Genomic DNA, 522,654 nt, shown 5'->3' with positions numbered 1-522,654 from the left:
AAATGGATGAAGTTACAGGAGAATGGAGAAAGTTACACAACACAGAACTGCACGCATTGTATTCTTCACCTGACATAATTAGGAACATTAAATCCAGACGTTTGAGATGGGCAGGGCATGTAGCACGTATGGGCGAATCCAGAAGTGCATAGGCCTATAGGGTGTTAGTTGGGAGGCCAGAGGGGAAAAGACCTTTGGGGAGGCCGAGATGTAGATGGGAGGATAATATTAAAATGGATTTGAGGGAGGTGGGATATGATGATAGAGAATGGATTAATCTTGCTCAGGATAGGGACCAATGGCGGGCTTATGTGAGGGCGCCAATGAACCTTCGGGTTCCTTAAAAGCCAATAAGTAAGTAAGTAATAAAGGTGAGAGGGTAGGCTACAACGACGTTGAGGCAAAAAATAAAATAATAATAGATCTACTCAGAAGTAGAAAAAATTGTTATTCCTGACATTTTCTAACATTCATTTAATTTTATTTTGCAGCGTCCCACATGTTTCGATCAACTTTATTAAGGACGACTACATCCACGAAGAAAAGCGGTTTGCAGTTTGGTAAGTACAACAAAGTGATATTTTGTAAAGTTACATAGGAATGAACTTAGTCATGTCATAATCGTTAAAATAACCGTCATAACAACTAGTAATTCATAGTTGGAGTATGGTAGCAGTGTTGCCAATTGTAGCGGAATTCCACTATACATAGCGAAAATTGAACCTTGTTGAGAAGGCGTGGCGAAAACTGAAAAACACGCGAAACGTAGCGACTTTTTACATTTCAACATTTTTTTGTGTGACTTTTTTCTGTAGAAAATAAATTTATAAAAATAATGAGTACGGTTTTTTTTCAAATATTGCCAAGTTAGCTAAACTGTTGCTAATGTTGCCTCATGGAAAAGCAGAAACAGAAAGGGGTTTCTTTATGATAGGCGATATAAAACAAAAAGAGAAACAGCTTAAAACTCGAAACTCTTAGTGCCTTCCTAAGGTAGAAGTTGTGACTAACCTAAAACATTTTATTGCTGTTTTACCTACCCAATTAAGTACTAATACCAACCTGAGAACAGTGGAAAGGATAAAATCATACTACCGTCCGATGAAGATTAGCTACATTCTTTAGTTACTGCGTTGCATTACTTTTACCTGAAGTGGTTTTATCAATTTCCCCCAAATTTTAATATAATTTATTGTGCAATAAATACCCTAGACCAATTTATAAACCAACATAAGTTAATCAACAACAACGATGACAACGTCACAGATTGTGTCAATATCGTCCTATCTACCATCAAGTTTCACCTGCTCTAAGATACAGAATAGCAAAAATCTCACTGTGAAAAGAATATTTTTGTTATTTTTTTACATTATTTTTACTTGTATAGCTTAAAACAGAATTTCATCAGAGTTGTAGTGACATTAGGATATTTTGTGTTGTCAGCACTTATGATATGTGACAATGTTTCATTACCAGTTGCAAAATAGCCCTTTTGTAATGCAAAAAGTGTTGAATTTCAGTCATTTTATTCCTTTTGTACTCATCTTTAAATTACTTAGAGACAAGAAACACATTTCTTATTATGGACAATTCATCGTTTTATTAATTTTTTATAGGCCTGTAGCTAGTCTCACTTTATCTTGGTACGTTTGTCCAGCCATTGGTTACAGGTTACGCGATATTCACTTACACTTCGTTTCTGAAATCTGTATTGAGTGGAGTCGATGACAAGCGAATGGGCGGAGCCTATCAGCGTGTGTGCGTGTTGCGGGCTGCATCGGCTTACGGCCGCTAAGGGGTAAGATACTCGTGGCAGAAGGTGATATGTAGGGTGTATTTTAGACGCTCGCCTTCAAACGATGGTTTCCTCCAAAGCGGTCATTGGACTCTCCCCCTCCACTCACCACTTGCGCAAAGTACTTGTTTCTTCTCTTATACTCTACAGATTCCAGAAACGGATTATAGTGAAGCCACGATAATTCAGAACATATAAGGCAGTGGCCGGCAGATGCTGCAGTTGTGACGTAAGAGCCAGTCAGATCGCAAGAGCTTGGGAGAGCGAGCAGTTGAGTCGTATTAATGTTAGCACACACCAGCGCAGTGGCGTTAGTGCACCAGTAGAACAGGACTGTTGAAAACAAAAAGGATCTATCTACATTTTATAGAAGATTTCCCCAGGCAAGATTCCCTCGATTGCATAGATTTGCTACTAGAATGTTGAGCATATTCGGATCTACGTATGTATGTGAACAGTTCTTTTCTTGTATGAAGATCTGCAAACCACAACATAGAAACCACCTGTCTGATCTGAACTTGAAACATATTCTTCGCTTGTGTGTTAGCCAGGCTATGACTCCAAATATTGCAAAATTAGTACGCGAGAAAAGAGGAAAAAAATCTCGACAAAGCGTTTAGCTTGGGTACGGTAGTGACACAAAGTGATGGTGTGTTTCAAAAGTTGAAATATACTTTGCATACTACTCACCAAGATAGGGTCTGGGTATAGTTTAATCTGTATATTATGTAGAAAAATGTGCGTTAAAAACACTTGAACTGTTTTCAAGTTTCCGAGTAGATAAAGTGTTGCAGTACTGCTTAAAGTATTTATTTATATGTTTGTATGTTTATAGCAGTTTCGGAATTTCATTTATATATGCAAACGCTTCTGCAAGTGGCTGTATTATGAGTTTCATATTATTGTAGGTACATTAAATTTGATTACAAATCAAAATATTTTGTTACATTGATTTATCAAGGTTGTACAGTTTTGTTTTCGTACAAATGTATTGTAATTGTGCTGTTCCCATACTACCTCAGACGAATGGATCGCGCTCTGTCATTGCATAGACGCCGCACCACCACTGTTCAGTTAAATCTTCTCTCCACGCTGTGCTCAGTATGCAGAGATTGCCGAGCAAAGAGCAAGGCGGCTACGTCGTATGACGTCACAGAGCACGGAACATGCCGGTCACTGATATAAAGTATCATGAGAATATTCACATTCTTCATATTTTTAGATATCAAAGGACACCGCTGAGTCGTCCAAGTGCAAGTGTAGGATTTGTACATGGATGATGAAAAGATCGTTTTTTTTTTTTTTTTCTAAGGATGGTAATCGTTCAAAAGTTGTAAGCTCGTTTCTATGCCACACAAACTTAGTGTCTATGAGAACTTTGAATTTTAATTCTCTTTCGCGGGAAATCGCACTTCCTCTCTTAAAAATATATTGCTCCAATTGGATTTGAACAACGACACTTGAGCCTAGAAACATAATCGGCCATCAAAAGTCGTTTTTGAGAATATACTTAAGACGGTAATCGTTTGAATCGTGTGCTACAACTGGTTCTTTTCAGAGTATTTTTTTTCCCCAAGACGAAATTAAAAAGAAGTGGTGGTAATTCATTACCCTGTCGTACACCCGTAAAATTCTCTGATAATAATTGTCCTGAAATTTTCACTTTACATTGGAAATCTTCTATGTGCAATTATATTAATCTAGAATTAATTTTTCCGGTACTCCATTTTCCCTTAAAACATTCCATATCTGAGTTCTAAACACTGTCATAAGCTTTTGAAAAATCTTCAAATAATAAGACCTGTTAAATATGGGAAAATAAAAACATGAAAACTATTTGACTTGTAGCTCGTATGATAGTTATTACATTTTTGTAAACATAAAATATAATTTAAGCAAGAAAATAATATATATTTTTATTAAATTAGTTACGTCGAAAAGGATCAATTTATTTAACAATCTGTCATGTAGGTTTGTTGAAGTTCCAAACTTGCCTCGTCTTTCTCTATCATTTGTACATTAGAAATTTACAATAATTAATTTTTATGTTGCATCATCTTAATAATAATAATAATAATAATAATAATAATAATAATAATAATAATAATAATAATTCTTTATTTATTCTGGCAGAGAGTTAAGGCCATAGGGCCTTTTCTTACACTCTACCAGGTCACAAAGTATACAATCAGTGAAAAATTTAACAAAAAGTTAAAGAACAGAATACTAACATATTACAAAAAATAATGATAATAGCATAATAAATCGACACCAAACAACATGAAAATAATACCATAATAGAAAAAAAAGAAAGTAAAATACATTGAAATATAGTAAAAGCAACTCATTTAGTACAAATAGTTAATATGAAGAACGTAAGAAAGAATATAACAAAATGGAATGTAATAAAATAATAAAAAAGAAAAAAATACGAAAATTAAATAAAATTCACAATGAAAAGGGTATGACAATAAATTCATCTGGTGATCAAGAGAACAAAAAGGGGAAAGGAAGAAAAAATATCTATATATATAATTTGAACTGGTAATGGAAATTATGGGAAAACGGCTGAACGGATTTTAATAAATGGCCCCTCATTTTGAAGCTTGGAACCCAAAGTTTTTCGGAAAAGTAGTAGTTTTCAGTGAAATGTCAATTTTCCTATATAATTTTCCTATTTTCCAAAATCCATCTGTTGTCAGTTTTGAGAACTAATTTTATTGAATCACGGCCGACTTGATTGAATTTCAGAACAAAACACACATTACAATAAACAATAGGCTATTACACGAAGGCCATGGCTTGCAGGATTGCCGACATATTTAGAGCTCAATTCAATTTGTTATTAAAAACTGATTCTGCAGTGCATAATTTTCTGAGTACAGCTGTGTATTGGATATTCAAATCTACGAAACTTGAGGTGGTTTGATGACATTATTACCATTTTATAAATTGCATATTATTATGGTTAATGTCATGATGCGTCTATTTTTCATTAATTATACATAATATTGATGCTATATTGATGACATGAAAGTGAAACATTTTGAGGTTAAGTAAGTAAATGTAGAGAATATCTTAATTTTGATCTTCATTTCTATAATTTACTGAGTGGCGGCTATATATAACTACAAAACTTACGTAAGATAATAATATTGTTTTTAAAAATCAAATATTTTTATAGTTCTTAATCAAGTGGGGTTGGGTCTTTTTCATATAATTAATGGCGGTGTAGTGTAGATATTGATATGTGTCATTGTCTTCAGTATTGGCTCTAGAGAGCGCAAAAATTACAGTTCCTAAGAAAAGACCAAAAGGTATTACTTACTAATAAAATAAGAGGCCTCGAAAATTTTGTAGTTTGCAGATCATTTCAGCATGATCTCTTAGTAGGATAAAATGATTTTACGCTCTACATTTCAAGCTCTACATGCAGCAAAATGCTACTGTTCGAAAACTTAGCAAAACTAACATTTTTTTTTAACTTTCGCCTACAATGCACAATGACCAGAAACAGCTATTGCTATCGTCCTGACAGTGATACTTGCGTTTCCGCATTGAAACTCAAAAACTGAAGGTGGATAGGTTCAAAAAAAGTATGTGGCCTAAAAAACCCATTCAGAGGGAGTATGTTTCATTATTATGGAAGCAAATGACTATCAAAATGTCAAGTATTCTTCATTGAAAATAAATCTGAAAAATTTTTATTTGAACGTCTAACGAACTTAGTTTGCAGCAGCATGTGCTGCACAAGCCACTAGTATTTATATATTTTTACAAAACTATCGCAGAGAAAAGGGCTTATAACTGAAAGGAATCAGAATTTAAAAAATGCAATTTTAGTTTATTTTTGAAACTAGAGAGTGTCCGACAGTCTCTGACATATTGTTTTAGAGAGTTCCAGAGATGAGCTGCAGAGACGGTAAAAGATGAAGAGTAGAAGGATGTTCTGTGTTTAGGAATGGAGAGTGTGATATGGTGTGAGCGAGTATTTATTTCGTGAAAACGAGACGCTAAGTTAGAGTTTTGAAGAATATTGAAGAGTAAAGTGAGAGAGTGAATAGTTCTTCGCTCTTTGAGACGGACCTTAGTCGTCTTAAAAAATTTGTCACCTTCCCCGTAAATCTATCGATCTCTAAATTTAACAATGACATAGATCTTCGGAGATGTAGTAACACTTCTGGAGTGGTGTCACCTTGTGCGTCTACCATTCAATCCGGATAGACGGCGTAATGGAAACTTCCTGACGCTCTGCTCTTCCTGGGTGGGTCTTTTTAATCAATGTCGCTATGCACACTTCTGAAGCGTCGGAGCGCACATCTTGGCTCCGACACAAATTCCCCACATTGCGAGACGATGTACTGGGCAGCAGTTGAAATTGATAGAGTAACAGGTGGCGCCAAACAATTGTTGTCTTGGCAACCAGCTCTTGCGGCGTCTACTGGAACAAGCAAAACAAAATCAGAGGAAACGTAAGGATTTTACAGACAGTAACGGACAATATCCCTCACGAGCTTCTACTAAAAATAATAGGACCAGGTTCTTATTTTAGAAGTTGAGTTTGGAGACTTTTCAGAAATAATTCTAACGTCTATTTAAAAATTGACGATATTTTTATTTTAAAAGATTTTTAACGACCTTCGTAGTTATTATTTTCACAAGCGAAGACTTTTATTTTCCGTGGTTTATAGCGGTGTGGTGACAAATGAATATCTCGCGATGCTCTCTTTATTCTGTCGACACATGCTAATAATAACAATAAAAATTTCAGAAACAGCTTATCTTAATATAAGACGGAGAAGATGAGTGAAATTAGTTTAAGAGACCAACACTAGAGTGGTTTCTAATACCGAATACTTAACGAAGTCGTATATTCTTCACTGGTATCTGGCTAATTATTGTGCATAGTAGTTATACATATTTCAGATGCGTATTAGAATTAGAATGTTTTATTTTCGCTGGCAGAGTAAGGCCATAAGGCCTTCTCTTCCACTCAACCAGCCTTAATCAATACATTAGTGACATACATATTCAAATTATGAATATTTACCATAGGGAAGACTGTTGTACCTTTAGCATAGTGTACCTTTGAACATTTTTTGTTGTTTATTTTTGCTACTACCTAGAGGACTCAAACTGAAGTAGATTGTAGGGAAAGCCGCTAAGTAGCTCTGGTCGTAGTTTCGGTTTGATTTATTGCAAAGTGTGAGTTCCGTGGACAAAATAATTTTTTTTAGTACCAAAAGTAAACATTTCGTTCATTGATATATGCTTTCTAACACAAAACCATATTGTATTTGTTAATATCTTTCAAGTACGGTGTGTTCCCTATCATCTGATCAGTAATAACATATTTTAATTTCCATGATTTATTCGAATCTCTAGTTTTCGGAGCCATATTTGTTTAAACGTGCACCCTCTTGTACCTTTGAACACTAAACATCTTCTACCATGGAACATGTTCCAAATTACACGATACTATCGGTTTTTTGTTTTTCTTTTATTTTAAGATCATGTCACGAAGTAAGTCTGGAGTTAAGAGGCCCCCCCAATTGATCCGGATGCTTTGAATAAAGCTGTTGAAGCATTTATTGCTTCTCCAGGAAATAAAATCTCAATCAGAGAAGCCTGCTCTGGTTTATGATGGCAAATACATTTTAAACATGATTGTCAGTTTTTACAGCTTATATTCCAGCCTATATTCCACGTGTTCCAACTTGAAAGAGGGTATGTTCCAAGGTACATGAACCTGTTGTACCTTTGAACACATTACATATCCCTTCATTTTATTTTTTCCATCCTTAATAGATCTGTGAAACAGGAAAAATACATATAGGAAGTCCTAAAGGAATCTTCAATAATTATATGAAGCATTTTTTTCATTTAAAAATTTAATTTCCAAAAATTTAAAAAAAAAATAAAATATGAAAAGTGTTTAAAGGTACAACAGTCTCCCCTACACTTAAAAGATTCTCCAGCAATATTCTTCAGTTAAGTTTTAACGACCAATACATGTTTATTTAAATTAAGATAAAACCTGTAAGAAAAAGTAATAACTTAATTTATAAGTTAATGTAATTCAATTCAATCTATATGCAATATGTAAAGAATTATAATTAAGTTGAGATAGCTAGTTGGTTAAAATGATGAGAATTAATGTAATAGAAGTTTGCTAGAACTATATTATAGGGAGTAAAATATAAATCTAAAATATATTGATATAATGAGAATATTAATGTAATGAGATTTTGCCATTAGAGGTTTTGTATTTTATTTAGAGAAATTAATAGTAATAATAAGAATGGATAGATCTTAGTTTCATTATAAGTAACAAATATTAATCAGTACTCACTTATATGCCATGAGGCACATGGGGACATGGTGACGATCGATAGCCAACTCTCAACCACCAGTAGTTCAGCAAACTTCACGTAAAGAAACACTGAAGCTGTTAATAAACCAGGTTGCGCGTTTGAACCACACATAAGTGCCACTCAGAAGCGCTGTTAAGTGGCTATGTGTGAAACAGTACTTGTTGTGGCGCAAGTATTCTAACATTTCTTGACGGCATGGGTAGCGCAGTTGGTATAGCGCTGGCCTTCTGTGCTCGAGGTTGTGGGTTCGATCCCGGCTCAGGTCGATGGCATTTAAGTGTGCTTACATGGGACAGGCTCATGTCAATAGATTTACTGGCATGTAAAGGAACTCTTGCGGGACAAAATTCCGGCACACCGGCGACGCTGATATAACCTCGGCAGTTGCGAGCGTCGTTAAATAAACCATAACTTTTATTTTTCTAACATTTCTTAATTTCAAAGGGCTTGTGTAATTATCACTGACTATTACACTTTTACTACGTCACACTACTTTTGACCAATAAAACGGTACGAAAGGACGTCTTTCAACCAATCATGGCTGCTTATCGCACAATTTTATCGCGTCCCTAGTATTTGTTTAATTTTATCGCGTCCCTAGCATTTGTTTATTTTTATCACTACCCTAGCATTTGTTTCTTTGTTTGCCAACATTTCAAACTACACTGATCTGGACGTCAAAAAAAAAAAAAAATTACAAACCACTCCAGTCGATGCACAGCACTTTCAAATATGACTCGCATTGGCATTCAAGAACAAGAATTAATAAAGATCAATGGTCATAATTATATGAAGAGCACCATTCGGAAATCCTGAATTAGTTGAGGGATACACCATGTACATCAACGAGTTCACTGCTTTTACGCACACGTCCAATATAACATCAACTGAACTACCAACCACTAAAACATTCAAATTTGAAAATTGTACTTTCAATAATTGTTTCTTTTAAAATTATTCATGTTTATTTTTTATTTCATCATCGTTAATTAAAACGTTTCTTGTTTATTTCATCATCCCTAATTAAAACTTTTCTAGCACTTGTTCTATATTATTTAGGTTATGTTTGTTATAGCTTCTGCTATATGATATTATGGATAGTCACGTATCAGAGATTGTTTAATACTAAGATTTATTGAAAATCATCTGTCAAGTGGCGTTGATTACTGGGATCCGGATGATTGAAATGGAATGCAAATGTTTTAATAAAAATGAAACTGAGTCATCAAAACCTTCTTGACTAGTAACCGTCCACAGAGTTCAATGAAGATTCCATAGTTGGCACAACTGATAACAAGAAAACATAATCATAAAACAGTACTGCCATCTATCGTAATGTTGAGATGGTACAATAATACATTTGAAGACAGTTGTTTTTTCGTAAGCCAATTAATATTTTATTGCAATGGAGTACTTTGCTACTTCTAATCTTTATATACTTTCTTCTAATCGTGTAATAGTCAATTAAATCCCACTCGAGTTTTGATTTTTTCTAGATAAATGAAAACCTCTAGTGAAATTACTGTTGATAAGTTAATTTCCTGGCACTGTCATTGATTGGTATAGTCGTCGCAATGAAGTGCACGGATTTGTGTCCTCGTTTGCACACGACTTTGACATGTTGAGACGTCGTCTTTCTTCTCCATTTACATTATTTATGTGCTTTATAAGTCAGGCATGAAGCAACAGCTGCTCGGGTAATCAAGTTTCTGGACTTGCGCCCTTTCCAAAGCAAACATTATCGAAACATGTGCCTGCCCCCAATTCGGTTCAAGTACGTAAACACATTGCGGTTCTCTACAGAGGGGGTGGTCACGCTTATGACGTCACGTATGTCCTTATTTACAAATATTTGGTATCACGCCAATATGATGTCTCTGATTCTTGTGGATATTGTATACACCGATATATTGTTTTATGCTCGACCATGCCGAAATGTAGTAATTATACACCTGGTAGCAGTCCTTTAATACATGTCATTAAAGTACACCTACTCATTAAAGTTCAGGTGTTTTCAGCCAATGACAACTCAGCTTACAGGTGTTCAGCCAATAACGAGTCAGCTTTGTACCGTTATAAAACCGCAAGTATCGATTATTCTCGGATATGCAATCGAAAGAGAATTAGCGAAAAGTCACGGAGGCTGGAAATCCAATACTGTCGCAGAAGGTTATGTTCTGTTACTATAATAATTAGCATTAATTGTAAATAATATTCAAATAAATTCAATTTGTCATCTCGTTTTTCTATGTCGAATTCAATAATCAAAGTTATACCAAGTTTAACGGATTACACAAGGTCAATGACATTATTGTTCCTCGGAAAAAATCAATACTTTCGCGTCTGCGCACATCTCACAATTCACGACCTAGAACAAGGTTATTTCCGATCTTGTCAGATACAAATAAAATGTATACATCTGAATACTGTAATTTCAAGTTAGAAATATGGTCGAGCATAAAAAGTCGTATGAAACTCGCCTATAATGGTAATTAAGAAGCGAGTATGGATGTTTATGAAACGAGCGCAAGCGAGTTTCATAATTTTCATACGAGCTTCTTAATTACTATCATTATAGGCTCGTTGCATAATGTACTATTATGATACTGGGAGAAGTGTTTGCGTTAATTGATATCTGAAATGAATTTAGAAGAAGAGCAGATGGGTTTTAGAAAAGGGCGCTCATGCAGTGACAATATTTTTAGTATAAAAAGAATTTTAGAGAAACGACGAGAAGTCCATCTAGAAACGCACATAGCCTTCGTTGACTTCCATAAAGCTTTTGATTGTGTAGAACGATCTAAATTATGGAAAATAATGTACAATAAAGGTTACCCTTCACATTTGATAGAAATAATAAAATGCCTCTACACAGATACAAAGATAATAATAAACACAGGAACATCGAAAACAGAAGAAATAAGAATAAATCAAGGACTCAGACAAGGTTGTAGCCTATCACCTAGTCTCTTCAACGTGTATCTAGATGACTTGATTAAGGAATGGAAAATGGAGGTGAATCCAGGTATAAAGATTAGTAAAGATACATTTTTAAATGTTCTAATGTTTGCCGATGATGTAACATTAATACAAGACAGTGAAGAAAAATTGCAATATGCCATTCACAAACTACACCTACTAGGAAAAGAAAACTATAATTTGAGCATATCAACTCATAAAACTAAAGTAATGGCCCACAGTGGTAAATTTCCAATACGTACAAAAATAATAGTTGATAACAAGCCCATAGAACAAGTATCTCATTTTGATTATTTAGGTTGTAATATAACTTATGACGTAGATAGAGATATTGACAACAAAATAAGCAAATTCCAGCGGAACCATAAATAGAACACTAAAAAATAAAACTAGAAAAGAAACAAAACTAAAGTTCTATAAAACTATGGCAGTACCCGTGTTGTCATATGGAAGCGAATCATGGATAATTAAAGAACGAGATAAAAGTAAATTACAGGCTGCAGAGATGAGGTTTCTTCGCAGAGTAAAGGGATGTACAAGAAGGGATCTGATAAGAAATAAGGATATCCTTAAAGAATTAAATATATACAACATAAACGATAAAGTTGAAGATTATAAAGAAAAGTGGAAAGAACACCTGTCTCGAATGGATAACGAAAGAATTCCAGCACTGATACAACAGTACCAACCTAAAGGCAAAAGAGAGGTCGGACGTCTTAGGAAGAGGTGGAACTGAATAAAATGTGAAGACGGAACAGGCACTAATTCTATACCATGAAGTGAAGATGATGATGGTGTTTGCGTTCATAAATGGCTTATTAAAAAAATCTGTGACGATAAACCATGTATTGTGGGTCCCTATCACCACGGCATGGCGCGTCCTCAGGTTGCGGATGGAGGAGACGGCCTCCAGATATGGAGGGTAGCTGCGAATATATTGAATAAGCAGTCGTGGACAGACGATAAGGGGTGGTCCTCCAGCTTGGGGGTTGGGCGAAGGGCTAACAACCCATCACCGTAAAAAAACAGCTTGTTACGGATCTATACAATAAGCCTCGGAATGGGAATGATTCTCTGGCACGACCACAGCAAAGGAATAAGGTTATGAGATTTGGTACGTGGAACGTAACTAATCTTTATAGAACAAGAAGGCTAACATTAGGAGCAAAAGAACTAGCTAGATATAGAATAGACTTCGTGGGAGTACAAGAGGATGGAATGATTGAAACTGTACAGAAAGTAGCTTCGAAAATCAAGGGAATTAGAAGTGATGTTTTTTTTTCTCCCGAAAAATATGCCCTTTATCACCATCCTGGTCAATATCTACTTGGAGGATTTAATGAAGAACTGTTTTCAGAACATGGGAGGGGTGATAGTAGGAGGAAGAAGAATAAACTGTATAAGATTTGTTGATTCCTTCTTTTGTGCTGAAATATGCGGACTTCTTTGACAAACACTCATTGTGTTTATGTTCATATAGCCCGAAAGCAATGTTCCCAAGGATTGGTCAACTGGCAGACAAAAGTACCTTATTTTCAGAGAGTTGACTAAACAACAACACTATAAATTTAATGTTGTCCTACTCCTGGAAACACTGGTTTTTATTTGACAACGAAGTGACATTCAGTCATTGTAAGAAAAAATATACACAGTGGGCCAAAAAAAAAGCACAAAATTGGAAATACTCTATTTTCGGAAATACATAACATTAATTTATAACGAATACACTGTTGGAAAGAGTAGATTTTAAAGATGACTTTTTATTACCGATATGTATTTTTTTAGGCTCAACATCTTATGGAGGTCAATACACAATGATGCGAAAAATGTGATTTTTGAAGACAATTTATTACTTCAAAATGCAGAAACTGAATGTTGATAAAATTAATAGGCCTAATAATTAATGATCTTTCTAATAATCGTAATTAAAAATGATGCTCTATGTGACCGCCATTTGCTCGCACAACCATTTGTAGGCGTCTTCTCCATTGTCCAATAGCACTGGATATCTGTCTTTGATCAAGCCGGTCCCAACATTCAAGAAGGCGTTGTCTTAAATGTTCAATATTACGAATTCTTGTTTTGTAGTAAACTGTTTTTTGTAGTTGACTTCATACAGAATATTCCATAGGATTAAGATCTCGTTTGAAACTCCAGCGGAAACCATCAGAGAATCTGAGAAATGCGATCTTTCAGGCAATAATCTCTCAGGAGGGATATCATGTCATTATCTTGCTAATCAATCGTTGTACATTTGAAACAGACCATTCTGCTAAGAGTAGTTCCTTACAATTTGACTGGCTGAAAAATTATCATTTTGGTGAAAATGTTTAATGAAAATCTTGTCTTCGTTCGTTAAGCGACCCATTATTCACAAAGTGAGCAGTGGCGTAGCATGAAATTTTGAGCAGGGGAAGCTAACACAAGTTGTCTTTCATGCAATATGAGAAAACGTATTACAAAAATATAGTCTTGAAATAAATAGCAGTCAATGTCAAGTCAGCAGTCAAAGATTGGTTGGAACCTCGTAACACCAATAAGGCATGACCTCAAATGGTACGTAGTAAAATATGATTTCACGGTTTACACATATCTCTAACAAATAGACACGTATACGTATAACATTCGCTCACTCCCTGTCATACTTAGATAAATCACAATATTAACGGTCAATAGATCAGTATTAGTGTCATTACGTAAGTATGCGTCTGTATTTTGAGTGTGGCCTTCATTAACAGCAAGGGAGTCGGTCATTTGTTTTTTAAATCACACTTTTATTCGTAAGTCAGTCTTGATAATAGAATTGTCCTAAAAAATTAAAGTAAATTGGTGTCAGGAACTGTTATTTCACTCATTATTTATTATATCAGCCACAATGCACACTAACACTTCAACTGAACACAACTGACGAAAAGGGATAACTCGGAAACTACTTATTTTCAATGTCAAAGCTAGCTTCCTACGAGCCTTGCGACCAGGATAGTTTAGTTAGGAAGGGATGGAAAATCTGCGGGGTGGGTTACACAGAAGAATGAGTGTAAGAAACCGGTCTGCTTGGAAGCTGGTGTGTGCAGGCTTCTTGTTTACTGCTGCATCACAAATCATCCTGACCTGCCGCATCACAATATTTAACGCGTAAATATAAATTCTATTAAAATTAATAAATAATTTTGTCCATAAACTGCAGGTTTATTATGAAATTATTATTAACTGGGGAAGCTGAGCTTTTTAGCTTACATTGACGTTACGCCACTGAAAATGAGAACTCAAAACGGAAGAAAAATATTATGATAGCACAACAAACGGCTTGGCCTGCTGAACTCGTAAGACCATAATGCTTAGTTCGGCATAAACGATCGATTTTGCACTTCCGTACAAAAAAAAATAAAAAATAATGTTTAATAAATGGTAAAAAATTAAATATTACAGTACTTTCCCGGTCTGCAAGAACTGTGTAATTTGCCTGTGAAATAAACTTTCAAGTGAAATCATTAGCTACTGGAATATAACCATTTAAATTTTGTGCCTTTTTTGGGCCACTGTGAATAGTAAGTTAATATACATGTCGCATACCTTATATCAGCGTTTCTCAAACTATTTTGAAGTGGGGACCACTTTTTTAAGTCAGGACAGTTTCGCGGACCACCTTACTCTTGTTCCCTTCGAAAGCAAATTTAATCATTTTTGTAATTTAATTAATTTATTTTAATTTAATTTAATTTAATTAATTTTATATTAGTATTAACTAATTAAGCTAATGTTAATAGAAGAAAATTAATTTTTGTTTCTTTAATAATTCAAGGCTATTAGAGTTTGGATAATCTTTAACTTATTAACTAAAAATAAAACAAATGTTTGTACTCAAATTAATGAGATAGATGTGCCTGCCGATTCTTGCACAGTTCTATATTTGGACTATGGTGGTAAGCTTAAGTCCGAGATCGTCACATACATCGAGCCTACTTTGTTTTTATTAGCGTTAGTGATGAAAACCCTTTCTCACACAGATACGTAGAAACAAACTGATTTATAATCTCTAAAGCACCATTGTACAGTTCACTGTATTCTCTTTTTACTTGTGATGAGGTCCAGAAATTAACCATACCTTCCGTTTGGAATTTCATTTTAAGTCCGTTCTCATTCGATAGTTAAACTGTTCTCTTTCACTCAATGAAAGTTTGTTAGTTTCAATGTCGCAAAGAAAGTGATCACGAACCCATGAAAATTCGTCATATTTACTGTACTTGGAAAATAAGTTTCAAATTGTGACCTCAGAATTGTATTATTGTTGTACGATGTACAGTACGTGACCATTTCAATATGCAGACTGAGTGTCGGCAAAACTGTTAAGAAAGACATAATATATGTCTTCTGTTATGAATTTGGGTAGTTCCTGGCTGGGTTACAGGCGATGCGCCAGATGTGCGGGGAAAAGATGGCGAGAAATACCACGTTCATAGTGCTTTAAATCCCTCTTTTGTTGTTGAGAGTAGAGTGGGAAGTCGGTAGACGGATAGGGTAATACATTTCATGAAATGTCAGTACTGGGAGAAAAAGTGAAAGGCGATTGCCATGTGTCATTTCCAAACTCTGAGATTTTCAGCTGTAGAGTGATAAGCAATTCATTTGAAATGTATTTTTCTTCTGCCTTTTTTGAAGGACCACAAGGGCAGACCTCGAGGACCACAGGTGGTGCGCGGAGCATAGTTTGAGAAACGCTGCCTTATACAGGGACATCACTTTATTTTTACCAACATTTTTAACATTAACCTGGCTATACTCGGAAACACTGTTGCCCCCTTCCATTACAGGAGTTTGATGTTACTAGTGCAATATGTAAACAAATCATTTTACTAGGTATAGGAGGAGAGAAAAGTAGTGTATCCATTTATGTTGTAGGGAAATACGATATTACGATTTTCAGTTTGATCATCACTTTTACGGAATTTATCAAAATACAGTAGAGTAGTAACATTTTTTTTTTAAACTCAACTTTTCAGGCGGCTATGTTCGTTATGTAATGTCTACTTTATTTAGCATATCAATTATTGATGATAACATACAATATAGAGAGTGCATTTAAATTGAGGGGGGTCATAAGTAAAGGGCTGTAAGTGCACTTAAGTTACTTTTGAGAAAATGGGGTTTAAATATTTAAGCTTTCGTAAAATCGGTGAAATTTTTATTTAAATTTTAATGTGTGATGCGATTAAAATATCCCTTTGCCACTAAAATTTTAGATACTTTTGCTTACACTGGATGCACTTAACTCATGTTATTACAAATGTCACTAGCATTCCTTTGCTTCTAGCCACCTCAATTCAAAAAAAGCTAATCTGAATTTTTAAACAAGTTGCTGGAAATGGTTGCCGTTCATTACAATGCAGGCTTCAATTCAGTACACAAATTATTAAAAACATTTTGAAGCATATTCTCTGAAATTGAATTTATCGTTTCTTGAATATAATTTTTTAGTACGATATTAATATAGGTACTTTCTTCTATAGAAAACGCAACCATATTTCTGAAACACGCTATACACTGCAGTGTTTACTTCACTGCTTGAAGACTTCGAATGCAACAGCGGCCGTAAGTTTGTGTGTCTGACGGGAGCAAGGACATTAGTGAAGGGGTGAGAGTGAAGTACATTGAGAAATGCAGGTACAATAAAAATGCAAGTATAATTAAAATGATGTCCCTGTATTAATAATGAATGTACAGACAGGCTCGTATACCGAAGTACGTGCTAATATCCTTCGAAACATTTGGGAACTCGAATAAGCGTCGCCCGCCTAATACAATTCATTTGAGACGCTGATCAAAGCCAGAGCAGAAGCGGAGGGGGGGGGATATCCGCAGCGCAAGACGCTCTGCATTGCTTGCAGTAAATGAGGCGCCACGTTCTTCAGCTGATGGTGACGGAGTGCTGTGACAACGGAAGGGTCGCGCCTCACAAATACGGCCACTTAAAATAACTCCTCAGCCTTATTGGATTACTCATAGTCTTACTTCCTGACGTCACGTGATACTCAGCATTTCCGGACACGAACCCAGCGGATCCGAGTCACATTCCCAACAATAAGTGCAGATTTATCTTCCTTCCGCAGGGATTGACTGGTTGGCGTGTGTCTCGTCCAGGGACGTCATTTCAGTTTTTGCTTGGAGGGAGAAAAAATTATTTCAGATAAGACCTTAAATTATTTATTTATTTATTTATTTTATTTATTTAATGTGCTGCACAACAGCCAGTGGCCAATTAAAGTTCAGCACAAATATAACAAAAACATAAAACAAAAATAATTATTACACATAAATATAATTACAATTAATTACAATAATGACGATGAATGGATAACTAAGAATACTATGAGACAATGTTAATTGAGTATAATGCCTAAAATAATACATAAATGATAAATCGTTGCCAAGAGCAAACTAAGTCTATACATTGAAGGGATCGAATTCGCAGCCATGCCATGCATAATAATAATAATAATAATAATAATAATAATAATAATAATAATAATAATAATAATAATAATAATTGCAATATGCCATTAGGAAAGTTTGGAATTGAACGGGTTACATCAGCTGCTTATCTATACTGATGACGTGAATATGTTAGGAGAAAATCCACAAACGATTAGGGAAAACACGGAGATTTTACTTGAAGCAAGTAAAGCGATAAGATTGGAAGTAAATTCCGAAAAGACAAAGTATATGATTATGTCTCGTGACAAGAATATTCTACGAAATGAAAACATAAAAATTGGAGATTTATCCTTGGAACAGGTGGAAAAATTCAAATATCTTGAAGCAACAGTAACAAAATATGAATGACACTCGGGAGGAAATTAAACGCAGAATAAATATGGGAAATGTGTGTTATTATTCGGTTGAGAAGCTTTTGTCATCTAGTCTGCTGTCAAAAAATCTGGAAGTTAGAATTTATAAAACAGTTATATTACCGGTTGTTCTGTATGGTTGTGAAACTTGGACTCTCACTTTGAGAGAAGAACAGAGATTAAGGGTGTTTGAGAATAAGGCGGTTAGGAAAATATTTGGGGCTAAAAGGGATGAAGTTACAGGAGACTGGAGAAAGTTACACAACGCAGAACTACACGCATTATATTCTTCACCTGACATAATTAGGAACATTAAATCCAGACGTTTGAGATGGGCAGGGCATGTAGCATGTATGGGCGAATCCAGAAATGCATGTAGAGTGTTAGTTGGGAGACCGGAGGGGAAAAGACCTTTAGGGAGGCCGAGACATAGATGGGAAGATAATATTAAAATGGCTTTGAGGGAGGTGGCATATGATGATAGAGACAGGATTAATTTTGCTCGGGATAGGGATCAATGGCGAGCTTATGTGAGGGCGGCAATGAACCTCCGGGTTCCTTAAAGCCAGTAAGTAAGCAAGTAAGTAAGTCTCAAACTTACAGACGAAAACTTTGAGTTTTAATTTCATCTGCCACCAATATGACTTTTGGGACACAGTGAACATTATATTGTTTAAAATTATAAAGAAATATTATCTGTACGCAATCTAAAAAGACAGCAGACCTAAATTTCATCTTCTTGTGGAACAGGAAGTAACGTTATAATTTAATTGTACGTTTTGTAAATGATTGCTGGATAAATTCAACTACAGGCAGAAACACTATGTCCCCCAAGTGCCTCCATGGCATGTTATGGGGATACCTTTTTTTTTAACATAAACAATGGACTGGAGTGTTGCGAAACGCGTAAAGTATGCAGAAAATAGGTGTCGTCTTTATAACGCAAGTTTTTTTTTTTAATTATTTGGGCAATCTGAAGACTTCAACTATGGTATAACTGCGCAATACTTTGGAACTGCGATGTTGAAGGAGGCGTGTGTGTTGTTTGGACAACTCCTTTCAGCTGTCAGACCGCGGTAGCCGTCTCATGAAAAACGTCTCGTTAGCTTGGCTGCGTTATTTATTTGTAGTCCCGCTGTGTAGAAGAAACTCCCATAGCCTACTTTCCTTAAAAACACTGACCACACATGACGTACTCCATAGTTGTATTTATAGGCATTGAATGTGTTCTCCAAAAGAAGGGCCTATGATACATTTCTCACTTACTACATAACATTTCAGAAATGATGAAATGAAGGGATGTAAAACTTTTTTTATTAAAATCTAGTCATAAAAAAGTTTGTATGATTTGAGGCTTTCTCGGCGTTGGTTCGCTAATATGTTTTCGCGGGATATCAGCCGAGTTAAGATTTTGGAATGCTCCAAGCTTTCGACTGCTATCTCTGCAGCCATCTTCAGGGAAGTGATGTCCGAACAGAAAGACGAAAGGTTATATAGGTGTTAGGCTGTCTCAGGTGAAACGGGATTGGTTGACGGATCGGCCAATCCGGGGCCGGGAATTGTCATCGCTCGTAAGCTCCGCCCCTCCCGGGATTCCTGCGTGAAGTTTGGCGGGCGGCGAGCCCTGTTCCGCCGGTTGGAATCGGTTGCCGTCCTCGGTCCGTGATCTTCATGACCTTGATTGTAAGAGGGCCTGAGTTGGTCTAAGGCCGGTGTCCATGCCTGACTGAGCTGGAGTCCACTGTCTCTGTTAAAGTTGTTTTTCTCCAGCTTGATCTCTATGGCCTCCTTGATTGTACGATCCCAGTAGTGGCTTGATTTGTTAATGACCTTGGTGTGGTCAAACAGTATTTTATGCTCCTTTTCTATGCTGTGTTGCGCCACTGCAGATTTTTCCGGGTAGTTGTAGTGTATTAAAATAGTATCTAATCATCAGTAAAATCATTTAGCAAACTTTAAACGCTTTTTCTCGAAAAACTGTTTTGGAATATAAATCCTTCCTCTCAGTTATAAATTGTATGGTAGATAGAATGTAGTAGTAGTAAAATTTATTAGTCTACCGCTCTGCAGTAATGGTTAGCACGTCTGACTGGGTTCAAATCCTGGTTGTTTCTTTTTCGGGGTTTCCCCTCAACCAATTTATTATATTGTATTATTATTAATTATTATTAATTAATTAATTAATTTATTTATTATATTTTATTAATAAAATTCAGACATTAAAATCGAAATAATTTTGAATTGTATTCTCATAATTATGAAACAAAAGGTATGAATTCTTTAAGATTGTTTGAACCAAAATGCAACACTGTTACAGTATTTAATCATAGTAGTAATTTAGCCCCAAGAATATATAACAAATTTATATTTAAATATCCTAATCTTGTCAATTCTAATAGTTCTAGTAATAATTTAAAAAGTTATGTATGGATTTTATAAAAATTGAAAAATTGTAAATTTAAATTTATATACTATAATTGCATAGTAGACATAAGACAAATTGTATTGTATAATTATTAATTTCAATTCAGGAATCCGCCCCTGAGCACGAGTTCTACTCTTTCAGGGGCGAGCTAAAGTTTTTCTGTATATATTTTATGTTACAATTATTAGCAAAATAATAAATAAACAAACAGACGGACGGACAGATGGACGGACGGACAGACAGACAGACAGACAGACAGATAAATAAATAACTAAATATATTGAAGCAGAATAAGTTTCATAACAGAAAAATTGTTATATAATCCACACTTTGGAAATGAGAGATTGGGTTTGCAGCAAAGACTTAACTTTTCACAGGCATTTTGTCCCTGTCAGGGTGTTTCACATAAGTATAAAGACATGAGTGAAACATCACTTATGGAGGGATGTCCTTAAACTTTTGGTAGGGGCTGTAGTTTAGGGGTTCGAAATACAAAAAAGGTTAGGAACCGTTGTTTAAGTAACGTCACAAAAGCTTCCATTTCCCGGCATTAAAATATCCCGCGCAGTTTTTTTTTTCGCTTGGGCGAAATTACGAGCTTTCGACAAATTTTTGAACCTACCACGTATAATTACTGATTTAATGAAAATAAACCATCACATTTTTCAACCATCAACTGACACTGTTACAAATCTGAACAAGTACCATCGGCAGTCTATGATTCTGACGCACAGTTAACGTTGAGGAGTATTGTCGGACCATCGGATCTGTGCCCCCGTAAGATATGCGAACTGAACCCTAATTCCTTCTCAGCCTCGGTAATTCATTTCTCTCCCTGCATTCCTATCTCTCTCTCTTCTATCTCTCTCCTTTTTCTCTCCCCCACTACTCACAATTTTGAGCCTTCTTGCGGGACAGTTTATTTGCACTTGCAGTCCAGTGTTGTCAACTCAACATGTACACTGTAGCACGGAGCGGCGAAAGAAGTATTATTAAGCAAGTACGTAATACCATTTTTCTATGAAGAGAAACAAAATTTCAATATCTGTTTCCTATAAATCAGGCAACGAAAAGAGCAGCTGCGATCATGCGTGAGGCTTATTTTATTTCAATTGATTACGTATTAAAATTACTTACTTAACTAATACTGATATAATACAACATTTTATGTAATTTATATAGGTAGGTCAGAGCGCCTAATAAAGAAAATCAGGAGAGAGGGAGTCTGTGCACGAGATGAAAAGCTAGATTCACCAGGGAAGAACAAACCAAGGGAACCTTTAATTCTTGTAGATGATATGGACCGATGTATTTTAAGAAGAAAGGTACAAGAATTTTATACCGTGCAGAAAGAATTTCCGACATTGAAGAAATTACTGAAGTTTGCGAGAGAAGCAATAATTTTCAAGGTTGGAAAGAGACGCTGCGGAAAGGGATTCGAGACATGGGATTTCGGTTTAAAAATGTAGAAATACAAGATGTATTTTGATTGAAAGAAATGATATTGTAGCATGGAGGATCAGTTATTTATGACACCGTTTGACGGAAGTTTGGCAACATCCTTATTCGGCAAGGCTCGTGGCCTGCTGTTTAACGTTGTGGGAGGAAAGCGGGTGGAATGGAGTGAGTACAGGCGTTAACTTTTCCAAGAACGACGACAGCGCTGAAGGGGCACAGATCCGATGGTCTGACAATACCTGGTAAGAAGAGGTTATGATTTCATAAAAGTTTACGGTTAAGAAACATGGGAAAGAAGAGAGGCAGCTTTGCGATCGGCCCTCTAGTCAGAAGACAGGAGGTTGATAATAGACGACGACCATGATGAGGATGATGATAATGATTATGATGATGTCTACTGTTCAGTTCAAGAAAGCCAAAAGAACTTCCTATACAGATTACATTTCAAACGAAAGAAAGGGAATGGATTAGGATTTTTTTGAGGTTGTGGTGTATTTAGGGAGCCAGAAGAAGGACGGGTGTAATTAACAAGGCGACACTTGTGTCAAGAAGCTGTCAGCTCTCGTCATCTCAGCCGGCATTCATGCGGCCGTTGCCCCCCGGAACGCGGTCCTCTAGCTCTGGAACGCCGCGACAGGGAGGAGGGCTTTGTCCCGCTCGAGTCGAGACGCAGTTTCTAAAATTAGAGAAACGCCAGTTAACGACTCAGGTGTAAAGAACATTCGACATTTAATTATGGCCCAGCACCTCAATGCGTCCTTCAGTAGTCGAAAGTCGTTTGCCTCTGGATTAAATTAATGTCTTTGCTGGAAATGTATTCTTGTCGTTATCACTAAATGATTCATTATTCATTGTAGATATTGTAGGCCTAATTTGTTTATTTTTGTTGTTGCTTAAGTGTGCTAAGAATATGACAAGATAATACTAGGTGTTTTTTTTCAAATCTCTCATATTTTAACATAATTTAAAGCTTAAAATAGGAAATTTGGAGAAATGACACTACATGAAATGTAAGGGAGATTAAAAAAGAATGTAATTAATTGATGAACTAGTGGACTTACTCGTGTTAGAAATGTAATATTTGTCCGGCTTACAGCTGTTTCAGTGCTTCACGCACCATCATCAGAGCCTACTAGATCGCGGCGTCATCTCGAACTTCTCTGCCTGTTAAGAGGGTGTGTTTTATTGTTGGAAGGTGTTGAAGTGTGGAGTCGAATAGTGTGTGTACTGAAATTGATCTGTGTGTTGAGGATTTGATCGGGGTGTGTTTTAGTGTGTTTGTATATTTCGTATTGTTCTAGTGTGTTGAGTTTTTGGTTCTTGGGTTGTGTGTGTAGGATTTCCATGTCCGTATTTATGTTATTGTATGTATGGTTAGTATTGGTTATGTGATCGGCGTATGTAGATGTATTGTGTCCTCTGGTTATAGCTTTAATGTGTTCTTTGTAGCGTGTTTGGAATGATCTGCCTGTCTATCCTATGTAGAACTTGTCGCAACTATTACATGTGAGTTTGTGTACACCTGTGTTGTCGTATTTATTTGTTTGTGTTTTTTGTGTGTTGAGATGTCTTTGTAGTGTGTTTTCTGTTTTGTATGTTATGTTGTATTTGTTTTCTGAATGAAGATGCGATCTTATGTGTGCTTTTGTTTTCATATGTTAGTGTGATGTATTTCTTGTGTTCTTGTGTTTGTGTTGTGTTTTGTGTATTTTTGTGTTTGTTAAGTTTTTGTTTTGTCTTCCTTATGATGTTGTCTATTATGTTTGGATTGTATCCGTTTTCTTGTGCTATGTATTTGATTGTGTTCACTTCTTCATTGTAGTGTTGTTGGCTCATGGGTATGTTGAGTAATCTGTGTACCATTGTCCTGAATGCAGCATGTTTGTGTTGTATGGGGTAGTTAGATGTGTTGTGTATGTGTTTGGTGGTGGTAGTTGGTTTTCTGTATATTTTGAAGGTGTGTTTGTTGTCGATTTTTGTTATGGTGATGTCTAGGAAATTTATGGAGTCAATTAATTATATTCGAGTGTTAAAAGTGGTGTACGCAAGAGTCAACATGGAAAAAAGAATGATTAAATATATAATACAACTTTCCCAGTTGTATTTCAGAAAATATCAATTTAATTTCAGAAATTATCTGTAGTAATGTCACGAGAGGTCTGAGATTTGCCGATAAATCCACGAGCGAAGCGAGTAGATTTATCTTGGAAATCTCAGACCTCGAGTGGCATTTATTAGGACTATTTCGTGAATAAAATAAAAATGTAAATAATATATCCCTAAAATTCGATCACAAAATGTTAATAATTGTTTATTAACGAATACATAACCTATTCAGACATTGTGAAGTTGAAATACTCGTAGATGAATATCGATTGCTGCAATAAAGAAATTCGATGTTATTATTCAGTAATGCCAATTGCGAAATACAGGTTTAACAATGTTAATTACATGTACTGCACTTTTCTCTTATTATTATAACATAAATACATTTTCATTCTCTGTTGAAATCATAATTTAATTTAACAGTAACAGTGGGGACAGCTATATACCAATGCTTATGTATTCACAGCGAGACATGTTGCTACACAGTGAAGCCATCTCTGTATAGATAGGTCTAATTAAAACACGAATTTTATTACGCCATACGGAAGGCAGTTTGATGAAAAGACCATATTATTACTATGCAAGGTCATTGGGTTTGATATGCGATGATGTTACATAAATTTGAACATCTGACTTTCTATTAATTGTTTCATTTCATTCACAAAATACAAATTTTATAGGCTTATAGATTATGTTACCTGTGGGAGCAGGACCAATGTCAACTGTGTCTTATTTCGACCGTTACAATCAGTGCTACACGAAAGCATTTTTTATAGCTCGACAAACGCATTCTCGCTACAGTGTGTAACGGAACTAAAGCCGCACCTACACAGTTCAATATTCCAATCGCGTATGCGTGCAATCTGGGAAGAATATTGAAAGAATCAAGTTTAAAAGGTACGTTCAATTAAGATGCATGAAGATTTTGTGTCTACATGGTGCGCCGTTTTGAACGTCGTCTTCACTGCGTAAATATATTAATTAATATTAAATATCAATCTTGCATTCATTGCTTTAAAGTTGAAAGAAAAGTTTAACCGTGTAGTTGCATCTTAATGTATTCATGATCATCAATTCACGGGGAAACAGTTGGCGACAACGACTAAACAAAAGAACGACCATGCGATAAATTGATAGCGATAAATCTAGCTGCAAAAATTATCCCAAAGTGTGACTGTGATTGGTTGGAATTCAAAATTTCATTACACTTCATTGGTCGAAAATGGAATGACGTCATATAAACGAAATAGTCAATTGTATTTCAGATTAGTCAATTCAATTTCAGATAATATCAATTGTATTTCAGATAACATCAATTGTATTTCAGATTTGTCAATTGTATTTCAGAAACTAACATTTGTATTTCAGAAGTGTGCTCGTGTAGTATAACTCAGTACAATTCATCGTGCTGCAGCTTTAGCTATAGAGAATATGCCTATCAGACGCTAAAATGCAATAAAGTTGAGGATTTTTTAAATCAATTTTTTATTTTTTTAAATATATGTTAAAATCTCAAGTAGGCCTACATTTGTTATTTTGTGAAATAAAAGAGACTATGTAACCTTTAAATGCATTGCTTATTTTCTGAAATTAAATTGACTGTGTACAGTACTGTACTGTACAGTAATAATCTGTCAAATTAATATTGTTTGTATGTAATAATTCGATAATTAACTTTGGAATTTATTACTGCATTAAGTAATACAGTATTTTAAAGTGCAGTGGACTACATTTTTAAAAATCCTTGTATGAAACCCAATATACTTCATAAGAATAAAAATAAAACAAAAAAATGAAGATACAAAATCTGAAATACATTTGATACTATCTGAAGTAAAATTGGCAAATCTGAAATGCATTTGTTACCATCTGAAATACAATTAATATTTGAGGAGAAAAATTCGCTCCGGCGCCGGGGATGGAACCCGGCTCCATAAATCCACAATATCTGAAATACAATTGACTAATCTGAAATACAATTGACACTATCTGAAATACAATTGACTAATCTGAAATACAATTGACTAATCTGACATACAATTGAGACTATCTGAAATTGAATTGACAAATCTGAAATACTTTTTATAATTTCTGAAATACAATTGATAATTTCTTAAATACAACTGGAAAAGTTGTAGTACCAGTAGTCGCCCACCCATTCTTCATAATATGGTAATGCATAGCTCCTGCACGAAAAATCATATGTACTTCGGTACATCACAATAATATGATATGTGTAAATAATCACTTAGTGATTTAAGAAGGCGCCCATTCCGTCGGATCCCGGCCACTTAGTCACTCGTAATGAGTGCACTCTGTACATAGTGTGTTGGACATTGTGCCACTGTCACACAGTGCATGAGGGTTGGCCACTAAAGGGAAACTAAAAGGTGGAACTTAAACTGAGAGGATTCAATCAGGCATCGGAACCAGAATCCGGTGTGGCTTAATGGATAAAGCGTCAGCACGTAGAGCTGAAAACCCGGGTTCGAATCCCGGTGCCGGAGAGAATTTTTCTCCGCTTCACTCATCCTTCATCATCCGTCACATAATTTTGTTTCACAGCATTAGACTCAAGTCCTGCCTAAAGAAGATTTACTTCAAAAAGTGCAACTTTGTAATTGCTTTTTCTAACTTGAGTGTATGAGAAAGCTGAGGATAATACATTTCAGGCAATATTAACTTGAATAGTAATTATTAGTCGAACTTGTAACCCCATATTTACTAGAACATTTTGAATGTCCTTTATATAGTCTATCGGTAAACACTTGAATTCTTTGATGCTGCTCCCGTCATACAATAAGTTGAGTATTTTATAATACTGAACCGTAGATAACATTTAAAACTCCCATAACTTCCATTTAAGAAGGCATAGGATAAATAGCAGATGAAAATTTGGGCAACTCTTTCCAATGGGAGGGAGAATGCAATCAATCTCGCGGTCTTTTGTTTGTAGCTAAAAACTCTGTTTCTTGAGCCAGTTCTTAAGGCTGTTGTACAGGGACATCACTTTGTTTTTACTTGCATTTTTATTGTACCTGCGTTTCTGAATGTACTTGAATTCCACCCCTTTCACTAACGTTCTTGCTCCCGTGAGACACACAAACCTATTGCATTCGAAGTCTGCTAGCAGTAAAGTAAACAGTACAGAGTATAGTGTGTTTCAGAAATATAGTTGCGTTTTCTATAGAAGAAAGAGCCTATGATTGAAGCTTATTTCCAGGGGCAGATATTTATGGAGATTAATGTTATATTTGTGTTTTTTAATATTGGTGTCGGCGGAGATTATTGGATATGAGTTTGTACTCTTGGCAGGTATTAATGGAAATTTTGGAAAATACAATTATTTTGAAATTGGAGTATTAACTCAGTATGAATATTAATTTCCAAATAATTAATATTAAAGGTTCGTTGGATTCTGGTAAAGGTGCGGTATGGCCAATAGACAATATTTGTTGGATTGAGACTGTATTTAACACACAATCATTAAACACGAAAAAACTTGCAGCCTTCAAATTCACACTTTCAAATTATGGTGAAATGTTGAATTCTCCGTCTTTTGAGTTCACTAATGTAATCAGAACACCTGGAATACCATGTAATATAGCCTACTTGAATGTATAACAAATTCAAAAGAAAAAAAGTCCTAAAAAAGAACTCGGAATATAAAATTCGCTATAAAACGACGCAATAATAATAATTCTCGAATGTGTTCATATTTCGCTATTAGAACTCTATTTCGCTATTTGTCGCGATTGTTTTATCCGCATATTATTAATCAGAATCACTTAATTCGTAAATATTAGTAAAAATCTATTGTATATCTATTATGTCGTGATTTTCGCGATCTCCATAAACACCTGGCCCTGCTTATTTCGCACAGGTACGGTGTGTAGCATGACTGAATAACTTTATCTGTGTGGACTAAGCAGAAATGAAGATTAGAGTTACCGAAAGTACGGTAATATGCTGAATAAAGTAGCCATTATATCATGAATACAACCGCCTGAAGAGTTGAGTTTGTGAAAAAAAAAAACTGTTACTACTCTACTGCATTTTGATAAAATACCGCAATAGTACATTATGCAACGAGCCTATAATGGTAGTAATTAAGACGCGAGTATGTTTATGAAACGAGCGCAAGCGAGTTTCATAATTTTTATACTAGCGTCTTAATTACCATTATAGTCAAGTTTCATACGACTTTTTATGCTCGACCATATTCCTAACTTGAAATTATTCATAAGTATTCATATTATTCTTATCTGACTGAGGAGCGGAACTGACCTTGTAAAATACCTCGTAAATTGTGAGATGTGCGCAGAGAAACAAATGTCGACATTGACCTTGATATAATGTAGAAAGTAAAATAGGCATTAATCTTGATATAACCTTGAAATTGAATTAGACATTGAAAAACGAGATGACAAATTGAATTTATTTGAATATCATTTACAATTAACGCTAATTATCATAGTAACAGAACTGACTTTATTTCAAATATAGGGGATTTATTGTGCAATTGGTGAAATGATTACATATCCGAGAATAATCAATACTTGCGCTTTCACATTGCTACAATGGTATTTTCTGATTGGTGGAACACCTGAACTTTAATGAATAGGTGTACTTTAATGAGGTCCATTAAAGGGCTGCTACCAGGTGTATAATTACTACATTTCGGCATGGTCGAGCATAAAAGTAATAAACAAACTGAAAATCGTAATATCGTATTTCCCTGTAACATAAATGGATACACTACTTTTCTCTCCTCCTATAGCTAGTAAAATGATTTGTTTACATATTACACTCGTAACACCAAACTCCTGTAATGGAAGGGGATAACAGTGTTTCCGAGTATAGCCAGGTTAATGTTAAAAATGTTGGTAAAAATAAAGTGATGTTCCTGTACTTTCTAATGAATTACTAACATTTCTACATTATGTAACTCAAATTCTTATCAAAAGAATCGAAGTTCAGACCTCAGTACTGTAGTTAAACAGAACATCTACAGAATGCTTAGATTTTCCTACGAATTTAATTTCACCGTCTCGCTTTTCTTGTACCTTCTTCATTAGAGCAACTGTTAATAGCCCTTCCTAATGGAGAGTGTCGTTAAAGTAACGGCGGCGTCACTAAATTTACTCTAGCAGTTCTTGAAGGATACGTTGACTCGCCCTGTACACACGTGTTGTTTTCTCCAGGTCGAATGTACACATCTGTGGGCGTAGTTGTGCGATTCTTGTTCGTTTTTAAGTGTCACTTTAAGAAGCGATGTTACACATTATTCTTTTTTATTTTTATTTTTCTTACTCGGCAAAACTCCAAAGAACATTCAAATTTTAGTTGTTGCTGTTTGCATATGACAAATGCTCAGCGTCTGGCGGCTGGCCACTTGTGTAAATCCGCGTGGATGCTAAAGAAGGCTTCTGGGTGCGCTTCGAAGGAAGTGGGCGTCGTAAGTGATCCGATTGCAGTATTTATTGCGTTTCAATAATTTTTCTGTCACATTAACGTCAAAAATTTCTCCTAATATTGAGAGTACTGAAATTTAAAAAAATAATATACACTTCATACTTTCGATCTTTACAAAATATGGGATTTCTACCTCCCTTGCTAATTGCACTACTAATATGGACACAGATTCTGCCTTTATAGTAATCCATGTTTTTTTTTTTTTCATTTGTATCTTTTGACGTAAAACGTCCTTGAAAAAGAGTAAAAAATTTTAACGTTTGACATGAAATGTTTACTCTGACGTCACTCGTGCTACCATGGAAACACAAGTGTAAAATGAACTTCATACTTCGTGGTTTCGCACCATTCTATATTTAATGTGTCACCAGATCTTCTACATAAGTAATGGAAATATTGGGTATATGGGTTACGTATATATACAAAGTTGTTATCGATTTGGTTTACCGATGTACCGGCGCGCGAGTCCTCGGCGAAGACTGCGGTTGCAGCCGCCAGAAAAAAATACCGTAACAGCGTAATTAAACAACACCACACTTGCCTGATAATAGGTGCTGAAAATGTCGACCTTCTTGTGAAATATCGCGTAAATATGTTCTCGTTCACTGTCCTCTGCTCTTCTACTAAAATTCTTATGATTTCCTAACTCAATATTATCTTTCAATTCCTGAAGTGTATGTGGATTCGATTGATACACTCTTACCTTATTTTAGTATTATTTTTTAGCCATTTTCTGGCGAACATTCGAAAATAACGCTAATGTCATCTAGCCTATTTTAGCCTCTGTTAAAACTGGTCCGTTTATATGGTCGTTTTTATTTAGCACAGACTCTGTTCACAGATTTATTCACTGTTCCTGCTGCATTTTGTGTTGACTTGAAACTATTGAGTGGTAATAGAATAAGTTGAAATTAATGATGAAGAAATAAGTCCGAGGTCCAAAGCCGAAAGTTAACCAGCAAATTTTGCTTTAATTGATTGAAGGAAATCTTGGGAAAAAAATTCCAATCGCTTAAATTGTTCCAACCAGGATTTGAATCCTGATCTGCTCGTACAATCCGCATTTATTAAATATTGAAGTAAAATCTTAAATTTTACATGCGAAATATTTCTGTACATTTTTAACAAGATGTACATAAATTAAAAAGAAGTTTGTATTTTCTCACTTAATTCAGTTCGAATATTCAATTTGTACGATATATTGTGCTTCAGCAATAAACACGCAAATAATCTTTCTTCTAGGGTTCTAACCCGTTCTAGACTGTGGACAGAATTTTCTGAAATGTCTGCGAAATATTATAATCTTTCAGCTCCGCAATAGTTGTAGAATAATGAAAAGTCAAATCAAAACGAATATACCGGAATGGTATCTAGCAAAGGCAGTAGCTAGGTTTTGAAAAAAAAATCTGTTTATGATACGATTGGCAAACGCGTTAATTAACAGTTATTATACTCGGATATGAATAAGAGAAGGTTCATCAATTTAAGCGACCATTACCAACAACAATAAAAAAAAACAGTACATCTTTTCTGAGCCTCCAAAATCCGCTGTGTACATTTAAACAGATTTTTCAAGAGAAAGAAAAAAGCATTCTCACTTTTAATTCTCTTGATTTTCAAAGCTACTTTCTATATAATTTCATTTATCTTGTAAGGAAACATCTTATTGTTTATAGGTCAACTAGGCCTAAAAGAGTTGAGGAGAACAGTTCTGATTTCCTAGAAATGAAACATGCCTAAAGGCCTTAAACCATGATGTATTTGATGATGATGATGATGATGATGATGATGATACCACAGTCTAGTATATATACAGTTACGAAGCTCAGTACGTAGTAAATATGCATCCATAGATAGCTGCTAACCACTAGGATCGCTACTATCGCCTCCTCACAGACAATGCGAAATAGTACCTGCACAGTCTATTGTTCCTAGCACCCTCACAACTGAAGCTTTGTGACTGTGGTATTAGCACAGTCTACTATATACAGTCACGAAGCTTGAGATGTGAGGGTGCTAGGAACAATAGACTGTGCCGGTACTATTTCGCATTGTGTGTAATGAGGCGATATTAGCGATCCTAGTGGTTATCAACTATCTATGGATGCATATTTACTACGTATTGAGCTTCGTGACTGTATATACTAGACTGTGGTATTACAGGTACCACTTCTCATTTTATTTCTCTCTGGAATGCAACGTTTCCATGTCAGCTATACTGCGATATCAACAATACCAAGAGCGTTGCCGCGCAAAATCAGTTATCCGATATTAAGACGATACCGGCACAGAATCGGGCCTGACAGAAGCTACAAACGTACTTTTGGTGAGTAACTTATTATTTTTTGTTGAACTAGATACGTACTGTATATCAGTAGCGAATTTATTATTGGTACTGGATATATTACGCATAGAAATACTACACGTCAGTCGGCAGGTTTTCATACAATATGTCTTGCAGTTCGGGGAAGAAATAACTTCTAAATAACAGCACCTTAAGAGAACTGGTCGTATATTATACTGTGTATTGTTAGACCTAACAAAATTTTAAGTCAATCCTGTTTCATGGTTAACGTGCCGCGACGAAACGAGTGGTTTACTTTCGTAGGTCTGATGCCATTCCACTGCAAGCGATTTTGTAATGTTTTCCATTTCTTAACGGATTGATTTCACCTTCGTGTGGAATCCTTGTCATAGGCTGTGTTGCAATTTCCATCTATTAGTTTTGTTTCGTCAGGTAAGAAAGCAGGAAGAGAGAGGTTATAAGCGTGACAAAACTGCAACATTAGACATGACTGATTTGTATTTCAAAGTGGGGAACCCAAAGTGGTCTGCTTAGTAGGAGAGCAAGTTGCCAGTTAACAGTACACGCTGCGGTCTCTCTCCGCAAGCTCCGGTACTGTGTGTTTACATATTTTCGTGTATCTATGTCTTTAAGTATAGGAGTAGTATCGTGTACAAAATGCCACTTGATTTAATAACAATAATAACGAAGTATTTATTTAAAGGCAGCTTATATGGAATAAAAGATTTTTTTTTTACAACGGTTAGACAAAACAAAAAAATTTCAGGAGCCAGCCGATATATTTTCGGGAGCCATCACATTTTGCACAGACATGGAATTAGAAAACCATTTGAGTTATGATGATACATTTACTGAAATATATTAAACAATATTAAATATCTATGCAATGCAAACACAGTTTCTCAGAGACGCTCTGTGCTCTTCACTGAAGCTGTGTACAGAGGTGTGAAAATTATTAGAATAATCTTAATTTTAAAGTTTTTTTAATAGTTCCTTCACAAATATTCATTGAATTGATGAATATTGGTATATAATATTACTATACTGATGTAGGATATATTTACTACTAACAATGCCGGAAAGTATTGTTGTACATTGGTATTTTTCTTATTTTACAATTGTTATGGGAATTCAGAAATTATTATATTATGTTGGCGGAATTGGAAACATAAAAAATTAATTAAAAAATGCTTTAAACAAATTGTTCTTTGCGTTTACATTGTTGTGAAGGTTCAAATGAACGTATACATCTGTTTTGTGCATATAATTTTTTATGTTTCCAATTCCGCCAACATAATATAATAATTTCTGAATTCCCATAACAATTGTAAAATAAGAAAAATACCAATGTACAACAATGCTTTCCGGCATTGTTGGTAGTAAATATATCCTACATCAGTATAGTAATATATACCAATATTCATCAATTCAATGAATATTTGTGAAGGAACTATTAAAAAACCTTTAAAATTAATATTATTCTAATAATTTTCACACCTCTGTAGTGGCAAAAATCTTGAGATGCGCAACAAATGTAACAATATTAATCTAAGAACCTCATTCGAATTTCTTTCTACAATCGCATTTATTAATATTATTAGTCGTAAGGACATAAAAGAAATCGAAATCTTAAAAAAAAAAATTGAACTCATTAGACAATTCAAGCACCACATAAAATTTTTTAGTCTCCATGGCTGCATGCTGCCTGGAATTTGTCCACCCCTGATTTTTGCAATCGCATTTAGATACTTCAGATCTAATTAAAGGTTGGCATTAACACATGAAGAAACATAAACAGCACAAACTTAAAATAAAACAAATTGTGATTGCGTGCTTTACGAGTCTCTATACGACTGTAAACATTTTAAGTGTTTCAAATGACTATTACACTTTTACTACGTCATACTATTTTTGAGCAATAAAACGGTATGAAAAGACGTCTTTCAACCAATCATGGCTGCTTATCGCACAATTTTATCGCTTCCCTAGCATTTGTTTAATGTTATCGCTTCCCTAGTATTTGTTTTTATCACTACTCTAGTATTTGTTTCTTTATTTGCCAACATTTCAAACTGCAAATTCTTTACGGTACTATAAAACATGCTTTGTAATCGTAATTTGTTTCCCGCATAGATAGTCGACTGAAAATGGCGGCAACATTCTGGTGAAGGTAACATTAATGAAATAGAATTGTAGTAAGTTAATTAATATCTATTTTATTATATTAAAGTACTTTATTTCTTCTAATCTTTATATATTTTCTCCTATTCATATTACCACAGTCTAGTATATACAGTCGCGAAGCTCAATACGTAGTAAATATGCAAACATTAGATAGTTGCTCACCACTAGGATCGCTAATATCGCCTCATTACAGGCAATGCAAAATAGTACCGTCACAGTCTATTGTTTCTAGCACCCTCAAAACTCAAGCTTCGTGACTGTATATAGTAGGCTGTGATACTACTTCCTACCATTTCTTTATTTGTTTGCCAATATTTCAAACTGCAAATTCTTTACGGTACTAAAAACATGCTTTGCGATCGTAATTTTATTACAGCATAGACATTAAACTGAAAATGGCAGCTCCATTCAAACCTTTTGGTAAAGCTAATATTAGTGAAATAGAATTTCAGTAAGTCAATATTTTATTGTATTAGAGTACTTTATTTCTTCTAATCTTTGTGTACTTTCTTCTAATCGTGTAATAGTCAATTAAATCCCACTCGAGTTTTGATTTTCTCTAGATAAATCAAAACCTCTAGTGAGATTACTGTTGAAAAAATCCTCCTTCTCTCTGATAAAATAGGCCCTACATGTTCTTCTTTCCTAATGAAATGCTGGCTACCAAATTCTTCTATTGGAGCACTCATTTCGAACCACCTAGCTTTGTTTTGTTTTCGTATGTTCGTATCGGGTGCCGCCGATCTATACGCCATTGTTGCGGGTTGCTTGGAGGCTTCAGGTAACCAAACGCAGGATTGTAGTAATAAGTAAAAGTGACTTCTTCTGCAAATTTTAATTATTCCTTTTCCACGAGCGTTGTCTCCAAAAAAGACGTAAGTTTATTAAACAATTATTCTTCTTTTGTTGATGTGGTCATTGATGTCTGCTCTCCCCTATTGATATTAAAAAATGTCGAGTTATGCAGTGTGCACTCTATCTTTTCTTCCCACTATTTCTGAATGTACCGAAAATCTTGTTGAAGTTTATCATTCAATAAACGTTTTCTTTTTGTCATGTTAATGAAAACCTTATGAAAACTCACAACTCTCAAGCACGTGTTACCAAGACAAAGCGCCAAACTGGAAACTACTGTAACTGTTTGCAACTTCGTTTGTAACATTCCTATCACTACGATTGCTTGCCGGAAGCAGGACGTCAACTTATGTAGACAATGATTATTAGTAGAGAAAAATTCGCTCCGGGTCCTTGGTTCTACTTACCAAGTGCTCTCACCACTGAGCTACGCCGAAGTTCAATCCACAGCACCGGATCGAATCCCCCTCCCCTAGTGTTTCTCCCTTTGTGGCCTGCAAGTTCGACATACTGTTACCATAACAGATATATTCTGTAGGACTAAATATTAATCTTTACGTAGTTACAACTTATTTAAGTTGAAATTTGATTACTTTACCTCGGTCTTCGTCTCACTGATCAAGAAAGCGTTGACTTTTCGGAGAATGTTGGTGTACGTTTAAATTCGGCGCAAATCCACCTACTCTTATAATGAGGGAGTAATTGATAAAAAAAACCGGGACATTTTTGCATCCCGAGAAAGTTTTAATGTAGCTGACTTCCCTTAAGTGCGTTTTATTTTAGTTAGTGGCAATGCAGTACTCATTAGGACAACAAATCTTAATTTATGATAGGCTGCGTGAATTACGAAGAAATCGTACAAAAAGTGTCGTGCAGAAATGTGCATTAGGGAGGATGGTGGACAGTTATTACAGGGGATGGGAAGTACATGAGGAGATTCATTGTGTGTCTGAAGATGATTCTCATAGAAGAGTCGATATAATTGCCATCAATAGAAGAACCCAGAAAGCGATGGTCTTAGACCCTACGATTTGCTTTGAACGAGATACAAATCAAGCACTACAGATAAATGATGACAAGCGAGCTAAGTATATACCTTGTCTTCCATACCTCAGTGAAAAATATGGCATTTCGCTTTACAACTGGGATGTTGCAGGCTTACTATTTGGAGCGAAGGGTTGTTTACTAAAATTTACCTCTAATATTCTTAAGCCCTTTCAATTCCCTTTTATGAGGTTCAGAAGATTGTAATGGGAATTCTGAAGGCCTCTCTTCAAATTCTACTCTATCATCTATATGTTAACACGTAAATGTTTGTTTTAATGCACAAATCGAATCATTATTTTACTCGTTTCATTTCCCTTTATCTTTTATGTTTGTTAATTCCGGATCCCAGTGGTCAACCTCACTTGAGGACGGATGATTTGTAATAAATCGTAGTAGTATAAGATAAGCCAATAAATTACATATGTAATGTAATATGTAAACCGTGAGATTTTATCGCCGAAAGCCGACGCGCTGAATCACCGCTAAGAGGGCTGTTGCTTACCGATATTGCTTTCGAACGACGCTGTACTAGACGAAACTTGTTTCCAAGCGGACACCCCTTATAACCTTGCTTCCTTTATCGGCAGTTCAATTTTTATAAATGTTTTCATTATTTCTATAATGAATAGTGCCAAGGTAAAATTATTGTTATCTTAATTATGGAAATGATTTTTCTAAATTCGAATTTTGGGTAATACAAACTTTTAAAGATTTCACTTGTAATTCGATTTAAAAAGATGTCACTATACAGGGTGGAAGTGAAATAACCTTGAAGATTGAAAGGAACGATAGGGTGTACTAAAATAAATAGAAAATGCACGGTTAATTAGAAAATTAAGTTTGAAGTTTCAGCATTCTGGCAACATCGCCGCTAACACACTCTTCTCGTGATACAGATGTAAGAGGTCAACGAACTCGGTGTGTCTCGCTAGATGAGCTGTTCTCTGGCGCTGTGTTGCAGCCAACTCGCATCGTGCAGTGGCTTGAAATTAGAGATTTTTAAAATTAAATTTACACGAAAACCGTCCACACTATTGAAATTTATTAGTTTTTCTACCATTATGGACTATTTCCTACTCGCATAGTTACCGAATAAAAGGTTATTAAAATTTGAGAAAAACATTTTTTTCTAACTATTAACTTTCCATAATAAAAATTGGAAATTTATCTTTCGAAGAGGTGGAGAAGTTCAAATATCTTGGAGCAACAGTAACAAATATAAATGACACTCGGGAGGAAATTAAACGCAGAATAAATATGGGAAATGCCTGTTATTATTCGGTTGAGAAACTTTCATCATCCAGTCTGTTGTCGAAAAATCTGAAAGTTAGAATTTATAAAACAGTTATATTACCGGTTGTTCTGTATGGTTGTGAAACTTGGACTCTCACTTTGAGAGAGGAACATAGTTAAGGGTGTTTGAGAATAAGGTTGTTAGGAAAATATTTGGGGTTAAGAGGGATGAAGTCACAGGAGAATGCAGAAAGTCACACAACACAGAACTGCACGCATTGTATTCTTCACCTGACATAATTAGGAACATTAAATCCAGACGATTGAGATGGGCAGGGCATGTAGCACGTATGGGTGAATCCAGAAATGCATATAGAGTGTTAGTTGGGAAGCCGGAGGGAAAAAGACCTCTAGGGAGGCCGAGACGTAGATGGGAAGATAATGTTAAAATGGATTTGAGGGAGGTGAGATATGATGATTGAGAATGGATTAATCTTGCTCAGGATAGGGACCAATGGCGGGCTTATGTGAGGGCGGCAATGAACCTTCGGGTTCCTTAAAAGCCAGTAAGTAAATAAGTAAGTAAGTATTAACTTTCCATTAATATGATATAGTTTTTGTTACATGCAACATGAGCTATTCGCCCTAAAATTTGCAAGGCTATTTCACTTCCACCCTGTATATTGAAGTAGAAATCCATTAACCAATAGAAATTCATACCACATGATTTTGTATATTTGTATTTCGTTCTTTAACTGTATACAATAGAGCTGTTTATTAACCAATCAACTATATTTTACCTTAACTCACATACGTGAAGTAAAACTTTCTTTGAGTTGAAGGGGATAAAGGAATGTGAAGTTATTGAGATAGGTTTAAATCAATAACACATTATTGTACATAGTTTTAAATATATTTATACATTATAGTAAATTTACATATTACATAAGAGTTATTACACCAAAATATATTATCGCAGTTTAGGAATATCAATATGTTTTCATCGAATACAGTAATCCCAATATGATCCTTCATATCATCAAAATACTGAGAAGCATCTGATGTTTCTTCATGACCAAGAAGGCACATTTTTTAAGAGGCTATGAAGGACGGATTTGAAATATATTAGTGGTTCGTTCGGTTTGAACATGTTAAATAATTTGAAATATTAATAATATATTTTCCGAACTAAATTTCGGAACAGTAAGTCACATAGCCTTACAACAGCCATTGGACAGGACTTACCAATACACTTCTTTCTCTCTCACTCTCTCCACCGTACCGGCACGTCTCTGTACATTCAGAATTTGAGCATGCTTCAAGATCGTATTATTCATAAATATATCAGAAATAAGTACACTGTTAAATTATTATTGTAGTGGGGAGTTGTCACCAGAAACATGTTAAGACATTTGAATTATGCTAATAGGCTACTTGATTTTACACAAAACTTATAGGATTGCCGTTTTTGTTTCTTTAGATTTCTCAAATTTTATAAGCATTTAATTGAAATTATCTGATCTCCGAAGACATAGCGTCAGAGAGATAATTGTAGATTTTTTCTTACTTTTCCGTATTCAAGTTTATACATCTCTTATTCAAGGAATGTAACACAATTTCTTTTATTTCTGTAAACATTCTTTAATATTTTGCGAATGTAGATAGTCATATAAACTGGCAAACCTAACACAGTGCATACGTTTTATATTTCCACACTTTAAACAATGGCTCTGAAAATGTAATAGTACATTATGCAACGAGCCTATAATGGTAGTAATTAAGACGCGAGTATGTTTATGAAACGAGCGCAAGCGAGTTTCATAATTTTCATACGAGCGTCTTAATTACCATTATAGTCAGGTTTCATACGACTTTTTATGCTCGACCATATTTCTAACTTGAAATTATTCATAAGTATTCATGTTATTCTTATCTGACTGAGGAGCGGAACTGACCTTGTGTAATACCTCGTAAATTGTGAGATGTGCGCAGACGCGAAAGTATTGATTTTTTCCGAGAAACAAATGTCGACATTGACCTTGATATAATGTAGAAAGTAAAATAAACATTAATCTCGATATAACCTTGAAATTGAATTAGACATTGAAAAACGAGACGACAAATTGAATTTATTTGAATATTATTTACAATTATTATAGAAACAGAACTGACTTTATTTCAAATATAGGTGATTTATTGTACAATTGGTGAAATCTCGCGCTAGTTGTCTTTCGATTGGATATCCGAGAATAATCGATACTTGCGCTTTCATATTGCTACAATGGTATTTTCTGATTGGTGGAACACCTGAACTTTAATGAATAGGTGTACTTTAATGAGGTCCATTAAAGGGCTGCTGTCAGGTGTATAATTACTACATTTCGACATGGTTGAGCATAAAGCATTTTCTAGCACTTTCACAATTTGAAATTGTAAAAATAAAAACTGGCCATTCTACTGTTTATCTCGCGTATTCTTGACTCCTAACATAACCGAACGCTCAGCGCGCCGCTTATGGGCAGCTGCGTTGAGCACTGCCGCTTTCAGTCTACTTCCGCGAGCGTGGAAAGATAAAATGTATGGACATCAGAATGTGTAACATTAGCTTTCTAAATTCCGACTGAAACTGTTGTCAGATAATAAGTGCCTAATATCTTAAATTTGTGGGTTAGTAGGGCATAAATATTTTCTTACAATTTTGTTGACTAGTGTTGTTTTAATATTTAAATTGAACTATTAGAAAATGGACGATAGGAATTATTGCACGAAGTCGGTATATATTGCCCTGACTAGCGAGTAACTACATCTGTACTGAGCAATACTTACTTAACCTCGTGTGCATTAAATAACATATATTACACTAATTTACATCATACAACGGTGCTAAGAAGCTGGTAATGCTCCAATTGAGTGCATAGTCATAAATGTTTAACATTGACACATGTCCCATTATCTTTTAATAAATAAACTTATGTCTCTTGTAATAGAAGATAGTTATTTATAAACTGAAAACTGCTATAATAATATTTCGGGATGTTACATTCAATTTTTCATGACAGTGCAATTCCTTTTGAACGTTGAGCATGCAAATGTTATTCTAAAATAATATTCCGTTAGTTGTAGGAATGTTTTGGTTTATTTAAATATATTTCGTGACACGATCCAATACTAAACACCAGAATTTTATAACCGTTGTTATTGTATCATTCAAAAGTCGATTGCATAGTCATGCTCCGTTATGGAAACTGTCAGAAATCTTTCAGTTGGCCGATAAATATTTCAAAAGACTGTTAGACGTTATCAGCCACCATTTCATCTATCTCCAACTAAAATCTACACCAGGGAACTAACTTATATAATTTAGAGAACAATGTCTCATAAAAAGCAAATCTATTTATAAAAATGAATTACAAGACTAACTATATTTCGTATATCTAGTATCAGTATTCAAATACGGAGTATTTGATTACAATTTTAAGACTTAGACCTGTAAAAGTTACATTTATATATCATAAAAACTATTACTAGGGTCAGAATAGCCCATGCTACTAAATCATATCATTTATATATGATATGTCTTGAGATTATTAGTATATATACATTGTGCAAATATATAAATATAATTAAAGTTAAATATTTCTTATTTCAGCTACCAATACTATTTAGAAATTAATCTGAATCTAAAGAACAATTTAAATAATTTTTATAACCTACCCAGTTAATAAGAGATAGCAGGAACTGATTCATTTCAAATTCCCATCACTAACTTAAGTCTATAGATATTCCCTTACCTTGTGGATATTATTTTCGTAAATTATTCATCGCCTAGTAATCTACATTAACTATTTCATTATCTTTTGGATGCATTATTAAACTGTTATTCCAGAAACTGGAATGATTTATAATAACCATTAATTGTTAGCTTGGTGCATCCTATTTTTTTTTTAAATATGGTTGTGCTACTACTAAAATAACTGTAGCCTATACTTAAGGATAAATATTACTTTATAAATTACACATATACTTACAATATTTACGCAACTGAATAATGATTCTTGATATTAATAAAAATGTTCAACATCAAAGTGTTTTATATTCACCGTACCTCTCTTTAAAATGCGAGACTAGAATTAATTTACTTTATGGTACCAACATTTGGCATATTAACAAAAATAAACAAGATAACAATAAAATCAATATAAAACTTTAGTACATCCGTCTTTCAAAGTAAATTCATGATAAAATTACATTGCATTTGCTGTTAGGTAAAGAATCCCGTAGGCTAACTCTTACAATATCACAACTACGACAAAAAAAAAAAAAGAAAATCCAGGAGCTGTTCTCATTCAATAAACAGTGATTTCAATTATTCAGTGGCTGCCTTAGATTTAAGTCTGATTATGATATAAAATCAAATCATTTTGATTTTCTTCTGATTTCATTGAAGAAACAAACGCCACACAGCCCATTTCATAGGCAGCGACTGAATAAAAATAAGCATATTTCTCCAACAATCATATTAGTCCTTTCAAGGGAAAAATTGTTTCAGGGCCGGGTATCAAACCCGGGACCTTTGGCCGAGAGCGCCAACGCTCTACCGACTGAGCTACCCAGGAACTATAGCAGATCCCGGGTCAGTAATTCCCCTTATATCCACATACCTCAAGTGGGTTGACAGAACGTTAGAGTCCAGCATTGAGTGTACGCTTTCTGTGTGACTTAATTTTGTGGTTTTCTGTTAACGAACTTTTCCCTTGAAATTATTCAAGTCAGCTTTATAGGGCGCCAAACCTGAAGGCCAGATCTATACTAATAATAAATCTGTAGCCAAAATTTTTCTGGTAATTTTCGATTTTCCAAAAATAATTGGTGTTAACATGTATAATTAACCATCCTGAAACCGAAAATCGCTTTTTTGAAATTTTTGTTTGTATGTCTGTCCGGCTGTCTGGATGTTTGTTACCTTTTCACGCAATAATGGCTGAACGGATTTCGGTGAAAATTGGAATATAAATTAAGTTCGTTGTAACTTAGATTATAGGCTATATGACATTTAAAATACTTTATTTAAAAGGGGGTTATAAGGGGGCCTGAATTAAATAAATCGAAATATCTCGCTTAATATTGATTTTCGTGAAAAATATTACATAACAAAAGTTTCTTTAAAAATAGTTTCCGATAAGTTTTATTCTATACAAAATTTTGATACGATTGATATTTAATGAGATAAACGAGTTTTAAAATTACAATAACAACGCCATCTATGGCGCTGTACTGAAATAAAAACAAATGACTTCGTCTATAAGAGGCCTTGGACAACAACAATCGAAAGCTATTAAACATAGCCTAAGACAATGTTTCTGTGTTTGTATGAAGTAATAGCGGAAGCTAATTAACTGTTTAATTTTAATTTCACCATTGGAAAGTGTAGTTTCTCTAGATGGACATAATTCTACAATGTTATTACAGTAACTTCTGAAACATATAGCAAGTAATATAAAGTATACACATTAAAACTAAATGATATGTCAATCTTCATTAAACTACGGTTGCATGTAATAACAATTAAGAAACATGTTAAAGGAATTGTCATTGCACCAAATGATTGCTCTCTGGACCAAAATGACCGCATTTTAATTATTTAAATACAATTTAAATTAAGTAACATATTAAACGATTTACCCTTCTATCAAACACGAACGTTCCCTGGATCAAACGTCCTATTTTAATTATGTAATTACTTTATATTTATTTCTAACAGGCGCAGCGGAGCGCACGGGTACGGCTAGTTTGTATAATATACATTACTGTTCGTTAACAGAAACCCACAAAATTAATTCACACATAAAGTGTGGACTCAATGCTGGCCTCTCAACCCACTTGAGATATGTGGATATAAGAAAAATTGAGCCGGGTTCTGGTATACTTTCTGAGTAGCTCAGACAGTAGAGCGTTGGCGCGCTCGGCCAAAGGTCCCGGGTTCATTACCCGGCCCTTGAAGTTATTCAATATCGCATTTATTTGCTGAAAGTTCAGTGGGCATTCATATCAGGCATATCAAATGTAATTTTTCATCAGAATTTACAGCAAACATACACATGTTGTATTCATTGTACCTTACAATGAAGACGAAACATCGATTCACAAGAGTTACTCTTCCACAAAAACACAACCAAATTAAACAGTCTAACTGTAAAGATCTTGAAATTACTTTTTAGAATGTTCCCTTACGTTTATTTTTGTTCTGGTTTCAAAGTAGAAATCCATAATGTCTGCATTCTACAACTTCAGTGTGGTCCTATATATTTGGGATACACCGCATACAAAATAAAAATCAAAAGTATAAAATTTATAAAATATGAATGAAATAATAGAAAAATGGAAATGAATAGTTAAAAGTTATATTAAATGAATGAATCTCTCTTTTCTTTTTTTGAAGGGAGAACTATTTCTGTTTAATCTGGGATCATATACTGAGGTATTACAATATGAGAGAAACATATATTGGATTTATATATCATAACATGACTCGTTTAAGTACATGAGCTCGTTTAAAATATGAGATTCCTTGCAGTTCCGAAATCCTACATGGATTTGGATAAAAGTATTACGGTTATTACTAGAATAAGATCTGTATATAAATTACAGAAGTACATTAAAGGAGGGGGGAGAAAAAAGTTCTGAAGAAAAGCTGCCTTATTATAAAATAGCGATTTTAGGTGCAGAAATCAATAAGTGGTTCAATATTGTCAAACAACAATATTTTTTTTGTAGGAAGTACAAGATGGGATTATCAGAATAAGTTTCGGAACTATATGAAAATAACAACAAACCAATTTTCTTGTTGTGAAGGTCAGAGCAACATCGACGGTTAAACAGGGATATGTTGATTATAGCAATAGGTAATAAATATTTATTGTGCCAGATTCGTAGAGATAACGTATAACCACACAATTTAATTTGCTTTTAAACTCTTCGTCCATATAGAAATACTAGTAGCAATTTTCAATAATCGAGATATAATTTCAAATAAATAACACAACATTTAGGTTCTGTATCTCTGACACATAAAACATGAAAATATTAACCTAACATCATCCTGTCGAAGGTAGGCCTACTTAAATTGTATGTGCTGACCTCTACAAATGATTTACTTCGCTGGTTCTAACTAACCACGGCCGACTTGATGCTCGCTTCGCTTCAAAGAAGCGGAGGTAGCATCAAGTCGGCCGTGAACTAACTATAGACTGAGAATCCATTTCATTACTACAATCGTTCTAGCACAAGAACTACTAATAATTGAAGTTTTGTTTCCTTGTCTACTAGAACTACATAAAGGAAGCTTTAGGTTACATTTTTCCTACTAAGAATCATTCTGAATTATTGATATTATCTTTCACCCGTTTTTAGAATTGGTTATATATCGAAGGGTGATACTGAAGGTCAATATAATCTGCATACTATTGCGAAATTATTTTCCCTCAGCTTTAAAGAAATGATACCAACCACTTTTCATTTTAGAAACCTAGGGCTGAATAAAATTGTAAGACATATTATAGCTATGTAAGCGCCATTTATCATTTACTAATCGCTATAAATATGTTATCCCTAACAGAATTTATCGATATAATCGAAGTTAAATCATAAGTCGGGATTTGATATAAATATAACATTTCTACAATAGGACAACTGACGATGGGAATTTCACTCTCTCTCTCTCTTTCTCGTTATTACTGTACACATTAATAATTCTTACATTCCCCTAAGTGTAGATGTAGCGTTACTGCATACGAGCTTCTTGAAGAGTTGCCTGGGCTGCAGTCTGGTAGGGAGACAGGCTGGGGAACCCCCCGGCAGCGGCTGTGGGGAGCCCCGCAGTTTGAGGCAACGTCGCGTACGTGTACGGCGTCACGTAGCTGGCAGCTCCTGAGGGCACAAATAAGCCGTATGCAATAATAGGCAGGGTGACCACCTTTTAGTTAAGCTTAGGCCTAACTCTGAGAAAAATAATAGCATTAATTTAGTAACTTCTATTGTTAAAAAATTATAGCCAGATGAAATCAGGGCTAACATTTGTGGACATTCTATATAACTTTTATTCTTCTCAAATGTCCACACCTGTGGAGTAACGGTGAGCTCGTCTGGCCGCGAAACCAAGTGGCCCGGGTTCGAATCCCGGTCGGGGCGATATGAGCAAATGCTGGGTAACTATCGGTGCTGGACCCCGGACTCATTTCACTGGCAGTATTACCTCCATATCATTCAAACGCTAAATAATCTGAGATGTAAAATAACCCAATAAAATAAGTAAAATTCTTCTCAAATCTCAATACACATATTTATATTTACTTTTGAAAAATTAAGATAACTGAGTGAAATGTATCGTGTACAAATTCTACAGTACAATGGTTGTGATGTAAATATAAAAATAAGAAAAAACTTAACAATTTATTATATTGAATAGTGAACATAAATTGTCTTTACATAATTTAGCAGGTCTCTCTGATCATCCTTAGCTTGATATTCTGTAAATTGCTGACATATTATTATCTTAAACTTAAAAAGCGCTATATTTCTGATCACTTTGACAACATTTTAGTAGGTTTCTTTGATCTTCCTTGGCTTCATATTCTGTAAATTGCTGACATACTATCTTAAAATTCACTTTACTGCATAATTCTGTCTTAACTAAGTTTACACTTAATTTATTGTGCTCTTCAGTACACAGATTGGACATCACAAAAAATACGCGGTAAACATAAACAATGCTAACTGGAGCAAACATTATCTTTGACACCAGTTTAAGTGCGAGTATTTATTAAATACAGTCTTTGTATATAAATACTTACGCTGTATTCTGAAGTATAGCGCGGGACTCATTCGAAACCTTTCATTAAATTCATACAATGATACGAACGTGTTATTAATTCTAGGCCGGAAAATTTTACGCATACGTCTTTGTTTGATTAGGCCTAAATTCAATATCTTCGTCTGACTCATTAGAACTACTTAATAACATCAAAACTGCTTTAGTTTAATTCTTAATATTATCCAGTTACTCAAAAATTAATTTAATAAATATATATTTATTGTATTTATTCACAATTTGTTGCAATATCAAACTTTACACATCTCAGAGCTATTGTAGAAAATGTGCTAACTTTACAAGTAAAGTTTACACGTTTGTAAAATTACCCTTCATTGTGAAACAAAATACTTGTAAAGTGAGCAAAATTGAATTTGTAAAGCTTTGATTTCCTTTGTAACGTTTTACATTACAAAGATTGTGAAACAGAAGTTTACAATTTATAAACAAAGTTTACAATTTACAAAGATTGTAAACATTGTGAAACAGATCCCAGGAATTTCCTAGAATATGAAATTCCATATTGTATAGAGCACATCTAGGTCAGAAAGCATGGGTAGACATAACGGTTCGGTTAGAAAAGCCAACGTACTATGGTAGGAACGATCATGATTTTAAAATCAAATGTAGGAAACAGAAAACGGATGTAGGTAAATTCTCATTTTTAAATAGAACTATAAATGATTGGAATGATCTACCTGCAGCGGGCTTTGAGGGCTGTCCTTCCTTAAGGAGATTCAAGAATAATTTAAAGAGTTGTGTATAAAGTGAAAATTAAAATTAAGGTGACATTCAACATTTAATTTTTTAAGGTGGCATGTATTTATCTAGCCTGACGAGTTTACTTCCTTGGTTTGAATTGTAAATTATTTAAAAATAGCGTGTAAGAGGGCCTTAGACTAGAAATGTTTAGTTTAAATGTAGTTCTGTTTATAAGTATGCATAAGAATGCAATTATTTGACTTATTTGAACTGTTGTATCAGTGAAGCGAGGTGAGTCAGTGAAGTTATGGTTTTACAGTGCAGTGAACAGTTCCGATCAGTGATAATTTATAGTGTCAATGAAATGTGTTCTATAGTGTCAGTGAAATGTGTTACAGAGTGTCAGTGAAATGTGTGCTAAAGTGTCAGTGAAATGAGTCATAGTGCCACTACAGGGAATGAGATGAGAGTAAAGTGAAAGACTATTGAAAATTATGTAGGACCTATACATAATTATGTAGGTTGTGTTGTAAAATTAGGTGTTTTATTTTATATGTATTGTGTATTCTTATTGTATTGTGTGTAAAATTGTATATGTGTTGTAAATTTTATTATGTATTGTAAATTTTATTGTGTATTGCTTATCATTTTAACTGTGTATTGTTAATATTGTATATACCACTGCCACCGGGTGCTTGCCCACTTGCAGTGTAAATAAATACATACATACATATTTTTCCTTTCAGTATTCCTGACACTAAACTACATAATAATAAAGTTGTGATAAAATAAAATATATCTTTGAAATTTTTAAACGTTTTGGAACGCTTTTTAAGAACTTGTGAATCCTAGTAAGTCGTGATTCACAGGCTAAAAGTTAATGAGTTGCTTTGTACCTATTTTCATAAGGCATAATGAGGGCATATGTGGCTGCAGACAGGGAGTTGTAGTTTTGCATCAGTGAACTTATTCGGAAAAAATAAAAACATGCGTTATTTCCTAAGTGCGCAGAACATGAATGATTCAAGGTTCAGTGCAAGGTTATTAACATCATACTATAGTATAGATACCATAGACCTATCGTTTGAATCGTACCACTTGTTGCGTCTAATACATCTAATTTTATGACTTCGGTATAGCAGTGTTATCGGTAACTACTACATATTCATGGGGCCTGAACCGAATTTTGAGATCATCCAATAACAGTGCTGGAGTTCGTAATTATACAACAATCGCGAGCGCAGGTTAATGCCCAGAGTATGAACTGTGATGGGAAAAGCGATTAGACACACAGCTAGTCTGTTGAGACTCGTTTTGTTTTCATATGCATTAAACTGGACGTTTGTACTTCGCGTTTCTCATCGTTAAAGTGATGTATATTTATGGTTTTCACTCATATAATGTTTTAATATTTTTCTAATTACTGAAAACCACGTAGTGAAAAGTATTTTCTCACGAGAATTCATATCAGCATTGCATTAAACATCTTATTGTTCTTCGCAATTAGATTTAAAAAAAAAAACATTATTCACCATTTTGTTACCTTACGAAAGTACTTGACTGTCCATATTTTACGACTGATTTAGTAGTAGTATTTATTCCATATTTATAAACCCTATTTTACATATAGTATATTAGGGTTATATTTTAAACTAATCATAACAAATTGAAACTTACAGACTACCATACAATAAATATACACTTGCAAGAGTGTAACATATATAAATTAATTAGATTAATGTCTTGAAATTACAGTCGAAAAACATAGAGAATTTAACATGAATAGCATGTTGCACTTATAGATAATATTATGACACTTAGCTAATATACACACATACACACATACATACATACATACATACATACATACATACATACATACATACATACGACTGATTTACCTCGCATTAGTACAAGCTACATATTACAATACGGCATTATAGGATGGGGTAGTGCTTATGATAATAATAATAATAATAATAATAATAATAATAATAATAATAATAATAATAATAATTTATTTAATCTGGCAGAGCTAAGGCCAATAGGCCTTCTCTTCCGCCCAGTCAGACTCTAATTCTAATTGAATACAATTGGTTACATAGTTATTATATTAATATCTAGACCATAAAACAACATGAAAGTAAATAATGAAAGTTAGATAAGTAATGTTAGTGCGACAATAATAAACACTGGTAAGAAATAATGATGATAATAATAATAATAATAATGAGATAATTTAAATATTTATTGTGATATATATATATATATATATATATATATATATATATATATATATATATATATAACCATTAAACATTGACAAACCTGAAAGAGCTATTATTGTTAACAAGAATTGTTAGAAAAGTATTTCGTTCGCCTATTCTTAAATAGGTTTGATGTTCGACAGTCCCTGACATTACTCGGTAGGGACTTCCAAAGCCGAGGAACAGCCACAGTGAAAGAAGATGAATATCGGGGTGAGCAAAATAAAACTGGCAAGCGGAAAATATATATGAAAAATATGAATTTATATGTATAAGACTGAAGCGGAAATGACCCTGACAATGCAGGAAACCGTGATTTAGATGCAACAATGGGTTATTAGATATTAATTAACATTCTTCAAAGAATATTTATTGTTACAGACCCATAATGCATGTATAATTACAGATTTTCCAGGCCAGTTTTATTTTGCCCACCCTGTAGTACCTTCCTCATGCCAATAAAACTGCTACAGATAATAATAATCAAAATATGTCTTAATAAGTCTCTTGATTATCCCTCACAACTGTTGTATTCTGAATTTAAAGTATTTAATATCTATCAAATTTATAACAATAACTTATTGAATTTCGTACATAAAAACCGAAATTTGTATTAACATAAATATTAAGCTAAGAGATGAGACAGTCCACACCTGTGGAGTAACGGTTAGCGCGTCTAGCCGCGAAACCAGGTGGCCCGGATTCGATTCCTGGTCGAGGCAAGTTACCTGGTTGAGGTTTTTCCGGGGTTTTCCCTCAACCCAATATGAGAAAAAATGCTGGGTAACTTTCGGTGCAGGACCCCGGACTCATTTCACTGGCATTATCACCATCTCATTCAGACGCTAAATAACCTAAGATGTTGATAAAGCGTCGTAAAATAACCTACTAAAAAAAAAGAGATCAGACAACATATGCTTGACAGTTCCTAAATGTACCACAACTGTAGCTTATAATTACAGTAGCAACTTCGGTCCAAGGCTTTATAACATGATACCAGATAAATTCCTAAACATTCAATCAGCTAATGCTTCTTATTTTAAAAAAATCAATTAAAAATTATTGTTTAAGGGGAAAATGTAAAGTTTCAATTTTGTAATATCTGTTTTTTTTTCTTTTCCATTTTTACTTTTTATTCTGCTGATTAATAAAATGCTTAACTTAAAATTTTGTGGAATGCCCTCTGGAGATGATTTTTTATATAAAAATATGCATCTTTGTTTAGCAATAAATTACTACTACTACTATTATTATTATTATTATTATTATTATTATTATTATTAGGCACATTAAGTTTGAGAGAACAATAAATAAATATAAAATACTTAGATTTTATTTCTAAATTTCATAAATTGTTATTATTATTATTATTATTATTATTATTATTATTATTATTATTATTATTATTATTATTCACATTAAGTTTGAGCGAACAATAAATAAATATAAAATATTTAGATTTTATTTCTAAATTTCATAAATTATTATTATTATTATTACTGTTATTATTATTATTATTATTATTATTATTATTATTATTATTATTATTAGGCACATTAAGTTTGAGAGAAGAATAAATAAATATAAAATATATAGATTTTATTTCTAAATTTCATAAATTATTATTATTATTATTATTATTATTATTATTATTATTATTATTATTATTATTGTGTGAATTGAGATCTTGAAATATATGGAACTGATATTATGTTACAACTAATACGGGGCTTAAAAAAACACAATCACGGCATAACTATAATTAACACGTTCACTACCGTATCCGACCATGATCGGGTCGGATGTTTTGTATTTAGTTCAAGTTATCATAGAACTGCATTCAGATAAGAACAAGGAGTGAGAAAGATAAAAGTGCTCTGACTGTAAAAACAACTTTCGCTACAAGATCACACAATAAGACAATATTAGTTGCCTTATACAAACTATTGTTTTGAATTTCACAAATGTATCTGTTATATTTCGGGTACATGAAATTTGAGGTTTCCGCGTGTTGATTCAAAGTCTGAAAGTCTGAAGGTGTCTGTTATAAGTTTTTTTTTTCTTTTGTATGTAGTGTTCATCAATTTGCTAACCTGAAAGTGTCTGTACTGGCTGACAATAGGGATATCTTATGCGAAGTTTTACCGATAGATGGCAGGAGCGTTCCATGCGGCACAACATGTTGTAGGGTTATATTATGTCATATGCTATAATTGATTACTTTTTCCGCTTGTTGGTTTTCTGTGCGTGTCAAAATTATATTTACAATTATTTTGTATAACCTAGTATAATTTAATATAATTCAGTATTTTCTTACCTCATAATTTAATTTCATTTACAATAAATAATAGCATAAGCTTAAGCCTGTATAATATTGAGCGATTCCCCTTAAGAGATGGGTGCGGAAATCTGCAGTGTGCAGAATATAGATACGAGTAAATTGAATGTTCATGAACCTAAACGAGAACTTTGAGAACGAGATGCACGAATGAAAAAAAAAAATAGGAACTATGTCGTAGGTGAATATTGCCCTCTTTAATCATTGGTGTTTAAGTACCGTAGGTTCTCTAAAAATAAGATATGCAGCCACCAATGTGTTTTTTTATAAGGAAGGGACTATCGAGATTGAATTCCTCGTATTTTTTTCTTTGTTGCAGTAAGATGAAGTACAATGTTCGATAGGTTGATGTAATATGATCGCAGTAGTATCATGATTATTCGTGTATTTTGTAGGTTAAGGACATGCAGTTTTGAATATTATGTAGGATGATTTTGAAAATTTGAAGTTAAAACATGGTTTTAATAATTAGTCTACAGTACATTAAAAACATTATTCACGAAATGGATTTCACTACGGATCATCCTGGACAATGAGCATCCCAGTTTATAGAGAGTTTACCGCAGGCGTAAACTTCGGAGACTCCTACAACTACTACATATAATCTAAACTAACATAGCTCGCTGTCGAGATTGCATAATATTTTTATTGATTTTTCTTTTCTCTTCTCCAAAATAAAACTGTAGCCAACAATTCATTACTTGAAGTAGTTACTTTTGTTCAATAGCTAGCACTTTCCAGGCGCAATTTAATTCGTTATTTTTTAAGGTTTAAAGCATACATTCAGAAGTTTCGGGACCTGAATGAAGACAAAAAGCTTTCCCTGGTTTTTACATGTAGGAATATAACAAAAATTTGTTATTTTTAGTTGTTTTTAAGAGTGTTTAATATACTAATACACTTCGTATATCCTCAATGTTTATATACCGAAAAACAAATGCACACGCAAAGCGCATCCCTCAAAGCACACGTGCGCTATCTGTTGGTGCTAGTTGAGGATATCCCTATTAGAAAGGAGGAGGTGAATAGTATATTGTGTCACTCTTTAAGAACAACGGAGTTTTGTAAGTTGTTCCCCTATAATAAATACTCACCTGCTGCGCTGGTGTAGGGGTATGTCTCGAAGCCGTTGGGGTACTGGCCCGGGTATGTGACGGCCGCTGCTGCCGCCGCATTCTGGTACTCGTAGAACTGCGACGTGGCCGCCGCTGCCGCTGCTAACGCCGCCGCGTGCGACACCGGCGTCGGGGGCAGAGGGACGATCCCGCTGGGCGCTGCCGTCAGGTAGGGGGACGGGTACACGTAGCCGGGAGGCACTCTGCAACACGAGTCACGCGCTCAGTACCGCGTCTTTCGTAAGAACCCACTAGATCAGTGGTTCCTAAAGCGGGGGTCGTGTGAAGAGCTGAGGGGGTCGCGAGATGATTTACAAAATAAAACAGAACCCGCCTTATTAACATACATTTATGTCGTATTCATAAATATAAACGTAAACGACGTTGGACATAAAATAAAAATGGTTCAGTATTAATTACATAGTAATAGTACAGAATGATTTAGGCCTATATAGAACTAACACATTTTTTTCTTTATTTATTTATTTATTTCAAAACGAATGATGCTAGCCACAATTTGTTATACCTCAAATGTAGAGTATCTTTGGGAGATTACTAACCTCTAGAGCAAATGTTGAAAATTCTTTATTTAATCGACTGGAAATTCACTTAATGACTAGTTTTCAACGTCAAATTAAGCAGGAGTTTTGACTCCCTGTCACAAGATGCGCGGATGTTCATTCTTTATTCCCTATTGTTGGCAGCTGTTTGCGACATTTTGTTTTAGTCACTGAAAACAAATACCTTACTATAATAATACCGGACAGCTGTATACTAGTAGCATTGGCGTGAGTGCGAAATATAGCGGTCCTGACATCTAGCGAAGGGGGATGGAATTACGTCCACATATACAAATATTAACATAGTGGGATTCGGACTATTGTTTAAAACGTGAGTTACTAATGTGGAATTATATATGAAACACTTAAGAAATATTGAATAGTATTTAATGTAAAATTATTACCTTACTAGCCGTACCCGTGCGCTCTGCTGCACCCGTTAGAAATAAATATAAAGTAATTATATAATTAAAATAGGACATTTGATCCAGGGAACATTCGTGTTTGATAAAAGGATAAATCGTTTATTATGTTACTTAATTTAAATTTAATTAAAAAATTAAAATGCGATCATTTTGATCCAGAGACCACTCATTTGGTCATAAAAATTAGTTTAGGAAATACAGGAAACGAATCTACAGAATAGCCTATCAAGTTTTCTGTGCATAAGAATCTATTTTAATCTTACTGTCCTCGATTCACTCAGGAGTTACTGTGATAACATTATAGCATTATGTCCATCTAGAGAAACTACACTTTCCAATGGTGAATTAATAATTAATTATACAAATCGGTTAATTAAGCTTCTGATATTACTTCATAGAAACGCAGAAACATTATCTGTAGGCTATCTTTCATAGCTTTCGATTGTTGCTGTCCAAGGCCCCTTATAGACGAAGTCATTTGTTTTTTAATTTATTACACGGCCTTAGATGGCAGTTATTTTAATTTTAAAACTCATTTATCTCATTAAATATCAGTCCTATCAAAATTTTTCAAAGAATAAAACTTATCGGAAATGATTTTAAAGCAATTTTTATTATCTAACATTTTTCATAAAACTCAATAATAAGCGAGATATTTCGATTTATTTAATTCAGGCCCCCTTATAACCCCCCCTTTTAAATAATGTATTTTGAATGCCATATAGCCTATAATCTAAGTTACGACGAACTTAATTTCTATTCCAATTTTCATCGAAATCCGTTCAGCCATTATCGCGTGAAAAGATAACAAACATACAGACAGACATACAAACAAACAAAAAAAAGCGATTTTCGGTTTCAGGGTGGTTAATTATATATGTTAGGACGAATTATTTTTGGAAAATCGAAAATTACCAGGAAAATTTCGGCTACAGATTTATTATTAGTATAGATATCAGAGCTGCATATTATGAGAATATTGCATACTTCATATTACTTTCCGTAATTATTAATTGTTACATATTTTTCTTTGCTTTAGTGAGACAAAATCATTTCTGACATTAGGAATGAATTTATAATAATGCTTTATATACCCAGTGCTGACAACTGCAGAAATAAAAATGGTAGTATTCTGATGCTTGTAATAATTATTAGTAAAGGCATGTAGACAACAATAAAACTTAATTTGCTAAAACCTTAAAATTTCCAATATATTTTAACTTCTATTCATTTATTAGGCCTAAATAAAAAAGCGAATTTTTATTGTTCTATCAACACAGAGACAAAGGCATTAGGCCTAATAACGAATTTTGTTGACTCACGTTTTATGAACTGTCGGAAATCGAAAGTACGATTTGGAGCAATTTGTAATGCTGCAATTGTCACAATTATAAACAGCACACATACACCCTGACATTTTAACACAGCACTAATTAATAAAACTATTAACTAGCCCAGCAACAATATACATTGCAGTTGATTACAGCTTGTTTCGCGAGTATTTCCACACCGTCAGGTAGGTAGCAGCACCAGCTTCGTTCGCACGCAAAACTGCTAGCTGTCCGGTATTATTATAGTAAAGTATTTGCTGAAAATGCAGTACACATTAAATCAACGGTTCTTCCTTGTGAAGCAATACTGAATTAGGAATTCAATTACAGCTACTCAAAGGGCATAGCAGAGAGAATTGGTGTTCGTAATCCCCACCAAAGAAGCACAATACTGGGACTGGTAAACAAATTGGAAACAACTGGATCTCTAAAAGAATATGACAAATATACAGAATAAAGAATAAACATCTGCGCATCTCGTGATAGGGAATCAAAACTCCTGCTTAATTTGACGTTAGAAACTGGTCATTAAGTGAATTTCCAGCCGAATAAATAAAGAATTTTCAACATTTGCTATAGATGTTAGCAATCTCCCAAAGATACTCTACATTTGAGGTACAACAAATTGTGGCTAGCATCATTCGTTTTGAAATAAAGAAAGAAAGAAAAAAATGTGTTAGTTCTATATAAATCGCTCTGTAAATTGTGACACACGCGTGTAAGTGCATTATAACAGAATCGACGAAATGTTACAGAAGACGAGACGAAGTTAAGTCTTCTCTATTTCTGAGATTTTGTTACGCACTTAACACATGTATTGCATACTATTTTTTGGCCGGTCTTAATAAAAATATAAATTATTATTAATCATTTTTAATTTAAATAAATACTTTATTTTTTCACGTTAACATTTTCATGTATGACCGCCGTTTGTTATTTGTCGATAGGTGTCATTCATTTGTTATTATTCTTATTTGTCGATAGGTGTTATTCATTTGTTATTATTCTTATTTGTCGATAGGTGTTATTCATTTGTTATTATTCTTATTTGTCGAGAAGTGTTATTCATTTGTTATTATTCTTATTTGTCGATAGATGTTATTCATTTGTTATTATTCTTATTTGTCGATAGGTGTCATTCATTTGTTATTATTCTTATTTTTCGATAGGTGTCATTCATTTGTTATTATTCTTATTTGTCGATAGGTGTTATTCATTTGTTATTATTCTTATCTGTCGATAGGTGTTATTCATTTGTTATTATTCTTATTTGTCGATAGGTATTATTCATTTGTTATTATTCTTATTTGTCGATAGGTGTCATTCATTTGCTATTATTCTTATTTGTCGATAGGTGTTATTCATTTGTTATTATTCTTATTTGTCGATAGGTGTTATTCATTTGTTATTATTCTTATTGTCGATAGGTGTTATTCATTTGTTATTATTCTTATTTGTCGATAAGTGTTATTCATTTGTTATTATTCTTATTTGACGATAGGTGTTATTCATTTGTTATTATTCTTATTTGTCGATAGGTGTCATTCATTTGTTATTATTCTTATTTGTCGATAGGTGTTATTCATTTGTTATTATTCTTATTTGTCGAGAGGTGTTATTCATTTGTTATTATTCTTATTTGTTGATAGGTGTCATTCATTTTTTTATTATTCTTATTTGTCGATAGGTGTTATTCATTTATTATTCGGCGGCGATTGTGAAAATGTTGTAATAAAATAAATTATAGAAAGTTTAGTTTTGTCTTCAAAGAAGTAGGTAGGTGACACATTAATTATACATCACTATAAATAAATAGCATATAGAAGATGTTTATAGGTGACACATTAATAATTATACATCAGTGTAAATAAATTTCATACCGGTATAGGTTAATGCTTGAATACGTATTTTACTCCATGAGTGTTTTCGCGAACCTACGATTGGCGCTCAGAACAAGAATCGGAAGTTGTCAGAAATGGTTTTCACGCTTACGTCTTATGCACATTAATTCCTGTTTTCTTACAAATCTCCACTCCAATAAATTAATTTAGAAAGAGTACAGATATAATAAGACATTTAGGTATTTCCTCATAGCACATAGTGTTGCGTGACACTGATAGTTCGTAACTCTTAGGTAAATAAATAAAAGTTGATTTGATTTATTTACTTATCGCACTTGAGTTGTAAGTTTTAACTTACAAGGCCTACTAACAACATCGGTAAAGTTGTAAAAAAGACGATCGGCCAAAAAAATTAAAATAATGCGAAACACTGAAATAAATCAAATTTCATTTCGTCAGGAGATGTCGAGCAGAAATTAAGTTTCCTTATAAATCCGTCGATTTCATTTCTGTCTGTTGACATTTAAAACTACCCTTAAAAGCGTTTAAGTGTTCGAAAAATATATCAGCAAGGAAGGCCAGTCTAAGAAGCCAAAGAGAATTGTTAGATAGATTTGCAGGCAAATCTAGATTTGTATATTCCGATTTCTCTTCTTCCAGGTGCCGATACATGACAACTTATGATATAGCCTATATTATATTCATTGTAAAACAATTCTCCGTTTTATGTAGAAATATGAAATTATTTATATATAAATTCAAACAATGCTATTATTTATACAACATATAACAGGTTCTAGAATTTCCTTATTTTCTAAATTCGGTTTCTATAATTGATAAATATTAAAAAATATTAATGGCCTGTAATTGGATAAAAAGTAATGGCAACAGTTCGATATTTCTGACATGGCTTTATTCACAGGGGTACAACATTAACGTACCTTCTATATAGTAGCCCCCCCTTATTTATTACCTTTTGCCAAATGTTTGGAAGGCGTCGTACACCATCAGCGCGTCCATCTTTGTTGATGTACCGTATTGACCGCCCTAAAGCACGGATAAGTTCATCTCTGGTATTTTACCGGGTCCCTCGCAGTGGTTCTTTCACTTTGGTGAAAAGATCGTATTCGCATGGATCATATCGGGTGAGTACGGTGGATGTTCCAGTAGTCCGCGTTTTCCGTCTGCCTTGGAGAGGTACAGCGTGGTGCAGTATTACCCCATCAATGGCATACGCCACAATGAACATCACTTTCACAGCACTTTGTGTAGGGCGCACTTTCTTCGAACGAGAAGAACCTGGATGCTTCCATTCATTTGATTGACTTTCAAGTTTGGTTGGTTCGTATGAGCGAGCCCAGGTTACGTCCATAGCGACGATTCGTCCAAGAAAGTCGTCATCTTTCCTTTGGTACCGGTCCAACAAGGCCTGTGCGACTGAATAGCGGTGCCATTGTTAAACCTCGGTAACCCAGAATGTCTTGCAGAATGTGGAGCACAGTTTTGTGACATACTCAGACTTCCGCTGCTAACTCACGCGCAGTCCATCGGCGATCAGCATCCAACAGGGAAGCAAGGAGTTGAACTGTGTTGTCCTCTACGCGGGGTCGTCCTGTACGGAGGTTGTCCTGAACGGCATCCCTGCCTTCCCGGAACGTTTTAACCCATCGTGCCACTGTGCGATATGGCAACGCGGCATCGGCATATGCTTCATGCAGTACCTGAAAACATTATTGTGCACTACGACCTCGTATCACTTCAATTTTGATCCAGGAACGTTGCTCTAGTTTTGTAAACGTGGTCTTAGGGCGCTCGCACTATCCCTATGAAAGTCAACGTTCTACACACTGCAGTAGATTGACAGAGTACTGTCGCCGCTGGCTGCACTAACTCATATAACAGTCCTTGTTCATGTCCACACAGCTGGCAACTCTCGAACGCACCATCGTCACGTGACAGCAGTGTTGCCATTACTTTTTATCCAACCTATGTATAAATATATTCCTAAATTATTATGTATAAATATATTCCTAAATTATCAAATACCCAATAGTAGTATTTTACTGTGAATTAAGACTGCCGAAGGGAGAGTTACAAACTATTTGTTTTTGTATTTCGCAAGTATAATTAGTGCGATTAAGAACTAGATCCTAGCAGAAACAAACGCATGTAAAGTATGTTCTATGTCAGAGCAGAGAAGAAAACGTGGAACCTCTCGAATTAGTGAGATTCAGTCACCTTGGAGAGCTTGTCCTGCTAAGAGAGGTGATTTTTACTGTTCTTGTATATTCTGAGTTAATTTATTATAGTCCACAATCGTGATTATTTGAAAAGCGAGCTCAGTTACATATCTGTCTCTGCTCAGCAGTTCTCAGCAACTCGCCTCTTTCTGCGCCGAAGTACTGTGACCGTTAATCCGTTAAGAAAGAGGCATCTAAATGTATTATCAGCCAATCTCTGTGATTGTTGTATGCTGGAGCATGCTTTATTGGTATAGTGGAGTTCTTGTCTTAAATGGAGGCACAGTGTGTATACTTCCACATCGTCATATTCTTCTTAATGAGGGAGAAAATAAAGACTGATTAATGCAGAAGAAATTTAGTTGAATTTGACTTTTTCCATCGCTAGTGGAATGTTACAGTTATACAATAAATTAAATCCTCATCCTAATATTGATATTTCCAATATGAATTTCTCTAGATACAGAATTATTTGTTATCATATTTTACAGAATATTGTTGTTAGTTAATTTGAAGCTACTTTCACACCTTATTTCAATTTCTCTTTTTTTCTTTCTCTTATTTCTATTTTGTTTCAGTTTTTAATAAGTGTAGGTTTCCTTTTCCTTGTTTATGTTTTATAAATTAATTTGTTAGTCGTGAACATTGTAATTGGGCTTTGCCTGTTATGTTCAACAATAAATGAATGAATGAGTGAATGAATGAATAAATGAATAAATGCTTTAATAACTTTTCGGAGATTGGATCTACCATCGTCTTCGGGTGAGCGAAAAAGTTAAAGCTATATTTTTGTACTTGTATATTTAATCATTTGCAACGTACCGAAGAAGGATACTTTTCTCACCTCTTTCTTTATGTGACAGCGCACGTAGATATAATTTTCGAAGCTGTGTTTTTAAATTTCTTCAACAGTCAAAATGTACGTGCTTATTACTTTTGTTATTGTTTTACTTAATATATTTTCGATAGTGATTACAGTAGTAGGCCTAAAACGTGATTGAACTCACCGAAGCAACCTTAGTTATAATTTGTAGAATGAACCCCTTCATCTTCCCTACCGAATATGTTTCATGTCGTACATCTGCGTCAGTGAAGTTGCCTATCATCCACGGCGACTTCTCTGCTGCCTATTTTTGTGGCCCAGGAGAGGCAGGAGGGAAAAAGACCTTTAGGGAGGCCGAGACGTAGATGGAAAGATAATATTAAAATGGATTTGAGGGAGGTGGGATATGATGATAGAGACTGGATTAATCTTGCTCAGGATAGGGACTAATGGCGGGCTTATGTGAGGGCGGCAATGAACCTCCGGGTTCCTTAAAAGCCAGTAAGTAAATAAGTAAGTAAGTAAGCAAGGTACGTAAAATAACGATGTCTTCAAGTGGGTGATATTATGAAAATTTTACCGATTATTTCTCGTCCACGTAAAATTTCATTTCTGTTAGTCACGTTCCTCTAGTATTCTATCATCAGAGATAGTAAATGCCATTCTACACATACCTCCAGTTCAGGAATTGAATTCGACTCAGAGTACAATGTCTAGGGAAGGACTTTGTCTACTACCGTAGGCAGGCCTGCGTCTTGAAGTGTAAGAGAACAACAATTCTGATCGCAAACAAAATCGCGTAATATTTCAATCTACAAAAAATATATTTCAAAAATGTTACTCAAACTTTGTTTGATTTAGAAGTTTTCTTCCCTTTTTAAATTTCTGTGACTCAAATTTTTGTAAAAACATTTTCATGACCATTAAAAGAAAAACCAGACGACTTTCCCCATACTTAAACATAAATTCTTGTGCCGTTCACTAGGTTTAAACGATAATTTAATTGTATGGGGGTGAACAGAAACATCTGATGGTTTTGTAAGTGATATAAACTACAAGCCAGGGCTGATGCAGAATTTTTAAAACTAAGGGTTTTGAAGGGGTGAAAACTTTATTTTTTCATAATAGTTTATAACAAACTTTTAATAAACAGTTTACTTCTTGCAATATCACGGTTTCAAATGATATGTATACTTCCTGCATTGCGTATCTGAGTGAAGTATTTCACTGTTGCACTTCTGACTTGTTAGGGGAGAGTTGGGTAGTATCGAACATCGAGTGATATCGGACAGTGCGTTTCTTTCATCTACCATCAGATGATAGTGCCTGAATGACATGATTACGTTTCTGTGATGTCACATATAGAAACGTAACCATGTCATTCAGGTATTACCATCTTGTGGTAGATGAAAAAAACGCACTGTCCGATATTACCCGATGTCCGATACTACCCAACTCTCCCCTAATGTTTTTCCCAAATGAGGGATTGAACCCACAAACCTTCCCTTGTGCACGACCTTGATAGAAAGAACTTATCGTTAGTGAAATCATAATAATAGTGATATGCGTTACAAGAGCGGTATGTTGAAGTTTTCATGTTCGAGGAGAAGTTTGAAAAAGCGAAACGTAGTTTATTACATACCTGAAAGAGGAATTTCTAATTAGTTGCAATGAAATCTCCATCTTGGTTTCTGTTCAATGACGGCAAATTTGCAAAACAAAAATATCTATCTTCAACATTGTTGCTTTAAAATGTTTTCTGTGTTTACTATACTCCAGCAGGCCGTGATATACGTCTATCTTTTTTTTCCCCCCAGTCTATGGAATCTTGTTGATTTTTTCATGGCTTCCTTAATGTTACTTGCATCACGAATGCAGTAACTTTAGTGTAGTTGTAGAGTTTACTTAATTTTTGCAAATATTTAAAAACAATAATTAACAGTGAAATTTAAGTGAAATTGCAGTGGCAAGTTTCCAATTTATAATTATTACTATATTGAACATCTCTAAAAATTATATGTTATGTGTGTTAGGTTGGGAATACTGAATGTGGAATTTTAGACTTTCCGCGGATTGGTTTTGTGCGGAAACCAAGCAAATACGATCTCGCACAAAAGAATATGCATATCTTCTTTATGTAACTTGTCCATGTACAATTTAACATTACATAACATTAAAACGAATCTGTAACACATGAAATTCCTATTTGAAAACAATCTGGTATTTCTGCTGAACTATATATATCTAAATACGCAACCTTGTAGTTTTTGCAACTATATTCTGCTTCAAATGACATTACTTCCGGTGGCCACATCACCCTGATGTGCTTTTAACTTTTCCACAACTAATGAATCTATATTACATAACTTTTCTAGTATGAAAAATCTTCCACGTTCATCTCGATATGCGTAGCAAACTTTTTTTTTTATATACCAAGAATCTATATCGTCCAACTTCGTCTTCTAATGGCGCTATTTGAAAGAGTGGCTACCCTTCCACTCTTTGCGTGATTCCATTTTTTTTACGACATTGTTCTATATCCATTTGCATGCGACATTAGGCTTACCGGTATAGATGACGGCACACGATACATTACTGGTCACGTGATGCTACTGTAAATTGCGCTCTATTTTGTCAGCAGCCATTTTTATTTTTTAGAGGCCGAGTAGAGGGGAGAAAGGCGTGGTTATACCTGTGTCTCCCTTTTAGTCGATAATCTCATAAAATGCGTTAAAATGTATGTATTGCGGTATCGTTTTATGCCGTACGTACCGTATAAAGAATTTTATCACGATTATGTTGTACGTTAATTCAATCGAATGTAACACACGAAAGTCAAGGCTGTATTTCATTTCTCTTATATTCGTTGTGGCCACTAATATATAAATGGACACCACTTGACCCCCTACTTGGTATTACAGCAATGTCATGATTTCGTCAGTAGGCCTATTTGTAGATAAGTCGTTCGTTAGATATGATATCGCGATAGTAATGTCTGTAACATAGATAACAATTTTGCGAAACACTCTGTGATAAATATACAGAATGCAGAATATAATTACAACAACAGAAATAGAAATAAAATAATACAATCAGTATAAAAAGAGGATACAATAATATTAACAAAATTTGAGGACCGAATGAGCAGCGCTCGTGTTCGGTCGCAGTTCATGTATGTTATTAATAAAAGAAGAATATAGATAATAAAATAAAATAAAATAGGAACTAAAATTAAAATTACAGCTGCAAAGAAATTATATAATATAATATTAACATAGAGAAGAATAATATCGTACGTGAATAGAGTAGGACAATTTATGAAAATATATATATTCCGCAATTATAGAATACAAATATAATATAGGCTGATTAATTTATACACATAGGCAATAAATTTATTTAATCAAATTGAAAACATTAACACGTTTCTAATTTTCTTGTTATATGGTAGTGGGTTACATGTTAGAAATTCTGGATGTAATTTAGCTAAAGAATTAGGCTATACATACGAGGGCCAAAATTAATACTATGCTTCAGACCAGCAGATGTGAAACATAGGGTGCTATTCATAGACATTTCGCAGCACGCGCTACGAGCGTACTAAGCTAGCCCCGGCTATCCACTGGTTACTAGTACAGAATTCAAATCATATCCTATCGCTAGCACTGGTATATGAATACGAAAAACGCTGATCATCCACGGAAAGCCCGCGCTAAAAATGTCTATGAATACGGCCCATAGGTTCTACTAATGTTGAATTATTATTTCGTCTTGTGTCATGATTATGTGCCTGTAACATAAACACATTACAATTTTTATGATAAAATTTTAATAGATTATACTTATAAATTTGTTCAATATTAAATACATTGAACTCAGAATAATAGTTATTTATGGTACTTGTGAGGTAAGTGCATCTTTATTGCACGAGTGGAAAGATTTAAGCACGAGGCGTCAGCCGAGTGCTTAAATTACACGAGTGCAATAAAGATCACGCTCACAAGTACCATACGTAATTTTATCCATGATCATAACGAAAAATTATGTTTTATAAAAGAAAATATGTTGAAAATAAGTCCTCGTGTAATCACATACCATGGCATGGATTTTAGTATCAATACGTATACTAGGTAGGTCATGATGTAGGAGGCCATGATTAGTAAAGAATGGTATCTAAGGCGTTGGATAAATAACAAATTATAATTAATTATATAATTTTAATATATATTTTTTCATTTTAAACGTGTATTTTCGTCTTTTTGAAGTTTCAGGGATTATTTAGAAGTGTTCACGGGACTATTGTGATTAAAATAATTTCACATTTTACTTCTGTAAACTTAAGAGGAATATTAAAACTTAATTGATCATCGTGTCTGTTTAGCTCATTTGGCTAACGTGTGTTGTTTTAAAATCCTATAAACCCAACTTCGTAGGTTCAAGTCTCCTCGCATCCCAAAAGGTAAATTATTACAAAATTTTAAAAATATGCATATTAGATATGGATATAATGTACAAATTACGACGTAGTAGATAGAGAAAAGAGAAGGAGATTGAGTGTATGTATATTTAAGAAATGGTAATAAAGAAGTAGAGGTAGTGACATCTAGTAACTAATATATTAACTTCTTGAGTAATAGTTGAATGGAAAAGTATACGTGTGTGCCCGGGTACTAGGAAAATACTAATGAACTGTGAGATAAAGTTCAAACTGTGAGGTAAAGTCTTTATCTCACTAGCGGAATAAAGTAATTTTGAATAAAAGCCTACTTTACAAACGCAAAAGTATTTAGTAAAGGCATGTTTTTCGTTATGGTCATGGATAAATTAATTTAGTTGGATAATCAAAACGTTTCTTCAAACAAATTTTAATTATTCGTTTTTGTAGTAAATTTATCGAACTAAGATTAATTTTTCGTACTTCTACCCCAAACAATAATGCCATATTGAATGATAGACTGAAAAATGGCCGAATAAGCATTTCGTAGAACTCTAATGGGCAAGTAGCATTGAAGATTAACGAATTTATAAATTGTTTTATGAAGCCTCTTACAAAGATAAGTAATGTGATGAGGCCATTTTAAATGTTGATCAACAATGATACCCAGATATTTCACATATGTGGCTTCTTTTAATGGTGGACATTTACAACTTTTGGGATCTAAATAATTTTCACTGTGTATTTTTAGTCTGTATTCATTGCTATTTTTTTAATTTTGAACACAGGACATTATTTTAAATTTTTATTCACGTGTATTAAGCAATCGATTGTGAACCGATTGCTGTAGAGATTGTACGTATTCCTTAAATTTAAAGCCATGCTAGGTGTTTAAAAGGACGCTTGCGTAAGGCACTGTGTTAGGAGTTGTACTTTGAAAGATTTTTCGTGTAAGTGTAACTACATTATCTTTAGTAATAATTATAGCCGTTACTCTTTAAATTTTTAAAGCAATAAATCAGTCCATTTCAAACAAAGTTATATATAGGGTGATTACAAAATGCTAACATTTTTGTGATAACAAGCACCTCGTACAACATAAATGTAGCTTAAATGCAGCACGTAAGAAACATAGAAGCACCAAATTAACGCCAACGCCAAATCAACATAGCCCAAAATATCTCCAATGACTATATGCGTCGTGATCACCCCAATAAATAACTAAATACATACATAAAGCAGACGAATTACTTAATATTACAACTCATAAAGTCTGCATCATTATATAAATTAGGATTTCCACTTTTCAATTCAATGAACGACAATGTTCTTCGTGCGAAAATAAAAATCAAATATTTTATAACCTAGAGAGTGACCGCATGTAATGTCGTTAATTTCAGGGGGTTATTCCTTGAGAAATTTAAAACAAAAATAAGTTTTATACAATTTTGCTCGTTTTTGTTTCCTTTCCGAGATAAAAATTGTTTTATATGAAACATTTCATGGCGTTTTTTTGGGAAAACTTTGATTTAATTTCCAATATGCTCAGTCAATTCAAGAGAGCAGTGTATTATGATAATAGATGATTGAAATAATTTTAGTTTTGTCCTTTAAATATGCAGAAATTTGATCCGAACAAATGTAACATTTTAAAATTCCTTTTCGAAACGAAAGTTACATTTGTTCGGATAAAATTTATACACATTTAAAAGGCGAAACTAAAATTCTTTTAATCATTTATTATCATAATACACTGCATCTTAAATTTTCTGAGTATATTGGGAATTAAATCAATGTCTCTCCTAAAACACGTTATGAATTATTTCACATAAAACAATTTTTATCTGAAAGAGTAAACAAAAACTAACAAAATTGTATTAATGTGAAGAATTGGTAGAACGGGGAAAAATTCTCTCCGGCACCGGGACTCAAACCCGGGTTTCCAGCTTTACATGCTGGCGTTTTATCCACTAAGCCACACCAGATTCAAGTTCCGATGACCGATTGAATCCCTCTCATTTTTAAATTCTGCCTACTATCCTAGATCATATATACCTGAGATGGGTCGGTCTTATAGGCTTTGACGCTAATAACTTTTGTCAGGTTTACTACGCTGCCATCTAGTTGTTACATAAGGAGTCATGTCATAATTCCCATTTGCATTGCATTAGCGACTGTACTGCCATCTCGTGTTCGTTTACGGCGGACGGGTGGCGATCCTGGCGGTTGTTCTCTTTTCCAAGTGCAAACGATTTTAACACAACGATGACCTATCTGTTACATATATGATCTAGGCTACGTGTTCCCCTTTGTTGACCTACCTTCGTGTACCGTGTCACAGTTTGTGTGACAGTAGAGACAATGTCCAACCACAAATACAGAAGTGCACTCATTATGACTGACTTAGTAGCTTAAACTGAGAGGGATTCAATCCGGCATCGGAGCTTGAACCCGGTGTGGCTTAGTGAATAAAGCGTCAGCAAGTAAAGCTGGAAACCCGGGTTCGAGTCTCTGTGACGGAGAGAATTTTTCTTCATTCTATCGATTCTTCACCATATGGAAACATAGGATTACTGCACTGAAACTCCATTTGTCTTGTTCATGACACACGTTTTCCTGGTTTTAGAAAATAGGTATACAACTTCAAATAGGAATTGGTTTGATGCGATATTGTTATGAATGTGGTAAACATTTTATTGCTGAATTAAGGACATGTAGGTAAAAAATTCATCTGAGATACGTCGTTTCACCATGATTTTTTTATCGTGCATTAGTTAAGAAGTTCAAACAATTGGCTCGTACGGTTGATACTGGAATCGAGAAGATCAAGAATTAATGATATTCAGGTTGCACAGCTACCTAGAGAAAACCCATTTTCAGCCAGCAGTAGACCTACCAACATAGCCTACTAAGCAAATGTCATACAACATCCCTTGTAAAATTTTACACAAACGTCTGAAAATTTATCTGTAGTAATGTCACGAGAGGTCTGAGATTCGCCGATAAATCCACGAGCGAAGCGAGTGGATTTATCTGGGAAATCTCAGACCTCGAGTGCATTTATTAGGACTATTTCGTGAATAAAATAAAAATGTAAATAATATATCCCTAAAATTCTATCACAAAATGTTAATAATTGTTTAATAACGAATACTTAACCTATTTAGACATTGTGAAGTTGAAATACTCGTAGATGAATATCGATTACTGCAATAAAGAAATTCGATGTTATTATTCAGTAATGCCAATTGCGAAAAGCGAAATACAGATTTAACAATGTTAATTACATGTACTGCACTTTTCTCTTATTATTATAACATAAATACATTTTCATTATCTGCTGATATCATAATTTAATTTAACAGTAACAGTGGGGACAGCTATATACCAATGCTTACGTATTCACAGCGAGACATGTTGCTACACAGTGAAGCCATCTCTGTATAGATAGGCCTAATTAAAACACGAATTTTATTACGCCATACGGAAGGCAGTTTGATCAAAAGACCTTGTTATTACTATGCAAGGTCATTGGGTTTGATATGCGATGATAGGCTATGTTACCTGTGGAAGCAGGACCAATCTCAGCTGTGTCTTATTTCGACCGTTACAATCAGTGCTACACGAAAGCATTTTTTATAGCTCGACAAACGCATTCTCGCTGTAGTGTGTAACGGAACTAAAGCTGCATCTACACAGTTCAATATTCCAATCTCGTATGCGTGCAATCTGGGAAGAATATTGAAAGAATCAAGTTTAAAAGGTACGTTCAATTAAGATGCATGAAGATTTTGTGCCTAAATGGTGCGCCGTTTTGAACGTCGTCTTCACTGCGTCAATATATTAATTAATATTAAATATCAATCTTGCATTCATTGCTTTAAAGTTGAAATAAAAGTTTAACCGTGTAGTTACATCTTAATGTATTCATGATCATCAATTTACGGGGAAACAGTTGGCGACAACGACTAAACAAAAGAACGACCATGCGATAAATTGATAGCGATAAATCTAGCTGCAAAAATTATCGCAAAGTCTGACTGTGATTGGTTGGAATTCAAAATTTCATTACACTTCATTGGTCTAAAATGGAATGACGTCATATGAACGAAATAGTCAACAGTAATCTCACTAGAGACTTTGATTTATCTAGAGAGAATCGAAACTCGAAAGAGATTTAACTGGCTATTACACGATTAGAAGAAATAAAGTACTCTAATACAATAAAATATTAATAATTGACTTACTAAAATTCTATTTAACTAATGTTAGCTTCACCGAAACGTTTCAACGGACCTGCCATTTTTAGTTGACTATCTAGGCTATACGGGAAAATAATGACGATCGAAGACATGTTTTATAGTACTGTAAAGAATTTGCGTTTGCAAACGAAGAAAGAAATAGTAGGGAGGTGATAAAAACAGAAGAAAATATTTAAAGATTAGAAGAAATAAAATACTCTAATATAATAAAATAGGTATTAATTGACATACTAAAACTCTATTTAACTAATATTATCTTCACCAAAACGTTTGAACGGAGCCGCCATTTTCAGTTGACTATGCGAGAAAAAAATGACGATCGCAAAACATGTTTTGTAGTACCGTAAAGAATTTGGCAAACAAACAAACAAATTATATTTGTTTCATTATCTTTGTTTGTGTTAAGTAATGTTTAGACAACTCCCTGAGCACGAGTTTTTACTTCTTCAGGGAAGAATTAAGACTATTTTTGTACATGTTATTTAACTAACAATAAACAATAATAAACAACAATAAACTTTAAAAAAAAATGCTGGGGAAGTAATAAAAACAAACGCCATGGAAGTGATAAAAATAAACAAATGCTAAGAAAGTGTTAAAATTGTGGCAATAAACAGGCGTGATTGGTTGAAACACGTCCTCTCGTACCGTTTTATTGGTCAAAAGTAGTATGACGTACCGTAGTAAAAGTGTAATAGTGATTATAAACTGCAAATGTTGTTTGAATTGAAGGAAGCTGATCACGAAGAGAGATACAACGTTTCGTTGCGTGTATTAGCTCAGATATGAAGTTCACTTTCCTCTCAATGCTTCAGTCAATACAATTGTCCAATATGAACAACAGGCAATCCATTTGCACAGACAAAATCTTAGCACCTCCCATAGCAGCTGAGTTCATCTTGATTGTTCATTTTATTTGACAGTTACATTAATTTCAACTATGTTAGCTACTTCACAATAACTCTGTAGTAGGCCTAGTACTACTACATGTGTTACTGCATAGAAAACATTTAAGATTTTCCGTGGAATACCCAAGTACGATTTTAATGAACTAAAATGAGATACTGTTTGATAATACAGGGACATCATTTTATTTTTACTTCAATTTTTATTGTACCTGAGTTTTTGACTGTACTTCACTCCCACCCCTTCTACTAATGAAGTTCAACCGTCCACACAGATCCAAGACCGCATATACAGTCATAGTAGCCTTAAGCTCATAGTAAACAGTACGTTCCAAAAATATGTTCGCGTTTTCCAGTGACGAAAGAGCTTTCAATATTGCATCATTTTCCATTTGCCTACGTCGCATCCCGGTTTCCCCCACTTGCTTCTATTCGCCTCTCTGTAAATGCTAGTGGCTGGGCTGTCTTAGCTCTTTTCTGAGAACATTAATTTTTGTTAGGAATTGGACGTCTACGTAATATTATGCTCATACAATTGTTTAAAATAACTTAATTAAAAGGGCCTCGTTAAGTAATTAACTCACGTGATTTCCACCCTTTCTACGACGCTGCGACGCATTGTATTGTATTTATTAACATTCCATGGTATTCATACATTGCTTTACAGCTAGAATATGGAACAAGTCAAAAAACTTAATACTATTATAAAGTCTTAATTTATAGTCACAGTCTAGATGATATATATATATATATATATATATATATATATATATATATATATATATATATATATACACAGATGAGATTTACAATATAGTTTACTAGTACAACACATAGTTTTAGTATCAATTTCATGAAGTGTTATTGAATGTCATGAATTCACTTACAGAATAGAAGGCAGGAGAAATTAGGTACTTCTTTAATTTGGCCCTAAATAATCTTATGTTTTGAGTTTCATTTTTTATATCGATAGGGAGGCTATTAAAAATTTTTACTGCCATATAACGCACTCCTTTTTGATAGCACGATAGACTTGCCGATGGAATATGAAAGTCATTTCTTTGACGTGTATTTATGCTATGAACTGTTGAATTAGTTACAAAGTTTTCACGATTACATACGAGGAAGACTATTAATGAAAATATATACTGACAAGCCATGGGCATTATTTGTAGTTTTTTGAAAATAGTCCTACAAGATTCCCTAGATTTGGCATCTACTATTATTCTAATTACTCTTTTTTGTAATAGAAATATACTGTTACTAACTGTGGAATTTCCCCAGAATATTATTCCAAAACTCATTACCGAGTGGAAGTATGCAAAGTATATTGTTTTTAAGGTATTGATATTTACTATCTTTTGCATAGATGTAATAGCAAAACAAGCTGAATTTAGTTTGTTATGACACATGTAGTAACAACTTGGACGGACAGTAGATAGCATGTCTGAGTAATTTTATCTTTTCGGATCGGGCAGAAGTGAAGATTGAATTTACAGTATGTAAGGTCTCTTTTATAGTGTAGGTACAGAATTATTTCAACATGAGTTACTGATACGAATTACGAACCTGGTAATTGGAATTTCGTACAATAGTCTATAGTGCGATAATATGCACATTAGAACTGAAGTCTGTATCGAAATGTACGGCCACTATTTTGAAAAATATGTTTAAATATCCATATTATGTTTATTTTTCAATTTAACTTCATTCTCTATAGTGTACGCTAATGTGCTGTAGACAGTATAATATACACTGCATAATGAATACGTCCGCATGGACAGCTCAGTTCGTGAGTAAAAACACTTATTGTTATAATTAATTGGTGAACTAGTGGACTTATTCGTGTTAAATATGTAATATTTGTCGGGCTTACAGCTGTTTCAGTGCTTCACGCACCATCATCAGGGCCTACTAGATCGCGGCGTCATCTCGAACTTCTCTGCCTGTTAAGAGGGTGTGTTTTATTGTTGGAAGGTGTTGAAGTGAGGAGTCGAATAGTGTGTGTGTACTGAAATTGATCTGTGTGTTGAGGATTTGATCGGGGTGTGTTTTAGTGTGTTTGTATATTTCGTATTGTTCTAGTGTGTTGAAATATACAAACACACTAAAACACACCCCGATCAAATCCTCAACACACAGATAGATTTCAGTAGGCCTACACACACACACACACTATTCGACTCGACATTTCAACACCTTCCAACAATAAAACACACCCTCTTAACAGGCAGAGAAGTTCGAGATGACGCCGCGATCTAGTAGGCTCTGATGATGGTGCGTGAAGCACTGAAACAGCTGTAAGCCCGACAAATATTACATATTTAACACGAGTAAGTCCACTAGTTCATCAATTAATTATATTCAAGTGTTAAAAGTGGTGTACGCAAGATTGAAAATGAACTTATTGTTAATAAAAGTACTGTATTTTGATTAAACAAAAACCTAATGAAAATTATCGAACTCAAAATCGCGATATTTCCTAGTTTACGTAAATGGAGTAACTACTTTTCTTCCCTCCTATACCTAGTAAAGTGATTTGTTTGTATTTTACGCCAGTATCATCGAACTCCAGTCGTGGAAGGGGGTAGCAAACTGGGTTTCCTGTTCTTAATCGCTGATCCAAAGGTATAGCCAGGTTAATATTAGAAATGTTAGTAAAAATAAAATGATGTCCCTGTATATGTTATTGCACAGTAGAGTGTTATAATTTCGAGGGAAAAATTGTTCCGGGGCCGGGTATCGAACCCGGGACCTTTGGTTAAACGTACCAACGCTCTCCCACTGAGCTACCCGGGAACTCTACCCGACACCGATCCAATTTTTCCCTCTGACCTCAAAGTGGGCTGACAACCGTCAAGCAACCAACATTTGAGTGCACACTAACTCTGTGTGACTTTAAATTGTGGTTTTCTGTTACGTACAGTGACGTGTATTATGCAAATTAAGCTTTCAGGAATAACTCCCTGTGAAGTTAATTTGAATAATTTCTAGGGAAAAATTGTTCCGGGGCCGGGTATCGAACCCGGGACCTTTGGTTAAAGTGATGGTGTCGGGTAGAGTTCCCGGGTAGCTCAGTGGGAGAGCGTTGGTACGTTTAACCAAAGGTCCCGGGTTCGATACCCGGCCCCGGAACAATTTTTCCCTCGAAATTATTCAAATTAACTTTACAGGGAGTTTATTCCAGAAAGCTTAATTTGCAGTAGTGTGTTATGTTACTATACCCATCACTTTCAGCTAATTTACAGCGTGTTGAGAATATTCTAGCGTTAGTTATAGCACCGCGTACATAATCTATTTTTTAATTTGTCTATATATTAATTTCCCTCTCAGTTATCACAAAGCAACTTAAACATCTATGGAAGAAGAATTAAGTCATACATGTTATGGCACCGTGGAGGGAATAACGGAGTATTATGTGGACTACAAGATGATAATGAATGAATGTAATTCACATCAACGCTCTGTTTGCATGACTACGCATAATTTATATGACCACGCACTGCTTACATGTTTCGAGCTATGACATTAGTCACTGCTTATATCACTATTTGATGATCTCAGCGGTTCTTAGTCGTTGTCATTTGATGATTCGTGTTGATTGCTAGGTCTTCACGGAACTGATATATCCTGTATCCATTTCTTCTTGTTTGTTACAATACATTAAAAATGTTTTAAATTATGGTTTATTTAACGACGCAGCGAGGTTATATCAGCGTCGCCAGTGTGCCGGAATTTTGTCCCACAGGAGTTCTTTTACATGCCACTAATGGCCGGTTTTTCCAAGTATTGTTAGAAAATTTAACGACTTTTAAACTCTAAACAGTTTGTTAATTAATAAAATTGTATGTTTTCAACACCAGTTTGGTTTAACAGATTGTTAATTTTAAATGTAGGATTTCGGGCAGTTAACTCGTTTAACAGTTAGTTAAATATGGCCGATGTCTCCACAGCTGTTCGAACAGAAGTTGCGAAATTAATATTTTGTGTCTCTCTGCAGGGAATGTTTAGCATATGACTGGTAATATAATACTTAAAAAATACTTTGGACTGTTTAAATACATCAGTGTTGTTTTATTTCTTTCGTATTTCGTATCCATAATAGCAATGAGGAAATATAACCTTACTTTGTAATTATTATTCAGCACGTCACCAACAACTTTCATTTGTCAACTGTTTGTTTATGGAGCGTGGCCTACTATAACGGTTGTCATTTTATGCAAGTTTCATAACTCACTCTATAATATAAAATTTAAAGATTAATTTTAGCCAATCAAAAATTGTCTTACATGTGTAGAATCATTACCAACTGCTGTTGAGTAGTTAAAATAGTGCTAACAGACGTTATAGTTAAGTGTTGGTTATCTTAAACAAAATTATGTTGAACACATGGAAAATACATTAACAAAGCGTTAAAAATAAACGGACTGTTAATTTAACATTCGTTAAGCAAAATTAAACATTACTTGGACAAACTGGCCATAAATCTAGTGATATGACCCTGTCGCATTTAAGCACACTTAAATGCCATCGACCTGGGCCGGGATCGAACCTGCAACTTCGGGCACAGAAGATCAGCGCTATACCAAATGCGCCACCCAGGGCGACACAAGACATTAACATTTTCGGTCTATGTAAATACTTTGTAAGAAAATCATGTTCTATAACAAGTCTAAATTTTGCAACAGCTGATTTGAATTAATTAGAAACTGTCCTAGGCTTTTATAGAAGAACCTATAATTGAGGCGGTAGCCGGAAAAAGGGCCCATAAGCAAAAGTCATGTTTCGAGAAAACAAAGATTGAAAGATTTATTTTTAGGTAATTGCACTTTTATCAAAATAACAATTTGCATACTGTTACGATAATATTTGTCTACAAGTTTTTGTTGAATAATATATTCCGACTTTAATTGTGTTATAAATATACAGTGTGAGAATAAATGACTTCCCTGATTACGAAAATTATTTATGGACAAACGACTGAACGTAAAAAAATGTTAAATATACGAGTGTATGAAGGAACTCTCCAAGTTTTTAAACATACCTTATAGGTGCTCGATATGGGCTTCCCTTGTGACCCTGCAGACATCAAGCTGATAGTTCAATTTGTCCCACACGCGGCTAAGTGTATCCATATCGATAGCAACGATGGTGTTGATGATCCGGGCGTGTACCTCTGGCAGATTTTCCGGTAATGGAGGTACAAAAATAGAGTCTTTAACATACCCCCCCACAGGTAGAAGTCACACGGTGTTAAGTCAGGGGAACGTGGAGGCCAAGACAAGAGATTCATGTCGTCTTTGTCGTTGCACTTTCCAAGACCAAGGTGTGCGGCCCTTTCTTTTCTCTCGAATCCACCGTGTCAGGACATGTGACTGATGCCACAGCTGGAGAGTGATAGTGCTGATTCATATATCAACAAAATGGCGCTCCACCTCACTTCCACAACGAAGTCCGGACATTCCTGAACGACCGATTGCCAAACAGATGGATTGGTCGCACGAGGAGAGACGACATGCAGCTCTTATCCTGGCCTCCACGTTCCCCTGACTTCACACCTTGTGACTTCTGTGTTAAAGACTCGGTTTTTTAGCTCCATTACCGGAAATCTGCCAGAGCTACGCGCCCGCATCATCAACGCCAGCGCTGCAATCGACATGGATACACTTCATCGTGTATGGTACGAATTGGACTACCGGCTTGATGTCTGCAGGGTCACAAGGGGAGCACACATCGAGCACCTATAAGATATGTTAAAAAAAAACTTGGACAGTTTCTCTATCTACTTGTATATCTAAATATTTTCTATATTACATCGTTAGTCCACAAATAATTTTCGTAACTAGGGCAATCATTTATGCTCACCGTGTACATATTTTATTGGAACATTTTATAGGCCCTTTTTCCAGAGAACAAGCTTATTTTATCAAAATACTTTCAATATGATTCTATTTTAGCAAACATTAAACATCAGCATTGAACAGCGCACATTACAGATGTTCACAAGTTCATAGTAATTTTAATAAAATTATATTTCTTACATATATCTCATAGTTACGTCATAAATTGTATTGAATACGCCAAAATAAAAAAATATCTGTCGGGTACAGAATACAGATTACAGGTTATTTAGTATTAATGTAGAATTGATTCACACTCAATTCAAAGTTATCTTCAGAGTGCAGTTTACACTTCAGTGCACATCCTGGATGGACTCACACTCACTTTGAGGATCATCTTCACTGATGTTTGCTCAATTCCACAACAATGCAAGGGTGCATGGGTTCATTCAATTAGCTACCCTGCCCTCTGTTTACAAGATATTTAAACGAAACTTTGTAAGCAAGTAGATTTTAAAACGGAGAATCGAATTAAACATTCTCCCGAAAAAGGGCCTATAGACCTATGGGCTCATTTTCCGGCTACCGCCTCAATTGTTATAAATTATATTATATTTTCAGCGATTTAATTATTTTTTCCTCAGATATTAAATTGTTCAGACTTTTACTGATACATGAGTAATTATTAATTCCTTTTCTTGCACTGTATGTGCAACCAGTAAATAGAAACCTATTTAGTAAGCGCTTTCTTTATTTTTTTATTTTTTATTTTTTATTTTTTTAGTTTTGGTGTTACTTTCTACTTTCATGTAGGCCTAGTAATTGCTTTCAATTAGGTTGAAAATATTTAATTACTTTCTTTTCTCGTATTTTCGCGTGTCTCTTGATGTTATTTCAATATTGTCATTATTCCATTATCAATTTATATTAGACCCCGATAACATATCTAATATTTAATAAGAATAGAGCAGCAAATCAAGAAGTGCTTTGGCTGAACAGTAATTTTTGTTGTTAATGTATTATTTTTAGTATATATTTTAGGAATTTTAATTGCATAAATGCATAAATATTTTCTAATTTTTTAGCGCATAAAGTTCGGCAGTGTAATAAATACAGCATTCCAGGAATTTCAAGGAAGAAACTCTTTGAATCTCATAACCTAACTTCTGTTCCAACACTAGATATTTAAGCACGTTTATTTAGCAGGGTAAATATTATCATTTTGTCGTTAACTATACATGTGTGTGACACTAAATTCATGAGATTGTTAACCCTAGAATGCTGTCGTACGTAATTTTGACGCATAATGGGTAAACAATTCAGCCTCACTAATATTCCCGCCAAGCGAACCCCTCCTTCTAGTTGTACCTCCATCCTATCAGTCGTGACAGACTTACATCTTAGCCAAGTTATTATAAGATATATTTGAAAGTGTACGTCAGATTTACGTATCAATAGTATTAACAGAAAAGTTTATTTATTTTCTTATAAGTGCGTTTTATCTAACAAAGTAACACTGGATGAAAACTTACGTGATGATTCTGATACTATTACGCAAATTATAGATGAAAGTTCAGATGCTGCTGCTAAAGACAATGTGGATTTTGATGATGAAGTTTGTGACAGTGACAAGGATTCAAAATACGTATTTGGATGGAGTTGTAGCTCAAGGAGAAAAAATTAATGGAAGATACAGCGAGAATAATTGAGGAGTTGAATGCAATAAGGGCCCTCGGGAGGTTTGGCCCTTTTTGCCTTCAACGGCTTTTTAGAATCTTTAAACTTTGCTTAGTATGCCTGCTAAGGTTGGTTATAATATTTTAACAACAGAGCTCAGGAGAGGCTGGAGAGAGAACGAGTGTTAAACTCTCACTTCCGGTATCTTCTTCAGCTGGTGTTGTGTTATGTGCAAAAACTCAAGTTTTTGGCTAAAAATAGTTTAGTAAAGAGCAAAAGGGTGATAATTATTTATTTAAGGAGATTTTTGATAAGTATTACTAAGATTAGCCTTGAATAATGAGTACAGAAGATAATGCATACTCTTCTAGATGGAGAAATTGACTCAGAAGACTCGAAAGGAAACGAAAACGAAGTAGGGGCACATCATATTTGAATACAAGTGGCAATTTGTAAGAAGTAAACTCTAAGTAGGTTATTTTACGATCCTTTATCAACATCTCAGGTTATTTAGCGTCTGAATGAGAGGAAGGTGATAATGCCGGTGAAATGAGTCCGAGTCCAGCACCGAAAGTTACCCAGCATTTGCTCAAATTGGGTTGAGGGAAAAACCTCAACCAAGTAACTTGCCCCGACCGGGAATCGAACTCGGGCCACCTGGTTTCGCAGCCAGACGTGCTAATCGTTATTCCACAGGTGTGGACTAAGAAGAAAATCTTTTCAACTTGTTAGTAAGTGTTGTCCTAAGAAATGTTTCGAAAGAGTTTATAACCAGGTCGATCGTTTTAATTGTTTCTATGATTGTGATGAATCATCTCGAATGTGGTATGAAAAAGTCCTTACAAAGGTTTAATGATGATGAGGAAGAAGAAGAAGAAGATAATGAAGATGATTAGGCAAGTGAAGAAAGAGAAATGAATGTTAGACTACTATTTTTATAAAGCTGTGAACATTAATAACATAATATGAGCAATAACATTTGTTTGCATTTTTTATTAATATGTAGCTTAAGTTAACTTTTTAAAGTTCAATACACATTCTTTCAAGCTGAACTGTTTGTAATTTTATTCTTGCTTATTATTTTTAAATGTTAAGACAGAATACAACCAAATATATGTATTTATCATTACCATAATATGTAATCAGTCTGTAGGACTGTTGAACGCAAAAAGGGCCCTTGAAGTGTTATTATTAAATTCATCTCTCACACACTTATAATGATGCAAATCAAGATTTCAGGTATAACTCCCTGTAAAGTTGATTTGAACAATTTTTCCCTCGAAATTATTCAAATCAACTTTACAGGGAGTTATACCTGAAATCTTGATTTGCATAATACACGTCACTGTTCGTTAACAGAAAGCCACAATTTAAGTCACACGGAGTTAGTGTGCACTCGAAGTTGGTTGCTTGACGGTTGTCAGCCCACTTTGAGGTCTGTGGATATAGAGGGAAAAAATTGGATCGGTGTCGGTTAGAGTTCCCGAGTAGCTCAGTGGTAGAGCGTTGGTACGTTAAACCAAAGGTCCCGGGTTCGATACCCGGCTCCGGAACAATTTTTCCCTCGAAATTATTCAAAAATTACTTATAATGATGTTAACATCCAAATTAAAGTGCAATCCTGCCAAAAATGGCCAAAAGAACTAAAAAATATAGTAGTGTTACTATGGAGCGTGCCATAACATATCTATGGTAATTTGACAACTTTGAAGGTCATTATCTCAAAACTGCTTTTTGTGGGCTGGGCCCTTATTGCATTCAACTCCTCAATTGTAGAAAACAAGCAAAGCAAGTGAATGGACAAAAAAAAAAAAAAAGAAAAGAAAGAAAACAGGAAACGGGAAACAGCTGAAAATTGAGTAACAAATCAAATTTTGAAGCCAAATTTCCCAGACTTTTCTTACGGGAAGAAGTTTTTCTTCCTGCTTGCGCTGCTTTCGCCTATCTTCATTATCAAATCAAATGCAGTTGATTAGTTAGACAATATAGTAGCACGAAAACACTCACCACAATATATTGAATCAAACATTTTTACAGATAAGTGGGTGCATTTTAGGGCTGCCGCTAGTACCACAGTCTAGTATATATAGTCACGAAGCTCAATACGTAGTAAATATGCATCCATAGATAGTTGCTAACCACTAGGATCGCTACTATTGCTTCATTACAGACAATACGAAATAGTACCTGCACAGTCTATTGTTCCTAGTACTCTCATAAACTCAAGCTTCGTGACTGTGTGATAGTACCAAGATTCATAATAATCCGTTGATTTTCATGTAAATAAAATTTACTTAAAAACAGAACTGCACGCATTGTATTCTTCACCTGACATAATTAGGAACATTAAATCCAGGCGTTTGAGATGGGCAGGGCATGTAGCACGTATGGGCGAATCCAGAAATGCATATAGAGTGTTAGTTGGGAGACAGGAGGGAAAAAGACCTTTAGGGAGGCCGAGACGTAGATGGGAGGATAATATTAAAATGGATTTGATGGAGGTGGGATATGATGATAGAGACTGGATTAATCTTACACAGGATAGGGACCGCTGGCGGGCTTATGTGAGGGCGGCAATGAACCTTCGGGTTCCTTAAAAGCCATTTGTAAGTAAGTAACAACTAAAAATTAAAAAAACAATAAAATTGTATTCTGAAATATTTCTTTTTTGTAGTTAGATTTACGTGATTTATGTTTCCTGTAAGTTTGTTTTGATATACATATAAATTAGAAACAAAAAGCAAATAAAGCTAAATAAAATGAATAAAAATTATTTCAGAAATATTTCCTTGTAGAGTAGTTAGGTCTATATAATTTTATATTTCATGTAAAATTATTTTAATGAAAATAAAAATTAGAAACAAAAAGAGACTTAAACAAATAAAACTAAGAGGAAAAAAAAATAAAAATTATATTCCGATACGAATATAGAGCTCAAAAACACTCTTTTCCGCCTACTACGTCGTTTTTACGTATCAATACCAATACAGTACTACTCAATGACGATAGCATTCTAGGGTTAAGAAAAGAAGCATGTGGGCATGCGACTTTACCCCTCCTCTTAAGAATTTTTAAGCACCGTCCAGCATTGGTGCTTTTCAGCCGTAGCTAGCGGACGCTCTGGGTGGTATCTCCGGTACCATCCGTCCAATCAATGTACATCCAGATTTTGCGCAATCTCTGCCTGGATTATCCAATAGCGGAGAGGAGTTTGGATTATCCAATGATATTTGAGCGAAGTAACGCCTCCGCCAATCACACCGCGTTGTGGTTTAAGTTCCTTGTGTCTCTAGAATGGCTTTAAGACTGATATCGATCCCTTCCAAGAATGGCTAAAAAAAAAAGTCACTTATGTAAGTGAGTATAATGGAACAACGGTCATCTCTTACGTAACTTGTATTACAAGCGAGTTTCTGCCGGCAATACATTCTCAATTCGAATCCAATTTTTTATATAGAGCCTAATCTATAAAGTCCGGGGAAGTAAATCGCTTTATTTTTCTTTTGTAGTCGCCTTTGTTAACTTTATCTTCTTTTCTGCCGTGTTTGATATAAAAGCAGGAATTGTATCTATTCGACATAACTGTTCAACCCATCTTTACCGAAAGCGTCCCTGATCCTTGTGCCTTTTGATTTTGTTATAATCTCTTGGTACTCTTTTTAATTAATTATTATCAGATGGTCATATTATTTTCTGTTACCAACTACTGGTTTTGTCTATGAAAGAGCATTTTTGTATTATTGTCATGTTTTCATTTCCTGAATGTGTCTTTTCTTGTAGGACCTCTTATTCTTCTTAGGAGCTTCATATTTTTTTTGTTATTTCGATGGTAATTGTGTTGAAGATATTATTTGGTTTTGCATTTGTACAATTTCGAAGTCTCCCGCGCCGTGGCGTTGCGGTCTAAGGCATCCTGCCTAGGACTCGCGTTACGGAATGCGCGCTGGTTCGAGTCCTCACGGGGAAGAAATTTTCTCATGAAATTTCGGCCAGTGTATGGGACCGGTGCATCGTGATGCACTTGGGGAGCTACGATAGGTAGCGAAAATCCGGTTTAGCAAACCAGCTATTACGGCTGGTAGGATTATCGTGCTAACCACACGTTACCTCCACACTGGTTGGATGATCGTCCATTTCTGCTTCGGCATGTGGACGTGAGGCCAGCAGCCGGCTGGTCGGTCTTGGCCATGGATTTTTTTTATTTATTTATTATTTTTTTTTTTTACAATTTCGAAGTAGACAAATACTATTCCATTTCAACATCAGCTTTCCATTATTAGCCTTCTGTCTAGATCAGTCGAATTGTCATTCGGTGTCTTTTTTTCTCCGTTGGATGGTTTGAACATCATATTTATTTTACAATTTGCGGTATTTGTTATGGATCTATTCACATGATTTCTCCAGTTCATTTAATTTGATTTTTTTTAAGTTTTTATGCCTTATTTAACTTTTATGTAATAATTTCTCATATATACGACAGTGAAGCTTGGATCATATCTAAATGCGATGAATACCGAATCACTTTTCATGAAATTAAGTTTTTAAGAAGAACTGCAGGCTGCAATAAGTTGGACAAGAAAAAAAAAATACTAACATTTTGGAAGAATTAAGAATGGATCCATCATCATCATCATCATCATCATCATCATCATCATCATCATCATCATCAGCCATACATGTTATATTCTCAGAAGGACTGTTACGGTCCACAAAATTTTTCAGCCCATCTCTTCATTAGACGTCCAGTTGATCTGGATCTAGGTTGGTAGGCCTAATGCAGGATTGCACGAGGGATTCTAGTCCTAGACATAAGCCTCACATGCTGACGTCAGTTATCTTGATAGTGACATATGTCTGCTAGTACAGAGTTCATTTCAAGTTCCTTTAAGATGTCTTCATTTCACAATTTTAGAAACAGTCAATATTTTAGAACTAGATAGAGATATCATGTCCTTAGAAATGACTTGTAAAAGAATACCTTGCCAAATGCTAAGTTATCATCCACAAGGAAAAGGTCATAGCAATGTTGTTAGTAAATGTAGGAAGTTCGTACCAAAACATAGATTTCAGGTTGAGTGCATATAGATCACGCGGACTCTATTGCACTAGTGTCTTCTGAATATACCATATTCTGTTCACATAACTCACAGTATATCCGGAAGTGTGGATGAATGATTTTCGTAACTACGTTACAGCAATATGCAGAGTAGAGAAGCAGTTTTATTACGTGCTAACGTTTGCAGTGGAGTTGTACAGTTTAGTGTCCGGTTGTCAACATGGCAGTTTTTTTTTAACTCGGTACACACAACTTATTCGAGTGCAATATTATATTTATGCCTCAGATCTGTGACATTTATGCACTTCTCTTGCAAAGAAAGCTTATCTTAACTATCTATAATCCACAAACTCTTAATTAAATGTTTATTTATCATTTCATGTTTGTTTTCTTAGCCTATGAAATAATGGATTATATTTTACGAAATCACTAACTGTGACAGACTTTTGATGTAATGCCTGAGGTTGTGGCAATTAATTTCCGTGATTTAGTGGGGTATAAAATTCGTATGTTTAGAAATAGCTTTCCACTAAAACCTTTAATTTTACATCGATTTCAAAACTGTTATTGCATGCTAGTTTAGAGATAAAATAGATTTTTTTTATTGTTATTCATGCATGCTGGCGTGTAAAGACAAGCTTTTATCGTGACGTTATGCAACAAGGGAATAAATATAGCTCTAAGAAGTTTGTTTTATGAATCGTAATGATGAAAAACTATATTTTATCTCTAGTGAGCCATAACCTTCGGTAATCAAACTGAATGTAATAAATTTTAACGATAGCAGACAACATTTCGAAACGGTTCGGTTAGTTAGTAGATTAAAATTGGATTTCTACAGTAAGAAACCACTGCAATGTAGGTTGAAATGCTAAACTGGAATAGTTTGAAATTTATTTTATGTGTGAGAGAAAAAATGGTTTTTGTTGCGTATTAAATGTCAATTAACCATCGGCGTAGCTCAGACGGTAGCGCGTTTGTCTGCTGGTCCGGACGTGGGTTTGATTCCAGCTTGGGCTGATTGCCTGGTTGGGATTTTCCGAGGTTTTTGCCAACTTTAAACCGAATGCCAAGTAACCCCATGCCACATATCTCACAATTACCAATTCCTTCGGTGATAAATAACCTAATAGTTTCTCTTTCTTTTCTTTTTTCCATTCCTTTTTTTCCCCCCCAATTTTCTTTTTCATTTTCGTTCCTTTTATTCATCTTCATTTCTTTTACCTCTCTCTTCTTTTCCTCTCCTGTTTCTCCTCATTCTTCTTTTTTATCTTCCTTTCTTCCTGATGTTTCCTTCCTTTTCCCCATTTGTTATCCGAAATTGAACTTCCTTTTTCTGAAATTAACTTTACATCTTATTAACTTCATACTACTTTTTCCGAAATTGAAATTACTTTCTCTGAAATTATTATATACACTTTTTCCGAATATATAGTCGCGACGCTGTTATTCCCGGCGTGACTCCTTCCCTTTGCTTACGTCTTATGAAGTGAAGGCTCTATAAAGTCTAGGTAGGTAGTATAATTCGCCATTTTTGTTCTTTCGTTGCGGAGCTACCATATGAGGAATCTATTTGCCGCACCGTTAAACATTATCATGTCGTAGCTCCTATGATAATAAATCAAACGCACTGTAATTCAGCAAATAATTGAGCGGCAAATAACGTCTTCGTGTGCTTTCTGCGAACGCTAACGAAAGAGCCAAAATGGCGGGCGATCATATTAAGTATTTATCGAGCCTTAAGAAATGAATAACGTCTTCCTCAGCGAATCACAAGACGCATACGTTTAAATGTAGCCGACCTGCAACGCGATTGGCTCCCGGAAATTAGAGCGACGGGGCTATAATATTGAACATTTTCCGAAATTTAGATTAAAAAGGTATAGAATGTTTATAGTATTAAAATGACAATACCTCAAATTAAAAAATTGAAAAATAAATTAATACATCAGCAACAATGCAAATTCATTCATCAATACTTTTCTGCCCAAGGGCAGGTCCTTCTCTGTAAACCCAGCATTCTTCAATATTTCCTATTCACTTGTGGAAATACTCGTCATGGCATGTTTGCAGTTTTTCTTGGGGAAGATAAATGCGGTGACTTCCCGTTGCTTTTTGCACACCACTCTCTCTTTCTTTCGCATCTTAAAAGATCCTAGGGGGCCCAACGTGGGGATGAGGAGAGTGGATTTGACTGATTTGGCCTTCTGGACTTCATACCGAAATTCACTGCAACGGTTAAATATCAGATCTTGTGTTCCAGGGCTATGTTTTGACATACTAATATAATTTATTTAGGTACATTCCAATTTTTTGTCACTTTTTCTGTTGTTCTTAATTATTATATTCTCTGATCAGAGCTTAAAGTTATCCTCATCACAAGTCCTCGAAACGTGATTTCGTATTCTTCAATAAAATTTCCTCTTTCTCAATTACATCTGTACTTTCACTAGCTTAGTGTTAAAATATTATTTCAGGTCTTCCAAAATGTTTCCAATCTCTAGTTTATGTGAATATTAAATTTAATCCTGATGTTGTCCACTTACGTTGATTATTCCCACGGTTTGTCGAATACACTGTATTACTTTGAGATAGGCCTATACGGTGTTCTTGCGTGACTTCAATGAACAGTCACACACATATATCTCATTTTATGAACAGACTTTAGTATTTTCTGACCCTACTCTCTTAAAAGTACAAAGTATAAGATTATGTCTCGTGACGAGAATGTTGTGCGAAATGGAAATATAAAAATTGGAAATTTATCTTTTGAAGAGGTGAAGAAGTTCAAATATCTTGGAGCAACAGTAACAAATATAATTGATACTCAGGAGGAATATGGTAAATGTCTGTTATTATTCGGTTGAGAAGCTTTTGTCATCCAGTCTGCCGTCAAAAAATCTGGAGGTTAGAATTTATAAAACAGTTATATTACCGTTTGTTCTTTATGCCTGTGAAACTTGCACTTTCACTTTGAGAGAGGAACATAGGTTAAGGGTGTTTGAGAATAAGGTGCTTAGGAAAATATTTGGGGCTAAGAGGGACGAAGTTACAGGAGACTGGAGAAAGTTACATAGCACAGAAATGCACGCATTGTATTCTTCACCTGACATAATTAGGAACATAAATCCAGACGTTTCAGATGGGCAGGGCATGTAGCACGTATGGGCGAATCCAGAAATGCATATAGAGTGTTAGTTGGGAGGCCGGAGGGAAAAAGACCTTTGGGGAGGCCGAGACGTAGATGGGAGGATAATATTAAAATGGATTTGAGGGAGGTATGATATGATGATAGAGAATGGATTAATCTTGCTCAGGATAGGGACCAATGGCGGGCTTATGTGAGGGCGGCAATGAACCTCCGGGTTCCTTAAAAGCCAGTAAGTCAGTAAGTAAGTAAGTACTTTCTTAAAAGTGCAAGTTTCTGAGTCAAGCTTGAACAACCAGCATTTATTCTATTATATATTATAGCCTACACAGAGGTTTCTTAAAGCATGAGTAGTAATCACACACGAAGACTAAATTTCAAATCCGAAAACAAGGCAAAACCTGAGGGTTAAAAAGAAAGGCATTCAAATTATATTCATGGGACAGAGAAATAATGAAAACAGTGCTAAAATGAATTCTGAGTCTCGAAGTGGGTCCACCATTCTTAGTCAGAAAATAGAAAGAGATATTGGCCTAAATATTTTCACTTGAAGATGTTTGAGATAACTTAAAACCCAAACAGGAATACCATAGTAGTAAAACGAAAATATTTTTGTTTTGTGTAGGCTTTTTGGCAAACTAACTGAATTATTACAAATCTGTGGTTTAACTCTCGCTCTTATTGAACATATGCCAAGGTTAATAACAATGCATTGTCTCACAAGATGAAAAGTTTGCATTAGAATAATTTTAATATACGAGCCGTTCAGAGCAGAACTGGTGTAAGTCAAAATTGGGAAATGAGGTTTAAAGTAAAAATTCTGTAAAATACAGCGCAAAGCAGCAATTAATATGTCCTTCGTGCTATCCACTGACTACTCATACAGTGAAACCTCTCCTTACCGACACCCCCAAGATACGGACACTCCTCATATAGGACAGATTTTTATGTCCCAACTGAAATAATATAAAAATAATGATAAATTTAACTCTCGTTTACGGACACTCTCAGACACGGACACGGACAGCTGTTTCACAGTCCTAAAGCTTGCTTTACCTCCTGACTGCGGACAGAACTTGGATTTCAAGACCTAATATGTTACAAAAATGGAAAATTTAGTTTTGAGAACTGTACAGAAATTCTTTAACATGAAAGAAAACAATAAGGGTCTTGTAAGGTACCCCTTGTTAGCTGGAAGCGAGTGGATAAACAAAATCATAAAATTTAACCTGTCTGATGGGTCCAAGGTTTCCGCGGTCGTGAAATTGTATTCGACACATGATAGGGTTAGTAGGATTATTCTCTTCACTTCAATCAGTTGTTCTGTTTCTAGAGACATGGCACCTGAACGTAAAGGTTAAGTTAAAAACTGTAAATTACAGTACTGCATAATTGTATATCTAGAATAAAATTGCATGGCACAGTACTGTATTTTTCTTTTTCGGTCTTATCTACTGTAGTTCAAAGTTGCAAAGAATTTACTGTAGTACAGTAGACTGTATTTAGAGTTAAACTACAGCAATACATTTCATTTAAAGCGTGAAGGGATACATAATGCATATTATAAATTTACTGTTAGATTGGGGAGCCTCCCTCCCAATAAAGGACACCTCCCAGATGAGGACAGATTGTTACGTTCCTTTGATGTCCGTAAGTGAGAGGTTTCACTGTAGTTTAAATAAATTGAATATTAATTGCTTCTTTGCGCTGTATTTTACAGAATGTTTACTTTAACACTCATTACTCATTTTTGACTTACACCACTTCTGCTCTGAACGGCTCATACTTGTGAGAAGTGTTTAGTACGCGGTAGATTCCAAAGGTTCCTCCGACATATTATTTTAACCCGAAACTATCCAACCGTTCAGATGTTGAAAGGGTAAAGTCGAAACAACACAACAAAATACGCGACGATCAGATAAAGAGAAGTAATCTCTTCTCTCAAATCTTGTGGGCGAGGTCTCCGCCGCTATGATTTGCTACCAACACTAAGAAGTGTGTCTGATTTATGTGCGAGCGAGCGTCTAGAAACGTGGCAGATGCAACTGTCAGCTGTACTTAATTCACCGCCCGTAACTTATCAGAATCTTCTTTTGATCACTGACTCGCAACCCGTGCGTGGAACACTCCACAAGTCTTTACACTGATAAACGAAACCTACGCCTTGCTATTAAAACATTTCGTATATAAAAAAAACACTGAAACTCCGTTTCTCTTTTGCGTCTTTTTCGCGTCGCGATGTTCCGCTGTTGTTGAAAATCTGATACTCGTGTTTTTGCCGGTCCAGGGACATATAAAGAAAGAGAACAAGAAAGAAAGATGAGATAAATGACAACACAGGTGCCTCCGTGAGGACGATGCTGCTATGTCTAAATGTGCCCTGGCCGTGTGCCAGTTCAGACAACGGCTTAGCGGACATGCAATGCTACTTCATGTCGCCTTCTTTTTTCCTTTTCATTATCTCCAGAAAAAATGTCGTACCGTACTTTTAATTTAATTATATCCCGTCTTCCAGGCGGGCTATTCTAAAGATAAACGCACCTAGAATTTTAAGCAATAATGAAAACCTTACGAAGAAATACGATCTTGCTCCATGGAGCGAATCTATAATTTCACTCTAAAATTACTTCCTCTTATGAAAAGTTTAACAGAGACATCTGCTATCAATTCGAAGTACTTCTTGCCGGAACTTCTATTAATACCGTACAGATGTCAGCTGTACGCAGCAGCAAATGTGATTTCGCGTCGATATGACATTATTTGATTTAAATCCATTCGATATCTGCATCTAGAATAGAGTTTACCAAAATGTCTTTGAACGCGGAACATTTTATTTTGGTTTACGTGCTCAAGGAAAACAAATGTTTTGTTATCATTCAATAAATATTACTGAATAAGAATGTTGCACACAATCATAATCATATTTAAAAATAAATAACTAAAAAATACTTGTAAAAATACAATATAAACTTGGAAGTTTAATGGGCTTGATATCCATACTGTTTCATCATCTCAATTTTCTAAATACCAAATATTATAATGGCAAATTTTACCTCTGCGTCATAAGGAGCCTAAGGACTATTCCTATTTTCTGCAGCATTAACATACCTTAATCTTACTTACTTACTTACTGGCTTTTAAGGAACCCGGAGGTTCATTGCCGCCCTCACATAAGCCCGCCATTGGTCCCTCTCCTGAGCAAGATTAATCCAGTCTCTACCATCATATCCCACCTCCCTCAGATCCATTTTAATATTATCTTCCCATCTACGTCTCGGCCTCCCAAAGGTCTTTTTCCCTCCGGCCTCCCAACTAACACTCTGTATGCATTTCTGGATTCGCCCATACGTGCTACATGTCCTGCCCAACTCCAAACGTCTGGATTTTATGTTTCTAATTATGTCAGGTGAAGAATACAATGCGTGCAGATCTGCGTTGTGTAACTTTCTCCATTCTTCTGTAACTTCATCCCTCTTAGCCCCAAATATTTTCCTAAGAACCTTATTCTCAAACACCCTTAATCTCTGTTCCTCTCTCAAAGTGAGAGTCCAAGTTTCACAACCATACAGAACAACAGGTAATATAACTGTTTTATAAATTCTAACTTTCAGATTTTTTGACAGCAGACTAAATGACAAAGTTTCTCAACCGAATAATAACACGCATTTCCCATATTTCTTCTGCGTTTAATTTCCTCCCGAGTGTCATTTATATTTGTTACTGTTGCTCCAAGATATTTGAACTTCTCCACCTCTTGGAAAGATAAATCTTCAATTTTTATAGTTCCATTTCGTACAATATTCTGGTCACGAGACATAAGCATATGCTTAGTCTTTTCGGGATTTACTTCCAACCCTATCGCTTTACTTGCTTCAACTAGAATTTCTGCGTTTTCCCTAATCGTTTGTGGATTTTCTCCTAACATATTCACGTCATCCGCATAGACAAGAAGTTGATGTAACCCATTCAACTCCAAACCCTCTATGTTATCCTGAACTTCCCTAATGGCATATTCTAGAGCGAAGTTGAAAAGTAAAGGTGATAGTGCATCTCCCTGCTTTAGCCCGCAGTGAATTGGAAAAGCATAAGATAGAAACTGGCCTATACGGACTCTGCTGTAAGTTTCACTAAGACACATTTTAATTCATACCTTGATCTTATATTGTACAAATAGGTGATTAACACCCTACTATTAGACAGCACCAAACATCACTTAATGGAAGTTTTTAAGCTTTTCTTCTATACTAGAACAAGAAACTAAGTCTGATTTTCATAATCATTTTGCATTAATTTGACCAATTTGAGTCTTGTTAACTGTAATTTTGTACCAAAGAAATTTCGTCATTATTCGTTGGAAAATATTTCGTTTAAGAACCCTGAAAATGACATGAATGATACAAGATGGTGCTTAAAACATTCTCATCTAATGTAAACGTAGCTTTCATTTTACCCGGAAATTTTTGCAGAAAGAAAAACAGAGTTTTCTCTTTGCCAAAATGTCTAGTTTCATATTTTCTTATTTGATAACGAAAGGTTATCACACATGTTAAAATGGCCACCAGGATAGATCAATTTACTTATATTCTTCAGAATTTGATGGGAAAGATTCAAGCCGCAACAGAAGATATTATGATACTGCATATGTTCTACTTTCAGATTTTCACAGAAATATAATTTTAGTATTCTTTATAAGCAAAATATGGCTGTGGACATCTGTATATAGCGATTTCTCATAAAATATTAGAAAACTTTTGTTCATAATCAATACGCATATAGTCTAATAATAATAATAATAATAATAATAATAATAATAATAATAATAATAATAATGATAATAATAATAATAATAATAATAATATATCATCATCACAGGGCGCGTTTAATGAAGGTAGAGATAATTTTATAATCGATATAGTCATGTCGATTGTTGCATTGGGTATTGTTCTTTTGTTTTACCAACAAATGAATGTATTCGTGTTTTAAAAACAAGAAATAAACGTCGTCCATGTCATTATTACAATCAAAATTCATTAATTTTATTAATATTTGAATGGCCCAGTGCATGTTACACTGGAGAGTTACAAATTTATTCTTGAAATTTACTTCCGTGCAGGAATTTTAGCAGGAGAGCAGTATCGTTATGAAGTTGATAATTAAATGAATGAATTCCTGGCCAACTGGTTACAATTCAAGTAACCTCCTCAACGAATCCTTTTCAGAATTGATAGACCAAAGCTATTCAATATTCCCCTCTACATGTGACAAAATAATACATATTTTCAGAAACTGACATAATTAAAAAATTTAGGGTGCTATTCATAGACATTTCGCTAGTCCGCGCTACGAGCGTGCTAAACTAGCCCCGGCTATCGACTGGTTACTTGTACAGGATTCATATCATATCATATCGCTAACACTGGCTTATGAATACGAAAAACGTTAGTTCGCTGATCATCCACCGGAAGCCCGCGCTACGAATGCCTATGAATACGGCCCTTAAATACTAAGTTTGAAACTCAGACATTCGAAAGTACAAAAAATGATTACATCATTACAGTCGTCTGTTTTTAGTTTGGCTCGACAAACAAAACTATGACGTCGTGAATGCAAAAACAAGTGCCGGAAGCTCCCATTCAAAATTGATCACAGAGTATTATGTGATTGATCCTATTCTTATTCTGCATTTATTGTTAAAATACATCATCTCGATTATTGATCTATCAACACTTGCTTTTTCCTATACTTGTCAGAACAATTTATTTTGCCTGCTATCATATGATTTCTGCAAATTATAAAATAAGAAACTCGCATACATTTCTCTAAAAATTTTCCTTAATGTTATCCACTGGTGGACGGCCAATTGTAAATCCGTCTTACTCCTATTATTCTTTAAATTATTTTTCTATCCAATTCTGCATCCAATTTCAAAAAAAAAATTATGAAAAGGTTTTTGGTATTTATTTTATCCTTTATAATTTTCATTTTTTTCCCTTATCTCCCTTTTAATAAATTGGTGCCAAATAACCTGATTTCATCTCTTGCAGTATATCCTCTCTTTGAAATAATTTATTTATTTTTTGGTTTTGTTATCGCAGCAATAATATTATTATTGTCATATTACTGCTCCGTAAGGTCATCGTACTACACTATCCCTACAGCGATATCACTCAAAGTAACAGAAGTCTATTGTCCTCTGCTTTGCTGTATTTTGATTATAATTTCAATGAATTAAAATTTTAAGAAATTTTTAAGAAATATGCTTCATGTTAAAACAAAATTAATACTTACTTAAAAATGACTTTTAAGGAACGCGGAGGTTCATTGCCGCCCCCACATAAGCCCACTATCGGTCCTATTCTGAGCAAGATTAATCCAGATCCTACCATCGTATCCCATCTCCCTCAAATCCACTTTAATGCTTTCCTCCCATCTACGTCTCGGTCTCCCCAAAGGTCTTTTTCCCCACACGTTTTCTATATCGTCGTTGTTCCTGCAATAACTCCTATGTGCAAAATATAAAATTTGTCAATAGGAAGAAAAAACACATTTATTCATCTTATGGCAGCCGTACATAGGAGACTGTGAATTCTTACATTTTCGAAACAAAGAAATATAATTACATACAGGAGATTTTATTATTTGCTGTATCACTATTTAAGTTATTTAATAGAGCAAAAATCTGAAAATGGATAAATATGTCACATAGGAGTTATTGCAAAAACAACGGCGATATGCATTTCTGGGTTCACCCATACGTCTTGGGTAGCATTTGAATTCTGTGAATAATGTGAATTATGCGTTGTGTAACTTTCTCCATTCTCCTGTAACTTCATCCCTCTTAGCCTCAAATATTTTTCTAAGCATCTTATTCTCATACACCCTTAACCTCTGTTCCTCTCTCATACAAGTTTTACAACCATACAGAGTAACCGGTAGCATAACTGTTTTATATATTCTAACTTCAAGTTTTTTTGAAAGCAGACTGGATGATAAAAGCTTCTCAACGGAATAATAGCAGGCATTTCCCATATTTATTCTGCGTTTAATTTCCTCTCGAGTGTCATTTATATTTGTTACTGTTGCTCCAAGGTAAAAATAAAATTTAATGCGTATTATTATTAATTTTCACAGGTTCGTAGTCTTCGAAAACACATCAGAAGTAGAATATTCCCTTTTTTATTTTTTTCTGGCTTGTGAACCTTGTGTTCTTAACAACCTTCCTTTTATTTGGTTTATATTCAAATCCTTAATTTTAAGCGAAATGTTTACAGCCCTCTTTGAAGGGTTATAGCAATGTGCTTGATTGATATGCGCTTTTTATGGGCTGCGCCTGCTGTTTCGACGAGAAGTTGCACTGTTTTCAGTAACCCAACACTCCTCCAGTTAGATCGCAAGATTGTTATTTTTAACTCGCCCCTCACTCCTGCAGCAATTAAATAGAGACAAGAATAAAATGTAAGGCAGCGCTACAGATCAGCTCTGCCGAGCGCGAGACTGCACGATCATGCGATAAAAGCATGTGAGAATCTTGTTGACTGAGTGTCAGCACAAAGGCTACAGACTCAATCTGCGCAGAACTGTCGACTTAAAAAATCAGTAGCTATATCGTCAAGCTGACACATACTATTATTAATCGATTATTTAGCGACGCTGTAGCAGCTGCCCGGTTGTTCAGTGTCTATCAGAGTGCTGCATTGGAGTTAAATCGCTCGCTTGAACTCGGTCGAGTGTCGCACCCTCGAGTGAGATACGATCGGTCGTGATACGCTCGTAAGGAACACGAAGCACAGTACAAGGTCATCTCACCGACATGCCTTATCTTGTATGGAAGGCGACGGTAAAAATAAGGCTTTATTTTCTGGTTTATGACAAACGTTTAATGGAACAGTCAATGGAACGTACGAAAACAGGAACATGAAGTTATAAATAAAATAGTATTAAAAACTTCGATATACAGTTATTATTGATAATTAATAATTATTCAATATTTGATTTACCACAATATGATAGGTCCATACATAGTGTTCCGCCTATATACTGCGACAATGTAGAAACGTTTTACAAAATATTATTGATATAGCAGTAGATTAATAACAATATTAGTACAGAGATAACGTCACAGAAAATATAATAAAACGAATAATCATGCTGCACAACTATTACAGACGCAAAGATTGATACACTAATTATTAGAGATTATTATTATTATTATCATTATTATTATTACTACTAGAAAACTTGATACAGTTCTTGCATTATCGTGATTGTGTACTCCGTTTATAATAATTACATTTACATCCAATAACATCTATCAGATGTGGCAGAAACAAAATCACTCATGTGTGGAAAAAAAAAAAAAAAAAGCATTTACCTACAACATTTATATTACATTTTAAAGTAAGTTTTGTAGTTGTACTATGGAAAGGTTAGTTAAACACTGCAAGGTTTTGAAATGATAAACATCTATGATGTTACTACACAGTTCATCACTGTAACAAGAACGAATGTCTAACGCTCGGCTTATACCGTTCGAGGATTTATCGCTCGTGACAATTTTACCCATCATGCATGTGCGCTACCTATCGGATTATGCTATGAACTACTTGGCGCTCGAGCGAAAACGTCCGATGCAGACCTCTGGTGTCTATGATATTGGCAATTACGATGTGCTACTTTGTCGAGATTAATCTTGGCTTGGGGTGATCTGACATTTCGCCTTGAAGTTCGGGAGAAACTCAGACAAAACCTAAACAGGAATCAAATCCACTCCTAAGCGCATCCTTAAAGCACGAGTTCCTCTTACTAAACTCTAGACCACGTTGGTGGAGATCCATAATTGAGGCGTTCCCTGAAATAACAACTTATCGTACGTTACGTCCTTTTTCCGTTTCTAGCATAATAATTATGTTGAATCCTCTTTTTTTTACGGAGTAGTGGCCCGAAAGCTTGCACCGCTGCTTGAGGCTTATTGTGCTTACCACTTCTGTTCTCTGAATGATATTTGTCGCCGAACGGTCGCTCTCTTGTACGAATACAGCACGCTATACCGTGGACTTAACCTTGGCTACGGTAATGATGATGATAATGATACGTGAATAACTCTTGGCGAAATGAGTACGAGGTCCAACGCCGAAAGTTATCCAATGTAGATAAACGTTTTAATAGTAGGGGAGACTGTTGTACCTTCAGCATAGTGCACCGTTGAACATTTTTTGTTTTTTAATTTTTGCTGCTACCTAGAGGACTCAAACTGAAGTAGATTGTAGAAAAAGCCGCTAAGTAGCTCTGGTCGTAGTTTCAGTTTGATTTATTGCAAAGTGTGAGTTCTGTAGACAAAAGAAGTTTTTTAATACCAAAAGTAAATATTTCGTTCATTATTATGTCTTCTAACACAAAACCTGATTGTATTTGTTAATATCTTTCAAGTACGGTGTGTTCCCTATCATGTAGTGAGTAATAACATATTTTAATTTCTATGATTTATTCGAATCTCTACTTTTGGGAGCCATATTTGTTTAAAACTGCACCCTCTTGTACCTTTTGAACACAAGATATGTTGTACCTTGGAACATGTTCGAAGGTACAAGATACTATCCGCGTTTTTTTTTTTTTTTTATTTTAAGATCATATCACTGAGTAAGTCTGGAGTTAAGAGGCCCCCAATTGATCCGGATGGCTTCAAGAAAGCTGTTGAAGCAGTTATTGCTCCTCCAGGAAATAAAATCTCAATCAGAGAAGCCTGCTCTGGTTTATGATTGCAAATACATTTTAAATATGATTGTCAGTTTTTGCAGCAGCTTATATTGCCACCTATATTCCACGTGTTCCAACTTACAAGAGGGTATGTTCCAAGGTACATGAACCTGTTGTACCTTTGAACACATTACATATCCCTTCATTTTATTTTTTCCATTCTTAATAGATCTGTAAAACAGGAAAATACATACTGGAAGTTATAAAGGAATCTTCAATAATTATTTCAAGCATTTTTTTTATTTAACCAATTTCATTTTCCAAAATTAAAAAAAAAAAATAAATAAATAAAATATGAAAAGTGTTTAGAGATACAACAGTCTCCCTACCGTATTAATATGTATTAATTTTGTACACATTTCCATGACAAAGTTCTACGTTTCTTGTACTCGTAATGTTACTTTGCTATTTACGAAAATAGGGAAGTTACTTAAAATGCATATAAATATTAGAAGATACGAGTATCAGCTCTATTCCAAAGTTGAGAAACTTAGGTTCTTAAATCTGTATATAATTCTTTGCTTATGTATGGTGTGTAAATTTAACATGTTTGGGAATGTTACATTTGCAAGGAATGCTTTTTTTTTTGTTAATTTTGTCCAGAATTGTAATATCTGGCCTATCATTATTGTTGTTATTTTTATTATTGTTGTTATTTTTATTATTATTATTATTATGATTATTAAGTTATTATTATTATTATTGTCAAGTTATTATTATTATTATCATTATTAATATTGTTAAGTTATTATTATTATTGTCAAGTTATTATTATTATTATTATTATTATTATTATTATTATTATTATTATTATTGTCAAGTTATTGTTATTATTCTTAAGTTATTATTATTATTGTCAAGTTATTGTTATTATTCTTAAGTTATTATTATTATTGTCAAGTTATTATTATTATTATTATTATTGTTAAGTTATTATTATTATTATTGTCAAGTTATTATTATTATTGTTAAGTTATTATTATTGTCAAGTTATTATTGTTATTATTATTATTGTCAAGTTATTATTGTTATTATTATTATTGTTAAGTTATTATTATTATTGTCAAGTTATTATTATTATTGTCAAGTTATTATTATTATTGTCAAGTTATTATTATTATTTTTATTATTATTGTCAAGTTATTGCTATTATTGTTAAGTTATTATTATTATTATTATTATTATTATTATTATTATTATTATACCCATTCGTTAAGAATGCTTGGTCTAATTAGGTCTATAACTTATTCTTTTTCCACTCCTATGTGTTTATTAATTTTATACTATACGTTGGTTAGATCCAAGCTTGAATATGCATCTGTTGTATGGAACTCCATTACTTCCACTGACTCGGCTAAATTGGAGAATATTCAAAGAAAATTTATTTCCTTGTGTTCTTATAGATTTTTACCAAATTCCGATTATAACTATGAGATTAAATGCAATTATTTCAATTGCGGTTGTTTGTTCACCAGACGTCAGGATCTTGATTATTTATTTTTTTGCAAAGTCATTAAGGGTGATATTGATTGTGAATCTTTCATAAGCAATATCAGTCTTCGTATTCCTGCTAATGGTTTAAGATTTCATAAATTGTTTTATAATAAGAATCCTAAATCTCTCTCTCCGGTCTGCAGATGCATTAAATATGCTAATTTGCATGGATTCAAGTTGGATCCATTTAATGTGTAGTATATCTTTGAGTTTTTAACTCACTGATCTATTTTAATAATTATTTGTCCATTTTATTTCTTGCATTTGGTCAATTGATTAATGTAGACTATTCCATTATTTCAATTATCTCATTGGACTAATTTTATAATTTTATAATTATTATTTGATAATTGATTATGTAGACCATTATATTGTTTGTATTTCATCTCATTGCCATTTTCTATCATTCATTCTCATCATCATTTGTTGTTTTGTTCTGTTTTGTATCGTGCAAAACTGTAATTGGCCTTGTGCTGTTGTTTTTGCACGTTAATATTCTAAATAAATAAATAAATAAATAAATAAATAAATAAATAAATAAATAAATTATTATTATTGTCAAGTTATTATTATTATTGTTAAGTTATTATTATTATTATTATTATTATTATTATTATTATTATTATTATTTTCAAATTATTATTATTATTATTTTCAAATTATTATTATTATTATTATTATTATTATTATTATTATTATTATTATTATTATTGTCAAGTTATTATTATTATTTTTATTATTATTGTCAAGTTATTGCTATTATTGTTAAGTTATTATTATTATTATTATTATTATTATTATTATTATTATTGTTATTATTATTATTGTCAAGTTATTATTACTATTATTATTATTATTATTATTATTATTATTATTATTGTCAAGTTATTATTATTATTATTATTGTTAAGTTATTATTATTATTATTTTCAAGTTATTATTATTAATATTATTATTATTATTATTATTATTATTATTATTATTATTATTATTATTACTGCTATACCACTGTGTGCCAGTTATTTGCAGTTACAAACACCTGTACGGTATTCATATACCTACATCATGCAAACATAATCCTTTGTCAACATCGGCATGGACTCTTGGAATATCAAATTGCAGGAACAGTCGATATCAGCAAACACACAACATTCAACTTTCAACTTCACCATTTTCCATCACGCTTTACTGTGCAAACATTTTTCCTTCCTCGCTTACGCAGTCATTTGCAGCAATTTTGTGTCATTTTTAGTTATTTTGTTGCTTTGTGTTCTCTAATGTTCTAAGTATTATACCTCTGCGACTTTTTTTATATGAAACTTTCATATTCTTCTTTGTTAATGTTCGAATGTGTAATGTATTCGACTTTGTCGTGGTTAGAAATATATTTATTAATTATAAATGAAATCAGAGGAACCGATTCAATTTTAGGTGAGGAGGAGGTGAAATGTTGTAAAAGTGAGATTTTTCTATAAAATGTGATATCTTATGCCTCGAATTTACACCTTCTTCAGGCAGACATTTTTAGAAACAAATATTTTCATAAAGTTATAATCTATAAAATTATCTGTAGTAATGTCACGAGAGGTCTGAGATTCGCCGATAAATCCACGAGCGAAGCGAGTGGATTTATCTGGGAAATCTCAGACCTCGAGTGGCATTTATTAGGACTATTTCGTGAATAAAATAAAAATGTAAATAATATATCCCTAAAATTCGATCACAAAATGTTAATAATTGTTTATTAACGAATACTTAACCTATTCAGGCATTGTGAAGTTGAAATACTCGTAGATGAATATCGATTACTGCAATAAAGAAATTCGATGTTATTATTCAGTAATGCCAATTGCGAAAAGCGAAATACAGGTTTAACAATGTTAATTATATGTACTGCACTTTTCTCTTATTATTATAACATAAATACATTATTTTTCATTATCTGCTGAAATCATAATTTAATTTAACAGTAACAGTGGGGACAGCTATATACCAATGCTTACGTATTCACAGCGAGACATGTTGCTACACAGTGAAGCCATCTCTGTATAGACAGGCCTAATTAAAACACGAATTTTATTACGCCATACGGAAGGCAGTTTGATCAAAAGACCTTGTTATTACTATGCAAGGTCATTGGGTTTGATATGCGATGATAGGTTATGTTACCTGTGGAAGCAGGACCAATCTCAGCTGTGTCTTATTTCGACCATTACAATCATTGTTACACGAAAGCATTTTTTATAGCTCGACAAACGCATTCTCGCTGTGGTGTGTAACGGAACTAAAGCTGCATCTACACAGTTCAATATTCCAATCGCGTATGCGTGCAATCTGGGAAGAATATTGAAAGAATCAAGTTTAAAAGGTACGTTCAATTAAGATGCATGAAGATTTTGTGTCTAAATGGTGCGCCGTTTTGAACGTCGTCTTCACTGCGTCAATATATTAATTAATATTAAATATCAATCTTGCATTCATTGCTTTAAAGTTGAAATAAAAGTTTAACCGTGTAGTTGCATCTTAATGTATTCATGATCATCAATTTACGGGGAAACAGTTGGCGACAACGACTAAACAAAGGAACGACCATGCGATAAATTGATAGCGATAAATCTAGCTGCAAAAATTATCGCAAAGTCTGACTGTGATTGGTTGGAATTCAAAATTTCATTACAATTCATTGGTCTAAAATGGAATGACGTCATATAAACGAAATAGTCCCTCTAATTTAAGACTTCTTTAGACAAAAATGTAGAAAAATTATTTTGTATAAAATTATGTATAGACATACTTTGACCTAACAAATAGGAAGCAATTTTTATACAAAATTACTTACAGAAGCATACCATAATTAAAAGAACTCTTGAAATAAAAATCTGTGGAAGATACTTTTTTAATGAAAATATTATCTAGGCCTATAAAATCGTTTGAAGCAATCATCAACCAAAATTTGGCGCAGGGTGTTTTTCTGTAAAAGTTATCTGTAGACGCATATCTTGATTTGAATAATTCTTCATACAAAAAAGTTAGAAGAGAGTTTTCTATAAATCTTATCTGCACATCGGTACCTTGATTTTAAGAATCCTTAAAAAAACGTTTAGTAAGAATCTTGTATAAAAATTATCTACAAAAGTAAATTTGACGTGAAGAATTCTTCAAAAAAACTTGAGGAAAGACTTTCTACAAAATGAGTTATATAAACTTGCCTACGTTTGAAGAATTTTTCAAACAATCTGAGAAAGAGATTTTTTCGATAAAAATGATCTTTTTAAGTATATTTTTATATGAAGAATCCTTCAAACAAAGCTTTGAGGGAGAAATTTTTTCTATGAAAATCACTATACAGTATTATATACAGTACCTCGAAATGGAAATTTCTTCACATAATAATTTTAAAAAGAGCTTACTTCTACAAAATTCTTTATATTTCTTGAACTGAAGATTTCTTTCAACATACAGTACATTTTATTAAGATACTTTTTTCTGTAGTTTCATTATGATAATTATCTGTAGAATAATGTTTATTATTATTATTATTATTATTATTATTAAATTGGTAAATCCTTATGTGTTTTATTTGAAGGATTCATAACAAGCTGTTTTTTTTACGGTGATAGGTTGTTAGCCCTTCGCCCAACCTCCAAGCTGGAGGACCACCCCTCATCGGCTGTCCGCGACTGCTTATTCAATATATTCACAGCTACCCTCCGTATCTGGAGGCCGTCTCCTCGATCCGCAACCTGAGGACGCGCTATGGGGAAGTTCAAATATCTTGGAGCAACATTAACAAATATAAATGATACTCGGGAGGAAATTAAAGACAGAACAAATATGGGAAATGCCTATTATTATTAGGTTGAGAAGCTTTTATCATTTAGTCTGCTGTCAAAAAATCTGAAAGTTAATATTTATAAAACAGTTAAATTCCCGGTTGTTCTTTATGGTTGTGAAACTTGGACACTCACTTTGAGAAAGGAACATAGGTTAAGGGTGTTTGAGAATAAGGTGCTTAGGAAAATATTTGGGGTTAAGAGGGATGAAGTTACAGGAGAATGGAGAAAGTTACACAACACAGAACTGCACGCATTGTATTCTTCACCTGACATAATTAGGAATATTAAATCCAGACGTTTGAGATGGGCAGGGCATGTAGCACGTATGGGCGAATCCAGAAATGCATATAAAGTGTTAGTTGGGAGGCCGGAGGGAAAAAGACCTTTAGGGAGGTCGAGACGTAGATGGGAAGATAATATTAAAATGGATTTGAGGGAGGTGGGATATGATGATAGAGACTTGATTAATCTTGCTCAGGATAGGGACCGATGGCGGGCTTATGTGAGGGCGGCAATGAACCTCCGGGTCCCTTAAAACCAGTAAGTAAATAAGTAAGTAATCCTTATGTGCCTAGTCTATTCTTCTGTTTAAAGCTCCGTGTAATTGTTGGTCTGAATCCAAATTTGGTCTCTTCCATGGTCTTAACCAGAGATCACACAGGATTTGAAGACGCAGTCATGGCAACATAAAAGGTGTACTTTAGCCATAGCATTAACCACGACCAGCGATATGAATACGGTGCATCTTGCGTTTTCTTCCTGTACAAATAATAAATCCTCAAACAGGGCCAATGCTACGACGCTATTTATTTGCCCCGAGACGAATTCCATGAACATAGACCGTAGTTCTGCCAAGTGTTACACGTGACATACGAGGTTCTATTTCCATCACCTTCATTATTTTCCAATATTCTGAATGTCATATCGTTTTCTTATCTTCAGACTTCAACGTTATCTGTTTGTGTCATTCATATCATTTTTCATAAAGTTCACATTTCAGTTGTTTTCCAGTTGTTGTTTCCGTTGCATACGTCAATTTGATACTTTTTAGATCCTTCCATTAGTCCTTGACGTAGACACGAATGTATTCCTATACTACACCGCCTACCTAGCCATTATGCTATTGTCTTCATTGACATGTTTAATTTAGCTTCCTATTCAAATACCTGTCATTGTTTATCTTCAGAATTCTAATATATTATATTCTCTGTTAATTTATTACTATCTCGTAAAGATTATAAATGGGAAGCAATATGATACTACATCGATTTTCGGATTTTCACATACATTTTAAGCACTCCTTAAACCGAGAAAGTTGTTATAGTAACGCAAAACATTATTTTTTTTTTATTTTATATTATTGCAAAACGTTTGCATGGTTTTAGTTTTTACAGTATCACAAAACGTCTCAATGGTTTTCATTTATATACATAGTATCGCAAAATATCTCCATAATTTTTATTTTTATAGTAGCGAAAAACATTTAAATGTATTATTTTATAGTACCGCAAAATGTTTCCATGGTCTTAGATTATACAGTATCTATCGCAAAAATCCCAATGGTTTTCATTTTTATACATAGTATCGCAAAATATCTCGATAATTTTTATTTTTATAGTATCGCAAAGCATTTAAAATTCTTTTATAATATCGCAAAACGTTTCCATGATTTTAGTTTTTAGTATCACAAAATACCTTTAAATTTTGTATATAGTATCGCAAAATATCTCGATAATTTTTATTTTTATAGTAATGCAAAACGTTCTCAATGGTTTTCATTTTTATAGTATCGCAAAACATTTCAATGGTTTTCATTTTTATAAAGACCTACATATAGTATCGCAAAATATCTCTATAATTTTTATTTTTATAGTATCGCGAAACGTTTTCATGATTTTAGTTTTTACAATATCATAAAACGTCTCAGTGGTTTTCATTTTTATAATATCGCAAAACATTTCCATGGTTTTTATTTTTATAGTATCGCAAAACATTTCAATGGTTTTCATTTTTATAAAGATCTACATATAGTATCGCAAAATATCTCTATAGTTTTTATTTTTATAGTATCGCAAAACGTTTTCATGATTTTAGTTTTTTACAATATCACAAAACGTCTCAATGGTTTTCATTTTTGTAATATCGCAAAACATTTCCATGGTTTTTATTTTTATAGTATCGCAAAACATTTCAATGGTTTTCATTTTTATAAAGACCTACATATAGTATCGCAAAATATCTCTATAATTTTTATTTTTATAGTATCGCAAAACGTTTTCATGATTTTAGTTTTTACAATATCATAAAACGTCTCAGGGTTTTCATTTTTATAATATCGCAAAACATTTCCATGGTTTTTATTTTTATAGTATCGCAAAACATTTCAATGGTTTTCATTTTTATAAAGATCTACATATAGTATCGCAAAATATCTCTATAATTTTTATTTTTATAGTATCGCAAAACGTTTTCATGATTTTAGTTTTTTACAATATCACAAAACGTCTCAATGGTTTTCATTTTTGTAATATCGCAAAACATTTCCATGGTTTTTATTTTTATAGTATCGCAAAACATTTCAATGGTTTTCATTTTTATAAAGACCTATAGTATCGCAAAATATCTCTATAATTTTTATTTTTGTAGTATCGTAGAACGTTTTCATGATTTTAGTTTTTACAATATCACAAAACGTCTGAATGGTTTTCATTTTTGTAATATCGCAAAACATTTCCATGGTTTTTATTTTTATAGTATCGCAAAACATTTCAATGGTTTTCATTTTTATAAAGACCTACATATAGTATCGCAAAATATCTCTATAATTTTTATTTTTATAGTATCGCAAAACGTTTTCATGATTTTAGTTTTTACAGTATCACAAAACGTCTCAATGATTTTCATTCTTATAATATCGCAAAACATTTCCATGGTCTTTATTTTTATAGTATCGCAAAACATTTCAATGGTTTTCATTTTTATAAAGACCTATAGTATCGCAAAATATCTCTATAATTTTTATTTTTATACTATCGCAAAACGTTTTCATGATTTTAGTTTTTACAATATCACAAAACGTTCTCAATGGGTTTCATTTTTATAATATCGCAAAACATTTCAATGGTTTTCATTTTTATAAAGACCTATAGTATCGTAAAATATCTCTATAATTTTTATTTTTATACTATCGCAAAACGTTTTCATGATTTTAGTTTTTACAATATCACAAAACGTTCTCAATAGTTTTCATTTTTGTAATATCGCAAAACATTTCCATGGTTTTTATTTTTATAGTATCGGAAAACGTTTCCATAGTTTTAGTTTTTACAGTATTACAAAACGTCCCAATGCTTTTCAGTTTTGTATATAGTATCGCAAAATATCTCGATAGTTTTTATTTTTATAGTACCGCAAAACGTTTCCATGGTTTCAGTTTTTACAGTATCGCAAAACATCCCAATGGTTTTCATTTTTATAAGTACCTATAGTATCGCAAAATATCTCTGTAATTTTTATTTTTATAGTATCGCAAAACGTTTCCATGATTTTAGTTTTTACAATATTACAAAACGTCTCAATGGTTTTCATTTTTATAATATTGCAAAACATTGCCATGCTTTTTATTTTTATAGTATCTCTAAACGTACCTATGGTTTACATTTGAAGAGTCCACTGCAAGAATGATGGATGTCATTTGGAATACATTTTGCAGGAGAAGCAATTGAATATTTGAAATGCTTAGCGCTCAAAGCTTAACTGTGATTTTCCGATCATTCCTGGACAATGACTATCAGTGTTAATGCCATATAACTCTTTATGTACAGTCTATATGTCTTAAGCTATGCATTGACAGTCTTGGTTCATTTTCGACAAGAAAGTGACATCCATCATTCTTGCAGTGGATCTTCATTTTTATAATACAGCGAAACATTTCCATGGTTTTTATTTTTATAGTATCTCAAAAAGTTTCCATGATTTTAGTTTTTACAGTATCACAAAACGTCTCAGTGGTTTTCATTTTTATAATATCGCAAAACATTTCTTTGGTTTTTATTTATATAGTATCTCAAAACGTTCCCATGGTTCTTATTTTTATAATATCGCAAAACATTTCCATGGTTTTTATTTTTATAATACAGCAAAACATTTCCATGGTTTTTATTTTTATAGTATCTCGAAACGTTTCCATGGTTTTTATTTCTATAATGCCGCAAAATATTTCCATGGTTTTTATTTTTATAGTACAGGTATCTCAGAACGTTTCCATGGTTTTCATTTTTATAATATCACAAAACATTTCCATGGTTTTTATTTTTATAACACACCAAAACATTTCCATGGTTTTTATTTGTATAGTATCTGAAAACGTTTCCATGGTTTTTATTTCTATAATGCCGCAAAACGTTTCCATGTTTTTTTTATTTTTATAGTACAGGTATCTCAGAACGTTTCCATGGTTTTCATTTTTATAATATCGCAAAACATTTCCATGGGTTTCTATTTTTATAGTATCTCAAACATTTCCATGATTTTTAATATTATAATATTGTAAAATGGTGGCCGGGTAGCTCAGTTGGTAGAGCAGCTGGCTGCGGACTGGAAGGTCCGGGGTTCGATCCCAGGTGGTGACAGGATTTTTTCTCGTTGCCAAACTTTCAGAACGGCCCCGAGGTTCACTCAGCCTCCTATAAAATTGAGTACCGGGTCTTTCCCGGGGGTAAAAGGCGGCCAGAGCGTGGTGCCGACCACACCACCTCATTCTAATGCCGAGGTCATGGAAAGCATGGGGCTCTACCTCCATGCCCCCCAAGTGCCTTCATGGCATGTTACGGGGATACCTTTACCTTTTTATTGTAAAATATTTCCATTGTTTTTGCTTTTATAGTATCAGAAAACATTTCTTTCTTCTGAATGAACTGGAAATTATTGCTGACAGATATATCAAAACTTTAAACGGCGAAAAAATAGATATTTTTGTAACGAATCTGGTACTACGACGTATTGTCCTTGTGTGATGAAAAGCTCTGCTACAAATTGTGGAAAATCATTAGGTTGACGAGAACCTCTAGACCCGCCCTGATTATCATCATGCCCTTCTAACCAATTTAGCTGAGATGGCATTATTCTTAGCAATCTCTTGGAGAGTTGTAAAATTTCTGATATACCGGTAACTTCTCATACACTTTTTCCTTATAAACTTAATATCAGTGTCTTCCCGGCATCGAATCCCTATCCCATTAAGTAAGAACCTGTGAGATTATGGTATTACCATTACCATATCTGAACTTGGCTAGAATTTAAATGACATGAAAAGCCGAAGTAAACTGAGAACTCTTACGATATGACTGCTGAGTCAACCACAAAACTCGCAGCATCCAACAGGAGGAATTTACAACACAGAGTGAGGGTTAAACACGGAATGCCATGGCTTTCATATTGAGTTACATGAAAATCAGTCTCATGGCTTAAGAGTTATTAGGGAGTGTGTGTGACATGCAGTGGCGCAGAATTTTTCGGGCGGGTCCGACTCGTGTATGTTACGTGTTAAAACTGCGGCTTCTTCGGAACATGTAAAGTTTGCCACAAACAGGACGCCATTAGTTACTGCCACGTGACCATTTCCCCCATCCCACGTGCACCACACGTGGCGTATAATATGACAATCGGCTGAGCACAGCATGGGGTCTAGCAGATGTCGCATGCCTGGTTCTGGTTTGCAGCTCTGATTCATTGTTTCGTTTCGCCAATATGTAGCAGTGCCGTCCGGAGACTATATCCTATATCTTTGTCGTTAATAAGAATACATGTTTGTCTCAAGTCAACGAGATTTCCTTCTGTTAAGGAATAGTTGTCTCCGATTGTGATAATTAAGGAGCGGATTCCTATGTAATTATAGTACATTATGCAACGAGCCTATAATGGTAGTAATATAGACGCAAGTATGATTGCTTATGAAACGAGCGCAAGCGAGTTTCATAATTTTCATACGAGCGTCTTAATTACAATTATAGGCAAGTTTCATACGACTTTTTATGCTCGACCATATTTCTAATTTGAAAGTATTCAAAATTATGGTTATGTGCGAACTGACCTGAATTGTGAGATGTGCGCAGACGCGAAAGTATTGATTTTTTCCGAGGCCGAATTTCATTGACCTTGGCACAGAATAAGATGAACATTACTCTGGTATAACCTGAAAATTGATTTAGAATTGAAAAACGAGATGACAAATTGAATTTATTTGAATATTATTTACAATTAGCTCTAATTATTATAGTAACAGAACATAACCTTCTGCGACAGTATTGGATTTCCAGCCTCCGTGACTTTTCGCTAATTTTCTTTCAATTGCATATCCGAGAATAATCGATACTTGCGGTTTTATAACAGTACAAAGCTGACATGTCATTGGCTGAACACCTGTAAGCTGACTTGTCATTGGCTGAAGACCTGTACTTTAATGACATGAATTAAAGGACTGCTACCAGGTGTATAATTGCTACATTTCGGCATGGTCGAGCATAAAATATTTTTCTTACGTGTGATAAAACACAATTAACAAAGTTAAAAATTCCGAATGTCAAGTTTCAAGTTTAAAACCCGAATTTTATTTCACATAAAAACACATATTTTCACAAAAAAAATTATGTAAATACATATTTTCAGGAAATCTATTACAAACACATAAATCTTGGATTTTTTTTATTTAAATAATTTTTTTACATGAACTTTTAAATATTTAAAAACTAAATCAATTATATCACTAAAAAATACGTTATCTTTTTAAGAATTCTTGGTTGCTTCATGTTTCTATGTGCTGTGTGGTGTAACCGTGATCCATTTTCGTAATAGTATCGCCTCAAGTTCTGAGAACTGCTAGATAGCATATCAGTGTTATTATTAGAGAATAAATTAACTTTGACAAGAAGGAGAGATTTTGCAACACATAATTAGGAATGTTTATTGTTGCTGAAGATGATTTCATTCAGCGCTTTGTTTGTGAAACAACGGATAAGAGCTCGGGTATAAACATTATTTAATTTAAACAAATCTCTCGCCTCTCGTTCATGCCTATGAAGCGAACTTTTCTCCGCCATTGTCAGTCAATAGCCAGAAACATTTTTTTACGAAGACGTGTGTATATTAGCCTCTTAAGATGCCTAAAATCAAATCGAGTTTAAGATCGCGTCTACAGCAATATGTAGATGAATTTAAAAACATTTTTACTACCGACGGAAAAGTGTTATTTTGCCAACCATGTGGTAAATCAGTAAGTTAAGTGCAGATCAGAGCTCTCAAGTAACCCAACATTTGTCTGGAAACAAGCACATTGCCGCTGCTTCACGTGTGCATTCACGGCAAAACAGTGGATATAAAAAAAATATGTAAAGTTGCTCAAGTATTGAAGAGTGTGCCTGTAGGTGAAATTGACGGTGTAGTAGATGTTTGTGACATTCCTCTCTTTAAATATGCACGTCTGACGTCCTGTGATGTGGAAAGATCGTTTGTGCGAGATCGTGCGTATTTGCTTGTTTTCCGCACAGAACCAATACGCGGTAAGTGTGAAATACCACATTCAGTATTCCCAACGTAACACACATAACAATTTCCCTCTTCTTACCGCTTAAGCGCGACATTCATTTTACTGCTTTAGGCTTTTAACATATTATTTTTAGAGACGTTTAACGTAGTAATAATTATAAATTGGAAACTTACCACTGCAATTTCACCTAAATTGCACTGTTAATAATTATTGTTTTTAAATATTTGCAAAAATTAAGTAAAGTCTACTACTCCACGAAAACTATTGTATTCCTGATACAAGTAACATTAAGGAAGCCGTGAAAAAATCAACAAGATTCCAGATGCCGATGTTATTACTGCAATATGTTATATAAATAATATTGTTAAAATATTAAAATGAAAAATAAATCATTACATAACTTTACCGTTTGTTTTAAGTTCGCATTTATAGACTGGGGGAAAAAAAAGACAGACGTATATCACGGCCTGCTGGAGTATAGATATTTTTGTTTTCTAAAGTTGCCGTCATTAAACAGAAACCAAGATGGAGATTTCATTGCAACTAATTAGAAATTCGTCTTTCAGGTATGTAATAAACGATCTTCGCACAAAATAATGTACGATACACGAGCGGTATGTTTGTTTTCATGTTCTCGGAAATTAAAAAAAGCTCAACTACGTTTCGCTTTTTCAATCTTTTCCTCGACCATGAAAACGTCAACATACCGCTCTTGTAACGTATATTACTATTTCACAGTATAAGTCGTTGTTCAGAGATAATGGACATGCATTTGTGATGGAGAATTTGGAAATGACCTTTGTTGTTCACTGCAATTCTCGGACAACTACTAGCAACTGATACTCGAGTGTGATTGGTGAGTACCTAGTAACTTTTTTTTTCAAGCTAAGTAAGGTATTTTTGCCATATTTAAAAAAAATATTTATTTTTATTTTTAATAAATATTTTCGTACTTTTTAGCACATAAAAATAATTATATTTAAATTTCTTAGCACATAAAAATCCGCTCCCTAGTGATAATCTGCTCCGTCTATTTGCACTGTCACAAAATTGAATTACTCAATGCGCTACTGTAGATAAAAAAATGTAGACCTATAGGTTTTCCATAAAATTTTACTATTACTGTGGTAGAGTTTGTCCCTATAAACTCGGCGGATGAGAGTTCAACTCATTGCATAAGAGGGAAATTTATCTTCTTTACATACGGCCTGGGTGAGGCTCTGATTATGTGCTTGTTCTGTGTTTTCTTAAGCAGTGGTCGTGAGCCATTCTGACATTAAATGAAATAAGTATAATAAATCCTTCAGTAACTGTCTATTTTAACCTAATGAGTAGTACAAGGAAATTACATTAGGCCTGATGGCTTTATCTCTACCAGGTTAAATAAATAAATAAATAAATAAATAAATAAATAAATACATTTTTCTGGTAATTTTAGATTTTCCAAAAACAATTGGTCCTAACATATATAATTAACCGCCCTGAAACCGAAAATCGCTTTTTAGAAATTTTTGTTTTATGTCTGTCTGGATGTTTGTTACCTTTTCACGTGATAATGGCTGAACCGATTTATATGAAAATTGGAATATAAATTAAGTTCGTTGTAACTTAGAATTTAGGCTATATGACATTCAAAATATTTTATTTAAAAGGGGGATTATAAGGGGGGCTTGAATTAAATAAATCGAAATATCTCCCTTATTATTAATTTTCATGAAAAACATTACATAACAAAAGTTTCTTTAAAAATCATTTCCGATAAGTTTTATTCCATGAAAAATTTTGATAGGACTGATATTTAATGAGATAAATGAGTTTCAAAATTGCAATAACAACGCCATCTAAGGCGGCGTAATGAAATAAAAAACAAATGACTTCGTCTATAAGGGGCCTTGGACAACAACAATCGAAAGCTATGAAACATAGCCTACAAAGAATGTTTCTGTGTTTGTATGAAGTAATGTCGGAAGCTAAAGATTTGTATAATTAATTATTAATTCACCATTGGAAAGTGTAGTTTCTCTAGATGAACATAATGCTATAATGTTATTACAGTATCTTCTAAGTGAATCGAGGACAGGTAAGATTAAAATAGCTTCTTATGCACAGAAAACTTGATAGGCATTCGTTTCCTGTATTTCCTAAAATAATTTTTATGACCTTATGAGTGGTCTCTGGATCAAAATGATCGCATTTTAATTTTTTTAATACAATTTAAGTAACATAATGAACGATTTATCCTTCTATCAAACACGAATGTTCCCTGGATCAAACGTCCTATTTTAATTATGTAATTACTTTATATTTATTTCTAACGGGTGCAGCGGAGCGCACGGGTACGGCTAGTAAATAAATAAATAAATAAACAAATAAATAAATATATAAATAAAAAATAAATAAATAAATAAATAAAAATATGACTAGCGCTTTCGCCAATTAAATGGCATCTTCAGATCTAATTATCATATGGTGATGCTTTAAGCATAAAGGCGTAGATAAAATGCAACATAATAAAAAATATGATAAAATACATGATGTGAGAAAATTACAACATTATAAATAAATACGGACTTTTTCTGACCACTTAACAGTCTGATAAGATGCTCCATCATGCATAACTGTCATTTTGTAATCTGAAAATGTAAACATTGTTGTAAATTTGTTCTCGAAATATAGTGGAAATAATGTAGTTGTATTTTTATATACAATTCGAAATTTTCGAGAAGAATTGAGAGGTCGTGAATATGAATCATGGAAGACCCTTTCAGGACGGGGAAAAGGTGTTGAGATGTATAGCGAAGTAACAGCCGCCAACAGTTGGATTGCAAACAAGAAAGGACTTTCGACTAGTGAATGGATATCTAGCCTGAAAATGACAGCAAATTTAGCAGCTGTTCGTTCCGTTCCCGGCAGATCTCTCGACGATACCCGGTGCAGACATGGCTGCCCGGAGATTGAAACTTTAGCACACGTCTTGGGATTCTGTGAACAGGGATTGCTCTTGAGGAACTCTAGACATCATCTTGTAAGATCCAAAATTGCTGCCGCATTAACAAATAAGGGCTGGATAGTAGAAGAAGAAATCTCCTGTCTAGCTGAAAATGGGTCACCGAGACGAGTAGATATTTTAGCGTACAATGCTTACACTAAACTGGGCATCATTGTGGATCCCACGATAAGTTTCGAAGTAGAATGTCATCAATCAGCCGAGGTCCACCTTGAGAAGAAGTCGATCTATGAGCCTACAGTCAACTATTTTAAGTTGAAATATGCCTTAATTCACGTTGAGGTATTCGGCTTGCTCATAGGTGCTCGAGGGACTATACCAGCTTTTTTTCGAAGAATTTCGACGGCAGTTTGCTCTGCCAACATCTCTGAGGGATGACATTGTGATAATTGTGTTAAAAAAATCTTGCCAAATCCTAATTAATCACATGGTGCCACATGAATAGTAATTGTAATTTTTCAAGCCCTTTTCTTTGTTTCCCTTCTTTAAAAGTTAATATCTATGTTTACATATGTATAATAATTTTTTGAGGATACACTGAGTCCGTAAGGGCTACCCTCAATGGGGGGCAGTTTACTATTATTATTATTAAAATAAAAATAAAGTATTTGAAAAATTGTAGAAGATTTTATTAATGTGGTCACGTACTGTAAGTTTAAAAATATGTAAGAATATGGGAAAAACGTACAATTTGGCAAACCTAAGTATTGTAGAAGAGTGATTTGCAAACCAATCAAATAATTTTCTTTAAAGATGTAGAATTTTTTATAACTGTTGTGTTAAGTGAACTGAGTTAAAAAGTGATATTGAATAAATAACAATTTGATAGCAACTTTTTCTATGTTAGGCCGCTTACCACCTTGTATACGACATGCTGAAGACCGATTTTTTTTTGTATAACATTATTATCTGTTAAAAAAATTCTCACTACTTCGTTCATTGAATTTAATTCGTGTACTACTGCTTTTAAGGGATTACTGAAAACTCGCAATTCAGGTTTAGATATTTAAACTTCCCGCAGGTCGATGAACTAGCTAAGTACTTGATCAAACTCAGTGACATCGAGACCTTTAAAATGCGTGTTATGTATAGAAATGTTGATAAGATTATCAAAACTTGAATTTTCACACGCATGTGGCTTTCCCGTCTTAACTATAATACAGTAGATAGCGACTTGCTGAACCGAAAACAGGAAATTCCTACTATAGTTGACCCTTCATTATTCCTTACAGCTGTGAGGCAGACACCAGAGTTATCGCAAAATAAAGGGGTTCGGTTTTACGGACAATGACTCTGAATCTACTGTTTGTTTCTTGGTTCAGATAAGGGCACTTTGGAGTTTTTTTACTAGACTATTATATTTCACGCTTATCATCTCTGGGTAAATTGACTCGTAGATGGGTGGCACACGGAATGTCATACCATTTATTTTACACATAACACCTATTGATTTATATTAAAGCTTTACAAAATTATACAGAATTAATAATTAGGATTTGGAATTTTATCTCTAATCCAGAACATGTTCCATATGACCGCCGTTTTGCCTCACAACCTCTTGCAAACGAGCCCTTACATTCGTCACCATTTTTCGACACAAGTCTTCAGATAGCGCACGGCACAACTCCACTAGAAGGACTCTGAGCTGCACCACATTTTCTGGCCTCCTTTGATACACTTTCTCTTTTAGGAATCCCCATAAAAAGAAATCCAGCCTATGAGGCGGCCACATTTTGCCGCACCCATGTCGATGTGACATCACACGAAGATCAAACATCTCGTGCAGGTAATCCAGAACGGTGTTTGCAGTGTGTGGACGGGCTCCATCCTGCATGAACCACTGAGTTTCCATAGTGAGACCTTTTGTCATGACATGGGGGTTAAAACTGTTTTCCAACATGGTTTTGTATCGAACTTGGTTGAGAGTTTCATCGAAGAAAATTGGACCGATGATTCTGTGGCTCGAAATTGCGGTCCATACAGAAACTTTCGCCCCAAACATTTCTTTTTCATGCAGAATACAAGGAGGTTCCCTCGCCCAGAATCGAACGTTTTGTTTATTCACAACACAGAACAACTTTCACCTTGTGTTCACCCGTTGTCCGCCATTTCACAAATTGATGTTTGTGCTCGTAGCTATGGTTACATCCGAATTGTGATGCTACCTATCGGATTTTGCATGAATTTCGGCATCCACTAGCGCAGTAACCAATCAACAAGATAGACGACTTGTGTTTAGAAACATCGAAACTACAATTTTAAAATTTTAATGTGATAATTAAATGGTATGACATTTCGTGTGCCACCGTGTAAATAAAATCCGTCGAATGGTTTAGGAGAAATAGTTGTACACAGACAGATGTTATATCGCCCGTCTCCATACTCTCTCTCGGTATCATAATATTAATACTCGATCACAACGCGATAACACGCTAGAAATTCCACTCCACACATCATCTCTGTATTCCTCATCTTTCACTGTTGCTACTTCTCGTCACTGGAACTCTCTGCCGCCTGAAGTCAAGGGCTGCCGAATCTTGAAATCTTTCAAATCCAAGTTAGAAAATTATCTTATGACGAGTTGCCAAACTAACTTCTGTTATGAAAAGTTGTGTATTGCATGTTTCCGCGTATTCACTAGATTTTTTTTTTATTTTCACTTATTTACAGCTTTTAAGAAATCCGGAGGTTCATTGCCGCCCTCACATAAGCCCGCCATCGGTCCCTATCCTGAGCAAGATTAATATTCTTGTAATATTTATTTTATTTGTTTTTCTTTCATCATATTTGGCGATAATGGTATGTCTGTAATGTGATAACTTGAGCTACTTACAATCATAATTTTCCTTGCTGCGCGTACTTAAAATATTGTGTTTATTGTATGCGTTTGAACTTCACTTTCTTCTTCTTCTTCTTCTTCTTCTTATTATTATTATTATTATTATTATTATTATTATTATTAGTATTATTATTATTATTATTATTATTATTATTATTATTATTATTATATCCAAAATCACTTTCTCTGTATGAAGAATGTTGAAGTATTTTCGCGAAAATACCAAAAGGTATTTTTTTATCATAACAGAACTTCTCTTTTGTACTGCATGCCATATAATGAGGAAGTACTTTTAATTTCGTTGTCTTAAATTCATGTAACTGACACGGAGGTAAAGGTATACAGTATTATTCATTTATAAATATTGATCACGATTTTCTGGAACTAATTGTGATTTTTATGAGATAGCCTAATTGAAAAGTATGTTCTATTTTCGCGATGTTTTCTTTCGTCAATTTCTTCTATAAGACTACTTTTAATAGTGTAACTGAATATAGCTGCCTAAATTAGGAGTATCTTTGAGGAGTTAGTACACCTTTCAGGGAAAGAAATTATTTATAATTTTTACAGTAATTTATATGAACTTCTATCTTTATACCTGTGAAAGAAATATTAAGATATCTATAAAATTGGCCAAGTTACGCATTAAAATGCCCTGACATGCAAACGCAATATCAGCCAGCAATCTAGGTGTATTGCTCATTTTCTCAAACATACAGAATGGTGGATAATAGTTATTTATGGTACTTGTGAGGTAAGTGCATCTTTATTGCACGAGTGGAAAGATTTAAGCACGAGGCGTCAGCCTCGTGCTTAAATTACACGAGTGCAATAAAGATCACGCTCACAAGTACCATACGTAATTTTATCCATGACCATAACGAAAAATTATATTTTATAAAAGAAAATATGTTGAAAATAAGTCCTCATGTAATCACATACCATGGCATGGATTTTAGAATCAATACGTGTACTATAGCTAGGTCATGATGTAGGAGGCCATGATTAGTAAAGAATGATATCTAAGGCGTTGGATAAATAACAAATTATAATTAATTATATAATTTTAATATATATTTTTTCACTTTAAACGTGTATTTTCGTCTTTTTGAAGTTTCAGGAATTATTTAGAAGTGTTCACGGAACTAATGTGATTAAAATAATTTCACATTTTACTTCTGTAAACTTGAGAAGAATATTAAAACTTAATTAATCATCGTGTCTGTTTAGCTCAGTTGACTAACGCGTATTGTTTTAAAATCCTATAAACCCAACTTCGTAGGTTCAAGTCTCCTCGCATCCCAAAAGGTAAATTATTACAAAATTTTAAAAAGATGCATATTAGATATGGATGTAATGTACAAATTACGACGTAGCAGATAGAGAAAAGAGAAGGATATTGAGTGTATGTATATTTAAGAAATGATAATAAAGAAGTAGAGGTAGTGACATCTAGTAACTAATATATTAACTTCTTGAGTAATAGTTGAATGGAAAAGTATACGTGTGTACCCGGGTACTAGGAAAATACTAATGAACTGTGAGATAAAGTTCAAACTGTGAGGTAAAGTCTTTATCTCACTAGTGAAATAAAGTAATGTTGATTAAAAGCCTACTTTACAAACGCAAAAGTATTTAGTAAAGGCATGTTTTTCGTTATGGTCATGGATAAAAATTTTTTCATTTTTCTTATAAGAATTTAATATAAACTTCAGCTTTATATCTGTGAAAGAAATTTTAAGATACGAGTACGTATAAGGTTACCCATTAATAAAATGTCCTGCCATTCAAATATAATACCGGCCATCAATCTGTAAATTTATCACTGATTTTCTCGAAATTGTATTTTTAATAACTGTTTAAATATCTTCCACATTTTTTTTCAAATAATTGTATGAAATTTTGCATGACTCTTCTACTTAGTAAAATCAATGAACTGTACCTCAATCGTTATCCTAACTTTAACTGAAAATTAGAAGAAAAAATCAGTGAAAAATGTATTAAGAATTTAAATATATGAAGAAGAAAACATTACATTTTTTTTTCTCCTTGCAGTGCGGATATTTTTACCATTGAAGTAAGGTATGTTAACATGAATGTTTCATTTAAGATGAGGAAGAAATGACTAAAGATATTAAAGACCTTGGGAGTAAATTTTTTAAAGAGCGATTTGATGTAAAAAGCGAAATGATAATTTTGAAAATTCACAATTCCAGAAACTTTTTATGTAAGCAAATTTTTTTTTCTGTTAGATTCAAGATAAATTTTCAGACATTAAGCATATAAAATTTGATGAAAATAGAACTTAAGAATATGGAGGAATGAAATTGATAAAACATATGAATTTTTAATGGTAGAAGATGTATGTAATTTTTCAAGTAAAATCATTAAACAGAGTCTGCAAGATCCCTATTAAATATCGGAAACAGATATAAAACTTTGAAGCACTTAATTATTTTTATCCATGACCATAACGAAAAACATGCCTTTACTAAATACTTTTGCGTTTGTAAAGTAGGCTTTTATTCAACATTACTTTATTCCACTAGTGAGATAAAGACTTTACCTCACAGTTTGATCTTTATCTCACAGTTCGCATACTTTTCCATTCAACTATTACTCAAGAAGTTAATATATTAGTTACTAGATGTCACTACCTCTACGTCTTTATTACCATTTCATTCTTGATCCCACAATCCGTTTTGAGATGCATGAGTAACAGCCACAAGAGGTTTGTCGTGAAAAACAAGTCATATATGAGCCTTGTTGTCAGCATCTTGGAGCACAATACCACATCACACATTGGACAGTTTTTGGGCTCATGTTCGGTGCCCGTGGCACGATCCCACGTGAAACTTTAAATCAACTTAAACAATATAAAATTTCTGATGCAACGATTGATGCCATAGGATCTCACGTGTTAAAATCATCCTTAGCTATAATTAGTAATCATTTTACCTAACAAAATTTTTATTGTAAATGATTTCCTACGTTTTCTTATCTTAATGGTTTTTTCTTTTTCTTTCCAAGTGTCACAAAATTGTTTTGCTTACTTATTATTCTTTATGAATTGATTAGTAGGCCGATCTATCGAACCCTTATTTAGGGCGGCTTTTGTTTCTACAAATTATCTATTTATTTGTCCAATGGCTAGTACATGATATTTACTATCTTTGACTGGGCTATTTCTTAAATATACATACACTCAATCTCCTTATCTTTTCTCTATCTACTACGTCGTAATTTGTGCATTGCATCCATAACGTAACTTTTTTTCTTTAGACATCATCCTGATTGTGCTGTATTTTAATTGTCTCGTAATAATCTCTTTCTATTATCTAATATTATTTGAAATATATTAACATTCTATGTATTTTAGTTTAATTCTGCTACACAGTTTATTTCAGTGTTTAATTAATAGTTCATAGTATTTTGTTGTTTAATTTGTAAATAACTTTTGTATACATGTAACTCTCATCTAAATCAAATTGTTGGATTCTTTGTAAGTTCATGCATATGTATATACACTTTTTGCTGGTTGAGTGGAAGAGAAGGCCTTACGGCCTTAACTCTGCCAGCTAAAATAAATCATTATTATATCTAATATGTTTTTTTTTTAATTTTGTATTAATTTACCTTTTGGGATGCGAGGAGACTTGAACCTGCGAAGTTGGGTTTATACGATTTTAAAACAACACGCGTTAGCCAACTGAGATAAACAGACACGATGATTAATTACGTTTTAATATTCCTCTTAAGTTCACAGAAGTAAAATGTGAAATTATTTTAATCACATTAGTCCCGTGAACACTTCTAAATAATCACTGAAACTTCAAAAAGACGAAAATACACGTTTAAAATGAAAAAAAATAAATAAAATTATATAATTAATTATAATTTGTTATTTATCAAACGCCTTAGATACCATTCTTTACTAATCATGGCCTCCTACATCATGACCTACCTAGTAACATATTGATTCTAAAATCCATGCCATGGTATGTGATTACATGAGGACTTATTTTCAACATATTTTCTTTTATAAAATATAATTTTTCGTTATGGTCATGGATAAAATTACGTATGGTACTTGTGAGCGTGATCTTTATTGCACTCGTGCACTTACCTCACAAGTACCATAAATAACTATTATCCATGACCATAACGAAAAACATGCCTTTATTAAATACTTTTGCGTTTGTAAAGTAGGCTTTTATTCAACATTACTTTATTTCACTAGTGAGATAAAGACTTTACCTCACAGTTTGAACTTTATCTCACAGTTCATTAGTATTTTCCTAGTACCCGGGTACACACGTATACTTTTCCAACTATTACTCAAGAAGTTAATATATATATTTTTTATTTTTTTTTTACATATATAAACACTAAATATAAAAATTTACAAAGAGATAAAAAATTTTACAGGAGAAAAAGTTCGTCCAAAGGTCTGGACTCTGGAAGAGTACCCAAAACGCTCATTGCATTTCCGCGTTGAATAGCAATACTTAAGCGTTGACGCAAATAAGTAGTGCAACGGCGATCACCAGTAATGGAGATCAAAATTTGGCCGATTTGAGATATCAAAACTTTAGCGTCATATATTAGTTACTAGATGTCACTACCTCTACTTCTTTATTACCATTTCTTAAATATACATACACTCAATCTCCTTCTCTTTTCTCTATCTACTACGTCGTAATTTGTACATTGCATCCATATTTAATATGTACTTTTTTAAATTTTGTAATAATTTACCTTTTGGGATGCGAGGAGACTTCAATCTGCGAAGTTGGGTTTATACGATTTTAAAACAACACGCGTTAGCCAACTAAGATAAACAGACACGATTATAAATTACGTTTTAATATTCCTCTTAAGTTTACTGAAGTAAAATGTGAAATTATTTTAATCACAATAGTCCCGTGAAAACTCCTAAATAATCCCTGAAACTTCAAAAAGACGAAAATACATGTTTAAAATGATAAAAATATATATTACAATTATATAATTAATTATAATTTGTTATTTATCCAACGCCTTAGATACCATTCTTTACTAATCATGGCCTCCTACATCATGACCTACCTAGTACACGTATCAATTCTAAAATCCATGCCATGATATGTGATTATATGAGAACTTATTTTGAACATATTTTCTTTTATAAAACAGAATTTTTCGTTATGGTCATGGATAAAATTACGTATGGTACTGGTGAGCGTGATCTTTATTGCGCTCGTGTAATTTAAGCACGAGGCTGACGCCTCGTGCTTAAATCTTTCCACTCGCGCAATAAAGATGCACTTACCTCACAAGTACCATAAATAACTATTTTTTTCTTAATTTGCTTTATGACAAATCCTTTATGGTCAGCATGAAATATAAATAAATATGATATATCCAATTAAGAAGTTAGATCGTATCAGTCCCAAAAAATGTAAAAGTAGTAAGAAGTACAACTTTACAGGATCAGTATTGTTTATATATCCAGCATTCTCCTTGTTTCGTGATCTACAATATTATTACTGGCCTTAAGCTGTGAAGTTCTTTTCCAGTCTCCTTCCCGATGCCTGCAATATTTTAATCGTACGTACGTGATCGTCTCGAAGATAAGTGCAGCGTTCTAAAGAAGCGAGAAAAATAATAAAGCATCAACATAAAAAATATAAAAATCCACACCAAATTAAAAAATTCCCCCTTTGTTTTGATTTCTATATATTGTTGGTCTAGGTAGGTGAAAACAGCCACACACTCACACACTCACTCTAACACAGGCACAGTGGTGAGTGAGACGTTAGGGGAGGCAGAGACATCCCTCACTGCTCCCAACACTGCAGTAATGTTTAAATTCCAGAGTTAGAACTAATTTTGTAGTTTGATTTTTATATTAGTATTCAATTTCTATCTTAAATTGTAGTATTTGGGTTCCATTTATAATAGTAAGTTTTTGATGTTTATATATCTAAAATATGAATAAGTATTAACTATTTTTGCGAATTTCGAAACTGAAAAATTATTATTTTTCATGTTTGTAAGCATATAACTTAATTTTAATATTTATTTTACACCGAAAGTTTGCTACTGAAGAATATTTTTCTAAAATTTTACTAGCGTAATTTACTATCTCTACCGAATTTCTTTAATTATTTTTATTACAAAATCAACCCTTGCATAATGTAATTTAGTTACAGGGATTTAAATTGCATGCCTTATATATTATTAAAATGTAACTATAATATATATTCAATATCACAGACAAATATTTACATCACCTTCTTTTCGGAATGTCAAGGACATTTTCTGCCACTGTAAATAATTTATTAATAGACAGTTTAAAAGTGTAAATACAAATGTTGCAGTAGGAAAATTACATATAATTACTAAGTAGTTATTTGAGTATTACAGAATTGGTAAAGTTTAGAAACAATGTTCGTAAACAAACCAACAAATCAAGTCCAAACACTTGATGCTGCAAACGGGTTATACATCAACAAACTTCGAACACTCCCAGTTAATACTTATACAATTATTACTCTAATAAAATACTCACACTATTATAAAAATAAAATGAAATCCAAAGACTACATCCAAGATCGAACTACGAGAGTTTAAATTTAAGAAAACTAAAGAGAGACACAACGGGAGTTTGACAATTCATGCAACAATTTTGAAGTTGTTTACGTTAGTACAATTTTTGTCTAATGTTAATTTTTAATTGTGTATTTAATTTTGCATAAAACAAGTCTTCATATCAGTCATGATTATTGTAGTTAATTTATGAGTGACTGAACACTATACCCATAATAATTTTGAGTAATATATTGAAGAACAATGTGATTGTATAAATTTACAATCCTGTAGAGAATCTAGATAAATTTATTCACTATTCCCAAAACGTGAATTTTATTTTTTTGTCACTACCTCCCTAGTGTCTCCCATTTTGATTTTTAATAAACAAGTGAAAAATCACCCACACGTGTAGGAAAAAAAGAGAATAACCACACCAATTGCCTAGTAATAACAGACAGTTTCAAATGTTTCAATAATAATAACCAGCAAACCCAGCACCAAAAAATCTGGAAATCTTCACAGCAAACTCCACCACCGTGCACATGTATTGAGCGTTCATTTAACAGTGTACCCACTCGAGAGTCCGAGTCCGTGACCTCCATAATGATCACGAGTCAATTTAGTTTTATGTAGCAAGTAGAAATCATAATTTACAGTGTTGTGTATGCAAGTTAGAGGGATGAAATATTTTACCTAACTGCTCAGTGTTTTTGAAACTTGGTGGACTTGTTTAAATATCCTAGTATTTCAAGATATAAAACTGAATTATTCCCAATTTTTCTCAAAGGAATAATGAACACAATGGAATAATATTGTAGTATTTGAACCTATTTATTCAATGGATCATCACTATAGCTGTAAATATTCATTACGTACACGACGGGGTCAGAACTTGTTACATCAAATTATGTTAAAATTGATTTAATTTTATGAATATTGAAGTATTAAGTAAAAAAAAAGTCTCAGCTAAATTATTAATATAGGAAATAAAATTATTTGAAAGGTATGATGAGGGCCGATAAGCTGATACAATAACAATAGGAATTTTGTCAGGATCCGTCTGTGCTTATCTATTTAACAAATGAAGGGTACACGGGAAAAACGATCAAGGTCCATCAAAAATCGAAATTGTGTTAATAATGCTACCTTATAGTGGAAAGGAAGTACTATCATGTGGTCTAGCTAGTAATAAGAAATCATCGTTCTTGACATTCCACTACGTCAATTTCTATTAAATAAACACATAACAAAGTATTAGGTGCTTAAACTTCAAAATTCGTTTTTCTCGAAGCTTTCTAAAATGGACCTTGATCGTTATTCCCGTGTACCCTTAAAATATTTATAGTTTACAATATTTGTCACATTTATTTTTAGTTTTTTGACGTTTTCGGCTTAAGTAAGCCATCTTCAGAATAGTTTATGCCTATATACATGAAAGTAGTACATGTGTGTGTGTGGTACAAATAAATAAACCATTTAAAATAAATCTCTGTGGAAGTGGATGAACATACAATGATTAAAACATTACTGTATTAAAACAGGGCTATATAAGCCATAATCAAAGTCATTAAAAGTTAATAAATACTAAAATTAAATTAAAACATGTGCGATGCAGTTGCAATTGAAACAGGTTGGTTCATCTGTAGTAATGTCCAGATCTGACTAGAATATGGTGAATAATATCATAAGTACTGTGGAGACATCCCTGTAGACACATTGTATGTTCATCCACTTCCACAGAGACTTATTTTAACTGGTTTATTTATTTCTACCACACACACATGTACTACTTTCATGTATATAGGCATAAACGTTTTCTGAAGATGGCTTACTTAAGCCGAAAACGTTAAAAAACTAAAAATAAATGTGACAAATATTGTAAACTACTAATATTTGTTAAATAGATAAGCACAGACGGATCCTGACAAAATTCTTATTGTTAAATAAAATTATGCTTTTGAATAAGTTTATGACAAACAAAATTAGCATCAGTTAATATTGATATTAATGCATTGTTATGATTGTAATTAGGGGTCGTTGCATATTTTAAAAATCATTTATATACCGTAAAGTGGGGTGACTTTGAACTCTGAGGTGATTTTTAACAGTAACTTAGCGCCTTTCTAAATTAAATGCTGTACCCAATTGTGAAAAAACTGTTTAATTTGTCAATAAATTAGTTCAGTTTTTTCGCAATTGCGTACAGCATTTAATTTAGAAAGGCGCTAAATTACGGTTCAAAGTCACCTCGGTGTTCAAAGTCACCCCACTTTACGGTAATAATTTTAGGGATAACGCTTAAATGTTATTTTGAGTTATGATTTCATATTAATTTAGTAGGCCTATTTCATTTTCAAACATTTATTGTACGTATGTTATTATTGTATTTTTGTTTACCTTGTCTTTTTCGGCAACCTGTAAATTCAGGAGGTTGTTTTATAATAAACTATATATTTTGAGATTATTTTTTTCCACGAGTTGTAGATACTGAACAAATTCAAATGTCTTTAGCACCAGTATATCACAGTATGAATATAACGCATGCATATAAGAACCCATCAAGCTTTATTATAGCCTATTCTTTAGCAATGTTTCAGTTCGTAAAAAACATACTGGCATCATTATATGAAAAGTTGATAGACAATTAACAGAAGGAATGTTAATTAAAAACTGTATTTTATTATTGGCCTTGATTTTTAAATGCAAGAAAAATTACACTAAAATAAAATTTATCTAAGTTAAATAAAGAAAAAAAAATAGAAAACTGTTACATAACATCTCTCGACTAGATGGTATGTTTGTGAAATCTCATTATGCACAAGGACATCAATGTAATGTTCTTTGAAGATTTTACATTGAGCTAAACTCAGTCAAAATCATGAAACTAAAGATTGCAGGGACTCCCTTTCAAAGATTTCAGACTTATATTATGGGGAGGCAGAGGTGAATATTTCAAAATCCACAAAATTTATCCGATTTGTTTGAAATTGATCATGGCTACTAAGTATGTTATAAGTAATGGACATACCAAGTTTCAACTTTCTAAGTACAATAGTTCTGTAAATATTAATAATTTTATAAAACTTTATATCGTTTGATATAAAATGCTCCATGCACCACATTGTAAGAAATGTTCAATATTTCTTTTTATTTATATGTTCAGAGAAGGTATATAAATAATGATAAGTATTAGTTTATTATGGGAATAATATAGTAATACAGTTATCTTGGTTTTAACTTCATACTTTTAAGGGCACAAAATCAAAAACTAACATCGTAATATCAAAATAAAGATAATAAAAATGCAAAAAACCAAATTTTCATTTTTTCTTCAGTTTTGTTCGAAAATTTCACCTCTGCCTCCCCTTAAAGCAACTCGTCATGGGAAAGAATGAAATAACTTGAAATCTGTATTTAATTGTAAAAAGCTTATTAGTTTATCAAAACATTAATTTAAAATATAAATATCAGTAATTCTGTAAAAATATTAATGTTGGTTTAATATAAAAATAACACTGTCCGTCCAAATTAAAGGTGTCAAGATGAGTAGGCAAATTTTATTTATTTATTTATGAAGGTGAAAAGTAATTCAGGTCTTTTATATGGATTATTTAAGGAAATTTATTGTCCATAAAGCTTTTATATAATGTTTTAACTCTATCGGCTGTGAACTTATAAAAAATTAAACTTGACGCGAAATCTGTTGGCTATTAAATGTTTAGTAGTAATAATTATATCAAATTGCTCTTCAAGATTGTGAATAAAAAAGGATCCAAATGAGTGGTATTTAACTTTACTGCACTTATATGTAATTATTTAGCTCTTATTTTCAAAACATTAAAATTTGCTTTTACCCTTGATGCATTACTAATCACATCAAACTTGCAAATATTTGATATGACGTGTTTTTTTTAATATGCTATTTTATTAATTGATTAACTAGCGGACTTACTCGTGTTAATTATGTAAGTTTGTGCGGCTTACAGCTGTTTCGGTGCTTGATCGCGCCATCCTCGGAGTTTACTCAGCAGTAGCTGATAATAATAACGGGAATAATAACTTAGGATTTAAGGGTATATGTACGTGAACGACAACAAATATTATCAGAAAATGCAGGATTTAAATTTCTAAAATTTTATAACAACATGAACTCACAATTCGACAAAAATTACAAGGTACCACAACAACACTTATTAGAACTTAATTTTCTGATAAAAGTATAAAAAGGTTACTAATAATATTTTTCAAACCAGTTTCATCAGAGTATGAAAAAAAAATTCTGCAGTTTTATCATTTGGTAACCATAACATTGTTATGGTCTCTCTGACATCTTTAATATTTTTCCTGCATGTAACAAACTTTTTATAGACGCCAGTTTAACATGGGATAAGCACATTGAGTACACATGCACAAAGCTATCAAGAGTTTTATATTTGCTAAAGAAACTGACTACTTGCGTTTCTCAAAATTATTTAAGATGTGCCTACTTTTCTTTCTTTCAGTCGATAATTCGATATACCTTAATTTTCTGGGGAAATGGAACCAAAATTGGAAGCGTCTTAATTTTACAAAAGAAGGCCATTAGAATTTTATGTTAATCAAATTATCTGGAACATTGTCGGCCACTTTTCAGACAATCACGGATTTTAACAATCATAAATTTGTATATATATGATCTAGTACTTTACACTCGACAAAATATCGACAATTACTCATTAGTGGCCAATATACATGATCATGAAATTAGAAATAGTGAACAAATTAATATTCCATATTGTAGATTACACAAGAGCAACACAAAACTTTTTAATTATGGGGATGAAATTATATAATAAGCTCCCTAGTCAAAATTATAAATTACCAATCAATAGTTTCAAAACTAGATTCTACAATTGGTTATTAAATACTCCCTTTTATTCTGTTGCTGAATTTTTTCAACACAAATTTGTATGAAATTGTATTTTAATAAATAAGTTTTAATTGCAATTTAGTTAGTTTTCTTCAATTTAAAAGTTTCAAATTATTTCATGTTTTGATTGTATTACTTAAATTTTACTGTTTCTGTTATTAGTGTTTTTTAAATGTATTTATATGTTTTTTCAATGTATTCTGACGAAGCCTAAAACTGTATGTCTAATGGCCAAATAAATTGAATTGAATTGAATTGAATTGAATTGAATTGAACTTATTTGTGAAAAGTAGACTACTCTCAGACATGTAGAGTTGTATATTTTAATACAATTCAGTTTTTATTTTCCTATATAAAATATATTAAAATTTAAATAATGTTTTGTAACCTAATTTTTCTATTTTCAAAGAAATGGACATTATTGTAGTCTACCTTTTGCATAAATGTATGTTAAATCAGTGTAAAAAATTTCAGAATTATATCTCTAATGGTTGTGGAGTTATGAAATAATATGTGTGAATATTTTCAAATTTTGGAAAATTTAATTTAAAGTAAAAAGTGAATTCTTAAAAATATTATTTGTAACCTTTTTATACTTTTATAAGATATTTAAGTTCTAATAAGTCTTGTTGTTGTACCTTGTAATTTCTGTTCAATTGTGAGTTTATTTCCTTATAAAATTTTAGAAATTTAGGGCTTGCATTTTCTGATAATATTTGTGGTCGTCCACGTACATATACCCTTAAGCATACGTACAATAAATGTTGAAAATGAAATAGGCCTATTAAATTAATATGAAATCAGAGCTCAAAATAACATTTAAGCGTTATCTCTAAAATTATGCTCGACCATGCCGAAATGTAGTAATTATACACCTGGTAGCAGTCCTTTAATGCATGTCATTAAAGTACACCTACTCATTAAAGTACAGGTGTTCAGCCAATGAAAACTCAGCTTACAGGTGTTCAGCCAATGACAAGTCAGCTTTGTACCGTTGTAAAACCGCAAGTATCGATTATTCTCGGATATGCAATCGAAAGAGAATTAGCGAAAAGTCACGGAGACTGAAAATCCAATACTGTCGCAGAAGGTTATGTTCTGTTACTATAATAATTAGCGTTAATTGTAAATAATATTCAAATAAATTCAATTTGTCATCTCGTTTTTCAATGTCGAATTCAATAATCAAGGTTATATCAAGTTTAACGGGATTACATCAAGGTCAATGACATTATTGTTCCTCGGAAAAAAATCAATACTTTCGCGTCTGCGCACATCTCACAATTCACGACCTAGAACAAGGTCACTTCCGATCTTGTCAGATACAAATAAAATGTATACATCTGAATAATTTCAAGTTAGAAATTTGGTCGAGCATAAAAAGTCGTATGAAACTTGCCTATAAAGGTAATTAAGACGCTCGTATGAATATTATGAAACTCGCTTGCGCTCGTTTCATAAATATCCATACTTGCGTCTTAATTACTATCATTATAGGCTCGTTGCATAATGTACTATTTTAATATATGCAACGACCCTAATTACAAATTAGGCAGTAGGCTCTGAGGATGGTGTGATGAAGCACCGAAACAGCTGTAAGCAGCACAAACTTACATAATTAACATGAGTAAGTTCGCTAGTTAATCAATTAATTATATTCAAGTGTTAAAAGTAGTGTACGCAAGATTCAAAATGGGATATTTTATTCATAAACTGTGTAATATACTTTTAGGGCTTTTTTCACTTGTGAATATAAACAGCTATATTTGTTCTAAATTGAAATAATAGGCTGCAGAGTTCAGAAATGGATAGCAGACAGGATCCTAAACATAAATACATACTATATTCTTTACTTTCCCCATAATCTGGTTACAGCTCTATTGTCCCCTAGTCAAACATGTCACTGAAAAGTATACAATCGTGGATGAAGTTTATTTTGTTTTGAGTGAATAGGTGGATATTTATCTTCAGGTTGCTGTTCATAAAACAGGGTACACTTTTAAACGAAGTCACTCTTATACGAGATAGAAAAGAATAGAGATCTAAATAAAATAGAAATAAAAAGAGAAACAAAATCAAACTCACACACACACTCACACCCTCACAATAGGCCTACATGTTTTATAGGTGATCCATTTGTTGTGCTCAGTTTGGTCCATTTTTGACATGACGACCGTCAGTGTGTGAGACTCCCTCCCTGATCAGCCCAAGGCTAGTCTGGAAAGAGGAAGTATTCAATCGCTGAGTACGTTGTCCACCTGCATACATTATACAGTCGGGGTCTATTTTCACCGTTTGAGAGGGGCACTTTCATTACAAAAGATCTTCATACATACATTAATTTCTGGATTTATTCCTTCTCTTTAATGACTTACCTGTCACATATTTGCAATTAACTGGAGAAAAAAAAGTTTCATGGTGTAATTTTCAATTCCTTATGTCTCATACTAACTTGGTACCATTGCTTGACAAAGTTTGTCTCAAAGAAAAAGCCTTAATGGAAACCTTCGAAATACGGCGACGAAATTACATTATTTCTCGTTTTTCTAAACTATGTTATTTATTTTACTACGATCGAAAGTTTACTTTCAATACAGTAAGTTAAATCGTAACAAAAAATTTCAAAATCAAATTAAATACAGAGCGTTCGCCTACGGGTGGGGCCAGGGAAGCGGCCTGCCTGCGGTGTCGCTTGCGGGAATCGTCTATCCGTAAGCTTCCGCTTTCTATACTACTAGTGGCTTGTGCAGCAAATGCTGCAAATTAAGTTCATTAGACGTTCAAATAAACATTTTTCAGATTTATTTTCAATGAAGAATACCAGACATTCGGAAAATTATTTGCTTCCATAACAATTAAAGATACTCTCTCTCTCTCTCTCTCTCTCGAGCCAATACTGAAGAGAACCACACATTTAAATATCTACGCCACATCGCCATTAAATATATGAAAAGACCCAACCCCACTTGATTAATAATTATAAAAATATTTGATTTTTAATAATATTATTATCTTATGTAACTTTTATAGCTTTCAGTAACATACATATACTATATATACTACATAGCCGCCACTCAATAAAATATAGAAATCAAAATCTAATTTAAGTTATTCTCTACATCTACTTATATAACCCCAAAACTTTTCACTTTCATATCATCAATATAGCATTAATATGTATAATTAATGAAAAATAGCCATATCATGGCATTAACTACAATAATATTTCATTTCTAATGGTAATAATGTCATCAAACCACCTCAAGTTTTGTAGTTTTTAATATCCAATACACAGTTGTACCCAGAAAATTACACACCACAGAATCGAACCTGTAAATTATTTTTAGTAAGTTACGTTTTTAATAACCAATTTAATTTGAGTTCTAAATATGTCAGCATTCTTGCAGATCATGACCTTCGTGTAATATTGTTTATTGTAGTAGGCCTATGTGTTTTGTTTTATTCTGAAATGCAACACGGCCGACTTGATGCTCACTTCGCTTCTTCTTTACAAAAAAGCGAAGGGTATATCAAGTCGGCCGTGAATGCTGTTAGCTAGTTCTCAAAACTAATGACAGATGGATTTTGGAAAATTATGTTTAAAAATTCACATTTCACTTAAAACTACTATTTTTCCGAAAAACTTTGAGTTCCAAGCTTGAAAATGAGGGGTCATTTATTAAAATCCGTCCAGCAGTTTTCCCGTAATTTCCATTACCAGTTCAAATTATATATATAGATACTCTGTAGGGTTTTAATTTTAGAAGTTTAGCAGCAGTAAAGACTGATGTTTTTGAAACACTAACTTCCTGTGAAACACATCTTAGAGATTTATTAGGAGAGCGTGTAAATGATGCACTGATTTCATCAATTTTTTCTCCCGTCAATACTCTTCGTTTTCGCTTAGGAATTGTAGCATTTATCGACCCTGTTGGCCTTAATTTGTTAACAAGACGTCGAACAGTTTCTCTACCCTGAATTGGACCACCCGAATATTTCACTTCAAATTGCCTACGCGCCTCTCTACATGACTCTGTTTTCACATATGCATCATACATAAAAACTCTTTGTTCAAGCGTGAATTTTGCGTTTTGCATTGTTAACAAATTTTACACACACGCTGAATATTTAAGCAACTGTGTCAAGAAACTGCACTGTACGTGTTAAATACTGCAACATCTGGCTCACAACTGATAACTTGTCGACCTTGATTGTCGAGCGTGTCTCAAAAACTGCGCTCACAAAGCGGCGTATCAGTACATGCCGCTTTCCTGGCCTCACCCGTAGGCGAACGCTCTGTATATTACAGGTAGGTATATTCTGAAGTTACGTCACATTACATTTCGGATGGCTATCATACCTTAAAAATCGATATAACTCTAGGCAATGTATTTATTTCACTTATGCATGCATGTATTGTACTGCAATCGTCATATACAAATATAACATGTAAAAACACATTTGTAACATGTTCTTCTGTAACATAAGTTCTGAATCACCCTGTATTGTTATCTATTTTGTGTTCAAAAAGAAAATAATTCCTATTAGGTCCTTCCTGTAGTTGCTATTTGCAGCAAATCACTTTCATAGTCTGAATGATTTGTTATTTATTTTACCGTATGTCATATTACATTATGTTATAATTTAAAGTTCGAATGTTTAGATTGCTATGAACGCTATGCCATCTTTATTTAAAACGGAAAATAGATTGCTTAGTTTCTTAAAACACAATTTTATCTTTCCATAGAACTCACTAAAGGAGATACTTCTAATCAAATTTATGAAACTATCACAAATTGTAAACATAACTTCAACAATGTTTATATTTTAACTTCAATGCTGCAATGATTATTAGAGGAGAAAAATTCGCTCCGGCGCCGGGGATTAAATCCGGGTCCTTGGTTCTACGTACCAAGTGCTCTAATCACTGAGCTACGCCTAAGTTCAATCCACAGCACCGGCTCGAATCCCTCTCCTCTAGTGTTTTCCCTTTGTGGCCTAACTCCAACTTCGACATGTGTTGACATATATCATTGTACAAGAAGCGCACTCAATTGAGTGACTTGGTGGCCGGGATTCCACAGTAATATGCACTGTTGGGCGAAGAATCTACGTAAAGATTAATTTTTGGTCCCACAAAATATATCTGTTATGGTAAAATGATTATTAGAGGAGAAATAAACTCAGGAGTCAGACAAGGTTGTGGCCTCTCTCCTTTGCTTTTTAACGTTTATATGAATGCCATTGTGAAAGATTTTAGAGAAACAAAATACGGATATATCACTATTAACAGAAATTTAAAATTAGATGTAATAACGTTTGCAGATGATCTTGTTTTACTAGCAACATCAGAAGATGATTTGCAATGGTCAATACATAATTTAAATTTAATAGCTCAAAAATATTCAATGGAAAAATATCCATTAACAAAACAAAAATAATGGACTTTTGTGGTAAATACCCAATATCAAGCAAAATTTGTTTAAATAACACAATTTTGGAAAGAGTTAATGAGATTAATTATTTAGGATATGAACTTTCTTTTGTTGAAAATCTGGATTTATCAGAGAAAATTGTAAAATCCAACAAATCAATGGGCATAATTAATAGAGTTTTAAAACCTTCATTAGTACAAAAATCAACTCGTACTCGTCTTTATCAAATAATAGCTCGACCAGTCTTATGTTATGGGAGTGAAGCGTGGACTATAAGGACAAAAGATGAAAGCAGAATAACAGCTTGCGTGATGAGATTCATGCTCCGAACAGCTGGCTACACTAAATGCGATCGAAAGAAAAATAAAGATATCCTTCAAGAACTTAGTGTGTCATCAATACTGGACTATATCTCCAGATATCAGTTAAACTGGAAGGATCACGTCTCAAGAATGGTTTCATCCAGGATCCCTAAGGCAATAATGAAGTATCGTCCAAGTGGGAAACGGTCACTTGGTCGACCTTTGAAAAGATGGCAAGAAAATCGCTTTTTCAGGCCGTAACAGCTCTTTTGGGACTAGTACTTGACAGGACAATGATGATGATTATTAGAGGAGAAAAATTCGCTCCGGCGTCGGGGATCGAACAAGGGTCCTTGGTTCTACGTACCAAGTACTCTAATCACTGAATTACACACATTGAACGTATTTCGGAGTTTAATGGAGTAATTCTTTCGTTACAAATCAATTGTGTATTTACTTGCTTTTAGCAGATTTTGCAGACGATTATTATTTTATCCTCTATGGTAAAATTTAGGGTTTTTTCTGTGACCCAGTTGAAAAAAACTCACTCTCTGTAATTTTACTTTTTGTATACTCAGATTTACTCAATGTCACATTGTACGTTTTTCACAAATGACGCGTTTTTCGAAGAAATGAAGCTATAGGAGTATTTCTTCGGCCTGGTCTTCGCGTTCATATCTTACCACTAATACGTCTCAATACCCAATAGTTTTATCATAAATAGGATTCAAACTTCAGACACAAATTATTTTTTTTCGGCTAAACCGTTACTCAAATATCAAAATGACATTTTACCTTTCGGTTACTTACAACCTAAAGATTCTGTTTTTAAAGCTAATGCAGTTATATATCCTTTCCACCTTATATACATATTGTACAGGGACATTATTTTATTTTTACTAACATTTTTAATATTAACCTGGCTATACCTCTGGATCAACACCGTTTGCTACTCCCTTCCACGACTGGAGTTCGATGATACAGGCGTAATATACAAACAAATCACTTTACTAGGTATAGGAGGGAAGAAAAGTAATTCATCCATTTACGTAAACTAGAAAATATCGCAATTTTGAGTTTGATAATTTTCATTAGGTTTTGCTTTAATCAAAATACAGTACAGTATTAACAATGAGTGTTTTTACTCACGAACTGAGCTGTCCATGTGGACGTATTCATTATGCAGTATATATTATACTGTCTACAGCACATTGGCGTACAATATAGTGAATGAAGTTAAATTGAAAAATAATCATAATATGGATATTTAAACACTTTTTTAAAATGTTGGCCGTTCATTTCGATATAGGCTTCAGTTCTAATGAGCATATTATCGCACTATAGACTATTGTACCTAATCCCAATTACCAGTTTCGTCCTTCGTACTAGTAACTCATATTGAAATAATTCTGTACCTACTCTATAAAAGAGTACCTCACGTAGGCTTACCGTAAATTCAATCTTCACTTCTGCCCGATCCGAAAAGATAGAATTATTCAGATATGCTATCTACTGTCCGTCCAAGTGGTTATGTCGTAGGTTCGTAGAAAGGGAGGAAATCACGTGACAGTTAATTACTTAACGAAGCCCTTTTATTTAAGTTATTTTAAGCAGTTGTATAATATTACGTAGACGTCCAATTCCTAACAGAAATTAATGTTCTCAGAAAAGAGCTAAGACAGCCCAGCCACTAGCTGGCGAATAAAAGCTGGTGGGGGAAACCGGGATACGACGTAGGCAAATGGACGAAAGTACCTGTGCGAAAATGATTCAATATTGAAAGCTCTTTCGTCACTGGAAAACGCGAACAAATTTTTGGAACGTACTGTTTACTATGACCGTAAGGCTACTATGACTGTATATGCGGTCTTGGATCTGTGTGTAGGACGGTTGAACTTCATTAGTAGAAGGAGTGGGAGTGAAGTAGGCCTACATTAAAAAACTCAGGTACAATAAAAATTGAAGTTAAAATAAAATGACGTCCCTGTATAAAGTAGGTAGGGTACTGAGCCAAAGATTTACAAAATATAATTATTCACATTCGCACTACTAAATACGTTAGCTCCCTTACGCCTTTCTTTGTGTTTGTACGTCGCACATCAAAGAACTGCAATGTGTTTTCACCACTTATTTTTTAATTCTATAAATAAGCGAAGTTTCACATGAAAGAAAAGGCGACGAACAGATGAAATAAAACATCAAGGTATCCTTCCCTACTTACAGAACTGACGTATTAATACCGCTATAGTTTTTTAAACATTTATTTTTCGTTAGCCTCTCCAATGATAATCTCAGCTTTGTAAACACACTGCGAGTGAATCGGCCCAAGTTGGTGAATGGACGATATTTTTGGCTGCTTGTTTATGATAAAGTTGTTATGTATTTCCTGGCCGTGTAGTCAATTATTTAAAGGCTACATTCATATGGAACAGGGATATCCAATATTTTAACACAAAACTACATTATTAAATATCTACAGGATGTTTCTTAAATTAAAAATGGATGTAACGCAGAAGTCAAAATAAGACGTTTTCTGTGATAAATTCTTCTGAGAACTCTTTAATTCAGATTTGCAATACTTACTTATTTACTGGCTTTTAAGGAACCCAAAGGTTCATTGCCGCCCTCACATAAGCCCGCCATTGGTCCCTATCCTGAGCAAGATTAATCCAGTCTCTACCATCATATTCCACCTCCCTAAAATCTATTGTAATATTATCTTCCCATCTACGTCTCGGCCTCCCCAAAGGTATTTTTCCCTCAGGCCTTCCAACTAACACTCTATATGCATTTCTGGATCCGCCCACACGTGCTACATGCCCTGCCCATATCAAACGTCTGGATTTAATGTTCTAATTATGTCAGGTGAAGAATACAAAGCGTGCAGTTCTGCGTTGTGTAACTTTCTCCATTCTCCCGTAACTTCATCCCTCTTATCCCAAATATTTTCCTAAGAACCTTATTCTCAAACACCCTTAATCTCTGTTCCTCTCACAAGTGAGAGTCCAAGTTTCACAGACATACAGAACAACCGGTAATATAACTGTTTTATAAATTCTAACTTTCAGATTTTTTGACAGCAGACTAGATGATGAAAGCTTCTCAACCGAATAATAATAGCCATTCCCATATTTATTCTGCGTTTAATTTCCTCCCGAGTATCATTTATATTTGTTACTGTTGCTCCAAGATATTTGAATTTTTCCACCTCTTCGAAGGATAAATCTCCAATTTTTATAGTAGTTCCATTTCGTACAATATTCTGGTCACGAGACATAATCATATAGGCCAGATTTGCAATACAAAAAAAATAGCAACAAACAGTATGAACTTAAAGTGATTTTTCCCTAAAAAACAACACGAAGAAGTACAGTGTTCACAATAAAAGTTTAAAATGTGTATGTGTATCCAATGTCTACCCACTTCACTTGCCCGATTCGGATTCCGCATATTGCGGATAGGTGGCCTTTCAAAATACCGAAAGGAGTTAAATTGTTGAGTTGTAGGTATGAATCTGACTGAGGAATTTAAGAACTATCACGAAAATACCCTTGTACCATAGTCTAGTATATACAGTCATGAAGCTTGAGTTGTTAGGGTACTAGGAACAATAGACTGTGCCGGTACTATTTCGTATTGTCTGTGATGAGGCGATAGTGGCGATCCTAGCGGTTAGCAACTATCTATGGATGCATATTCCCTACGTATTGAGCTTCGTGACTGTATATACTAGACTGTGCTTGTACTATCACGAAATTATACCAACCCTTCTGCAGTACTAATATTTTTTGTTTATAATGCTTTTTTCTAATTATTATTGTATACATTTGAGGTAAAAATACCGGGCCACCATGATTGCGCCACTTGTAATTGCGCCAAATGGGTTGCTGTATATCCGTATTGCGTTTGCGCCAGTAACTCATACGTAATATGCAACTTTTTTGTTCATAGGTTGGTACAAAAAAAATTATTTAAGATGTTACGATACAATTCGCTTCTGCTTCGCACAAATATTGCAAACTGCTTTCACATTCGAAAATAATCACATTGCTTTCACGATCATTCAGTAGCACAAAATCTTCGTTAGTGGTGGACATTGGTTGCAATTCAGTTACAGCTTCGTGAACTTCAAGTAAGGTTGTTGGTAGTTTCGTCATATGGTGACGTCGTTCTCTGTAGCTTGCTTCTCGTAATAGTTTAACGTCAGTGAAATGCAATACACTAGCACAAAGCTCTGGATTCTCAGTGATTGTTGTAGATATTATGCTGCCTGGTTTTTCACTTAAGTCACTAGTCGCTTTCCTTTTACAGGACGCGCATATTTTTTTGTGCGAGATCGTGCGTATTTGCTTGGTTTCCGCACAAAACCAATCCGCGGAAAGAAAAAATTCCACAATCAGTATTCCCAACCTGACACACATAACAATTTTCCTCTTCTTACCGCTTAAGTGACATTGATTTTACTGCTTTAGGCTTTTAACATATTATTTTTAGAGACGTTCAATATAGTAATAATTATAAATTGGAAACTTACCACTGCAATTTCACCTAAATTGCATTGTTAATTATTGTTTTTAAATATTTGCAAAAATTAAGTAAACTCTAAATCATTACATAACCTTACCGTTTGTTTTAAGTTCTCATTTATAGACTGGGGGGGGGGGAAGTCAGACGTATATCACGGCCTGCTGGAGTATAGTAAACACAGAAAACATTTTAAAGCAACAATGTTGAAGATAGAAATTCTTGTTTTGCAAATTTGCCGTCATTGAACAGAAACCAAGTTGGAGATTTCATTGCAACTAATTAGAAATTCCTCTTTCAGGTATGTAATAAACGACCTTCGCACAAAATAATGTACGATACACGAGCGATATGTTTTCTTTCAATTCTCGGAAATTAAAAAAGCTCAACTACGTTTCGCTTTTTCAAACTTTTCCTCGAACATGAAAACTTCAACATACCGCTCTTGTAACGCATATTACTATTCCCGTACAAGATCTTTTTCATTACTTTGGTGATTATGGCCGCCTACAATTTTCGTTTCACTGTTTAAGACTATTATTTTGGCAGGACAATTCTTCACTGTACAACGCCAACGTATACGTCCATCTACATATGTGTACGCCTTGTGAAACTTAAAACCATCTCTTACAAGAAGTAAGTCCTGTCCTCTATTGCTGCACCTTTGGACTACCTCCATGACAACCTCCACTAGTCACTAGTCTCCCTCACAATGTTTATGTCCTCCCACTCAATGTGCCTACTACTAAAACGAAACACACCACCTCCACTAGTAGATTTCGTGCTCTACCAACTTAAGAAAAATGAAAATTCTTACCCAAAACTATCGTTGCCGCAAGCCCATTACCTTTAAAATAATATTTATTTTATTTATTTTATTTATTTAAATTCAAATATACAGAATAAAAAATATAATTACAAAAACAAACAAAGAGAAATATAAATAAAATAATACAAGCAATATAGAAAGAAAAGGGCGCAAATAGCCATAGTAGCTGACGCGCCCTTCTTAAACCCTACTACTACTACTACTACTACTATAGAAAGAAAATACAGTAGTATTAACAAAATTTGAAACCGAATGAGCAGCGCTCGTGCTCGGTCGCAGTTCAGATATAATATTAAAATAAAAAAAAAATAATAATATAAATAAATAAGTAAAATAAAATAGGAACTAAAATATAATTACAGCGGCAATGGAATTATATAATATAATATTAACACTAGAGAAGAATAATATCGCACGTGAAAAGTAGGATTAATATATATTTCAAAATTATAGAATACAAATATATAATATAGGTTGATTAATTCATAGGCCATAAATTTATTTAATCAAATTGAAAATATTAACACGTTTCTAATTTTCTTGTTATATGTTAGTGGGTTACATGTTAGAAGTTCTGGGTGTAATTTAGTTAAAGCATTGTACAACCGAGGGCCAAAATTAATGCTATGCTTTAGACCAGCAGATGTGAGACATTTAGGTTCTACTAATGTTGAATTAATATTTCGTCTTGTGTCATAATTGTGTGTCTGTAATACAAACTTATTACGATTTTTATAATAAAATTTTAACAGCGTATACTTATAAATTTGTTCAATATTAAGTACTATGACCGTACTTTTCAATTGTAAATAAACAATAAATCTGACGCAAACGCAATGCACCCAAAAATACCGACATGTAACTTCCTGAACCATAATAATGAACGTACATTAAAAGGATTTTTTTTTTTTTGAGAATCTGAACCTTATTTTTGCACCAATACCTTAATATCACGAAATTAACCCAGTCTGCACTATTTGTTTGGAATCCGATGCATTTATGTGACCTGAGGACGGAATTTTAATACACCCAATTTATAATAATTATGCATAGCCTATTATGATGTTAATTTATAATCTTATTATCTATACTGTGAACTAAAACAATGCACAGTGTCGCATTAAATTCTGTATCACATTAAATTAAACGGGCGTATAGTTTCAGCAATCAATTGAGACCCGACGTTTCTCTTTCCGAATAGAGCTGGTGGTTGGACCTTGCGCAACTCTATTATTGAAATGTGTATTCCATTGTCATAATTATATCGAATGCCAAAGAGCTACACATAACTCCATGACTGCTCTTTTGTTTTGCTGCGGGCTTCATTAGAGCTTTGCTTCAATTCAGCTAACGTCATTAAAAGAATATAATGGACGCTGATGCATAATACATCAGCAACTTAATGTTATATTATTTCTATTGAGCTTTGTGGCACATTTAAAATTCCCTTTTCGAGTACAACAGAAACACGGAAAGGGCAGTGCTGAACTCCTGGAACAGAATATGCATAGGAATGGATTTTTATATTGTTTTCTAATACGATACCTGTATTAATTTTTATTGTCTCTATTATCATAATTATCTATTAGGATATCTGTCAGAACTCAGAAGTCTTACCGAAATGGATAATATTCAGCCTCATTTAATTTACTATTTGTTTTTAATGGAGAGAAATTCGATCCGGCACCGAGAATCGAACCAGGACCAAAAAAAATTAACCTTTATATAGATTAATTTTATTTAACTCTTATGTCATTGATTTTACAACAGAATTTCAGCTGTGAGGTGTGAAACAAGAGAAAACTATATAAAAATTCAGTCTGAGCCGTTCGGAAGACATAAAATAAAATGACTATAATAGTACATTATGCAACGAGCCTATGATAGTAATTAAGATGCGAGTATGTTTATGAAACGAGCGCAAGCGAGTTTCATAATTTTCATACGAGCGTCTTAATTACCATTATAGTCAAGTTTCATACAACTTTTTATGCTCGACCATATTTCTAACTTGAAATTATTCATAAGTAATCATGTTATTCTTATCTGACTGGGGAGCGGAACTGACCTTGTGCAATATCTCGTAAATTATGAGATGTGCGCAGACGCGAAAGTATTGCTTTTTTTCCGAGGAACAAATGTCATTGACCTTGATATAATCTATTGAGTAAAATGAACATTAATATTGATATAACCTTGAAATTGATTTAGACATTGAAAAACGAGATGACAAATTGAATTTATTTGAATATAATTTACAATTAACGCTAATTATTATAGTAACAGAACATGACCTTCTGCGACAGTATTGGATTTCCAGCCTTCGTGACGTTTCGCTAGTTGTCTTTCGATTGCATATCCGAGAATAATCGATACTTGCGCTTTCATATTGCTACAATGGTGTTTTCTGATTGGTGGAACACCTGAACTTTAATGAGGTCCATTAAAGGGCTGGTACCAGGTGTATAATTACTACATTTCGGCATGGTCGAGCATAAAATTTATAATGGGGGTGCTGTAGAATTCATTTCAGTTCCAATGTGATAATTTAAGCACGGGAGTTTTGTATCATCATTGTTACCGCATAAAAAACAAAAGAAGTTACTGAGCAACGACCGAATAAACAAAATGCTTCTTAAATACCCATAATGCAATCATAGGGGACGCGAAAATCCGCATGTTTCATATGAACTGGAACGAGCTAATTCTGAACTTAATGTTTGGTGCGCGGTAAGTCGCTATAATCTGTATGGCCCGTTTATCTTCGCAGAGGAAACAGTTCGATCAGGACCATACCTAAACATGTTGAAAAACTTTTTCCAACCACCCCATTGGACAAAAGACGTCCGTGATTATCTGGATGACACATTTGGTAACAACTGGTGTGGTCGAAGAGGATCAATTATGTGGCCTCCAAATTCCCCAGACCTACACCATCCGATTTCTTTCTTTGAGGTTTGGTCAAGAATTATGTGTATGGACAGCGACTCAGGGCTATTCATGATCTCAGAGCAAACATTTTTTCAGCTTTTGAGATGTTAGAGCACACATGGGGGGGAATTAGCCTCAAGATGTGAACTGTATCGTTTTCGCAATGGTGGGCACGTTGAGGTCTAATTTAGATAAAACTCCCATTCTTCTAGAATGCATTTACAAATTATTTAACAATAAATAGCAACAGTTCTCATTTTACCACGTTTTTATTTTATGTCTTCCCAAACAGATCACCCTGTATATTACATAGTAAATAGATTAATTAATTTTACAGTCATAAGTAATTCGCCAGTTTATTAGAATTTATGAATATGGAAACATTTTGTTAATTCTGTTGTAAACTTTTTCTTTTGGCTCCTTCAAACCTTTAATTAGGTAGTGCATTGAAGATCTTAATATGTCCATGAATGATGAACTTCTTTTAGTAACTGCTGAGTCTAACAGAGGGTATTATTTTAAAATTATGAATGTTTTTATTAGTACTAAATATATCTTGGTTTTTAATATAAAACATCAACAAGGAGAGAAATGTACTCACAAAGATCAATATTTCTAAACTGTAGAAAATATTTTTACATTATATCCGTTAGTTTATTTGCGCTGAAACAATCACTGATAAATTTAACTGTATTATAAGTGTTTATAAAGTGACCATATTATGTACTTGAAATAGTAACACTTGTATCAATTGCAAATAAGATTGCTTGGGATAAATTAAATTAATATATATTAGAAAGAGTAATGGACTTAATATTGAACCTTGAGGAACTCCATGTTTATTATTCCTAATTTTTGAGCGAGTAATTTTGTGAATATTTGATATTTATTTATAGTTTTTGTTTTGTGTTCGATAAATAAGATGTAAACCAACTAAAGTTATAATATTTAATACCACAAAATTTTATTTTTATTTGGCAATATATTCGAGCTACATAGTCAAATGCTTTAGCCAGATCACAAAATATCCCTCCTACATGTAATTTAGAATTTAAGAAATATAGTAGACCTACTTAAAAAGAAATACGAATTTGAGTAGTGTTTCATATGTTAAGTGATAAAAATGTTGTGTTTTACTCTTTCACTAAATAAAGCAATGGAACATTATAATCTTTTATGCTCGACCATGCCGAAATGTAGTAATTATACACCTGGTAGTAGCCCTTTAATGCACCTCATTAAAGTACACCTATTCATTATAGTTCAGTTGTTCAGCTAATGAGAAATGACCATTGTACCATTATAAAACCACAAGTATCGATTATTCTCGGAAATGCAATCGAAAGACAATTAGCGAAAAGTCACGGAGGCTGGAAATCCAATACTGTCGCAGAAGGTTATGTTCTGTTACTATAATAATTAGCGTTAATTGTAAATAATATTCAAATAAATTCAATTTGTCATCTCGTTTTTCAATTCTACATCAATTTCCAGGTTATATCAATATTAATGTTCATTTTACTGTCTAGATTATATCAAGGTCAATGACATTCGTGCCTCGGAAAAAATCAATACTTTCGCGTCTGCGCACATCTCACAATTTAGAAGGTCAGTTCCGCTCTTCACTTAGATAACCATAACATGAATACTTATGAATAATTTCAAGTTAGAAATATGGTCGAGCATAAAAAGTCGTATGAAACTTGCCTATAATGGTAATTAAGGGGACTGGGTATTCTGAGCATAAGGCTGTTGTGTACGAGTGAAGAGATTTTGCTATTGGTTTTAAAGTTTTTTATATATTAATTTACAATTTTTACAACACACACATATTATTTATAGGTATATTTTGAGTTTTAGATTATCTTTTTATGTCTTTTACTTGATTTTATAAAAAAAATTTAAACCTGAAAAATATGAATTAAATTTAAGTTAAAAACATAGATATTTCAGGAACATTTTTCCCAGAAAATATTTGCATTACAGGTTCCTAAAAGTTCAAGCATATTTCCAATGCAGTTGACTTTATTTTCAGCCATTTTAATCACATCATATATATTCGTTGAATTAAAAAAAATATTTTCCATACTGAAAAAAAATATATTTAAAAATTTTCATATTCTTTAATACTTTTCTGGCTGAGAAATCCATAATAATTTTGATAACCATATGAATGTGGCCATGAATCATCACTACCATATTAATTAGGACTATACCAAATTTCGGCCTGCTAGACCCAGTAGTTTTTGAGAAAAATGTTCCTAACTTATTTATGTTTTTAACTTAAATTTAATTAATATTTTTCGGGTTTAAAATTGTTTATAAAATCAAGTACACGAGATAGAAAGATAATCTAAAACCTGAAATATACATGTAATTATAGTGTGTGTACTGTGAAAATTGTAAATTGATATATTCAAAAGTTGAAGAATAACAGCAAAATTTCTTCACTTATTTCACTTACACACAACAGTCATATGCTCAGACTACCTAGTTCCCTTAAGACGCACGTATGAAAATTATGAAACTCGCTTGCGCTCGTTTCATAAACAGACAAACTCGCGTCTTAATTTCTACCATTATAGCCTCGTTGCATAATGTAATATTACAGCAGTATACAACCATTCAGCTCAGATAAAAATGAAAGTTGAGTTTTGTAGATACTTTTATAGATCAGTAAAGTTTCATTAAAAATAAAATTCACCTCTAGATAGACGAAGAAATAAATATTTCACGTTTCGTTTTTATAATATAGGAAAAAGTTGTTTCCTTTGGTAATGCATTGACCTTAATTCTGGCATTCTATAAAATATATTTTCACTCGTAATGGATTCTATCTACATAATATATTACGCTTTAAGTTTCCTCAACCACACCGACAGCACGCCGGAGAATATCAGCCGGTATTACCAGCTTGCAAGACGGTTTTTCTTTCTTATCGCTGACCCGTTTATTTCACGACTTCGACATACGTCACACACTTAATGTGAGTCCCTCGGTGTCATCCACGTAATCGGTATCAGTAACACGTGATTGCTTCAATATTTCACATGACTGTGTAAAACAGTGCCTGTTGGAAGATACATCAACATTTAAGTGTCCATTCTGACGTCGATGTAATATATTACAATGACTTGCGACATTCTGGAACGCTACTTCACTATCTACAATTCTTCTGGGAAATACTTTTTTATAGCCACAAATCGTTGTAATTTCCACCATTTTGAAAATTGTTTCGTCTCAATTTTGGCTTAGTAAGCTGGCGATTTCTCAACAAGAGAACATGAGTTTTCCCGCGTTAGTAGGATTAGGTCTACTATAATTGTATTAATTTGGCGAAATCGTAATAGTACATTATGTAACGAGCCTATAATGGTAGTAATTAAGACGCGAGTATGTTTGTTTATGAAACGAGCGCAAGCGAGTTTCATAATTTTCATACGAGCGTCTTAATTACCATTATAGGCAAGTTTCATACGACTTTCTATGCTCGACCATATTTCTAACTTGAAATTATTCATAAGTATTCATGTTATGGTCATGGAGCGGAACTGACCTGGATTGTGAGATGTGCGCAGACGCAAAAGTATTGATTTTTTCCGAGGCACGAATGGCATTGACCTTCATATAATCTAGAGAATAACATGAAGATTAGTCTTGATATAACCCGGAAATTGATTTAGAATTGAAAAACGAGATGACAAATTGAATTTATTTAATATTATTTACAATTAACGCTAATTATTATAGTAACAGAACATAACTTTCTGCGACAGTATTGGATTTCCAGCCTCCGTGACTTTTCGCTAATTGTCTTTCGATTGCATTTCCGAGAATAATCGATACTTGCGGTTTTATAATGGTACAATTGTGATTTCTCATTGGCTGAACAACTGAACTATAATGAATAGGTGTACTTTAATGAGGTGCATTAAAGGGCTACTACCAGGTGTATAATTACCACATTTCGGCATGGTCGAGCATAAACATTTTTAAATGTATTGATCTCTAAATAGGCATATTAGCCAATAAATGAAAAAGGTACATTAGCAGTGGCTGATCTGTGTTTTATAACTTCTTTAATTGGATATTCAAACACTAATACCTATATAGTATTTCTATAGTATGGAAAAGGTAAATACTTCATACTTCATACTTTTTTTAACTATTCATCAATTTGTGATATATTAATACAACTTAATATACAGGGTGATTCATGAGGATTTATCGTCTCTTACGGAGCTTATTTCCGAAGACATTCTGAGCAAAAAATGTCATATAAACATTTGTCCTTATTTCAATATTTTCAGAATTACACTAATTTGAAGTTGTTTGCAAAATACCATTATTCTTGAGTTTTAAGGGTAAAGAATATTACAGATAAAGAATGAAGTATTCAGGAATATTATTTCTTTAATTAGCTAGTATTCTGAAGCTAAAAATGTGTTGTGAAAAAGCTTCTGCCCGCTTCCGAGTGACGTCATGCGCTACTTTACAGAATTCACGGGCGGAGTATAGGCGAGATTTACGAGTATACACACAGACGGACGGACAGACTTAATATCAAAAGTTATTGAAAACGTGTATTTCTGTTAAAATACTGCAATAGTTTTTTATAGTCATATATATATATTTTTTTTTTCATTATACGTACTTCTTACAATATTATTTGAAATTAAGAATGAGAAGATTCTACCACACCACTGTTGCAGAAATTCACAAAACATTTCTGCCTTAAGTATAACAGCAATTAACAGTTTCAGAACGGTGAAAACGAAGTGAGACAAGTGACCAGTAGGCTTGGATCTCACATAGATTCTTCCCATAGATCTAAATTTCCATGCAAGAACTCGCTATCACGAAGGCCTTCCTTGCAGTTATTTATCTTCTCATTTCCCCTTCTCTTTTGCACCATTTTACATGGCTCGGTCCACACCTGTGGAGTAACGGCTAGGGCGTCTGGCCGCGAAACTAGGGTTCGATTCCCGGTCGAGGCAAGTTACCTGGTTGAGGTTTTTCCGGGGTTTTCCCTCAATCCAATATGAACAAATGCTGCGTAACTTTCTGTGCTGGACGCAGGACTCATTTCATCGGTATTATCACCTTCATCTCATTCAGACGCTGAATAACCTCAGATGTTGATAAAGCGTCATAAAATAACCTACTAAAATAAAATAAAAAATACACGGCTCGTCTCTAATTATTGGATTTGGTGTACTAGTCTTGCCTGTAGCAGTTTTATTTAATCCTTGAATCCATCCTTATCTAACCTAAAAATTATATACCAAGAATAAAGACGTTTCACGGGATGCAACGATTTCGTGCGTCTCCTGTCATTTTTTTTTTCTCGTGAAGGGCCATGAGTTTTAAGGGTCTGTGATACTCAAAAGATTGGGAAACGCTGGTCTAGGGAATAATCGCGTCCGCAGCCAGCTTGGTCAATTGCAAGGGCGATTTCTCCGGGCATGCTATGCTTGCTGCGCAAGCCCAATATTTTCGTAGAATGTATTTCTCAAAATGGCGTTACGTATATTAAAATTTATTTTGATTTTTGGAATACTGTATAGGCGTATTACCATCCGCAGGTTGCGCACCGCAAGTATCGCAACGCTTGCTCGTTTCTCGCAGCTACAGGAAAGACGTAGAAATAGAGAGAATATGATGCGCGCGCAAGTGCCTTCCTCCTTGGTCCGTCCTAGGCGCACATGCTTCTGTTATGTGTTGTATGAAGCTCTGGTCCGAGAGCTACACCAACGACTATTTAACGTTACACAGACCAGTATTGACAGCGGGAATGTGCTGTGATTTGCGAGTGCAATGTAATTGTATGAGCGGAATGTATATGTTAGCTGCTGCATGTATTATTAATTCTTAAACATTAATTTGAAGTATTGCAATGACTTCGGAATTGTGTGTTATTGAAACCCCATTATTAAATCCATTTTCCCGAAGGACTATTCAAGACAGACATTATAGAGAATATGTGCGCTCGATCAGTGCAGCTCAATACAACAATGTGCATTGGTTGGCAGGGTCGAAAAAACTAAATAAACTGTTTTGTTGGCCATGTTTCTTATCATAAAATAATGTATATAAATTTCAATCAAAGACACAACTATCTGCAAATGTTTATTTGCTACATGAATATATGGTATATAAACGTTTTCGCCTTGTGGGGCATCATCAGATATATTAAAATTATGTGATCTGAACTTAGATTAAATTAGATCTATGAAAGCAAATATGAGCAGTTTGTAATACGTGGTGATAAAATTTCATACGCACATTTCAATTAACCTGCAACATCGGTTACTACAAAATTCGATATGATACACAGTTCTCCAAGACGTGTCTTTTTCTAAACGTTGAAAACTTTTAAACCAAGATTTTATCCATTTATTCATTTGATTTTAACATGGATCATAATTTGCATAATATTATTTGATAAATATGTATTATAATGTAACATGAGTTATATGTACACACAATTTCAATTTTAATCAATTTGAATTTTACACTACATTACAATTCATCATTTTATTTTATTTTTGTTACAATTAGTATACATCTAACTCAAGAAATTTTATCACAATGTATTACACACTGCTCATATTTGCTTTCATAAATCTAATTTAATCTAAGTTCAGATCACATAATTTTAATACATCTGATGATGCCCCACAAGGCGAAAACGTTTATATACCATACTAGTGGCTTGTGCAGCAAATACTGCTGCAAACTAAGTTCGTTAGACGTTCAAATAAAAATTTTTCAGATTTATTTTCAATGAAGAATACTTGTCTTTTTGATAGTTATTTGCTTCCATAATAATGAAACATACTCCCTCTGAATGGATTTTTTTAGGCCAAATACTTTTTCTTGAACCTATCCAACTTCAGTTTTTGAGTTTCAACGCGAAAACGCAAGTATCAATGTCAGGACGATAGCAGTAGCTATTTCAGGTCATTGTGGGTTGTAGGCAAAAGTTAAAAAAATGCCAGGTTTGCTAAGTTTTCGAACAATAGCATCTTGTTATAGCTGCTGCATGTAGAACTTGAAATGTATAGCGTAATATCATTTTATCCTATTAAGAGATCTTGCTGAAATGATCTGGAGACTATAAAATGTTCTAGGCCTCTTATTTTATCAGTAAGTAATACATTTTGATCTTTCCTTAGGAACTGTAATTTTTGCGCTCTCTTGAGCCAATACTGAAGACAATGACACATATCAATATCTACACTACACCGCCATTAAGTATATCGAAAAAGACCCAACCCCACTAGGTTAATGAGTATAAAAATATTTGATTTTTAATAACAATATTATTATCTTACTTAAGTTTTGTAGTTATATATAGCAGCCACTCAGTAAATTATAGAAATGAAGATCTAAATTAAGATATTCTCTACATTTACTTATATAACCTCAAAACGTTTCACTTTCATGTCATCAATATAGCATTAATATTATGTACAATTAATGAAAAATAGACACATCGTGATACTAACTATAATAATATTTAATTTCTAATGGTAATAATGTCATCAAACCACCTCAAGTTTCGTAGATTTGAATATCCAATACACAGCTGTAGGCCTACTCAGAAAATTATACACTGCAGAATCAGTTTTTAATAACAAATTGAATTGAGCTCTAAATATGTCGGCAATCCTGCAGGTCATGGCCTTCGTGTAATAGTCTATTGTTTATTGTAGTGTGTGCTTTGTTCTGAAATTCAATCAAGTCGGCCGTGATTGAATAAAATTAGTTCTCAAAACTGACAACAGATGGATTTTGGAAAATAGGAAAATTATGTAGGAAAATTGACATTTCACTGAAAACTACTACTTTTCCGAAAAAACTTTGGATGCCAGGCATGAAAACGAGGAGTCACTCATTAAAATCCGTTCAGCCGTTTTCCCGTAATTTCCATTACCAGTTCAAATTATATATATAATATAGAAGATAGAAGATATAGATATTCATGTAGCAAATAAACATTTGCAGATAGTTGTCTTTGATTGAAATTTATATACATTATTTTATGACATTACTAGACACATCTGAAATATAAAATGAATTGCAAATGTTTCTTATATCGAACTTAGGCCTATGCATCTGATAAGCGAATATGATTCATGGCTCATAATGATTTCATAATTATAAAATAAATTATTTATGTGGGTCTGATTATTTTATATTATGAATTATTATATTCTCCCATCTTCCCCTATGAATAAAAGAGCGAGCCTAACTTTTGAGACTAGCATTCGCCCCTGGTCAATTGCAAGTGCCAATAAAATCAATGAGCGCGATGTAAGTCATGTCATAACGTCTTATTACTGCAGCCAGTGGAAACAGAGTGCTTATTACCCGACTGCGTCCATCGCACAGCACTCACTTTCAGCCGCTGGTCACGCAATGCCAAAGTGTCTCTGATAATGACCCCATTTTCCTCCCCTCTCCGCCCCACTCGCTTCTGCTACTGTTATATCGGAAATGTCATTACGTTTCGGTACTTCCCCGACGTACGCCGTGTTTCTTACTTTTAGGTTCCCCTTTTTTTGCAACCATGAGCTTATTTTTGCAATAAAGTTCTTGTATCGCCGTTTCAATACTGTAATAGCTTCAAAATTAAATTTTAATTGATTTATAGCTTACTTACTTATTGGCCTTTAAGGAACCCGGAGGTTCATTGCCGCCCTCACATAAGCCCGCCATTGGTCCCTATCCTGAGCAAGATTAATCCATTCTCTATCATCATATCCCACCTCCCTCAAATCCATTTTAATATTATCTTCCCATCCACGTCTCGGCCTCCCTAAAGGTCTTTTTCTCTCAGGCCTCGCAACTAACACTCTATATGCATTTCTGGATTCGCCCATACGTGCTACATGCCCTGCCCATCTCAAACGTCTGGATTTAATGTTCGTAATCATGTCAGGTGAAGAATACAATGCGTGCAGTTCTGTGTAGGCCCTAACTTTCTCCATTCTCCTGTAACTTTATCCCTTTTAGCCACAAATATTTTCCTAAGCACGTCAAACACCCTTAACCTATGTTCCTCTCTCAAAGTGAGAGTCCAAGTTTCACAACCATATAGAACACCCGGTAATATATAATTCTAACTTTCAGATTTTTTGACAGCAGACTGGATGATAAAAGCTTCTCAACCGAATAATAACAGGCATTTCCCATATTTAATCTGTGTTTAATATCCTCCCGAGTATCTTTCATATTTGTTACTGTCGCTGCAAGATATTTGAACTTCTCCACCTCTTCAAAAGATAAATTTCCAATTTTTATATTTCCATTTCGTACAATATTCTCGTCACTAGACATAATCATATACTTTGTCTTTTCGGGATTTGCTTCCAAACCTATCTCTTTACTTGCTTCCAGTAAAATTCCCGTGTTTTCTCTAATCGTTTGTGGATTTTCTCCTAACATATTCACGTCATCCGCATATACAAGCAGCTGATGTAACCCGTTCAATTCCAAACCCTCTCTGTTATCCTGGACTTTCCTAATGGCATACTCTAGAGCAAAGTTAAAAAGTAAAGGTGATAGTGCATCTCCTTGCTTTAGCCCACAGTGAATTGGAAACGCATCTGACAGAATCTGACCTATACGAACTCTGCTGTACGTTTCACTGAGAGACATTTTAATTAATCTAACTAGTTTCTTGGGAATACCAAATTCAATAAGAATATCATATAAAAGTTCTCTCTTAACCGAGTCATATGCCTTTTTGAAATCTATGAATAACTGATGCACTGTACCCTTATAATCCCATTTTTTCTCCATTATCTGTCGAATATAAAATATCTGGTCAATAGTTGATCTATTACGCCTAAAACCACACTGATGATCCCTAATAATTTCATTTACATATGGAGTTATTTATTTGATTTATTTATTGATTGATTTATAGCTACCTATATTAAACAAATTTGGAAACACTTACGTATCTTTAAAACAGTAAAACCTGGATAGTACGCAACGGAAGGAAAAAGTTTTGAATGTAAGATAATTTCGAATGAATAGGAATCAGTTTAACAGAAGTTAAGAGAGGTAGGGAGCACTGAAGGATTCTTTTAACTTTTCCAGATGTGTCTTAATAGTAAGTGACTAGAATTTTAAGATTTAATATAAATGCACTGTGCTGGTAGGAGTGGGTAAAGAAAATGTAATGCTGAAACTGATCAGTATGAGAAAGAGAAATTGGCTGGGCCCTGGCTAAGAAGAAATTGTGTATTGAAGGGTGCACTGGAAGGAATAGTGAACGGGAAAAAAGGTTGGGGCAGAAGAAGATATCAGACGATAACCAACATTTAAGATATATGGCTCGTATGCGGTAGGCGAAGAAGTTGGCGGAAAAAAGGATAATGGTGGATTTGCAGTGAACGACCTGTCTTTGGTCAGAATATGAATGAATGAATACATGTACAGTGAAATTTTTTCTGCAATCATGAACTCAGATTTTAAGGTACTTAATTATTATTTTTTTATATTATACATGTTTATTATAAACCTCTTGCAACTTCAGTTTTTATTTTGTTGAGATTTGCTTCATCTTCTTTAATAAATCGAACTTAGTCTGATAGCGAGTAACTCTTTCTTTTACTGTCACACATGACTGCTGAGTGACCTGCACCTATTTTCAAATGTTTGAAACAACTTTACTGTGAAATATCACCTTTTGAGAAACGAACTCGCACTCAGTGGCAGAAAAGCACATATGTGTGGAAAAGTTGAAAATGTCAACGGATTACATTTTACAACAGGATATATTTACTATGCAAATAAAAATAGGAGAGGAAGACAGGTGTCTATGATTTACATATGCTTGACGACGACGTAGGCCTACCCATACCAGCTATGACTGACATCACGGAACTTACGGGCGACACCAAAGAGTACAGTGGTAAAGGAAAATCAACCAGCATCTATCAGCATTTAGAATCGATGACCGTGTCTTTGTCGTAACGATAAATCTGCTCTTTCGATGTCGTAACGATAAAACTGCTCCTTCGATGTCGTAACGATAAATCTGCTCCTTCGATGTCATATCGATAAATCTGCTCCTTCGATGTCGTAACGATAAATCTGCTCCTTCGATTTCGTAACGATAAATCTGCTCCTTCGATGTCGTATCGATAAATCTGCTCCTTCGATGTTGTAACGATAAATCTGCTCCTTCGATGTCGTATTGATAAATCTGCTCCTTCGATGTAGTAACGATAAATCTGCTCCGATGTCGTAACGATAAATCTGCTCCTTCGATGTCGTAACGATAAATCTGCTCCTTCGATGTTGTATCGATAAATCTGCTCCTTCGATGTAGTAACGATAAATCTGCTCCTTCGATGTCGTAACGATAAATCTGCTCCTTCGATGTTACGTATTCTACGACCTGCAAGATCTCGATGTATATGACAAAGTTGTGTGTTTAGTATACAAGAGACACTAGCCTACTCAAAATATTGTATAGCTGTCTTCGAGTACATGCTTTCCGTGACTGGTTAACGCGTAGCGTGTTGGATTTAGTCTCTAGAGATTTGAGCTCGATTCCAATCCATAACCGGCCACTTTCCTGAAACGTTTCCGAGGGAATGAGACCAAGTCTTTGTCCATTTGTTGGCTGTTACTTAATGGTATAATTTACAAGCTTTTCATTTCATCAGCTTTAGCTAATGAAGGTTAATACGCTTTCATTTAATCAGGGCAGATAATTTTATAGTGAGGTTTGCGCTATTGTAGCCAGAATAAGGGTCAATATTACCATATGAATATTTTAATGGCCTAAGTCACTTAATAAAAAGGAACTAACCGAGAATATTAGAACTCTATACTCGCATTCTGGAGGTTCCAGATTCAAATCCTGGGGTTCGCCAATCTGATTGGAAGTTTTAGTGGTTTCCTTGTTGAGAAATAGCTAGTAATGCATTTATTTAAGGTACTTATCTAGCCTTAAATTTTAATTTCCCTTAAAAAAAAAGACTTTTTAAACTTTTATGTCATCTGAAAGCTTGAACTTTCTAGTTTCCAAAAATATATTTGTTTTATCTCTATGATATTCGGTTAATTAATTACCTGAGTTTTTATCGGCCGGAAACATCCTTTCTTTAAACCGGAAGTTCAGTTCTGCAAGTATCAATCCGTCACATTCTGTCAATTTAATATATTTTTCGTGTAATAATAATTCGAATTTGTCGGTAGAGTTTGACTGTATTATTTTTCATACAGTCAGGAAGCTCTGTGTTTGATATTACAATTTTTTATACCCTCAGGATGTAGATGATTTTTCTCCTTGTTCAGTTTTACAGCATTCTGAAACACTAAGGCGTCGTGGTCTAAGACACCCTGCCTAGGACTCGCGTTACGGAATGCGCACTGGTTCGAGTCCTCATGGAGGAAGAAATTTTCTCATGAAATTTCGGCCAGTGTATGGGACCGCTGCCCACCCAGCATCGTGATGCACTTGGGGAGCTACGATAGGTAGCGAAATCCGGTTGCGAAAGCCAGCTGTAACGGCTGGGAGGATCATCGTGCTAACCACACGATACCTCCATTCTGGTTGGGTGATCGTCCACCTCTGCTTCGGCATGTGGACGTGAGGCCAGCAAGCCGGCTGGTCGGTCTAGGCCCTTCACGGGCTGTAGCGCCACGGATTATTATTATTATTATTATTATTATTATTATTATTATTATTATTATTATTATTATTATTATTATTATGTTAACACAAAGTGCAGCACTTAGAACTGAGATTTTTCATTACTCTTGCACCAAAATGAAGTTGACTAACGTAGCTAAGTGCCAAACTACAAATAGTGTCCTACTGCTTGAGAAAGTTAATTTAAAATTCCAAAATCTTAAATTTTTATTTTTATGTTAGGAATTTTCGAAAAAAAAAAAAAAAAAGACGTTTTCTTTAAGGTAGGGAAAAAACTGTTTTCACAGCTTATTCTGCGTTATTTTAGGAGTAAGAATATGAAAGAAATGTTGTTCTAACTTAAAACTGAGGGTCATGGGATCAACTATTGTATCCCTGTGTCGTAGACGTCTGCCGCCTGGAATAGGAACCAGTGTGTGATAGCCATCTGCACCTTTCTGCCGATCCCACAGTATAGGTAATATCTCTTTTCCGATGGGGAATTTGTTGAAAAATAGCTCAACAATTGAGGCGTTCAGAGCTAAAGTGGATCAAGTCCATGAGACGTAGTATTGAAATAATAGGACTTAAAGTTAACTTGCTCTAGTGAATTATCTAATTTCACTAGCAATAATTTTATTGCTCCATTCTCAAATTCTACAATTATAAAATACAAACAATTGTGATGTTAATTGATGTAACGCTTTGGTGACTTGATCCACTATGGCTCAGAACATCGTGAACAAATAATCTGAGCCAAAAGTGACTGGTGGCACCTACCGGCGAATGCTTGGAATTAAGACGTTATCAATTACTGCTCGGAAAAGATCCAACTTGAGATAATCATAAAATGAATTAAACTCAAATTATGACTTGATCCACTTTAACTCTGAACGCCTCAATTGCTGTTTCTGTTCCAATAAATCTGTCCATGAAATTGTTTCGTTTTTTTTTTTTTTTTTTTTTTTGTGAAGCTAACTTTCTGCATGACCTCGTAATTGCGCTCGAGTAGCCAAAATTTGTATAAGCACTTGTTTTGACATTATCAACATGGTGGAAGAAAAAAATAACTTTTGTGCGAGAGCGTGCGTATTTGCTTGGTTTCCGCACAAAACCAATCCGCGGAAAGTCTAAAATTCCACATTCAGTATTCCCAACCTAACACATAGAACAATTTCCCTCTTCTTACCGCTTAAGTGACATATTGATTATACTGCTTTAGGCTTTTAACATATTATTTTTAGAGACATTCAGTATAGTAATAATTATAAATTGGAAACTTACCACTGCAATTTCACCTAAATTACACTGTTAATTATTGTTTTTAAATATTTGCAAAAATTAAGTAAACTTTACAACACCACTAAAGTTACTGCATTTGTGATGCAAGTAACATTAAGGAAACTGTGAAAAAATCAACAAGATTCCAGACTCATCATAGACTGGGGGAAAAAAAAAAGACAGACGTATATCACGGCCTGCTGGAGTATAGTAAACACAGAAAACATTTTAAAGCAACAATGTTGAAGATAGATATTTTTGTTTTGCAAATTTGCCGTCATTGAACAGAAACCAAGATGGAGATTTCATTGCAACTAATTAGAAATTCCTCTTTCAGGTATGTGATAAACGATCTTCGCACAAAATAATGTACGATACACGAGCGGTATGTTTTCTTTCAATTCTCGGAAATTAAAAAAGCTCAACTACGTTTCGCTTTTTCAAACTTTTCCTCGAACATGAAAACTTCAACATACCGCTCTTGTAACCCATATTACTATTTTATCTACCCCTACAAGAATGTTTGCTTGCGAGTTATTCCAAACAGTCTAAAACGTAGCCTATAATAAGATAGTATGTGTCGTCTTTACGGTATAATTTTTTTCGTACTTGCCCTTGTATTATTTTATTGATGTCAAGAATCTGTGAAGTATGGCGAAATTTGTAATTACAAGTATTCATAATATTACTGAAGTTACCTAATGGAAATACAGAATTTGATTCCCAAGGCAGAATGCGCTTGTGTAGAGAAGCCCCGTGTTTAATTTGAATAGGTGATTAACCTTCACTGAAGCATCAATTGGAAATAAAACTAAAGTAAGTGGAACGTTAAACGAAGCGTGTTATGAGAGATAAAAACATCATCCACTGCGGAATGGCTATACGACAGGTCCCTCTTCAATATTGTTATTTACTACACATAGATGTCTGCAGTCTAGTTTTTCAGTAACAAAAAGGTAACACGAGATTTCTGTGAAAAAGAAACACACGAAAACAATGCAGTCATCTATGCGTGACTTTGAAGACAGACCGCAGAGCCCCAACCGATGTCCAAAACAGTGCAGTAGGATCGGTATTTACGCTGTTACAAAGATGGCTTACCATTTAAAAGCACATCTATGCTTAACTAGTTTGTTCATAGTTGTTTTTATAATGACTATTACACTTTTACTACGTCATACTACTTTTGACCAATAAAACGGTACGAAAGGACGTGTTTCAACCAATCATGACTGCTTATCGCTACAATTTTATCACTTCCCTAGTACTTGTTTATTTTCATCACTTTCCTAGCATTTGTTTCTTTGCCAATACGGTATTTCAAACAGTAAATTCTTTACTGTACTGTAAAACATGCTTTGCAATTGTCATTTGTTTCCTGCATAGATACTCGACTGAAAATGGCGGCTCCGTTCAAACGTTTTGGTGAAGCTAACATTAGTGAAATAGAATTTTAGTAAGTCAATTAATATTTTGTTGTATTAGAGAACTTTATTTCTTCTAATATTCATATACTTTCTTCTGTTTCTATCACCTTCCTACCATTTGTTTCTTTGTTTGCCAACATTTCAAACTGCAAATTCTTTACGGTACTATAAAACGTGCTTTGCGATCGTCATTTGTTTACAGCATAGACAGTCATTTGAAAATGGCGGCTCCGTTCAAACGTTTTTGTGAAGCAAACATTAGTGAAATAGAATTTTATTTCAGTATGTCAATTAATATTTCTGTAGTGCTCGGGAAAAGTGGCACAAGTCAAAAATGTTAATTTTACAGAAGAAGAAAAAAACTGTCTTCACACTGGTTTATGTAGATTTGATTTTCTTCTGTGTGGATTATTCTAATTTTGAGAAATACTTATGTCTCTTTTCCCAAACGAGCAGATGTTCCGTAAGTTGTCAATAAATTAATATTTTTTTTTTGTCTGTGTGGAAACTGATTTATGCCACTTTATCTAAGCACTGCAGATTTATTTTATTGAATTAGAGTACTGTATTTCTTCTAATCTTTATATACTTTCTTCTGTTTCTATCACCTTCCTACCATTTGTTTCTTTGTTTTTCAACATTTCAAACTGCAAATTCTTTACAGTACTGATAAAACATACTTCGCGAACGTCATTTGTTTACAGCATAGACAGTCAACTGAAAATGACGGCTCCGTTCAAACGTTTTTGTGAAGCGAACATTAGTGAAATAGAATTTCAGTAAGGCAATTAATATTTAATTGTATTAGAGTACTTCATTTCTTATAATCTTTATATACTTTCTTCTAATCGTGTAGTAGTCAATTAAGTCCCACTCGAGTTTTGATTTTCTCTAGATAAATCAAAACCTCTAGTGAGATTACTGTTGATAACTTGATAAGATGTGGAAGGTGGTATAGGACCACGCGCACTTAACCACTGGTATAGGGCCCATTGTCAATCCCGTCTGTCAAGACTAGAGTGTCAGTCTTCAATCCAGGTGGCAGATGTTGAAAAGGGTCTTTCTCGGGGTACTCCCATTTGCGTTCTGAATAATTACGTGTAAAAAAATATTGAGGTGAAGTTTTGTGGCTTGTACGAGTTTCTGATGATATAGGAAGAACCTGGGCTCCGAGATGGGATCTGGCACTGTGAGGTCTAACGCAAGAACTTTCTAAAACATAACACCTGATTCCTTGATATGATCATGTTATGACTAGGGAGCGGATTTTTATGTGCTAAAAAATTTAAATATATTTATTTTTATGTGCTAAGAATAAAAAAAATATTTTTTTCATATGACAAAAATACTTACTTAGCTTGAAAAAAAAAATGTTACTAGGTACTCACCAACCACACTTGAGTGCTAGTAGTTGGCCGAGAATTGCAGTGAACAACAAAGGTCATCTCCAAATTCTCCATCACAAATGCATGCCTATTATCTCTGAACGACGACTTATACCGTGAAAAAGATCTTTCCACATCACAGGACGTCAGACGTGCATATTTAAAGAGAGGAATGTCACAAACACCTACACCGTCAATTTCACCTACAGGCACACCCTCCAATACTTGAGCAACTTTACACATTTTTTTATATCCACTGTTTTTCCCAAGCACATTCTGGAATTTGTCCCTTAGTAATTGTGCTTTTGAACCTGGTAGAGAGTCTAGTTTAATTTCCACTGCACGCACCTCCCTGTTTCAGACAACAGGTTTTTGGATGTTTCGAGTTTTTTTATGGTGCAACACAAAAACCTTAAATTTGCTAATAGGAAAGCCAAATTGTTTTTTAGACAATCATCTTTCAGTATATCTTAAAGGATATCGATTGACGAAGCCCGATAACAGGGAATCACAACAAGAGTATTGCCTTACTTGATAGGCATGAGCGAGAGGCGAGAGATTGTTTAAATTAAATAGCCTAATATTTATACAGGAGCTCTTATCTGTTGTTTCACAAACAAAGCGTGGAATGAAAACATTTTCAGCAACAATAAACATTCCTGATTATGTGTTACAACATCTTTCCTCCTTATCCATGTTAATTTATTCTCTAATAATAACACTGATATACTGCCTAGCAGTTCTCAGAACTAGAGGCGATACTATTACGAAAATGGATCACGGATACACAACACAGCGCTTAGAAACGCGAAGCAACCAAGAATTCTTAAAAAAAAAATAACGTACTTCTGAGTGACATAATTGATTTAGTTTTAAAATGTTTAAAAGTTCTTGTAAAACAATTATTTAAGTAAAAAAACTCCAAGATTTATGTGTTTATAATAGATTTCCTGAAAATATATATTTACATAATTTTTTGTGAAAATATGTGGTTTTATGTGAAATAAAATTCGGGTTTTAAACTTGAAACTTCATGTGCGGAATTTTTAACTTTGTTAATTGTGTTTTTATCACACGCAAGAAAAATATTTAATTACATAGGAATCCGCTCCTTAGTTATGACCAAAGCTCGGAACTTGGGGACTTGTGTCTTTGCACGTGACTAAGCGACCGGACTTCAATGTCAACATACTCCCGCTTCCAGCACGGAGGTACTGTCAGGTCTGCTACAAAAGTGGTTTCTGGCTCCGACAACGTATTGATAATATTATGGTAGGTTGAAACACGTAATTTCATAGCATATATATAATAAAAATAAACATGAAAAATATATCAAATTTACACGTAATTTCATAGCATATATATAATAATAATAAACATGAAAAATATACCAAATTTACTGTTCTGCTGTGTACATTTTATTACAGTGTATGACTATCTACATTCGAAGATTTTTCGGCATTAGACTTAAAATACTGAATTTTTTCAATGTTACTGTTTCCTGTTCGATTTTCAGCAGTTGCTAGCCGATCTCGTATCAGAGAAAGATAAGTATATCCTAAATTTTTTCGAAAATAGTTTTTAATTTGTGTGTCACTACTAGGGTAGGTCCCTCTACGTCTCGATCCATGGCTATGGACGGATTTTTCTCCAATTTGAGGGACTGCAATGCCTTTCAATGAATTCCGTTTCCAGCCTATAGTTTGTGTGTGGCACAACTTACAAAATATAAACTCTCCATTCGCAAAAAAATAATGTATCTCCTCCGAATTCTCCACGAAATTCTGTATCTTAAATTTAAAACAAAATGTATTATCAAACTTCTATAATACCCATTCGAAATAACACATATTTTCTATTTCCTCAAACAGACCGTTTACCTTTAATTCTCTGAATGTCATTGGCTTCGACATAACAGTTTCTTCGTCCTTCTTCCTGTCATCAGTTGTGGCCACTTTCTTAGTACACACGACTGACTGTCCCTGAGCACTTGCAGCGTGAGCTTTGTGTACGTTGTACCTGTAACCCTACTCATGCACACGACACAAGCCCCCAAGTTCCGAGCTTTGGTTATGACTTTGGACACATAAGAAGAAATGATATTCCTATAAGAGATCACTTCGAATCTCATTTTTAACTTCGTTGTTTTCAAATTAGAGACTGTGGAAAAAGACTGTCCCACATTGCCACTTTTTCCTCTAACAATCAGTTTTAACATGTTTGCCTAACACTAAGAGCTCTATTTTAGGAATGACTGTCTAGAAAGTAAATTACGTAAATTATGATAATATCGTCCTCAACCTGATAAAGGAACTGAATTATTGCGAAACGCATAAAACACATGATGAGAAATCTTGTCACATTCGTCACATTCTTTTTTATGTTGTACACATTCATATCTTGACTACAAGAAATACGTATCTGTGCATGACAATTACATTAAATATACAGAAACCTCTGCAGCACACTGCGGATGAATTTCAAGCCAGACATTAGAAACTTTTATAGCTTCCCACAGATTATGAACAGCGTAATCACACATCAGAGTGATATGTCACATGAAAATAACTCTGCTAAAAATCTAATGTCAAATCGATACTATAATTGCGTGCCTCACGAGTGCTGCCTTTAATTACCGCCTGTACAACAGTAAGTGCATCAAAAATTCAACAAGTTGATACTTAAAAAACGACGGAATCAATATGTTGGTAAACTGGGAAGTGAGGATTAAGGATGGGGCTTCTCTTCTGTGGCAGTGTTGCCCCACTAGTCCTTTTGACGTAGTGCAAGTGTTAACAGTTGTCAAGTTCATTCAAGTGTGTTGCAATCTATCGATGATAGAGGTCTGCGTGCCAGATGTAGGCTAGATAAGTTATGTACGTGTAGGAAAATTGAATGTGCCTCGTGTTTCCGTAATTCAGGAAAGTTAAAACAACGATGAGATGTGTGTATGCAAACAGATTCCACGGAATGGAAACGTCCCCTGGGCATTACGAAATACTAACCAATCCCACGATATTATCAACATTAAGTTTTAAACACTCTTAATGTATTTGACTTAGAGATTCGTATATCAACATTATTCTTATTACTCTTCCGGCAGCCTAACATTCCCTGGATTCTGGTTCGATCTCCGGGTTGATTGGAATGATATCTTTTCTGAACGATAACAGAATTCATCTACATACGTTACATTTTACAGAATATTCATTCCATTACATTTTATCAAAACATTTACCAAAATGACGTACAAGCAGACACCAGATGGAGACGGTCAACCAGATATGCCATTCTCTGTGAAGTTTACGATCGTGGGTCAACTCCAGTAGAAAAAACCGAGCGAGACCAGATCCTTCTTTTCAAGGTTGATCTTCAAGATTGGTTACTGTTCAGAACTAATATAATGTATCTTTCTGGTATTTCTGGGTTGCATTGCCACAATTTGAGTTCTCTTACCTTCTTTCCTACATGAGGATTTCTCGTATAACTGAGCGTCTTGTTTTTCGCACTAGAGGTATTAAGTATTTTACTTCGGAGGGTTTGGAATTGAACGGGTTACATCAGCTGCTTGTCTATGCGGATGACATGAATATGTTAGGAGAAAATCCACAAACCATTATGGAAAATACGGGAATTTTACTTGAAGCAAATAAAGAAATAGGTTTGGAAGTAAATCCCGAAAAGACAAAGTAGGCCTATATGATTATGTCTCGTGACGAGAATATTGTACGAAATGGAAATATAAAAATTGGAAATTTATCCTTTGAAGAGGTGGAAAAATTCAAATACCCGGGAGCAACAGTAACAAATATAAATGATACTCGGGAGGAAATTAAACACAGAATAAATATGGGAAATGCCTGTTATTATTCGGTTGAGAAGCTTTTATCATCCAGTCTATTGTCAAAAAATCTGAAAGTTAGAATTTATAAAACAGTTATATTACCAGTTGTTCTATATGGTTGTGAAACTTGGACTCTCAATTTGAGAGAGGAACATAAGTTAAAGGTGTTTGAGAACAAGATGCTTAGGAAAATATTTGGGGCTAAGAGGGATGAAGTTACAGGAGAATGGAGAAAGTTACACAATAAAGAACTGCATGCATTGTATTCTTCACCTGACATAATTAGGAACATTAAATCCCGATGTTTGAGATGGGCAGGGCATGTAGCACGTATGAGCGAATCCAGAAATGCATATAGAGTGTTAGTTGGGAGGCCGAAGGGAAAAGGACCTTTGGGGAGGCCGAGACGTAGATGGGAAGATAATATTAAAATGGATTTGAGGGAGGTGGGATATGATGATAGAGACTGGATTAATCTTGCACAGGATAGGGACCAATGGTGGGCTTATGTGAGGGCAGGCAATGAACCTCCGGGTTCCTTGAAAGTCAGTAAGTAAGTAAGTAACTTCGGAATAGGTTTATGGAGTGTTTTTGCTTTCACTTGTTAAATACTAGGTACGGTACCTTGTTGACTAGTTTCAGCCTGTTGTAAGCTATCTTCAGAACTGGCTGGTCCTGGTTTTCGCCCTTTCTGTTTGCGTTTCCTGTGGGGATGTGTTTGAGTAGTGTATTATGGATCATATGCGGAGACAAAGAGAATGACAGAACATAGGAAAGATTGGAGAATGCTGGGTTTGCAGTGAAAGACCTGCCCTTGAGTAGAACAATATGAATGAATTAATTAACACATCCATTCGTGACTTATATTATTTTAACTGGAATGGATGAAAGAATGACCAGTCCACACCTGTGGAGTAACGGTTAGCGTGTCTGGCCGCGAAACCAGGTGGTCCGGGTTCAAATCTCGGTCGGAGCAAGTTATCTGTTTGAGGTTTTTCCGGAGTTTTCCCTCAACTCAATATGAGCAAATGCTGGGTAACTATCGGTGCTGGATCCCGGATTCATTTCACCGGCATTATCACCTTCATTTCATTCAGACGCTAAATAACCTGAGATGTTGATACAGAGTCGTAAAATAACTTACTAAAAAAAAGAATGACCATATGACAGATTTTCTTCGAGTATTTAAGTTTCATTATCTTACTGCTTATCTGATTGGAGACCTAGTATTTCTTCATGATATTATTATTTCATCGTTACTGAATAACGTTTGTAGCTTATAGCTGCATTAAATAACTAAAAATAAAGCGAGAGGAAATCCACGATGCGTGAGACTAATAGCGACTGTCAGTACTGTATGGATGAACTGCGTGGTCGTTGTTTTAAATTGAACGAATACAACATGAAAACGTTTTGGGGGAAGCCGCCACTGCCACCTGCTGCGAAGATAAAGCAAGAGTAACAAACACTGCCAGCAGGCCCGCCATGTTTGTTTTGGCTTCTCCACAGCAGAAATATGGCTGACTGGCAACATAACCTCATATTCAAGGTTCTGTGCCCAATGAAACGAAGCTATACAGTCTGACATATCTTCATCCGTAACAACAAACATTGTGCTCATTTTCCAGATGCTTAATATGCGATTAATTTGATATTTCAACGAAATATGATCATCTGTTTCACTGTATATATTCTCAATTATTGTAATTGTTTATCGAAACGCGAGGAAAAAAGATTTATATTTTGCTTTGTTTTGTGGTAATGTATGGTTACTTTATGGGAGGAAAAAAATTTCTAGAAATGTAGGGAGCTTTTCCTGTCTGCGAGAGGCTGATAAACTTTATGGCCTAATAACTTTGAAAGCGCGTCTAATTTGGTCAAAAGCTTATATAAATTAATGCTAGCGCGGAAGACTACATAGAAGCGTGAACTAAGATGGGGCTAATCCTTTTAACAAACCTCAATGTTTGTTTGAATAACAACCACTGTCAGCGTTTTAAGACGAGTTTACTTCGAACAAAAACTCTTATATACCATCTTAATACTTCAAACAAACGTCTTCTATACCTCATAAAGAAACAAAATATTTTCTTTTAACTTGATGTGCGTAATTCTACTTTTCATCCCGAACATTAAAGAAACATCGAAAGAGTAGTGCATGAAGACAGGGCGATGAAAATGCGTAGAGATTATATACCGCATCTGTCGAAAGTTATTTCAGCATTTACGAAATACAATTACCCTTCCGTAGCTCAGTTAGAAGTCAGACTAACATTACGTGGGATACAGGTTTGATGCCTGACCGTGCGGATGAAAAAATAAAAGAATGACGAAATTGGAAGAGAAGCAATTAAAAAATAAACGATCGCGTGTTCTTGCAAGGGAACTTGGAACTCAGAGGAAGAATCCATGTGAGCTCCAAGCCTATTGGCCATTTGTCTCACTCTGTTTCAAAATCAGTGCTGAAATTCCGTGCTTATTAAAGAGCACACTTAAGTATAGTCCGGATCAGCTTACTTCATACCCTAAAGGTGAAACCTAACCATTTTTACCCCATTATTAGGGCCTACATACGCTAATGGATTATGTATGTATTTATTAACACTACAATTGGTTATACACCCGGTGGTAGTGATATATAATATACAATAATTACAATTACATGAAATAAAATAAAATAAACGTAAATCTACAAATAGTAGGTGCAATAAACCTAGGACTATAAATAAAAACTATTCTATAATAACGCCTACGATAAGCAAAAGTAGATCTAACTTATAAGTACTTCTATTTCACGCAACTATTACCAATTTAAGTAATTACATAGCACCTTAATTAATTACATACCAACTTAATTACATATCATCTTAATTAATTACATATCACCTTAATTTATTTACAATCAACTAAATTACATATGATCTTAATTAATTACATATCAACTTAATTAATTATATATGAACTCAATTAATTACATGACACAACTTAAATAATTACGCTGCACCTCCAATTAAATTTTCAGTCCAATCTTCTCAACCTTTCCTTAAATGTATTGATTTTAAGAGGATCACCCTGAAAGATTGCCGCAGGTAAGCTGTTCCAGTCTACTATTGTGCGGTTAACAAAGGAAAATTTTGCCACGTCCGTTCTTTGTTTTCTACATTTAAACTTCCTAAAATGATCAGCCCTTCCTAAGTATGATGGTGTTGCTAATCTAGCATTGATATCGGTCCAGGCTTTGTGTCCCATTTGTGCCTTGAACAATGCGGTGAGTCTGGTTTTTCGTCGCCTTGACTTGAGAAATTCCCATCTTAAGTCTTTTACTATCTCCTCACCATGTCCCTTCCCCATTTTGACATATTTTGCTGCCTTGCGTTGGACCTTCTCTATTGAATCGATTTGGTTTTGACTGTACGGATCCCAACCTACTGCTCCATTATGGTGATTTTAGAGTTTGTAGGTTGAATTTTCTTTTGCAATCTTCGTTTCGAATTTCGGTACTGAGAAATACTATAACTGGTAGTGATATTCTAAATGTTATGTTGGCAGCAATGACAGCAGTTGTCGGTAGTGCAAATTCAGAAAATTCAAATTGTTCTAGATTTCTGAACCGATTACTGGAAAGTAGTGAAATTTGAATATATTAATAATTAACTAATAATTTATTAATATTAATACATAATAGTTATTTTACGAGTATGCGTTGTATTGTGGTTACAATTCAAGATCATAGCACGGTCTAGTAGCCTAATATACAGTCACGAAGCTTGAGTTTATAAGGGTACTAGGAACAATAGACTATGCAAGTACTATTTCGCATTGTCTGTAATGAGGCGACAGTAGCGATCCTAGTGGTTAGCAACTATCTATGGACGCATATTTACTAGATATTGAGCTTCATGTCTGTATATACTAGACTGTGATTATAGTCAGGTAAGTGTAAATAAATATAACATACGATGTGATTGATACATGATCTTGGGTAATCGATCGAAATACCATTTCACATTTTAATTAATTTCTCTCGTGTTTAGATTATTATTATTACAATAATGTCAAAGAGAGGAAAAAGCATGATAGTGACTCCTCCAAGAAAGAAAGCATGTGCTAGTCAGAGTAGGCTCGTTTCAGGAATCTATAGTTCATATGTATAATGAACTGAAGGAAGAAAATAATGAAGTAGGAATAATATGGTATGAAGACAATTTATTATAACTAGAATAGCAAAATTATTAGAAGTATGTATTCTTAAGCATAAATTTACAAGTAACTTTCGGTTTTCGGAGTTTGTACTAATCATTCCACGTGATCAAACAAAATACACTTTTAGGTTAGGTCTTGTGAATCGTAAACTGTTCAGTCAAAGCAATGAATTTCATGTTGTCAGACAAAATACATTTTAACATTAGATCATATTAATCTACTAATTATAAACAAAATATGCGAGAGGTCCAGGAGGAAAATATATTATTTCACAAATTATTATTATTGAACCATTTACAAAACGCCTCCCAATATAAAGATGAGATGTGATAAATTAACGAAGGAAGATATTATTATTATTATTATTATTATTATTATTATTATTATTATTATTATTATTATTATTATTATTAAGTAAATTACATTGTGATTTTACTCTCTTCGGTGATATCTGGCATTAGTTGGCAACACTGAAGAGACGGCGAAATTAGCCTTTTAGTGATCCTCACTATACCTAGCAGCTGTTGACCTCCCCTGAAGATAAAATTTACTTCTTAGGTTACGCATTCTTCTTGATCGGTATTGTAATTTAATGCTACACAGTCTTTCAATCAGTACCTAAGTATTGTAGATTATATTACGCATTTATTTTGTTTCGTTATTCATAGTTACCGTTTCTACAAATGAATTCTTGGAGCAGGAATAGTGGGCATTTGAATCCTTCCAAATATCTCACAAATATCATATTTATATAGAATCTGAATAAGAGGCACATCTGAACATCGCTTCATATGAAAGCCACGTACATTTACAATAGCTCTGTTCGCACTACACACTGAAGAGAATTTCCACTAACGCCTTCAAACGGGCACTGTACTCTCGTTCGACTTCCGGCGTATATGTGGTCTTTTCTGAATCCTTGTACCCTCGGCCACCTCTCTTAGTGCATTTTGCTGGTAGCGATGGTATTTTGTTATGAATTTCTTGGGAATGTTTTAAATATCTACTATTACTCTTACAAATTGGGTCTTGTAACTCCGGTAATTTATTTTATAGAAATATTGTATTTACAGAACGAGGTACTACTCTCTTTCGTATCTTAAAAGGGCCGGGACAACGAAATAGTAATATGCGTTACAAGCGCGGTATGTTGAAGTTTTCATGTTCGAGGAAAAGTTTGAAAAAGCGAAACGTAGTTGAGCTTTTTTAATTTCCGAGAATTGAAAGAAAACATACCGCTCGTGTATCGTACATTATTTTGTTTATTACATACCTGAAAGAGGAATTTCTAATTAGTTGCAATGAAATCTCCATCTTAGTTTCTGTTCAATGACGGCAAATTTGCAAAACAAAAATATCTATCTTCAACATTGTTGCTTTAAAATGTTTTCTGTGTTTACTATACTCCAGCAGGCCGTGATATACGTCTGTCTTTTTTTCCTCCCAGTCTATGATGAGTCTGGAATCTTGTTGATGTTTTCACGGCTTCCTTAATGTTACTTGCATCACGAATGCAGTAACTTTAGTGGAGTTGTAGAGTTTACTTAATTTTTGCAAATATTTAAAAACAATAATTAACAGTGCAATTTAGTTGAAATTGCAGTGGTAAGTTTCCAATTTATAATTGTTACTATACTGAACGTCTCTAAAAATAATATGTTAAGGGCCTAAAGCAGTAAAATCAATATGTCACTTAAGCGGTAAGAAGAGGGAAATTATGTGTGTTGGGTTGGGAATACTGAATGTGGAATTTTAGACTTTCCGCGGATTGGTTTTGTGCGGAAACCAAGCAAATACGCACGATCTCGCACAAATATTTTTTCATATATTGTAGACAACAGGTAGCTGAAAATATCAAATGGTTCTCAATTTACGAGCGAAGGAATTTTGTCAACCACTGCTGCTGACTTCACACTGCTGCACTCGTGGCTCGCGTTGTGTAAGCTTTCAACTGCTTGACGTTTTATTATGAAATGAAAAACGGTATTTTTCGCGATTTGGACATGAATTAATGAATGTAACGTGATTAACTAAAGCAAGAATGAATTCTGGGAATACGGTGCAGCAGTGTGACGTCATATGTATTGCCAGTATCCAGGTTTAGAGGTATGTTACTTGGAAACCATTAGTCGTAAATAGGTCTAATTTACACCATTGTGTGTATAACTAAATGCATGTTGTTTAGCATATATCATCCCAGAATGTGGCTTTTTAGCTCTGTCGCAATCGACTCTTGACTCATACCGCGGAGACGGGCCTAGGTAGCTAAAGACGGCCATTTTCGCTGCGTCCGCGTCCCCACACCCTCACGTATCTGGCCCAACCGGTTTACATATTGTCAAAAAACATCTACCCTCTATCCAACTGTAAATAAAACTTAACGTAGCTGTTACAGTTTCCGTGCAATAATCATTTCGAATTTCACACTTTATCAGACACACTCTGACGTAATTTTACGTCAGAAAAGAAAATGTCTTTCCAGTTTCCTGCTTACGCTTGAACTTCAGCTGAGAGCTGACTTCTCTTGTTTAGATACTCATTAATAAATTGTGAAGCTTCTTCGAGGGTTTTCATATATCTAGTGAAGATTACTCTAAGTCCATAGTCGTTCTTTTTCGATATGACACTCTATGAACACATGTTTGGATTCCCGTGACATGGGAAGTGCGACGCCAACTTTATCTGCATACAATACATATGTGCAAAACGCAGCAATTTTGAGAAAACCCTTTCTAAAGAAGCTTTTTGCGATTTAAATTCCACTAACAATGACGCTACAGAATTCACAGTATCTTAAAAAAATCTGGACTTAAGTAAAATTTGTCATTTAGCTATAACATTTCACTCCGGCATGGCTGTAGAAAGAGAGAACCTCTGTTTTCATCAAACTTGCGTAGGTTATGATCATGACGTCACATGACTTTGAAACGTTGCCAACTTCAATAACGTCATTTTATTGAGAAAAATTTCCTCGGCTGCTGACTGAAATCTCTGACGCGAAGAACACAGATACGTTTCAAGTTGAACGTACTTCAGCTTGATTAATGATTCTGTCAGGTTGTAATGCACAGGAGCATAGATTCGTTGTTAATTTTTACGCTAAGATCCCTTTAAAAGAAGAAATCAACAGAAAACGTACGACTATGTTTCGGTTTGTTTTCATTGCATGCGTAGATTATAGATAAAAAAAAATACTTGGTTGCTCGTTCATTAAGTTAGAATTGCTCGTTGAAACGTTGTTTATGTTATCCTTGCATTTCTTGGAGAACTGCAATTATTTATTTCATATTCAAGTAACATACAATGCTTCAAAGTGTTTATTTTCAAGAACTGATGCTGCATAATTTGTCTTTTTAACTAAATTAACTCCTGTTCTGTTAGTTACTATAGCAGAAAACTGACAGTTTTCAAAGTAACGTATCTGTATACATTTCTCTTATCGAATCAGTATTTGATAATAATCTAAAAATAACTTTACAATAATACGATTGATACTTTGAAGGCAGAAAGTCATACAAAATTATTTGCAACAGATATTAATTTTGGCGGAGATCTTCGGTGATATCATGATGAGGTAAAACTACATATATCCTGCAGATATTCAGGAAAAATGAAAATAGAAAATTTGATAATAGGTTTTATTAAACAGGAATTTTTTGAATGGTAGCATTTATTGCCTTTCAGTTGGTAGTCGATATAGAAAGCCACTTGCGTAAGTTGCAATCTGATTGAGTTGAAATTATGTAAAAATAGGCCTACATATAACATGTGTAGGCCTATAAACATATATTACCGGTTCTTCTGTATGGTTGTGAAACTTGGACTCTCACTCTGAGAGAGGAACATAGGTTAAGGGTGTTTGAGAATAAGGTGCTTAGGAAAATATTTGGGGCTAAGCGGGATGAAGTTACAGGAGAATGGAGAAAGTTACACAACACAGAACAGCACGCATTGTATTCTTCACCTGACATAATTAGGAACATTAAATCCAGAAGTTTGAGATGGGCAGGGCATGTATCACGTATGCGCGAATCCAGAAATGCATATAGAGTGTTAGTTGGGAGACCGGAGGGAAAAAGACCTTTAGGGAGGCCGAGACGTAGATGGGAGGATAATATTAAAATGGATTTGAGGTAGGTGGGGTATGATGATAGAGACTGGATTAATCTTGCACTGGATAGGGACCGCTGGCGGGCTTATGTGAGGGCGGCAATGAACCTTTGGGTTCCTTAAAAGCCATTTGTAAGTAAGTAAGGCCTATAAACAAAATTTGCTCTAGGTTTTAATATTGTATGTACCTATATTTTACTGTCTACAAATGTTTAACTTATATTTTTATTTCTTTTAAATATTATCATTGCTGTAATTGAATCTTTCAAAATATATAGCTACTGAAACTGAACCCAGAACAAATTTTAATCCCTGTACTTATTACAACATTCTCAGAAATTTTCAACCGATTCGGAAACGAACTGTCTTCAAAGGATAATTTTATACACAACAAAATGCTTAAAAATAAATAATTGAGAAAACAGTGAGATAGGCCTGTACCGGATCCTTGAAAATAATGTATATGCCTTTTGAAAATGTTCGCTGGGGATTCAAATAGGATGAAACAGGTAAATTCTGATAGAAGAAGAGTATGACTGTTTTAATAGAAAAAAAAAATGTACAAATTTATCAAATTTCAGTGATGACGACTCAAACATTTTCTGAGGAAATGAAGTAACACTAAAGTAGGCAACCCACGAAACGAATTATGTAATTCCATGTATGTACTTCAGTTTTTTAATTTCTAATATTTTATGAAGACAACGGGCGTGATGTACTGTCTTTTCTAGATATTTCCATGCGTTATACCCCGTATTCAATGTAGAATGGGAGCTTAAGAACGAAGTACCGGTATTAAAACTTGAAACTTACTTCTGCATAGGAGCTTTAGTTGGAGAACAGTATCATTATGATATTGATCATTGCGTGAATGAATTTCTGGCCAATTGACCATAATTCCAGCAACTTCTTCGACGAAATCTCGGAATTTTAACAGGTAAATTCAGTATTTTCTTGTTGACGTGACAAAATAAAAGGCCTACAAGTTTTAAAAAACGGATATAATAAAAAAATTAAAATACTAAGTACGAAATTGAGACATTCGAATGTGCCACAAATTATTAAATCGATAATGTCGCCTGTCTTTGATTAGCCTCGGCAAACAAATCTATGACGTCTGAACGTAAAAACAAGTAGGCCTACAGGAAGCTTCCATTCAAAATTGAACAGAGGGTATAAGAACTTATTGAAAACTAAGCACCTAACATTTATTATGTCTTCTTATACAATATTCTCGTAATGTGCTTTGGTTAAAAAATCCTAATATGTGTTTAGTTATGTCTTCATTATTTGAAACACAGAATGAACCACCTGTGTGTGCATTTGCGAAGTAAATAATCTTCCTTAAATAGTTCTGCGCCTTAAAAAAGGCCTACAAGTTTTAAAAAACGGATATAATAAAAAAATTAAAATACTAAGTACGAAATTGAGACATTCGAATGTGCCACAAATTATTAAATCGATAATGTCGCCTGTCTTTGATTAGCCTCGGCAAACAAATCTATGACGTCTGAACGTAAAAACAAGTAGGCCTACAGGAAGCTTCCATTCAAAATTGAACAGAGGGTATAAGAACTTATTGAAAACTAAGCACCTAACATTTATTATGTCTTCTTATACAATATTCTCGTAATGTGCTTTGGTTAAAAAATCCTAATATGTGTTTAGTTATGTCTTCATTATTTGAAACACAGAATGAACCACCTGTATGTGCATTTGCGAAGTAAATAATCTTCCTTAAATAGTTCTGCACCTTCAGTAGGTAATAACTTTTATCTGTAATAGGCGTATGGTAGCACTTGTAGCCTTGAAAGCCAGGTCGTTAAAAAGATTATTTTCAAGGATGTTCTGTTCTAAACCGCGATAATACCACGACGGCGGTGAGAGAAATATTCGAAATCGTTGATGGAAACTGCTAAAAAATTTCATGAAATTTTACTGGAAATAAACCATTCGGAATACATCTCTGCACAAAATTTTTAAATAAAGTTATTATGAATTATTGTTGCTACTTCTGTCCTACACTCACATTGCCCTGTCCTACCTCTGAAGTCTCATTTGACATTGAACAACCAGACCAGACAAGTGAAAAATTTCCTAAAAGTTTCGAAGAATACACAGTATCTAAACTTGATATCCGTACAAGTTTCGCACAAGGATATTTCCTTTCAAGATTTGCATATGTAGGAAAATAAAATTATTCTCTTATACATTTGTTCTATCGTGAATTTTTGAAAAATCATAATTAAAGTACAAAACGTATAGCATTGCTTAAATTCACAGTTACTACGATTTTTAAGCTATTGCAACAGCTGACGAGCAGACTACAGAGTGTTTGAATTGAAGTAAGTTGATCGTGAAAAAAGAGATACGTTTTAATATCCGTATTAGCTCAAATGGAATTGAACCGGAATGGTTATGTCGAATAATGTGGACAGATGAGGCCCGCTTGCTCAATAATGGAGTCAGTATATGGACAAAGACAATTTGGGTTGGGGACAACTGGCTACAGAAAATTGGCAACAGAGGCAACTCGCCACATAATTGAAATTTGTATCAAACACAATTCGCCACATAATTTAAATTCGTATCAAAGACAATTAGCCACACATTAAAAGTCGAGGCAATACTCAAATTCGCAACAATTTATAATATATTTCTATGGTAACACAAGACAAATCCAGAAGCTGTAAACTAATTAGGAACTATGGCGGAAGAAATTCGCTTCACAAAATCAAAAAGTGGCTCTGACAAATGAATATATCTTGGCTACATGTACACGAGACTTAGAGAAAATAATAATGGACTTGTTTGGCCCTGTGATATGCGTGGCGGGCGTAATGCAACAGCCACGTTATCAGAAGGTGGAAGCAGTGTCGTCAAAGAACCGTCTGAACACAAGAATCATTCTGCAGACTGGGGAAGGATTAAGGCAAAGGAATGTGTAGAGAACATGAAGGCAAGGGCGGGGACTTCCCGAGAACCAACGTCTGTCATTATTCAAAATGAGTTACAGCGTATTGCAAGAGAAGCCAGTGTGAATCTACCGAAGAAACCATCTATTAAAAAAACTGTGCGCCGTGCCAGGAAGCTGGACCTACCACCTGAACCAAGGAATATTGACGAACTGAACGTTGTAGCCGACAGATACACTAAGACCGTACAAGGAGAAAGGTAGTTGTTTTATTTTGAACCGGAGGACAGCGTGAAAGTTATCATATTTGCCATAATTCACATTTAAATAAATTGTTACGGTCCCATATTTGGATAATGGACGGTATGGAAAATTGTCTACCTGTGGCAAATTGTCTATTTGTGGCAAATTATCTATCTGTGGCGAATTGTCCCTATTACCAATTTTCTGTGGCCAATTGTCCCAGTTACCAATTTTCTGTGGCCAATTGTCCGGAACCGAGACAATTTAAGTGCACATACTAAATTCTATTCGTATTGTTGGCACATTCCGCAGCTGCTTAGTTCATTAATTTACTCTGTTTGTTGGTAGTTATATTAATTTCAACGCTGATAGACACTTCATAATAACCCTTTAAGTTTACTTACTGTTTTATTTTCTCACAACTGTCTTCAGTTTCATTGAAATAGGAAAGACAAATTTAGAATATTCACATTAATGCGTATTAATAACATTGGTCAACAGCATTTTTGTCACAAAGAATGTGAATGATGTTATTAACTAAGTCGTGGGTGCCGAATTGAAAATGGAATCAGTTTTTTGCATATCGGGTTCAGTTTTCTTGTGACACGCTAACCTCTGTCATCGAAATCCTGTGGCTTAATTTAATTTATTATTCTGCAGAACGTTCTGCGTTGAAAAACAATCGAAATATGTACAAGGAAATCCCTCAGTTCAGGAATCTACCTCCAGGAAAGTAAGCTACACAATAAAACTTTAACTCTTATACTTACTTACAAATGGTTTTTAAGGAACCCGCAGGTTCATTTCCGCCCTCACATAAGCCCGCCATCGGTCCCTATCCTCTCCAAGATTAATCCAGTCTCTATCATCATATCCCACCTCCCTCAAATACATTTTAATATTATCCCCCCATCTATGGCTCGGCCTCCCCAAAGGTCTTTTTTCCTCCGTTCTCCGAACTAACACTCTATATGTATTTCTGGATTCGCCCACACGTGCTACATTCCCTGCCCATCTCACTTTTAACTCTCATACCGCAATTAATGGTAGATGTTTCTATTCTCAAGTACTTACTTCACTTACATACAGTACATTTAAATTTTGTTCTCATATGATGGTCATAGGAAGGAAAGTAAAGAAGGTAAACTTGATGGGCCGTATTCATACACATTCTTAGCGCGGGTTTCCGGTGGATGATCAGCAAAATAACGTTTTTCGTATTCATAAAGTAGTGTTAGCGATATATGATATGATATGAATTCTGTACAAGTAACCAGTAGATAGCCGGAACTAGTTTAGTACGCTCTTACCCGGGCTAGCGAAATGTCTATGAAAAGCACCCTAGAATTCTAAATGAGGCAGTAGAGCAAGTGGACAGCTTCAAATACTTGGGGTGTACTATAAGCAGTAACATGAGCTGCAGCCAGGAAGTCAAAAGGAGAATAGCAATGGCCAAGGAAGCTTTTAATATGAAAATGAACATCTTCTGCGGACCCCTGGAGAAAGAACTAAGGAAGAGACTAGTGAAGTGCTTTGTGTGGACTATAGCATTTTATGGGGCAGAAACATGGACATTACGACGAAGTGAAGAGAAGCTACTAGAAGCATTTCAAATGTGGATATGGAGAAGGATAGAGCGTGTGAAATGGACAGAGAATAAGAAACGAAGCTGTGTTGGAAAGAGTGGGTGAAGAAATAATGATGCTGAAACTGATCAGAAAGAGTAAAAGGAAATGGCTGGGTCGCTGGTTGAGAAGAAACTGCCTTCTGAAGAATGCACTGATAGGAATGGTGAACGGGAGAGGAGTTCGGGGTAGAAGAAGATATTAGATGATAGACGACATTAAGGGGTTAGATATAGCTTACAGCAGTAAAATTTTTGGAAATATTCACCATTTTTTTCCTCCATTACTGTAAATTGTACAATAATGAAAATTGGTATGTGTAAAACACTGTCCTTCTGCTATATGAAAAAAAAAAATATTTTTTACGATTAAAAAAATATTTATAGGTATATATATTCAAAATTCAGAATGGCGGCAGTTCACTGTGCAATGATGAAGCGTTTCCCTCATAACTCATAAACTTGGTAACTTTTTCATGTTCTCTCGCTTTTATTTTATTGCTGAAACTCATATTTACAATATCATGCTCTTTCAACTACATTCCTTAATAAATAATATATTTCTTTATTTTGTGTTAGAAGAAAGCATACTGATATTTGACCATTTTTAAATGAATTTATTTTTATCAGGCAATCTAACTAAGGTAGAGAATTCATCCTGCATCTTACTGTAGATGTGACATGCATAAATACACACACAAAATTTCATGACAGAATGTTGTGTAGTTCCTGAGTTATGTGAGAAACGCTTCATCACTGCACAGTGAACTGAATTATTAAAAAAAAAAAAAAATGTAAATTATTTTTTAAATCGTAAAAATATTTTTTTTTCATATAGCAGAAGGACAGTGTTTTACACACACTAATATTCATTATTGTACTATATATGTACATTAATGGAGGAAAAATGTAGAATATTTCCAAAATTTTACTTCTGTAAGCTGTACCTAACCCCTTAAGATGTATGGATCATATGAAGAGACTAAGAGGAAGGCAGAAAAAGGGAAAGATTGGAGATTACTGGGTTTGCAGTGAAATACCTGCCCTTGAGCAGAACACTATGAATTAATGAATGAAATTTATGTTGATCACTTGACATAATGTAATGAATAGGCCTATCACTTACTAAAGTAGTACTTTAATCTATGTATAGGTCTATTTTGCTGCTGCGTACAGAATAAAGGCTGGTCCGCAATAAACAGGGAACGGAAACGACAACGAGAACGAGAACGGAAATATTGTTAAAATTAATGTATTTAAATGTGAGTATTCACAATTAACGAGAAGCTTGCCGATGCCCGAAAACGGGAACGTGAAAGTTAATTGTGAATGCTCACATTTAAATACATTTATTTTAACATTATTTCCGTTCTCGTTCTCGTTGTCACTTCCTTTCCCGGTTTATTGTGAACCAACCTTAAGAGATTGCTTACCGGAACAGAAAAGAACAATTCCGTTAGTGGCTATGTCGAATCAGTCATTATATGACATGACATACGTCAGTCTATGTCAAACAATATAAATAATCGAAATCCCGCTACATTTTAGCCAACTCTTTTCTTGTCTCTATCTGCACATTTCAGTTCCTACATAACCGGCGTACGGGCCTGTGGAAGAGTGTTGTGACGTCACTGTTCCCTTGCTACAGGAAGATCTCTCTCGGGATTGCACAGATCATCGTCGCTATTCTATTATTGCATGTATTTGTTTTTAAGGGTATTCTATTTGAAGGTCTCGTAATGTTATTGTTTGACGCATGGTGCCATTCTAAATGTATTTTGGTCTTCCTCTAATCCTTCTTTTACATCTATTTCAAGAACTCGGTTCATTGACCAGTTGTGTCCTCACTTTTGTGAAGGTTTTGAACCAACACTAGACATTTACAAGTAGTGTAGTTCTGGTCACGTGGTCTTGTTCCAGAGTATTCAGCGCTTCTACTATTGTGTGTTACTCTCGGTAATATTGCCGGTCAGGTACAGGGACATCATTTTATTTTTACTTCAATTTTTATTATACCTGAGTTTTTGAATGTACTTCACTCCCACCCCTTCTACTAAGGAAGTTCCAACTCCACACAGAACCAAGACCGCAGATAGTAAGCAGTACTGAGTTACTGAGTATAGTACGTTCCAGAAATATGTTCGCGTTTTCCAGTGACGAAAGAGCTTTCAATATTGAATCATACTTTCGCACAGGTACTGTCCGTTTGCCTACGTCGCATCCCGATTTCCCCCACCTGCTTCTGCTCGCCCCTCTGTAAAAGCTGGGCTGTCTTAGCTCTTTTCTGAAAACATTAATTTCTCTTAGGAATTGGACGTTTACGTAATATTATACAGCTGTTTAATTTAACTTAAATAAAAGGGCCTCGTTAAGTAATTAACTGTCACGTGATTTCCTCCCTTTATACAATCCTGCGGCATAACCACTTGGACGGACAGTAGGTAGCATGTCTGAGTAATTTTATATTTTCGGGTCGGGCAGAAGTGAAGATTGAATTCACAGTACGTAGAGTAGGTACAGAATTATTTCAACATGAGTTACTAGTACGAAGGACGAAACTGGCAATTGGAATTAGATGCAATAGTCTATAGTGCGATAATATGCACAAAAGAACTGAAGCCTGTATCGAAATGAACGGCCACCATTTTCAAAATTGTGTTTAAATATTCATATTATGATTATTTTTCAATTTAACTTCTTTCTCTATATTGTACGCTAATGTGCTGTAGACAGTATAATATACACCGCATAATGAATACGTTCGCATGGATAACTCACTTCGTGAGTAAAAACACTTATTCTTAATACAATACTGTACTTTGATTAAAGAAAAACCTAATGAAAATTATCAAACTCAAAATCGCGATATTTCCTAGTTTACGTAAATGGATGAACTACTTTTCTTCCATCCTATACCCAGTAGAGTGATTTGTGTTTTACGCCAGTATCATCGAACTCCAGTCTTGGAGGGGGGAGCAAGCGGTTTTTCCGGTTCTCTAAAGGTATAGACAGGTTAATATTAAAAATGTTAGTAAAAATAAAATGATGTCCCTGTACAAAGTAATATTATTCTACACGTGGTTATAACTACTTCTTGCTTCCTCTATGCTTCTGCACTTCCAAGGACATCAACTTAAGGGGAGACTAAACTGAAAAATAGGTATAGGCCTATATGACCTAAAAATGCGATTTTTGGATTTTTACATTTAAAAAAATACAAATGAATTTTAAATATTGTTGTGAATCACTTCGCCAAGTTTCATTTGCATATTCCGCTTCGAACACGTGTTCCTGCCTCCATTTTTTTAAGTCGTGCGCTACTTAAATGCCACATTGGGTCACGCCTACTCCCTCTATTTCAAAATTACTGTGGTTTTCCTCAATTTTCTAACTAATTGTTTGCACACTCAGACAGAGAGTCCGTTTCAGATAGTACCGGTACATACAATTATGTGTCCAACTGATAGCAGAGTTTCAGGATGTATGCTTTCCTATACTACATTATCAAAATATTGACATAATAGTAATATGCGTTACAAGAGCTGTATGTTGAAATTTTCATGTTCGAGGAAAAGTTTGAAAAAGCGAAACGTAGTTGAGCTTTTTTAATTTCCGAGAATTGAAAGAAAACATACCGCTCGTGTATCGTACATTATTTTGTGCGAAGATCGTTTATTACATACCTGAAAGAGGAATTTCTAATTAGTTGCAATGAAATCTCCATCTTGGTTTGTGTTCAATGACGGCAATTTTGGAAAACAAAAATATCTATCTTCAACATTGTCGCTTTAAAATGTTTTCTGTGTTTACTATACTCCAGCAGGCCGTGATATACGTCTGTCTTTTTTTCCCCCAGTCTATGATGAGTCTGGAATCTTGTTGATTTTTTCAACGGTTCCTTAATGTTACTTGCATCACGAATGCAGTAACTTTAGTGGAGTTTACTTAATTTTTGCAAATATTTAAAAACAATAATTAACAGTGCAATTTAGGTGAAATTGCAGTGGTAAGTTTCCAATTTATAATTATTACTATATTGAACGTCTCTAAAAATAATATGTTAAAAGCCTAAAGCAGTAAAATCAATATGTCACTTAAGCGGTAAGAAGAGGGAAATTGTTATGTGTGTTAGGTTGGGAATATTGAATGTGGAATTTTAGACTTTCCGCGCATTGGTTTTGTGCGGAAACCAAGCAAATACGCACGATCTCGCACAAAATTAATATGGATAATTAATAATTCTGATATTACTTACACTACAGCTTTGAAAATTTGCATGTTTGTACCAAGTAATGTCCAGAACGAGTATGCAAAGAATAATTATTGTAGCTTGTATAGTTTGGAAATTACCAGAATTCAGTTTATTTAAACTTTGGTGTCTATTTTCTCGGTTTCAATTTTTTCTACACATTTACGTCTTCAAAATCTGTCTATTCTCATACTTATGAACATATTGTTCTGAAATGCTTTCAATTGGCATTCAATTTTGTATAGTGTAAAGTATGATTGGGTCTAATTTTTTTTAATTCCCTAATAAGCATGGTTTTTTTTTTAAATTCGAAATGATTAAATTTAATAATTTTTAATTCAAAACATAATTAGAGCTTGAGTAAACTAAATTCCAATTATGTTTTATCACGCCATAAGTTATCTGGAGAAAAAAAAAACATTAAATATTTGTGAAATTGTATCACAAGATATCAATAATTAATATATCACGGAATGTTCTATTCCCGGTCGGGGCAAGTTACCTGGTTGAGGTTTTTCCCGGAGTTTTCCCTCAACCCAATATGAGCAAATGCTGGGTAACTTTCGGTGCTGGACCCCGGACTCATTTCACCGGCATTATCACCTTCATCTCATTCAGACGCTAAATAACCTAAGATGTTGATAAAGCGTCGTAAAATAACCTACTTAAAAAATATATCACGGAATAAATATTTAAATTATTTCATTATTATTATTATTATTATTATTGCTGGTATTATTATTATTATTATTATTATTATTATTATTATTATTTCTTACCAATGTTTATTATTGTGACACTAACATTACTTATCCAACTTTCATTATTTACTTTCATGTTGTTTTATGGTCTAGATATTAATGTAATAACTATGTAACCAATTGTATTCTATTAGAATTAGAGTCTGGCTGAGCGGAAGAGAAGGCCTACTGGCCTTAGCTCTGCCAGATTAAATAAATAAATAATAATTATTATTGACATATTGATTTATTGATATAGTTCACAAGTACAAAACTTAATAATATAACAAAAGATCTATAAACAAATGTAGTTCTACATACTAAATATAGAATTTCCTAGACTCATTATTTTATCGCAAATCTCAATAATTTATTGGTTCAAACTTGCACTTACGTCTGGTTTTAGTGCATGTTTAAACCAATCGTGATAACCATTAAGACATTAAACCTTATTTTATCTGATCCTTTTCACAATTTAATTGTAATTATTTAGGTCTTACTTTAATAATAACTTATTATTCCAATTAGGTGATCAGATGTCGACATACTGTAAGTCATGAACCTGAATTAGCTGACTCGATACATTCTATATGTAGGTTGTCTTTATTTCTTACAATATTTCCTTGTCAGCAGAAACGTTTGCGTAACTTCAATGAAGACTACAGCATACCTGCTTAAACACAAACTTGACAAGTTGCTTACATAATCAACCTCAATTTAGTTACATTATTGTGTCGCATGTACTCATTATCAATTCATTACTATTATAATGCCTACTAAATTTATTATAAATGCATTATTATTGAAATTAAGACATATTAGTAAAGCAAAAATAAATAAATAATAATTATTATTATTATTAACCGTAAGGAGAATATCAGGTAATATATGGCGAATTCTCGGTCTCATGTCGCTAAAATACCGTCTCGCTATCATCAATTCCATCGACGCTAAATAACCCAGTAGCTATACAACGTCGTTAAATAACTAAAAAAGAAAGAGTTTTCTTGTTCTTCTCCTATCCTGACTTTGACTCGTTGTTTCATAAACTTATACAATATACGAGTAAATCGTGATAAATCATGACACTGAAACGCAATTTAAGACGATAACTTGTGTTTAGAACTGTAATCTAGTCTGTCATGTTACAACTCAAGACTGGGACATGATATTTGTTTACGTAGACAAATCTATAGGTTATTAAATATCTAGTCCAATGCACGATGGAGCGATGTCATCAATGTAGGCCGCCCCCACGTTACCAGTATGTACATACATGCTGCCTGTCGTGTATGTACTGTGTGATTGGGAAATGCCACGATACAACCAAACAACAGTTTTCACGGAATTCTGAAAATATTGTATAGGTATCCCTCAGTAACGCCGTACTACAAAAAAATAGTTCATGTAAACATTTTGTTATGTACACATTTTGTACTGGAGTATATAAATTATTGTTTCGTTTCGTAATACATTCATAGCAACATGCGAGGAGTTTCACGATAAGGTGACCCGACATTTGTGTAAAGTGAAATGTAGGAAGCGTCACTGTTCCTCCGAAGCACTCCTCCATATTATCACGGAAAGCTGAAGCTGGAACCTTCAATACTTTGTCATGCCACATCCTACAACAGTTTACTATAGGCTACTTGTTTTTTTGAAAGATGGGACATGACAGGAGCATTCAGCGTATTCCGAATCTCACCGGTCCGGTGGCATCAATGACGTCACGTTGCAGCGAAATAAGGAACAAAACTGCTGGAAGGATTGATGCTGTCATGGCGACTGTACAAGTTGTTTTCTGTGCTACGCTAGCAAAATTTTGCGAAATTTTCGTACTCCCATCTCGTTCAAAGAAAAGATAGCATAAACAATTTATTTCTTGAACCGGTAGTAATAACTGGTCCGTTGACATGTTCGCTCATAAGCCATTAACATATTGTTTTTACGTTGTGCTCATTACAAACAACACAGCAGAACTAAAGCAGAACACCGCCATGACACAACAGTGCACGATGTTATTCGTCTGCTAATTCCCGCCCTATACAAGAACCAATCAGATTCACTGATGCCGGCTGATGGAGACTGCCACCACCTCTGCAAGTTGATGGCACCGGTGCGACACCGGTGGAGCATCAATGACGTCTTCGGTGGAATTCGGAACACCGTGATGCCATCGGATTGCTCACCGGTGAGATTCGGAATACGCTCATTGCGATCGGAAAAACAACTGAATGTCACATAGCATGGTAGGTCTGTTGCTATGGTAACAACGGTTGAGTTGCCAAACTTATCATTCCCACATGGCGAATGCTTAATAGCTCTCTTGGAAACATTTATTGTGCACACAGTGTTAGCATTGGTACGTTTCGTCTTTGATTCTCTGTCGATTTTTGTATTGTTTTCTTACCTTCGCGTCAATTGTCAATGAATGTTTTAACGTCAGCCATCTTAATGTCAATTGCTAGCTTCCATCAGCTGGCAGAATGGTAGTCCATATTGGCAACATGGCACTGTAGTTCCAAGCTCGGCCGCTTAACTGTCATGTCCCATCTTTCAAAAAAACAAGTATAGGTCGACATATCTGTTCATGCATTGTAGTAGGCCTATAGTTTTCTTCCTATCTATGTTGGTCATGTTTAAAGACAGGCAAAACATGGAATTTCATACTCAAAACCATTCCTGTTAGTGGTATGTGAAGAGGGATTTTTTTATTCAAGATATTGTGAAGAATACAATTAACATTAACAAGTTTTCATATTTCACAATATTTTGGTAAAATTTCCATATTTCATAAACATTTTAATAGCAATTTTTTTTTTATTTACCACGATTTGCCCTCTTCCGTCAATACCTATAGTAAGGGTCACGTAAGAACAGTTCCTAAACAGCAAATATTGCCGTCTTGTCAGTGTTGCCAACTGTTACCAGATATCACACGATCCTACGTACTGAATGACTTACATACTTACCGTATTTTATGTTTATGTTGGAAGGTTATTCTAAATAATTCAATAATTTATAACATATTTTCGTAGGCAAACTATACGAAAAAGGGATCAACATGTTAGGTATTTTGTCTGACAAAATGAAATTCATTGGTTTGACTAAACAAGTGATTCACGAGATCTAACCTAAAAATGTATTTTGTTCGACCACATGAAATTATCAGTACTCGCTTCGAAAACTTACCTAACTGTAGTCTTGAATTATAACCACAAGGCAACACATAAAATAACTATTATGTGTTAATATTAATACTGATATTAATTAATTATTAGTATGTTCAAATTTCACTAGCTTCCATTAACTGGGTACGAAATGTAGTACAATTTTAATTTCAGGAAACTCCAGTACCGACAACCTTTGTCTCAGCTGCCAACATACCAGTTACAAAATCACTACTATTTGTAGTATTTCTCAGTATCGAAATTCGAAACGAAGTTGGCAAAATAAAATTCAACCTGCAAACTAGAAAATCACCACAATCCACTAGCATATGTAGTAATAGGGAAAATGGTTAGGTTTCGCCTTTACGGTATGAAGTAAGCTGACCCGGACTATATTTTATAATTACTATCGATTGCAGCGATATTTTACTACTTAATTAAATTATTATTCCCAGAACATGAATTTTACCAGCAATCGAAAAGTATTGGGAATAAAATTTGAATAAGGAACAAAGAAAAGTTTCATTCCCAGACAGGATTCGAACCACGAAAGCCTTAGTTACCAGTCTATCGTGCTCTGGAGTGAACAAGGCTCTGAAATCAGCTACAAGGGTCGGTCCGGTTTTTTTGCCACTACTGTACATAAAAAATTTAAGTTTCAAAGAAATACAGTTTTAACTTATTCTGCACTACTTCCATAAAGACTACGGACGTAATACTTTTACATAGTACGCTACATAATTAATATAGATACCTTGAAACTCTTATAGCCAGAGTGTCCAAGTAATGTTTAATTTTGCTTAACGAATGTTAAATTAACAGTCTGTTTATTTTTAACGCTTTGTTAATGTATTTTCCATTTGTTCAACATAATTTTGTTTAAGATAACCATCACTTAACTATAACGTCTGTTAGCACTATTTTAACTACTCAACAGCAATTGGTAATGATTCTACACATATAAGACAATTTTTGATTGGCTAAAATTAATCTTTAAATTCTATATTATATAGTGAGTCATGAAACTTGCATAAAATGACAACCTGTTATAGTAGGCCACGCTCCATAAACAAACTGTTGACAAATGAAAGTTGTAGGTGACGTGCTGAATAATAATTACAAAGTAAGGTTATATTTCCTCATTGCTATTATGGATACGAAATACGAAAGGAATAAAATAACACTGATGTATTTAAACAGTCCAAAGTATTTTTTAAATGTTATATTACCAGTCATATGCTAAACATTCCCTACAGAGAGACATAAAATATTAATTTCGCAACTTCTGTTTGAACAGCTGTGGAGACATCGGCCATATTTAACTAACTGTTAAACGAATTAACTGCCCGAAATCCTACATTTAAAATTAACAAACTGTTAACAATCTGTTAAACCAAACTGGTGTTGAAAACATACAATTGTATTAATTAAGAAACTGTTTAGAGTTTAACAGTCGTTAAATTTTCTAACAATACTTGGAAAAACCGGCCATTAATCTTGTTGACTGACAAAGTTTTAAATTCTACTCATATTTGTTTAAATAATTTCTCTGACACAAAACTTCTGGAGACGTGCTAAACTGAATGAATGTACAACTTATTTAACCTGTAAATAGATCTCGGATCGTCGAAGTAATTCAGCTCCAACATAGGTTTAAAAACTTACAATCCTCTTCATAAGCTAACCATAATAAAAGTTAGAATTCTTCTAATGTTTTCATATGTTAAATGCATTCATAGTGCCCCGAATACATCTGTAGGTATTATCCACTATCCTGAACTTTGGACACCAATGACGTAATTAATAACTGTACTGCTATAGTAGTAAAACGCTTGATTTTTCAGTGGCTCCGGGTTAAAGATCTCTCTCGTAGACAAGACACTGAATTGCCAATCTATAAGAGTTGACCTGTCTGAGATAGATGTGTCCTCTAAATATAGACGTGCTAGATCTGGTCTCTGTCACAATAGCTGCTGCCTCTACTTTGGCTAAACATAGCTTCAGTGCTGTTAATGCACATTCTCGCCTCGAGTTCCCAAATTCGGAATTTACAATGCCGAAATAACTAAATTCGCTGTAATTTATTGATATGAGTTTCAAACCCCCCGTAATTTTCACATACAGTGATATCCTCAGGAAGTTCCTGCCAGATATATTATGTATTTTGTAGTTTACTACACTAATATTGTTGTCACTAATAGAGGCGAAAGTGGGTTGAACGCCCGGCAGAGAACGCTTGCTATACCCTCTTCCACAGGTACTAGGTGAGAGGGGACCCTTGTTGTGCTTTTCCTGGGTTGCTTAATGGGAGAGGATGGTATTTTTTAAAACTTTTTTTCCTTTTTGGTGTAAAATATTAATTTTTTGTATGTGGAGAGCTCATAGCTGTGGCAACTGAACCAAATAAAAATATTTTGAAAATAGTTATTTATGGTACTTGTGAGGTAAGTGCATCTTTATTGCGCGAGTGGAAAGAATTAAGCACGAGGCGTCAGCCGAGTGCTTAAATTACACGAGCGCAATAAAGATCACGCTCACAAGTACCATACGTAATTTTATCCATGACCATAACGAAAAATTATGTTTTATAAAAGAAAATATGTTGAAAAAGTCCTCATATAATCACATACCATGGCATGGATTTTAGAATCAATACGTGTACTAGGTAGGTCATGATGTAGGAGGCCATGATTAGTAAAGAATGGTATCTAAGGCGTTGGATAAATAACAAATTATTATTAATTATATAATTGTAATATATATTTTTGTGCGAGATCGTGCGTATTTGCTTGTTTTCCGCACAGAACCAATACGCGGTAAGTGTGAAATACCACATTCAGTATTCCCAACGTAACACACATAACAATTTCCCTCTTCTTACGCTTAAGCGCGACATTCATTTTACTGCTTTAGGCTTTTAACATATTACTTTTAGAGACGTTTAACATAGTAATAATTATAAATTGGAAACTTACCACTGCAATTTCACCTAAATTGCAATGTTAATTATTGTTTTTAAATATTTGCAAAAATTAAGTAAAGTCTACTACTCCACGAAACTTAATGCATTCCTGATACAAGTAACATTAAGGAAGCCGTGAAAAAATCAACGAGATTCCAGATGCCGATGTTATTACTGCAATATGTTATATAAATAATATTGTTAAAATATTAAAATGAAAAATAAATCTTTACATAACCTTACCGTTTGTTTTAAGTTCGCATTTATAGACCGGGGGAAAAAAAAAGACAGGCGTATATCACGGCCTGCTGGAGTATAGTAAACACAGAAAACATTTTACAATGTTGAAAGATATTTTGGTGTTCCGAAGTTGGCGTCATTAAACACAAACCAACATGCAGATTTCATTACAACTAATTAGAAATTCGTCTTTCAGGTATGTAATAAACGACCTTCGCACAAAATAATGTACGATACACGAGCGGTATGTTTGTTTTCATGTTCTCGGAAATTAAAAAAGCTCAACTACATTTCGCTTTTTCAATCTTTTCCTCGACCATGAAAACGTCAACATACCGCTCTTGTAACGTATATTACTATTTTCACTTTAAACGTGTATTTTCGTCTTTTTGTAGTTTCAGGGATTATTTAGAAGTGTTCACGGGACTAATGTGATTAAAATAATTTCACATTTTACTTCTGTAAACTTAAAAGGAATATTAAAACTTAATTAATCATCGTGTCTGTTTAGCTCAGTTAGCTAACGCGTGTTGTTTTAAAATCCTATAAACTCAACTTTGCAGGTTCAAGTCTCCTCGCATCCCAAAAGGTAAATTATTACAAAATTTTAAAAAGATGCATATTAGCTATGGATGTAATGTACAAATTACGACGTAGTAGATAGAGAAAAGAGAAGGAGATTGAGTGTATGTATATTTAAGAAATGGTAATAAAGAAGTAGAAGTAATTACATCTAGTAACTAATATATTAACTTCTTGAGTAATAGTTCAATGGAAAAGTATACGTGTGTACCCGGGTACTAGGAAAGTACTAATGAACTGTGAGATAAAGTACAAACTGTGAGGTAAAGTCTTTATCTCACTAGTGAAATAAAGTAATGTTGAATAAAAGCCTACTTTACAAACGCAAAAGTATTTAGTAAAGGCATGTTTTTCGTTATGGTCATGGATAAAAAAAATTATTTGGGGCCCAAATTTGAAAAAAAAAATGCCCAATTCAGGATTGTATTAAAACCGATATATCTAAACCGTTTTTAAAGATATATTCAAACAGTTTTTACAATGTATTTGCAAAAGCATGTTCTACAAACTGTCTATAACAGAATTTTTATATTAGTCCCTACGTTTGTAAAATAAACAATTAAAATTTAATAACAATTTTCTGATTTCCTTTCTTGCAAACAAACGGACGTATTTTTAAAATGAAATCAATTAACAAAATTCTGTTATAGAAAAAAGTTTCCTAATAGTCTAAAGACTGTGTGTTCTAAATGTCATGCATGTATCTTTAATAGTTCAGAAATTATATCTATTTTTGTCTGGCAATGTAGCAAAAGAAATGAAGTTACTGGAAACCGATAAAAGTGGGCGTGTGATTCAAAAATCCATAGCGCAGGAAGTTTAAAAATGACGTCTCAACATCCGATAAGGGCACAAATACCCACAAAATGTTATGCAATGCATTCCACACATATCAAAGGGTATTTTAAAGAACAATTTTTTTTTTAAATTCAATTTACCGAAAACAACAATAAAAGTGGGCGAGTGATTTAAAAATCCATAAAGCAGGAAGTTTAAAAATGGCGACTCACCATCCGATAAGGGCACAAATACCCACAAAATGTTATGCTATGCATTCCACACTCATCACAGAGTATTTTAAAGATTTTTTTTTTAAATTTACTCATTTTTCACCAAAAAATACCATTCTCTCCCCTTAAGCATTCGTCTTGCATCGTGCTCAACATACGAACAGAATCCTGTTACAAGTGGATGTTTATGGTAGCTAATGACTAGGGACCGGATTTATAGGTTTTTTTTTAAATATTTTTTCCTTACTTCAAAACTCACAATTTCTTACACTATTACACTTTTACTACGTCACACTACTTTTGACCAATAAAACGGTACGAATGTACGTCTTTCAACCAATCATGCCTGCTTATCGCACAATTTTATCGCTTCCCTAGCATTTGTTTAATTTTATCGCTTCCCTAGCATTTGTTTACTTTTATCGCTTCCCTAGCATTTGTTTGTTTTTATCATTACCCTAGCATTTGTTTCTTTGTCTGATAACATTTTTAATACTGTAGATTCTTTACGGTACTATAACACATGCTTTGCGATCGTAATTTGTTTCCCGCATAGATAGTCGACTGAAAATGGCGGCTCCGTTAAAACATTTTGATGAAGGTAACATTAGTGAAATAGAATTTTAGTAAGTCAATTAATACCTATTTTATTGTATTAGATTTTTTTATTTTACCGGTTGTTCTGTATGGTTGTGAAACTTGGACTCTCACTTTGAGAGAGGAACAGAGATTAAGGGTGTTTGAGAATAAGGTTCTTAGGAAAATATTAGGGGCTAAGAGGGATGAAGTTACAGGAGAATGGAGAAAGTTACACAACACAGAGCTGCACGCATTGTATACTTCACCTGACATAATTAGGAACATAAAATCCAGACGTTTGAGATGGGCAGGACATGTAGCACATATGGGCGAATCCAGAAATGCACATAGAGTGTTAGTTGGGAGGCCGGAGGGCAAAAGACCTTTGGGGGGCCCGAGACGTAGATGGGAAGATAATATTAAAATGGATTTGAGGGAGGTAGGATATGGTGGTAGAGACTGGATTAATCTTGCTCAGGATAGGGACCAATGGCGGGCTTATGTAAGGGCGGCAATGAACCTCCGGGTTCCTTAAAAGCCATTAAGTAAGTAAGTAGAGTTCTTTATTTCTTCTAATCTTTATATACCGGTACTTGTGTTTTTATCACCTCCCGACCATTTGTTTGTTTGTTTGCCAACATTTCAAACTGCAAATTCTTTACGGTACTAAAAAACATGCTTTGTGATCGTCATTTGTTTACAGCATAGACAGTCAACTGAAAATGGCGGCTCCGTTCAAACGTTCTTGTAAAGCTAACATTAGTGAAATAGAATTTCAGTAAGTCAATTAATATTTTATTGTCTTAGAGTACTTCATTTCTTCTAATCTTTACATAGGCCTACTTTCTTCTAGTCGTATAATAATTAATTAAATGGCACTTGAGTTTTGATTTTCTCTAGATAAATCAAAACCTCTAGTGAGATTACTGTTGATAATTTTCCGAATTATGGTCGTAAGATTACGTAAATTCTGTTGAACCTAGAAAATCCTAAATTGAACCTTAAGGATCGAAGAAAATTCCTAAATCATAAAATTAATATGCATTAATATTAATTCGTTGATATATCTACAATATTTTCTGAGCATTTACATGACGAGGATTACAATATGTATTTACATAGAAATCTCAACTCTAGTGATGATAATATTAGATCTAAACAAAATAACTCAGTTAATCTAAAACTGTTAACACAATTGTTTCCACACTGTTTGCAACACGTTTCACTCTAATCTAAAAGATTGCTAGAATAATTGATTCATTTCCGATTTCGTTTAATTATTATGTGAAGGATACTTCATGTATTTAGAATGTAAGTAATAGCACTAAAACTGTCCATGTCCGTTAGCCTTACCACTAATAAAAAAAGTCGTCCAACTTCTGTCCACGGAGCAATTAATAGCATATTTCAAGAAAGTAGCGCTCCGGTGTTTGCTGTGTAATTTCGATGTAAGAGTTTCTTTTCGTTACACAAGCTCGCAAGTATTGATGTCAATTGAACAACAACATGACATGTAGTTCCTTGGTACTGTGTGTGCCGAGACATGGCGATGATTAATGGCCACCAATCGAATAGTCGGGGGGGGGGGGAAATAATTGCTGAAGTAAGAAGTTCTCTCCATAACTACCACTATGTACTTGCAGGATCTAGGGATTGCTTCGAAATGTGTCCATAGGCGCTTTACAAATATGGAGTTCTGCAGAGGAGTGTATACTGGGTGGAAGTGAAATAACCTTACAGACTGAAAGGGACGATAGGGTACTCTTAAATGAACAGAAATCCTATATTACGTATTGTGATTAAATGCACGGTTAATTAGAAAATTAAGTATCAAGTTTCAGCAGTCCGGCAACATCGCAGCTAACAAACTCCACTCGTGATACAGATGTCAGAGGTCAACGATTTCAGTGCGTCTCGGTAGGTGAGCTGCTCTCTGCCTCAACGTTGCCACTTGTCTCAACGTGCAGTGGCTTGAAATCGGGGTTTTAGCTAAAAATTAAATAATTCTCGCAAAAATGCACAAATGAAAAATTATACTTACTTACTTACTGGCTTTTAAGGAACCCGGAGGTTCATTGCCTCCCTCACATAAGCCCGCCATCGGTCCCTATCCTGAGAAAAATTAATCTATTCTCTATCATCATATCCCACCTCCCTCAAATCCATTTTAATATTATCTTCCCATCTACGTCTCGGCCTCCCCAAAAGTCTTTTTCCCTCCGGCCTCCCAACTAACACTCTATATGCATTTCTGGATTCGCCCATACGTGCTACATGTCCTGCCCATCTCAAACGTCTGGATTTAATGTTCCTAATTATGTCAGGTGAAGTATACAATGCGTGCAGCTCTGCGTTGTGTAACTTTCTCCATTCTCCTGTAACTTCATCCCTCTTAGCCCCAAATATTTTTCTAAGAACCTTATTCTCAAACACCCTTAATCTCTGTTCCTCTCTCAAAGTAGAGTCCAAGTTTCACAACCATACAGAACAACCGGTAATATAACTGTTTTATAAATTCTAACTTTCAGACTTTTTGACAGAAGACTAGATGACAAAAGCTTCTCAACCGAATTACAACAGGCATTTCCCATATTTAGTCTGCGTTTAATTTCCTCCCGAGTGTCATTTATATTTGTTACTGTTGCTCCAAGATATTTGAATTCCTTTGCTGTGGTCGTGCCTGAGAATCAGTCCCATTCCGAGGCTTACTGTAAGGTTTCGTAACAACCTGTTTTTTACGGTGATGGGTTGTTAGGCCTTCGCCCAACCCCCAAGCTGTGAAAATTGAGAAATGCTTGTGCAATATTACAAATAATTGTGCAGAAAGATAAAATTAATGAAGTATGGAGAAGCAAAAAGTTATGTAATTTGTTTCTTGGAGTTTTATTACTTTCAATCCATCTTATCACACTATAGATATAGGGGAGAGTCGGGTAGTATCGGACAGTGCGTTTCTTTCATCTACCACCATATGGTAGTACCTGAATGACATGGTTACGTTTCTCTATGCGACATCACAGAAACGTAACCATGTCAATCAGGTACTATCATCGTGTGGGAGATGAAAGAAACTCACTGTCCGATATTACTCGATGTCTGATACTACCCGACTCTCCCTTACTTATGTAAATAAATTATAAGACGTAGGTATGTTTACAATCAATTACTGTTGAATTTATATCACATTAAAAACGTTATTTTATGGGTACTCTAAACAATGAAATTCTTTACTAGTAGCAGAATGCTAAATATTTTTACTGAAGGACGGTTTCTAATTCCAGTTTTTACAAGATTCATGCAACTAAATCCTCACTTACAATTTACAGTATGCGATGGAATTATATAAATCAACTAGAAGAAATTGTTCTCTTAACTTACATGAATTGCACCAACTCTTTAAAATCAATTCCTGAACATCTATTGCTCAATAACTTTTTGAGCATTGTCCATGCTATTAGCATTTCATTTACATTCAGATTAGTTCATACACATCTCTGATTTCATTTTCTCCATTACCGTCTTCATTTCTGAAGTACAATGTGGTTGTTGCATTTTTGCACATTTACGTTCAAAGGTTGTTGCATTTTTAGACGTCGAGTAGCAAAATGCGACAAATGTGACTGTAGCTTAAACCCTGCTTGAAATTAGAGGTCCTCAACTTTAAATTTACACGAGAACAGTCCACGCTATTGAAATACGCCAGAGGGACAAATTATTCTTCATTACATTTCCTATCAATATGGACAAAAATCACGATCCTGTTCGCAATAGTTACCGAATAAGAGGGTGTTAAACATTTGGTGAGGGGAAACATTTTTTTTTCTGAAAAAAAAAAAACTGTGAACTTTCGACAAATATCATATTATGGTCTTTTGTTACATAAAACATGAGCTATTGACTCTTGGAAATCTGCAAGACTATTTCACTTCCATCCCGTAGGCGATATCTCTCAGCAAGCTGAGGTCGATACACGGTGCGCACATTCTATTGCCAATATAATGCCAATCGGTGCACAACGTGCTTTTGCAATTGAAAACATTTACTGTGCTCCAACCACGAGAAAGTCTTTCCGGAATGAAACGCAGGAGGGTAATGCAGTGAATGAATGTTGACGTCATAAGTTGTCATAAGGTCACACACGTGGGTACTCGTTTCTCTATTGGCTAACTCTCACAGCACAAACAATAACATTGACAGACACACGTTTATACTACCCTAGTTACAAAATTAGATCACTGTTGATCTCCTGGTCTTTTAATCTCTCCATACACATGCAGGAGAGCGCATGGTCTTTAAACTGACGTTATAACGATAACATCGTCCATCTACTTCGCTCCAATAGATGACGCAATAGTAAGCACATTCCTTTCACGGTTGATCTCCTGGTTGGAGAACAGTACATGAACGACAGTTTTGAGGCTACGAGGGGTAAATTTTATATTTTTTTCCATACAAAATTGCAGCGGTAAATCAATTAAAACATCGCAATATTCTCAACCTAAGGGCGTTTTGTGAGGAGATTTTAAATCGTATGGGTGAAGATGAAGATTTTATTGACGCTTTGTGGGTGTGATTGGGAGCACAGTAATTCTGTGGTGTTTGGGTAAAGGGAGATAGGTCATAAAAATGAGTTTGAAGATAAATGAAAGTTAAACTTCGAACCATTATTGCAAATAATTTTCTACACAAATAAAGCACAACAACTGCTAGTATTCTTTGATTTTTACACACTCATTTGTATAATTTAATTTGTGTGTTCGTCTGGGGAACAAAATTCCACCTGCACAAAAAATGACTTGTCCCCCTTTACCCGAACACCACAGAATTTTTGGACAATATTTAACTTATTTTGCGTCATACTCATATTTCTAAGTTTTATGCCATATTTTGGTATTTTTAGGACATAAATGCATGCACATTTCAAGAGTTTTTAGGTCATAGAAATCTGAACTCTAAATATGACATTCTTACCAAACACACTTCAGTATGTTTTCTCTTGCGTTAGCAGTGAACGATAAAGTATTGTTAATTGATTGGATTTCAACTTAAAATTCTCTCGCATTCACAGTAAATGAGAGACTGCCATTACCTTTGCATTTTTAAAATATACAGAGTGTTCCCGTGCTGGTGTTACAAACTTTCAGGGATGATGGCGAAGGGCACATGTATCAATTTGAGATAAGGAACCCTGGTCCGGAAATGACTGAGTCGAAAGTTATAAGCAAAAATATGTAGTTGTGTGAAAATGGAATTATAATTTCGCACCACGTGCCCTCCTTCCCTTAACCTTTGGAACAGTCGTGGAAAGATGGTATGGGCCGGATGTCTCCTACGTGGGCACTTAGTACGATGCAATCTGTGAGCTTGTCTACTGCTCTCATTAGCTCATCCGTATTCGAAAATGAGGTCTGCATATTCCGCTCTCGTGTACTCCTCCATTTCACTAGGACTGATCGACTGGACACTGCAACTTGTACAGACACTGCTGTCTACAGATGTGCATATCAGGACCGACCATGTCCGTTACACATTACGCTATCTGCATTGCTTTAGTGTAGTTTCTTGTCCCCACCCCTCAGACAACGCACTCAATGGAATACTGTAAGTAGACAACGTAAACAACGTCAGATGAATAGGCTACAGTATGTGTAAGATGTACAGATCAATACACATAAATAAGGTGTACAGAGGAATAAAATTATTTCATTTCCACACAACTATTTTGGTTTGTAACTTTCGACTCATAAGGAGAGGACACGCTCTGTATATCACCGAATTAAATAAGATTTTGAGACAAGAAAGTATAAGATGTACTGTTTAAAGTCATACCTGGTATGGGTGGTCAATGACCCATCGTTTTGGAAATATAAGCTATTGTTTGTGACATACTTCCGTTGGGTGCCTAATAGGGAAGCATTAAACTGTGTAACGGCGTAGCTCATATGGTTCGGTGCTGAGTTGTCATCTAGGCAACCTGAGTTCGCATCCTAATGCCTTCTCATTTTTTAAAGCTTGATATTATTATTATTATTATTATTATTATTATTATTATTATTATTATTATTATTATTTTAATTCACTTTCAGTTGTCAGCTCCTATATTCAAAGCCATGTTGAAATATGCGTGGTATGCATCAAAATTAATAAACGAATGAAAAGTGTTTGTGCTTGTGAAGGATGTCTGTTTCGCAGCAGAAGGGTCGAAAAATGTGTGTGACTGGACAACCTTCTTTCATTTGCTGTGCATGGTGCAGTAAATATATATGTTTTGTGTGGTTTTATGACATTTATCATAATGAATCATGTACAAAATGAATTGGAATAGAAACAGAACAGACACCAGTGACACAGCTTACCTGCCTACGTGAGCAATATTTCATTGTTTATCCTTTACAATACATTGTTAGTTAATTATTAGTTTGTTTGAAACATGATGAAGCGTTCAATACATTGAGAAATATGATATATGTAAATAGATAACTGTGATCACACTATTAATCATTATTAAAAGAAAAAAAAATATAGGACCAGTTAAGATTCGAACTCAGGTTGCCTGGATAAAAACTCAGCACCCAACCATATGAGCTACGCTGTTACATAGTCTAATGCTTCCCTATTAGGCTCCTAACAGAAGTAGGTCACACAAAATAGCTAATATTTTCTAAACGAGGGGTCATTGGTCATCCATACCAGGTATGACTTTAAACAGTACGTCTTGTACTTTCATCTCACACAATCTTATTCCATTCGATGATATACAGAGCGTGTACTCTCCTTGTCGGTCATTTCCGGACCAGGGTTCCTTATCTCAAATTGATACATGTGCCCTTCCCCATCATCCCTGAAAGTTTGTAACACTAGCCCGGAAACACCCTGTATTACGTTCCTGCGTTCACAGTGAATGTCAAAGCACTGTTAAATAAGCATAAAATTTCACCGTGAACAATAGAGCACATCTAACGCAATATGATTACACTATGCTCCTGCTTCCCTGTCTACTGAAGTGATCACTCAACAAACCCCATGTCAATATTGACTACATTGTCACATGTTCTCTTTTGCAGGACCCATACAACGGATCGCAGCTAGGGCTGCAGAGGCTGCCGTCTCTTCGGCATGCGACCACATTCTCAACTGGGTAAGTACATTTTTACATAACACTTTACATGGTTCACCACAATTCCGTGTTAGACATGGTTTTGGTAGCTACATGTGACATCTTACCCGTACTGGCTTGGTAGAACAGTGGGGTAGCCGGCCCGAATTCCAGGGAATGGGAAGCCTGAAATGCAAGAAAAGATACAGATTAGCGAACCTCGTACCCATGTCAGTATTTTCATGAAGCAATATTTTTGATGTACACTTTATCGACTGTTATTTTACATATAGGCCAGGCATGTCAATTGATGCCCACAGGAACAAGCGCGCGCTTTAGAGCCCAGGAGAGCCTGAGCGCTTTACAGCGGAAAGGAAAGAGACAGACGAAAGAGGTAGTATATGCCGCTTGGTCGAGCTATATTCAGGGATGGCGAGCACTGATTCAATAGATAAAGGGGAAGAGAACTAATTAAAACTGTATCCATGTTAATTTTTAAATTTGCCTGAGAAATATAAGTGCATTATAAGAATGTAAGTTTTAATTTTAATGCTCATTTTTCACAAGTTTAATTTTTATTCAAAGAAATACTTGCTTAACTTTTCGTATAGAAAAGTGAAATTTTCAGGTATAGGCATATTTATTTAGTAGCCTTACAGAATGTTTTCGTAAATCTAATATACCGTAAATACGTATTACTGAAGATAGTGTATTGAAAATTTGAAAATATTCGCATGGAAACTGTTTGTAAGGAAATGAATTAACAAAGCAACTACTGTTACATCATAAGCAAAAGATACGTGCCCATGTGTTGTAAAAATGTCAGCTCTATAGCTTCAGCAGATTTCGAGAAAATAATTCAATACTCTGATGATAGGAAGTTGCTCACAAATATCACCTTAAAAGCATAGTGCGATAAGAGTTTTGTTATGTAATATTAGTTACTCTTAAAACAGATACAATGTCCACACCTGTGGAGTAACGGTCAGCGCGTCTAGCTTCGAAACCAGGTGGCCCGGGTTCGAATCCCGGTCGGGGCAAGTTACCTGGTTGGGGTTTTTTCCGGAGTTTTCCCTGAACCCAATACGAGCAAATGCTTGGTAACTTTCGGTGCTGGACCCCGGACTCATTTCACCGGCATTATCACCTTCATATCATTCAGACGCTAAATAACCGAGATGTTGATACAGCGTCGTAAAATAACCCAATAAAATAAAATAAAACAGATACAGTACCTAGGTAACTTTGCTTTGTACTGTAATATTGTTTTGATTAGTTTATTGATTACTTTTGTAAGGCTAAAGATACCATCAATATAAATTCCAACTTATCATTTCATACTCAAGGTCTTTCTTTGGAATATCACTTTCTTTATGAATGTTGTGTTTCATCCACTTAATACAGCATAATATTATACTACTATGGAATTTAAGTGAATATTCCTTCTTAACTCTCTATTATGTTATTAAGATTTAAAACACAAGTGCAATATTAAGAAATCAGTGTTAGTACTTTTGTTTTACAGACGATATACATAATATCAACCAGAAAGAAGCCTATAAAAATAATGACATAAAATTTCACGTTCCGTTTGAAGTTTGTGCACCACTGTTTTCTTAATCCAACAGGTTGCTTATTCATATACACAACCCTTCCTCTTTCCATACTTAGCGCTTACTGCCCGCGCACGACGTCAAGGTCAGAAAAATGTGCTTGCTTTGACATCACTGATATAGGCTATCGTGAGACATTTGGATCAAAGTAAATAGTTAAAAAAATAAAAAGAAATATACAAGAAACACTATAACTAGTCAGTCGCCATGTCTCTCTTTCGAGAATGGTAGGAGTTAAACAAGCCTGGCGCGCACAAGTCAGTCTTCTGCCCCGAATATATAGCTACACGCTATTGATACGATGTTTTTAGTACTCGCGTAAGACAAGGTGAATAGCTTGGCGAGGTGAGGAATTTTTATTATAACTTGAGTGAAGGATGGTGTTTAGAAGCGGCGGCTCTGGAAGTGTCTGAGATATGTCAACACTTTCTTAACTTATCTCGACTCCACTCGAGAGAATTGCTGCACAGCATTACGATATGGCGGGCTTCTTTGAGCAGTCCTGTCATCATTACCCCTTCTTATTAGCCTTCGTCCTCAAAGGAATGAGTCTTATCAGATCTCGAACGCGTTGTTCCATCAGAGCATGCGCGTTTAATAACTGGGAGACGATGAGGTCTACGCAACAGATGGGGTGCGTTGCGTGGAAGCCACGGTCTGAAGTTCGAATTTCGTCCACAATATAGATATCTGTTCACAATATGCGTGATATTTATGGTTGGTGAAATTTAGCAATCTGAAATTAGAAATTTTGCATTTTGTAGCATTTGTACATTTGTCATTTAGCGTTTCGTGTGTGTGTATGTATGTATGTATGTATTTTTTTTTTTTTTTTTGTATATCAGCATGTTCCATTACATTGGAGTAATACTACACGCTTTACATAAAATATTACAATAATTAGTTACATAATTTATGACATGAGAACAAGATATTTTGCAATTTTGATTGAGATCTTGAAATTCGTCGACCTGGTTGGCAAGTTGGTACAGCGCTGGCCTTCTATGCCCAAGGTTGCATGTTCGATCCCGGGTCAGGTCGATGGCATTTAAGTGTGCTTAAATGCGACAGGCTCATGTCAGTAGATTTACTGGCATGTAAAAGAACTCCTGCGGGACAAAATTCCGGCACATCCGGCGACGCTGATATAACCTCTGCAGTTGCGAGCGTCGTTAAATAAAACATAACATTTTCTTGAAATTCGTATGGATACAAGTGTTGCCTAATTGTACTTCTTCTATTTTAGGTTACCATCATTGTTAATATTATTTCTAATTTCAATTACTGTTACATTTTGCCAAAGTCTATGGATTTTATAAATTTTCTGAAGCTATGTATGTATGTATGTATGTATGTATGTATGTATGTATGTATGTATGCATTTTTTTAATATTAGTTGAACGGCATGTCCCATTACAATAAAGGTAATACTACATGCCTTGCTACCTGTATGTTTACAATATAACACATTATGTCTCTAGGCGTATGTAGGTCTGTTATTCTGTTGTGAAAATTTGAGTCTTTCATTATATCTATTGCCTACTCTTATCTATCCTAGATTAAATTATCCTAAGTTTACTCGTCTAAATTTATAGCATTGACATAATTTATGAATGTATGCGCATGTTCTTGCATTATTTTAAGCTTTGTGAAAGTCCACTTGCCAGTTTTCCTTAACATTTCCCGCTGGAACGCTAGTCTTTCTTTGTCCAATTTCGGGCACTCGAAAAGGAGGTGGTCGACGGTCTGTTCCTCTGCTCCACACGTAGGCTACACGACGGGTTGTCCCTCAGCTTGAATCTGTATAAGTAAGCACCGGTTTTTCCATGTCCACTTAGAAAAGTTGTGACCTTTCCAATGCATGTATGTATGTATGTATGTATGTATGTATGTATGTATGCATGTATGCATGTATGTATGTATGTAGGTATGTATGTAGGTATGTGTATATGTATGTATGTAATATAGTACTACAAGCAATAGTTTTATTTCCATATCTTATAAACTTTATAACTCTTTACCATTGCATATAAGAAACACGGCATATTTTACTTTCAGAAGGATGGTGAGAAGGACACTGATGGCAAATCCAATCTACAGTGTCAATGATTTTAGCAATATTACTTTTTAGATACTATTTGTTTTAGCCTCATGTAATTGACAAATCTGTACATTTTAACCTGATTTTATACTATTTCTTTTAAAACTTTTAACATGTTTTTGTGATTATCTGGTGATTGTATATTTCTTTTTTATTTTATTTTTACATTTATTCATATTGTAGTAGCCATGTACTATATATTTCCACTCTGACGTTATCTATGGCTGTAAATAGCTGAATGACATTAAATTCATGTATGTATGTATGTATGTATGTATGTATGTATGTATGTATGTATGTATGTATTTTTTTTTATATTAGTTGAACGGCATGTCCCATTACAATAAAGGTAATACTACATGCCTTGCTACCTGTATGTTTGCAATATAACACATTATGTCTCGTTTCTGTCACTCTCTAGGCGTATGTAGATCTGTTATTCTGTTGTGAAAATTTGAGTCTTTCATTATATCTATTGCCTACTCTTATCTATCCTAGATTAAATTATCCTAAGTTTACTCGTCTAAATTTATAACATTGACATAATTTATGAATGTGTGCACATGTTCTTGCATTATATGTATGTATGTATGTATGTATGTATGTATGTATGTATGTATGTATGTATGTATGTATGTATGTATGTATGTATGTATGTATGTATGTATGTATGTATGTATGTATGTATGTATGTATGTATGTATGTATGTATGTATGTATTATACAGATAAAATTCAGCACCTTAGCTTCAAAATTGTAGAGACTTTAGTGATTTGCATCAAGAGTCGTACACAAAATATTATAGCGGATAAAATAGACTTCAAAGTTGACACTTCAAGAGCATGGACTTTTAATTATGACGTCATTAGTCTTGAAACTTGGCAACTTGCAGAGTAGAATATTAGGAACCGAATTACAGAAGACAAGGAAAATCCATTTCTTGTCCCAAAATATCATATTTTCTTTATAGGCCTACCATAATGAGTTTCGGAAGAATGATTTTCGGAATATGGTTTCCAGAAACTTGAAAATAGGATTACAGCCTTTCGGAAAATGGTCATTCGGAAAAATGGATTCGTAAAAATACACAAGAATCCGTCTTACTTTATATTAAAGATGGACATTTATTATGTAAATTGCTTCATTATTCTTACCACATTTCCTATATTGTCATTCAAGTTACGGGCGTACGAAAACTAATGAATTAGTCTTGATGAACACAACTATGATGTTTCAGGAAAGCCATTGATTGGCTGCAGTCATACCAATAGCATCATGCCATAAAGGTTTTATGAACATTATTATTATTATTATTATTATTATTATTATTATTATTATTATTATTATTATTATTATTGGCTACTACTATCCTACTTGTATTCTACAATTATAAATGAATAACAAACATTTCCAACATCATATTGCAGAAAACTCAGTTGTGGAACGTGCTGTATTTTTGTTGCATTAGTGAGGAAGAAAATTGTAAGCAGGCTCTGGGGCCATTTCCCTGGGACAGTCTGTGGTGAGGGAGAGGTGAAGTATGCACAGGTCGATAGTACAAATGTAGCTAACCTACTTTGACACATTCGTGAGGGGCAGTCCGTCTGGTAGCCAGCATCACGTTCACACTGCTAACACCACGTCATAAAGTACATAGAGACATGGAAGCGACTGCTTTAACTTCTCACTTGGATGTTTCTTCTATGTGTCTTCTTTACTTTTTTGCGGTGGCACTGATTTACTAAAAATGTCTTTCTTCTAATATCGAGGCGAAATCGACTACTTCTTTCCATTGTATTTATGTAGCTAGTGTGCATTAGGTGCTTAGGAGAGCTTCGATTAAGCGGACAAATGTAAGTTCAATATATTTCTTAAATGTGTCAACTTATTCCTACTTTTATGCAAGAAAATCTTGAGTACAGTTTAAATCGATTGCGGAAGCTTCTATCTCAAATAAGACGCAATTAATTGCGATCAAATCAACCTTACAATCTTCAAAAATACACTCAGGGACAAAAAAAAACCGGACACTTCTATATTTGCTTGTATTTTGTTGCCAATTATTTCAAAATGAAACAAAACCCATTTAAACAAAATAATGTTTCATTTAGCACCTCATACGACAACATTTGAAAAACTCTGATGAGAAAATTTACAAAAAATTACAAAGGGCGTATAACTATGGCATCGTTTGGTCTAACTGTTTTTTCATTTTATGGTGCCTTAAACATTAAAAACTCTTTTTAGTAACGGGTATTACCCCCTCTGGCTTGAATAACTGCATCCATACGTCTCGGCATGCTCTCAATTTGGTTAGCAATGTCTTCTTGAGGAATAAGTTCCCATTCTTCGCCAAGTGCTCGCCTCAACTCTTGTAACGATTCTGGTCTCGGTCGTCTATTCTTAACACGCCGTCCCAGCATGTTCCACACGTGTTCAATTGGGTTCGTGTCTGGACTCCTTGCTGGCCATGGAAGAACATGGATTCCCAATTCTTGGAGATAATCTCCGACCGCATGGGCAATATGCGGCCGTGCATTATCATGCATTAAAACAAAATTATCGCCTACAAATTGGCCAAATGGCACAACATGATCATCCAAACATTCATTTATATACATATCAGCTGTTAGTCTTCCATTTTCAACAAAAACCAACTCTGTACGAGCATCCGTACACACTCCTGCCCAAACCATCACTCCACCACCTCCATACGGCACATTTTCGGAAATGCAACACTGTGAAAATCGTTGTCCCCTCCTTCTCCAAACTCTTTCACGTCCATCAGGTGAGCACAGATTGAAACGGGACTCATCGGTGAACAGAACACAGCTCCACTGGCCATTTCTCCAATCCCTGTGATCATTTGCAAAATGCAGTCGTTGAACTCGATGCATCCTGAGAAGTCTGGGACCAGTTGCAGGTCTACTTGATATCAGTCCACTTGCTTTCAACCTCCTTCTAACTGTTTTGGCCGAAATTGGGCGTCCATGCATGTTAACAAATTGCTGGGCTACACTAGTAGCTGGCAGGTTGTGCTCCCTAAGAACTTTCAACACCATATACCTGTCTTCATTTGGATTTGTAGCTCTTGGACGACCCGAACCTGGTCTTCTGGTATATGCTAGGGTCTCTCTATACCGTTTTATGGCATCATGGGTTGTGCTTCTAGCCATATTCATAACATTTGTAATGTAACGTACACTGCGTCCATCATCGTAAAGGGCTACAGCTCGAGCCACATCTTCAGGTGTCGCATCTTGTTTTAAGACAAATGTTACAACCCCACTTAAACTCAGAAAATGTAAAAATAAAGAAATAACGAATGATAACGATAAGGAAGCACAAAATGGTTGAGACAAAATTGTTATAGCTGAGACTCCGAAAGCAAAATTGGAATATTTGGTTGTAATGGCTTGTTTATAAAACAAAAAAACAATCAACAATGTATACACGTCTCTATAACAACAGATGGCTACCATAATATTGTATGAGAAGATAATGTTTTGCAAAATACCAGCAAATATTGAAGTGTCCGGTTTTTTTTTGTCCCTGAGTGTATTACAACTAAATCCAGCACCAAATTCTCGTTATAAAATGCTGTGTTTCCTTAAGAAGATGTCAAACTTCACGGTAAAGATTCGGTTAACATCACGGCTTTCCACAGCGCACTTCATTGAAGCTGATTCTCACTTTTGGTCAATACTGCACAGATAAGCTCTATTGTAAATCTGTGTTTATAATAAATACTTTTAGAACTACTTTGTTTTTACGTGAAACGTTTTTCTGCGTATCATCCGAGAGAAATTGAAGAGCTCCCTGCAAAAATGAGATAACTCTATTTGTACAAAGTTGTGGAAAACAACAAAAAACATTATAAAAAATTACATTTTAACTGAGCTCCTTGCTTCTTCGAAGTACTGTCCAAATTTCACGAGATGATCCCTGCGAGGGGAGTGTAGTCCTTGCGGGGTAAGAGGCGAGAATAAGCCAGTAACTCGGCGTCTTTGAAGGAGCAGGTGGATGGGGTGATGTCATTGGCCGGCTGTGACAAACAATACTCAATCAATGGCCGGTCTGTTCCGTGTTGGGGGTAAGTTATAAGAGTGGGGGGAAAACTCACATTCCTTGCTCGGATCTTCTCGTGAAATGCGGACAGAGGGTTGTTTCCGATCTTTGAAACGAATTTTGAATGACGTCATGTGCTTCAGGAGTCACATGACAGCTGAACTGTGGCGAGAGGTGACAGACCAGTAGTGAGTGATCTCATAGTCAGAGTGCACGGTGTCTCACAGCAGCAATGCCCAAGAAAATCGAGCCTTTTTGGGAAGGGTACATTACGATCCTCTCTGGTGCCAAGTACAGTTACGTGAAAATCATAGGAGCCTGCAAAAAACGTGGTTTCGTTATTTCCAAGAAAGGCCTCTTCTGTGTACTTAATAAGACTGGTAAAATTCCGATGGGATTAAGGCAAACAAATTAAACGCGAAAATATTGGACACGTTCATTTTGATGTTGAACGGAGTAAGCGCAGTCGTTTTTAGACGTTGAGTATTGTCTTTGCAGAGGAATGGATTCTTTCCTTTAGTCATTTTGTAGAAACAGTGTACCATCATAGACTTTATCCTGGTTAAGAGATTAGGTGCAGCTTACAGCAGTAAAAGTTTCGAAAATGTTCAATATTTTTTTCCTCCATTACTATATCTTGTGCAATAATGAAAATTGGTATGTGTGAAACACTATCGTTCTGCCATATGAAAAAAATATTTTTAAGATTAAAAAAATTATTTTTTTTTTCAAAATTCAAAATGATGGCAGTTCTACAACATACAGTAATGGAGGAAAAAATGTCGAATATTTCCAAAATTTTACTGCTGTAAGCTGTACCTAACTCATTAAATGAGGCGTCAGCTAACCATGTTTAAGTAATCGGTGATTATGAATGATGCACAGAAAACACATTTTAACCACGGTTACTGTTTAACCGTCGTTTCATAACCTATGATTACTGCGTTTTTAACCGAGGTTAATGCACTTTGCCATAAGTACGATAAATAATTTGAGGAGTATTTAGCTTTATTTTTGTGGTAATAAGTTAATAATACATATTTATAATTATTTTTGATATCTAAAACTTCGAAATTTTTATAATATGAGATTTGTTAATAATATAAATGCTTACTTAATCAAATTAATTGTTAAGTCGATTCAGGTGAACAGAACAGATTTTGTTATACCTCCCCAACTCGTTATTGCATACAGAATTTCTTTTAGACAGTAACATAAAAATGTTGCATACCGTGAAACCAACAACTATTCAACCACTTCGTCAATGTGAATGTTGAAAACCACTGAAGACAATGAACAGCCTGGACTAAATCATTATTTCGTAACAGAGGGTGATCCGTTTGGGTATGGATAAAATAAAAACACAGTAAAACATTTACTACGGAACTTTATTTGTTGAAACTTTGTGCATACAACACTGAAAGATGGAAGATTCCTCAGAGCTCAACATGACCCCCATTGCGCACCCTGCACAACTCATAACGTTGATGTCCATTGTGACATAAGAGGGATGATTTGTTGAAAAGCTTGAGTAATTTTTGCTCTCAGATCATCAATGTTCCTGGGTTTCTGGGAATAGACAATGTCTTTAACAAAACCCTACACGAAGTAGTCAGGAGGGGTTTAGATCTGGGGAGTTTGGAGACCAAGCCAAGAGATAGCTGCTTCTCGTACTGAGTTTCGCCTGCGACCTCCTGCATGTTTTTTCAACACAGAACCTGTTTCTACAAATGTTCGATACCACAACATTATGGAATCATATTTAGATACATTATGCACACCATACTCACGTCGAAATCCCCCTATGAACTCTTTTAACACTCTCAAATTTAGCATACCAAAGAACACAATGTGCCCGTCGTTGATTTGTAGTAACCATTTTAATCGTCTGCGATTTTCATTTGTCCTTTCAGATTATGCATTGTTGATTGTCATATATAGAAACTCCCATCTTTTAATCATAATACAGGGCATATCAAAAGTCCGGTAACACTTTCAATATTTTATTACACAAAAACTACTAATGATAGCACTTTCAAACACACGTCAGTTTAAAGTCAAACTCTCAAAGTTCGTTTTACATCTTACAGAGACTCAATGTGTGAACCACGAGTGACTCGGCAGATATCCAAACGATACTCAAACTCTTCCCATACCCTTTTCAACATATCCTCTGTGACGATTCCATCTTTCAGCAAGATGGGGCTCCGCCACATTTCCACAATACAGTTCGTGCTTACCTGAATACGGAGATGCCATCTTTGGATAGGACGTGCTCGAGTAAGGGACAGATGTTTCATGACATGGCCACCAAGGTCACCCGATATGACTGCATGTGACTTTTTTCTATGGGGGTACCTAAAGGACCGTGTGTTTGTACCGCCTTTGCCACGTGATTTAGAGGAACTAAAAACCATAATTCGAGAAGCTGCCGCCACGGTCACAGAGGATATGTTGAAAAGGGTATGGGAAGAGTTTGATTATCGTTTGGACATCTGCCGAGTCACTCGTGGTTCACACATTGAATCTCTGTACGGTATAAAACGAATTTTGAGAGTTTGACTTCAAACTGACGTGTGTTTGAAAGTGCTATCATTAGTGTATAACCAGCAAGAAATTTTTCCTACTACAGTGAAACCTCTCCTTACGGACACCTCCAAGATACGGACACTCCTCATATACGGACATATTTTTATGTCCAACTGAAATAATATAGAAATAATGATAAATTTAACTCTCGTTTACGGACACTCTCAGACACGGACACGGACAGCTGTTTCACAGTGCTAAAGCTTGCTTTACCTCCTGACTGCGGACAGAACTTGGATTTCAAGACCTAATGTGTTACAAAAATGGAAAATTTAGTTTTGAGAACTGTACAGAAATTCTTCAACATGAAAGAAAGCAATAAAGGTCTCGTAGGCTACCACTAGCCCAGCCGGCTACCCCTTGTTAGTTGGAAGCGGATGGTTTAAACAGAATCATAAAATTTAACCTGTCTGATGGGTCCAAGGTTTCTGCGATAGTGAAATTGTATTCGACACATGATAGGGTTTGTAGGATTATTCTCTTCATTTCAATCAGTTATTCTGTTTCGAGAGACATGGCACCTGAACGTAAAGGTTAAGTTGAAAACTGTAAATTACAGTACTGCATAACTGTAGACCTAGAATAAAATTACATGGCACAGTACTGTATTTTCCTTTTTCGGTCTTATCTACTGTAGTTCAAATTAGCAAACAATTTACTGTAGTACAGTAGACTGTATTTAGAATTAAACTACAGTAATACATTTCATTTAAAGCGTGAAGGGATACATAATGCATATTATAAATTTGCTGTTAGATTGGGGAGCCTCCCTCCCAATAAAGGACACCTCCCAGATGCGGACAGATTGTTACGTCCCTTCGATGTCCTTAAATGAGAGGTTTCACTGTATCATAATAGCTTTATAATAATAAATTAATATTATCCATAACCAAACGGATCAGACTATATATTGTCCATATTCGAGATCTCAAGTGAACCTGCACAACTACGTGAAGGTGTGAAATTAAAGGAAAATATGTAAAATAGGAGTAAATAATCAACAAAAACGATGTACACAAGAATCGAATGTAATTACAGGCATGTGTAAGCAATTACGCTACTTTTTATTTAGTAAGTATAGGTATAGCGTTCAATCCATAGCGCCTACATTACTCTAATAGCAGTGGACACAAAAGAAGCCGGTATTACCTCACAACATATTATTTTTCTGCCACGAGCTGTAGGCTATGTAGGTCACTTCCGGAAAAAAAAAAGACTACAGCCTGAATAATTTATATCCTACTCATTTTACCTTAAAATATGAAACTCTTCCATTTCTTGCCATTATTCAACAGAAGGAGACAACAAAGTTATTGATTTTGAATATAGTAGAACTTGCTGTCAGAAATAACATGTTCCGTAGCCTATAGAGATGTGTGTTCTGTACCACAGACGCAAACACCTTAACATCACAATAATCATTGCAAACACTCGCGCTTTCTTGTGTATTCCTCGGCAATTCGTAGTTATTTAACGTACATATAGGCTATATGCAGCTACAGAAGTTATTAGAAAATAAGAATAGGCCTACTGTCATAACTAGGGAATGAATGTTTAGTTCCGTATCTATTTTGTTTTATACGTACTAGATGTAGCCTATGTTATTCAGATATCTCTACGTTGCATGTACACAGGATCCCTCTATTAGAATTCTGTAGAACCTAAAATGCCTAAATAAACCATAAGGCCTCATGACCTTACTTACTTACTTAGTTACTGGCTTTTAAGGAACCCGCAGGTTCATTTCAGCCCTCACATAAGCCCGCCATCGGTCCCTATCCTGAGCAAGATTAATCCACTCTCTATCATCATAACCCACCTCCCTCAAATCCATTTTAATATTATCCTCCCATCTACGTCTCGGCCTCCCCAAAGGTCTTTTTCCCTCCGGTCTCCCAACTAACACTCTATATGCATTTCTGGATTCTGAATGACCTTAACTACACCAAAATAAATAAATAAATAAATAAATAAATAAATAAACAAATAAATAAATACATACATACTTAAATAAATAAATAAATGAGTGAGTGAATAAATAAATTAATTAATTAATAAGTAAATAAATAAATAAATGAATAAGTAAATAAATAAATAAATAAATAAGTAAAGAAGTAAGTAAGTTAAGAAGTAAATAAATAAATAAGTAAAGAAGTAAATAAATAAATTAATTAATAAGTAAATAAATAAATGAATAAATAAATAAGTAAATAAATAAATGAAGAAGTAAATAAGTAAAGAAGTAAATAAATAAATAAGTAAAGAAGTAAATAAATAAATAAATGAGTGAATTAATTAATTAATTAATTAATTATTAAGTAAATAAATAAATGAATAAATAAGTAAATAAATAAATAAGTAAAGAAGTAAATAAATAAATAAATCATCATCATCAATAGCTATCAGGGTTTAGGCCATTTGGCCTGTTCCGTCTCAGGTGAAAAGCTGGTCTCTCCATCGCTTCTTCGGGCGTCCACGATCTCGGTATCCAAGGGGTCTGTAATTTAATAATCTCCTGGGTAGTCTATCATTGGCATCCGTAGAACATGCTCATGCCAGTTGCTCCGATACTTGTGGATTGTCTCTGTAATGGCTGCGATATTTAGTTCTTGTCGGATGTCTTCATTATATTTATGGTCATAGACAGTGTAGCCTGCATAATATAAATAAATAAATAAATAAATAAATAAATAAATAAATAAATAAATAAATAAATAAATAAATAAATAAATAAGTAAATAAATAAATAAATGAATAAATAAGTAATAAATAAATGAAGTAAATAAGTAAAGAAGTAAATAAATAAATAAACTCTTATAAATGGCTCTAAAAATTATGTTTGTGCCTGAAAAGCGCCTTTTTGGTATTTTGCGTATATTTATAATAAAAATACCGGTACTAAAAACAAAAATGCCCAAAAACCTACAAAAAATACTATTTAAAATGTAAAAATGTTCTCTTACACATAAACACTGCTGTGACAAGTTTGTTCCATATTCGTCTTAGAAAAGGAGGGAAGAAGATTTTACCTAATTTTCTGGAACAGAAGTCGTTTGGAAAAGTTCATCCTAGCATAAAAGGATGGTTCAGGTTAGGCCAGAACTTACAAATCACTTACAGCTTCATTTGAGCCCCGTTAGACGAGAACTTACTCCCCTCCCCCCCCGAAATTAAATTTCGAGTCAATACATCTCCGTTATGCGAAATGGAACTGCCAAATCAGCAATCAGTCTCTTTCAGTGATAGAATTTGAATATTCAGTTCAGTAGCACAAATTGTCAGTACCATTTCTTTGTACAGACCTAGGAACAAAATTTGGGCCACCCGAATTTTCCAAGTTCCAGTTATAACATACTGCGCATGCTCAGTAAGTAAATTTTATTTCTGGTTCTGTACATAAATTCCAGCTAAAATGAAATATTTACTAAAATTAAAATTATTCATAGTTAATTTTACAGTATATAAACGCCTTTTCTAGCACCAACAAATCTGTTCCCTATTCATAACAGAACAATGGTGTAATAAAAATTATTGAGGAAACAAAGTACTCGAAAAAAAACTTGCATCATAGCCGCTTTATCCACAGTGTCATAGGATTTTTATGATAGAACCCCGGGAAATACGGGGTAGATTTAATTAAATAACGTATATCTCCTTCCAACTGTTGCCCGCAATATCGGTTGTATTAAAATTACAAAACAAAAACATCTGTGCCCTTTACACCTTTCAACAATTAATTGTTATCACTTGTTTTTTTTTTTACGAGGGAGGGACCCGAAGGATAGCACCACTACCTCGATCGATCTTAATGTCTTACAACTCCTTACATTGAATGATTGTGAAGTCTGAACGGCCGCTTTCTTTATACTTTATATATATATATATATATATATATATATATATATATATATATATATAATATAGTGACTCGGCTATATGGTACCATCTGTGGATTCAGCCATATGCTATCCATACGAACCTCCATTCTGGTTGCATGATCGTCCACCTCTGATTCGACATGTGGACGTTAGGCCAGCAGTCGGCTGCTCGGTCTGGGCCCTTAAATGCCTGTAGCGTCACGGATCATCATCATCATCATCATCATGAACTAGGAAAAGAACATAGGCCTAATTCCTTTCTACAGGGTGCGTCAGAAAGAACGGATGGATTTCACATGGCAAGAAAATTGTAAGAATTCGTCAAATCAAAAATTTGTTGTTATCAACAGATTCACTAATACATGCAGTTTATTTATGGAAAACAACATCATCCATATGATGTCCTTGGCTTTCAATACAGGCATCGAGGCGTTTTTTGAAGTTCGCCATCACTTTCACAGTCATAGCTGGTGGAATTGCCACGATTTCTTCACGAATCGCAGTCTTCAGTTCGTCCAGTATATGTGATCGATGTTTACAAACTTACGCCTTCAAATGGTACCAAAGAAAGAAGTAGCAGGGCGCGAGATCATACCGTAACCCAGGACAATCTCAGTGCAATAGCATGTTTGCGGGCTGATCTTTGAGGTGGCCGGAAAACCTAGTGTCTGTCTCCACATTTGCAGGTGTATACGCGCTCTGTGTTGTACAGGTGAATTCTTCTTTAATGTTGAACCTGTGATACGAAATGAAGCCTCCCACCGCAAAATTGTATTCCGAGTTGGAATCCTAGCGTGACATCCGATGTCGAAATGAGTCCTGAGTGACGATCGCAGACTCTTCATTTTTCAAAAATGTCTCTACGATGAACGCACGTTGTACGCCAGACCACTCCATGTTGTCAACTGAAACTGGATTCTCTGGCTGACCCAACAGTCGTGGTTCCCCTCATTGTATCCCTCCCCTTGCTGCTTATCAATAGTTTGAAATCCATCCGTTCTTTCTGACGCACCCTTTATATGCCAGTAAATCGAAAGATAGTTTTCAAAAACATGATTCAAATAAACGTCTAAGGCCCGGTTTCTTCAACCTTTGTTAAAATTCACCTAACATAGCGTTAATTAACTGTAAGTTAAAAGTATGAATTCCTGTTAAAAATATTGAGTTTCTTCAACTTTACATTTCACATTTTAACATTCTGATTGTTAACTCTCTGTTAGGACCAGAGATTCTAGAGTTTAACCATAACCTATAACCAAGTATAGGCTCACTTCTGATTTCTGAACTCTGACAATTGCGATTCTCGCTTGTTTCCGTTGTTTGATTCAGAGAGGATAGAAGTCTTTCTATTCTCTCAGGTTTGATATCTGCTTCTTTCCTCGTCTGTATCACAATAGCGTGGAGCGGCGTATTGGTATTGCTGTTATGGAACAAAAAGAAATCGTGAGACTAATTTCTCTTCGTTCGAAAGAAGTCTTCTGCTGGAGATTATTTCGCAATATAAACCAATTACTGAGAATAATAGTAATATGCGTTACAAGAGCGGTATGTCGACGTTTTCATGTTCGAGGAAAAGATTGAAAAAGCGAAACGTAGTTGAGCTTTTTTAATTTCCGAGAACATGAAAACAAACATACCGCTCGTGTATCGTACATTATTTTGTGCGAAGATCGTTTATTACATACCTGAAAGAGGAATTTCTAATTAGTTGCAATGAAATCTCCATCTTGGTTTCTATTCAATGACGGCAACTTTGGAAAACAAATATATCTATCTTCAACATTGTTCCTATAAAATGTTTTCTGTGCTTACTATACTGCAGCAGGCCGTGATATACGTCTGTCTTTTTTTTCCCCCCAGTCTATGTTGAGTCTGGAATCTTGTTGATTTTTTCACGGCTTCCTTAATGTTACTTGCATTACAAATGCAGTAACTTTTGTGGTGTTGTAGAGTTTACTTAATTTTTGCAAATATTTAAAAACAATAATTAACAGTGCAATTTAGGTGAAATTGCAGTGGTAAGTTTCCAATTTATAATTATTACTATATTGAACGTCTTTAAAAATATGTTAAAAGCCTAAAGCAGTAAAATGAATATGACGCTTAAGCGGTAAGAATAGGGAAATTGTTATGTGTGTTACGTTGGGAATACTGAATGTGGTATTTCACACTTACCGATATTGGTTGTGTGCGGAAAGCAAGCAAATACGCACGATCTCGCACAAACAAACAAACGGATCTAAGTTGAAAGCGAAAAATGAGGCTTGGCAGAAAATAGCCTATACATTTGTATGAACTTCTGGTCTGTCAAATCACAGATATCATCCGCTCTGTTTAAGTATTCATGGATATCATTTTCTAAATAATCCAGACATATAAGTTCAGCATCTAACGCACCAGCCATATTGGATACTTCTATGCTATGATTTAACTGCATGAAATTGGGCAGTTAAATTAACATAGGTTTTAACAGCGTGTTAGTACTAAGAGTAGTTGAAGAAATGCTTCAACTGTTAAGTTTACAGTTAAAATGGAATAACACACTGTTATAATTTAACAAAGGTTGAAGAAACCGGGCCTGTGTCTTGTAGCACCTCGAGTTAATAACACAAGTCCATTAGGTATTCATGTAAGTGTAACTTTTGATGTTCATCTTGATTGGAAACCTGCAATTCTATTACTGACAGAGGTAGTATTGCCTTCATACATGATAAACGACACAAACCGAAAGACATCTTTGTATTGTGTTGTGCCTCGTTTGATTACAGTAATTTACCACAAACTTCATGTTACTTCAGTCTCCCTTTTTTATAGCAAAGAATACTTTTGTTTCACGAGCTATTGTATTCTACCTTAGTAAAAGGCGATACAAATTTGTTTGTACTCTAGCAATTCCGTAAAAAGCACCTTGTAATTTAGCATGCTGTTTAATGCACATTCACCGAGACAAGTAAATGTGTACAGTGCTCTGTGTTTGATATTAATGGGGAATTGATACGTTAATAATTAAGAGCTGCCAAAGGTGACAAAAAAATTGCCCCTGTGAACATTAACAGAAATATCGATGGCTGCTATTCACTGAACTTTAATTACGGTGCGTCGGACACGTGGCAGGAGAGACAACAAATTTTCGATGTCCCATGTCAGTCCGAAACTGTCGTGGTCTGAAATTTAAATTATACGTAGGCCTATGTATTTCATGAGACTGTGTAAAAACTGAATTAATGAAAACACTGTTCGAAATCTAGAATTCTAACTTCCTTTCCTTGCAAAAGTTGATCGTCTTCGTATTATAGTAGCGGGGTATATAGCTGCAAACCATTTAGTTCTTTGGACGGTTCTTGGTGCAAGATAGAGATTTACTTAGAGATCCCATTGGGACTGAATGAATGTCTTTTGCTTTATATTCATTCAGGCGAAGATATTGATTTATGTCGTTACAGAAGGAGAGTTCTACTGTACATAAATATCTAATGGTGTATATCACACCCCACACGAGGTCCGCTTGCAATTACAAGAACTAAATACATGTAGCGCCTATATTAAATATTTTATTAATTTCTTCTTAATTACCGGCATTTCACACCAGCACACCAGGAATATGATATTTGATAAGCTATTTGATATGAATAGAGATAAGAAATTGTTAATTTCTAGATGGTTTGAATCAGTAAGCTACAATATACTGTACTTCTTTCGGCACAATCAGATACATAAAGTTTAGGTAGTTATTTGGTATGAATAAAAACGTACAATACACAGTGGGCGAAAAAAAAAGGTATAACATTTGAAAGCTTATGTCATTCGAAATAATTAATATTTTTTTAAATATTCTTTATCTAATGGAAATAACAAACTTTCTAGATTTAAAAAATATTTTATTCATATTTCTACTTCCTTTTCTGTTCAATTTGTAGGATGCAAAACAAAACATTGCAATTCCCGGGCTCGGCTCTCGGTGAATTTTTCTTGAAGAAATCGCTGGGCAGTAACCTGAATACACGTTTCAGCGTCACATTGTTGACAAGTAACTCCATCTGTTAGAACAACCATAAAGCATCTAATAAATGCAACAGAGTTACCAACATCGAAAAAAAAATGTCAGAAAACCGAGTTTTCGAAAACAGTTTTTAATTAATGTGTTATGTATCATAACATGGCGTTTATATTTTTTATGGAAATTCAATATTAATGGAAAAAGTCTGAGCTGCGACTAATTTTTTTTTTTGACTCACCGTGTATATAAATTTATTTACTTACAGTCTTACTAATAAACCGTATATAGTTTTTATACGAGACTTTTGCAGATTTGAGACAGAAAACGTTACTAATAAACCGTGAATAAGCTATGGACGTATAAACAGGCTGTAATTATACAATGGGAATTGCTTTGCAGTAGTTATATACACGAAACCCCTTGTTTAAGCGTTGTATATGGGGAAAAAATGGCCGCCCCTCTAACAGCTGTTCGTATCGACTGTCATTTTATGATGATGTTTACCTTGTAACCACAGAATAACAAACCAAAGATCACAGAATTATTAGAATAATATTGCTGTAGCTTGTACTCTTTGACCAAAATGTAGTGTGGTAATCGATTAGAGCCAGTTGTACTATCGATATTTAACACGCCACACTAGAGCGCTCTACCGAATGCAGTAGAGAATCTAAGATATTCTATTACCTTTCGTAACGAAGTAATGACGAAACTATGACGTAGCTGTGTAACAGTTATACTGTTATACACGACGTATGTAGTGATTATTAGTAAGGAATTTACACATGACTTATAAACGAGCTACTCATTGTATAAGTATAAGACCGTTAAACGTCTGTATATAGAGTTTTTATTAGTAAGACAGTTAAAATTTACTCCTTAGTCGTGAGATCTAAGGCTTCGTTCCTTGGACTAGCGGTACGGAATAAGCCTTGGTTTGAGCTCTCATAGGATAAGACCTTTTTAATAAAATTTTTTGGTCAGTGTGCTGGACCATTGTCCACTCAGCATTGTAAGGAATTTTGGGAGCCACAGTGAGTAGCATGGTTCTGTTTCGTACGCCAGTTATAATGTGTAGAAGGAATTATCAAAGCTGGAATATGCATCTACTGATCATATGTTATCCTTTTGCTGACTGGATGATTATTCATCTTTTCTGAGGTTCTGGATGGCCTCGGCCCTTGCCACAGACTTGTAAAGGTTTAATCCATTTTCCAGTATTTTACTATTGTGAGTAAAACCTGTATTAAATTTCATCCGTTGCAAATATAATAATTTTAGCTTCTAATATTTTTTATCAAAAAAAGACAGCTGGCCTACTGGTATACCTCTTAGCAGTAATATCCAATTCATCCAGGGTTCTTGTTACCAGGGGCGAATGCTAGTCACGAAAGTTAGGCTTGCTCTTTTATTCATAGGGGAAGATGGGAGGATATACTAATTCATAATTAATAAAAATAATCAGACCCACATAAATAATTTATTTTATAATTATGAAATCAATAATGAGTCGTGGATCATATTCGCTTATCAGATGTAGAGGTTCGATATAATATAACAAACATGGCCAAAAAAGCAGTTTATTTAGTTTTTTCGACCCTGCCAACCAATGCACATTGTTGTATTGAGCTGCACTGAACGAGCACACATATTCTCTATAATGCCTGTCTTCTCTTGAATAGTCCTTCGGGAAAATGGATTTAATAATAAGGTTTTAATAACACACAATTCCGAACTCATTGCATTACTTCAAATTAATGTTTAAGAATTAATAATACATGCAGTAGCTAACACATGCATTCCGCTCATACAATTACATTGCACTCGCAAATCACAGCACATTCCCGCTGTCAATACTGGTCTGTGTAACGTTAAATAGTCGTTGGTGTAGCTCTCGGATCAGAGCTTCAAACAACACATAAGAGAAGCATGTGCGCCTAGGACGGACTAAGGAGGAAGGCACTTGCGCGCGCATCATATTCTCGCTGCATCTACGTCTTTCCTGTAGCTCCGAGAAACGAGCAAGCATTGCGATACTTGCGGTGTGCAACCTGCGGATGGTATTACGCCTATACAGTATTCCAAAAATCAAAATACATTTTAATGTACGTAATCTCATTTTGAGAAATACACATTCTACGAAAATACTGGGCTTGCGCAGCAAGCATAGCATGCCCTGAGAAATCGCCCCTGCTAGTTTCACGAGATAAATTTGGTAAAACAGTCTTCCATGGAGGTCTTTGAATGGATTCTTTTTTAATTACTGCTTCACTCGAGATCCTTAAGAGATGTAGCTAAGAAATATGACGGAGGCCCTGTCCATGTGCTAGCTACCGTCCATATACATTGTAAATACTTTGCTGCTTCTATTCTTCCTAAAATCAAGGAGCATGATCCAAGCACTCTTGGGCCTTTCACTATACTTTTTACCAAGTGAAGTAACAAGCATAGATCACAGTGCCACGCAATACCATTTATTTGTAGTCGATATTTCGTGAAATGTACTCTTGTAAATAACTCTGTCAACACGTTGCTGTTACGCCCTCTATAATTGAGGTAACTCATCCAAAAATGTTTCGTGATAAGAACAATGAAAACATTTTGCAACACTATAAAAATGAAAACCATAGAAACGTTACGAAAGTGTATAATGTAACATAATCCTGTGACAAAAATGTCGTATAACAAATGATCCGTAATAAAAGTGTATTATGTGACCTGCCGGTACGAATCTGCGACAGAATGTAATGTGTGACGAATGAGACAAGTGACGAGTAATTAGTTACGAATGGCCCGGACGTCGAAATAAGTCTGTCCGGCTTGTGTTCAGCATTTGCGCGCTTAAACAATTGTCTTGAGCCACGTTCACCGTATGACCAGGTATTTTATAAAATAAATGAGCAGGCCCAGCAAGTATTATACATTTACATGGACAAATATATACAGTAAAACCTCCCCTTACGGACACCCCCAAGATACGGACACTCCTCATATACGGACAGATTTTCTTGTCCCAACTGAAATAATATAGAAATAATGATAAATTTAACTCTCGTTTACGGACACTCTCAGACACGGACATGGACAGCTGTATCACAGTCCTAAAGCTTGCTTTACCTCCTGACTGCGGACAGAACTCGGTTTTCAAGACCTAATGTGTTACAAAAATGAAAATTTAGTACAGAAATTCCTTAACATGAAAGAAGACAATAAGAGTCTCGTATGCTACCACTAGCCCAGCCAGCTACCCCTTGTTAGCTGGAAGAGGATGTATAAACAAAGTCATAAAATTTAACCTGTCTGATGGGTCCAAGGTTTCCGCGATCGTGAAATTGTATTCGACACATGATAAGGTTAGTAGGATTATTCTCTTCACTTCAATCAGTTGTTCTGTTTCGAGAAACATGGCACCTGAACGTAAAGGTTAAGTTGAAAACTTTATACTACAGTAGAACCCTACTGCATAACTGTAGACCTAAAAGAAAATTGCATGGCACAGTACTATATTTTTCTTTTTCGGTCTTATCTACTGTAGTTCAAAGTTGCAAAGAATTTACTGTAGTACAGTAGACTGTATTTAGAATTAAACTACAGTAATACATTTCATTTAAAGCGTAAAGGGATACATAATCCATATTATAAATTTACTGTTAGTTTGGGTAGCATCCCTCCCAATAAAGGACACCTCTCAGATGCGGACAGATTGTTACGTCCCTTCGATGTTCGTAAATGAGAGGTTTCACTGTAGTAGGATGCGTAACTTACTGAGTTTCCCGTTTCATAAGCTAGGGGCGCTAATGTAAAAGTTGATGTTGCTGCCATCTTTTATCTTTAGGATAACTTATTACATCTAGCAGCAGCACACAGGTGCCGAAAAGAATAATTACTCCAGATTATGTTACATTTTTATATTTTACCATACTGTGTTAATGATTGTACTAAAGCTAAAAATATTATTCTCAATGCCATCTTAGTGATAAAATTTCGAAGGAATATACATTTATAAATTGTAATAGATAGTAACTATCTAATTGAAGATCATCCCGCTACCTTCTCAGTTCTGGAAAATCTCTGCAGCAGAAATTTATTGCTATTCAGTATAAGCTAGTACGTACAGCGCGGTACGCTCTGATGTGGGAGCAAGTTTTGCCGTGAAAAGACTGTGGCGTCGCCATCACCTGTTGTTCCCGTCGCGTGTTGCAGACCCTCGCGCTATCTGCATACGATATGACTGCCATTACCGCAATTTCACAAGCGAACCGCACAGCTCAATTTATACCACCACAACTTAAGATTTCCAGCCGCATCATCGATGTGTCATAATGCAGTACTACTTCCAGATGAGAAATTTATTACAGCCCGCATTCAACCTCTGTTCAAGGCTCGGGTACTTCAGTATTTCTGGACGTGGTGCCCTATGTGTGTGTTGCCTTAAGGCTGGTTCACAATAAACCGGGAACGAGAACCAGAATGAAAACGAGAAGCAGAGGACGTGAATATTTTTGATTCACAATAAACCGAGAACGTAGACGACTATGCATATCGATATGCATGACAATAACGATGTGTAAAGTCGATATTACGCATTCTGATGTTATTTGTGTATAATTGACCAATGGCGTTCTCTCATGAGTACAAGGCAGCCAACATAAACACAGGTTAACCAACTTCGAAATTTCAACTGAAACATTTCATTAGGTACGGTACTATAAATATGCCCATGCATCTTTATTATCACAACCTATTTTAAGTCTACCATAACGTAAAATAATTAGAGAAGAAACATTTGTAATAGAACAAAAATGAACACAACAGTAGTTATTGAATTGAAGCGTGAATATGTAGTGTGTAATACAACCAATACATTAATATAATATGATTCGCTTCCGATTGGTGTTCAAAGATGCAGCTGTTGAAAGCCACGTATTCTCCTTCATTTTCTCATCTTTATACGAGCCATGCCGCTTATCGTAAATGTGAGTATTTCAATATTAGAATCTCATCAAATAAAACTTGCTCCATGATGCACAGCACAGAACAAAATAATGCATAGGTTATGTCACGGTCTTCTTGCTACAAAATATACGACGATAAAATAGCTTTTAGATGGCAATAGAATGAATCAAGTGGGCTGTGATCGGAAATGTGAACGCCAAAGTTGAAACTTGGCCAACTTTCCGTTCCCGATCTCGGGCTCCGGCATGCTTTTCGTTAATTGTGAATACTCACATTTAAATGTATAAATTTTAACAATTTTACCGTTTTCGTTTTCGTTCCGATTTTCGTTTCCTGTTTATTGCGAACCAGCCTTTATATTCCGCACAATATCCTTCAGACTCTCATGTAACTTACAGCCATTCCAGTTGTCATAAATGAGGAGGCGAGACCTGGCATGTGAGCTGTGCTATAGGAAAAAGAATGAATCTATTAGAAAGAGAGTTTGCTTCATGAAGGTTAATATTATACAGGGACATCATTTTATTTTTACTTCAATTTTTATTGTACCGGAGTTTTTTTAATGTACTTCACTCCCACCCCCTCTACTAGTAAACTCCCAATCGTCCTCCACACACAACCAAGGCCGCGTATGCAGTCAAAGTCGCCTTACGGTCATAATAAGCAGTGCTGAGTAGTGAGTATAATACGTTCCAGAAATATGTTCGCGTTTTCCAGTGACGAAAGAGCTTTCAATGTTGAATAATATTTTCGCACAGGTACTGTTGTCCATTTGCTTATGTCGTATCCCGGTGTCCCCCACCCGCTTCTGCTCGCCCCTTTGTAAAGGCTAGTGGCTAGGCTGTCTTAACTCTTTTCTGAAAAGATTAATTTCTGTTAGGAATTGGACTTCTGCGTAATATTATAAAACGGTTTAAAGTAACTTAAATAAAAGGGCCTCGTTAAGTAATTAACTATCACGTGATTTCCTCCCTTTCTGCGACCCTGCGACAAAACCACTAGGACGGACAGTAGATAGCATGTCTGAGTAATATTATATTTTCGGATCGGGCAGAACTGAAGATTGAATTTACAGTACGTAAGGTATTCTTTTATAGAGTAGGTACAGAATTATTTCAACTTGAATTACTAGTACGAATGCCGAAAACGGTAATTGGAATTAGGTACAATAGTCTATAGCGCGATAATATGCACAAAAGAACTGAAGCCTGTATCGAAATGAAAGGCCACCATTTTCAAAAATGTGTTTAAATATCCATATTATCAGGGAAAGGATTTATATGTAAATACATATTTACTTATAAAGCTAATATAATTTATATTTTGCATTATCTTTATGTTTCACAATGTGTAGGGTTGAAAAATCCTACTTTTATTTTCCATATTTTTCCATATTTTAGAGTTTAGTACATATTTTCGTTAATTTCCATATATTTTCCATATTTCATATAAAACAGTCCATATTATATTAGGTTTAACAATAAAACAAAACAAAATTCCATTAACTTTTAAAAATACATTTCAACAATAGAGATTTAAACACATGTTCAGTAATCCCTTTAACATCAGAGTTATTTGAAAATTAGCAGTCCTATCAACAATGGGAAAGTAAGTTACAAAACTGTATTAATTTAATTTAAAATTTTTAACAGACTTCAGTTGTGCAGCTCAACAGTTAAATGCCAGTCAGAGTACACATAGGTTCAGTTTTGTAAATCATACTATAAAGACGGTAAATATGCCAAAAGTACGTCATTCAGTCAATTTAAAATCAAAACTAACAAGTTACATTTCAGAATTTAAAGAAGATGGTTTATCAACTGACAATAAAATATTATTTTGTAATTTGTGTCAGTGTGCAGTATCATCTACACAAAAGTTCCTGGTGCAACAACACATTACAACTAGTAAACATCAGGCCAACAAACAACTAAATTCCAAGCAGAGACAATTGTTTTTAACACAACCAACAACATCGAATGTAAGATCTGAGTTTAACATCGACCTGTGCCGTTCTCTCATCTCTGCTGATATTCCTCTCTACAAACTAAAGAATAAGGTCTTCAGGGAATTCCTTGAAAAATATACTCAACATACAATCCCGGATGAGTCAACACTTAGGAAGACGTATGCTCCATCCATCTACGATGAGACAATACAGAAGATAAGAGATGAAATTAAAGATAGTTCAATTTGGGTTTCCATTGATGAGACTCCCGACAAAGAAGGTAGACTTGTTGGTAATGTAGTTATCGGTTTGTTAAGTGAACAATATTCTGAACGAATTCTTTTACATTGTGATGTTCTAGAAAAGTGCAATAACAAAACTATAGTTAAACTGTTCAACGAAGCTATGGGTATCCTGTGGCCAAAGGGTATTATGTACGATAATGTGTTATTCTTTATTAGCGATGCTGCCCCTTATATGGTCAAAGCTGGACAAGCATTATCTGTTGTATATCCTAAATTGACTCATTTTACTTGTGTGGCGCATGCATTTCATCGTGTGGCAGAAGTGGTCAGAGACAATTTCCCTAAAGTAGATTTGTTGATTTCATCAGTGAAAAAAGTATTTCTCAAAGCTCCCAGTAGAGTTAACGTGTTGAAAGAAATGTACCCTGAAATTCCATTGCCACCAAAGCCAATTTTAACTAGATGGGGTACATGGCTAGAAGCAGTTGAATATTATGCCGAACATATAGACTCTATTAACAATGTTCTCCTTGCATTGGACTCTGAAGATGCAGTCTCAATTGATACTGCGAAAACAGTTACCTGTGACATAAGTGTGAAGAATGACTTAGCTCACATTCAGCATACATTTTCATGCATCATAAAAACGCTCAAAAGTCTCCAAAATAGGCACCTTTCACTATCTGAAAGTTTTGAAATTATAAATAGTACTGTGGAACAACTGAATCGTGGTAGAGGTAAAGTTGCAGATGCAGTAAGAGCTAAGGTGGACACTGTACTTTCAAAAAACCCTGGATATGAAGAACTACAAAAGGTTGTTGCTGTGATGAGTGGTGAATCAACAGTGAAGATTAACTTGGACTTATCCCCAGCAGACATTGTGAAATTGAATTATGTACCAGTTACTTCTTGTGACGTCGAACGCTCTTTTAGTCAGTATAAATCTATCCTCAGAGACAATAGAAGAAGATTCACTTTTCAGCACTTGAAAGAAATGTTTGTAACCTATTGTTATGGTAACAGACAATAAAAATTGTGTTTTGTTGAAACTACATTGGAAGATAAGGTACGTCCATTATATTTTTTGTTTAGTTTGATTAAAATGTACCAATATTTAACGTACATAGTCATTTTTTTATAATTTTAAGTCCATATTTAATTCCATATTTTGGTAAAAATCCATATTTAATTCCATATTTTGGTAAAAATAACTACATATATATTTACATATTTCATATATTTTTAGTCCATATAAATCCGTTCCCTGCATATTATGATTATTTTTCAATTTAACTTCATTCTCTGCATTGTACGTTGATGTGCTGCAGATAGTATAATATACACTGCATAATGAATACGTCCGAAAGGATAGCTCAATTCGTGAGTACTGTATTTTGAGTAAACAAAAACCTAATGAAAATGATCAAACTGAAAATCGCGATATTTTCTAGTTTACGTAAATGGATGAATTACTTTTCTGCTCTCCTATACCTAGTAAAGTGATTTGTTTGTATTTTACACTAGTATCATCGAACTCCAGTCGTGGAAGGGGGTAGCAAACGGTGTTTCCGGTTGTCAACTGTTAATCCAAAGGTATAGCCAGGTTAATATTAGAAATTTGTAAAAATAAAATGATGTCCCTGTACAAATCTACCTATACTAAAGCTCGTCTCAGGCTAAAACCTATCTTCCCCCTCCATACCCATTGGTGATATAGCTACGGTACATGATAAGGTCACAGAACAGGTCTTGTCTCCTCTACTGTACTATTTTCAAACTCTATATATTGAAAATGAAATAGCTTCTGTCGACTTTTATTATGAGAATCAATTTAGAAGTTTAGTATCATTTTATAGAAAAAAAGTTGTTGAATAAGATGTATTATTGTTGCAGAAAATAGAGAGAAGGTTCCGTTACGGTTGTTACAAGATTTGTGAACTCATTTTATTTACACCTTATTAACAAGAAGTGTAAAACTCAGATCTCTGCCTTAAGCAAGAAGAGATTCATTCTCATTGTGTCGATGTGAAAGCTATGCAAATCTCATGGCATCAAATTAGTTCACAAAAGCATAATCGATAAATATTTTATATCTGTTTTTTCCATGTCACGGATGTTACACACATTTTGTCACGGATGTCACAGATGAGTTAATGTCCTTCAAAACAACTGTCAAAATATTCACTTGAGCTGTAAGATTAATTGTTATTAACCCAAACTGTACTGAAAATAAATGTGATCCTGGAGCTCTGGAATTAACAGTGCAGACTCTCAAAATATTTCTTCAACAATAATTCCTTGAAAAACAGCTGATCTCTCTATCAGTAAGTGCTGCCGACAATAGGGGAAACAAAACAGTACCTATTACCTTGCCAAGACCACTTAGATTCATTGGCATAAAACTTGTAAAATATTTTCCTTTTGAAAATAAAACATTAGACTAGTTAAATTTAGAGCCCTATCTATGTGTTACTACTTACTTACTTACTTACTGGCTTTTAAGGAACCCGGAGGTTCATTGCCGCCCTCACATAAGCCCGCCATCGGTCCCTATCTTGAGCAGTGAGCAAGATTAATCCAGTCTCTATCATCATATCTCACCTCCCTCAAATCCATTTTAATATTATCTTCCCATCTACGTCTCAGCCTCCCCAAAGGTCTTTTTCCCTCCGGCCTCCCAACTAACACTATATATATATATATATATATATATATATATATATATATATATATAGTTCTAGATTCGCCCATACGTGCTATATGCCCTGCGGATCTCAAACGTCTGGATTTTATGTTCCTAATTATGTCAGGTGAAGAATACAATGCGTGCAGTTCTGTGTTGTGTAACTTTCTCCATTCTCCTGTAACTTCATCCCTCTTAGCCCCAAATATTTTCCTAAGAATCTTATTCTCAAACACCATTAATCTCTGTTCCTCTCTCAAAGTGAGAGTCCAGGTTTCACAACCATACAGAACAACCAGCAATATAACTGTTTTATAAATTCTAACTTTCAGATTTTTTGACAGCAGATTAGATGACAAAAGCTTCTCAACCGAATAATAAGAGGCATTTCCCATATTTATTCTGCGTTTAATTTCTTCCCGAGTGTCATTTATATTTGTTACTGTTGCTCCAAGATATTTGAATTTTTCCACCTCTACGAAGGATAAATCTCCAATTTTTATATTTCCATTTCGTACAATATTCTGATCTGGGTCTTACACTAATAATAAACAAATATTTCTGAAAAAGACTTTTTCACTGGAATTCCCAATTTGGCCAGAATGGCTGTTTAATGTAATATAATGTATATGTGTGTAACGTGTGTTACGTCTTTATGTATGTATGTATGTATGTATGCATGCATACAGAATAACATTACAGTAATTACAGCAATGAATTTACAACAATAAATTACAATAATTACATCAATTAAATTACATACATGAAATAAACGTAAAATTAATTCTAACTATAAATAAATAAATGTAATAAACCTAGAACTATGAATAAAAACTATGCTATAAATAATGCCTACTATAAAACAAACCTAAGCAAAAATTTCTCCAAGAGCTTAGGGTTGAATGACTCGTGTGCAACGACTAATAAAGTTATTTATGTTAAACCCAACTATTGTTACCGTAACTTAAGTAATTACGAGCCACCTTAATAAACTACGTATCAACTTAATTACTCGTACATAACACAACTTATATAATTACACTACACCTACAGTACATTGCTATTAAATCTCAGTCTAGTCTTTTCTACCTTTCCTTAAATGTATTGATTTTGAGAGGACCACCCCGTGCATTTGTGTTTTTGTGTAGTAAATCTATAGGCCTACTAATAATAAATCTGTAGCCGAAATTTTTCTGGTAATTTTTTATTTTCCAAAAATAATTGGTCCTAACATATATAATTAATCACCCTGAAACCGAAAATCGCTTTTTTGAAATTTTTGTTTGTATGTCTGTATGTCTGTCTGTATGTTTGTTACCTTTTCACGCGATAATGGCTGAACGGATTTCGATGAAAATTGGAATATAAATTAAGTTTGTTGTAACTTAGATTATAGGCTATATGGCATTAAAAATACGTTATTTAAAAGGGGCTTTTATAAGGGGGCCTGAATTAAATAAATCGAAATATCTCGCTTATTATTGATTTTTGTGAAATATGTTACATAGCAAAAGTTTCTTTAAAAATGATTTCTCATAAGTTTTATTCTCTGAAAAATTTTGATAGGACTGATATTTAATAAGATAAATGAGTTTTAAAATTAAAATAACTGCCATCTAAGGCGGTGTATTGAAATAAAAAAAATGACTTCGTCTATAAGGGGCCTTGGACACAACAATCGAAAGCTATGAAGCATAGCCTACAGACAATGTTTCTTTGTTTGTATGAAGTAATATAGGAAGCTAAATTAACCGATTTGTATAATTAATTATTATTTCATCCTTGGAAAGTGTAGTTTCTCTGGATGGACATAATGCTATAATGTTATTACAGTAACTTGTGAGTGAATTGAGGACAGGTAAGATTAAAATAGCTTCTTATGCACAGAAAACTTTATAGGTTATTCTGTATATTCATTTCCTGTATTTCTTATAATAATGTTTATGAACATATTCATTTTTATCTCAGAGAATTAACGAACAACGAGAGTGTATTGATTTAGTATGTAGTAATACAGCAGTACGTTAGCTTAGCAATCCATTATTTTATAATTCAAATTTTAACTATGCTCAATTGAATCGTGTTAAAATACATAAAATACATATGCAATAAATGCAATGCAAAAAAATTGGGTAATGAGCCAAGCAGATTATGTTGCGCTGTTGTAAAAGTTGTTCCTCCTGAGATTCAAGAGCCGCCACAACAAATTGAAAACTTTCTAATTCGAGTACATCCGTTATCAACACACTTTTTCATAATATAATATAATATAATATAATATAATATAATATAATATAATATAAACATAATAATAAATCTGTAGCCAAATTTTTTTCTGTTAATTTTCGCTTTTCCAAAAATAATTGGTAATAACAATTAAGAAACATTTCAAAGGAATTGTCATTGCACGAAATGAGTGGCCTCTGGATCAAAATGATTGCATTTTAATATTTTAATATTTTAAATACAATTTAAATTAAGTAACATATTAAACGATTTATCCTTCTATCAAACACGAATGTTCCCTGGATCAAATGTCCTATTTTAATTATGTAATTACTTTATATTTATTTCTAACGGGTGCAGCGGAGCGCACGGGTACGGCTAGTTTAGAATATTCCTGTGCAATAACGGCTTGTTATTATAGTGAACACTCAGAACCTGGGACCAGCTTAGTTCATAGCCAATCATAAATGCAAAAGTGAATGACAAAGATGAAACTCGTTGGTTGTTTGTACGTACTTGGTAATGGTTCTTCGTAACCAGCCAGCCTAACGTCATATTTCACGAACTCCCATTTATCGCGCCTAACGCACGGTCCTGTCACAGAAAGGGGGCGTTACGAGAGTTCATGCAAACGCGCCTAATGTCGGGGCAGCAAGTCGCAAACAAATTTCTGGGGCTGATGGATGGATTACACGGAGTCGCTCAACTTCGTCGCTCCTTTGTCTCCAAGTGAGCCGCGTTCACAGCTTCACGGAGTGCGAATTCTGCGGGAACTAGGAATTAAAGATTGCTGTAATTGATGTTATTGTCGTCCCCCCGAGAGGGTGTTTCCTGCACATTCATCACGGGGAGGAGGGTTGCATGCGTCGTGGTGCGGCACGCGAACCTCCGCTTGCTTCCGCTACTAACCGAGAGTTTCCTCTACACTTCCGCGCCCCGGAAATCACACCCGAGCATGCGAAATAAAACCCCGCTCCTTGGCGTCTTGTGCATTCCATGTCACAAATTGAACGGCGAGTTTTGCTATTTCACTAGCCTACACTTTCTCGTAATATTTGTAGCTTTACGCGTCTCCTAACAATTGAATCGTGCATTTGAGAAGTGAACTTACTTACTTATGGCTTTTAAGGAGCCCGCCAGCGGTCCCTATCCTGTGCAAGATTAATCCAGTCTCTATCATCATACCCCACCTCCCTCAAATCCATTTTAATATTATCCTCCCATCTACGTCTCGGCCTCCCCAAAGGTCTTTTTCCCTCCGGTCTCCCAACTAACACTCTATATGCATTTCTGGATTCGCCCATACGTGCTACATGCCCTGCCCATCTCAAACGTCTGGATTTAATGTTCCTAATTATGTCAGGTGAAGAATACAATGCGTGCAGTTCTGTGTTGTGTAACTTTCTCCATTCTCCTGTAACTTCATCCCGCTTAGCCCCAAATATTTTCCTAAGCACCTTATTCTCAAACACCCTTAACCTATATTCCTCTCTCAGAGTGAGAGTCCAAGTTTCACAACCATACAGAACAACCGGTAATATAACTGTTTTATAAATTCTAACTTTAAGATTTTTTGACAGCAGACTGGATGATAACAGCTTCTCAACCGAATAATAACACGCATTTCCCATATTTATTCTGCGTTTAATTTCCTCCCGAGTGTCATTTAGATTTGTTACTGTTGCTCCAAGATATTTGAATTTTTCCACCTCTTCGAAGAATAAATCTCCAATTTTTATATTTCCATTTCGTACAATATTCTGGTCACGAGACATAATCATATACTTTGTCTTTTCGGGATTTACTTCCAAACCGATCGCTTTACTTGCTTCATGTAAAATTTCCGTGTTTTCCCTAATCGTTTGTGTATTTTCTCCTAACATATTCACGTCACCCGCATAGACAAGAAGCTGATGTAACCCGTTCAATTCCAAACCCTGCCTGTTATCCTGAACTTTCCTAATGGCATATTCTAGAGCGAAGTTAAAAAGTAAAGGTGATAGTGCATCTCCCTGCTTTAGCCCGCAGTGAATTGGAAAAGCATCAGATAGAAACTGACCTATACGGACTCTGCTGTATGTTTCACTGAGACACATTTTAATTAATCGAACTAGTTTCTTGGGAATACCAAATTCAATAAGAATATCATGTAATACTTCCCTCTTAACCCAGTCATATGCCTTTTTGAAATCTATGAATAACTGATGTACTGTACCCTTATACTCCCATTTTTTCTCCATTATCTGTCGAATACAAAAAATCTGATCAATAGTCGATCTATTACGCCGAAAACCGCACTGATGATCCCCAATAATTTCATCTACGTACGGAGTTAATCTTCTCAAAAGAATATTGGACAAAATTTTGTACGACGTCAACAAAAGCGATATTCCTCGAAAGTTACCACAGTTGATTTTGTCCCCCTTTTTAAAAATAGGTACAATTATGGACTCCTTCCATTGTTCTGGTACAATTTCCTTTTCGCAAATAGCAAGTACAAGTTTATAAATTTCGCTATATAATGCACTTCCACCCTCTTGTATTAATTCTGCTGGAATTTGATCGACACCTGGAGACTTGTACTTTTTCAGATTTTCTATCGCAATTTTTGAGAAAGGAACTAAGTCTCCAAATGTTATGGCTGGTTCACAATAAACCGGAAACGAGAATCGGAACGAAAACGAAAACGGTAAAATTGTTAAAATGTGTACATTTAAATGTGAGCATTCACAATTAACGAAAAGCTTGCCGGAGCACGGGATCGGGAACGGAAAGTTGGCCAAGTTTCAACTTTGGCGTTCACGTTTCCGATCACAGCCCACTAGATTCATTCTATTGCCATCTAAAAGTTATTTTATCGTCGTATATTTTGTAGCAAGAAGACCGTGACATAACCTATGCATTATTTTGTTCTGTGCTGTGCATCATGGAGCAAGTTTTATTTGATGAGATTCTAATATTGAGTGTTGAGGAAAATCCTCACGTTTACGATAAGCGCCACGCCTCGTATAAAGATAAGAAAATGAAGGAGAATACATGGCTTTCAATAGCTGCATCTTTGAACACCGATCGGAAACGAATCATATTTTATTACTGTATTGGTTGTATTACACACTACATTATTCATGATTCAATTCAATAACTACTGTTGTGTTCATTTTTATTCTATTGTAAATGTTTCTTCTCTAATTATTTTACGTTATGGTAGACTTAATATAGGTTGTGATAATAAAGATGCATGGCCATATTTATAGTACCGTACCTAATGAAATGTTTCAGTTGAAATTTCGAAATTGGTTAACCTGTGTTTATGTTGGCTGCCTTGTACTCATGAGAGAACGCCATTGGTCAATTATACACAAATAACGTCAGAATGCGTAATATCGACTTTACATATCGTTATTGACATGCATATCGATATGCATAGTCGTCTACGTTCTCGGTTTATTGTGAAAAAAAATTTCATATTCACGTCCTTTGCTTCTCGTTTTCATTCTGGTTCTCGTTCCCGGTTTATTGTGAACTAGCCTTAAGTCTCCAAATGTTACTTTTTCAGGAGAGCAAAACAGCTTCTTCACTCTTAAGGCTGGTTCACAATAAACCGGGAACGGAAACGACAACGAGAACAATAACGGAAATAATATTAAAATAAATGTATTTAAATGTGAGCATTCATGATAGTTAATTGTGATGCTCACATTTAAATACATTTATTTTAACAATAAGAACGGAAGTAATGTTAAAATAAATGTATTTATGCTCGACCATGCCGAAATGTAGTAATTATACACCTGGTAGCAGCCCTTTAATGGACCTCATTAAAGTTCAGGTGTTCCACCAATCAGAAAACACCATTGTAGCAATATGAAAGCGCAATTATCGATTATTCTCGGATATGCAATCGAAAGACAACTAGCGAAACGTCACGGAGGCTGGAAATCCAATACTGTCGCAGAAGGTTATGTTCTGTTGCTATAATAATTAGCGTTAATTGTAAATAATATTCAAATAAATTTAATCAATACTTTCGCGTCTGCGCACATCTCACAATTTACGAGATATTGCACAAGGTCAGTTCCGCTCCCCAGTCAGATAAGAATAACATGAATACTTATGAATAATTTCAAGTTATAAATATGGTCGAGCATGAAAAGTCGTATGAAACTTGCCTATAATGGTAATGTGTGTAAAAATTTGTATGAGTCATAATATATTCCTCGTCCAATATGTAAATAAATACAGATGAAGAATATTGATGCTCCATTTGCTTTAGTGTTCGTAGTAATCAACCATAGTTTACATCACGACAAATGTGAGCAGTTCTTGAAAATGGTATTTCAATATTTGGGCAGTAATGTATTGCTAAAAATAGTCCTGTAGCTGTTTGTATTACTAAAAATAATCCTAATAATGAACCAAAGTTTAATCAAGTTCTAATATGGGATGGTGTTGCTTGCGCTCGTTTCATAAACATACTCGCGTCTTAATTACTACCATTATAGGCTCGTTGCATAATGTACTATTAAATGTGAGCATTCATGATAGTTAATTGTGATGCTCACATTTAAGTACATCAATATTTCCGTTCTAGTTCTCATTGTCGTTTCCGCTCCCGGTTTATTGTGGACCAGCCTTTACCTGTCTCAAAGAATAACTTTCAACTCTTTATATTGCATTCAGGCCGGTGAATAAAATGCGAGAGAGGTAAATGTGATAAGTTCGGTAACACTGTATAAATATTTCACTTGGATACGATTAACTTTATGAAAGCTTGCAAATCCCTGTTCTAAAATCTGGTCCCCTTAAAAAATTCCTCACTCCGGACGAGGTTTGGACTCTTGAACCTCAGGTCTAATTGTGATCATGGACGACATTTTGCGACGAAGTTCACGGTATTTATTTTTTGTTATTCGTTCTCATTTTAAAAATAAAGTAAGCCACTTAACATTGACACGTGCAACAGATGTTTGCGTTTTATAAACCAGTGACAACATACAGATTTGAGTTCAGGAGGCGCACAATTTTAATTTTAGTATGTAAACCCGACAGAAACAAAGCACATGTTGTGTAAAGAGAAACGTAACTTTTAATGGCAGCATCGTGGCAGATTTCAAAATAAGACTTGTCTGAAGTTAGGAAAGTGGCTGCAAGAGTCTTACAACAGAGTTATTACTTTGCGACGGCTGCATCTTTACACGATATTCATTTATTTATAGTTGATCATCTAAAGCAGGGGTTCTTGAGCTATGGGTCGCGACCCAAAGAAGGGTCGCCGTGACTTTCGGGATGGATCGCCGTAGTTTCCCGAAAAAAAAATTAATTAAAGAAATGTTGATTAAAGTACTTGGGTTTATGATTATATTTTATAATTATTACTTGTTATGAAATATTACAACTCTACATTAATAAATAATTGCTGCACATATTTACTTGTTTTTTATTACTACAACACTGTTCAACTTCAAAATAAGCCCATGGGTCGCGCAAGTTTACTTATGAGGTTTAAACCTGTCTTCGAACAGTGGACTAAACAATAAAAATTATACCAAGTGAAGAATACAATGCGTGCAGTTCTGCGTTGTGTAACTTTCTCCATTCTCCAGTAACTTCATCCCTCTTAGCCCCATATTTTCAAACACTCTTAACCTCTGTTCCTCTCTCAAAGTAAGAGTCCAAGTTTCACAACCATACAGAACAACCGGTAATATAACTGTTTTATAAATTCTAACTTTCAGATTTTTTGACAGCAGACTGGATGACAAAAGCTTCTTAACCGAATAATAACAGGCATTTCCCATATTTATTCTGCATTTAATTTCCTGCCGAGTGTCATTTATATTTTTAATAATAATAATAATAATAATAATAATAATAATAGTTCTTTATTTATACTGGCGGAGTTAAGGCCATAGGGCCTTCTCTTACGCTCTACCAGATCACAAAGTATACAAGCAGTTAAAATTTAACACAAAGTTAAAGAACAGAGTACTAACATATTACAAAAAAATAGTAGTAGTATAATAAAATCGACACTAAACAACATGAAAATAATACCATAATAGAAAAAAAAGAAAGTAAGATACATTGGAATATAGCCTAGTGAAAGCAACTCATTTAGTACAAATAGTTAATATGGAAAACGTAAGGAAGAATATAACAAAATGGAATGTAATAAAATAATAATAAAAAAGAAAAGAAATACGAAAATTAAATAAATTTCACAATAAAAAGGGTATGATAATAAATTCATCTGGTGATAAAGAGAACAAAAAGGGGAAAGGAAGGAAAAGAAATATATATATATATATATATATATATATAATTTTACACAACTATACGAAAATTGAATAAAATTCACGATAAAAAGGCTACGATAATAAATTCATCGATTGATAAAGAGAACAAAAAGGGGAAAGGAAGGAAAAAGAAATATATATAGCCTATATTTTTACAAAACTATCGCAGAGAAAAGGGCTTATAACTGAAATGAATCTAATTCAAAAAGTGCAATTTTAATTTATTTTTTAAACTAGACAATGTCCGATAGTCTCTGACATGTTGTGGTAGAGAGTTCCAGAGGTGAGCTGCAGAAACGGTGAAAGATGAAGAGTAAAAGTATGTTCTGTGTTTAGGAATGGAGAGTGTGATATGGTGTTGTGAGCGAGTATTTATTTCGTGACATGAGGACAAATGTTGAAAACGAGAAGCCAAGTAGCTAGGGTTAAGAGTTTTGAAGAATACTGAAGAGTAAAGTGAGAGAGTGAATAGTTCTTCGCTCTTTGCGACGGACCCAGGACAGCATATTTAGTGAAGGTGTGATACGGTCAGATCTACGGACGTTGCAAATAAATCGAACGCATGCATTATGAACACGCTGTAGTCTGTCTGTCAGTCTCATGTTAAGGTCAATGTAGAGAGTGTCACAGTAATCAAAATGAGCTATCAAGAGCAACTGCACTAAATTCTTCTTGAGAACCAGCGGAAGGAAATTTCGAATGCATTACTGTTGCTCCAAGATGATGATGATAATAATAATAATAATAATAATAATAATAATAATAATAATAATAATAATAATAATAATTCTAGGGATTCGTAACAAGCTGTTTTTTACGGTGATGGGTTGTTAGCCCTTCGCCCAACCCCCAAGCTGGAGGATCACCCCTTATCGGCTGTCCACGACTGCTTATTCAATATATTCGCAGCTACCCTCCATATCTGGAGGCCGTCTCCTCTATCCGCTACCTGAGGACGCGCCATGCCGTGGTGATAGGGACCCACCATACATGAACCATTGATCAGATTTTTTGTATTCGACAGATATTGGAGAAAAAATGGGAGTATAAGGGTACAGTACATCAGTTATTCATAGATTTCAAAAAGGCATATGACTCGGTTAAGAGGGAAGTATTATATGATATTCTTATTGAATTTGGTATTCCCAAGAAACTAGTTCGATTAATTAAAATGTGTCTGAGTGAAACATACAGCAGAGTCCGTATAGGTCAGTTTCTATCTGATGCTTTTCCAATTCACTGTGGGCTAAAGCAGGGATATGCGCTATCACCTTTACTTTTTAACTTCGCTTTAGAATATGCCATTAGGAAAGTTCAGGATAACAGGCAGGATTTGGAATTGAACGGGTTACATCAGCTTCTTGTCTATGCGGATGACGTGAATATGTTAGGAGAAAATACACAAACGATTAGGGAAAACACGGAAATTTTACTCGAAGCAAGTAAAGCGATCGGTTTGGAAGTAAATCCCTAAAAGACAAAGTATATGATTATGTCTCGTGACCAGAATATTGTACGAAATGGAAATACAAAAATTGGAGAGGTGGAAAAATTCAAATATCTTGGAGCAACAGTAACAAATATAAATGACACTCGGGAGGAAATTAAACGCAGAATAAATATGGGAAATGCGTGTTATTATTCGGATGAGAAGCTCTTATCATCCAGTCTGCTGTCCAAAAATCTGAAAGTAAGAATTTACAAAACGGTTATATTACCGGTTCTTCTATATGGTTGTGAAACTTGGACTCTCACTCTGAGAGAGGAACATAGGTTAAGGGTGTTTGAGAATGAGGTTCTTAGGAAAATATCTGGGGCTAAGCGGGATGAATTTACAGGAGAATGGAGAAAGTTACACAACACAGAACTTCACGCATTGTATTCTTCACCTGACATAATTAGGAACTTAAAATCCAGACGTTTGAGATGGGCAGGGCATGTAGCACGTATGGGCGAATCCAGATATGCATATAGAGTGTTAGTTGGGAGACCGGAGGGAAAAAGACCTTTAGGGAGGCCGAGACGTAGATGGGAGGATAATATTAAAATGGATTTGAGGGAGGTGGGGTATGATGATAGAGACTGGATTAATCTTGCACAGGATAGGGACCGCTGGCGGGCTTATGTGAGGGCGGCAATGAACCTTCGGGTTCCTTAAAAGCCATTTGTAATTAAGTAAGTAAGTAATAATAATAATAGTCCACCAAGGTCAATCCTGTCTGTGTACAAGTAATTGTATATCTCCTGATAATATATCGAAATCTGTTATTTGATTGTCATAATACTTTCCCTTTACTTTTCGTGTGTAATAAAAGATAAAGATGTACATGTTTATGGTATTCAGGCACAACGACGTCAGGAAGGTAGAATTTCTATACTTCCTCGAGTTCCACACCAAAAGGGCGTGATGCAATCAAGCATCAGTCGTTTTACGGAACGAACTCCGCAAATGCGATCACTAACGCAGTAATGGACTTTTAAATGCATTCTGGATTAAGCAAACGCTGATATATTTGTGAGTTTGAAACTCTGAAGGTTCTTGCCACGTTCCGGTACAGATACTGGGGCCACATTACCATGCCAGTGTGTACAGTAAGGTCGGTATCTTTACCTGAATCATACTATATTACGCCTCTTTTCTCTCGCTCCATCACTGAATATTAGAGTGCGCTATTGTGCCGGTAATCTCTTAGGCTGATCTCTCAATATAGCGTCCCCCCCACACACAGCCTTCCTTCCATATCGTTATTAATGCAAAAAACTAACATCAGACATGTGCACATCATGTCGTCTGCGTGGAAACATCCTCAGCCACGCCATATTGTTGTAGCGCTCGCATGGCCAACAGGGGATGTGAGTTTCAGGTTACAAAGCACCAGTGATATGTTTTGTGCTTACAACAGATTTTCATTTCCTAATTGTCATATACGCAGATATGTATTTCACTTTCGTCCAGTTTACAAACTTAGTTTAAAACCAACTAACAGTTGCCAATGTTTGAACGATTTTCAATGAGCTTATTTTTATTTTATTAGTGTTCGTAATCAAATCGATGCTGAAATGTGAAGAACGGATTTCGGTTCGTCAACTGAGTTGACTGTTGTCAAATTACTGACGTAGTGTTATGCAAATGACCATAATATGAATAGGCCCTATACTTGATACACATTTTGCGAATCATTTTAGTAAAATGACAGAAAGTTTTGATACGAGTGGTATGCCTGGAGTGTCTAGAAAATTTGACTTCACTAAAAAACATAAGATGGATATTATTTGCTAGAGTATTACACTTTTACTACGTCATACTTACTTTTGACCAATAAAACGGTATGAAAGGACGTCTTTCAACCAATCATGGCTGCTTACCGCACAATTTTATCGCTTCCCTAGCCATGTCATAAAATTACCGCCATGTCGAAATTTGGAATATTAGGGGAGACTTGTACTTTTAGCATAGTATACCTTTGAAAATTTTTTGTTTCTTTTTTTTTTTCTGCTACCTAGAAGACTCAAACTGAAGTAGATTGTAGAGAAAGCCGCTAAGTAGCTCTGATCATAGTTTCGGTTTGATTTATTGCAAAGTGTGAGTTCTGTGGACAAAATATTTTTTTTAGTACCAAAAGTAAACATTTCGTTCATTGATATATTACGTTTTCTAACACAAAAGCAGATTTTATTTGTTATCAATCGAGTACGGTGTGTTCCGTATCATCTGGTGAGTAATAACATAATGTGACAGCGACGTGAGATTCGAACTCACGACCAGCGTCCCGCGAGAGAGAGCATATCGCGCGGGCTTCATGAAGCATGAGGGACGGCGCGACGAGGGGAAAGGGAAAGGCCCACGCGACGAGGGGAGAGTGCACGCGCAACTGCGGCATGCGGAGTAAGGGGGAATGGACCTTCCCGACCCTTCCAGAAATGCGTCGAAGTGGAGATATCCAGATAATTCTCTACACACCTGTAGAAGGTTCTCGCAACTATGATTTTGCTATAAAAGAAGAAGCGCCAGCGAACTCGAGCAGAGTTTTTCAGTTATTCAGTCAGTGAGTAAGCCAGAGCAAGCAAGCCAGCCGGAGTTCGACTCGAGTGTGCGTCCGCATCTGCGTCAGCATCCGAAGGCCTGAGTTCGAGTGCAGTGGACCGCAGTTGGAGGGACCTGAGTTCGAGTGCAGTGGCCGCAGTTGGAGGGACCCGAGTTCGAGTACAGTGAACTGTCTCTGAAGGTCTGGGGTTCGAGATACTGTGAACTCGAGTGACTGAGATAGAAGAACTGTGAACTGAGAACTGATAGTTCTGATTTGTAAATAGTGCTTTGTAAATATTAGTTAAGATTAACAGTTCATTGTTGTTCGTACTAGTCCAAGTAAATTGTCATTGTCGTCGGTGGAGTGCTATAACAAATACTGTGTTGAGTGAAAATCCAATTGTTGACGAGAGCGTTTAAGGCGAATTGTAGAAAGGAATTATTGTTGTGACGAATAAATTACATTGTTGTTACTAATAAAATTCACAATATTTTAATTTCCATGATTTATTCGAATCTCTAGTTTTGGGAGCCATATTAGTTTAAACGTGCACCCTCTTGTACCTTTGAACACAACATCTTGTACCATGGAACATGTTCCAAGGTACACAATACTATTGGTTTTTGTCTTTCTTTTATTTTAATATCATGTCACAAAGTAAGTCTGGAGTTAAGAGGCCCCCCAGTTGATCCGGATACCTTAAAGAAAGCCGTTGAAACAGTTATTGCTCCTCCAGGAAATAGAATCTCAATCAGAGAAGCCTGCTCTGGTTTATGATTGCAAATACATTTTAAATATGATTGTCAGTTCTTAAAGCTATATTCCCACCTACATTCCATGTGTTCCAACTTACAAGAGGGTATGTTCCAAGGTACATGAACCTGTTGTACCTTTGAACACATTACATATCCCTTCATTTTATTTGTTTGCATCCTTAATAGATGTCTAGAACAGGAAAATACACAGAGGAAGTTGTAAAGGAATCTTCAATAATTATTTCTAACTTTTTTCTCATTTAAACATTTTATTTCCCAAAATTAAGAAAAAGTAAAATGTGAAAAGTGTTTAAAGGTACAACAGTCTTCCCTATATAATGAATTTGCAAAATAGGCTACAAAGATTTATTTTCTTACAGGCTGGGGTTAAATTGTATACTTTATTGCTAAAGCTTGTTTTTAGGGTTTCATTTTATTCTTCTCTAGACAATAGGCCTAGGTTTAACACAGTGAAAATGTGAAAATGGGCAAACGTAGGACCTTTTTGATGTAAAGTCTTCTCTCTGTAGAAAACATGCCACGTCTGCACATGGCTTTGTAAAACATAGAAACGACACAATTATGTCTAGTAATGGACTAATTTAAAACGCATTAATGTATCCGTCCCTGGCAGAAATCTACAATAGAGAATGGAACTGTGTCATCTCTTTTTACGATCATTCACTGAATATGTGGAAATGTTTTCATGTGCAGCAGCAGTAGCGGTGCGTCAATAAGAGCACAAGAGCACGTGAACACCTTGTTTCCATTGAAGCACGACTAGTTTTATTATTTAATACCGTATTGGCGTAGGGGGGATGTATAATATCAGAATCGAGTATTTTAAACTTCCAGCATCTTGCATGAACTTATGTAAACTTGGCAACGTGCGTTCACCTTGCTCTTTGCAAGAAGGTTACAGGAATTACACGCATGCGCGGGACAAAATTATCTTTAGCTGACTGCTTATGACTCTTCAAGAGCACAAAGCTTTAAGTGAACATTGAATCTACCCTACAGATGTCAGATGCATCGATGCCTATCTTTCACTAGCTATATTTCGAGGCAGGGAATTTAATAGTCTGTATTTTACCCCTGTCAGCATTTCTCACTGTAGGAACGTTTACTTTGGGTGGGTCTGTATACAGTGCTGTTACGAGAGTTTAGTTTGTCAATTACTATAGTTTAGTGTTAGAATAACAGCATAGTGTAGCTTTCAAACACGTGCTGGCAGACTGTGATAGTGGTATGAATTTAAGTATCTGTATGGTGGTGTATAATATTTAAGAATAATATTTACTGGCATGTATTTATAGTAATCAATCTATTGCAATTGGATTAAAGTAGTGGTATAGCGTATAGTGTATCAGTGTGTTGTGAACCAAAATGTATTACACAACACAAGCTTTTCTAAATACCGGCAACGGTATTGTGGTAGGCTATATATTAATTTTTAACAAACATAAACAATGAACCTGTTCAAGCAATTTTGAACATATATAACTACGTAAACTAACTTACTACGAAAAATTGGAAATAAAAAGATTGGGTTTCATCATCATTATTATTATTATTATTATTATTATTATTATTATTATTATTATTATTATTATTATTATTATCATCATTATTATTATAAAAGAATAAGTTCTAGCTGCCTTTTATTTGCGGATGATCTCAAAATCTTTCGTAAAATTAATAGTTCGGCTGATTGTCAAATTCTTCAAAATGACATTAATTCAATTTTACAATGGTCTGTTGAAAATGGAATGAAAATTAATCAATCCAAAACTTTTGTTATTTCCTTCTCACGGAAAACTACTTGCCAAAAATTTAATTATTCTCTTAGTAATGTCGTAATTACTAAGAAAGATTGTATTAGAGATCTTGGTGTCTTACTTGATTCAAAATTATATTTTCATGATCATGTACAATATATTTATACCCATTCATTAAGAATGCTTGGTCTAATTAGATCTATAACTTATTCTTTTTCTACTCCTATGTGTTTATTAATTTTATACTATACATTGGTTAGATCCAAGCTTGAATATGCATCTGTTGTATGGAACTCCATTACTTCCACTGACTCGGCTAAATTGGAGAATATTCAAAGAAAATTTATTTCCCTGTGTTCTTATAGATTTTTACCAAATTTCGATTATAACTATGAGACTAATTGCGAATATTTCAATTGCGGTAGTTTGTTTACCAGACGTCAGGATCTTGATTATTTATTTTTTTGTAAAGTCATTAAGGGTGATATTGATTGTGAATCTTTCATAAGCAATATCAGTCTTCGTATTCCTGCTAATGGTTTAAGGTTTCATAAATTGTTTTATAATAGCAATTCTAAATCTCTCTCTCCGGTCTGCAGATGCATTAAATATGCTAATTTGTATGGAATGAACTTGGATCCATTTAATGTGTAGTATATCTTTTGAGTTTTTATGTCAGTTTTATTAATTTATGCCATTTGTTAAAATATATGTATTATACTATTCTTGTCAATTGCATATCTTTACAATATTACTTACAGACTGTTATATTGATTGTATTTCATCTCACTGCCATTTTCTATCATTCATTCTCATCATCATTTGTTGATTTGTTTGTATCTTGTGCTAAACAGTAATTGGCCTTGTGCTGTTGTTTTGCACGTTAATATCCTAAATAAATAAATAAATAAATAAATAAATAAATAAATAAATAAATAAGTAAGTAAGTAAGTAAGTAAGTAAGTAAGTAAGTAAGTAAGTAAGTAAGTAAGTAAATAAGTAAATAAGTAAATAAGTAAATAAATAAATAAATAAATAAATAAATAAATAAATAAATAAATAAATAAATAAATAAATAAATAAGTAAATAAATAAATAAATTAATTTTGAACTTATACATGATTTTTTCGATAGTGAAACATTGGAATCATGACATTTCATATTAAACGTATGATTTCAAAATCTCTTCGGTTTTGGAACACAAAATTGTGAACACGCGTAATATTTTATCACGAGCCGCCACTGTGCAGCAGTTTTTGTGAAGTTTATAACAATGAATTAATGAAAAAACAGTAGTATTGGTGAATCAATAATCACTAATTTAACAGCATTTGTGAACGTGTAGAATGACGGGTATTTCAAGAAAGGAGGAATTTGACCCTCTACACCTAAACACGTTATTAATTTCAATCATCATAGCTCTTTCACCGGATTATCTTTTAATCGGTTTATTTTACGACGCTTTATCAACAGCGATAGATATCTAGAGTCTGAATGGGATGAAGGTGATAATGCCAGCGAAATGAGTCCAGGGTCCAACGCCAAAAGTTACCCCCCAGCATTTACGCTATTGGGTTGAGAGAAAACCCTGGAAAAAAACCTTAACCAGGTAACTTGTCCCAACCAGAATTTGAACCCGGGCCCTTTCGTTTCACGATCAGACATGCTAACCGTTGCTCTACAGCGACGGACGGCTGGAATGTTAATTAGACCAGGAATGTGGTTACATCTCTTTTAGGCCCATTTATTATCTCTGAATTTCATAATTCTGAATGGTTTTCGAACGCAAGAAATGTGGTTACATCTCTTTTCGGCCTAGTTATTCTCTCTGAATTTACAGTTCTGAATTGTTTTCGAACGCAATAAAAATTTTATGTAAACCTATAAAGTAAATTTAAATAGGAGGAAAAATAAAGTAAAGAATAACGTGAGTTCATATACCCCGCAATTTATAATTATTAATTACCGGTACATTAAAACTTACAATTGAATTAAGAGGATAGGTACAGCTTATAGCACTAAAATTGTGGCAATATTCAACGTTTTTTCCTCCATTACTGTATCTTGTACAATAATGAAAATTAGTATGTGTAAAACACTGTCCTTCTGCTATATCAAAAAAATTATTTACCTTTCTTTTTTCAAAATTCAGTTCACTGTGCAGAGATGATGCGTTTCCCATATAACTAAAAAAGACTATTCATAATTTTGTGGTGAAATTTTTTGTGTGTATTTATGCATGTCATATCTACAAAATGATGCAAAATCACTTCTCTACCTTTAATATATTCTGATAAAAAATAAATGCATTAAAAACGGTCAAATATCAGTATTTGCTTCTATCACAAAATTAAGAAAATATTTACTTACAAATGGCTTTTAAGGAACCCGAAGGTTCATTGCCGCCCTCACATAAGCCCGTCCTGTGCAAGATTAATCCAGTCTCTATCATCATAGCCCACCTCCCTCAAATCCATTTTAATATTATCCTCCCATCTACGTCTCGGCTTCCCTAAAGGTCTTTTTCCCTCCGGTCTCCCAACTAACACTCTATATGCATTTCTGGATTCGCCCATACGTGCTACATGCCCTGCCCATCTCAAACGTCTGGATTTTAAGTTCCTAATTATGTCAGGTGAAGAATACAATGCGTGCAGTTCTGTGTTGTGTAACTTTCTCCATTCTCCTGTAACTTCATCCCGCTTAGCCCCAAATATTTTCCTAAGCACCTTATTCTCAAACACCCTTAACCTATGTTCCTCTCTCAGAGTGAGAGTCCAAGTTTCACAACCATACAGAACAACCGGTAATATAACTGTTTTATAAATTCTAACTTTCAGATTTTTGGACAGCAGACTGGATGATAAGAGCTTCTCAACCGAATAATAACACGCATTTCCCATATTTATTCTGCGTTTAATTTCCTCCCGAGTGTCATTTATATTTGTTACTGTTACTCCAAGATATTTGAATTTTTCCACCCCTTCGAAGGATAAATCTCCAATTTTTATATTTCCATTTCGTACAATATTCTGGTCACGAGACATAATCATATACTTTGTCTTTTCGGGATTTACTTCCAAACCGATCGCTTTACTTGCTTCATGTAAAATTGCCGTGTTTTCCCTAATCGTTTGTGTATTTTCTCCTAACATATTCACGTCATCTGTATAGTCAAGAAGCTGATGTAACCCGTTCAATTCCAAACCCTGCCTGTTGTCCTGAACTTTCCTAATGGCATATTCTAGAGCGATGTTAAAAAGTAAAGGTGATAGTGCATCTCCCTTCTTTAGCCCGCAGTGAATTGGAAAAGCATCAGATAGAAACTGACCTATACGGACTCTGCTGTATGCTTCACTGAGACACATTTTAATTAATCGAACTAGTTTCTTGGGAATACCAAATTCAATAAGAATATCATATAATACTTCCCTCTTAACCGATCATATGCCTTTTTGAAATCTATGAATAACTGATGTACTGTACCCTTATACTCCCATTTTTTCTCCATTATCTGTCGAATACAAAAAATCTGATCAATAATCGATCTATTACGCCGAAAACCGCACTGATGATCCCCAATAATTTCATCTACGTACGGAGTTAATCTTCTCAAAAGAATATTGGACAAAATTTTGTACGACGTCAGCAAAAGTGATAATTAAACAAATATATGTTATTATTTTATTAAGGAATGTAGTTGAAAGAACATATTATTGTAAGCCTGAGTTTCAGAAATAAAATGAAAGAACGTGAAAAAGTTAACAAGTTTACGAGTTATGAGGGACTCACTTCATCATTGCACAGTGAACTGCCACCATTATGAATTAAAAAATATATGTTTTTGCAGGAGGATAGTGTTTTACACATACAAAATTTTGATTAATGTACAAGATACAGTAATGGAGGAAAAAAATGTTGAATATTTCCAAAAATTTTACTGCTGTAAGCTGTACCTAACCCCTTAAGAAAAAATAATGTATAAAGGGATTGCTTTGTGGTAAGGAGGATCATATGTGCATTCACTCTTCGCTGAGTAATGCCCCTGGTGAAGTATGAACCCAAGAATCAGGGATATAATGATAAAACTGTAACCGCTCTACCGTTAAGGACAGACAAGTACTAAGGCTGATGAATAAATTATCGATATAAATGTCGCAATGAAATTGAACGAAGAAAATTGGAATAGCTGCCACAATTCAAAAATGACAGGCGTGGTTTAGTGAGAAGGATTTCATATGATAGTTCCCCCACCTAGTAGATAAAAGCAGCGTCATATTGACTTCAGACTTTAGACACATGCCTGTAATTTGTGCTTGTACGTAAAAAATAAATTGCAGCGAACAATGCCACTGTATTCCTTTTATTTTCTACTTGGAATAATGTAGTTCTTTATCGATATTCTTTCCATGGACAATATGCCATATACTCGCGACAACACAAAGGTAGAAGAATATGTATCATTCTATACCTTTTACGTATATGATCTCCATTTTCGCAGCTTATTTTGAAATCGATCGCGCAAATGTAGAATTTCATAGATTTCGCATTAGCTTGCTAACTTCCTTTATGTATATTCTAATGCACCTTCCTGTAAGAAGGGGTTCAGTGGAAAAGGGGCCCATACCACAAAAACTAAATTTTGTAGGAGAATCATTACTCCATGTATTGTGGGTCCCTATCACCACGGCATGGCGCGTCCTCAGGTTGCGGATAGAGAAGACGGCCTCCAGATATGGAGGGTAGCTGCGAATATATTGAATAAGCAGTCGTGGACAGCCGATAAGGGGTGGTCCTCCAGCTTGGGGGTTGGGCGAAGGGCTAACAACCCATCATCGTAAAAAACAGCTTGTTACGAAACCTAACAGTAAGGTGTTAATTGGGAGGCCGGAGGGAAAAAGACCTTTGGGGAGGCCGAGACGTAGGTGGGAAGATAATATTAAAATGGATTTGAGGGAGGTGGGATATGATGGTAGAGACTGGATTAATCTTGCTCAGGATAGGGACCAATGGCGGGCCTATGTGAGGGCGGCAATGAACCTCCGGATTCCTTAAAAGCCAGTAAGTAAGTAAGTAAGTAAGCAAGTAAGTAAGTAAGCAAGCATTTATTACTAATGAAGTACTTCCTACTAAATTTTTCCCTTAGAGCACTAATCTCCAAGTGCCTAGCATTGTTTTGTTTTCGTGTGTTCACTGAAGAGTAAACCTGAACTGTATAATTAGGGTTAGATGCGGCCGAGCTATACTCCATACATACTTACACTGTTGCGGGTTGCTTGAAGACTCTAGATACCCAAAGCAGGACTCTAGTTATACAGGGAAATCATTTTATTTTTACTTCAATTTTTATTGTACCTGAGTTTTAAATGTACTTCACTCTCACCCCCTCCACTAGTAAATTTCCAACCGTCCTCAACACAGAACCAAGGCCGTGTATGCAGTCAAAGTCATCTTACGGTCATAGTAAACAGTACTGAGTTAGTGAGTATAGTACGTTCCACAAATATGTTCGCGTTTTCCAGTGACGAAAGAGCATTCAATATTGAATCATATTTTCGCACAGGTACTGTCGTCCGTTTGCCTACGTCGCATCCCGGTTTCCCCCATCCGCGTCTGCTCGCCCCTCTGTAAAGGCTAGTGGCTGGGCTGTCTTGGCTGTTTTCTAAAAACATTACTTTCTGTTAGGAATTGGATGTCTACGTAATATTATACAACTGCTTAAAATAACTTAAATAAAAGGCCTCGTTAATTAATTGTCACTTGATTTCCCCCCTTTCTACGTCCCTGCGACAAAATCACTTGGACGGACAGTAGATAGCATGTTTGAATAATTTTGTAGGGCAGAAGCGAAGATTGAATTTACAATACGAAGAGTAGGTACAGAATTATTTTAACATGAGTTACTAGTACGAAGGATGAAGCTGGTAATTGGAATTAGGTACAAAGTCTATAGTGCGATAATATGCAAAATAAAAAGCTGAAGCCTGTATCGAAATGAACGGCCACCATTTTCAAAATTGTGTTTAAATATCCATATTATGATTATTTTTTTAATTTAACTTCATTCTCTATATTGTACGCTAATGTGCTGCAGACAATATAATATACACTGCATAATGAATACTTCCGCATGGACAGCTCTTGCATCTTCTTAGAGTTTAGGTCTATAATTGATTAAGGTCAAATGTCTTATTTTTTAATATTAAAAAGAAAGCATTCTGCATGCCACCCAGAAAAAAGAAAAGTTAACTTCTTATTTAGTGTACATATTGTATGTACCTTGAATGTTAGTTCAAGAAAATTTACTTCAAATAGTGATATCATGGGAAACTTGATAAAGGAATTTAATTGTGGCGAAACCGTAAAAGCATGATGAAATACTATACGCTGTCTTCGTGCTACAGACCTCTGTTCCTTTTATTAACACATTTCTGCAGGTAAGAAACGCTACATGTTTCTGAAATCAGCTCAATGACAATGCTTCTCATAATTTATTCTTGAATTTGCTCTTCTTCGCAAACCAGAACATGTCGATCACAGAGCTAATATGTAGAATGGTTCATATGATGGCAGGTGAACGTGGTTCAATATAAGTAATGATTAATTAATGTAGAAAAAGTAAACATGGAAAAGGCTGAAATTATGAATAATGAAATATGTCAGTGATTGGGTCGGAAATGTAGGTCTACGCCTATTTCTGGTTTCCAAATATCAGCTCATTACACACATCTGTTCGCTTGCGATATCAGGAGTACGGAATACCGAAATCTCAAAGTAATGCGATCCCGAAATTCCAGACACAGTATGTCTACATACGTTGATGAGTAGCGTGAAGACCATAGCATCTATAGGGTAATTCCGGGTTAGATGGCCATAGTTTTTTAAATCACTTAGAACCGGGTAACCGATTGGAAAAGAAATACGAAACAAATCAAATACGTTCCTTCTAGGTTATATTTCTCCACTACAGTGCCTCAGGTCGCATAGAATTCACTGATGTAATAAAAAAATACGTTTGAAATATAATAGGCCACTGGCCATCTCACCCAACATATGTGGGTGAGATGGCCATAGGATATAGGGATAGATGGCCAACATTATTTTTAAGTAAATTCATAACAATTTTTTGTAAAACAATGAGGTTTTATGCACTGGACACATAAATATAGTGTCTAAGTGCATAATTATGATTGTTTGAAATTTTTCAACAACTTTATTTTTTTGTTTTTTTCCTCTTTTAGTGAATTTTCCTTAAAACAACATAGAAATAAATTGAAACGCTTATGAACACATTATAATAATAATCCGAGGCACGACAGCCCATGAAGGACCATGATCGACCAGCCGGCTGCTGGCCTCACGTCCACATGTCGAAGCAGAGGTGGACGATCATCCAACCAAATGGCGGTATCGTGTGATTAGCCCGATGATCTCCCCAGCTGTTACAGAAGGTTTTCTTAACCGGATTTCGCTACCTATTGTAGTTACCCAAGTGCATCACGATGCTGGGTGGGCACCGGTCCCATACACTGGCTCAAATTTCATGAGATAATTTCTTCCCCCATGAGGACTCGAACCAGCGCGAATTCCGTAACGTGAGTCCTAGGCAGGATGCCTTAGGCCACGACGCGGGACCTTATGAACATGTTAATGAAACAAAATCCTGAAAGGTCAAAGTAACAGTATCTTTTCCAGGTGGTTTCCGGGATAGGAAATGTTGTCTCACAAGCAAACATTCTGATGGGAGCAGATAAAAAAGTTATTTTTTTTCTTCCGCCATATTAATAATGTCAAAAGAAGTGCTTATACAAATTTTGGCCACTCGACCGTAATTACCAGGCCATCCAGAAAATGATATTCCCTGGGGCCGTTTACAGAAAAAAACACAATTACATGGAAAGATTTATTGAAACAGATACAGCAATTGTTGCGCTAATTGTCAACGTATCTCCCACTGGAATTGAGACATTTGTCATACCATGGGATCAATTTTTGTACCATTGTGTCGTAGAAGTCAGCTTCCTGGAATCGAAACCAGCGTTGGATAGCCGCCTGCACCTCTCTACCGATCCCATGACATGACAAATGTCTCATTCCGGTGTGGAATGTGTTGAAAAAATAGCTCAACAATTGCTGTGTCTGTTTCAATAAATTTTTTGAATTAAATTGTGTTTTCTTTATGTTAATGACACCTGGCGAACTTTTTTTTACGCCCCTCGTATTTGCGGTCAAGTTATCAAAATTTTTATAAGCACTTCTTTTGACGTTATTAACATGGTGAAAAAATATAACTTTTTTATCTGCTCCCATCAGAATGCTTGCTTGTCAGCCAGTCAGAGAATATTGACAAGTTCTTCAGCAAAAATGTAAGCGAGACTATAGACATCGGTCCCTGTATGGGAAAATTCATGTTCCTTCATATTTAATATGGCGAACAAACCTACATCCATTGTCATTGCCTATGTGTCACTTGGTCCCATTGCACCCTTTGTAGAATTGTCTGTTTTAACTCTACTTTCCAGGGCTTTTCTTGGAATATGAAATGTAATGAAGGCTTGACGTACAGAAGTGCCATATTTAATGACTTCAAAAGCACGGTGTAAGTCATCTTCATTCTAAAGACGCGATTGCTGCCGGGCTTTGCTTTATATTTTATCGGAATCTAGAAATAACGATACTTTTAACATAATAATATTCCTCAATTGTAGGCCATCTATCCCGGAAAAATCCTGGCCATCTCTCCTTTTTTACGGGAGAGATGGCCATACCGCGTAATAAAAACTGGAAACAGTGAAGAGAAGAAATACAGTTAAGATAGAATGTTTAAAGATGCCTTACCTCCTTAATAATGTTTCCAGCAAATTTCCTCACAAAATGCAGTATTTCTCTATTGTTATTTCAGAAGGTGAAGAATTATTGCTTGCTCACAGACTCACGAACGGCTACAAAACGCGGAAATAACAACCTTACGTTTTCGCAGGTGCAACAATCACTTCGTTTAATTAACATCTGGCGGCAAACCGATTTTCATTCGAAACAGATGATTAGAATAAAAATAAGAGCGGTTGGTCGTCTCACCCGCATGGCTATCTCCCCCGGAATTACCCTAGTTTATACTGGTAGAATGAATAGTGGAATCATAATGAATTAGGCTCAAATTTTGTTATTATTATTATTATTATTATTATTATTATCACCACTTACTACTACTACTACTACTACTACCACCACCACCACCACCACTACCACCACCACCACCACTACCACCACCACCACCAGCACCACCACCACCACCACCACCACCACTATTTATATTGATAACATCTCTTCCCACGTTCCCAGTGTGATATTACCACTGCTAAATTATCACAATAATCATTTTTTCCAATCCGTTTTTCCTAAGGCTGTTTCTACCCAGTCAGTTTATCCAAAGGTATTCTTCAAACTGTTAAATTTTCCTAATAGCCATTTTCCCATTCAATGTTTCCTAAGGCTGTTTTTACTAAGCCTATTTTTTCCTAAGATATCCTTTCCACTGCTAAATAATCCAATTGCCATTTATCAGAACCCGTTTTTCTGAAAACATTTCTTACCAAGAATATTTTCCCAATGGTTCCTCTAGTCTGCTGCAAAAAATCTGAAAGTTAGAATTTATAAAACAGTTATATTACCGGTGTTCTGTATGGTTGTAAAACTTGGACACATAATGAAATTATGTCCTGGCGGTTGTTGTCTTCAAAGTGCTACCGATTTTAACATAGGGATGAGCAATCTGTTATATAGACTATGTGATTTGGGGTATGAGGCAGAAACATGGACATTACGTCGAAGTGCAGAGAAGCGACAAGAAGCATTTGAAACGTGGATATGGAGAAGGATAGAGCCTGTGAAATGGAGAGATGAATAAGAAACGAAGCTGTGTTGGAAAGAATGGGTGAAGGAAGAACGATGCTGAAACTGATCAAGAAGAGAAAAAGGAAATGGATGGGTCACTGGTTAAGAAGAAACTGTCTACTGAAGGATACACTGGAAGGATGGTGAACGGGAGAAGAGTTCGGGGCAGAAGAAGATGTCAGATGATAGACGACATTAAGATATATGGATCATATGCGGAGACTAAGAGAAAGGCAGAAAATAGGAAAGACTGGAGAACGGTGGGTTTGCAGTGAATAACTTGCCCTTAGGTATATATATATATATATATATATATATATATATATATATATATATATATATAATATTTTTTTGCGGAGACTAAGAGGAATGCAGAAAATAGGAAAGATTGGAGAATGCTGAGGTTGCAGTGAAAAACCTGCCCATGGGCAGAACACTTGCGTGTGTGTGTGTGCGTGCGTGTGTGTGTGAAGAGTCCACTGCAAGAATGATGGATGTCATTTGGAATACATTTTGCAGGAGAAGCAATTGAAAGTTTGAAATGCTTAGCGCTCAAAGCTTAACTGTGATTTTCCGATCATTACTGGACAATGACTATCAGTGTTAATGCCATATAACTCTCTATGTACAATCTGTATGTCTTAAGCTATGCATTGACAGTCTTAGTTCATTTTTTTTTAGTTGGTTATTTAACGACGCTGTATCAACTACGAGGTTATTTAGCGTCGATGAGATTGGTGATAGCGAGATGGTATTTGGCGAGATGGGACCGAGGATTCGCCGTAGATTACCTGGCATTCACCTTACGGTTGGGGAAAACCTCGGAAAAACCCAACCAGGTAATCAGCCCAAGCGGGGATCGAACCCGCGCCCGAGCGCAACTTCAGACTGGCAGGCAAGCGCCTTAACCGACTGAGCCACGCCGGTGGCGTCTTAGTTCATTTTCGACAAGAAATAATAAATAATTAAGTTATTAAAAAAGAAAGAGATGGATTAGGCCTACAGATGTAATCCGCGGGAGTATTGAAGGGTTAAAAGTGTAGGCCTACACATGATGATGATGATGATGATGATGATGATGATTAACGTATCGCAGTCGAGTTCGACCGGGATTGAGTCTGGACAAAGTCTAGACTAGAACGTTCCCGAGCAACAGATGTGAAGAGCGCTAGCAATCGATAATAGCGGCTGACGGTGTTCTCGAACGAATTCCAGTTTGTTCAGAAGATGATGATGATGTGACAAAAACTCAGTCGGGTGGAATAGTGGGTGGCTTTTAATTTTCTTAAGAGTTGCGGTGAGGAGGAGGAAAAGGAGAAGAAACGTGTTGTAGCAATTTGATGAAAGTGTGGAAGGAGACGGAAACAAAGAAGTGGGACAGCAGATAGTAGAGATCGGCCAACACATGGGAAGTACTCGTATTAATAATTCAGGGCTGCCGTGTTTGCACTACGCACGCAATTGCTGCTACTCCCAAACGCTCACTTTAGCTTCAAACCACCAGTGTACCCTGCAGACACACTTGTCATGAAACAGAGGCGAGGGGAACACCCTACACACAGTCATTAGGTGTTAATTTATGATAAATTCATAACTCGCCAGTATTTATAATTTATCACTGAAGAACTCTGTGTCAAAACGTTCTTATAAATTCAGTATTTCTTCATTGCTCCTCAATATGTCTCATTGGTAGGCCTTTAACTCAATAAACTACGTACCGGTAACTTTCGAGTAGGCCTACACAAAACTTCAAAGTACAGTGAAACCCCGTATTAATTCGGACTTTACTAGTTCGGAATTCGTAACAATTCTGACAGCTCTTTTTTTTTTTACACAATATATTTGGAGATTAATATTCCGCACATTGGGGGTAGAAGTCACTTACTTATTTACTGGCTTTCAAGGAACCCGGAGGTTCATTGCCGCCCTCACATAAGCCCGCCATTAGTCCCTATCCTGAGCAAGAATAATCGAGTCTCTACCATCACATCCCACCTCCCTCAAATTCATTTTAATATTATATTCCCTTCTACGTCTCAGCCTCCCTAATGATCTTTTTCCCTCCGGCCTCCCAACTAACACTCTATATGCATTTCTGGATTTGTCCATACGTGCTACATGCCCTGCCCATCTCAAATGTCTGGATTTAATGTTCCTAATTATGTCAGGTGAAGAATACAATGCGTGCAGTTCTGTGTTGTGTAACTTTCTCCATTCTCCTGTAACTTCATCCGTCTTAGCCCAAAATATGTTCCTAAACACCTTATTTTCAAACACCCTTAACTTATATTCCTCTCTCAAAGTGAGAGTCCAGGTCTCACAACCATAAAGAACAACCGGTAATATAACTGTTTTATAAATTCTAACTTTCAGATTTTTTGACAGCAGACTGGATGATAAAAGCTTCTGAACCGAATAATAACAGGCATTTCCCATATTTATTCTGTGTTTAATTTCCTCCCGAGTATCATTTATATTTGTTACTCTTGCTCCAAGATATTTGAACTTCTCCACCTCTTCAAAGGATAAATTTCCAATTTTTATATTTCCATTTGGTGTAATATTCTCGTCACGAGACATAATCATATACTTTGTCTTTTCGGGATTTACTTCCAAACCTATCTCTTTACTTGAGAAGTCACTTTATTTATTTATTCATTTATTTAACTAGCTACTTAATGAGTGAAAATTAAATTTATACAACAAAAATGTTTCTAGTCACTACCGTAAGAGCCAGGCTCGTGTACGGTGTTGTCTTAGCGAATAATATAACATAAAATTTACAAGGACAGTTTACTAAATACAGTAAGTAACTTAATTGAAACCAATAAATAACACACAAGAGGAAAAAAAGAAGAGAAAAGGGGAGAAAAAACAATGCAAAAGATTGGAAAAATATGGTGTAAACTCATATTATTCAATATAAGATTAATTTACATAATATTAATTGAATTTCTGAACTGTAATCCAGAATTGCAAGAATCTCTCATCAGGAATCCAGGTCATGATGATACTGCATACTTTAACCTCACTAAATATTTGAATTAATAATTAAATTCGCAATACAACTGATTTTATATATTTCAACTAATTATATAAGAGCCTAAGTTTTTTATTTTGTTTCATTTTTGCTAGATTATGAAATTTGTTTGAATTATTGATAAAGTCTAAAAAAATAATGCCATATTACAGCCTGATTTAGACAGAAAAATGCGCGATAATATAGGGCCATATTCATAGACATTCTTAGCGCGGACTTCCGGTGGATGATTAGCGAACTAACGTTTTTCGTATTCATAAACTAGTGTTAGCGATATGATATGATATGAATCCTGTACAAGTAACCAGTCGATAGCCGGGGCTAGTGTAGCACTCTAGTAGCGCGGGCTAGCGAAATGTCTATGCATAGCACCCATAGTGCTTAAATCCTTACTTACTTACTTACAAATGACTTTTAAGGAACCCGTAGGTTCATTGCCGCCCTCACATAAGCCCGCCATCGGTCCCTATCCTGTGCAAGATTAATCCAGTCTCTATCAACATACCCCACCTCCCTCAAATCCATTTTAATATTATCCTCCCATCTACGTCTCGGCCTCCCTAAAGGTCTTTTTCCCCCCGGTCTCCCAAATAACACTCTCCTAAAATCCTATCAATAATAAATCAATATCTAAGATAGTTAAGAATAAAAATACTGTATGTTACCTAATACATACGGTACTATAGTACTATCGTTTTTATTTCAATAGAGCCCGATAGGAGACTCCAGGTGGCGATGACGACATTCAACATAGATTGGACAGGATCTTAATAAATAAATAATAAATTTTAAAAATAATTGTATAGAAATGAGCAAAAAAATACATTTCTTCCATTTTTTATTTTATTTTATTTTATTTTTTTTTACATTTCAGGACAAATATAACTTAAGGCTGGTTCACAACAAAGCGGGAACATAAACGACAACGTAAACGAGAACGGAAATATTGTTAAAATAAATGTATTTAAATGTGAGCATTCACAATTAACTTTCCCGCAAGCTTTTCGTTAATTGTGAATGCTCACATTTAAATACAATTATTTTAACAATATTTCTGTTCTCGTTCTCGTTGTCGTTTCCGTTCCCAGTTTATTGTGAACCAGCCTTTAATCCAGGACACACCATTAAAATTTACAACAATCCCGAGAAATCAAGGACGTCTGGCAACCCTGCTGTAATCTGAACTGTCACAAATTGTATCTTGTCTTAAAAGAACCTCGCCATTTACAATCTTAGACACAAAAAATCATTGATCTCCTGTAGAGTAAATTTGTCTGAGTTCACTTTGGAGAGCACCTGGTTCACACGACTACGGAAAGGATGTTTAAGATTGTTTATTTTGCACCTAATTTACTCATTGAAGATAACTGCGTTATGGATAAGTTATAATATTTTATCTACTATATAAACAGAAATACTCGGTTAAGAGAGAAGTTTTATATGATATTCTTATTGAATTTGGTATTCCCAAGAAACTAGTTAGATTAATTAAAATGTCTCTTAGTGAAACTTACAGCAGAGTCCGTTTAGGCCAGTTTCTATCTGATGCTTTTCCAATTCACTGCGGGCTAAAGCAGGGAGATACACTATCACCTCTACTTTTTAACTTCGCTCTAGAATATGCCATTAAGACAGTTCAGGATAACTCAGAGGGTTTGAAATTGGACGGGTTACATCAGCTTCTTGTCTATGCGGATGACCTGAATATGTTAGAAGAAAATCCACAATCGATTAGGGAAAACACGGAAATTCTCCTTGAAGCAAGTAAAGCGAAAGGGTTGGAAGTAAATCCGAAAAGACTAAGTATATGATTATGTCTCGTGACCAGAATATTGTACGAAATGGAAATATAAAAATTGGAGATTTATCCTTCGAAGAGGCAGAAAAATTCAAATATCTTGGAGCAACAGTAACAAATATAAATGACACTCAGGAGGAAATTAAACTCAGAATAAATATAGGATATGCCTGTTATTATTCGGTTGAGAAGCTTTTGTCATCCAGTCTGCTGTCAAAAAATCTGAAAGTTAGAATTTATAAAACAGTTATATTACCAGTTGTTCTTTATGGTTGTGAAACTTGGACTCTCACTCTGAGAGAGGAACATAGGTTAAGGGTGTTTGAGAATAAGGTGCTTAGGAAAATATTTGGGGCTAGGACGGATGAAGTTACAAGTAGAATGGAGAAAGTTACACAACGCAGAACTGCACGCATTGTATTCTTCACCTGACATAATTAGGAACATTAAATCCAGACGTTTGAGATGGGCAGGGCATGTAGCACTTATGGGCGAATCCAGAAATACATGTAGAGTGTTAGTTGGGAGGCCGGAGGGAAAAAGACCTTTAGGAAGGCCGAGACGTAGATGGGAAGATAATATTAAAATGGATTTGAGGGAGGTGGGATGTGATGATAGAGAATGGATTAATCTTGCTCAGCATAGGGACCGATGGCGGGCTTATGTGAGGGCGGCAATGAACCTCCGGGTTCCTTAAAAGCTAGTAAGTAAGTAAGCAAGTATATAAACAGGAAGAAAAAGCAACAAACAGACAAACAAAATATGAAAAAAACAGACTGGAGTCGTGAGTAAGAAGTTCGTTCACGTGTAAACCTAAGCTCTGTGGAGTCAACCGAAGTCTTTCGCGAATGGTAGCCAGTAGTTTTATTTATTTTTATTTTGTCTAAGGTCATATATAAAAAACAGCAGCGCAAACACAGTCACACAACACTTACCTCTTTCTTTAAATCACAGTCTGAAAATTTCAAGGCTAGTACTTCCTGTGCAGTACTTGATTTGGACTAAAGAGTTTAAAACTAAGTTTTATTCATGTTCTGTGTTCCATATGTTTGTAAAAACTACTTATAGTATGTATTTCCTGTGCAATAATTGACTTGGACTAAACTATAACATATAGCGATTGCGAATTTCGTACTTTTTTTGTTACAAAAGATTACAAAAGTTACACAACGCAGAGCTGCACGCATTGTATTCTTCAGCTGACATAATTAGGAACATTAAATCCAGACGTTTGAGATGGGCAGGGCATGTAGCACGTATGGGCGAATCCAGAAATGCATAGAGAGTGTTAGTTGGGAGGCCAGAGGGGAAAAGACCTTTGGGGAGGCCGAGACGTAGATGGGAAAATAATATTAAAATGGATTTGAGGGAGGTGGGATATGATGGTAGAGACTGGATTAATCTTGCTCAGGATAGGGACCAATGGCGGGCTTATGTGAGGGCGGAAATGAACCTCCGGGTTCCTTAAAAGCCAGTAAGTAAGTAAGTAATAATAATAATAATAATAATAATAATAATAATAATAATAATAATAATAATAATAATCACAACTGTGATTAAATTGTTAAATGTAATTACACATAGAGTTTAAAAAGAATAAGGATAAAAACAAAGTCAATAGTGGCATCTGTCACCATCGCCTTTTATTTTCCAACTTTATTTTTGATAGACTTCCTTTAACTACTGCTGCACTTGCTGTAGTAAATCTTCGTCTGCCATTATTGCCGATAACCAGCGAACGCGAATATTCTCTGGCAGTTTGCTGGTTATTTGTATGTTGTTCCAAACAGCGAAGATTTTCTTCGTCATTCGTTTGTTGTTCGTTCGCTACGTGAGTATGCAACTTTACAGTTCTCAATGAAAGTAAACAAAATTATTAGTTTACACAATATTAAGTTAAAAAATCTGTCGACGATTAAACGGAGTTCAGCGCTGTGCAATAAATGCAGAAACAAAAGAGCTTAAACTGTATATGCTGTGTAGTTAATTCAAAATGGCACTGATGAAATCAGACACCACGCACACTGGTCTCTTATCTTCTAGCAACGACCACATAGTACATTCTTGTAAATAAATTAGCGACCGTTGTGAGAGAGGGCAATGCGGACGAGAGATTAATTTTCTAGTCTCTACTACATTTTGAGTCACGTCGTAGATATATTGTATGCGTTGTACAGTAACAGTATATTCCTACTACAAAAAGAGTAATTAGAATAATAGTAAGTGCCAAATCTAGAGAATCGTGTGGGAACTTTTTCAAAGAACTACAAATAATGCCCATGGCTTGTCAATAATAAATTTTCTCATATGTAATCGTGAAAATTTTGTAACTAATTCAACAGTTCATAGCATAAATACTCGTCAAAAATGATTTTCATACTCCATCGGAAAATCTATCGTGCTATCAAAAAGAAGTGCGTTATATGGCAGTAAATTTTAATAGACTCCCTATGTATGTAAAAAATCAAACTCGAAACATAAGATTATTTAAGGCAAATTAAAGAAGTACCTAATTCCCTACGCCTTCTATTTTGTAGGTGAATTTATGACATTCAACAACACTGCATGAATATTTCTGTCTTGTATGTATTAAACCCCTTGGTTTGTAGGCCTACTCATATTGTAAAACTCTTCGGTATATATTTCAACTAGATTGCGACTATAATTAAGCCTAAGACTTTGTATAGTAGCTACTATTAAGATTCTTTTGACATGTTTCATAATCGAGCTATGAAGCGATGTACGAATACTATGGAATGTAAATACTAACATTGGTTTGTAGGCCTACTCATATTGTAAAACTCTTCTGTATATATTTAACTAGATTGTGACTGTAATTAGGCCTATGACTTTGTATAGTAGCTACTATTAAGATTCTTTTGACATGTTTCATATTCTAGCTGTGAAGCGATGTACGAATACCATGGAATGTAAATACTGATATTATACAGGGTGTTAAAAAAGTATCCAATATTTTAGGAGGTGCTAATATGCACCTAAACAAGAAAATAATATCTAGTAAACATGGGTCCTACGACACATACTTTCTGAGATATGAACACTTGTTCATAGGAGGTGCTCAATGTGACGTCCATTCGTGGCAATGGATTCCTCTGCCCTTCGGCGTAAGGAATCACGCACTCTTTGAAATTTGTTTTAATACGTTAATAAGAAAGTCCTGATAACGATCTCCAGTTAATCTCTGTGGTAGCACGTATGGCCCTATTAATCTATCACCAAGAACGCCTGCCCATAAGTTGATTGAGATTCGGTGATGCCTTGTTTCTTCAACTGCATGGAGATTTTCATCAGCCCACACATGCTGACTACCAAAATTCACGACACCATCTCTGCTGAACCCCGCTCATATCCGCAACCAAACTTTTGTTTTCAGTATTCCTTGCGATTTATCAGTATTCCATGCCAGGGGTGTCAACTACGGTATGATTATCTGGTAGTCTATTGTATTGTACGGCATAGGAATGCATTGCCATAAATGGACGTCACATTGAGCACCTCCTATGAATAAGTGTTCAGATTTCAAAAAGTATATGTCGTAGGATACATATTTATTAGACATTATTTTCTTGTTTTCATGCATACTATCACCACTTTTTTTAACACTCTGTAGAGAAGAAAATTGGCAACCATATATGAATGTTTTGATGTTCGTTTGTATCTGGATGAACAGCATTCTTTTAAGAAACAAAATTGCACTATTATTTTTCTATAACCTATTTTTTAGCAAAGCTAGAGGACTTAGAATAACCCTGTACACCTTCAATAATTTTCTAATATATCCACTTAAATTTCAGAAGTTATAAATGAAGCCAAATGTCTTAATTTTGGGATTAAAGAGAATTTCTTTCGTTTGCAATGCAAAGGAGAAAAGTTCATCTTATTCGAATTCATATTAGAATTGAGGCGTGCAGTTCTAAAATCCTCTAAATCGATTCGAGCAAATTTTTCAGGAAACGAAAAAAAATCTTTTGCTGCTTTTGTTTTTATTTTGAGATGACTAGATATTTAGAGGATATTAAAAAAAGTAACTATTTTTCAGATGAATATTTTCACTATGGGTCAATAGATTATTAATTCTTACTGTAAAGAGATAAAAAAATCATTTTACTGAAAAATGGATTTATAGGGTTTTGGAACTGTTTGCCTCAAATTATTAAATTAAACTATAACTTTCGAATAATGTCCAGCGCCGTGGCGTAGTGGTATAAAGCATCATATCTAGGCCTCACGTTAAAGAATGCGCTCTGGTTCGAGTCCACATGAGGGAAGAAATGTTCTCATGAAATTTCAGTCAGTGTATGGAACCTTTGCTCACCCAACATCGCAATGCACTTGGGGAGCTACGATAGGTAGCGAAATCCGGTTACGAAAGCCAGCTAAACGACTGTTAGGATCATCGTGCTAACCATACGATACCTGCGATTTGGTTCGATGATCGTCCACCTCTACTTCGGCATGTGGACGTGAGGTCCTTCATGGGCTGTAGCGCCACGGATTATTATTATTATTAATATTATTATTATTATTATTATTATTATTATTATTATTATTATTATTATTATTATTATTATTTCGAATAGTTTAAAAAGTTGGCCTATTGTCATTTGCAACATGATAAAGGAACTTAACTATTACGAACGTATAATGAAAAAGTACGTGTTAACTTCATGCCACTCACTTTTGTGCTGTCCGTTGCTATTATTACGTTATGTAGAATGAAGGGTGCAGTATTAATGGCAATTAAGTTTGAAACATAAACCTACTTCATGAAATAGTCCGCTGGGGATAAATCGCGTGTACAACAGAGCTTCAGTTTAAATTCTGCATGAAAAGTGCGTTCTCGTCGAGAAAAAAAAAAAATATATATATATATATATATATAATTTGAACTGGTAATGGAAATTACGGGAAAACGGCTGAACGGATTTTAATAAATGACCCCTCATTTTGAAGCTTGAAACCCAAAGATTTTCAGAAAAATAGCAGTTTTCAGTGAAATATCAATTTTCTTACATTATTTTTCTATTTTTCAAAATCCATCTGTCTTCAGTTTTGTGAAATATGGCTTTTCAGAATAAAACAAAACACAAACATACTACAATAAACAATAGGATATTACACGAAGGCCATGACCTGTAGGATTGCTGACATATTTAGGGCTCAAATTCAATTGGTTATTAAAATCTTCAACACTCACTAAAAATAATTCACAGGTTTGATTCTGCGGTGTGAATTTTCTGAATACAGCTGTGTATTGGACATTAAAATCTACAAAAGTTTAGGTGGTTTGATGACATTATTACCATTATAAATGAAATATTATTATAGTTAATGCCATGATGTTACTATTTTTCATTAATTTTACATATTAATGCTATATTGATGATATGAAAGTGAAACGTTTTGGGGTTATGTAAGTAGATGTAGAGAATATCTTAAATTAGATCTTCAGTTCTATAATTTACTGAGTGGCGGCTGTATAGTATATATAACTACATGACTTACGTAAGATAATAATATTGTTATTAAAAATGAAATATTTTCATAGTTATTAATCAAGTTGGGTTGGGTATTTTCCATATACTTAATGGCGGTGTGGTGTAGATACTTATATACGTCATTCTCTTCAGTATTGGCTCGAGAGAGCGCAAAAATTACAGTTCCTAAGGAAAAACCAAAGGGTATTACTTACTGATAAAATAAGAGACCTAGAAAATTTTGTAGTTTCCCGATCATTTCAGCAAGATCTCTCAGCAGGATAAAATGATTTTACCCTCTACATTTTAAGCTCTACATGCAATAGCTATACCAAGATGCTATTCTATTGTTCGAAAGCATAGCAAACCTGACGTTTATTTAACTTTCACCTACAATCCACAATGACCTGAAATAGCTATTGCTTTACTCCCACATGAAAAACCCACTGATCGTCCTGACATTGTTACTTGCGTTTTCGCGCTAAAAATCAAAAACTGAAGGTGGATAGGTTCAAGAAAAAGTATTTGGCATAAAAAACATTCAGAGGGAGTATGTTTCATTATTACGGAAGCAAATAACTTTCAAAATGTCTGGTATTCTTCATTCAAAATACTGTAAGTGTGAAAAAAATTTTATTTGAACGTCTAATCAACTTAGTTCGCAGCATTTGCTGCACAAGCCACTAGTGTTATTATAATAAGCGTTAAAAACGACAGTTACGAGGCAGCTAGACGAGATTTTCGTATACATTTCAATATCGGACGTCATGATCCTGTACCTTGTATCGTAATATACTATTTCATTCTCTCCAGAAGGAAGTAATCCAGAAATTATGTTCCGAAGCTTTCAAGATAAACGATGTGTAAACATTGAAGAACTGGAATCATGGAATTCAAGGTATAATCTGACATTAAGAGTCTGAATAATAGTCTACTGTAGCTGACGAAGAACAGCCGATATGTATTTATTTACACTGCAAGTTGACAAGCACCCGGTGGCAGTGGTATACACAATGTAAACAATACACAATAAAATGATAAACAATACACAATACAATTTAACATAATAATTACAATTAATAATAAAACATAAAATACCTAATTTTACAATGCAACCTACATATGTATAGGCCCTACATAAGTTTCAATAGTCTTTCACTTTACTCTCATCTCACTCACTGTAGTGGCACTATGACGCATTTCACTGACACTCTGTAACACATTTCACTGACACTATAGAACACATTTCATTGACGCTATAAATTATCACTGATCGGAACTAGTCACTGCACTGTAAAACCATAACTTCACTTCATTGACTCACCTCGCTTCACTGATATAACAGTTCAAATAAGTCAAATAGTTACACCCTTATGCATACTTATAAACAGAACTACATTTAAGCTAAACATTTCTAGTCTAAGGCCCTCTTACACGCTATTTTTTAATAATTTACAATTCAAACCAAGGAAGTAACTCGTCAGGCTAAATAAATACATGTCACCTTAAAAAATTAAATGTTAAATGTCATCTTAATTTTAATTTGCACTTGATACACAACTTTTTAAGTTATTCTTGAATCTCGTTAAGGAAGGACAGCCCTCAAAGACCCCTGCAGGTAGGTCATTCCAATCATTTATAGTTCTATTTAAAAATGAGAATTTACCTACATCCATTTTCTGTTTCTACATTTGATTTGAAAATCATGATCGTTCCTACCATAGTACGTTGGCTTTTCTAACCGAACCGTTATATCTACCCATGCTTTCTGACCTAGATGTACTCTATACAATGATGTTTTTCTAGTTTTCCTACGTCTGTTTTCCAAAGTTTCCCATTTAAGTTCTTTTATCGTATCGTTTCCATCTTCTCTTTTACCTTTAACAAATTTAGCTGCCCTATACTGGGAAGGGAATCAAGGCATGGATTTTTCTGTTCTTCCCCAATGAATATTATTGTGATGATACAGTATGATGGCGTTGCTGGTGATTATGTTGAAAAGTATTTGGCGATGATAAGCGTTGAGTTTGGCAGCAGTTCCCACAGTCTCAGTTTACCCGTGTAGATAAGACAACGTCTGCCCATTATAATTTGTCACTTGTCTTCTTGTCGTGCGATACAGAAAATGGATTATGTATGTGCTGTATAACGAAGATGGATTTTTACTAGACACGATGACGATCTCGCAGAAAGATAGACAAGCTATCCGGTAGACAGACGGACAGACAGTCATCACAAGACGTTCTCGCCATGTTCTATTTTTGAAACTGAGGACCGAGAAATTCAGCAATGTGCCTCAGGGTACAGCATGCTAAACACGTGTAATGCAGAATCTCAATCATGCAGACGTTTCCCTTTAAGCAAATAGGTGTAATTCTAAATCTGTGAACTGACTTTCAAGTAGTAACCCAGATCCAACAGCGTGCAGTAAGGCTATATCCACAATGGGAACTTAAACACTCTGACGTAAACAGAAATGCGATACAGAGAATTTGAGCATACAGAATGTCAAACGTAAAAGTAAGATACAATGAAGAGGTATTGTCTATTGGTGGACTCGACTTTGTATTGTTGCTCAGGCAGTAAGTGTTGTTTGCAGTTTGAGTCATATAGTCTAGGCACTATTCTCACATTGCAAGCAGGTTTTGCAATGCTGCAGCGTTTCTTGCAGATACTTTCAAAGCAGCAGAACACGACGGAACATACAGTGAAATGTTTATTTTGTACCTTGATTCCAATCTCCAAATTACACTAATGTATCACTACCGTCTTGTGATTAGTAGATATACGAAGTCATTTTTATATTATATATCAGGACCGATATCATAGCACGTACGTCCTGGGCAAGAGAACAGACATTCGCCGGGAAATGTTATGTCTTAGCGGCGGAATAAAAGTTCCACGAGGGTCAATATTAGGTTTCCTACTTTTTCTAGTGTCCATAAATGATCTTGCTCCCCTAATAAAAGATGTATGTCATCCCATATTATTCCCAGATGATACAGTATTACAGCCAATAACTCCAACACATTCCAATCTTCAATAGAAGCAATTCTCTTCAAAGTATGTGATTGGTTCTCAACCAGTAAATTAGTATTAAACTGTAGCAAAACTAACATAATCCAATCTCAATTCTGCCCAAAATCAAACTCGAAAATTTCAAGCGAAATAATTAATAATATGTCCCTAATAGAAACAACAACAACCAAAAACCAAGAACCACTACGAAGGTACATCCGGGTTAATCCATATGAAACTGATCAGTAAAAAACCTCGCATTTTTTATACTAATTTTTTTCCCTACTTATACAAGCGCTGAGGAGGGTGCATTTTCAAAAATATACTATCGAAAGTCAAACGGTTTTCGTATTATTGAGCGACAAATTTAGCGTATTTTATAAAAACAAGCCTCTTTCAGCGCTAGAACTCTGGAACCATTTACTGCGGATCATTGAACGAGAGCTTATTTTGAAGCTGGCATTTGGTAGGTTATTTTAAGAAGTAATCCTTATTTTTATTGTACACAGAGAGACAGATAATCTGATTTTACTTGCTTTTAGGCTTTTTGGCCATTTGTAAAAATGTAAAAAAAAATATTGAGAAAGAACCTTGCATTATTAAGAGGCATTCGGCATTGTTTGCTTAGTGGCTCGGCAATAAGTTTCGAGGATATTAAATAAATTATTTTCACACGCCTAGACTTGAACGGCGCAGTACCGCATGCACTGGCCGAGAGCTGAAGATAAACGAGCATTGGGCGTCATTTTACTCCTGTGTTTATGAAAACTTGTGATAAAGCTAGCCCAGCCACGACTGCTAGACGACACATCACGTGTTTGTCTCCTGGCCTTGCTTGTCTCGACTACCTCCGTCTCACAGTCAGCTGGTTAGTTCACGCGCGTACTATTTATTTTCTTTATTTGATATTTTCAATACTTTCTTATCAACGTACCACCAGTAAAAATATGTTTATTTGTACTTTCAATGCGGAATCTAACCATATATTTTAAAGGCGTGTTAATGAAGAAAAATCTAAATTTCTCCATTTCCATAAAAGGTAAAAAAAAAAAACTGTTTACATGTCAATATAAACTTTAACTTCTCAGCATCAAAATGAACCATGATTTAGATCATTGGGTGAAAGGGTCTCGGAGCCACAACAGTTTAAAGTTGCTAATTTTATGAACATACGATAAATTTAAATATTATTAATTTAAACACTATTAAGTTCTGATGCCTCAAACTTTGCACAAAGCATTATATCACAGTTGTCTACGGACAGAAAAAGTTTCATTGTATTTAAAAATTGCAAGGTCAATTTTCTCTATATTTCGGTCGATTTGAGATGGAATAGCCCATACAAATCATGTGCATGCTTACTGTCTTCGTGGGAGATACAAACACATGTTTCTACTGCCCATATTGTTTTAGTTAACATTATACCCTGCCTATATTACCTGATGTACTTACAGATTATTTAGTATGTTTACTCCTGTTATTATAGTCACTAAGAACACACTGGCGCTGAATGAAATGAATCATCCTGTATAACTCGATGTAATTGCCTAATTACTGCGTAATCCTAATTTGACAGTAATTGAACGCCACAAAATGCGACTTCATATATTATGATGAGATATTGCCTAGATGCTACACTAATTGTTAGTTACAAATACAGATATGTTACATGGTTATTAAACGGCATGTACCGTTTGTACAAGCTTAATTGGTAGATGCAATCAATCCATAATAATATTTGATGTTTGTTTGTTTCCATGGTTACGCCAAAACAATTGTTTTATTAATGCGCGCGAATTATTGTAATGAAGCTCGGCGTTCGCATGGAAATGAAACTCCGTCCGTGATCACGCTGTTATAAAACTGGAACGCATTTAAAATACATGTACTGTTTTAAAAGTGAATCCTATATGTATGTTTTAAAAGTGAGCGTAAATGAAATGGAGTGAACGGGAAGTGGAGGAAGCTGAATACAAACTTAGCCTGATTTCTCTTTGTTTTGCAGTAAGTCACGTAGTCCGGACAAGAATTATTCAAGTACTAGCCGTACCCGTGCGCTCCGCTGCACCCGTTAGAAATAAATATAAAGTAATTACATAATTAAAATAGGACATTTGATCCAGGGAACATTCGTGTTTGATAGAAGGATAAATCGTTTAATATGTTACTTAATTTAAATTGCATCCAAATAATTAAAATGCGATTATTTTGGTCCAGAGACACTCATTTGGTGCAATGACAATTCCTTTAACATGTTTCTTAACTTTTATTACATGCAACCATAGTTTAATGAAGATTGATACCATTTAGATTTTATGTGTATTTTTTATTTTACTTGTTACAGGTTTCCATTGAATTATGGTAATAACTTAATTTTAACCCTTGTTTTCTACGTATTCAGTAAATGGCGCTTGGCCCACTATGGTTCTGAACCCTTCAAATAACTTAAATTATATAATATAATATTACATATTATATTATATTATATTATATTATATTATATTATATTATATTATATTATATTATATTATATTATATTATATTATATTATATTATATTATATTATATCAGAAGTTACTGTAATAACATTATAGCATTATGTCCATCTAGAGAAACTATACTTTCCAATGGTGAAATAATAATTAATTATACAAATCGGTTAATTTAGCTTCCGATATTACTTCATACAAACACAGAAACATTCTCTGTAGGCTATCTTTCACAGCTTTCGATTGTTGCTGTCCAAGGCCCCTTATAGACGAAGCCATTTGTTTTTTAGTTCATTACACGGCCTTAGATGGAAGTTATTTTAATTTTAAAATTCATTTATCTCATTAAATATCAGTCCTATCAAAATTTTTCAAGGAATAAAACTTATCGCAAATTATTTTTAAAGAAACGTTGTTATGTAATATTGTTCACAAAAATCAATAATAAGCGAGATATTTCGATTTACTTAATACAAGCCCCCTTATAACCCCCCTTTTAAGTCATGTATTTTGAATGCCATATAGCCTAAAATCTAAGTTACAACGAACTTAATTTATTTCCAATTTTCATCGAAATCCGTTCAGCCATTATCGCGTGAAAAGGTAACAAACATACAGACAGACATACAAACAAAAATTTCAAAAAAGCGATTTTCGGTTTCAGGGCGGTTAATTATATATGTTAGGACCAATTATTTTTGGAAAATCGAAAATTACCAGAAAAATTTCGGCTACATATTTATTATTAGTATAGATATAGAGCGAGACTTCCAGAAACGTTATAGATGCCAATTCTGTAAATAATGGAAATAAAATATAATTCGTTCCTAGTGTGTTTACCGTATTTTGTCTTTTTTAGCTAAAACTGCTTTTAGAAATAGATCTGTTCTGCTGGAACAACGAAAATGAGTTAGTGACGTTGAGTTATTTGTGTTAATCCTTTAGATTTATAGTTTTTGTTTTACGCAATTGCGCCAAAAAATAGGTAAGGCGCAAATGGCTACACATCAATATGCGCGACTCTAGTAAAAAAATTACCGATACTCTCTTTTGGTTTTCTGTTAGGCTACTTTCATCGTCAGCAAATTTTATTGAAATCCTTGGATTTATTTTTTGTTTTAAAGTATACATGGAAATTTATTATTCATAGCATTTATAATAATTTTTATATTCGAATTTAAAAACTTCGATAGGGCCTATCCTTTAACACCACTCACTGGGTAAAAACGGACTTATAGTAGTTGAAAATAACCTCAAAATGGTAATACACCTCTCTAAGGTATGATGTGATCACTGCGAAAGCTCTTAGCCCATCAACTTTCCCAAATACGTTCCTCTGTTAAATACCTGATGGATGATTTTCTCCGACATTTGCACATACAGTGATGGTACCCAGGAGTACCACTATGATATTGTCATGCTTACAAAAGCACTCCTTCCTTCGGTATGACCCAGGTTAAGTCTTTCTTTCTTTGCTATAGTTGAAGGTAAATCTGTCTCCCAATCACCATGTGTAGAGGATGTGATAAGTTTTAAAAAAATTAACAACTAAAAGGGTTTTTTTTTTTCAAAAAGTAATGGGAATAATATGAAAAGTATGTGTCACATTTTACATACATCTATTCGGAATAAATTAAATATAAATTTGAAGAAACGTACACGTCTACCACACACATTTTCTTCCTACATAACAGCGTGAAATATGAACTGAGTGCAAAGTAAAATTAGTTACAATGAAGAACAAAGTCTGTCAGAATGACAGCTGAATGTCAGTTTAAAGGGCTGCAGCTCTAGTCCCTTTAAATTTGCCTGAGGGACTTTAAAGTGTCATAAGGCCAAAATAAGCACAGGTTTAGAAAGCTGAAACATTATTTTATTTTTGTATAGTTAAAAACAACATTTCCATTTTAATGGTTTTTTTTTTTCGTTATTTTCACCAGTCCATAGTCATAGATATAATATACATTTACGGTCTTACTAATAAACCGTGTATAGTTTTTATACGAGACTTATGCAGAGTTGAGACAGAAAGCGTTACTAATAAATCACGCATAAGCAATGGATGTATAAACAGTCTGTAACTATACATGGGAATTCCTTTGCAGTAGTTATATACACGAAACCCCTTGTTTAAGCGTTATATATAGAGAAAAAATGGCCGTCCCTCTAACAGCTGTTCGTATCGACTGTCATTTTATGATGATGGTTGCCTTGTAACCACAGAAGAACAAACCAAAGAGCACAGAATAATAAGAATAATATTGCTGTAGCTTGTACTCTTCTTCTTCTTCTTCTCCTCCTGCCGTTCCAAGGATTGGGGTTTATCCCGTTCCGCGCCAAAGACATTTACTTGTACTCTTTGACCAAAATATAGTATGACAATCGATCGAAGCCATTTGTACTATCGATACTTAACACGGCACACTAGAGCACTCTACCGGATGCAGTCGAGAACCTCAGATAGTCTATTACCTTTCGTAATGAAATAATGACGAAACTACGACGTAGCTATGTAACAGTTATACTGTTATACACGACGTATGTAGTGATTATTAGTTAGGAATTTACACACGACGTATAAATGAGCTACTCATTGTATAAGTATAAGACAGTTAAACGTCTGTATATAGAGTTTTTATTAGTAAGACCCTTAGGTTTAAGAGTATCCGGCGCTGGATAGGGGACGGTCCTTCTATAAAAGGAAGAAGTTCAGTAAAAGGCTGTACAAAGGAATGTAGAGATTTTACACTGAGACAGATAGACGCACGTTGCAAGAGAAATTCATTGTAGACAGTTTTTCGCAATTCTGAAAGTTTGGTTGTGAATGGAGGGAAGTTTTACGATACATTCGGTGGAAGGAGTACAAAATGACGTGAAACCAACGTCTGCTTTTCAAATAATGACATTTCTCTGAAAGAACTTCTTCCAAAAAGAAAAAAAGTAGGTTGTAACTCATAATATAGAATGAGCGAAGTGACTTTTATTATACCTAGAAACTTTGGATTTGTTTGTTGATCACCCTGTACATTTACATATACACATAATTTTGCCGTGTTGTGACACAGACCAGATGTGAAGGTGTTGGAGTGAAGTGAGCCCCCTCCCCCAACATGTCTGTCTAAGCGGAAAGCTGTCACTCCCCACTTTGGAAACCCCCGATGTGTCAGTGTGCAGACGAAGGTTCGGGACAGTTCCGATCTGCGTTCTTCTCTGCTGATGACCGTAAACACATGCTCCGTGCTCCAACTGTGTTGAGCGCACTTTCTTTTCCGAGAGCTGTCATACGAAATTAAACAAAACATCGCCTACCAAATATAAAGAAATCGTATTTTAAATATAGCACATTCCGATTCCTCAAGTCAGAATTATTCATTTCGTCGTGTGGAAGAAAGGAACTAAGTGAGAAGAGGAAGAAAGAAATAAGATCTGAATGAATAAATAAGAAAAGTAAGAAATTAAGAAAGAGTGAAATGAATAAGTAAAGAAAATAATAAATTAAAGAAGAGGAACCACAATAAAAGACGTGATTCTGCATGTTAAATATAACAAAACTTTTATTACACTTTTCCTTCGATGAAGCACCGTTAAGCAGGAAAAAATAGTCTTTGTCCCATGTTTGCAGAGCTCTATCGCGGTAACGGCCCGAGAGAAATGACTGAAGGCTGGTTCACAATAAACCGGAAACGAGAATCGGAACGATAACGAAAACGGTAAAATTGTTAAAATGTGTACATTTAAATGTGAGCATTCACAATTAACGAAAAGCTTGCCGGAACCCAGGATCGGGAACGGAGAGTTGGCCAAGTTTCAACTTTGGCGTTCACGTTTCCGATCACAGCCCACTACATTCATTCTATTGCCATCTAAAAGCTATTTTGTCGTCGTACATTTTGTAGCAAGAAGACCGAGACATAACCTAGGCATTATTTTGTTCTGTGCTGTTCATCATGGAGCAAGTTTTATTTGATGAGATTCTAATATTGAGTGTTGAGGAAAATCCTCACGTTTACGATAAGCGGCGCGCCTCGTATAAAGATGAGAAAAATGAAGGAGAATTCGTGGCTCTCAATAGCTGCGTCTATGAACACCGATCGTGATTCATATTTTATTACTGTATTGGTTATATTATACACTACATATTCATACTTCAATTCAATAACTACTGTTGTGTTCATTTTTGTTCTATTACAAATGTTTCTTCTGTAATTATTTTACGTTATGGTAGACTTAAAATAGGTTGCGATAATAAATATGCATGGGCATATTTATAGTACCGTACATAATAAAATGTTTCAGTTGAAATTTCGAAGTTGGTTAACCTGTATTTATGTTGGCTGCCTTGTACTCATGAAAGAACGCCATTGGTCAATTATACACAAATAACATCAGAATGCGTAATATCGACTTTACATATCGTTATTGACATGCATATCGATATGCAGTCGTCCACGTTCCCGGTTTATTGCGAACCAGCCTTCATTGCTATTATACAAGCAGATAGATAAAAATAATCTGAAGAAGCAAGTAAAGGATAGGTTTGGAAGTAAATTCCGAAAAGACAAAGTATGTGATTATGTCTCGTGACCAGAATATTTTATGAAATGGAAATATAAAAATTGGAAATTTATCTTTTGAAAAGGTGGAAAAATTCAAATACCTGGGAGCAACAGTAACAAATATAAATGCTACTTGGGAGGAAATTAAACACAGAATAAATATGGGAAATGCCTGTTATTATTCGGTTGAGAAGCTTTTATCATCCAGTTTGCTGTCAAAAGATCTGAAAGTTAGAATTTATAAAACAGTTACTGTATATTACCGGTTGTGCTTCATGGTTGTGAAACTTGGACTCTTACTTTAAGAGAGGAACATAGGTTAAGAGTGTTTGAGAATAAGGTGCTTAGGAAAATATTTGGGGCTAAGAGGGATGAAGTTACAGGAGAGTGGAGAAAGTTACACAACACAGAACTGCATGCATTGTATTATTCACCTGACATAATTAGAAACATTAAATCCAGACGTTTGAGATGGGCAGGGCATGTAGCAAGTATGGACGAATCCAGAAATGCATATAGAGTGTTAGTTGGGATGCCGGAGGGAAAAAGATCTTTGGGGAGGCCGAGACGTAGATGGGAAGATAATATTAAAATGGATTTGAGGGAGGTGAGATATGATGATAGAGACTGGATTAATCTTGCTCAGGATAAGGACCAATGGCGGGCTTATGTGAGGGCGGCAATGAACCTATGGGTTCCTTAAAAGCCAGTAAGTAAGTATAGTTAATGTCTTGAGTCTCTTTTTCAAATTAAACCGTTTATCCATAATTATTGTGATGTACCGAGGTCCGTATGATATTTTCGTGCAAGAATTATGCATTATCATATGAGGGGAAACTAATAGGTGGAACTTAAACTGAGAGAATTTAATCCGGCATCGGAATTGGAATCCGGTGTGGCTTAGTGGATAAAGCGTCAGCATGTAGAGCTGAAAACCCGAGTTCGAGTCCCGGTGCCGGAGAGAATTTTTCTCCGCTCCACCCTTCCTTCATCGTTCAGCAATGAATATAAATTTAATAATTTCGAAAATCATTAAAATAAATCTTGCAACGTAGCGCAGTATCGCGGGAGTATCTCAGAGGGGGAGGGGAAGGTTTGGGATGGGTTGCCGTGCTAGCTAGGGTTATTGCAGTAGCCATGATGTTGCCAAATGTTTCATAGAAACAACGACTTCCTCTAAAACGGTGAATGTTAGAAAAAAAAAAACTTATTTATATTTTTCAAACCTCTCCTCATGATCTATTACCAGTTTCATTTCGTGCATCTTCCACTCTGTATAATAAAGGCATGATTGACGCCTCTTTTTGCGATATTATTGAATTGATTGAAACAATTACGTATGTGAGGATTCATAGCCTAACTGGCAGAGATTTAATACATTTCAGGAGAAATATTCATATGCTACTTAGACTAACAATTGAATGTCCATACATGAGTAACATTTTTTAAAGATCTTCATGAAAAATATAATTCTCAGCTCTTTGTAAAGAGATAACGTACAGTATAATGAAGCTGTTATTAATTAGTTTATCTTCTTTCGGGGGATACAATGCTGTTTTAAAGTAATTTTGAAACAGACTGTTACTTTATTGTATTACTTTTTCATTTATTTGGATCACGTTCTGCAAACGGAAACCTACGTATGTAGTAACGAAAACTGGGACAACCATTAACTTTATTGCTCTACATTCATTTCTAGTCTATATTTAGAACCCCCTTATCCTGACAGAATCGGACGGGTAATGGTATTAGACGGAAGTTTGGAAACAACTAACCATTGGAAACAATGAGGTGCTATTTTTTAATCATTGGTTGCAAGAAGATGTTACAAGCATTGTACAGTAAAACGAGGTAATTATTTAATATTTTCACTGAAATTGAAGTGTGTTTTTTTTTCGATATCGGCGTTGTTTAGTTGGATCCTTATCTGTAAGATGAATCCATTTTATCTGATCTGATGGTTTCTTTGTAAACTAATAATAATAATAATAATAATAATAATAATAATAATAATAATAATAATAATAATAACAATAATAATGATTTATTTAACCTGGCAGAATTAAGGTCATACGGCCTTCTCTAACACTCAACCAGGAGTAAAACTGCGTTACAAAAAACACTACAATTTTACACACAAAACTGAATAAGATAATAATAATAATAATAATAATAATAATAATAATAATAATAATAATAATCATAAAATGTAAACAACAATTAAGTAGAAATCAGACATAATATATAACATACAGAAAGAAAGGAAAAATCATAATAAAATGTGAACAGCAGGTCAAAAATATGTGCCATATAAAGTATAAAAAATAAGACAATTATTGATAATAATAATAATAATAATGATAAATAACAATAATAATAATAATAGTAATAAAATAGCGCAGTACAAAGCATACAAGAAATGCAATATTTTTAGGTACACACAGTAAGGAAAAATATGATTATGTATAGCTCAACTTATCACATTATAGATATACCATTATCGGAAAATATGAAAACAAAAAGATAAAATAAGTTAAATATAACTAGAACATTAAAAAAATGTGAATACGTGGAAACATGCAATACAACACTTGTCATAATAGTAAGTTAGTTTGGCAACTCGTCATAAGATAATCTTCTAACTTGGATTTGAAAGATTTCAATATTCGGCAGCCCTTAACTTCAGGCGGCAGAGAGTTCCAGTGACGAGAGGTAGCAACAGTGAAAGATGAGGAATACAGAGATGATGTGTGAGGTGGAATTTCTACCGTGTTATCGCGTTGTGATCGAGTATTAATATTATGATAGCGAGAGAGAGTATGAAAACGAGCGAATGAATAATAGGAATGGATTTCAATTCCCGACACATGTTGTACGTGTTGATAGACCTCTGCGTTTTCTGATATCATCTTCATTTTCTCTATTGTTCGTAATCGCCATAGTCTCACAGATTTTGTACAATCTCTGAATCTGAACATGGACGTTAATACCATTTTTATCGCCACTCATTCGCTACGATTATTGCAGTCCTACAAATGACGAACCAAAGCGACGAGTGGACAATAAACACGGGTGTTATTCAGGGGCGGCCCGTCCTTATGTGCTACAGTACAATGATAATTTTTGCTCAAATAATGTATTTGCAATACCATAGTATTTGATCTGCCATTTGACAATTTCCCGTGGTTATGTTCACGAGGCGTTATAGAGTGTTTAGTCTTCGCTCTTCGCTCTTTGGTGCCTCAGGGGGTTCGTTGTGCTACTCAAAACTCTACATGAGAATGTAGACAATAATGCGCATGTCCGAAGATGAAATCACTGCTCTGATTGGCTATTTTTACACGGGGAAGTGCTGTAGTCAGCTTCAGCACAACACAGCTTGGAGATTGCAAAAGTAAAGCGTAACGAAAGAGTGCTTGTTTATGGAAGAACTCGGAACTATGTACAATGTGTTTGGTAATTCAAGTGTCCAACCACTGCTGCAATCTACCTGGTTTTTGAGGTTCCTCCTGAATCAGTCAGTCCAGAAAATTGAAGCCAAGGAATTATGTGACAGTATAATTCAGGAAACTACTTATCGTTTCAGTCTTCAAGCTACCTAGACGCAACAAAATTGTTAAGGGAACTGGGTAGTGATGCCTGTGCGATTAAAAAATTTCACTACAAAAATTTAGTTCAATATTTCTAGGCTTTTAGTGCTCAGAGTGGAATAAAAATTGCCATGTGATACAATCAATCATTCTCAATTCAGTGGTATAAAATATAACTAATTAGTTTCGTATCCAAGTGCAAAACAGAGGCCCTAACTAATAGCCTGTTTTCCCACTTTGTTAAATGTACCTCATTCTTCAGATGCACATTACTTTCTACAATCTTCACTCATATACCTTATATTTTTTTAAAGTTATATAGTAATGTGTATTGTAAATACTAAAGCAAAATTTAGTTAAATATTTCACCCCTAGTGAAACAGAAAAATATTGAACTTCATTTTAACATTTTTTGCAATTTTTTTTCAATGTATTTTTTCTCGTGTTATGTCTGCGATATTCTTAAACACGTAGGTCTACAATGTAGTACACAAGCTGCAGAAAACACTGTAAAAATTTTATGTAAATTGATTCAGTAGTTTCAGAGAAAAATGCACTTACGTTTGAAAAATGTCAACTTATGGAAAACTGCATTTAAAAAACAGAAGGATATATGAATTACATGCACAGTCAAATTTAAAGAGGTTATTTAAAGAATTTACCTCCAGAAATACCTCCCAGAGTATTTATATTGTTTTAAAGAGCAAGTTTTGTACTTTTTTAAAACACAAAATAAGAAATCGGATTTTTGACCTCTAATCACTACCTGGTTCCCTTAAACAGCAAATTTTTTGACAATTTTTCGCATAATTTTCCTGAACGCGAACTTGAAGTTGCTGTCAACAGCTATACTGTAATGAACAAAAGAGTGTTAAAGACACAACTTGGAGTTCTATATGGAAGACACGACTTACGAAATATAGATGGAGCTGTTCAATTGTTACAATACATAACATAGCCTCTAATAATTCACAGGATCCATTCTGTGAAGTATCGAAGTTGTTAAATATTTTGGTTACAACACCAATGACCACTGCTGAGCCAGAAAGATGTTTTTCTTTCTTTAAACGCATAAAAACGTTTTTAAGGAACACTATGTCCCAGGATCGCCTCACTGCTCTTGCAATACTGTCAATAGAAATGAGTATGATGTCCAAGATGGAGGGGTGTAACTCCAGGGTAATTGACAAGTTCTGCAGTAGGAAGGAACGTCGTATGGACTTCATATTTCGTCACTAGGCGAGTCTCAAATTAAGATAAATACATATAAGTGTATACAGTAGGCCGATATAGAGATTGTAGCACACTCGTTAATTTGACCATCAGCCGCTACTGGTGTTATTGTTTGTGCGTTGGCAATACTTGGGCTAATAAATACGACAAACTGAAGCCATGTGACGACGGCTTTGTGAGGAGAGACTGACCGCTATGTCATGAGTTCCGCTTTTCTAATTAGACAACAGACGGAAGTGCCTAATTAACCGCAATATATTACCACTACAGAGCTCTCGTGACGGCACTGATATTGTTTGCACAAACAGTCGATGTGAATTTGAATTGTCGATATCAATTGATGAGACCGATTCTTTCAACTAATGGCTTATTACAGGCAGCACTTAGCGTGAGGTATTGATAGACAGCTTCTTTTGTGTCGGTGTGACAAGGGGGGCCGGTGGCAGCGGTGGTTTTCTGAGCTTGATTGCACGCATGGTTTCGAACCACAACAAATTGTGTAGTTATTAATGGCTATTTCCTGGTACCTGGGAGGGAGCGAGCGAGGACGTCACATGGACGCCGCCCCCTGCTACTGCCCACGCCGCGTACACTCGCGTCCACTTATATGTAGATGCTAGGCCGGCCGACGGGACTTGTCGCCTACACGGTGACCTGTAGCAGATTATGGAGATTCGATCCTTTTTAGTGTCAATTAACGTGACCTATAACAAATTATGGAGATTTGATTTTTTTAGTGTCAACCAACGTGACCTATAACAAATTATGGAGATTCGATCCTTCGTAGTGTCAACCAACGTGACTTATAACAAATTATGGAGATTCGATCCTTTTTAGTGTCAACCAGGCAGTTACCTTTGTCAAATATTATGGAGATTCGATCATTTTAGTGTCAACCAGACAGTGACCTTTGTCAAATATTCTGGAGAATCGATCATTTTTAGTGTCAACCAAACGTGACCTATAACAAATTATGGAGATTTGATTTTTTTAGTGTCAACCAGACGTGACCTATAACAAATTATGGAGATTTGATTTTTCTAGTGTCAACCAGACGTGACCTATAACAAATTATGGAGATTTGATTTTTTTAGTGTCAACCAGACGTGACCTATAACAAATTATAGAGATTTGATTTTTTAATGTCAACCAGACGTGACCTATAACAAATTATGGAGATTTGATTTTTTTAGTGTCAACCAGACGTGACCTATAACAAATTATAGAGATTTGATTTTTTTAGTGTCAACCAGACGTGACCTATAACAAATTATAGAGATTTGATTTTTTAATGTCAACCAGACGTGACCTATAACAAATTATAGAGATTTGATTTTTTAATGTCAACCAGACGTGACCTATAACAAATTATAGAGATTTGATTTTTTAATGTCAACCAGACGTGACCTATAACAAATTATAGAGATTTGATTTTTTAATGTCAACCAGACGTGACCTATAACAAATTATGGAGATTTGATTTTTTTAGTGTCAACCAGACGTGACCTATAACAAATTATGGAGATTTGATTTTTTTAGTGTCAACCAGACGTGACCTATAACAAATTATAGAGATTTGATTTTTTAATGTCAACCAGACGTGACCTATAACAAATTATGGAGATTTGATTTTTTTAGTGTCAACCAGACGTGACCTATAACAAATTATAGAGATTTGATTTTTTAATGTCAACCAGACGTGACCTATAACAAATTATGGAGATTTGATTTTTTTAGTGTCAACCAGACGTGACCTATAACAAATTATAGAGATTTGATTTTTTAATGTCAACCAGACGTGACCTATAACAAATTATGGAGATTTGATTTTTTTAGTGTCAACCAGACGTGACCTATAACAAATTATAGAGATTTGATTTTTTAATGTCAACCAGACGTGACCTATAACAAATTATGGAGATTTGATTTTTTTAGTGTCAACCAGACGTGACCTATAACAAATTATGGAGATTTGATTTTTTTAGTGTCAATCAGACGTGACCTATAACAAATTATGGAGATTCGATCCTTTGTAGTGTCAACTAACGTGACCTATAACAAATTATGGAGATTCGATCCTTTTTAGTGTCAACCAGACGTGACCTATAACAAATTATGGGGATTCGATCCTTTCTAGTGTCAACTAACGCGACCTATAACAAATTATGGAGATTCCATCCTTTGTAGTGTCAACCAGACGTGACCTATAACAAAGTATGGAGACTCGATCCTTTTTAGTGTCAACCAGACGTGACTTATAACAAATTATGGAGATTCGATCTTTTTAGTGTCATCTAGACGTGGCCTATAACAAATTATAGAGATTGGTTCTTCTGTAGTGTCAACTAACGTGACCTATAACAAATTATGGAGATTTGATATTTTGTAGTGTCAACTAACGTGACCTATAACAAATAATGGAGATTTGATCCTTTCCAGTGTCAATTAACGTGACCTATAAAAAATTATGGAGATTCGATCCTTTGTAGTGTCAACTAACGTGACCTATAACAAATAATGGAGATTTGATCCTTTTCAGTGTCAATTAACGTGACCTATAACAAATTATGGAGATTCGATCCTTTGTAGTATCAACTAACGTGATCTATAATAAATTATGGAGATTTGATCCTTTTCAGTGTCAATTAACGTGACCTATAACAAATTATGGAGATTTGATCCTTTTCAGTGTCAATTAACGTGACCTATAACAAATTATGGAGATTTGATCCTTTGTAGTGTCAACTAACATGACCTATAACAAATTATGGAGATTTGATCCTTTTCAGTGTCAATTAACGTGACCTATAATAAATTATGGAGATTTGATCCTTTTCAGTGTCAATTAACGTGACCTATAACAAATTATGGAGATTCGATCCTTTGTAGTGTCAACTAACGTGACCTATAACAAATTATGAAGATTTGATCCTTTTCAGTGTCAATTAACGTGACCTATAACAAATTATGGAGATTCGATCCTTTGTAGTATCAACTAACGTGATCTATAATAAATTATGGAGATTTGATCCTTTTCAGTGTCAATTAACGTGACCTATAACAAATTATGGAGATCTGATCCTTTTCAGTGACAATTAACGTGACCTATAACAAATTATGGAGATTTGATCCTTTGTAGTGTCAACTAACGTGACCTATAACAAATTATGGAGATTTGATCCTTTTCAGTGTCAATTAACGTGACCTATAATAAATTATGGAGATTTGATCCTTTTCAGTGTCAATTAACGTGACCTATAACAAATTATGGAGATTCGATCCTTTGTAGTGTCAACTAACGTGACTTATAACAAATTATGGAGATTTGATCCTTTTCAATGTCAATTAACGTGACCTATAACAAATTATGGAGATTTGATCCTTTTCAGTGTCAATTAACGTTACCTATAACAAATTATGGAGATTCGATCCTTTTTAGTGTCAACCAGGCGTGACCTATAACAAATTATGGAGATTCGATCTTTGTAGTGTCAACCAGACGTGACCTATAACAAATTATGGAGATTCGATCCTTTTTAGTGTCAACCAGACGTGACCTATAACAAATTATGGAGATTCGATCCTTTTTAGTGTCAACCAGACGTGACCTATAACAAATAATGGAGATTCGATTCTTTTTAGTGTCAACCAGACGTGGCCTATAACAAATTATGGAGATTCCATCCTTTTCAGTGTCAACCAGACGTGACCTATAACAAATTATGGAGATTCGATCAGTTTTAGTGTCAACCAAACAGTGACCTTTGGCATATATTATAGAGATACGATCCTTTTTAGTGTCAACCAGACGTGACATAAAACAAATTATGGAGATTCGGTCCTTTTTTAGTATCAACCAAACAGTCACCTTTGACAAATATTATAGAGATATGATCCTTTTCAGTGTCAACCAGACAGTCACCTTTGACAAATATTATGGAGATATGATCCTTTTTAGTGTCAACAAGACAGTGACGTTTGACAAATATTATGGAGTTATGATGCTTTTTATTCTCTACCAGACAGTGATGTTTGAAAAATATTGTGGAAATTCTGTCCTTTTTAGTGTCAAGCAGAGGGTGACCTTTGACAAATATTATGGGGATTTGATCCTTCTTAAGTGTCAAACAGACGATGACCTATAACAAATAATATGGAGATTCGATCTTTATTAGATCAACCAGACGTGACTGTTCCCTTAGACCTTAGATGGTGATCTCTAACAAAGACTATCGAGATTCGATCCTCATTAGTGTCCACTATAGTGTGAACTCTAACAAAATAATAGTATCGGGATTGAATCCTTGTTAAGGTGAACGAGAAGTGTTTTGATTTCTTAAATGGTGACTCCTAAAGAAAAGTACCAAGATTCTAACTTCGTTAATATCAAACAGACGTTGCTTTATCACTTAGAAGGTGCTGTGTAACAAAGAGTAAATCTTATCGGAATTCTTCCTTAAATAATTGAACAACTATCTAAACACGCTGTTTAATGAGAACATTGTGGTTTCTGAATGAGGGAAACCAATGATTTCAAATCCACCTCTAATTGTGAGGTTGTTAGTCAAAGAATGTGTGATAAAATGGCAAATGTCACGAAATGTATGGTGAATTCTCGGCTTCTTCACAAAAGCTAAGATGTTAAGAAACAGTAAATAAATAGTCCATCCCCCTTGTGCCAGCTTTCTGAGAGACATCACTATTATTTTGATGGAGTAATAAATCCTTCCTTCTTAATCACTTCGGTCTTTTGTTTAGTTAGAATAGAGTTGCAGGTGGCTTATTTTGCTCTTTCCTGAAACTCCAAGACAAGTTCAATACAATTAGAAGACAAGTTGAAGTTTTAAAAGAGAATATTCAGAACAGTCAGAACGAATTCAGTATATTGAAAAGAAAAAAACACTGAAAACTTGTGAAGCGTCGTAATAAAAACTGAATATTTTGTCGGAAATTATGATATTGAAACGTAAACCTCAGATTCCCCGGGGCCGCAATAAATCAGGTCGCGGGATAGATGTGGCCCGCGAGCCGCCAGTTGGCAACCACAGTTTTAGAATAACTCGAAAGTAAAACAATACGCAAGTGATAACAATGTGATAGGAGTAGTGAATGGGTATTTTCAATAAAAGGACTTCCAAATTTGGAGTTAAAAATAAAATTAAATCAAATCATATCATTAATTTTTTTAGTGAACTAAGAACTTATATCTCTGCTCTTATGTGGGATGTACATCCAGTATTTATGCAGCACTTAACATTAAAATACGCAATCTTATGTAGATATTAGGCTTTTTTTTTTTTTTTCCTTGTTTAAGAGTTAATGTCCTTTAACTTGATAAATGTGTGATTGCAAAGTTAGTGAATTGTAGTTTCCCACGTTTTGTATAATAAATAATGAGTTCTTTATATCTTTCAGATAGCCTTATCAGTTGCGTTAGTACCAATGTAGTTACGTAAAACGTATTGCCACAGTCTAATATATACAGTCACGAAGCACAATATGTAGGGAATATGCATCCATAGATAGTTACTAACCACTAGGATCGCTACTATCGCCAATACAACTCAAGCTTCGTAAATGTATATACTAGACCAGGCATGTTAATTGATGTCCACAGGAGCAATCGCGCGCTTTAGAGCCCAGGAGAGCCTGAGCGCTTTACAGCGGAAAGGAAAGAGACAGACGAAAGAGGTGGTATATCCCGCTTGGTCGAGCTATATTCAGGGATGGCCAGCACTGATTCAATAGATAAAGGGAAGAGAACTTATTAAAACTGTATCCATGTTAATTTTTAGATTTGCCTGAGAAGTAAAAGTGCATTATAAGAATGTAAGTTTTAATTTTAATGCTCATTTTTCACAAGTTTGATTTTTTTATTCAAAAGAAATATTTTCTCAACTTTTCGTATAGAAAAGTGAAATTTTCAGGTATAGACCTATTCATTTAGTAGCCTTACAGAATGTTTTCGTAAATGTAATATACCGTATGAACGTATTACTGAAGATAGTGTATTGAAAATTTTGAAAATATTCGCATGGAAATTGTTTGTAAGGAATGAATTAACAAAGCAACTACGGTTACATCATAAGCAAAAGATACGTGCCCATGTGTTGTAAAAATGTCAGCTCTATAGCTGCAGCACATTTCGAGAAAATAATTTAATATTCTGATGATAGAAAGTTGCTCACAAATATCACCTTAAAAGCATAATGCGATAAGAGTTTTGTTATGTAATATCAGTTACACTTAAAACAGATACAGTACCTAGGTAACTTTGCTTTGTACTGTAATATTGTTTTGATTAGTTTATTGATTACTTTTGTAAGGCTAAAGATACCATCAATATAAATTCCAACTTTTCATGTCATACTCAATCTCTTTCTTTGAAATATCACTTTCTTTATGAATGATGTGTTTCATCCACTTAACACAGTATAATATTATACTACTATGGAATTTAAGTGAATATTCCTCCTTAACTCTCTATTATGTTACTTACTTACTTACAAATGGCTTTTAAGGAACCCGAAGGTTCATTGCCGCCCTCACATAAGCCCGCCATCGGTCCCTATCCTGTGCAAGATTAAGCCAGTCTCTATCATCATACCCCACCTCCCTCAAATCCATTTTAATATTATCCTCCCATCTACGTCTCGGCCTCCCTAAAGGTCTTTTTCCCTCCGGTCTCCCAACTAACACTCTATATGCATTTCTGGATTCGCCCATACATGCTACATGCCCTGCCCATCTCAAACGTCTGGATTTCAAGTTCCTAATTATGTCAGGTGAAGAATACAATGCGTGCAGTTCTGTGTTGTGTAACTTTCTCCATTCTCCTGTAACTTCATCCCGCTTAGCCCCAAATATTTTCCTAAGCACCTTATTCTCAAACACCCTTAACCTATGTTCCTCTCTCAGAGTGAGAGTCCAAGTTTCACAGCCATATAGAAGAACCGGTAATATAACTGTTTTATAAATTCTAACTTTCAGATTTTTGGACAGCAGACTGGATGATAAGAGCTTCTCAACCGAATAATAACACGCATTTCCCATATTTATTCTGCGTTTAATTTCCTCCCGAGTGTCATTTACATTTGTTACTGTTGCTCCAAGATATTTGAATTTTTCCACCTCTTCGAAGGATAAATCTCCAATATTTATATTTCCATTTCGTACAATATTCCCGTCACGAGACATAATCATACTCTATTATGTTATTAAGATTTAAAACACAAGTGCAATATTAAGAAATCAGTGTTAGTACTTTTGTTTTACAGACAATATAGATAATATTAAACAGAAAGAAGCCATATAAAAATAACGACATAAAATTTCACGTTTCGTTTGAAGTTTGTGCACCATTGTTTTCTTAATCCAACAGGTTGCTTATTCATATACACAACCCTTCCACTTTCCATACTTAGCGCTTGCTGCCCGCGCACGACATCAAGGTCAGAAAAATGCGCTTGCTTTGACATCACTGTCCCAGACTGTGGTATTACGTTGAAGTGGCTTATATTCATAGACATTTTCAGGAATCTGTACTGTTCAGAATATGAGAATGAAAGTGTACAAAGACCATAATGTGTTGGAGGATTTAATTCTATGTTATTGCCGATAATATATAAATAATTGCATAATCCGCCCTTCCTCCTCCTCGAATGGTCAAGCAAGGGCCTATAATAATAATCAGCTAGTTTGTGGTTTTGTAGACCACACGCAGAGGCTTGGTAAGGAAACCGCCAGAGACCGAGGTTCATAATTAATGATGCGGCAGGATTCGTGGGAATTCCAGTGAATTTATAACAGTGATTATAACTGTCAATTCACGAACCACTGCCGTCCATGTTTTAAATATTTCAGAAGACACGTGACGTTCATAAAGGGCTGTGCAGTCCGTATTTCATTGCAGTTGGCTGCCAGCTACTGCAGCTACGAGTTACTAAATTTGATAGATATTACGATGAAAGAGTAATGGAATGGAGAAAAATTCTCTCCGGCACCGGGATTTGAACCCGGGTTTTCAGCTCTACGTGCTGATGCTTTATCCACTAAGCCACACCGGATACCCATCTCGATGTCGGACAGAATCGTCCCAGATTAAGTTCCAACTCTTGGCTTCCCTCTAGTGGCCGCCCTCTGCACTACGTCATAGATGTCTATGAACGTAGGACCGAAGTCCACACATGTGCTGAGGTGCACTCGTTATGAGTGACTAGTTGGCAGGGATCCGACGGAATAAGCGCCGTCTTAAATCACGAAGTGATTTACGCATATATTATTTTAATGTACCGAAGTACATATGATATTTCCATGCAGATATTCTGCGTCATCATACGATGAAAGAGTTCACAGACATCTATGACGTAGTGCAGAGGGCGGCCACTAGAGGGAACCCAAGAGTTGGAGCTCAATCTGAGACGATTCTAACCGGCGTCGGAGTTGTATCCGGTGTGGCTTAGTGGATAAAGCATCAGCACGTAGAGCTGAAAACCCGGGTTCAAATCCCGGCGCCGGAGAGAATTTTTCTCCGTTCCATTACTGTACTCTTTCATCGTATGATGACGCAGAATATCTGCATGGAAATATCATATGTACTTCGGTACATTAAAATAATATATATGATATGCGTAAATCACTTCGTGATTTAAGACGGCGCTTATTCCGTCGGATCCCGGCCAACTAGTCACTCATATCGAGTGCACCTCAGCACATGTGTGGACTTCGGTCCTGCGTTCATAGACATCTATGACGTAGTGCAGAGGGCGGCCACTAGAGGGAACCCAAGAGTTGGAGCTCAATCTGAGACGATTCTAACCGGCGTCGGAGTTGTATCCGGTGTGGCTTAGTGGATAAAGCATCAGCACGTAGAGCTGAAAACCCGGGTTCAAATCCCGGCGCCGGAGAGAATTTTTCTCCGTTCCATTACTCTTTCATCGTATTATTTTAATGTATTCACGTAAACTTTTTTTTATTTATGATTTAAATCAAGGGGAATAATGCTGGCATTTCAGGCCAGAAAGGCAGAAAGCAATGATGTGTTGTTCAGCAGAGGTCTAGGTTGGACTTTTCCCGATGCTATTAGTGCATAAGCAATTCACAACGTTTCCAAGATGAGCCGCCACGTTGGTCTAGTGCAGTCATGTCAACTGATGTCCGTAGGCGCAAACGTGCGCTTTAGAGCTCAGGGGAGCCTGAGCGCTTTACATCAGAAAGGAAAGAGACAGACGAAAGAGGTATTATATGCCGCTTGGTCGAGCTATATATTGTCGGACCGTCGTATCTGTGCCCCTTCAGCGCTGTCGTCGTTCTTGGAAAAGTTAACGCCTCTACTCACCCCATTCCACCCGTTTCTATCCCACTACGTGAAACACCAGGCCACGAACCTTGCTGAATAGGGATGTTGCCAAACTTCCGTCAAACAGTATCATTTCTCTTGAATATTGCTTATAATACTGTAAGGTTAATTATTACTTATTCATAATTTAATTTAAGTAGGTCTAATGAAGCTGATTGACTTATGAAAATGCTATTATTTACTTAATAATATTTCTTTCACCACTCCGTACTAAAGTATTCATGTTGAGTTGACAACACTGGACTGCAAGTGCAAATAAACTGTACCGCAAGAAGGCTCAAAATTGTGAGTAGTGGGGGAGAGAAAGAGAGACGGATAGAAAAGAGAGAAATAGGAGTACAGGGGGAGAAATGAATTGCCGAGGCTGAAAAGGAATTAAGGTTCAGTTCGCATATCTTACGGGGGCACAGATCCGATAGTCGGACTATACAGAGATGGCCAGCACTGATTCAATAGATAAAGGGAAGAGAACTTATTAAAATTGTATCCATGTCAATTTTTAGATTTGTCTGAGAATTATAAATGCATTATAAGAATGAAAGTTTTAGTTTTAATGCTCATTTTTCACAAGTTTGTTTTTTTTTATTCAAAAGGAATATTTTTTCAACTTTTTTTTATAGAAAAGTGAAATTTTCAGATATAGGCCTGTTTATTTAGTAGCATTACAGGTAGGCTACTCAAACAATGTTTTCGTAAATCTAATATACAGTAAATACGTATTACTGAAGATAGTGTTTTACAAATTTTGAAAATATTCGCATGGAAAATGTTTGTAAACATGATTATAATATTTTAAACAAAATAATCTGCCCTCAATGAGGGTGACCATAAAGATCCAGAATAAAATCACTACAGAATAATTTAGAAAAACAGGCATTGTATAGTAAAAAATCCAGAGAGATGCAAACCCAATAGAATCATCAATGGCCAAAATATAAATGGTAACAATGCAACTACTGTTACATCATAAGCAAAAGATATGAGTTGTAAAAATGTCAGTTCTATAGCCTCAGTAGGTTTCGAAGAAATAATTTAATATTCTGATGACAGGAAGTTGCTCATCAATATCACCTTAAAAGCATAATGCGATAAGAGTTTTGTTATGTAATATTAGTAACACTTAAAACATATACAGTATCTTGGTAACTTTGCTTTGCACTATAATATTGTTTTGATTAGTTCATTCATTATTTTATAAGGCTAAAGATGCCATCAATATCAATTCAAACTTACCATGTCATACTCAATCTCTTTTTTTTGGGGGGGGGGTATCACTTTCTTTATGAATGAAGTTTTTCATCTATTTAGTACAGTATAGTTGTCCTACTATGGAATTTATGTCAATATATTTTTCTTAACTCTTTGTAATATTATTAACATTTAAAACATAACTGCCATATTAAGAAATTGGTGTTAGTACTTTTGTTTTACAGACAATATAGAAAAATAGAATAACTCTTCTCGGGTTCTCAGCCAGGTGAGTTAGAGATTAGCTTCCAAGCTTTCGACGACGGCTAGCTCTGCCATCTTCTTCAGGGACGAAGAAGAAGATGGCAGAGCTAGCCGTCGAAAGCTTGGAAGCTAATCTCCAACTCACCTGGCTGAGAACCCGAGAAGAGTTATTCTATATCAAACGCCGGGAAAGCCTCAAGTCATACAATATAGAAAAATATCAAACAGAAAGAAGCTATATAAAAATAACGACATAAAATTTCACGTTCCGTTTGAAGTTTGTGCACCACTGTTTTCTTAATCCAACAGACTGCTTATTCATACACATAATTCTTTCTCCTTCCATACCTAGCGCTTGATGCCCCGTCAAGGTCGGAAAAATGCGTTTGCTTTGACATCACTGGTCTAGTGTCTAGAACGCTGGACTTATAATTCTGTGGACCTGTGTTCGATATCCGGCGTATCTCCGATTTATAATTTGTGTTCGGAAAACCCGTGGTCCTGGTCACGGAGAGGTTTTCTCCGAGAGCTCCGTTTCCCTTGTGGCATCCCAACAAATCATCATCATCGTCGTCATCATCATCATCATTTCTTCGCGGGTGTAACCTAGACCAGCCTCCTATAGCGCACCCTGGGAAATTACTCTGTCGGTAAATGGTTTTCCACGCGCTTCGTCTCGCTCCATTTCCCATCTAATTATTGGATAGTGTATATTGATTTGAACATTACGGTTGAGAATTTCATAGTTAAACATCAGAAACCATATATATGTGGAAACGGTCAAAATGCCTAAACAAATTTTAATACGTCACACTATTCGAAACCGAGATTTCACTGTCAATTTTTTGACATTAAACGTACCGCTTTCATTACATATTCTGTACTTACTTACTGGCTTTTAAGGAACCCGGAGGTTCATTGCCGCCCTCACATAAGCCCGCCATTGGTCCCTTTCGTGAGCAAGATTAATCCATTCTCTATCATCATATCCCACCTCCCTTAAATCCATTTTAATATTATCTTCCCATCTACGTCTCGGCCTCCCCAAAGGTCTTTTTCCCTCCGGCCTCCCAACTAACACTCTATATGCATTTCTGGATTCGCTCATACGTGCTACATGCCCTGCCCATATCAAACGTTTGGATTTAATGTTCCTAATTATGTAAGGTGAAGAGTACAATGCGTGCAGTTCTGTGTTGTGTAACTTTCTCCATTCTCCTGTAACTTCATCCCTCTTAACCCCAAATATTTTCCTAAGCACCTTATTCTCAAACACCTTTAACCTGTGTTCCTCTCTCAAAGTGAGAGTCCAAGTTTCACAACCATACAGAACAACCGGTAATATAACTGTTTTATAAATTCAACTTTCAGATTTTTTGACAGCAGACTGGATGATAAAAGCTTCTCAACCGAATAATAACAGGCATTTCCCATATTTATTTTGTGTTTAATTTCCTCCCGAGTATCATTCATATTTGTTACTGTTGCTCCAAGATATTTGAACTTCTCCACCTCTTCAAAAGATAAATTTCCAATTTTTATATTTCCATTTCGTACAATATTCTCGTCACGAGATATAATCATATACATATTCTATGCAATACAAAAATATGAAGTCGTTATGAGTATTTGACTTTGTTTAAACTGTCATTGTGTGTTTTAAATCTCAAACAAAAAATCAATTAATTTTTACTGCCATAGTTATACTCACATTTCATGCATATCACACCCTGATACAGTAACTCTTTTAACAGAATTCAGGTCCACCCCTGTGGAATAACGGCTAGCATGCCTGACCGTGTAACGAGTGGGCCCGGGTTCAAATACTGGTTCAGACAAATTACCTGGTTAAGGCTTTACTGGGGTTTTCCGTCTCTAAATGTAACCGGGGAACGCCGATTCCCTCCCAAAAATGAGGTTCCGATTCCCTCCCCAAAAAGGGTACAGCTCTACCAGACATTGACGACAAAATCGAAAAATTTAACGACCTAGTAATCCAGTTATACGATAAACACGCACCCTTGAAAACCAGACGAGTTGGTAGACGCCCTGCGCCTTGGATGTGCGATGCCATAAAATTACTCATGACAGACAGAGACACTGCTTATCGTAAATACAGACGGAGCAAGGACGAATTAGATTTTAATACTTACAAAGCTTTAAGAAATAAATGTAATCAAGCAGTAAGAAATGCTAAATTACGCCATGTACATTCCCTTATTATACCTTCGGTCAGTGCGAAAGAATTGTGGCGTAACCTTAATAACCTGGGTCTAACAAAAGCAAAGCCTCGGGTAGATAACATCAACTTGTCACTCAATAGCCTAAATGAACATTTCGTCACTGCTCCACCTGAACCATTACATAAAAAAGAGACTCTTGAATTTCTCAGATCTTGCCCCCAACCTGTATGGGATAAATTCTTCTTTAAATACATTAACCCGACTGACGTAATGAAGACGCTGCGATGTATGAAATCTAAAGCCCAAGGTGTAGACAATATAAATATCACTCTCCTGTATTAAATAATAGATGTGATTCTGCCGACCGTCACCCATATATTCAATGCATCTATTATGACTGGGTCCTACCCCTCACTCTGGAAAATGGCATTAGTGAAACCCTTACCTAAATCTATCACACCTTCTACAGTAAACCAATACAGACCGATATCAATTCTTCCCACTCTTTCAAAAGCATTAGAACATATTGTACACGGACAACTTACGAACTATCTCGACGAACACAAACTCCTCGATGACTATCAATCGGGTTTTAGGCATGGACACAGCACTACTACAGCCCTACTTAAAGTGACCGAGGACATCCATGAAGCTATGGATAGGGGTGAAGTAACGGCACTAACTCTTCTCGATTTCAGCAATGCCTTTGGTTCTGTTGATATCGACTTGCTTCTTGCAAAGATGAAAACTTTGCACCTATCAGACAATACCTTGAGCTGGATGGACTCCTACCTACGGGACCGCCAACAGTGTGTTTCACTTGATAATCAATTCTCCCAATGGCGATACACAAAGGCGGGAGTGCCGCAGGGCTCCGTATTAGGACCACTACTTTTCTCTATCTACATTAATGACGTATCAAAGAACTTACAGTATTGCCGATATCACCTCTATGCCGACGACCTACAACTTTACATACATTCCAGACCCAATACGATCAATGAATCGATTGACAAGTTAAATTGTGACCTAGCCACTGTCTCCACTTGGGCGGCCAATTTCGGACTCGCACTTAACCCAAGTAAGACTCAAGCCATAATTATTGGACATAAGCGTGTAGTTAACTCCCTTAATAACAGTAATCTTTCAGTTGTTACCCTTAACAACACGCTAATCCCTTATTCATCTGTCGTAAAAAATCTTGGCTTCTTTTTTGATAATAATCTAAGTTGGAATTTTCAAGTTAAAGAAACGATAAAGAAAATCTGTTCCTCCTTTCACTCTTTGAGTCGCTTGAGAAACTTCTTGCCCCAGCAACTAAAACTTACCCTAGTACAAACCCTAGTAATGCCGCACTTCGATTATTGTGACGTTTTGTTAAGTGATCTAAGTTCTGAACTGTCAGTCAAGTTACAGCGAGCTCAGAATATGTGCATCAGATACGTGTGCAACATCCGACGATATGATCACATATCACCGTCCTTCGCAAGTCTCTCGTGGCTCCGACTTAAAGAACGCAGAACTTTACACTCTTTGTCTTTACTCTTTCGAATTCTGCACACCTCAACACCAAATTACCTTTCGTCTCGTTTCTCTTATCTATACTCTAACCACGACGTAAATACCAGATCACTTATCTGTGGCACGCTAAATATACCTCTTCATAGAACATCTTGTTATTCCTCATCTTTTACAATATCCACCTCGCGTCAATGGAATTCCTTGTCACAAAGTATTAGGGGCTGCAAGACAACAAACACCTTTAAGAACAGCTTAAAAGATAACCTTATTAGCATTTCACTCCAATCATACTGATTTAAAATATTACTGACTACACTGTTGCTTTTTTTCTTTAGACATCATCCTGATTGTGCTGCATTTTAAAAATTGTCTCATAATAATCTCTTTCTATTATCTAATATAATTTGAAATATATTAACATTCTATGTATTTTAGTTTAATTCTGCTACCCAGTTTATTTCAGTGTTTAATTAATAGTTCATAGTATTTTGTTGTTTAATTCGTAAATAACTCTTGTATACATGTAACTCTCATCTAAATCAAATTGTTGAATTCTTTGTAAGTTCATGCATATGTATATACACTTTTTGCTGGTTGTGTGGAAGAGAAGGCCTTACGGCCTTAACTCTGCCAGCTAAAATAAATCATTATTATTATTATTATTATTATTATTATTATTCCCTCCCAATTTTTTGTCATTTGAATTGAATGTTGTCCGATTCCCTCCATGTCTTAACCAGACACACAATTCCGTCACATTTTACACCGACTTCAGACTGTCAAGGTTATAACTAAAATAACCAATCCATACCCTTGGTGTGTTCATCGTTTGACTCAGTTTTTTATAAAGCACTTACAGGTTTTCAACACACATGTCCACCTCCTAACACCATCCTTCAATGTTTTGGGAAAGTTAAATTTATAGTTCTCCAACACAATTAATTCCTTGTCTCTTTCAATTATGATTATTTCCACGTTTACACTCCAATGCACTAGTATAACGAATGAACATGCCACACCACCTTTAACTCATTCAGTATTACCAACACAAAACTAAGGACAAATGTAGTTCTACTAAACGACCGAATCGATTGGTGTTTTTATTATAGACTTACTAGTGGTTTGTGCAGCAAATGCTGCAAACTAAGTTCATTAGACGTTCAAATAAACATTTTTCAGATTTATTTTCAATAAAGAATACCAGACATTCTGAAAGTTATTTGCTTCCATAATAATGAAAGATACTCCCTCTCGGGCCAATACTGAAGAGAACCACGCATATAAGTATCTACACCACACCTCCATTAAATATATGAAAAAGACCCAACCCCACTTGATTAATAACTATAAAAATATTTGATTTTTAATAATATTATCTTACGTAAGTTTTATAGCTTTCAGTAACATATACTATATATACTATATAGCCGCCACTCAGTAAAATATAGAAATCAAACTCTAATTTAAGTTATTCTCTACATCTATTTAGGCTATATAACCCCAAAACGTTTCACTTTCATATCATCAATATAGCATTAATATGTATAATTAATGAAAAATAGTCACATCATGGCAGTAACTACAATAATATTTCATTTCTAATGGTAATAATGTCATCAAACCACCTCAAGTTTTGTAGTTTTTAATATCCAATACACAGCTGTACCCAGAAAATTACACACCACAGAATCGAACCTGTAAATTATTTTTTAGTAAGTTAAGTTTTTAATAACCAATTTAATTTGAGCTCTAACTATGTCAGCATTCTTACAGATCATGGCCTTCGTGTAATATTGTTTACTGTAGTGTGTGTTTTGTTTTATTCTGAAATGCAATTAGCTAGTTCTCAAAACTGACGACAGATGGATTTTGGAAAATAGGAAAATTATGTTGAAAAATTGACATTTCACTGAAAACTACTATTTTCCTGAAAAACTTTGAGTTCCAAGCTTCAAAATGAGGGGTCATTCATTAAAATCCATTCAGCCGTTTTCTCGTAATTTCCATTACCAGTTCAAATTATATATATATATATATATATATATATATATATATATATATGTTCGTGTGTTTTTATATGTATAACGAAAGCGCAAATATTTTTGGAAGTAGTCGAGAACACTGTTATGAACAAATATTTTCTATATTTTTCTAAATAAAAACATTACGACGTTTTTATAGTCACTAACAGATGGACTGCTTACATGGACACTAGTGTACTTAGGGCATTCATGACCACAACGATATGTAAGCAAAAAGAAATAGGCCGTGACCAGCTAGACTTTACGGGAGGGAATCGGAGTATTTAATTCCAGCAGCTCCTTTTTGGAAAGGAGGGAATCGGTATATTTACAATTATTGCTTCGGAGGGAATCGGGAAGAAAAATTTACCGCGGGAAGGAGTCAGTAGCCACTCAATGTAACTTTTGTAGCATGACTTTCTATAATGATGAAGTACAAAGTGCGTTTTAAGTATCTAAAAATAACTTAACTAGACTATATATTGAACAAAAAGATTATTAAATATAAAAAGTTGGGATGAAACCTATTTAAAGTATGCATACAGGAGGTGTGGAGAGAAGTATAAAGAGAAAGACAGAGAGGTCAGGAAGTCTATAAATACTACAAAGGGAAAGCACCAATACAATAAATGTTGGACACACAGTAATAATTTTAATGCTCTCTATATATTTCGACGCTTAAATCATGAATGAAACTTGCTGGCTTGTTGCAGAACTGGCGTCTTATGATATAATCATCTGTTGTGCAACAAAAAAATTGTGTGTCCTGTTGCCGATAAAGAGTTGATTTGCAGATTTTAATATTCAGTATATCGGTATTGCATAGCACTGATACGTATTCAAGACAATAGACTGAAATACAGCAGCAAGGCTGTTAATTCAGTAGTAAGTGTAAAGGCCCATTCACAATGAAAATTAAACATAACGTAAGCGTTAACTTAAAAATGTAAACGTTACGGCAAAATCAAGAAGTCATACCATCATTCACGATGGGAACATAAACATAACCGCAAAGATACTTGGTAACCATGGAAACATAACAACGACGTCATTTCCTCATATTCTGTCGTATACTTCAGCACTCCACGATTGTATACTGTTTGCAAATCACGTAAGCATAAGCATGAAAGTTTGGAGTTTGCATACTTTCATGTTGTCCCGCGCCGTGGCGTCGCGGTCTAAGACTAGGACTCGCGTTACAGAATGCGCGCTGGTTCGAGTCCTCATGGGGGAAGAAATTTTCTCATGAAATTTCGGCCAGTATATGGGACCGGTGCCCACCAAGCATCGTAATGCGAATACCAGCTACAACGGCTGGGAGGATCATCGTGTTAACCACACGATACCTCCATTCTGGTTGGATGATCGTCCACCTCTGTTTCGGTATGTGGGCGTGAGGCCAGCAGGCTCTTCACGGGCTGTAGCGCTACGGATTATTATTATTATTATTATTATTATTATTATTATTATTATTAAACTTTCATGTTAACGTCTAACGGCAATGTTAATGTCAGTGTTTATGTGAATCATTGTGAATGATCCCATTTGGTAACCTGGCCGCAAACGTCTGTGTTTATGTTACGGTTATGTTTAATTTTCATTGTGAATGGGCCTTAACACTTTGTCATGAAATATTGCATATCTCCAAGTATTCAATAATCACTTATACCAACGATTCTCAATCTATGGGTCCCAACCCACTGGTGGGTCCAGAGGAGGCGTTTGGTGGGTCGCACAAGGGCCCACAAAAATTTATACAATGCAACTTTGCAATACGAACGCCTAAACGATAGGGTCCACACATGTGGATTAACAATTAGCGTGTCTGACCACGAAACCAAGTGGCCCGGGTTCGAATCCCGGTCGGGGCAAGTTACTTGATTGAGGTTTTTTCCGGGGTTTTTCCTCAGCTCAATATGAGCGAATGTTGGGTAACAATATCATAATGACTTTATAATAATAAACTAATATTATCCATACCCAAACGGATCAGCCTGTTTTATTATGTTGGATTGTTGTAATTATTGTTCTATCCAGTATGTTAATAGCCTACTATTGAATATGTGAAGACTCTTTTAACCTTTGAAAGCCTACTGACATTTATATCTCCTGCCAGAAGGTTTCTCTGTGTCTACCAGGTTATGCACTCACACATGCCCTTTATATGCTCAGTCGAAATATTCCACCCCAACAAAAGAGAAACGTTCGATCCCAGAGGTCGACCGGCCGTCTTTTTTTAATTTTCTCAGCCCTGCCCCCCCTTGAAGTTTTTACGCTTCGCTGAACTGAATGAATGGTTACGTCACAATACTTGAGATTCAGTCATGCACTAAACTGTATTATGTACTGCTGGAATCGAATTAGAACTGCGCTATATAGTTTTCTGCTTCAGCAACAGCGCTTACGTCAGATAGACCTATTCCACCTTCAGGTGTTTATAACACTACTGATCAATCTATTGTTTTTATGTTCGAGTTAATCGATTACGTATAATTAATCGGAATGCCGACTTATTTAGTCTGGAGAGTTATTACAGAGCTATTCAAAAAGGAGCAGATTTTAAATATTTATTTCTTCCAAACTACAAAAGATATAAACACAATTCCAATGTTCCTGGACAGACGAAAGTTTAAATTTTGAACAGTCTGGGTATAAGTACCAATCACGGCCGCATTGGCGCTGTTAATGGCGTCGTTGTTATGTTTCCATGGTTACCAAGTATCTTTGCGGTTATGTTTATGTTCCCATCGTGAATGCTCTTGATTTAACCGTAACGTTTACATTTTTAAGTTAACGCTTACGTTATGTTTAATATTCATTGTGAATGAGCCTTTAAGAATATAAACATAACAGCGAACATACTTGGTAACCATGGAAACATAACGACGCCATTTCCTCATATTCTGTCGTATACTTCAGCGCTCCACGATTGTGTTCTGTTTGCAAATCACGTAAAGTTTGGAGTTTGCAAACTTTCATGTTAACGTCTTACAGTAATGTTTATGTCAATGTTGATCTAAATGAGGGGTTGGAAAGCAATGGTGGATCGTTAATGTTTAGGTGAGGAGTTTGGACTTTTTCCATTGCCTGTTGTCACAATCAAAAAATTAAGAGACAACGTTTCGAAGGGTGGTTCTCCCTTCGTCTTCAGGTGGAAGGAAGGAAGGAAGGAGAGAAGAGAGAAACCTATTGTTGGGATACTTCATTTTGAAGGTTGGATTCTTTATTACAGGGCTAACTACATCTGTAATAAAGAATCCGACCTTCAAAAGGAAGTATCCCAACAGTAGGTTTTTCTCTTCTCTCCTTCCTTCCTTCCTTCCTTCCACCTGAAGACGAAGGGAGAACCACCCTTCGAAACGTCGTGTCTTAATTTTTTGATTGTGACAACCAGCAATGGAAAAAGTCCAAACTCCTCACCTAAACGTTTATGTCAATGCTTATGTGAATTATTGTGAATGATCCCATTTGGTAGCCTGGGCGCAAACTTCTGCGTTTATGTTACGGTTATGTTTAATGTTCATTGTGAATGGGCCTATAAGGACAATGTCAGGCATAGGGGGGATAAAAAACACGGTCTTTTTCGTAACCCCACAGATAAAAATCACAAGGAGTGATGTCTGGAGACCTGGGAGACCGGCGATGAAGTTGATCTTCTCCTCCTCCTCTTCCAATCCAACGTCCTGGAATGGCGTCATTGTTATGGTCGTCAGGATGCAATGCTTGCAATAACTGCAGTTTGTACGGCTTCATGTGCAGACGGTGTTTCAGAACTCGCCATACCGTTGGTTGAGGAATGTTCAGTCCTCTGCTTGCTCGTGTTGTGGATTTTTTGGGCTCCTTTCGTAAACTGTATGAAATACGCTCGACATTTTCATTCGATGTGCTTGGACGTCCCGTGCTTTTCTGTTTGCAGTTGCAACCATCTTCTACGAATTTTCGATGCCGCTGGTAAATCTGCTTATGACGAGGCGGTTGTTTATTAAACTGACGGCGAAAAGCACGTTGAACTTCAATAATGGACTCTAGTTTTGCTAATTGAAAACCTCCCTCAAATAAGGGTGTAACTAACAAATCTATAATACACGTTACAGGAGAAAAGAAAATAATTTCAGGGGCATATTTCTTTAGACTGTATTTACTAGCAGAACCATTTGATTAATCAAGGATGCAAGTTTATTCAGCTATTTGATGCATTCCTTTATTGATTTAATTGAACGCTTCAAAATTAATTTTTCCGCCGAAGTCACATATTTCATTAATTTGATGCTACACCCTTTTCCGAGGGATGTCTTCAATTGCAGCACACAAAATGCTTTTTCCTGTTGTGTCGCCATTTAACTACAGATAAGCAACAGCGCCAATGCGGCAGTGATTGGAACTTCTACCCCGACTGTCCAAAATTTAAACTTTGGTCTGTCCAGGAACGTTGGAATTGTGTTTCTATCTTTTGTAGTTTGGAAGAAATAAATATTTTAAATCTGCTCCTTTTTGAATAGTCCTGTATTTCGTCGTTGATTTTATGAAACCTTCTATGTGACAGTACAGGGCATAATTTTTTCAAGAGGGGGAAAAATAGTACATTATGCAACGAGCCTATAATGAAGCTAATTAAGAACCGAGTATGGATATTTATGAAACGAGCGCAAGCAAGTTTCATAATTTTGATACGAGCTTCTTAATTCCCATTATAGGCGAGTTTCATACGACTTTTTATGCTCGACCATATTGCTAACTTGATATTATAATTTTTTTAGCAATGTCCCTTATGTTGTGAGATGTGCGCAGACGCGAAAGTATTGATTTTTTCCGAGGAACATGTCCACATTGACCTTGCTAGGCCATAAGAACCTACAGAGATAACATTGAAATTAAATTAGACATTGAAAAACGAGATGACAAATTGAATTTATTTGAATATTATTTACAATTAACGCTAATTATTATAGTAACAGAACATAACCTTCTGCGACAGTATTGGATTTCCAGCCTCCGTGACTTTTCGCTAATTCTCTTTCGATTGCATATCCGAGAATAATCGATACTTGCGGTTTTATAACGGTAGAAAGCTGACCTGTCATTGGCTGAACAGTTGTAACCTGAGTCGTCATTGGCTGGAAGACCTGACCTTTAATGAGTAGGTGTACTTTAATGGCATGCATTAAGGGTCTGCTACCAGGTGTATAATTACTACATTTCGGCATGGTCGAGCATAAAAGTAATTAAATAGCAATAAGCCTACAGAAGAATACTAGGGCTAGATAATTCGACAGAAAACGTTGGTGAACATGATGACATCATTGAGGATCAGTGTAGGCCTATTGATGTTTAAGTCGACCTGGTTGGCGAGTTGGTATAGCGCTGACCTTCTATGCCCAAGGTAGCGGGTTCGATCCCGGGCCAGATCGATGGCATTTAAGTGTGCTTAAATGCGACAGGTTCATGTCAGTAGATTTACTGGCATGTAAAAGAACTCCTGCGGGACAAAATTCCGGCACATCCGGCGACGCTGATATAACCTCTGCAGTTGCGAGCGTCGTTAAATAAAAGATAACATTTAACATTTTGATGTTTAATTAATTGTTTCTTTCTCCTGAAAAAGAATGCTCTGTACTGTCACAGAGAAGGTTTCCTAAAATCAACGACGATATGATGAAACCTTTCAACCTACGCTTCTGACGTGGCAATTCCGGCGAACAGAATTTTATTTCCCAGAAGTGTTAATGATCCATTTCCTGAACAAATCTCGTAGCTTTCTATTTTCAGAATGTCAAACAATAAGCTATCTTGAGAAATGGGTGGTGATTGATAAATGATCATGTGCCTTAAGACTCAGCCAGAAATACTGTACAGTATCTTCAAGAAATGCAATAAATGTCACTCTAAGTGTTGTGTTGCCTGCAATAACTTATTTCGTCTGAAAGCTAATTTTAAATTGTCTCGTATAGGTCCTGTGTATACTGTGAGATCTAACAAAAAACATTGGGAGAAGACTCGATGCAAGGAGTAAAAAGACTGGCATATTTACAACAATACCAGGAAATTATTGCTTGATCCAAGATTTAAATTACTGAGTGTCAACCGAAGGACAAGATAGTTTTTTTCCCCCAATACATTTATGGCCATTTTAGTTTACTCTCGACTTCCTTTACAATGGATGCCCATTTAACAAGTTTCACTTCCCCATCTTTTTAATATGCCTCCACATCATTAATATCTTAATATCTATTTATTTATTCTGGCGAAGTTAAGGCCATCAGGCCTTCTCTTCAACTTAGCCAGAAACAAAAAAAGCTGATACAATTTTACAGACTAAGCAATTAAGCAATTAATGAAGGGAAAACATATAAACAAGATATTGACTAACAAACAGATGAGGTTAAGGAAGAGGAAAGATATAAATAAGTCAATAAAGAACAGAAAGATAAATAAAATAATGAAGAACAAACAGATAAAGAAGATAATGAAAAGTAAACAACGAAGTTAATGAAGATACAGTAGACAGATAAATAAGTTAAAGAAGAGCAAACACATAAAGAAATTAATGAAGAGCAAACATATAAAGAAATTAATGGAGAGCAAACATATAAAGAAATTAATGGAGAGCAAACATATAAAGAAATTAATGAAGAGCAAACATATAAAGAAATTAATGAAGAGCGAACATATAAAGAAATTAATGGAGAGCAAACATAAATAAATTAATGAAGAGCAAACATATAAAGAAATTAATGAAGAGCAAACATATAAAGAAATTATTGAAGAGCAAACATAAAGAAATTAATGAAGAGCAACATATAAAGAAATGAATGGAGAGCAAACATATAAAGAAATTAATGGAGAGCAAACATATAAAGAAATTAATGTAGAGCAAACATATAAAGAAATTAATGAAGAGCGAACATATAAAGAAATTAATGGAGAGTAAACATATAAAGAAATTAATGAAGAGCAAACATATAAAGAAAATAATGGAGAGCAAACATATAAAGAAATTAATGAAGAGCAAACACATAAAGAAATTAATGAAGAGCAAACATATAAAGAAATTAATGGAGAGCAAACATATAAAGAAATTAATGGAGAGCAAACATATAAAGAAATTAATGAAGAGCAACATATAAACAAATTAATGGAGAGCAAACATATAAAGAAATTAATGGAGAGCAAACATATAAAGAAAATAATGGAGAGCAAATATATAAAGAAATTAATGAAGAGCGAACATATAAAGAAATTAATGAAGAGTAAACATATAAAGAAATTAATGGAGAGCAAACATATAAAGAAATTAATGGAGAGCAAACACAAAGAAATTAATGAAGAGCAAACATAAAGAAATTAATGAAGAGCAAACATATAAAGAAATTAATGAAGAGCAAACATAAAGAAATTAATGAAGAGCAACATATAAAGAAATTAATGAACAGCAAACATATAAAGAAATTAATGAACAGCAAACATAAAGAAATTAATGAAGAGCAAACATATAAAGAAATTAATGAAGAACAAACATAAATGAGATAATGAAGAGCAGGCAGATAAGCAATTAATGAAGGGAAAGCATATAAAGAAGAAATTGACTAACAAACAGATGAGGTTAAGGAAGAGGAAAGATAAGAGCAAACATATAAAGAAATTAATTATGAACAGACAGATAAAATCAATTCATGGAGAGCAAACTTAAAAAAAATTAATGAAGAGCAGGCAGATAAAAGATTAATGAAAAACAGACAGGTAAGTAAAATAATGAAAATGTGACAAAGAATTTAATGCAGATAGAGAGATAAATAAGTTAAAGAAGATCACATGGATAAAGAAGTTTTTGAAGATCACAGATGAAGCAGATAACGAAGAGCAGAGAGAATGAAGCAGGTGACGAAGAGCAAACGAAGGCTAAAAAGAAGATCATGAAGAGCAGGCAGATGAAGTAGATGAGAAAGAACAGGTAGATAGAGATGATAAGATAACGAAGAGTAGACTTGTAAAGAAGAAGATAAATACCAGACAGATGAAGATGAAGGTAATAAAAAAAGAATATAATGATAGTGAAGATGATGATGATGATGATGAGGAGGAGGAGGAGGAGGAGGAAGAAGAGGAGGATCACAAGAGTGAAGTAATAACCTCATTACACTGCAATATGATAGATGATCTCTGTAGGGCCACTAATAAAAATATGAAACGTTGATGTACGAAAATAAACGATGAAGTTTTAGTGTTCAAACAAAAAGGAAGGCCGTTAAGGTGAAGTTTATAGAGGTCGCAGAAGTCTGGATTGCATTTGCTTTGAAGTAGCGTAACACACGCAGCAGGTTGTCTCCGCGGGGGCGAGGGTTGGCTGACATGTTCTGTCAGTTTTCCTCATTCCCTTTAAGCTAATCGTAGCAATGAAATCCGATCGATTCCTTTCACTCTATTTAAAAGTGATAATAATAAATTAATATTTTGCCAATCTCTAACGTTTCCCACTGCAAATCCAGTGGATTCGGATGTCATATTCCATTTCCGGAAGAAAAGTATAGATTATTATTTATCTTCTTACTAAAGGGACTGGTGTAAGCAGTGTGCCTTGAATTTCTCCAGAAGTATTGTGTCAAGTTGATCGAATGACTTGTGGGTCTTGTTACTTGTAAATAATAATAATAATAATAATAATAATAATAATAATAATAATAATAATAACAACAACAACAAATGGCAATATTTAAATTAAACAAAATTAGCAAAGAAAATAGCTTAACAATATCGGTACTAAAACAAAAGTGTTAGCCTTTAGAGGATTAGAAACAGAGCCAAAATAGTGTTGAATGGAAGACTGATAGAACAAATTAATACTTTTATGCTCGACCATGCCGAAATGTAGTAATTATACACCTGGTAGCAGTCCTTTAATGCATGTCATTAAAGTACACCTACTCATTAAAGTACAGGTGTTCAGCCAATGACAACTCAGCTTACAGGTGTTCATCCAATGACAAGTCAGCTTTGTACCGTTATAAAACCGCAAGTATCGATTATTCTCGGATATGCAATCGAAAGAAAATTAGCGAAAAGTCACGGAGGCTGGAAATCCAATACTGTCGCAGAAGGTTATGTTCTGTTACTATAATAATTAGCTTTAATTGTAAATAATATTCAAATAAATTCAATTTGTCATCTCGTTTTTCAATGTCGAATTCAATAATCAAGGTTATATCAAGTTTAACGGGATTACATAAAGGTCAATGACATTATTGTTCCTCGGAAAAAATCAATACTTTCGCGTCTGCGCACATCTCACAATTCACGACCTAGAACAAGGTCACTTCCGATCTTGTCAGATACAAATAAAATGTATACATCGGAATAATTTCAAGTTAGAAATATCGTCGAGCAAAAAAAGTCGTATGAAACTCGCCTATAATGGTAATTAAGAAGCTCGTATGAAAATTATGAAACTCGCTTGCGCTCGTTTCATAAACATCCATACTTGCTTCTTAATTACTATCATTATAGGCTCGTTGCATAATGTACTATTAATTATCTGGGCTGCAATATCTCATATGCAAGAAAAGAAGATTTTACAAATAAAATGAACAAATTTAATTATTTCTGTGGGGTAATAAAAAGAACTTTAAAATACACTAGCAAAGAAACAAGATTAAAACTTTATAAAGTTACGGCAGTCCCTATGTTGCTGTACGGCTCTGAATTCTGGACTCTTACTAAATCCGAAGAAAGAAGAATCGAGGCGATAGAAATGAGATTTTTGAGGAGTATAGCAGGTTATACTCTCTTAGACAAGAAACGCAATGAAGACATCAGACTAGAACTGAATATGCAAATTAAGCTTTCAGGAATAACTCCCTGTAAAGTTAATTTGAATAATTTCGAGAGAAAAATTGTTCCGGGGCCGGGTATCGAACCCGGGACCTTTGGTTAAACGTACCAACGCTCTCCCACTGAGCTACCCGGGAACTCTACCCGACACCGATCCAATTTTTCCCTCTATATCCACAGACCTCAAAGTGCGCTGACAACAGTCAAGCAACCAACTTCGAGTGCACACTAACTCTGTTAAAGTCACACAGAGTTAGTGTGCACTCAAATGTTGGTTGCTTGACTGTTGTCAGCCCACTTTGAGGTCTGTGGATATAGAGGGAAAAATTGGATCGGTGTCGGGTAGAGTTCCCGTGTAGCTCAGTGGGAGAGCGTTGGTACGTTTAACCAAAGGTCCCGGGTTCGATACCCGGCCCCGGAACAATTTTTCTCTCGAAATTATTTAGAACTGAATATATTCAATTTAATTGAAGAACTCACAGAATGTAGGAATAAATGGAAGCAACACGTTGAAAGAATGGCTCAAGACCGTATTTCTAAATTAATATTCTTCTACAGACCAGCTGGTAAACGAAACATAGGTAGACCCAGGAAAAGATGGCTTCAACTATTTTAAAATTTATATACTTCATGAGACCGAAACGAGCCAAACAAGGCTTAAACCATGTGGCTGAATAATAATAATAATAATAATAATAATAATAATAATAATAATAATAATAATAATAATAAAAATAATAATAATACTTTATTGCCAGAACAAAGATACATATTGATTTTTTAATATAAGAACTCTCTAGCACCCCCGGAAAGAGTAAGTTACATACTCGTGCTCAGGGGACATTCCACATAAGTTAATGTTAAGACATTTTATTGAATAACAGAGTAAAAAGTAATAAAAGAAAAAAAGAAGAAAAAAACATATATCACAATAATTGAACTCTAAATTTTCTCTGTTAACAGCAATTTTTAATAGATTTTTTTTTAAATAAGAAGCATTAGCAAATGGTATGTTTGGAAATTTATCTATTATCATGTTATAAAGCCTTGGACTGAAGTTGCTACTGTGATTATATGCTGCAGTTGTAGTACATTTAGGAACTTCAAGCATATGTTGTCTGATCTTTTGGTTTTATATTTATGTGAATATAAATTAAATATGTTTTGGTTTTTATGTACGAAATTCAGTAATAAATTGTTATAAATTTGATGGAAGTCAAATACAGCTGCTCTGAAGGATAATCAAGAGGTTTATTAAAGCATATTTTTTATTATTCATTTGTGTAGCAGAGTTATTGGCATGAGGGAGGTACTATAAGCACTACCCCATCCTATAATGCCGTATTGTAATATAGCTTGTACTAATGCTAGATAAATCAGTCGTAAAGTACGGACAGTCAAGTAATTTCGTAGGATGACAAAATAGTGAATAATGTTTCTTAATCTATTGCACAGAAGAAGAACATGTTTATCCCAACGTAAATGTTGATCGATTATTATTCCGAGATATTTAACTTGAGGAGATTCATTTAGAATAGGACAGTTACAACTATTAGGCCCAATTGTATAAAACTCCCTGACTAAAGATCAACTTTAATCGAAGATCGAAAAGTGAACCGAGTTCAGACACTTCTTCTATTGTATAAAACTTTTCTGCGATCAAATTACCTTGGTTCAAATGCAATCTAAGTTCACGTGAAAAGGATTTGGCAACATCACATAAACAGATGAAATATGTGATGCGCGGACCATGTTGTACAGGTTGCCAATCCAGTGACTTTAACTCTTTTTCAACAACAATTTCTTTTAACTTTTATATTGCTTAAATAGGGATTTAGCGACCTTTTTAGCACCCCATAGTGACGAAATTTAATCTTTCTTTGTTGATAATGAGAAATCTAGCGACTTTACAACTACTTCTTGGCGACTTTCCGTACACTCTGTTGGAGACCCTGGTCTGTTTTGTGCAATGTAAATAATGGCGGACAATAAGAAGAAGGTTGACTGTTCTCCAAATTGTTATCATGTTATGGTGTTTGATATTGCTAAACATAATAAAGCTTTATAAAACGGCAATTTTCGTTTAGTAATACAGTTAATTGAAAATTTATGAATGTACCTATCATATCCATTAATAATTACTGGTTGTTTTAAACATAATATACAGTAATTATAGGTTACGTTATTTGATACTGCTGAATACGATAGAGCCTTATAAAATATAAAATTGTTTGTGTATTAAGGCAAGAAATTGAAAAAAAAAAAAAATATATATATATAAATGTACCTATCATACCTATTAATATTAATATTATTATTAATAATAATAATAATAATAATAATAATAATAATAATTAGACTTCGTTGAATTGCCACACGCAGCATACAATCAGGTTGCCGATGTACGGTAGTATAGAAGAGGTGAGCGACCGCCCGGTCTCGTAGTAAAAGCAGTTCATGTTAAGAGTTGTGACCGGTCCAAATAGATAGAGCAGCTACAGCTAATGTATACCTATGTAAGCACTTGTTTTTGCATTACTGTGGTTGAAACAGTCAAAGCTTAACATTTGTTCAATGCAGACAAAAATTCAATCAAACATGCCACAATAAGAGTGTTGCTGTTCCAAATAATATTTTCTCCTGGAATACCCTTACCCCCGCAGCCAGTCTTGACCCGTTGGAAAACGTGGTTGGATGCTGTTAATTATTATGCAGAATATTACGGCAAAATAATGGAGGTGATTGATGCATTGGATAGCGCAGACAGTTCCGCTGTTGCAGCAGTAAAATCATTGCGTTCTGAACAGCTATTGGAAGATATTCTGTTCATTGATTCTAATTTTAAAATCGTGTCCAAAAGCATCATCCTATTAGAATCGTCTAAACTACAACTCTCAGAAGCTCTTAATATAGTGTATAAAGTATCACAAACCGTTATCCAAAATAACAATTAACTAATTTCAGAAAAAGTGAAATGTAACTTGAGAAACATTATTGCTAAAAATTCTGCCTATTCACAACTTCGTATTATAAATGATGTACTGTCAGGTCACGACAAGACGTCTGAAGTTGGTGTACTAGAAAGTAGTGACTTCCCGTTCTTCAAATATGTACCTATTACATCGTGTGATGTTGAATGTACATTTTCCCAATATAAAAACTGTTTGAGTGACCACCGGAGGAGGTTCACTTAGGCAGTCGCTCAAAATGTACATAACACTTCACTGCACATATTCAAGGATGATGTGAGTATACTCGTATTTCATTAAATTTTAAGAGTTAATATATTTCACTACAAAATAATTGTGTATTTACATGTTTAGACATTTCCTACTTCAATGATCATTCATTATATTTCTTGAATGCAGAATACAAGTTTTATTGTAACCGCAGTATACTGCTCAGTGTTTACATCAGAGGCATACTCCGTCCGTCGCACGTCCCCTTCTCATACAGTCTATTCCGCGTGCGTAGTAAACCTTACGATTCTCGTGGCAATTCCACGAAATATAATAATAATAATAATAATAATAATAATAATAATAATAATAATAATAATAATAATGGATATTTTATTTGCACAATCTGTCACTCGTATATTTCAAACAGAAAAGAAATAACTGAACTTGGATCATCTAACTTAATCGGAGAAATTTCTTCAGTCAAAGTTGACTTTAGTTTGAGGCAAACTGATCTCAGATTAGACTTTATACAACATAAAATTCCAAGTTCAGCTAGAACGAGAATCAATTTAACCTCTGATCTAAGATTAAATGGTTTATACAATCGGGCCTTAGAAGAACAATTATTGGATGTGCCCACTTGGTTTACACAGTGCTGCCAGACGTGATTCTAGGCAAGGCAAGGGAATGGGCACATCCCCGACTTAACAATATCTGCAAGAAGATCCTTTCCTAGCCATCTATGCTCTTCGCAGTGAGTCAAACCGAACTGAAAGCAGTTGATCAAATACAATTCTCCTTTTCCTTCCGAATAGTAAGAAACAATTCAACAAGGATTCGTCCAGAGCTTCGGTCGACTGAAGTAAGCAGGTGCTCAAACGTAATAGCGGCACAAAAATCATTGTCGCTTTCAACCTTACTAATAGGGATATCCTGAATTAGCACCAACAGATAGCGCGCGTGTACTTTGAGGGATGCGCTTTACATGTGCATTTGTTTTCCGGTATATAAACATTGAGGGTTTGCATAGTGTATTAGTACATTAAATACTCTTAAAAAAGACTCCAAATGCCAAATTTTTGTTGTGTTCCTACATGTAAAACCAGGGAAAGCCTTTTGTCTTCATTCACGTCCCGAAATATTCTGAATATATGCTTTGAACTTTAAAAATTTAACTAATGAAATTGCGCTTAGAAAGTGTTAGCAATTAAACAAAAATAATTACTTCAAGTAAGAAATTGCTGGCTACAGTTTCATTTTGGAAGAGGGAAAAATTAAATTAATAAAAACATATGCAACCTCGCAGGAACCTATGTTAGCTTAGATTATATTCAGTATTTCTAGGAGTCTCCGAAGTTTACGCCTGCAGTAAACTCTCGATTAACTGAGATATTTATTATCCGCGATAGTGAAATCCATTTCGTGAATAATGTTTTTAATGTGCTGTAGATTAATTATTAAAACCATGTTTTTACTTCAAGTTTTCAAAATCATCCTACATAGTATTCAAAACTGCATGTTCTTAACCTACAAAACACAGGTATAAGCCTGATACTAGCTACTGCGATCATATTATATCATCTTATCAAACATTGCATTTACTCTTTCTGCAACTAGAGGAAAAATAATACGGGGAATTCAATCTCGATAGTCCCTTCCCTATAAAAAAACACACATTGGTGGCTGCATGTCCTGTTTTTAGCGTACGGTACTTATCATCATCATCATCATCATCATCTGTGGTCATACAGCCCTTTTAGTTTAGCCTTGACCTCCTTAAGAATTGCCGCCCAATCTTCCCTCTCTAGGGCTCTCCGTCTCCATCTCTTAATTCCTGCTTTAACTATATCATCCTGAACATCATCCAACCATCGTAGTTTAGGTCTTCCTGCTCTTCTTTTACCACTTAGCGTGGCATCTAGTAATCTTTCAGGAATATTATTATTGTCCATTCTGATAATGTGGCCCAGCCACTCCAGCCGTCTAATTTTTATATCAGTGACAATACTTGAATCTTTATATAGTTTTTGTAGTTCAGAATTGGTCCTAATTCTCTACTCTCCCTTATCATAAATAGGGCCATAAATTTTTCTTAAAATTTTCCTTTCCCACGTATTTAAGATGGTTATTGCTCGTTCAGGTAGAGTCCAGGTTTCGCTTCCAAAAGTCACTGTAGGTTTAATAATTGTTTTATAAATCCTCACCTTCATTTTTTTGGAGATATATCTGGTTCTTATAATTTTATCTAATGCTCTGAGGCTTCGATTGCCAATGGCTATTTTATCCTTGATCTCAGTTAATATGTTGTTATCCTCGGTGACTATCGAGCCGAGATATCGGAACCTTGACACTTTCTCAAAAGTAACCTCATTTAAGACAACATTTTTTACAGTATTGTCTCTCGTGGTTATGTTATTCATATACTTTGTCTTTGTTCTGTTAATATTTAAATTTGAAGCATTTGTCTCATTATGTATCTGTTTGAGGACATCATCTAAGGATGACACATTCCGTGCAAATACAGCTACATCATCAGCAAAAGCAAAGTATTGAAACATTCTATTAAATATGGTTCCCCCTGGATTAATGGCAATCTTTCTAATAACTCGCTCTAGACCAATATTAAATAAGAGTGTTGATAAGGAGTCACCCTGTCTAATTCCATTATGAGTTATGAACTTTTCTGATAATTTATTCTGTATTTTAACTTTATTTTGTGTATTCATTAAGGTCATCTTGGTTAAGGCAATTAACTTTCTAGGGATTCCAAATTCTGCCATTGCATCAAATATATAATTCCTATTTATTGTATCAAATGCTTGTTTAAAATCAATATACAACTGGTGTAACGGTAAGTTAAATTCATAAAATTTCTCTAAAATCATACGTAAGGAAAAAACCTGATCAGTCGTGGATCTTCCTTTACGAAAGCCACATTGGTAATCGCCAAGAGCTGATTCAGCGTATGGTTCAATATATTTAGATAAAATATTGGTACAAATTTTATAGGTGACATTTAAAAGTGAGATTCCTCTATAGTTATTACATTCCAATTTACTGCCTTTTTTGTGTATAGCACATATAATGGCTACATTCCAATCATTAGGCATTTGTTCAAGCTGCCAAATATCAAGAATCAAATTATAGATATGTTTCCATAAAGCTCTGCCACCATGTTTTATTAATTCCATGTTAATAGAATCTTCTCCTGGGGCTCCGTTATTCTTCATCCTTCTAATTACATCATTTACGGTACTTACAATACTAGTGATTAAAAAGGTAATATTTACTTTCGACAAAGTTGCTATTTTTATTTATTTTTATTCGTGCACCTCGTTCTCAAAGTTCTCGTTTAGGATCGTGAACATTCAATTTACTCGTATCTATATTCTGCATACTGCAGATTTCCCATCCATCTCTTAAGGGGTATCGCTCAGTATTATACAAGTTTATGCTATCGTTTATTGTAAATTAAATTAAATTATGAGGTAAGAAAATACTGAATTATATTAAACTAGTGGCTTGTGCAGCAAATGCTGCAAACTAAGTTCATTAGACGTTCAAATACACATTTTTCAGATTTATTTCAATAAAGAATACCAGACATTCAGAAAGTTATTTGCTTCCATAACAATGAAAGATACTCTCTCTTGAGCCAATACTGAAGAGAACCACGCACATAAATATCTACACCACACCGCCATTAAATATATGAAAAATACCCAACTCCACTTGATTAATAATTATAACAATATTTGATTTTAATAATATTATCTTACGTAAGTTTTATAGCTTTCAGTAACATATACTATATATACTATATAGCCGCCACTCAGTAAAATATAGAAATCAAACTCTAATTTAAGTTATTCTCTACATCTATTTAGGCTATATAACCCCAAAACGTTTCACTTTCATATCATCAATATAGCATTAATATGTATAATTAATGAAAAATAGTCACATCATGGCATTAACTACAATAATATTTCATTTCTAATGGTAATAATGTCATCAAACCACCTGAAGTTTTGTAGTTTTTAATATCCAATACACAGCTGTACCCAAAAAATTACACACCACAGAATCGAACCTGTAAATTATTTTTAGTAAGTTAAGTTTTTAATAACCAATTTAATTTGACCTCTAAATATGTTAGCATTCTTGCAGATCATGGCCTTCGTGTAATATTGTTTACTGTAGTGTGTGTTTTGTTTTATTCTGAAATGCAACACGGCCGACTTGATGCTCGCTTCGCTTCTCCCTTACAAAAAGCGAAGGATATATCAAGTCGGCCGTGAATGCTATTGGCTAGTTCTCAAAACTGACGACAGATGGATTTTGGAAAATAGGAAAATTATGTTTAAAAATTGACATTTCACTAAAAACTACTATTTTTCTGAAAAACTTTGAGTTCCAAGCTTCAAAATGAGGGGTCATTTATTAAAATCCGTCCAGCCGTTTTCCCGTAATTTCCATTACCAGTTCAAATTATATATATATATATATATATATATATATATACTGGGTGTTCAGTTCAAAATGTGTTATGGCTCGCTGTATGCCGTCATGTGGCTAGCCGATGAGCCTAGAGAATTCAATCTTCCTACACTTCCGCAGAGGTGTACAAACTATGAGGCAGAAAAGTTGCCTAGCAAGTACGGCGTTCATTCTGAAGAGTACGTACCGATACGTACGGTAACGCCGGTAGTGGCAGGAATGTGAACTGTTTGGAAATACGTACTGTCGGGATATGGGGAGAGGGTTAAGACGATTACTTACGTATTTGTTGACATTAACTTCGACGGTCAACATGGACACGGAGCATTTGATTTGTGTTGTGGAATGTTACCGTACGCAACCGATGATAACAAATACCCTGCGTACGACTTGCCGGCGCAAAACACAGTTCGAAAGAAGTTATGGTAGCACACAGACCGTACAGACCGCCATCTGTTGCTACGACGTTCAGGTTATACCGTACACGTTCTCAAGTTCAGATTGAAGAACGCCTTGAATAATAGGCAACTTCTCTGACATATAAGCTGAAACTCGCTTCAAATCGGTGACTCAACAACAGTGACGTCATGACACACTTTGAAATGAACACCCAGTAGATTATACTAGGTTATATAAAATAATTATAAATATAATTTTGACACACACAGAAAACCAACAAGCGGGAAAACGTAATCAACTGTAGCATATGGCATAATAATTATAGCCCTACAACATGTTGTACCGCATGGAACGCTCCTGCCATCTAACGGTAAAACTTCGCATAAGACATCCCTATTGCAATGTCTCGTATCACATTCCGTGCTAAGAATTTACCAAATAAAGTGGGAACAAAGAATGTTGGGTAAGTCTGTAAGTCAAAGGCTACGAAAGGAGGAAATGGGAAATATAATGAAGAAGATCAAAGATGTTGCTCAGTCGACCAGAAATGGGCTGAACATGCTACGCTACCGGATCGAAACAATGGGCCTAGAAACAACTGCATGAGGGATCCGAGAATAGACAGCAGGAATGTTGAAAGAAAAAAGACACGATGTGTTGACCAACAGAAAAAAAATTGGCACCCAGTGGTCAAGAATAGCTTAGAATCCTAAAGAACGGAAGAAGCTCACAAAGGAGAGACTATATTTATGAATAAGCCAAATTCTTTTCAGGATCGCTACACGGAAATCTTATTTGTAAGCCAACTTCAGTAAAGAGATCCTTATCCTTTATAACGTTTTAGATAGCGACATCGTTTCTCTTATCTATACTCTAACCACGACGTAAATACCAGATCACTTATCTGTGGCGCGTTAAGTATACCTCTTCATAGAACATCTCGTTATTCATCTTTTACAGTATCCACCTCGCGACAATGGAATTCCATGTCACAAAGTATTAGGGGCTGCAAGACAATAAACACTTTAAAAAACAGCTTAAAAGATAACCTTCTCAGCATTTCACTCCAATCATACTGACTTAAACTATCACTGATCCTGATAGTGCTGTATTTTCAAAATTGTCTCATAATAATCTCTTTCTATTATCTAACATTATTTGAAATATATTAACATTCTATATATTTTAGCTTAATTCTGCTACATAATTTGTATTTCAGTGTTTAATTAATAGTTCATAGCATTTTGTTGTTTAATTCGTAAATAACTCTTGTATACATGTAGCTTTTATCTAACTTAAATCAAATTGTTGAATTCTTTGTAAGTTCATACATATGTATGTATACTTTTTGCTGGTTGAGTAGAAGAGAAGGCCTTACGGCCTTAACTATGCCAGCTAAAATAAATTATTATTATTATTATTATTATTATTATTATTATTATTATTATTAACACTGATAGACAAATTTAAACTTTTTTTGCTCCTTTGCACGAAAATATGTGATTATTTATAATTCTACCTCGCTGAATCCAAATCTGAATTGGAAATGCAGTATTACCTCTCGTTTCCCCGGGATTTTCATTTTCATTTTTAATAGAAATTTAATTTCCTTTGTAATACTAAATCGAAATTTGAAATCATTTTTCTTCCTTTTCTCATGAAATAAAATTTAAATATTGACGTGAATAAATATGAAATAAAAAATATAGGACTGCTCTAGAAAGAAATTTCATGCAAAACAAAAGGGGGGAAAAAATACATTTTTACTCACATTTTCACCAGTTTGTAACTGTCACCAGAAGCGTCTTCCTTGAGGTTACAACAATAGTCTGTACCGATTTTCCTGCATACCTTCTCTCCATGACAAATATCCTGGTGAAATCTCTCACCGTATTCGTCACTAACCGCGCTCATGTTAGGGGAAAAAGTGTAAATGCGAGTGTAAAAAGTGAATTTTCAAGGACATATTGCACCCCATACGCTGATAAGACTTCAACAAGTTCCTAATAAGTTCCTTGTAGTTGTCAACTTTCACATTTCCAAGAAAATTAGAGAATACTTTTCTGAAAGCTAACCTTGCACATTTCTCTTTTTTTGTTAGCAATTCCACAAAGTAGTTGTCATGAAAGATCTCACGGATTTCTGGCCCAATAAATTTAGGCCTACCTTCTTTCAACTTACTACCACTGAGTTTAATGTGTGTAATGATACGTGCTTACTGGCTTTTAAGAAACCCGGAGGTTCATTGCCGCCCTCACATAAGCCCGCCATTGGTCCCTATCCTGAGCTAGATTAATCCATTCTCTATCATCATATCCCAACTCCCTCAAATCCATTTTAATATTATCCTCCCTTCTACGTCTCGGCCTCCCTAAAGGTATTTTTCCCCTCCTACCTCCCAACTAACACTCTATACGCATTTCTGGATTCGCCAATATGTGCTACATGCCCTGCCCATCTCAAACGTCTGGATTTAATGTTCCTAATTATGTCAGGTGAAGAATACAATGCGTGCAGTTCAGTGTAGGCCCTAACTTTCTCCATTCTCCTGTAACTTCATCCCTTTTAGCCACAAATATTTTCCTAAGCGCGTCAAACACCCTTAACCTATGTTCCTCTCTCAAAGTGAGAGTCCAAGTTTCACGACCATAAAGAACAACCGGTAATATAACTGTTTTATAAACTCTAGCTTTCAGATTTTTTGACAGCAGACTGGATGATAAAACTTCTCAACCGAATAATAAGAGGCATTTCCCATATTTATTCTGTGTTTAATTTTCTCCCGAGTATCATTTATATTTGTTACTGTTGCTCCAAGATATTTGAACTTCACCTCTTCAAAAGATAAATTTCAATGTATTGTGGGTCCCTATCACCACGGCATGGCGCGTCCTCAGGTTGCGGATCGAGGAGACGGCCTCCAGATATGGAGGGTAGCTGTGAATATATTGAATAAGCAGTCGCGGACAGTCGATGAGGGGTGGTCCTCCAGCTTGGAGGTTGCGCGAAGGGCTAACAACCCATCACCGTAAAAAAACAGTCAAATAAGTCTCGGAAAAGAAATCGGTTAAGAGAGAAGTTTTATATGATATTCTTATTGAATTTGGTATTCCCAAGGAACTAGTTCGATTAATTAAAATGTGTCTCAGTGAAACGTACAGCAGAGTTCGTATAGGTCAGTTTCTGTCAGATGCGTTTCCAATTCACTGTGGGCTAAAGCAAGGAGATGCACTATCACCTTTACTTTTTAACTTTGCTCTAGAGTATGCCATTAGGAAAGTCCAGGATAACAGAGATGGTTTGGAATTGAACGGGTTACATCAGCTGCTTGTCTATGCGGATGACGTGAATATGTTAGGAGAAAATCCACAAACGATTAGGGAAAAACACGGGAATTTTACTGGAAGCAAGTAAAGAGATAGATTTGGAAGTAAATCCCGAAAAGACAAAGTGTGTAATGATACAATGAAACAAAAATCTGTGACAAAATAATACAGTTTTTCTGTGAGAAACTGAGAAAATCGGAGGAGGGCAGCCAACTCCGGCCGGAACCCGTTGTCACGACCAGTGCTCAATCAACCCCCACGGCATTGTCACACACAATTCGCCCTCGTCTGCAGCGGGGGTTGACTGGAAGCCATCTATCACGCCGGACACATCCTGAGCCGACAGACGTGAGAATGGTTAATTCGCAGGAGCCAGCCAGATTATTTGGCAATGGTGAAATGGGCTGCAAATTGCCACACAAACACAGATGATCCTGGCGGGGTGCCAGTCCGTAATTTCCTGAACTAACAATCGTAGGCATCGCGGCTTAATGACTGGGAGAACAATGCTGCAGACTATTGGTGATTTGGACCAAATCATGTATTGTGTCAATATTTAAAATTTGCAAAAAAAAAAAAAAAAAAAAAAAAGTCGGCAAATCGCCGAAAGGTGTCGAGCGGAACTGTTTTACTATATAATAATAATAATAATAATAATAATAATAATAATAATAATAATCATAATAATAATAATAATAATAATAATAATAATAATGTTTCATTTTCGCTGGCAGAGTTAAGGCCATAAGGCCTTCTCTTCCACTCACCCAGCCTTAGTGAATGCAATACATATTTAAATTACGAATATTTACACTACACTTAAAAGGTTCTCCAGTAATATTCTTCGGTTAAGTTTTAACGACTAGTAGATTACATATTTATTTAAATTTAGATAAACCTATAAGGTAAAGTAGTGACTTAATTTATGAGCTAATTTAATTCAATCAATTATAATTAGAGATTTGAGATAGCTAGTAAAATGAAAATTAATTTAATATACGCTTACTAGAACTATGTTACAGGGAGAAAAAGAAAATATAAATCTAAAATATATTTCTATAATGAGAATATTAATGTAATTGCCATTAGAGGTTTTACAAATCTATTTAGAGAAATTAATGGTAATAATAAGAATGGACAGATGTTAGTTTCATTATATGTAATAAATATTAATCAGCAGTTAGTTTGTTAAGTAAGAATTTATGTAATTTTTACCTAAATGAAGTTATTGTCCAACAACCCCTTACATCACTCGGTAGCGAGTTCCAATTTCTAGCAACTGAAACTGTCTAAGATAAAGAATATAAAGATGTCTTGTGGTAGGGTATAATGAGTAAATTGTTATAACGAGATCTTGTACTTAGCTGATGATATGCGAATAAATTTTGAAAACGAGAAGCCAAATAGATTGGGGTAGCGGTGCGCAGAATTTGAAATAAGAGAACAAGAGAATGCAGGGCTCGTCAATCGCTTAGCCATTAAAATTTAGCATTTAGGTTACTTAATATAATACGGCATATACATCATATATCATATACATTTTCTTAACCTTCCAAACATTAGTTTATGAAATCATATAATATTTCTCAGTAAAAGTGCTCAATTCTCAGCTATCTATGTCGCTTAGGCATGGAAAGTACTCCTCCAAGAAGGTTATAAATATAGCGAACTGTAATACGAATTCCATTACTAGGTGTGGTGGTAGCAAGTTTTGCTGTGAAGGGACTGTGCCTTGTAAAGTGGAATGGGCATTGGAGACTATGACAAATCGTGGCCGGGTTAAGGTGGGGCGCTGGTAGGGTGAGAGGGTTACAAAGTGTGGAACACTTAGGGAATGGCAAAGGTAATATATCAGGGGAGAAGACGGAAATTGTTTATAATTTCCTAACACAGTCCCATATCTGCTTCTAAATTCATTTAAAGCGGTTCTTCATCATTAAAGAAACATTTCACACGGATCGGACCCACCGTCGGTTTATATGGCAGTAATGATATAGTGCAAGGCTTCATGTCCCAGCCAACTACTGTACTTTATTTTCCCATTACGTGAAACAGATCGCAGTCTGAGAGGTTTTAATTCCCAATCCTTGACACAGATTTCTTAACATTAGTTACTGAGCTAGTTAAGAATGTCTACCTAGTCAATAATAATAATAATAATAATAATAATAATAATAATAATAATAATAATAATAATAATAATAATAATAATAATAATATTTACAAATGGTTTTTAGAGAACCCAAAGATTCATTCCCACCCTCATATAAATCCGCCATCGGTCTCTGTCCTGAGCAAGATTAATCCAGTCCTTGCTATCATATCCCACCTCTCTCAAATCCATTTTAATATTATCCTCTCAATTATGTCTTGGTTTCCCCAGAGATCGTTTTCCCTCCGTCTCCCAATTAACACTCTATATGCATTTCTGGATTCGCCCATACGTGCTACATGCCCTCAAACGTCTGGTTTTAATGTTTCTAATTATGTCAGGTGAAGAATATAATGCGTACAGTTTTGCACTGTGTAACTTTCTCCATTCTCCTATACCTTCATCCCTCTTAGTCCCAAATATTTTCCTAAGCACCTTATTCTCTATCACCCTTAACCTCTGTTCCTCACTCAACGTGAGAGTCTAAGTTTCACAACCATAAAGAACAACCGGTAATATAACTGTTTTATGAATTCTAACTTTCAGCTTTTTTGAGAGCAGACTAGATGACAAAAGCTTCTCAACCGAATAATAACAGGCATTTCCCATATTTATTCTGTGTCATTTACATTTGTTACTGTTACTCCAAGATATTTGAATTTTTTCATCTCTTCAAAGGATAAATTTACAATTTTTATATTTCCATTTCGTTCATTATTCTGGTCACGAGACATAATCATATAGATTGTCTGTTCGGAATTTACTTCCAAACCTATCTCGTTACTTGCTTCAAGTAAAATTCCCGTGTTTCAAGTAAAATTAATAGGAAGCATAAAATAGTTACCGTAGCCACATCGTCTCTAAGGCGTCATGCCTTGTTCTTCCAATAAGGAAGGAGAGCTAGTTCGAGTCCTCATGGTGGAAGATGATATTTCGGCTAATCCATAATATGGTTCACTTCCAGAATCGTGAGGAATTTGGAGAGCTACACTGAGTAGCGTAATCCGGTTTCCTAAGCCAGCTTATATAACGGCTGGGGAGCTCATCATGCTAGTCACACGTTACTCCCGGACTGGTTTATCTCTGCTCTAAACACGTGAATATGAGGTAGACGGATGGTCGGCCTTGGGTCTCAATGGACTGTCGCGGTACAGACAAAACAAGAATAATATTCACTGAAGATTTTATTTTTCTTACTCTTTATATTTTCATTTTATTGCAGTAAAATGAAAATTATATATTCTTTGAAAACCTACGCGGAGTAGCTGAGTAAAAGTAACTAGGCCTACAGGTTAGTCATTTAAAATACTTTGCGTATTTAAATACATGTTAAATCGAAAGTAAGTGGGGTTAAATTTGCAGTCGGGGTTTTCCACAGTTGACAATAAATGTCCGTGAAAGATTAAGCCTAATAGTAGCTTATGGTTATGAGAAGTGTTTCAGAAAGTAAGTATAAATTATTTTACTTACCAGGCTGAATGTTACCACGCGGTTTCGCTCCTAGAATTGCCAGGTTTACATTAGCTTTGCGTCCATCGATGATAGGATTCGGATCCTTACACGCTCTTTCTGCCGCTGGACGATCGCCCATTATCACCTGAAAATAGAGACGGCTTAATTAGCTGATCGGTTAATGTAAGCCAACATTGCAAATGTGATTGTGCTGAGCACTAGGCTACTAAATGCTGTTCTGCACTGTCGGTAGTAAAGAAATCCGGAGTGAGATAGTTGATTACCTCCTCTTGATGTTGGAATGAACTCAGCTGTCATACTCTGTAAATGTTCATTTACAAACTTCAGTTCCATTAACCTGTTACCAGGGTTTCGAAGACAATGATCATACGCAACAATGCAATGAATGTTAACGGGTTAGGTATAGCTTACAACAGTAAAAGTTTTGGAAATATTCAACGTTTTTTTTCCTCCAGTACTGTGTCTTGTACAATAATGAAAATTGGTTATGTGTAAAACACTGTCCTTCTGCTATTTAAAAAAAATATATTTACTATTTAGAAAAATCAAAATTCAAAATGGTGGCAATTCACTGTACAGTGGTGAACCGTTCCCCACAGAACTCATAAACTTGTTAACTTTTTCATGTTATCTCTCTTTTATTTTATTGCTAAAACTCATGTTTACAATATCATGCTCTTTCAACTATATTCCTTAATAAATAATATTTTTTTTAATTTTGTGTTAGAAGAAAATACTGATATTTGACCATTTTTTTAAATTAATTAATTTTTTTTATCAGACAATCTATCCAAGATGGAAAAGTGATTTTGCATCACATTATAGATATGACATGCATAAATACACACAAAAAATTTCATCACAGAATGTTGGATAGTTTTTGAGTTATGAGGGAAACGCTTCATCACTGCACAATAAACTGCCACCATTTTGAATTTTGAATAAAAGAAAATACATAAATAATTTTTTAATCGTAAAAATATTTGTTTCATATAGCAGAAGGACAGTGTTTTACACATACTATGAGGGTGTAATCGTTGTTGGGGCCCCACGTTGGGCGCCATTTGAGGGTGGTATCGTTGTTGAGGCCCCACGTTGGACGCCGATTGAGGGTGAGTGGTTATTGGGACCACACGTTGGGCGCCATTTGAGGGTGGGTGCGTCTCGATGTTGCGTGAGATTCACTCAGGGTAGCCGAGGTACGGTTGTGGTGTAGGTTGATGTCGGGAATAATACCAAGCCGGCTACTTAAATAAAAGGCAGCGTAAACTTCAAAACTATAAGTTTATTGTCGTATCCACTTGGTAAACCCTAGAGTATGTATTTCCGGCTGACTTATAATTCAATCGTTGGTCGCAATTCTGTATCGACTCAGTTGCAGCTCTGAATAAGCTCTATCCGATACTATAAATTCAATACTTTGTCCCGTACACTACGACACGAAGCGAAATAGTAGTCCGGTCGACACCAAACGAAGTAGTTATTCTGCCCTGTATGTAGGGCCGCCGACACGAAGCGAACTCGTTTTTATGATCTCCGCTCCGCGGCGGAATAGTAGTCCTCATCTCCGCTCCCCGTCACCCTTATTTATAAAAACCTATCCTACGCTAAAACTAACTATCCTATTGGTTAAAAACTACGTCACTAACTGGCCTAAAATCTATTCCCTATTGGTCCAAAGTGACCTCATAAGCTGGACCAAGATCTCTTCTTATTGGGCGCGAAATATGTCATCTCTAAATTTAAACTTTGGATTTCCCATAACATCTAATTAGTTTGTATATCTCACAAGAATACCCGTTCTTTGGAAAACCCAAGCTTGGCAGTATCTTTCCCACGGGTCTAGTCCGACTCCGGCTTTTATGCTTCATCGAGTCTATACGAAACCCCGCTCAAGGTGGCCCTAAATCTGTCCGATGCTGACAAGTGACGAAACACCTGTGTGAGGAAGCTAATTCTAACGAAGTCGCCAGAACATCCCCGCGAATACATGTAATAAAAATATGGAGATATCACTTCGCTAATAAATCGGTCTCTCCCTCTCCTAATTACTGCTTCAAATGCCCATCTACATAACCATTGGAAATTCCCGAAAGAGTTTCCAATGTTATGAGATGTCCCCGCTTTCTGCCTATAACTAACCTCATAGTTCCCCCACGCGATCAGCCGGTAACACATTATTTACAATACAGTGAGATTACAATGTCACTACAAACAATTACAATAAATATTACATATATCTTCACAAGCCTTTCTATGTACACAACTCTCACACAATAAGCACAACAATGTACAATTCATATCCACATTTACAGATGTACAATACCATTCATTCACATATTTACATTTATTTATTAATTGATCAATTATACACTCTGCGTGCTTGGTTGTACCAGCCGCCCTGTACAGGTTCACCTAGCTGTACGCGTGAGACTAACCATCCTACTCTTTCTCATTCCTGCCTCCTAGCCTCTCCTGTTTGAAAGGCCTCAAGAGTTGCTTGTGGTACCTTCCAACAGGTTTACTTTTTCCCCTTTCTACCAATTCGAAAGTATGGTCTCCGTATTTACTTTTAATTTCGTAGGGCCCTTTGTACAGTAGCTCCATGCGTGAGTAACGTCCTCTAAGGGCGGAAGATAACTTCACGTCCCTTAGCAATACCAAATCGCCGGGTGAGGGCTCCCATTTGTGGCGATATCTTTTAACTTTACCGAGTCTATACTCAGCCTTTTTCCTGATTCGGTCGAAAGCTAGTTTACACAGTAGTTCATCACTAGGAGGCTCACCCTCCTGTATTGCCTGCGGCAAACTCTTTATCATGGGATCGGGATCGATCCCTAACATAAGTTTGATCGGAGCTATTCCGGTCGTTGGATTGATAGAGTGGTTCATGACTCTCTCAATCACCTCACATTGCCTAAACCAACCCTTATGGTTTCGGTGACACAGAATACGGAGGTACAATGATATATCCCTAAGCGCTCTTTCGCAGGGATTACCGCTGGGAAAGTATGCGGAGCAATTGTATAGCTTCACGCCCGCATCTTCCAGCCTTTTGCAAAACACTTTCGATTTATGTACCGACACATTGTCACTGAGCACCGCTGTTACCGGACCGTAAGTCGGTATGTAATCTCTAACCAGCTTGTCAGCGCACAACTTACTAGAGATATTTCTTAAAGGGTAAATCTTTACAAATTTTGTGAAGACATCGTACGTAACAAATATGTACCTGTGTCCGAAGGACGATGTGGGCATTGGACCGTGTTCGTCCACTGCTACAAGTTCATTCTTTTTACCCCTGATAATGACTTGTGGTACATTGTCATACCTTACATTTAGAGGTTTCGCCCTCTGGCAGACCTCGCAACGAGATATTACCCTTCTAACCTTCTTTGACAGTTGCTTAATATAAAATGATTCTGACATAGTTAAAATGATCCTATCACTCCCAGAGTGACACATAGATAGGTGAAAGTTGTTTATAAGTTCATTCTCCATACTCGCAGGTATGTATATCTTCCACTTCTGGATATCCCTACCATGCAATTTATACAAGATACCAGAGCGCAATCCATACACTTCGTCTTTCACCTGTGAGATTTCTCTAGCTTTGTCCATTAAGGCCCTTATCGTGGAATCCTCCTGCTGCAAATCTGCAATTCTCCGAAATTTTCCCGTCAGAGCTCCATTCCTCGTGGAATCAATTTTCATCACGGCAATTTCGTACGCGGGGGCGGTGATAGTTTCCGGTAGCCCCGATTTGGAATTCAAACGAGAGAGACAATCACCAAAGATATTGTCTGCCCCCGGAATATGTCTAATCGTCACATCATGAGCCAAAATCTCGTGCACATATCTGGATATTCTAGAGTTCGTCAATTTGCATCTACTCAGAAACGCTAGGCTTACATGGTCAGTAAATATGATTATCTGCCTATTAAAGATATACTGACGGAACTTCTGTAGTGCGAAGTACACAGCAGAAATCTCTAGTTCCGTGATTGTTGCGTTGCTTTCGGTACGCGACAGTCCCCTAGAAGCTGTGGCAATCACATGTCGCTTATTATCTTCATCGGTCTGACATAGAATTGCTCCATATCCGTATGAAGACGCATCAGTATAAATCTGAAAAGGTAGGCTGTCGTTAGGCCTTTCCAACAGAATTGAGTCGGCAAAAAGCAGTTTCGTTCGATCGAATGCTTCCTGCTCTGCCGACCCCCACCTGAAGGGTGTATCCTTCTTCAATAATGCTCTGAGTGGGGCTACATGCTTAGCATAATTGACGAGGAACCGATTCTGGTATTGTAGGATACCTAGATATCTACGAACCTGTTTCCGGTTCCGCGGCGGCGGGATCCTCGCAATGCTCTGAATTCTCTCTTGGTCCGGTCTAATTCCGTCAGACGAAATTACGTAACCCAGGAAAACTGTCTCAGCTTTAAAAAATGCTGTTTTCCCCAGCTTGACTGTCATACCAGCCTCTCTCAATTTAGTAAGTACAAAATCAATATCCCTAATATGCCTATCCACATTATTGCCATATATAAGAAAATCGTCAATGTACTGTGCCAGAAAACCTCTCGTCGAATCACCAAAAATTATGTCAAGTGCTCTTAGTAGCGCAGATCCAGAACTCGCGATGCCGAATGGGCATCGGGTATACTGATAAACTTTCCCGTTATGTAGGAACGCTGTGAATTTTCTCGAGTCCTCGTCAAGCGGAATCTGCCAATACGAACTGGTCAAGTCCAAACTAGTGAATATAGAACAGTCACTGATACGGCCTAACAAAGTGTCCACTGACTCCGTCCTGAAATTATCTTTAACTGAAAACGAGTTAACGTGTCGGGCATCGATCGTTACTCTTAAGCTTCCATTGGGCTTCCTAACCCAGCACAATGCATTTACGTAAGGCGAGTCCGATACTTCTATAACTCCGTCTTTTAACATATCATTTATGACTTCGTCTGCCTGATCCCTTAAAGATAGGGGGATGGGTCTACATTTATGCCGAAATTCCTCCATTCCTACCACCTTAATTTTGTGTGTATACACTCTACACAGACCCGGCGCGTCTGAAAAGACATTTAAATGGCTACCTACAACATCCATTAAGCGTTTTCTTTCACTCTCACTCAGGCCGTGTGCCTGGTTAACTTTATCTCTCACTATTTCGAAAGTATCTGTCTTCCTATTGTTAGACGCGACTACCTGCCTAAGATCGCCAAGCGAAATCTCATTACAATATCTGGCCCTACCGCTAATGAGATTACGTCCTATTTGTCTCGCCTGGACTAATTCGCCGATACACAACTCGCATTCTCCGCAGTCTACTTGACACACTCCCCTAGTTACCTCATTACCTTCCCACGGATTAACCTCTATAATTACATTCTTACAAATTTTGAGGTGCTCTACAAAAAATAACTCTTCCTGTAATTCTATCTCTCCCGCGGTTCTCTCATCTAACTCAGCTCGAGCGTTATTGCTACTGAATGGGACATGGCCTACACTGCCGTTACCTGCCGTAACCCCTAGTCTGTTTTCCCTGAAATCTAATAGCGCGTGCCATTCATAGAAGCTTTCTACTCCAATAATGATGTCGGTAGTCAACCTTTGTATCACAAGAAAAATAGCATTTAATTTCACGTCTCCGCACTCTAACTCGAACCATACTTGATATTTTACCTTTTCCTTTTTCTTGCTTAGGGCGCCTGCACAATACAGTGAACATATCGGTAACGTTTGCAGTTTTATTCCTGAATCCCTAACCTTTTGAAAAAATTCCAAGCTGCATACATTATTTGTGGAGCCCGAGTCCAACAACACGCAACACTTAATCCCAAATATTTTAGCATCTATATAAGGCAATACATAAGTCCCATTATTTTCTAACTCTGGGTTAGTAATCTCGCTCTGTCTCTTCACGCTTACCGCGTTGGTGGATTCTTTTGACAGTGGCTTACTGCACTTAGCTACAGAAATCTCCGAACCCTTGAGACTTCTGTCTAGCAGTTTCCCGAGTGCGACGCAGTCGGTTCCACTGCTATCTCGTCTCTATTTCTACTATTTATAGGCTCCCGGCCCATACTCATTCTGACCGGACTTTGCTGACGTCCGTTCATGTCTCTATTCCTGCTTTGTCCCACGTTACACTGTGTAGGTGGCCTATTGCACCCTTGTGAGGCCATTTCTTGTAGGACGCCTCGCCTATCTCTCTCCTGCTCCTGTCTCCTCCAATCACCTCGATTTTGCGGTCCCCTGCTAAAATTAGGCTGCCAGAATCCCTGTCTGTAATTTCTGTTCCTAAGCCAGTGTGGTTGGGTTCTAAGCCTATTATTTCCATTTTCTTGTCTTCCCGTGTACCATCGTATGTGGTTAACCCTACGCACGGGACCAACACCTCCTCGATCGTTCCTCATCCTGTTATGACTACTCTGGTTATTCCTACTATTATTGTAAGGACCCCCAAAGGGCGGGTCACTCCTTCTCTCCCTGTTGGGACTTTTCCCTCCGTTATGGCCATTATGGTACCGACTATGTGCATTGTTGGGGCTCCTGTCACCACCCCAGTTACTCTGATTTTGGGCTCCTGTCCTTGGGGATGAAAAGGCCGTACTTGCCCCCTTCCCCGCTTTCTGGTCGGTGGGGCTTGAACCCTTTCCTTTGCCATGTTCATAATCTGCCTGTCCACTACATTCATAGTGCGTGGCGTCCGAACCATCCAGCGCAGTCAATAAATCTATTGTTTCCCCGAAGTCTCGGGGCCCTGCTACGATCAGATTATATCTTATGTTCTCGGGATACTGCGAAATCACAGTTTGGATCAGCTCTGAATCCGGTATTGGCGGATTGAGGCTTTTCCCTTTCTTAACAATTTCAAGAAAATAATCTATCATAGAGACGCCTCTTCCCGCGTCAAACCTGCTCTGATTAATTTCCTTCCTAATTCTTTGTTGTTGTCTTTGTCCCCAGTATCTCTCCGAAAATTTTTCTCTGAATTCCTCATAAGTGACATTATCCCCTAGGGCCACTAGCGCCCAGTTGAGTGGTCGGCTCTTTAGGCTCTTTCGTACAACAGTCATTTTTAAGTCATCCGGCACCCCTCTTACTCTGAAGTACGTTTCTAGCTCACTTATGTAGTTATGTGGGTTTGAAAATTCAACCTCATCAAAAATAGGATAACCAATCTCATTCAAAATGTGAGTGGGGTACTGGGGACGGCCTAAATATGCCTTGTCGTTTACATTTATCAACTCACTACGCACATCATCCCGTGAGGTCTGACATTCCTCACCAACACTATTGTTAACATGTCTTACATTTATGTTGCTACCTGATGCCGGGCTCTCACTTGTGCCCTCTTGTCTAGAAACTGCACGGTCCGAGCTGCTATGTCCGCTTAAATTTGCGGGACTACCCCCATTTAGTACGTCGTTTATTGAGTTTAGTTTACTTCTTAATTCTTCCAAACATTCGTTATCCGCCCTTTCTTTATTCTTTATGGCTCGCTTGAGACCGTCCACTTCCTGAACCATCTCACCTATTTTCTCTTCCACCGAATTCTGAATTTCTCGAACCTTCTCCACTATCGTTTCCTCAACAGCTGATTTTAGGTCACTATTCTCTCTAGTAGCGCTATCTCTAACTCTAACTTCTAAATCCTTCATACTTTCTGACATCCTATCCATAGCTATCTTCAATTGGTTCTCCATTCCGATCCCATTCTCGGCTAATTTCCCCTCTAGCTTCTCTATTTTGTCCTCCATCTTGTTTCCTCTCTCCGCTAATTTTGCAATATGATCTCTAATCTCTCTCGAACTTTCCCCCAATCTATTTTCCATTTGTTTTATTTGTTCTCTACTTTCCCTTGAGTTATTCTCTAATTTAGTTTCCATTTGTTTTATTTGTTCTTTACTTTCCCTCAGAATCTGTTCTCTACTTTCCCTTGAGTTATTCTCTAATTTAGTTTCCATTTGTTTGATTTGTTCTCTACTTTCCCTTGAATTGTTGTCTAATTTATTTTCCATTTGCTTTATTTGTTCTTTACTTTCCCTTGAATTGTTGTCTAATTTATTTTCCATTTGCTTTATTTGTTCTTTACTTTCCCTTGAGTTATTTTCCATGAATTGTCTCATCTGCTCCCATAACTGTTCTAGCGTCATTTCCCCTTTGCCACTGTCTCTACTCTGTTGCTTTTCCACCGTTCGCTCTCCCTCTATTTCTTGTCCTGCGTTATTCTCGACCTCCTCCCTAATTTCCATAATTTCCTCGTCCTTCCTTTGCTCCATGGTTCCCTTGTTTCTATTTCCTCGTCTTTCTCGTATTTTCCTAACTACCTTACTCCTATGGCTACGTAGTATCATCTATATGCTACTCTGTCATCTATCCGACGCTTGCTTTCCCAATAATAATCTAACTAGGCCTGTATTTGCACTCGACTCACTTCCAACGAATTACGCAATACACTTATTTCACTCTTTCCCCCAAAATATCACACACAAAAAAAATACATATATATATATATATATATATATATATATATATACACCCGAAATATCACACCAGAAATTGAAACATATACACTTTATAATTATTCCCCCAAAATATCATATACATATATACACATTTATACGTCTTCTATTCATACTTGCCACAGCCTCTCCGAGTCGCCTTCTCTGGTGGTCCCCGTGTTGTCTTCTCTAGTGTTGTCGTGATGTCGCGATGGCTTGGTTCTGTTCCCGCCTTCCAGCGTCGTTCCTCGGCTATGCAGGGCTGAACTGCTCCGTCCGGTCCTCCTCGTTGTTTGGTGCTGTGTTCGCACCCGGGGCCGGTCACTGGAACAGCTGTCTTCCTTCGGGCCCCACGTTGGGCGCCATTTGAGGGTGTAATCGTTGTTGGGGCCCCACGTTGGGCGCCATTTGAGGGTGGTATCGTTGTTGAGGCCCCACGTTGGACGCCGATTGAGGGTGAGTGGTTATTGGGACCACACGTTGGGCGCCATTTGAGGGTGGGTGCGTCTCGATGTTGCGTGAGATTCACTCAGGGTAGCCGAGGTACGGTTGTGGTGTAGGTTGATGTCGGGAATAATACCAAGCCGGCTACTTAAATAAAAGGCAGCGTAAACTTCAAAACTATAAGTTTATTGTCGTATCCACTTGGTAAACCCTAGAGTATGTATTTCCGGCTGACTTATAATTCAATCGTTGGTCGCAATTCTGTATCGACTCAGTTGCAGCTCTGAATAAGCTCTATCCGATACTATAAATTCAATACTCTGTCCCGTACACTACGACACGAAGCGAAATAGTAGTCCGGTCGACACCAAACGAAGTAGTTATTCTGCCCTGTATGTAGGGCCGCCGACACGAAGCGAACTCGTTTTTATGATCTCCGCTCCGCGGCGGAATAGTAGTCCTCATCTCCGCTCCCCGTCACCCTTATTTATAAAAACCTATCCTACGCTAAAACTAACTATCCTATTGGTTAAAAACTACGTCACTAACTGGCCTAAAATCTATTCCCTATTGGTCCAAAGTGACCTCATAAGCTGGACCAAGATCTCTTCTTATTGGGCGCGAAATATGTCATCTCTAAATTTAAACTTTGGATTTCCCATAACATCTAATTAGTTTGTATATCTCACAAGAATACCCGTTCTTTGGAAAACCCAAGCTTGGCAGTATCTTTCCCACGGGTCTAGTCCGACTCCGGCTTTTATGCTTCATCGAGTCTATACGAAACCCCGCTCAAGGTGGCCCTAAATCTGTCCGATGCTGACAAGTGACGAAACACCTGTGTGAGGAAGCTAATTCTAACGAAGTCGCCAGAACATCCCCGCGAATACATGTAATAAAAATATGGAGATATCACTTCGCTAATAAATCGGTCTCTCCCTCTCCTAATTACTGCTTCAACTAGTTTTCATTATTGTACACTGACTGACAAAAAAAATCACCCACCAAGAAGGAGTTGTGGGAATTGCATGAAACCTGATGTGGATGATCGTAACATTGATGTATGTAAATGATTACAATATTAGAGCAAAATAATAATTGTATTGCTGAAAACTGACCACCTGAATTGAGGCTCTAGTACTCTGTTTGTCCACCTCTAGTTTGGATGCAAGCTGTAATACGGGCAGGTATGGAGGCATACAGACTTCGTATGGTATCCTGCGGCATATCTGTCCATATTTGCTGCAACTGGTTCTCTATATCTTGTAAACTCCTAGGTCGCTGAAGTTGGCGTCCCAGGTGATCCCAAACATGTTCGATTGGTGACAACTCTGGTCATCGTGGAGGCCATGGAAGTGTGACAACGTTACGGAGGCATTCCCGTGACATCCTTGCTGTGTGAGGTCGAGCATTATCCTCCTGGAAAAGACCTCTTAGAAATCCTGCCGTGAGTGGCAACACATGTGGCTGAAGGATGTCCTGGACATATCGCTGCGGTGTTATTGACCCTCGTATCATTACTAGGGGTGACCAACTGTCATACGTGTGACCCCTCCAGATCAGCACGCCAGCAGTGGCTGCGGTGTGTCGCACCACAGCAAATGTAGGATTGAGGGGCGCACCACGAGGTCTCCAGACACGAACACGACAGTCGTCAGAGCTGAAAGAGAATCTGGATTCGTCACTAAAGACAACCCGGTTCCAGTCTTCAGCAGTCCAGGTTTGTCGCTCACGACACCACTGCAAACAGAGGCGACGGTGGGTGGGTGTCAATGGCAGGACGCGTAATGGGCGCCGTGAGACCAAATTTCCTTCAGCCTAGTCCTAGTCGGGCAGACACAGGGGCCTGTAATAATGGTGCTACCTGTCTCAGGATGGCGGGCGACGAAACAGCTGGATCTGTTCGGGCTTACCGGAGGATTCGACTTTCTTCTCTCCTGGCGGTCAGTTGAAGGCGTCCTGAGCCCACTCGCCGTGTGTGCGTGCCCTCACACATCCACTGGTCCCAACACGTCCTAACAGTGTGGTCAGAATGGCGTAGGTGGCTAGCGATTCGCCGATACGACCATCCAGCCTCGCGTATTCCAATAATGCGCCCCCTCTCAAACTCTGTTAACTGGGTAAAGTCTCTTCGATTGCGTCGTAGAGGCATGTCGAATGATCGACGACTTTTATGCAACCGGAAACAACAGTCCACTACATTCGAGTAGCCTGTGCAAGCCCTTTTATAGGCCACGGATGACAGCAGGTTCACGACCTCTGGTGGCAACACCATTCAACAAATTACGTTACTATCCTAATCATTTGACAATCTCCCTGAGATGTAACTGTATGCCGAGGTTTGCAGCAAAACGACAACTCCTCCTTGGTGCGTGATTTTTTGTCAGTCAGTGTACAAGATACAGTAAAAAAATGTTGAATATTTCCAAAATTTTTCTGCTGTAAGCTGTACCTAACCCCTTAAAGCCAGCAAATGAAAACAGTAGTAGTTGTTGTAATGGTTGCAATAGAAGTAGGGCCTACTGCAGTAGATAAAATTCCACAAGGCTAAATTATAATAGGCCTAGGCGAAATGCAGTAGGTTAAATACCAGTAGGCTAAAATACAGTAGGTCAAATGGTCAGTAGACCACATGCGGTAGGTAAAGCGTCTAGTAATCGTTCTGGCTGATATTTGTATACAAATAATGACTCCAAAGATTATTTTCTCAGATAGAACTTGAGCCTTATATATTTTTTTCCGTTTATATAATAAGACACTTTTATATATTGCGTAGAGACCGGATATTATGTACTAAAGGTCAGTATTCCACCTAAGTATAGTTATAAACGAGCAAGAAATATCCACATTCCGATATAAATAACTCCGTTGCGGTGGAATTAGTAGCCAGTTACAGCTAATGAATGGCACAAAATTCGTATTCGCGACATTCACTATAGGCCTACAGCAATTAGCTACAGCTTTCTTTGACGTAGAATTGTGGCTGGATTTAGTGAGTGGTGTTCGTTTTTCAAACTCAAGTTCAAACGAGTGGTCCCAACCGTTAGTCACAAATTAGCAAGTGCGTTTCACTATAGTCCGTATCAGCTTACTTAATACACTAAGGGTGTAACCTAACCATTTTTCTCCTATTATCTACATATATGCTAGTGGATTATAGTGATTTTCTAGTTTCCAGGTTGAATTTTCTGTTATCAACTTTGTTTCGAATTTGAGGTACTGACAAATACAACAACTGTCAGTTATTTTCTAACTGTTATGTTGGCAGCAATAATTTCGGTTTATGGTAGAAGGAAACTGATGAAAAGTAACTAATTATTATGATGTACTGCAGTAACTTAATACGATATTTGCGTGCAGGAATTCTGCGTTACCATATGATGAAGGATGGGTAGAACAGAGAAACATTATCTCCGGTACCGGAACTCGAACCCGGGTTTTCAGCTCTACGTGCTGACGCTTTATCCACTAAGTCACACCGGATTCCAGCTCCGATGCCGGATCGAATCCCCTCAGTTTAAATTCTACCTCTCAGTTTTCCCTTTGGTGGCCTAGCCTCATGTACTGTGTCACAGAATATGTGACAGTGGCACATTGTCCAACGCACTATGTACAGAGGTGCACTCATTACGAGTGACTAAGTGGCCGGGATCCGACGGGATAAGCGCCGTCTTGAATCACTAAGTGATTACTTACGCATATCATATTCTCATGATGTACGGAAGTACATATATTTCCGTGAAAATGCAATTTATGCAATAAAATATATGACACTGTAATTAATTTTTTAGAGTAAAAGCTTAAATTGTTATGTTATGACCAAAGGCACACAAGCATTCAATACCACGTCCTTCGTCTTTAAATTTATCATACCTAGATGAAATATTTTGCAGTCTTGTATTGAAGTTCCTATTTCATCTTCATCATCAGTGTCTCGATCATCAAAACTGATCTTTTAACGAATCCCTTGGAGGCAAGAATGGAAGCATTCCTGATAGTACACCTTCAAGCTCACGGAACTGGAGCCGGAAGAAATTCATTCTCAGCAGTTTTTTGCGATGGAGGATGATCATGTTCATCTGCTTGAAGAACTTCCACAAAGGATCCATTCTGTGCTGTTGTTATCGCCCGTTTTCGACAATTGGGTTTTCTTCTGCAAACCCAATATTCCTTCGCTCGTTTAGCATTTCTTGAACGTAGGCTGTACATAATATATTATAGTCTCTATGTAACAAAATATTTCCATTTCTTTCACTTGAAATTATTTCTCTGCAATTATTCATTACAAAATTAGTACTAGTTTAAAAATTATTGTTTTCTAAACTTGAAAATGTTTTAAACCAAATATTAATGTCACCATGGAAACTATTTTTATTTGTTGTGAATATACCAATGTTGAGTTGAGGATATGAATTAAATAACTAGATGTAATCTCAGTGGGTGAATTTATCCTGGATGAGGGTAAGAATTAAAGTCATTAGTGAAATCCCAGTGACCGAATATTTTTGAACCAATTTTCTTGGACGAATTGTTTTGGATGAATTTTCATTTGTATCAAATATCATTCGTGTCACGTTGAAGAGCGTGACAATAATTTTAAGTTGCACTTAACTCAGAACGTTTTCTTCCGTAATAGAGTATAATTAGGTATTACCGGTAACATATTACTGTCAAATATATTTTATATAGTAATGAGGTCCTTTTGAATTATGTCCCAGTGCCATAAGTCATAACTTTTAAGATATCGAGTATCTTCCCGACGTCACTTTCTGCATTCTGATAAATTTGCTAAATGGTCAAAAGTTGGACAAAACTGTGGTTTTCCCAAAGTTGTCTGAGTCAGTTACAGTCTGTGACTTGCAGCGTTGCCAGATTATATTATCACAGCAGTATGAGGCATTGAAACATATAAACACTCTCGAAGTGTAAATAACCTTAATCATTCAACAAAAAATATATTGACATTGCTTGTAGTAAGTTCCTAATAAATTCCTCTTTGTAGAGGATAAAATTAAATATTTTATTAAAAGAAATATTTCTAGGCATATCATAAAAATGACTAAAAGCAACTATTCTACGAAGTTATTCCAATAACAGACCTTGGAGACCCAAGGGTAGCTGGTGCCTTTCCAGATTATCGGTATTAGTAGCAGTATGGTTGTCAGTCCTACGTGCTTTCCACTTTTATTCCCAAAGAAAACTAACAAATCTTTTGTGTATGATTATTTAATTCATGGCCCACTTATTTCCCATAGTGGTACTTAAGCATTTCTCTTTCTTATGTACACATGTATTGGGATGATGCATTTGAAGCAATTTGTGAAAAACAATAGTTTGTAAAAGGTTAAAAAATACCTGTTATTTTGTAAGTTTTGAGACATGAAGAATCCAAAAATACAAAAATAAATACATGTGTTATTTAAAAAGAAACAGACTCGTTAGCATATTATTTATAAATGAAAATCGAAGTTTTCGAAAAATGTTCAAAATATTTACTTTTCCACCCCATATAACTTTTGTATATACCGTTTCTTCATAAAATTAAAAACAGGAAAGCTACAAGCGGTGTTCCATGCATTTTTATCCACCTCGTATTGTTGACGTCATATATTGTTCATATCTGACTACCTGCCTGCCTGTCTATCTCTCCGTTCATTTTTAGTTGTATTTGTTTTACTATAATATATTAGCTACGCGTGTTTTTTATTTTTTACTGCTTAAACTTATTTAATTATAACGGCTTTTATATTTATTAATTTTGTAGTGATATTAGTGTTGTATTTATTTAATAACGGTTTCAAATGTAGAGGTCATTTAACGTTTGAATTCAACCTGGACGAAGATCAGCCGAGAAATTTTCTCTAGAACGCTTTGTCAGGAACAAGATTCTTTTACGTTCCGTAATCTATGACACTGGACGCACAGTTTTACTTCTCTCCCGGAGGAGGCCATGATCAATATTTTATCGTCTTTAAAATCTATTTCTCTTTGTCTGGTTTGAACTCGAGAATCGTGCATTCAATCGCTAACGTAACCACTAGGTCATCGAAGTCTAGTACTTATGTAGGCTTATCATATTTTTTGCTTATTTTAACTTGTTACTTATTTGTCTTTCATTTATTTACCAATTTATTGACTCAACGATATATTTATCTTTATTAACTTATTTGTAGCTACTATTGTTTATTTATTTACTATTTCGCATTTATTTTCTTGTATTTTTATTAACTAACTTATAGTTTCTTTTATTGTTTTATTTTTTTAATTGGTTATTTTACAACGCTTTTTCAACTGCTATGATTCATTATATAGCGTCTGAATGAGATGAAGATGATAATGCCAGCGAAATGAGTCCAGGGTCCAACGCCGAAAGTTACCCAGCATTTGCTCTTAACGGGTTGAGGGAAAGCCTCAGAAACAACTTCAATCAGGTATCTTGTCCCAACCAGGATTTGAACCCGGAGCCTCTCGTTTCACGATCAGAAATGCTAACAGTTTCTCCACAGCGGTGGACTTTCTTTTATTTTTATTATTCACTTCTGATTTATAATTTCACTATTTGATGCACGGAAAACTTTTCAGCTTAAATAAAATTCTTAACTACAAAGATTTAAACTGTACTGAAATTCGAATCTTGAATATAAGTGAAATTTAATAAATATTAACTTACTACCAATATTTACCGTAGAAATGCCATAACCAAACCATGCCCCTAAAAATCTAACTAATAAAGCCAAGGTTTTAAGTAAAAAGGTAAACAAATTATTAAAGGAATAGGGGAAATTATTCAACTAACAAAACTTTTGTGCGAGATCGTGCGTATTTGCTTGCTTTCCGCACAAAACCAATACGCGGTAAGTGTGAAATACCACATTCAGTATTCCCAACGTAACACACATAACAATTTCCCTCTTCTTACCGCTTAAGCGCCATATTCATTTTACTGCTTTAGGCTTTGAACATATTATTTTTAGAGACGTTTAACATAGTAATAATTATAAATTGGAAACTTACCACTGCAATTTCACCTAAATTGCACTGTTAATTATTGTTTTTAAATATTTGCAAAAATTAAGTAAAGTCTACTACTCCACAAAAGTTATTGCATTCCTGATGCAAGTAACATTAAGGAAGCCGTGAAAAAATCAACAAGATTCAAGATGCCGATGTTATTACTGCAATATGTTATATAAATAATATTGTCAAAATATTAAAATGAAAAATAAATCATTACATAACCTTACCGTTTGTTTTAAGTTCGCATTTATAGACTGGGGGAAAAAAAAGACAGACGTATATCACGGCCTGCTGGAGTATAGTAAACACAGAAAACATTTTATAGCAACAAGGTTGAAGATAGATATTTTGGTATTCCAAAGTTTCCGTCATTAAACAGAAACCAAGATGGAGATTTCATTGCAACTAATTAGAAATTCCTCTTTCAGGTATGTAATAAACGATCTTCGCACAAAATAATGTACGATACACGAGCGGTATGTTTGTTTTCATGTTCTCGGAAATTAAAAAAGCTCAACTACGTTTCGCTTTTTCAATCTTTTCCTCGAACATGAAAACATCAACATACCGCTCTTGTAACGCATATTACTATTACCTATATTCAGTTCTTGATGCATCAAATCATTTGGAAAGAGTGCATTTTGAGTCATGTTGTTCTACCAAAAATTAAGTACATTCACGAAATTAAACCTGTACAGGATGAATGTGATCGCGAACGTGGTTTTACCACAGCATAAAAGCTGTGCCTACATCGGATCGAAATTAGGGCCAAAAATGAACACATTAAACAATATTACACAAACTGAAATGGAGAAGATCGGCCAATAAAATATTTACTAATGTTGTTAGAACTCTAAGTGGCGTTCGGAAAGCTGTGTAATAAAGAATTTACGCGCTGAGAGGCGCGACAGATAAGACATAAACACGAGAGTAATGACTGCGACCATAAAGCGATGGCGCACCGCGGCGAGAGCCGAGCCGAGCCGAGCGGTTGAATGAGCCCCGGGCCGGGCTGTCATCGCCTGATGCCGCTTCAGCGCCGGAACGAGTTTATACTGAAAATAAACCTGCGCGGCGCGGGCAACACTGTCACATCTCCAAGCACGGGCGCTTACCTGGCGTGTGTTCACGAGTACAAGAAACACCCTGTAGTAACTGGCTTCAGATGAGACGAAAGAAGCACAGAAAAGAGTACGGGAATGTGATGAGCATAAAGAATATGAGAAGAGCGAAGAAGGAAAGGCAATAAGCACAGAGAGTAGTGAGAGTTTGAGTACAGGACGATGAGAAGAACGAAAAAGAACTATAAAATTTGGAGATTTATCCTTCGAAGAGGTGAAAAATTCAAATATCTTGGAGCAACAGTAACAAATGACACTTGGGAGGAAATTAAACGCAGAATAAATATGGGAAATGGCTGTTACTATTCAGTTGAGAAGCTTTTGTCATCTAGTCTTCTGTCAAAAAATCTGAAAGTTAGAATTTATAAAACAGTCATATTACCGGTTGTTCTGTATGGTTGTGAAACTTGGACTCTCACTTTGAGAGAGGAACAGAGATTAAGGGTGTTTGAGAATAAGGTTCTTAGGAAAATATTTGGGGCTAAGAGGGATGAAGTTACAGGAGAATGGAGAAAGTTACACAACACAGAACTGCACGCATTGTATTCTTCACCTGACATAATTAGGAACATTAAATCCAGACGTTTGAGATGGGAAGGGCATGTAGAACGTATGGGCGAATCCAGAAATACATATAGAGTATTAGTTGGGAGGCCCGAGGGAAAAAGACCTTTAGGGAGGCCAAGACGTAGATGGGAAGATAATATTAAAATGGATTTGAGGGAGGTAGGATATCATGGTAGAGACTGGATTGGTCTTGCTCAGGATAGGGACCAATGGCGGGCTTATGTGAGGACGGCAATGAACCTCCGGATTCCTTGAAAGCCAGTAAGTAGTAGTAGTAACGATGAGAAGAAAGAATGTAAGTAGGACGAAGAGAATCGAGAAAAAAAAAAGCGTAAAATATAAGTCAACACTGCTAGTATTCAGCTCCTCTACCAGTGACTAATGTAAGCTGGTGGTATGGGATGAAGTGGTGCCTGATATGTCTTATTTAAAAATTATAAGGTGATAATCTAATTTGTACTCTATATTTATTTATTTAATAGATTTATTTCTACTGGCAGAGTTAAGGTCATAAAGTCTTTCCTTTCACTCAACAAGTATAAGAACAATAGCAAATATAAAAATGACAGAAATACAGGAACAATATACAATTAATAATAATAATAATAATAGTAATAATAATAATAATAATAATAATAATAATAATAATAATAATAATAATAATAATAATTGAGGGTGTTTGAGAATAACGTTGTTAGGAAAATATTTGGGGCTAAGAGGGATGAAGTTACAGGAGAATGGAGAAAGTTACATAACGCAGAGCTGCACGCATTGTATACTTCACCTGACATAATTAGGAACATTAAATCCAGACGTTTGAGATGGGCAGGACATGTAGCACGTATGGGCGAATCCAGAAATGCATATAGAGTGTTAGTTGGGAGGCCAGAGGGAAAAAGACCTTTGGGGAGGCCAAGACGTAGATGGGAAGATAATATTAAAATGGATTTGAGGCAGGTAGGATATGATGGTAGAGACTGGATTGGTCTTGCTCAGGATAGGGACCAATGGCGGGCTTATGTGAGGGCGGCAATGAACCTCCGGATTCCTTGAAAGCCAGTAAGTAGTAGTAGTAACGATGAGAAGAAAGAATGTAAGTAGGACGAAGAGAGAATCGAGAAAAAAAAGCGTAAAATGTAAGTCAACACTGCTAGTATTCAGCTCCTCTAAGTCCACACCTGTGGAGTAACGGTTATCACGTCTGGCCGCGAAACCAGGTGGCCCGGGTTCGATTCCCGGTTGGGGCAAGTTACCTGGTTGATGTTTTTTCCGGGGTTTTCCTTCAACCCAATATGAGCAAATGCTGAGTAACTTTCGGTGCTGGACCCCGGACTCATTTCACCGGCATTATCACCTTCATCTCATTCAGACGCTAAATAACCTAAGCTGTTGATAAAGCGTCGTAAAATAACCTACTGAAAAAAAAGCTCCTCTACCAGTGACTAATGTAAGCTGCTGGTATGAGATGAAGTGGTGCCTGATATGTCATTTAAAAATTATAAGGTGATAATCTAATGTGTACTCTATATTTATTTATTTAATAGATTTATTTCTACTGGCAGAGTTAAGGTCATAAAGTCTTCTTTTTCACTCAGCAAGTATAAGAACAATAGCAAATACAAAAATGACAGAAATAAAGGAACAATATACAATTAATAATAATAATAATAATAATAATAATAATAATAATAATAATAATAATAATAATAATAATATAATTTCATGGTTCTCGCTCATTTAGTATTACATGGGGCCGGTGCTCACAATCTTCAAAAGGTTGAGAACAACTTATGTAGGGAATACATAGGGCGGAAGTGAAATAACTTTTCAGATTGAAAGGGACGATAGGGTACACTGAAGTGAACAGAAAACCTATATTACTTTTTGAGATTAAATGTACGATTAATTAGAAAATTAAGTTTGAAGTTTCAGCAATCTGGCAACATAATCACTCTATTCGTGATATATATGAATGGCTTGAATTTAGACATTTTTTAAATTAAATTTACACGAAAACCGTGCACGCTACTGAAATACGCCAGAGGGATGGATTATTCTTTATTACATTTCTATCGACATGGACAAAAATCAAGAACCTACCTAACGAATAAGAGATTGTTAAACATTTGGGATAAAAACTTTTTTTTTTCTGAAAACACTGTGAACTTTACATCGATATGGTGATATAGTTTACATACAACATGAGCTATTCGCTCTGAAAATCTGCAACGATATTTCACATCCACCCTGTGTAATGAAAAGAACGGAACGCAAGAAGATTAAGAGGAAGAAGGAAAGAAGCTCAAAGAAGTAAAGAAAGTATGAGATAATTAGAATGGATAATAGTGCGTTGATAATTAGATATCCTCTGAATGCAAGTAGTTACTAATTACCTCTGAAGAATTGAGGCATTGGCATGGGAAAGGTCGTAACTGCCAAAAAATTGAGAAGGTAGTAAATGGCCATGCCAATGGCACAGAGAAGGTAGTATGTCCGTATGTAATGAAACGAAGTTGGAAACGTAGTCACTAGATGTTGTAAGTTGTATGTGCACAGCTGTTGGCGCGGAGAAGGTAGTAACTCCTTTTACAACATCAGAGTGTGTCTAGATAAATATGGGCTGATAACTGTGCAGGGCAGAATAAGAATCGGATGATTCTAATGGTCCTGATTTACATTATTGCCAAGAAACATTTTGATTCAATGGACTTGAAATTCCTGGTTTCAGAACATTCCTACATGCCATGTGATAGGGAATTTGGCATCATAGAGAAAAGAAAAAAAAGATGCAAGATCATGGTTCCAGAAGAGGTAAGGCCTAATAATGTAATAATGATGAGGGATGAGGATTTCTTCGATTTTTCTGCAGAATGTGACAAGTTTTTGAATACAACTCCTATCAAAATCAGCACCCTCAACTGGATTAGACTCTCAAGAGCTGATTTTCCTCTAATAAAAACAAGACAGTCATTTAATGACCTTGAAATGTGGACAGAGCACAGGATTTTTAAGAAAGGACAGTCATTAACGTCAATCACTAACTTGCAGTGCTTGCAACGCCTTGAAAGAAGACCAGTCGTCCCTGATGCTAAAAAGAGAGACTTGTTATCTATGTTAGAATTCCTCGATGAAAAGTATCATGCATTTACCGAAAAATTTGTGCATAATGTATAAATAACGTTAATTCTCAGTTTGGCTCAGGAGTGATTTCAATGTTGTATTTTCATAAAATAGGATTTCACAGATAAATCTGTGCCAGACTTTTCAAATTTCATATGTAACACAAACATGAGTGTATGCCTTTCATTTAAAGCAGTTTCTGTAATAATGTAAGTGAGAAAGTGTTCATAAATTTGTTTTTTGCTTCCCCTGAAAAATTTTGTTTTTGGCAGTTACTACCTTTCCCATGTCAGCGCCTCAATTGTTTTTCATTGGTACAAGAACCTTCAAGTCCAGACAGGAATGCTGGCGATGCGGTTTAACGATATTTAGTTTGAATATCTGCACAAACAAGCGAGACTTCCGGTCAACCAACATTCACGCCTAAGAGTTCGCTGATCGATACGCAGCCCTCAATAAGTTTGATGTTAGCGGTGAAAATATCAGATAGGTCAGAGTGTCTCCACAAAGCAACAGCCTGTTTTAACAGTCATAAGCGCTGTGTAACGCAGATTAAAATGTACGATCTTATCACGCATATACTGCACTTACGTGGCCAAACATTTAGACTGGAGCACTTTAACATTTACACAGCAGCGGCTAGGAAGGATGTGGTCAGACGGGATACTTAAGATAAGCTAAAAATACACCACGAAAAATCTTCACAAATTATCGTTTGAATGACCTGTTTAAGCCTCATCTCCATTTAAGACAGAAATTTCTCTTCCACTTCATTTTTCTATTTATACTATTAGGTTGGTGCATAATTCCGTAGCGGTTTTTGTTAAGGGTATATGTAGGTGAACTACAACAAATATTATCAGAAAATGCAGGATCTAAATTTCTAAAAATTGAACAAAAATTACAAGGTACCACAACAAGACTTATTAGAACTTAAATATCTCACAAAATCATAAAAAAGATTCCTAACAATATTTTTCAAACCAGTTTTATCAAAGTATGAAAAAAAAAATTCTGCAGTTACATCATTTGGTAACCATAACATTGTTATGGTCTCTCCGACATCTTTAATATTTTTCCTGCATGTAATAAACACTTATTTCTGAAAAGTAGACTACTCTCAGACATATAGAGTTGTTTATTTTAATACAATTAATTTTTTATTTGTCCTATACAAAATATATTAAAACTTACATAATGTTTTGTGACCTAATTTTTCTATTTTCAAAGATATGGGCATTATTGTAGTCACTTGTTTGCACAAATACATGTTAAATCAGTGTACAACATTTCATAATTCTCTCTCTAATGGTTGAGGAAAATTTTCAAATGTTGGAAAATTTAATTTAAAGTAAAAAGTGAATTCTAAAAAATATTATTAGTGATCTTTTTATACTGTTATCAAATATTTAAGTTCTAATAAGTCTTGTTATGGTACCTTGAAATTTTTGTCCAATTGTGAGTTCATTTCCTTATAAAATTTTAGAAATTTAAAGCCTGCATTTTCTGATAATATTTGTAGTCGTTCACGTATATATACCCTTAAGTTTATTAAACACATCAGATACATATAAGAGAGAAGTTAATCATCAACAATATATTCTCCTTCAGTATAGAAGTCGTCAAGCCATGTCCGGACCGTATTTTCATTCGGAAAGGAATTTCCTTGAAAGTTGTTCGATAGAGAGCGGAAAAAGGTGAAAATCTGAGGGCGTAAGATCAGGTTAATAAGGTGGGTTGCGGAATGACTTCTCAACCCAACTCCTGGATAATGTTTTGTGTCAGATTATCAGAGTGCGGACGAGCGTTATGGTGGAGTAGCATCACTTCACGCAGTCTTATAGGTCGTTTTTCTTGGATTCCTTGTGCAAGACGTCTCAGCTGGTGACAATAAATGTCGGCAGTGATGGTTAAACCTCGGGGAAGCAATTCGTAGTACAAGTACGATTATTTAGTCCTGACAGTCGCCGGCAATGTGCGCCTTAGTCAGGCGAGTCCATTTAGTTACGCCAAGGGATGTTTGGGTTATTCACTCGCTTGCCTTCGGACTGATCGGATGTCATCCATGCGGTAAAGCGGTATGTTTCCAGTACAATTAAGCTGTACTGCATTCCTTTACCGACCGTTCGCCCTTATCTCTACTCCGGAACTCTCCCCACTCCTCCTATTACTTCCCCTCTTTCGCGTCGCTAAGCTGTCAGGACTAAATAATCGGTCTCTACAGCACACCCTCGCAGTTCCACCAGATGCATAACATTATCATATACTTTGTCTTTTCGGAATTTGCTTCCAAACTTGCTTGCTTCAAGTAAAATTCCCGTATTTTCCCTAGTTGTTTGTGGATTTTCTCCTAACGCATTCACGTCATCCGCATAGACAAGAAGCTGATGTAACCCGTTCAATTCCAAGCCCTCTCTGTTATCCTGGACTTTCCTAATGGCATATTCTAGAGCAAAGTTAAAAGGTAAAGGCGATAGTGCATCCCCATACTTTAGTCCGCATTGAATTGGAAAAGTATTCGACAGAAACTGACCTATACGGACTCTGCTGTATGTTTCACTGAGATACATTTTAATTAATCGAATTAGTTTCTTGGAAATACCAAATTCAATAAGATATTATATAAAACTTCTCTCTTAACCGAGTCATATGCCTTTTTGAAATCTATGAATAATGATATTTGGGCTTACATCAAACACCCTGTACATGAAGCCAATTACATATATATTTGATTCAGTGATAAAAGTGTTGAAACATAGGAACCTATGTCTGTGAATCAAACCGCCACTGATGAAGGGAGCGTGTCTGTTAGTTATTCTACTTCAACAATTTTTTGAGTGTCTTAATACTTAAAAACATACTCATCTCCGTGTATTTCTTGCATTATCTCAGCGATGCCGAATATTTTCTGCGGTTGAATATTTCGTGATATATATAGTATTCTTCCACTACAAAAACTTTACGGAAAAATTATAGACCGAATTCTTTAAATAATTAGTACGTTGCATGATATAGAGACCCACTGCAGCGTGTCATGAAATGTATTGCTGCCGTTTATTTCTAAAACTGCTTACGTGTTCGTTGAAGTATTTAGCGTCTCATTTTTAACATTTATCCCGCTATCAGAATTTGGAAACCCGCCAATTACATCGCACATCTTCACGCTCATCTCATTTCCTGTCGTTTTCTTCTCACAGCGACACGTAAACTATACTTCGCGGCAAACCTCCTGCATATGACCTTCAGTGACTTCACGGCTCCCGAGAATCGGAGGAATACAGCGTTGCCTTGTCAAGGAGTATCGCTATTAAGGGAGACAATTGGGACTCGGACATATGTACAGTGTAACTCCAATTATCCGCCAATTATCCGGATCACGTTTTAGGACAGCTTGAAATTGTTTATTCAAAGGAAGTTTCATATGTTTAGGTTTTTATTTCGTGTACTGTACTACCATATATAAGTAAAGTTCTGTTCTGTATGTAATATGAAGAGTTCTTATAATTTTAATCCATTTAAAATTCTATTTTGTTTGAATATGTGTAACTTTGTTCATTATTAGAGATAAGAATTCCATGCAAATGTATGTTTTATAGGAACACAGGACATAGCTCAAACTTAGTACTTATCCATTTCATTACTTTCCGGTTCCAAATATATTGTACTTTTTCCGTGCACGTTTGTATGTTTTGGTCTTTTTGGGGATAAAAACATGCATAATGTATATTTAAGCAATGTTTAGCATAATCATGCGTATAACATACATTACATTTAGTTTAAATGCATATTTTAATGGTTTTGATTGGACGCTCAGTTTCTCGATTTTATGACCCTCATTTTAGCTTCAGGAATCAGGACTGAAAAAGGAAAAGAAAAAAAACTAAGTAACAGAAAAAGTTTCATTCAAGTTTGCACCATAACTTCTTGCGATGTAGAGAGGTCACTCCTGCCTACAAAACATATTGACTGACAAGAGCAGGAACCTTAGTTGTTAACTGTGCAAAAAAAAAAGTCAAGTGAAATAAGAAATTTGGAACAAAAATGAAAGTGCATGTTTTAATGTATTTTTCGCTTGATCGTGCATGTTTTATAGTTTGATCGTGCATGAATACATACATATTTTGGGATTTTATAGTGCATGAAATTCTCGTCTCTATTCATTATAAACTGTTTGCCTGTAGTCATTTTACACTTTTAATACATGCAGTAGCTTACTACTGTTGTTTCTAGACACTTTTCACATCCGATCCAATTATCAGGATTCCTGCATATCGGGATCATACTACAGCTTGCCCAAGTCAAGTCTGCGAGTGGGGATATCGGGATGGAATTTAGAGGAATGTAGAGGCAAAACACAGTTGCCACGTAGGTCACTTGACGCTCAGATTTCAACGTGTGCACATCGTTTAAAATACATTACGGAGCGCACGCATCTTTTGTCCTTGCCTTCAGGTAAAGGCAACAATTACGCTGTCTCCCAGCCTCCCCCCTCATGCAACTTTCTCCACGCTTGCCAATCAGAACGCCAATCCTGACTGTCAAGCAGAAGTAGAAGTACAGTCTATTTCAAAGCGTCTTAAATTGTTACCGCTCTATGAACTGAAGCGCAGTAGGAAAACTTTGCTGTCATATGAGACTGTACTGGTCTCCTCTCGTTACCGCCTCCTTTCACTACAGAACTGCCTCCAACTTCCCCTCTCGGCTCGCAGACTTAACTTGGTGGAGCTGTACTCCCTATTAGTCCGGATAATTGGAGTTCTACTGTATTTTATTCTGAATAATATTAACTGAATAGGTAAGCCTATAAAGAGAATGAATGTCTAAGTACACCCAAAAGAAAAAGAATATAATTTAGCTCAAACTGTCCTCCCCCCGTACAACTATTATAAATACGCGAATTGTACCGCAGTTCTCGATATTAGTACTTTGCAGAAATTTGATATTGGTTCTCGCCATATGCAGGAGGTTTTTTTTTTTTCACTGTAAAAAGATTGATTATCAATTATCAAGCAAACACGATCTAACAATGTTGTGATCTTTCTAAGACAATTCATTAGGAATTGTAGGGTTCAGAACCATAGTGGGCCATCCGTGTTTAAGTAATGTTCTCTATGCAAAAAAAGTATTCATCTCTGTTTTGTGTGTTCTTCAGTTCACCAACATTTAACTCGCAGCAGAAACAAATTGTGTGTTATGAAGGTTCCAAAATACATAGCTGTGAATATGTATCTCTGAACTTTCTTAATAATTGTCCACCAGACAACGTTAAAGATTTGTCTTACGAATTGTTTAAAATTAAGGAGTGTTAAATCTGCCCTCCTGGCAAGCCTATCTAAAATATCCAATAATTTAATGGTATTTTGTAAATTTAAATTGTATTTCATTTGTTTGATTGGCGCTGCTATGCATTGTAATAATGTTTGTGACAATAAAATTACTACTAGTACTACTAGACTACAACAAATCAAAATTATGTGAGTGAAAATATGAGGAAGGTTACGAATTGATAATGACGCAGTGTACGCCGGCCATGCAAGCATGTCTAATGAACGTATTCCTGACAAACGCTCTGTATATCGCGCGATGGTCGTTTATGAAGTGCGTGTAAAACATGTAATAGGAAAGCAAGCGTTGCATTCGCATTCGTTGGTTTTTTCCTTCACTTTTCTTTTTATTTAATTAATGAATTTGTTTATTTATTTATTTATTTATTTCTTCACTTTTCTTTTTATTTAATTAATGAATGTAGGCCTATTTATTTATTTATTCACTTTTCTTTTTATTTAATTAATTAATGTAGGCCTATTTATTTATTTAATTATTTATTTATTTCTTCACTTTTCTTCTTATTTAATTAATGAATGTAGTCCTATTTATTTATTTAATTATTTATTTATTTCTTCACTTTTCTTTTTATTTAATTAATGAATGTAGGCCTATTTATTTATTTAATTATTTATTTATTTCTTCACTTTTCTTTTTATTTAATTAATGAATGTAGGCCTATTTATTTATTTATTTCTTCACTTTTCTTTTTATTTAATTAATGAATTTGTTTATTTATTTATTTATTTATTTATTTATTTATTTATTTATTTATTTATTTCTTCACTTTTCTTTTTATTTAATTAATGAATGTAGGCCTGTTTATTTATTTATTTATTCACTTTTCTTTTTATTTAATTAATTAATGTAGGCCTATTTATTTATTTAATTATTTATTTATTTCTTCACTTTTCTTCTTATTTAATTAATGAATGTAGTCCTATTTATTTATTTATTTATTTCTTCACTTTTCTTTTATTTAATTAATGAATTTATTTATTTAATTATTTATTTATTTCTTCACTTTTCTTTTTATTTAATTAATGAATGTAGGCCTATTTATTTATTTATTTCTTCACTTTTCTTTTTATTTAATTAATGAATGTAGGCCTATTTATTTATTTAATTATTTATTTATTTCTTCACTTTTCTTTTTATTTAATTAATGAATGTAGGCCTATTTATTTATTTATTTCTTCACTTTTCTTTTTATTTAATTAATGAATGTAGGCCTATTTATTTATTTAATTATTTATTTATTTCTTCACTTTTCTTTTTATTTAATTAATGAATGTAGGCCTATTTATTTATTTATTTCTTCACTTTTCTTTTTATTTAATTAATGAATTTGTTTATTTATTTATTTATTTATTTCTTCACTTTTCTTTTTATTTAATTAATGAATGTAGGCCTATTTATTTATTTATTTCTTCACTTTTCTTTTTATTTAATTAATTAATGTAGGCCTATTTACTTATTTAATTATTTATTTATTTCTTCACTTTTCTTCTTATTTAATTAATGAATGTAGTCCTATTTATTTATTTATTTATTTATTTCTTCACTTATCTTTTATTTAATTAATGAATTTATTTATTTAATTATTTATTTATTTCTTCACTTTTCTTTTTATTTAATTAATGAATGTAGGCCTATTTATTTATTTATTTCTTCACTTTTCTTTTTATTTAATTAATGAATTTATTTATTTATTTAATTATTTATTTCTTCACTTTGCTTTTTATTTAATTAATGAATGTAGGCCTATTTATTTATTTATTTACTTATTTCTTCACTTTTGTTTTTATTTAATTAATGAATTTATTTATTTAATTATTTATTTATTTCTTCACTTTTCTTTTCATTTAATTAATGAATGTAGGCCTATTTATTTATTTATTTACTTATTTCTTCACTTTTCTTTTTATTTAATTAATGAATTTATTTATTTAATTATTTATTTATTTATTTCTTCACTTTTCTTTTCATTTAATTAATGAATGTAGGCCTATTTATTTATTTATTTACTTATTTATTTATTTCTTCACTTTTCTTTTTATTTAATTAATGAATTTATTTATTTAATTATTTATTTATTTCTTCACTTTTCTTTTCATTTAATTAATGAATGTAGGCCTATTTATTTATTTATTTATTTCTTCACTTTTCTTTTTATTTAATTAGTGAATTTATTTATTTATTTATTTATTTATTTCTGCACTTTTATTTTCATTTAATTAATTAATTTATTTATTTAATTATTTATTTATTTATTCACTTTTCTTTTTATTTAATTAATGAATTTATTTATTTCTTCACTTTTCTTTTTATTTAATTAATTAATTAATTAATTAATTAATTAAATTATTTATTTATTTCTTCACGTTTCGTTCTATTTAATTAATGAATGTATTTATTTATTTATTTCTTCACGTTTCTTTTTATTTAATTAATGAATTTATTTATTTATTTATTTAACACTTACGCTTACATACACCTTTGTGAACGATAACGTGTTACGTTTTGCTTGTAAACGTAACCTTACGCATGTGTGCGTCACGAATATTCCTACCATTAATCCGCTGAACATATGTAATATGTCACTGTAAACGCATAGATCTTGGATAATCCTAGACAAACGGTGCGGCGTGCTCGAAACAGTTCCCTGTACTTGAGTCACTCTTGAAGGGTGCGCGCGTATAACAATGAACACACTAGCGGTCGGTCACGTGGGAGGCGGGAGGGGAACTCCATGTGCTCGCAGCTGCCGGCGCGGCGTCCCAGCCATCACTAATATTGTAATAGCGCGCGCCCAAAAAAAGAAAACTGGATTACACAACTTTACTAACAGTATGCTCGCTCCATATGTCTGTTCAAAGTGAGCCCACATAAATATATCACCGTTCTTTAACCCTTTAAGCTACAGTGATTCTCTGACCACTCGTCCCGAAAACTGGTCTGACGTTACGGAGGGAATTACTACAAGCAGAATCGGTTATCGTTGCCGCTGTGCAAAGCGTAGTAATTGAAATGCACAGCATTTTTGTATGGTATACTCTATTTTTTTTCATGGAGTGCAGTTTCATAGAAAGAACTTTGCCGACAGACCTTCTACTGCCCACTACTAATTGGTTGTCGTAAATAAATGTCTTCCTTACTATGACGGAAATCTTGTCTTCTCTTGTTAGTAACCAATCACAACCCTCTTTCAGAAAAGTTGACAGGTGCCCATTAAATCCACGTGGAGGCAGAGTTGCCGCATCTTTTCCGAATTCCAAGAATCCCGTCAGTTTCACTGCATAATTTCGAAGGTCATCAGGATTGTGACAACTGTGCAATGTTGGGACTAGGGGACAGGCTGGAATTGTCAGAGGTGTTTGTGTAGGAAGTCATAAATCTGTAAATGGGTGTTCAAAGGAGCCACCGAACTGCACTCCTTGAAATAAAATAAGGTATAGTAGGGACCGATGGCGGACTTATGTGAGGGCGGCAATGAAACTTCGGGTTCTCTAAAATCCATTTCTAAGTGAGGAAGGGTACGGCCACACGAGCTACATTTGTAGCAAGTTTTCTGCTACAAATGTAGCTGCCGTACCGGTAATTGTCGCAAAATGGGTGGCCACACGGGCGCTACAATTACTGCTAGTTTCTGCGTTAAATGTCGCTACGTGTGGCCACATGACATGCCACACGTAGCGACATTTGTAGCTAGTTCTTTTGCGTTTTGCAGCATTCAGCAGTAGTGTAGTGGAAGCCTTCTTCCGAGATGGATTATGAAGCCAAAGTCGCTTTGTGTGTGTTGTTAGTGTACATTATTACTGTCACACACAATTGTAATGCGCATGAGAAGAAAATTTATAGCAGTGCCATAAAGTTAACTTTTATTCCTGCGTCGATTTTACAACAGGCAATATTGTTCGTCAGTAACAATCGGAAGTACGGTGTGGGTGAAGGGTTTGCTGAGAGGCTGTATGAAGACCTAATTTCTCGTGGTTCTGTGGAAGGGTCATTGGGATTGTACGACAGATTAGAGCATCCCCTGTCAATACACGAATTTCTGAAGCATCTCCAAGTAAAAAGGAGTTTTAAACATGACCCAAAACACAACTCAAAGAGGCAATCTGTTTGTAACATACTCGTATTGCTTGTAAAATAATTGTGTTTTTTTTTCAACCAAATGAAGTCGCTGTGAAGGGTTTACTGGAACGCTTTTGTATAGATTTCATTATTGAAGGAAACCTTTGGTCGAAGCAATTGAAAGTTTGAAATGCTTAGCGCTCAAAGCTTAACTGAGATTTTCCGATCATTACTGGACAATGACTATCAGTGTTAATGCCATATAAGTCTCTATGTACATTATATATCTTAAGCTATGCATTGACAGTCTTGGTTCATTTTCGACAAGACAGTGACATCCATCATTCTTGCAGTGGACTCTTCATTTGTTTGTGCTATAATCCATTGCTTTTTATTAATTTTGTATTTTAACATCAAGTTTCTTGGGGTCATGGCAGAAATACGAGTAGTACAAAATTAAATAATAATAATAAAAGAATTGTTCACAAATGTGCATTCAGATGTTATGGCTCATTGACAATGAAAATTAAACATGACGTAAGCGTTAACTTAAGAATGTAAACGTTACGGTAAAATCAAGAAGTCATACCATCATTCACGATGGGAACATAAACATAACAGCAAACATACTTGGTAACCACGGAAACATAGCAACGACTCCATTTCCTCGTATTCTGTCGTATACTTCAGCGCTCCACGATTGTGTTCTGTTTGCAAATCACGTAAGCATAAGCATGAAGTCGACGAGTTGGTATAGCGCTGGCCTTCTATGCCCAAGGTTGCGGGTTCGATCCCGGGCCAGGTTGATGGCATTTAAATGCGACAGGCGCATGTCAGTAGATTTACTGGCATGTAAAAGAACTCCTGCGGGACAAAATTCCAGCACATCCGGCGACGCTGATATAACCTCTGCAGTTGCGAGCGTTGTTAAATAACATTAAAAAATAAGTGGAGTTTGCAAACGTCTTATGGCAATGTTTATGTCAATGTTTATGTGAATCATTGTGAATGACCCCATTTGGTAGCCTGGCCGCAAACGTCTGTGTTTATGTTACGGTTATGTTTAATTTTCATTGTGAATGGGCCTTACTTTCACTACTATATTCACTCAGTGATTTAGTTCTTTTCTTGCACACGCTGAAGTGCTATCGTACACACGTTTGCATATATAGTCCGGTGCTGGTTCGTGGGAATCGGTTCTGTTACATAGTTTATGGTGGAAGCCATGAACTGCAAGTCTTGTTATGGTACTGAGGAGCGTGATGTTTGGACCAGTCCAGCTTCTGTTGGTCATGGCGTCGATCGAGTAGAAGCCCGTCCATATCTCTGCTCTCTTTTTTTATTCTCTGATCTTCCGTAGTTTCGTTTCTGCGTTCGTAGCTCGTAGTAGGGGAGAAGTGGGTACAGTAACACAGGGAGAACAGTGAGACATTTTTTATTAGATGGTACATTTTGATGTTGAGATGTTGGTAACAGTGGAGTTGTATGTTGCATCAGTAAAGTAACAGTATTTTCATACTCGATTTGATTCTAGTTATAAAGGTGAGTGATGAAAAAAATAATTCGTAATTTTTCACTATAGAAGTAAAATTTTGCTTTTGTTTAATGAAGATTATATTGGATATATAAATGAGATATAAATATGAATGTTTTGTTCAAAGTTTCGTCTTTCTTGTTTTAATTTTGAAGTGATGGCGTCATTTTTAAATTAACTATGCGTAAAGGGAACAGTGAGACATGGCATTGAAGGGTACATTGAGACGTCTCACTGTCCCCAAGTACCAATGATTTGCAAAAACAAATTGCAATTATATTACATTTACCAGTAACTAACATTAAAAATGGACATACTAGTAATCAATTTAGGAACTGTAGCTTAAAATAATGGATACATTACATTTTAATGGTTTCATAAATAAAAAATCATTCAACAAAATTTAAGAAAATGTTAAAAAATAATAAAGAATTACATTAAATTCTTATCATTATAAGCTTTGTTGTGTCCAAAAATTCATTTCATTTTTTTCGCAAAAGTTTGAAATGTCATGAAAAATTCACTTTTCCAAATGTTCCAGATGTTTCAATGGTTTCGAAGTCAGACATCAAAATGATTCTAAATAAGCCTACAGAACATGTCAAGATAAAGAGACAGCAAGTTTTTGTTTTCTTTTGAAATGTAAATCATTTCAATGTCCGTTAATAGACACTGTAGTGTCTCACTGTACTCTCCTGAATGGGAACAGTGAGACATTTGCATTTTTTTTTTGACAAACACGTATTGTATATTATGTCCTTTATCTATTAACATTTTTGTTTATGTATTATTATACTCCACGTTTTAATGTCTATTTCTATTGCACTTGATTTTAAAAATACTTGAATTATCACTTGCATACATATGTCTTAATATTTTGTGTCTCACTGTACCCGCTACTCCCTTACACATTTAAATAACATTGTTGATATAAGAGGCACTCAACGCACAAAATTATATTTTCACTTTATCTCTTTGTAACGGTGCGCGAAATTCGATACACAAACGAAACTTGTGTTGAAATCTCATGGAAGAACTGGGAATGATAATTACTCCTATTTACACATTCAACTGAACAATATGATGAGCTCTTTAAAGCAATAAACTCAATATGCAGTTTTCGTGGGTTGGGCCATCTGTGTGCTGAACGCCTCGTATTAGAGAAGCCAAAATCCAGAGGCAAATGAAGTTCCTATATTTTATTATTTTATTTAATTAATTCATCGAACCTATTGAGAAAATAAAATACTTAGTCTCTATACATTTCGATGATTTTTAATCCTTCGAGTGCCACCGGCGTAGCTCTGTCAGCTAACACGTTTGCCTGCCGATCCGGAGTTGCGTTCGGGCGCGGGTTCGATTCCCGCTTGTGCTGATTACCTGGTTGGGTTTTTTCCGAGGTTTCCCCCAACCGTAAATGTTAAATAATCCATGGCGAATCCTCGGCCTTATTTTGCCAAATATCATCTCGCTATCACCAATCCCATCGATGCTAAATCTGTAGTGCTCGGGAAAAGTGACACAAGTCAGTTTCCACAAACCTTTTTTGATAATTTATTGACAAATTTACTACAAAAACTAATAATTAAAATTTGTTTGAAGAAACGTTACGATTATCCAACTAAATTAATTTATTCTGAATTTAATGTATTTAATATTGAACAAATTTATAAGTATACGCTGTTAAAATTTTATCATAAAAATCGTAATAAGTTTGTATTACAGACACACAATTATGACACAAGACGAAATATTAATTCAACATTAGTAGAACCTAAATGTCTCACATCTGCTGGTCTAAAGCATAGCATAAATTTTGGCCCTCGGTTGTACAATGCTTTAACTAAATTACACCCAGAACTTCTAACATGTAACCCACTAACATATAACAAGAAAATTAGAAACGTGTTAATATCTTCAATTTGATTAAATAAATTTATAGCCTATGTGTATGAATTAATCAACCTATATTATATTTGTATTCTATAATTTTGAAATATATATTAGTCCTACTTTTCACGTGCGATATTATTCTTCTCTAGTGTTAATATTATATTATATAATTCCATTGCCGCTGTAATTATATTTTAGTTCCTATTTTATTTTACTTATTTATTTATATTATTATTATTATTATTATTATTATTATTATTATTTATTTTAATATTATATCTGAGCTGCGACCGAGCACGAGCGCTGCTCATTCGGTCTCAAATTTTGTTAATACTACTGTATCTTCTTTCTATATTGCTTGTATTATCTTAGTTGTATTTCTCTTTGTTTTGTTTTGTAATTATATTTCTTTATTCTGTATATTTTGTAATTATATTTCTTTATTCTGTATATTTGAATTTAAATAAATAAATTAAATAAATTAAACTTACGGAACATCTGCTCGCTTGGAAAAAAATACATAAGTATTTCTCCCATTACAATAATTCATACAGAAAAAAATCAAATCGACATAAACCAGTGTAACTTGTCAATAAATTATCAAAAAAGGTTTGTGGAAACTGACTTGTGTCACTTTTCCCAAGCACTGCAGAAATAACCTCGTAGTTGACAGTCGTTAAATAACCAAGTACGCGTCTGGCCGCGAAACCAGGTGGTCCGGGTTCGAATCCCGGTCGGGGCAAGTTACCTGGTTGAGGTTTTTTCCGGGGTTTTCCCTCAACCCAATACGAGCAAGTACTGGGTAACTTTCGGTGCTGGACCCCGGACTCATTTCACCGGCATTATCACCTTCATTTCATTCAGACGCTAAATAACCTAGATGTTGATACAGCGTCGTAAAATAACCCAATGAAATAAATAACCAAGTAAAAAAAGTAATCCTTTGACGTTTTCCCTCAAACAATATTTTTATGAAATATCGGGACGATATTGAAATACAAACTGCTGAGCCATTTATACCCGAACCCACGCTTTCAGAAGTCGAAATTGCGATAGAAAATCTGAAAAAGTACAAGTCTCCAGGTATCGATCAAATTCCAGCAGAATTAATACAAGAGGGTGGAAGTGCATTATATAGCGAAATTTATAAACTTGTACTTGCTATTTGGGAAAAGGAAATTGTACCAGAACAATGGAAGGAGTCCATAATTGTACCTATTTTTAAAAAGGGGGACAAAACCAACTGTGGTAACTTTCGAGGAATATCACTTTTGTTGACGTCGTACAAAATTTTGTCCAATATTCTTTTGAGGAGATTAACTCCGTACGTAGATGAAATTATTGGGGATCATCAGTGCGGTTTTCGGCGTAATAGATCGACTATTGATCAGATTTTTTGTATTCGGCAGATAATGGAGAAAAAATGGGAGTATAAGGGTACAGTACATCAGTTATTCATAGATTTCAAAAAGGCATATGACTCGGTTAAGAGGGAAGTATTATATGATATTCTTATTGAATTTGGTATTCCCAAGAAACTAGTTCGATTAATTAAAATGTGTCTCAGTGAAACATACAGCAGAGTCCGTATAGGTCAGTTTCTATCTGATCCTTTTCCAATTCACTGCGGGCTAAAGCAGGGAGATGCACTATCACCTTTACTTTTTAACTTCGCTTTAGAATATGCCATTAGGAAAGTTCAGGATAACAGGCAGGGTTTGGAATTGAACGGGCTACATCAGCTTCTTGTCTATGCAGATGACGTGAATATGTTAGGAGAAAATACACAAACGGTTAGGGAAAACACGGCAATTTTACTTGAAGCAAGTAAAGCGATCGGTTTGGAAGTAAATCCCGAAAAGACAAAGTATATGATTATGTCTCGTGACGGGAATATTGCACGAAATGGAAATATAAATATTGGAGATTTATCCTTCGAAGAGGTGGAAAAATTCAAATATCTTGGAGCAACAGTAACAAATATAAATGACACTCGGGAGGAAATTAAACGCAGAATAAATATGGGAAATGCGTGTTATTATTCGGTTGAGAAGCTCTTATCATCCAGTCTGCTGTCCAAAAATCTGAAAGTTAGAATTTATAAAACAGTTATATTACCGGTTCTTCTATATGGCTGTGAAACTTGGACTCTCACTCTGAGAGAGGAACATAGGTTAAGGGTGTTTGAGAATAAGGTGCTTAGGAAAATATTTGGGGCTAAGCGGGATGAAGTTACAGGAGAATGGAGAAAGTTACACAACACAGAACTGCACGCATTGTATTCTTCACCTGACATAATTAGGAACTTGAAATCCAGACGTTTGAGATGGGCAGGGCATGTAGCACGTATGGGCGAATCCAGAAATGCATATAGAGTGTTAGTTGGGAGACCGGAGGGAAAAAGACCTTTAGGGAGGCCGAGACGTAGATGGGAGGATAATATTAAAATGGATTTGAGGGAGGTGGGGTATGATGATAGAGACTGGCTTAATCTTGCACAGGATAGGGACCGATGGCGGGCTTATGTGAGGGCGGCAATGAACCTTCGGGTTCCTTAAAAGCCAGTTGTAAGTAAGTAAGTAAGTATACGGGGCAGATATTATTTAGGCCTACAAATAGTTGATTTCACATGTTAAATTCCTGTGTGTAGTAAAATGTGTTACGCGGAGTATATCTGGTTTATGTCTATCCGCTTGCCTGCCTTCCCTGTTTCTCTTCTCTGCCCTGTATATTATATCCTTGCACCTGTACGTGCTAATCCAAATACATTTCCACGCAATGTATTATTCATGGGCCCATCTACTTGTTCTTTAATTAATTTGTAAATTCGTTTTAAAAAGCACACCTACGAAAAAATCTAACTCTCCATAATAATAATAATAATAATAATAATAATAATAATAATAATAATAATAATAATAATAATAATAATAATAATAATAATGGCTTTATTTAACCTGGTAGAGTTAAGGCCGTAAGGCATTCTCTTACACTCAACCAGGATTAAAACTTGCTTGCTTACTTACTTACTTACAAATGGCTTTTAAGGAACCCGAAGGTTCATTGCCGCCCTCACATAAGCCCGCCAGCGGTCCCTATCCTGTGCAAGATTAATCCAGTCTCTATCATCATACCCCACCTCACTCAAATCCATTTTAATATTATCCTCCCACCTACGTCTCGGCCTCCCTAAAGGTCTTTTTCCCTCCGGTCTCCCAACTAACACTCTATATGCATTTCTGGATTCGCCCATACGTGCTACATGCCCTGCCCATCTCAAACGTCTGGATTTAATGTTCCTAATTATGCCAGGTGAAGAATACAATGCGTGCAGTTCTGTGTTGTGTAACTTTCTCCATTCTCCTGTAACTTCATCCCGCTTAGCCCCAAATATTTTCCTAAGCACCTTATTCTCAAACACCCTGAACCTATGTTCCTCTCTCAGAGTGAGAGTCCAAGTTTCACAACCATACAGAACAACCGGTAATATAACTGTTTTATAAATTCTAACTTTCAGATTTTTGGACAGCAGACTGGATGATAAGAGCTTCTCAACCGAATAATAACACGCATTTCCCATATTTATTCTGCGTTTAATTTCCTCCCGAGTGTCATTTATATTTGTTACTGTTGCTCCAAGATATTTGAATTTTTCCACCTCTTCGAAGGATAAATCTCCAATTTTTATATTTCCATTTCGTACAATATTCTGGTCACGAGACATAATCATATACTTTGTCTTTTCGGGATTTACTTCCAAACCGATCGCTCTACTTGCTTCAAGTAAAATTTCCGTGTTTTCCCTAATCGTTTGTGTATTTTCTCCTAACATATTCACGTCATCCGCATAGACAAGAAGCTGATGTAACCCGTTCAATTCCAAACCCTGCTTGTTATCCTGAACTTTCCTAATGGCATATTCTAGCGCGAAGTTAAAAAGTAAAGGTGATAGTGCATCTCCCTGCTTTAGCCCGCAGTGAATTGGAAAAGCATCAGATACAAACTGACCTATAAGGACTCTGCTGTTTGTTTCACTGAGACACATTTTAATTAATCGAACTAGTTTCTTGGGAATACCAAATTCAATAAGAATATCATATAATACTTCCCTCTTAATCGAGTCATATGCCTTACATAGTTGAACATAAAACTAGATCGGAATTAAGTAATTACATACTGATACAATTTAGGTACATAATGAGATCAAAAGAGGTAGTTATATAAAAATTTACCTCATAAAATAAAAATAAACATAGTGGAATACATATTAATGTTGTTAGAATCAAATACGAATCACATAAAAACAGAAGCCGATAATTCAATAAAAAAAAATATACACAGTAAAAATAAAAATAAACACATTAGTATAAATGTTAGTATTAGATTACAATTAAGTAGGATTTACATAATTAAACCAGAAACCGACAATTGAATAAAATGTACACAAAAACAGATTAATAATGAAAAAGCAACACAGTGGGATACCTATTGGAGTTAAGTGATAAATAAACACGATTTACATGATTACACAATAAAAATAAGAAACAAAAAAAATAAATAAAAAAATGAAAATAAATACAGTGGAACACATTCCATTAAATATTTGCAACGCGTTAGGTCTGGCAACTCATCATAAGATATTTTTCTAATTTACATTTAAAGAAAATTAAAGTTCAGCAGCCCTTGACTTCAGGCGGTAGAGAATTCCAGTGACGAGAAGTAGCAACAGTGAAAGATGAAGAATAAAGAGATGATGTGTGCAGTGGTATTTCTAGCGTGTTATCATATTGTGATCGAGTATTTAAGTTATGATACCGAGAAAGACTGTGGAATCGGACAGATAAGTAAGAGGGAGTAGAGGTGTGCAAAATTCGGTATAAGAGAGAAAGGGAATGTAACTTTCTCCTCTCATTTAACCTGAGCCACAATAATTGATCGAAAGAAGGCGAAATGTGATCGTAGTAGCGGACATTACAAATGAAACGAACACACGTATTATGAACACGTTGCAGTTTCTGAGATAAATCCACCCTGAGATCACGATCACAATAGTACGATTTTCAGAAAAAATAACCTTACGTTGGAACAACAGCACGAGTGTTGTTGATCGACTATATTCTACCTACTTTAAATTCTAGAACTTCAAAACGAGGACGGAACATTGGTATATCGGTAGAGACTTCCAGAGTTTACGTCATTCCTGGATGAGAAGAGTCTGCGTCTGGCGAGAATTTTATCTCGTTGCTTACACAGATTTTTAAGTTTGTATATAATAAAGCCCGTCTTTTGATGCAGTAACGTGGCCGGTCGTTTTAATTAGACGTATGGAATTCTACGGAGAGAAAGTTACGATCATTTTATCATCGGTCAATAGGGCGCTTTTAATAATGCAGGCCGTAACAGGTTATGAGTTTGATAAGCTACCTGTGCTCAAGGACGGTCTTTTACACGTACCAGATAACTCTCCTGAATTTTTGAAACCGTCACTACTGAAATCATTTTCATAATCGTTGCTGAAAACTAATCACGTAGAAGTAATTCTTAGTATCAGAAAATAGATTTGTTAGTGTTAAGTTTATTATATTATATTCTATTAATTATAATTACTTACTGGCTTTAAGGAACCCGGAGGTTCATTGCCGTCCTCACATAAGCCCGCCATTGGTCCATATCCTGACCAAGATTAATCCATTCTCTATCATCATATCCCACCTCCCTCAAATCCATTTTAATATTATCTTCCCATCTACGTCTCGGCCTCCCCAAAGATCTTTTTCCTTCCGGCCTCCCAACTAACACTCTATATGGATTTCTGGATTCGCGCATACGTGCTACATGCCCTGCCCATCTCAAACGTCTGGATTTAATGTTCCTAATTATGTGAAGAATACAATGCGTGCAGTTCTGTGTTGCATAACTTTCTCCATTCTCCTGTAACTTCATCCCTCTTAGCCCCAAATATTTTCCTAAGCACCTTATTCTCAAACACCCTTAACCTCTGTTCCTCTCTCAAATTGAGAGTCCAAGCTTCACAACCATACAGAACAACCGGTAATATAACTGTTTTATAAATTCTAACTTTCAGATTTTTGGACAGCAGACTGGATGATAAAAGCTTCTCAACCGAATAATAACACGCATTTCCCATATTTATTCTGTGTTTAATTTCCTCCCAAGTATCATTTATATTTGTTACTGTTTCTCCCAGATATTTGAACTTCACCTCTTCAAAAGATAAATTTCCAATTTTTATATTTCCATTTCGTACAATACATGCTGAAAATAAAGACGTTTCACGCAATCCAAAGGATTTGACAAATCCCCTGTCACAGGAAAAATATGACCTATCGGAGACAAAGCTGAAACACAAATTCTCTTATTTTCGATATAAGACTACCCCTAGAAAAACAATGATCCCAAATAAGTCTGTTACTACACAGATGTGACGTCTCTCTTTGTTAGTACTCTGAATTTCTCCGCCATTTTGATTCTATTCTGACAGTATCGTCAAGTCATCTTCTCTGAGAGTGACCTCTTTAATTCTAAAAAAGCTGTTAAATAAAGAAATGTGGAAGTAAAGACGCCACAGAGAATAAAATTAGAGCAGCAGGGTGATGTTTCGAAGCAGATGCAGATATTGAATTCTTGTGCAGCAGTAAGTAATGAGACCTAAGCCAGCGTTGTAAGTGGAGTGCATCACAAACGATTCGTGAAGTAACAGGTGATGACGACAAGGAAGAGCAGTCCAGTTTATTTTGGCTGATCTGATTCATCTCCTTCGCCCCCCCCTCCATCCGTACAAATGGAACCGAGTTTGCCAACATCTTATTAACTTCATCATCTCAGAACTAACTTTGAAGCATGAAAGATGCGCCTATTTACATGACTAAAAGAAAGGAACGCGTTTTTAAAGCCCTGTATTTCATGTGACATATTCTATCTATAGCACAGAACATCCTACTGCAGACGGTAGCTTCTGTAAAATATATAGACCTACTGACAAGCTATCCTCTTAGAAAAGCAGTACGGAATGATGTGACTTTAAAATACCCGTAAAATACGCTATAAAATCCTATTTGATTATTTAAAAAATTACAAGATAAACTACGTATAAAAACAATATACACGATACTGTCAAATGTAAGGTTCGGATAAAGTAGCGGTATCAGTAGGCTGTATAGCTGTAGATATAGGATAGGGTATTTATTTGCTTCAGACTAAGAAAACACTATCCCCTTTTACTAGCCAAAATTCTACCTGCTGAGAAGAGCGCTCCCCACTCCCTAGCTAAAACATTAGTGAATGGACATTACAGCCGATAGGAACTGAATGTACAAGGGTTGGATAAAAAGTTATGGCAACACTGCTGTCACATGACGATAGTGCGTTCGAGAGCTGCCAGCTGTGTGGACATGAATAAGGACTGTTAGATGAGTTAGTGCAGCCAGCGGCGACAGTACTCTGTCAATCTACTGCAGTGTGTAGAACGTTGACTTTCATAGGGATAGTGCGAGCGCCCTAAGACCACGTTTACAAAACTAGAGCAACGTTCCTGCATCAAAATTGATGTTGCACGAGGTCGTAGTGCACAAGAATGTTTTCAGGGACTGCGTAAAGCACCACCACCTTCGTCCAGCGCTCAGGAGAAAACGACGACACTTGGTGGTACAGAACCCCATCATTCTTCATGACAATGCAAGGAGTCACACCGTCAAGGACCTCTCGCGCCACTGGCAATGGGAGATTCTGGAACATCCACCATACTCACCCGATATGAGTCCATGCGATTACGATCTCTTCGCCAAAGTGAAAGAACAACTGTGAGGGACCGGTGCAATACCAGAGATGAACGTATCTGTGCTATAGAGCAGTCAGTACGGAACATCAACAAACATGACGCGCTGATGGTGTACACCGCCTTCCAAACATTTGGCAAAAGGTGATAAATAAGAGGGGCGGCTATATTGAAGGCACATAGATGTTGTACCCCTGTGAATAAAGCCATATCAGAATTATCGAACTGTTGCCATTACTTTTTATTCAACCTTTTGTACGTCGTCACTACTGTCGGCTTGGAGACACGTGACAACTAGTTAATGTTTGTAAACGAAACGCACAGACCAAGGATGCCTATCTTGATACAGCTACTTATCCGAACCGTAATGATATGGATTAAAGTATATTTTTTATATCAGGCTTACTAAAATTTGCAGAATCCCTTTAATTAGAGGAAAGATTTATGCTTTCGGTTGGGTGACACACACACACACACACACACAGTCAGCTCTGGATATAGTGAACTCGGTTATAGTGAACATTCGGCTATAGTGAACCTAAACGAAACACATTATTACATGAAAACTGTAAGAGCTACGTTAATGTTTTATTTGCAGTTGGATATAGCACAGATGTCGCTTCTTAAGAATATGTAAACCGGTTGAACCAGATGCGTGAAGGTCCAGGGGAGGCGGCAAAATTGACCGTTTTTAGCGACCGCGGCGTGGCGCCGTAAGAGATTCAGGGACGACTGCGTCAATGTGTCTTGAGATACGGAAGCGAGCAGTACTTTGTTCTGTAGCTTAAAGACAACGGTATCAGTCGACAAAAATACTATTTATCTGCGAGTTAAATTACGAGAGTTACGATACCCAGTTTGTGGGAATTGTAATGAAAATTTTGAAATTTGTCCAAGAAATTCGGAGCAAAATACCATCGCGACTAACGAAATGTGCTAAGATGGGTGAGCAAGAGTACAAAGATTCAGAAAGGCTGCACGCGAGAGTGAAACGTCGCATCAGTGTGTAGTGGAAGCAGAACTAGTGTAGATATAAGTGGCTTTGACAAGAAGTGATATTCAGATGTTTTAAATTTTTTAACTTATTATTTTTCTTTTTTGTTAGCAACGGAGGAATTAAATTGAGAACACAATCTATTTCGTTACTATCCGTAGCACTTAGTAGTTTGTAGCATAGCACAGACATCCTTCGGAATCCTTTTCACTGTGTTTCGGGAATTAATACCGCTAGCATTTCGGAACTACAAACAGGTTCAATCATAAGAAGTAAAGAAAAACGTGGTCCAGTTTTTGGATTATCCAGAAATATCGAAAGCAATAGACTTGGCGATTGTAATATAATAAGATCCGTCGTCACGTGGAAAACTCAAAACTCTTTCTCTGGCATAATCCCTTGGAAATATAAAACCTCGTACGAATGACGTGAATGTATTAACCCAACACGGCCTGTTATCAAAATATATTAAAAATTTAATTCCCACTTACGTCTTGACCCAGATATATTTGTAGTTAAGAGGCAGTAAGAACAATAACAGGCGCATATACCTCTTTTCGTTCAATGATATTTAAACAAAAGGTTGCATTCCACTCTATATTACGAACAATAACTAGTAAAACTCATTTATTTGGGGCACAGTAATTGCCCATAAAATGCAATATACAGAATTCTTCTCCAATTAATAGTATAAATACGATCTTATGTATAGATTTGACTGCAATTATTATTTCCACTTAGAAATCATTAAACTCTGCGATAAATCAGAGGTAATTAATCTTATCAACATGGCCTCAGTCGAAATTTTAATTTTTTATGTTCAACTTTAGCTCCAGTCCCTCTAAGTGGGAAATGGAGCAGAGTGCGAATCTGACCAAAGATTCTGTTTGTCAAGTGGCATAGGCTACATCAATAATTCAGCAGGAAATTACTAAGTTACTTACTCAGCTGAAGTTCGAGTTTTGTAGCACAACTTTAGAATTCAGACAATTATAGACTTCGGAGACCCACAACTGTAACACTGATGTGCATTTTTCCTAATATGTGTAACCCTTCAACTGTTACGTTCTTATGTTCATAAAATATTTCAAGTCTATCTGAAGTGCTATGGAATGTTTTTATGAAATTTAATATGAGGTGAGAGAAATAGATATTTAGCTTCTTCCCATAAAAGTGTTTCACTCTCCCTTGTTGTGCGTTCTATGTATATGTAGAATAAATACACTCTTCTTGTAAAAATTGATAACACTGCCAAGAAATGAATTTATTGTGAAAGTGAAGTATAGAAATATGTCCCTTATCTTTGCAATAGCGGAAATGGAATGCGTCGAGGGTTCATTATGTGAAATAGATTACATGCGAGTAATAATAATAATAATAATAATAATAATAGTAATAATAATAATAATTTCTCATCATTACCGACAAGATTAGTTAAGAGTAGATGTGAAATACGCTGAAAGGTATAAATGATACTGTACATTATTATTATTATTATTATTATTATTATTATTATCATTATTATTATTATTATTATTATTATTATCGACGAGATTAGTTTTGATTAGAGGTGTAAACAGGCTGAAAGATATAAACAATATTGTAAATTATTATTATTATTATTATTATTATTATTGTTATCTCATCAACATCATCATCATCATCACAACCGAAGATTGTCATTCTCATCTTGTATTTCGGAGGTCCGGGGCTTGATGCTAGGTGCCGGCTATCCTGATTTGGATTTTTCGTGGTTTGCTAAGTTCCTCCACACGAATGCTGAGATAGTACCAATTTAAAGGGCCACAACCTGTCTTCTTCTCAGTCCTAATCAACCCTTCTTCTCCATTTCTCATATATGATCATGCCATCTTTTATCGAGATGGGCTTTCCACCTATCCGTTCAAGTATCAAATGTGTCTTCAAATGAGTATTACGAAGAATCATGGCATTGTGGGGAAATGCGGAAAAAGTTATTATTATTATTATTATTATTATTATTATTATTATTATTATTATTATTAAGGATTGAAGTTGTGTTGGAAAGAGTGGGTGAGGAAAGAATGATGCTGAAACTGATCAGGAAGAGAAAAAGGAATTGGTTGGGCCACTGGCTGAGAAGAAACTGCATATTGAAGGATGCACTGGAAGGAATGGTGAACGGAAGATGAGTTGGGGCAGAAGAAGATATCAGATGATAGACGACATTAAGATATATGGATCCTATGCGGAGACTAAGAAGAAGGCAGAAAATAGAAAAGATTGGAGAATTCTGGGTTTGCAGTGAAAGACCTGCCCTTGGACAGAAAACTATGAATCAATCAATTAATCTTTATATTGCTCACGTAAGGTTAGGTAGGGTGCTATACATTATTGTGAAATTTTGCACTTGGTTGTAAATATTTCGGGAAGTTCAATCTTCTTCAGAATCTTTTGCCATTTTATCAGACTATTAATAATGATAATAGAACTTTTATTATTATTATTATTATTATTATTATTATTATTATTATTATTATTATTATTATTATTAATGCAACTTTAAATCGGCACGTTCTCAAATATTATACACTATTTTTATCTTTCTATAAATTTGGTCAATTCTGTTTGAATTGGAAACATGTAGCTAAACAAAAAGGAATTCATTTTTATATTGTTTAATTAAGACGGCTTCTGAAACTTGTCTACATATTGAATGGTGTGCTTAACGTAGGCAATGTCAAATAGAATCGTGTTGAGTTTTAGAACCCTTAAAGACGTCTTCTAAATTTTCATTGTCCAACTATTGTCCATTCTCAAGTTGTCATTGGTTTGTGGACTCAAGTAGTCTACATTTTGTATCCAACTGTTTGACACCGTTCGTCTTTTTATTTTCACGAGTGAAGCAAGTTGGCAATTATTGTATGTGAAACTCTACCAAATCTGAAATTTTATGAAAAGATACTACTACTGTACAGAAACGATTGAGAATATATTTTATTCGCGAATAGATTTAAAGAGTCCACTGCAAGAATGATGGATGTTACTTTCTTGTCGAAAATGAACCAAGACTGTCAATGCATAGCTTAAGACATATAGAATGTACATAGAGAGTTATATGGCATTAACACTGATAGTCATTGTCCAGTAATGATCGGAAAATCACAGTTATGCTTTGAGCGCTAAGCATTTCAAACTTTCAATTGCTTCTCCTGCAAAATGTATTCCAAATGACATCCATCATTCTTGCAGTGAACTCTTCATTTTTAAAATCATATTAAAATATCCGTTCCAGTTCTGCTGTACAGTTGTGAAAACTGGACTATGAGACAAAAAGATCTTAGACGTATTCAAGCAACAGAAATGAAAGTTTTTAGGTCATTATTAGGATATACAAACTTGATAAAATTAGAAATGAAGATTTAAGAAACCAATTAAACAATAAATGAAAAATAAAATACGGAACTAGCTGGAAGTACCATCTTGCAAGAAGGACAAATACAGAATGCCAAAACTTGTATTATCTTATAGACCTACAGGACGAAGAGACCTTGGATGACCTAGACAAAGATGAAATTGAAGCTGAAACAGGCCGAATGGGCTAGACTAAAGGCTGATTCACAATAAACCGGGAACGGAAACGACAAAGGGAACGAGAACGGAAATAATGTTAAAATAAATGTATTTAAATGTGACCATTCACAATAGTTAATTGTGAATGTTGACATTTAAATATATTTGTTTTAACAATATTTCCGTTCTCGTTCTCGTTGTCGTTTCCGTTCCCGGTTTATTGTGAACCAGCCTTAATCCGTGAAAGAAAGGAGAAAGAATATTAAAATATAACTGATGTGTACATACATTCAAAACATGTGATCATCCGAACCTTGAAAATGTTTTCAAACAGACACTTCAGTTTACCAGTTTTAAGATTGGACAATAGACTTTTAAAAACGTTCAACTTTGTGTGGCGTACATTCATGTTGCTAACTAACTGCGACAGGTTGGGCAACGACAAAGATAAGAATGGGAAATTTTTATTTCAGTGTATGAAAGTGGATCCTCTTTAGCTACTCTTTTTGCTTATTGCGTTAAGATACGTGAAAGCGGAAGTTTTAAATAAATGAAGGTATTGCAGACAGCACAGCCATGGCTGAAATCGGGGCGGGGAAGCCAGAGACTTCCTGCAGCGAAGGTGGACTTCGTGCAATGTCAGGGACTTCTCAGTATGGGCATGTGATAAGTGATAACACATGCAAAATAAGGACGTTAGTATTCTCGGTCTTATAGAAGTACTAAACAATTATGTAAGCTGTGATCTGAGGCAGGTATATGCGTCCCTGAAAAAACATTCTGGTTGGTGCTGGTGTAGCTGTATTGTATTGTATTTATTAACGTTCCATGGTATTCATACATGCTTACAGCTAGAATATGGAACAAGTCAAAAAACTTAATACTATTATAAAATCTTAATTTATAGTCACAGTCTAGATGAAATATATACAGACGAGATTTACAATACAGTCTACTAGTACAACACAAAGTTTTAGTATCAATTTCATGAAGTGTTATTGAATGTCATGAATTCACCTACAGAATAGAAGGCGTGAGAAATTAGGTACTTCTTTAATTTGGCCCTAAATAATTTTATGTTTTGAGTTTCATTTTTTATATCAATAGGGATGCTGTTAAAAATGTTTACTGCCATATAACGCACTTTTTTTGATAGCACGATAGACTTGCCGATGGAGTATGAAAGTCATTTTTTACGTGTATTTATGCTATGAACTGTTGAATTAGTTACAAAGTTTTCACGATTACATACGAGGAAGGTTATTAATGAAAAGATATACTGACAAGCCATGGGTATTATTTGTAGTTTTTTGAAAATAGTCCTACACGATTCCCTAGATTTGGCACCTACTATTATTCTAATTACTCTTTTTTGTAATAGAAATATATTGTTACCATCTGTGGAATTTCCCCAGAATATTATTCCAAAACTCATTACCGAGTGGGAGCATGCAAAGTATATTGTTTTTAAGGTATTGATATTTACTAACTTCTGCATAGATCTAATAGCAAAACAAGCTGAATTTAGTTCGGGGGTAATTTCTGTAATATGATTTTTCCAATTTAACACATTATCGATTTTTAAGCCAAGAAATTTGGTTGTTGTTGTTGTTTCTAATAGGGATCTATTGTTAATTATTGCGCTACAAATTTGCGACGTTGAATTTGGACAGGATTTAAATTGAATTATGTTAGTTTTGTTACAATTTAATACCAATTTATTGACTGAGAACCAGTCACATATTTTGAAGAGAATTTCCTCTGGAAGATTGGAATGTGTTGGAGTTATTGGCTGTATACTTGTGTCATCTACAAATAATATGGGCAAGATCATTTATAAACACTAGAAAAATTAGGGGACCTAATATTGATCCTTGAGGAATTCCATTATTAATAGTTCCCCATGTCGATGCAGATTTCATAGTTGTATTGATTTCAACTTTCTGTTTCTTATCTATGAGATATGAGTGAAACCATCGGTGTGCAACACCTCTAATTCCATAATAATCTAATTTATCTAGCAGCATTTTATGATTTATACAGTCAAATGCTTTGGATAAATCACAGAAAATCCCTCCAACTTGTAATTTTTTATTAACTGCCTCCAGAATTTTGTCAGTTAAACTAAATGTTGCATTTTCTGTGCCTTTATTTTTCCTAAATCCAAATTGTGATCTGACTCGCTTCTCTGTGTAATGGCACCTCAAACTTCGAGTGTGCTAAAGTCCAGGTCAGCCTACTTAATATCCCAAGGGTGAAACCTAAGTGATTTTCTAGCTTCCAGGTTGAATTTTCTTTTATCACCTTCGTTTCGAATTTCGGGTACTGACAAATACTATAACTTGCAGTTATTTTCTAACTGTTATGTTGACAGCAATAACTTCGGTTTACAGTAAAGTACACTGATGAAAATGCAAGTACGTAGGCTTGTGAATTAATAATTAATTAGTAATGCCGGTATTAATATTAATATCAATACACAACTCAGTTCTGTTTCGTTGTGATTCTAATTCAACTCTATATTCAGGTAAGTGTAATTAAATAAGAAATAACTTATAGATCTACTTCGTATGAAACATGCACGACATATTAATGAAATTCTTTCGTGTTTAGATATTTATTAAAATGTCCAAGAGAGGAAATAGCATGGTAGCGATTTTCCCAAGAAAGAAAGTGCTTGTAAGTTTTTATGTAAGTTTTTAAAGTGACCCGAGTGACTCATGCGTGTGTGCATTGAGAAGCAAGAAATGTGAACGCTATCATATTGAACTATGCGCCAAAAGAACAAAATTCAATACGCGAGTACGCAAAACAAAAGTAAATTAAATGCAATCTAAATGGCCATTTGGCTGCAATAAATACATTATTAAAGTGGTGTTCTGTTTTCGAAATTCGTACTAATCATTTCACGTGATGAAACTACATTTTTAGGTTAGGTATCGTGAATCGTAAACTGTTTAGTTAAGGCAATAAATTTCATGTTATCGGACAAAATAAATTTTAATATTAGATCATACGAATTATAATTACCAACATAATATGCGAGAAGTCCAGGAAGAAAATATATTATTTCATAATTTATTGAAACATTTAGAAAACTTCTCGCAACATAAAGATGATATATGGTAAATAAGTAAGATAATGTTATTGTTAATTACCATATTATTATTATTATTATTATTATTATTATTATTATTTCAGTACGTAGCATTGTGATCTTTCCCTCTTTGGTGATAACTCGTTAAAGTTGGCAACACTGAAGAGGCGGCCAAATTAGACTTTTAGGAACTACACTTACGTGATCCTCACTATACTACGAGAAACACGAATTGAAAACGGTGAAATCATTTAACAAGAGATACTGATTTAACTGTCAAGTGCTCGAAATTCAGAAACCAACACTAATCATTCATGCTACTTTTATCCTTTTCAGATGATTCTTCCTCAGCAACCACAATTAACAGCATTTTCTTCACAGAACTTTACAAATGTCTACGCCTATTGTCATACTTTATTCATGTATGTACAAACCAAGAAACAAAATTTGGGTCACCTGAATTTTCCTGCACAGCATGTTATAACTGGAATTTGGAAAATTCAGGTGGCCCAAATTTTGTTTGTGGACCTGTACGTTTATAAGTTCCATATATGCCTACATATGAGGCGTTCAGAGCTAAAGTGGATCAAGTCACAAATTTTCATACATTGAGTTTAATTCATATTCTGATTATCTGAAGTTAGATCGTTTCCGAGCAGTAATGGATCAAGTCTTAATTCCAAGCATTCGCCGGTAGGTGACACCAGTCACTTTTGACTCAGATTATTTCACGATGTTCTGAGCCATAGTGAATCAAGTCACCAAAGCGTTGCTTCAATTAACATCACAATTGTTTATATTTTATAAATCTAGAATTTGAGAATGGAGCAATAAAATTATTACTAATGAAATTAGATAATCCACTAGAGCAAGTTAACTTTAAGTCATATTATCTCAAAACTACGTCTCATGGACTTCATCCACTTTAGCTCTGAACGTCTCATCTATCGTTGCCTTACGTTTAAAACCTCTCAACTGCATTTGAGGAAACTGTACAAGAGGGAAAATAACTTCGTATTCTTTTTATATCTCAGCTAACAACTGTTATGCATTAGTTATTTATAAAATATAGAAACATTTGCAGACTTTCGAGATGTCATCAACAGACGCATTTTGAAAATATACACAGATTTCGACTATCCATAAAGGGGTTTTAGAAGTAAGCCGACGATATATGATAGAAATATTAACTCGCGTTAGGAACTTTTCATTTTAAAGAGGGACGGTACACAGCTATTTAACATAACGTCTACTTGACGTATGTATTTACAGCTCATTCTGTGTGATTTTTGTTGAAAAAAAAAAAAGCACCGGTGGCACAGGTTTTCACTTCATAGGCGTACTTTGTCATATCATTACTATAACGTCATATCATTGATTCTGATTGATTGATTGATTGATTGATTGATTGATTGATTGATTGATTGATTGATTGATTGATTAATTAATTAATGGGAAATTGGAAGGACATTAATCTACCAGACACATGTTATATTAATGCTTGCAAAGGGACAGGAACCTGGCAGAACTATGTGAGTTCCAATATCGCAGTTCACATATCTCATTCTGAGATTTGCCACACTACTACAAAGATCCCAACGTTTTTTAAATGAAGATCATAAGAACACGTAAAGTATTAGAACACAAACTTTAACTTAGTAAAAAAATCAAAGCACTACACTGTGCGTGAATTCACTTGTTAAAAAGTGCACAGTCGTGTTTAAGTCCAAAATTGTGAGTGATCTGAAGCCTTTATTGTTTCTTAGTCGCCATTTAGCAATACTAACTCTCACAATTTTATCGGACTTCAAACGCAGGACCTTGGCCTTGTTTTCTTTTCTGATGGAAGCCAGTGTTAAGGATTTTTATCGTCCTCGGCAGTGTCTGAACTGACGGACTTCGGAGTTATACTCTATTTTTTTTTCATGGAGTGCAGTTTCATAGAAAGGACTTTGCCGACAGACCTTCTACTGCCCACTACTAATTGGTTGTCATACATAAATGTCTTCCTTACTGTGACGGAAATCTTGTCTTCTCTTTTTAGTAACCAATCACAACCCTCGTTCAGAAGAATTGACAGGTTCCCCTCAAATCCACGTGGAGGCAGAGTTGCTGCATCTTTTCCGAATTCCAAGAATCCCGTCAGTCTCACTGTCTCATTTTGAGGGTCACCAGGATTGTGGCAACTGTGCAATGTTGGGACGAGGGGACAGGATGGAATTGTCAGAGGTGTTTGTGTAGGAAGTTATAAATCTGTAAGTGGGTGTTCAAAGGAGCCACCGAACTGCACTCCTTGAAATAAAATAGAGTATACTGTACGTATTCCACGCAGCTGATAATCCTGTAGGTGATGTGGTGGTATTTGGATAAACCCACGTGCACGTTAAGATTGTGGGCTGTCCCTTATTCGAGATGTGTGCAAAGGGATGTGTGTAGAATTTATGGACGGACATTCCTGTGGCAGGTGCCGCAATAACCCCGTAATGAAGCAATCCAGTTCCGTCGCAGGTTAAATGGTCCGCAAATACCTGTACTATTTGCACAACCTCCTTCAGGGACTGAACGCACGGCCGCGCTAATGACCCACAGGTAGATTACGAGTACCTACGGCCCGGCCCCAAGGTGACTCCTGTGCGATGATAAGGACATCGATATTCACACAGCCACGTCGACCGCCCGTCTAGCAAACCAGCAGGGAAGCACCGGCGCGTCGCATCGTAGCTAGACTAGGGCGCACAAGATACTTCTAACAAATACAAAATTTCTATCTTTGAAAATATCACCAGTTTCTTAACTTGCCATGGTATACGCAGCTTCAACACTGCAAAAAAATGGCAGCCCTGAGTTCGTGTCCCGTCTACGGCATGATTATTTGTCAAATGTAAATGTGATATTCTTGTGTCATGTTGGATATAGATTCGTATTGTGTTAACCCCGCATTACGGAAGCAACAGCGTTTCTCCGTCTAGTTTCGAGTCGAAAACATCCCAACTGTTAGCTGAAAGAATAAATAATAATAATAATAATAATAATAATAATAATAATAATAATAATAATAATAATAATAATAACAATAATTTTATTTTTTACTTATTTTTTATTTATTTACTAATATTTAATGCTCTGTACAATAGTCAGGGGCTAATAACAGTTCAGCACATGACAATATCATTACAAAACATTATTTATTTATTTATTTAGTATTAATATTTGTGTGCTGAACAACAGCCAGAGGCCAATTATAGTTCAGCACAATACACAAACAGAAGATACAAAGGTGCAAAAATAATTAAATAATATCTTAAATAAAGAAAAACATACATAAATAAAATTGAGAACAAGAACAGTAAATACTAATAATCAAAACGAAACTATACCTTAAAAGGATCTAAATTGTGCCCATGCAAATTGGCATATTTTATGCATCTACAGATTGGAGAAAGTGATTTTGAATTTCTGTTATAAAATTTTTTTTGAAATCTTAAACCTTTTTTTAGGAATACCAAGGCTGATATTGTTTATGACAGAATCACAATCAGTATCATCCTTGATCACTTTGCAAAAAAATTGATAATCAAGATGTTGACGTGTAGAATAAAGGCTACAACAGTTAAAATGTTTACAGGTAATCTCATAGTTAAAGTCAGAGGAATTGGGTATAAATCGAAAAGCACATAAGGAAATAAATTTTCTTTGAATATTTTCCAATTAACCGAATCAGTTGAAGTAATGGAATTCCAGGCTACACATGCATATTCCAGTTTAGATCGAACAAAAGTAAAGTATAGAATTCTTATTAAATGATTATAAGTATATTGAACATGATCGTGAAATAATAATAATAATAATAATAATAATAATAATAATAATAATAATAATAATAATTTTGTTTCGGAATATGTATTAGGCCTATATGTCTTTCTCGTGTTAAATTCTATCGTACCTGGTTAACACGAGAAATAATAATACATATTCCGAAGTGATATAGTGTTAAAAGTTGTGTAATCAAGATGTATAATTATTTTGTTGCTAGAATAAAGATAAATATTGATATATATCACTCTAGCAACCCGAGAAAGAGTAGGCCTACATACTCGTACGATGAAAGAGTAATGGAACGGAGAAAAATTCTCTTCGGCGCGGCGCCGGGATTTGAACCCGGGTTTTCAGCTCTACGTGCTGACGCTTTATCCACTAAGCCACACCGGAATCCACCACGGCGTCGGACAGAATCGTCTCAGTTTTAAGTTCCTACTCTTGGGTTCCCTCTAGTGGCCGCCCTCTGCACTACGTCATAGATATCTATGAACCTGGGACCGAAGTCCACACATGTGCTGAGGTGCACTCGTAATGAGTGACTAGTTGGCCGGGATCCGACGGAATGAGCGCCGTCTTAAATCACGAAGTGATTTACGCATATCATATATATTATTATAATGTACCGAAGTACATATGATATTTCCATGCAGATATTCTGCGTCATACGATGAAAGAGTAATGGAACGGAGAAAAATTCTCTCCGGCGCCGGGATTTGAACCCGGGTTTTCAGCTCTACGTGCTGACGCTTTATCCACTAAGCCACACCGGATTACACCCCGGCGTCGGACAGAATCGTCTCAGTTTTAAGTTCCAACTCTTGGGTTCCCTCTAGTGGCCGCTCTCAGCACTACGTCATAGATATCTATGAAGCTAGGACCGAAGTCCACATATGTGCTCAGGTGCACTCGTAATGAGTGACTAGTTGGCCGGGATCCGACGGAATGAGCGCCGTCTTAATTCACGGCGCCGGAGAGAATTTTTCTCCGTTCCATTACTCTTTCATCGTATGACGACGCAGAATATCTGCATGGAAATATCATGTGTACTTCGGTACATTATAATAATATATATGATATGCGTAAATCACTTCGTGATTTAAGACGGCGCTCATTCCGTCGGATCCCGGCCAACTAGTCACTCATTACGAGTGCACCTCAGCACGTGTGGACTTCGGTGCTAGGTTCATAGATATCTATGACGTAGTGCAGAGGGCGGCTACTAGAGGGAACCCAAGAGTTGGAACTTAAAACTGAGACGATTCTGTCCGACGCCGGGGTGGAATCCGGTGTGGCTTAGTGGATAAAGCGTCAGCACGTAGAGCTGAAAACCCGGGTTCAAATCCCGGCGCCGGAGAGAATTTTTCTCCGTTCCATTACTCTTTCATCGTATGACGACGCAGAATATCTGCATGGAAATATCATATGTACTTCGGTACATTAAAATAATATATACTACATACTCGTGCTCAGGGCGTATTCAACAAAATTTTAAAACAAGTATTTAATTAACAAAAAATTAGAAGTAAAAAGAGAAAAAGAAAAAAAAACAGACACAGCAATTGAAACTTTATATTGACTTCCTAAACAATAATTTTTAATTTAATTTTTTTAAATATGGAGCATTATAAAAAATTGAATGTTTGGTAATTTAGCTAATTCTTAATTTAAGAACATTTTTAGTACAGACGTTATTTTAAGTTCTTCAATATAACATCCATTCGTGGTTCATAATTTGTGTAAATTTTTCAATTGGACGGAGTTACGCAATAAGAGACTAAGCGCCAAAAACCTGTTTCCAGATATTGACCATTGAAATAAATATATTTTTTTATAAGACATTTTATGCAAGAAGTCTTATAACATTCATACTATTACAAAAAATAGCACAAATAATACCAAAAAAAAAAAAAGACTACCCGATTTTTAATAAGAGACCAGCAGTTGAATTAATATTTCAAAGCGAAATAAATAAACGAATTTTATGCAATAAACGAAATTTTGCTTGTAAATAGCTGAAAAATCCTGATATCGCATTCTTGTTTTTTACAGAGTTAAATTAGCCTGCCATCAACAGATTTTTTTTTCAAATTGTCGGTTGGTCTATTATTGCGTAACTCCGACCAATTTTTGCTTATTGATACATTTCTAAAAATAAAATAAATAAGTTTTAAGTAAATTATGTATGTATGTATGTATGTATGTATGTATGTATGTATTTAGTATTTATTTTATTATTGTAAATATTTTTGTTTTATCACTGGGTATTATTATTATTATTATTATTATTATTATTATTATTATTATTATTATTATTATTATTATTATTGTTATTACTACTATTATTTCTACCATCAGCATTATTATTTGATGTCTGTAAAATTTATGTAGACTACTGGACTGTACCCGAGCACGAGCATATGCTCATTTCGGGTAACTATTCATATGTATTCATTTCAAATGTAAATTGTAAATAAATTTGAATTTGAATGTATGTATGTATGTTCGGATCAAATTTCTGCACATTTAAAGGACAAAACTAAATTTCTTTCAATCATTTATTATCATAATACAATGCTCTCTTAAACTGACTAAGCATATTGGGAAGTAATTAATGGCTTTGCCAAAATAGGTACTCTATGAAATGTTTGATATAAAACAATTTTTATCTCGAAAAGGAAGCAAAATTGTATGTAACTTTTTTGTTTGAAATATTTAAAAGAATAACGCCTTGGCATTAATGACATTACTTAGAGGGTTCATTCTCTACACGGTTCATTTTAAGAGTTTAGGAGAAATCGCTTAGCACATACAGACTTACAGGAACAAATAAATAAAATAAGTATAGAGACCCTTCATTTATACAATTTAAATGATCTAATGTAATTTATTTTTATTATTCCTTAGGTTAAACAAGACAGTTATTTGAAGAATCTCTATATTTATTTTATTTATATGTTAACTTGTCGGAACAATATGTCTCTTAAAAATACAGGAACATGTTCAAAAATAACTTTTTCGAAGTAAGAGAAACTGATGAAGTCCAAGAGGTGTGGAATTTCTTACTGCATCACTTCATATAATGAGAAAGTAAAAAGATGAATATTGCAAAACCAAGAAAAAGCCTGCATGAAGAGCTTTAAATTCCTGGAATTTGTACGAATTAAAATGCCCAATCCTATACTGTATTCCAACCACGAGATAGTTCCAGGGAATGAGAGGGAGCGGGGTGATGCTGTGAATGAATGTTGCTGTCATAAGATGTCATAAGGTCACACACGTGGGTACTCGTATCTCTAATGGCTAGCTCTCACAGCACAAACAATAACACTGGTATGCACATTTTTATACTACCCTAGTTACAAAATTAGATCACGGTTAATCTCCTGGGGTGCTATTCATAGACATTTCGCAGCACGCGCTACGAGCGTACTAAGCTAGCCTCGGCTATACACTGGTTACTAGAACAGAATTCAAATCATATCCTATCGCTGACACTGGTTTATGATACGAAAAACGCTGATCATCCACCGGAAGCCCGCGCTAAAAATGTCTATGAATACGGCCCTTAGTATTTTAATCCCTCCATACAGGAAATAACATATACAGGAGAGCGCATGATTTTTAAACTTACGTTATAACTCTAATATTATCTATCTACTTCGCTCCAATAGATGACGTAATAGTAAGCACATTCCTTTCACGGTTTATCTCCTGGTTGGAGAACAGTATGATAGTTACGGTGAATGCTGCTGCTGCTGCTGCTGCTGATGATGATGATGATGATGATGATGATGATGATGATGATGATGATGCATAGCGGACACCGGCTTAATTTAGCACGCTAATCGAAAATGTTTACAGAAAACATGACGTGAAAGCACTTGAGTAGAAGAGGAATGTATTGTGCCGTTCCGTATCAGAAGCGTCGTCATCCAGAAGCTCCGCGAAACAAAGCAAGGACTCGCAGTTTGTGTTTACGCTGCTCCCACCATGACGTGAGTAAACAGCCTGCTTCGCCAGTCCGACGTATGCTTCCGAAGTTCATGTAGACAAACATTTCAAAGATTGCCTCCAAGAATCAATTTTCAAATGCACTTTGATTTCTTTATCGTGTGTGTGGTCCCGTGTTGTTTTAGGTAAGAGGTCTGGCGAGGCGCCGGCCTCACATTGTGATGTTCCCACCACGTGTCCTTCTAGCGTAAAAAATAGCCTCTAGTGCGTTTAATGCAAAATATTGCAAGATGTATACGGCTTCGATAGAAAGATTACTGTCTACGAACATTATACCTGCAATTGCAGTTCTGTCATAATTAACTATTAAATCGTAATGATCGACTGTGGTGTAAGAAGGTCAATGGCATAGTTCAGGATAAGCTGCTCTCGAGCGAGGGTTCGAATCTCTCTTGTGGCCTGCGTATATAAAACTGTTCTAGTGTAAGACTCAGTAAAATGAAATAAATAACATTTTATTATTATTATTATTATTATTATTATTATTAACTTCTTCACTGAAATTTAATTATTATCTAAATAATGTACTAATTAACAGAACGGATTGCGTAAAAGATTTGGGAATATTCTTTGACAGTAAATTGTATTTTCATAGTCACGTTGATTACATTTACAATCACGCAATCAGAATGCTAGGAATAATACGGTCAATAACTTATTCTTTTTCCACGCCCGATTCTCTCTTAATGCTATACTATACATTGGTGCGATCGAAACTCGAATATGCATCTGTAGTTTGGAACTCGATTACAACTACGGACTCGGCTAAATTAGAAAATATACAAAGAAAATTTATATCCTTATGTTCATTCAGATTTTTGCCCATTAATTCCGGGTATAGTTATGAGAGAAAATGTGAATATTTTAATTGTCAAAATCTATATGCTAGACGCCATGAGCTAGATTATCTGTTCTTTTGTAAAGTCCTCAAAGGTGATATATCCTGTGACTCTTTCTTAAACAATATTACCTTACGTATTCCAACAAAAGATATGAGAGCCCACAAACTTTTCTATATTAGAAATTCGAAATTTCTTTCACCAGTCTCCAGATGCATTAAAAATGCCAACATGCATGGCTGCGAATTCGATCCCTTCAATGTATAGACTTTGTTTGCTCTTGGCAACGATTTATCATTTATGTATTATTTTAGGCATTATACTCAATTAACATTGTCTCATAGTATTCTTAGTTATCCATTCATCGTCATTATTGTAATTAATTGTAATTATATTTATGTGTAATAATTATTTTTGTTTTATGTTTTTTGTTATATTTGTGCTGAACTGTAATTGGCCCCTGGCTGTTGTACAGCACATTAAATAAATAAATAAATAAATAAATAAATAAATAAATAAATAAATAAATAAATAAATAAAATAAATAAATTATTATTATTATTATTATTATTATTACTGTCATTATTGTTATTAAGGAGAAGAAATGTCAGAATGAAGTGAAATTGAGAGAGGACTGCGTCAAGGATGTCCTTTATCACCTACCCTGTTCAACATCTACTTGGAGGATTTAGTAAAAAACTGTTTTCACAACATGGAAGGAGTGATAGTAGGACGAAGAACAATAAAGTGCATAAGATTTGCTGATGATATGGCTTTGTTAGTACAAGAGGAGATGATACTAAGGGATATGCTACTGGAGCTAAATGACAGCTGTGAGCAGTATGGGATGAAGATAAATGCAAATAAGATGAAGAGCATGGTCATAGGAAGAAAAATAAAGAAAGTAAACTTGCGAATTCTAAATGAAGCAGTAGAGCAAGTGGACAGCTTCCAATACTTGGAGTGTACTATAAGCAGTAACATGAGCTGCTGCCAGGAAGTGAAAAGGAGGATAGCAATGACAAAGGAAGCTTTTAATAGAAAAAGGAGCATCTTCTGCGGATCTCTGGAAAAAGAACTAACGTTTTGTTATGAGAAATTATTGATATTTTCTTTGCAAATTTTTCTATGCTTTACATCTACGATCATAAATAGTAAAGGAAGAGCTAGAAAGCTACTAATTTTTGCGTTACTGCTTGGTTATGATACACTTGCTACTTGTGGTTGTACCACTGAAGTAAAATCTCAGACATTCAGAATCATTCTCACTATATTTTTAACATTAATTACTTGTAAATGCCGAAATTCTTCAATACAAAGTATTACTAAATATTATAATAATTTCCAGGTACAAGAGCATAAGAAAATTATATTTGATCCAAACAGAAATCTCTGTTCTTTCACAGTCATTGACTTCCCAACATTTTATTTTATTGCAAGAAATACAGTTTCTTATTTTCCAGGCACATCGGTACTCTCAACAGGATCAGTTTACTTGTTTGATACACTAGTAGATTACTTGTAATAATTTTTCTTGGCAACCTATATTTAGGTAGGTTTAGGTTAGGAAGCAAGTAAAGCGAAGGTTTGGAAGTAAATCGCGAAAAGACAAAGTATATGATTATGTCTCATGACCAAAATATTGTACGAAATGGATATAAAAAATTGGAAATTTATCCTTCGAAGAGGTGGAAAAATTCAAATATCTTGGAGCAACAGTAACAAAAATACATATGATAGCCTATTAGAGAGGAAATTAAACGCAGAATAAATATGGGAAATGCGTGTTATTATTCGGTTGAGAAGCTTGTGTCATCTAGTCTGCTGTCAAAAAATCTGAAAGTTAGAATTTATAAAACAGTTATATTACCGGTTGTTCTTTATGGTTGTGAAACTTGGACTTTCACTTTGAGAGAGGAACATAGGTTAAGGGTGTTTGAGAATAAGGTACTGAGGAAAATATTTGGGGCTAAGAGGGATGAAGTTACAGGAGAATGGAGAAAGTTACACAACACAGAACTGCACGCATTGTATTCTTCACCGGACATAATTAGGAACATTAAATCCAGACGTTTGAGATGGGCAGGGCATGTAGGACGTATGGGCGAATCCAGAAATGCACACAGGGTGTTAGTTGGGAGGCCGGAGGGAAAAAGACCTTTGGAGAGGCCGAGACGTAGATGGATTTGAGGGAGGTGGGATATGATGACAGAGACTGGATTAATCTTACTCAGGATAGGGACCGATGGTGGGCTTATGTGAGGGTGGCAATGAACCTCCGTGTTCCTTAAAAGCCATAAGTAAGTAAGTAACCTATATTTCTAAAGTCAATTCTTACTGGGAAGAAAATGTAGGCCTAATTTGCATTTTCGTATGTTGTGATTCTTTAGAAAGCGGGTGAAATCTTGGACTTAACATTTCATAGCACAAAAAGTACACCAATGTCATACATTCCGTATAAGCTTGATTATTCAAAGCGATGTAGGCCTATCAAGTGATTGCGAAATACCAGGGCGACTTCAATACTGTTAGAAAATAACTAATTGAGACGCAGGATGCTTTTAAGTGAAGACCACAGGGGGAAAAACGTGATAAATCCAAAATTACCTATTTTCTGTTTTAGGTGCCATGTAATAGCTCAGGTAGTGTAGATTTGTGTACGTTAACCGTTGAGAATAAGAATCTTATACGTCCAAAGAATTTTGAAGAATGATTAGCCAAAGACAACACACTATAATGGGTCTCGATACTTTCAACTTTCTCTCCTGTAAAAATAATAAAACGTGACTTATCAAGTTTTTCCCCTGCGGTCTTCAAGTACAGTATGTATCACACAAGCTGGCATTTCATAATTATAGCCCTTTTGTAGCATTCTAGAAATAACCATGAGATGAGTAACCATTTCCTGGAAGAACGAAATGAGATATATTTTGTTCTTATCGCAGGAACTTACATTATCTTGTGCAGAAAATATAACTTATATCCTCTCGGGGATTTTCGTTCTTAGAGCTCACCAATGTAATGCTTGTATTTCTAGTTCATCAATACTTACTTACAAATGGCTGAAAAAACCTGCCAGAGTTCCACATTATATTCCAAGTTGATCACGTGCCCTAGAGTCCTGATCTAAGGCATCATGCCTAGAATTCGCGTTACGAAATGCGCGCTGGTTCGAGTTCTCATGGGGAATGAATTTTCTTATATTTCGGCGAGTGTATGGACCTGTGCCCACCCAGCATCATGATGAATTTGGGGATCTGTGATAAGTAGAGAAATCCGGTTACAGAAACCAGCTATAACGACTGGAGGGATCATCTAACCCAGTGATGTCAAAGCAAGCGCATTTTTCTGACCTTGACGTTGTGCGCGGGCATCAAGCGCTGAAGTATGGAAAGAGGAAGGGTTGTGTATATGAATAAGCAACCTGTTGGGTTAAGAAAACAGTGGTGCACAAACTTCAAACGGAACGTAAAATTTTATGTCGTTATTTTTATATGGCTTCTTTCTGTTTAATATTATCTATATTGTCTGTAAAACAAAAGTAATGACACTGATTTCTTAATATTGCACTTGTGTTTTAAATCTTAATAACATAATAGAGAGTTAAGAAGGAATATTCACTTAAATTCCACAGTAGTATAATATTTTACTGTATTAAGTGGATGAAACACATCATTCATAAAGAAAGTGATATTCCAAAGAAAGAGATTGAGTATGACATGGTAAGTTGGAATTTATATTGATGGTATCTTTAGCCTTACAAAAGTAATCAATAAACTAATCAAAACAATATTACAGTACAGAGTAAAGTTACCTAGGTACTGTATCTGTTTTAAGTGTAACTAATATTACATAACAAAATTCTTATCGCATTATGCTTTTAAGGTGATATTTGTGAGCAACTTCCTATCATCAGAATATTAAATTATTTTCTCGAAATGTGTTGAAGCTATAGAGCTGACATTTTTACAACACATGGGCAGGTATCTTTTGCTTATGATGTAACAGTAATTGCTTTGTTAATTCATTTCCTTACAAACAATTTCCATGCGAATATTTTCAAAATTTTCAATACACTATCTCCAGTAATACGTATTTACGGTATATTAGATTTACGAAATCATTCTTTAAGGCTACTAAATAAATAGGCCTATACCTAAAAATGTCACTTTTCTATACGAAAAGTTGAGAAAATATTTCTTTTGAATAAAAAAATCAAACTTGTGAAAAATGAGCATTAAAATTAAAACGTACATTCTTATAATGCACTTATACTTCTCAGGCAAATCTAAAAATTAACATGGATGCAGTTTTAATAAGTTCTCTTCCCTTTATCTATTGAATCAGTGCTGGCCATCCCTGGATATAGCTCGACCAAGCGGCATAAACCACCTCTTTCGTCTGTCTCTTTCCTTTCCGCTGTAGGGATCTCGTGGGCTCTAAAGCGCGCGCTTGCTCCTGTGGGCATCAATTGACATGCCTGATCTAACCGCACGATACTATGTTCTGATTGGATGATCGTTCACCTCTGCCGAGGCATATGGACGTGAGGGCAGAAGTTGGCTGGTCGTCCTTAGCCCTTCATGGACTACCGTGTTACGGATTTATTTCATATCCCAGGTTGCTGTTAAATTAATCTGTATGGAATTTTTAATACCCCAGTGACATTTAACTTAAGTTCATAATTTGTACCCCGCACCACAGTTTGCCTCGCGTGACGTGAGTCATGATATTACTCATGACATGTCCTGGGCGGGATTCGAAATCACAACTATGTTATGCGCGCTGCGTTAAAGTTGTGTCTTGTTAGATATCACGTACACTAAGGCTGACTTAATAAAATTCAAATTGCCCTCCACCGCTGTAACTAAGGACTGTCCTCGTTCCAGAAGTGTCATACATGCACAGAGGTGTGTTTAGGGTCGAAGCTGAGCATTAAAGACTTGTTTATGACACGGTATTTTCAAGACGTACGGTAACTTTATACTTCTCCTCCCAAAAATGTTACTTGTAGGCGAAGAATCACGTTGGAATCATTGCGTGTAAGGATGTATGGCTTTTTAACGATGTCAACATCCTGTCTGGCCTCACAACGTGCAGCATTTCAGTTTGCAACCGTTGTAGTCGTAAGTACATATTTTGTGCGAGATCATGCGTATTTGCTTGGTTTCCGCACAAAACCAATCCGCAGAAAGTCTAAAATTCCACATTCAGTATTCCCAACCTAACAAACATAACAATTTCATTCTTCTTACCGCTTAAGTGACATATTGATTTTACTCCTTTAGGCTTTTAACATATTATTTTTAGAGACGTTCAATATAGTAATAATTATAAATTGGAAACTTACCACTGCAATTTCACCTAAATTGCACTGTTAATTATTGTTTTTAAATATTTGCAAAAATTAAGTAAACTCTACAACTACACTAAAGTTACTGCATTCGTGATGCAAGTAACATTAAGGAAGCCGTGAAAAAATCAACAAGATTCCAGACTCATCATAGACTGAGAGGAAAAAAAAAGACAGACGTATATCACGACCTGCTGGAGTATAGTAAACACAGAAAACATTTTAAAGCAACAATGTTGAAGATAGATATTTTTGTTTTGCAAATTTGCCGTCATTGAACAGAAACCAAGATGGAGATTTCATTGCAACTAATTAGAAATTCCTCTTTCAGGTATGTAATAAACGATCTTCGCACAAAATAATGTACGATATACGAGCGGTATGATTTCTTTGAATTCTCGGAAATTAAAAAAGCTCAAATACGTTTCGCTTTTTCAAACTTTTCCTCGAACATGAAAACTTCAACATACCGCTCTTGTAACGCATATTACAATTACAAAACTAGTGTGGATTTCTGAAACGAGTTCTAGACCACGGCCACGCCTTTACACTATGTTTAGATATATAAAACGAGGCCTCATTCATTTTTTGAGCCATGACTCGAAAGCATGGTATCAAGCAGAGAACACAGTTTAAAATCATGTATACAAGATGGACGTAGTAGATCAGCTGGATAGTTATCTTATTTCCTGAGAGATTAAATCCCATAAAACTGAACAACAAATTTTTACTTTCTGTCTTGCTCCGAAATAAAAATAGGTGAATATTACTAATATGTGTGCCCTAAATCTGAATTTAAAATCCAAATTGCCCCATCACGTACCATTTTCCAGGGAAAATGGGTTGATTTTTTAATAAAAAACTACTTTTTTTTTTAATTTTTCACTAAAAAAATAATAATCCGTGGCTCTACAGCCCGTGAAGGGCCTAGACCGACCAGCCGGCTGCTGGCCTCACGCCCACATGCCGAAGCAGAGGTGGACGATCATCCAACCAGAATGGAGGTATCGTGTGGTTAGCACGATGATCCCCCCAGCCGTTATAGCTGGTATTCGCAACCGGATTTCGCTACCTATCGTAGCTCCCCAAGCGCATCACGATGCTGGGTGGGTACCGGTCCCAAACACTGGCCGAAATTTCATGAGAAAATGTCTTCCTCCATGAGGAATCGAAGCAGCATGCATTCCGTAACGCGAGTCCTAGGCAGGATGCCTTAGACCTCGACGCCACGGCGCGGGACTTAATTTTTCACTGCTACTGGTAAAATTACAACACACTAGGGATTGAAAATGCCTCATAACACTTGAAAAATGTGTACTGGATACAAAAATGATGTAACATAGTTTAAAACACAACAATAAAAATATTTCATGCGTATAATGAGAAAAATCTCAGAATTTAAACTTATATTTAAAGGAATTTTCTGGAAGACTGTTGTTTATAACTAAACTCAGGACTGTCTTGTACAAGGAACCAACAATAGTCTGCAAGCATGCTGGATGATGATCTTCCTTTATATCGACTTTTCATTTCAGATGTTTATTGATGAAATCTTTCCCCATGTTCGTTGCTTACCGCTCCAAAGTTAGGAGGAAAGAAATCCAAATGAGAACGTAAAACGTGTATTTTGAGAGATATATTACACCCCATTTTCTCGTATGTATTTGGCATGGTTTCTACAACAAGTTATATGTAGTTGTCTGCCCTAGAATTTCCAAGGGAATTTGAGCAAACTTGTTGGAAAGCGCGCCATGCCATTTTTTCTGTAACGGAAAGTTTTTTTTTTTTTTTCAAACAAAGAGACAGTCATAATTTTGTGAATTTGTTGACCGATGAAAATGCCTTATTTTAATTTGCCTGCACTCAAAATGGTAAACTTTTCTTTCAAATAATGAAAAACCACACCCTTGTTTGTTCATTGCGTAGACCTCACTTTGAACTGTTATTAGATTTACTGAATAGAAGGGACCAATATCTGTTTATTTATTAGAAGTACAAAAAAATTTGCCAACAACCATAAGGATCCGAAAATAAGTCATAAACTCATAAAATGCATTAGCTTTTGTTTTGGTTTACAACCCCCAACACGCACCATATGTTTACTGGGGGAGCGCTTATAGAAAAGTGAAATCATAGCATATCTTAAAAACCTTATGTGATATGAAGAAAAGAGATGCATTTTAGGATTCAGCGCACACCAAACCATAAGGGATACAATGTTTTAAGTCGGAGCAAAATTCTTGTTGTTCAGTGTAATTAGTGTTGAGAAACAGGAATAATCCTTTAGAACTAGCGTATACAGGGTGTTTTAAAAAAGTGTAGCATATTTTCGCAGGAGGCAGCACTGGTCGAAACTAGAAAAAAAGTTCCTATAAACATGTGTCCGAAAACAAATATCTATTGAGATATAAGCCATGCTGTATTGTGGGCTATGATCGTCATTCGTTTAAAAACACAAAACACGCATCCCTCAAAAGAAGTAAACAGAGCATGTAGTAGTAAACAAAGGTCCAGGATACTACAGAATCTGTCTTTTACTTGTGTAAGTACGTACAATATTCGTGGTGTAGGCTGTCTTTCTATTTATGCACGAAGGGGGCACCACCCCATTTTCTACGTCTCATGCGATAATACCTAACCCGTAGGTTTAATGGATTGGTCGAGGAGGCCCAGTAGCATGATGTCCCCGATCACCTGACCTAAACCCTTTCGATTTCTGGCTATGGTGACATTTAAAGACATTAGTGTATGCCACTAACATTGACAACGTACAAACGTTACAGGAGTGTGTATCCAATGCATGTGAACAAATCCGACAACAGCCAAGTGTGGTCGCAAGAGTTCGTGATTCACTGAGAAGGGCTAAAGCATGTGTAACAACGCGTGGTAACCACACAAAGCATCTTCTGTATTGTCTACGTAACAAACAGGTGGGTATCGTAGGTTAGAATACAGAATGGCCCACATCTCAAAAGATATTTGTTTCCGGACACATGTTCATACGAACTTTTTTTTCTAGTTTCGACCAATGCTACCTTCTGTGAAAATATGCTACAATTTTTTAAACATCCTGTATAGCAAGATAATATCAGACGAAGATTTATATTTTCGAAGAATCAACGCAAAATTTAGCAAGCATGCTAAATAATAGGCTTTAACGAAATGCAGTTTTATTACAACTTCTTGTTGCTTTGAGATACATTTCGTATTTATTATACATTGATGCCTGTAAGAGGATATAACTTCATTCTTAGTCTTTACAATAATTTTGGAAACTATATGATTTAATACTTGCAATTGATTTTGCCTACAAGAATATCAAGTAATTGTGATTTTTGTATCAGATTTTATGTTACTGGGGCTTTCCACGTAGTGGTGTATATGAAAATTGAACCATAATTCAGTTAATTTTAATTCAAATTAATATTAATTTAAGTTATTAATTACGTGGGAACGGGGTTTCAGGTATTTAAACGTTAGTAATATTTATGAACGAAAGATAAACAGCAACAACATACATTATCAGCTTGTACTAATTATTATTTGGTCAATATTTATTTTTATTTTGGCACCTAAAATTTCGTTCCCTATTAAATACTAAATAATGCTAGTATTTTAAGCGTATATAATATTTTCTGTGAATTAGTAGACTAAATGTAACAATAACTTTACCTCAGAACAAAAGAATGCACCACAATTCAATAAAAAAAATTGGAATCTGCCGTTCTGATGGAAAAAGACCAGATGGATTGACCTTGATACCCTGGTCTCATGGAAAATCTCTGCTCTGGGATGCCACTTGTGTCGACACTTTAGCACCATCGCATTTGCCTGTCACCTCCAAAGTTGCTGGTTCTGCTGCAACATCCGCAGTGAGCATCAAAAGGAATAAGTATCGGGATCTCCAGGACAGATACTTGTTCTCTGTTTTTGCTGTTGAGACGTTGGGACCTTGGTGCTCAGAGGCTAAAATGCTGGTTTCAGACATCGGGAAAAAGTTGCAAGCGCTCAATGGAGATTCCAGGTCGACTGACTTCTTGACACAAAGAATCGCTATTGCTATCCAGCGTGGAATGCTGCCAGTGTTATGGGGACATTTCCTCAAACACTGGCTTTGGAGGAAATATTTTATTTTTAAAATTCAAAATATTGGCCTAATACCGGAATCAACTGCTTTTGTTGACGCAACAAGACTTGAAGAGTCTTGAAGGAATTCTGTTGGAAGACGTTCAGGAATCTTTGCCACATTGTAATAAAACCCTCAAGGCTCTGCAGAATGAGATCATTATACATCTCGCGACCGATTGACAAGAAGAAGATTGTGTTCTTCACAAACAAGACAGCAGCTCTGCCTGTGGACGATGAGTTCCAGAAACTCTGGCGTTCTGTGGTAGTTGAGAGCACGGATAACCCGAAGATAGAAGAATATCTGGAGGAAACGGGGAATCCGCTCCATGGAAGATCATAGACCCAAGAAGGCGACATTCCACAAGTGTAAGAAATTGTAATATGACATTTCCCACAGTACACGAAAAACGTTTTGTACAATAGCGACGTATTCAGTACGAAAAATTCATTAGCTTCATTGTTTACTGATAATGTCTGAGCAGTGAATATAATAACTCTGACTTTTGAGTACCGAAGCATGTAGAAAAATGTAATAAATATTATTTTTCATTGTAATAAAAAAATTTAAAAAAATAATCCATGTTCATTTCTTTCTAATGTCGACTGTTGATCGGGAATAAATATCGATTCTTTGCTGCGTTGTCATATAAAAAAAGTCTCGAATCGCGATTTTTCCTTAAGCCGTGTCTTGACTTCGTTTTACAAATCGCACAAAGTTTCAGACCTGGATCGCGGTTTAAAAGTCCCGGCTTGGAACCACAATTTCTTCCGTGTTTTAGAAATCGACCATAAAAGTCGGTGTAATTTCTGTGTTATTAAATTGCTTTAAGAACTCTATGCGGAGCTCACTGTTAGATTATAGTACTGACATGTAGTGGGAGAAAGCGACAAGTTCTCGCGAAGGTTATGCGGTCGCAAGGAAAGAAGCAAAATTTGACAGCTGTTATCTTTAAACTCCTATTATCTGTTATCTTTAAACTCCTATCCGCTCTCGGAATCCCTCAGCCAATGGGAACTGAATACGTCAGTCACCTTTCTGGCGACACACACGAAGCGAACACGACGTTGCCTCATAGATAATACTCCCTAACTTTCCTTCCGTGTCTATCTGCCTGCCCGTCTACCCGCACACCCTCCAACTGTCAGCCATCGGGATGAGGGAAGGGGGAATGCTGCAATGTCGAACTTTGGCTCTGTACATTTCACGTGCTTTGCTAGAGTTTCATAAGCTGCATTTTTCTCTGTGGCCATATTCGACGGCTTCACTCACACCACTATCCAAACGTCTGCCGTTGTGCCTGACCCAAGACATATCATTCGGTGCATGCTTGTTATAGGAGAACAACTTAAAAAACTCAGTTGGTCTGCGCATGCATCAATCTCATAGAGTGACACAATATATTATTCATCTCCTCCTTCCTAATTGTCAGCCAATTGCGAAAGAAGGCGTTACTTACATAAACTTTCAATGAAGTAGAATATTTTCATATTTTATATACTTAGTAATAGCTCAAAAAGCAGTAGTTAGGTTCTAAAAAGGAAAGAAGCATGTTGAAGCGTACTGTTTGCAGAAAAAAAATCCTTTACATTTGAATTTCAATTGCAATTGCGAAAATATTTTACATGAAATTTTCGGTTTCAAATGTGATATTTTTGCGAAACTATTTTACATAAAATTTTCGGTTTCAAATGTGATATTTATGCGAAAATATTTTACATGAAATTATAAGTTTCAAATGTTGTATTTATGCGAAAATATTTTAAATGAGAATTTATTTTAAGTAATTGATAGTGATAAAAAATATTTTACATGAGAATTTCAGTTTCGAATTTGATAGTGATGAAAAATGTTTTACATGAGAATTTCAGTTTTAAATTTGATATTGACGCGAAACTGTCTTGGTAACATTTTCTTATCTTGTGCACAAATTTTCCGCTGTAGTAAGGACAAGAAGGTTTGGACATTTTTGAATACTAGACATTCATTTCTAGTCCGAAACGAAGAGTTAATCAGAAATGTAAGTGGAAAGGTGCAGTTTGAATATTGCATGATTTTGAGAATTTTACCATATTTAGGCGTAGACAAGAAGCTTTATACAAGACTTCAGTTCAAAATTTAGGCAAAAGGAAGATGTCTGCGATGTTTGTTTCTCCATAGCTTGACAGAAGATCAATGATGACGACGACAATGAATAAAAGTGACATCATTGAAACTGCTCAAAGAAATCCGAGGAATTACAGTAGTCGTCACAGATGATTAAGCACGGTGCTCTCGTTTTGAATGGGAAGAAACAGCATTTTCAGAAATTTTACATTAAAAGACTTCTCGTTTGTGTCTACAATAGTAAAGGTCTAAATAGCAAATAAATTTACAATGCTGGACATATAGCCTACTATTAACATACAGCATCATCTCTAACTTATACGTTATAAAGAATTTGACCAAATTGTTGTGACTGTACTTTCCGAGACTGTGAAAGCAAAAGTATTCGTGTAAGAAGGCGAGTATCGGGAACCAGACGCCTGACGTTTGCTCCAAGACAACGAGCCATTATTCAGTCGTGGGAGTATGGAAGGATGTATTTTAGTTTAGAGTTTGATGGCAATGTTTATACCAGCTTGATGAAAATAGAAGCAAAATCTAATGCTTACTCTAACAGTTTGCCCACATCTGTAAACCTAACCTACACTATTACATTTATATATGTTCTTTCACAGGTTGACTCATAAATTTTCGTTGATGAGTTATTTGGTATTTATTTATACTCAATTACATAAAAGATAAAACAAATCAGCAAAACTCATGTCCGTGAGTAATTTCATCAACATGAGGAGTCAGGTTCCAATATATTTTTTATCTAGTTTCTATGATTTTCCATAAATTAAAAAAAATGTTGTAAGGTATTTTAGACTGCAAAGTTTCATCCATCAAACTTCAAGAATGTTAAAATAAGGAATAATATTTTGGATAATATGGAATCGTACACTGATCAGTGCGAGATCTGGAACTGCAGCTCAGGGATTTGAGAGTATTTGGAACCAAAACAAATAATTGTCCTTATCTATTCAAAAGAAGATATTTTATGTCTGTTTCTCTCTAAGTCTTATAAAATATTAAGCTGAAAAATACGTATTAGTTACATTACTCAAAAATTAATGAAATTTCATTATTTAGAAGTAATATCCTCTGAGTTCCGGCTGTTATGTACATTTATTATCAGACAGTACATCTCACTTGATATATGATATGATATGATATGATATGATATGATATGATATGATATGATATGATGATATGATATGATATGATATGATATGATATGATATGATATGATATGATATGATATGATATGATATGATTATGATGTATGATATGATACGATACGATACGATATGATATGATACGATATGATATGATATGATATGATATGATATGATATGATATGATATGATATGATATGATATGAAGAGTTCGCGGAAAAACGATGAATGTCACAGTTTTCTTAAGGTTGATGTCATTATCTAATTCAATGGATCACTGCGAAATTTAATGTTGTTCTTATGAAAAATGGTAAAAAGGAGAATTATCACCACGAATACAGTAATCCTTTCCTTTATTTTCTATAGAAACAGCACTACATCTTGCAGTTATAGACTCAATTAGATCATTATCTAATCCTTAACAGAAATGTGACATTCATCGTTTTTCCCGCGAACTCTTCATGTGATATCGTCGCCTGAATGCAAGAACTAGGTAACTTGATTTTCCATATTTTGTGACATTGCCTATTTATTTATTTATTGCACTAAGGAATATGTCTCGTTTTCTTTTATCTATTTGTTATATTGGAAAATAGATGTGGTATCATTCGATCAGTTACCTTGATCCTGGATTACATTTTGTGCGATTTTTCTATGCTATAAAAGAGGTAACTAAAAAAAGGCAAATTTCGAGTTACCTAGTTCTTGCATTCAGGCGAAGATATGATATGATATATGATATGATGTGATATGATATGATATATATGATAATATATGATATGATATGATATGATATATGATATGATATGATATATGGTATGATATGATATGATATATTATGGTATGATATGATATGAAATGATATGATATGAAATAATATGATATGATATATGATATGATATGATATGATATGATATGATATGATATGATATACTGTGTGATATGATATGATATGATGTATGATATGATATATGATATGATATGATGTATGATATGATATGATATGATATGATATGATATGATATGATATGATATGATATGATATGATATGATATGATATGATATGATATGATATGATATATTTGTTGTCAACATTTACATCCATGTAATGTGGACCTCACAATTTTGTATCCGGTGCCACAATTACACTCATTACAGATATACCTTTTGTAGACGCTCTTATAATTTAACTTTCGACCCCATTTAAATTGATAAGTATTCCCACCTTTGAAACCTAACAACTTAATTTAGATAATTCAAAATTGACACTTTTACGACTCTGTTTTTGATTTTCAGTTCACTTATATCGAACACACACTGTTTCTAATAATACTTGTTACTAAAACACACTACACCATTGTCCAATACGTTCGTTACTATGTCTGTTTCTTGTGTACATTTCATTTTCAGATATCACTAATTTTTTTTACATATTATACTTCGCTATCCTTGTTAGCCTCCCCCGCCATACTCCTCACCTATTTTCATTATCTCTATCGTTTTACTTAACTTTCTATTACACTCCTCTAATTCATTCAAAATTGACATTTTTATCACTTCGTTCCTGAATTTCTGTTCACTTAGTCTATACCGAACACACACTGTTTCTAATAATACTTGTTACTAAAACACACTACACCATACTTGACGATATATGTCAGAGGAAGAACAATTGTTTGTATGCATCTGAATTCTGACTAGTGTAATATGATATGATATATGATATGATATGATATGATATGATATGATATGATATGATATGATATGATATGATATGATATGATATGATATATGATATGATATGATATGATATATGATATGATATATGATATGATATGATATGATATGATATGATATATGATATGATATGATATATGATATGATATGATATGATACGATATGATATGATATATGATATGATATGATATATGATATGATATATGATATGATATGATATGATATGATATGATATGATATGATATGATATGATATGATATGATATTATATACGATACGATATACGATATGATATGATATGATATGATATGATATGATATGATATGATATGATATGATATGATATGATATGATATGATATGATATGATATGATATGATATGATATGATATGATATATATTTGTTGTCAACATTTACATCCATGTAATGTGGATCTCACAATTTTGTATCCGGTGCCATAATTACATTCATTATAAATATACCTTTTGTAGACGCTCTTATAATTTAACTTTCGACCGCATTTAAATTGATCAGTATTCGCACCTTTAAAACCTAACAACTTAATTTAGATCATTCAAAATTGACACTTTTACGACTCTGTTTTTGATTTTCAGTTCACTTATATCGAACACACACTGTTTCTAATAATACTTGTTACTAAAACACACTACACCATTGTCCAATACGTTCGTTACTATGTCTGTTTCTTGTGTACATTTCATTTTCAGATATCACTAATTTTTTTTTTACATATTATACTTCGCTATCCTAGTTAGCCTCCCCCGCCATACTCCTCACCTATTTTCATTATCTCTATCGTTTTACTTAACTTTCTATTACACTCCTCTAATTCATTCAAAATTGACATTTTTATCACTTCGTTCCTGAATTTCAGTTCACTTAGTCTATACCGAACACACACTGTTTCTAATAATACTTGTTACTAAAACACACTACACCATACTTGACGATATATGTCAGAGGAAGAACAATTGTTTGTATGCATCTGAATTCTGACTAGTGTAATATGATATGATATATGATATGATATGATATGATATGATATGATATGATATATGATATGATATGATATGATATGATATATGATATGATATATGATATGATATGATATATGATATGATATGATATGATATGATATGATATGATATGATATATGATATATGATATGATATGATATATGATATGATATGATATGATATATGATATGATACGATATGATATGATATATGATATGATATGATATATGATATGATATGATATATGATATGATATGATATGATATGATATGATATGATATGATATGATATTATATACGATACGATATACGATATGATATGATATGATATGATATGATATGATATGATATGATATGATATGATATGATATGATATATATTTGTTGTCAACATTTACATCCATGTAATGTGGATCTCACAATTTTGTATCCGGTGCACTAATTACATTCATTATAAATATACCTTTTGTAGACGCTCTTATAATTTAACTTTCGACCGCATTTAAATTGATCAGTATTCGCACCTTTAAAACCTAACAACTTAATTTAGATCATTCAAAATTGACACTTTTACGACTCTGTTTTTGATTTTCAGTTCACTTATATCGAACACACACTGTTTCTAATAATACTTGTTACTAAAACACACTACACCATTGTCCAATACGTTCGTTACTATGTCTGTTTCTTGTGTACATTTCATTTTCAGATATCACTAATTTTTTTTACATATTATACTTCGCTATCCTTGTTAGCCTCCCCCGCCATACTCCTCACCTATTTTCATTATCTCTATCGTTTTACTTAACTTTCTATTACACTCCTCTAATTCATTCAAAATTGACATTTTTATCACTTCGTTCCTGAATTTCAGTTCACTTAGTCTATACCGAACACACACTGTTTCTAATAATACTTGTTACTAAAACACACTACACCATACTTGACGATATATGTCAGAGGAAGAACAATTGTTTGTATGCATCTGAATTCTGACTAGTGTAATATGATATGATATATGATATGATATGATATGGTATGATATATGATATGATATATGATATGATATGATATGATATGATATGATATGATATGATATATGATATGATATGATATGATATGATATGATATATGATATGATATATGATATGATATGATATGATATGATATATGATATGATATGATATATGATATGATATGATATATGATATGATATGATATATGATATGATATGATATATGATATGATATGATACGATATGATATGATATATGATATGATATATGATATGATATGATATATGATATGATATGATATGATAAATGATATGATATGATAAATGATATATGATATGATATGATATATGATATGATATGATATGATATGATATGATATATGATATGATATATGATATGATATGATATGATATGATATATATGATATATGATATGATATATGATATGATATATGATATGATATGATATGATATATGATATGATATGATATATGATATGATATGATATGATATATGATATGATATGATATGATATGATATATGATATGATATGATATATGATATGATATGATATGATATATGATATGATATGATATGATATATGATATGATATGATATATGATATATGATATGATATGATATATGATATGATATATGATATGATATGATATATGATATGATATGACATGATATATGATATGATATGATATGATATATGATATGATATGATATATGATATGATATATGATATGATATGATATGATATGATATATGATATGATATGATATATGATATGATATGATATGATATATGATATGATATGATATATGATATGATATGATATGATATATGATATGATATGATATATGATATGATATGATATGATATGATATGATATGATATGATATATGATATGATATATGATATGATATGATATGATATGATATGATATGATATGATATATGATATGATATATGATATGATATGATATGATATGATATGATATGATATGATATGATATATGATATGATATGATATATGATATGATATGATATATGATATGATATGATATGATATGATATGATATGATATGATATGATATATGATATGATATGATATGATATGATATGATATGATATGATATGATATGATATGATATGATATGATATGATGATATGATATGATATATATTTGTCGTTAAGTACTTACTTCCGGTGAGATGGCACTTCACAGACTAGTGTAATATGTAGCTAGTGCGCGACGTATGCAATGGAGGGGAAGGGCACTGGACGATATATGCAATGGAGGGAAAGGGCACTGGCCACCCTACCTCATTATCTCCTGGCCTAGTTGCCTCATAAGTGGTGCCCTCTTGGTATTACTTGTGAGGTTCAGACCTGTCTTCGGACAGTTGACTAAACAACAACAACCAAATACAGTAATATGTTATCATAACTCCCGACCACGAGCGTTTGCTTATACGGGGATAAATTATTTAATTTATACGTACTTCTGTTTTGTTTAAATATTTGACATATTGATTTTTGTTTTATGTAGGCCTATTTAATAGTTTTTAATGTATTTCTCTTTATAATATATTTAATATGCATTTTTGTAGTTTCTTGCTTGTAAAAATAAATAAATTGTACAGTAATAAAATAAGTTATTAATCTGATGATGAAAAGCAAAAAAAGAAATATAATTTATAAGCGGATTTTTAAGCTTAATAAAGGAAAATGTTGAAAATTCAGAGTACATTTTGATTATGGAGTTATATAAACCTTAAAAATCACTTTATAAAATAGCATAAATGCTCATTTTGAAGTAGTTTATAAACTCTTGCTTAGAGACTATTTATCAAGATGTGGAATTCTCCCCCTCCTCGTGAATGAAGGCGTGGAGAATATTTTAAGACGGTCAGTCAGTCTGCTATGAAGATCCTATTCAGAGCGTACAAATCCATAATCAATCAACTCTCTTATAAACACCGGACCCACGTGGTAGCGTTCATGTATTTTCCTTGCCTGTTTCGTTTTACCTGGAGGGGACTGATTTGCTCACGTTTTCTATTTTTAACGACCACCCTCCCATTTACTTATTTCCCCTTTTCGTGATTATTGCCACGTTGATGAAAGGCAACCACCCTCACTCCATCTCACCCCACCCCATCACTTTGTGAGTGCCCGACAGATAGGATGAGTGTTGCACCGTGGGGAATTATAAATAAGTGTTGTCGGCTTTTGCGTAGATGTAACAACCTTCCAGTGCAGACAGATTGCAGCTCTCAGCTATTAAACAATAACAATTAACATGTCAGGTTTAATGCACTTCCTACTTCCTATGTTTTGATTCTGATTAGTACAGACAGAATTCAGCGCAAATTTCACAAGTAAATGTAAGTGAAATAGCCTTGCAGATTTCCAGGCCGAATAGCTCATGTTGTATGTAACAAAAAAACAGTGTATTAAATCTAAAATTTAGTATGTTGTACAATATTACAGTAATGGGAAATTTTCGTTAAATATTGTTATACATTGGTCATAATGGGCCATATTCATAGACATTCTTAGGGCGTGTTCCGGTGGATGATCAGCGAACTAACGTTTTTCGTATTCATAAACCAGTGTTAGCGATATGATATGATATGATATGGATCCTGTACAAGTAATCAGTCGATAGCCGGGGCTAGTTTAGCACGCTTGTAGCGCGGGCTAGCGAAATGTCTATGCATAGCACCCAATAGCTTAATATTTATTTAAATTAGTAAATAAATAACTCAACACATAACTAAATAAACTTGATTGATAGAAGCACAACACAAAATAAACGGAATCTAAATAGTACATTATGCAACGAGCCTATAATGATAGTAATTAAGAATCGAGTATGGATATTTATGAAACGAGCGCAAGCGAGTTTCATAATTTTCATACAAGCTTCTTAATTACCATTATAGGCGAGTTTCATACGACTTTTTATGCTCGAACATATTTCTAACTTGAAATTACCGGTATTCAGATGTATAGATTTTATTTGTATCTGACAAGATCGGAAGTGACCTTGTTCTAGGTCGTGAATTGTGAGATGTGCGCAGACGCGAAAGTATTGATTTTTTCCGAGGAACAATAATGTCATTGACCTTGACGTAGTCCCGTTAAACTTGATAATATTATAATATTATAACCTTGATTATTGAATTCGACATTGAAAAACGATATGACAAATTGAATTTATTTGAATATTATTTACAATTAACGCTAATTATTATAGTAACAGAACATAACCTTCTGCGACAGTATTGGATTTCCAGCCTCCGTGACTTTTCGCTAATTCTCTTTCGATTGCATATCCGAGAATAATCGATACTCGCGGTTTCATAACGGTACAAAGCTGACTTGTCATTGGCTGAACACATGTAAGCTGAGTTATCATTGGCTGAAGACCTGTACTTTAATGAGTAGGTGTACTTTAATGACATGCATTAAAGGACAGCTACCAGGTGTATAATTAGTACATTTCGGCATGGTCGAGCATAAAATCAGTTACATGGACCCAAGTAATTTCATCATATCCCGAGGAATTTTTAGACTTAATTCGTAACAGGTTGAATTTATGGTCTGTCGCTATTTCTCCGTACATAGTACGTGTGTTTAACGAAGCGGACCGTGGTTCGATTCTTGCCGTGAGTGGAGTTTTATCTTCATTCTAGGGGCTTCGTACTTCACCCTTGTCTTGCTTTCAGACATTCAAATAAAGAAAATCTCATCCAGAGAATTGGCGTCTGGAAAGGTTTCCAAAATGTTGGCTGCGTTTCCACGTTGGATGGCTATTCCTATTCGTTGCCGTAGGTAATTGGTGTAGTGAGGGTCTCCAGTAACAGTCACCAAACTTCTGCCAATTTCGGAAACTAGGTCTTTTGCTTCTTTATACCAGGAGCCTATTGTTTCGACAGCAAAGACGATGAAGATGTAATTCTCTACTAGATGTACATATTTATGGCGTTTACTGCGTACGGCAGATTCTGCTGCAGAGCTAGCGATTTTAGAAGTTGATGGCAAGTGGGATGGAGCTAAGGTATCCACGCATGTCGTGTATCCCACATTAGTGATTTTCCTCTGCTCCACTGTAATATCATATTGGTGGAAAGTTCATTTGTTTTTTTTTTTTTTTCAGAAAAAATGCTTTTTTTCTCAAATGTTTAACAACCTCTTATTCGGTAACTATTGCAGTAGGGTCGTGATTTTTGTCCATATCGAGAGAGAATAAAGAATAATTTATATCTTTGGCGTATTTCAAAAGCATGAACGATTTTCGTGTAACTTTAATTTAAATAACCTCTAAATTCAAGCCACTGCACGATGCGATGAACTGGCAACGTCTTGGCAGAGAGCAGCTCACCTACGGAGACACACCGAGTTCGTTGACCTCTTACATCTGTATCACGAGTAGAATGTGTTAGCGGCGACGTTGCCGGACTGCTGAAACTTCAAATTTAATTATCTAATTAACCGTGCATTTAATCACAAAACGTAATATAGGTTTTCTATTCATTTAAGTGTACCCCATCGTTCCTTTCAATCTGCAAGGTTATTTCATTTCCACCCAGTATATGCTAACGTGATGTTTTTTTGAGTCAGGTTTTGGTCTATGAATTTATATGCATCTCATTTTACATAAAAATTACTGCTAGTATTCTATTGTTTTATTCTTACAACGAAATGCATGTTTTTTTCATGTAGTAGATCTCGTTAGTCCGAAACCCGCAAATCCGAAATTCTGCATAATCCGAACATGCAAAAAAATAATAATAAAGAGGCAGAGAATGGGAAGAAAAAACGAATATTTGAACTGAAACCTAATAAATTTAATGCTAAATATGTAGAAACTCAAAATGTACAATATACAGTAGACCTACAACTTATTTTATCACTAGTGAATGAATTAGTACTTGTTTTCAATATTATTATGACACTCTGTCACCTTTTTCTGACAAAAAGCGGATAATCTTGTTGAAACGGTAATGTCTCATCAACACTTCATGAAGCTCGAAATTGAACAAAGCGGTGGACAGTGTGGTTCACCTGCTTGCATTCCTAGCCTCTGCTGAATCCGAACAGGCTCCAGTCCCAATTAATTCGGACTAGCGTGGTCCTACTGTATTTGCTTTTAGAAACATAGGTGGATAAGAACATGAGGCAAATTTATCATTTCATCTCCTATGGTAGTAATAGTCAAGCAGTTGCTGTTTTGTGTGTCAAACTCCATAATGTGGTCTAGATTATGCGGAACTTAAAATTTATGGATGTAGTCCGAAACTCATAAATATGCAGGTTGACTTATAGGAAGATAGCAGGGCTAGATTAATTTGGGTAACAAAGTTACTAAAATACCTGTTATATGATCAATTGAAGAACTGAGGCATATTTTCATTTATATTTTTATCTTGAATATATAAAGTCACAAAAAATCACTTCAAATTTAAAGTCTTATAGATTAAATATTATAGCATATTTTGAGGTGAAAAAAAAGCAAAACAACACAAAACAAAACATTTCGGGCAAACAAAGAGTTTTCCATTTGTTCATTTTTTCATTTCCATAGTTACCATTTCGTTGATTGAAACATTAATGATTTTATTAATATTGTTATAAGAATTTTCAAGTTTGAAGTCATAAATATTAAGATACAGCTGGTCTAATGGTCCAATGCCGTTAAGAAAGCTATAGGAATCTATCTATGCTATTTACGAAATTCCAAACCATGGTCAAAGCTTCAATAGAGTGTCCAGGCTGCAACTTAACTTGTGCGCACACCATGAACTGTTTATCACTAACTTCTCATTGTAAAATGAAACCATTGTACACGAGGCTTCCCCCTTTGATGTTACAGCATTAGAATGGAGCACAGATCTCCCCATATAACGTGGAACATTCTATTTATACATGCATGACAGCAGTACTTTCTGTAGCACGTGGATATGATAGCTTGTAACTGTATAGTTCGGTATTTCAGAAAGAGAATTTCTCTAAAAGAAATATATTTTCCCTCATGCAGATTTATAACTAGCTAGCTCACTTATCCCCACCATAAGGTTCTTAAATAAGCTATAGCTAAGCTTTTTATTAATTAAATTAAATTATTAATTTAATTTGTTTATATATATTTTATTTATTTTAATTCATTTATTAATTTTGTTCTTTTATTGAATTTATTTTATTAGTTTATTAATTTTATTTTATTTATTTACTGTTATTTTATTAATTTTATTTATTTAATGTTATTTTATTAATTTTATTTATTTTATTTTAATTGTTTAATTTACTTTATTTTTATTAATTTATTGATTTAATTTAATTTATTAATTTTGGAAGTAAGTCCCGAAAAGGCAAAGTATATGATTATGTCTCGTGACCAGAATATTGTACGAAATGGAAATATAAAAATTGGAAATTTATCTTTTGAAGAGGTGGAGAAGTTCAAATATCTTGGAGCAACAGTAACAAATATAAATGATAATCGGGAGGAAATTAAACACAGAATAAATTTAGGATATGCCTGTTATTATCCGGTTGAGAAGCTTTTATCATCCAGTCTGCTGTCAAAAAATCTGAAAGTTAGAATTTATAAAACAGTTATACTACCGGTTGTTCTTTATGGTTGTGAAACTTGGACTCTCACTTTGAGAGAGGAACATAGGTTAAGGGTGTTTGAGAATAAGGTGCTTAGGAAAATATTTGGGGCTAAGAGGGATGAAGTTACAGGAGAATGGGAAAGTTACACAACACAGAACTGCACGCATTGTATTCTTCACCTGGCATAATTAGGAACATTGAACCAGGCGTTTGAGATGGGCAGGGCATGTAGCATGTATGAGCGAATCCGGAAATGTATGTAGAGTGTTAGTTGGGAGGCCCGAGGGAAAAAGACCTTTGAGGAGGCCGAGACATAGATGAGAAGAGAATATTAAAATGTATTTGAGAGGGAGGTGGGGTATGATGATAGAGAATGGATTAATCTTGCTCAGGATAGGGACCAATGGCGGGCTTATGTGAGGGCGGCAATGAACCTCCGGGTTCCTTAAAAGCCAGTAAGTAAGTACCGGTAATTCTATTTATTTATTTAATTTTATATATTAATTTCATTTGTTTTATTTAATTAATTAATTAATTAATTTACTTATTTACTTATTTATTTATTTATTTACTTATTTATTATTTATTTATTTACTTATTTATTTATTTACTTACTTATTTACTTATTTATTTATTTACTTATTTATTTATTTATTTATTTATTTATTTATTTATTTGAGCATTCAGTAACTCTTTTTTATTTCTTAACCCTTTCTAACCCAAATTAAATTTACAAGTAATCCATGTTGAAACAAATAGCTGTATTAGGACCAATTCAGTGACCAAGTTACGGGAGTGGCAACATTCGAAACAAAACTATATTGATGAAAATGTATTGAAATAGAAGTTATCCAGCAAAATCTACCTTCATATGTAACACAAAAGTATATAAATGCTATAAAGTTAATTATTGCCGTATGGTATCTATAGGTAAGAAAGGGTTAAGAGTTTATAAATGTAGAATATTTTTAATATTAAAAGTTCAGTTCTTACTTTTTCCTTCAGTAGTCCTAGTCCTACTCAATTATCTTTTCATGGGGAGGCAATTGACCCTCTGGCCCCTAAATGACGCCTCTGTTTAAAACCGAATCACTTACATTTGTCTCTACTAATTATTCCCAAATCGTGTAAAATACTCTCCTGTTTCCAGTTTCCCGTTTCATTTTCTTGTTACTTTATTTTATCTTCCGTCCATGACTGAACTTCTTTAGAGAAAAAGACGTGTAAATGAAGTATTCAAAATATTGGCTCATAAACACGTTTTTACTGACTATTTGAAGTCTTAAACACAGCTGCATGCTACAGAGGACGTCGACTATCTTGAGTGCAAAAATAGTAACTTTGCCACACGCTACACACGAGGCTTGAGCTTTTTATCTAAAGAGTGTATGTATACAATACTGAAAGCAGAGTAATACAGCTTCCGACTTTAAACATCTTCGGTCTGCGAACCTCGTTCATAACTCAGTTTTATATTGTAATGTACTTTATTCAGTCTTAAAGAAGTGATTATTCTGTGGTGTTATTGTCCTGAAACAGAATATCATTCTCTAGTACTTCTCTTAATCCTTATCCATCCTGTTGTTCTGACAAGGGAAAGGTTTCGGTTCGAACAGGAATTTTTGGTTAAAAATTTATTTGTACAGAGACTTACTTCACAATGGTGATGAAGTCCGTAAAAGCATTCATTTGTGTAACTCTCCGTTTGGTTGGTATTGGTCAATACACTTCTTTAAAAATGTGCATGAGGATTCTCTATAAAAATCATGAAGCAGCATGGAGCAGAACAATTAGCACAACACCCAGAAGCAACACCTGAACAATCTTCTGAACCACACTCCAGTGCTGAAAAATCAAATGCTACCTTAATTACATTTTTGAAATCCGAGACTTGTTCAGGATTCACGTAACCAGCTGACTGCCAGGAATACTGAAGCATGGGGCGGTTAACTGGAGCAGACAACTGGTTATGAATAACAGAGTGCATTTTCATTTTAAAACACTCGATTTCCCGAGTTAAGTTCTGGATTCTCAGCAAGAGTCCTTATGCAATCTGTTATCCTCCGAGCATATATTTTGTATTGTCTAAGGAAATAGATATCCAGAGGCTGGAAATATTTAGTTTTTTTGGGAGGAATGATCATACATTCTATGCCCTAGCCTTGGAATGATTCATTTATTAAGGTTGCGTCCTTGTGCGCATTCAATGACTCACACAACAGTGTACACTTTTGATTAGCTGCAATATTTTCAGACAGAACGTTGGAGAAAAATGTTCTTAAATGGGCTTTAGACATTTTACCACTCGCACTAGTTTCTAGGCTAGGCTAGGCTTACGGGTAAGGTGTCCCATCCCCTTAATTTGTGCAGTGCTCTCCCCACCCCTCAACTTGTACAGAGCTCTAACAGACAAACCACACATTACACAAACGAATGCTTTTGGGAGCTTTACAGAGATGTAAAGATGGGCCTGTATACAAATTTTGGATACGAAATTCCTGTTCGAGCCGAAACCCTTCCCTTGTGAGTTTCTTTAAGTCCTTCTCAATGTCATCCAGTTTTCGTCCACAGCTCTTGTTACACCCACCGACATGTCACTATCAATAATTGACAGATAATTATTATCTTTGTAAATATGTGGGATAACGCATTACCGCGATCTTTCATGACGTAAATATTATACGTAACACATATAAGTAACAAATTTAACTTTCATGTTTAGGGGAGAGTCGGGTAGTATCGGACAGCGGGTAATATCGGACAGTGAGTTTTTTTCATCTACCACACGATGATAGTACCTGATTGACATGGTTACGTTTCTGTGATGTCGCATAGAGAAACGTAACCATGTCATTCAGATACTACCATATGGTGGTAGATGAAAGAAACGCACTGTCCGATATTACCCGATGTCCGATACTACCCAACTCTCCCCTACATTTTATCCCGTATTATTCTGCAGTTACATATGTAGTAGGCCTACTCATTGCAGCAAGATGTAGCATTCAACTTTTTCTGACCGCTTTGTTGATTATATGGCCGGTTTAGACGGCCGTGAAATCGTGATCATGAATAAAACAGGCTGTAATAAATTCCATGGATACTTAATTTTTAATGCTCCTGAGTTTAGACGGCCGTGAAATCTTGAATAACCTCTCCGACTTGAAATATTTATTTAATGTAAATTTGAGCTATCGTAGAAAAAATATCATATGATACACATTCGTAAAATTATCTTTTTGGCTCTCGTGTGTTTGTGGAACTCGGTTCCGTCTCGTTTCACAAACTTTACACTCATGTCAAAAGGAGAACTTTTACGAACTAGTATTTTAAATAACTATTAAGTACAAATATAAATGTCACTCGGGAGGAAATTAAACGCAGAATAAATATGGGAAATGCCTGTTATTATTCGGTTGAGAAGCTTTTGTCATCTAGTCTGCTGTCAAAAAATCTGAAAGTTAGAATTTGTAAAACAGTTATATTACCGGTTGTTCTGTATGGCTGTGAAACTTGGACTCTCACTTTGAGAAAGGAACAGAGATTGAGGATTTTTGAGAATAAGGTTCTTAGGAAAATATATGGGGCTAAGAGGGACGAAGTTACAGGAGAATGAAGAAAGTTACATAACGCAGAACTGCACGCATTGTATTCTTTACCTGACATAATTAGGAACGTTAAATCCAGACGTTTGAGATGGGCAGGGCATGTAGCACGTATGGGCGAATCCAGAAATGCATATAGTGTGTTAGTTGGAAGGCCAGAGGGGAAAATACATTTGGGGAGGCCGAGACGTAGATGGGAAGATAATATTAAAATGGATTTGAGGGAGGTGGGATATGATGATAGAGACTGGATTAATCTTGCTCAGGATAAGGACCAATGGCGGGCTTACCTGAGGGTGGCAATGAACCTCCGGGTTCCTTAAAAGCCAGTAAGTAAGTATTAAGTAATTTAAAGAAAATAGTCTAAATTACAAACAATAATGATAACATAAGTAATTACGATTTATAACTAATATTCTTAAGTAAATAAAATTAATAATTAGCAATTATCTACCGCTATATTAATTTTTCTTAATAATGTCTTTAATTTTAAGTTTAAATTTCACTGTGCTTATATTTTCTAAATCAGGATATTAAGAAACGAAATTATTATATAGTTTTAAGCTATAGTTGAAACCTGTTTCATACCACCAGCCGTTAAACTTTTCGACTTTGTGAAATGAAATATGTTCCTTCTTGTATTTAACTTATACCAATATGTGTAGAACTTGTTCCTGTTTTCATGGAAGAATGCTAATATATATATTTATATATCTGCTCCAACTAGAAAACGTTAAATTTCCAATAAAGCAGTTTAATAGGATAATCAATAGATTCTTTACACAAATTTAGAGTATTCTCTTTTCAAGTCATTCCAGTGGCTTTCTTACATATTAGCCTATGTGCTTGAGACTTGTTCTTTAGATCCCAGACATGCTCTTGATCCATGCAACGCTGCTTTGGTCTCCTGTGTCACGTTGTGTTCAGAATCAATACCACAAAGCCAATTTTGATAACTGGTCATTGTCCATTCGCTCCAGGGGACGTCTCCTCTTTTGTTGTTAGGTTTGTATGTTTTCTGTTACGCTATTCACTTATTTTTTCTTACGACGAATGTGTTTCTTTGGCGACTTGGGACCTGTTCCACAAAAATATAAGCTAATACTGAAAAACTTATAGCTCCACATTCTTGTCTTGTATTTTTCCCTTTCAAGAAGGAAAATATTGTTCCAATAAATATTGGTGACGTTTCAGAAATAGTACTAGTGATATTATTACATACTTCGGAATTTTGTGACATACATAAGGCTGCTTTTAATGCTGTGAGTGTATTAGTAAGTTATGACTTTTAAGTTGATTTTCAATTAAAAGTAATTGTTTATCAAATGAATTAATCAAAATTACTGCAACATGAAGTAAAGCTTGGTATTTTGAGGGAAATTAAATGAGCAACTACGAAGTCTTTAGAGTTTTTGTGGCATAATAAAGAAAAGAACTGAAGAAAAATATCAAAGTAAATATCTAGCCAGCGCATAGCCATAAGCAACTGATATTTTGATGTAATAGCCTTTCTTCTGTTTATAGGATGTTGTAAAATTTGGTAAAAATTATCCAAACTGTGTTCTTCTACTAGGTCTACATCACTTTAACTTTAAATGATAGATTAAATGGCGATCTTACTCGTGTTAATTATGTAAGCATGTGTGGCTTACAGCTGTTTCGGTGTTACTTGACACCATCCTCAGAGCCTACTAGATCTCGGCGCTATCTCAACTTCACTGCCTGTTGTGTGGGTGCGTTCGTGTGATGAAGAGTTGAGAACGCACCCACACAACAGGCAGCGAAGTTAATCTAGCTTAAAGAGCTCGCGGAAAAATCGGATAACCCGCCAATCGTTTAATCGGATGACGGATATTCTGTTCTTGTTGTCTGATAGAAAGGAAGGGAAGAATCGTAATTTTTTATGATTTAAAGAAGCATTTGAATCCGTGGTTAGTAACAGCATTGATCTGTAATAAAGTAGGCGGATTTTCGTAAATAAATAGCAGCAATTTGATCACGAAAGTACTTGAAAGTAATAACAGTACTTACAGTTTCAACATTACATGACCAGTGCAGCTTGTATCAAACAACCCCAATAAATGTATCGCATATGAACATATGTCTCTTCCCACATTTTTTAATCACGCAACTATTTAAAGTATATTCAGATTAAATTAAATGATATTAGTAGTAGATAATGTTTCTTCAGTTCGCTTATGATGATAAGATTCGTATTTTCAAGAACATACGGAAAGAACCTTTTGTTTATGCATAAAATAAAGTCGCTGCGAATCCTCAACCCGCCAAGTAGCATCAGACGCTAGATACTTAGATACCCTATCAGTTGATACAGCATCGTTATAGTAAATAGCCGATTTAAAAAAATATAGTGTCATTCAGAGAAGGTTGACAATGATAATTAAGTTCAGCTCTTTTAAACGCGTGATGATCTGCTGAAATTAAAAACATTTCCACTGTTACCCATGTGTCTTTTTTTTTTACATAGGAACAGTAGCAAATATAATGTAGTAATATACAGGTTCAACCATAAGTAATGTCATTAATTTCAGTCGGTTATTCGTTGAGATATTTCAGACAAAAAGTTGGATACAGTTTTCCTCGTGTTTGCTACCTTTTCGAGATAAAAATTGTTTTATATTAAATATTTCATAGTGTCTTTTGGGAAAGCCATTGATTGAAATCCCAATATCCTCAGTCAATTTAACACAACAGTGTACTGTAATAATAAACGATTGAAAGAATTTTGGTTTTGTCCTTTAAATGTGTAGAAATTTAATCCGAACAAATTTAACTTTTTGTTCTGGAAAGGAATTTTTCAATGTTACATTTGTTCGGATCAAATTTCTGAATATTTAAAGGATAAAACTAAAATTCTTTCAATCATATATTATCATAAGACCTGGCAGTTTCGGTCCCGTGGACGTAAGGGTAATGGTACATTTACTATAGCATACTAGATTTTGGTCGCGTGGCATGAGCAGGTATGTCTGTACCGGCGGATTATCGGCCGTGTGCATTAACAGTTCTAGAAGGCTACAACTACAAACCTACTGCTTACGCTCACTACAAGTTGTTCCTAAAGTAGATAGTCAAGGCTAAGTTGCACATCCCTGTAAGAATAGGCCTACATAACTTAAAATAACATTAAATCTCTTGACCTCCTCCAGTCATGAAATCATGGCTAGAGGTGAACTGGTGTCGACTGTAATCTATGGGACGGTGACCTAGAGGCGTTGCCCATCGCTAAGAGGACAGTGTCGTCTACATAGATATCCATATGACTTTTTCTGTCTTGTATGTAACGAAAGAGGAGCTCATTGATGTAGGCGCCCAGTGACAGACCCCTGAGAAACTTCACGAGGAATTGAGAAACTACTGCCTACTGGGGTTTTGATGTACGGCCTCGGAGATATGCCGAAAATAAGCTTATCATTTCATCTGGAATTCCGAGGTCCAGTAACTTAAGTAGGAGACCCTCATTTCAAACCTTGTGGAGCTCTTCCCCATTTCATCCCTTATTTTATTGTCATTTTCACTGCCATTTATCATTGTGTATTCATTCTGTCCATGATAAGTTTTATTTAATTCTTAAATTTTCCTTATCTAACTTGAGAATTACATACTGAGAAAAAAGATTTTTCAAGCAATTCATGGAATTTCATAAATCCTTGTCATGTTTTATTTATGTAGGCCTATTTATTCATTTCCTTTTTTATGTATGTGTGTGTGCGTGTGTATAGAGCGATGCTGTTCTAACAGAGAAACTGTCGTAAATATCAAATCGATATGGTGATCATAAAACTTCAATGCAGAAGTAGATATATAATTAATAGAACTAATAATTGTGAAGTTCAATAGCCATTTCATCAGACACAAACACTGCTGTTTTGAACTGCCAAAGAAAATTGCATTTTAAGCACAAAAAACTACATTCTTGGAGAAAAGATATGTAGGCTATATTTCGGAAGTTCCAGGATGCATATGAATTGGGAATATTTATTGATAATAATGTACCCAACTATCAAAAATTCAGAGAGAAATAAACACTGAGATAATAATAATCATCATTATCATCATCATCATCATCATCATCATCGCAATATTGTTCTGCATCACTTCTTCCGGAGGTCGATATCATTGACTGAGCACACAAGGTAATTCTAAGTCTTAAAAATGAAGGCATTCATTGCACACTCTACGATCAGTATGTGGCATATAACTAGGATATCAACGAACTCCATACGATGCCGTGACAGGCCGACATGACAGTTCCAATATGTGCAAGTTGATTTTCATTTCCACCTCGGTAAGATAACACCAGCGCCTTGCGCGGCAACGTGCTTAGCATCTACGTCATCCGGGCAGTCTAGATACCGGCCGCTTTGTCGAGTCATGTGACGTGTTCCCACATGCTATTCTGGAAATGTATGGATAGGATATTAACTTCCAACTCTTTTCTCGAGTGCGATAATTTTACTAAATGTAGCTATTGAACGACAGAAGCTGCTTGGAGACTACGAGATGTGACGTTAGTGGAGCAATGATGGAATCAGAATGACGTAGGCTATTCAGTATATTCAGTATTATACAGTCAGAGCACACAACATTGTGCAATTGACAAAGTCAGTAATAAAAAGTAGACAACAAAACAATAAAATTAATTCAAAAACTCTCAGCAACGTTGACATTAAAAAATTCATTAATTTCATAAAATGGTTGTTGATTAACCAACCAGAGACAAGTCTGTTAAAAGACTTCCTTTCCAGATTAAAAAGATATCTCGGAAATTTATTTGCTATTTTTAACGACATAATAAAATAATTATTCATTGTCTTAGTCAGCCTACACTTAGGTATGTCAAAAAGGTCACGGTTTCTGGTGTTGTATATATGAACCTCATTCCTATTTGTCAACATGTGTGAATTTTCTTTGACGAAATTTAGGGCTTGATAAATATACAGTGATGTTACAGTCATAATTTTTTTCATTTACAAATAACGGTCTGCAGTGTGCCTTCATTGATGAATTAGTTATAATTCTAATAGCTTTTTTTTGTAACATAAGTACCTTATTAGTATGGGAACTATTACCCCATAAAAGTAGTCCATAAGAAAGTATACTATGAAAATAAGAAAAATAGACAACTCTAATGTAATTCTTCGGAACATACATTTTCAAATTTCGCAGAATAAATATTACTCTTATTATAAAACAGAAGAAATCGGAGAAAATATGCCCTACAAATATAAACTGTGTTTATTAAAATATAGAATAGGCGTACTTACAAATGATTGAATTTCCAAAGTTGAATGACATTAGAAAAATTACTTCATTATCCAATTTTTTTTTCTTTTAAACGTGTTTAAGAATAATCAGGCTTTTATATAAAATATTATGAATTGCAAAATTAATTACTGGCAAGGCAAGAACAGAATACTATAGTAAATAAAAATTACAGAACATACAACAAATGGATGAGTCGCTAGTTTTGTAAATGGCTTTTTAAAACAATACTAAAGAAAAAAGGGAGAAAGGACGACCAAGAAAGATATGAAGACAGAATAACTCAAATTTGTTGCTGACTATTACACTCTTACTACGTCATGCTACTTTTGACCAATAAAACGGTACGAAAGGACGTATTTCAACCAATCATGGCTGCTTATCGCACAATTTTATCGCGTCCCTAGCATTTGTTTAATTTTATCGCGTCCCTAGCATTTGTTTCTTTGTTTGCCAACATTTGAAACTGCGCTGGTCTGGACGTCAAAAATATATATAAAATTACAAACCACTCCAGTCGATGCACAGCAGTTTCAAATATGACTCGCATTGGCATTCAAGAACAAGAATTAATAAAAATCACTGATCATACCTATGCATCTTCTGAAATCCGATTTACAAATAAATGAAGAGCACCATTCGGAAATCCTGAATAATTTGAATACACCATGTAGGCCTAAATCGACGAGTTCCACTTCTATTACGCACACGTCCAATATAACATCAATTGAACCACCAACCACATTCAAATTTGAAAATTGTACATTCAATAATTATTCCTTTTAAAATTATTCATTCGGAAATTCTGAATAAGTTGAATACACCATGTAGGCCTAAATCAACGAGTTCCACTTCTATTACGCACACGTCCAATATAACATCAATTGAACCACCAACCACATTCAAATTTGAAAATTGTAGATTCAATAATTATTCCTTTTAAAATTATTCACGTTTATTTTTTATGTCATCGTCGTTAATTAAAACTTTTCTAACACTTGTGTATATTAGTTAGGTTATGTTATAGCTTCTGCTCTGAGAGGATAAAAAGAACTTCTGCTATATGATATTATGGATAGTCACGTATCAGAGATTGTTTAATATTAAGATTTATTGAATAGTAATCATTACAGTGTCTGTATAAAGACACTACTGCCATATAGCATGCATCTAGCGTAATATTTGTAATGTTGAGATGGTACAATAATACATTTGAAGACAGTTGTATTTTCGTAAGTCAATTAATATTTTATTGTATTGGAGTACTTCGTTGCTTCTAATCTTTATATACTTTCTTCTAATCTTGTAATAGTCAATTAAATCCCACTCGAGTTTTGATTTTCTCTAGATAAATCAAAACGTCTAGTGAGATTACTGTTGCTAATTTGATTACGTTTCGGACGACTTTCACTTCTTATATTCATACCATATACGCATTATACAAGCATAAAATAAATTGACTTATTATTTTTGCAAATGATATATAGGCCTATATGACAGTTTGTTCAGTGAAACATATTTGAACTACCATAAATAAAATATTTTAGATGAAACACTGAATATTAAAAATTACACATCCTTTTACAATTGGATTGAAATAAATAAAAATACAACACTTTTACCTGAGTATAATGTTTTCTTTATTAAACAGGTTCTTAAAACAATCGGTCTTGTTTCATAACATGTGGTATTATACAAATAACTAACTCAATACATTTACTTTCTAGTATAAGAGCGTAATCCTTTCTGTCTGTACCCATGCATGACACATAGACTTTAACAAAAAGTGAAGAATCTAAATTGAAAATGTATGAAAGAAAGGTGTTGAGGAAATATTTGGACCACTTCAAGATAATAGGCCTATTACCCGAGAATGGAGAATCAGAAAACATAAAGAAATTTACAATAAAATTTGTATAAGCTTCCGGATGTAGTCTAATTGTAAAAATAAAAGCAAGACAATTGAAGTAGATACAATACATGTAATGAGAACTCCACCAGAAAGGAAAATCATGAAAGTCACAGAAAAAAAATCGTTGGGAGGAAGGCAATGTAAAGATAGCATATGAGATATTGAGACTAACTTATTAGGGAAATTAATTGGGAAAATGTTTGGGTAGAGTATCTGGCACAGTATTTTTTATTCTGCAGCGAAAAGCCTTCACAATTGAAGGGTTCAGAGCCATAGTGGGCCAAGCGCCATTTATTAAAAACCGAGAAAACAAAGGTAAAAAAAAAAAAGTGCTTACCATAATTCAAAGAAACACATAGCAAGTATGCACATTAAAATTAAATGATATCCTATGTCAGTTTTCATTAAACTATGGTATTCACTTAACTTTAACCCTTGCTTTCTCCGTTTTTAATAAATGGCGCTTGGCCCACTATGGCTCTGAACCCTTCAATTATCTAAGGCGTTCGGAAAAATTTCAAGAAGGGGGAAAAAATACTATGACAAAAGATAAAATGGACGTTACAAAAAATATTGTTAAAATGGTACAAGAAATGCAGCTAAGAAGTTACGGGCATGTTATGAGAAGAGAAAAATAGATTAACCCTAAATAGAGAAACCGTAATTTGGAAACCAGAAGGAAGAAGGAAAGAAGGTAGACCACAACTAACATGAGTAGAAAAAATTAAGATTATTCAGAAAAGAAACCTGACAGATGAAGATTGGTTAGATCGAGAGAACTGGAAAAAGAAGATATATTTGATTGGGGAAACCTGTGTTATCACAGAAAATTCCTTTATAAATAATAATAATAATAATAATAATAATAATAATAATAATAATAATAATATTATTATTATTATTATTATTATTATTATTATTATTATTAATTTTCTCTCTAATGATAGCAATGTTCCTTGTAGAGAAACGTGAACTTTCAAAAGAATAAAGATTTTAACTTCATAATGTCCGAAGAAATGCCATATCTTATATCAGCAAATGGGTGCACTAAGCTGGTTTTGATATCACAATTAAGTTAAAATGCAAGAACAAAATTTTACTCAATTACAATTAACTGTAAACAATAGTGTAGAAAAATATTAGCCTTATTCAAATGCATTTTTCAGTACAATTCTGAACACTTCAAAGGTCTCAAAACTCTAAGGAAGAACAGGATGGATAGAGTGAAACCGGAATATGTCAAAGGTCAATCCTTGATAGTTTTATGACGATTATGATTGTGTTGACATCCACTCTCTGTATTCGTATAACATACCTGTATTATGCGAGCATAATGTAAATTAGCATACATTTGAACAAATAATATATTAAAAGCAATCAAATCATAAAGTGTAGCTATAGATAAATGCAGTAAATCGTCTTCGACCGATAGAGCATTGACACAGGAATGTATTCTGTGTGTTTATGCAACATCTTCTCTGGCACTTTGTTCCATGTGCTGCAAACACATGTTTAAAACAGACACCGTGAACCACTAGTTTTAAAGGTACTCCAATGTTATAAATATACGTACTTCCGGAATCATCAGTTGTTCAAATAATTCTAGCTTCCTGTTTCAGAAAGATGTTATCTCCCTTCATCTGGCCTGACAACACGCTATATCGGCACCCCAGACCTTATTTCTACTCTGACAAATTTATGAAGGGGACTTAGTTTATCATATATACTCGTGCATTACTTTTTTCCCTCGCTTCGTTGATCTAGTCAGTGTCCTGTGAAATGAGGTATCGTTTGGAACAACGTAGATGAAATCTGATCCTTCACATTTACCTCTTTGTAGACCTAACCCAGAATTAACAGTTTGTGAAGACTTTAAGGCCCAATTGTATAAAACTCCCTAACTAAAGATCAATTTTGGTCGAAGATCGGAAAGTGAACCGAGTTCAGACACTTCTTCTATTGTATTAAACTTTTCTGCGATCAAATTACCTAGGTTCAAATGCAATCTAAGTTCACGTGAAAAGGACTTGGCAACATCGCATAAACAGGTGAAGTATGTGATGCGCGGGCCATGTTGTACAGGTTTGTTCAGTGTAGCCAATTTAGCGACTTTAACTCTTTTTCGACGACAATTTCTTTTATCTTTTATATTGCTTAAATGGGGATTTAGCGACCTTTTTAGCGCCTCATAGTGACAAAATTTAATATTTCTTTGTTGATAATAAGAAATCTAGCGACTTTCCAACTACTTTTTGGTGATTTTCCGCACACTCTGTTGGAGACACTGGTTTGTTTTGTGCGTTGTAAATAATGGCGGACAATAAGAAGACGATTGACCGTTCTCCAAATTGTTATGTCATGGTGTTTGATACTACTAAACATAATAAAGCTTTATAAAACGACAATTTTCGTTTAGTAATACAATTAATTGAAAATTTACGAATGTACCTATCATATCCTTTAATAACTACTGGTTGTTATAAACATAATATAATTATAGGTTATGTTAATTGATACTGCTGAACACGATAAAGCCTTATAAAATATAAGAATGTTTGTATATTAAGGCAAGAAATTGAAAAAATATATATATAAATATATCTACCATATATATTAATAATAATGGTTATCTTTTTGCACAATCTGCCACTCGTAGTCTATACTTCAAACAGAAAAGAAATAACTGAACTTGGATCATCTAACTTAATCCGAGAAATTTGTTCAGGCAAAGTTGACTTTAGTTTGAGACAAATTAATCTCAGATTAGACTTTATACAACACAAAATTCCTAGTTCAGCTAGAACGAGGATCAATTTAACCTCTGATCTAAGATTAAATGGTTTATACAATCGGCCCTAAGTCATGTATAATGACTACCGAGGACAAATGTTTGAACACGTGCTTATCACAGCCCGCAAAAATGTTTTCGACTCATTTATAGTAAATATCTCGAAATTTCTAGATCGCAAATTCAGTCGATCAAAGTGAACACTTCAGTATACATGCATATTGTAAAAAATTGCACAAAATTGTAAAAATTGTAGAAAATTACTAAATTGTAAAACTGTAAAAATTTGTAAAAATTGTGATTTTAATATTGTAAAATTTTGACTTGTTCCACATCTTAAAGCTTCATTGCTCATGTAAGATCTATGGAATAAAATCAATGAATGAATGAATTAATTAATTAATTAATTAATTAATTAATTAATTAGTATAAGTTACTGTTTACAATGGTACAGATTTAAAAAAAATGTTTATCCATTTTCCTAATATGAAACATTAAGTATTTAAGGCATTCGAGTATTTTCTATAGAAAGACTGTTTCCCTCATCCGTCAAATATAGGTCTATGACCAGAGGCACGTATTTATGGAGATTAATTTTATCATTTGTGTTTTTAATATTGGTGTCGGCGGAGATTGTTGGAGATTGATTTGTACTCTTGGCGGAGATTAATGGAAATTTTGTAAAATACAATTATTTTAGAAGTGGAGTATTAACTCAGTATGAATATTACTTTCCAAATAATTAACATTAAAGGTTCGTCGGATTCTGATAACGATGCGGTACGGTATGGCCAATAGACAATAGTTGTTGGACTGAGACTGTACGTAACACACATTCATTAAAAACGAAAAAAACTCTCAGCCCTCAAATTAACACTTTCAAATTATTAGTGAAATGTTGAATTCTCCGTCTTTTGAGTTCACTAATGTAATCAGAACACCTGGAATACCATGTAATATAGCCTACTTGGATATATAACAAATTCAAGTGAAAAAAATAATCGAAAAAAAACTCAGAATAATATGAAATTCGCTATAAAACGACTCAATAATAATAATTCGCGAATGTGTTCATATTTCGCTATTAGAACTCTATTTCGTGATTTATCGCGATTGTTTTATCCGCATATTATTAATCAGAATAACTTAATTCGTAAAGATTAGTAAAAACCTATTGTTATTTAATTATGTCGTGATTTTCGCGATCTCCATATATACGCGGCCCTGTCTATGATATTTTAATCCTCTCGAGCACATGGTAGAATCATTGTGACATGCAGTGAGCACAATTTTCCGTTCTCATTTCCTTTCATTAATACGGCATATTTATTGAATCTTCGATCTTGGTTATGTACCACACACTGGACTGACATCTGATTTGTGTTGCGTTATTTCATGATGAAACGAAACTGAGGGATGGTAGCCTATATCTTTACAAATATACATATATCAGGAAACATAAATAAGCGAGTTTTAGTGAAGTCCAGGATCTGTGAAAGGTTAGATTTGGTTTGTGTGCTTTTTGTGTAGGTACACAAATATATAGTATTTACCCTGGACCGAAGAAAGGAGTGATTTCCCACGTAGTGCAACATAATGGTGGTATCGCTGGGTTACATGATGTCGTGTGAAAATATCTGAGGAAATCGTCGGTCGAGCATATAAGAATCGAAGATATTTGGGGCTGGTTAGCTTTCGCGGTGATCACATCATCTTTCCTTTAGAGTGCAGTAGTATGATACAATTTTGAGGTTATTTTGTGTTGTGAGAGTGAGATCGAAGATTCAATTTATTTATACATTTCAGCGTAAATTTTGTAGTTTATGAATTTGTATACAGAATTTAACTTGTTTATGCATCCGATACCATATTATTTAAACTTCGTGTCTTTTAAAAATTATAATTGAGTTCGATGGAGTTTACCGGTAACTTCAACGTCACCTTCACCTAAAAGTTTTAATCACGTAAGTTTGTTCCGATCTCGTTAGTCGAAATTTTTCTAGTAACTTTATTCTCAATTTGTGATTTGGTCATATTATAATGTTCTTAATTACTATTGTTACTACACTTGAAATATCATAAATATGAGAAGACATAAATTATTTATACACTAGCATAGGCTATCCATGAGAATAATATTTATTTTAATTGGTATGAGTTGCCTTATATTTATTTTTCAAAGAAAGATTACACACCACATTGCAAAGGACGAAAGAGCGTAAATAATAGCTGTTTTCATAAGGGCAAAGATAATTAAATGAAAGGAACGAAATGTGGAATACGCCCTGAAATAGATAAAGAAAGAAGTTACGTCTATGTAAACGAAATTTCTGTCAAATTTAAATTTCTTCAAGAATGCAGACGATCATTAATTTCATAATTTAAACTACAGATAATACTTATACATCGTCAAATTTTCCGTTTTTAGTTTTAGTTCAACATATCGCCAAAGGAAGTTTTAGCAGACTTATTGGCAATATTTCGAACGCTAGATCTAATGATCCTTTTTCGATAAACAAATGAATGTCATTTCTTAAACGTGTTTGAAATCGATGGCATAAAATGTATTAAGAAAATCTGTATTCGTTCACGGTTGTAACATATTATATCAAATCATGCTTATGTTTGTTAATGTTATCGAAAATGGATGTGGTTTCTGATTCCTGTAAAATTTCGCTATTTGTGACATAACTAAATTTATTAATCGAATATCACTTCTCCTGTGTTTCATCTCAATAAAACTATTTTTGAAAGACTACAATTTGCTGTTTGTCATGACAGCTATAAGAGTACTGGCATTGCTAAGTTTTCTGTTATTTATTATTTAATTTCTTTACACCTGAAATTTTAAATGAACATATCAAATATATATATATATATATATATTATATATATATATATATATATATATATATATAATTTGAACTGGTAATGGAAATTACGGGAAAACGGCTGAACGGATTTTAATAAATGATCCCTCATTTTGAAGCTTGGAACTCAAAGTTTTTCAGAAAAATAGTAGTTTTCAGTGAAATGTCAATTTTTCAACATATTTTTCCTATTTTCCAAAATCCATCTGTCGTCAGTTTTGAGAACTAGCTAATTGCATTTCAGAATAAAACAAAACACACACTACAGTAAACAATATTACACGAAGGCCATGATCTGCAAGAATGCTGACATATTTAGAGCTCAAATTAAATTGGTTATTAAAAACTTAACTTACTAAAAATAATTTACAGGTTCGATTCTGTGGTGTGTAATTTTCTGGGTACAGCTGTGTATTGGATATTAAAAACTACAAAACTTGAGGTGGTTTGATGACATTATTACCATTAGAAATGAAATATTATTGTAGTTAATGCCATGATGTGACTATTTTTAATTAATTATACATATTAATGCTGTACTGATGATATGAAAGTGAAACGTTTTGGGGTTATATAAGTAGATGTAGAGAATAACTTAAATTAGATTTTGATTTCTATATTTTACTGAGTGGCGGCGGCTATATAGAATATATAGTATATGTTACTGAAAGCTATAAAACTTACGTAAGATAATATTATTAAAATCAAATATTGTTATAATTATTAATCAAGTGGGGTTGGGTCTTTTTCATATATTTAATGGCGGCGTGGTGTAGATATTTGTATGCGTGGTTCTCTTCAGTATTGGCTCGAGAGAGAGTATCTTTCATTATTATGGAAGCAAATAACTTTCAGAATGTCTGGTATTCTTCATTGAAAATAAATCTGATAAATGTTTATTTGAACGTCTAATGAACTTAGTTTGCAGGATTTGCTGCACCAGCCACTAGTTGAAATTTAATTATCTTTGTCCGAGAATGTTTTTTGACATCACATAACAGTGAAGTGTTGCATCTGATTATGAATATTATTTGATTAGCCTAATTTTGTCAAGAATGGACGTGATTTGTAGTTTTATTTTTATGTAATAAAGGAAATGTCATTGAAAACTGCGAATATAAAGAATACGAAGAACATGCAACAATACGAAAACTAGAACGTTGGTTAGCATATTTAAAGCTAAATTATTGCTTAAATTAACACGTCTAAGAGTTGTTGAGAATATTATATTAATGTCCGCATCGAGTTGGTATAGGAAAGTGTGGACACATAAAGAAAGCTATCATTTCATTTCATACTTACGAAGCCATATCCTCTGCTTTTGCCGGTCTGCCTATCGGTTATAACCACAGCTTCCTCGATGTCTCCATACACAGCGAAATGCTCTCTCAGAGATTTGTCTGTTGTATGATACGGTAGACCTCCAACAAACAATTTAGTCCACGTGGTGTCCTTTTGTTGCACTCCACTAGCTGCCCCTGCTGCAGCGGCTGCTGCACCCAACCCACCGAGACCCCCAACCCCAAGTCCGGTCACCAACCCATCAGCTCCCCCTAGAACAGCTGCCGCGTCGGCCGCCCCAGCTCCGAGACCTGCCCCCGGCATCAGCATATTGGTTGCTGTGAGGTTATGTTTCCAGACAGCGTACTGAAAGATCTGACTGTCGTCAATTGTTGCGTTTAGCGGTACTGTTGTCTCAAAAACGCCTGCCTTCTATCACAGTAGCAACGAGTGCACACCTTTTCTTTTTTCTTCAACGAAAATTATATTTTCACTACACTTCAAACCACGTTTGAAGAATAGACTTCACAGAAATGCCCTTGAATATAGAAATTCAATGCTTTTGGTTTAAATGTTCTTTGGAGTAATATATAGAGGACGATAATTGTATAAAAACCAACACACAGATTTCTGTTCACTGTCTTAAATAAATTATCACACAGTCTCAAGTTCTCTTGAAAAATATGGCTGCCAGATTTCCGTAAAAATGTACCTATAACCTCACTTTTGCACAAGAACTTCAAAAAAACACGAGTTCTTAAGACACTAGGACGGTAAGGAAACGTTTCTACACGAAATAAATAACTGCTCAGCTTTTAAATTAATATAAAAATTGTACTTTTCCAGATTATTGCACTGTTTCTTCCTGTTTATTACGACGAATGTCTTGAGTTGAAAGTAATCTTCATGCACAGCCGCTGATTTGGTTTGTAATAGTACAAATTCGTAGCCGCATTCTTGAGATTTAGAGTCCGTGGACAGATGCGTGGAGTAATCACAGAGGTGTTGAAGGCACTGGTGATCCCATTCGGGGACGGTCACGATATTGTCTGGCGTTGTAATCCCCGCTGGTTGTGACCGCTCTGCTTCTAGCCAAGTCTGTAGCTTCGCTCGCGCGCTCACTCGTCTCCTAATGCTATATTTAGGGTTCCCCCACTGGCACTCGGCACTTGCAGCTGTTTGAAATTTAAAATCCCTTTCCGAACAACGAATGTAGAAAAAAAAGTTTCAAAAAGAAGTCACTAAACACACAGTCACTAGAAATCATTCGGCAATATCCACATCGATTAAAAAATAAATTAAAAACGAAATTTAAAAAAGAAATTTTTCTGCGAGCGAGATTAACTATGAACATGCGTTAATAATACTGCGCCGGTGTTTGAAATGGATCATGATCTCCCCGCAATTTACCGCTGGTATGTATACGTGTGATATTTTGTCATAGTTGTGGACCGGCATGCTTTGCGCGTGACAATATGAGCTTACGAAGTCATATGTGATTGGCTCTCGCCTACCCCCCGAGCCAAGTCCTTTTCTTTTTGTACTTGCTCTCTCTGTCGTTTTCATTCTCCTCCCCCTCCCCTCTCTTTACCGAGTTTTTGTTGCCACATATATATGTATTAATGTGCTCCCCATCTATGCGCACATGGTTTCATCTACTGGTGTTACCAACCTTCGCAATTTCACACCAGAGTGAGTGACAGCGTTTCATCGATCACAAGGATACGTCCTTGTGTTTTCTACGAACCGGCTGTTTATGTCGAGTATTCCTGATTGCAGCAACAAAACGAAGAGTTTTATCGTGATAATCATAAAGCCAGCTGAGGACAATACGAAACCCAGGAAAGGCTCCTTTATTCTTTACGAGGAAATATGAATTTTTTATGAGTAGCAGCAGCTTGTCAGTTTAAATGAATACATCAAATTTCGCTTCAGTCTAAACGATAATTATTGTGGTTAACGATCTGGAGGAAACTAGGTTCGATTCTCGAAGAGAGAAGCAAGAAATTATCTTTTTCAAACACAACCTCTGATCATTTATTAATGTGTCAGTTACCCATTGATACACATGACTAGGGGTGCCGCTGTATGTTCAGAATGAGTGATAACTTATCATTTTATAGTACCTGTGCTCGAATTTCACCCAATTTCATTTTAAGCTTGTGTTAAATATGTTTATGTCCTTTCGTTGTATGAATATTTGTGGGTTATTCTTATCTTGGCGAATCTCCCTTTTCATCATCTCACAGCTGCGCGAGCTTGGATCTTGTCCTTGTCTTTCTTCTTGTCCTTGCCATTGCCCTTGTTTCGGTCCTTGTGCTACCGTTTTATTATCTGTACAATGGGGCGTAAGCAAGTGGGGTTACCGAGTTTGAACCTCCTTTGAACTTAAAAAAATACACATATTTCAATATATTTTTTTATTTCCATGGATTTTCCGGTTATATAAAGTGTCTTACCTAACTTTTTGACTAAATATACAGTATGTGTGATTATTGTGTAAGTGTAATAATAACACAAGCGTTTTTATGATTCAACATTAAACAAATTAAAATTTGTTAAAAATTGGATGGCTATGAAAAAATTACGTTTCAAAGAGTTTACATGGATATTCATTACTATGTTTATTAGAACATAGCATAATATTAATAAATATACCGTAACATAATAATAATAATAATAATAATAATAATAATAATAATAATACACGAAATTTTAAATGCCGATAATGTAAATTGTAAACAATTTTAATAATGACTCCCCCCCTTCACAAAATTGTCCGTACGTCACTGTCCCTATCCTTATTTTACCTCTGACTGAGGTTCTGGCTGATATGTATGGGACAGGCAGTAAGCCTACATCTTACTTGACAATATGTTAGAGGAAGAAAAATTTTATTGTTGTATGCATCTGAAGTCTGATTAGTGAACGGTGTTACTAGTCAGCGATGTATGCAATGGAGCGGGAAAGGAACTGGCCACTCTACCCCACTATCTCCTGGCTTAGTTTCCTCATTGCGATGCCTTATGGGCGTCACTTGATAGGTTCCAACTTGTCTTCGGACACTTGACTAAACAACTTCATTAAGTATCTATTTTTGATGACTTATTCTCATTATTTTGTCTTGTTTGCTTTGGTTTTGACCTTATCTTTGTTGCTGTTCTCTTGTCCTTGCTCTCGTTATTCTCATTATATCATTGTTACTTTCCTTGCCTTTCACTACGTCCTTGTTTTTGTTATTGACTTCTTCTGTTCTCGCCTGCATTCTTGTTAATTTCCTTAGTCTTATCTTTGTCCGTGTTTCTTACCGCAGTAACTTTTATTCTTATTCTTGTCCTTCTTTTACCTCGTTCCCCTCTTTTCTTTGTCCTTGTCTTGTCCTTCTTGCCCTTTTTTGAATTGTTCTTGTCTCTGTTATTGTCCTTTTTGTTTCACTTTTTGTTCTTGTTCTCGTCTTGCCAGTGTTCTTGTTTTTGTTCTTGTGCTCTTTGCCCTTGTACCATTTCCTTTTATAATAATAATAGTTTTATTTTCCCTGGCAGAGTTAAGGCCATCAGGCCTTTTCTTCCACTCAACCAGGATCAAATCACGTACAGAAAAAATACATACCGGTATACAAATATGAACTTAAAAATAATAATAAACATAATTAAGTAGAAAGGAGAGATTGAATACATATACACAATCAGTATTAACTTTGAAATAACAATAATAAAAAATATACAGACGTGGACAAATTATTATAAAAATTGAAGATTTTTATTATATATTTTTACAAAATATGATTCTTCAATTTAGACTGCAGTTGGCATTTTTGCGTATTTCCAAATTATTAGCAAAATTGAATATTTGTATTGTATATTTTTAGAAAATTCAACTCTTCAGTTTGGACTACATTTGATATTTTTGCGTATTTACAAATTATTAGCAAAACTGAAGGTTTTTATTACATATTTTTGCAAAATTCTATTCTTCAATTTGGAATACAGTTGACATTTTGGATATTTCCAAATTATTAGCAAAATTGAAGATTTTTATTTTATAGTTTTACAAAATTTGACTCTTCAATTTAGACTGTAGTTGACATTTTTGCTAATTTACAAATTATTAACAAAAATTGGAGATTTTTGTTATATACTTTTACAATATTTAACTCTTTAATTTAAACTACAGTTGACATTTTTGCATATTTCTGTCTACTGTAATGATAGAAATATGCAAAATTGTCAACTGTAGTCTAAATTGAAAAATCAAATTTTGTAAACAGAATTATCATAAAAATCGTCAATTTTGTTAATAATTTGTCCACGTCTGTATATGTAATAAAAAAAAAAGAGACTGAATACATAATCACAAACAGAAAAATACATTCTAGTATACAAGTATTAAGTTAAAAGAAAAAAAAAAAGAATTAGCACATATGAATATAATCTCACAACTAAAGGAACAGTACAGTTAGTATGATCAGCACAGCACGTGCTACATTGAGACAATGACAATTACCTAGATATTAGTGTTAATGGAAAAATAAAGTAATGACTGTGTAAAATAATAATAATAATAATAATAATAATAATAATAATAATAATACCTAAAAACTAGTTCTGTGCATTTAAAATATTTCTAAACAACCTAATTTTAAACAACTGGGGACTAAGACTACCCCTGATTTCCAGCGGCAGCGAATTCCATGAGCGGGCCATGGCTATTGAGAAAGAACTTCTTCTTCTTTAGCTTATTCTTTCCTCGTCTTTTTCTGAGTTGTAATCCTTATTGTTCTTCCTTGGCGTTGTCTTTTTTGTGTCTTACTTGTTCTTGTCTTTATAACTGTACTTATTATTGTTAGTCTGAGAAAACGACGAAGGACCGAAAATAAGTGTTTTTGTTTTTGCTCTCTGCAGTTAAGTTACGGTTAGAATATGCTGGTCCGGGATAAATAGCTATGTTTTGTATTGATACAAATTCCGATGAAGATGGAACAGGCTAAACAACCTAATGCTAGAAAAAAATGTGATTGATTGATTGATTCATTCATTCATTCAGTCATTCGTAGTTATCCGCTCAAGGGCAGGTCTTTCACTGCAAATCCAGCATTCTCCAATCTTTCCTCTTTTTCGCCTTCCTCTTAGTCTCCACATGCGATCTATATACCTTAATGTTGTCTATCATCAGATTTCGTCTTCTGCCCCGAACTTTCCTCCCATTCACCATTTTTTCCAGTACATCCTTCAGTAGGCAGTTTCTTCTTTAGCCTGTGACCCAGACAATTTATTTTTATCTCTCTGGTCAGTCTCAGCATTATTCTTTCTTCACCCACTCTTTCTAGCACAGCTTCGTTTATTTTGTCTGTCCATTTAAGACGCTCCATAATTCTCCATATTCACATTGCGAAAGGTTCTAGTCGTTTCTCTTAATTCGTCGTAATGTCCATATGCAGTTAAATTTCTAAAGTTGTTAACAACGGCAGCTACTCATTCGTTTTGGTATAGTTATAAAATGAAAGAAGTTCCTCGTTTTAAAAATATAAAACTACACCCAACAATTAATTTTTCTGTTCAAGAAATAGCGTCGCCATCATCATCGTCATCATCATCATCATCATCATCATCATCGTCACTACCAAAGATAAATATGTCCAAGAATATATTTTCGACTGCTATTTTTTTTCATTTAATTTCAGTTATATATAAATATATATATATATATATATATTACAATTACAATTTAAAACAATTTTCAGTACTCTAAATATTGACTGACCTACCTTCCTAGATTAACTTATTAAATTTAACTGTTATATATATATATTTTTTACAATTTATTACAATTTAGAATCTTTTCAGTACTCTAAATATTTAAGTAATTTATTAACTGAGCCATCTTCTCAGAATAACTTATTAAATTTAATCTCAGTTATATTCTTTTACAATTATTGTAATTTAGAATCTTTTCAGTACTCTAAATATTTATTTATTTATTTATTTATTTATTTATTTATTTATTTATTTATTTATTTATTTATTTATTTATTTAACCTGGTAGATATAAGGCCATCAGGCTTTCTCTTTCCCTCTACCAGGGGATTACAACTAGGCTACAATATTAAGAATACATTAAGTAATTTATTGACTGATCCATCTTCCTAGAGTAATCTCAGTTATATTTTTGTACAATTATTGCAATTTAAAATCATTTTCAGTACTCTAAATATTTAAGTAATTTATTGACTGATATACCTTCCTAGAGTAACTAATTAAATTTAATCTCAGTTATATTTTTTTACAACTATTGCAATTTAAAATCATTTTCAGTACTCTAAATATTTAAGAAATTTATTGACTGATCCATCTTCCTAGAGTAACTTATTAAATTTAATCTCAATTATATGTTTTTACAACTATTGCAATTTAAAACCATTTTCAGTGCTCTAAATGTTAAGTAATTTGTTGACTGATCCATCTTCCTAGAATAACTTATTAAATTTAATCTCAGTTATATTTTTTTACAACTATTGCAATTTAAAATCATTTTCAGTACTCTAAATATTAATCTATTGACTGTTCCATCTTCCTAGAGTAACTTATTAAATTTAAACTCAGTTACATATATATATATATATATATATATATATATATATATATATATATTACAATTATTGCTATTTAAAATCATTTTCAGTACTCTAAATATTTAAGTAATTTATTGACTGATCCATCCTTCTAGAGTAACTTATTAAATTTGAAGTGTCCTGTCTTCTAATTTGAAAGATGGAATCTCTGTTGCCGAGAAAAGTTCTTAGTCATTGAGGGTTTTCATAAAATATTTATTGTTTAGAAAATAAACCAATTTTTAAACATATAAAGTTGCTCATGCATACGAAACTTCTTAATGTGCGGGTATTCTATTGGAATGAATACAACAGTTCCGAACATTACACTTTGATTTGATATGGATATCCAAGAAGCTTGGCTGACACAATAGATAGATAAATAATTATTCCATAAATACAGTATGTAGGCCTACATTAATTTGCATTCTTATAATCTAAGCAACATCGAAGTTACATCTACGATACGTCTTAAACTTGTCTTTATAATTGTGAATACTAACACTGTGTTTAAAAATGGCGTCATTCTGTCAGTAAGGTAAATGGCCTCGAAGTGGATTAATTCCAATACATTTCTGGCTGTAGTACAGACGCATTCCTTGCATTCGTTAAATTCTAGACATCTGCATTACTTTGTTACTTCTGTAATCACTAGTCACTGTTTCGAAGAATATATCTAGCGGCTAAAGCTATTTCTTCTTCTTCTTCTTCTTCTTCTTCTTCTTCTTCTTCTTCTTCTATCAGTCATTAGTAGTACCAACACTAGGTCTAAAATTCATACTCCCACCAATATTATTACTATTCATACTATTACCATGAAGTTTACTTTTCAATGGTTTACTGAATTTAGGCATTCTAGTTAACCCATCTTATATCTTCTGTCACCCGACAATAACTGACTGTTCCTCATTCAAATTTATTTCTTCTACAGTAATAAACACTGGTAGCACAAAATTGTAACAATAAAATTTGAAAATATGAAAGCAAACAATTGAAAATGCTACGTGACAACTTCTATGAGAACGAGCTTAGTATTAAAAATTATAAAGCTGTATCGTGAAGGCATGACAATATTATATTTGTAACTGTGGATTGTCGATCATTATTCATATTACACCAATAGTATTAAAGCACGATTATTAGCTGATTAAGCACCGAAATAAATTACTTTTATTTACTTTTGTTAGTAAGTTAAGTCATTGTTTCAAATATTTAAATTTTATACACATTACTAGGGGCTAGGATTTTGATGACCTATAAATAATGAAAAAATGTCCTAAAAACAATGCATTTATGACCTAAAAATCTTTCAAAAATTCCCTTAAAAATGCCCTAAAAATTGATCTTACATGATTGGCTTAGTAGGAAAAGAGGTTTTGCACTACCTAATATTTAGACTAATAATTAAATTAAATTCTAGTACCAACATTTCAGTTTATTTAATTTTACATATTTTTTTCTAAGTAGTACACTTTAATTAATTATTTTACCTGATGTAGTTTCCATGTAGTCCACCACAAGACCACTCTTATCCGGAACTAGCAGGCATAGAGGAGTTTATATTGAAGGGGCGGTTGGACTGATCCATTACATGGGATGTACTACGTTAAAATGGCAATATTTGTGCAGAAAAACGATTGAAATATTATACAAAATAATGAGTATTAATGGATAAAATATGTAAAGGAAATAAACATTATTTTAAATTAATAATGGGGATTTAAGGCCAAAATTAAATGAAAATGCCTAAAAAATGACCGAATGAAACAAAAAATGCTTTTATGAGTTGAAACATGCAAAAAATGCCCTAACAAATATGTCTTAAAACACTTAATTTATCACATGACAAAAAAATACTAAAGCAGCTATGGGCCTATTTCTGGCTTACTAGAAAAAAGATGCAATTTCGTCAAAATCCTAGCCCTACACATTACTTACTTACTTACTTACTTATTTACTTACATGCATACTTACTTACTTACTTACTTACTGGCATTTAACCTCTTCCCTTGCTATTTATTTTACCAGTTTTGTGAAAAAAGTGTCATATTTTTTTATTTTCGTAAAGAGGTCATTTAATATTGCAGAATCACTGTACATCACTAATTTTCTTACATACTTAAAAAATCACTATGAAGTAGCCAATGGGACTCAAACGAGTTAACTCGGGTTAATAAATTTTGACACATGTTAGCAACCCGAGTTAACTCGGGATAATAAGGGAAGTGGTTAAGGAACCCGGAGGTTCATTGCCGCCCTCACATAAGCCCGCCATTGGTCCCTATCCTGAGCAAGATTAATCCATTCTCTACCATCATATCCCACCTCCCTCAAATTCATTTTAATATTATCTTCCCATCTACGTACGTCTCGGCCTCCTCAAAGGTCTTTTTCCCTCCGGCCTCCCAACTAACACTCTATATGCATTTCTGGATTCGCCCATACGTGCTACATGCCTTGCCCATCTCAAATGTCTGGATTTAATGTTCCTAATTATGTCAGGTGAAGAATACAATGCGTGCAGTTCTGTGTTGTGTAACTTCCTCCATTCTCCTGTAACTTCATCCCTCTTAGCCCCAAATATTTTCCTAAGAACCTTATTCTCAAACACCCTTAACCTATGTTCCTCTCTCAAAGTGAGAGTCCAAGTTTCACAACCATAAAGAACAACCGGTAATATAACTGTTTTATAAATTCTAACTTTCAGATTTTTTGACAGCAGACTAGATGACAAAAGCTTCTCAACCGAATACTAACAGGCATTTCCCATATTTATTCTGCGTACACATTACATTACAATTAATTAGAAAATTGCAAATAAACAATAAAGATTGATTTAAAATAACAAAAAAAAGGCATTTATTAGTAAGAAACCCCTTAAAAAGGCAAAATAAAGTTAGCCCTATCACTTTGATCTACTCCAAATCACATTTAACTTATATCTGTGCAAATAATGATTTACTTCCACCCAGTAAAAAAGACATTTTGCCAAACATCCGGGCTCTAATGATAGTAATAATGACAACAGTAATAATAATAATAATAATAATAATAATAATAATAATAATAATAATGTTTAATTACTTAAATCATTTTTTTCTTTCGATAGGGTATTGTCTTGTCATTTCGTAAAATAGCTGTCTGGTGCTGATTAGTCATGCTGCTACTGGAATCAAAAGACAGTATACTTTATGAAGAATCCTGTATTGCTCCTACGCCTCTTTTCACTCAATCGGCCAAATTGGCAGTCCAATCAACGTAAATGCTCCTCGATATTGCTGCACAGAGCAGAGATTAAGGTCCCAATCCCGAAGCTAGAATGGAACGGAATTGGATGCGTGCCAGGAAGCAACCGATGAGGGTTCATTGAAAGCGTGTCAACCTTCAGGAAGGAGATGAGCCTCGTGACGATGAAAAATGTGATTACAAGACAACACAACTACGACAACGTCACATTTCAGTCGAGCGAAAATCGCTGTGCGGTTCATAACTACAGTCCTGCCTCTTGGCGTTAAAGTACTGCGTTTACTTATAATCAGAATGCACACGGCATCCAGTGCCCTCGGGTGCGTGCGGTGCATAAAGAGGGAAAAAAGATCTTTTTAAGTCTATATTTGTTCCATGTAAACCGGACGTGTTACATATCTTAGTTTTTTTCTGTCCCCGTATTGCTGACCTTGTGCTGTTATGCTAACCGCAAAACCCATGACGTTTCGTAAGGAAATGATGAAAGGTCTATCCAAGGAATTAAACATATGAAATTATTATTATTATTATTATTATTATTATTATTATTATTATTATTATTATTCTTTTGTTGACGTCGTACAAAAATTTTGTCCAATATTCTTTTGAGAAGATTAGCTCCGTACGTAGATGAAATTATATCGGGGATCATCAGTGCGGTTTTAGGCGTAATAGATCGACTATTGATCAAATTTTTTGTATTCGACAGATAATGGAGAAAAAATGGGAGTATAAGGGTACAGTACATCAGTTATTCATAGCTTTCAAAAAGGCATATGACTCGGTTAAGAGGGAAGTATTATATGATATTCTTATTGAATTTGGTATTCCCAAGAAACTAGTTAGATTAATTAAAATGTGTCTCAGTGAAACATACAGCAGAGTCCGTATAGGTCAGTTTCTATCTGATGCTTTTCCAATTCACTGCGGGCTAAAGCAGGGAGATGCACTATCACCTTTACTTTTTAACTTCGCTTTAGAATATGCCATTAGGAAAGTTCAGGATAACAGGCAGGGTTTGGAATTGAACGGGTTACATCAGCTTCTTGTCTATGCGGATGACGTGAATATGTTAGGAGAAAATCCACAAACGGTTAGGGAAAACACGGAAATGTTACTTGAAGCAACTAAAGCGATCGGTTTGGAAGTAAATCCCGAAAAGACAAAGTATATGATTATGTCTCGTGACCAGAATATTGTACGAAATGGAAATATAAAAATTGGAGATTTATCCTTCGAAGAGGTGGAAAAATTCAAATATCTTGGAGCAACAGTAACAAATATAAATGACATTCGGGAGGAAATTAAACACAGAATAAATATGGGAAATACGTGTTATTATTCGGTTGAGAAGCTTTTATCATCCAGTCTGCTGTCCAAAAATCTGAAAGTTAGAATTTATAAAACAGTTATATTACCGGTTGTTCTGTATGGTTGTGAAACTTGGACTCTCACTTTGAGAGAGGAACATAGGTTAAGGGTGTTTGAGAATAAGGTTCTTAGGAAAATATTTGGGGCTAAGAGGGATGAAGTTACAGGAGAATGGAGAAAATTACACAACACAGAACTGCACGCATTGTATTCTTCACCTGACATAATTAGGAACATTAAATCCAGACGTTTGAGATGGGCAGGGCATGTAGCACGTAGGGGCGAATCCAAAAATGCATATAGAGTGTTAGTTGGGAGGCCGGAGGGGAAAAGAACTTTAGGGAGGCCGAGACGTAGATGGGAGGATAATATTAAAATGGATTTGAGGGAGGTGGGATATGATGATAGAAAATGGATTAATCTTGGTCAGGATAGGGACAAATGGCGGGCTTATGTGAGGGCGGCAATGAACCTCCGGGTTCCTTAAAAGCCAGTAAGTAAGTAAGTATTATTATGATTATTAGTATTATTATTATTATTATTATTATTATTATTAATCCAAAACATGTGTTTGACCATGTAGTCTGTTACGACATGAATTTCGTCGCGTATTTAACGAAGAACCATCACACGAGAATAACATTCGTCGTTGGGATAGACAGTTAAAAGAGACTGGAAGCCTATTGGGGAAAAAGAGTACGTACTGGAAGACCATCAACAAATGACGGTGAAACTGTAGAAGCCATCTGAAGAACATTCGTTCAAAGTCTAAAGAAATCAATTCGTAAATGTGTCCGACAGTTTGGACTTCCGAAAATAACAGTTCATAGAGCTTTGTCACACTGGCTTGGATCTGGGGTATTTTTTATCCAGTTCTAAAAACTATGCGCTATTTCCAAGTCTATGTAACATATGGCAATGAAATTAAGTTAGGAGGCACATGAGATAATATTTCATAATTAAAAATTAAAAATAGGCTATATATTTTTTTGTGGAAAGGAAGGCTTTACTGCCAACAAATTTGTATTTTGAGAAATTCCTCGACACAGTTTTACGCTCTGTTAATAAACAAAGAATGGAAGCACATAACCTAATCATTAACAAAATTGAATATCAGAACATTGAATTGTAAACAGTAATGCATAAATTAACCTAAAAATAATTCCATTGTTACAAAACTTGTACCAAATATTTAGATTGAATTTAGGCAGTTAATTTCTGCAGTCTCCACTGGTTCTATATCACAGTCATTGTCACTAAAGTCACTTTCTTCAGCTTAAAAAAGTATTCTGCGTCCTTCGATGCAGATATCATGTTTACCTTTAGGGAAGAAATGAGATAAATGTGGAAAAACTAACGTTACCTGCGACATAGGGTATAAGCTACCCGAGCCTGAAATTAAAGCGGTTTAGGTTATGATTACTCACCTACAGGAACACAACCGTTACATCTAACAATGAACAGTCAACTGCCAGGAAGGTACTCAGTAGCGCTCATGTGTTGGGTGACGGATAACAGAATTAACGAAGGATTTTAAAAGACTTGGGTAGAATATACCCCACATCCAAGGTTACGGGTTAAAGGAACGTCTTCATTTGATTCCTTATAAACTTCAATTGTTACATGCACTTAATCCAGATGATTATCACAAAATGTATGAGTTTACTGTAGATATGCTTAATGAGTGACAGATTAAAATTTTGCCAGCCACAAAACATATTGCACTTTTCTTTGAATATCCATATTGCATAATTAATTGTAACAATTAGAATTATTACATTTGTTCGATTGTTACCGTCTTTTGTTTCCTTCGGTGCCTCGAACTTACAGATGAAAAACTTTGAGAGTTTTATTTTCATCTGGCACCAATATTACATTTCTACTTCTATTCATTCAAAAAATATAATCCTCTGAAACCCTGCTATGACTTTTGGGACAGAGAGTAGACTCAAAGATGGCTTAACTGTGAAGTTCTAAATTTCTGAAATGACAATTTTATTTTATTATTTTTTATTATTATCCAATTTAATAAACCCTATTTCACCCTGAGGTGTATTAGGGTTATAGTTGGCATCAAAATACATATTTTATAAGCAATAAACAATAATAAAATTATAATACAAAATTGTGGTCAAGATTACAATTCACATGAATTATGTACAAGAATGCACCTTAATGAAAGAATGGATCGTTTCATAAAGCCTCTAGGCATGTCTCTATATTTATATCTAATGGTTATAGGAAGAAATATAGCTATTAAACATGTTATTTTAGAAGCAATAAATAGCCATACTAAGAGATGGCTTAAAATTTACGAATTAAATACATTATTTAGTAACAACAATTTGGCATTAATCAGGTATTACAAGAAATGGCTCAAAATTAGAAATCAAATGTCTAATTAAAATAAAAATTAAAACCAATAGTACAATATTTTAGTATGCGAAATTGAAGACTTGCAGTTTCATTATAGTTGATTAGAACTAATAGGCCTACGATTTTTTTCCCCCGGAATAATTTAACATTTTAGTTTCACGAATATCCTATTCAAGAAGGACATGAAATACTTATATGATTTAGACAATTTTATTTTACTAAATTAACTTAACTCATTCTTCCCGTCGGATCAGCAGGCAAATGCGATAGTGCCTGAGCTACGCCGGTGGCTAGGAATATATTTACTTCTGTTATTTTATATGCGTTAGAAAATAAATAAATAACTTAGTTATATTACAAAGAGGGGGATGTCCGCTAAGAAGACGCCTTTAAACCCCATACTAATTTCTTAACTCCAAACGGTCTATACACAACCGCAAGAGATGAACGTTAGAAGTTCCAACACGTATGGAACTGTTCGAAGTAACTCCGCCAATTTGAAGTATAGCACGTGAGTCATCTCACACAACTCTGTCTGCCATTCAGATTTATACGAGCATCAGTCCGGTTCTAATATATATTCTTCGCAATGAAGTTACTGTCACGTAGCATTAACAGCAACAAAGGGACCGCGACAATCACGCATCGGAGTGCGTAACGCGTTAGTAAAATTGCGTCGGGAATATTGGCAGTGACGAACAACTGCAAGCCTCTTCCTCCGAACATTTGCCCCCACCCCGCCATGTGCTCATAGAGTACGCACAATGGACACGCACGCACGCACGCACGCTTACCCCCATCCCAGCTGTTCCCGCGTGGCCCCAGACTGCATCTCCCAGAGACTCGACTCGCTTGTCTCATCGTCACCTTGCCTAGGGAATTCCAGTTCAACATGTCACCTACGTATAACATATCGCCTTGTTTTTCCTGCGTCAATAATGACCTCAGTTTATTTTAGGATTCCAGTCATTAATCGTGAAGCGCGTCGTCCGGCGTCTGTCGCACTGCCGGTCTGGGTAGAACACGGTGACAGACAACTGCCCACAGATTAACAACTTATCAAATTGCTGTAGGGTTCAGTCTACTCCGATGACAGAAAGAGAGGCAGTTTCATTTCTTCTGAAAATGAATAATACATCGTAACAGATAAGCTCGCCCCTAATATGTGAAGGTGAAGAAGAAGAAGATGATGATGATGATGATGATGACGATGAAAAGAGAATACGAAAATATTAGGACTTACGGAAAGAAATTTCTCGCTGTAGCGTCGTGGTCTAAAGCAGTGATTCTCAATCGGGGGATACAGCTCCCTAGCGTACCGAGACATAATAATAATAATAATAATAATAATAATAATAATAATAATAATAATAATAATAATAATAATAATAATAATAATAATAATAATAATAAGGTAAAGGTATCCCCGTAACATGCCATGAAGGCACTTGGGGGGCATGGAGGTAGAGCCCCATGCTTTCCATGACCTCGGCACTAGAATGAGGTGGTGTGGTCGGCACCACGTTCTGACCGCCTTTTACCCCCGGGAAAGACCCGGTACTCAATTTTATAGGAGGCTGAGTGAACCTTGGGGCCGTTCTGAAAGTTTGGCAACGAGAAAAAATCCTGTCACCACCTGGGATCGAACCCCGTAGCCAGCTGCTCTACCAACTGAGCTACCCGGCACCAATAATAATAATAATAATAATAATAATAATAATAATAATAATAATAATTTCTTTATATAAACAAAGAGTCCACTGCAAGAATGATGGATGTCATTTGGAATACATTTTTCAGGAGAAGCAATTGAAAGTTTGAAATGCTTAGCGCTCAAAGCTTAACTGTGATTTTCCGATCATTACTGGACAATGACTATCAGTGTTAATGCCATATAACTCTCTATGTACATTCTATATGAAGAGTCCACTACCAGAATGATGGATGTCATTTGGAATACATTTTTCAGGAGAAGCAATTGAAAGTTTGAAATGCTTAGAGCTCAAAGCTTAACTGTGATTTTCCGATCATTACTGGACAATGACTATCAGTGTTAATGCCATGTAACTCTCTATGTACATTCTATATGAAGAGTCCACTGCAAGAATGATGGATGTCATTTGGAATACATTTTGCAGGAGAAGCAATTGAAAGTTTGAAATGCTTAGCGCTCAAAGCTTAACTGTGATTTTCCGATCATTACTGGACAATGACTATCAGTGTTAATGCCATGTAACTCTCTATGTACATTCTATATGAAGAGTCCACTGCAAGAATGATGGATGTCATTTGGAATACATTTTGCAGGAGAAGCAATTGAAAGTTTGAAATGCTTAGCGGTCAAAGCTTAACTGTGATTTTCCGATCATTACTGGACAATGACTATTAGTGTTAATGCCATATAACTCTGTATGTAGATTCTATATGAAGAGTCCACTGCAAGAATGATGGATGTCATTTGGAATACATTTTACAGGAGAAGCAATTGAAAGTTTGAAATGCCTAGCGCTCAAAGCTTAACTGTGATTTTCCGATCATTACTGGACAATGACTATCAGTGTTAATGCCATATAACTCTGTATGTACATTCTATATGAAGAGTCCACTGCAAGAATGATGGATGTCATTTGGAATACATTTTGCAGGAGAAGCAATTGAAAGTTTGAAATGCTTAGCGCTCTAAGCTTAACTGTGATTTTCCGATCATTACTGAACAATGACTATCAGTGTTAATGCCATATAACTCTCTATGTACATTCTATATGAAGAGTCCACTGCAAGAATGATGGATGTCATTTGGAATACATTTTGCAGGAGAAGCAATTGAAAGTTTGAAATGCTTAGCGCTCAAAGCTTAACTGTGATTTTCCGATCATTACTGGACAATGACTATCAGTGTTAATGCCATATAACTCTGTATGTACATTCTATATGAAGAGTCCACTGCAAGAATGATGGATGTCATTTGGAATACATTTTGCAGGAGAAGCAATTGAAAGTTTGAAATGCTTAGCGCTCTAAGCTTAACTGTGATTTTCCGATCATTACTGAACAATGACTATCAGTGTTAATGCCATATAACTCTCTATGTACATTCTATATGTCTTAAGCCATGCATTGACAGTCTTGGTTCATTTTCGACAAGAAAGTGACATCCATCATTCTTGCAATGGACTCTTCATATGTCTTTAGCTATGCATTGACAGTCTTGGTTCATTTTCGACAAGAAAGTGACATCCATCATTCTTGCAGTAGATTCTTGAGATATATATATATATATATATATATATGTGTGTGTGTATATATATATATATACATATATAGATTTCTAATGTTTACACATCTTTCTATACCTAAAGTAATAAAGTCTTATCCTTGTTCTCCACTCCTCTCTGTCCATCCAATCCATGTCGTTCAGTCTGCAGTCTCTCATCCCTATTCTGAGCTTTTGTAACCATGAATTTCGAGGTCTTCCTTTCCTTCTTCTCCCCGGCGCACACCTAGGCTGACCAGACGCCCTCTTTTGTCCGGACATATCCTCCTTTTTAGGCCTTTGTCCGGGGTCCGCGCTTGATTTAAAAAAAAATCAAGAAATATCCTCCTTTTCGTAACGTTTATTCCTGATATTTTGAAATTATCTGATTTGACGCCTTTTTCAAGTATTTTTGCCTGTAGATGGCAGCAGCATCGACGGAATATACTCTTTACCAACGATCATAACTCCCTTTGCTCCTCCTGGTTATGGTCGTTGCTCAGAGGTAGCTAGTAAATCGAGAAATCGAGGTGCGAATGCAAATCTAATTAGATATTTTCTGTCATTTTTAATAATTATAGTTTCCTTGACTTTCATATGTAGCTACGTAACTGTAAAATCATTATTATTATTATTATTATTATACTCTCACTTTGAGAGAGGAACAGAGATTAAGGGTTGATTTGAATAATTTCGAGGGAAAAATAAATTGTTCCGGGGCCTGAAAGTTCGATTTGCAGAGATTAAGGGTGTTTGAGAATAAGGTGCTTAAGAAAATATTTGGGGCTAAGATGGATGAAGTTACAGGAGAATGGAGAAAGTTACACAACGCAGAACTGCACGTATTGTATTCTTCACCTAACGTAATTAGGAACATTAAATCCAGGCGTTTGAGATGGACAGGGCATGTAGCACGTATGGACGAATCCAGAAATGCATAACTTATAGATACTAGCTGGGAGGCGGGAGGGAAAAAGACCTTTAGGGAGACCGAGACGTAGGTGGGAGGATAATATTAAAATGGATTTGAGGGAAGTGGGATATGATGATAGAGACTGGATTAATCTTGCACAGGATAGGGACCGATGGCGAGCTTATGTGAGGGCGGCAATGAACCTCCGGGTTCCTTAAAAGCCATTTGTAAGTAAGATTGTATAATGATTTTGTAAAGAGGAATACAAAACTGAAATTAATAAACAATATAGTAATCATAAACAAGTTCTTTAACGGTTTTAAAATCATAATTATCATATTGAATTTCCATTCTTCATTTTCTTCACTTTAACAATATCATATTCTTAATTTAGTATTTTTGTGTTTATGTACATGTAGAGGTAGACTAACATGCCGTTTTTATTTTCAGTTTATGTTTAATTACAGTTAATAGTTTAATCGCAGTTATATGTGATTAATTTTCCGATATACTGTAATTCATTATTTGTACACCCAACCTCAAACCTCTTGCTTTTTCGGTTGTTACCAAGCTATATTTATGAATACAACAATTACTGTAATATGTATATCTATATATATATATATATATATATATATATATATATATATATATATATATATAATTTGAACTGGTAATGGAAATTACGGGAAAACGGCTGAACGGATTTTAATGAGTGACCCCTCATTTTCATGCCTGGCATCCAAAATTTTTCGGAAAAATAGTAGTTTTCAGTGAAATGTCAATTTTCCTACATAATTTTCCTATTTTCCAAAATCCATCTGTTATCAGTTTTGAGAACTAATTTTATTGAATCACGGCCGACTTGATTGAATTTCAGAACAAAACATACACTACAATAAATAATAGGCTATTACACGAAGGCCATGATCTGCAGGATTGCCGAAATATTTAGAGCTCAATTCAATTTGTTATTAAAAACTGATTCTGTGGTGTGTAATTTTCTGAGTACAGCTGTGTATTGGATATTCAAATCTACGAAACTTGAGATGGTTTGATGACATTATTACTATTAGAAATTAAATATTATTATAATTAATATCATGATGCGTCTATTTTTCATTAATTGTACTTAATATTGATGCTATATTGATGACATGAAAGTGAAACGTTTGAGATTATGTAAGTAAATGTAGAGAATATCTTAATTTAGATCTTCATTTCTATAATTTACTGAGCGGCTGCTATATATATAACTACAAAACTTAAGGAAGATAATAATATTGTTATTAAAAATCAAATATTTTTATACTTATTAACCCAGTTGGGTTGGGTCTTCTTCATATACTTAATGGCGGTGTAGTGTAGATATTGATATGTGTCATTGTCTTCAGTATTGGCTCGAGAGAGCGCAAAAATTACAGTTCCTAAGGAAAGATCAAAAGGTATTACTTACTGATAAAATAAGAGGCCTAGAAAATTTTGTAGTCTCCAGATCATTTCAGCAAGATCTCTTAGTAGGATAAAATGATTTTACGCTCTACATTTCAAGTTCTACATGCAGCAGCTATAACAAATGCTATTGTTCGAAAGCTTAGCAAACTTGACATTTTCTTAACTTTTGCCTACAATCCACAATGGCCTGAAATAACTACTGCTGACATTGATGCTTGCGTTTTCGCGTTGAAAGTCAAAAACTGAAGTTGGATAGGTTCAAGAAAAAGTATTTGGCTTAAGAAAATCAATTCAGAGGGAGTATGTTTCATTATTATGGAAGCAAATAACTATCAAAAAGACAAGTATTCTTCATTGAAAATAAATCTGAAAAATGTTTATTTGAACGTCTAACGAACTTAGTTTGCAGCAGCATTTGCTGCACAAGCCATTAGTTTTACTATATTCCCAACATAGTTCAAGTATGATTTGGTAACTTAACGGAGAGAAACGTGCATTTTCTTTTATTATTATTATTATTATTATTATTATTATTATTATTATTATTATTATTATTATTATTATTATTATAAATACTTTGTGTTATCTTTTATTTTTCATTATACATTTATATTGGTATTATTTGAATTTCAATAAATCTAAATAAAAAAACAAATATTCATTAGGTCTATTTACAGGATTTGTCAGTTTTATAACACTGATATTATTGTTGAAGTATAAAATCTTCTTTCTATATAGCCAAGTTAGAATTTCAGTCTGATGGAAGTAGCAATATTAGCCACTTTTGTTCATCTGGTTAGTGATTAGATGTAAGCGTTCACGTTACGTTTGAATCTAACAAACACACAGGCCGTTGTTGTGAATAGCGGGTAGCAGAGTACTGGCTTTCAGTTTGATATTCAACCAATATATTCATATGCATAATATGTTAAACCCAAAACTATGTGATAAGCATTATGGTTGTTAAACATTTGATTTAAATTGACTATTACACTTTTACTACGTCACACTACTTTTGACCAATAAAACGGTACGAAAGAGCGTCTTTCAACCAATCATGACTGCTTATCGCACAATTTTATCGCGTCCCTAGCATTTGTTTAATTTTATCGCTTCCCTAGCATTTGTTTATTTTTATCACTACCCTAGCATTTGTTTCTTTGTTTGCCAACATTTCAACTGCACTGGTCTGGACGTCAAAAAAAAAAAAAAAAAAAAAAAAAAAAAAACAGAAAATTACAAACCACTCCAGTCGATTCACAGCAGTTTCAAATATGACTCGCATTGGCATTCAAGAACAAGAATTAATTATCTTCCCTGAAACCCTATTTACAAATAAATGAAGAGCACCATTCGGAAATCCTGATTAAGTTGAGGAATACACCATGTACATCAACGAGTTCACGTCCAATATAACATCAACTGAACCACCAACCACTAAAATATTCAAATTTGAAAATTGTACTTTCGATAATTGTTTATTTTAAAATTATTCATATTTATTTTTTATTTCATCATCGTTAATTAAAACGTTTCTTGCTTATTTCATCATCCCTGATTAAAACTTTTCTAACACTTGTTTATATTATTTAGGTTATGTTTGTTATAGCTTCTGCTATATGATATTATGGATAGTCACGTATCAGAGATTGTTTAATACTATGATTTATTGAAAATCATCTGTCAAGTGACGATGATTACTGGGATCCGGATGATTGAAGTGGACTGCAAATGTTTTAATAAAAACGAAACTGAATCAACAAAGCCTTCTTGACTAGTAACCGTCCACAGAGTTCAATGAAGATTCCATAGTTGGCACAACTGATAACAAGAAAACAGCTAATCATAACACACTACTGCCATCTAGCGTAATGTTGAGATGGTACAATAATACAGTTGAAGATAGTTGTATTTTCGTAAGTCAATTAATATTTTATTGTATTGGAGTACTTTGTTACTTCTAATTTTTATATACTTTCTTCTAATCGTGTAATAGTCAATTAAATCCCACTCGAGTTTTGATTTTCTCTAGATAAATCAAACCTTTATTGAGATTACTGTTGATAAATCATAGTACGCTACTTTGGCAAGTAATATTAAAATATAGAAAAGCTAAAATGTGTCGGGAAATTCTGTCTCAACAGCGTTTTATATTTTATTCGCCGCAAATCTCATTTGAATTACTCTAGTTACAAACTCTCAATACACTTCATAAGGAAAGTTACCTCAATTCGTGAGCAGCACTAGAAACATTATTACAGTAAGGTAGAAATACTCGACATGGCATGTTTAAAATAAGTGAGAGACTAGCTTAGTATTGTACTTTGACCTAGTTACGCTGCTTTTAAAAGATAAATGGAGAGATATGTTTCACACGACGGACTATCTTGCAGGACGTAAGTCATAATTATGTGATAAACCGAAAGTACGTATCGTCATTTTAGAGTACGTACATGCGCTTGGAGATAATTCATATTTTAGAAAGAAAGTGCCTGTAAATATTCATGAAGAATAGCTCGGGCATCCTACTTCACAGGACACTGACGTTAAAGTGAATACAACTGATTAAACAAATTGTTTAAGCAATTTCTGGAAGGTTATTCAGTACGGGAAATTTTTAAAGTCGTTATTTCTAATCTTCTCTTGTTTATTATAGGTAAATATTTTTCGAGAATGTTTCAGGCAGATATGTGGAGTTAAATGAGAAATTTTAAATATCCGGGATTGGAAATTTCAGAGGATAAGTACAGTACTAACGTTGTTCCTTGTAGCCTACTTATTCGACATGTCATATAACTCTATGACGATACTAGACCAAATACAGATATACGAATCGTGCATTCTGCAATATATCGCATGTCTATAAGTGATCTTTCGTTGGATACACACGTTTAGTTTAGTTTAGTTTAGTTTAGTTTAGTTTAGTTTAGTTTAGTTTAGTTTAGTTTAGTTTAGTTTAGTTTAGTTTAGTTTAGTTTAGTTGGGTTGAGTTGAGTTGAGTTGATTTGATTTGGAGTTCAGTTAAAAGCCACTAAATAATATAAAATTACAATAGGCTTCATCAAAGTTAAAATTGTTTACATAAAAATTAGTTAAAATTACATTCAGTATATTCCTGTGCTGTGTAAAAGTTATATGTTTTAATCTGGTTTTAAAAACTCTACTATGTGAAGGTGAAGAAGAAGAAGAGAACGAGGAAGAATAAGATGAAAGAGAATACGAAAATATTAGGACTTACGAAAAGAAATTCTGTCTAAGGTAGTGATTCTCAATGGAAGGACGCAGCTCCCTAAGGTTCGAAGGTCAGCTAATAGAGTACCGGGACCAAAATAATACTTACTTACTGGCTTTTAAGGGTCTCGGAAATTCATTGCCGCCCTCACATAAGCCCGCCATTGGTCCCTATCCTGAGCAAGATTAATCCATTCTCTATCATCACATCTCACCTCCCTCAAATCCATTTTAATATTATCCTCCCATCTACGTCTCGGCTTCCCCAAAGGTCTTTTCCCCTCCGGCCTCCCTCCTAACATTCTATATGCATTTCTGGATTCGTCCATATGTGCTACATGCCCTGCCCATCTCAAACGTCTGGATTTAATGTTCCTAATTATGTCAGGTGAAGAATACAATGCGTGCAGTTCTGTGTTGTGTAACTTTCTCCATTCTTCTGTAACTTCATCCCTCTTAGCCCCAAATATTTTCCTAAGCACCTTATTCTCAAACACTCTTAACCTATGTTCCTCTCTCAAAGTGAGAGTCCAAGTTTCACAACCATAAAGAACAACCGGAAATATGACTGTTTTATAAATTCTAACTTTCACATTTTTTGACAGCAGACTGGATGATAAAAGGGACCAAATAATAATAATAATAATAATAATAATAATAATAATAATAATAATAATAATAATAATAATAATAATGTTTTACTTATATACAGATAAATGCGTGCATTTCTGCGTTATGTTGCTTTCTCCATTCTCCTGTAACTTCATCCCTCTTAGCTCAAATATTTTCCTAAGCACGTTATTCAACCCCTTACCGGCCTTACTTTTGCTGGTAATTTTATTAAATGAGTTTGAGAATTTGTGATAATAGCTTTTATATATATGGTAAGAGGGATTTTGATCTATTTCGTGAAGTGTTAATTTTAAGTAGCAAGACTGGGTTACCCACGTCAAATAAATTCTCATTATAATAATATAAACTCAGGTTATAACTATAACCCTAATGTAGGCCTACTTTCGGATAAAATAGGGTTCAAAAATTGTATATTCAAATATCTATTTCGTGGGACATTTTAACCTCTAATTCAGAGCAGCTAAAGATAATATGGGAATTTTCAAGTAGGCCTATTCTTCAGCTTAAATACTTGATGGTTATATACCACAAGTGGAAAAAAATTGTATTAGACAAAAACTAAGGCTGCAACTAGATGAAGATATACTCTATGACGAATTGTGCTTGTTAAATGTCTTGCATTCTTCCTTAGTGAAAGATTCACCTTTGACAAGTTTTACAAAATAGTGTAAATATTTTCAGGACCTAAGAGAAATCTCCATAAACAAGAATGGTAGTTCTACACGTGTTTGTTATTCATTCTAACAATTCTTTTGTGGAGCGTGCATTCAGTATTATGAATATCTTATGGAATAATGGGAGGAGGAATTATTTAATAATAATAATAATAATAATAATAATAATAATAATAATAATAATAATGATTTATTTAACCTGGCAGAGTTAAGGCCATACGGCCTTCTCTAACACTCAACCAGGAGTAAAGACTGCGTTACAAAAACACTACAAATTTACAAATTACACTACAATTTTACGCACAAAATAGTGTGGAAATAGTGAAAGCTGAATTTTGTATCGGGAAAAATCTTAAATGTTGCTGTGTATAATTATTTTATCACTTCATAGCAGAAGTAAAAGAAGTTCTTAAGGCTGTAGTATCAAGTTCCAAACACAAAATTAAAAAGTGCATTTTGGAACACTGAAGCAAGATTGTTTCTCAATTTATTATTATTATTATTATTATTATTATTATTATTATTATTATTATTATTATTTGCACATATCAGACAGCAGATTCTGTATATATTTTTTTATTTCATGTTATTTTAGTAGGTTATATTACGACGCTTTGTCAACATCTTAGGTTATTCAGCGTCCGAAAGTTACCCAGCATTTGCTCATATTGGGTTGAGGGAAAACTCCGGAAAAAACCTCAACCAGATAACTTGACCAGACCGGGAATCGAACCCGAACCACCTGGTCTCGCGGCCAGACACGCTAACCGTTACTCCACAGGTGCGGACCTGTAATATATATATATATATATATATTTTTTATCCAAACTTGCGTGTGTAAAATGGCCGGTAATTTTATTTACCAGAGTTGGCAACCCTGCTAATATTAGAATGGAAATATCTTACAGTTCATCGTGTTGTTACAGCGGTTTCGAGAATGATAGATGATTGCCATCTTGAATTTGCAATCGAACATTTAATTCCACTTGATACGGAATTAGGATTTTAATTTTCGAACAAGAATCCAATAGGAAAAAAAAAAGTAGATGTGCTTAAGTGCTGCCACTTTCAACATCCTCTTCCCACTTCCCATATATTTCCCCTCCCCTCAAACTCGCTCATTCAGAAACCCTCGACACCGGATGTTAAAGCAACAAGAAAAAAAAAAGTGCTCTGCTTCTCTGTATCACACGTGAGGAAGCAGCTGTTAACTCCCGCCCCACTCCTCTTTCCCCTTCAACAACCCCTAAAATTATCTTGTCCCACCTTCCGAACTTACCTCTGTTAATGGCAATAACATAGAGCACTGCGGTTTCTCTAATTACATCCCATGTGTTTTAACCCTTTCTTATATTACGGGTCACACTTGTAGCCCATATGGGTTTCATGATGAAAATTAATTCCTGTTCACCCCTCACATTCATTTAAAACGATATCAAACGCAGATATCTACCTTTATTGTTCGTGGCCACAACAAGAAATTGCTAAATTGTTATTAAATGCGCTTTAAGTATGTATGATGGATAGCTGACAATATGGGAATTATTAATAAGGGTATTGTTTCCGCGTATCATATCTCCTTCGGCGTCAAGTTTGACCGGATAAGATTAATGTCCGCTTTATCCATTCTTCTCGCAACCCTCACGTGTTGCTTTCCTTGAACTGGACTGGGGTGAAATCGGAAGGCCTCTGCAGCGAATAGGGATTATAAAGAATGGACACTGAGCGAATTTTCCTGTGTTTTGTTTCTCTGTGCGCCGGCGTTTAGTTTCACTTTCTAGCGCTAGAGGTTAGTGTAATCGAGCACACGCTAAGATAATAATTGGGTATAGAGTTGAGACACAGGATCCAAACATCGCCTACCTTGTTGCATAATCCAGTGACGCTTTGCTTCAAATAAATTCAAGTTAACAGCTTTTCCTTATTTCACAGTGACGAACAAGTTGTAATAATATTTTTTTTTTATATTTCAGATATAATAAATTGTATTATAAAATAATATAATACATTATAAAATTGAGTATCAAATTCGTTTAATATTTGTATATAATATAATATAAGTATATGGTTTTACTTCTCATAAGGGTTTTGTTTTTCCATTTTCAGTGCTATCAAATCATTACATATTTTAATTGTTGGGGTCAACGTCTCAACTCTCATTATAAAGGAACTCTAAAGTCTAATCATTACAGTTAATGACGAATTTATTATTTTATGGATGCAATTTATTTTATTTGAGTACATAATGTACCTCGATGTATTAATTATATGTGTTATATTTCCGCTGTGTCGACTGCTAGCTGGTGTGATGTCAGCGCCAACTCTAGGGAGAAAGCAGAATCTCACGCTCTAGCTGGCTTGAAGGTCATTGCAGCGAATAGGGATTATAAAGAATAGACACTGAGCGAATTTTCCTGTGTTTTGTTTCTCTGTGCGCCGGCGTTTAGTTTCACTTTCAAGCGCTAGAGGTTAGTGTAATCGAGCACACGCTAGGATAATAATTGGGTATAGAGTTGAGACACAGGATCCAAACATCGCCTACCTTGTTGCATGATCCAGTGACGCTTTGCTTCAAATAAATTCAAGTTAACAACTTTTCCTTATTTCACAGTGACGAACTAGTTGTAATAATATTTGTTTTATATTTCAGATATAATAAATTTTATTATAAAATAATATAATACATTATAAAATTAAGTATCAAATACTTTTAATATTTGTATATAATATAATATACTGCGGCCGGGTAGCTCAGTTGGTAGAGCAGCTGGCTACGGACTGGAAGGTCCGGGGTTCGATCCCAGGTGGTGAAAGGATTTTTTCTCGTTGCCAAACTTTCAGAACGGCCCCGAGGTTCACTCAGCCTCCTATAAAATTGAGTACCGGGTCTTTCCCGGGGGTAAAAAGGCGGTCAGAGCGTGGTGCCGACCACACCACCTCATTCTAGTGCCGAGGTCATGGAAAGCATGGGGCTCTACCTCCATGCCCCCCAAGTGCCTTCATGGCATGTTACGGGGATACCTTTACCTTTACTGTAAGTATATGGTTTTACTTCTCATAAGAGTTTTGTTTTTCCATTTTCAGTGCTATCAAATCATTACATATTTTAATTGTTGTTGGGGTCAACGTCTCAACTCTCATTATAAAGGAACTCTAAAGTCTAATCATTACAGTTAATGACGAATTTATTATTTTATGGATGCAATTTATTTTATTTGAGTACATAATGTACCTCGATGTATTAATTATATGTGTTATATTTCCGCTGTGTCGACTGCTAGCTGGTGTGATGTCAGCGCCAACTCTAGGGAGAAAGCAGAATCTTACGCTCTAGCTGGCTTGAAGGTCATTGCAGCGAATAGGGATTATAAAGAATGGACACTGAGCGAATTTTCCTGTGTTTTGTTTCTCTGTGCGCCGGCATTTAGTTTCACTTTCAAGCGCTAGAGGTTAGTGTAATCGAGCACACGCTAGGATAATAATTGGGTATAGAGTTGAGACACATGATCCAAACATCGCCTACCTTGTTGCATAATCCAGTGACGCTTTGCTTCAAATAAATTCAAGTTAACAGCTTTTCCTTATTTCTCAGTGACAAACTAGTAGACTAGTAATAATGTTTTTTTTTATATTTCAGATATAATAAATTTTATTATAAAATAATATAATACATTATAAAATTAAGTATCAAATTCGTTTAATATTTGTATATAATATAATATAAGTATATGGTTTTACTTCTCATAAGGGTTTTGTTTTTCCATTTTCAGTGCTATCAAATAATCATTACATATTTTAATTGCTGTTGCGGTCAACGTGTAAACTCTCGTTATAAAGGAACTCTAGAGTCTAAACATTACAGTTAATGACGAATTTATTATTTTATGGATCCAATTTATTTTATTTGAGTATATAATATACCGACATGTACTAATTATATGTGTTATATTTCTGCTATGTCCACTGCTAGCTGGTGTGATGTCAGCGCCAACTCTAGGGAGAAAGCAGAATCTCACGCTCTAGCTGGCTTGAAGGTCATTGAAATCAGTCTGGCTACATCGAAGGTACCGACGCGAAGTGTCCATTCTTTATAATCCCTATTCGCTGGCCCGCCAGCCCGCCACAGGAATGCCACAGCCCGCCGACTTGACAATGTGTAGACACATATTCCACGTACAGAATAAGCGCCGTATCTGGTGGCATCTTGTTGTTACTCGTCCATTTATGTACTCAGACGTATAAGCTAGTTCGTGGATCGCTTTAACAAACATGGCGCCATTCGGTTGTTATAAATAATCAATTCATGTGAAACGCGACTTTCTAATTCCACGTGTTTGTAATTAATATTCTCATAGATCGATCAAATTACTTCAGTTTCGTGTCTCGACTCTCGATTATGTTTACCCACCGCTGCTGTTTCGACACCACGTCATCACAGTCCAGCTAGTGGAGGTTTAATTCATGATGCAAGATGTATCCACAGTCTAGTGATGTATCCTCATGGAAGTTTGCCTTGCCGCATTTGGGGCTCGAGAGTTTCTAGCTGTGTTCTGATGAGGAAAAACTGGTTATAAGCGTTGCCAATACAACAATTATGTCTTAAGGTATACACCAAAAAAAAAAAAATAGCTATTTTGATAGAGAATTTTACCCCCTTTAATTCGATATAAGAATTTTCGATTTATGCCTTATGGTTTTTCAGATAAGTCCCATTTTCCAAAATGCTGCGTCATCAGCCACGGTCACTTACTTTTGGAGTGATCTTCGTAGCAGTCAATCCCCTCGTCCAGCATTGCTTGTAAAATAAACTTCTTTCTAGTCCCGAAATAAATGCATAGATATCTGGGCATGATCATTAGATTGAAAAAAAACTTTTTTACATAATGAAGTAAGTTAGAATCTTTTACTGTTAGTCATAAAATTCTAAATTTGTGTGTCAATGATGTTGTACTTTATTTTAATAAGAGTCAAAAGTAGACATTACAATTCTGAGGAGGATGGGCATAAACCCTGGTACAAACACCATCGCAGGATTTGTTGCATCAATGGAAATAGGGACAAAAATGCCAAAAAAAAAAACATTCAACACCTGAAGTTAAAACAAGGCGGAGGTATTTGAGTGGCAGAAAGAAGCTGAATCTGGACCGACATGAAGCTGCTTAAGGGGTGACATATGATGATGGAGTCTTCTAGGCTCTGAAAGTTTGTGGCTCATTTCCTGTAAATAGTAATTTTAGAATATTTAATTTTTTCAAACTTGATAACTCAGCCAAATATGGTGATACCAAGAAGATATTGGTGTCATTTTGAAACTTGAAATGTCCCCCAGTGCCTGACAATGAGTAAAATAACATTAATATAATTAATAATTATCTATGGATTTTTACATGATTTATGCAACATAAAATATTATTGTAAGTTACATAGGCCTATATGGTAATATTTAATTAATGTAAATGAAAGTAAAAAATAGCTCTATGTCAGGCACTAAAGAATAGTTTTAGCTATAAAACATTGAAAAAACTGTGGCTCTATCTTAAAAACTGCATGAGCTATCATGTTTCAAGTTGCATGTCAAAATTAGAAACAAAATAATTTTTATAAACAATTTAGACATAATTTCAAGGGATCTGTTCACTTCATTCTCTTTCTGGTACCATTCTCAATTGTATAAAAATTTTACAGAGCAAAATTATAGAAAACAAAATTTTTTGTATGTAAAGGTGTACATATATCTTAAAATTACGCAAAGATGAAATGAAGATTCCAGAAATTCAGCCATGCTTGCTATCTTAACCAATTTCAACATAACCTGTCTGAAATTTACTGTAAAATTTTGACCCAGAGGACAAGCTTCTCCACCGCTGTGGAGTAACGGTTAGCATGCCTGACCGTGAAAGAAGGGCCCGGGTTCAAATTCTGGTTGAGACAAGTTATCTGGTTGAAGTTTTTCAGGGGTTTTCCCTCAACCCAATAAGAGCAAAATGCTTGGTAACCTTCGGCTTCTACGTGGACTCATTTCGCTGGCATTATCATCGTCATCTCATTCAGACTCTGTATAACCATAATAGAAGTTGAAAAAGCGCCGTAAAATAAACAATTAAAAAAGAGACCTACTTAAACGAATTCACTCTTCTGAAAATACCAGTAGTTCAAGTAGTAGTTAAGTAGAATGAATATTTTAAAGTGTAAATAGAATGAGTATTTTAATTCTTTAAAATGTTTAAATTTTTTTTTTTTTTTTTTTTTACAATTGATAATCTGTCCCCGGAAATTGTGAAAAAACAATCTCGTAACCTTGTCTTACAGTAACTATCTAGAAATCAGATCAATTCTTATAACCAGGCTTCGGCCTAGGGGCACAGAGTAACCAGTATGAGCTTTAGAGTACACGGAGTATAAATGACGTCATGACCCGTGTGGAGGGGTGACTGCAACAGCACAGGTGGGTCCGTAATGTGCATTACCGTTGTGTGTATTGCTGCTTGGCTGCGGTACGTGTAACTGGCTTCGGCGTAGGGACACCTGATTGAAGGTTACAACTCAAGTTAATACTTTAATGGTAGGCATTTGTCTACACTAGGAATGTACTCTATATACTGCATCTGTACAGGGTAAAATATATTTTGTGCCGTACTGTGACGGACTGTTTACATGTTGAGACATGAAGTAACGGCGCGCTCCATCTCCCACTCCACTCGACCAACACAACACTATCTGTCGTGCGTTCTGAACTTCATGTGTTTCTGTGCCCAAGACCGAAGCCTGCTTATAAGTATGGCTCGGAAGTTGATGACCTAAAAACCAGAGAAAAATTACCTATAAAATGACCTTAAATTTCTGGAAATATGACATTAAAATAAAAAAATGACCAAGAGGAGAATAATAATAATAATAATAATAATAATAATAATAATAATAATAATAATAATATTATTATTATTATTATTATTATTATTATTATTATTATTATTATTATTATTATTATTATTATTATTATTGAATATCATCGAAATTACGCCAAAGCACATTTAAATATTGGCAGGAATTTAAATTCCCAGACATACCTCTTATTCAACATTGTAGCAAGTAGGGCCCAGGGTTTGATGGATTGCCGGTTGCTTTACTTTCGGAATTTTTACGTCTTCACTTGTGACATATAGTAAAACCCCGATAAGACGCTGTTCGAGGGACCGCATGTAAATCCCGTATTAACCGGGACCGCGTATTAGACGGATATACTAATTTTTTACTTATATACAGTATCTAGCCTATTAGCATTTTACTTTATTAAATACATGATTTATGAAAGGTAATATAGTATTACTCCATTATATAATTTCTGTACTGTACGTCAAAGATATTTACTATATGTACTGTACTTCTTTCGAAAAAAAAGTCATTTATGCTTGATTGCCGTGTGCGTGTTCTCCAAGTCCTCATGGTTACCACACTTCACTTTCCTGCGCTTACATTCTCCCGAGTCGCGATTTTTTTTATTATCATCCTTAATGTCGATGATGGGATTCCTAATGAATCAGAGAGTTGTTTCTGATTAAGAGTACTGTTTTCATCGTACTTTCTTAAGATTTTCAATTTTTCCGACATAGCGCTTTTCGTTAACACTCATTGTAATCACACTCACAGACACTTCAATACATTAAGGGACAACGAACTGGCCAGGAAAAACTTCTAGAATTTTATTACGGCCGAGTGAGGAATGCTATTTGAGAAAGAGGGTTAGCAAGAGGGTGGGGTATTGTAACTGTATGTAGGCTTTAAGCGCATAGGTGAAGATTCGAATAAGAGAGCTTAACAAGAGGGTGAGGTATTTGAAAAGTATTATAGTTTAAGTGCGCAAGTAAAGAGTCGAACATCAGTGTTTTTCAGGTTAATGGCACCAGTGAGTTGAATGGCCAAAACGTTTCATTGCTGTTACAGTATATGGCTGAAAATTACATCGAAAATATTACACAAAAACAGCGTATTATGTGGGACTTGAGCGCAACAAACGGGGTATTTTATAAAGGCGTTATATATGAAATGTGCAGGGACCGAACAAAAAAAGCGTATTATACGGGATAGCGTAATAAGCGGGCGCGTCTTATCGAGGTTTTACTGTATAATATGCAAACTGCGAGCACTGCAACCGCTGTATTTGTTCTGATGCTTTGAATTGGGGGAAGCACGTAACACACGTGATCAGGAGTCAAGGCTGATGCAAACGTAAGGAAAATTCCTGTCTGACGCAATCGAATTGCGTAAGCAATCTGTACTAGGTTCTCGAATACGACTGCGACTACACCGTAAAAAATCCTTTCAAAAGTAGAAAAGGGCAAAAATGCAACAAAAAGTAGAACATTTCCTAAAAAAAATGACCAATCTATACTAATAATAAATCTGTAGCCGAAATTTGTCTACTAATTTCCGACTTTCCAAAAATAATTGGTCCTAACATATATAATTAATCACCCTGAAACCGAAAATCGCTTTTTTTTTAATTTTTGTTTGTATGTCTGTCTGTCTGTCTGGATGTTTGTTACCTTTTCACGCGATAATGGCTGAATGAATTTCGATGAAAATTGGAATATAAGTTAAGTTCGTTGTAACTTAGAATTTAGGCTATATGGCATTCAAAATATTTTATTTAAAAGGGGGGTTATAAGGGAGCTTGAATTAAATAAATCGAAATATCTCACTTATTATTAATTTTCATGAAAAATATTACATAACAAAAGTTTCTTTAAAAATCATTTCCGATAAGTTTTATCCTATGCAAAATTTTAATAGGACTGATATTTAATGAGATAAATGAGTTTCAAAATTACAATAACAACGCCATCTAAGGTGGTGTAATGAAATAAAAAGAAGTGACTTCGTCTATAAGGGGCCTTGGACAACAACAACCGAAAGCTATGAAACATAGCCTACAGAGAATGTTTCTGTGTTTGTATGAAGTAATATCGGAAGCTAAATTAACCAATTTGTATAATTAATTATTAATTCACCATTGGAAAGTGTAGTTTCTCTAGATGGACATAATGCTATAATGTTATATAATGTTATTACAGTAAGTTCTGAGTGAATCGAAGACAGGTAAAATTAAAATAGCTTCTTATGAACAGAAAACTTGATAGGTTATTCTGTACATTTGTTTCCTGTATTTCCTAAAATAATTTTTATGACCAAATGAATGGTCTCTGGATAAAAATGATCGCATTTTAATTTTTTTAATACAATTTAAATTAAGTAACATAATAAACGATTTATCCTTCTATCAAACACGAATGTTCTCTGGATCAAATGTCCTATTTTAATTATGTAATTACTTTATATTTATTTCTAACAGGTGCAGCGGAGCGCACGGGTACGGCTAGTAGACAATAAAAGAAATAAAAGTAGGCTATCTTGGTTCGTGTTGAAGTGAAACGAGTTTATATTACATCCTGCATTGCATGTGATGTCTCAGAAAAAAAAAACAATGATATTTCATCATCTTCCGAGCCCTACTTATGACCAAAAACCGCATTCCGGTTTCCGTGCGATTTAACCCCTCTCTCACTGATATCTGCGTATGCCGTGAAGAAGTGTAGGGTCACAGAATACTCTAAACTTATTCAAAGTTGGCATCGGTTCACAGAAGAGAAGCACGATAGTCCATAGCTTTACGAGGCGACGCGCCGCTACAGACTTCCGCCTACTTCCACGTGTAACGAAGACGACGACTACCTTGCTGTCTATCGCTATTATCAGCGCGCGGCGCGGCGGGGAGTGCAAACTGCTTATCGTGTGCGTTACTGCCGGTCGAGTTTCGCCACTGAACTCGTAACCGCTGGCTATCGCCCATTTCAAGGACCAACAAGCAGTCGACTCAAGAAATAGTCTGTATACGACCACATTAACACCAGGAAAAATATACATGTAATGCCAAACCTTTCTTCCTTAACACAGTTCTCATTTGGTAAGGCCGTGGGTGAAGTAGAACGACCACTGACAAGCAAACGTTCTGATGGGGGCAGATAAAAAGGTTAATTTTTTCCCTTCCACCATGTTAATAATGTCAAGAGAAGTGCTTTTACAAATTTTGGTCACTCGACCGCAAATTACGAGGGCCGTAATAGCAATATGCGTTACAAGAGCGGTATGTTGAAGTTTTCATGTTCGAGGAAAAGTATGAAAAAGCGAAACGTAGTTGAGCTTTTTTAATTTCCGAGAATTGAAAGAAAACATACCGCTCGTGTATCGTACATTATTTTGTGCGAAGATCGTTTATTACATACCTGAAAGAGGAATTTCTAATTTAGTTGCAATGAAATCTCCATCTTGGTTTCTGTTCAATGACGGCAAATTTGCAAAACAAAAACATCTATCTTCAACATTGTTGCCTTAAAATGTTTTCTGTGTTTACTATACTCCAGCAGGCCGTGATATACGTCTGTCTTTTTTTTCCCCCCAGTCTATAAATGCGAACTTAAAACAAACGGTAAGGTTATGTAATGATTTATTTTTCATTTTAATATTTTAACAATATTATTTATATAACATATTGCAGTAATAACATCGGCATCTGGAATCTTATTGATTTTTTCACGGCTTCCTTAATGTTACTTGTATCAGGAATGCAATAAGTTTCGTGGAGTAGTAGACTTAGCTTAATTTTTGCAAATATTTAAAAACAATAATTAACATTGCAATTTAGGTGAAATTGCAGTGGTAAGTTTCCAGTTTATAATTATTACTATGTTAAACGTCTGTAAAAATAATATGTTAAAAGCCTAAAGCAGTAAAATGAATGTCGCGCTTAAGCGGTAAGAAGAGGTAAATTGTTATGTGTGTTACGTTGGGAATATTGAATGCGGTATTTCACACTTACCGCGTATTGGTTCTGTGCGGAAAACAAGCAAATACGCACGATCTCGCACAAATGTAATTTGCAGACACTGATTCTGGATATGTAATCTGCACACACAAACAACCCAGGTAATAAAAACAGGATGTAAATTGCACACAGAGCTACAATGGCATATATTTACTTTGAACTTACTAGCTCACCATTACGATAGTAACGTATTAACCAATATTTTTTATTGGTAGATGGTATTTTGCTCGCTTAATGAATTCCACTCGGGATATATGCCCCTCCTTAAAATCTCATATTTCTGTCCATAGTTTCTTTCCTCCTTAAGAATCCCTTATTTTTAACTTTTGCAGCAGTGGATATCTGCTGAATGTTCACGTATGTGTCTATTTGAAATTTAGTTAATCTATTTGTAAAAGTATAAATATCTGGATGAGCAGAGTAAAAGTCTTGTTGAATCTAATATGAAAATACGTACAGGCATTGATTAGTTAAACGCTGCAAGCTTTCTGTTTTAGCTGCCCAGATTGATGGAGGAAAGGTAGCGCCATCGTCTACATAGCTGTATACTAAATAGCCACAACAATGTAGTCTTTCATCTTGTGGCTTAATGACCACTAAATCAGATACAAAATAGTCGCCAACCTCATGTGGGTTTAAAAATAGTAGACTGGATACAAGTTTTAACCATCTGCCTATTTCAGAATCATGTTTATGTTTCTTTATGGAAGCATATTTTTTAATCTTACGAAGCCGAAATTGACTTAGGTGGAATCTACTCCAATGATATTGGCCTCACTCCATACAACGTTTATTGCAGCATGGATAGCACTTATAAACAACTGTGTTCAAGGGCCAATGCTGTATATTGAACTGCTGCGTAACTATCCGTCCAAGTCAGTCTAATGCCCACGTGCATCAAAGTCGGTTAGTGTAACCATCGGTTAAAATTGTGACCTAATCCCCGATTAAGCATTTTTACGGTGGATCGACCTCGGTTACGACTTAAATGTATGTATGTATGTATTTATTTACACTGCAAGTGGGCAAGCACCCGGTGGCAGTGGTATATACAATATTAACAATACACAGTTAAAATGATAAGCAATACACAATAAAATTTACAATACATAATACAATTTACAACACATATACAATTTTATACACAATACAATAAGAATACACAATACAATTTAACACAATAATAATAAAACATAAAATAAAACACCTAATTTTACAACACAACCTACATAATTATGTATAGGTCCTACATAAGTTTCAATAGTCTTTCACTTTACTCTCATCTCATTCCCTGTAGTGGCACTATGACGCATTTCACTGACACTTTAGCACATTTCACTGACACTCTGTAACACATTTCACTGACACTATAGAACACATTTCATTGACGATATAAATTATCACTGAACGGAACTGTTCACTGCACTGTAAAACCATAACTTCACTGACTCACCTCGTTTCACTGATACAACAGTTCAAATAAGTCAAATAATTGCATTCTTATGCATACTTATAAACAGAACTACATTTAAACTAAACATTTCTAGTCTAAGGCCCTCTTACACGCTATTTTTAAATAATTTACAATTCAAACCAAGGAAGTAAACTCGTCAGGCTAGATAAATACATGTCACCTTAAAAAATTAAATGTTGAATGTCACCTTAATTTTAATTTTCACTTTATACACAACTCTTTAAATTATTCTTGAATCTCCTTAAGGAAGGACAGCCCTCAAAGACCGCTGCAGGTAGGTCATCCCAATCATTTATAGTTCTATTTAAAAATGAGAATTTACCTACATCCGTTTTCTGTTTCCTACATTTGATTTTAAAATCATGATCGTTCCTACCATAGTACGTTGGCTTTTCTAACCGAGCCGTTATGTCTACCCATGCTTTCTGACCTAGATGTGCTCTATACAGTGATGTTATTCTAGTTTTCCTACGTCTGTTTTCCAAAGTTTCCATTTAAGTTCTTTTATCGTATCGTTCCCATCTTCTCTTTTACCTTTAACAAATTTAGCTGCCCTATACTGGATTCTTTCTAAGGAATTTATCTGATATATTCTATAGGGATCCCAACACGTAGTTCCGTATTCCATTAACGGTCGCACTAATGTTAGATATGCTATTTCCCTCGATTTGGGGCTAGCCTTTCTCAAGATTCTCATAATAAAGTGAAGTGCCCTCCATGCTTTGCCTGTAACATTATCAACATGCTCTCCCCAAGAAAGTTTGGAGTTTAAATACACTCCTAGGTATTTACAACATTGTTCTTGCGGAATTACAACACCACTGAATTCGTAATTAAGACTAGTTTCCTTTCGGGTTTTACAAAATGTTATAGATTTACTTTTAGAACCATTTATTTTCATCCTATGCTTTAACGCCCAGTTGTAAATGTTATTCAAGAAAACTGAAGTTAACCACAGTAATCTCTAACCGGCCAAATATGAGCGGTTAAAGGAGATAACCAGCGATTAGTAGAGCAAGTAAAGCAAAATGGCGGCCATAACCACAGGTGATTATTTCGAAGACGATTATTATTGTGCAGTACTTGAATTACTTGGATAGAGCGTGAGCGTGAAGGTTCTTTAGTGGAAAGAGAGAATTCTTGCGAGCAATTAGGTGACAGAAAATTTCAGGAGGGATTTCGTTTATCAAAATCTACAAATGGATCAATTGAAATAACACAAGAACAATCATATTTCTCCAACGGATCGGCTGCTTATATTACGATTCTATGTAACTTATTTTCTGTATTTTAAGAGGGAATACTCGAATACCAGTATCCCTTTCTCTATGTCACTGGCTGAACAAAGAGAGGTTATGGATGGATCTTAGGATAATGCACAATTCCCTGGTGTAGTCCAAGATCGTACACACATTCCTACCAATTTTCTGCATCCTTTTCCTTTATGGATATTCCATCTTTTTTATATAATAGGCCTACATTTAAATCTAGTAATTAAGTCTATCGATACTTCAACCTAACATTGGGATATAATCATTTTTGGATTCAATTTTCCATTTTGTACGATTTTAACCTAAAAGTACTGAAAAACAAAGAAATGGAACTCACAAATATAACAGCGCCCAAAGGCAAACAAATGCAACGCGAAAATGTAGGATACATTCATTTCGATGTAGAACATAGTGAGCGCAGTCGTTTTTAGACGTTGACTATTATCTTTGCAGCGGTATGGATGCTTTCCTTTAGTCATTTTGTAGAAACAATGTACCATCATAGACTTTACTCTGGTTAAATGAGGTGTCAGCTAGCCAAGTTTTAGTAATCGGTGATTATGAATGGTGCACATAAATTACATTTTAACCACGGCTACTGTTTAACCATCGTTTCGTAATCTATGATTACTGCGTTTTTAATCAATGTTGATGCACTTCGCCATAACTCTTACAGTACCACTCTAATTCCATTACAAGCTGCTTGTCACCCGTAACATTGGTTGACATTGCGTTCGATTTATATGTCATTTATTAAAAAAAATAACCCGAGTTATGTTGTGTGTGTAATTTACATACGACCCCTACCACCCAGGTTTTCTTGCGTGTGCAGATTACATACCACAAGTGTATAGAAAAGGTATGGATAAAAATATACCTGAAAAGTGTGTGTAGTTTACCTCCGCCCATTTTAATATAGTAATGCCTTGCACTTTCTTTAGGAAAAGACGTTGAAGTTTAGTTGAATGTTTTAAATAGCAAATCACAGACTAAGTAAAATTTACGAAAGACAATACAAATACATTTCTCAAGTAAATAGCAAATCGCAAGCTAAATAAAATTTACAATAATACAAATGAAATTTGTAAAATAAATCACAGATCACAAGCTAAGTAAAAAGCAATGTAAAAGAATTTTGAATTAAATAGCAAATTACAAGCTAATTGCATTTAAGGGAAGAGGATGGTATTTTTTGGTGAAAAATGAGTAAATTTTCAAAAAACAATTTTTTTCCTTAAAATACTCTGTGATATGTGTAGAATACATTGTATAATATTTTGTGGGTATTTGTGCCCTTATCGGTTGTTGAGACGCCATTTTTAAACTTCCTGCACTCTGGATTTTTAAATTACACCGCACTTTGTTTGTTGTTTCCGGAACTTCATTTTTTTTTCAAAACCAAATTTTTCTTTAAAATACTCTGTGATGTGTGTGGAATACATTGTATAACATTGTGTGGGTATCTGTGCTCTTATTGGATGTTGAGACGCCATTTTTAAAGTTCCTGCGCTCTGGATTATTAAATCACACCCCCTTTGATTGCTGTTTCTGGAGCTTTATTTTTTTTTTTGCTACATAGCCAGACAAAAATCGATATAATTTTTGAACTATTAAAGATATATGAATGAAATTTAGAATACACATTCTCTAGACTACTAGGAAACTTTTCTCTGTAACGGAATTTCCCTAATTGATTTCATTTTAAAAATAAGTCTCTCTGTTGCAAGAAAGAAAATAAAAAAAATGTTATTAAATTTTAATTGTTTATTTTACAAATGTAGGAACTAATATCAAAATTCTGTTATAGACAGTTTGTAGAGCGTGCTTTTACAAATAAATTGTAACATTTTGTTTGAATTTATCTTTAAAAATGGCTTAGATATATCGAGTTTAGTAAAATCCTGCATTGGGTACATTTTTTTTTTTCAAATCTGGCTCCCAAATAATTTATTCAAAATATTTATATTTTGTTGAGTTGCTATAGCCGTGAGCTCTCTACATACAAAAAATTAATATTTTACACCAAATAGGAAAAAAGTTTTAAAAATTACCATCCTCTCCCCTTAAAATACAATACAAATGAAAGTTTAATTACTCGTAAATGACATATTATAACGAACTAAAATTAACAATAATTAAAAAACCTAGTAACGGAACTGAGCAAACATAATATCGAGACGTATAGCAGAGCAGGTGGTAGGCCTGTAGGGAGAAGGAGGACAAGGGACTAGGTACGCAGATTTGGGTTTAAATTATATATATATATATATATATATATATATATATATATATATAGTATATTCTAGTTCCTTGACATTTCAAAATTAATATTTTGCAATTTTAACTTCGAATGCTATCGGGAAGTAATGTTTTTAAATAGTTTTATGAATTTAAACATCAATAAAAATTTTTCATTTGTAACTTTTAATCGGTTTTTCTCTGATCGATATTTTTGAAACTTTGAGTACCGTATGGTACGTTCAGTGCTGAAACTATTGAAGACAGAAACATATTTTTTTACTAATTATTGTTTGTCATATGTTCTTTCTGTTAAAAATGAAATGATCTTTATCATATGAAAACTTGAACTTAAAAATATATATGCAAATCTAGTCTTTAAGGTTAAGCTCCCTGTAAAGTAGATTTGAATAATTTCAGTTGGGAGAGCGCTGGTACGTTCAACCAGAGGTCCCGGGATCGATACCCGGCCCCGGAACAATTTTTCCCTTGAAATTATTCAAATCTGCTTTACAGGGAGCTTAACCTGAAAGACTAGATTTGCATAATATATACGTCACTGTGTACGTTAACAGAAAACCAAAATTCCAAGTCACGCAGAGTTTGTGTGCACTCGATGTGGGTCTCTGGCGTCTCGTCAGCCCACGCGAGTTGTGTGGATATAAAGGGAAAAGTTGTGACGGTGTCTGGTGGAGTTCCCGGGTAGCTCAGTTGGCAGAGCGCTGGTACGTTCAACCGGAGGTCCCGGGATCGATACCCGGCCCCGGAACAATTTTTCCCTTGAAATTATTTAAAAATATATATATTAAAAATGTCCTTAACCCTTAAATTGACAAAGTATCCTATAGGATACAACAGGTTAATAGGCTATCTATATATACATATCATTTGAACTGGTAATGGAAATTACGGGAAAACGACTGAACGGATTTTAATAAATGACCTCTCATTTTGAAGCTTGGAACCCAAAGTTTTTCAGAAAAATAGTAATTTTTAGTGAAATGTCAATTTTCCTACATCATTTTCCTATTTTCCAAAATCCATCTGTCGTCAGTTTTGAGAAATAGGTAATGGCCCTTTCAGAATAAAACAAAACAAAACAAAACACACTACAATAAACAATATCACAAGAAGGCTATGACCTACAGGATTGCTAACATATTTAGAGTTCAGATGGCTGACATAATGCCAATATGTCGAGCTTCATTTGTGTAAATTTTTTCTGAACGTTTCTATAATATTGGTTATTAAAAACTTCAAGACTTACTAAAAAGAAGATTCTCTGATGTGTAATTTTCCGAATACAGCTGTCTGTGTATTGGATATTAAAAACTACAAAACTTAAGAATGTTTGATGACATTATTACCATTAAAAATGAAATATTATTAGAGTGAATGCCATGATGTATTTGTCACCAATTGTACAGATTAATGCTTTATTGATGATACGAAAGCGAAACCTTTTGGGGTTATATAAGTAGGCGTAGAGAATATCTGAAGTTAGATCTTCATTTCTATAATATTTACTGAATGACGGTTATATAGTAGTCTATATGAAACTTACGTAAGATAACAATATTGTTATTAAAGTGAAATATTTTTTATAGTTATCAATCAAGTGGTATGGGTCTTTTCCATATATTTAATGGCGGTATGGGATAGATATTTAAAGCTGAAAGTTAGAATCTATAAAACAGTTATGCTACCGGTTGTTCTTTATGGTTGTGAAACTTGGATTTTCACTTTGAGAGAGGAACAGAGATTAAGGGTGTTCGAAAACAAGATGCTTAGGAAAATATTTGGGGCTAGGAGGGATGAAGACATAGGAGAATGGAGAAAGTTACACAACGCAGAACTACACGCATTGTATTCTTCACCTAACTTAATTAGAAACATTAAATCCAGACATTTGGGATGGCACCTCTTGTAGCGCATATGGATTAATCTAGAAATGGTATAGAGTGTTAATTGGAAGACCTGAAGGGAAAATACCTTGAGGGAGGCAGACGTAGATGGGAGGATAATATTAAAATCGATTTGAGAAAGGTGGGATATGATGGTAGAGACTGGATTAATGTTGCTTAGGATAGGGACTTCCAAAATGCCTGGTATTCTTCATTGGAAATAAATTTGAAAATTTTTAATTTGAATTGTAATGAACTTAGTTTGTAGCATTTGCTGCACAAGCCATTAGTATGCTATAATCTTAATAGAACAATAGAAAAAAAATTGGTAGGAAATAGTTATTTATTGTACTTGTGAGGTAAGTGCATCTTTATTGCACGAGTGGAAAGATTTAAATTACACGAGTGCAATAAAGATCACGCTCACAAGTACCATACGTAATTTTATCCATGACCATAACGAAAAAAATATGTTTTATAAAAGAAAATATGTTGAAAATAAGTCCTCATGTAATCACATACCATGGCATGGATTTTAGAATCAATACGTTACTAGGTAGGTCATGATGTAGGAGGCCATGATTAGTAAAGAATGGCATCTAAGGCGTTGGATAAATAACAAATTATAATTAATTATATAATTTTAATATATATGTTTTCACTTTAAACGTGTATTTTCGTCTTTTTGAAGTTTCAGGGATTATTTAGAAGTGTTCACGGAACTAATGTGATTAAAATAATTTCACATTTTACTTCTGTAAACTTAAGAGGAATATTAAAACTTTATTAATCATCGTGTCTCTTTAGCTCAGTTGGCTAACGCGTGTTGTTTTAAAATCCTATAAACCCATCTTCGTAGGTTCAAGTCTCCTCGCATCCCAAAAGGTAAATTATTACAAAATTTTTAAAAGATGCGTATTAGATATGGATGTAATGTACAAATTACGACGTAGCAGATAGAGAAAAGAGAAGGAGATTGAGTGTATGTATATTTAAGAAATGATAATAAAGAAGTAGAGGTAGTAACATCTAGTAACTAATATATTAACTTCTTGAGTAATAGTCCAATGGCAAAGTATACGTGTGTACCCGGGTACTAGGAAAATACTAATGAACTGTGAGATAAAGTTCAAACTGTGAGGTAAAGTTTTTATCTCACTAGTGAAATAAAGTAATGTTGAATAAAAGCCTATTTTACAAACGCAAAAGTATTTAGTAAAGGCATGTTTTTCGTTATGGTCATGGATAAGTTAAATTTAACCAAAATTTCACAAAACTATAATATTGAACAACATATAAAATATGGACATTGCGATAGTTGTTTTCTTTACAGTCCGACACGGTTTAATAAACTAGTGTGAGAAATGAAGTTTTGCCAATTTAAACTATTTCCGGATCCTCGTGGTCATCCTTAATTAAGGCCTGACGATTTATTTGTCTCTTTCTCCTTACTATAATAATACCGGACAGCTGTATACTAGCAGCATTGACAGAGTGCGAAATATCGCGGACCTGACATCTAGCGGACATCTAGTGGAATTACGTCCACAAGTAGAAATATTAACATAGCGGGATTCGGACTATTGTTAAAACATGAGTTACTAATGTGGAATAATATATGAAACACTTAAGAAATGTTGAATAGTATTTAATGTAAAATTATTATCTTATATCAAAGCTGCATATTATGAAAAATATTGAATACTTCGTATTACTTTTCGTAATTAATTGTTACATATTTTTTCTTTGGTTTAGTGAGACAAAATCAATTTTTACATTAAGAATGAATTTACAATAATGCTTTATATACGCATTGCTGACAACTGCAAAGATAAAATTGATAGCAATGTGATGTTTGCAATAATTAGTAAAGGCACGAGGACAACAATAAAACTTAATTTGATAAGTCTAATACATTTTAACTTCTATTCATTTATTAGGTCTAAATAAAAAAAGCTAATTTGTATTTTTCTATCAACAAAAAGACGAAGGAATTAGGCCTACTAAAGAATGTTGTTGACTCACCTTTTATGATCCCTCGGAAATCGAAAGTACGATTTGGAGCAGTTTGTAATGCTGTAATTTTGTAGCAATTATAAACAGCACATATACACCCTGACATTTTAACACAGCACTAATTAATAAAACTATTATCTAGCCCAGCAACAATATACATTGCAGCTGATTACAGCTTGTTTCGCGAGTATCGCCATACCGGCCGCCTAATCCTCATTTCAGTTTGGTTGATAGGCCTACCCCTCTACTCACACTCTCAACCATCAGTGAAGGGGAAAATGCTACTATCCATCTTACTAACGTTAGACTAATTGAATTTTAACATAGTGGAAAATTATATTATTGAAAATATTTACTGATAATCTATATTTCTAAAGTCTGTACTAAGCATTTATACAAGGACATCATTTTATTTTTACTTCAATTTTTATTGTACCTGAGTTTTGGAAAGTACTTCACTCCCACCCCTTCTACTAGTAAACTTCCAACCGTTCACGACACAGAGCCGAGGGCGCGTAAGCAGTATTGAGTTACTGAGTATAGTACGTTTCAGAAATATGTTCGCGTTTTCCAGTGACGAAAGAGCTTTCAATATTGAATCATATTTTCGTACGGGTACTGTCGTCCGTTTCCCTATGTCGCATCCCGGTTTCCCCCACCTGCTTCTGTTCGCCCCTTTGTAAAGTCTAGTAGCTGGGCTATCTTAGCTCTTTTCTGAAAACATTAATTTCTGTTAGGAATTGGACGTCTACGTAATATTATTCAAGTGTTTAAAATAACTTAAATAAAAGGGCCTCCTTAAGTAATTAACTGTCATGTGATTTCCCCCCCCCCTTCTACAACCCTGCGACAAAACCACTTGAACGGACAGCATTTCTGAGTGATTTTATCTTTTCGGATCGGGCAGAAGTGAAGATTGAATTTACAGTACGTAAGGTACTCTTTTATAGAGTAGGTACGGAATTGTTTCAACATGAGTTACTCGTACGAAGGACGAAACTGGTAATTGGAATTAGGTACAATAGTCTATAGTGTGATAATATGCACAAAAGAACTGAAGCCTGTATCGAAATGAACGGCCACCATTTTCTAAAATGTGTTTAAATATCCATATTATAATTATTTTTCAATTTAACTTCATTCTCTATATAGTACGCTAATGTGCTGTAACAGTACAATATACACTGCATAATTAATACTTCCGAATGGATAGCTCAATTCGTGTGTAAAACACTAAGTGTTAATACAGTACTGTATTTTGATTAAACAAAAACCTAATGAAAATTATCAAACTCAAAATTGCGATATTTCCTTGTTTACATAAATGGATGAACCACTTTTCTTCCCTCCTATACCTAGTAAAGTGATTTGTATTTTACGCCAGTATCATCGAACTCCGTTGTGGAAAGGGTAGCAAACGGTGTTTCCTGTTTCAATCGTATAGTCAGGTTAATATTAAAAATGTTAGTAAAAATAAAATGATGTCCCTGTATTTCATTTTATTGTTGTTTATATCAACTGGCACATTAAAAAGCTATTGAGAGCAGAAGATAAATGTTTTCTCCACCGCTAGTTGTTACTCTACAACACACACAATGAGACAATCTGCATTGTGTCGCTCCCCCCTGACTTTATAATATAAACTAACATTCCTTACTATAATTATTAGTCCAAAATATTCTAAGAAAGACACTAAAATATACTCAGCCATGTAATTGTCAAACATCTGTTTTATTGTATTTTACATTCACTTATGTACTTTATTTAATATTTTATTTTCTTGTGTGTACAACTTGGGGGGATACAAGTAAAGGGTGCGTCAGAAAGAACGGATGGATTTCAAACTATCGATACGCAGCGAGGGGAGGGATATAGTGAGGGAGACCACGACTGTTGGGTCAGCCAGAGAATGTAGTTTTAGTTGAGAACATGGTGCTGGTCTGACGTACAACGTGCTTTCATCGTAGAGATATTTTTGAAAAATGAAGAGTCTGTGATCGCCACTCAGGACTCATTTCGACATCGGACGTCACGCTAGGATTCCAACTCGGAATACAATTTTGCGGTGGGTGGCTTCATTTCGTATCACAGGTTCAACATTAAAGAAAAAATCACCTGAATGAACACGGAGCGCGTGTACACCTGCAAATGTGGAGACAGACATTAGGTTTTCCGGCCACCTCAAAGATCAGCCCGCAAACATGCTATTGCACTGAGATTGTCCGAGGCTACGGTAAGATCTCGCGCCCTGCGACTTCTTTCTTTGAGACCATTTGAAGCCGTAAGTTTGTAAACATCGATCACATATACTGGGTGAACTGAAGACGGCGATTCGTGAAGAAATCGTGGCAATTGCACCAGCTATGACTGTGAAAGTGATGGCGAACTTCAGAAAAAGCCTCGATGCCTGTATTGAAAGCCAAGGACATCATATGGATTATGTTGTTTTCCATAAATAAACTGCATGTATTGGTGAATATGTTGATAACAATAAATTTTTGATTTGACAAATCCTTACAATTTTCTTGCCATGTGAAATCCATCCGTTCTTTCTGACGCACCTTGTATAAGAGGTAACAGCTACCGCCCTCTTTCTGACGAACTCAAGGCAAGTATAAGGGGAAAGAAATGCTTTCGCATCCTCTCAATTTGTATGAAATGTCGTTTAGGTAGCAGCACCAGCGTCGTTCGCGCTCAAAACTGCAAGCTGTCGGGTATTATTATAGTAAGGTATTTGATTTAAGGCTTAAAATTTCCATAATTAAGTAAAAAAAAAAATCCAAAGAGTAACAAAGTGACATAGGTTATTCGGTTACTCCACAGAAGATTTCATTGAAGATATGAAGTCTAAAATATCGTTTATTATTTATACGAAACCACATGTATCTTTGCGATGTGAAGAATAGCTAAATAATCGTTGTTTACTTTAGGAATCAAAAGAAACCCATTACCTATCTTTATAGTTGGGAATATCGGTTTATTGATTTTTAACACGTAGGTCTATGCGATGCACGCTACAATACTGTAAAGACTTAATGTGGCGTATAATTTTCGCTCTGATGTTTATTTTCATAGCTGTACCGGCACCTATCTGTGTGTAGCAAGTTATCTCTAACCCACGCACAAAATAGTTTGATTGTACATATTCATAGGCTATATTCATATTCACATTCTTTATTTGCCTGAAGGTACAAGAATACAAGAGGCCTCGTCAATGTGATAATATAAAAAACAATGTGTCAATATTTAAAATATTAAAAGAGTAAAAAATAATAAAATTTAACTAAAATACTACATCATTTTCAAAAAATTAATTCATATTATAAAAGGGATTATTTTGCAGCCATCTCTTAATCTGAAATTTAAATTGTGTTTCATTAAGTGCCTTTATATTTGTAGGTATCTTATTATATACTTTTATTGCAGTAATTACATAGCTCGATTGTGTTTTTTTTTTGCAACCTGACATGTGGTACATTTAATTGATCATTATTTCTTGTTTCGTAGCGATGCAGATCTACTACACTTGCATAATTAGTAATATTCTTGTTTACATACATTAAAAGTTCAAAAATATATAGATTGTAGACTGTCATAATCTTTTCATTTTTGAAAAGAGATCTACATGATAGTCTGGGTGGTGACATTGTTATAATACGAACTGCCTTTTTCTGCAGTAACAGAATGTTTGGAAGGTCAGAACTATTTCCATATAAAAATAATCCCTATCTAATAACACTTTCAAATAGTGCATAGTAAACTTGTTTTAAATAAATAATACAGTTACTCATAAACAATTTTTTTCTAAGATAGGTTATCGTTTGTTACGTGGATTGTTTTACTTTTTCGAGTATAAAATTATTAGTCTGTGTATATTCATCAGAATGCTTAAATCCATTACCTCGTCAAGACAAAGAGGACGTTCATTAAAATACCGTTCACTAACATGTTTCCGAAGCTGTCGCGAAATTTTATTTGATGTAATCTCATCAACAGTAATATTTAAACGAGATAGATTAGCCTTAAGGAATTAGGGAAAACACGGGAATTTTACTGGAAGCAAGTAAAGAGATAGGTTTGGAAGTAAATCCCGAAAAGACTAAGTATATGATTATGTCTCGTGACCAGAATATTGTACGAAATAGAAATATAAAAATTGGAAATTTATCTTTTGAAGAGGTGGAGAAGTTCAAATATCTTGGAGCAACAGTAACAAATATAAATGATATTCGGGAGGAAATTAAACACAGAATAAATATGGGAAATGCGTGTTAATATTCGGTTGAGAAGCTCTTATCATCCAGTCTCCTGTCAAAAAATCTGAAAGTTAGAATTTATAAAACAGTTACATTACCGGTTGTTCTTTATGGTTGTGAAACTTGGACTCTCACTTTGAGAGAGGAACATAGGTTAAGGGTGTTTGAGAATAAGGTGCTTAGGAAAATATTTGGGGCTAAGCGGGATGAAGTTACAGGAGAATGGAGAAAGTTACACAACACAGAACTGCACGCATTGTATTCTTCACCTGACATAATTAGGAACATTAAATCCAGACGTTTGAGATGGGCAGGGCATGTAGCACGTATGGGCGAATCCAGAAATGCATATAGAGTGTTAGTTGGGAGACCGGAGGGAAAAAGACCTTTGGGAAGGCCGAGACGTAGATGGGAGGATAATATTAAAATGGATTTGAGGGAGGTGGGATATGATGATAGAGACTGGATTAATCTTGCTCAGGATAGGGACCAATGGTGGGCTTATGTGAGGGCGGCAATGAACCTACGGGTTCCTTGAAAGCCAGTAAGTAAGTAAGATTAGCCTTAAGGGGAGAGGATGGTATCTTTTGGTGAAAAATGTGTAAATTAAAAAAAAAATGTTTAAAGTACTCTGTGATATGTGTGGAATGCATAGCATAACATTTTGTGGGTATTTGTGCCCTTATCGGATGTTGAGTCGCTATTTGTAAACTTCCTGCGTTACGGATTTTTAAATCACTCGTCCACTTTTATTGTTGTTTCCGGTAAATTAAATTTTCAAAAAAAAAAAAAATTTTTTTTTTTTTCTTTAAAATACTCTTTGATATGTGTGGAATGCATTGCGTAACATTTTGTGGGTATTTATGCCCTTATCGGATGTTGAGACGTCATTTTTAAACTTCCTGCGCTATGGATTTTTAAATCACACGCCCCCTTTTATCGGTTTCGAGTAACTTCATTTTTTTTGCTACATTGCCAGACAAAAATGGATATGATTTCTGAACTATTAAAGATACATGCATGAAATTTAGAACACACATTCTTTAGACTATTAGGAAACTTTTCTCTGTAACAGAATTTTGTTAATTTATATCATTTCAAAAATATTTCCGTTTGCAAGAAAGGAAATCAGAAAATTGTTATTGAAGTTTAACTGTTTATTTTACAAACATAGGGACTAATATCAAAATTCTGTTACAGTCAATTTGTAGAACATGCTTTGCAAATACATTGCAAAGAACTGTTTGAATCTACCTTTAAAAACGGTTTAGATATATCGGTTTTAGTACAATCCTGCATTGGATTTTTTTTTTTTCAAATTTGGGCCCCCAAATAATTTTTTTTAATATTTATATTTGGTTGAGTTGCTACAGCTATGAGCTCTCTACATACAACAAATTAATATTGTGAATTTTATTAGTAACAACAATGCAATTTATTCCTCACAACAATAATTCCTTTCTACAATTCGCCTTAAACGCTCTCGTCAACAATTGGATTTTCACTCAACAAAGTATTCGTTATAGCACTCCACTGATGACAATGACAATTTACTTGGACTAGTACGAACAACGATGAACTGTTAATCTTAACTAATATTTACAAAGCACTATTTACAAATCAGAACTATCAGTTCTCAGTTCACAGTTCTTCTATCTCAGTCACTCGAGTTCACAGTATCTCGAACCACAGACCTTCAGAGACAGTTCACTGTACTCGAACTCAGGCCCCTCCAACTGCGGTCCACTGCACTCGAACTCAGGTCCCTCCAACTGCGGTCCACTGCACTCGAACTCAGGCCTTCGGATGCTGACGCAGATGCGGACGCACACTCGAGTCGAACTCCGGCACACAAGTCTGGCTTGCTTGCTCTGGCTTACTCACTGACTGAATAACTGAAAACTCTGCTCTCGTTCCTTCGCGTCCGTAATTTATAACCACAGCGACGTAGCCTCGAAAGTTCCACGCGTCTCTAGAGATGGCACTCCAGAAAAATCCAGAGCCCTCTCCTCTATACCAGCACCAGATGCGCGCGCACTCTCGTCGCGTTGACGTAATACACCCCCTCTCTTTTCTCCACCGCGCGCCGTCACTCAGTGTTCCGTGGAGTCTGTGCGATCTGCTTTCTTGCGGGACGCTGGTCGTGAGTTCGAATCTCACGTCGCTGTCACAATATTTTACACCAAATAGGAAAAAAAGTTAAAAAATACCATCATCTCCCCTTAATTTCAGAATCAAAAACATTCAAAGCCAAGTAAAAATGGTCCTAACTCCCAAACCATAAGCAAGGATTGCATTTTTAAAAGGTCACATTTATTAATTTCTAGTATTTCACTCACAATTTCTCTGGGTACATCTTTCACAATCTAGACGTAGTAAGCGGTTGAAAGTGTTTAAAATTGAAAAAAAATGTTACAAGCTTTTGGGTATTTGTTTAAACAATGTACAATTTTATTTTTTATTTAAGTAGGTTATTTTACGACGCTGCTTATTTAGAGTCTGAATGAGATGAAGATGATAATGACGGTGAAATGAGTCCAGGGTGCAGCACTGAAAGTTACCCAGCATTTACTCAAATTGGGTTGAGGGAAAACCCCGGAAAAACCTCAACCAGGTAACTTTCCCCGACCGGGAATCGAACCCGGGCCACCTGGTTTAGCGTCCAGACGTGCTAACCGTTACTCCACAGGTGTGGACTGTACAATTTTATTTTGGAAAGAAAATTAAAACTATTTTCGAATAGTTTAGTATTTAGTTTTTATTTTGTACATAACATGTTCCTGTAAGTCCACACCTGTGGAGTAACGGTCAGCGCGTCTGGCCGTGAAACCAGGTGGCCCGGGTTCGATTCCCGGTCGGGGCAAGTTACCTGGAGGTTTTTCCGGGGTTTCCCCTCAATCCAATATGAGCAAATGCTGGGTAACTTTCGGTGTTGGACCCCGGACTCATTTCACCGGCATTATCACCTTCATCTCATTCAGACGCTAAATAACCTGAGCTGTTGATAAAGCGTCGTAAAATAACCTACTAACACAATAAAAATAAATGTTCCTGTAATTACGTCATAGGGATTAAGTTATTTTTAAAGACCGCTTTCTTAGTTCCACAACATTGGAGTGAGTATAAGTGTGCACAGGGTGTACATTATGACACGTGTCCTTCGGTAGACACCCTGCTCACAAACACAAGTTACATGCACTACTGGGTCCTCTACGACAGATCCCTTACCCTAAAAAGTGCAGTATACTTCAGTTTTGCAATTTTTATGATATTATGCATTACTGCAAGTGGTGATATAATTGTATGTAATTTATATAAGACTGACATAATCGATCTTAAAAGACGGCATTTAAGCAGCACTGTAATTAAAAAAAACACATAAACCATTTAAAATTTATAAAAAGAAGAGAGTCTGACGAACTATCTTCAACTAGTAATTCAGTGCCAGCGGACGAATTTAGCAGAGATCTGTATGAAATGATGGTGCAGGCCAAGAATCCTTTCAACAAAGTTGAAAACTATTTTATTGGAAAATATACTTGTACACAAGGGCATTACCAGTGTTATAGTAGTACCGGTGTTTTAAGTTAAATTTTACAGCAAATATTAATTATTGTAATACAGGTTTAAACATTTCATTCAGGACAGTACCTGTGTTACAGTTGTACTGATGTTTTAAGTTAAAATTTTATAACAAAGATTATCGTAATATGGGCTTAAACATTGCATTAAGAGCGGTACCTATGAAACAGTTACTTACTTACTTACAAATGGCTTTTAAGCACCCGAAGGTTCATTGCCGCTCTCACATAAGCCCGCCATCGGTCCCTATCCTGTGCAAGATTAATCCAGTCTCTATCATCATATCCCACCTCCCTCAAATCCATTTTAGTATTATCCTCCCATCTACGTCTCGGCCTCCCTAAAGGTGTTTTTCCCTCCGGTCTCCCAACTAACACTCTATATGCATTTCTGGACTCGCCCATACATGCTACATGCCCTGCCCATCTCAAACGTCTGGATTTAATGTTCCTAATTATGTCAGGTGAAGTGTACAATGCGTGCAGTTCTGCGTTGTGTAACTTTCTCTATTCTCCTGTAACTTCATCCCGCTTAGCCCCAAACAGTAAACCTATGAAACAGTAATATTTTAATTTAAAATTTTACATCAAAGGTCATTGTAATATAGGCTTAAACATATTAAGAGTAGTTCCTCTGATGTAACATTTTAGGTGAAAATTTTACATAAAAAATTCTAGTATAATAGGCTTAACATTTTATTAAGACTAATGCCTGTGAAACGGTAACATTTTGAGCAAAGGCTATGTTTATTCTTTTGTAATAAATAACACAGACCTACGCTTGAAATCATTATTTTATGTGTGTGTGTTTTTTGTCCTTGATGCGGGAGTAGTCTGTTTTAATCGTACAGCACCACGCGCCACTACTCTTCCGCAAGTCATTTGGCTCACTGCACAGACTTCGTGCTCACTTAACTTCAAAAAGTAGTGGCTAAGATCCGTTCTCTAGTTATTAACAACCAGAGACAGGGTCATGCGAAAATCTATCAGTTTCATCCTAGTGATCCTCGAATATTAACGTCATTGAACGTTAAAAAGAATGGATTATATCACGTGTGTCTCTTAACGCGGAATCGCTCGCGCCTATTGTTATTACGTAATAACTCCCGCGTTAGATTACAACATTATTGATTTTTCAGTGTATTAATTTATATTTGCATTAACGACTGTGTTATACATAAATATTTTGTTACGTTCTTGTACCTATGTTTTTAATTATGTACATGCAATAAATACAATTTTAAATGATTTTTTTTTTACCAATAGAACTATTTTGTAAACAGGATACACAAAACTGAAATCTGTGTTTTCGCTAAAACAAATAATTATTTTAGAATTTAAGATATTTCCTTCAAAACTTATTTTACTGTTCTGATTACATAGGCTACATAAGTTATATTTTTTATTTTATAATATAAATAACTGTTTTATAAACAAATTAGGTATACAATATTGGAAATCTGTACTTGAAATATTCGTGTAACAACACTTTTCACTCAAACAACATTTTATAAATTCAGTTATTTTCAGCCCTTATTTTATTGATCTGAATAAGAATAATATATTAAATATTTTATGATTTTATCATAAATAAATAAATAATTATAAATAATTTTGTTTCATATAGAAAATTCATGAAGATTGATAACAAAGTTTTTGAAATATACATCAATGAACATTTCTGGCTGAAATAAAATAATTACAAAACTCAAAATGTTTTTCAGTTCATATTTCCTAATCTGAGTCAAGTAATATTGAACTACATTCATGGCAGATAAACACAGCTCGTTCTCTGTGTTCTTTACACATTGGGCTAGAACAACTATTACATCGATATTGTATGAATCTGTTCCTTCTTTTGGTACATCTGACATGATTTTACCTATGTAAGAAATAAATTCTTGTATTTTTTTATGAGAAAGTAAAATAAACTAAACTGAAATGTTTGGTGCATACAGAATACAACTATAATAAAAAACGAGTATAGGCCTTCTTATTTTCAACATAAAATACCCAGAAGAAGGAAGGTACACTATTTATTTATGTATTTATTTATTTATTTATTTATTTATTTATTTATTTATTTATTTATTTATTTATTTATTTATTTATTTATTTATCTAAACGATAACAGCTCCCTGTATTAACAGGCTGCCACAAAGACAGAGCATATTGTGCAATAGGCAGTTGGAAGTATAAATAATATACATATGTTTAAGTTGAAGGGAGTCTTACAACAACGACAAAAATGACTGAATAAATAAGTAGCTACTAATTAATTAGTTGAAGATCATTGTTGACCGTAGAGATGGTTGCGGAGTATAAATATTGATCCTCTCAGAGCTGCAAGAACGATGTCGTCAATTGCCTTCCTCTGTAGGCCGAAACGTTGCCAGGTCTGGAAGAAGAAACCGGGACTAGTTCCGCGCGCTCCAACCATAAGGCCTATTACTTCAATTTGTTGTAGAACGTATTTGTCCATGAAATATGGAACGGTACGTACATAGATGTCATTTTTTTCCCTATTTACATCTTCAGCTTGGCTCTTTTGTTTTTCAAATCTAACGGTGGGATCGATGATGTAGCCATTGTTGTTATTTGGCGGGGTGGCAATCATGTCTATTCTTCTTGTACTACCATTGTCTGCCAGTCCGTGAACTTCTTCGAACACTTGAAAATTTATTGATCTAAACTGTTCGGCGATCATCGAACGAATTCTATGGTGTCGTGAGTTACGGAGTACTTCACCGTGCGGACAAGAGCCCAGGACATGTGCAAGTGTTTCTGGCTCTCTGTGGCATCGCCGACAGAGGATGTTGTCCCGAGTCCTGCCCGGAAGGGAACGTACGGAAGACACGTGTGCAGTCATTTTAATAGCTTCGCGCCACTCGCTAGAGGTTAGGCCTTCACGATGTCGTATCCAGGAATTTGCCGGAGTAAACTCGCTGTATAGCTCTACGCCAAGACCTTTCTGAGGTAGCTTAGCCCACGCCTCTAATTCCTTTTCTCGCAGTTTTTTCCTCATACGTCGAGCGTCATACAAACTGGTTCGTGGGTCTTTAATTACGTCGGATGTCTCGGTTAACTGCAAAGATTTGACGCATTAGGTGCTTTCAGTAAAGAGATCTCGAGTGGCTGTGACGTAGGGATTGGCTGACAGTGCGAGGACGCGACAAGTATTGGCGTGCTAAAGATGGGCTTCCCACTCTGCTTTGAAGAGACCAAGACCTTTACACTTCATATCTGAATAAATCATATGGTCTGGCGTGTCCGTTGGGAGCTGTAGAATTTGTTTGAGGGCACTTCTGATAAGTTTATCACTGTCTTGAAGAAACTTAATTGGGATTTTGTTCGGCTCCGCGGTCTGGAAGGGATAAATCAACGATGTACAAATAGATGTGTTTAAAACCAGAAATTTTTGTTCACATTTCAATAAGGGTGTAGAAGCCAGTAAATCGAGTTTTTTGTGTAGATTCTGAATTGTACCTTTAGAGTCAAAATTTAGGGAATCATTAAACGTGACGCCGAGATACTTAATTGATTCTCCGTGTTTCAATACTCTTATCCGACAATTAACATCTAGATCCAAGGGTTCTTCTACAAGTTCTCCTTTCTTAATACGAATGCCAACACATTTTCTTGGGTTTACTTCGAGGCCTATCTCATTAAATTTCTGCATAGCTATACGTGTTAGTTCTATAGCTGCTTCTCTACTTTTGCCATGGATTGCGGTGTCGTCGGCAAAACCCAAAACTGTAAGAGGTGGCAGGTCTGGGCTCAGTGTTTTGCCATAATGTTTACAAATGTTATCTTCAGTTAATTCGTCGAGGATATGGTTAGTTGCGATATTATATAATATTGGCGATAACGGTGACCCCTGCATGACGCCTCGTAAAAGTGAGACTGCTTTCGTCTTGCCATGAGGGGTTTCAATTTGAGTGATATTATTGGATTGCAAATTCATGATTAAATCGGTTAATCTAGAAGGAATTCCTTCAGCTCGTAGGGTTTTATTAAGGTGAGTATGACCTGCGTTGTCAAAGGCTTTTCTTATGTCTAATAGTATAACTGTTACGTCATCTTTTTTTGTTTTAGCAGATCTTAGAGCGAAATTGAGTATGGAGGTGTTTATTAGCGTACCTGGTAAACTGACGAATCCTCGTTGATTTTCATTAAATTCAACATACATTCGAAGTCGTCAATTTAAAACACGTTCGATGAATCTTCGAATAAACGAACAGATGGTGATAGGACGCCAGTTGGAAAGATCCTTGTTTTCGCCACCTTTAAACAATAAAACTTTCCGTGCTTTCTTCAAGCATTCAGGTACGAAACTCGTTTTTAGCATCCGTGTTGCGATTATTGAGATCACTTCACTAACCATGTCATCTCTGATAGCTCTAACAATGACGCTATCTGGTCCGGGACTAGTGTCAACAGCTATGCGATGTGTAGCTTGAATAATCTCATCTTTAGAAATTTCAGTTAAAAATGTATCGTCGAGTTCACGACGAGCTGCTTCGCTAATTTTGGATGGGTACTCGTCTCTTTCAGCACTATTAGAAGAAAAAGTCTTTGTGAAAAAAAGTATGAATATCATTATTGTTAATTGAACACGATTCATTTTTTGTTTCAAGTACTCTTCTGATCGCTTTCCTCCTCTGATTGTAGAAAAGATACTGCGTGAGTTCATAATTGTATTGCGTTTTTTTCCTATCGCGATCTCTCTTATTGGCTCTCTCTGGATTACTTGAACTTTTGTAATTTTTCTGTTGTTTCACTAAACGGTTTCTCCGTCTAGAAGCGTAATATTTGGTGGCCGGATGTTTGGGCCCGGGTAGAAAGTTAATACTATTTCTTAAGAAGCTCGAAAAATTTTGTACGTATGAATTGAATTCCCTATCATTAAGTTCAGCGGAAAATTTGTTTTTCCATTCAGAAACTTCATCCTTGAATGTTTTTAGGGAATTATCTGCAACATTATTACTCGAGGATTCATGGCGTGTTTTGATAAGTTCAGTACTGTCTCCATCATTATTGTAATTCACTTCATTACTTCTAGTTAATACATATTTCCCTGCTATCTTAGTTCGGTGTATATCAGGGTGTGAACGACTGATATGAATGTTGATACCCCTTTCGCTTTGAAAGAAGTCACCACAATGAGGACATTTCGCCTCCAATCTTTTTTCACCAGTATTTGATTTATCAACTATTGAAACAGATTGATTCAGCGACATTCTAACAAGAAAGAGAAGAAATAATTATGCTGAACTCGGAGACAGCATCAATAAATAGTATGCAGCAAATACTAAATAGTATGCAGCTTAGTTACCAAGATAAACAAACTGTAAAGAAGTTAATGTCAGTACACAAAGATGTAAATTTAGTCCACAATCACAAACACTTCATTACACTAATAACATCATTGATAAATAACAATTTTAACTTTCAAATCCACAACAGCAGCAAAACATAATGAAAATAAGTAACTACTACAACTTATAGCAGGTCTTCATAACAACATTGGCATCAATATTCCAAAGCCTCGGTGCTGAAGACGTGAAAGATGCAATAATTGATAATCAATAAACTGCATTAGGCCTACACTAAATTTCACGAAAGACTAACGCAGTCACTCCCGTGTTAGATTTTATTTAACTTGGTGCACGCTTTAATAACGCTGGCAGCAGATTTGTAATTACATCTTGGGTGCGATAATCGGAACAATGAAAACAGAGGTATGGAAGAAGACATTATTGGAGCAAGAGCTCCACATCTGCAACAAAAACAAAGCTGTTACAGAAAAATAAAAATTGTTAGATTCCAGCCAATAGGTCGAGCGAACGCGGATTAAATAATAATTATTAGAAACTACTTGATATGATATGATATGATATGATATATGATATGATATGATATATGATATGATATGATATGATATGATATATGATATGATATATGATATGATACGATATATGATATGATACGATATGATATGATATGATATATGATATGATATGATATGATATGATATGATATGATATGATATGATATGATATGATATGATATGATATGATATGATATGATATGATATGATATGATATACTGTATGATATGATATATGATATGATATGATTTTTTTATAAAAAATGTGTCCCCTTTTTATTCAGTATGCTTCATTGCAGTAATGTAATACTACACACATTTGTTGCTACACTGTTTTTACATTCTGTCGGAACTTAAAACAAAAACTAATAGTAAACTATTTACAATATTTACAAGGATGTAAAGTCAGCTGACTGAATACAGTGATATGATATGATATGATATATGATACGATATATGATATGATATACTGTATGATATGATATGATACGATATATGATATGATATGATATGATATGATATGATATGATATGATATGATATGATACGATATATGATATGATATGATATGATATGATATGATATGATATGATATGATATGATATGATATGATATGATATGATATGATATACTGTATGATATGATATGATGTAATATATGATATGATATGACATGATATGATATGATATGATATGATATACTGTATGATATGATATGATATGATATGATATGATATATGATATGATATGATATACTGTATGATATGATATGATATGATATGATATGATATGATATGATATGATATATGTGATATGATAAGATATGATATGATATGATATGATATGATACGATATGATATGATATATGATATGATATGATGATATATGATATGATATGATATGATATATGATACGATATATGATATGATATGATATACTGTATGATATGATATGATATGATATGATACGATATATGATATGATATGATATGATATACTGCATGATATGATATGATGTGATATATGATATGATATGACATGATATGATATGATTTGATATGATATGATATGATATACTGTATGATATGATATGATATGATATGATATATGATATGATATACTGTATGATATGATATGATATGATATGATATATGGTATGATATGATATGATATGATATGATATGATATGATATGATATGATATGATATGATATGATATGATACGATACGATATATGATATGATATGATATGATATGATATGATATGATATGATATGATATGATATGATATGATATGATATGATATGATATGATATGATATGATATATTTCTTCACAGCACTTCTTTACATGTAATAGTGTACCTCACATTTCTGTATCCGGTGCCACCATTAACATATTATTACAATAACACATTATTTGCAGTACACCTCTACACAAATACTCCCAATTACACTATGTACCTTTTTTGTTACTTGGTCAATCTCCCCTTCAGTATTTCTCCTACATTTCATTTGCTATTCTCTATTTGTTCATTAATCCTAATATTTCTAATATTATATACTCCTTTCACACCCCCTTCTTCCTCTAACTATTATTCACTAAAATCTCAATTTCAATTTTTCTCTATAAATTATCATATTGAATTATTTGTCCTATTTGTTCTTTGACCTTTTCTCCTATCTTTCTCATATATTCATTTACTGTTCCAACGTTCAATTATTAGTACCAATTTTATGCTGTCACTTGTTCACTTCTCTTAACCCTTTCTCACTATTTTCAGTCATTCCTAATTGCGCTCACTTTCACTTTCTCACTTTTCTGCTTACACCTAATCCATTGTCACTACTCTCACTTCCTATAAATACTTATATTTTATTCTACACATCTGCTTATACACTTTCCCTCTCCCCTATACTTCTCGATCTTTTCCAGTTTCACTTTACTTGCACTTTTTGATCACTATTAGAAACTACTTTGTAAAAGATAATATCAATTCCGATGTGGTACAGGGAAATTAATTGTTTCGAAATTCGTAAAACATATGCCTTAATGAGACATTAGGCACAATTTTCCTGGACCGACGTTTATACCGAATTGGAATGTCTTCCCAGTTCATGGATACATTTTCCTCTTCCGGGGATGCACATTTTCAAGCGTGCTAAACATTCGCGACAGTTGGACACGTGTTCCATCCTATAGTCTAATTTGTCTGGCTGTGACGTCACGGAAACCCGCCTTACTTACACAAACACAGAGCGGAAGCGTGTACAATGTTGTGACAAAATTCCATGTACTTCCGGTGAGCCTGTAGTATTCATAATAGCCTTTTCAACGCGCTATATGGTTTTTGCCGGGAAAAGATGAACTTGACTGTCAGAACAATTATAACCGCAGGAAATTATATAAACTCAAAACGCGGATGTCATTTTACTCTTAGCGACGTCCTCCATAGGTGTTTCCCAGAGAGCGTTGGCCTTCAGATGGCGGCCTGCTCTCCTTTTATTCAATTGTTTATTTATACGACTGATTCCAGGAAGAGAAACAACTGTTATGAGATGATTCTTAATCCATTTGAAAATGGTTTACATTTACAAGGGAAGATTTTTAACTAAAACTGTTGTGAGTAGTAAAGAACATCATCACTGGTTTCATTTCTTAAATCTAAATAAATATGAAGCCGGGAGAAATGTTCAAAGAAATTCTACGGAGAGTTCTATCTCATACGCCTAGCTACTGGAGAGAAAACTGAGTTCAATTTCACTGAACTTCATTAAATAAAGTTTGCGAAACATTTTGTATAATGTTATTTGATCTGTTAATATAGATAAAACCATATACAGTGAAACCTCTCCTTACGGACACCCCAAGATACGGACACTCCGCATATACGGACAGATTTTTATGTCCCAACTGAAATGATATATAAATAATGATAAATTTAACTCTCGTTTACGGACACTCTCATGGTCGGTTTTTCCAAGTATTGTTAGAAAATTTAACGACTGTTAAAATCTAAACAGTAAGCTACCACTAGCCCAGCCAGCTACCCCTTGTTAGCTGGAAGCGGGTGGATAAACAAAGTCATAACATTCAACCTGTCTGATGGATCCAAGGTTTCCGCGATCATGAAATTGTATTCGACACATGATAGAGTTGGTAGGAATATTCTCTTCAATTCAACCAGGTGTTCTGTTCTGTTCCGAGATACATGGCACCTGAACGTAAAGATTAAGTTGAAAACTGTAAATTACAGTACTGCATAACTGTAAATCTAGAATAAAATTGCATGGCACAGTACTGTATTTTCATTTTTCAGTCTTATCTACTGTAGACTGTAGTTCAAAGTTGCAAAGAATTTACTGTAGTACAGTAGACTGTATTTAGAATTAAACTACAGTAATACATTTCATTTAAAGCGTGAAAAGATACATAATGCATATTATAAATTTACTGTTAGATTGGGGAGCCTCCCTCCCAATAAACGAGACCTCCCAGATGCGGACAGTTTGTTACGTCCCTTCGATGTCCGTAAATGAGAGGTTTCACTGTATATTTAAATGGGTCATAGAGATAGGTAGGTACAGTAGATAGGTAGGTAGGTAAGTGGGTAAGTACAAGTAGGTGGTTAGGTAGAACAACAAGTAAATTGATGGATGGATGGATCGGTTTTTCCATATACAGAGTTTCGGCAGAGAAACGGATCATTTTAAGGAGGGTGTACTTATCTGTCGGTTGAGAAGCTTCAGTCATCCAGGCTGCTTTAAAAACAAGCTGAAAGTTAGAATTCATAAAACAGTTATATTTCCGATTGTTCTGTATGGTTGTGAAACTTGGACTCTCACTTTGAGAGAGGAACAGAGGTTAAGGATGTTCGAGAATAGGGTGCTTAGGAAAATATTTGGCGCTAAGAGAGATAAAGGTGTTAAACATTAAAGGTGTTTGAGACTAAGGTGCCTAGAAAAAATATTTCGGGCTAAGAGGGATGAAGTTACAGGAGAATGGAGAAAGTTACACAACGCAGAACTGCACGCATTGTATTCTTAACCTGACATAATTAGGAACATCAAATCCAGACGTTTGAGATGGGCAGGGCATGTAGCACGTATGGGCCAATCCAGAAATTCATATAGAATATCAATTGGAAGGCCGGAGGGAAAAAGATCTTTGGGGAGGCCGAGACGTAGATGGCAGGATAATATTAAAATGGACTTCAGGGAGGTGGGATGTGATGATAGAGATAAGTAACGTCTCAATATTTAAGTTGTTCTGAATTATGGGTTTTGAAGACGAGAAGAAAGACGAGTTTGTGGACACTACACCATTTTATTTAAATTGGTGGATAAACTATTCTAATTTCCAGCCTTTCATATAAATGTGAAGCGTTTCATATTTCATTTAGGAGAAAACAGTGTGGTGTGCGGAAAAATCGTACTTCCAATGTCATGTCTGTTACCAGGAAACATATCACTCCGCACTTTCGTAGAAAAATTATTTTTTTTTAACGGTTTTCTAATTCACCTGCAAATTCACATGTACGAAGTATCACCACAGTCTAGTACATACAGTCACGAAGCTCAATACGTAGTAAATATGCATCCATAGATAGATGCTAACAATTAGGATCGCTACTATCGCCTCATTACAGACAATGCAAAATAGTACCTGCACAGTCTATTGTTCCTAGTATCCTCATAAACTCAAGCTTCAGTCACGAAGCTCAATACGCTAGTAAATATACATCCATAGATAGTTGCTAACCACTAGGATCGCTACTATCGCCTCATTACAGACAATGCGAAATAGTACCTGCACAGTCTATTGTTCCTAGTATCCTCATAAACTCAAGCTTCAGTCACGAAGCTCAATACGCTAGTAAATATACATCCATAGATAGTTGCTAACCACTAGGATCGCTACTATCGCCTCATTACAGACAATGCGAAATAGTACCTGCACAGTCTATTGTTCCTAGTATCCTCATAAACTCAAGCTTCAGTCACGAAGCTCAATACGCTAGTAAATATACATCCATAGATAGTTGCTAACCACTAGGATCGCTACTATCGCCTCATTACAGACAATGCGAAATAGTACCTGCACAGTCTATTGTTCCTAGTATCCTCATAAACTCAAGCTTCGTGACTATGTATATACTAGACTGTTGTATCATTTCTTGGCCATCGATATGCGTTGCCTGTGGTTACCTCGTTGAGAAAATAAATACCTGTCACTTCTTTATCACGTATGTCTGGATGTTGAGTATTTACGTTCGTCTCTATATTAGTTTCAGGATACGGTGTGAACGTTTATTAGCCTTAACATAAGGTTATTAATGGGGTGGTTGATATTAGTGCACCTTGCAGCTGTCAGTTTTGAGAAGTCTGGTTTAGATGGGAGTAGCAGTCGTGGTATCAAAATTTAATTTCTGTTCATCAGTTGTATCTTATTTATTTATTTATTTATTTATTTATTTATTTATTTTACCTGGCAGAGTTAAGGGCTTTTCTTGCACTCAACCAGATCTACAATTAATACAAATGCATTAGTAGTAGCAGTAGCAGCAGCAGGAACAGCAGCAGAAGCAGGAGAAGCACCAGGAGTAGGAGTAGATTGTAGGAGTAGCTCAACTCTCGTGGATAATTTTATCTTGATCTGCTGTAGACAAATGGATAGATATAATACATCTCACTATGTCTTCTACTGTGTACAAAATGTATTTTCATCTTTGTTCTAGCAATACATTATTATTGTTATTATGATGATTATTATTATTATTGTTATTATTATTACCCATATTATTATTATTATTATTATTATTACTCGTATTATTATTATTACTCGTATTATTATTATTATTACCCTTATTATTATTATTATTATTATTATTATTATTATTATTATTATTACTCGTATATTTATTACTCGTATTATTATTATTATTATCCGTATTATTATTAGGCCTACTAGTATTATTATTACTCATATTATTATTGTTAGTATTATTCTTATTATTACTATTATTATTATTACTCGTATTATTATTATTATTATTATTATTATTATTATTATTATTATTATTATTATTATTATTATTATTATTATTATTATTATTATTAAGGGTTTAAGATTTCATAACATTTTTTATAATTGAAATTCAAAATCTCTCTCTCCGGTCTGCAGATGTATAAAATATGCTAATTTGCATGGAGTAAGCTTGGATCCATTTAATGTTTAGTGTACACCTTTTGAGTTTATCATGATATATCCTTACTTGTTATTATTGTCAGATATTGCTATTTATTTTGTTTCATTTGGTCAAAGATTAATAATGACTATTATATTGATTGTATTCCATCTCACTGCCATTTCTATCATTCATTCTCATCATCATTTCTTCTGTTTTGTTTTGCTTTGTATCTTGTGCTAAACTGTAATTGGCCTTGTGCTGTTGTTTCGCACGTTAATATTCTAAATAAATAAATAAATAAATAAATAAATAAATAAATAAATAAATAAATAAATAAGTAAAGTTAAGTAAATAAATAAATTACTATTATTATTACTCGTATTATTATTGTTAGTATTATTATTCGTAAGCCTCTTTTCAAACAATCACAGATATTAACTGTCATAAATATATATATATATATATATATATATATATATATATACATACGACCTAGTCCTTTACACTCGACAAAATATAGACAATTACTCATTAATAGCCAATATATTAGAAATAGTGAACAAATTAATATTCCATACTGTAGATTACATAAAACTAGTACAAATTTTTCTGTCATGGGGATGAAATTATATAATAAGCTTCCCAGTCAATATTATAAGTTACCAACCAATAGTTTCAAAGCCAGATTTTATAATTGGCTTTTAATTAATCCTTTCTACTCTGTGGATAAGTTTCTTAACATAAATTCATACGAAATTGTTTTTTAATAAATACAGTTATTTAGATTAGTTACAATTATTACCAGGGAACGGATTTATATGGACTAAAAATATATGAAATATGTAAATATATATGTAGTTATTTTTACCAAAATATGGAATTAAATATGGATTTTTACCAAAATATGGAATTAAATATGGACTTAAAATTATAAAAAAATGACTATGTACGTTAAATATTGGTACATTTTAATCAAACTAAACAAAAAATATAATGGACGTACCTTATCTTCCAATGTAGTTTCAACAAAACACAATTTTTATTGTCTGTTACCATAACAATAGGTTACAAACATTTCTTTCAAGTGCTGAAAAGTGAATCTTCTTCTATTGTCTCTGAGGATAGATTTATACTGACTAAAAGAGCGTTCGACGTCACAAGAAGTAACTGGTACATAATTCAATTTCACAATGTCTGCTGGGGATAAGTCCAAGTTAATCTTCACTGTTGATTCACCACTCATCACAGCAACAACCTTTTGTAGTTCTTCATATCCAGGGTTTTTTGAAAGTACAGTGTCCACCTTAGCTCTTACTGCATCTGCAACTTTACCTCTACCACGATTCAGTTGTTCCACAGTACTATTTATAATTTCAAAACTTTCAGATAGTGAAAGGTGCCTATTTTGGAGACTTTTGAGCGTTTTTATGATGCATGAAAATGTATGCTGAATGTGAGCTAAGTCATTCTTCACACTTATGTCACAGGTAACTGTTTTCGCAGTATCAATTGAGACTGCATCTTCAGAGTCCAATGCAAGGAGAACATTGTTAATAGAGTCTATATGTTCGGCATAATATTCAACTGCTTCTAGCCATGTACCCCATCTAGTTAAAATTGGCTTTGGTGGCAATGGAATTTCAGGGTACATTTCTTTCAACACGTTAACTCTACTGGGAGCTTTGAGAAATACTTTTTTCACTGATGAAATCAACAAATCTACTTTAGGGAAATTGTCTCTGACCACTTCTGCCACACGATGAAATGCATGCGCCACACAAGTAAAATGAGTCAATTTAGGATATACAACAGATAATGCTTGTCCAGCTTTGACCATATAAGGGGCAGCATCGCTAATAAAGAATAACACATTATCGTACATAATACCCTTTGGCCACAGGATACCCATAGCTTCGTTGAACAGTTTAACTATAGTTTTGTTATTGCACTTTTCTAGAACATCACAATGTAAAAGAATTCGTTCAGAATATTGTTCACTTAACAAACCGATAACTACATTACCAACAAGTCTACCTTCTTTGTCGGGAGTCTCATCAATGGAAACCCAAATTGAACTATCTTTAATTTCATCTCTTATCTTCTGTATTGTCTCATCGTAGATGGATGGAGCATACGTCTTCCTAAGTGTTGACTCATCCGGGATTGTATGTTGAGTATATTTTTCAAGGAATTCCCTGAAGACCTTATTCTTTAGTTTGTAGAGAGGAATATCAGCAGAGATGAGAGAACGGCACAGGTCGATGTTAAACTCAGATCTTACATTCGATGTTGTTGGTTGTGTTAAAAACAATTGTCTCTGCTTGGAATTCAGTTGTTTGTTGGCCTGATGTTTACTAGTTGTAATGTGTTGTTGCACCAGGAACTTTTGTGTAGATGATACTGCACACTGACACAAATTACAAAATAATATTTTATTGTCAGTTGATAAACCATCTTCTTTAAATTCTGAAATGTAACTTGTTAGTTTTGATTTTAAATTGACTGAATGACGTACTTTTGGCATATTTACCGTCTTTATAGTATGATTTACAAAACTGAACCTATGTGTACTCTGACTGGCATTTAACTGTTGAGCTGCACAACTGAAGTCTGTTAAAAATTTTAAATTAAATTAATACAGTTTTGTAACTTACTTTCCCATTGTTGATAGGACTGCTAATTTTCAAATAACTCTGATGTTAAAGGGATTACTGAACATGTGTTTAAATCTCTATTGTTGAAATGTATTTTTAAAAGTTAATAGAATTTTGTTTTGTTTTATTGTTAAACCTAATATAATATGGACTGTTTTATATGAAATATGGAAAATATATGGAAATTAACGAAAATATGTACTAAACTCTAAAATATGGAAAAATATGGAAAATAAAAGTAGGATTTTTCAACCCTACACATTGTGAAACATAAAGATAATGCAAAATATAAATTATATTAGCTTTATAAGTAAATATGTATTTACATATAAATCCTTTCCCTGATTATTACATAAGAGTGAAGTCTTTTCATTAATTTTTAGAGTTTCAAAATGTTTTGTGTTTTTATTCTAATTGCTGTTTTCAATTATATGTGTATTTTCAAATGTATGTTTTTTTTTTTTTGTGACAAAGCCTATCACTATATGTTTAATGGCTTAATAAATTGAATTGAATTGTATATTATTATTATTATTATTATTATTATTATTATTATTATTATTATTATTATTATTATTATTATTCGTATTATTATTATTATTACTACTCGTATTATTATTGTTAGTATTATTATTCGTATTATTATTATTACTCATATTATTATTATTATTATTATTATTATTATTATTACTCGTATTATTATTGTTAGTATTATTATTCGTATTATTATTATTACTCGTATTATTATTATTATTATTACTATTATATTATTATATTATATTATTTGCTTTATATGCTATTGATCTTTAATTAATGGTTTGTAAATGTAGACGTTGTATGACATTTTTAGATTCTTATAGAAATTATATTTTTTTCCAGTATAAGTGCAAGTTTCCCAGGTTGAAAACGTTCACTGCGGTTTTTCTAATGGCTGCGCGGTAGTTCGTATAAATAACAATATGATGGACACATTCCTGTACTATTTTCACACAACATGACGTTGGCCTTTTTGTGTGCAGGTTGTTTGAACAGAGGGAAATGACAATGCCAGCTGTGTAAGCAGTCTGTTGGGCGTCTGGCGCCTCTCATTCGACGACCTTATTCCGGGATCATTGTTTTAAGGTAAAATTCAACAATACTAATAATTTTTTAGATATAATTTCGCTGCCGCGTTATAACTGTTCTGTAAGTTGGACGATGTTCCTCGTCAACGAGACTCATGAGGCTGCGTTTCTACAGTAGATACTTAAGCCGTGGGCTTGAGATCGATTCCCGACAGGGAATTGGAGATTAATTCTTCTAGCGTGGAAACTGGGTGTGTATCACTAATGTTGTAGGTTTTCTGTGTAGTCTCAAACGGTAGGTTATATTGACCTGTGAACGGGACAACTTTACAAAGAGGTGAAGTGGTTGTGGACACCAATTTAAAATAAAAACTCTTCTTAATATGCATGTACAGGGACATCATTTTATTTTTAATTCAATTTTTATTGTACCTGAGTTTTTTAATGTACTTCACTCCCACCCCTTCTACTAATGAAGTTCAACCGTCCTGCACACAGATCCAAGACCGCATATACAGTCATAGTAAACAGTACGTTCCAAAAATATGTTCGCTTTTTCCAGTGACGAAAGAGCTTTCAATATTGGATCATTTTCGCACAGATACTTTCGTCCATTTGCCTACGTCGTATCCCGGTTTCCCCCACCAGCTTTTATTCGCCAGATAGTGGCTGGGCTGTCTTAGCTCTTTTCTGAGAACATTCATTTCTGTTAGGAATTGGACGTCTACGTAATATTATACAACTGTTTAAAACAACTTAAATAAGAGGGCCTCGTTAAGTAATTAACTGTCACGTGATTTCCTCCCTTTCTACGACCCTACGACATAACCTCTTGGACGGACAGTAGATAGCATATCTGAGTAATTTTATCTTTTCGGATCGGGCAGAAGTGAAGATTGAATTTACAGTACGTAAGGTACTCTTTTATAGAGTAGGTACAGAATTATTTCAACATGAGTTACTGATACGAAGAACGAAACTGGTAATTGGGATTAGGTACAATAGTCTATAGTGCGATAATATGCACATTAGAACTGAAGCCTGTATCGAAATGAACGGCCACCATTTTCTAAAATGTGTTTAAATATCTATATTATGATTATTTTTCAATTTAACTTCATGTTCTATATTGTACGCTAATGTGCTGTAGACAGTATAACACACACTGCATAATGAATACGTCCACATGGACAGCTCAGTTCATGAGTAAAAACACTCATTGTTAATACTATACTGTATTTTGATTAAACAAAAACCTAATGAAAATTAATAAACTCAAAAGCGCGATATTTTTTAGTTTACGTAAATGGATGAACTACTTTTCTTCCCTCCTATAACTTACCTAATAAAGTGATTTGTTTGTATATTACGCCAGTATCATCGAACTCCAGTCGTGGAAGGGGGTAGCAAACGGCGTTGATCCAAAGGTATAGCCAGGTTAATATTAAAAATGTTAGTAAAAATAAAGTGATGTCCCTGTATAATGTCACTGGTGGCTGAATCGATTACTGTAACTAACTAGTATTCATGAGTATTTGCATGACCTGATACTGAAGATGTGTGCGGTGTTAAATGTGATGATATCATTGGAGTGCTCGATGAACTTATCTTTCTGAGGAGGGTGATCCTGAAGTTCAAAAAACATCTACATTCACTGATGTAAGAGGATGTTATAAAATGATGTTCTTAATTTGTGAAGATGGGCGTGTCTCTATTACAAACTCCTGGAGTTTTCCATCTCGACCGAACAATCTGTTGATTGGACGCCTCGTCTATTTCCAGCCGAGAGCTGGTCGACGGCGCATCTGTTTACACGACTAACAAGACGCCTCTTTGTGAATTCGTTTGTTTGCTTCTATTTCGTTTTTGATTGCTTGGAAAGAAATATCCCTCCCATCTCGTGATGTTTCTGTACCAAGAACAAATCTTTTTACTTTCTTTTCAGATTTCATGAGACAAATAAAACTTCTTCCATATGCTCTTTCGCTAAATGCTGGTTTTACGACCAAAGTTTGCCACTTTTGACGCCTCTCATAAGGTCTGTCCGAGTGATTGAATAACAGCGACTCATCCTTGAGAATGGTGTGACTCTGACCACAGTGTGGAAGAGTGCCAGAGGACCAACGCCTCCGCCGTTCTTAACGGTGGCATACTCCACTGCGCAGGAAGTTTTGTTCCACTTTTCAACCCACCGTCGAAGCCCGATGGTATCTCAGTTTCCTGCTGACGATTATGGTTTTCTATTTAGACCTATAATTTTTCTTCTTTTTTCTTCTACTTCTTCTTCTTCTCTTCCTCCGTTTCTTCACCATCCTCCCCTTTTCCACTCTTTTCTTCCCTTTTACTTTGGCTCCTCCTTTGCCTTGTGTTTATTTTCTATGTTCTATTTCCCTTCCTTAAGGGAAAACTTCACTGAACATCATGAAAATTTTCCAAAATATTTTTATTGACTATTCTATAAAAGTTGGAGATTTATCCTTCGAAGAGGTGGAAAAATTCAAATATCTTGGAGCAACAGTAACAAATGTAAATGACACTCGGGAGAAAATTAAACGCAGAATAAATATGGGAAATGCCTGTTATTATTCCATTGAGAAGCTTTTGTCATCTAGTCTGCTGTCAAAAAATCTGAAAGTTAGAATTTATAAAACAGTTATATTAACGGTTGTTCTGTATGGCTGTGAAACTTGGACTCTCACTTTGAGAGAGGAAAAGAGATTGAGGGTTTTTGAGAATAAGGTTCCTAGGAAAATATTTGGGGCTGAGAGGGATGAAGTTACAGGAGAATGGAGAAAGTTACAAAACGCAGAGCTGCACGCATTATATCCTTCACCTGACATAATTAGGAACATTAAATCCAGACGTTTGAGATGGGCAGGGCATGTAGCACGTATGGGCGAATCCAGAAATGCATATAGAGTGTTAGTTGGGAGGCCAGAGAGGAAAAGACCTTTGGGAAGGCCGAGACGTAGCTGGGAAGATAATATTAAAATGGATTTGAGGGAGGTGGGATATGATGATAGAGAATGGATTAATCTTGCTCAAGATAGGGACCAATGGCGGGCTTATGTGAGGGCGGCAATGAACCTCCGGGTTCCTTAAAAGCCAGTAAGTAAGTAAGTATTTCACTGCTTTAGAATGTATATTTTCATATGCCAAATGGATTTAGTTCAATTCTGATTACAATTAATATGTTTACATCTTTTTTAAATTAAAGTTCTAAGGGGGCGTGGCATTTAAAGAGCTGTCAAAATTATTTTTTCATCAAAGAATTCTTTTTTCACAAATATCTGATTATTAATGTAGTAACTTTTTGTTTTTACGTTGGCTCCCTGAAGTTACTAGATAAATGTAGCGGAGAATTTTAATAGGTATGTGTTACATAAATGTTCATTTTACTTTCAAATCCATGTTTTCTTTTCTTGTTTCACACCAACTTTTTTATGTCAGATAGTATTCAATCTGAATGAAATTTTTATTCCAAATATTTATGAGATAGCTGCATATTTCTAGGCATTTATTTTGTAAGAATACTCAAACTTTATTTTATTAATATTTTTTTCGTGAATTATATTACATATTATTCTTCGAGATATTTCTAACAACAAATTTCAATGAAACTGCTCCATGGATAAATATATAATAGGATGCGAAACTGCGGTCAGCACCATCTGGATTTGGGGGTTTGAAATAAGGTGATCAGCGCCAAACGTCGTAGGTGGTGAATATTAGAACTACGTGTTGGGTACATAACCCAGAGTTCTCTATTTATCCGTTCGAGATATTGCTGTACGGGAGAGTCGAAGAGCCGAGATGTCGGACTGAAACTTGCTAATAAGTGAACATAAAGTGATACGTGTGTATAAGCAGTGTATGTTAAACAGTGATGTTTATGGACGTTGTAAAAATAGTGTTGTTAAATATATTGTAAAGTAGAATGTATTGTAAGTAGTTCTTGCAGACTTTTCCATTGTGCTGTACAAAAAATAGCCAAGGAATACAATCCCAATTATCTAACCTTTTGCTTTATTTTTTGTCTCTGTCTGCTTATATTTTAATCGGGTAGTGTAAAACACATCGTCTCTTTTATCTTCCTGTTGGCTCCGGTAAGAATTTCAGTATAATATACTGTGAGGAATAAAACTGTAAATGTTTTATTTTAAATTGGGTTAGTTTTGAATATCGATGAGGGTGGGAAGGAATACTTTCTGCACAGTTTAAAATTTTCGTCACCAGGTGCGCTGCTAAATGCATGGAGTAATTACTCTTTTCGCTACTTGGTGCGCTGCTAGATGTAATAGCGCCCCTCCCAGAAATAGATGGCAGCAAGATCAATTTCTACAACAGCGCCTGTAGTATATGTTACGGGAAACTCATTAAGTTTCGCATCCTATTATATATTTATCCATGACTGCTCTCTTAATTGATTGAGCACATTGGGAATTAAATCAATAGCTTTCCCAAAACACGCTATGAAATGTTTCGTATACTACAACAATTTTTATCTCGAAAAGGAAGCAAATCGAGCAAAATTGTATTGGACTTTTTGTTTGAAATTTCTCAAAGAGTAACCCCTGAAATTAATGACATTACTTGAGGTTCATTTTGTATAAGAACACAAGACAGATCTTGCTTCCTCTACTGTAAGACTGCTGGAACCGTAACATAGTCATAAAGCAGAACAAATGTCTTGTAAATGAGAATTGTTACCGAATATGGCACAAGAGATTTCTTGAACTTTTCATAACAAGTTCCATAACAAGCTCGATCTGGACGTAGCCTAAAATCGGATCGTCTTCCAATGAACACAATAGTGAAGCCTGGTGAACCAGTAGCTAATTATAAAAGTTGAACAATGTAATATGCACAATATGAACGATGTGGCTAAGTGTTCTGAATGAGACAGATATTTATTGTTACACGTAATTGAAATAACGCATTAGCCATAATGTTCACTCATAACAACAGCCCCAATATGAGATCGAACAGCCATTTAACCAGCCGTATGTTGGTTACTGTGTCACGTGAGAGAGTGTTTTATTTCATTCTGCCGAAGCCAAGTATTTCTTTTATCCGAGTTACTAATGAAAATAGGAAAATTAAGTGGGATCGATGGGAATTATAGTAATTGTGTTTGCTTTCGAAGTGACACGCAAGGAGAAAAGTATATTGGATATCGGGTGTTAGAGTACGTCCACCACTGACAGGGCGACCTGAATTGTGATCCCTGTCATACCTGCCATGTATAAAAACGAAAAAAAATATTTGTTTTCTCGAATAGAGAATATTAATGTTCTCTATGGTTTCATTATTCATATTGCTTCAACAACCTGATTCTTAAATTTATTTAATGATCTATTCCTATTTAGTATTATTATTTTAAGTATCCCATTAAAATTTTATGGAAGTTAATACTAATTCAAAGGTTGTTCAAAAATATTTGATTATGTCTCGTAACCGGAACATACGAGGGAGAGTAAAAAATTAACCTTAATAATTGTTTTATTAATTGAATATGTACAGTAGTGGCAAAAAAAATCGGACCGACCCTTGTAGTTAATTTCAGAGCCTTGCTCACTGCAGAGCACGATAGACTGGTAACTAAGACTTTCGTGGTTCGAATCCTGCCTGGGAAGGAAACTTTTTTTTGCTCCTTATTCAAATCTGAAGAGTCCACTGCAAGAATGATGGATGTCATTTGGAATACATTTTGCTGGAGAAGCAATTGAAAGTTTGAAATGCTTAGCGCTCAGAGCTTAACTGTGATTTTCCAATCATTACTGGACAATGACTATTAGTTATACAAATCTGGCTTTCAGGTATAGTAGCTCTCTGTAAAGCAGGCTTGAATAATTTCAAGGAAAAATTTTTCCTCGAAATTATTCAAACCTGCTTTACAGGGAGCTACTACCTGAAAGCCAGATTTGTATAATACATTCGTTACTGGAGGTACGTTAACAGAAAGCCACAATTTAAGTCACACAAGTATTTGTGTGCACTCATAGTTGAGTTCTGGCGTCTTGTCAGCTCATTTGAGTCGTGTGGATACAAAGGAAAAATTGTGACGGTGTCGTGTATAGTTCCTGGGGTAGCTCAGTAGGAAGAGCGTTCGCGCGCTAAGCGAAGGGTCCCGAGATCGATACCCGGCCCCGGAACAATTTTTCCTTGAAATTATTCAATGACTATCAGTGTTAATGCCATATAACTCTGTATGTACATTCCATATGTCTTAAGCTATGCATTGACAGTCTTGGTTCATTCTCGACAAGAAAGTGACATCCATCATTCTTGCAGTGGACTCTTCATTTACTCCCAATACCTTTCAATTGCTGGTAAAATTCATGTTCTGGAAGTAATAAGTTAATTAAGTAGTAAAATATCGCTGCAATCGAAAAGTATTGGGTATGAATTTGAATAAGAAACAAAAAAAGTTTCCCTCCCAGGCAAGATTCGAACCACGAAAGTCTTAGTTACCAGTCTATCGTGCTCTGAGTGAACAAGACTCTGAAATAAGCTACAAGGGTCGGTCCGGTTTTTTTGCCACTACTGTACAATAAGACTACAAACACTTCATCACTTTTCATCATAGTATAACAGGAACACTTGCATTGCACGTAGTGGGGACTGTGTTGAAAAGTGATGAAGTGTTTGTAGTCTTGCTGTATACAAGGACATCATTTTATTTTTACTAACATTTTTAAAATTAACTTGCCTATACCTCTGGATCAACGCCGTTTGCTACCCCGTTCCACGATTGGAGTTCGATGATGCTGGCGTAATATACAAACAAATCACTTTACTAGGTATAAGAGGGAAGAAAAGTAGTTCATCCATTTACATAAACTAGAAAATATTGCGCTTTTGAGTTTGATCATTTTCATTAGGTTTTTGTTTAATCAAAATACAGTACTATATTAACAATAAGTGTTTTTACTCACGAACTGAGCTGTCCATGTGGACGTATTCATTATGCAGTGTGTGTTATACTGTCTAGAGCACATTAGCGTACAATATAGAGAATGAAGTTAAATTGAAAAATAATCACAATATGGATATTTAAACACATTTTTTAAAATGGTGGCCCTTCATTTCGATACAGGCTTCAGTTCTAATTTGCATTTATCGCACTATAGACTATTGTACCTAATCCCAATTACTAATTTCGTCCTTCGTACTAGTAACTCATGTTGAAATAATTCTGTACCTACTCTATAAAAGAGTACCTTACGTACTGTAAATTCAGTCTTCACTTCTGCCCGACCCGCACAGATAAAATTACTCAGACATGCTATCTACTGTCCGTCCAAGTGGTTATGTCGTAGGGTCGTAGAAAGGGGGGCAATCACGTGACAGTTAATTGCTTAACAAGGCCCTTTCATTTAAGTTATTTTTAAACAGTTGTATAATATTACGTAGGCATCCAATTCCTAACAGAAATTAATGTTCTGAGAAAGGAGCTAAGACAGCCCAGCAACTAGCTGGCGAATAAAAGCTAGTGGGGGAAACCAGGATACGACGTAGGCAAATGGACGACAGTACCTGTGCGAAAATGATTCAATATTGAAAGCTCTTTCGTCACTGGAAAACGCGAACATATTTTTGAAACGTACTGTTTACTGTGACCGTAAGGCTGCTATGACTGTATATGCAGTCTCGATTCTGTGTGGAGGACGGGGTGGGAGTGAAGTACATTCAAAAACTCAGGTACAATAAAAATTGAAGTAAAAATAAAATGATGTCCCTGTATATTCAATTAATAAAACAATTGAAGAGTCCACTGCAAGAATGATGGATGTCACTTTCTTGTCGAAAATGAACCAAGACTGTCAATGCATAGCTTAAGACATACCGTATAGAATATACATAGAGTTATATGGCATTAACACTGATAGTCATTGTCCAGTAATGATCGGAAAATCACAGTTAAGCTTTGAGCACTAAGCATTTCAAACTTTCAATTGCTTCTCCTGCAAAATGTATTCCAGATGACATCCATCATTCTTGCAGTGGACTCTTCACTTATTATTAAGGTTACTTTTTGACTCTCCCTCGTAGTACGAGATGTAAATATAAAAATCGAAAATGTATCCTTTGAAGAGTCCCGCGCCGTGGCGTCGCGGTCTAAGGCATCCTGCCTAGGGCTCACGTTACGGAATGCGCGCTGGTTCGAATCCTCATGGGGGAAGAAATTTTCTCATGAAATTTCGGCCAGTGTATGGGACCGGTGCCCAACCAGCATCGTGATGCACTTGGGGAACTACGATAGGTAGCGAAATCCGGTTGCGAAAGCCAGCTATAACGGCTGGGGGATCATCGTGCTAACCACACGATACCTCCATTCTGGGTGGATGATCGTCCACCTCTGCTTCGGCATGTGGGCGAGAGGCCAGCAGCTAGGTGGTCGGTCTAGGCCCTCCACGGGCTGTAGCGCCATGGATTATTATTATCCTTTGAAGAGATGAAAAATTTGAAGTATCTTGGAGCAACAGTAGCAAATATAAATTACATCGGGAGGAAATTAAATGCAGAATAAATATGGGAAATGTCTGTTGTTATTATTATTATTCGGTTGAGAAGCTTTCGTCATCCAGTCTACTCCTAATAAATTTTTACGTCACGTCGTGTTGCAGAAGTACGGGTATCAAAAACTTCGGCCCATACGGCTAGAAACTTTTTAAATTGAAAGCTTACAGAATTATTGTAGTCCAAGAATTACGGCCGCATGACAACGAAAGTCGAGTGAATTTCTGTATTTGGGTTTTACAAAACATTGTTGACGGTATTGTTGATCCACATTTAAACATTCTGTCTGAAGAGGTATGGTTTCATTTACATGGTTATGTATGTTCACAGAACAATAGATTCTGGTGCACAGAAAATTCGCGATTAATTCACGAAGTTTCCCTGCATGATGAAAAAATTGGTGTGTGGTGTGCCGTAAAAGCAAATCGAGTAATAGGACCGATATTCTTTTAAGATACTGTAAATTCAGAGAGGTATCGTACGCAAATACTCGGACAGTTTTTTAACAATTATCTGATGAGAAGCAACATGCATACTTTCAACAAGATTCTGTCACAGTTCATACTGCATGTGCTTCTTTGGAGGTTATAAGAGAGGTTTTTTATGACAGAATTATTTCTATAGGGGTATGGCCCGCACGTTCCCCAGATCATGCCGCGTGCAATTATTATTTGTATATAGAAATAACCCACACATCATCAATGAATTGAAAGACAATATAAGAACAGAAATTAGAAGGATAACGAAAGGAGAACTTTTGCTTGTGAATTCAAATTTCAACAAGAGATGTCGGGAATCTCTGAATACTATAAAGATAAAAAAGTAATGACAGATCCGAACAAGGATGATATTTTTCTCATTCCATTGTTCACTTGAAGACGAAGATAAATCGAACCTTCGAAACGTTGTGAAGGTTTATGAGTAGTCCTGCACTATATATGATGATAGGAACTATGCCTGGTAAAGTTTATCTTGTCTCAGTAGCAATAAAACCAAGTCCCTTCAAATGAGGGTGGAGATTATAGGAGGGTTGTAAATTTTCAGGATTCTTTTCAAAATCTTGTTATTTTATAGACTGCCGGAATTCAGTTTCTTGAAAGACAAGCTCAGTGACGGAACTACACAGTACGAAGAGAGCTTTTTTGTTATTTTATTTTGCGCTACAGAATTTATCAACTAGTCCCTTGCGCCACTGGATGGATGGACGGCACCGCTCCACTCCCCCATCGCCATAACAACACAGACGAAGTAAGACATTTTCTTTCTCTCTCTTTTCACAGTGAGACAAGATACATCACACAGCCTTTAGCAGGCCTACCTTACTATCTCCTAGCTTAGTTGCCTCATGAGTGATACCTTATTGGAAGCACTTACGAAGTTCAAACCTGTCTTCGGACAGTTGACTAAACAACAATAACTATATATTTCGCACCGAATGTGTCTATAATGCATTATTTCAGAAAACATATTAGCTTGTGCGAATTTTTACTTTAATAGATAGCATTGCAGCGAATCGACAACACTGCATTCGTATCTCTCTTTTTCTCCATCTCTCTCTTTTACTTTCTTCATAACCTAGCGTCACTCTGGTTGGCGCAGTTGGTATAGCGCTAGCTTTCTGTGCCCGAGGTTGCGGGTTCGATTCCGGTTCAGGTCGATGACATTTAAATGTGCTGAAATACGACAGGCTCATGTCAGCAGATTTACTGACATGAAAAAGAACTCCTTTGAGACAAAATTCCGGCACACAGGCGACGCTGATAAAACCTCGGCAGTTGCGAGCGTCGTTAAATAAAACATTTTTTTTTTCATAACCTAGCATTCTAGATTCAAGCCAGAGTTCTACTTCAATTTAACATACAATCCAAGCCGCCATTTCTGAAAAATAAACCTTTGGTTTGCTCTCTAATTTGAAACTAGTAAATTCAGAATTTCGGAAAATAAAAATTCATTATTTAATATCGTCGACTTTTGATATCCATGGGTAGATTGCTTCATCACGGTACACTTTAATCCTCCTTAGCAATATGTTCTTCTTTCCCAAGGAGAGCCTGGCTATACTTGTATCGAAGTTTATTCTGAGGGGATAGTGTAATTTTGTAATATAAATAATGTGCAAGTAGACAAATTCATATTTTTTAGGGCTGTATATTTATTTATGTATTTACAACATAGAAAATATTAAATACATTGGTACAAATATGACACGAAATGATTTGTAAGTATTCTAAATAAAATGAAAGTCTTAACACACAATAAACAAATTAAGTCAATCGACTTATTGTGAGGTAGATACTGTATTTAAGAACTTATAATATACATTGTAAAATCACATTAAATCGCGAGTTTGAATTAATTGGCATCTTAATTGGCCATTTTAAGGCATTTATTTTAATTTTAAATTGACTCATGTGTAAAATATTTTAACATATTGTATTGTTTCTAAACATATTCTTTACAGAAAGTGCAGTAGTAAAAGTCTACGTATAAATATATTTTTCTCAAAGAATATTACAGATTATTTCTTTTTTTATTTTCAGAAAAGATAGATCAGAACATTACAAAGTGACACAATAAATATGTAATGATATGAATCTATTAAAATCAATTTGTGATTATATTTATACTAATTTACATCATTTCGATATTAACTTTTTGAATCTCATCAATATCTATTGTGTGTATACCTTAAAACTAAACATAGTATATTAGTGCAACACGAACTATAGCTTTCTAATCAAATGTTACAAGTTTGGACACACAAAATATTAATGTAACTGGAAGTGTGTTGACACAATTTTACCTTTTCATTTTGTCATGTTTAAATTAACTTTGAAAACTAGTCTCATGCCTTATTACATTACATACCTTATGACGTAAAAAATCTCAGAAAAATTAGAGAAACTTATGGACTATGCTTTGTACATCTTTGAACCTTTGTTCCTTGTTGAAAAGAATATCTTAAGAGTTGGTACAGCATCGTAAAATAATCCACTAAAAAATCTTAAAAAATTTTGTTACCTTGTCACTGTCTAATTAAATGTGAGTTGTGAGTTAAATTAGATACTTGTTACTTCTTGTAATTTAATGTTAATTTAATTTGTAATATGGATGTATCAAACTGAATTTGTAGTTAGTAAAGGGACTACATGAAGTTTCATATTCTATGCTTTATTGCAGTTACAGTTAAGGCAAAGTGAGCTGTAATTTAATAATGGATTTTAATGTAAATTTTTGTTATAATAATAGGAATATATATTCAAAAAATTATATTCAGTTTCTGAAAATATGACTTCGAAAATAAATTGCAAAAAATCACAAATGAACGAACATAATTTTGCATTTCCTTTTCACGATCAAACTTTTCCCCAAAAAATGCTATCTACTGCCAGTTCACTGTCGCGAATTCATGTTCAGAATCAACTAGCAGCGTAGATATCACTTTCTGGCCAGTTAGGAGTGTCTCGGATACCACTTCGGTGCACTTTGGAAAGGCACTGTTATAATATATACACAGTTGACTCAAGAACTAAAACCTAGAGATGATCGGCAACGTCCATTCTTTGAATTATGCACTGAAGAGTTGTCCAGGAGAAGTAAAGTAAACCACTTTGTTCCACCATTTGCTTGTTGTAAATCCTGTATTCTCACCTGAATGGCTTCTTTAACAAACAAAACTGCTGGTTTTAGGGCAGCGAGAATTCGAGAACTCGTCAGAATCGTGGCACCACCTCAGTCTGATCTTGTCTGATGTAGTATTACGTCAGAGAGGTTAGTCAGGTGAAAATATAATAATGCAGGGACAGTCACTGATGACTGATATCGAGTCATGAGACAAAATTGTTTCCACCTGCCATTGATGATAGACCTCAGACGTAGTTCCAGCAAGATGGAGCCACGGCTCACAAGTTCCGAGCCATATTGGAATAAAATTCTTAAGGCAGATTTTAGACAAGTTAATAATTTAATAAATTCACAAATTAGTTGACCATCGCACTGATCTGTTTTAACAGCAGATTTGGAGTTACCTGAAGAACCACATACACACCAGCAATAACAAGGCAAACCAGTAGTTCAGGAAAACCAGCCACCAAATAGACCGATGACTGAAAACACAAACATTGAACAACATACTTCAGTATCAATATCTAATGTAAAATTATAAAATGCTGAAAAAAACCGTTATCAAGTATAATTAAAGTATTCTCCCTCTGTTAGACTAGACGGCATTTCGGAAGGCGGTCAGCTGCTACATGCGCCGTAGCATTTCTAGTATGTGACGTCACAAGCTTGTACAGTAGAACCAATCGGAATCAGTCTATAACAAGTAAGGTCGGTGTCCCTGATATGGCCATCCTAAGGTTTGAGAATTTTTCTAGCCGCTATTTTGAAAAAAAAAATTTAAAACCACTTTTTTCTTACTCATTCTCAGTCTAATGGACTTTCTTAAAACAATTTCTTTTCCCCATAAAATAGCTTTAATTGTCCAAAAAGTCCCAAATCCCAAAAGTCCACCTAGTGGCCATATCAGGAACATGTGCACATGATATGGCCACCCTTGTTCCATGTTCTACAAATCGTGATTGTTTTCAGTTTGATAGCGCAATTGCGCTAAAATTAAATAATTTTGGTGTAAAATGAATAAACATGACACTTAATAATCCTTTTTATAATTCAAAAGTGGAGTCAAAACAGGTTTTCCATTAAAAAAATTAAGTTGTTTTTCTTAAAATACAAAATTTTAGCGTAATCCCAGCTATAAGGCATGTAAATTTGTCAGGTGAAAAACTAAAAGTGAAATGAACTTGATATGGCCATGGTGCATTTGATATGGCCATATCAGGAGCAGGTAAGCTTTCACGAAAATCGTTTGATTATGAACAACTCGTAAAAGATACGCCATCAGCGACACCACCAATCAACAGAACATTAAAAACTGAATGGAGTACGATGGTTTTCATGAAACAAGTCTTTGAAAAACATGCATAAAACAAAGGAGACTTGCCAGAGAAAAATAAGAAGAGGTCACATGAAAACCGCAAAACAGGCAACTGACGCCATATTGCTCAACCTGACTGGATGTAAAACGATCAAGTGACATACTAGGATGCCCTTTCACTGGATGCTACTGCAATTTAGCGGATTTTTTGGTTAACTAACTCACATATCAGGAACATGGCCATAACAGGAGCACCCACCTTACTTCCCGAGTTCGTTTGTTCACGTGTGAGTGTTTCAATACATTGGATAAGTAAAACTAACATTTACTGTGTGTGTGTGTGTGTGTAAGATAAATAAATTAAAGAACATACTGTAAAAAGACAAATATTGCACAGGCATGCGAGGAAAATATTTAAGGTGTATAGTTATTTAAAAAAACGTTCACGAGCAGAACACTGCCGGCCATCTTGATGCAGGCTGCAACGTTGCCAACACGCAAGAAACGACTGCAGAAGCATGTGGTGTGTGATTGAGAACAGTTCAAAGAATACTGTTAGTGAAGGAAAGAGGGTTTGTTTGGTGTCATGCTTACTGTAGTCAACGGCTAAGGTCATTATTGTCTTTTGAGAATTAAAATTCTCTTCTGCGCTATTTGCATTGCACGTGCGCGTCAAGTACGATGTGGCAATGTTGTACCACAGTCTACTATATACAGTCGCGAAGCTTGAGGTGATTTTTTGCAAATCTCGTGATAAAGCGCTCCAAGCGGTTAGCAACTAGAAACAATAGACTGTCCACGGTCGACTTTGGACTGTGTCGTATTTCCATCGAGTGCTAGCTCGTTGCGTATTTCACATTGATGCTTGTGAAATGTTCGTTATTGGTTGTAATTAAAATGTTAATGGCTAAAATACAATAATTGGAATAATAATATTTTACTAGAGGCGTAGAAAAATTAAGTTTGATTTATTGAAATTTATTGATCAGGTTTTATTTTCAATTCTGGTGGGATTATTATTGCTTAGGCCTACTTTTTTTTTTTTCAAAGGATATGTTTTTAATTATAGCTGTTAATTTTGTTGTTATTTTTATTTGTTACTTTACTAGAGACGTAGAAAAAGTAAGTCTGTTACAATAAAATTTATTAATCACGTTTTATTTCCAATTCTGGTGTGATTATTATTGCTTAACCTCAACTACGTAAGCCTACACTACAAGTACCGGTACACGTACATAAGTTAATCCATTAATTCATATTTCCATTATTATTGTTGTAAAGGGAAATGCAAATTAATATTTATTGGTTTCATAGTTAATTATCGCTATAATCTTGAATGAGTGAAGCGATTATAGTAAATTTCAGTTCGTTTTGCACAAACAAAAATAATATTAACCTATTTCTTGCAGGTATCTTCGAGTTTATGGTGGAATTTAATATACTTCATTAAAATAATAAATTAACTTTATGCATTTAATATTTCAATAATGGAAGGAATGTGTTAATTTTTCCAAAAGAACACAACGAAAGTGTAACATATTTTGTCGGCTGCTAGGAGAGAGATCTGCGATGATGAGGCGATAGTAGTGATCCTAGTGGTGGGCAACTATCCATGTTTGCATTTTTACTACATATTGAGCCTCGCGACTGTATATAGTAGACTGTGGTTGTACGCTGCCTTGCTCTCTATATCTGTCTCTCTCGACGCAAACGCTAGCAGACTACCGCCTTCCGAATTGCCGTCGACTCTAGTACATAATATATTCTTACAAGTCTCATATGAGCCGTTCAGAGTAGAAGTGGTGTAAGTCAAGAATGGATAATGAGGGTTGAAGTAAACATTCTGTAAAATACAGCGCAAAGTATAGTCCGACCGTCGGATCTGTGCCCCCGTAAGATATGCGAACTGAACCTTAATTCCTTTTCAGCCTCGGCAATTCATTTCTCTCCCTGTATTTCTATTTCTCTCTTTTCTATCCCTCTCTCTTTCTCTCCCCCACTACTCACAATTTCGAGCCTTCTTACGGGACAGTTTATTTGCACTTGCAGTCCAGTGTTGTCAACTCAACATGAATACTGTAGCACGGAGTGATGAAAAATATTGTTAAGCAGGTAATAGCATTTTGCATAAGTCAATCAGCGTCATTAGACCTACTTAAATTAAATTATGAATAAGTAATAATTAACCTTACATTATTATAAGCAATATTCAAGAGACATGACACTGTTTGACGGAAGTTTGGCAACATCCCTATTCGGCAAGGTTCGTGGTCTGCTGTTTGACGTAGTGGGAGAGAAACGGGTGGAATGGGGTGAGTAGAGGCGTTAACTTTTCCAAGAACGCCGACAGCGCTGAAGGGGCACAGATCCGATGGTCCGACAATAGCAATTAATATTCACTTTATTTAAACTATTAGTAGTCAGTGGATAGCAAAAACGACATATTAATTGCTACTTTGCGCTGTATTTGACAGAATTTTTACTTTAAACCTCATTATCCAGTTTTGACGTACAACACTTTTGCTCTGAATGGCTCATATATTAGCGATTATGCTAAAAAAAAAAAAGATCCAACTCTTCATTTTAAAATTTTACAGGAGGAACAAAAAACTGAATACCTCAATATCAAATACTGAAAACAAAGTCAATTCTATATCATACATTTATAGCACTTCCAAAAAGATATGATATAATTTTATTCTTTTTTGTGATTGGTTGAAAAAGGTTTAATTATGAGTTGAAAATAACAGAATTAGGCCCATCTTCTACAATACTGTTATTTCAGAAATAAAATTCCTTCTAAATCCTTATTATTAATATAATTTGAATACAAATCAAATTCTAAGCTATTACATTAACAGTCTTACTAATAAATCGTGTATAGTTTTTATACGAGACTTATGCAGAGTTGAGACAGAAAACGTTACTAATAAACCGTGAATAAGCTATGGACGTATAAACAGGCTGTAACTATACAATGGGAATTGCTTTGCAGTAGTTATATACACGAAACCCCTTGTTTAAGCGTTGTATATAGCGAAAAAATGGCCGCTCCTCTAACAGCTGTTCGTATCGACTGTCATTTTATGATGATGGTTACCTTGTAACCACAGAAGAACAAACCAAAGATCATAGAATTATTAGAATAATATTGCTGTAGCTTGTACTCTTTGACCAAAATGTAGTGTGGTAATCGATTAGAGCCAGTTGTACTATCAACATTTAACACGCCACACTAGAGCGCTCTACCGGATGCAATAGAGAACCTCAGATATTCTATTACCTTTCGTAACGAAGTAATGACGAAACTATGACGTAGCTGTGTAACAGTTATACTGTTATACACGACGTATGTAGTGATTATTAGTAAGGAATTTACACACGACTTATAAAGGAGCTACTCATTGTATAAGTATAAGACAGTTAAACGTCTGTATATAGAGTTTTTATTAGTAAGACCGTAAGTAAATTCAAACAGATGAGACGTCATACTAATAAAACTGTAACTCTAAACTATGAAATGTACCATATTGTCAACTTAACTGAGTTATATTAATGACAAAACAATCTTAAGAATAGAGACTGGCAAAGAAAGGGCCCAACTGCATATGACAAGGCTGCTTTTCTACAAACTGAAGTACTGTGTTACACTAATGTCTCAGTAACAAGAATTGGGCCCTTTTTCTATCATCCGAGATATTCATTATGTGTTTTCTGCTGGAATTATCGTTAGGACGGGCTTTTTTTCTACTGACAAATGCGCCTTCTGAAGTAGTACAATAAAATGGAAAAAAATGATTTTTGAAAAAATTGCTAGTTGGACCCTTTTTGAGTAACCGTTTCATACATAGTACGTACATACATACATACATACATACATACATACATACATACATACATACATACATACATACATACATACATACAAAACTACCAAATTTCTAGCACTTTTTATAGATTCCAGTTTAACACAGGAAAAACATATGGAATATATATGCACAAAGTTATCAAGAATTATATATTTATTAAAGAAATTAGTGACTTGCGTTTGTCAAAATTATTTAAGATGTGCCAACTTTTCGTTCTTTCAGTCGATAATTCGGTATGCTTTAATTTTCTGGGGAAATGGTAGCAAAATTGGGAGTGTCTAGATTTTGCAAAAGAAAGCCATTAGAATTCTATGTCAATCAAACTATCTTGAACATTGTCGACCACTTTTCAAACAATCACAGATATTAAGGCCGTGTCTCAAAGCTTAAGTCCGTACTACACACTAGTGACTAGCAACTAGGTGACTTGTAAACTACACACCAGGGAGCTTTGGACATGTATGCTTGAAACATGGCCTTCTTCGTTGACTATTTTTCTAAGAACCAGGACATCACGGTGCAGCACTGAATTAAGAAGGCAGTGTCCTAATGCAGTTTCATTACGAATTATGTGGAAAAGATAAGGGCTTAATATATTACAATAATGTTTAAAACATTGTACAGAAGGTACTAACAATGTCAGTGTTCAAAGTTAACGTGTTATTCTATGTACATTATATTTACATTATTTCACTTCCAAAGCATTTTCAGATTTCATAACCCCAATTGCTGATGAGGTATCCATGTTTGTTTAGTGAACAAGCCATCAATCAAGCAAGCATTTTCGTTGACTAGCTACTACGGACTTGATTGCTATGCACTATGTAGCTTTGGATCATAACTTCTGACGTCACATCCGGTTATTTAGTCAACAATCTAGTTCACTTCAGCTGAAAATGAGCTTTGAGACACGGCCTGTCATAAATTTAGATATATACATATGATCTAGTCCTTTACACTCGACAAAATATAGACAATTACTCATTAGTAGCCAAAATACATGATCATGAAATTAGAAATAGTGAACAAATTAATATTCCATTCTGTAGATTACATAAAACTAGTACAAATTTTTCTGTCGTGAGGATGAAATTATATAAGCTTCCCAGTCAATATTATAAGTTACCAACCAATAGTTTCAAAACTAGAGTTTATAATTGGCTTTTAATTAATCCTTTCTACTCTGTAGATGAGTTTCTTAACATAAAGTCTTATGAAATTTTTTTTAATAGAGAAAGTTGTTTACATTTAGTTACAAATATTACATTGCGTGAAGTGTTTTCATTAATTTTTACAGTTTCAAAATGTTTTGTGTTTTCAGTTTAATTAAACTTTACTGTTTTCAATTATATGTGTATTTTCAAATGTATTTTTTTTCCCTTCTGTATTGTGACGAAGCCTATCACTGTATTTTTTTAATAAATTTCAATTGGACCGTCTATGCTTATCTTGTATACAAGATAAGCATAGACGGTCCAATTGAAATTTATTAAAATTATAGTTAGCTTATCGGAAAATCAAAACAAGATGAAACTATCACTGTATGTTTAATGGCTTAATAAATTGAATTGAATACATACAACATACATACATACATACTTGTTTTGCATAACCATTTATGATTAACAGTTGAAATATAAGATATAAGTATAAATCATATTTCATATATACCTATAAATTTAAAAAATAACACTATTATTTATAAGTAAATGCATTTTATATGAGAAACTACTATTCTATAATTAACTATTTTATATTAAAATGTTTTTTATTTAAATAATTAATTTATATAATATAATTACTTATAATATTTAAAAATTTAAATTACAAAAAAAAACAATAAAAATGCATTAAAGAACCAAAATCCTAAACCGACATAAATAAAAATGTCTTAAAAAATAAAAAATGAAGTGTAAAAAAAAGAGTTACCGTCATAAGATGAATAATATAATTTATAACTACCTTCATTACACTTAATAGAATTAAACAATGTGGAAGAAGCCAGACATGAGGAGTATTTAGTGAAAAATCTTGCATGCAGAATGAAAATCTTCCAAATTTGTAAATTTCATTATGAAATAATTAATAAACACAACATAGCTTAAGTTACTATCTACTCGTACTCTTTCTATGCATTCTTTTAATGTATACAACTATGGACACAACTATATATTTTAGAACAAATAGATACTGGTAAGATAAATGTGAAGTATGATTTTATGGTACGAGAAATACAGAAACCTCTGACTTTCTGAAGTTTATATAAGATTCCGATAGCTGGCAAAGGTTACTCTACTGGGTTTCCTCAAACAGAGATTGACTGATTGATATAGATATTAGTAGCAATGTTATGACTTATGGAACTCACCTCACAGTCTGAAACGGATATACATCGTTGTCAACGTCGTTGATCCTGGATGGATACAAAGATGTTAGCTTTCTGGATAGTCGAATTGCAGGTTCAGGAGATGATGAATTTGATGTCTGATCTTCGGGATGTCTTTCACTTACATTTATACTCTGAACTGGTAAATGACTCATGTTAAAAATACGTTTCTCATTGGCTGTCTCCTTAGGGAGTTCCTCATCCATCTTCTTAGTGACATTTTCAGCAAGTTTCTTCGTCTGTAACAAGTTCCTAGTGCTGTTATTTTCCAAATTAAGTTTATTTTTCTTCTCAGTGCTGTATTTAACCCTAGAGAATGTACGTACCCCAGAACGTTTCTGAGGGAAGTTTTTTTCAATATATTTCTTCTTGGGTGTCAACAGTTTTTCCTCTTCTGCTACATTAAATTTCCTAGCTTTTCTTTTAATGTGATGACGTAAAGCTGTTTTCCTCAACTTTTCAATCTGCTTCTCAGTAAAGACGGTTAATAAGATAGCCATAGCTTCCTTTTCTTCTTCATCTTCTTCGTGTAGGTATATTTCTGCAGTTGGCGATATTGTTGCGGAGTTGTCACTCGTACTGCTTGCCCGCCGTTTATTGGGCGTTTCGTTGATACCTGATCTCTTCACATATTTTCTGATGCGTTGTTCTTCGATTTCCCTTGAGGACTGTTGTCCTTCCTCGGAACTAGGACTAGAAGCCCGTTTTATTCCTCTGCTGCTGTCATCTTCGTGTTTCATTTTTAGCTTTTCTTTATCATGGCCACTGCTGACATAAGAATCCTTTCCTGCATCAGACCTACTTGACACTTGGCTATCGAGATTGTTTGATACTTCATTAGATTCAACTTTTGTTCTGATCGAAATTCCACCATTTACAACTTCCCAAACAGGAATTCTCTTTAACGTTAGATGTTTAGTACGTTTCTCTGACGAGTGAGGAATTCCATTGCTCGTAATTTGTGGATAAGGTGATTTATCATTATATTCGTCGTCAGATAAGTAAAAAATGTCCAATTTGTTTAGTATCTGTAAAAATTCCTCTGGCATAATTCTTTCAGTTCGTTTCTTCAACACAATTTCTGGTGTACTTCGCTTTCTTCTTACATTTCTAGCCTTGCCTGAAGTTCTTCCTTCTTCAAGTGAAGACCACATTTTAGTTACAGTCTCTCTGAGGTTATTTAGCTCTTCGTCAGTTACACTGTCAAAATTTGGGTTTTCTTTTAGTTCAGATATGTGCTTCCAAAGCTCAATGGGGGACCTTGTAGTCTGTTCATTTCCTGACTTTGTTCGTTGTTCAATTTCCTCCTGAGGTTTTCCCATAAATTTAGACACCAATTTCTCATACATCCTCTTCATTGCCATAAATCTATCGGAAGGACTTCCAGAATTTAATTCATCGGTTATTTTGAATTTTTGTTTGGAGTCCTGGTTCTGTAAGGACTTGTTACTATCAAATAAGACTGCCTCTTTCAACTTGTCGGCTTCTTCCATAAACCTGGATTTTCCTTCCTCGGTTTTATTTATATTTAACCTGTCGCTGTTATTATACATATTTTTAAATGTACTGTTGTGTCGCATTTCAATGAATGCAGTAACATTTAAGTCAAGCGAGGTTGTGTCTTCACTATTTAAAACCGATTTTGTCAGATTGTTTGAAATACTGTATGAGACGGAAGGTCCAGAATTTCGCAACATTGAATCATTATCATTAGTAACTCTCGGATAAACTTCGTCACTTTCTGTAGTTCTAGCTATATTATCAGTAAGACGTATTTGTGAATAACCACGTGTTTTCACAGTTGAATAATTAGTATTCATTTCTCCTATATCAACAGTGGCATTCATCGAAAGAAAACCAGTTGTTTTTCCATCCATTCTTCTTGCCATTGACTCCTTAGAATTATTCACATCTGTGTTTACATTCTGCTCCATTATACTTGTACCATCAGTTGAAGCAGATGACACTGCACCAATTCCACTCTTCTCAAGCGATTTGTTCAGAGTAAGTGTAAAATCGGGATTAATTGTAGACGATTCAAATGACTCTGTCAAATCAGTGAATGTATTACGTACATTTTCTGTTGTAATTTGATGCGATGTTTCAGATATATTCTGAATAGATTTGTTTCCTGATTGCGTTGCTAATTTTGGTAATATGTGCGTATTTTCCAATCCTGTTGTATATGCAATTGTTGGCACAAAGTGTTGTTGAACTTTCGATACATACTCAGTTTCAGAATATCCTTTAGAAGTGATTTCGGGTGCATAACTAGCTACTACATTATCCACGGATGTCATATCATGTTCATGAATCTTGTAATTATCTTCTAGAGTTGAAGGTTCAATTTTTTCATCGTCTGAAATAACACGATCGTGTGACTCATCGTTTTTAATTGCTTGTTTGTCATCTAGATTGGTAAATGTTTCAACTGTAGTGTAGCTCTCATGCACCTTGGAACTGGGCGTGAGGTTGTTTAGGTAAAATAGTTCCGAGATAATTTTATCAGAGTAATTAGGAATCTCTGTTGTTGGTACGTCACCAATACTTTCACTGGTTATATGGAATGGCTTCGCTTTCATTTCTGAAATCAGCTTGAGATGCTCATCATCCTTCAAATTCTTATTGAGATCTGGGTTGCCAGAATTAAATTCTTGTAGATATTTAATTATTTCTTCAATTATATCGTCACTATCATCTCTAGATATAGCTAAACTTACAGTAGGTTCGATTTCTCCATTTAAAATGTTCTTAATTTCCACTTTCTGAATTGGAGTTCTACTGTACAGTATGTCTGATACAGGTACTGCATTGTACGAGTATTGTGTACCTTCTGATATGTCTGCATATGGATTGCTTGTGGTTACCTCGTCCCGAAGATCATTAACTGTTACTTCTTTCTCACGTATGTCTGGATGCTGAGTATTTACGTTCGTATCTGCAGCAGTTTCATGATACCATGTAGGCGATGAAGTAACCGGAGTAGTATCAAAATTTATAGCATGTTCTTCAGTTGTATCTTCAACTGATTTTCGTAAATACTTCGATCTTTTTTCGGAAGTAACATTTCGCTTCTTGGAAATTTCAGTAGGAACTACGTTGTGATTTTCAGCTGTTGTATAGGGAAAACTGTCGTAAAGAATTCGTTTTCTTTCAGGTATCTCCGTGTAGTATTCTGTTGTACTTCCCAGAAAAATATTTCCATCATATTTTAATGTGCCACCTTCTGAACTGGTGTAATCACGTGTCGCCTTATCCGAAAAATAATTTGAGAAGGAATGTGTAGGTTTAACAATCAAATTGGGTATGCTGTGATCTGTGCTAGATTCTGGGTCTGTTGAGACGGTGTCAAATAGACGAGTTCTGGTTTCAGTAGGAACGTTGCCAAATAGCTGAGTTGTGGTTTCTGTTGGAACGTTAATAAATAGCTGAGTTGTGGTTTCAGTAGGAACGTTGTCAAATAGCTGAGTTGTGGTTTCTGTTGGAACGTTAATAAATAGCTGAGTTGTGGTTTCAGTAGGAACATTGTCAAATAGCTGAGTTGTGGTTTCTGTTGGAACGTTGCCAAAGAGCTGAGTTGCGGTTTCTCTTGACAGGGTGTCAATTATCTGAGTTGTGGTTTCTGTTGGAACGTTGTTAAATAGCTGATTTGTGTTTTCTGTTGAGAGCATGTCATATACCTGAGTTGTACTTTCTGTTTGAACGTTATTAAATAGCTGCGTCGTAGTTTTTATTGGAACGATGTTAAACAGCTGGGTTGTGGTTTCTGTTGGGACGTTGTTGACTGGGAGTGTTGTAGCTTCTGTTGGAACGTTGTTAAATAGTTGAGTTGTGGCTTCTGTTGGGACGTTGCTAATTTGCAGAGTTGTAGCTTCTTTTGGAACGTTGTTAAATAGTTGAGTTGTGGCATCTGTTGGGACGTTAGTAATTGGCAGAGTTGTAGCTTCTGTTGGAACGTTGTTAAAAAGTTGAGTTGTGGTTTCTGTTGGGACGTTGGTAATTGCCAGAGTTGTAGCTTCTGTTGGAACGTTGTTAAATAGTTGAGTTGTGGTTTCTGTTGGGACGTTGTTAACTGGCTGTGTTGTAGCTTCTGTTGGAACGTTGTTATATAGCTGAGTTATGGTTTCTGTTGGGACGTTTTTAATTGGCATAGTTGTAGCTTCTGTTGGAACGTTGTTAAATAGTTGAGTTGTGGTTTCTGTTGGGACGTTGTTAACTGGGAGTGTTGTAGCTTCTGTTGGAACGTTGTTATATAGCTGAGTTGTGGTTTCTGTTGGGACGTTGTTAATTGGCATAGTTGTAGCTTCTGTTGGAACGTGGTTAAATAGTTGAGTTGTGATTCCTGTTCGAACGTTGTTAAATGGTTGAGTTGTGGTTTTTGTTGGGACGTTGTTAACTAGCAGACTTGTAGCTTCTGTTGGAACGTTGTTATCTAGCTGAGTTGTGGTTTCTGTTGGGACGTTGTTAAATGGCAGAGTTGTGGCTTCTGTTGGAATGTTGTTAAATAGCTGAGTTGTGGTTTCTGTTGGGACGTTGGTAATTGGCAGAGTTGTAGCTTCTGTTGGAACGTTGGTAAATAGATGAGTTGTGGTTTCTGTTGGGACGTTGTTAACTTGAAGTGTTGTAGCTTCTGTTGGAACGTTGTTATATAGCTGAGTTGTGGTTTCTATTGGGATATTGTTAATTGGCATAGTTGTAGCTTCTGTTGGAACGTTGTTAAATAGTTGAGTTGTGGTTTCTGTTCGGACGCTATTAACTGGCAGAGTTGTAGCTTCTGTTGGAACGTTGTTATATAGCTGAGTTGTGGTTTCTGTTGGGACGTTGTTAATTGGCAGAGTTGTAGCTTCTGTTGGAACGTGGTTAAATAGTTGAGTTGTGATTTCTGTTGGAAAGTTGTTAAATAGTTGAGTTGTGATTTCTGTTGGAAAGTTGTTAAATAGTTGAGTTGTGGTTTCTGTTGGGACGTTGTTTACTGGCAGAGTTGTAGATTCTGTTGGAACGTTGCTAAATAGCTTAGTTGTGGTTTCTGTTGGGACGTTTTTAACTGGCAGAGTTCTAGCTTCCGTTAGAACATTGTTAAACAGCTGAGTTGTGGTTTCTGTTGGGACGTTGTTAACTGGCAAAGTTGTAGTTGCTGTTGGAACGTTGTTAAATAGCTGAGTTGTGGTTTCTGTTGGGACGTTGTTAATTGGCAGAGTTGTAGCTTCTGTTAGAACGTCGTTAAATAGCTGAGTTGTGGTTGCTATTGGGATGTTGTTAACTGGCAGAGTTGTGGCTTCTGTTACTGGCAGAGTTGTAGTTTCCGTTGGAACGTTGTTAAATAGCTGAGTTGTGGTCTCTGTAGGGACGTTCTTAACTGGCAGAGTTGTAGCTTCTGTTGGAACGTTGTTAAATAGATGAGTTGTGCTTTCTGTTGGAACGTTGTTATATAGATGAGGTGTGGTTTCTGTTGGGACGTTGTTAAATAGATGAGTTGTGGTTTCTGTTGGGGCGTTGTTAACTGAAAGTGTTGAAGCTTCTGTTAGAACGTTGTTATATAGCTGAGTTGTGGTTTCTATTGGGACGTTGTTAATTGGCATAGTTGTAGCTCCTGTTGGAACGTTGTTAAATAGTTGAGATGTGGTTTCTGTTCGGACGCTATTAACTGGCAGAGTTGTAGCTTCTGTTGGAACGTTGTTATATAGCTGAGTTGTGGTTTCTGTTGGGACGTTGTTAATTGGCAGAGTTGTAGCTTCTGTTGGAACGTGGTTAAATAGTTGAGTTGTGATTTCTGTTGGAAAGTTGTTAAATAGTTGAGTTGTGGTTTCTGTTGGGACATTGTTAACTGACAGACTTGTAGCTTCTGTTGAAACGTGATTAAGTAGTTGAATTGTTGCTTCTGTCGGAATGTTAAATAGTTGAGTTGTGGTTTCTGTCGGGACGTTGTTAACTGGCAGAGTTGTAGCTTCTGTTGGAACGTTGTTAAATAGTTGAGTTGTGGTTTCTGTTGGGACGTTGTTAACTGGCAGAGTTGTAGATTCTGTTGGAACGTTGCTAAATAGCTTAGTTGTGGTTTCTGTTGGGACGTTTTTAACTGGCAGAGTTGTAGCTTCTGTTAGAACGTCGTTAAATAGCTGAGTTGTGGTTGCTATTGGGATGTTGTTAACTGGCAGAGTTGTGGCTTCTGTTACTGGCAGAGTTGTAGTTTCCGTTGGAACGTTGTTAAATTGCTGAGTTGTGGTCTCTGTAGGGACGTTCTTAACTGGCAGAGTTGTAGCTTCTGTTGGAACGTTGTTAAATAGATGAGTTGTGGTTTCTGTTGGAACGTTGTTATATAGATGAGGTGTGGTTTCAGTTGGAACGTTGTTAAATAGATGAATTGTGGTTTCAGTTGGAACTTTGTTAAATTGATGAGTTTTGGTTTCAGTTGGAACGTTGTTAAATAGATGAGTTGTGGTTTCAGTTGGAACGTTGTTAAATTGATGAGTTGTGGTTTCAGTTGGAACGTTGTTAAGTAGATGAGTTGTGGTTTCAGTTGGATCGTTGTTAAATAGATGAGGTGTGGTTTCAGTTGGAAAGTTGTTAAATAGATGAGATGTGGTTTCAGTTGGAACGTTGTTAAATGGCCGAGTTGTGGTTTCAGTTGAAACGTTGTTAAATAGATGAGTTGTGGTTTCAGTTGGAACGTTGTTAAATAGCTGAGTTGTGGTTTCTGTTGAGACGTTGTCAAGTAGCTGAGTTATGGTTTCAGTTGGAACGTTGTTGAATAGATGAGTTGTGGTTTCAGTTGGAACGTTGGTAAATAGATGAGTTGTGGTTTCAGTTGGAACGTTGTTAAATAGATGAGTTGTGGTTTCAGTTGGAACGTTGTTAAATAGCTGAGTTGTGGTTTCAGTTGGAACGTTGTTAAATAGGTGAGTTGTGGTTTCATTTGGAACGTTGTTAAATTGATTAGTTGTGGTTTCAATTGGAACGTTGTTAAATAGCTGAGTTGTGGTTTCTGTTGAAACGGTGTCAAGTAGCTGAATTGTGGTTTCAGTTGGAACGTTGTTAAATAGATGAGGTGTGGTTTCTGTTGGAACGTTGTTAAATAGATGAGGTGTGGTTTCCGTTGGAACGTTGTTAAATAGATGAGACGTGGTTTCAGTTGGAACGTTGTTAAATAGATGAGTTGTGGTTTCAGTTGGAACGTTGTTAAATAGCTGAGCTGTGGTTTCAGTTGGAAAGTTGTTAAATAAATGAGTTGTGGTTTCAGTTGGAACGTTGTTAAATAGACGAGTTGTGGTTTCATTTAGAACGTTGTTAAATTGATGAGTTGTGGTTTCAATTGGAACGTTGTTAAATAGCTGAGTTGTGGTTTCTGTTGAAACGGTGTCAAGTAGCTGAATTGTGGTTTCAGTTGGAACGTTGTTAAATAGATGAGATGTGGCTTCAGTTGGAACGTTGTTAAATGGCCGAGTTGTGGTTTCAGTTGGAACGTTGTTAAATAGATGAGTTGTGGTTTCAGTTGGAACGTTGTTAAATAGATGAGTTGTGGTTTCAGTTGGTACGTTGTTAAATAGTTGAGTTGTTGTTTCAGTTGGAACGTTGTTAAATATATGAATTGTGGTTTCTGTTGTGACGGTGTCGAATAACTGAGTTTTTCTTTCCGTTGAGACGATGTCAGGTATCTGAGTTGTAGTTTCTTTTGGAACGTTGTAATGGTGAGTTGTAGTTTGTGTTGGTACAATACTGTCTTCCGTAGTAAGCGCACTAGAATCATCTACATTATATTCACTTGTATTTTCTGTTGTTGCTCTGTTGTCAGGTTTGATAACTGGTGTTGTTTCTATGTTTTGATTTGGACTTGTCACAGTAGGTAATTCACTGTTTCCAGGTGTTTGAATCGTATACGTGTTATGTATAACATCTTCAATTTGAACAGGCATAGTCTTGAAATTATTAGTTGTGATCTCAGAAGAATCTTCATTAATTTCGGTTGTTGTCAGGTGTGGAACTGCGTTTAAATTTTGTTCATATTGTTCTGACGTAATTGTGTTGTGGTATATATGTGTTGAATCTGTGTTATTATACTGTATTCGTTTGGTTTCAGAGTTATCATTTTTATCCTGCGATGTATTTTCGGTAAGCAAAATTTTAAATTCATCAGTCACCTCTCTTGGTGGAGGCGTCTGAAGTTTCTCATTTATACATTCAATGTTTGGAGTAAAACTTTCCTTATTATCATTTGCAAGAAGAGATGGCGTTTTTAATTCAATAAACCCCGAATGCTGTGAATGAGATCCCTTTTCACCGCTGTTAGCAGGAGCAGTGCCTAATATTGATTCTTGCATGCTGTATGCTTGAAGGCGAATCCTTATACATAAATCAATATCGACTGATCCCAGCAAGGCTCTTGTGATGACCTTATCTATTTCTGGAGGCAGGTATGCAATTCCGGAACTTAAAGTATGAGATTCAACGGGCATTATCAGTACCGTGTGTTGTTTCAAGATATCTGCAACAGTCATAGCATTCGCAATGGTAGGCGACATGATTGCGTTTATCATACACTGACGAACTGATTCCACTGTAGGAAGATTCGTGACTCTGAGGGTAAATCCAACTGTTCGTAAGTATGATACAAACGTTTCTTCCGTCTTCATCTGTTCTACCAGATAAATTCGCAGAAGCATCGGTAATGGCATGTGAATCTTTTTGCAAGGATTAAAATGTGTTGAGTGTACGTTCGAGTTTTGGCAGTTGTGGTTATAGATTGGGTACAGCTCATCGAACAAGTGTCGTTGATGGAGTTTGTGAACAACTTGAAAAACTGCATTACCTCTCGAATTAGGCAAATTACCATTATTGTCAATTTTCAGTACGTGTTGAATGAAAGGATTTGCAACAGAACGCAGATCGTCAATGACTTGTTGATGTTGTTGCCTTAGGATTCTTTGGAGGTTTGTCTGGGATTGGAAGAAATGTGACATTTCTCGATCGTAGGAAAGTATAGGAGTGTAGATGAAAAATGGTTGCACTTTCGCTGGTAGTGGTAAATGTAAGATCGCCTGAGGAATATGCAGGACTGGAAGTACTTCATCTGCCAAGAAAACACAATAACATTGAAGATTAGTAAAAGAACACATTTTATTCCTAATAACATTACAATTACTGCTCATACAATCCGCTTTTACAAAGGGAAATGTTCCCTCTAGAAACGACCGTCATCCTTCCAACGTAATGCGAAGGGATATTATACACTATAACAATAATAATAATAATAATAATAATAATAATAATAATAATAATAATTTACTTTTATTTATTTTATTTATAATAATAATAATAATAATAATAATAATAATAATAATAATAATAATACTTATTTATTCTGGCGAAGTTAAGGCCATCAGGCCTTCCTTTCACATAGCCAGAAACAAAAGAAGCTGATGCAATTTTCAGTAATACAAGTTAAGAGTGTATGAAAAATATGTACTCTTTTTAATATGGAGTGTTTAAATTTTACGTCCGCAAAATGTTTTATGTAAGACAATATTAAAACACCTTAATTAGTAAGCTGAAGAGTAAAAGCAATATCTATTATTATTTGGGGTGGAAGTACAAAAATTAATCTTAGTCCGTTAAATTTACTACAAAAACGAATAATTAAAATTTGTTTGAAGAAACGTTTTGGTCCACACCTGTGGAGTAACGGTCAGCGCGTCTGGCCGCGAAACCAGGTGGCCCGGGTTCGAATCCCGGTCGGGGCAAGTTACCTAGTTGAGGTTTTTTCCGGGGTATTCCCTCAACCCAAAAGGAGCAAATGCTGGGTAACTTTCGGTGCTGGACCCCGGACTCATTTCACCGGCATTATCACCTTCATATCATTCAGACGCTAAATAACCTAGATGTTGATACAGCGTCGTAAAATAACCCAATAAAATAAAAAATAAATAAAGAAATGTTTTGATTATCCAACTAAATTAATTTATTCTGAATTTAATGCATTTAATATTGAACAAATTTATAAATATACTCTGTTAAAATTTTGTCATAAAAATCGTAATAACTTTATATTACAGGCACATAATCATGACACAAGACGAAATAATAATTCAACATTAGTAGAACCTAAATGTTTCACATTTGCTGGTCTAAAGCATAGCATTAATTTTGGCCCTCGCTTGTATAATTATTTAGCTAAATTACACCCAGAACTTTTAGAACTTCTAACATGTAACCCACAAACATATAACAAGAAAATGAGAAACGTGTTAATGTCGTCAATTTGATTAAATAAATTTATAGCATATGTGTATGAATTATTATATTTGTATACTATAATTTTGGAATTTATATTTTTTTTTTATAAATTGTGATACTTTATTCACGTACGATATTATTCTTCTCTATGTCAATATTATAATATATAAATCCATTGCCGCTGTTATTTTAATTTTAATTTTAATTTCCTATTTTATTTTATTTCATTTTCTATATTCCTCTTATATTAATATAGGCCTATTATAGTATATAATGTCACTGTAGTTGTACTTTTAATTTTAGTTCCTATTTTATTTTACTTTGTATATTCTCTTGTATGCTTATTAATAATATCTCTGAAATGCGACCAAACACGAGCGCTGCTCATTCGGTCCTCAAATTTTGTTAATATTACTGTATCTCCTTTTTTATATTGATTGTATTATTTTATTTCTATTTCTATAGATGTAATTATATTTTCTATATTGTGCATATTTAACTTTAAATAAATAAATAAATAAAAATAAATAAATAAATAAATAAATGTAGTGGTTTCAGTGTCGTTTTTCATCAAGAGATGATAATAATAATAATAATAATAATAATAATAATAATAATAATAATAATAATCACCATCATCATCACGATGTTGGCATGATCAAGATCGCTTGTTTCTTACATGATAAATCTGATTAATAATTTTATTGCGACTAAACTGTTCTAAAATGCAATGCACTCTACACACTGTCGAACTTCCTCTGATTTGTCACCATAATAAAATTAAATAGTTGATTTGCCACGTCGGAAAATATAAAACAGAATGTTGCATCATCGTGCCTATATTATTGTGGGGCGGCGAAATTCGAGTTAGCGAGCGCAAAGAAGTCTCTCAACACTTCCTGGAGCTTCCGTATGGATCATGTTGCAGCCTTCTCGTAACAAATTCACATGCAAAGCAGACCATAAGGCGGCTTCTTGTTTCGAGTGTATCTTTATCTGTTCTTTTAATCTTAACTTTCATCCAACATAACTTTCCAATTTTATATATTTGCCAGTGGCGTAGCATGAAATCTTGAGCAGAGGAAACTAATTCAAGTTGTCTTTCATGCAATATGAGAAAACGTATAAGGCATGACCTCAAATGGTACATAGTAAAATATGATTTCACGGTTTACACATATCTCTAACAAATAGACACGTATACGTATAACATTAGCTCACTCCCTGTCATACTTAGAGAAATCACAATATTAACGATCAATAGATACAGTATTAGTATCATTACGTAAGTATGCATCTGTATTTTGGTTGTGTCCTTCAGTAACAGCAAGCGGGTCGGTCATTTGTTTTTTAGATCACGCTTTTGTTCGTAAGTCAGTCTTGATAATAGAATTGTCCTAAAAAATTCAAGTAAATTGGTGTTAGAAACTGTTATTCTACTCATTATTCGTCTCGTAATAATCTCTTTCTATTATCTAATATCATTTGAAATATATTAACATTCTATGTATTTTAGTTTAATTCTGCTACACAGTTTATTTCAGTGTTTAATTAATAGTTCATAGTATTTTGTTGTTTAATTTGTAAATAACTTTTGTATACATGTAACTCTCATCTCAATCAAATTGTTGGATTCTTTGTAAGTTCATGCATATGTATATACACTTTTTGCTGGTTGAGTGGAAGAGAAGGCCTTACGGCCTTAACTCTGCCAGCTAAAATAAATCATTATTATTATTATTATTATTATTATTTATTATATCAGCCACAATGCACACTAACACTTCAACTGAACACAACTGACGAAAAGGGATAACTCGGAAACTACTTATTTTCAATGTAAAAGCTAGCTTCTTGATACCCTTGCGACCGGGATAGTTAAGTTAGAAAGAGATGGAAAATCTGCGGGGTGGGTTACACAGAAGAATGAGTGAAAGAAACCAGTCTGCTTGGAAGCTGGTGTGTGCAGGCTTCTTGTTTACTGCTGCATCACAAATCATCCTGAGCTGCCGCATCACAATATTTAACGCGTAAATATAAATTCTATTAAAATTAATAAATAATTTTGTCCATAGACTGCAGGTTTATTATGAAATTATTAATAACTGGGGAAGCTGAGCTTTTTAGCTTACATTGACGCTACGCCACTGATATTTGCACAGTCAGCAATGCATTTGATTATGGAGTGCTTTGTTGATTACCACGAAAATTGTCCACAGTCGCAGACAACAGTCACTGTCTGCATGTTTTTAAGTTTACAATAAATACAATATCCTAACTACCGTAATGTGTTCCAATGTCTGACTTTCTTCTATATTACTTTTTTTTTCCTATATTTCGTAATTTTGAATCTTGGATTAAGCACCACAGTGCTAAAAACAATAACAAAATATAGACTACTTTTATATGCGCTAAAAGCTGTAATATGCATTAACCCCTTAAATATTAAAGACACAAAATTATAAATATTCTATTTTCGGAAATAAATAACATTAATTTATAATGAATACACTGTTGGAAAGAGTAGATTTTAAAGATGAGCAGGACTTTTTATTATGTTTTTTTTTGAGTCTCAATTAAAATTTTATGGAGGTCAATACACAATGATGCGAAACATGTGGTTTTTGAAAACAATTTATTACTTCAAAATGCAGAAAATGAATGTTGGTAGAATTGATAATAATTAATGATCTATTCAAATAATCAAAATTAAAAATGATGCTCTATATGACAGTCATTTGTAGGCGTCTTCTCCATTGTTCAATAGCACTGGATATCTGTCTTTGGTCAAGCCGGTCCCAGCATTCAAGAAGGCGTTGTCTTAAATGTTCAATATTACAAATTCTTATTTCATAGTAAACTGCTTTTTTTAGTTAACTCCATACAAAATATTCCATATGATTAAGATCTCGTTTGAAACTCCAGCGGAAACCATCAGAGAATCTGAGAAATGCGATCTTTCACGCAATAATCTCTCAGGAGGGATATCACAGTCTAGTATATACAGTCGCGAAGCTCAATACGTAGTAAATATGCAAACATTAGATAGTTAGATAGTTGCTCACCACTAGGATCGCTAATATCGCCTCATTACAGGCAATGCAAAATAGTACCGTCACAGTCTATTGTTTCTAGCACCCTCAAAACTCAAGCTTCGTGACTGTATATAGTAGGCTGTGGGGATATCATGTCCGTATCTTGCTCATCAATCGTTGTACACTTGAAACAGACCATTCTCGTTGAGCGTAGTTCCTTACAATTTGACGGGCAGATAAATTATCATATTGGTGCAAATGTTTAATGAGAATCTTGTCTTCGTTCGTTAAGCGACTCATTATTCACAAAATGAGAACTCAAAACGGAAGAAAACAAATGATGATAGCACAACAAACGGCTTGGCCTGCTGAACTCGTAAGACCATAATGCTTAGTTCGGCATAAACGATCGATTTTGCACTGCCTTAAAAAAAAAAAATAATCTATACTAATAATAAATCTGTCGCCGAAATATTTCTGGTAATTTTCGATTTTCCAAAAATAATTGGTCCTAACATATAGAATTAACCGCCCTGAACCGAAAATCGCTTTTTTGAACTTTTTGTTTGTATGTCTGTCTGTCTGTCTGGATGTTTGTTACCTTTTCACGCGATAATGGCTGAACCGATTTGTATGAAAATTGGAATATAAGTTAAGTTTATTGTAACTTAGAATTTAGGCTATATGGCATTCAAAATATTTTATTTGAAAGGGGGGTCATAAGGGGGCTTGAATTAAATGAATAGAAATATCTCACTTATTATTAATTTTCATGAAAAATATTACATGACAAAAGTTTCTTTAAAAATAATTTCCGATAAGTTTTATTCTATGCAAAATTTTGATAGGACTGATATTTAATGAGATAAGTGAGTTTCAAAATTACAATAACAACGCCATCTAAGGCGATGTAATGAAATAAAAACAAATGACTTCGTCTATAAGGGGCCTTGGACAACAACAATCGAAAGCTATGAAACATAGCCTACAGAGAATGTTTCTGTGTTTGTATGAAGTAATATCGGAAGCTAAATTATCCGATTTGTATAATTAATTATTAATTCACCATTGGAAATTGTAGTTTCTCTACATGGACATAATGCTATAATGTTATCACAGTAACGTCTGAGTGAATCGAGGACAGGTAAGATTAAAATAACTTCTTATGCACAGAAAACTTAATAGGCTATTTGTACATTCATTAAACTATGGTTGCATGTAATAACAAATAAGAAACATGTTAAAAAAATTTTGTCATTACACCAAATGAGTACTCTCTGGACCAAAATGATCGCATTTCAATTATTTAAATACAATTTAAATTAAGTAACATATTAAACGATTTATCCTTCTATCAAACACGAATGTTCCCTGGATCAAACGTCCTATTTTAATTATGTAATTACTTTATATTTATTTCTAACAGGTGCAGCGGAGCGCACGGGTACGGCTAGTGTTTAATAAATGGTAAAAAATTAAATATTACAGTACTTTACCGGTCTACAAGGACTGTGAAATTTGCCAAGATATTGGAGTATTAAACCGCTACTCAGTTACCGTGAAAGCTTAAATCTTAATAAACTTTTACTGTGATCGCAGTTCTACTATTTCTTCATGACACATAATAGTTCCTAAAAACATTTACGGTCTTACTAATAAAAACCCTCTAGGCCTATACAGACGTTTAACTGTCTTATACTTATACAATGAGTAGCTCGTTTATAAGTCGTGTGTAAATTCCTTACTAATAATCACTACATACGTCGTGTATAACAGTATAACTGTTACACAGCTACGTCATAGTTTCGTCATTACTTCGTTACGAAAGGTAATAGAATATCTGAGGTTCTCTACTGGATCCGGTAGAGCGCTCTAGTGTGGCGTGTTAAATATCGATAGTACAACTGGCTCTAATCGATTACCACACTACATTTTGGTCAAAGAGTACAAGTTACAGCAATATTATTCTAATAATTCTATACTCTTTGGTTTGTTCTTCTGTGGTTACAAGGTAACCATCATCATAAAATGACAGTCGATACGAACAGCTGTTAGAGGGGCGGCCATTTTTTCCCTATATACAACGCTTAAGCAAGGGGTTTCGTGTATTTAACTACTGCAAAGCAATTCCCATTGTGTAGTTACAGCCTGTTTATACGTCCATAGCTTATTCACGGTTTATTAGTAACGTTTTCTGCCTCAACTCTGCATAAGTCTCGTATAAAAACTATACACGGTTTATTAGTAAGACTGTTAGTCTATTTCAAAGGTACTTCATCAACTCTTTCAATGGACAAACATGTCGGACTTCCACACTTAGCGATTGCATAGCACAATTCTCCGGGTTTAAAACACTAAGAACCTTGACGTGTAAGTTAAACATTTTACTAAAAGCTGCCTTAAGTCAGAAATAAAATAAATATCCTTATCGCTAGTCATGAGTTAGACATGTATTCCTTGAAGCAATCTACATTTTGTTCAATCCATCATTTCTTTGACGTCCTATATTTCCTTTAACAATTATTCATTTGGTTTTTAACTTGTAGAGCTCATCTTGGAATTTTTATTTGGTCTACTGACATTCAATTATAACAATGTTTTGCTATTTTATCATTTTAGTCAGGATTTTTGTATTAATCTCAAGTGTGTTTTTTTTAAACACAGAATAAATATGGGAAATGCGTGTTATTATTCGGTTGAGAAGCTTTTATCATCCAGTCTGCTGTCAAAAAATCTGAAAGTTAGAATTTATAAAACAGTTATATTACCAGGTGTTCTTTATGGTTGTGAAACTCGGACTCTCACTCTAAGAGAGGAACATAGGTTAAGGGTGTTTGAAAATAAGGTGCTTAGGAACATATTTTGGGCTAAGACGGATGAAGTTACAGAAGAATGGAGAAAGTTACACAACACAGAACTGCACGCATTGTATTCTTCACCTGACATAATTAGGAACATTAAATCCAGAAGTTTGAGATGGGCAGGGCATGTAGCACGTATGGGCGAATCCAGAAATGCATATAGTGTTAGTTGGGAGGCCGGAGGGAAAAAGACCTTTAGGGAGGCCGAGACGTAGATGGGAAGATAATATTAAAATGGATTTGAGGGAGGTGGGATATGATGATAGAGAATGGATTAATCTTGCTCAGGATAGGGACCAATGGCGGGCTTATGTTAGGGCGGCAATGAACCTCCGGGTTCCTTAAAAGCCAGTAAGTAAGTAAGTAAGTAAGTGTTTTTCTGGTATCTGCGTTAATTTTGTTGATTTGTTTGTTGTTTCTTTATTTATTTGTATTTAAGTACATAAATAAGTACAGTGAAAAAGAAATAATCCTGCAGATTGAAAGGATCGGTAGAGTCACTTAAAAGGAATAGAAAACTAAATTACGTTTTGTAATTAAATGTACGGTTAAATTAGCAAATTAAGTTGGAAGTTTCAGCAGTCCGGCAACATCGCCGCTAACACAGTAATATATCTTCTAGCAATACAGATGTAAGAAGTCGACGAACTCAGGTCTGTCTTTATACGCGAGCTTCCCTTTCTCGCTACGAGCTACAATCTCTTCGCAACGTTCAGTGGCTTGAAATTAGTGGTTTTTTAATTAAATTTACACTAAAATCATCCATGTTATTGAAATACTCCAGAGGAATAAATGATTCTTTATTAAATTTTCTATCAATATGGACAAAAGTCACAATCCTACTCGCAATAGATACCGATTAAGAGGGTGTTAAACATTTGGAAAAAGAACTTTTTTTCTGAGAAACCTATGAACTTTCCACGAATATGATATTGCATTTATTGTTACATACAACATGAGCTATTCGCTCTGAAAATCTGCAGGATTATTTCACTTCCACCCTGTATATTTTTATATATTCATTTATCCATGTATTTAGTTCTTTACTTATTTCAGCCATTCATTCTGGTGTTAAGTCCATCAAGCCTTCTCTTCCACACTACCAAAAACATATAAGAGTAATAATAATAATAATAATAATAATAATAATAATAATAATAATAATACATTTATTTATTCTGATGATGTTAAGGGCCATGAGGCCTTCTCTTTCACGTCACTAAAAGTACGATAACAGAAAAAAATCAAATTGTACTTACACAAAGTAAAACCACACAAAAATATAGAGGCTACAGTCACAGAAATTTGAAATGAGTGAAGCAAAACTTAATTATCATAATTATATCCTAATTAAATAACAAGGCTAAGATATTAACGAATACAAACGAGAAACGTTCAATTTCATGTGTAGAGAAGAAACAGAAATCAACATAGATTAACATAATTCAATTTAAATCCTATACAAATTTAACCTCGCAGATTTCAAGCGCAATAATTAATAATAGGTCCCTAATAAAAACAACCGCCAAATTTCTTGGCTTACAAATCGATAATGTGTCAAATAGGAAAAATCATATTAAAGAAATTACTCCCAAACTAAATTCAGTGTGTTTTTCTATTAGATCTATGCAAGAGATAGTAAATATCAATACCTTAAAGATAATATACTTTGCATACGTCCACTCGGTAATGAGTTTTGGGAATAATACTCTGGGGAAATTCCACAGTTAGTAACAGTATATTCTTACTACAAAAAAGAGTAATTAGAATAATAGTAGGTGCCAAATCTAGGGATCGTGTAGGTAGGATCATTCCATGGCTTGTCAGTATATTTTTCTTTAATAATATTCCTCGTATGTAATCGTGAAAACTTTGTAACTAATTCAACAGTTCGTAGCATAAATACGCGTCAAATATATATAAATCCCACAAGGGTAGCTGCCCTTCAGTAAGGGTTGCCAAAATACACAGCATACTAAACAAATAAAAATAAAAATATGCATTTGTGTTATGATTATTATTTTCAAATGGAAGCTACCCTTGAGAAAGTATGTTTATTCAATAATTGTTAGTAATGAGATAGAATATAAAGTAATGTAGATGTACAGGTAATTACGTAAAATCGAAAAGAATATTTCATTACGTCTACAGCAATAATTTAATAACCTTATGTAAAAATATGGTATTAAAATCTATATATATAATTTGAACTGGTAATGGAAATTACGGGAAAACGGCTGAACGGATTTTAATAAATGACCCCTCATTTTGAACCTTGAAACCCGAAGTGTTTCAGAAAAATAGTCGTTTTCAGTGAAATGTCAATTTTCATACATCATTTTCCTATTTTCCAAAATCCATCTTTCGTCAGTTTTGAGAACTAATTAATTGCATTCCAAAATAAAACAAAACACGCACACTACAATAAGCAGTATTACACGAAAGCCATGCATGGCCTACAGGATTGCTGACATAGGCTATTTAGAGCAAATCAGAGCTAATTCTGTGACATCATAATGACAACAATATGCCGATCTTCATTTGTGTAATTTTTTTAACGTCTCTGTAATTGGTAAAAAACTTTTAAGATTTTAAAAACAAGTCACTAATATACATATTAATGATATAGCCTATTGATGATATGAAACTCAAACCTTTTGGGGTTATATAAATAGACGTAGAGAATATTTTAAATTAGATCTTCATTTCTATAATGTATTGAGTGACGGCTGTATAATATAGGCTATACAGTATATGTTACTGAAAACTACAAAATTTATGTAAGCTAAAATTATTGTTATTAAAAATGATATATTTTTAAAGTTATTAATCAAGTGGTGTTGGTCTTTTTCATATATTTAATGGCGGTGTGGTGTGGATATTTATATTCGTGATTCTCTCCGGTAATGTCTGGAGAGAGAGCAAAAATTACAGTTCCTAAGGAAGACCAAAAGGTATTACTTACTAATAAAATAGGAGGCCTATAAAATTTTGTAGTCTCCCGATCATTTCAGCAAGATCTCTTAGCAGGATAAAATAATTCCACCCTTTACATTTCAATTAGTTCACGAAACAAGCAGCAGCTATACAAAGATGCTATGTCTATTGTTCGAAAGCATGGCAAATCTGACATTTTCTTAACTCTCACCTACAATCCACAATGACCTGAAATAGCTACTACTGCTTTACTCCCACATGAAAAATCCACTGATCATCCTGACATTGTTACTTGCGTTTTCGCTTTCAGACTCAAAAACTGAAGGTGAATAGATTCAAGAAAAAGTATTTGGCATTAAAAACCATTCAGAGAGAGTATGTTTCATTATTATGGAAGCAAATAACTTTTAAAATGACTGATAGGCCTATTCTTCATTGAAAATAAATCTGAAAAAAATTTATTTGAACTTCTAATTAATTTATTTTGCAGCATTTGCTGCACAAGTCACTAGTTAAATATAAGTCTCAGTAGCATATTTCCCCAATATTTTTAGCCAGGGGCGGCTCGCCCATAAGAGCTGCGGAGCTGCAGCACTCCGTGCTTTGTCACGAAAATAAAAATAATTTTAATTTTAATTTGTAGAATAATTTTTATAGCTTTTCTTAAGTAAATTGCTTTATATTTCATCTGGCCGGGAATATGTACTATTTTCTGATGCATAATATTTTTGCGCATCGACTGTATTGGAATTCACACTGCATTCAAAGTCGTCCTGTGGTCTGCAGGGTGGGACATCTCATAGAGAGTGTGTCTTGCATGGTCAGGGGGTAGAAAGGTGAAGGGAAGCAGAAGGAATCTGCCGCTGTTTAAAACCCATATTTCGCTGCAGTGGCTTGCAGAGCCAGGCCACAAGGGAAGATCTTCCCTCCCCTCCCACACAGTTATTGTAATGCTGCGTCAAATGGATTCTCTATTCCCTTGAAACTTAATGACAAAATTTTTATTTTCTCTTCACATACTTACTGTTGTAGAATCTTATCGAGTTAATATAACGAAATTAATATCCTCTTTTGCCTTATTATTATATATCCAGCCTCCTTAACTCAAAATGTTTGCGCGAGTAGAATCCTTTTGATATAGCATGTAAAATACGAAAGAGACCTCTTTCCAGTTTTAGAAAATTTTTGACCATCAGTATATCCGAGTGTTGCTTTGGTGTGACATCTTAGTACCGTAACTTAACCAGTGAAAATGTGCAAGCATGAGTGTGTGTGAATTACAGAATATTAATTTTTCTCAACTTTCCCTTGCGGAGAAGATTGAAGTGAAATTTGTACAGGGACATCATTTTATTTTTACTAACATTTTTAATATTAACCTGTCTATACCTTTAGAGAACCGGAAACACCGCTTGCCCCCCCCCTCCAAGACTGGAGTTCGATGATACTGGCGTAAAACACAAATCACTCTACTAGGTATAGGAAGGAAGAAAAGTATTTCATCCAATTACGTAAACTAGGAAATATCGCGATTTTGAGTTTGATAATTTTCATTAGGTTTTTCTTTAATCAAAGTACAGTACTGTATTAAGAATAAGTGTTTTTACTCACGAAGTGAGTTATCCATGCGAACGTATTCATTATGCAGTGTATATTATACTGTCTACAGCACATTAGCGTACAATATAGAGAAAGAAGTTAAATTGAAAAATAATCATAATATGAATATTTAAACACAATTTTGAAAATGGTGGCCGTTCATTTCGATACAGGCTTCAGTTCTTTTGTGCATATTATCGCACTATAGACTATTGCATCTAATTCCAATTGCCAGTTTCATCCTTCGTGCTAGTAACTCATGTTGAAATAATTCTGTACCTACTCTAAGTACTGTACATTCAATCTTCACTTCTGCCCGACCCGAAAATATAAAATTACTCAGACATGCTATCTACTGTCCGTCCAAGTGGTTATGCCGCAGGGTTGTAGAAAGGGAGGAAATCACGTGACAGTTAATTACTTAACGAGGCCCTTTTATTTAAGTTAAATTAAACAGCTGTATATTACGTAAACTTCCAATTCTTAAGAGAAATTAATGTTTTCAGAAAAGAGCTAAGACAGCCCAGCTTTTACAGAGGGGCGAGCAGAAGCAGGTGGGGGAAATCGGGATGCGACGTAGGCAAACGGACAGTACCTGTGCGAAAATATGATTCAATATTGAAAGCTCTTTCGTCACTGGAAAACGCGAACATATATCTGGAACGTACTATACTCAGTAACTCAGTACTGCTTACTATCTGCGGTCTTGGTTCTGTGTGGAGTTGGAACTTCATTAGTAGAAGGGGTGGGAGTGAAGTACATTCAAAAACTCAGGTACAATAAAAATTGAAGTAAAAATAAAATGATGTCCCTGTATATACCAAAATCTACTGCAGCGCACCCAATCCACAAGTTTACGAACCGCCACTGTTTTTAGCTTTCAGACAGATACATGCTAAGGAAATAAAAATTATGTAATTACATAAAAATGAGGACTCTGATCATGACTTTCCATACTGCGGTCAATTTTTTGAGAATTTAACGTTCGAACTTTATTAAAAATGGAGAAAAATGTTTAGAAGTATATATTGCGGAAGTTATTTTGCTGTAAAAATTCCCTGCTCGATACTGCAAGACACATCTTGCAGCAACTGGTGGTCGCGACCTGCGGGGTGCAGGATGGAGCCGGAGCCGCGCTAATGACCAATGCCAGAGCTGCAGCAACGAATGCGAGGCGGCTAAATTTAAGTATCCAAGACGACAAAGACGACATGTCACATCTTCAGTCGTGGATGTTTATAGAGCCGCTGCGAGTTACAGAAATAAGTTTTGGAAGACGCTCACCGCGCGGAACCCAATAACTCGGCGAGATTGTTCCGCTATTATCCTCCGTTGCAATTATTAATCGCGGCACTATGCCGTGCTGTATTATTTATGCAGCCAGGCACTGTAAAACTGCCTCGTATAATGGCAGATCCTTGGCAGAGCTCCTCAGATTTACACCCCCTCAGATATTCTGCCGCGTTAATTGGTGTGTTCACGACTATTTTATCGCGTCTAGAATAGGGCCAGCCGAAGTTGTTCCCAGGAGGAAGAAGTCAACGTTGCCAGATATTAAAGACACAGCACATTTGCCTTATGGTTGGGGAAACCTCGGAAAAACCAAACAAGAATCGAATCGAGCGCAACTCCGGGTCGGCAGGCAAGCTCCTTAGCCGACTGAGCTACACCGATGGCTGCTTAACTTAATTCAACTCAAGTTAAGTATTTACTGGAGAAAGAAGTAGGCCTATTTACTAAATTAAAAATAATTACTAGTCAATAAAATCAGCAAACTTTAAACTACAAGTTTATTACTTAAATCCCGTTCAATTTTTTTTTTTCAAAATAAGTACGGAAAGTTCCGCAAGTAAAAGAACTTATTTAATTTTATTCAATCGATTCATTAGGAAATCAATTCCGGCTGGCCCCACTTCACAAACATCGTTTTTATTGCAATATTCACTCTTTTCAAATTTGAGATGTGACAAACAACGGAAGAGATGAGATTGAAACTTTCGTTACGCTTGTGGAACTGTTACGAAAAAACGTTGAAATAGTAAATTAATACATACATAAAAATGGCTTTTAAGGAACCCGAAGTTTCATTGCCGCCCTCACATAAGCCCGCCAGCGGTCCCTATCCTGTGCAAGATTAATCCAGTCTCTATCATATCCCATCTCCCTCAAATCCATTTTAATATTATCCTCCCATGTACGTCTCGGCCTCCCTAAAGGTCTTTTTCCCTCCGGTCTCCCAACTAACACTCTATATGCATTTCTGGATTCGCCCATACGTGCTACATGCCCTTCCCATCTCAAACGTCTCGATTTTATGTTCCTAAGTATGTCAGGTGAAGAATACAATGCGTGCAGTTCTGTGTTGTGTAACTTTCTCCATTCTCCTGTAACGTCATCCCGCTTAGCCCCAAATATTTTCCTAAGCACCTTATTCTCAAACACCCTTAACCTATGTTCCTCTCTCAGAGTGAGAGTCCAAGTTTCACAACCATACAGAACAACCGGTAATATAACTGTTTTATAAATTCTAACTTTCAGATTTTTGGACAGCAGACTGGATGATAAGAGCTTCTCAACCGAATAATAACACGCATTTCCCATATTTATTCTGCGTTTAATTTCCTCCCGAGTGTCATTTATATTTGTTACTGTTGCTCCAAGATATTTGAATTTTTCCACCTCTTCGAAGGATAAATCTCCAATTTTTATATTTCCATTTCGTACAATATTCTGGTCACGAGACATAATCATATGCTTTGTCTTTTCGGGATTTACTTCCAAACCGATCGCTTTACTTAAATATTTAAACATGACTGTAATTGTTAAAATGCCATAAGACGCACGTCAAGCCTGGACTATAGCGAAGGATAAGGTTATAGTAAAAGCTGCAGGCATTAAAGTTTTAATTGGTGCAATAAGTTAGACAAAATATTACTTTGGAAATGAATTATAATAATCAGTTACAATATGCTGTTTCTGTGTTATTTTACGAGGTTTCGAGTGCGGATTATTAGTGAGTGACTATAGAGGAATCGATAGCAGGAACAGATATTGAGTTTTAGCGATGATGTTGATGATGACGATAATAATAATAATAATAATAATAATAATAATAATAATAATAATAATAATAATATTTTGTTTGTTTTTACTTATTTTATTCGTTATGATATTAATGTGCTGGACAACAGCCATTGGCCAACAATAATAATAATAATAATAATAATAATAATAATAATAATAATAATATTTTGTTTGTTTTTACTTATTTTATTCGTTATGATATTAATGTGCTGGACAACAGCCATTGGCCAACAATAATAATAATAATAATAATAACAATAATAATAATAATAATAATAATAATATTGGCGAATGTAATCCATTTTGTGTACTATTTCCTATATCTACCTGAGAATGAAAAGTTTTTATATGTATTAAAACTAAGGAAATTTGAATGGCGAAAGTGTGCAGCATGAGTCGAATCCGTATATCAAGGAGAATATTTCAGTGGTACACAGTATGGTTTATAAAAATATTGTTGAATGTTTTAAAAATGTTTTATAATTTTATAGCTAAAGTAACAAAATTATACTTAATACATATTATGATATACA

At 34.8% G+C, this 522,654-nt stretch overlaps 1 protein-coding gene across 1 annotated transcript; it reads right to left on the bottom strand.

The window, feature by feature from the left end:
• Positions 1-37,982: 37,982 nt before the first annotated feature.
• LOC138694961 (RNA-binding protein 24-B-like) lies at positions 37,983-412,925 on the bottom strand. The gene is made up of 5 exons (XM_069819184.1): positions 411,516-412,925; positions 312,871-312,997; positions 193,336-193,393; positions 52,349-52,572; positions 37,983-45,007 (listed from the first exon to the last, which is right to left on the bottom strand). The coding sequence occupies exons 1-5, from the start codon at positions 411,822-411,824 to the stop codon at positions 44,862-44,864; spliced, it is 864 nt and encodes a 287-aa protein (XP_069675285.1). The 5' UTR covers positions 411,825-412,925; the 3' UTR covers positions 37,983-44,861.
• Positions 412,926-522,654: the final 109,729 nt, after the last annotated feature.

Source organism: Periplaneta americana, chromosome 2 (assembly GCF_040183065.1).
Source record: "Periplaneta americana isolate PAMFEO1 chromosome 2, P.americana_PAMFEO1_priV1, whole genome shotgun sequence".
In the NCBI taxonomy this organism is placed as follows: Eukaryota; Metazoa; Arthropoda; class Insecta; order Blattodea; family Blattidae; genus Periplaneta; species Periplaneta americana.
The sequence above is the reverse complement of the archived record's forward strand: the minus strand, read 5'-3'. Positions and strand labels throughout refer to the sequence as shown.

Excerpts from the sequence above, each read along its gene's own strand:
- LOC138694961 (XM_069819184.1), bottom strand. The coding sequence starts at position 411,824 with ATGCTGATGCCGGGGGCAGGTCTCGGAGCTGGGGCGGCCGACGCGGCA. Across the intron at positions 193,394-312,870 it reads GCGTGGTAACATTCAGCCTG|GCTTCCCATTCCCTGGAATT; the intron begins GTAAGTAAAATA and ends CTTGCATTTCAG. Across the intron at positions 45,008-52,348 it reads CCCCTACACCAGCGCAGCAG|GAGCTGCCAGCTACGTGACG; the intron begins GTGAGTATTTAT and ends TTGTGCCCTCAG.